Genomic DNA, 464,318 nt, shown 5'->3' on the forward strand with positions numbered 1-464,318 from the left:
CCCCAACACACACGCACCCCCAACACACACATACCCCCACCCCCAACACACACACCGCTCCCCCAACACACACACCCCCACCCCAACACACCCACACACCCCTGCCCCCAACACACACACATCCCAATACACACACATCCCAACACACACAACCCCAACACACACAGCCCCGCCCCAACACACACACCCCAACACACACATCCCAACACACACAACCCCAACACACACAGCCCCGCCCCAACACACACACCCCAACACATACCACTGCCCCCAACACACGCACCCCAACACACACACCCCCCAACCCTCAACACACACACCCAACACACACCCACACCCACCCCAACACACATGCACCCCTGCCCCCAACACACACACCCCAACACACGCACACCCCCAACCCTCAACACACACACCCAACACATGCCCACACCCACACACCCCTGCACTAACACACACACCCCTGCCCTCAACACACACACACCCTTGCCCCCAACACACACACACCCCTGCCCCCAACACACACACACCCCTGCCCTCAACACACACACACCCCTGCCCCCAACACACACCCACACCCACCCCCAACACATACCCCTGCCGCCACCACTTCCTCTTATCAGCCTGAGACAAAACCCAAAAACTTGAGGTGGCCAAAAGCCTAAAAGGGAACAAAAGGGGGTGGAGAAGAAGGACAAAAACACCCTAGATATAGGAGAGGGAGAAAAGAGGAGCCAATAAATTATATATATAAATATACTTATAAAATATACAATAAATAGATTATGTATTATATAAATTAAAACAAGTGTCCATAATTCAACCCAATTAGAAATCCAAAATGTGTATGTAAAAATGTATATGACAAATGATATATATAACAAATATATGACAAAATGCATATACCAAAAGGATTCACATAAAAGGATTAAAAGGGCACTGACTGGCTTTTGTGCCTCTAAACAAAATAGGCTGTAAGTTAACTTTAGCATTTGCTAAAATGCACCGATTAACAAATCTTCATGGACTTAATCTATACTGTGGTTCAAATTATAGTTATACCTGAAGGTCCTATTAAATTTATTTTATTTATTTATTTGTTAGTGTTTCAATTTTTTCGAGATGAAGTCTCACTCTGTTGCCCAGGCTACGGTGTAGTGGCATGATCATAGCTCATTGCAGCCTTAAACTCTTGGACTCAAGTGATCCTTCCACTTCAGCCTCCCAAGCAGCTAGGACTACAGGTATGCACCACCACAGCTAGGCTAATTTTATTTTATTTTATTTATTTTGTTTATTTATTTATTTATTTTGTAGAGATTGGATCTCATTATGTCATCCAGGCTGGTCTCAAACTCCTGGCCTCAAGCAATTCTCCTGACTCAGCCTCCCAAAGCACTGAGATTATATGATACCTATAAAGCACTGATACTATATGAGCCAGTGCACCTGGCCCCCAACTCAATTTAAACATTGTACCCCCCTTATAATATGGAGGTAACTTAATATAAAATAGAGGGAAAATAGATATGCCTAAGTGTAATGGCAGCCCTGCCTAAATTTCCTGTAGTTATAGTACCCGTTGCCTTAAAATATCACACACTGGGTATAGATGCTCTAACACAATGAATAATAAAATTAAAGTAAGTCTTTAATTTTAAATTTTAAGCACTTACTTTACAATTAAAGTACTTACTTTACAATTAAAGTTAAGTGCTTACAGATTTGCTCAATAAAATGGGACCCCGTGGACCTCCAGTTGAAATTTAATTTGGGCCGGGTGAGGTGGCTCACACCTGTAATCCCAGCACTTTGAGAGGCCGAGGCGGGAGGATTGCTTGAGCCCAGGAATTCAAGACCAGCCTGGGCAACATAGTAAGACACCGTCTCTACAAAAAAAATTTAAAAATTAGCCAGGTATGGTGGTGCACACCAGTGGTCCCAGATACTTGGGAGGCTGAGAAGGGAAAATCGCTTGAGCCTAGGAGGTTGAGGCTGCAGTGAGCCAAGATCACGCCACTGCACTCAGCATGGGAGACAGAGCAAGGTCTTGTCTCAAAAACTAAGTTAATTAATTACATAGTTAATTTGGTTCAATATAAGTTAAAATAGGCCCTCAGGGAGTGATGCTTATTATCTAAAGCCTAACTAATAAGGCAGTGATTGTCCCCATTGCTGCTCTGTTTAACAGTCTACTTTCACCTGTTCTTGAACCCAGGAGAAACAAAGGGCTCCCGGTGGTAGATTTCTACAATCTTCAGGCTGTGGTCCCACCCGCTAAGGCCCCCACACCCAACAGCCAAAGGCATTAAAATTATTATTATTACTATTTTGAGACAGAGTCTCGCTCTGTCGCCCAGGCTGGAGTGCAGTGGCGCGATCTCGGCTCACTGCAAGCTCCGCCTCCCGGGGTCACACCATTCTCCTACCTCAGCATCCCGAGTAGCTGGGACTACAGGCGCCCGCCACCACGCCAGGCTAATTTTTTGTATTTTTAGTAGAGATGGGGTTTCACCGTGTTAGCCAGGATGGACTCGATCTCCTGACCTCGTGATCCGCCTGCCTGCCTCAGCCTCTCAAAGTGCTGGGATTACAGGCGTGAGCCACCGCGCCCGGCCCAAAGGCATTAAAATTAACTCCACCCCAGTCAACAACCATGAAGTATTTTGCGCTGACAGCTTTGGCTACTACATTATATTTGATGCCTGTTTCAACAGGCTTTCAGCCACAGTTTGCCTCTGCCTCCAGAGGGACACACTGCAGCTGGACCAGGCTGCCCTGGGGGACCCCCACAGCTCTGCCAGGGCACACTGTTATGCAGACAATACTTCCCTACATCCACCTGCTCCAGGGGCACTGGCCTGGCATGACACTGATAGCAAAAGACGTTGGACGTGGCAAAAGATGTTGGCATGATATTGATGGGAAGATGTTGGCATGACATTGATGGGAAGATGTTGGCATGACATTGATGGGAAGAGATGTTGACATGACATTGATGGGAAGAGATGTTGGCATGACATTGATTGGAAGAGATGTTGGCATGACACTGATGGGAAGAAGATGTTGGCATGGCATTGATGAGAAGAGATGTTGGCATGACACTGATGGCAAAACATGTTGGACATCCAAGTCCAACATCTTTTAGTTCTCTTTGGGTTCTGATGGCAATACATTCATCATTTACAAATTTTTACTTATGCTACTGATGCTGCTACTTATACGGTGGCCCACGTGAAGCAGGACTCCCTCACACAAAAGGCTCTAAATCCGTTCAAGTAAAAATCAGCAGGCACTCCTGTTAGAGCCCTCGGAGACTCCTGCACTGTGGATGGGCTTTGGCAACCCCTCGCAGGCCCCCTGCAGTCTCTGGACCACCTAGCATGGCCATTAGTTGCTCAAGGTTTGATAATGCAAGACACCGCTTCTCTTAACAAAATTGCTGGGCTGAGCGCGATGGCACATGCCTGCAGTCCCAGCTACTGGGGAAGCTGAGGTGGGAGGATCGCTTGTGCCTGAGAGGTCGAGACTGCGGTGAGCCGTGGTCGCACCACTGCGCTATACCCAGCTGCCCATTTTGCTTTGGGTCATGGCAGCAGCACCCCCACAAACTTGGTGTGGCTACCAAGGCCTTTATAAGACGCAAAGGAACCAAACCTGAGCCCTCTGGCGTATTCCTCCTGCAGGAGGAAATCCTCCCAACTCCCTTGTAGGTGCTGAAGGAACTCACCTTCTCTCAGACCTCGTGGCTACCTGGAGAGCCCCTGGGATTAGCTGAGTGAACACAGATGGTAGGAACCACACTGCCAACCATTGTAAGAATGAGGAAGCTCAGTGGATGATGGCTGCTTTCCATCTCTCAGTCAGAATGTCCCCAGTGAAGGACAGGACTCAAGGGTCAACACAATTGGCCAAACTCCAGGCAGTCACCTTAGTACTGGCTGCCTGACTGACACAGGGCCGCATCTTCATATTTGTTACAAACTATGGTGCCACTGGCTGAGTTGTCCCTTTGAGGGTCAAGGACTCTGGGACTCTTGCCTCACAGAGACCCAAACTTAAATCAAAACCAGAGGGCTGGGCATGGTGGCTCACACCTGTAATCCCAGCATTTTGGGAGGCCGAGGCGGGTGGATCACCTAAGGTCAGGAGTTCGAGAAGAGCCTGGCCAACATGGTGAAACCCCAGCTCTACTAAAAATACCAAAAAAATGGCTGGGCACGGTGGCTTATGCCTGTAATCCCAGCACTTTGGGAGGCCGAGGCAGGTGGATCACCTGAGCTCAGGAGTTCAAGACCAGCCTTGGCAACATGGTGAAACCCCATCTCTGCTAAAATACAAAAATTTAGCCAGGTGTGGCAGCATGCACCTGTAGTCCCAGCTACTCAGGAGGCTGAGGCAGGAGAATTGCTTGAACCCGGGAGGCAGAGGTTGCAGTGAGCTGAGATCATGCCACTGCACTCCAGCCTGGGCGACAGAGCGAGACTCCACCTGCAAAAAAAAAAAAAAAATTAGCCAGTCATGGTGGCAGGCACCTGTAATTCCAGCTATTTGGGAGGCTGACGCAGGAAACTGCTTGTACCCAGGAGGCGGAGGTTGCAGTAAGTGGAAATCGCACCATTGCACTCCAGCCTGGGTGACAGAGCAAGACTCTGTCTCAAAAAAAAAAACCCAAACAAACAAATAAACAAAAACCTTTCCTATTACCCTTTCCTGTGTTTAAAGGGGGATTTGTCTAATCTCTAAGATATATTGTTGAAACAAAATATCTTATGCTTTTAACACACTTTACAACTCCACCAAGATACTGTTAGAGACCTTGGAAATTTCAGATCTCTCTTCTTGGGTTATGCCATGTAAATGGGAAACTTGGTTACAAGCCAGACCATGAGGACACCTCATACGTCTCCTTGTGCCACCCCTTCCCACTCTCACATTGAAATGTTCCATGCTGTTTACGCTAATCTATGCCTTACTCTCTATCAGTCTCTGCTATCATCACCCCAAGGTTTCCTTAATACGATGTCAGCGCATCACAGGGCCAGTTGTATTCGCCATGCCTTTTTCTTTTCTGTAATTGTGATGCTGTGACATCTTGGGGCTTTGCTGACCCTGGAGGGACTGCCCCTCCTAGGGCTAGCCAATTCCTAGAGATTGCAAATGACCAGCTTAGGAGCAAGCCTTTCGGATGCAAGCTAGCCAATCCTAGCCCATACCCCACTATCCCCTCCATTGGCCTGTCACAGTCACGTCCAGTATTCCCCTGCCCTAATCACCGGAGGGTCAGTACCAGGCAGTCTAGACAGCTCTACACCCCCAGCCTCCTGAAATGATTCAAACCTACCAATCCCAAGCCTGCTCACCCTGCCTCACCCATTCCTTCCCGTGGAAACCTCAAGAAGGGCTTTCCCACATTTCCCCTCACTCCCCTGCCCTCCAGCCTGGCCTGGTGCGCCCCAGGTGGCCGTGTGTGGCAAGGTGTGCCCTCTCCTCTTGGGAACTGTAAGTAACAAATTCTTTCCAATGGCAGTCGAGTCCTGCTCTGTCGGTCGCACTATGCCAGAATCATAATAAAACCCATTTTAAAACATGATGGATCTCATAGCTACTATACTTGTTACACAGGTATAATCTTAAGATGTGTGCAGTTTAATTGAAAAGTGAGCATAGGCTGGGCACAGTGGCTCACACCTGTAATCCCAGCACTTTGGGAGGCCCAGGCAGTTGGATCACTTGAGGTCAGGAGTTCAAGACCAGCCTGGCCAACATGGTGAAAATGTAAAAACTAGCTGGGCGAGGTGGCAGGAGCCTGTAATCCCAGCTACTCAGGAGGCTGAAGCAGGAGAATCATTTGAACCCAGGAGGCGGAGGTTGCAGTGAGCTGAGATTGCACCACTGCACTCCAGCCTGGCGAGAGAGCAAGACTCTGTGTCCAAAAAAAAAAAAAAGAAGAAAGAAAGAGAACTGAGCACAACTTGAAACAATAACAGCAAAACCCAAAGTTACCATCTAGAAACATTGTAGAGAAATTTTTGAGTAAGGAGATGAAAACAAAAATCCCAAAGCCATAGAGCACGGTGGCTCATGCCTGCAATCCCAGCGCTTTGGGAGGCTGAGGTGGGAGGATCACTTGAGCTCAGGAGTTTGAGACCAACCTGGACAACATGGAGAAACCCTGTCTCTACAAAAAATAAAATAAAATAAAATAGTTGGCCTGGTGGCTCATGCCTATAGTCCCAGCTACTTGGGAGGCCAAGGTGGGAGGATCACCTGAGCCTGGGAGGCCAAGGCTTCAGTGAGTCGTGATCGTGCCACTGCACTCCAGCCTGGGCAACAGAGTGAGATCCTGTCTCAAAAAAAGAAAACGAGGGAGGGAAGGAAGGAAGGGAGGGAGGGAGGGAGGGAGGGAGGGAAAGGAAATCCCTAGAGCTTCCAAGAAGAAACAGAAATAAACTGCCTGCAGATGAATAAGTGAGACTGTCCACAGACTTCTCAGTGAAGCTGTGCACAGAAAGGCCATGCCGCAGCCTCGTGCATGTCCACCCCACTGCGGCCTCTCCTGTCTCCCACTATAGCCCACTATAGCCTGCCCCCGTAAGGCATGGCCCAGACCAGCCCTCCGTGCCTGCACGGCTGCATCTGGCTAGTCCACCTGAATGCACTCCTCCAACCCTGACTCCACGCTGGTCTCCACTCCCTCCCTGTATCCCCAGGCCTCTCATCCTGCATGCCTGCCCCAACTCTTTCCAAACCCTCATGTCAAGACCAAGTGCCACCTGCTCTGAGAGGCCTCCCTGATTTGTCAGCCTGAACTGATGACTTGTCCTTCTTTCCCCCTCTCCCCAACTCTGCTCACTACCTCGGTGGTCTTGTCTAATTCTCTGTCTTTCCTTTTTGGCCCAAGGGGCAGCACAGCCCCTGGACACAGACCCAGCTGAGATGGCATCTCAGCCTCTTACCCGCCAGCTGAGCTTGGGCAAATCACTTCGCCTCTGTGCCTCAGTCTCTTCCCCTGTAAAGTGGAGATAGCTACCCTACTTCCTGGAGTTCTCAGGAGCAGGAGCCTGTGTGTCAAACACCCACAGCCTTGCCTGGCACACAGTGGGCCCTCAGGCCACAGCAGTTGTCATCTGGGAGAACCAGGTGTCGGGGGCCATGGGCTGCTGGGTGATTTCCACAGGGTTGCTGGGAGCCTCCCTCTTGGGGCCCTCAGCCTTATGCCATCCCCTGAGCACTCTTGTCGCTATTTCATTTATGACACCTCGTTGATTAGGTCACTTTCAAACATGTGTCTTAAGGATAAAATAAAAACTGGTGGGTGGGGCTGAGGGGGTGCGGAATCCCAATTGCAGACCACACACAAACACACCCAAGCAGGTGCAGGCATTCGGAGCAGGGGACGTGGTGCCAGCCCCACAGGCAAGAGCCAACACCAAGGCAGAACCGGGCTCTACTCTGAATTGTGCCACCTTCATCCCTGGGCCGACAAATACAGTGCTTCCCGTGCCGTCAGCTGGGAGCCCAGGCCACCACATTTCAGCGCTTTACAGTGGAGGGCAAAGGGACTCCTCAGGAGTGGAGGTGCGCTCTGGCCCTGGCACATCTGGCTCGGGCGCTCCATGGGATATCCACGTCCCAAACCACAGCTCTGAAATACTCTTGGTTTCCCCAGCCAGGTCCCCAGCCCAGGCCCAAGAAAGACTGAGCATGGCAGCCAGGCACAGAGGCAGCCGGGCTTCTGGCCCCACCAGCATACAGAGACGCATTCTGAAGCTCGGATAGTGCGTGAGGTGTGAGGCTGCCTCTGCTGCCGGTGCCACCCAGTGGGAACCCCCTCCATGCCGGTGCAGCCCATGGACACAGGATGCTGGGGATGAAATGCTGACAGACAGGCAGGAGCCCACTCAGCTCCCCCCACTGACCTAAGGATCCTCCAAGGGGCTATTTCCGGTTGAATGTGATTGCATTTTCAGTGGATAATCAATGTTTGTTGTGGACACAAATCTGGAGAGCCCCAAAGACCTCAAACATGTCCCTCAAGAATGTCAAGGACGCAAAAGATAAATGCTTGAACTGGCTGGGCGCGATGGCTCACGTCTGTAATCCCAGCACTCTGGGAGGCTGAGGCAGGTGGATCACTCTGAGGTCAGAAACTCGAGACCAGTCTGGCCAACACGGTGAAAACGTTTCTCTACTAAAAATACAAAAATGAGCTGGGCGTGGTGGCGCACGCCTGTGATCCCAGCTGCTCAGGAGGCTGAGGCAGGAGAATCACCTGAACCCAGGAGATGGAGGCTTCAGTGAGCAGAGATCGCACCATTGCACTCCAGCCCGGGCAACAAAAAAAGACTCCATCTCAAAAAAAAAAAAAAAAAAAAAAAAAACTTGACCTGTTGGGTACCCTGATGTGGTTATTATGCATTGCATGCCTGTATCAAGATATCTCATGTAATCTCATGTACACCGTAAATATATACACCTAGTATGTACCCACAAAAATTAAATTTTTAAAAAATGGCAAGGAGGGCCAGGTAGGGTGGCTCAGGCCTGTAATCCTAGCAATTTGGGAGGCTATCGCTTGAGCTCAGGGGTTCAAGGCCAGCCTAGCAGCCTGAGCAACACAGCAAGACCCAGTCTCTGCAAAACACAAAACAAGAAGAAGAAAGTCAAGTCTGTCCCCAGTTCAGCGGCTCACGTCTGACTTCTCTCCTTGGCCTCATGCCCAGGGCACCTTCCTGAATCCCAGAGGTGAGCAAAACTCCACCTCCACAACCCCAGGGCACCCCATTGCCACCACCCCTCAGCCTTGGAAATGGAGTCACCAGGCATGAAGTTTAGATGTGCACAACCTGGCACCGAGTCCCTACGGTGGGACCATGCCCGCAGCGGCAGTGTGGAAGATGGGACAGACACAGCGAAATGCCTCCAGGGCGTGGTGGGAGGGGCCGGAACAGGGAGATGGCGCGTGAGTAGCATCTGTTCTTACAGCAAAACCTGTAAAAGTAAAATATACGTAGGTTTGTCACTAAAGACGTGTCTGCATAAATACACCCACGCCGAAGACTGTTCTGATCACCTTTTTATATAATTACCGTGTGTCCTTGTGGCTGTGTGGGTGGCTGTGTGTGTCTGTGCAAAGGTGTGCCTGTGTGCATCTGTCTGTCTGCAGAGGTATCTGTGTGTGTTTGTGTGTGAGTGGAGGTTCTGGAGAAGGCCTGGAAGGATCCTGTCAAACTGGAGGGGGGCTGCGGGATGAGGATTTTTCTTTTAATGCATCTGCCCAGTTTGAGTTTTACGAATGTTAATCATTTAAAGGCAGAAAAGATATCTTTGGGGGTTTTGGGTTTTTGTTTTTTGTTTGGGTACAGGGTCTTGCTCTGTTGCCCAGGCTGGATTGCAGTGGTGTGATCATAGCTCACTATAGCCTTCTAAGCCCTGGGTTCAAGTAATCCTCCCTCCTCAGCATTCCCAGTAGCTAGGAATACAGGCATGTGCCACCACGCCCAGCTAATTAAAAAAAATATATATATCTCTTTTTTCTTTTTTAGGGATGGGGTCTCGGGGTCTTGCTGTGTTGCCCAGGCTGGTCTCAAACTCCTGGGCTCAAGGGATCCTCCCAACTTAGCCTCCCAAAGTGCTGGGATTACAGGTGTGAGCCACCGGGCCGGTATAAAAAGATATCTAATTAAATTTTTTTGAATTAGTGGACTCCTCCCAGGCTCGTCCTCCTTCGCCACCCATTCCCAGCGCATTGCCCCCCGCCAGCCAGGTCCCCAGGCCTCCCAATCCTGCACTGTCCGCGGCGGCGGGGGTGGGGAGAGGAGGGTGCTTTGCACTCGCGGTTCCCCCCCCGGGAGCATTGATACCCCCGCCCCTGGGAGCATTGATCCTCCTGCCCCTGCAGCCCGGAGCCCGGAGCAGCCCACGTTGCTCCCGCTGCGGCCCAGCCCAGCCCAGCCCAGCCCAGCCCAGCCCAGTGCCGCGCCTGTCCTCGAACCTGGCCCAACGCTCGCCGGGAGCAGGGACCTGCGTGCAGCTATGGAACCGAGGCGCGGGCTGCGGGATCCCGCCCTACCTCCCATAAACCAGGGCCCGAGATAAGGGAGTCCCAGAGGGCCAGGGGAGTCGCGGGCCCAGCGTCTCAGTGGGCACGAATTTCTTACTTTAACCTCTTTTCTGTCGACCCCATCTGTCCCCACCTGGGAGGAGGGGGAGCAACAGGCCCCTTCCCGGTCGAGTTCAGGGCTCGGTACAAAGGCTGCATGATGCCACAGAGGGTGAATGGCCTGGTGCCAAGGCTGGGAGTGCCCAGACAGAAGGGCCACAGGGCATCCAAGAAGTGTGAGTTCAGGCCTTGAGGGCCTTGAAGGACGGAGAGAGTTCCTGACCAGGGAGAGGAGAGATTCTCAGCTGCAGGCACGGCTGGGACACAGGCCTGGTGGTGGGAAGGAGCAAGGGCCACTGTGGCTGGGGAAGGGGAGTGGAGCAGGGCTCAGAGGCTTAGTGCCCTGGGGAGCCTGGGAGTGTTGAGGTCTGGGAGGGCCTCAGGGAGTTGGGACGTGGGGTGGGGAGGATGTGGATGAGGTGTCCGCACAAGGGAGAGCCTTTTAAGCGGAATCCTCCTTGGGTCACTGGCCTGGTCCCAGCTCTGAAGAGGCTGGGGCAGGACAAAGAGCAAGGGTGTGTGGGGGTGAGGCCTTGAAAGAGACAAGTGAACAAATCCATCACTGGCTGAGCCAAGCCTCTCGAAGGTCCCACCAGGGAAACTGAGGTTGGGCCCCTGGAGAGTGGGGTGCAGGAATGGTCTGCTCCAGGAGGTGAGAACAGAGCGCATGACTAATGCCACCAGGACTACTCACGGCACTGACTTCATCGCCCAGCTTGCGGACATAGGGGCCTGGCTCAATTCGCCCAACCTGCCTTTCTGGCCCTGACCCATAGCCTTCAAACCCCACTCCTGACTCACTGTACCCCACCTCCCTCCCACAGGGAAAAACATACTGAGTGCCTAGGCCCGGCGCTGCTGTGGGGAGACCAGTGTGGAGTCACACAGGGTGGAGGGGAGGACCTAGAGCTGGGGTCCTGCTCCTGCCTGGCGCTGGGACCCAGCTTAGACGTGGCCTCTCCTAAATCCCCTCTTCAGCTCAGGCAGCCTGGTCCCTGGTCCTTGACCACATTCACGCTGCAGGATTTCATTTATATAAAGTACAAAACAAAGGTAAAATTAATCTATGGTGGTAAAAGTCTAAATAGTAGTTGCCTTTGGAGGCTTCTGGGAGCTGGAAATTTGCTGTAATGCAATCTGGATGGAGCCGTAGGTGGACATAGAGAAAAATCATCTGGTTGCTCACTTAAGGTTTTGCACGTTACTATAAATACACAAATAAATGAATATAATAACACCACACTGTTACTAATCATAGTTCCCCCATGTTCAAGCCCCTTCGTGAAGGTAGGCCAGACATTTCTGATGCTGTGTCCCCAGCGCACAGCCCAGGGCAGCCGTCTATCCTCACAGTGGTGAACAACTATCAATATCCCCATTTTATGACGACGGAAATTGCAGTTCAGGGGAACCAAGGAACCAACGTCTTGTCTGACTCCAAAACTCTTCCCAGAAAGCTCTGTGGCTGTTCTAGCTCTGTCCAGGGACGTTCATGTCTTGGAGAGGAAGCAAAGACAAGAGTCAGAGGATGCAGGGAAGCCAGGGTTTCTAGGAGTGGCACCATGGCTAGTTACCATCGTCAGGCTGTGATAGGGCCTTGGGAGGAGGGACGGGTGCTCTCCAGAAGGAAGTGATGTCAGTCTGAGTCTTAGAGAATGGATGAGGTCTAGAGCTGCAAAAACTGGACAGTGAGCCAGGCGCGGTGGCTCATGCTTGTAATCCTAGCACTTTGGGAGGCCGAGGCAGGTGGATCACCTGAGGTCAGGAGTTCGAGACCAGCCTTACCAACATGGCAAAACCCTGTCTCTACTAAAAATACAAAAATTAGCTGGGCATGGTGGTGCATGCCTGTAATCCCATCTACTCGGGAGGCTGAAGCAGGAGAATCGCTTGAACCTGGGAAATGGAGGTTGCAGCGAGCCGAGATCACGCCACTGCACTCCGGCCTGGACGACAGAGCGAGACTCCATCTCAAAAAACAAAAACGAAAACAAAAAACAATCCCTCTCCCTCTCCCTCTCTGTCTCCCCACAGTCTCCCTCTCCCTCTCTTGCCACGGTCTCCCTCTGATGCGGAGCCAAAGCTGGACTGTACTGCTGCCATCTCGGCTCACTGCAACCTCCCTGCCTCATTCTCCTGCCTCAGCCTGCGGAGTGCCTGCGATTGCAGGCGCGCGCCGCCACGCCTGACTGGTTTTCGTATTTTTTTGGTGGAGACGGGGTTTCGCTGTGTTGGCCGGGCTGGTCTCCAGCTCCTAACCGCGAGTGATCCGCCAGCCTCGGCCTCCCGAGGTGCCGGGATGGCAGACGGAGTTGCGTTCACTCAGTGCTCAATGGTGCCCAGGCTGGAGTGCAGTGGCATGATCTCGGCTCACTACAACCTCCACCTCCTAGCTGCCTGCCTTGGCCCCCCAAAGTGCCGAGATTGCAGCTTCTGCCCGGCCGCCACCCCGTCTGGGAAGTGAGGAGCGTCTCTGCCTGGCCGCCCATCGTCTGGGATGTGAGGAGCCCCTCTGTCTGGCTGCCCAGTCTGGAAAGTGAGGAGCGTCTCTGCCCGGCCGCCATCCCATCTAGGAAGTGAGGAGCGTCTCTGCCCGGCCGCCCCGTCTGGGATGTGAGGAGACCCTCTGCCTGGCAACCGCCCGTCTGAGAAGTGAGAAGCCCCTCCGCCCGGCAGCCACACCGTCTGAGAAGTGAGGAGCCCCTCCGCCTGGCCAGCCGCCCGTCCGGGAGGGAGGTGGGGGGGTCAGCCCCCCGCCCGGCCAGCCGCCCCGTCCGGGAGGTGAGGGGCGCCTCTGCCTGGCCGCCCCTACTGGGAAGTGAGGAGCCCCTCTGCCTGGCCAGCCGCCCCGTCCGGGAGGGAGGTGGGGGGGGTCAGCCCCCCGCCCGGCCAGCCGCCCCGTCCGGGAGGGAGGTGGGGGGGTCAGCCCCCCGCCCGGCCAGCCGCCCCATCCGGGAGGTGAGGGGCGCCTCTGCCCAGCCGCCCCTACTGGGAAGTGAGGAGCCCCTCTGCCCGGCCAGCCGCCCCGTCCGGGAGGGAGGCGGGGGGGGTCAGCCCCCCGCCCAGCCAGCCGCCCCATCCGGGAGGTGAGGGGCGCCTCTGCCCGGCCTCCCCTACTAGGAAGTGAGGAGCCCCTCTGCCCGGCCACCACCCCGTCTGGGAGGTGTACCCAACAGCTCATTGAGAACGGGCCAGGATGACAATGGCGGCTTTGTGGAATAGAAAGGCGGGAAAGGTGGGGAAAAGATTGAGAAATCGGATGGTTGCCGTGTCTGTGTAGAAAGAGGTAGACATGGGAGACTTCTCATTTTGTTCTGTACTAAGAAAAATTCTTCTGCCTTGGGATCCTGTTGATCTGTGACCTTACCCCCAACCCTGTGCTCTCTGAAACATGTGCTGTGTCCACTCAGGGTTGAATGGATTAAGGGTGGTGCAAGATGTGCTTTGTTAAACAGATGCTTGAAGGCAGCATGCTCGTTAAGAGTCATCGCCACTCCCTAATCTCAAGTACCCAGGGACACAAACACTGCGGAAGGCCGCAGGGTCCTCTGCCTAGGAAAACCAGAGACCTTTGTTCACTTGTTTATCTGCTGACCTTCCCTCCACTATTGTCCTGTGACCCTGCCAAATCCCCCTCTGCGAGAAACACCCAAGAATGATCAATTAAAAAAAAGAAAAGAAAACAAAAAACAAAACAAACAAACAAAAACTGGACAGTGGATGGTATCCCAGGTTGAAGAAACAGCAGAAACAAAGACTGGGAGGGAGTACTGTACAAGTTGTGGTCTGGATAGTTGGGCTGGAGCAGAGGATGCTGGAGGAGGCTCAGCAGGGCAGGTATGACCGTCACAGCCACTGGCTGGCACTAGCCAATGCAGGGTTCTTCTGGGAACTCTGGGGTCCTGAAACTAAGGCAGCTGAGGAACTTCCAGAATGCTTTAATAAATTAATATCAAACATGATTTGCTTTTGAGCTAACGTCAGCCGTGCCAAGATTCACAAAAGAGGCTGGAGAAAGGAGATTCTGGCAGGGCAGATCTGATGTCATCCACTAAGCATGGAGCCTTGTGCTATCTGGAATCTGGGATGACACAGCCTGAGCCTCCCCACCCAGGTGGCTCCCACTGAGATACCCACACTGTGATCATTGCCAAGGACACCAGACACTTCAAGCAACCCAAGGGAAGGAGGGCAGAACTCTGCTGGGTGGCCAGGGCAGTCCAGGCAGGCACATAGGGTCCAGAGGGAAGAAAATCAAGATGTCCTCCAATTCCATCCTAGATATTGTAACTGAACCTAGGTTTGATTGCTCAACCCTCAAAAGCCAGACACAAGAGATGAGGGTTGGTGGGAGGAAAAGCAGGCTTATTCAGAGAGCCGGCAAAACTGAGATGGGGAACTCGTGCTCTAACGTACCATCTTAAGGCCTGGGGTGGTGGCTCATGCCTGTAATCCCAGCACTTTAGGAGGCTGAAGTGGGTGGATCACTTGAAGTCAGGAGTTCAAGACCAGCCTGGCCAACATGGTGAAACCCCGTCTTTACTAAGAATACAAAAATTAGCCAGGCATGGTTGGGCGTGGTGGCTCATGCCTGTAATCCCAGAACTTTGGGAGGCCGAGGCAGGTGGATCACCTGAGGTCAGGAGTTACAGACCAGCCTGGCCAACATGGTGAAACCCTTTCTCTACTAAAAATACAAAAATTAGGTGGGGCGCGGTGGCTCACACCTGTAATCCCAGCACTTTGGGAGGCCAAGGTGGGCGGATCACCTGAGGTCAGCCTGACCAACATGGCGAAATCCTGGCTCTACTAAAAATACAAAATTAGCTGGGCGTGGTGGTGGGTGCCAGTAATCACAGTTACTTGGGAGGCTGAGGCAAGAGAATCGCTTGAACCTGGGAGGTAGAGGTTGTAGTGAGCCGAGATGGCACCACTGTACTCCAGCCTGAGCGACAGAGTGAGACTCTATCTCAAAAATATAAATAAATAAAAAATAAAGTCCCATCTTCAGTATTTCAGGCTGGTCAGAGGCTTTTTGTGGGAGGGGGGATATGGGGAAACCATGTGCAGGGCTTGGGATCAAGAGGTGACCGAGGACCACAGACATCTAGGAGCCAGCGAGGGTCTGAAGAGGTTGGGAACTTCTTTGTCCTTAGTCAAGGGTCATGATGCTCCTATAAATCCTTAACAAAACGTAGTTCCTGGCTTACCTACTTCCCCTCTAATCCCAGAGTTAGTTTTACGAACTACATGATTGCTGTTTGTGCATTTTATCTCAGTGCTGTAAATTATCCCGGCTTACAAACGGGAATGGGTAAAGGCCCCTTGAAAAAAAAAAAAAAGGACTGGGCATGGTGGCTCACACCTGTAATCCCAGCACTTTGGGAGGCTGAGGCAGGCAGATCACTTGAGGTCAGGAGTTTAAGACCAGCCTGGCCAACCAACATGGTAAAACCCCATCTCTACTAAAAATACAAAAATTGCCCAGTCGCGGTGGCATGAGCCTGTAATCCTAGCTACTTGGGAGGCTGAGACAGGAGAATCACTTGAACATGGGAGATGGAGGTTGCAGTGAGCTGAGATCGTGCCACTCCACTCCAGCCTGGGCGACAGAGCAAGACTCCATCTCAAAAACAAAACAAAACAACAACAACAACAAAAAATAGAGTTAGTTGTGTCCGTTCTTTTCCACTGTTACAGTATGACCACTGGTGAACCTCTGCAGAGATTGTTTGAGGGACAGAGTTTCATTTTCATTGAAAAAGTTGTTCAGGGCCTGGCTCGGTGGCTCACGCCTGTAATCCCAGTGCTTTGGGAGGCCGAGGCGGGCAGATCATGATGTCAAGAGATTGAGACCATCCTGGTCAACAAGGTGAAGACCTGTCTTTACTAAAAATACAAAAATTAGCTGGGCATGGTGCCACATGCCTGTAGTCCCAGCTACTCGGGAGACTGAGGCAGGAGAATCGCTTGAACCTGGGAGGCGGAGGTTGCGGTGAGTGGAGATCGCATCACTGCACTCCAGCCTGGGTGACAGAGCGAGACTTCATCTCAAAAAAAAAAAAAAAAGTTGTTCAGGCCAGGCGTGGTGGCTCATGGCCCATGCCTGTAGTCCCAACACTTTGGGAGGCTGAGATGGGTGGATCCCTCGAGCTCAGATGTTTGAGACCAGCCTGGGCAACATGGCAAGACCCTGTCTCTAGTAAAAATACAAAAAAATAGCTGGGCATAGTGGTACACACCTGTACTCAGGAGGCTGAGGCAGGAGGATCAGTTGAGCCCAGGGGGCAGAGGTTGCAGTGAGCTGAGATCATGCCACTGCACTCCAGCCTGGATGATAGAACGAAATCCTGTGTCCAAAAAAAAAGAGATGATCTAGTAACTAGGACCACAGGCATGTGCTACCACACCCAGCTAATTTTTTATTTTTATTTTTATTTTTTATTTTTTGAGACGGAGTTTCACTCTTTCACCCAGGCTGGAGTGAAGTGGCGTGATCTCGGCTCATTGCAACCTCCGCCCTGCCTGGTTCAAGCGATTCTCCTGCCTCAGCCTCCTGAGTAGCTGGGATTATAGGCACTTGCCACCACGCCTGGCTAATTTTTGTATTTTCTGTAGAGATGGGGTTTCATCATGTTGGCCAGGCTGGTCTTGAACTCCTGACCTCAGGGGATCCACCTGCCTTGGCCTCTCAAAGTGCTAGGATTACAGACATGAGCCACCACGCCCAGCCTCACAGCCAGCTAATTTTTTTAAAATTATTTGTAGAGATGGAGTCTCACTATGTTGCCCAGGCTGGTCTCAAACTCCTAGGATTAAGCAATCCTCCTGCCTCCGCCTCCCAATGTGCTGGGGGTACAGGCGTGAGCCACCATGCCTGGATCATCAGTGGATCATCTTAAAATCAATGACATTTTACACACAAGTGTGACCGGAAAGGGGTCTGATCCAGACCCCAAGAGACAGTTCTTGGATCTCATGCAAGAAGGAATTCGGGCAAGCCCACAGAGTCAAATGAAAGCAAGTTTCTTAAAAAAGTAAAGGAATAGGCCAGGCGCGGTGGCTCATGCCTGTAATCCCAGCATTTTGGGAAGCTGAGGAGGGAGAATAAAAGAATGACTACTCCACAGGCAGAGCAGTGGCACGGGCTGCTCTACTGAGCATACTTATGGTTATTTCTTGATTAGATGCTAAACAAAGGGTGGATTCTTCATGAGTTTTCCAGGAGAGGGGCAGGCAATTCCTAGAACTGAGGGTTCTTTCACTTTTTAAACCATATCAGGTAATTTCTGGGCATTACCATGGCATCTGTAAACTGTCATGGCACTGGTTGGAGTGTCTTTTAGCATGCTAATCCTAATGCTAATGTATTGTAGTTATTGTATAATGAGCAGTGAGGATGACCAGGTCACTTTCGTCACCATCTTGGTCTTCGTGGGTTTTTGCTGGCTTCTTTATTGCATCCTGGTTTATTTATTTATTTATTTATTTTTATTTATTTATTTATTTATTTTGAGATGGAGTCTTGCTCTGTCGCCCAGGCTGGAGTGCAGTGGTGCGATCTCAGCTCACTGCAAGCTCCGCCCCCCGGGTTCACACATTCTCCTGCCTCAGCCTCTCGAGTAGCTGGGACTACAGGTGTCCGCCGCCATACCCGTCTAATTTTTTGTATTTTTAGTAGAGACGGGGTTTCACTGTGTTAGCCAGGATGGTCTTGATCTCCTGACCTCGTGATCCGCCCACCTCAGCCTCCCAAAGTGCTGGGATTACAGGTGTGAGCCACCGCGCCTGGCCTGCATCCTGTTTTATCAGCTGGGCCTTTGTGACCTGTCTCTCTTGTGACCTCTTATCTCTCACCCTGTGACTTAGAATGCCTAACCTCCTGGGATGAGGCCAGCAGGTGTCAGTCTCATTTTACCCATTTCCTATTCAAGATGGAATCACTCTGGTTCAAACACCTCTGACACAAGGATATATGATAGATATCTATATATATATATATTATATGTGATGTCTTAGTCTTCTTTCTGTTGCTCACAACAGAACATCTAAAACTGGCTAAATTATTTTATTTTATTACTTGAGACACAGTCTCTCTGTCTCCCAGGCTGGAATGCAGTGCTGTGATCTTGGCTCACTGCAACCTCTGCCTCCCTGGTTCAAGCAATTCTCGTGCCTCAGCTTCCCAAGTAGCTGAGACCATAGCCCCACGCCACCACACCTGGCTAATTTTTGTATTTTTAGTAGAGATGGGGTCTTGCCATGGGTGGCTAGGCTGGTCTCGAACTCCTGGGCTCAAGTGATCCACCCACCTCAGCTTCCCAAAGTGCTGGGATTACAGATGTGAGTCACCGCGCCCGGCCACTAATTACTCTTAGTACAAGATTCAGGAGGCCGGCTGCAGTGGCTCACGCCTGTAATTCCAGCACTTTGGGAGGCTGAGGCGGGCGGATCACGAGGTCAGGAGTTCAAGACCAGCCTGGCCAATATGGTGAAACCCCGTCTCTACTAAAAATACAAAAATTAGCCAGGCATGGTGGCATGTGCCTGTAGTCCCAGCTACTTGGGAGGCTGAGGTAGAAGAATCCCTTGAACCCGGGAGGCAGAGGTTACAGGAGCCAAGATTGCATCACTGCACTCCAACCTGGGTGACAGAGGGAGACTCTGTCTCAAAAAAAAAAAAAAAAAAGAAAAAGACAAAGATTTAGGAGCAGAGGAATAATCTAAAGACAGAATTTAATCATTGAAAGGAAAGCAGAGGGGGGGCCCTGTGGCTCACACCTGTAATCCCAACACTTGGGAGGGGGAGGTGGGTGGAACCCTTGAATCCAGGAGTTTGAGACCAGCCTGGGCAACATGGCAAAACCTCGTCTCTACTAAAAATACAAAAAATTAGCCGGGTGCGGTGGTGTGCGCCTGTAGTCTCAGCTATTCTGGAGGCTGAGGTGGGAGGATCGCTTGAGCCCAGGAGGTTGAGGCTGTAGTGGGCTGAGATCACACCACTGCACGGCAGCCTGGACGACACAGTGAGACCCTGTCTCAAAAAAAAAAAAAAAAAAAAAAAAATGGCAAGCAGAGCAGAAGGATTTGGAGTACTCTCAGCCTGGCCATATAGAGGGTGGAAAAGTACGTTCAGGAGAGGAAACCATGGGTGTAGCCTGGTGAATATTTGCTAAGGAGATTAGCATGTAGAAGGAAGCCAGGTGCCATGCCTCAAGACAACAAAAGACACTGCCAAAGAGGCATGCAGAGAGCCTGGAGCACGGAGGCCGCCCCTCCTGTCACAGGCCTAGAGACCGAGGAGGGAGAGTGGTGTCAGGGGACAAGCCTGGGGGTGGAGGTGGCTCTCCATAGGCTTGCTGCCCAGGGCTGCCTTGGGACTCTGATCCCCACACCCCCGCACAGCGCTCCATGCTTGGTTCACCTGTGGCTCAAGAGGGCCCCAGGTGCGGCTCCTGTTGCAGTACCAGAAGGTACAGGTCGTAAACCTTGGCAGAGGTTCACACGGTGCTCATTCTGCAGACTTTTTTTTTTTGGAGACAGAGTTCAGCTCTTGTTGCGCAGGTTGGAGTGTAATGATGCGATCTCTACTCACTGCAACCTCTGCCTCTCAGGGTTCAAGCGAGTCTCCTGCTTCACTGCTTCAGCCTCCCAAGTAGCTGGGACTTCAGGTGCCCACCACCATGCTCAGCTAATTTTTGTTTGTTTGTTTTTTGAGATGGAGTCTTGCTCTGTCACCCAGGCTGGAGTGCAGTGGTGCAATCTTGGTTCACTGCAACCTCTTCTGCCCAGGTTCACGCCATTATCCTGCCTCAGCCTCCCGAGTAGCTGGGACTACAGGTGCCTGCCACCAACCCTGGCTATTTTTTTTTTTTTGTATTTTTAGTAGAGACGGGTTCTCACCATGTTAGCCAGGATGGTCTCACTCTCCTGACCTCATGATCAGCCCACCTTGGCCTCCCAAAGTGCTGGGATTACAGGCGTGAGCCACCGTGCCCAGCCTCATTCTGCAGACTTGCAAAACACAAGAGCTGTGAAGCTTGGCAGCCTCCACCCAGATTGCAAAAGAAAGCCTGGGGACCCAGGAAGAGACTTGTCACAAGGGCAGAGCCACCACAGAGAGCCCCCCATAGAGCAAGGCCCAGAGGCAATGTGTGGTCTGAGCTGCAGCACAGAGTCCCCACCAGGCTAATGGCTAGTGTGGCCATGGGAGTGGGACCACTGTGGGCCCCCAGAACTGCAGAGCCCGGGCAGCATGCCACATCCACCTGGGAAAACCTCAGGCACCGCACTCCAACCCAGACAGCCAGACGTGCCCCCAGCAAAGCCATAGGAGTCGGGCTGCCTGGGCCTCGGGCCCAACCTGCCCTAGTGTATCCAGGGTGCAGGACATGGAGTCCAAAGAGATCATTCTCCAGCTTTAACCCTTAATGTCTGCCCTGCCCGGTTGCAGACCTGCAAGGGGCCTGTTCCTCCTTTCATGTTGCCTCTTCCTACCTTTTGAATGGGAGTGTCCGCCTTATGCCCGTGCCACCATTGTATCTGGGAAGTAGATAACTTGCTTTGATTTCATGGGATTACAGATGAGACTCTGGACTTTGGACTTTTGAGTTGGTGCTGGAATTAGTTACAGCACTGGGGCTACGAGGATGGAATAACTATATTTGTACGTGAGAAGGACATGAGTTTTGGGGAACTTAGGGGCAGAATGCTATGGTTTGAATATTTGTCCCCTCCAAAATGCATGTTCAGACCGGGCGTGGTGGCTCACGCCTGTAATCCCGGCACTTTAGGAGCCCGAGGTGGGCAGATCATTTGAGGTCAGAAGTTCAAAACTAGCCTGGTGAGCATGGTGAAACCCCACCTCTACTAAAAACACTAAAATTAACCGGGCATGGTGGTGGGCACCTGTAATCCCAGCTACTCAGGAGCCTGAGGCAGGAGAACCACTTGAGCCGGGGAGGCGGAGGTTCCAGTGAGCCAAGATCTCGCCACTGCACTCCAGCCTGAGTGATGGAGTAAGACTCTGTCTCAAAAAAAAAAAAAAATTCATGTTCGAATTTAATTCTCAATGTAGCAATATTGAGAGGTAGGGCATTTAGGGTGTGACTGGGTCATGAGGGCTTAGTGTGCCATTGGATTGACGGGTTATCATGAGAGTGGGCTAGCATGCTCAGCCCTCACCATGTGATACCCTGCACTGCCTCAGGACTCTGCAGAGAGCCCCCACCAACATGAAGGCCCTCACCAGATGTGGCCCCTCGACCTGGGACTTCTCAGCCTCTGTAACTGTAAGAAATAAATTCCTTTTTAAAATAAATTAGGCAGGGCTGGGCACCATGTCCCAGCGTGTAGTCCCAGCATTTTGAGAGGCTGAGGCAGGTGGATCACTTGAGCCCAGGAGTTCAAGACCAGCCTGGCCACCATGGTGAGGCCCCATCTCTACTAAAAATACAAAAATCAGCCAGGTGTGGTGGCACTGGCTGAATTCACGCCACTGCACTCCAGCCTGGGTGACAAGAGTGAAACTTCATCTCAAAAAAAAAAAAAAAAGGGCCGGGCGCAGTGGCTCATGCCTGTAATCCCAGCACTTTGGGAGGCCGAGGCGGGCAGATCACGAGGTCAGGAGATCGAGACCATCCTGGCTAACACGGTGAAACCCCGTCTCTACTAAAAATACAAAAAATTAGCCAGGCATGGTGGCAGGCACCTGTAGTCCCAGCTACTTGGGAGGCTGAGGCAGGAGAATGGCGTGAACCCAGGAGGCAGAGCTTGCAGTGAGCGGAGATCATGCCACTACACTCTAGCATGGGCGACAGAGCGAAACTCTGTCTCAAAAAAAAAAAAAAAGAATTATTAGTATAAGTCATCATGCAGCTTCATCTCTGTTTTGCTAATGTGAAAGTTGATCATACAACCAGGTTACTGTTGTCAGACCCAACTAAAACAGAGTTGAGAGGCCAGGAGGAAAAAGCACTGGGGTCACATAACATTGCTCCAAGAATGTCATTCTCTGCAAACCTGGCTGCTGAAACTGCCTGCTGTAACATGACACCAGTTTACCCACCTGTTACTGAAACAACCTGGTGCAACTCTAAGACTAGTTTTACCTGCGGCATCATCATTGCTCACCAGAGCTTGTCAGCTCCCCAAAACTTTACTAATAGCCATGAACTTCCTTTTAAAACAATGCATAATATTTCTTTTTTATAAAACCTCCAACCTTCTCTTTGTTCTTCAGACATACTGAAAACTACCTGGTCTGTTTATATGCCCCAAATTGCCATTCTTGCTTTTCAAATAAAACTTTTTCAATTTAGAGATTTGTCTCTATATTTTATTTCACTTCACACTTAGAAATTTCTTCTGGCCAGGCAAGGTGGCTCAAGCCTATAATCCCAGCGCTTTGGGAGGCCAAGGTGGGAAGATCACTTGAGCCCAGGGGTTCCATACCAGCCTGGGCAACATGGCAAGACCCCGTCTCTACTAAAAATATAAAAAATTAGCCAGCCATGGTGGCATGTACCTGTAGTCCCAGCTACTGGGAGGCTGAGGTGAGAGGATCACTTGAGCCCAGGAGGCAGAGGTTGCAGTGAGCCAAGATTGTGCCACTGCACTCCAGCCTGGGCAACAGAGCTAGACTCTCTCTCAAAAAAAGAAAAAGAAAAGAAAAGAAAGAGAAAGAAATAAATTTCTTCTGCCAGATACCTTAATTAATCAAGGTCGGCCTTCCATCAAGCCCTCAGGCATGTATGTAGTTCTACTCACATGCTAACCCATTAATTTATTAACCCACAAATGGATTAGTCTATTCTTTTTTTTTTTTTCTTTGAGATGGAGTCTCGCTCTGTCGCCCAGGCTGAAGTGCAGCGGCACGATCTTGGCTCACTGCAACCTCCGCCTCCCAGGTTCAAGCGATTCTTCCGCCTCAGCCTCCAGAGTAGCGGGGACTACAGGCGTGCACCACCACGCCCGGCTAATTTCTTGTATTTTTAGTAGAGACGGGGTTTCACCCTGTTAGCCAGGATGGTCTCGATCTCCTGACCTTGCGATCCACCCGCCTCAGCCTCCCAAAGTGCTGGGATTACAGGCGTGAGCCCCGCGCTCGGGCTGTCTTTTTTGTTTTTTGCTTTTTTTTTTTGAGACGGAGTCTCGTTCTGTTGCCCAGGCTGGAGTGCGGTGGCGCGACCTCGGCTTACCAAAACCTCTGCCTCCTGGATTTATATTTTATTCCTTTTTTTTTCTTGACTAGCTAAAGGAATAAAATATAAAATACTACACTCAATAAAATGATAACAGGCCGGGCGCGGTGGCTCATGCCTCTAATCCCAGCACTTTGGGAGGCTGAAGTGGACGGGTCACCTGAGGTCAGGAGTTTGAGACCAGCCTGGCCAACATGGTGAAACCCCGTGTGTACTAAAAATACAAAAAAATTAGCTGGACGTGGTGGCAGGTGCCTGTAATGCCAGCTACTCGGAAGGCTGAGGCAGGAGAATCGCTTGAACCCGGAAGGCGGAGCTTGCAGTGAGCCAAGACTGCGCCACTGCACTAGAGCCTGGGCAACATAGTGAGACTCTGTCTCAAAGGAAAAAAAAGAATTATAACTGGGGACAGACTTTTCTTCCCTTTTAGAGCTGACCTTCTCTGGGAGAGGCTATCACCAAGATAAATCGGTAAGGCTTAATTCCATGTCCAGTGTTTTTGGCAAAACCCTTGTTCCCGAGGGGGTGAGTGGCCTTCCCAGCAGGCTCTGCTGAATTCTGGAAGAGCCTGTTTCCAGAAACTTTGTTTTGTACATGTCTTGGCAAATGATCACCACCCCCCTCCCCCCACCACCCACCCACTTCCGAAGTGGTCTAGGGCTTAAGTCCAGATGCGGATGGGCTCAGGGCGGGGTGGGAGAAGTCAGGGGAAAAAAAAAAAGAAAAGAAAAAAAAGATAAAGAAATAAATTTCTTCTGCCAGATACCTTAATTAATCAAGGTCGGCCTTCCATCAAGGTCGGCTTCTCGGCTCCCCAGCCCCCGCGCCTCACGGGGACCTCAGGCCTCGGCAGGGTCCTCTCCCTTTGCATCTCCTACTAGTCAGCTGTCGGTGGTGATGGCCCGTGCCAAGTTCACGGTCTCAGCCTGACGAAAGGCGGCCTTTACCAGCCTCAGGACCCCCAACGAACCTGGGGCCATGGCTGGGGAGGGGGCTCTGCCCAGGCTCTGCGTTCTGGGACAGGGGTCCCCAGATGGCCATGCGTCAAGGCCCAGGGACCTGTTTGTGGGCCCGAGAGCACGGGGGTCAGGGGTGGGGCTCGAGTCTCGTCCCAGGGCTCCGGGACAAGCTTCCTGGAGGAGGCAGCGTGAGCTCTGGGAGGTAGAGGTCAAGACCTCAAAAAATGGGGGGACATGGGCGGAGGGGGCATTTTGTAACTCCTACGTCCCTGCAGAAGCCCAGACCCTCAGAGACTAGGAACTGAGGCCTGGCAGAGTGGGGTGGGCCAGCAATCACGCGCCAGGCCACACGAGGAGAGCCCACTGCCCCGGGGATGTCAGACGCGGGGCGGCCTCGGCGACCGCACACGCCATAGAAAGGTCACCGAACTTGGCCGCCCGGCCGTCCCGGAAATCGCTACTGCCCGGCAGCCCTGGGGCCTCCACAACCGCGTCCCGGCGGCTCAAGTTGCCCTTTGTCGCCCCCTGCCGACCAGTCTCCCTGCGGCTCCCGCGCGGGACAATCAGGCGGGCCGGGCTCGGAAATAGTGGGCATGGGTCCCTGAGGCGCGGGGATTGGCCGCTCTGTGTCATGTGTCCTCGGCTCGGGCCAACCAGCGAGGGAGGCAAAGTCCCATCCCGCGCGTCCCGTAGCCCTTCAGCGAGCTGTGGGCGGGGCGTCAGGCCTGACACCTCGGCCAGAGGGCGGGGCCGGAGACCTGAGCGGCGCCGCTTCCGCTCTTTCGCCCAGGTGCCTTGGAGCCGCTGCTCTCGCCTCCCTTCTCCACCTAGCGGCGGTGTTTCACACCCCGGAGTGGCTTTTTGGGGATAAAGGCACAAATCTTTGCCAGACCTCCCGCCAGGCCCCCTGGCCTGCCACGTGCTCCTTGCCGGCCTAGACTCACCCAGGCTGTGCCCTCTGCTCAGAACGACCTTTCCCCCCTTCCTCTCCCCCTCGCTTGCTCCGACTGTTCTTTGCAATCCCGGCTGGGGTTGGGTTAAGGGCCTTCTGGGGCTTCTTCATACCCTGTGCATCTTCCTCCTACTGGCACCGACCACCCCACACTGGGCTGCCATCTGCTTGTCTACACCCACTGACTTTTCATCTCTGTATCTCCCCAGTAAGCAGGAGTGGCTCACAGAAGGCACGTTAATACCTGTGTGTTAATATAAACCAAGGAGCGGGACGATAGCTAGGAAGTAACATCCCTGGGCATCATCTGAGTACCAGGCCCCCTGCCAGGTACTTTAGAGGCTACTTGATGTTCAGGCCCATGGCAGCCCTGGGAGGGAGGCACAAAGGCTCTTTTGTTCCTGGGGAGTCAGTGGAGGCCCCTAGAGGCTGAATGACTGTCTGGGTCCCCCAGCTGGACTGTTTGGGGACAGGCCTGGGGAGCTGAGGGCACCCTCATACCAGGCAGCCTTGCGCCTGAAGCTCTGCTGGTGAAAACTGATGGGCAGGGCCCTGGAAGGGAGAGTCAGCGCCTGCGGGGGCGGGGGTGGGGGTGGGGGTGGGAAGGCAAGCGGAGGGGAAAGGTGAGCATAGACAGGCATTTGTGATGGCCACAGGCCTTCACTGCTACCCTGACATCAGGGCCAATGGCAACCTGCAAGGCCCTTCAAAGCCCTGCTTCCACCTCTGCCCATCTCTGGCTGCAACCTCCTGGTTCTCCCACCCTGTGCTCTATTCTCCAGCTACACTGACCCATGTCAGCTCCCAGGCCATGCATCTGGGCCTTTCACATGCTGCTCTCTCCAGGGTCCATCCAGCCCCACCTCCACCACATTGCCAAGACCAGGCCTTACTTTCCAGACTCCATGTACTTCTCAGCACTGGCCCCACCATTTGTGCTGAGGATCATCAGCTACTGAGACCTGAATTCAACCCCAGGCCCTGGGTTTGAATTCTGACACATTTGTGGCTGACCTTGGAGAACAGCTCATCCATGGGCTCGCAAAACAATGCCGCTGACTTAGACAACACTCTACTGATTTGCTGGCACTGGGCTGGGGCTTTGGTGGACACTGAATCCCCACAAACCAGCCTGCAAGGTCAGACATGTGAAAAGTCCTTTCTGTTTCATCAAGGCTCATCAGGTGAACGTCTCCAACAGGCTCTCACTTCAGCAACATTTCATAGCAGAAGGTGATCTGTCTTCAAGGTTGGAGGCTGGTCCCATAGACCCCAACTCCAGCATCAGGCCAAGGGCTGGGCAAGGCTGCAGGGTTGTGGCTATCCCAAATATGAACTCAGACACACTTAGTTCTGAATCCTGTGTTACCTTGGGCGAATTACTTCACCTCTTTGATCCTTCATTTTCTTCCTTTTTTCTTTTTTGCTTTAGCTTTTCTTTTCAATAAAATTAATAACACGTACATATTTTTAACAGACAAATAGAACTACAAGGCTTACAATGAAAAAAGGCAGTCCCTTGCCTTGCTTTGCCCACCCTGGGTCCTCCCCAAAGAGGCAGCCACTTTGTACTCCTCTAGATGTTTCTTCAGGTTCTCACCTCCATATGTGGAAGTGACAGGTTTACACAGTACTAATGGTTACTGATTTTTTCACATTGAGGTATTATCTAATCACTGCCTACCACTGAGAGGTGAGGGCTTAAATAAACCTTCACATAGGCCAGGCTCACACCTGTAATCCTAGCACTTTGGGAGGCCAAGGCGGGTGGATCACTTGAGGTCAGGAGTTCGAAATGAGCCTGGCCAACATGGTGAAACCCTGTCTCTACTAAAAATACAAAAAAAATTAGCTGGGCATGCTGGGCGCAGTGGCTCAGGCCTGTAATCCCAGCACTCTGGGAGGCCGAGGCGGGCGGATCACCTGAGGTTGGGAGTTCGAGACCACCCTGACCAACATGGAGAAACCCCATCTCTACTAAAAATACAAAAAAAATTAGCCGGGTGTGGTGGCACATGCCTGTAATCCCAGCTACTTGGGAGGCTGAGGCAGGAGAATGGCTTGAACCTGGGAGGCAGAGGTTGCGGTGAGGCGGAGGTTGCGGTGAGCCAGAGATCACGCCATTGCACTCCAGCCTGGGCAACAAGAGTGAAACTCCATCTAAAAAAAAAAAAAAAAATTAGCTGGGCATCGTGGCAGGCTCCTGTAATCCCAGCTACTTGGGAGGCTGAGGCAAGGGAATCACTTGAACCCAGGAAGCAGAGGCTGCAGTGAGCCGAGATCATACCACTGCACTCCAGCCTGGGCAACAGAGCAAGACTGCATCTCAAAAAAAAGAAAAAAAAAAAGCCTTCAAGTACCTACACGTTTCCTTGCCTCGTCTACCACCTCTTAGACTCTGATCTGTAACCTGTATGCTCTCCTTGGGCCAGTGTGAGGATGAAATGACCTCCTGGATACTTGGAGCTCGTGGCACAGTGCTCAGCACCCAGCAGGCACTCAATCAATGCAGCTGCTCAGTCATAAACATCTGCTGAATTGTGTAAGTAAATTTTAAAAATGTTGGGCCAGGCACAGTGGCTCATGCTTATAATCTCAGCACTTTGGGAGGCCAAGGTGGGCAGATCACTTGAGGTCAGGAGTTCGATACCAGCCTGGCCAACATGGTGAAACCCACTCTCTACCAAAAAATACAAAAATTAGCTGGGTGTGGTGGCACGTGCCAGTAGAGCTACTGGGGAGGCTGAGGTGGCAGAATCACTTGAACCCAGGAGGCAGAGGTTCCAGTGAGCCGAGATCATGCCACTGCACTCCAGCCTGGGCAATGGAGTGAGACCCTGTCTGAAAAAAATAAATAAAATAAAATTTTTGTTATGAGCAGTTTCTTTTTGTTTTTTTTTTTTTTTTTTGATGGAGTCTCACTCTGTCGCCCAGGCTGGAGTGCAGTGACACAATCTCGGCTCACTGCAAACTCTGCCTCCCAGGTTCACGCCATTCTCCTGCCTCAGCCTCCTGAGTGGCTGGGACTACAGGCACCCACCACCATGCCCAGCTACTTTTTTTGTATTTTTAGTAGAGATGGGGTTTCACTGTGTTAGCCAGGATGGTCTTGATCTCTTGACCTTGTGATCTGCCCATCTCGGCCTCCCAAAGTGCTGGGATTACAGGCGTGAGCCACCACGCCCGGCCAAGCAGTTTCTTTTTATTTTTTATTATTTTTTATTTTTTTAGCAGAGACGGGGTTTCACCATGTTAGCCAGGATGTTCTCGATCTCCTGACCTCGTGATCCGCCCGCCTCTGCCTCCCAAAGTGCTAGGATTACAGGCGTGAGCCACCGCGCCTGGCCCAGTTTCTTATTTTTTAATTTCATTTATTTATTTATTTATTTATTTTTGAGACAGAGTCTCACTCTGTTGCCCAGGCTGGAGTGCAGTGGTACGATCTCAGCTCACCGCAACCTCTGCCTCCCAGGTTCAAGCGATTCTCCTGCCTCAGACTCCCAAGTAGCTGGGACTACAGGTACACGCCACCATGCCCAGCTAATTTTTGTATTTTTAGTAGAGTCAGCATTTCACTATGTTGGCCAGGCTGGTCTCAAACTCCTGAACTCATGATCTGCCCGCCTCGGCCTCCCAAAGTCCTGGGATTACAGGCATGAGCCACCGTGCTCGGCCTAGAGCAGTTTCAAACACAGGCAAAAGTAGAATCAAGAGTCTGATGAGGCTAGGCCTGGTGGCACCCATCTGTAATTCCAGCACTTTGGGAGGCTAAGGCAGGATGATGGCTTCAATCCAGAAGTTCGAGACCAGCCTGGGCAACACGGCGAGACCCTGTTTCTACAAACAATTCTAAAATGAGCTGGGTGAGGTAGAACACGACTGCCGTCCGGCTACTCAAGAGGCTAAGGTGGGAGGATTGGTTGAGCCCCAGGAATTCAAGGCTGCAGTGAGCTATGATTGCACCACTGCACTCCAGCCTGGACGACAGAGCGAGACCCTGTCTCAAAAAAAAAAAGAGGCTGATGGACCCCCCAGGACCCACTTCCAAGACAGCAGTCATAAGTCACAGGCCGCTGGGCAGCCACTTCATTTATATCCCGGTTTTCCCTTCTGCTATTTCTTTCTCTTTTTAAAAAGTGTTTTGTAGAGATGGAATCTCACTACGTTTCCCAGGCCAATCTCAAACTTTTGGGCTCCCAAAATGCTGGGATTAGAAACTGTTTCTTTCTCTATTAAGTAAAAATGTATCTGTTTGTATTCTCCTACCTCTTTGTATGTAAATTATAACATAATATACACAAGAATCGAGGCTTTTTTTGTTTGTTTTCTTGTTTGTTTTTGAGATGGAGTCTCGCTCTGTTACCCAGGGTGGAGTGCAGTGGCGTGATCTCAGCTCACTGAAGACTCCACCTCCGAGGTTCAAGTGATTCTTCTGCCTCAGCCCCCAGGGTAGCTGGGATTACAGGTGTGTGCCACCACACCCAGCTAATTTTTGAATTTTTAGTAGAGATGGGGTTTCACCATGTTGACCAGGCTGGTCTCAAACTTCTGGCCTCAAGAGATCTGCCCGCCTTGGCCTCCCAAAGTGCTGGGATTACAGGCGTGAGCCACCGTGCCCAGCCAGTTTGTTTTTTTCTTTTTACTGGTTACAGCAGCAACAGGAGAATCAAGGTTTTTGGGGTTTCTTAAAGTAAACTTTAAAAAACTGATTACATGCTTGAACCCAGGAGGTGGAGGTTGCAGTGAGCCGAGATCGTGCCACTGCACTCCAGTCTGGCAACACAGCAAGACTGTGTCTCACAAAAAAAAAAAAGAAAAAAGAGAAAAAATTACAAATATAGCACATATTTGTGGAAAATACACACAAACCTATAATCTCACTGCCCAGCTCTACGCAGGAACCACATTGCAGGAGCATATGGAAACTGACAAGAGAGGTGTGGAGATTTTGTACATACATTTTTAGAAAAACAAAACAAATTTATTATGGTAAATTGAAGAAGCCAGTTACAAAAGGCCACCTATTGTAGGATTCCACATATATGAAATGTCCAGATGAGGCATATCCATAGAAACAGAAAGAAGGCCGGGCGTGGTGGCTCACAGCTGTAATCCCAGCACTTTGGGAGGCTGAGGTGGGCAGATCACCTGAGGTCAGGAGTTGGAGACCAGCGTGGCCAACATGGTGAAACCCCGTCTCTACTAAAAATACAAAAATTAGCTGGGCGTGGTGGCACATGCCTGTAATCCCAGCTACTTGGGAGGCTGAGGCAGGAGGATCGCTTGAACCCTGGAGGCAGAGGTTGCAGGGAGCCGAGATTGTGCCACTGCACTCAAGCCTGGGCAACAAGAGTGAAACTCTGTCTCAAAAAAAAAAAAAAAAAAAAGAAAGAAACATAAAGTAGATGGTGGTTGCCAGGGTTTGGATGGAAGGGGGCATAGGAGTGACTACTAACAGTCCGAATTTCTCTTTGGGGTTTACAAAAACTGTCCAGAATTAAAGAGTGGTATTGGAAGTGGTATTTTCTCAATTAAACATAAAAATGCCCTGGCACAGTTGCTCATGTCTGTAGTCACTCCCAGCATTTCGAGAGGCTGGGAAGGAGGATTTCTTGAGCTCAGGAGTCCGAGACCAGCCTGGGCAACAAAGTGAGACCCTGTCTCTACAAAAAATAAAAAATTAGCTGAGTGTCGTGGCACAACCTGTAGTCCCAGCTACTAAGGAGGCTGAGGTGGCAGGATCACTTGAGTCAGGGAGGTCGAGGCTGCAGTGAGCCATGATCATGTCACTGTGTTCCAGCCTGGGCAACAGAGTGACTGAGACTGTTTCAAAAAAAAAAAAAAAAAAAAAAGAGAGAGAGAGAATAGAACCAAGGAACTGTCCTCTGTCCTCTTGTTTCCTCTCCTCTTCACTGTACTTCAGAATCATTCTGAACACTGGAGTCTTCATTGCTGTCACGCTCTGTCCATCAGGGCCCTCGACTGTAGGGAGTCACAGGCCCAAGTGTATAAAGAGCTGGGTTAGAGATCCCAAGCCCTGATGAGACTTGCCTGCACATGTGCTATATGGACTCGGATCTGGAACCACACTGAAGCCACAGTGATGAAGCGATGAAGAATTTCAGAGAAATTCTTGCAGGAGATGGCTTTTCAGCTGGGCGTAGAGGCCTGGGTTTTGTGGCATGGTGGAGAGTTTCCCTTTTCATGCTGTTGGCTTCCCTCTGCTGCCCAGGTTGGGTCTAGGGCGGTGATCCTTGGAGGAGAGTGGGCATCCCCAGGAGGGCCTGACAAAGGGATGGCTGGGCCCCCTCCCAGAGTCTCTGACTCAGCAGCTCTGGGGTGGGGCCTGAGGGCTTGCATTCCCAGCAGGTCCCCAGTGATGCTGCTGGCCCCGGGGGCTACCCATTGAGGACACTGATGCTGGGAGGTGTCCCTCTGCTGCACCTGTGTCATTGAAGTGTGCTTCACTGGGCCCTGCGTGGGTTTCCCATTCTCAGGCAAACAGCCCTACACACTTTTTTTTTTTTTTTGAGATGGAGCCTTGCTCTGTTGCCCAGGCTGGAGTGCAGTGGTGCTATCTCGGCTCACTGCAACCTCCGCCTCCTGGGTTCAAGCAATTCTTCTGCCTCAGCCTCCTTGAATAGCTGGGACTACAGGCGCATGCCACCACGACCGGCTAATTTTTGTATTTCTAGTAGAGACACCTGCCTCAGCTTCCCAAAGTGCTGAGATTACAGGCATGAGCCACCACGCTCAGCCTAATTTTTGTATTTTTTTAGTAGAGACAGGGTTTCACCATGTTGGCCAGGCTGATCTTGAACTCCTGACCTCAAGTGATCCACCCGCCTCGGCCTCCCAAAGTGTGGGGATTACAGGCGTGAGCCACCTCGCCTGGCCTCTATACACTTTTGAATAACACATGTATTGAGATATAATTCTCATAGCCTAAAAGTCACCCTTTTAAAATGTGCAACTCAAGGATTTAGTATATTCAGAGTTGTGCAGCCATGACCATTTTCTCATTTTAGAACATTTTAAACTCCCCAACAAGAAACCTGGTACCTATTAGCAGTCACATCCTGTTATCTAACCCCACTCCCCATCCCCTGGGAAGCACTAATCTGCTTTCTGCCTCTATGGATTTGTTGATTCTGAGCATTTTGCATAAATGGGATAACACAGCCTTTTGTGTCTGGCTTTTTACTTAGCATAATGTTTTCTTTCTTTCTTTCTTTTGAGATGGTCTCCCTTCATCGCCAGGCTGGAGTGCAGTGGCACAATCTCAGCTCACTGCAACCTCCGCCTCCCGGGTTCAAGTGATTCTCCTACCTCAGCCTCCCGAGTAGCTGGGACTACAGGCGCCTGCCACCATGCCCGGCTAATTTTTTGTATTTTTAGTAGAGATGGGGTTTCACCATGTTGGCCAGGATGGTCTCCATCTCTTGACCTCGTGATCCACCCGCCTTGGCCTCCCAAAGTGCTGAGATGACAGGCGTGAGCCACCGCGCGCCCAGCCAGCATAATGTTTTCAAGTTTGATTTATATTGCAGCATGTATCCACACTTCTCTTTTTAGTCAAATAATATTCCATTGTAGTTACACATTGTTTTTAACTTGTTCTTAAAGATAAATTTTACTGGCCAGGTGCAGTGGCTCACGCCTATAATCCCAGCACTTTAGGAGGCCGAGGTGGGAGGATCACTTGAGGCCAGGAGTTCAAGACCAGCCTGGCCAACATGGTGAAACCCCATCTCTACTAAAAATACAAAAATTAGCCGGGTGTGGTGACCCACACCTGTAATCCCAGCTACTCGGGAGGCTGTGGCAGGAGACTCGCTTAAACCCGGGAGACAGATGTTACAGTGAGCGGAGACTGCACCACTGCACTCCAGCCTGGGCAACAGAGCAAGACTCTATCTCAAAAGTTATATACAAAAAAATATATATATATACACAAACAAAACAAAAACAGCCAGGCGTGGTGGTGTGCACCCATAATTCCAGCTGTCTGGGAGGCTGAGGCAAGAGAATTCCCTCTACCCGGGAGGTGGAGGTTGCAGTGAGCGGAGATTGCACCATTGCACTCAAGCCTGGGGGAAAGAGTGAGACTCTGTCTCAAAAAAAAAAAAGGTAAGTTTTACCAAAAAAAACTTATTATTTTTTTCTTCACAGGGAGAGGAGAGGGAGATAGGAAGTTCAAGTCTTTACTTTTTTAATTAATTAATTAATTATTATTATTATTTTTACTAATTCCTACTCAGAATGCAAAGATAACTTTTTAAAAACATATATTGTTAGTCTGGGCAACATAGTGAAAACCTGTCTCTACCAACAAAAAAAGAAAAAAGAAAAATCTAAAAATAGGGCCAAGCATGGTGCCACACACCTGTAATCCCAGTTACCTGGGATACTGATGGGGGAGGATAGCTTGAGCCCTGGAGTTCGAGGCTGCAGTAAGCTACGACTGCCACATTGCACTCCAGTCTGGGTGACAGATCAAGAACCTGTTTCAAAAAACAAACAAACCCATAGTAGGAAGGTGACATGTATATGTTATTGCAGGCAGCTGTCCCTGCAATGTGAGCCCAGGGAAGTGGGACCTTTGTTTTGTTCCGTGCTATGTCTCCGGAACCTGCCCAGCACAGTGCCAAGCACACAGTATCTGCTCAATGATGACCTGTCGAATGCATGAAATTTAGAAAAGAAAAACAACAAACAAAAACCCTTCCCAAATAGAATCACCATTAATACTTTCTCGTATATCTTTTCAATCTTTTTTTTTTTTTTTGAGATGGAGTCTCGCTCTTGTTGCTGGGGCTGGAGTATAATGGTGTGATCTCAGCTCACTGCAACCTCCGCCTCCTGGGTTCAAGTGATTCTCCTGCCTCCCAACTGGCTGGGATTACAGGTGCCTGCCACCATATCCGGCTCATTTTTTGGTATTTTTAGTAGAGATAGGGTTTCACCATGTTGGCCAGGCTGGTCTCGAACTCCTGACCTCAGGTGATCAGCCCGCCTTGGCCTCCCAAAGTGCTGGGATTACAGGCGTGAGCCACCGTACCCGGCGTTGATCTGTTCTTTTCTGTGCGTACTTGTTATCTTACATTAGAATCACACTGTAGGCCAGGCGCAGTAGCACATGCTTGTAATCCCAGCACTCTGGGAGGCCGAGGTGGGTGGATCACCTTAGGTCAGGAGTTCGAGACCGACCTGGCCAACATGGTGAAACCCCGTCTCTACTAAAAATACAAAAATTAGCTGGGTATAGTGGCACATCCCTGTAGTCCCAACTACTCGGGAGGCTGAGGCACGAGAATTGCTTGAACCCGGGAGGGAGAGGTTGCAGTGAGCTGAGATCACACCACTGTACTCCAGCCTGGGTGAGAGAGAGAGACTCTTTCTCAAAAAAAAAAAAAAAAAAAATCACATCGTATATACTATTTCGTAACCAGCCTTCTCTCTGGGGGCTTAAAACTCGATTATCTTTCTATTTATCCATTTCCTGCTCATGTTTCCCTCGTCCTAGGGGACCCAGTCCCAGGGCTACATCTCCATTTACTTAACCACAACCCCATTGCCTCTGTTCTGCACCCCCCCTTCTCCCCTTCTGTGGACACTGAGTTTTTTTCCAATTTGAGTGATTGGAAACAACCCTGGGGGAATATCTGAGTCCCTGGTTTATCACCCTGGAAAAGTCCTAGAAGTGGAATTGCTGGGCTGAAAAGTGCATGTGTTTTTAAGGTTTTGGACTCAAGAGTTCTTAAAATGAGCTTCACTTTATTCCAGGTTTTCTCTGCAGTTTGGGTGTCCTATCTACCAACTCCCAGCGGAGCTGCCCCATTTAGAATCAGGCTGTTTTTCTCCTGAGTTTTTACTATGGGAAATTGAAAGGATGAATTGTAGGCTTCAGTATCGCGGATTTCAGGGTATGAATTCAACATGGCCATTGCTCAGAGTCACAAGTCAATCACCAGTCAGCATCTGATACCTAAATTCTGTGCCAAGGAAGCTCTATAAATGAAAGACATCCATGGGTGATGAAGTTTCAGAAGCATCCCTGGGTCACACATTGTGAAAACAGTTTGTCTACACTCACACAGAGCACTTCTGATACCTTGTGTGCGAATTTTCCCCACTCTGACCAACACTGAGTGTCCTAGAATTCAATTCAATTCTGACACTATCTACCTGGAATTAACATCAGATTCCACAAATTAAAGGCTCAGTCCCACAAAACTGCCCCCATTTCAGAAGCCAAATGTAAATCCATCCTCACATATTTCTGACTGAGCGACTGTAAGCTGGAGGTTTCCAAGACCGCCTCCTCTGGTTCAGTTATGGGCTAGAATGACTCATATAACTTAAGGAAATAGGGCCAGGTGCGGTGGCTCATGCCTATAATCTCAGCACTTTGGGAGGCCGAGGCAGGTGGACCACTTGAGGTCAGGAGTTCGAGACCAGCCTGGCCAACGTGGCAAAATGCCGTCTCTACAAAAAATACAAAAATTATCCAGGCATGGTGGTGCACACGTGTAATCCCAGCTACTTGAGAGGCTGAGGCACGAGAATCGCTTGAACCCAGGAGGTGGAAGCTGCAGTAGCTGAGATTGCAGCACTGAACTCCAGCCTGGGTGACACAGCAAGACTCCTTCTCAAAAAAAAAAAAAAAAAAAAAAACTTAAGGAAATAGAGCCAGGCAGGCAGGCAGGCATGGGGGCACATGCCTGTAGTCATAGGTAACAGAGAAGGTGTGGGAGGATCACTCGAGCCTAGGAGTTTGAGACTACAGTCATTGTGCATGACCATGCCTGTGAATAACCACTGCACTCCAACCTGGGCAACATAGTGAGACCCCATCTCTAAAACAAACAAACTCAATGAAACACTTTATATATGCTGGTTTATTATTATGAAATTAAATAATTCAAACTTAAAGCTATTGGAACTTTGAATTATTATTATTATAGAGACAGGGTCTCACTCTGTTGCCCAGGCTGGAATGCAGAGGTGTGATCATAGCTCACTGCAACCTTGAACTCCTGGGCTCAAGCTATCCTCCCACCTTGGCCTCCAAAAGCATTGGGATTACAGGGTGAGGCACGGCACCCAGCCAAAACTATTTTGAGCCTTGAGAGGAATGTGGCTATGTGGCCTGAGTCAGGTAGCAGCTTCAACAGCCTCTGCCTTTTCCTATAAATGATTAGAAAAAGCACTGTGGCTCCAGAAATAGATCCCTTTGAATCAGCACCCCTCCTCACAGAATATTAAAGCAATCTTCCTTGGAATGTGACAAGCCATAACCAATCAAATTGCTAAAGCATATGTACTGACCTTGCATGGAAAATGTTGCAATCCTGTGAACTGCGTATGTAAACAAAACCTTCCCTTCTCCACTTTGGAAGCTGACCTGACCCATTCATTCTTCTGAAGTCAGTGTTCCCCAGGTGGACGGCCTCAAGCTTTGAGCTGGAGTAAACTTTTTTTTTTTTTCTTTTGAGACAGAATCTCACTCTGTCGCCAGGCTGGAGTGCAGTGGTGTGATCTTGGCTTACTGCAACCTCTACCTCCCGGGTTCAAGTGATTCTTCTGCCTCAGTCTCCCAGGTAGCTGGGACTACAGGCGCGCGCCACCATGTCCAGCTAATTTTTGTATTTTTAGTAAAAGACAGGGTTTCACCATGTTGGCCAAGCTGGTCCCAAACTCCTGACCTCATGATCCGCCTGCCTTGGCCTCCCAAAATGCTGGGATTATAGGTGTGAGCCACCACGCCTGGCCTGGAGTAGAGTCTTAATTCAACCATAATTTTTTTTCTTTTTTTGAGACAGAGTCTCACTCTATCACCCAGGCTGGAGTGCAATGGTATAATCTCGGCTCACTGCAACCTCCACTTCCCAGGCTCAAGAGATTCTCATGCCTCAGCCTCCCCAGTAGCTGGAATTACAGGCATGTGCGACCACACCCAGCTAATTTTTGTATTTTTAGTAGAGAAGAGGTTTCACCATGTTGGTCAGGCTAGTCTTGAACTCCTGATCTCAGGTGATCTCCCTGCCTCGGCCTCCCAAAGTACTGGGATTACAGGCCACCGTGCCTGGCCCAATCATAATTTCTCAATGTCATTAATTAGGGTTGAGATTATAAAGGATACAGATGAACACCCTATGAAGAGGTGCATAGGGCAAGGTCTGGAAGGGTCCCAAGTGCAAGAGCTTCTGTCCCCTTGGAGTTGGGGTTCACCACCCTACCACCCCAGTGTACCTCAGTGGCTGACACAGCCAGGAACAGTGAGGAACCTCTGTGCTATAATATGGAAAGATCTCCACCCCAGTGTTATGTGAAAAGCAAAGTGCAGAATATTATGTATGTGTTTTCATATATTTGTGAGGACTGTCTCTGGAGGGCATACCCAAGAAACTACTAGGAGTGGTCCTTCTGGAGAGGTGAGCTGGGGGACAAGAGTTGGGGGAAGACTGGCTTTTCACTGACTAGCTATGGTGTGATGAGAATACGTTTTGTTTTGTTTTGCTTTGTTTTTTTGAGACAGAATCTTACTCCCATGCCCAGGCTGGAGTGCAGTGGTGCGATCTTGGCCCACTGCAGCCCTGACCTCCAGGGCTCAGGGGATTCTCCCACCTCAGCCGCCCGAGTAGCTGGGACTACAGGTGCACCATCACACCCAGCTAATTTTTTTTTTTTTTTTGTACAGATGGGGTTTAGCCATGTTATCCATGGCTGTGTGTGTGTGTGATCCATGGTTCCTATCTCATAACTCCCAGAGCCCTTGTTAGTCTTTTGTTACAATGTTGGGAGTGTCAGCACCACTGAAAAGGTAAAAAATAAATAAAAAGAATAACTAAAAAAAGAACGTTGCGAGTGTTAGACCTCGGGAAACAGAATCTCTCTGACCTTTTCCTGCCTCCTTTCACCTGCCCAAGGCAGGACCCTAATCTGATCTTGGGTCATAAGACCCTTATTCCAGAGAAGGCTCCACCCCATACCCTGGGGGCAGAAATGCTGACATAAAGAAGCCTCCATAGAGACCCAAGAAGACAGGCTTGGGAGGGCTTCTGGATGACTGGGTGCATGGGGGCTCCTGGAGGGTGGTGTGCCAGCAGGGCATGAAGCTCTGCACCCCTACCCCAATACCGCGCCGATGCGTCTCTTCATTGTCTCCTTCATAATATCCTTCATAGTAAACTGGCAAATGTACAGGTTTTTCTGAGTTCTGTGAGCCACGCCAGTAAATTAAACCCAGGGCAGAGGTTGTGGGAACCCCAACTTGAAGCCAGAAGCTCCGGAGGCCCGGACTTGGCGACTGGTGTGAGAACGGGGGTGGCTACCTGTGGGATCTGATGCTAGCTCCAGGTAGATGGTGTCAGAATTGAATTGGAGGACACCCAGACGGCATCTGCTGCAGAATTGATTGCTTATTGCTTGCTTGCTGGTGGGGAGAAACCCCCATATATTTTGGGGTCACAGAAGTCTTATGTTGATTGTTGCTGTATTGGTGTGAGAGCAGAGAAAAACATGGCTTGAGTCTTTCTGAAACACTAGCCTTTTGTGCCTTTAAAACCGATGTCTCGTGAATACATTACCTTTTTCAGCCCAAGCTGGAGTGTAGTGGCACGATCTCGGCTTACTGAAACCTCCTCCTCCTGGCCTCAAGCATCCTCCCACCTCAGCCTTCTGAGTAGCTGGGACTACAGGTACATGCCACCACGCCTAATTTTTATATTTTTTGTAGAGACATGATGTTGCCCAAACTGGTCTTGAACTCCTGGGCTCAAGATATCCACAAGCCTCACCCTCCCAAAACATATTATCATTATTTTTTGAGATGGAGTCCTGCTCTGTTGCCCAGGCTGGGGTGCAGTGGCACAATCTCGGCTCACTGCAATCTCCCGCTCCTGGGTTCAAGCGATTCTTCTGCCTCAGCCTCCCAAGTAGTTGGGATTGTGTCCAGAATTCGCGGGTTCTTGGTCTCACTGACTTCAAGAATGAAGCCGCGGACCCTTGCAGTGAGTGTTACAGTTCTTAAAGGCGGCGTGTCTGGAATTTGTTCGCTCTGATATGTTCGGAGTTTCTTCCTTCTGGTGGGTTCGTGGTCTCGCTGGCTCAGGAGTGAAGTGGCAGACCTTCGCGGTGAGTGTTCCAGCTCTTGATGCCACGCGTCTGGAGTTGCTTGTTCTTCACGGTGGGTTCGTGGTCTCGCTGGCTTCAGGAATGAAGCTGCAGACTTTCGCGCACGTGAGTGCGACAGCTCATAACGGCAGTGTGGACCTAAAGAGCAAACAGTAGCAAGTTACTGCAAACAGCAAAAAAACAAAACCCCCACAAACTAGAAGAGACCCTAACCCAGTTACCACTGCAGGCTCCGGCAGCCTGCTTTTATTGTCTTATCTGGACCCACCCACATCCTGCTGATTGGTCCATTTTACAGAGAGCCGATTGGTCCATTTTACAGAGAGCCGATTGGTCCGTTTTGACAGGGTGCTGATTGGTGCATTTACAATCCCTGAGCTAGACACAAAAGTTCTCCACGTCCCCACTAGATTAGCTAGATAGAGTGTCAATTGGTGTATTTACAAACCCTGAGCTAGACAGAGTGCTGATTGGTGCATTTACAAACCTTGAGCTAGATACAGAGTGCGAACTGGTGCATTCACAATCCCTTAGCTAGACATAAAGGTTCTCCAAGTGCCCACCAGACTCAGGAGCCCAGCTGGCTTCACCCAGTGGCTCCTGCACTGGGGCTGGAGGTGGAGCTGCCTGCCAGTCCCGTGCCCTGTGCCTGCACTCCTCAGCCCTTGGGCGGTTGATGGGACCGGGCGCCCTGGAGCAGGGGACGGCGCTCGTCAGGGAGGCTCAGGCTGTGCAGGAGCCCCGGTGGGGAGCGGGTAGAGGGTCGGGGGAGGCTTAGGCATGGCGGGCTGCAGGTCCCGAGCCCTGCCCCGCGGGGAGGCAGCTAAGGCCCGGCAAGAAATCGAGCGGCCGGCACTGCTGGGGGACCCGGTGCGCCCTCCGCAGCTGCTGGCCCAGGTGCTAAGCCCCTCACTGCCTGCGCCGGCTGGCCGCTCCGAGTGTGGGGCCCGCCAAGCCCACGCCCACCCGGAACTCTATCTGGCCCGCAAGCGCGGCGTGCAGCCCCGGTTCCAGCCCATGCCTCTCCCTCCACACCTCCCGGCAAACCAAGGAAGCCGGCTCTGGCCTCGGCCAGCCCAGAGAAGGGCTCCCACGGTGCAGCGGTGGGCTGAAGGGCTCCTCAAGCCAAGGCCGAGGAGGAACCGAGAGCGAGCAAGGGCTGCCAGCACGCTGTCACCTCTCAGGATTATAGGTGCCTGTCACCATGCCTGGCTAATTTTTTTGTATTTTTAGTAGAGAAGGGGTTTTGCCATGTTGGCCAGGCTGGTCTTGAACTCCTCACCTCAGGTGATTCTCCTGCCTCGGCCTTCCAAAGTGTTGAGATTACAGGTGTGAGCCACCACACCCGGCCAAAACATATTATTTTTTAAGGAAATGGATGGATACTACTTTTGGTCCAGGCATTATGCCAGGCCTCCTACCAAGAGCCTGCTTCTCTCTCTTTTTTTTATTTTCTAAGAGGGAGTCTCACTCTGTCACCCAGGCTGGAGTGCAGTGGTGCAATCTAGGCTCACTGCAACCTCCGCCTCCCGGGTTCAAGTGATTCTCCTGCCTCAGCCTTCCAAGTAGTTGGGATTACAGGCGCCCACCACCACGCCCGGCTAATGTTTGTATTTTTAGTACAGATGGGGTTTCACCATGTTAGCTAGGCTGGTCTTGAACACCTGACCTCAGGTGATCCACCTGCCTCGGCCTCCCAAGGTGCTGGGATTACAGGCATGAGCCAGCATGCCCTGCCTTCTTTTTTCTTTTTTTGAGACGGTCTCATTCTGTCACTCAGACTTTAGTACCGTGGCGCAATTGTGGCTCACTGTAACCTCAAATTCCTGGGCTCAAGCATTCCTCCCACCTCAGCCTCCTAAGCTGGTGGACTACAGGTGTGCTCCACCATGCCCAACTAATTTAATGTCCTGTAGAGATGAAGTCTCACTATGTTGCCCAGGCTGGTCTCAAACTCCCGGTCTTAAGGGATCCTCTCACCCTGGCTCCCCAAATGCTTGGATTACAGGTGTGAGCCACTGCACTCAGCGAATGTGCTTGCTCTCTTTTAGTTACGTTTTTTTCCCTTTCAGTTGCTTTTCTATGGTTTTTAAGGAAAAAATGTATCAGCTGGATATGGTGGCTCCTGTATGGTGGCCAGGTATGTGGAGCCTGTCTATAAAAAATACAAAAATTAGGCGTGGTGGTGTGCGCCTGTGGTCCCAGTTACTCAGGAGGCTGAGGTGGGAGGGTTGCCTGAATCTGGGGAGTTGAAGGCTGAAGCCCACTGCACTCCAGCCTGGATGATGGATTGAGACTTTGTTACAAAAAGAAAAAAAAAGTATCAATTTGTGTCTTGTGTCATTCCAAAAGGAAGAGGCAGCTTCGGTAAAAATGAGTATAAAGTAAAATAAAGGTAGAGGAGTCAGGCAAAGGAGTATAGTTAATATGCAAAATTGCACGGCAGGCTGGGCTCGGGCGAGGCTCACGCCTGGAATCCCAGCACTTTGGGTGTCTGAGGTGGGTGAATCCCTGGAACACAGTTGTTTGAGACCAGCTTGGACGACATAGTAACCATGTCTCTAAAAACAAACAACAAAAGTACATGGCAGAAGGTCCTGCACAAATGCCAAGGGGGGAAGAGGCGAAATTCACATTTGACATCCTGCTTCCTGATGGCCAGTACAAAAGAGAAACAGGGTTAGATAGGGATCCTAAGGTTAAGAATCTTATTAATTACTTAGGAGGCTGAGGCAGGAGAATGGCGTGAACCTGGGAGGCGGACCTTGCAGTGAGCCGAGATTGCGCCACTGCACTCCAGCCTGGGCAACAGAGCAAGACTCCGTCTCAAAAAAAAAAAAAAAAAAAAAAAAAAGAATCTTATCAATTACTGAGAACTCAGGGAAACCTCTGCTGTGGGTCTCCATGAAGGGGCCTGTGTGAATGGAGAGGGTGTGCATTGTGATATTTGGATGTTTGGAAAATCCAGCTAATCTGGGGAGAGTCAACTTTGTATCCTAGTCCTGAATCTTTTTTTTTGAGATGGAGTCTCGGTGTGTTGCACAGGCTGGAGTGCAGTGGCGCAGTCTCGACTTACTGCAACCTCTACCTCTTCGGTTCAAGTGATTCTCCCACCTCAGCCTCTGGAGTAGCTGGGATTTGATTACAGGCATATGCCACCACACCCAGCTAATTTTTGTGTTTTCAGTAGAGATGGGGTTTCACCATGTTGGCCAGGCTGGTCTCGAACTCCTGACCTCAAGTGATTCGCCCACCTCGGCCTCCCAAAGTTAGTAGAGACAGGGTTTCACCATGTTAGCCAGGATGGTCTCGATCTCCTCACCTCATGATCCGCCTGCCTCAGCCTCCCAAAGTGCTGGGATTACAGGCTTGAGCCACTGTGCCTGACCTGGATCATTATTTTTTAAAAATCTTTATTGTCTTTTTTCTGATTATAAAGGTAATATATGCTCATTATCAAATTTTACAATAGTTTGGAAATATATAATACAGAATGTGAAAGTTCTCTGTCCAGCCTGGGCAGCATGGCAAGACCCCGTCTCTACAAAAAATACAAAAATTAGCTGGGTGTGGTGTGCACACCTGGACACCTGTAGTCCCAGCTACTAAGGAGGCTCAGGTGGGAGCATCACTTGAGCCCAGAAGTTGAGGCTGCAGCAATCCCTGATTGTGCTACTGCACTCCAGTCTGGGTGACAGAATGAGACCCTGTCAAAAAAGAAAGGAAAGGGAGAAGGAAGGAAGGGAGGGAGGGAAAAGTAAAAAGAAAATTCTGTTATTCCAGCTCAGATCTAAACGGATCATGTTTTTTGGATAAGTGAATAAACTTTTCTGCCTTCTTCATAAGATGTTGGGTGAATCCAATGAGATAAAAGGTCTGTACCCATTGGGTAGGTGGGTAGGTGTGGTTATTACCCAGGATCCCCATGCCGGGCTCAGGGGGCCTGTGCGAGCCTTTCTCCGCCATCCTCCACACAGTGCTAGAGTATCCAAAGGCCTCCGTGGCTCCCCCCGTACGCGCCCTCCTGCCCGCCAGCCCCAGGTGCCTCAGCCTGGTGCCTCAGGCTCTTCCCAGTGCCCCAGGCTCTTCCCAGTGTCCCAGGTGTCCTGCCCCAGCCCAGGTGTCCAGGCTCAGTTGTCATTCTTCCTCCAGCTCTGAGGCACCAGGCAGCCTCACTCCTCTACTCCCAATCCAGTCTCCACTTCTGTGTCCAGGTCGTGTCCTCTGCCTGGGGTGTCCTCCCTTCTCCCATCACTACCTTTCGCACCCGAGGTCTGGAGGCTCCCAGCCATGGACTGTGCTCCAGGATCCTCTCCGCAGGAAACCAGTTCACGGTTCTCTCAACTTTACCTGCATGGGTAGAAGAAACTTAACAACCACCTCCTGGTTTTGTGGCTGACTGGTTTCGTGTGCTGTACCGGAGGCTCCTAAGGGCCGAGCTCCCCAAGCTGAGCTCAGTTGTCCAAATGGGACTTGCAGGTTCACCCCTCGGGCCTTTGGACTACAGTGTCCTCCTACTCCCTTCCATCCTCTCCTGCATACAGGTAATTCCTACTGACCTTTAGGCCTCACCCAAGCAGCACCTCCTCCGTGAAGCCCTCCCAGCCTGCCCCAGTGGTCCTGCCCTCTCCTTCCCCCCTCCAACTCACACTCCTGGTGCCCCCACCATGCTGGGAGCATCGAGACAGTGGCTGCTTCTCAATCCCCTGCATCACCAAGTCTCCCTTGGCTGGGGTGACCACGGGTGCACAGGGTGAATGAAATCAGAAGTGTATTTGGTTTTTGTCTTAATGATGACTTAACCATTTTAAGAAGTGTTATCACTCAAAGTAGAGTTCCCTCCAGAGGGCATGGGCTTATTCTCACATGTGGCCAACTCTCCCATCACCTTGGCCTCTGCAGAGGCCCTTTGAGCTGATGTACCGGATAGCAGTGTGGCCAGGGCAGGCTGGATGGAATCCCTCATGCACCACTTGCCAGCTCCCAGACCAAGGGAGCCAGCCTTGACCTTTCCCAGGGCCAGGTTCCCCACTGGTGAAATGGGATCTTAGGACACGACCTGTGAGAAGGTATGCAAGACCCCCCTCAGGAGCCTGGTCGGAAGGGCTGGTGACACAGCCTTTGCTGTTGCCAGGGGAGGGTGCCCAAAGATGAGTCAGGCGGCTGCTGACTGCAAGATGCTTAGAAAACATGGTGGGCATGACCTTTTCCATCCATCCATCCATCCATCCATCCATCCATCCATCCATCCATCCAATAAACATGCGTTGAGCACCAGTATTGAAATGGGCCCTAGGGATGGAGCAGCCCCAGCCCAGGCCTTGCCTAGCTCAGCCCAGCAGGAGGCCAGGCCTGAACACAAACCCCTGAGATCAACACACAGGCTCTGTGTGGAGCTGGGAAGATACTAGACAGCAAGAGAAGAGAGGAAACCCCATGCTGGGGGTGGCATGGGGTAGGGTATTTTCAAGGAGACAGGAGGTTGGGGTGGCAGAGGGGGCAGGGGGATGGGAAGGCCCAGCAGAGGGAACAGCATGTGCAAAGGCCCAGAGTATGAAAACTGGCTCTGTGCTTCTCTTTAGGCAAACACCGGGGTCAGGGAGGCTCTTCCTCTCTGCCCCTCCCACTGAGCTCTTCACACCCCGTCACATGGGTGGGGGTTCTTAACCTGGGATCCACAGAGAGAGGGGAGGGGAAGGGAGGTCAGAGGATAGAAGCCAGGGGGCTTCTGAATTTGGGTTGAAGGAATGTATGCGATCTCATTTTCACCCACCTCTGATATTAAAATTCCCACAGTAGTAGGTGTTAGCTGTCCCTGTGACTTTGTCACCAAGAGAAACCCAGATATATTCATATCACATTTCAGCTGTTGCAGAAATCTCTAAATATCATTTATACTCACTGGTATTTCAAAATCATGGTGAATATTAGACTTGCAACTTTAGTCTTGTTATTTAATGTGTGAGTAAAATACATTATTACATGTGTGTTAAGAATTTTATTAACTGTTACTGTATTTCTTTTCTCTCTTTCCTTCTGCAAGTCTCACTCTGTCGCCTAGGCTGGAGTGAAGTGGCACCCATCTCGGCTCACTGCAGCCTTGACTTCCCAGGCTTAAGGGATCCTCCTGCCTCAGCTCCCGAGTAGCTGGGCCCTCAGATGTGCTCCACCACGCCCGGCTAATTAAAAAAAAAAGTTTTTGTAGAGACGGTCTCACTATGTTGGCCAGGCTGGTCTCCAACTCCTAGGCTCAAGCGATCCTCCCGCCTCGGCCTCCCAAATTGTTGGGAAAACCGGCGTGAGCCCCGCGACCAGCCAACTATTTACCATAGTAGCCTTCCTTCCTAATCTTGTTATTTTATTCATCTAAAAATATTTTGAGAGGGGCTTTGTAGGCTTCCCCAGGCTGCGTCAGGGTCGGGATCTAGAGCGAGGACCAGGCTGGGGCGAGGGCGCCGTGTTCTCAACTGCAGGGCCTGAAGCGGGGCGGGAGGGTAAGGGCGCACACTACCCAGGCAGGGACAGGGACCCCGCAGAGCCTGCCAAGGGGCAGCCACGCGGCCCACGGAGCCGGAGATGAGGGAGGAGCCTGGCCCGCGCCCGGCCCCCGCTCGGGTCGGTGTAGCCCAGCCCCAGCCTCCCAACTGCTGAGGATGAGAGCAGGGCCGCGGCCTTCGCCCGGCGCAGCGCCTGCGTTCCCGCCGCCCTTCCCAGTGCCGCGAGGAAGCTGCGGCAGGAAGAAGGGCGGAGGTGCCCCGGGCGCCTGAGACGCCCGGCAATGGCCCCGCTACTCTCGCCGCGCACACGCAAAGCCGCTTCCCAGGCAGTTGCGGCGTTCGGGGCCCGCTTCCTCTCGGGCCGGGCCTTCGCCGGCCGCCTGCCCGTACAGGTGTCCCCCGGCTCCGTGACTGCGACTCTCCCAGCGGAGAGGGTCTCCCAGGAAGCAGGGGCGAGGAGCCCTCGAAGGTCTCGGGCGGCAGCGGCTCTCGGCGCAGAGGGCGGAGGGTACGACCGCGACACAGGCGGGGCGGCAGCTAGCTCGCGAGGTGCACCCGGCACAGGCCCCGCCCCGCGCTTCCGGCTCTCAGGGCCCTCGTGCCCCGCCCCGCCCTCCTCCCCGGGGCCCCTCGTCCCCCGCGCCCGCCTAGCCCCGCCCCGGCTGTGCTGGATCCTCGACGCCCATCGCCAGGGGTGGAATCCCAGCCCCGCCTAACACAGGTGGAAAGAGGCGCAGAGAGGCCTAGTGACGAGCTGGGATCACAGGGAGTTGATGGCAGCGCCGGGAGAGCCCAGGCTCCGAACTCCCGGGCTGGGTTCTGCCCCTACAGCCCGAAAAGAAAGCAAGGGAGCCGGTGAGGGTGACACCCAGATAGGGGCGAGATGCACATTTCGTGTTCCCAAGGTGGTGTCTGTAGTAAGATAAGTGAAACTCGAGGCCCAAACGAGGACAGAGCTCAACACACATTCTATTTTTTCAAGAAGGCAGGGAGGCTCCGAGTCAACCTGCTGAGTCAAAATCCAGACCCCAAGCATTCCTAAGCCGGGCCAGCTTCAGCCTCAGTGCCCCACGCCTCGGTTTCCTTATCCGTAAATTAGCGTAGTGTGTAGCTTGTACTTACTCAGGTAGATAATTATACGCCTTTTTAAAGCGGAGAAGAGAAGAAATGCTCTCATCCATTAGCAGTGGGATTCTGGGTGATTAAAACTCGTTTTTCAGTGCTCACCTGTCGAGTGAAAGCTGTCTTATTTCCACTCACTGGAGAGCTCTGGAGACTGGAAGCTGTGAGTCTTGGTTACTGATGTATTCCAGCTCCATATGGTGCCTGGTGCTTCGTATGTTTTGTTGACCGAATAAGCAAGTAACTGGAAGCATATACCCATCCTCTCGGATCACTCACTTGGGTAGGGAGTGATTATAATTCTACCCCAGAGCGGTCTTGATCATACGTGGAAATTGGGAGCTATAGGAGACAGGGCCCTGCAGTTAAAGGGAAGGGCAGGCTTCCCGGAAGAAGTGGCCCTAGTGGCAGGAGGAGTCTGGATGGGCCACACGTGGGCGGAGGCTCCAGCACAGGAGGCCCAGGCGTGCCTCCAGTTCAGCAGGACACAGCAGAAGGGTAGGATAGGCAAGTGGTTTGGCCACAGGTGAGGGCCCTGAGTCTGACAGTAAATCTACATTTTATCAGGGGACAGTGGGGACCGGTGGAGAGAGCTGGGAACAGGAAGACTGGCTGGGGAGGAGGCCTGGGGCAGTGCTCCTTAGGGTGCCACTATGGTCCACCGGTGAGGTGGTCTGGTCTGGAAGGATGGGAGGTTCATGAAAGACCAAGTTAATCAGGAGTCGACCTTCCTGCAGAGCAAACTCCAGGCCCAGATGGCATCCTCCGTGAGTTTTAATATACATGTATGGAACAAAGAGTTCCGCTTTTATACAAACTCAGAACACAGAAAAAGAGGGGACTGCCCAACTGGTTCGGTGAGGCAATGATAACCTTGACACCAACACCTAATAAGGGAAATATGAAAAAGAAAAAGGACAGGGCAATCTCATTCATGAAAAATAGACACAAAAATCCTACACGAGTAACAAACTGAATCTGGCAGCTTCTAAAAAAGACAATACAACACAGTCAAGCCTGTTTCTCTCAGGAGCGCAGGGTCCGTCAGCATTGGAAAACTCAGCATCATCTATCACTTTAATGGAAAAAAGGAAAAGACATACCATCCTCTCTAGGCTCGTAGAGAAAACTAAAGATCCACTCATGAGAAAAACTCTTAGCAACCTAAGAATGGAAGGGACTTCCTTGCCCTGACAAAGGGTAGCTGTAAAACCCCATAACAAACATCGTAGATAGTGGAGGAACAATGATAGCTTTCCCTGTGAGAATGGAAACATGGCAACGATGCCCACTGTCACCACCTCCAGTAGGGTGCAAACTGTACGGGAAGTCCAGGCCAGGGAAGAAAGGCAAGGAAAAAGAAAAGGATATAAAGATCTGAAAGGAAAAAAACAAACTGTCATTATTTAGAGATGATATAAAAGCCAAAGAATCACAAGGTAAGTTACCATGAGAGTTTAGTGAGCTTGCTAGATATAAAAATCAATATACACAAACCCACTGCATTTTCATTTAAAAAATTTTTATTTATCTTTTGAGATGGGGTTTTGCTATGTTGCCCAGGCTGGAATGCAGCCTCCTGGGCCCAAGCAATACTCCCACCTCAGCCTTCTGAGTACCTGGGACTATAGGCACTCTCAGCTGCATTTTAAAATTCCAGCTGTAACAGTTAAAACATCCAGCAAGAAAAATCATTTATAGGCTGGGTGCGGTGGCTCACACTCCCAGCACTTTGGGAGGCCGAGGTGGGCAGATCATGAGGTCAGGAGATCAAGACCATCCTGGCTAACACGGTGAAACCCTGTCTCTACTAAAAAATACAAAAAAAGTTAGCCGGGCGTGGTGGCACACACCTGTAGCCCTAGCTACTCAGGAGGCTGAGGCAGGAGAATCGCTTGAACCCAGGAGACGGAAGTTGCAGTGAGCCGAGATTGTGCCACTGCACTCCAGCCTGGGCGACAGGGCGAGACTGTGTCTCAAAAAAGAAAAAAAAAAATTTATAATAATATCACAGACCTCTTAATAAAACAAGTACATACAGAGATCTCAGGAAAGAAATAAAATAAAACAATTTTTTTTTCTTTTTTGAAACAGTCTTGCTCTGTCACCCAGGCTGGAGTGCAATGGCACGATCTGGGCTCACTGCAACCTCTGCCTCCTGGGTTCAAGTAATTCTCCTGCCTCGGCCTCCCAAGTAGCTGGGATTACAGGCGCCCGCCATGACGCCCAGCCAATTTTTGTATTTTTGTAGAGACAGGATTTCACCATGTTGGCCAGGCTGGTCTCAAACTCCTGACCTCAAGTAATCTGCCTGCCTTGGCCTCCCAAAGTGCTGGGATTACAGGCACGAGCCACCGCACCTAGCCAAGAAAACAATTTTTTTAAAAGTACAAGATCTCTATGGAGAAAATCAGAAACCCTGATTGTGAGACAAAGGGGACATTGTAACTAGAGAGATATACCGCGTCCATGGATTAACATTAAAAGAAGTCCACTTTCTCCATGTGATTTATAAGATCCATGCAATCCCAATTAAAACCCCAATGGTGCAAAGCAATAAAGAAATGCAAGGCTGTATCACATCACAAAACTGCACTAGGACCTGTAGGGAGAAGGAACGGTCATGGTCAGGCTGGGGCACAGCCTCTGGGATGCTGGCTGTGTTTATATCTTTACCTGGGTGCTGGTTCATGATACAATTATTCTCTAACTTCTTTGCACAGTTTTTGTATACACTTCTGTATGTATACCTTTCTCACCAAATTGAAAGCAAAGGAATAAAATGTAGAGACTATCAGAAAAAGGACAGCATTTAGTGACTCAATGTGAAAGCAAGAGGGGCTTGAGGAGTCAAAGATAACTGTGTAATAGAGGGCCATTTTATTTCTGGACTCAGAACTAAGGTTGAGTCTCCCCCGCTTGCCCATGCTTCCAGGAGCACACTCTCCTGACTTGATGCAGCCGGCAGGGCTCTGGCCACCAGCCTTAGTGCTTTGGAAACAGGTCCCCCCACTTCTGCCCTTCTCAGTGACTTATCTCTACCTCTTGCCTCGTGCACCCCAGCGCTGTTCTACTGGCCAGCCCGTGCCCCTTCTGCTTGCCAAGTGCCAACCTCTGAGCCCCATCCTGAACACCTGTTGCAGCCCAGCAAAGCCCCCTGTGCCAGCTTCGATGCCTCATTGGAACAGGAATGGCACTGGTCAACAGCACAGCACCTGCTCACAGAACCTGCTGGGCCTGGGCTAGAAGCCTGGCTTCAGTGCCCACCCGCTGCCACTCATGTCTGTTTGTATCAACCGCTGTTTTCCTAGCCCCGGCTGATTCTAGCAAGGCACAGGGTAAAAGAGAGGTGGCCCTGTCTGCTGGTGCTCACAAGCTTCTGGGCAAACTGATGATGGCCTGACTGATGGCGTCTTCAGTGAGCGAGGTCCTGCAGGACAGCACGTGGGAGGCCCTGCCTGGTCCTGCCGTGGCCTGCTCCACAGGCTTCAGTCTCCCCACCCTGGTCCTGGGCGCACCCAGTGAGCTCCTGTAAACTATTATAAAAGCCCACGTGGAAGCTGGCAGAAATGGGCCCTTTTTGTTGTGACTTTGTTTTTTTGAGACGGAGTCTCACTCTGTCGCCCAGGCTGGGGTGCAGTGGTGTGATCTTGGCTCACCGCAACCTCTGCCTTCTAGGTTCAAGCAATTCTCCCACCTCAGCCGCCCGGAGTAGCTGGGATTACAGGTGTGCGCCACTAAGCCCCAGCTAATTATTTTTGTATTTTTAGTAGAGATGGGGTTTTACCATGTTGGCCAGGCTGGTCATGAACTCCTGACCTCAAGTGATCTGTCCACCTTGGCCTCCCAAAGTGCTGGGATTACAGGCGTGAGCCACCACACCCAGCCCAGTTGTGACTTTTTAGGGCACTTTTCATACATACAAATCTATTTCAACCCAGAGGGGATGTACCCAAGGTCACACTGCATTGGTAGCATGGTGAGTAGAATTCGGGTCTCCTGATTTTTGGCCAGTGCTCACCCCTCCTCTGCTCTGTGCTTCCATAGCAACGTCCCAGTGCTCTTCATGGAAACACACTTAGGATATACCAGGAAGAAGGCACCAAGCTAAGTTTCTTTATATGTACCACCTAACTTCATTCTCACAATCACCTTGAAAGCCAGGCCTGCTTCTCTGCTGGGGCTCAGAGAGGTTAGGTCACTTGTCCAAGGTCACACAGCTAGTAAGAGTGAGGACTGAAGCAGGAGCAGTTCTGTGTTCTTTCTATTCATTTCCAGCTCGGACATCATTTCAGATGCAGTAACTGAAGCAAGGAATTTGAGCTGAAGGGGGCAGGTGCTGGGAAGACACAAGGGGCACCACTGTTGCCAGTTTGTTAAAATGTCAAAGCACCGCCAGATTCAGAGCTCTCACTCCCCCAAAGGTGAAGTCATCTCAGGCTCTAGGCACAGGGCCCAATGCTATGCAAGGCCATGAGCTAATACAAGCCCAGACTGCTGGGCCTTGTGTTCTCTTCTCCTTGTGGTATCAGTTTCCTTTTCTTCATACCTCTTTGTCCCAGTTAACTCCTGTGTTTTGCGAAGTCTAAGGTCATTTTAAAGGCAGACACAGGGCTGGGCATGATAGCTCACTCCTGTTATCCAAGCACTTTGGGAAGCCTAAGTGGGAGGATCCCTTGAGCCCAGGAGTTTGAGACTACCCTGGGCAATACAGCAGGATCCTGCCTTTTTTTTTTTCTTTTTTTTTTTTTTGAGATGGAGTCTCGCTCTGTCGCCCAGGCTGGTGCGATCTCTTGCAGTGGTGCAATCTCGGCTCACTGCAACCTCCACCTCCCGGGTTCAAGCAATTCTCCTGCTGGAGACTCTGGAGTAGCTGGGACTACAGGCGCCCACGACCATGCCCAGCTAATTGCTGTATTTTTAGTAGAGACAGGGTTTCACCATGTTGGCCAGGCTGGTCTCAAACTCCTGACCTTGTGATTCACCCACCTCGGCATCCCAAAGTGCTGGGATTACAGGCATGAGCCACCGTGTCCGGCCAGGATCCTGCCTCTTAAAAAAAAATGTATATGTATATTTTCAAATCACGGTCTCACTCTTGTCACCCAGGCTGGAGAGCAGTGGCACAATCATGGCATATCTGTATTTATTTATTTATTTATTTATTTATTTATTTAGAGAAAGAGTCTTGCTCTGTTGCCCAGGCTGGAGTGCGGTGGCGTGATCTCGGCTGACTGCAACCTCCACCTCCCAGGTTCAAGTGATTCTCATGCCTCAGCCTCCCGAGTAGCTGGAATCACAGACATGTGCCACCACTCCTGGCTAATTTTTGTACTTTTAGTAGAGATGGGATTTCGCTATGTTGGCCAGGATGCTCTCAAACTCCTGACCTCAAGCCACCTCGGCTTCCCAAAGGGCTGGGATTATAGGCGTGAGCCACCATGCCCGGCCTACAGAAATATTTAAAAAAAAAAATTAGCCAGGCATGGTGGTGGTGTGCACCTGTTGTCCCAGCTGCTAAAGAGGCTGAGGTGGGAGGATCACTTGAACCCAGGAGTACTAGGCTGCAGTAAGCCATGATTGTGCCACTGCGCTCCAGCCTGGGAGACAGAGTGAGACCATGACTGTTGAGAAATAAAAAATAGGCCGGGCGCAGTGGCTCACGCCTGTAATCCCAGCACTTTGGGAGGCTGAGGTGGGCGGATCACGAGGTCAGGATATCGAGACCATCCTGGCTAATACGGTGAAACCCCGTCTCTACTAAAAATATAAACAAACAAACAAACAAACAAAACAGCTGGGCATGGTGGCGGGCACCTGTGGTCCCAGCTACTCAGGAGGCTGAGGCAGGAGAATGGTGTGAACCCGGGAAGCAGAGCTTGCAGTGAGCCAAGATCGCACCACTGCACTCCAGCCTGGGCGACAGAGCAAGACTCCGTCTCAAAAATAAATAAATAAATAAATAATAAAATACAGGCAGACACAGGATAGCTGACACTCGAGGCTGCTGCCCAGTAGGTGCCCCAGGAAGTTGGCTCCCTCACATCTGCCCTGACCTCTTCCAGCTCGTCCAAGCGGCTCACCATCACCATGGAGCTTCCGAGAAAGTCGCCCACTCCAGAAGCAGCCTTACTGCTTTCACAGCTTTTATGATTTAAGGCTGAGTTGTTACTTTGCCCCCAAGGTAGGCCCATAAATCTGCCCTTAGGACAGAGTTACATCCATGACCCAGGCCCCATTCTGCTAAGGAGTTCTTTTGGTTGTTTGTAGGACCTGACCCTTGTAACTTGGTTTAAAGCAGGCTGGACAGTTTAAACCAAGCCCAAGCATATGCAATGTGTAAAATACAGGCTGAATTTACAGCAGGAAGTTGGTTCTCCTCTCGGGACAACCAGGGCCCTTGAGTTTTGGGAACTGGAACAACAGAGGCTCCCAGAGGGGAAGTGACTTTCAATCCAGTTCAGATATTGAGCACCTCTCTGTGTAAGGCTTGCGATACTAGCTCTTTGCTAACAACCGCAGCCCCAAAGGCTGCTCTTAACTGGGCGTGGCCTCACTGCCTCGGCAGGCTTTCACTTCAGGAGCATTGATTGAGCCGCTCTTTGTAAGCAGCAGTGGAATCAAGTAGCAACCGACACAATCAACAGGGAGAGATAACCAAGCACCCAAACCAGCACAGAACTGCAAACTGCGCTGCTATGAAAACACAGATGGGGTGAGGGAGAAGGAATATTGGGGAGGGTGGAGCTGCCCGGCTCGCGGTAAGCAGAGGATCTTTGCAGCGGAGATATTTAAGCTGAGACCTGGAGAAGAGGAACTAGCAGAGCAAAGAAACAGGAGAGCAAGGGAAAAGCATTCCAGGCAGAGGGAACCACATGTGCTAAGGCAATGAGGAAGGAGGAGTGTGGTGTGTTTGAGGAATCTGGCCTGTGCGAGGGGCATACGACAGGAGTTGAAGCAGGCAGGGGAGGAGCTACGCCTTAAGCCTTGGTCGGGGGTTTGCATTTCCTTTTCAGTAAAACTGTCTTTTGAAGGGTTCTCAGCAAGGGAATTCCATGATTAGATTTGTCTTTAAAATGCCATGGGCTGTGGGGGTGAGTGATGAGCGGAAGCTGGAAGGCCACAGGGGAGCCCCAGGGGTGGGGCTTGGGGTGCAGGTCTGATGTGGGAAGTGTAGGAAATTACTCTCAGTATTTAAACTGACAAGGGTTAATACAGGGAATTAGGAGCTTATGGGATAGGCTGAAAACAATGGGCTGGGGATCCGGGAATGGCTGACCCACCAAAAAGAGCCAAGTCAGGAAGGTGGGATCAGGGGGCCTCCACTAGCATTACTGAGTTCAAGAGTGTGCAGCTGCGGGGTGACCAGGGGTTCAGAAAACAATGTGACCACTCCTGCAACAACTTCCTCCTGGCGCCCACAAACCGAGGCGCAGACACGGAATGAGCTCCGTCTCCATGAACTTGCCAGAAAACAAAATAGGGGGAAGACTATTAATCCACCTGACTTCAGCCTTCCCAAACGGAACATCTGATTGAAGAAGCCCAGTCTTCTTCCAGGACCCCAGTTCCCAGAGAGTTTGAGAAACAGTTTTTACCTTGCCAGTCTGCAGACCCAGAGGAAATGCCAAAGAGGAGGCCTAGCCCATCCCATTCCCAGCACCCAAGAGGGGAGAAGGAGAAACACCGGGGAGACCTGGCTTGTCGGTGGAGTAGGTGTGGAGACGCAGGCTGGCCCCCAGGGCTCTGATTTATACAGTGGGTGGATGGGGGGAGGGAAGGAAGGAAGGAAGACAGGATGCGAGGGCAGGCTAGGGGTCCAGCTGTGGGGGCCCATGCAGAGCTCCAGAGGCTCTGGCCTTTTCCAGCCCTGTGGTTCAAGGGGACCGGGGGGCAGTGCTTCTCTATAGATCACTGACCCACAGGGAGAGAAATCAATTAAAGCCTGTTTACTCACTGAAAAATAACTTAGGCTGGAATTTTTCAAGGGGGAAAAGAAAGCCCCAAAGCACAATGCATCTGCTGGCCACTGGCTCTATTAATAACATAGAAAGCCATCGCCAATAAACAGAACAAGTGTGAAATACACACAGTGCCTCTATTAAAAGGGAGGAGGGGGTGGGAAGACAGACATACCAGGGACGGGAAAAGAAAAAACTGACACACCAGGAGGAGGACAGGAAGAGACTGCGAGAGACAAGATGGGAGAGCTGGGTCACAGGCAGGATGAGAACTAGTGAATAGGCAGCTGCAGTCAAAGACACAGATGCGAGGAGGTGCGAGGAGTGATTTTGCTCTTTGTCCCCTAAGTAGGAGCTCTGTTTGATTCACTGTAAAGGCTATCCCATGCTTCTGAAAGCAGTCTCTAAATCCTCAGCTGAGTTGCTGACGTGACCTGTACCAGCTGGAACAGCCTAGATGCACTTCTCAATCTGCTTCCCAGTGACCCACATGTGGCCATGTCTCATAGCTTTGAATAGTGAGCTCTTATTGCACACACTTGCTGGGAGGTCAGTGGATGAGTTTCATCTTTAATTCTTTATTCTCTCCCCTGCCTTGCCTAAGGTAACCATTATTAACTAATGAGTGTGTATCTCCCATTCCTTTCTTTGTGCTCACGTAACATATCAACACAGCTAGCTGGACTGATAGGAGGAGTGGCAGGTTTCAACAGAGACATACAAGTACAGTTCAAAGCCCAAAGCCATGTGTAACACACATACCATGCTGATCAGGGGAATATGGTCGCTCAAGAGGGAGGGCTTATGTCGGGCTGGAATGCTGGGAAAGTGGCATCTCAGGCGGAAGTTGAAGGATTAAGTGTCCAGAGGCAGAGTGTGGGGAGGAATACATTCCAGGTAGAAGGCAAAGCAAGGAGACAGCTGGGACATGGCAGATAACATGGTGTAACTGCCAGGAAGATATATGCAGAAGGGTGGTGGCTTTTGAGTAGAGGAAGATCAGGGCCAGAGAGCCAACTTAAGAAAATCAGCGTTCGTTACAGCGCACTGAGCAACCAGGATGAAAGCAGAAAAACTCTAGCAGTTCAACAGCCGATCTCAGGACCGTGCTTACAGATCAAGTAACTGGACTAAATCAGCTCCAGGGTCTCTTTTCACTCAAATTCTATGATGCCCACCAAATCAGTAAATCTAAATACCACCTCTTCCCACCTTAAAAAAGAGATGTTCCATGAAGAGTGTCTTGGTACCCAGTTGGCTCATCATTACTGAGCTCTGGGTGCCCAGTGGTGGCTGCCACATGGGAGCACTTGATATTTAGTGAACTGAATTAGTTGCTTTTTTGGTCTCCTATATAGTTCACTGTGGAAACAGACTGATGATTCCGTTACAACATAGTCAGTACAATGAAGGAACACCCAGACTATGGGCACACAGTGACTCTCCAGGGAACAGTTTCAGAGACAAAGAGACAAAGAAGGTCAAAATTTTTTAGAGAATTATACAGGCGGTGAGAAGTTAAACTTTTTAGCTATGAGGGAGGGAGGGAGGAAAGGAAGTAGGAAGCAGGTAGAGCTCTTGAATTCAGTTAACCACAAAACACAGTTAACCATGTCACTACACTATTATGTTTTAAACAGGGAGACCAGCTTTCCACTTTAATTTTTCCTTCTGGTGGGGAAATGTTACAGTTGGCTAAAGCAGCCGAAAGACCGGCTCCAAAATGAGAAATCAGGGGAAAAGCATAAACTCAAAATAGATGATTTGGCTTCAACAGCTTTTCTTTTTTTAGTTAATTTTTTTTTTTTTTGAGAGACAGGGTCTCACTCTGCCCCCTAGACTGGAGTGCAGCAGCGCAATCACAGCTCACTGCAGCCTTGACCTCTTGGGCTCAAGGGATCCCTACCTCAGCCTCCCAAGTAGCTGGGACCATAGGCACATGCTATCATGTCTGTCTGATTTTTGTATTTTTTTGTAGACACGGGGTCTCACTATGTTGCCCAGGCTGGTCTTGAACTCCTGGACTTAAATAATTATCTTGCCTCAGCCTCCCAAAGTGCTGTGATTACAGGCATGAACCACCGTGCACAGCTGGCTTTCACAGCTTAAATTTTTTTTTCTTAATATAAAACATAAAAACTGTGTATGTATAGACCCACGTTCATAACAGCATTATTCACAATAGCTAAAACATATAAGCAACCCAAGTGTCCAATGACAGATGAATAAGCAAAATGTGGTAGATACATACAATGAAATATTACTCAGCCTGAAAAAGGAAGGAAATTCTGACACATGCTACAACATGGATGACCTTTAGGACATTATGCTAAGTTCTAATAAGAGAGTCGCAAAAAGACAAATACTGTATGAGCCGACCAATATAAATGAGGTACCCAGGGTAGTCAAAATCATAGAGATAAGAATCAGAATGGTGGTTACCAGGGCTGGGAGAAGGAGGGAATGGGGAGTTATTGTTTAATGGGTATACAGTTTCAGTTTTGCAAGATGAAGAGTTCTGGAGATGGATGGTGATGATGGCTGCACAACAATATGAATGTACTCAATTCATATTGTATTGAACTGTACATTTTAAAAATGGTTAAGATGGCCAGGCCTGGTGGCTTACGCCTGTAATCTCCCAGCACTTTGGGAGGCTGAGGTGGGCAGATCACTTGAGGTCAGGAGTTCGAGACCAGCCTGGCCAACATGGTGAAACCCCATCTCTACTAAAAATAACAAACATTAGTTGGGCGTGATGGTGTACGCCTGTAATCCCAGCTACTCAGGAGGCTGAGGCACAAGAATCGCTTGAACCCAGGAGGCGGAGGTTGCGGTGAGCCGAGATTGCGCCGCTGCACTGCAGCTTGGGTGACAGAGTGAGAATCTGTCTAAAAAAAAATAGGCTGGGCACGATGGCTCGTGCCTGTAATCCCAGCACTTTGGGAGGCCGAGGTGGGCGGATCGCCTGACACCAGGAGTTCGAGACCAGCCTGGCCAACGTAGTGAAACCCCATCTCTACTAAAAATACAAAAATTAGCTGGGTGTGGTGGTGTGTGCCTGTTCCAGCTACTTGGGAAGCTGAGACAGGAGAATCGCTTGAACCCCAGGAGGCGGAAGTTGCAGTGAGCCAAGATTGTGCCACTGCACTCCAGCCTGGGCGACAGAGCAAGACTTCGCCTCAAAAAACAAAATTAAAAAAAAAAATACATACAATGGTTAAGATGGTAAATTTTGTTATGTGCATTTTGTAACAAAAATTTTTAAATGCATGTTTGATTACTACACACATACAAAGTAAAAAATAAAACCAATAGATGCAGTGTCTCACATCTGTAATCTTAGCACTTTGGGAGGCTGAGGCAGGAGGACTGCTTGAGCCCACCAGCCTGGGCAATATAGGGAGACCCCGTTTCTACAAAAGAAATTTAAAAATTAGCTGGGCACGGTGGCTCATGCCTTGAATCCCAGGAATTTGGGAGGGTGAGGCGTGAGGATCTCTTGAGCCCAGGAGTCCAAGACCAGCCCTGGCAACATAGCGAGACCCTGTCTCTAGAAAAAATACAAAAATTAGCTGGGCATGGTGGTGTGTGCCTGTGGTTCCAGCAACTCAGGGGGCTGAGGTGGGAGGATCGCTTGAGCAAGAAAGGTCAATGTCGCAGTGAGCTATGAAAACGCGACTGCACTCCAGCTTGGCTGACAGAGTGATAACCCAATCTCAAAAAAAAAAAAAATTAGCTGGGCACGGTGGTGTGTACCTGTGCTTCCAGCTACTCAGGAGGCTGGATTGCTTGAGGCAGGAGGATCCCGTGAGCCTGGGAAGTCAAGGCTACAGAGAGCTGTGTTCAAGTCAGCCTGGGTAACAGAGTGAGACCCTATCCCCAAAAAATAAAAATACAAAATAAACCCAATCACCCAAATCCTAGTTTGCAGAGGCAAACTACATTACATTTGTGCTCATTTTATCACAGTCCCTCTTCATGTTAAAACCATTTATAAAATCTATGGTTTTATATCTGGTGGATTGCACATAGGTAGCCCATAAAACTCCCAAGAGGAGACTCTTTTGCCATACAGAAGAGTTAGCTCCCCTTACAATGCCCCACCCATTTCCGCAGGGAACTACTGACAGTCTGATGTGCATCACTATCAGTTGGGAATAGGTCCATTTCGAGTTACCAACATCCCTGTACAGTGGCTCACATGTGCAGCCCAGTGGTAGTGAGTTCATGATTGATAGTGCCTGACCAATGACTGTAATTCTCTTAGCCTTTTCTTTAGGTGGTGGCCGCCGCCCTGGCCATCACACAGGTTTTCAGGCAGGCAAAAGGAGGGCTGTATTCTGAAGTTCTATCTTTTTATTAGGGAAGAGAAGCTTCTCTAGTAACACATTTCCCTTTACATTTCACTGGCCAGAACTGGGTCGCATTCCCCCAACTCTGCAGATCCACCACTGGCCGAAGGGAGTAAGATTGCCTTGGTTGTTCAACCAATCAGGATTCACTTCTCAAGCTAAGGTAGATTCTTTCCCTCTCCTCAAGGCATCAGAAGATTTCTACTCTATATCTGAAAAGAAAAAAACTGAGGCTCTGTAAGGAAAGAACATTGGTTGTTGAAAGAGTAGTTGGGGTTGGGTATGGTGGTTCACGCCTGTAATCCCAGCACTTTGGGAGGCTGAGGTGGGTGGATCACTTGAGGTCAGGAGTTAGAGACCAGCCTGGCCAACATGGTGAAACCCTTTCTCTACTAAAAATACAAAAATTAGCCAGGCGTGGTGGCACACGCCTCTAGTCCCAGCTCCTTGGGGGGCTGAGGCAGGAGAATCACTTGAACCTGGCGGTATAGGTTGCAGTAAGCAGAGATCTTGCCACTGCACTCCAGCCTGGGTGACAGAGGGAGACACCATCTCAAAAAAAAAACGAATAGTTGGGTAGGCAACAAAGTGACTGCCACAGGGAATGCACACACACGCACATGATATACAATAGTGTATCCAACTATTTCCCCTAGGTGGTTTCTAGAAGGTACTTATGACACATAACCCAGATTTTACTAAGTTTAATGTTGAAAAAGCACCCCATAAAGTGTATATTGATCACACATCTGAATATCTCTAAACCATAAAATGGAGTTAACAGTACCTACACCTCACGGCTGTGCCAACTGAATGAGTTAATATGTGTGCTTAGAACAATGCCTGGCACATGGTAAGGGCTACATGAGAGTTAGCTGTTATTATTAATATCAAGCTGGCAGGTAACAAATATGTTGAATGAGAGTCAAGACACGCCCCCCCCAACATCAGTAGGTTCATATGACAGATATATCTAATAAGATGAAAATGTACACATTACATTTATTATGTAATAAGTAAGCTACTAAATTTGGACCCTAAAAGAACAATAGTCCAAATATAGGATGAGGAGATGTGACTTAAGAGCTATACATGTGTGAGGGCAGTGGCTAGTTTGTGACTCTGAACACTGGAAGAGATGGGTACTAATGAATCTTTTCAGCATGAACTCACTGCTGGAAATGGCTACTTACTGGAGGCCATGGGTAGAAGCCACTTCTACCACTTCTGGTAGACGCCAGAAGTGGAACAGTTCTATTCTCCATCTAGGAAGCTTTGCATCTAGAGTTTAAAGGTTTGAAGAAAAAAAGGGATAAGCAGAGTCCAAGGGAAATTACTACTTAATGGCTAGAAGAGGTATGTGTGAGCACGTCTATAAAACATCCCTAACTACCTGTAACACAGATTGCACACTGTTCCCTGCTAACGACTGGCTTAATACATCAATCAATAAGACTGGAAATCGTTGTTTTCTATGGACGCTGAATCTGAGCTTGTCGAAATGATTTTCCCAAAACACAGTCTACTTCAAGGATTTCCGCAGCACTAACTCCTTTTGGAATATCCCTTTGAGAACATAATTAGAAATATATATCACTTTCATGTAGTTTGGGGCAAGCAATTTCCTTACCTTCATCACATTATAAACGAAGTCCAAGACTGATTTTTCATTGTGTTTGAAATGGATTTTCTAGAATTATGTCTAATTGCCAGATATCATAGAGATTAATAACACTCAAAAGTCTTAAGGACAAGTAAGCTAAAACTGAGTTCCCAGAGAGTCTGATTCCTTTAAGACTGTGAAGACACTGTTTAGCCAGGTTGAGAAGCATCTTCCCATCATCCCCAACTCTCCGGGCTACAGTGAACAACCATTTATTTAACACTTCACATGTTCCAGACCCAGAGTGCTCAGAACCACAGTGAGCTACAAAAATGCAGAAGAAACATCCTTTCCCCCAGAAGCTTCCAACCCAGTTAACTATCTTCAAGTGATTAAAATAAGACAGCTGACTATTAAGTTAGAAATATTACATGCTATAGGGAAATAGAGCAGGAAAGGAATGAGAAGAAATTCCTTTTAACTGCAGGATCTGGGCAAGCCTTTAGTTCAGGCAGGATCTGAACAGAGTAGAGAGGCAGGTGGATGTGAAGAAGGCATCCCTTAGTGGAGGGATGAAAAATGGAGGGATGTATTCACCAACAACGAAGCGTCTGTGACTTCAGTGTGTGCGTGTGTGTGTGTGTGTGTGTGTGTGGCAGGTGGAGGCTGCTCAGAATAGTGCAGGGGGGAGGGAGAAAAACAGTAAGAGATGAGGAAATGTATTTAGCACCTATTACATGCCAGGAGTGTTGTACGTTATTTCAATCACACTTTATAACAATATTGAACAGTAATATTCCTTTTTTACAGATGAAGAAATTGGCCCAGAGAGATTCAGAAACTCCTCTAAGATCATTTAGCTAGTCAATGGACTAAATAGTCAATAAATATTCAAATCAGGTCTTTTTTCTTTGCCATACCATGTTTGCTTAAAGCCCAGCTAAGGATTCTGGACTACCCTACAGGCAATAGGTGGTGAAGGAGGGCAGAGGCAGTAGCATCAGCAGGTATCTCTGTTCACATAGGGCCCACCGTGTGTCCAGACTGGGCTGACTCTTTTCCCTCTGGAAATAAGAGGCAAATGAGACACCCATCCCTGCCCTCGAAGAACCTCGTGTGCTTTTGTGGGAAAATAAAAACATTAACGGACACATGTATTAAAATGTAAGGACACACGTATTATAATGTAAGTACAATGACAACAATTTGGGGAGAGTGCTATGGAAACACCCTTCCAAGGAAAGTGTCCTAGAGAGGTCATCCAGGCTGTCCTGGAAGAAGTATAAAGTTGAAGAAGGTGGGAAAGGATATTTTAGGCAGAGGAAAAGATCGCTCTGAAAACAAAGATAGGAACTGTCATGGTCCACACACCTCGAGGTAATAGGAAGGACGGGGAATAAGGCTGGAAGGCTTGGGAATGCCTTGCTGAGGAGCTGAAGCCCTGGGAAGCCCCTGAAGACTTTGATCAGGGCAGTGATACGGTTACATGCTAATGCTAGGAAAATCCAGGAGTGCCTTGGGGAAGGAAGACTGGAGGCAGTTAGAGCAGCTGGTCAGCAGAGGTGAGGGGAGAGAGCCAGAGCCCGTGTGAGGACAGCAGTCACAGGCATGGAGAAGAGTTGGGTTTGAGAGATACCTAGGAGGCAAACACATCAGGTTCTGGAGGCTCAGATTTTAAAAGCTTATCACTAATATACCAAATCTCTTAAAAAAAAAAAAAGAAGAAGAAGAAGAAGAAGAAAAAAAAAAGGTCTGGCTAGCAATGTGTCCTCATCTACCCTAAGAAACTAAGTGAACACTGGGTCCTGTCTATAAGCATTAGTCCTGAAGTCAGCAGTGCCTAAATGCAAAGAACAAACACAGATGCTAAGATGTGAGTGGGCAGGCCAGTTCACCTATGAACAAGGGTAAGAAGGAAACAGAACCAGTCCTGGAGAGTACAAACACTGTGCCCTCTTCCTTAATTTGCACACCTGATTCAAGTATTTTACTTACCCTTACAGATTTCTATAACTCCTGAAGACTGATATTTTTATTCGTTTTATTTATTTATTTTTGAGACAGGGTCTCATTCTGTCGCCCAGGCTGGAATGCAGGGGCGTGATTTTGGCTCACCACAACCTCTATCTCTCGGGTATGAGCGATTCTCCTGCCTCAGCCTCCCAAGTAGCTGGGACTACAGGCATGTGTCACCACGCCCAGCTAATTTTTTTGTATTTTTAGTAGAGACGGGGTTTCGCCATGTTGGCCAGACTTGTCTCAATCTTCTGGCCTCAAGTGATCCACCCACCTTGGCCTCCCAAAGAGCTGGGATTACAGGTGTGAGCCACTGCACCCGGCTTATTCCTGTTTTACAGCTGAAAAAATGACAAGTTGATTAGTTACAAGTTTTTCTGATAGTTACACAGGTGATAAATGGCAGAACCAGGACCTGAACCCAAATTTGTATGACTCCACGTTCTGTTCTTCCCATTTACCAGTTTTGCAGCTAAGAACCTTTCTAATTCCCTTGGCAGCTGGTCTACCTTCCAAGGCCCAGAACTCCAAAACAATTTCCACTATCAACCCCCAAGTTCAATGGGAACTTGGAAGAAATGGCTTATAAAAAACAAGTAAAAATTAAAAAGTAGGACCTAATCTTAATCAAGTGCCTAATGTTAATCAACAGCCATCCTCAGCAGCAGTTTCAGTGAACTAATTTGTTGATTTTCCAAGGCTAAATACAGCCCTTTTATACTGAGCGCTCTGAGTTTATTCAAAATATTTACAGATCTATCACCTGATTTATTTTATCTACTCCTGTTTCACACAGATATTAACACTAAAAAAAAAGCCAAACACTGGGATGGGCACTTCTTGTTGTGTTCAACTTTCAAGTCACAGTTGAAATGTCCCTTTCTCATGAAGGCCTTTACCTTGCGAGGCTAGGCTAGATTCTCTGTCCCCAAACTCTCACTTCTTTGTAGGACTTCTATAAATGAATATTAGGTATGGGCTGGGCGCGGTGGCTCATGCCTGTAATCCTAGCACTTTGGGAGGCCGAGGCAGGTTGATCACTTGAGGTCAGGAGTTCCAGACCGGCCTGGCCAACATGGTGAAACCCCATCTCTACTAAAAATACAAAAAAATTAGCCGAGTGTGGTGGCGTATGACTGTAGTTCCAGCTACTCAGCAGGCTGAGGCAGGAGAATCGCTTGAACCCGGGAGGCAGAGGTTGCAGTGAGCTGAGATTGTGCCACAGCACTCCAGCCTAGGCGACAGAGAGAGACTCTGTCTCAAAAGAAAAAGAAATTTTTTAGATATGTATTTTTGAACTATCTGTTCACAGCCGAAGTCCCTCTGGCCTGTAGACTCTGTGAAGCCAGGCTTGCTTGTCTTGTTCTTGTTCACAGCTATATCTATCCTTTGGGCCTTGCACTGCAAGTGCGAGGTAAATGGTGACTGAACAGCTGGTCTCACCTAACTCCCTGTGGGGCGTCACTCCTTTCTGACAAACAGAAAAAAATTCCTATCAGAAAGGTTACTGCCCAGTTTCACAGAGAGGACAAGTTAACTCCCAAATCACATAAGCTCTTCCCACTCCACCACGCTCACCTGCCTCACACACACAAATACCTGAATCGACTTCCTGTATTTTCCACACTGCAATAAATGTGCTTCTGTGAAAACCAGTGTGGCTATGAAAGTTATCGTGGATTGGCCGGGCACGGTGGCTCACGCCTGTAATTCCAGCACTTTGGGAGGCCGAGGCGGGTGGATCATGAGGTCAGGAGATCGAGACCACCCTGGCTAACACGGTGAAACCCCGTCTCTGCTAAAAATACAAAAAATTAGCCAAGTGCAGTGGCGGGCTCCTGTAGTCCCAGCTACTCGGAAGGCTGAGGCAGGAGAATGGCGTGAACCCGGGAGGTGGAGCTTGCTGTGAGCTGAGATCGCGCCACTGCACTCTAGCCTGGGCGACAGAGCAAAACTCTGTCTCAGAAAAAAAAAAAAAAAAAAAAAAAAGGACGTTACCATGGATTAAAGAATTTCTGGCCAGGCTCACGCCTGTAATCCCAGCACTCTAGGAGGCTGATACGAGCAGATCCCTCGAGCTCAGGAGTTCAAGACCAGCCTGGGCAATTTGGCAAAACCCTGTCTCTACAAAAAATAGCTGGGTGTGATGATGCATGCCTGTAGTCCAAACTACTTGGAGGGCTGAGGAGGGAGGATCTCTTGAGCTGGGGAGGTTGACGCTACAGTGAACTGAGATCCTGCCACTGCACTCCAGCCTGGGCAATGAGTGAGACCCTGTCTCAAAAAAAAAAAAAAAAATTCCATTCTGTTTAATTGTGCATTCCATATTTGTTGGGATGGGTGGGCAGTAGGAGCAACTTCAGTACAATTAAGTTGATTTAGCTTCTTCTTTGGAGGGACGTTATACTAGCAAAGCAGAGAAAAACAGAGGCTAATCTATTACTAAAGATTTCAACTTTCTTTATATTTATGGGCAATAATCAGGTTCAATCATTGTAATAAACCACTTGGCCTAAGAAAAAGAATTTAATTAAGGTCTTATAAAAGGACATAAAATACTACATAAAGGGTGCCAGCTTTATAGACGTGAGATTTCACCTATTAACATATAGTTAGGAGGCTGGGTGCGGTGGATGGTGCCTGTAATCCCAGCACTTTGGGAGGCCAAGGCCGGTGGATCACTTGACATCAGGAGTTCAAGACCAGCCTGGCCAACATGATGAAAGCCTGTCTCTACTAAAAATAAAAACGAAATAGCAGGGCGTGGTGGTGCGTGCCTGTAATCCCAGCTACTTGGGAGGCTGAGGCAGGAGAATTGCTTGAACCCGGGAGGCGGAGGTTGCAGTGAACCAAGATTGTGCCACTGTACTCCAGCCTGGGTGGCAGAGTGAGATTTCATCTCAAAAAAACAACAAAAAAACCCCATATAAACATATATAGTATATAGTTAGGGGTCGGGTACAATGGCTTATGCCTGTAATCCCAGCACTTTGGGAGGCCAAGGCAGGTGGATTGCTTGAGCTTAGGAGTTTGAGACCAGCCTGGGCAACATGGTGAAACCCCGTCTCTACTAAAAATAAGAAAATTATCAGGGCATGGTGGTATGCACCTATAATCCTAGCTACTCAGGAGGCTGAGTCAGGAGAATCACTTGAGCCCAGAAGACAGAGGTTGCAGCAAGCAGAGATCACACCACTGCATTCCAGCATGGGTGACACAGTGAGACCCTGTCTAAAAAAAAAAAAACAAACAAACACAGGGTATTTCACCATAATTTAAACTCCAAATCTAATATATGCATTGATTTGGTGGGAAAGTATCCCTTTAATAGCTCAGGTTTCAAAGACTCCACAACCAAGAAGGTATCTATAGTTTAGACAGTTAAGAACATGTACATACCTAGTTTTTCATTTAACTTGGATCCAAACTAGGGGTAACTAATTTGGATGCATGCACAAAAATTTTCATTCTGATTTTTGTAAACATTTCATTGAAAACTGGGCGTGGATGTGAATTGGAACAGGATCACACTACTGAAACTTACATAGGTTTTGCAGTCTCACAAAAGGCAGGAAAGTCAAGCTCTCGCTTTTCACCTCAATCACTACCTTTTTACCACACCGCCATGTGACGTTGAGCACATCTCCTAGGTAGTTTCCTTGTCTGCAAAATGAAATGTGGACTAGATGCCCCATCTGGCTCTAACAGTCTCAATACTGTAACTGATGCAGAGCACCTATTTCCTTCCTACTTGAAGGAACTGCAAAAGAACTAAACATTAGAACCACAAAGCAATTTCATGAGGCAGCCAAATTAGTTCTGATAAGGAAAATTATTTAGCATGAGTTCATGACTTGAATCAATCCCAATCTGTTAGAGATATAGCTGAATCAGATTTAATAGCCTCCCTGTAATCAATAAAGGAGAACACACTGTCTGGACTAGGCAAGGAAGGAGAGGTATCAGCATCTCTTAATAGCCTTTATTCTTCTGCTTACTCTCACTCCTCACCCTCCTTCCTTGAACCCAAGTTTGAGTATTTAATGAAAGTTTCAGAAAATGAATGAATGGGAAATGAGGGAGGTGAGGAGATGGCAAAGGAGTTGTCAGCTGACAGTCCACATCTTTGTCCTGCTGCTGTGCTGAGAAGGTAGTCAAAGGAATATTACTTGTAGAATATTTGTCACTGCATCTCCTCAGCCATTAGTGAGCTCTGATTTCTTGGAGATTCTAGAAAGCTCTGCACAACTGTTGTGATGTATCTAATATTATTTCTTCTATAGTTGCTGATGTTCAATTTTTTTTTTTTGAGATGGAGTTTTGCTCTTGTTCCCCAGGCTGGAGTGCAATGGCATGATCTCGGCTCACCGCAGTGAGAATCGCTTGAGCCCAGAAGACGGAGGTTGTAGTGACTAAGAAATGGTCAAGCAACATCACACAGAATTCCCCTCTGCCATGGTACTTTAAACTTCACGTTTTTGCATGAATCAAAAAGCAAGTGATCGCCAGGCGCGGTGGCTCACTCCTGTAATCCCAGCATTTTGGGAGGCCGAGGTGGGTGGATCATTTGAGGTCAGGAGTTCAAGACCAGCCTGGCCACCCATGGCAATACCCCATCTCTAATAAAAATACAAAAATTAGCCAGGTGTGGTGGTGCGGGCCTATGGTCCCAGCTACTCGGGAGACTGAGGCAGGAGAATCGCTTGAACCCGGGAGGCGGAGGTTGCAATGAGCCAAGATTGCGCCACCGCACTCCAGTCTGGGTGACAGAGCGAGGCTCCATCTCAAAAAAAAAAAAAAAAAAAAAAAAAGCAAGCTTCACGTACAAGGCATCACTTCATGCACAAGGCACTGAGCTGACAAAGCCATGGCCTTTGCTCAGATAGGGTTGAGAGACAATAATCAATTATTGCCAAAATAAAAGGACTCTAGGAATTCAGAGGGAATCCCAATGCATTTTGTACAAACAGAACAGAATAAAAGTAGGGAGGCTAGGTGCACTCCAGCACTTTGGGAGGCCAAGGCAGGAGACCAGACTGGGCAACAGAGCCCTTAAAACCTCATATCCAAAAAAAAAATTTTTTAATTAGCTGGGCATGTGGTGGGGCACCTGTAGTCCTTAGCTCTTTGGGAGGCTGAGATGGGAGGACTGCTTGAATCCAGAAGTTCAAGGCTGCAGTAAGCTATGATTGTGCCACTGCACTCTAGCCTGGGAGACAAAGCTAGACCCTGCCTCAGAAAAACAAAAACAAAAAAACCCACAGCAGTTAAATTTATCCTCACTTTTATTACTATTTTTTAGAGACAGAGTGTCACTCTGTCACCCAGCCTGGAGTGCAGTGGCGCGATCTCGGCTCGTTGCAACCTCCGCCTCCTGGTTTCCATTAACTCACCTGCCTCAGTCTCCTAAGTAGCTGGGTCTACAGGCGTGCACCACCACGCCCAGCTTATTTTTGTATTTTCAGTAGAGACGGGGTTTCACCATGTTGGCCAGGCTAGTCTGGAACTCCTGACCTCAGGTGATCCACCTACCTCAGCCTCCCAAAGTGCTGGGATTATGGGTGTGAGCCACCACGCCCAGCCTATCCTCACTTTTAGAATCCCATGATTCTGAAACTGCAATTTGACCTGTCCTTTTAAAATAATTTTTACCTTTAGCAAGTGCAAGCAAGCGAGAGCCACACGACACATTATCTTTGCATGTCTAGTCATAAGATACTCCACCGTTAAACAGTAGAAAACAAGAATATCTCCCACTAGAAAAACTTAAGGCCTAACAGGTCACCTCCTATGGGGCAAGTTTAAAAAGCTATTTTCTGGAGCAGGTACTAGGATGGCCTTCAGGAGCATTTTAGTGCTTTCTGACCTACTACCTTTCCTCAAAGCTTTCAATCCTTTTGGGCTTTCTCCACTTGAATGTGAACACCTACAGATCTACAGCTCAGAAACCAGGATGCTTAATGGGTAATTCCCTCATTTCTCTTGCTCTCACAATTGGTGTTTATGGGGAAGTATCAACTACTTGCAGTGCCATTTCCCCATCAATTACTAGAGAGTGGGGAAAGTGAAATTTAAAAAGCATTAAGACATGTAAAAGTTCTCCCACAACTGGTTTCCATTCATGAAATATTTATGCAGAGTTTATAAGCTATAAAGCCAGAGATGACTTAATTCAACAGATTTGACTTTTCCAAACTGAGTGGGTGCAGTACTCCAAGGGGAATTATTCAGGTTTCAAAGCTCAGATTCAAAGAGAAAACGATCTAATTTGTCACTCCTTACACTAATATTCTCAAAAGTCAAGTCCAATGCGATTTAGCAATAAGAAGGGACTAGGATTTATAAAGTTGCCTTTTAATGAGAATGTATAGTCTACTTGTTTTAACAAGTTGAGCCTAAGATTAATGTATTGCGTACAGTTCAGAAAATCATGGGCCTCAACTGCATGAACACTATTACAAAACAGTAAATGTTGATAATATTTAAGTTGAACAAATTCACAGAGGCGTTAAATCGGCCAAACGAGTACAACAAAGACACACCTTTCCAACTCTTCAATTTGTCATAGTTTCCTTAAAAATCAGGAAATCTTTGTTTTGCTTTAAGGCAAATTGTCAGGTCGACCAAAAGGACAGATAAGAGCAGAAACACTTCGCTGCAATGTAACTCATTCAGGAAGGTTTAACTTGCCGCTAATCCGTGCCACAAAAAAAAATCTAGGCTCTGTTGCAGGTACAATGGAGGACACGGCTGAAAAAATTTGGAATTTTAAATGAGACAAATGCAAAACCTGGTGGGCGTAAAAAGGAGCACCTATGAAAGTGACAAATAGGGGGAAAGGGTGGGCAAGGGAAACAATGGCTGACTGGAGAGCAAAGAAGGGGAAGCTCAGGAGAAAATTTTAGAAAGCCGCCAGGACCCTGTAGTTCTAAGATCTACGGGGAAACAGGCACCCAACGGCTGCGTCTCAGGTTTCCGCGGGTCACTAAAGAATAACGGACATCCTCCCAACGGTGGCCCTGGGGCTCCGCGGGCGCTTCCGCCGAGCTCGCGCCGACCCCGCGCTCGGCCCCGCACCCCGCCGGGCGCTCGCGGCGAGATACCGGACGCTGCCCGCGTCGCCCGATTTTGTCCGTTCGGTCCTCCACACTCACCCCGCGGCCATCGCTCGCCCGAAGCCAGGCGACAAGAACAAACACCTCCCGACGCGAAAAAGGAAGCACAGGCGATTCTCGTCAAAGCAGACTTTATTGGGGCGACAGGGCCGCCCCGCACGCGCCAGCCGCTCCCCGCGCGGCCCCCGGGCCGCCCACCCGCCTCAACCCCGCTCCCGGCCGGCCCCTCCCTCCCTTCTCCTCAGGCTCCCGCCCCCGTGGTGCCCGGGGCCGCGCGGACCGCTCACCGGCTCCCAAGGCAGCGGCTGTAGCGGCGACGCCCCGTTCCCGAGTGCGGCCCCGGCCCGAGGCGGCGGGTTTTGTGGCTGTTGCACCGCGAAGGGCGGCAGCCGCGCGACACCGGGAAGCGGGAGGCGGTGGCGGCGGCGGCGGCGCGCTGACGTCACGCGCCGCGGGCCAGCCAGGGCGCGTGCGAGCCGCCCCGCCCCCGGTCCCATCGGCCCCAATCCGGGAGGAGCCCGGCGAGTGGGCGGGGCCGCGGAGGCCAGCGGACAGATCGATTGGCCGAGAGGAGAATCGAGAGGGCGAACGGGCGAGTGGCAGCGAGGCGGGGCGGGCTGAGGCCAGCGCGGAAGTCTCGCGAGGCCGGGCCCGAGCAGAGTGTGGCGGCGGCGGCGAGATCTGGGCTCGGGTTGAGGAGTTGGTATTTGTGTGGAAGGAGGCGGAGGCGCAGGAGGAAGGGGGAAGCGGAGCGCCGGCCCGGAGGGCGGGAGGAGGCGCGGCCAGGGCGGGCGGTTGCGGCGAGGCGAGGCGAGGCGGGGAGCCGAGACGAGCAGCGGCCGAGCGAGCGCGGGCGCGGGCGCACCGAGGCGAGGGAGGCGGGGAAGCCCCGCCGCCGCCGCGGCGCCCGCCCCTTCCCCCGCCGCCCGCCCCCTCTCCCCCCGCCCGCTCGCCGCCTTCCTCCCTCTGCCTTCCTTCCCCACGGCCGGCCGCCTCCTCGCCCGCCCGCCCGCAGCCGAGGAGCCGAGGCCGCCGCGGCCGTGGCGGCGGAGCCCTCAGCCATGGCCTCGGGCGACACCCTCTACATCGCCACGGACGGCTCGGAGATGCCGGCCGAGATCGTGGAGCTGCACGAGATCGAGGTGGAGACCATCCCGGTGGAGACCATCGAGACCACAGTGGTGGGCGAGGAGGAGGAGGAGGACGACGACGACGAGGACGGCGGCGGTGGCGACCACGGCGGCGGGGGCGGCCACGGGCACGCCGGCCACCACCACCACCACCATCACCACCACCACCACCCGCCCATGATCGCTCTGCAGCCGCTGGTCACCGACGACCCGACCCAGGTGCACCACCACCAGGAGGTGATCCTGGTGCAGACGCGCGAGGAGGTGGTGGGCGGCGACGACTCGGACGGGCTGCGCGCCGAGGACGGCTTCGAGGATCAGATTCTCATCCCGGTGCCCGCGCCGGCCGGCGGCGACGACGACTACATTGAACAAACGCTGGTCACCGTGGCGGCGGCCGGCAAGAGCGGCGGCGGCGGCTCGTCGTCGTCGGGAGGCGGCCGCGTCAAGAAGGGCGGCGGCAAGAAGAGCGGCAAGAAGAGTTACCTCAGCGGCGGGGCCGGCGCGGCGGGCGGCGGCGGCGCCGACCCGGGCAACAAGAAGTGGGAGCAGAAGCAGGTGCAGATCAAGACCCTGGAGGGCGAGTTCTCGGTCACCATGTGGTCCTCAGGTGAGCGCCGGCCGCGCGCCCCGGCCCCGGGATGTTTTTGTTTTGAAGGGAAGCCATGTTTTATGTGTGTGATGGGCGCCGCCATCTTCTTCGCCAGGGCAAGTATGGCGGCCCCAAAAGATGGCGGGCCGTGCGGCGGCGGGGGCGCGGCGGCGGCGGCGGGCGGCGGGCCGCGAAGATGGCGGCAGGCCGCGGGGGGGAGGGGCCGGCGCCGCCCGGCTAGGCCGCAATGGCGTAGTTTCTCCGAGAGGGGGAAGCGCCGCGCGGGGCGGAGACGGCCGGGGGAGGGGCCGGCGCGCTCGCTCCCCGACGCCCTCGCTCCCCGCGCCCGCATCAACGGGCGCGCCCGCCGGCCCGTTGTGGCGGCAGCTGCGCGCCCCCGGCCCGGGCGGGACGCGGGAGGTCGTTGGCGGGGCTGCGCCGCGGCCTCGCGGGCCAGGGATTGCTGCCTCCGGGACGCGCGCCCCCGCCCCCGCCCGGCGCTGCCGTTACCCCATCGGCCGCTGGAGGGCGCCGCGGGCGCTTGCCCCGCCCGCCCCCAACTTCCCCGGACTCCCAACTGCTCCCCGGTGGCACCTTCCAGAAGGAGGGGGCTTGGCACTCGTGGGCGCCCTCCGGCCTCCTTGCTCCCCGCCCACCCAGCGCCGGGCTGGACCCTGCCCCGGCGGTCACGCTCGCCCAAGTCGTCGTTTGCTGCGGGGCGGGACTTGGGGCTGCACGTAGGGCTCGCGTGTGCGGGCTCCGAGCGTCAGTCGGAGCCTGTCACCGCCGTTGCCAGCGAATTCCTGGCCTTTTCGCCTTCCTGCGGTACCTAGTGGAAAGGGCCTGTGAATGTTAGCGAATAATTCTTAGTCACTTACGTTTTGGGAAAGCTTTTTTTTTTTCCCTCAAGTATTTAGCTCTTCTGAATAGGTTGGGTTAGTTTACTCAACTGTGGACATTTGCCAGTAAATAAAATCGGGTAGTTTAATTTTAAGCCTTTATGGTTTTTACTTTGTAGAAAGGTATCTATTTTCCCCATGAAAAGAACGATAATAGAAAGCGGGTTTTTTTGAGTTTTGTTTTACTGTTTTAATACTACTTTTAACGAAGGCCTGAAAACCATCTAGAGCAAAAGGATCTTATCTGCCTGTGTAAAATCTGTTTTTACTTCAAAGGCAATTATTAATTCAATGCTGGTTTTTTAGGTCAGTATCCTATTAGTATATTCATATGCTACCTAGCTAAATTGCTGAGATACTAAATAGACTGAGAATAATCCTGCCATCGTAGTTAATCTAATGCCTGTGATGATTACGTTTAGTACTCCATATAAGCGGTGGAACCTCTTCCCTATAAGTACTTTAAAGCTTCATAAATTCTCAGAACTGAATGGAGACTCAAAATATGGTGACCTTTGAGTATTAAAAGATCGTTAAAATTCGGAGGAATGAATGAAACAGAAATGAAAAGGCTGGACTGAAAAAGCTAGTTTGTATCTGGTGAAAGCCTCAAGATGAGACAACTACAGCTGGGTGGATCTGTGATTGAAAGAGGCCTGAGCAAAGGGATCTAGGAGCTGTCAAAATCTAATAGGAAGGTGCTAACAGGCGCTGTCCTGCATCCAGGGTGCCTTGTAGAATTCATAGCAGTTTGAGTTTAGCAGAAACTATGTTTAAATGAAACATGAATACTTTAGTACTTAATGGTTATCAAAAGATAATTTCCATGTATTTTGGTAGCTCAAGAGATTACATACTGATCATGTTGGAACTAAAAGTCATGGTTTTGGCCGGGCGCGGTGGCTCACGCCTGTAATCCCAGCAGTTTGGGAGGCTGAGGCCGGTGGATCACTTGAAGTCTGGAGTTCGAGACCAGCTGGCCATCATAGTGAAACCCCATCTCTACTAAAAATATAAAAATTAGCCAGGCGTGATGGCGGGAGCCCGTAATCCCAGCTACTCGGGAGGCTGAGGCAGGAGAATCGCTTGAACCCAGGAGGCAGAGGTTAACAGTGAGCCGAGATTGCACCACTACACTCCAGCCTGGGTGACAGAGCGAGACTCTGTCTCAAAAGGGGGGGGGGGGCATTTTTTTTTGTTAATACCAATGAGTAAGGGATGGGGGTTTTAGTTATTGATGAATTTGCAGAATTCAGAATACGATTTGAAATAAGATATTTAGGTAAAGATACATTAACCACAAAAGTAAATTTACTTTTTCTCATAGTGTGTGGAATTAGAGGAATTTAGAAAACCGACATATTTTTACATGATCTGCATTTTATCTTAACAAATTGCTGGTCCACTTTTCCACATCCAGAGAAGCTGGTAGTGTACGGCTTTGCTTGCTGAAGTGGTATGTATGGAGTCAGCCAGTTAGGGGAGAAAGTCTGAGGGGCTTGACTGATGGAAGTCAATTTACAATTAAGTGAGCATTTACAAGTGTGCAAGTGGCTGTTTTGTTTTGTTTTTTGTTTTTTTTTTTTTTTTTTTTTTTTTTTTGAGATGGAGTCTCGCTCTGTCGCCCAGGCTGGTGTGCAGTGGCATGATCTCGGCTCACGGCAAGCTCCGCCTCCCGAGTTTACGCCATTCTCCTGCCTCACCCTCCCGAGTAGCTGGGACTACAGGCGCCCACCACCACGCCCGGCTAATTTTTTGTGTTTTTAGTAGAGACAGGGTTTCACCATGTTAGCCAGGATGGTCTTGATCTCCTAACCTCGTGATCCGCCTGCCTCGGCCTCCCAAAGTGCTGGGATTACAGGTGTGAGCCACCGCGCCCAGCCAAGTGGCTGCTTTTAAGGTGGCACAGTTTGGGGTTGTTTTCACGTCCGTTTCTTTTCTTCTCTTTTCTTTTTTTAATTTGAGACAGAGTCTTGCTCTGTTGCCCAGGCTGGAGTGCAGTGTCACGATCTTGGCTCACTGCAACCTTCACCTCCCGGATTCAAGGGATTCTCATGTCTCAGCCTCCCAAGTAGCTGGGATTGCAGGCATCCACCACCACCCCTGGCTATAATGTCCATTTCTTTAAAGCGCTGGTTGTCTAGCTAGTGTGGTAGAGTACGCTGTGCATAAGGGTAGTTATAAATATTTGATGGCAGTAACATAGGATGGCCTGTTTCTCGGACATGTGTTTTGTGGTAAACTATCCCCCTTACTTTTCCTTGTGATTTGGAATTATTACTAAAGAGAAGCTAAAGAGCTTATGGATAACTCTGCATTTCCCAAGCTGAAATTCTGAAGGTGATTTCATCTTCAGAACTGAAATGACGTGATATACTCAGTATAATTCCATAACAAGTGGAGAAATGAAAGTGGGTTAATTGTTGGGTAAATCTGTATGTATGTGTACATATGGGTTGAGCATGGTGGGCAGCATTACTGCTTTCGTGTACTTGATCTCATTTGATCCTAGGCATGAAGGTTTTAACTACACTTTAGTTTCACTAAAATAGCCCCTTAGTTTGGAATGAACTGTGAAGTAACAGTTTTGCATAAGCCCCAAGCTGAGTTACTTGAAGTCCTTATAAAAATAGTTGTACATACAGGGTATTCCCCGAGGGTCTAGTTACTTCTTAGACCCTCTTGGTTTAAAAAGCAAAAAGATCAGGCTGGGTGCAGTGGCTCACACCTGTAGTCCCAGAACTTTGGGAGGCCAAGGCAGGAGGATCGCTTAAGCCCAGGAGTTCGAGATGAACCTTGGCAATATAGTGAGACCCCGTCTCTGCAAAAAAACAAAAAACCCCACAAAAATTAGCCAGTCATGGTAGCACATGCCTGTAGTCACTCTCAGCTACTTGGTAGATTGAGGTGGGAGGATCTCCTGAGCCTGGGAAATCGAGGCTGCAAGTCAGCGGTGATTACACCACTGTACTCCAGCCTAGGTGACAGTGAGACACTGTCAAAAAAAAAAAAAAAAATTGGCCGGGCGCGGTGGCTGACGCCTGTAATCCCAGCACTTTGGGAGGCCGAGGCGGGTGGGTCACGAGCTCAGGAGATCGAGACCATCCTGCCTAACACGGTAAAACCCTGTCTCTACTAAAAATACAAAAAGAAATTAGCCGGGCGCTGTGGCGGGTGCCTGTAGTGCCAGCTACTCAGGAGGCTGAGGCAGGAGAATGGCGTGAACACGGGAGGCGGAGCTTGCCGTGAGCCGAGATAGCGCCACTGCACTCCAGCCTGGGCGACAGAGCAAGACTCCGTCTCCAAAAAAAAAAAAAAAATTAGTGGGAGTCATCATATTTCTGGAAACCAAATGGGTTTCTTTTGCGCACATGCCATGTTCCTTTAATTTCCCACAGTAAGAGCACTCTGGTGGGCATCTTTTGAATGTAATATCAGTATAGGAATCTAATAGTTTTTTAGTAGTTTTAGGCCTTATAGGATCCTTAGAGATTGGCTTTTTTTTTCCTTTTTTACTTTTTTTTTTTTTTTTTTTTTTTGAGACAGGGGTCTCACTCTGGCACCCAGGTTTGAGTGCAGTGTGAGATCTCGGCTCACTGCAACCTCCACCTTCCGAGTAGCACGTGCCACCATGCCTGGCTAATTTTGTTGTATTTTTGGTAGAGACGAAGTTTCGCCATGTTGCCCAGGCTTGTCTTGAACTCCTGATCTCAGGTGATTCACCCACCTCGGCCTCCCAAAGTGTTGGGATTACCAACCTGCCCGCCCCACTCCCCACCCCTTACTTTTTTTTTTTGAGGCAGGGTCTCATTCTGTCACCCAGGCTAGAGTGCAGTGAGACAGTCACGGCTCACGGCAGCCTCAACCTCCCGGGCTGAAGCGATCCTCCCACCTCAGCCTTCCAAGCAGCTGGGACCACAGGCTAATGTTTTAATTTTTTAGGCATGGGGTCTCCTTATGTTGCCCAGGCTGGTGTCAAACTCCTGGGCTCCAGCAATCCTTCCTCAGCCTTCCAGAGTGATGGGATTATGGGTGTGAGCCACTGTGCCTGACCTCTTTATTTTTTCCTAAATTTTTAATTGTCATACACATGTTTAGTTTCTTCTGTATTTATTTTTATTTATTTATTTTTTATTTCTTATTTTTTTTTGAGACAGAATCTCGCTCTGTCACCCAGGCTAGAGTGCAGTGGCACGATCTCGGCTCACTGCAAGCTCCACCTCCCGGGTTCACACCATTCTCCTGCCTCAGCCTCCAGAGTAGCTGGAACTACAGGCGCCCGCTGCCACACCCGGCTAATTTTTTGTATTTTTAGTAGAGATGGGGTTTCACCATGTTAGCCAGGATGGTCTCGATCTCCTGACCTCGTGATCCGCCTGCCTCGGCCTCCCAAAGTGCTGGGATTACAGGCGTGAGCCACTGCGCCTGTCCTGTTTCTTCTGTATTTAACCTGAATATACTTAACTGTTTAGTGTGTCAGAGAACTCTGTGCATCTGGAGTTTTTTAGTTGTTGCTTTTTAAATTAGAGATGGGGTCTTGCCTTGTTGCCTAGGCTGGCCTTGAATTCCTGGGTTCAGAGTATCTTCCTGCCTCAAATTCCTGAGTAACTGGGACTACAGACACCCAGCTTCAACTATGTTTTGAATAATCTTAATCAATTGCTTTAATGCCAGTGTTTACTTTGGCCTTTTTCACTATATATGATTAATAAACATTTCAGTGTTGATAGATTGGGGCACAGTACTATATATTTTTTCCCTAGATACTAATGCTGTTACATAGGAGTAACAGTTGTTGTGGGGTTTTTTGGGTTTTTTTTGAAACGGAGTCTCGCTTTGTTGCCCAGGCTGGAGTGCAGTGGCGCGATCTCGGCTCACTGCAAGCTCCACCTCCCGGGTTCACGACATTCTCCTGCCTCAGCCTCCCGAGTAACTGGGATTACAGACGTGTGCCACCATGCCCGGCTAATTTTTGTATTTTTAATAGAGTCTGGGTTTCTCCATGTTGGCCAGGCTGGTCTCAAACTCCTGACTTCAGGTGATCCACCCACCCCAGCCTCCCAAAGTGCTGGGATTACAGACGTGAGCCACCGCGCCCAGCCAGGAGTAACTGTTTTATAACTTAGTTAATTATAAACTAAGCCACTTAACCATTGCATTTAATAGGGAAGATAATGATAAAAACTGAGAATTTAAAACATTTAGTTCAGAGAGAAATTTAGGTGATTTTAAAATCTTGAGATTTCAGGTGGTGACAAACTGTGACCCTCTCTAAGGCTGTTGATATTTTAATTCGGAGCAGAAGTTGCATTGCCATGTGCATAAACTGCCGCATAGATGCCTGGAACCCTGGAAACAAGCCAGCATGTCCATGGTCACCCCCACCCCGTTTCCATTTCCATACATGGGTTTTGTGAGGTGAGGCCATCATGTGCATACTGCCTGCCCATGGCTAATGAGGATAGCACAGGTGCGGGGCCAGTGTCCCCCCCATTCTGTCCCGTGCCAGTCAGCACAGCTTGGGTTGTGGGGGACATGTGCCTTCTCAAAGTGCTGGCAGCTGAGTGGCACCTCCTTCACGCCTAGGAGTCGATGGTCCCTCCCCTGGTGTGCCCAGGTTGGCCTCATGCTCCGGGTAGAGAACCCTTGTTTGGACCTTGTGGGGATGTGGGGTGGTGAGACCCCACCTGAGCTGTGACCTTCTGAGAGGAGACAAATTAAACTGCTGAAGGAGAGGCAAAAATAATAATCATTATTCTGTTACACTGAATAGAGAAGCGGCTTGTGCTGGATTAAGCAAAACCTGTAAGACCAGAAAACCATTGATACAAAATCAGTAAATGCAAGGAAGTTGAAATGCATTGAATTTTTCCCAATTTTATAAGTTCAGAAGATGCAGGTTTGCCAAAAATCACTAGTCATGACCGTTTGCCATTCCTCTGTGGGTTTTTCACACCCTCCCTCCCCAGTAGAAACTGCGCTGTTTATCACTAAGATGCTATAAACATGAATTTCCATGGAGCCAAGCTCAAAAAGCCCTCCAAAGTAATCACTTCACCCCCATGACCTACATAGGGTAGCCTAAGTCATAGATCTCGAATCCTGATCTGGTAGCTCTGAAAGGTTTAGCTTCCTAATAAAGCCTCTTGTGCTGTCAGACTCTCCCCTCCAGGTTATTAACCTTGCCTTTTCCCTCCCACTATCAACAACTGACTCCCCCTAGTGGGAAAAGAAAAATCCGTATCAGGAAAAGGTCAGGGTTCCTGTCCTATCTACAGTTAGTATTTTATAGGCTTTTGGAAGAGGGTAAATTTTTTAAAACATCCATGTTGGACTCCTAGGTGGATATTTACAAAAGGCATTTCTATTTTGTTTTTGAAACCTGCTTAACAAGGTCAGTCTGTTTTAAGGCTGGGAAACTTAGGTTATATTAGCAAAGCAGTTATTGCAATGAATGTTACTTAGTATTTGCATTCTTTTATTTAACTCTTGATCTGCTCAGGTGACCATTTTTATTCTCTCTGTGCTCTTACTACTTCCAATAGGAAGAGTAAGCAAAAATGAATTTTTCTTTTTTTCTTTTTTTTTTTTTTTCGAGACAGGGTCTCACTTTGTCACCCAGTCGGGAGTACAGTGGCACAATCTCAGCTCATTGCAGCCTCGACCTCCTGGGCTCAAGCAGTCCTCCTGCCTCAGTGCCCCAAGAGCTGGGACTACAGGCACGCACCACCAGGCATGGCTAATTTTTTGTAGAGACAGGGTTATCAGAATCATGACTTGGATGCAGAAGATAACATTCATGTAATTACTGCAGAGTATTAGGAAGAGCCAAGGGAGATGTTAGAAGTTAGCTGATTGTTGGGGGGCTTGCACCTTTTCATGTGTGATGGACTTTCATAACAGCACGTAAGGGGAGCCAAGCCATTTCCTCGTTCTAAGTATCTTCTCAGTAGGTTCCATTCTGTTTAACTTCATGAATAATTATCAAGAACAGAAAGCCAGCAGCATCATATTTCCTCTCTAGAGGGGACTGACCTTGAGATCTTTCTAAAATGAGTTGGGGTAGCGGTATCCTTAAAGTCACTTTGAATCTTTATAGCAGGAAATTCTATTCCTTTACAAACAGAACAATATACTCAATTTCTTTCTTTCTTTCTTTTTTACAGAGTCTTACTCTGTTGCCCAGGCTGGAGTGCAGTGGTTTGATCTGGCTCACTGCAACCTCTGCCTCCCGAGTTCAAACAATTTTCCTGCCTCAGCCTCCTGAGTAGCTGGGATTACAGGTGTGCACCACCACGCCCGGCTAATTTTTTTTTCTTTTTTTTTTTTTTGAGACAGTCTCGCTCTGTCACCCAGGCTGGAGTGCAGTGGCGCGATCTCGGCTCACTGCAAGCTCCGCTTCCCGGGTTCATACCATTCTCCTGCCTCAGCCTCCCAGGTAGCTGGGACTACAGGCGCCCACCACCACGCCTGGCTAATTTTTTTTCTTTGTATTTTTTAGTAGAGATGGGGTTTCACCGTATTAACCAGGATGGTCTCAATCTCCTGACCTCGTGATCCGCCCGCCTTGGCCTCCCAAAGTGCTGGGATTATAGGCATGAGCTACTGTACCCAGCCTACTCAATTTCTTAAAGCAAGAGTCTTCCATTTTAACATGACCTGGCAAATGAGATATTAGGAACTCTTGAGAAAAAAAAATTTTTTTGAGACGGGTTTTTGCTATGTTGTTGAAACTGGAGTGCACTGGCTATTCACAGGTGTGATCATTGTGCGCTACAGCCTTGAACTCCTGGGCTCAAGCGGTTCTCTGGCCTTAGCCTCCCTAGTAGCTGGGACTAGAGGTGTGTGCCATTCCACCCAGCTTGAGTAAAATTCTTTTTTTTTTTTTTTTTTTTTTTATTGAAACGGTGTCTCGCTCTGTCACCCAGGCTGGAGTGCACTGGCGCGATCTCGGCTCACTGCAAGCTCTGCCTCCCGGGTTCACACCATTCTCCTTCCTCAGCCTCCCGAGTAGCTGGGACTACAGGCGCCCACCACCATACCTGGCTAATTTTTTTGTATTTTTGGTAGAGACGGGTTTCACCGTGTTAGCCAGGATGGTCTTGATCTCCTGACCTCATGATCGGCCCGCCTTGGTCTCCCAAAGTGCTAGGATTACAGGCGTTAGCCATCACGCCCAGCCAAGTAAAATTCTTAATAGCCATTCAGTTACTTTGGTTTTACACAGTGGTTTCAAATGTGGTTTAGCATTAAAACAATATAAATGGTTGTTTGTGATGGACTCTTTCTCGTGTAATTTTTTTTTTTTTTTTTTTTTTTTTTTTTTTTTTTGGGAGACAGAGTTTTGCTCTGTTGCCCAGGCTGGAGTTCAGTGGCACGATCTCGGCTCACCTGCAACCTTCACCTCCTGGGTTCAAGCGATTCTCCTGCCTCAGCCTCCTGAGTAACTGGGATTACAGGCTTGCACTACTACACCCAGCTAATTTTTGTACTTTTAGTAGAGATGGGGTTGCACCATGTTGGCCAGGCTGGTCTTGAACTCCTGACCTCAAGTGATCTGCCTGCCTCAGCCTCCAAAGTTCTGGGATTACAGGCGTGAGACACCGTGCCTGGCTTTCTTGTGTAAATTAATTCCCCTTCTCAAATAGAAGATCTGTGAGTCAGGGAAAGGGGCTGCCATTGCTGTGCAAGAAGCTGTTCTGTTGGTGTCAGGACCTGTCTTTTCAGGAGAGTATTGAACTTTGAATATTGAGTGAATGAATGGCTGGAATTTGTGCTGTAAGGCAGAATCAGGGCTTATACCAAAATACTATTTTGGTCTATTCCTGTATAGGTGGAAAAGAAGTATTAGGGATAGAGAGAAGGTGCAGAAGGTTCTGTTTTAGAAGCAGCATGGGCTTTTAGAGTCAATTCTCAATTCAAATCTCAGATTTGCTACTTACCGTTTTTTTTTTTGTTTGTTTTTGTTTTTGTTTTTGTTTTTTTTTGAGACAGAGTCTTGCTCTGTCGCCCAGACTGGAGTGCAGTGGCGTGATCTCAGCTCACTGCAACCTCCGCCTCCCAGGTTCAAGCAATTCTCCTACTTCAGGTTCCTGAGTAGCTGAGACTGCAGGTGCCTGCCACCACACCTAGCTAATTTTGTATTTTTAGTAGAGATGGGGTTTCTGCATGTTGGTCAGGCTGGTCTCGAACTCCCGACCTCAGGTGATCTGTCCGCTTCAGCCTTCCAAAGTGCTGGGATTACAGGCGTGAGCCACTGCACCCGGCCTACTTACTGCTCTTTAGATACATTGCTTGTCATTTCTGAGGTCAGTTTCTTCAGCCAAAAACATAGGGTTTAATACCTTAAAGATATTGTTTGGATTGAGAAATGTGACAAGTTGCCAGAATGAGACAGGTACTTAATAAAGGATAGTATCCTTTCTTAAGGTCTTTATTAGTGGGAAAAACTGGGAAACAACCTATGTCTGATTTTTGCCTGTTGCTAAGCAGTGAATCGCAAATGTTTAGCTCTCCCCTGTTTCAGTGAAAGGTTGGGTGATGGCAGCGGTGACTCTTTTTTGTCTTTTTTTGCCAGAAGTAACCTGGAGTGGCCTAAGATAGAAGGTGTGGAGAAACAAAATCTAGCCAAACATATACATGCATACATACATAGGTAAATATCTCAGTTGGTGAAGGTGAATATAGAAAATCGGGATCACAGGAAAAATTACCATCAACCCTAATGAGGTTACTGGCAGTCAAAATTAAAAAAAAAGGAACTTATACTACCTTCATCTGATATTAATTCTGAGGAAATAAAATGTTTCTTAGGAATGAATTCCTTTGTGTATGAAGGGGACCACTGAGTGGTAGTACTGGCATTTTTCAGCCAATGTGACAAATTTCACAGTGCTGTCTTAGAGATGCCTAAAAAATGTATTAAGGAACGTGGCTGGGTATGGTGCACTTTTGGAGACTGAGGTGGGAGGATCTGAGGCCAGGAGTTTGAGACCAACCTGGGCAACATAGTGAGACCTTGTCTCCACAGAAAATTAAAAAAAAAAAAAAAAAGGCCAGGCATGGTGGCATGTGCTTTTGTAGCCCCAGCTACCCAGGAGGCTGACGTGGGAGAATCACCTGAGCCCAGGAGGTCAAGGCTGCAGTGAGCTCCACTCCAGCCTGGATGACATAATGAGATTCTGTCTCAAATGAAAAGAGAGAGAGAGAAATAATATATAAGGCCTTTGATTTTTCTGATTAACATATTGACTAACTGGTTGACTGGTTGACTGAATAATGACTCCCAATATAGCCAGATCCTAATTCTTGGAACCTGTGGGTGTTAACCTTATTTGCAAGTGTGATTAAACCAGGGCTCTTGGAATAGGGAGAGTATCCTGGTTTATCCAGGTGGGTACCAAATGTAATCACACAAGTGTCCTTGTATTCACAGGAAGGCAGTGGGAGATTGACTGCCAAAGAGGAAGTAGGAGAGGTGTGAGAGGTTGGAGTCCAGTGAAGAGAAGGGGTCAAGGAATGTAGGCAGCCTTCAGAAGCTAGAATATGTGAGGGACCAGATTCTCCACTAAAGCTGCCAGAAGGAACCCACACAACAACTTTATAGCTCTGAAACTGATTCTCACTGCTGGCCTCTAGAACTATAAGAGAATAAATTCCTGTTGTTTCAAACCACCAAATTGGTGGTAGTTTGTTACAGTGGTAATAGGAAACTAATACATGTGCTAGCATCCCCTGTATAGCTTCATTCTGCAGGAACTTGGCAAGTCCCTGTTATGTGCAAGGCACAAGACCTACTGTTCCCCCTTAAACCTAGGAGAGGGGGGAAGTGGAATAAAGGGGCTTTTTTTGCACACTACTCAATTTCCCAGACATGATGATTGGCATTTAACATGTTACCTTGTTTTAGCCTTATAAGATCAGTGGTATCCTTCCTCCCTCCCTCCCTTTGTCCCTTCCTCCCCTCCCCTCCCTTTGCTTCTCTTTCTTCTCTTTATTTCTTTGTAGAGGCAGGGTTTTCTCTTTGTTGCTCAGGCTGGTCTCTAATTCCTGGCCTCAAGAGATCCTCCTGCCTCGGCCTCCCAAAGTGCTGGGATTACAGGTGTGAACTCCTGTGCCTGGCCTCATTGTTTAATAAATGAGGAAACCAGGCGAGGTTAAGAGTAGAGGCTGGAGTGACAGGAATGAATGGCTTCTTGAAAGGAAGAGATCTTAATTTGGGTTTTGGAGAGTGGACTGGGCTTAGGTAGGTCATGAGAGGAAGGCAAGAGGGTAAATTGTATTGAGTACCTTTTACTAGACACTGAGAAAACCACTTTGCTTGGAGCGTGGAGGGCAGGTGAGACTCCATCTTTTTACTTCTCTGGACTTGTAGAGTGCTTCTAGCCTTTCCATTTATTTAGTTCCTTAATTATATCTTTTTGACTGGAAATTGGAGTCTACAAACTCAGTCTTATGCTTTGCTCCTCAAACTAGACTTGGAGTGATTATTGCTTTGGTAACATAGAAGAACACCGAGCAGCTGGGAGATTGGGATGGGCCAGCGGCTTATTTATACAATACCTTTAACCTTCTGAATAGTACCATATGCAGAAATAGAAACTTTTAAATGTGAGTTAATTGTCCTTCCACATATATGACTAGTGTTGGCTAGATTTTGTTTTTCCACACATTCTATCTTAGGCCAAGTTAGTCTTGGTCTAGTTGTTTTAGGTCATTGCATTTAGCCAGAGTGTGAGTGAGCACTGTAGTCACCTAATCGACAGTTTTGGGTAGAAGTTCCTAACATGATGGTTGCCCACATCACCTTACCCCCTTTGAATCAATGACTGTATTCTCAGCTTTTTCCAAATAGGAATTCTGAGATTTGGCTTTAATTGGCCTTGCCCACTTGTGTTCTGGTAATTAGCAATTGTAAACTTAAGTTATATTGGTTAAAGAAACCCATTGCAGGCCAGGCATGGTGGCTCACACCTCTAACCCCAGGGATTTGGGAGGCCAAGGCAGGAGGATCACTTGAGCCCAGGAGTTCAAGACTAGCCTGGGCAACATAGTGAGACCCCATCTCTACCAGGAAAAAAAAAATCAACTGGGTGTGGTGGTGTGGTGCACCTGTGGTCTCAACTACTGGTGGAGTGGGGTTGCTGGAGGATCACTTGAGCTAGGGAGGTTGAGGCTGCATTGAGCAGTGATAGTGCCACTGCACTCCAGCCTGGACAACAGAGTGAGACCCTGTCTCAAAGGAAAAGAAAGAAAGAAACCCATAGAAACTTCTAATGGGGTTAACTATGTCCTGTGAAACAATAAAAGATCCTGTCCTCAAGGGAAACTCCAGCAGGGAATAGACATACAACAATTTTTTAATGACCTATAGTGGGTCCAGACAATTTTTAAAGCAGATTTAGATACTTTGCTTCCTGAACATGTTTTACCTAGATGTACATTTGATATTACCCCATCGCTAGTCAATAGAAATCAGTAACATTCATAGCATAATTTGACATTCAAAGTGGATCAGTAAACACTCTCCTCTATGTAGCAAATCTTTTTCAGTAGTAATTATGAAGGGAATAGTATTTTTAGTAGCAATGGAGGTTTGCCATGTTAGCCAGGCTAGTCTTTTTTATTTTTTGAGACAGAGTCTCGCTCTGTTGCCCAGCCTGGAGTGCAGTGGCGTGATCTCGGCTCACTGCAACCTCTGCGTCTCAGGTTCAAGCTATTCTCCCACCTCAGCCACCCGAATAGCAGGGATTACAGGTATGTGCCACCATGCCCAGCTAATTTTTGTATTTTTAGTATTGATGGAGTTTCACCTTAACCTCAGGTGACCAGCCTGCCTCAGCCTCCCAAAGTGCTGGGATTATAGGCGTGAGCCAGTGTACCCAGCCAACCAGGGTAATCTTGAACTCCTGGCCTCGGGTGATCCGCCCACCTCAGCCTCCCAAAGTACTGGGATTCAGGCATGAGCCACTGCGCTGGGCCAGGGTTAATACTTTTTAACAAAGATTTTTATTATTATTATTTTTTATAATTTTCTTTTTTTGAGATGGAGTCTCACTGTTGTTGGCTCAGGGTGGAGTGCAATGGCATGATCTCAGCTCACTGCAACCTCTGCCTCCTGGGTTCTAGCAGTTCTCCTGCCTTGCCTTCCCAGTAGCTGAGATTACAGGTGCCCGCTACCACACCTATAATCTTTTTTTTTATATATTTTTGCTAGAGGTGGGGTTTCACCATGTTGGCCAGGCTGGTCTCGAACTCCTGACCTCAGGTGATCCACCCGCCTCGGCCTCTCAAAGTGCTGGGATTATAGGCGTGAGCCACCACACATGGCCAAGATATTTTTTTGAACAAAGAAAGAAACATATGTACATATGGCCTGTAATGTAATAAATAAAAATTACTAGCTTCTTTTACAGCATCATAAATTTCTATTCTATTTGGTAAAAACTTCTGATTTTCTTTTTGCAAAAATTAGCAAAATGGCCAAATGATAGCAAATATTGACATTATTTAATGTATTGCTTTATTGTGTGTCCAGCTTGTGAAAATGAGGCAGGTCAAATATTGTCCTTTTGATTTCTTCTGGCAACAAAAGCCAGTGTCTTTTGTCATTTCTCTAGAAGTCTTTTTGCAGCTTTTTCCTATATGTTTCTTTTCTCTTTTCTTTTCTTTTCGACGGAGTCTTACTCTGTCGCCCAGGCTGGAGTGCAGTGGTGCAATTTCAGCTTACTGCAAACTCTACCTCCCAGGTTCAAGCGGTTCTTTTGCCTCAGTCTCCCGAGTGGCTGGGATTAAAGGCACACGCCACCACACCTGCTAAATTTTGTATTTTTAGTCAAGATGGATTTTTGCCATGTTGGCCGGGCTGGTCTCGAACTCCTGACCTTAGGTGATCAGCCCACCTTGGCCTCCCAAAATGCTAAGATTACAGGTGCGAGCCACCATGCCTAGCCTATTTTATTTATTTATTTATTTTTTTTTTTTTTTGAGTCGAAGTCTCACAGTGTCGCCCGGGCTAGAGTGCAGTGGTGTGATCTTGGCTCACTGCAACCTCCGCCTCCTGGGTTCAAGCAATTCTCCTGCCTCAGCCTCCCAAGTTAGCTGGGATTACAAGCGCCCGCCACCACGCCCAGCTAATTTTTTTTTTTTTTTTTTTTTTTTTTTTTGGTATTTTTAGTAGTGACGGGATTTCACTATGTTGGCCAGGCTGGTCTCAAACTACTGACCTCGTGATCCACCCACCTTGGCCTCCCAAAGTGCTAGGATTACAGATGTGAGCCACTGTGCCCAGCCAGCCTATTTTCTTATATTTTCTTGTTCACAATTTCTGTGCAGTGGTCTTTGGAGAGTTCTAGTTATCTTCCTTGTAGGAAACACTGTTTTTTAAGGAATAAGTCATAAATGTGATAACATGTGTCTTAAATCTGTATCTTACGAGAATGTACAATAACCACAAAAATTATTTCAAACTTAGACCAACAAAATATGTTTTATTTTAAGGCAAGAAACTGATATTATTTGAAAGTGTGGGAGGGCCGGGCACGGTGGCTCATGCCTGTAATCCCAGCAGTTTGGGAGGCTGAGGTGGGCGGATCACCTGAGATCAGGAGTTAGAGACCAGCCTGGCCAACATGGTGAAACCCCATCTCTGCTAAAAATACAAAAAATAGCTGAGCGTGGTGGTGTGCCCCTGTGATCCCAGCTACTTGGAAGGCTGAGGCAGGAGAATCACTTGAACCAGGGAGGCAGAGGTTGCGGTGAGCCAACATTGCACCACTGCACTCCAACCTGGGGGGGACAGAGCGAGACTCCATCTCAGGAAAAATAAATAAATAAATAAGTGTGGAATGTGGTAATGATCAAGAGTACACTTATTTTCAGCCAGTTTTATTATGGTTTTAAAATTATGTACAGACCATGCAGCCTCTCTTGTCTGTGCTTAGGGCAAACTGCTTTTGCTGTATGCCACTTGGCACTTGATACGTCACTGAGTACAGTTTTCTTTAGACAGAGCTAGTTGTCTCCCTACTTGTGGACATCTCTCTTCAGTCTCCTTTGCAAAGTCTTCCTCATTCTCTTAATATTAGAATTGTTCAGGTTTTGATTATAATCCTTCTCCTCTCTGACTGTATTCTTTTTCAGTAGATAATCTTACAATGTCTTTCTGGGGCTTTCAATGCAGTCTGAGTCAGGCATGGTATTGTGGGCCTGTAGTCCCACCTACTTGGGAGGTTGCAGCAGGAGGGTCACTTGAGTCCAGGAGTTTGAGGCTGCAATGAGCTATGATCATGCAGACTATGATCACTCTAGTCTGGTCAACAGAGCCAGACCCTGTCACAAAAAAAAAAAAACATCTATATGCCAGTGATTCTCACAGATTACGATATAATTCTCTCTGACCTAGGTTTCTTATCCCCTATACATGCATATTTAGTTGCCTTTTTGAGGTCTGCCCATTAGATTTTGCACAGATACCTCAAACCAAAGAGGAACTCTAAATCTTCTGCACATCATCTCTTTCACACTCTTGTCCTCCATCTCATCAAATGACACCACCATCTTCTAAAAATTAGAAGCAAGAAACTCAGGTGGCATACTTGGCATCCCTGTTCCTCCCCAACCCATCTGATTAATTATCTAGCCATGTTTATTTCTCCATCCATTAACAGATGGACAAAATGGTATGTATGTACAGAATATTATTCAGCCATGAAGAGGAATGGAATGTTGTTATATGTTACAACAGGTGGGTCTTAAAAACATTATGCTTAGTGAAATAAACCAGGCATGGATGGCAAATACTGTATGATTCAACTGGTATGAGGTACCTGAAATAGGCAAATTCATAGAGACAGAAAGTAGAATTGAGGTTAGCAGGTGCTGAGGGGAAGTGAAAGTTCTTGCATAATGGGTATAGAGTTTTTTGCGGGAATGAAGAAAATATTTTGGGTATAGATAGTGGTGATGGTTACACATTCTGAATGTATTAAATGGCACTGAACTGTACACTTACATATGGTTAAAATGAGAAGTATTATGGTAATGTATATTTTACCACAATTTTTTTTTTTTTTACGAAAACCGTGGAAATATAGAGGTTGGATTTGGCCAACTGGCTGTACTAGTTGATTCCTGATATAGGTCATAAAGTCTTGTCAGCGTCTACTTTAGGCTTCTTTCATATATTTTTTTGGTTTCTGATTCTGAATTATTTTAGTGACCATCCTGAGGGTTCTTGATATTCTTCAGTGTTGGTAGTGTATGCCACTTGCACTTGATATGTCGCTAAGTTCTCTTTAGACAGAGCTAGTTGTCTCCCTACCTGTGGATATACCTCTTCAGTCTCCTTTGCAAAGTATTCCTCAGTCTTTCAATATTAGAATTGCTCAGATTTGGGTTCTGAGCCCCACTCAAGAAGTATTTCCTCATTTGACTTCCCTCACTAGACTGTAAGTTCCTTGAGAGCAGATACTTTGTTTCTAGCTTTTATTCCCAGTGCCCAGAACAATGCCAGGCACATAGGAGGCCCTCAATATGTGTAGAACTAATGATAATAATCATTTAGCCTGTGATTCCTTTATGCCATGAGTTCAGTCTTCTGTCTCAGCACACTTGAGACATGCCCTCTGGGGTAGACTGCATGTTTGTGTCTCTCCCAGATTCATGTGTTGAAATCTTAACCCCCAATGTGATGGTATTAGAGGGTAGGTCCTTTGGAAGGTAATTTAGGTCTGAGGGTAGAACCCTAATGCATGGGATTAGTGCCCTATAAAAGAGACTCCAGAGTGCTAGCCCTCTGGTTCTCTCTATGCTATGTGACAAGACAGTGTGAAGATGGCTATCTGCAAACCAGGGAGTAGGTCCTCACCAAGAACACCACCATGCTGGCACCTTGATCTTGGACTTCTAGCTTCCGAACTGTGGGAAATAAATGTTGCCTTAAGCCACCTAATCTATATTTTTGTTGTAGCAGCCCAAATGGATTAAGACACTTTCATCAGTAGCTTATTCAGAGTAGCACTGATTCTCAACATTGCTATCATTCTGTATCAGAAATATAAAACATGGCCCACACCTGTAATCCCAGCACTTTGGTAGGCCAAGGCGGATTGCTTCAGCCCAGGAGTTCGAAACCAGCCTAGGTAACATAGTGAGACCACATCTCTACAAAAAATAAAATTAGCTGGGCATGGTGGTGCCCGTCTGTGGTCCCAGCTACATGGGAGGCTGAGGTGGGAGGATTGCTTGAACCTTGGAGGTCAAGGCTGCAGTGAGCCATGATTGCTCCACTGCACTCCAGCCTGGACAATAGAGGGAGACTGTGTCAAAAAAAAAAGAAAAGAAAGAAATATAAAACATGAGGACAAATAGCTCCCTTGGCCACCAAAGTATTTCTGTACCCCGTGAAAGTTTTGATGTAGAAGTAGATGTGCCAGGCTAGAGGGATGGGCACGTGCAGGGGGTGTCAGTAGGAGCAGGCAGCCCTGGGAACAGGAATGAAATTAAAGAATTTGAGTCCTGGGTTTGTGTCTTAGGGTCAGTAACCATATTTCCTGTCTCTTTTTCGGAATACATCCAGCTATTTTTTTCCTAGGCCCCACCTAGGAATAGATAGTCTTCATCTGTGAATGGATAACCTTGGGTATATTATCACTAGTGTTCTTTCTGAACAAGAGGCAGCAGAGCTTAACAGTTAAGCATATAAATCTTAGGGGTAGACTTCATGAGTTTTTTGTATTTTTAGTAGAGACGGGGTTTCACCGTGGTCTCGATCATCCTGACCTCGTGATCCGCCCGCCTCGGCTTCCCAAAGTGCTGGGATTACAGGCGTGAGCCACCACGCCCGGCCCTCATGAGTTTACATCAGCCACTTCCTAGCCAGTTAACCCTGAGCAGGTTACTTAACCTCTCTGTGCCTGCGCATTCTCCTCAGTAAAATGAAAAAAATCTGTGATTCCTTGTAATGATGTATAATTATATTTCCTAGAATGAAGAGTGGTGGAATTAGAGTCATGTAAAGTTTACAATTGTATTCAGTGCTTTTCATTGCTGAGAGTGATTGAACTTGATAATGACCACTTGAATCAAATGGAACCTACGTTCTATCTTGATCTTCCTCTCATACTCCAGCTTTGCTCTGAGGTCAGAAAGCTGTGTGCTAAGCAGTTATATGTAGTTTTTGGTGGTTGTAGATTTCGTTTTGGTTTGGTTGTTGGTCTTGATTTTTAACACTGGTGGAAAGGTAATTCAAGGTAAAAGTTGAAGCCAGTTTCACTTCTGAAATATTTTATTTTACTACTTTTGGTGAGACAGACAATTTGAGAAGCAAAAACTTGCAGTTAGCCTTGAAAATTTCGGAGTACCTATTTCTAATTTAGGCATCAAAGGTAGAAGAAGACTTGTTTTTGGCCTCTGGGCACTTCTGCTCTACCTTAAGAGGCAAGACCCGCCAGGCACTGTGGCTCCCAGCACTTTGGGAGGCCAAGGCGGGTGGATCACGAGGTCAAGAGATCGAGACCATCCTGGCCAACGTGGTGAAACCCTGTTTCTACTAAAAATACAAACGATTAGCTGGGCATGGTGGTGTGTGCCTGTAGTCCCAGCTAATCGGGAGGTGGAGGCAGGAGAATCACTTGAACCTGGGAGGCGGAGGTTGCAGTGAGCTGAGATTGTGCCACTGCACTCTAGCCTGGGTGACAGAGCGAGACTCCGTCTCAAAAAAAAAAAAGAGGCAAGACCAACAAAAATTCAAACTGGAATGATTGAGTCTGTCAGGGAATAATCTAGGAGCTCAAAGAAAAGGTAGGAATCAAGACTGAACTGATAAAATGAACATGCCCTCAAATTCTCTAGAATTTGAGCTAGACTTTGGAGGGGAGGCTGGGTTGAGAAGAGAGGTGGTAAGAGAGAGCAAAACTCACACTTACTGAAACCTCCTGCCATGCACTTGTGAATTTAACCCATGAGAAAAGCTGGTTAGAATATAGAAGGCATGTGCAAAGGAGAAATAGAAGGTAAGACCAGGTATGTTGTTAAAGTGGGACCAGACAGCATTGGACCCAGAATGCCAGATTGAAATAATTTACAGCAGCACTGAAGGGATTATACCATGGGTGAGAATATATCAGCTATATTTTCTGTGCCAGTTTATCCTTTGCAGTATCACTAGAGAAAATAATTGTGAAAATCAATTAAGAAACTACTACAGTCATTTAGGTTTGAGATAATAGGAAATAAGTTGATGGCAGTGGATCAAAGAGGGAAGACTGGTGTTTTTTGTTTGTTTGTTTGTTTGTTTTGAGACGGGGTCTTGCTCTGTTGCCCAGGGTGGAGTGCAATCTCGGCTCACTGCAACCTCCACTTCCCGGGTTTAAGCAATTCTCTTGCCGCAGCCTCCCGAGTAGCTGGGCTTACAGGCGCCCGCCACCACACCTGGCTAATTTTTGTATTTTTAGTAGAGTTGGGGTTTCATCATGTTGGCCAGGCTGGTCTTGAACTCCCAAAATGCTGGGATTACAGGCATGAGCCACTGTGGCCTGGCCGAGAGATCTTTTAAAGGGGATCAATAGGATTTGGTGTCTGAGATATGGGAAATGAATTATATGGGGTCTGAATATATGAATATATATATATATATATATATACACACACACACACATATATGTATTTTTTTTTTTTTTCTTTTTTGAGACAGAGTCTCGCTCTGTCACCCAGGCTGGAGTACAGTGGCACAATCTCTGCTCACTGCAAGCTCTGCCTCCCAGGTTCAAGCGATTCTCCTGCCTCAGCCTCCTGAGTAGCCAGGACTACAGGTGCCCGCCACCACGCCTGGCTAATTTTTTGTATTTTAGTAGAGACAGGGTATCATTGTATTAGCCAGGATGGTCTCGATCTCCTGACCTCGTGATCCACCTGCCTCGGCCTCCCAAAGTGCTGGGATTACAGGTGTGAGCCACCGTGCCTGGTCCTTTTTTTTTTTTTTTTTTTTTTTTTTTTTTTTTTTTTTTGGAGGCAGAGTCTTGCTCTAGACTGAAGTTGCAGTGACGCAGTGACGTGGTCACGGCTCACTACAGCCTCGACCTCCTGGGCTCAAGTGATTGTCTTGCCTCAGCTTCCCAAGTAGCTGGGACTACAGGCATGCACCCCATGCCTGGCTAATTTTAATTTTTTTGTGGAGATGGGGTCTCTCCCTTTATTGCCCAGGCTGGTCTAGGAACTTCTGGGCTTAAGTGATCCTCCTGTCTTGATCTCCCAGAGTGCTGGGATTACAGGCATGAGCCACTGCACCTGGCCTATTTTTTGTAACCTGTTGGATATGAGATGATAGTAAGACATACAAATAGAGATGTCGTACATTTCTTTGAACATATGCTTATTTATTTTTATTTTTTGCTTTGTTTTTTTGAGACAGACTCTCACTCTGTCACTCAGGCTGGAGGGCATTGGCATGATCTCAGCTCACTGCAAACTCTGCCTCCCAGTTCAAGCAATTCTCCTGCCTCAGCCTCCTGAGTAGCTGGTATTACAGGCATGCACCACCATGCCTGGCTAATTTTTGTATTTTTAAGTAGAGATGGGGTTTCGCCGTGTTGGCCAGGCTGGTCTCAAACTCCTGATTGCAAGCAATCCACCGCCTCGGCCTTCCAAAGTGCTGGGATTATAGGCATGAACCACTGGTGCTGGGCCGAACATATATTTGTTGAGGGCCAGCTATGTGCAGATTTTGAACAAGGCTCTGTAAATGCACGGGATCAAAACTGACCAACCTCCATGTCCATATGCAGCTTACAGTCTAGTGGGAGGATGACAAAAATCACACAGCTATAATTACAAATTTTAGTCAATGGAAATTGCATGAATAAACACCTTGAGGTTAGGGTAGATGGGCCATGATACAACTGGGGAGCTAAAGGGCCAAAATAGAGGAGTGAAGAGGGAGGAGGCTGGAGAGGTAGCAAGAGACTAGCTAAGAGGTGAAGGCTATGAAATCAGATTTGAATCAGCACCACTGAATTGGTAGTTGCCAGGAAATGTGTGTGGTGTGAGTGAAAAGCCGAAATCTAGGCTGGGTGTGGTGGCTCATGCCTGTAATACGAGGACTTTAGGAGGCCAAGGCAGGAGGATCGCTTGAGTGCATGTGTTCCAGACCAGCCTGGGTAACATTGTGAGACCCTGTCTCTACAATAAATAAAAATAATTAGCTGGGTGTGGTGGCACCTGCCTGTAGTCCCAGCTACTCAGGAGGCTGAGGTGGGGGGATTGCTTGAGCCCAGGAGTTTGAGGCTGAATGAGCCGTGATTGTGATTGGGCCACTGCACCACTGCACTCCAGCCTGGGTGACAGAGTGAGACCGTTCTCCAAAAAAAAAAAAGGGAGAGGGGAGAACAAATTGAGCTGGTGGCTATAAATCACCCCATTTAAGAAGTTACTGGTGAAAGCAGTTTTTGTAGTTTTTAAAATCTATTTACTCAGCTAAAGATAATCTCATGATGTGTTTCAGATGAAAAAAAAGATATTGACCATGAGACAGTGGTTGAAGAACAGATCATTGGAGAGAACTCACCTCCTGATTATTCAGAATATATGACAGGAAAGAAACTTCCTCCTGGAGGAATACCTGGCATTGACCTCTCAGATCCCAAACAACTGGCAGAATTTGCTAGGTAAGTTATAAGAACTTTCCTTTCTTTTAATTATAGAAAGTGCTTGAGTCTTGCCAGCTATGTTTTCCTGTGCCTAAGTCAAAATGGTGGTTTGTATTCTTTCTCTAGGGAAATTCCTGAAAACAAAAGCAGTCAGTTTTATTTGTTTGTTTTTTGTTTCCTTTTTTTGAGATGGAGCCTCGCTCTGTTGCCCAGACTGGAGTGCAGTGGTGCGATCTCGACTCACTGCAGCCTCTGCCTCCCGGGTTCAAGCAATTCTGACAGTCAGTTTTATTTTTAGTAGTAACTATGCTATTAATGTGAGTGGCAGCATTTTAGATCCTTGCAGTAAGATGAAGCAAATACCCTTAAATAGGCATTGCATTTGAGTAAATAAAATTGCACGTAATTTGTTTTGGAATAGATATCTTCCACACTGCCTTATGGCTTCTTGGTACACATTTTATTTTTTATTTTTTTGAGACAAGAGTCTTGCTTGTTGCCCAGGCTGGAGTGCAGTGGTGCAATCTCAGCTCACTGCAACCTCCACCTCCCTGGTTCAAGCGATTCTCCTGCCTCAGCCTCCCAAGTAGCTGGGATTACATGCGTGTGCCACCACGCCCAGCCAATTTTTGTGTGTTTAGTAGAGACAGGGTTTCATCCTGTTGGCCAGTCTGGTCTCGAACCAGTCCTGGCCTCAAGTGATCCGCCTGCCTTGGCCTCCCAAAGTGCTAGGATACAGGCATGAGCCACTGTGCCCAGCCTGTAGTACACATTTTAAATTTGGGTGTGTTGTATTGGTCTATGCTGCTGGAGACCTGGGTCTGTACTTGACTCATCCAGCTGACCACTGGAAAGGATTTCATAAATTCGTGTTTGTCTTGTCATCAGTTAAGCTCCTGGTATGTTAATTTAAGCTGGCATGACAGGAGGAGATCAAGTATTTATGGCTTGGACATGGCGAGCAGTGGAGAAACTCTGAACCCATTGGTTGGGTGTGTTTGTTTTGCCTAAAGTGGGCTGGGTTCTTATAGAAGCCTACTTTTTGTGTTACTTTCTAGTACTGTTTGGCAGTTTGTACAAGGAGCTGAAAATACCACAAAGATGTAAACTTTTAAGTTAAATGAACTAATAAACTCTGGAGCAGAAAGCCTAATGCCTTTCCATACCTGAGGTTGGTTGGAACCTGGAATAGCTCAGGAAATTTCGGCAAGGGCAGGATCAAGAAGAAAGAAATCCTTTTGATCTTGCACATTCTAAGAACAGAGTGGGTTGCTTTTTTTTTTTCTTTTGAGAGCAGAGTGGTAGAGGTGGAGACCGTTCAGTGTCCTGGCTTCCTTCTTGGCCCTGCCGAAAACAAGGTGGGCAGTTCCTGCCACCTGGAGCTCGTTTCCCCACCTGTCAAATGGGCGTTAAGAATTCCATTGTGGTTTGATACATGGAGGTTCTCACTGTGTTGCCCAGGCTGGAGTGCAGTAGCATGATGATAGCTCACTACAGCCTCAAGCAATCCTCCTGCCACACCTCCCGAGTAGCTGGAACTACAGGTGTGTGCCACCATGCCTGGCTAATTTTTTTATTTTATTTTATTTTATTTTTTGTAGAGATGGAGTCTCACTATGTTGCCCAGGCTGGCCTCAAACTCCTGGCCTCAAGTGATCCTCCTGCCTCGGTCTCTCAAATTGTTGGGATGACAGGTATGAGCCACTGCACATGGCCCAAGAGTTTTTGTTTGTTAGTTTTGTTTTTTGAGATGGATTTTCACTCATCTCCCAGGCTGGAGTGCAGTGGTATGACCTCGGCTCACTGCAACCCCCACCTCCTGGGTTCAAGCGATTCTCCTACCTCAGCCCCCCAAGTAGCTGGGATTACAGGTGCATGCCACCATGCCTGGCTGATTTTTGTGTTTTTAGTAGAGACGGAGTTTCACCATGTTGGCCAGCCTGGTCTCGAACTCCTGACCTAAAGTGATCCACCCACCTTGGCTTCCCAAAATGATTATAGACGTGAGCCACTGCACCCAGCTGGCCCTAGAGTTTTGATAGAGATGGAGGGTTTACTGGGAATTAGGGCGCTTCCAGGGAAATGACTGGAGTTGAGGTAAACTGGAACCAGATCATTAAGGGCGATGAATCCTAGGCCAGGCTGTGCAGACATTTCTCATATGCAGTGGGCAGCTACTGCAGACTTTGAGCTGGGGAGAAGGGGCTGTGTGAGTAGAGCGTTAACTTGGGAGAAGTCCTTTGCAGCTGTCTGTGCAGGCTAGATTCATACAGGCACAGGAAATGAGAGAGGTCAGTTGAACAAGAGTTAATGAAGGCCTGAGTTAGAATTGTGGCAGTCAGATAACAAAGGAATAAATGTGATAGAAATTACAAGAGACCAGCTGGGCTCTGTGGCTCAAGCCTGTAACCTCAACACTTTGGGAAGCTGAGGTGGGATCGCTTGAGGCCAGGAGTTTGAGACCAGCCTGGGCAAAATGATGAGACTCCATCTCTAAAAGCTCAGTTTGGTGATATGCAGCTAGCTTCTTGGGAGGCTGAGTGGGAGGATCGTTTGAACATGGGAGGTCAAAGCTGCAGTGAGCTCATGCCACTGCCCTCCAGCTTGGGTGACAGAGCAAAATTGTCTCTAAAAAAGAAGGAAACTGAACCAGGCATGGTGGCTCACGCCTGTAATCCCAGCACTTTGGGAGGCTGAGGTGGGTGGATCGCCTGAGGTCAGGAGTTCAAGACCAGCCTGGCCAACATAGTGAAACCCCATCTCTACTAAAATACAAAAACGTAGCTGGGCTTGATGGCAGGCGCCTGTAATCCCAGCTACTAGGGAGGCTGAGGCAGGAGAATTGCTTGAACCCAGGAGGGGGAGGTTGCAGTGAGCTGAGATCACGTCATCGCACTCCAGCCTGGGCAACAAGAGGGAAACTCCTTCCCCGCCTCCCCCACCAAAAAAAAAGAGAAAGAAAAAAACTACAAAAGATAATGGAAAAGATTTAGAAACAGACTGTGTGCTCAGTTGGGGGCAGGGGGGAGGAGTAAGAGCATGCTTACCGTTTTGATGCTTTTAGCCACTGCTCATTAGATGACTCCAGCCCCAACTTACTTCCTAAAAACCACCTCAAGTCCAACATGGATGTTTTATTATTAACAGCATCTCAAACCAAATACTGACTACTCTGAGCCCCAAACCAGAACACTGAAGCTTTTTTTTTTTTTTTTTTTTGAGATGGAGTCTCACTCTGTCGCCCAGGCTGGAGTGCAGTGGCACGACCTCGGCTCACTGCAGCCTCTTCCACCCGGGTTCAAGTGATCTCATGCCTCAGCCTCCCAAGTAGCTGGGATTACAGGCGCCTGCCACCGTACCCGGCTAATTTTTGTATTTTTCATAGAGACAAGGTTTCACCATCTTGGCCAGGCTGGTCTTGAACTCCTAACCTCATGATCCACCCGCCTCGGCCTCCCAAAGGGCTGGGATTACAGGTGTGAGCCACCGTGCCTGGCCTTTTGAAACTTTAAATTACAATTGTGATTCTCCCGTGTCCACATGGCTGGGGAGGCCTCAGAATCATGGCAGGAGGCAAAAGGCATTTCTTACTTGGTGGCGGCAAGAGAAAAATGAGGTAGAAGCAAAAGTGGAAACCCCTGATAAACCCATCTCAGATCTCGTGAGACTTACTATCATGAGAATAACATGGGAAAGATTGGTCCCCATGATTCAGTTACCTCCCCCCGGGTCCCACCTACAACATGTGGGAATCCTGGGAGATAGAATTCAAGTTGAGATTTGGGTGAGGACGCAGCGAAACCATGTCAGAGGGTAAGAGGTCCCAGTGGCAGAGTAAAAGCATCATTCAGACAAATAGAAGGAGACTCAGGAGGTACGAGAGAGAGGAATAAAACCTCTTTGGATTATACATTGTGAAGGAGTTGCAGTGGAGGGGCGGAGGGCTGAAGGAAAGGTTTTGAAGAGAGAGGGAATCTATGGGTGGTGAGCAGTAAAGCCATTAGGTGTTGGTGACCCTTGGCACTGCTCACCCTCCTTGGAGCATTGGAGCAGCTGATCTAAAAGTTTGTCCCCAGTCTTCTGAGCAGAAAATCCAGGGACACATGTTACTGTTGGGAAGGTAACATGGCTACCTTAGACCATACTCCTTAAGAAAGGGACCACCCACAGAGACTGGCACCCGGGTACCAGATAGCCATCCAAAACACCAGGGCTGAAGAACCCAAAAGTTTCAGTAAGATAGGCCATCAAGTGGAAAGAATGATAGACCTGAATGAGACTTTTCTTCAGTAGCAGGGGATAATTAGAGACAATAAAACAATGCTTTGAGAGGAGAAATTACTGTAAACATAGAGTTATTGATCCAGCAAAGCTATCAAGTCAGATACAAGGTCAAGAGATGACAATTTTAGAGACCCAAGGATTCATGTTGCATGCACCCTTTCTGAGGAGGTAATTTGAAGATATAATACAGCGAAATGAGGATGAACATCAGAAGGAAGATTTCCTAGTGCACGACAACCAAGAGGACAGCTGTGTAGCAGGCTGGAAAATGTATTCCATTTAGAATAGAAAGTTGGCTGGCTGTAAGAATTTCTTAAGGAAAAGTCAGTTTCATTCAGTAGTGGGTAGAGTGAGTAAGAAGCTTGGTGGTATGGAAAAGGGTCTTCTGAAAAAGAAAAAGAAAAGGCAATCGGAAACTCCATGAAAAGGGGTGAGGGAGTAGGGCAAAGAAAGCTGTAGCCTGAAAAATGGGGCCTAATTTTGACAGTATTGAAAGAGAGAGCTTCTTTGACCTGACTCTGGGAAGATTTTCTCCTTGCAGCTCCTATGTTGTATACTTGTAGAGCATTAAGTGTGATCCTAGCACACTGTTGAGCCCCACAGTAAATAATATTTGCATAATCACAATATGAATGTAAATAGCATTTCTTTTATTAGCCTGTTAAAAGATTTCATTTGTGTATAGAAAAGAATGAAATCTTGCTCGCCTTGACAGTGTAAAAAGTAAAGTTACAGAGTTTGGGCCCTGTGAGGTGGGTCAAGGGTTGGGCTCCCTCTCATCCACATTCTACATAGTAGCTTTTTTTTTTTTAAATGGAGTCTTGCTCTGTCGCCAGGCTGGAGTGCAGTGGTATGATCTCAGCTCACTGCAGCCTCTGCCTCCTGGGTTCAAGCAATTCTTCTGCCTCAGCCTTCCGAGTAGCTGGGACTACAGGTGCCCGCCACTACGCCCGGCTAATTTTTGTATTTTTAGTAGAGACAGGGTTTCACCATGTTGGCCAAGATGGTCTCGATCTCTCGACCTCGTGATCCACCCACCTCGGCCTCCCAAAGTGCTGGGATTACAGGCGTGAGCCACTGCGCCCGGCCTCTAACATAGTAGCTCTTGAAGCTCATGTTCATCTGAACAAATATCTGTAATTGGACAGTGGTGTTGGTGAGAACTGTTTGCACCTAGGTGCCCTGTTTTGTTAGATCTTCACGTTTTGAGGATGTGTGTAACAGTTGAGTGGGATTTTCTGGAGGCTCAGGAATTGATGCCCGGGACTCTGAGAGCAGAAGATACAGAGGCACCAAGAGTTTTAAACTCTTGGGGGCCAGACCACATCTTCGCTAATTACGGCCCATAGAACTTGTCCTGCTGGCCTCCAGTCTTCGCCCCCAGCACTCACAGTGGCATTAGAGCCGCAGCTGTTGGCTTAAGGTAGAATGTAAGCTGCTTTTCTGTCTCCTCTGTGCACTGGGGTGATGGGGTGCTGGACTGGACTTGAAACTGTCCAAAGAGTATTTCAGGCTCATGCTGCACTCAGCCTAGACTGCCTAGTAAATCAGTTACATACGCACATGGGCAAAATATAAGCCATAATGACTTTAATTGGAAAGTCTGACATTGGGAAGGTGGACAGTCTATGGATGACTTTTTTTCCCGAAATGTCTGTTCAGTAAACATTTTGAAAAGTGGTCAGTGAGTGGTCCAGTGAGTTCTGTTTCCTGTAAAGTGACCACCTTTGTATGTGTTTCACTAAATAAAGTTAGACCTTTGAAAACCTTTGGTCTAGAAAGATTAGAATGGTTAGGCCAATCCCAAATGGGTATTTTTGTTGCTGTTCACTACTTACCCTGAGACTTTCACAATATTAATGTATAGATGAAATGTGATAATGGAGATGAAAATACCTCACAACTCTTCAGTATCATCACATGAATATTAATATTTAAGAGATAATTCATTGAACAAACTTTATTTGTCTAAGGCAATATTATCTTTTCACAAAGAAGGGAGGTGAATCATGCTTGCAAATGACAGCCGTATTACGCAGGAACTTCTGTCCCAATAGCACAGATCAGAGGATGGTTCTGGTCTGGAAGTCAGCTAACCTTGTTTTGTATGGAAGAGGCTTATTTTCATTAAAGAGTCACTTGTCCAAAAATGTTTCATCTCCCTTTCTGGGATATTTGCAGATCTGTTGGTTAGAACTTCGGTTTACACAATGCTCTGCTGATACTGTGCCAGAAGTTTGGGTTCTGAAGTCCACAATCTTTACAACGTTCTTCCCACATATGCCAGAATGAGCTATTATAAATCGGGCAGTCATGTCATTGGGAGTGTATTCTCCCTCTCTATTTGACAGGAAACTTGAGTTGTTGGGTGTCTGACTCCTCCATATAACATGTACTGCGTTGAGGGGTGTGTTCCTCCTAGTGCCATGCTTTCTCCAGTTTCTCAGTCCTTTATCGAAGGGTGGTTAAGAATGAACTCATTTTTAGCTAGACCCATTTCACACATAGCCAATGGTAATAAGAGCTATCATTTCCCAGGTGCTTAACATACAGCTCTTAAGTAGGTAGCATTATACCTTTTTACAGAATAAGAAACCGAGGCCGAGAAGTTACAGTTTGCTCAAGGTCATGCAGCTAGTAGAAGTCACCTCCAAGTCACACATCCCATACTGCCTCATTCATAATGTCTATGCTGTTGTCATCATTGTCTCCAGGTTCAAAAGGACTCTCTGGGTTCAAAAGTGTCCGTTGGTGAATGGAAGACTTAAATCTTAGTTACTTCTGAATAGTTGAGGAGGGTGAGAAGATGTTCTCAGTGGTAGTATATGATTTTTACTGTTTACTCGCAAAATGAAACACTGTTTTAACCTAAGTATATTTTTGAAAAATGACTTTTTTCATTGTTGGCATTCAAATAAAATCTTAAAAGTACCAACGTATACTGCTGCATTTGCCACTCTGTGTGAAGGAGGATGATTTGCCAAGGAGCTTAAGAGTGGCTGCATTTAAATCTTCCACTTACTCCTTAAGTCCAAGGGTATTTGTCCAAATGCATTTTAAACTCTCATTCTAAAATTAAATATATTTCTAAATACTAGCACACATTTTGAAAATGACATTTTAAGAAAAAATAATACCACTTATAATAACAAACCAAGAGTTGGGTAAATGGTACCTGAGACTGTTCTCTTTACTTTGGGGGCGTATTTGAAAATTTCCATGATAAAATATCTTTTAAAAAATTAAGTGGCCAGGCGCGGTGGCTCATGCCTGTAATCCCAGCACTTTGCGAGGCTGAGGCAGGTGGATCACGAGGTCAGGAGATCGAGACCATCCTGGCTAGCACGGTAAAACCCCGTCTCTACTAAAAATACAAAAAAATTAGCCTGGTGTGGTGGCAGGCGCCTGTAGTCCCAGCTACTCAGGAGGCTGAGGCAGGAGAATGGCCTGAACCTGGGAGGCGGAGCTTGCAGTGAGCCAAGATTGCACCACTGCACTCCAGCCTGGGCGACAGAGCAAGACTCTGTCTCAAAAAAAAAAAAAAAAAAAAAAAAAAAATTAAGTTACTAGGAATAACTCTAGCAAAATGTATGGGAGGCCGGGTGCCGTGGCTCATGCCTGTAATCCTAGCACTTTGGGAGGCCGAGGTAGGTGGATCACCTGAGGTCAAGAGTTCCAGACCAGCCTGACCAACATGGTGAAACCCCGTCTCTACTAAAAATACAAAAAAAAAAAAAAAAAATAGCCAGGCATGGTGGCACGCGCCTGTAATCCCAGCTACTCAGGAGGCTGAGGCAGGAGAATCGCTTGAACCCAGGAGGCGGAGGTTGCAGTGAGCCAAGATCAAACCACTTCACTCCAGCCTGGGCAAAAGAGTGAAACTCCATCTCAAAAAAGAAAAGAAAAGAAAATGTATGAGAGAGGACCTTACTAAGCCATGTTTACTAAGATTTAATTTGCATATGGTAAAGTCTACCCCCCTTTTAGGTATGTATGTACTATTCTGTGAATTTGGACAAACAGTCATGTAGCCATCTTCACACTCAACACAGAATGTTTCCAAGGAGTCCTAGGCAGGTGGATTGCTTGAGCTCAGGAGTTGAGAATAGTCTGGGCAACATGGTGAAACCACATCTCTACAAAAACAAAATAAAACAATGTTTCAGTAGAATTTTCAAAGAATAAGTGTTCACTCTTAATTGGGAACATTAAAACTTAAAAAAAAAAAATAGGCTGGGCGCGGTGGCTCACGCCTGTAATCCCCGCACTTTGGGAGGCCAAGGCAGGCGGATCACGAGGTCAGGAGATCGAGACCATCCTGGCTAACACGGTAAGAAACCCCGTCTCTGCTAAAAATACAAAATATTAGCCGGGCATAGTGGCGGACACCTGTAGTCCCAACTACTCGGGAGGCTGAGGCAGGAGAATGGCATGAACCTGGGAGGCAGAGCTTGCAGTGAGCTGAGATTGCGCCACTGCACTCCAGCCTGGGCGACAGAGCGAGACTCTGCCTCAAAAAATAAATAAATTAATTAAATTAAATTAAAAATAAATAATGTTTGAGTGGAATAGAGACCTTTCATATCAATCACTGTTATTTTCCAAACTGATGTAACCTCAAGGTGGCGCAGTGGCACCAAACTTTTGTTCTACCTGATTTTGTGAACTCAGGCCAGAACTCCAGGATTTATTTGTATTTAAGATAAGAAAGGCTAGTTCAGAGTCCTGTTTACAACAGGCACTTAAAAAAACTTGCTAACTGGTATTACAGGTTGAGCATCCTTTATTCAAAATGCTTAGGAACAGTAGCACTTTGGATTTTGGGGTTTTGCATATGCATAATGAGTTATCTTAAGGCTAGGACTCGGGTTTAAATACGAAATTTGAAATTCATTTGTGTTTCATTACACCTTATACACATAGCCTGAAGGCAATTCTGTACTTTTTTTTTTTTGAAACAAGGTCTCGTTCTGTCACCGAAGTTGGATCGCAGCCTCAAATTCCTGGGCTGAAAGGATTCTACCTCCTCAGCCTCCCAAGTAGCTGGGACTGTAGGCATGTGCCACCACGCCTGGCTAACTTTTTATTTTTTTTAGAGACGGGGTGTTGCTTTCTTGCCCAGGCTGTTATACAGTATTTTAAATAATTTTGTACACGAAACAAAGTTTTCACTGTGACCCTATCACACGAGTGCATCATGTTAGCACTCAGATAGTTTCAGATTTTGGATTTTGGATGTTAGGGATGCTCAATCTATAATCCATTTACGAGAAAGGACGAATATCTACAGGGTTGGGAAGGGGGAGGACACTGAATTGAAAATGTTCTCGTGGGTGGGCGGATCACGAGGTCAGGAGATCAAGACCATCCTGGCTAACATGGTGAAACCCCATCTCTACAAAAATACAAAAAAATTAGCCGGGCATGGTGGCGGGCGCCTGTAGTCCCAGCTACTCAGGAGGCTGAGACAGGAGAATGGCATGAACCTGGGAGGCGGAGCTTGCAGTGAGCCGAGATAGCGCCACTGCACTCCAGCCTGGGTGACAGAGTGAGACTCTGTCTCAAAAAAAAAAAAAAGAAAGAAAAGGAAAAGAGAAAATGTTCTCGTAGAATTTAAAATAACAAATATGTATAGTATCGGACCAACTCCATGGAGATAAGTGATAGTTACCAGATCTGTTGTTCCTCATATACTCCTAGGGCTGGAAAGTTTAACCAATGATTTCATGTGTTCAGGTTACAGATCAGGTCATCCTTTTCCCAGATTATAAGTGAAGAAGGACATTGTTAGGGCCTTCACAAACTTAAAAGATCACAGAATTAATTTTTTTTTAAGGAGTATTTTTTTTGTAACAAAAGAGTGGTGGTAAATTAGCTCTTGCTTTTAAGGATTCACTTAGGTGGGCTTTTTTTTTTTCGACTTTGACTTTTTAAAAAATTTCAATAGCTTTTGGTGTATAAGTGGTTTTTGGTTACATGGATGAATTCTATATTGATGAATTCTGAGGTCCGAGTGCACCCCTCGCCAGAGCAGTGTACACTGTATCCGGTATGTAGTCTTTTATCCCACACCATTCTTTCCCTACTAAGTCCCCAAAGTCCATTATATCACTTGTATCCTCATAGCTTAGTTCCCACTTATAAGTGAGGACATACCGCGTTTGATTTTCCATTCCTGAGTTACTTCACTCAGAGTAGTGGCCCCCAGCTAGTTTTTTGTTGTTTTTTTTTTGTTTTTTTTTTTTTGAGACGGTATTTCCTTCTTGCCGCCTAGGCTGGAGTGCAGTGGCACGATCCCGGCTCACGGCAACCTCCGCCTCTCTGGCTGAAGCAATTCTCCTCCCTCAGCCTCCTCCTAAGTAGCTGGGATTACAGGCATCTGCCACCACACCCGGCTAATTTTTGTATTTTTAGTAGAGATGGGGTTTCACCATGTTGGCCAACATAGTGTCAAACTCCTGGCCTCAAGTGATCCATCTACCTCGGCCTCCCAAAGTGCTGGGATTACAGGTGTGAGCCACTACGCCCAGCTATGGTTTTTTAAATTATTATTTTATTTATTTTTTTAAATCCAATACAGAGTTTCGTTCTGTCACTTAGGCTGGAATGCAGTGACACAGTCATGGCTTACTGCAGCCTTGACCTTCTGGGCTCAAGTGATCTTACTGCCTTCGGCTTCCCGAGTGGTTGGGACTATCGACACACACCACCATGCCTGGCTGATTTTGGGGGATTTTTTGTTTGTTTGTTCATTTGTTTTTGATAGAGACAGGGTTTTGTCCATGTTGCCCAGGCTTAATTTTTTTATTTTTTGTAGAGACAGAGTCTCACTGTGTTTCCCAGGCTGGTCTTGAACTCCTGGGCTCAAGCAATCCTCCCAGTTTGGCCTCCCAAAGTGCTGGGATTACAGGCGTGACCCACCACACCCGGCTGATTTATTTATTTATTAAATATGAACCATCATGGAGGGGTGTGAGAGGGGTAAAACTAGGGACAAAAAGAAAATCTGTTTCCGAGATTTAAATTTATTCTCTAGTTTTTTTAGGAACGCTTAATTTCTCACCCCCCTACCACACACAGATCTATAGGGAATATTTGGAGAGAAAGTTTTGACAAAAGTCCAAAGCTTGATTCAGTGGAGAAGCAGGTAGGTAAGTTACCAAACCAGGAGGCTCTCTGGACAGTAATTTCACCTGGGGCTCTGCCAGACGGTTACCACATTACCAGGACTCTTGGTACAAATGAGAACTTCCAAGCCCCCATCCAGAAGTAGGGTAACAGTATGAGAGTATGTGGTGTTCCCATCTGTCCACCAGGCCCTAGGAGCTCTCTCCCCAAAGTAACTGGTGCTAATGGTTTGTCGTGTGTCCTTCCAGAGATATTTGATATTTAATATCTATAAATCTTGATTTAAAAGGACTCTTCTGTACCCTTTAAAATGATATATTTTAAAGATCATTCGTGTCAGTACTAATTGGACCCATTTCGTGTATAGAGATGGATATTTTAGGACACTCCTGTGTTCACCGCTTCTTTTTCATAAGGCACCTTCATCATCGCAGCAGCTGCCTTTGGAAATCTTCCCTTGCCTCTCACAAGGAGATTCATCTGATTGTCTGAGTTGATTTTTTGTGTTTTTTTAAAGGGTTTGGAGTTAAGAACAGGTATGTGAATCACACAGATCATAGTGCCATTCTAAGCTGCACCAGCTTATTAGCTATGAGACTGTAGGCGGCAACTCGATGTTTCTAGCCTGAGCATCCTTATCTGTAAGATGGGAAGAGTGCTTCACAGTCATTGGTACTTAGTGAATGCAAGTTGTCTCATCCTTTCTGCTTCATGGAAATGTATCATAATTTTAGTTTGGGTACCTATAAGGAAAGCATTTTAGGGACTATATGATTTATGCCAGTTGAGTCTACCCACTCCTACAAATCTGTCTGTCTCTCTTTTTCTTTTGATAAGAATGAAGCCAAGAAAAATTAAAGAAGATGATGCTCCAAGAACAATAGCTTGCCCTCATAAAGTAAGTAATGCTAGAGGGAGAGTGTTCATTAAACTGTTGATGAAGTTTTAGAGAGTTATAAGAAATTTGCACTTTTGTTTCTGCTTGTGATAATTTAAATGAAGCAAGGAATTAGAATCTTCGGTTTCTAAATCCAAGAGATGAAGTTTTGTTATTTAGTAAAGGCAACTTTTTAAATACTGTTAAATGGGATGACTGCAGGGAGCCGTTGCTTGATTACTGTGTGTTGACTCTACTGTTAGCGTTTCATTTCTTTTTGGATTATATTAACAAGTCCGTCTTAAGATCCTGGGTTGTGTCTCACCTATTGACCTTTATGGGAATGTAGGCTTGTAACTGAAATTTGAAAATTATTTTGGATGTTGCTAAAATAAGCCAAATAAAGACTTAATAATTGTGTGTGATTAGAGAGGCACTTAATTGTTTTCAAATGTAGTTAGTCTTTAAAATAAAAGGATAACCTGAAAAGTACTTTTGAGATATTTGTTGGGGGCTATTTTCAAACTTAATTGGATATGAGACTAACAGAAAAATCAAGTATCACATAGGTACAGAGAACAAAGTAGGAGAGATTGAGTGGAATAAAGAATGTTAAAAATGAACAATCGGAGCAGGCTACATTTAGTTTCACGGTCTCTTCCCTGTAATGACTGTGCACTAGCAAGTCCTTCCTGTTCTTTGTCAGCGTTCTTGATGTGGCGATTTGAAATGTAAACGTATCTCCATTAGGGCCGAAATAACAAGCATTTGAAAACAGTTAGGCTGGAAGTGCCTATGCCATCCCTTTAGCTTCTCTGAAGTTTTCTTTATAATGGACACATAATACTTGTACATATTTATGGGGTACCGTGTGATGTTTCAATGCATGTATACATTGTGTACCAGTTAAATTTTTTAAATTTCCATTTTCTAAATGGAAATTCAACCTAGGGGTAAAGGCGGAAAAACTGGGGCTTCCCTCTCCCTTCTGCCTGTGAGCTGTCTAGTGACTTGTGCTGTCCTTCTGTCATGCTGTCTTATCATTTCCCCATTCACTCCATTACTGGGCAACAACTGCAGAAGAAATTGTTGAGGACATGCTTCTCGAGCGCCACACATCCATCTGCCTTTCCCGCCCTGCACTGGTATCAATTTGCCTGCTTCTTCCTTTTCCTAGTGTCTCACAAAATAAATTTCTTCTGTAGTTGCCATTCCTTGGAGACCCTCTTGCTTCTTTCTCTGTCAAGAAGGGGAAAGAGGCAAAGAGAGAAGAGGGAACAGTAGGCGATGGAGAATGACAGTCCATTGTTGCAGCACAGAATATGGGGCCACCAAAGGTAGTGGTGGACTACCGTCATTTTAACTCCATTTGCTTAGCAGTGCTTCTGTTACTTCATTTTGGGGGACATAGTCGGGTGAGGTGGCTGTGGTAGAGCTGGAAGCCAGGGTGTTGGGTTCTATTCCCAGTTTGGCTACTACTAGTAGTGTGACCTTGGGCAAGTCTACTTAAAGACATCTCTAAGCCTCAGTTTCCTCATCTGTAAAACTAGGGTTTGCATTGAATGATGACTTTTTCAGCTGTCTGCTTTTTGTCTTAAATGATATTAATGTTCTACCGTAATACTAAGTAAAATTAAAATGGGGGGTTGGGGAGGTGGTTTTGTTTTAATATGTCAGTAAAGGCTGTTAAATGGTTGAATCCTTTCTAACAGTTTGCAATGTGAACTTCTAAGCTGCTTTCTCTGTTTTAAGGGCTGCACAAAGATGTTCAGGGATAACTCGGCCATGAGAAAACATCTGCACACCCACGGTCCCAGAGTCCACGTCTGTGCAGAATGTGGCAAAGCTTTTGTTGAGAGTTCAAAACTAAAACGACACCAACTGGTTCATACTGGAGAGAAGCCCTTTCAGGTAGAGCCAGTTCCCTCTCTTCCCCACACTGCCTTGCCTGTCTGAACACTGCAAGTGTAGGTGGTGTGGTGATGAGGCAGGAGGCGCCAGCCCAGAGACTCAGGGTCTTATTACTCCTTGGTGAGAAACAAAACTTCTCCTGGGGAGTCGCTTAGAAGGGTTGCCGGGGCTCTGGACATCCTTGTCTATACTCTGTGGTACTGGGTACGCAATGTATTGGTGTTGATGGAGTACACTTTATGGCAGGAGGAGAACAGGATTGAAGAGCATACCTAAAACTCAATTTCTACTTCATTCATTACAGGATTGAAGTAATTTATTTTTGGTAGTTAATAGTATAATTACTAACTGATAAAGTTTCTAGAGTGTAAGTATAGGTAATACTTTAGCCCATAAATAAGTGAAAGAACTAGCAGTGCAGCTAGTAAATCTAACGTGGTTCTTTTTTGACAACTGACACCAGAACCCTTAATCATTTGTATTTTACTGTTGGAAATGTTTACAGCAGCACTAGGACTCTAGCCTGCATTTAGGAAGACTTGCCATTTTGCCAAGTGTTTTAAACAGTTCGTGAGGGCTCTCCTTGGGTTTTCGGGGTTGTCCAACCTGCCTGCTGATTCTAGACTATATCCACAAAGTTCACCCAGGGCAGGAATGAAAAGTGTTTGGTAAAATAAATAGGCTGTTCTCTAGCAAAGCAGTGAGCTCCTGACTCCCAGGGTCTGGTCAGAGTTGCTGAGTGGGTTGATCTCTGGTCTTTCCTTGACAGTGCACGTTCGAAGGCTGTGGGAAACGCTTTTCACTGGACTTCAATTTGCGCACACATGTGCGAATCCATACCGGAGACAGGCCCTATGTGTGCCCCTTCGATGGTTGTAATAAGAAGTTTGCTCAGTCAACTAACCTGAAATCTCACATCTTAACACATGCTAAGGCCAAAAACAACCAGTGAAAAGAAGAGAGAAGACCCTTCTCGACCACGGGAAGCATCTTCCAGAAGTGTGATTGGGAATAAATATGCCTCTCCTTTGTATATTATTTCTAGGAAGAATTTTAAAAATGAATCCTACACACCTAAGGGACATGTTTTGATAAAGTAGTAAAAATTAAAAAAAAAAAACTTTACTAAGATGACATTGCTAAGATGCTCTATCTTGCTCTGTAATCTCGTTTCAAAAACACAGTGTTTTTGTAAAGTGTGGTCCCAACAGGAGGACAATTCATGAACTTCGCATCAAAAGACAATTCTTTATACAACAGTGCTAAAAATGGGACTTCTTTTCACATTCTTATAAATATGAAGCTCACCTGTTGCTTACAATTTTTTTAATTTTGTATTTTCCAAGTGTGCATATTGTACACTTTTTTGGGGATATGCTTAGTAATGCTACGTGTGATTTTTCTGGAGGTTGATAACTTTGCTTGCAGTAGATTTTCTTTAAAAGAATGGGCAGTTACATGCATACTTCAAAAGTATTTTCCTGTAAAAAAAAAAAAGTTATATAGGTTTTGTTTGCTATCTTAATTTTGGTTGTATTCTTTGATGTTAACACATTTTGTATAATTGTATCGTATAGCTGTATTGAATCATGTAGTATCAAATATTAGATGTGATTTAATAGTGTTAATCAATTTAAACCCATTTTAGTCACTTTTTTTTTCCAAAAAAATACTGCCAGATGCTGATGTTCAGTGTAATTTCTTTGCCTGTTCAGTTACAGAAAGTGGTGCTCAGTTGTAGAATGTATTGTACCTTTTAACACCTGATGTGTACATCCCATGTAACAGAAAGGGCAACAATAAAATAGCAATCCTAAAGCAAGAATATGGCAGAACAAGATCTGTAAGCACAGTCTTATTTTCTTTTGTTGTCCAGAATACTTATAATTCTTGAGCCTCCCAGAAATTGGAAGCTAAATAAAGCAACTCAAGTTTCCTTTATTTTGCACTCAATTACAGTGATTATTGATGAAAGCGATGCATGGATATTTTAATACTTCCTACATGTCCTGACTTCTGAAAGAGAGTAGGTAACAGGCATCCCGAGTTCAGGAACTACCTCAGAACACCCCAGGCCAGGTTGGTCATAGGCTGTGATTTTAGCCCCCGGCAAGTGTGAGTGAAGCATCTGTACCACCGCGCAGGCTGAGCGCCTGCGCAGGGTAAGGTGCCACCTGGCAGTGGGGCACACAGAGGGAAGACCAGGCCTGTCCATCAGCCGGCTGCCTTCAGAGGCAGCTCCAGCAGGACCTTGGCTTGTCTGACAGGAAATGCTTGTGGTCGTTGGTTATTTGGTTTGAGAGCCCTTGTTCCTCCATCTAGTGGAGTCCTTATTAAATGCTAGCAATGTGGCAATTGAGTGCCAGTAGCTTAATTTCATGTTTCTAAATGGACACTGGGTGCAAATCGGCAAGGTGATTAGATTATTAGAAAATTCTGCTCAATGAGTACCTCTCACATTGTAACCTCTTAAATGTACGATTATAATGTTGGATCTTAGGTCAAATAACAGACTTGAGAATACTTTATAAACTGCCATGATACAGCAAAATCTCATTTATTCAAAGTGCAAACATACTGTGTGTCTTTCTGTTTTGTGTATGCTTGACTGCAAGATAAATGACAAACTAGCTAATATCCGAGATTTATTTACAAATGGCCAGGGACCCCATCAGGTGAAACACATAGCCCATTGTCTTAGAGCTTCTCCATCGGTCCTGTACAGGAGGATTGGTGACCTACTAACAGTGACCCTGTGGCTCTGTGGAATTTTGAAGTGCCTTTTGTGAATCATGAATGAAACATTTAACTTGAGACCCTTTAAAAAATTCATCCAGAATCTGTTACCCCTTGGGTAGTTTGATGGAACTGAGTTAAGCAGAAGACCCCAGCTGTTTTCTGGGTAAGCCAGGCTTTGCTGTATCTGGCAGTCAGGAGAGAGGTCAGCCCATGGTGGAGGTCTTCAGTGCCGAGGGCTCGGATGAGAACGTGTAGTTCTTTGACTTGGACCTGGGCAGCGTCTTCTATGGATGCCTGCCTTGTGAGCACCCACACCTTCCCTCCCCACTGTCGGGTTGAGTAGCCCCAGCGTGGCTGTGTTAGGAGTCCTTTGCCCAACATTGTGCTGCACTGGAGCCTGGCCCTGGCACTGTCCTCAGGACCCTGCCCAAGGGCCCACCGCAGAGCACACCTATGCTATGGGGAGCCCTGCTGGCAGCCCCGAGAGCCATGCCATGGCCTGCAGGAGCCAGGCTCCTGTGTGGATGAAGTCCCTCTTCCTCTGTGCCTTGATCCCTTGGGGGTGCCTTTGGTCATCTCTTCTGTCCTTTCCTGTCTCTGAAATAGTCATCACTCCCCTTGACTCTCTCTGTTCACGTCTTCTCAGTCTGCAGAGTTAACTTCTGTAAGGAGTTTAATCTGGGGTTCCAAGAAAACAAGTTCCTTGTTAACATAGCACTGACTTTGCAACAATAGAAAACTAACAAATGAGCAACAATATAAAGAGTAGAGGTAGTTCTCATTGGGTGTAACTTCAACCCATTCTGCTTGTGGTTAGAATTTATAATTTTGCTAACGATGTAATTTACTAAGGTTTGAAATGGTATTCTAACAGTGAGTCCATTGTCTTGAGGATTAATCTGATTTATAAGTAATACTGATAGACATATTTTCGTACATCTGAGCAGAAATAAATGCATGTTTCTAGCATATGTAATATAAAAACTCCAGAGGATAAGTTTACACTTAACAAGATGTTGTTTTCTATTTTTGAATTTCTTATTATTTCCCCCTTTTTGGTAGTGGAGTTGAGAGGGGGAGCATACTATTTGTATAAAGAACTGTCACCCCAGAGTGACATTTATTTTCCAAGATGACCCTGAACTCATGCTGTTGGTTTCATATGGTGTTTGTGTGCTTTGCCTAGATTCAAGGCCTGAGGATTTGAGGAAAATCGGGATTTTTTTTTTCCTATTTGGTTTTCATGTAAAAGTTCTAAATGTCACTTATTTTGCTAAATAAGACCCTTTCACAGGATAGTGTGCGCAATACCTGTCCGTGTTTCCAAGCAGAGTTCAAGTTCATGTCTTCACAAGTAGATGAGAGTCACTTCCAGTCGGGGGAAGCCCGCCTGAGCAGTGTTTTGAGAGTGCGTACATTGGAGGACTGCCCCACGTCCGTTTGCACTCTGCCTTGCAAAACTTACTGTGGAGACGTGTCCCAGACTGGTCTCAGACCAGAGTTTGTGGCACAGGAAAACCTGGCCCCCTAAAAAGAAGTTTTGGAATTGGAAGCCTGATAATTTCGGGAGGCTGAGGCAGGAGAACGGCGTGAACCCGGGAGGCGGAGCTTGCAGTGAGCCGAGATCGCACCACTGCACTCCAGCCTGGGTGACAGAGCAAGACTCCGTCTCCCAAAAAAAAAAAAAAAAAAAAAAAAAAGGAAACCTGACAATTCTACCCACCTCCCCCCACCCCCGACTATAGGCAAAGAGAGTTGATCACTTCCAGGGTCTCTGACTTCTGTGACCTGGAAATCAGCCTGGCTTGGGAAATTCATGTTGTTGATCTTTAATTATTTAATTATTCTTTAATAATCCTTCTATTTTCTTGACATCTGACCCCCAGCAAGAGTAAGGATCCCAGAGGTCAAAACAGTGGTGAGAGCCAAGCTGCTCACAGACACCCACTTGATGCCACAGCCATGCCATGAGGCTTCCTCCCAGCTGCTCTGCTGGCTTGCTGAAGCCAGCTCTGAGTCACAGGGTTGCCTTGGACCCTCGGCTGTAGGGGGCACCTGTCTGGCTCCGGGCCCTTTGTCCTGGATACACTGACAGTAATGTGAGCGCAGCACTTCAGAGTTCAGGCCCAGCAGGTCCTGGCAAGTGCATTCCACCCGAACTTTTAACCCAAGCGGTGGGGAAGGAAGCCAAAACTCCAAGCTGCACTTTCTTGGGGTTCTGGCCATGCACTTCTTAGCCTTCTCTCTGACTTTACAGGACAAAAGGTACCCCACGCCTTCAGAATCATGCTTACCTGCACGGCAGCATCTGACTGGATGGCTGGCTAGGTCTCATCCACCCCAAATTACTGACCCTTGATTTATGTTGTTACTGCTCAGGTTATGCTCAGATGCCCTGGTTGCCTGAAGATGGTTTAAGTGCAGGCCCTTCAGACAAGTCACGTCAGGCAAGAGAGGGCTGGCCTCTGACCCACAAGAGGGCAGATTTGTGGCCAAGAGGCTTCCTGGCATCCACCCCCAGGCCCAAGGGATCAGTGTGGTGCCAGAGAGGATCTTTAAGCTGGGACTGTACTGAGGCTTGATGGGAAGTATGGGCAGCATGTACTTGACACGTTATCACCCAGTCCCCTTGTAAAATCTGGAATGGAGCGTTTAAGCTGAGCGTTAGCATCAGGTCAGCAGGCAAAGCAAACCTCCCACAAACTGGGTGCCGTAAGGTGGGAGGTGACACATGGAGAGCTTCGTCCTGGCCGAGCAGGCACCCAGCCCCATGTCCCCCGCCAGCATTCTGGATGTCAGAGGAGGGTGCGTGTGATGGCGTCACATTCATCTGAAGCACACTGATTGATTTTCCACAAGGTGGCAAGTTTGATCAAATTGACCGCTTTTCATGAGACACCCAGATGCTGTAAAAAAAAAAAACAGCACTGGGATGTGTTGAGGAGGGGGCAGTTTGCTGTGCTCTGTTCTGTCTGCTGCTCTCTCTGGGGGCCGCACAATGTCCGCACACATCACGGAGGGGAGAAAGGCATCAGTACCAAACGGAACAACCTCTTTTTTCTACATTGTCCATACCCGGACATGTGAGGCTCTATTATCAACAGGTGGTGAGAAAAATTATGTTTTTATTCGCTTTCTGGTAACTTCTGTAGGCCCTGGCTCAAGGACTTAGCATTTCGTCTCATGTACATCTTTTTCTTAAGTGTTCTTTGCCATTTCTGGAATTGTCCTTGGTTTTTCCTTAGCTCATAGGTCATAGATGCAGAAATATAGTATTTAAGGCATCCGCATCCAGCATCAGATGGCTTTGCATCCAGAAAAACATTGATAACTCAGTTTGAAGCACCAAGCATGTGTAATATGGCTCTATACAATATAATAAATGCATAATGTTAAGCTTTTTAATGCCTGTGGTTCTTGTTTGTTCCTCAGTCCTCTAAGCCACTTCTTTAGTGTTTCACTGCACATGAAACCAGGCCATGAGCCCTTCCTGGTCTAAGAGTTGCCTAAACTGCCCGGGGCAGTTCTTGCGGCTTGCTTTCTCACACACAGGACTGGGAACTCCCAGGATTTGGTCTCACACCAGCAAGAAATGCTTCTGTAACCTTTCAGCTCCAAGGTGGGCTCAGGAGCAAGAGGGCGTTTTAAAGAGAGCCTCACCCACTGTTCAGAAAGCACAGCCCAGTGAAATGCCCACGCAGCCGGACCTATGAGCCCATGTCAGCCCTGGAAGCTCCGGAGCTAACTGGGATGGACTCGGAAGAACTTGACCAAATACACTGAGAGCTACTTAGGATTTAGCCAAAAGCAAAATGCAGAGCAGAGCTTCCTCCCTCTGGTTGGGGCCTTGGTGTCTGATGTTCTGCAGAGCAAGGTTCAGAGTGAGGCGTGAAGTTCATTATTACTTGAATACATGTGACTTTCCCTTTTTGCTAGTGACAGAAGGGGCTGCTGACAGAATGCTACTGAGGTGGCAAGTCGCAGGCCTGTGCAAGCCCAGAACTGCTGAGTGAAGGCCCTAAGTAGGGCTGAGCTGAGCAAGACGGTGGAAAACCTGTAGATTTTACATGGGAAGGAACTAAAGCTTTGGAATTGCTTTTTTTTTTTTTTTTTTTAGATGGAGTATTGCTGTGTCTCCCAGGCTGGAGTGCAGTGGCGCGCAATCTCAGCTCACTGCAACCTCTGCCTCCCGGGTTCAAGCGGTTCTCCTGCCTCAGCTTCCTGAATAGCAGGAGGTTGTGTGTGCCACCATGCCCGGCTAATTTTGTATTTTTAGTAGAGATGGGGGTTTCACTATGTTGGCCAGGCTGGTGTTAAACTTCTGACCTCACAATCCACCCGCCTCGGCCTCCCAAAGTGCTGGGATTTCAGGCGTGAACCACCGTGCCTGGCCTGGAATTGCTTTCTTTAGAAACCCCTAGATACAGATGAAACCAGTATCTCTCCTTTATACTTGCCGGTGTCTCTGCCTGGCTATAATTTTTTATTTTATTTATTTATTTATTTTTTGGTAAGAGACAGGGTCTTGCTATCACCTAGGCCGGAGTGCAGTGGCACGACCATAGCTCACTGCTGCCTTGAATTCCTGGACTCCAGTGGTCCTCCTGCCTTGGCCTCCCGAGTAGCTACGATTACCGTGAGCCACCATGCGCAGCCCATAACATTTGTTGAGAACACATATGTACCCAGTGGCCTCCTCCAAACCACCCTTTGATGAATTAGCTAGCAATATCACCATGCTGTAAGAGAGGAACAGGCTCAGATTTATTTGCAAAGTCCAGGCAGCCAGAATTCAAAGCCCAAGCCTGCCTGGCTTCCAAGGTACTCTGCTTGCCACTGGCTCCTTAGCTTGAATTCTCCTCCAGTCCCCTTTCAAAAAAGCCCTGGCCCTTGTTTATGGAGCAGTGCATCGGCCTCCCTGGTGTGCGGCCCTTTCTGTTCTGGCGCAGTGGTGCCTCCTGGCCTTGGAAGGGTCCTCAGGGCTCCCCGACTGCCCGCCATTGTGACCGTTCCCCTCGGTCCTTGCTGACCTCCCCACACGGCCTTTCTGCTAACAGGGTCTCAGCACGTGATTTGAACTGCAGCGGTTCCCTACTTCCTACCGAAAAATCCAGTCCCGCCGACCCTCAGAGCCCAGTCCTGGCTTTATCTCATTTTTCAGCCTTTCCTAATGGATCACCTCTTGTCCTGTCCCTCCCCTCCCTCTTGGAGTTTTCGTTTCCAAAGCTTACCTCTCCACCTCCAGGGGCCCTGATTCGATCAATGCAATTATGTGCCAGGCCCTGTTTTAGGCAGGAATGGCATTGCCCTACTGGCACTGGCATGACATCTGGAGGAAGGAGGATAAGGCTGTGATAAATAGGGGCTAGGGGCCGGACGCGGTGGCTCATGCCTGTAATCCCAGCACTTCTGGAGGCCGAGGCGGGCAGATCACCTGAGGTCGGGAGTTTGAGACGAGCCTGACCAAAATGGAGAAACCTCCTCCCTACTAAAAATACAAAATTAGCCGGGCGTGGTGGCGCATGCCTCTAATCCCACCTACTCGGGAGGCTGAGGCAGGAGAATCGCTTGGACCTGGGAGGTGGAGGTTGCTGTGAGCCAAGATCGCGCCACTGCACTCTAGCCTGGCGACAGAGCGAGACTCCGTCTAAAAAAGCGGGGGGGGGCGGGGTAGCTAGGGAGGGAGAGGAGGCAAGGAGGCAGGACGGGGTCTGAGCACGCCCCTCAGGTGTTTGCATGGCTTCTTCTTGGCCTGCCACGTGCGTCTGTACCGGACCCTAGGAATATCCCGGGAGCTGGTGGCCAGCCCTAGCCCCTGCCCGCCTGGCCTTTGGCCAGCACTTAGCGCGGGCAGCCCTGCCCGCCCCCAGACCCTTCTGGGGACTTGGGCCGCGCCTTTGTCCCAGCCCTTCCCTGCCACCCTGCAGTGCTCCAGGGCCTGTCCCCCACGCTGCTCTGGCGGGCGGCCCCGGGGGCTTCTAGACCTGCGCCTGGGCCCCCACCCGCAGGGTGCGCCGCCGCCGCCGGCCGCAGGAGGGCACTGTGCCAGCGGGCCCCGGGGCTGGGCCGCGTCCGCTGTGGGGAGGGGCTGCGCGTGCGCAGCGCGGAGCGGCCCGGACCTCGCGGGGACCCGAGGCGCGGTGGGGGCTGTCCAGAATCCCTGAGTGTGGGGTCCCCGCGAGCCGCCGCCGCTTACGAGCGTCCCCCGCGCGGAGTGAGCCCAGGGCCACGGGGGCGCGGAGATTCAGAGCCCGAGAAACGCGGAAGGAGGCTGCGTGCACCCCACCTGCCCGAGGCCTCGGGCGGAGGAGACTCCCGCCGCCAGGGCCACAGGGACACGGGGCAGGGCGGTGCGGCGGCGACGCCCGAGGAGGGAGGGGCCACATACCAGGGGGCCCCAGCTAAGCAAGGCCCTGGGACGCCCCCCCTTCCCCCCGGTGGAGCAGCGCCCCCTGGAGGGCGGGGTGGGAGAGGCTGCGGTCCTGGGATTAGGGGGCGGGCCCGGGAAGCGGGGAGACAGGGCCTTGGGGTGCCGGCCCAAAGGGACGTCCTGGAGCCCTCCAAGCTGGGGATGCTTTTCCTCTCCCCACGGAGAGCTCCACCACGGGCGTGGCGGGGGCTCCTACCATCACCCTGCCTGTAGGTTCTGGAGCCACTCCGGCCGCCCCAGCCCCTCTCCAGCCCATCACCGCTTCACCCTCTGCCCCCAAGCGTGTTCTGGCCTCACAGTGTACATTCCGTCTTCCCTGGCCCGTCTCTGTATTGCCTGGCAAAACCCAACCTGGCCCTGTACTCAGCAGCCTCTGCTCTCACCCATTCATTCACTCATTCATTCAGCATGCTGACTTTGCACCCCTGGCCCTCATGGAGCTAAGGTAGAGGTTGGGGAGATAAACAAGAAACCGGCCAGTACTGTCACAACACCAAACAGAGCCCACCATGTTCCCCTGTGTCTGCTCTTTGTCCTGTGTCCTCACCATCCCCAAGGATATTCAAGCCAGATTTGAACTTACTCATTCACCCAAACTTTGTGGGACATCATTACAGCTGGCGTGGTGTTGGCTGGCCTGGCAGAGCATGGCTGGGGGGGGGGGTGTTGCTTGCAGAGGGGCGCTGGTGGGGGCGTCTGGCATTCCCCACGATCCTGGGGGAGGTCAAGTCGGAGGAGAGCAAGGCTGAGCAAGGAGCCCCTGGGGCACAGGCCCATTCCCCTCAGCCTCTGCCCTATCTCTGCTGTGCCCTGATCAAGGTGGACACTGGCCCCACCGCCTTTCCCAGTTCCCTGGGAAGTGGCCTCTGGACCCAGCAATGCATCTGCCTCTCCGTGGGTAGGTGGGTACCATGAGGTCAGGGGTGTGTAAGAAGCAGCAAGGAAGCTGAGACCCAGGAGCATGGGACCTGGACCCTTGCCCTGGCCAGGCCCCCTCTGGTTCTTGCATTGCCGCTCCAGGGTTGCCTGGCCCCAGCTGATCCTGCTGAAGGGCAAAGGATGGGCTGACTGGCTCCTGGCGCTGGCTTCAGCACCAACTAGCTGTGTGGCCTTGGACAGGGACCCTCCCCAACTGGTACCCTGCACTGCAAAATGGGGGTGCCAGCACCGACCTTGTATGGCTGTTGGGAGAATGAAGGGATGGGTGTGCATAGGGCTGAGCCATCCCTACAGTCACAAGAACCCACCCAGCACAAGGAGGGCTGGTGAAGGTCCCAGGTCAGTGTGGCCTCACGGGTGCTTTTTATAAGAAATGACTCACTAAAGGCCCAGGCCAATGATGAGAAGGGCACAAGGAGGCTTATGCTCCATTCACTCCATGCACCTGATGTCCAAAGGGATCAAAAGAAAAGGGAAGGGGAAGTCTGTGTGTGAAGCCAGTGTGGGCTCTGAGATTGGAAAAACAGTTTATCAGATTTGGACTCCCCAAACTGCCACTGCTTTGCCTGAACTCTGCACCAAGGACCTGAGCACCAGCCCTCACGGGGCCTGCCCCCTTCTCTCTGCCCTTCCACGCTTTAAGCCTCCCTCCCCCTTTCCCACCCCAGAGACAAATGCCTTGGCAGTGCCGTTTCATAGCCCTTTCCCTTAAGGGGTCAAGGAAGGAGCCATAAACTCCAGATCCCTGCGGAGTTCAGACTCTAGCTCCTGCCACATAGTTTCGCCTCCCTTGACTGCACCCTCAACACCTCCAAGGGCTTCTTCTGCCGTTTATTCCCCAGTGGTCTCGCCCACCTGCCACTGGAGCACCACCCCCCCCCTCCGAATTCCTGGCCTCAAGAGGTCCTCTGGCTTGGACTCCCTCATGGCCTCTGCCCCCCACCCTGGCCTGCCTCTTATTGCCTCCTAACCTCCTGTGGGGTCTTCAAAACATAAATTGGATCCTGTCACTCCCCTGGGTAAAACCTGCTCACAGCTGCTGATGCAACGAAATAAAGTCAGCTCTGCATGGCGGCTGGTGGTGCATTTGGCTGCAAATGACAGGAATAGTGTGCTGAATGAGAGGAGTGTGACCAGCCTTCCAAGGCCAGGCTGGCTCAGTGGCTCACGGCCGTGGTCTCTCCCACTGCACCTCCAGGCATCCTATTCCCTTTTCAGTGGGAAGCAGAGAGCTAGGTCAGAGACCAGAGGTCAAGGGGTGTGCCACAGTGTGTTTTACCTGTTTCACAGCTTTCTCAGAAGCTGTCAGACATATGGCCAGCTCCGGCCGCAAGACAGTCTGGGGGCCAGGCGCGGTGGCTCATGCCTGTAATCTCAGCATTTTGGGAGGCTGAGGCGGCGGATCACCTGAGGTCAGGAGTTTGAGACCATCCTGGCCAACGTGGTGAAACCCCATCTCTACTAAAAACACAAAAAATTAGCAGGGCATGGTTGCTGCGCCTATAATCCCAGCTTCTCAGGAGGCTGAGGCAGGAGAATCACTTGAACCTGGGAGGTGGAAGTTGCAGTGAGCCAAGATTGTGCCATTGCACTCCAGCCTGGGTGAAAAGAGTGAAACTCTATCTCAAAAAAAAAAAAAAAAAAAAAAAAGACAGTTTGGGAAGCTGTTTTGATTAGACATACTGAAGCCCAGATCAAGTTGAGATTTCAAGAGCAGTTGGCACTTAGGAGGATCTGCCACTGTCCCCAAGGCACTGCCATGTGACCCGCCCTGGTGGCCCTCTTGAACGTCTGGCCCTGCTGTCCTCCAGGCCCTGCCTCACCCCCCTCCCCAGCCCCCACCCACCCCTTCCACCTCGGGACCTTGGCTACATCTGCCCTTCCAGCTACAGCCTAGTGGTATCTGTGGCCCCGTCCGCTGCTGCTCTTCCTCTAGGACTCTGCTCAGACGTGTCCCCCAGTTACTCTCCCAAACCTGACTGGAAAAGCAAATCAAGCAAAGTTTATCCAATGAAATATGCCATGCAGCTGTCAGCAGGAAGGAGGACCATTCAAACACACCAATACAGAGCCCTGTTGAAGGTTGGATTGTGGCCCCAGAAAAATCCGTTCAAGTCCTAACTCCAGGCAACTGAATTTGGCCTGATTTGGAACCTGGTCTCTGCAGATGTTTTTAGTTAAGATGAGGTCATACTACAGTAGGGTGGGCCCTTAATCCCATATGACTGGTGCCCTTATACAAAGAGAAGACATGGAGACACAGACACACAGGAGAAGGCGGCAAGAGATGGTGGCAGCGATCGGAGCGATGCTCTTGTGAGCCTAGGGAGCCAAGGATTGCCAGCTGCCCCCAGAAGCTTGGAAGAAGCAGGGAACAGTTCGTCCCTCAGAGCCCCCAGAAGGAACCAACCCTGCCTGCAGCTGGAGTGTGGCCTTCAGAACTCTCAGAGGACACTTGGCTATTGTTTAGCCACAGTGTGTGGTGTTTTGTTACGGCAGCCCTAGGAGAAGGATGCAATCTCCAGGATCACTGTCAAGGGAAGACAGCAAAGAACAGAACAGTCAGGACCTCGGCCACACTTTGTAGGGGGTGCAGATGTCCCTCCGCTGCTCCATGCTGGCACTTGCCCAAGATGTGTTGGATGCCCTCTGGGAACTGGAGACTGTCCTCGACTCAGGAGGAGAGGCTGGCCCCTGGGAGGTGGAAGGAGGTTTTCCTCTTCACTGCACAAGCCTGGATTCTGGTAGTATTTTTAGTTTTTAGCACTTCATATATCACTTATTCCAAATCAATTGAAATCAGAGGCCGGGCGCAGTGGCTCACACCTGTAATCCCAGCACTTTGGGAGGCTGAGGCGGGTGGATCACTTGAGGTCAGGAGTTTGAGACCAGCCTGGTCAAGATGGTGAAACCCTGTCTCTAATAAAAATAGAAACATTTGCCAGGTGTGGTGGTGCACGCCTGTAATCCCAGTTACTTGGAGGCTGAGGCAGAAGAATCACTTGAACCCGGGAGGTAGAGGTTGCAGTGAGCTGAAAGAGCACCACTGCACTCCAGCCTGGGCAACAGAGCAAGACTCAAAAAAAAAAAAAAAAAAAAGTTCAAATCAGGGAGAAAAGAAAATGTAAAATAAATTCATTAAAAACAACAACTCTACTCCCTGCCTGGCAGATGTGTTGGTCATGTGAGGCCGCTGAACTGGGAAGTGGGAGGGAGCTAGAAGCCCCCCGCCCCTTCACCTTGCTCCTTGCCGCACCACTCCTCACTTCTGAAGGGCTGGCCTGTCTGTGTGCTGTCCCCAGAGGGCAGGCAGCCGCAGGGTTCGTGGAGAAGCCCCAGGGTGAGCAGGGCTCAAATTAGTTCCTGACAAGGGTCACGTTGGGGCCTTTCTAGAGAGTGCAGATGTGTGGAGAGATCCAGGGTGATGGGGACCACAGCCACAGGCCACACTCAAGCTGCCCTGAGAGATTCAGCCACCCAGGCCTAGAGAGGCAAAGGGGCTGCCAAAGCTGGACATGGAGGAGCTAGGGAAGGGGCCCCTCTCTGTGCCCATGGCCAGGGTGTTTCCCCCATCCCTGGGAGCTTCCCCTGGTTTATTTCAGAGTAAAGAGAAGCGAGAGAGGCCAGGAGACCCCAGGGGTCAACAGCCAGCTTCCTCCCCGCCTCCTGCCTCCCTGTAAAGCCCAACTTCCCAGGCTAGCACTAGGGTTAAACAGGCACAGGAACTGGGGCCCCTCCCCGACTCCCCCTTGTCAGTGGGCAGAGCTTCTTGGCTCAGCACTTGGGAGGGAAAGCCTCCAGGGCTGGTGGCTGCAGAGGCTCAGGATGCCAAGGGCTGACTCCAGGAGGCTGAACAGAACTGCAGGTGAGGTGGGCAGTGAGACCCCCACACCACACCTTTGGCAAAGCTCCAGGATGCCCTCTTCCAGGAAGCCCTCTCTGACCTCCTAGTTTGGGTTAAGTACAGTTGTGCCCAAGTTGCCCGGGTGGCTGAAATGGTCAGCTCCACTCAGACCTCCCCTCTTCCAGGAAGCTGTTTTTGGGACACACCCTGCCCCTGCTGCCCCGCCCGCCAGTGCCCCTCACCACAGGCCTCTCTCTCTCATTGCTGGGATGATGATAGCAGAGGGGCATCTGCTGAATGGCCAGGCTGCACCAGCGTGTTCACGCCCTTCATTAGCTTGCCTTGCAGATGAGAAAACAGGCTCTCAGATGTATCCGCAACTGCCCAGGTCACATGGCCAAGGCTGCTGTCAGGGTCCAAGGGCACACGCACCCCTGAGCTGGCCCCTTCGACTCCAGGGCAAGGGTGCTGAATGAAGCCCTTTCCTCCACCATATGCAAAGGCAGCCTCGCCACTTAAAAAACAAAGAACACTTTATTCCCTTGACAGTTTCTGTACAGCGACACCAGGCTGTGCAAAGCCCAGTGTCGTCTTCACTGAGCACATTCCCCAGGACGCCTGGTGCAGCCCTCCTCTGCCCCAGGCCCCAACTAGCCACCCCTGTGCCCACTAGCAGGCCCTGTGCCTTCACAGGGATGAAGCCCTGGCACTGAGAATGCCTGGGAGGCACCGTTTGCTGGGGAGCAGAGGGACTGACCTTTGGCTTCTTTGTGGCTGGAGGTGTTCCAGGCCTGGTGAGGGGGTCCCATACTGTTCTCTGCTGAGCCCTCTGCACACTTTGGGGGATCCTGGCTGGCGGTGGTAGGTGGGCCGGAGACTCAGTTGTCCGTCAGCTGGCCATGTCCCCATTTTATGGACAGGCAGCCTGAGGCCCAGAGGCGGAAGGATTTCTCCTTGCCACAGCTGCATCACACTTGAACTGTCCAGACCTCCACCGCTGGCCTGTTTGCTCCCCACCCTAGTCCCGCAGGCTGATATGGTGCCTCCAGCAGACTCCATGGCTTCCCGGAGGGTGCAGGGTCCCCAGTTCACCCTCCAGCAGGAGTGGCAGCAGCTGGGGTACCCCTAGCAGTGGCATGTGGAGAAGCTGGGGTATGCAGAGGATCCAGTTCTGTGACACCAGGAGGCACACCAAGTTTTCCTCTGTCCCTAACACAGACCAGAGGGGTGGCCCACCACCCCCCCGGGTGGAGGATGTGTGGAGTTAGAGGTCCCTGGGTGGCCCCTTGGTTGGCCATCAGAGACCCCCGGGAGCCAGCCTGCAGGGCAGGAGCACAATGACGTGGCCAGGATCCCAGAAAGGGGCTGGAGTGTCTGCCTCAGTTTCCAGGATAACGGTGCAATGGCCTCAGCCAGGCCAGGTGCTGGCTGCTGCTGGGAATAATCTCTGAGCTTCGTGACTCTACAGTGTGGGCATGAGGGTCCTTATTTCATAGATGAGAACACTGAGGCAAGTGCAGTTCTCGGCCAAAACTACCCAGCTGATCAGCAAAATTCAGCCCACGTCTGATAGACTCCACAGCTCGCAGCATCCCAGCAGGAAGCAGGGCAATCGACTCAGGGGCCAATTTATGTCCCAGGTTTCTGAGAAGGAGCCCTGGGGAAGGAGGGCGGGGTGAGCGTCACAGGCTGGAGGGCTGCGCCAGGGCAGGCCCCGCAGGGGCGGCGGGCACAGCCTCGCCCTCGGGCCCGGCCTCCTCGCCGCGCGCGTAGGTGAGCACCACCGTGACGGTGGCGAAGGTGGCAGCGTTGACGGGGAAGGCGCGCAGCAGCGTGGACGCCAGCCCCCGTGTGAAGACGCGCCAGCCCTCGGCGCGGTAGCTCTGGTGCACGCAGTCCAGGATGCCGCGGTAGCGCGGGGCGCCCCGCAGTCCGTCCGCCTGCAGCCGCGACTTGACCACGTCCACAGGATAGGTAGAGAGCCAGGACACGATGCCTGACGTACCGCCCGCCAACAGCAGCTTGGGCACCAGCAGGCGGTCGCCCGGCTCGCAGCCCAGCGCCCGCGTGAGAGCGTCATAGGTGAGGAAGTAGACGCCGAAGCTGGGCGTCTCACGCAGCAACGTGGACACCATGCCCCGGTTGACGCCACGCAGACCCTCGTGCCCGTAGATCTGCGCGAGGCAGTCCAGCGAGCCCTTGTAGGTGCGCGCTGGGCCCGCGTCCTGCAGCTGCAGCCGCGTCTTGGCCAGCTCCATGGGGCAGCAGATGACGCACTGGATGGCGCCCGCCGCCGCACCTGCCAGGAACTGGTTGAGGGGCGAGTCGTGGCCCAGGGCCCGGAGGGTGTTGCCCTGCACCCCGAACACCAGCGCGTTGATGAAGGTGAGCCCCATGAGCGGCGAGCCCAGGCCCTTGTACAGGCCCAGCACCTGCGGGGACAGAGACGCCATCAGAGCCGGCAACGCGCACCTCCCGGGCCCTCCACGCGGAAGGGGGTCGGGGGATGGCAGCCCCAGCCCACCCCAGGGGCTCCTGAGGACCAAGCAGAATTTCGTTAGAACCTAGGTCCTGACTGGCCTCCTGGTCGTCCTGACACCTTCCTTCCTGGCTCTCTGGTCTGGGGTGGTGGCAGCCCGGAAGCTAGTTCCCCATCCTGTGCCTCCCGAGCCCCACCAGCCCAGGCCACTCACGCTCTCTTGCTTGATGATGGACTTGAAGCAGTGCAACGTCCCGCGGTACTGAGGCTTCTCCACGCTCTGGACCTGAAGCCGTACCTGGAAGGAGAGGGTCCAGTGAGAGGCAGGCAGGCAGGACCAGAGCACCCAGCTCCCGGGTCTGGTGCTTAGGCTGCCTAGGAGGGTCTCCCAAGGAGGCCGGGCACTCAGGCACAGTCTAAGACTTTTGTAATTCCAGGGCAGGGTGGGCCGGGTATCTATGCCTTCTCAGGATGGGGTGCCAGTAGGCAAACAGCTAAAGGGACAGGCTGCTGGAGACAGGGTAGGGGGTCCCCAAGATCTCAGACCAATTCAGGTTAAGCCTCTTGTTTACACTATGGCTGCACAGTGCACTGCCAGTGGGGCATGAACGACCTCCTGAGACTGGCCCGTTCTCCAGGTGATGCTTGTCATACTGCTGAGTGAGCGGCCCATGTCCCAGACTAGGCTGAAGGGCCCCTGCCCTAATGTCCCATCAGAGACTGGCTTCGAGGCAATAGGCGCAAAAAGTGATGAGCCTGGCCAGGTGCAGTGGCTCACGCCTGTAATCCCAACACTTTGGGAGGCTGAGGTGGGTGGATCACTTGAGGTCAGGAGTTCAAGACCAGCCTGGCCAACGTGGCGAAATCGTGTCTGTAAAAAAAATTAGCCTAGTGTGGTGGCATACGCCTGTAATCCCTGCTACTCAGGAGGCTGAGGTGGGAGAATTGCTTGAACCCGTGAGGCAGAGGATGCAGTGAGGTCATGCCACTGCACTCCAGCCTGGGCGAGAAAGGAACATTCCATCTCAATAAATAAATAAATAAAAATAAAAGCAATGACCTTGGCTCCAGGAGCTCCTGCCTGGTCTCTGCCAGTAGCCTCTCGTGAGAACAGCAGTTATGAGTTAATAGAGTGGTGGCAAGAGAACAGCCAACAACCTCCTTGGGGACCCACGTCAGCAGCTCTGGGGCCTGGGGCGCTGGTCAGGCCCCGCTGCCTCCGAGCCCAGTGGCCCAGAACCTCTTCCATGTCAAAGTGCTCTTTGTTGCCTATGAGCTTATCTTTGCTCAATAGGAGGCTCAGAGTTGCAGAGCGGGCGGTGGGAGTAAACTAGGTCAAGTCACATTCTCAGGGGCTGGTTCCCTAGGTCTGACTCAGAAATGATCATTCTTACAGCCAGGGCCACAGAGCAAGTGCCTTCGGTACTAGGCAGCATGGGACAGGGGAGGGCTTCACACTCAATTATCTCGGCATTGGGACAACTGCCCCCATTTCCAAGATGGGAAGACAGGCTCAGAGATGTTTAACAACTTGGCCAAAGCTGTCCTCTCCAGGGACATGAGCAGCTGTGTTGCTCAGAGTGAGGGTGGGAGGGAGTGCTAGCAAGGGAGAGCCCTCACCGGGAACAGCCAGGCTTCTGCCCGGATTCTGGAACCTTTTCCAATTCTCTCCACCAGAATAGGTGGGCCCTCTATTGGTGAATGCACTTATAAAAAATGTTTTGTTAGGAAACAAGTACCATCTCAGTACCCCCAGGACCTCAACAGCTGGAAGCCAATGCTTCAAGATTGGCCCGAAGCACCCTCCCACCCTGGAGGCCCAGTTCTTGGCCAACACCTTGATGCGAGGTTTGCTGCTCTCCCTTCAATGTTCTGGGGCCTCTGGGGGGATCTCTGTTCCTCCTGCAGCCCCAACACTGGCACTAAGAGGGCTGTGTGAGTAGAACTGATGTGACATGGAGCTGTCCCTTCCCAGGTTGGATACTCAGTGCCACCTGGGTAGTGTTGTGAAGTCTTTGCAGATCACAGACACTGGTGAATGCCCAAGTCCAGCCGGCTGGGGAATGTCAGGCTTAGGTCAACTCAGCTTCTCCCACCAATGTGGGCAGAGGCCTCTCCCCACTTTGTTTCTGACCCCTCAGTACCCCTCAGTCTGTGACGAGCCCTTGCTCTCTGGGAGAGGAACTGTGGCCCAGTGTCCCAAGTCTTGTCATTTATAGCTCAGGCTCTTAAAATCTTGGGGTGCCAGGCTCTCCTTTGAGGATTGATGGGAACGGACCCACCCCTGGGAAACTAGTCATTTGGACACAAGTTTAGGAAGCTCCCAGCTCCCCATAGGGCCGAGAGACCCCCACATGAGGACCCCCAATCCAGAGGGGGCTGATTTTTTTTGGCCAGCCCGAGCCCCCACCCCAGGACCTGTGCTGAGCCCAAGCTTGCCTCACACCCTCCCTGTCCCCTGCTACGGAGGGAACTCTGGGGTTGGGGAGATGGGCATGACAGGGTGGGGTCCAGGCTGGGATCTGGTTCACCTGGTCTGTACTTACTAGCGCTCTCCAGGGTGAGGCTTACGCCCATCTACAACAAAGTTACACTTTTGCTATGGATGGAGACAGCCCCTAGCTCAGAAAGTAAAGGCGGTTAAAGCAACACAAAATTTCAACATCACATCCAGGCGCGGAGCCCCCACAGCCAGCCCCCACCCACACTCCCCATCCCATGCCCAGGGATGGCCGGTCACCCCCTCATCATAGGTCAAGACAACTGCTCCCTGATTATTGCTGTGTCCAAGGAAGCAGGACAGAAAACTCCCTTCGTGTAGAAACGTGTGAAGGCCGTGTGCTTCAGGACGGTGGCTGTGGTTCTGGGCGCTATAGAGGAGATCCAGATCTTGGATTCTTTCAGTCCCAAGGGCCTGGGGGAATAAACTGTGACTGTCCCAGCCATGAGATAGTCTGTGGCCATGTGACAGTACGGACTGACACAGACTCGGGTGGCCCCTGATGATCCTAGGGTACAGCTGCAATTATATTCAACCAGGCAAAAGGGACCCGTGGTGTTGGAAGTGAGGACAGTGGGCCAGGCCTGTCATCCCAGCACTTTGGGAGGCCAAGGCAGGAGGATCACTTGAGCCCAGTAGTTTGAGACCAGCTGGGCAACATATCAAGACCCCATCTCTACTAATAACTTCAAAAAAAACATGAGCTAGGCATGGTGGTGTGTGCCTGTAGTTTCAGCTACTTGAGAGGCTGCGGTGGGAGGATTGCTTGAGCCTGGGAAATCAAGGCTGCAGTGGGCTATGATTGCACCACTGCACTCCACCTAGGGTGACAGAGCAAGACCGTGTCTCAAAAAAAAAGGAGGAAGTTAGGCCAGTGGAAGCCTCAGAAGGGGAGGGAGGAGTTGATAGGAGCAGGAGGGAAGACTTCCAGAGGGCTGGCCATGTTCTGTTTCTCCTGGGTGGCAGCTCGCCACGCATGTGTTTTGCGACGACTTGTACACCTAGGATGTGTGCACTTTCCTTCTTTTTTCTTTTTTGAGACGGAGTCTCATTCCGTTGCCCAGGCTGGAGTGCAGTGACGCGATCTTGGCTCACTGCAAGCTCCGCCTCCCGGATTCACGCCATTCTCCTGCCTCAGCCTCCCGAGTAGCTGGGACTACAGGCACCCGCCACCACGCCCGGCTAATTTTTTGTATGTTTAGTAGAGACAGAGTTTCACCGTGTTAGCCAGGATGGTCTTGATCTCCTGACCTTGTGATCCGCCCGCCTCAGCCTCCAGAAGTGCTGGGATTACAGGCATGAGCCACTAGCCTGGCCAGGATGTGTGCACTTTCTATATGTGCTGGACCTCAACTAAAAACAAACAGTAGCCAGGCGTGCTGGCACGTGCCTGTAATCCCAGCTACCCAGGGGGTTGGGGGGGGAACCGAGGCAGGAGAATCACTTGAACCCAGGAGGAAGAAGTTGCAGTAAGCCAAGGTCGCGCCACTGCACTCCAAACTGAGTGACAGACACAGACTCCATCTCAAAGAAAAGAAGTTCAGCTTTTTAAGGTAGGTATGTCCAGATGTGATGCTGCTGGAGCGACAGAGTGGCAAAAACAAAAACAAAACAAAACAAAAGGATCACATATAGATCTTCTCAAAGACCACCCTCCAGACGCCAGTGAAGTAGGGTCTGGGGAGTAAAATCTCATGGGCTGGAGAAACTCCTGTCCCTGAGTCACTTCAGGGGTGCTGCTCGCGGGCTCAGTGGCTCAGGACAGCAGAGCACCAGAACGAAAGTGCTCCCAGGCCTGCCAGGGGCTGCCTGAGGGGGCCGGGCAGAAGCCCAGCAGGTCTGGCCAATTCATAGCTCAGAGAGCCCAGGCCTCCACGGAGCTGGAAAGAGGAAGTGAATGTGAAGCACTTCTTGGCTGCGAGAGGCGTTCACAACACATGACCACGAGACATAAACACAGTGCAACGTGGACACTGCCAGGCTGTCCTGGGCTGCTCTGGCCTGGGGGAGGCTTCACGGGTGGCCTGGCTAGGCAGCGCGTGGGCATGGCTGGGGCCGGGGGCTGTGTGGGCAGGCTCTGCACGGCCTCACTCTCGGCAGGCCGGTGCAGCAAACGTGGGGCCGCTGCCTGCCAAGAAAGCCTGGCCCTTCAGCCTCCTCCCCAAATTGGCCTACAGTGGATAGAAGAGTTGTGGTTTTCAGAGCTAGCATTTAATCCAACATAAATTATGCTGTTGAGCACTGGCACGATGACAACGTTTGAGCCCAAAGATACAGGGACCTGCCCAAGGTCATGCAGAAAACCGGCTGGCAGAGGGGCCCGGACCTGCACAAGGCCCAGGGACAGAGCTTTTTAAGGTCACAGCCAATGCAAAGGCCAGACCCTCACTCTTGTGCTGGATGCAATCCACCCCTTATGGTAAGTCACTGTCTCTGCCAACACACACCTAGGCTCACCAGAAAAGGAGACTGGAAGTCTCCCGCAAACCCAGCTCAGGGTGCGCATCCTGCCTTGCCGTCAGCTGTGCCTTTGCTCAGTGGGAAGAGCGGCCACGTGTAGCGCTGCCAGCAAGCACAAGGCTGGTCTGGTGCCTGCCACTCACAGCTTGCCCTGGGGCCAAGGAAAAAGAGCAAGGAAGGGCCCCGCTGGGCTACTTTCAGAACACACAGCCCAACCACAAGCGGAGGGTGGGGGGTTTATTGGGGAATTTCCAGCTGGAGGGCATAGATTTCCTTGGTTTCCGTTCTGGGGGTCTGAGAACCTGGAACTCCGGTTCATGGAGGTGTGGGGTGTTATCAAGGAACCGGCTAACAGGGCCCTTCCTCAGGCCTCTGGCACGTGGGAAACCATCACTGGATTCTCTGTAAGGATGATCACCACTCCGTGAAGATCATGTTCATGGGAGATATGAGTTTTGGTTTTTTTTGTATTTTCTCTCTGAACTTTTCTTTCTTTCAAGGAACTGTTTGGGAGAGTTCTGCATGGGAACATGTGGGTGCCCTTGCTCTGGGTGGGAGAAAACCTCAGCACCTCGGTTCCAGCTGGCCAAGCCCAGGATGGACTTGGCCATGAACCCAGCATGTGGATCAGCCCCAGCTGGGAGATGCCAGGACAAAGCAGTGAGGAAGGTTCAACCCGGCCTGGTGTAAAAGCAGCTGCCCACCTGGGGCTGTACACGGAAACAGGCTTCCAGCCACCCCAACCCTGTGAGCCTCTCTCCAATGTACGCGCCGAGGAAAAAAAAGCAGCGATGAGACTCACCTTGACCGTGTCAAACGGGTGTCCCACAAGCACGCCTGCCACACCTGGAGGAGGAGAGGGGGACTTGTGACCCACATACCTCAGAAACACAGTGCAGGGTGCTGGGCAGGAGGGGGTTCTGACAAGGAAGACTGGCAGGAGCTGCTGCCGGGGAAAGGACATTGACCAAGCACCTGTGGGTGCAGCAGGCAGATCCCATGAGCCCCTGGAATCCTCACGTCCACTGGGAGGGTATGCATGTGACATCCCAAGGCCAAGCCAGCACCTGTCCCACTCAGCACTGGTGTCCCATCTGCAGGCTGCTGCTCTCCGCGGCTGACTGGTCTGGGTGGCTGACAGCAGAAGTTGTCCCCTGGGAGGCTGCACACACTATTTCTGGGATATCCCATTAATCCAAACACCTGACATGGGCAGGAGGCTCCAGAGATGTTGGACTTTGGGGTCAGACCCTCCCCAGATTTGAATTTTCCCCCTGCCGCTCATCAGCCTGGCGTGCTCACAAATGACTCTGTCTCTGGGCCTCACTCTGGGCCTTACCTGTAAAGGTTTACCTCCCTCCCCCAGAGTGGCCACGGAGACTGAACAGGGTAATGGCCCCTTGGGAGTGACGACCCCAGGTCCTGATGCACTGGCTGATACCTCCGTCCCCTTCCCTCAGTGGGAGCCACCTTGAGCCCAGGGAGACAGCTTGTGACTGTGCGGTCATCCTTGGTTCTTCAGGTCCTGCCAAAAATCCAGCCCCTCTTGAAGGACAAAGGTTCACCCCTCCAAAATGGCTCACAAACACTTCTCCAGAGTCCTAAATGCTGTGCAGGTGGTAACCATCTCTGAGTCTTGCCACCACTGTGAGTAAGCAGCCTCATTACCCATTTCACAGGAGAAACAGGCTCAGTGAGGTCAGGTAACTGACTCTGACTCCCATGCTCCTCTCCCTGGAGTTTCACGTGGACATCTGTTCAAGCTCTCCCTTTACTGCCAGTAGCGTTTATGTATAATTAAAACAGCTGGCATCTGCTGAGTAACAAACTAACATTACGACCCATTCTCACTCTTCCACTTGATGCCTGTGGAAGTTACTATGCATCTCCACAAATTGAACTTTGTATCTTTACCTAACATCCTATCCATCCTTTAATACTTTGGACCTGGCCAGGTGTGGTGGCTCACGCCTGTAATCCCAGCACTTTGGGAGGCCAAGGTGGGCAGATCACTTGAGATCAGGAGTTCAAAACCAGCCTAGCCAACATGGTGAAACCCCGTCTCTACTAAAAATACAAAAATTAGCCAGGTGTGGTGGCGGGTGCCTATAGTCCCAGCTACTCAGGAGGCTGAGGTGGGAGAATTGCTTGAATCCAGGAGGCAGAAGTTGCAGTGAGCTGAGATCGCGCTACTGCACTCCAGCGACCCAGAGAGCAAGACTCCGTTTCAAAAAGAAAAAAAAGTTTGGACCCTAAAACCCACTTGATACTCACTTTAACTTTGCCAGTTCTGCTTTCTCTTTGGTTACATGTGACTGGTATGGTTTTGTCCAACTTGTAATTTTGGTGTTTTTGTTTTTTGAGACAAGATCTCACTCTGTCACCCAAACTGGAGTGCAGTGGCATAATCTTGGCTCACTGCAACCTCCACCTCCTGGGCTCAATCGACCCTCCTGCCTTAGCCTCCCAAGTAGCTGAGACAACAGGCATGAGCCACCACACCCAGCTAATTTTTGTAATTTTGGCAGGATGGGTCTTGCCATGCTGCCCAGGCTTTGTTCAAGAAAACTCCTGACTTCAAAAAAAGCCAAGCCTCCCAAAGTGCTGGGATTACAGACATGAGCCACTGTGCCCAATGTGTAGTTTTGAACCTTTTCTTACTATCTTCTTTTAGATGTTTGTTGTAAACAACTGTATCTGGATTTTGTTTTCTAACCCAGTCTAAAGCAGTCTGATTTTGCTGGAACAACTGAGGGATCTGACATTTTTATGCCACTTTATTTTATGTAAATGGTTTATTTTACTCCTTTTTCCATACTTTTGATGGTTTGGGAAAATTACTATTTATTCCCTTTCTTTTATTTATTTTTTATTTTTTGAGACAGAGTCTCGCTCTGTCGCCCAGGCTGGAGTGTAGTGTTGCGGTCTCGGCTCACTGCAAGCTCCACCTCCCGGGTTCATGCCATTCTCCTGCCTCAGCCTCCCGAGTAGCTGGGACTACAGGCGCCCGCCACCACACCTGGCTAATTTTTTGTATGTTTAGTAGAGACAGAGTTTCACCATGTTAGCCAGGATGGTGTCGATCTCCTGACCTTGTGGCCCGCCCACTTTGGCCTCCCAAAGTGCTGGGATTACAGACTTTAGCCACCACGCCTGGCCTATTCCCTTTCTTTTTTTGAGAGTCTTGCTAGTGCCGTTGCGCGATCTGGGCTGACTGCAACCTCTGCCTCCCAGGTTCAAGTGATTCTCCTGCCTCAGCAGGACTACAGGCCCACCCCACCACACCCAGCTAATTTTTGTATTTTTAGTAGAGAAGGGGTTTCGCCATGTTGGCCAGGCTGGTCTAAAACTCATGACCTCATTGATCCGCCTGCCTCGGCCTCCCAAAGTGCTGGGATTACAGGCGTGAGCCACCACGCCCAGCTATTTATTCCCTTTCTAATTGTTAATTTGTAATTTCAGCAAAGGGTTACTTCCTGCTTTTTATTTTTATTTATTTATTTTTTGAGACCTAGGCTGGAGTGCAGTGGCACGATCTCGACTCACTGCAAGCTCTGCCTCCCAGGTTCACGCCATTCTCCTGCCTCAGCCTCCCGAGTAGATGGGAATACAGGTGCCCGCCACCACGCCTGGCTAATTTTTTGCATATTTAGTAGAGACGGGGTTTCACCTTTGTTAGCCAGGATGGTCTCGATCTCCTGACCTCGTGATCCACCCGCCTCGGCCACCCAAAGTGCTGGGATTACAGGTGTGAGCCACCACGCCCGGCACTTCCTGCTTCTAATACGTCTAATCATTATATAGAAACAGGGTAAGCACCGCCTCCCCCACGACTCTCTGCCTCCTTCTGCCCCACCCACCCCAGTAAGAGCTACCCGAAGAAGGCTCCCATCCCTGCCACCTTCCATTGACATTTTCCTCATTGAGACCGTGAGACTCAATGCACAACGATGCCCTCTCCTTCAATCTTGGGGTCTCTACTCATCAACTGCCATTTCATTAGAGCCTTTCTTTTTTTTTTTTTGAGACAGAGTCTCACTCTGTCGCCCAGGCTGGAATGCAATGGCACAATCTCAGTTCACTGAAACCTCCACCTCCCAGGTTCAAGTGATTTTTGTGTTTCAGCCTCCCGAATAGCTGGAATTACAGGCTCCCGCCACCACACCCGGCTAATTTTTGTATTTTTAGTAGAGGCGGGGTTTTGCCATGTTGGCCAGGCTGGTCTTGAACTCCCGACCTCAAGTGAGCCACCTGCCTCGGCCTCCCAAAGTGCTGGGATTACAGGCTTGAGCCACCAAGCTCGGCCCAAAATCTATTTCTTTCTTTTTTTTTTTTTTTTTGAGATAGTCTTGCTCTGTCACCCAGGCCGGAGTGCAATGGCGCGATCTCGGCTCACTGCAACCTCTGTCTCCCGGGTTTAAGTGATTCTCCTGCCTCAGCCTCCTGTGTAGCTGGGACTACAGGTGCGTGCCACCACACCCAGTTAATTTTTATATTTTTAGAAATGGGGTTTCACCATGTTGGCCAGGAGGGTCTCGATCTCTTGACCTCGTGATCCACCCATCTCAGCCTCCCGAAGTGCTGGGATTACAGGTGTAAGCCACTGAGCCCGGCTCAAAATCTATTTCTTAATCTGGTTGGGGAACAGTATGAATGCTCTGGTTGAGAATCCTGGGCCCAGGCCAGCCTTGGTCCTCTGGCTTTCAGTGCTGCAGATGAGAAATCTGCTGCCAATGTTTTTTTTTTTTTTCTCCTTTGTCAATGGTTTATTTATTCTGTGGGAGGTCGCTGAGATTTTATCTGTGGATTTCAAGAATGTCACCAGGAGATGCCAAGGGTGTGTCTTTTTCTTTAAAGTAACCCTGCCTGGAGCTCTACCAACACTTTCACTGTGCAGACTCATGCCCTCTTCTGATCAGGGAAAATTTCCACTATTATTTATTCATCATATTAATCATCTCCAGACCTGTTCCTTCTTCTTCCAGAGCCTCTAACATTCACAGGTGAATGAAGAAGCAACCACCAAGCCTATCTTTTCTTTCATGACTTCCATTTGGGTTTCTGATTTTCTGGGAGGCCTTTGCATCCTGGAAACAGGAAATCCATCCTCTTTTCCACTTCAGCTTTTTAATTTTCTAAAGCTGAAAATCCTCGTTCTAGAACCTCTTTTCTTGGGAAGTATCTGGATTTCCCTCGGTTTTGGAAACTGAACACTTGCCCAGGATGTGCCACTGGACTTTACTTCTCCCTCCAGCAGGGGGCCCCTCGAGGCCCCTCCATGTCCCTTGAAGCTAGGTCCAGCTGTGGGGTCCCCTTCCTGTGGGTGCATGGTCACGCCTCTGGCCCCAGACCTGCCCAGGTGACAGCAACAGCAGCAAGGCGTGGGAGGGAGAGAGCAGAAAGACCCTTACGCCACTTGCCTCTGTTGGGAGGCCCCACTCCCACAAGGCCCCACTCAAGTCTCCCAGGAGAGGCACTGGTTCCCACTTTCTCTTCTGACTTGTTTCAGCACCCTTCGGCGAGGGGCTTGGTCTCCTTCACCCAGAAGAACCCATCCTCAGGAACAGTGTGGGCTGTGGGGCCGGCCTCCATTGGAGGAGCCTCCTCACCACCTTTCTGAGCGCACGAGGAGGCCTCCAGTCACACCAGCAGAAGCGGAACCCTGTCTCCCAACTCCAAAGCCTACTGTCTACTGTCCTCCCTAAGCTGGGCTCCGGAGGCAATCCCCAACCAGTAGTCCTCAGGGCTGGGCGGGGTGGGGAGGAACCACTGTCCTGGGGATGGCTGGTAGCAGAGGTAGTGGAAGAGGCACCCTTCCCTCTTGGGGTTACCTCTCCTCCCGGGTTCTCCCACCCCTAGCTGAGCTTTTCTCTCTGCGCCTGCTTCTGTCCATCCAGAGCCCAGTGTCTATGTGGCCTCAAGATTTGGGTTGATCCCCCAGTAGGGGAGAGGGGGAGGCATTCCAAACCTTCCACCATGCAAGGCCTCAAGGATGCTGTCAGTCAAGATGCTGGCCCCGCCTCCCTGAGAAGTTAAAACACGTGACCCACACTAGGCGAATAGTAGGGGGTGGACAGTCCCCCTCCCCAGCCACCAAGGAGAAGCACTGGCATTATCTGCCCTGAGCCTGTAGGTTGGGGGCACCCCAAGAAGGAGCCAGGCAGGGGCTGCTGGGGTACGGGTCCCAAGGTGGGGTGCCTCTGGGCAGGCTGTCAGTGTGACCCCAGCTGTGCCAGGGACCTGGAGCCTGGGACACAGTCAGTTCACTGTCCTGAGGGGCCACCCCAGCACCCTGGAGTAAGGGGGAGAGGAGAGGACTGCAGGCTCACCCTGGCCATCAGAGGAGCATGTGGTGTGACTTTGCTTTAGTACCCCCACCTCTCTGGGCCTAGGTTTCTCCGATGAGACCAGGAGTGAGCCCCCAGGTGACTTCTGTCCTTGTCCACCTGGGAGGCTCAGGCTTACGCTTGTAGAGCCTTAGCTGGGTGGCCATTATGTGCCTGGGGGTTGCACGAAAAGCAGGGCCTGGGGGCAGGGGGGTGGCCTGTGCCCCAGTGCTACAGCACCAGACAGTGCCAGTCCTTGACCCACAAACCTGGGGCAGGGGGCATGGATATGATCTCTCCCAGGTGGGCCTATGAGGATGGGCAGCGAAGGACATTCCAGGCAAGGAGGCTGCGCGAGCGACGTGCAGAGGAGACCACAGATGTGCCGGGAGGCGCCAAGCAGGCCTGCTTTCAGGTGAAGTGTTCCTGCCCCAAACCCCGGTGTTTCCAGGAGGGCAGCACGGACGGTAGCGCCACTGCAGAAGGAACTCTGCCCATCCGGGGAAAGAATCCCCACTCCCCAAAGCCTGGAAGGAGGTGTTGGCCTGGGGACAGCCCTTCACCCCCACCCGCTGGAGCTGATAGTGGGTGGGGAGCAAGGGTGGAGCAAACAGCGAGATCAGAAGCGGGAGGGGAAGGTGAGAATGGAATCCGCAGAGGACACGCCCCCTCTGTCTCCAGGGCACCCAGCGATTAGCAGCAAATTCTGGGCTTTGTGCCCCGCAGCTTCCCACTGGGTAACCGACCGGGAAGTTCTAACTCCCCTCAGCGCACAACACCTCCCCAACACACTCCCTTTTCAACGAGTCTCTCCCCCAAGAAGCAGGCTCCGACGCCACAGATTTAATACTTAAGGCCACCGCTACCCACTCTTCCGCCAGGGCTCTCAGCGCTGGCCGGGAGCTGAGGGTTTATTCGAGCCAAATCCAAGTAGATGAAGAGGCGGTGAACAAGGGCAGGTGCTGGGAGAAAAGTGGGACCAAACAGGGATAAGCGGCCGGCCCTCTCAGCAACTCCCGCCGCCAACCACCCTCCCCCGCCCCCGACATCTAAATCCTGGTGAATAAATTAACCCTCAAGGTAAAAGCAGAGAAGCCAGAGGCCCAACAGGGAAGTGCCGTGCCCGACGCCCACGGTCGGGGCATGGGAGAGCCTGGACTGCACGCCCGCCCGGGCCCTCCCGGGGACAACTGCATGGGAGGAACCCCAGAGCCGCGACCGCGCCTCGGAGAAGGTGCCCCACACCGGCTCGCCCGACCCACCCACCACCCCCCTTCCGCCCCCAACAGCTCACAAAACCGCGTAGGAAGGGGCGGCGTTCCAAGGCGTGACTCGGCGCCAGAGTGGTTCAGTGCCCTCCAAGGCCAGCCGAGTAGGGGGTCGGCTCCGTAGCCCCAACCCCGCTGGATGGCTGCGCGGGACGGGGTGGAGTCAGTCCCGAAATATACGGCCGGGGGAGGGGACCCTGCTCCCAGTGCGCAACGGATGGGGATGGGGGAGGGGAAGGAGATGAGCCCGGGACCTCGGCGCGGGGGGCAGTGGGGCATCCTCCCGGCAGTCCTGGCCTCCGCTCAGCCACGGTGCTGCCCCGGCGCCCCAGACCTCCCGTCCGAGCGTGCCCAGAGAGAATAAAGACACCTGCCCTCGCGGACAGCCCGGGCCTGAAGTCAATTTACGCCCACGAGACCCGCCCGAGGCAAGAGAACTGTGGTCCCCATTCACAGACGCGGCGACCCCCGCCAGCGGGAAGCCGCGAGGCCAGGGCGTGCTGGTGGGCCGACCTCCCTCCCCGGACGCCTCGCCCCGGCCCGGCCCGGCCCGCCGCCTCCTTACCCCCCGCGCATCCAGCCAAGAAGTCCAGCGCCATGGCCGGGTCCCCGGCGAGGCCGCCTTTCCTCCTCGTCCTCCCCCTGAGGCCCCTCGCCGGGCTGGGCGCCGTCGGGGTCCCCGAGCGCGCGGTGCCGGGGCTGGGCCTGGCCGCTCCTCCTGGCGCGGAGCCCGGGCAGGCGCGGTCAGGGATGGTGGGGATGGCGGCAGCAGCTAGACCCGCGCTGGTCCCTCGGCGGCAGCTGACTCGCTGGATCCCCTCCGGCCCGCGGTCCCTCACCTCGGGCCGCGCGCCCCGCCCCTCGTGCCTGCCGGCAGGGCCCGGGTGGGGGCGCCGAGTGAGGCCAATGGGCGGGCACGGCGCGGACAACACCCCGGGCACTGCGCTTCGCCGCCGCGCCTCATTGGCCGGGCGTGCGCGGGAGGCGGGGCGCGGGGGACGTGGTGGGCGCGCGGGCGGGGCGCGGGGACGCCTCAGACAAAGAGCGCGCTGGGTGCGCAGGTCCGGCGGGAGGGGACGCGCGGGGTGGCGGGGTTGAGCCGAGGACTCCCCCACCCGGAGTACGCGGGGTGGCTCTGGTCTGGACCGGGTCGGGAACCGGACCCTGGGTTCGGAGTCCGGCGCCGCCGCAGAACCTCAGCGCCCTAGTCTGTGCCGTGCGGACCCTGCCGCGAAAACGGCCGTGGAGCGCCGGGACGTTCCGAGGCCCGCAGACTGGGACGCCGCTAGTTGCGAAACTCCGCGAGCGGGAATCGCCCGTGGGGAGCCTCTGCCCGTCCCGCCTGCGCGCCCGCGGCGGCGGTGGCCTCCGGGGCTTCCGGACTCCTGGCCGAACCCGCCGGGTTCTGGGGGTCGGACGCGCACGGGCGCTTCCTGCGGAGCCTGAGGCTGGGATTTGGGCGGAGAGCAGGGAACCTTAAAAGGGAAAGGGGCCATGGGCAAAGGGCGCAGCAGGCCTTCGGGCCACAGCTCCTTCCCGAGGACTGCGGGTCGCGGGAGCCGCGGAAGGTTGTGGAGAGAGGGAGGTTCCTGGACTGGGCTGCAGAGTGGAGTCGGGCCAGATCGCAGCGCCTCCGTCAGCGGCGGCCGGACGGGGCGAGACCGGAGGGGCTCGGTAGGGGCCGCGCTCAGGCGCTGAAGTCGGAGGGTGCTTGGCTCTGGGTCACCAGGGTATCCATGGGCTGCGGGGATGAATGAGAGCCGAGTCTGACTCGGCCCCCCAGGAGTCCCTGACATTCGCAGTGGCAAGGGACTGCCCTGGTCCCTGTGGAGCGTCCCATTCGGTGACTTCCCACCAGCCCTTCCCCAGCGCCTCTGGAGGTCCAGACTGTCAGGTTGGAGCCTGGGAGCAGGGACGGGCCAGGCGCTTTCTCTTCGCTGTAGGAGTCAGATCAGCCTTAGGCCGGGCCCAGCTTCCTTCTTTAGGGCCTGCAGGCAGGCAAGGCCACACCGTGTGCCACGTTTCCAGGTTTAGGGTCACATGGTTCTTTTATCCAAATTCCAGTGGGTACCTACCTCCTGGAGGTGCAGGTCGAAAGGTTCTGTGTATTTGGTACTAGGACACACAGGTAGGTGTTGTCAGTAGTGCAGCCTGGTGCTAGGGGCAGGGGTCCCCAGTGCTCATGTTAGTTTCCTTTTAGAGTCTAAGTAGAATGTTAAGCAGAGACCCAAACCCTAGGTCTGCTGACTCCTAGTCCAGGGCTCGTGATGGCTGGTGGGCCCTGAACGAGGGGTCTGGAGGCCTGGGTTTGAATATCGACAGCCTCTCTGACCCACTTGGTTGCCTCAGGGAGGCAGGTGTGCGGATGGGGGAGAGTGGCCCATGGGCCAGAAAAGCAGTGGTATGGGGGCCCCAAGAGAAGCCCAGACCCAAAAGGGCAGGAGCTGGCTGTGGGGCTACTCAGGTGGCTGGAGGCCTCCTGCAGACACAGTGATTACACTGGACTACCTACATGTAGTCACTTACCTTAGGAACAGGATGTCCTTGGGATGCTGGAGGGCTCATGAGGTAAAGCACAAATCCCTGCACATCCATTCCTGGTTGAGGAGGTTTGGGAGGGAAATCCAGTACCTTGACAGCATGTGGCAGTAGTGAGAAAATGATGGAAACGGATAAGGAGACAAGCATGACCTGTTTTGCTTTGTTATTGAGAGAATGCACATGCCTTGAAAATTATGCTTGGGGCAGGTTGCACTGAGCTGTCAGTCCCTGGGGTCCTTGGGAAGGGGCCTAGTAGCCTGGTAAACAGTAGGTATTCCATAGTTGAGCTTCAGAAACCTCCTTGAGGCTGGGTTCAGTGGCTCATGCCTGTAATCCAGGCACTTTGGGAGGCTGAGGCAGGAGGATCGCTTGAAGCCAGGAGTTTGAGGCCAGCCTGGGCAACATAGTGAGGCCCCATCTCTAAAAAAAAAAAAAATCGGCAGGATGTGGTGGCGCATGCCTGCAGGCCTGTAGTCCTAGCTACTCAGGAGGCCGAGGCAGGAGGGTCGCTTGAGCCCAGGAGGTCAAGGCTGCAGTGAGCTATGATCGAACCATTGTGCACCAGCCTGGATGACAGAGCAAGACCCTATTTCAAAAAGAAAAACCTCCTTGCAGGGAGGGTCCTTTGTTGAGAGAGCTGAGGCAGGCCGTGTGAGGGCAGCAGTGGGATCGTGCCAGGCCTGGGAGATGAGGAGTGCGGGCCCTTAGCTGTGCACTTTGCAAGGAGAGGGCAGGGTTCTGGGTGTGTGTGTGTGGTCGGGGGAGGGCTGTTGGATTTGGGGACTAAGGTCAACATGTGGGGGACAGTGGAGGACTGGGCTCTGGGACAGATTTGCCTGACCTGACCCGCCAAGGGAGCCTCAGCTCCCTTGTGGGTGACAGGGGGCTGCCTTCAGCTGGAAGTACCCTGAGGGCAGGTCCCAGGTCTGTCCCCTTCATCTTGGTGTGCCCAGGGCCTGCACAGTTGACACTGGGTGGGGGACATTGGGGAGGGGGTGAGGACAGGCACTGGAAAGGGATGCGTCCACACGGGTGTGCTGCTGGGTTACTAAACTTTGCAAAACCACATCTTCCTGAGCACCCTGTTTCCCTGCTGCCTGGGAATCATGCACTCAGTCGGCGCACTGCCCTGTGCCCTGTGTTGGGGACAAGACAGACACAAATCCCTGACCTCCATGTCAGGGCTGAGGAGAGACCAGAAAGGAGGAGTGAAAAAGTTGGTGCCAAGTAAATGAATCCGTATGCCTACATCTTGGACACTTGGGTTCAGTGTCTATTGTTTTATTTCATTTCCTGAGGATAAGGTTACAGCACAGAATGTGCTTTCTCAAACTCCCATGTTCCACAGAGCCCTGGACCTCCCATCCCAGAGGAGGCAGGGCTCTGTGCAGCCCTGAGGACCCCAGCCTTTTAAGGGGCAGGGCAGACCCAAGGCCAGCACAGGACAGCAAGGCCGGAGGGACTGTCACGGGGCACCGAGGGTCAAGCCAGCTCACTGGAAAGGGTGTGTTGGAGTTTTCCCTGTGTACAGCTTTTATTCTCACACAAGACAGGTTCAGTGTGGAGAAATCAGAAACGCCAGAAAGTAAAAAGGAAACGCAAGTCTCTGTCCCCACCCTGGAATCTTGGAGCTGAATGACCCCCTGCAGGAGCTGTTTGGGCCAGGACTTGGGGGGGGTGGCTGCAACTCAGGCTGCCAGAGGGCAAGTTGAGGGGGAGAGGATGAGGCACCAGCTGTGTAGACCTTCCCAGGAGTTAGGCTGTGCAGGGGAGAGTGCACAGAAGGGCTCTGGCAGCAAGCACAGGTGTAGACTCGGGATGGGAGCCACCTGAGCAGGTTGCAAACTCCTGGCCAAAGATTGGTGGGGCCGGCGCGCTGTCAGTCGCCTCCTGTCTCATATTGGAATACTCGAGCTCAGTGCCATGGTGTGAGGCCCAGGGTAACCAGACTACAACCTCACCTCCCACCTTTCATGCCCTCTGGCCCTCTTATTGGAGCCCACCCTCTAAGCTTGTGCCCCTCTCAGGGCCTTGGCACTGGCAGCTCCTCTGAGTCCCTGGGGTCCTTGGGAAGGGGCCTAGTAGCCTGGGATTACAGGCACCCGACACCATGCCTGGCCAATTTTCTGTATTTTTAGTAGAGATGGGGTTTTGCCATGTTGGAAGCTTCTGCCTGGCCTGGCGTCGTTACCTCTAGAACTTGGGTTCTGGCTGGGCGTGGTGGCTCACGCCTGTAATCCCAGCACTTTGGGAGGCCGAGGCGGGTGGATCATGAGGTCAGGAGTTCAAGACCAGCCTGGCCAAGATGCTGAAACCCCGTCTCTGCTAAAAATACAAAAAAATTAGGCGCGGTGGCAGGCACCTGTAATCCCACCGACTCGGGAGGCTGAGGCAGGAGAATCGCTTGAACTCAGGTGGCGGAGGTTGCAGTGAGCCGAGATCTTGCCACTGCACTCCAGCCTGGGTGACAAGAGTAAGACTCCATCTCAAAAAAAAAAAAAATACAAAAATCAGCTGGGCGTGGTGGTGCATGCCTGTAATCCCAGCTAATTGGGAGGCTGAGGCAGGAGAATTGCTTGAACCTGGGAGTCAGAGGTTGCAGTGAGCCGAGATCACGCCACTGCCCTCCAGCCTGGCAACAGAGGGAGACTCTGTCTCAAAATAAATAAATAAATAAACAAACAGGATTTGGGTTCCTGCTCAATGCTTACCTCTTCAGAAGGGGCTTGGCTGACCTGCCATGGTCTGAATGTGTGTGTCCCCCCAAAGTTCATATGTTGAAGTCCTTTTTTTTAACTTTTAAGTTGAGGGGTACATGTGCAGGGTTGTCGTATAGGTAAACCCATGTCATGGGGGTGTGTTGTGCAGATTATTTTGTCACCTAGGTATTAAGCCTAATGCCCACTGATCCTCTCTCTCCTCCCCTCCACCCTTAGGTAGGCCCCAGTGTGTTTTGTTCCTCATATGCTGAAGTCTTAACCCCGGAGGTGATGGTGTTAGAAGCAGGGCCTTTGGGAGGTGATTAGGTTATGAGGGAATGGGATTGGTGCCGTGTGTGTGTGTGTGTGTGTGTGTGTGTGTGTGTGTGTGTGTGTGAGAGAGAGAGAGAGAGACAGGGTCTCGCTCTGTTGCCCAGCCAGAGTACAGTGGTGCAGTCACAGCTCACTGCTGCCTCAACCTCCTGGGCTCAAGCCATCCTCCCACCTCAGCCTCTTGAATAGCTGGAACCACAGGGGGCAGGTCGCCACGCTGTGCCCCACCAGCTTTGCCTCCTCCCAACCTGAGCAAGGGGCGAGCAGGCAGCCTTGGAGCCCAGCCTGGTGAGAGGACCCAGACTCTGCTCTGTCCTGCTGTGTGGCCTTGGCCACAGGTTTTCCCTCTCTAGACCTCTGGGGTTGGAATTGGCCAGTGGGTCCCTGTGGGGCTGAGTTGCCGCCACCTTGGCAAACAGCTAGGAAGGCAGATTTTGAGGCCCTGCCCCAGACCTAAGAAGTCAGCCCCAGGGAGCAGGTAGAGACAAAAGCTGCGTTTAAACCAGGCTCTTTAGTGGTTCTAAGGTGGCTGTGAAACTGTGGGTTGAGACCATCTCTAAGGATAGATTCAGGAAGATCCAACTTGAAGGGGTGGGTTGCCCCTCCACACCTATGGGTGTTTCTCGTTAGGTGGAACGAGAGACTTGGAAAAGAAAGAGACACAGAGACAAAGTATAGAGAAAGAAAAAAGGGGGCCCAGGGACCGGCGTTCAGCATACGGAGAATCCCGCCAGCCTCTGAGTTCCCTTAGTATTTATTGATCATTATTGGGTGTTTCTCGGAGAGGGGGATGTGTCAGGGTCATAGGATAATAGTGGAGAGAAGGTCAGCAGGTGAACACGTGAACAAAGGTCTCTGCATCATGAACAAAGTAAAGAATTAAGTGCTGTGCTTTAGATATGTATACACATAAACAGCTCAATGCCTTACAGAGCAGTATTGCTGCCCGCATGTCCCACCTCCAGCCCTAAGGCGGTTTTCCCCTATCTCAGTAGATGGAATATACAATCGGGTTTTACACCCAGACATTCCATTGCCCAGGGACGAGCGGGTGACAGATGCCTTCCTCTTGTCTCAACTGCAACGAGGGGTTCCTTCCTCTTTTACTAATCCTCCTCAGCACAGACCCTTTACGGGTGTCCGGCTGGAGGACGGTCAGGTCTTTCCCTTCCCACGAGGCCATATCTCAGGCTATCACATGGGGAGAAACCTTGGACAATACCTGGCTTTCCTAGGCAGAGGTCCTTGCGGGCTTCCGCGGTGTTTTGTGTCCCTGGGTACTTGAGATTAGGGAGTGGTGATGACTCTTAACAAGCATGCTGCCTTCAAGCATCTGTTTAACAAAGCACACCTTGCACGGCCCTTAATCCATTTAACCCTGAGTGGACACAGCACATGTTTCTGTGAGCACAGGGTTGGGGGTGGGGTTATAGGTTAACAGCATCTCGAGGCAGAAGAATTTTTCTTAGTACAGAACAAAATGGAGTCTCCTATGTCGACTTCTTTCTACACAGACACAGTAACAATCTGAGCTCTCTTGCTTTTCCCCACACCAACTCAGACAGTTCTGCTTTTAGTCTCAGCTGGGACTCCTCCTGGCTGCGCTGACCCATGAGCCTTCCTGCCTCAGGTTTGTCATCTGTGAACCGGGCTGGGGAGAATTCTAGGGGCTGGTCTATGCACGTGGGGGCCTCACACCAAGCTGGCACAGAGCAGGGAGAGTGCCTGCCGTGCTGTTCTAGGGCAAGATGCTCTGGCTCTCTGCCCACAACTGTCCACACCTTTGCAGGAAGTGGAAGATAAGTGTGAATGTAATTAATCAGCTGAAGTCCTGAAGGCTTCCTAAGGGCATCTTCAACGGTCTGGATGGGTTGGGGGAAATCGGGGCCCCCGCAGTGGGGCTCCCGGCCCCAGCTAGCAAAGGTCCCAAACAGCTGCTGAAAACCCAGGAACAGGTCAGGTGGCGTTGTGGCCAGGGGCTGGGGCCCGAGCTGTTGGTTTGAGGCCTGGCACTGGCGAGTCATGACTGCCCAACTGGTCTCTTTCTTGCTGTGAATAAACATTTGCCGTCTGGATAAATCTCCAGCTCTCAGCCACTCAGTGGGAGTGACCCCTCTTTGCCAGGGGGTGCCCTCTGGGCCTCAGAGGCTGAAGGGCTTGGGGCCTCTTGGCACAACACATTCAGTCCCACAGTTGCCACCAAGGTGTGTGGGTTTCTTGTATTGCCATTGGTTGCAAACGTTTAGTTTCCCAGGGCTACTGTGCAGGCGAGCTGTGGGCTCTGGGCAGGCCGGGTGCCATTCAGAACCCACTTGGCCTTCAAGGGGGCCACGAAGCCTGAGGAGGCTTGGGCCAGATTATGAGAGGACCAGAAACTCAAGATGGGGAGTGACATAAATAACACATGGCGAGTGCTTCTTGGATAAAAATAGAGCTGAAGGGGGCAGGAGTGGGGGCGGGGTATGCTCCAGAGGCAGAAGGCCAGAGGGATGGTGCGGCCACCTGGTCAGGACACAGAGGGGCCGGCAAGAGGAGCTCAGCCAGGCGTCTGTGGAGACAGCGTGGGCTTGCGGCCCTTGGCCTTCCTACATTGCCCAGGGCTCACAGAATTTAGCCTCGGGGGCAGCCCTGGGACGCTGCGGGGGCCTGGCTGTGCCCTCTCTCAGGTTCCCATTGTCACAGTGGGTATGGCTGGGTGAGCAGGCAGTCCCAGGCCTCCAGTCAGGGCAAACTGGGTTGGAGTGGTAGGGTGAGCTGGAGATGGCACCTGGAGGCAGGAGTGGGCGGGAGAGGGCGGGGAGGCTGGCAGAAAGGACAACGTGTACTGAGCCCGAGGTGTGTTGGGACCAGTTACCTGCCCAGCACGTGCCGGCATCGGGCAGAGCTGCGTCTTCCTGGGGCAGCTGCGTAGGGCTCTGCTACCTGCCCCTGCTTCGGGCTCTGTCCTCTGGAGTTCCCACCGCAGCCCCATTATTGAGCTCCTCTGCCACTTGGCCCTCCAGTGTCTGCGCCACACGTGAGAGCGTGAAGGCCAGCTGGGAGCCGGGTTCACCTCCAAAGTCACTCCTTCACAGGCCTTGCTGTGCAAACGGAGGGTGGCAGGCAGCTTCCCGTTCACCCTGTCCATGTGTGGATTTTTTTCTTTTCCTTTTTTTTTTGTTTTAGAGACAGAGTCTCTGTCACCCAGGCTGGCGTTCCGAGGCCGCAATCACGGCTCACTTCAACTTTGACTTCCTGGGCTCAAGGATCCTCCTACCCTAGCCTTTCAAGTAATTGGGGCTACAGCATGCACTACCATGCCCAGCTATTTTTTCTTTTTCTTTTTCTTTTTCTTTCTTTTTTTTTTTTTTAGAGACAGAGTCTTGCTAAGTTGCCCAGGCTGGTCTCGACCTCCTTGACCTCAAAGCAATCCTCATGCCTTGGCCTCCCAAAGTGCCAAGATTACAGGTGTGAGCCACTGTGCCCATGCGTTTACTGAGCATCTTTGTGTGCCAGGCCTGGCTAGCAGGGGCGCCTGGTGAGCCTGCCTGCAGGAGGCTTCCCTTCGAAGCTGCCTCTCTTTTCCCCTCCAAGGCACCTCCTGCCTGGGATTCTGTCCTGTCTCCCCTCCTTCATCTGCCACTGCCCCACCGGGCTCACTGCCTTCCCTGGATGTGCTGTGCTGCTCCAGCCTGGGAGCTCCAAGCCCTTCCCAGTCCTTGCTGGCCTGCCAGCCTCACCCCAGCCACTCCCTGCCAAGCACGTCCAGGCCGGTGTGCCCATTAGGCATGCACTCCTACTGCTGCCTGCGAGGACGTCTCCATCTGCTTTCCAGAGGGCTCATCTCTCTTCTCTTTGCTGAAACCTCCACAACAGCCAAGACTGAGACAGGCTTCTGGGGTCCTTGCAGGGGCCTGCCACATCCATCTGTTTCCATTCCTGGCTCTTTGTGGTGGCTTGAAAATATGTCCACAAGTCTTTAGTGCTCCCCCATTTCAAGAGGCGAAACCTCACTTCCCTCCCAGCAAGCGTGGGCTGGACTTAGTGACTCGCTTCCAGTGAATAGAAAATGGTGGCAAAGACAATGCATTGCCTCTGAAACTGGGTCCTAAAAGGCACTACAGCCCCTCCTTGCTCTCCTGGATCACTCGTGCTGGGGGACATTGGTGCCATGTTGTGAGGGTGCCCAAGCAGTGCTGTGGGGAGGTCGGCAGTGTGGTGAGGAGCTGAAGCCTCCAGCCCACAGCCGTGTGAGTGGGTCACTTCGGCAGGGGTCCTCCCAACCTAGCCTAGTCTCCAGATGACTGCAGCCTCATGAGAGCCCCTCATCCAGAGCCACCCAGCCAGTTTATTCATGGCTTCTGGACCCTCAGGAGTTATGAGATCATAAATGTCGATTTTTGTTGTTTTGTTTTTGTTTGTTTGTTTGTTTTGTTTTGTTTTTTAGGAGTCTCGCTCTGTCGCCCAGGCTGGAGTGTAGTGTTGCGGTCTCGGCTCACTGCAAGCTCCACCTCCCGGGTTCATGCCATTCTCCTGCCTCAGCCTCCCGAGTAGCTGGGACTACAGGCGCCCGCCACCACACCTGGCTAATTTTTTTGTATTTTTAGTAGACACGGGGTTTCACCATGTTAGCCAGGATGGTCTCGATCTCCTGACCTCGTGATCCGCCTGCCTTGGCCTTCCAAAGTGCTGGGATTACAGGCGTGAGCCACCACGCCCTGCCAATGTCTGATGTTTAAAGCAGCTAAATTTTGGGGCAATTTGTTATGCAGTAATAGATTACACACTCTCCAGCCAGGCTGGGGCCACAGGTGGGCGAGGGTGGCATCTCTGGCTCCCCTGCCCAGCGTGGGGCCTGGCATGAGAAGGTGCACACGAGTGAATGAATGAAGGAATAACAGACAGAAGTCAATCCCTTCCTTTGCCCACATGAGCTGATATGATAGGCCCCAGGCCCTGCTCTGGAGAGGGCCTCCCTTTCCTCAGTCCAACCTCCCTGTGCCTTGGATCCAGGTGAGAACCCTGAGGTCCAGGACAAGTGGCCTTCTCAGCCCTTGCAGCCAGTGGACTCCAGGTCTAAGGACGCCTCCTGGTCAGGGCACAAAGGGCTGGAGAGCAGGGAGAAATGTGGGCAGCAGGAGATGCTGCAAGAAGCAGCCCCCCAAAAGGCTTACGGGTCTGGGGACTCTGAAGGGACAGAGCCAGGGTGTGGTGGGGGCTCAGGAACGCCAGCAGCAGGGCCTGACCTGACCTGCGTGGTCAGCCCTCTGACTTCACTTCTGCCTCTGATTACTAATACCTGTTAACCCTGCTGCAGCTGGCTGTTGTCCCCGTTCACAGATAGGGAAACCGAGGCACAGGAGTTAAGTCCATTGGCTACGGTGTCATCTGTGGCAGAGCTGGGCCTCAAATTCCAGGTCTTTTCTTGGACCTTTTTTTTTTTGAGAGTCTCACTCTGTTGCCCAGGCTGGTGTGCAGCAGTGTGAACTAGACTCGCTGCAACCTCCACCTCCTGGTTCAAGAGATTCTCCTGCCTCAGCCTCCCAAGTAGCTAGGTTTACAGGCACCCGCCACCATGCTCAGCTGTTTTTTTGTGTTTTCAGTCGAGACAGGGTTTCACTATGTTGGCCAGGCTGGTCTTGAACTCCTGACCTCGTGATCCGCCCACCCCGGCCTCCCAAAGTGCTGAGATTACAGGCTTGAGCCACTGCGCTTGGCCATTTTTTTTTTTTCCAGACAGAGTCTCGCTCTGTTGGCCAGGCTGGAGTACAGTGGCACCATCTCATCTCACTGCAACCTCTGTCTCCCAGGCTCAAGCAATTCTCCTGCCTCAGCCTCCCGAGTAGCTGGGATTACAGGCGGGTGCCACCACACCCGGCTAATTTTTGTATTCTTAGTAGAGATGAGGTTTCACCATGTTGGCCAGGCTGGTCTTGAACTCCTGATCTCAGGTGATCCGCCTGCCTCGGCCTCCCAAAGTGGTGGGATTACAGGCGTGAGCCACTGTGCCCACCCTTTTCCCGAACTCTCATCGGCTGCTTCTGTCTGGGCTGTGGTGTCCTTATCGGTAACAGGAGCAGTGGCAGTGGGCCCACGGGGTGGGGTTTGACACCTGTGATGACCTCAGTGGGAAAGGTAGCATCTAGTGCCTCTTCCTGCAGGAGTGGAAGCTGGAGTTGGGAGGCAGCCCTACCTCTGCACCCTGTTTCCAGGGAGGGGAGACAGCACGAATGCCCTGTGATAGGCTTTGTAGCTTGAAGGTCTGTCCCAGGGGCCGCACGGGCTCAGAGACCCCAGGCCCAGGGCCCTAGCTTTCAGGATTTCAGAGGGAGGCTAGAGTGTCTGGGAGGACTGAGCGGGGGCTCATCCTGCTCCACACACCAATCTCACCCCAAAGGCACACCCACTCCCTTCCAGAGTGGGTGAGACTGCACCCACCCACTGCCTGGGGTCGTGTGGTCTGCAGCAGCCAGCTGGGCATTGTATATACCCAAACACACACGGGCCAAGCCTGGAGCATATAGGCTCTCATATCCTGGGCACAGGGCTGGCTTGTTTCATTTTACTTATTTATTTTGGGGATCAAGGTCTCACTGTTGGCAGACTGGAGTGCAGTGGTGTGATCATGGCTAGGGCCCTGGGCCTGGGGTGAGAAAATGCCTATATTTCTCAGAGATTTTGGGAGGCTGACGCAGGTGGATCACCCGAAGTCAGGAGTTCAAAACCAGCCTGGCCAACATGGTGAAACCCCGTCTCCACTAAAAATACAAAAATTACCTGGGCGTGTTGGTGGGCGCCTGTAATCCCAGCTACTCAGGAGGCTGAGGCAGGAGAATCGCTTGAAACCGGAAGGCGGAGTTTGCAGTGAGCCCGAGATAGCACCACTGCACTCCCGCCTGGGCAACAGATCGAGACTCTGTCTCAAAAAAAAGAAAGAGGAAGATAAAGGAAAGGCTAGTGCTGGCCGGATCGCTGCAGGCGGGTCCTCAGGCTGGGTGGTGAGACTTTCACTTTCCATGCTGGCTCCATCAGTTCTGTGTGGGTTAAAAATAATCATAACCTGTAGTTATTCCTTTCGTTATAAAAATAAAAAGGTATTTTAGAATGTGTGGCCCGGCCAGCAGGGCCTGCAGGCCCCCTCCCGAAGCCCTCTGCGGCGCCCGGGTTGGTTGCTTGGGCAACGTCTGCCGCCCCCTAGGGGACAACGCAGCCTTCCCGCAAGGGCAGCCCGGGCCGCGCACAGCGTGGGCTCGGGCGCCGGTGGAGGAGGCCTGAAGGCAGCCTGGATCTCCTAGCAGTCACCCTGCCTGTCGGAGGGGCAGCCGGCTGGCTCCAGTGGACTCTCCCAGGCTCTGCCTCCTGCCGTCCGCAGAAGACCCCAGGTCCATCGCCTGCTGGAAAAATCAAGACCCCGAGAGGTCACGCCACCAGCCCAGGGTAGCACAGCCGGGAGAGGCAGAGCCCCGGGCCAGACCCTAGGCTGAGGGCTCCTCCCCTCGAACAGGCAGGAACGATGAGGCCTGGAAGGAGGCTGGACAGGGTACAAACAGCTTCATTCCTGTTCACTGTTCTTTTACTACTTTTTTTTTTTTCAATGAGACCCAGGCTGGAGTGCAGTGGCATGATCTCAGCTCACTGCAACCTCCGCCTCCTGGCTTCAAGCGATTCTCATGCCTCAGCCTCCTGAGTAGCTGAGATTACAGGCCCCCGCCACCACGCCCAGCTAATTTTTGTATTTTTAGTAGAGATGGGGTTTCACCATGTTGGCCAGCCTGGTCTCAAACTCCTGACCTTAGGTGATCCGCCCACCTCAGCCTCCCAAAGTGCTGTGGTTATAGGCGTGAGCCACCACCCTTGGCCCTTTTACTACTTTTTAAATTTTTTTAGATGGGGTCTCACTCGCCATGTTGCCCAGGCTGGAGTGCAGTGGCTATTCACAGGCATAATCCCACTACTGATTGGCACAGGAGTTTTGCCTTGCTCCATTTCCAGCCTGGGCGGGTTCACCCCTCCTTAAGCAACCTGGTGGTCTCCCACTCCTGGGAGGTCACTGTATGGATGCTGACTGTAGTGTATTGGACAATCAGCACAGTGCGCTACAGTCCAGAACTCCCGGGCTCAAGTCGTCCTCTCACCCCAGACTCCTGAATAGCTGGGACTACAGGCATGCGCCACCACACCCGGCTACTCCTTTTTATCACGGACTACGACAAAGGCCATATACTCATCATCTTTCTCCTTTTCTTCCTTTCTTTTTTTGCCAGACAATGTTAAAGTAAATTTCAGCCATCGTGCCATTTCACCAACCTGTACTTCTGTTTGTATCTCTAAGAAATATAGGCATTTTCTCACAGAACTTTGGTGCCATTATTGCACCTAACAAGAATAATAATGATTGTTTAAAGTCATCTAATGCCACTGGGTGCGGTGGCTCATTCCTGTAATTCCAGCACTTTGGGAGGCTGAGATGGGTGGGATCACTTGAGGTCAGGAGTTTGAGAGCAGCCTAGCCAACATGGTGAAACCCCATCTCTACCAAAAATACAACAAAATTAGCCGGGCATGGTGGCACGTGCCTGTAATCCCAGCTACTCAGGAGGCAACTCACTGCAACATCCACCTCCTTGGTTCAAGGAGAATTGCTTGAACCCAGGAGATGGAGGTTGCAGTGAGCCAAGATTGCACCACTGTACTCCAGCCTGAGCGACAGAGCGAGACTCCATCTAAAACAATAAAAATTAAAAATAAAAAAGCAAATAAAGTGATCTAATGCCATTGGCTATCTCCAGCTGAGGACACCCAGGAGGGCAGGGCCTCCAGGTGCACACCTTCAGGGAGGACAAGGTGCTCGGTGGAAAGGATGGATGGGGTGATGGGGGCTGGTGAGTGACATCCTTTTGAGGTCCCTTTGATCATTAGGGCCCAGCACAGTGTGGGTGCTGAGGGTGTGGACTGACTGACGGCCTGTCTCAGATTCTGCAACACTGTCTCACCCCTTTCTTGTGGGGCCCCTGCCATCCTTCCATCTGTCTTTCTGTCCATGCGTTCATCGCTCTACCCCTTCATCCATCCACTCGTCCCTCCATCTATCACCCACTCATCCATCCGTCTGTCCAGCCCTCCTCCCATCCATCCATTTGTCCACCTGCCCATCTCTCCCTCCTCCGTTTGTCTTCCATCCATCCATCTGTCTGCCCAGCCCTCCTCCATCCGTCCCTCCATCCCTCTGTCCATCCATCCATCCTTCCATCTGTTCACTGACTCATTTTCTCACATACTTATTTACGTGGTCTCCCCAGGGTGCCCACCTATTCTGGGTGCCATGGGTGTGGAGACAAACCCAGCACCACCCTGCCTGCCTGAAGCCCACAGCTGAGTGGGGAAATGTTTAGACCTGCACGAAGCAGCCTAAATGGTGGGGTGGCCTGTTTTCTATTTCTGCCTCAGAGAAGAGGGTCAAGTTAGGGCATGTTTGTTCAGGAGACAAAGGGCAGGTAAAACTTGGCTGCGATGACTGAGAACATGCTTGTCTCAAATGTCACCTTCTGGGGCCTCCCTAACACCTCCTGCAAGTCTCCCTCTCCCCGACACCTTATTTCTCTCCTGGCACTTGCCGCCATTGCGGGTACTCTGTATTTTGGCTATTCATCTGTTGGCTGGCTGTCCTCCTCCCTGAACATAATTATGGTCCACCAGGGCAAGGGCTTTTTTTTTTTGGGACACAGAGTCTCACTCTGTCTCCCAGGCTGGAGTGCAGTGGCCCAATCTCGGCTCACTGCAACCTCAGCCTCCCGGGTTCAAGCAATTCTCCTGCCTCAGCCTCCCAAGTAGCTGAGACTACAGGTGTCCACCACCACGCCTGGCTAATTTTTGTATTTTTAGTAGAGACGGGGTTTCACCATGTTGGCCAGGCTGGTCTTGAACTCCTGACCTTGTGATCTGCCCGTCTCAGCCTCCCAAAGTGCCAGGATTATGGGCGTGAGCCACCGTGCCCAGCCCAGGGCAAGGGCTTTTATCCGTTGTGTTTACTGATGTGTCCCCGTGCCTAAAACTCGACAGGCAGCCTTGGTTTCATGAGTAGAGGGCATGGGCGGGGCGGGCTGCGGTCCACGGGATGATGACGCGGCTGAGGCCGTGCAGATGGACAGTGGTGAAGGGAGCTGAACGTGAATTTAAGAGGTTGACACACAGGACTGGGGACTCTGGATGTGGGGTGGAGAGAGAGAGGTGTCCAGGGCAATTCCTGGGCTTCTGGCTCAGGTGCTATGGGTGGGTGGCACTTGCTGCATTGGATGCTCTACAGGAAACATGGATCTGAATGGTCCCTGTTCTTTCAGTTAGACACAGTGCTTCAAACTCCCTCAGCACCCAAGGTACTGGCTTCTTGAGTGCAGCATCAGCAATCAAACCCAAGTCTCAGCTGTATTTGCCCTGCCCAGAACAGGCCAGCCACCTCCTTCCTTCCAGACTCTATGCTTCTGTTAATGCAGCATTAGCATTTAGCTGGCCACTCTCACAGGGACACGCCCGGACTTTGCCCTGCGTGGTCGCAGATATGAGGCAGGTACTCTCTTCATTTCATGGATGCAGAAGCTGAGGCACAGAGTGGTCAAGGGGCTGGCCCACGGTCTCAGCTGTGAGTGGCAGAGCTGGGCTTTAAAGGCAGGCAGCCAGCTTCTAACCAGATGCTAAGCTTCATCCCCTTGAGGGCCAGGACTAGCATTGGGACTGGCCTTGGATGGGCCACTTCCCGCCCTTTGCCCTCTGCCGTGGCAGCTGGCACTGCTCATCCTGTGTCTCCCACTTGCCTATAAATAGCCGGGCTGGCAGGGGGGCTGTCCCTCCATCAGCTCTCAGCCTGCTCAAGGCCAGCCTGCAGGTCCAGCCATTAGAGGACAGGAAAACAGGTAGACAAAGAGCCTCCTGGCCTTGCCACCTGTCCCGAGGGCTGCCCAGATGGGCTGCCTGGGCCTCATGCATCAACACCTGCCCCTCCCCTATCCTGCTGGCATTCCAGTCTGTGGGGCACTCACTTAGATTCTGTTGCTCAGCAGCTGTGTGGCCGAGGTACCTGCACAGCCTCCCTGAGCCTTGGTGTCTCACGTGGAGATCTCACAAGGATGCAGTGCAGGTCACATGGGGCATGCACTGAGTCCCCTTGAGAGCCCTCTGGGGCCTCCCCAGGCGGGCCTGGATATCCCAGAGGGTGGGTTGTATGAGAGCATCTGGGGATCACATCCAGCCCTGCCGCCCTCGTGGCCTTGGACAAGCCCCCTTTCTGGGCCTCAATGGCCCCATCTGTGAAATGGGGAGCACTAACGCTGCGCTGTCTCCCTCCTGGGGCGGTGAGGAGGATCCTAGAGCCTGAGAGTGAGGGGAGCTTGGTGAACTGTAAGGTGGGGTGCACGGGCAAGGAGGTCCCTGTTTTTACAGTGCCCAGCAGACAGAAGTAGCGTCTTAGTGGAGAGGTTTCCCCTTCAGGAGGGCCCCAGCCGCTGGTTCAGAGGCTGAATCGGCAGCCTCTGTCCCTGGTTCATGTGGGCAGGGGGACTTGGTGGAGGCAGCCTTGGCCTTCGCCTCTGGGTCCAGGGAGACACATTCCCATGGAGCAGAGAGCAGGGAACCGGGGCAGCGGGAAGGGTGAGAGCAGATGGTGGGTGCTGTTCCTGGGTTCAGGCCTGTCCTTGCCACCCCCTCCCTCCCTGCCAACTGGAGCTCCTTGAGGACAGGGACTGGCTCTCATTTGCCTGGGTGTAGCATCAGCAAAGTAAGTGTTTTTTGAGTGAGTAAGAGAGGGAGCTTTGCAGGTTTCCCAGGCAGGGGTCCTGAGCAAATCCAGGGGAGTCGGGAAAGCCCAGGGGACACAGTGAAGGCCTGGGCTTGGACCTGGAGGGCGAGAGCTGTCACAGCCCCATCTCTGGACCTTCCCAGGAGGTGTTTGGATGTGATGGGGCAGTGCCCCTGCTCTCTGGTGCCTGTCACCTCCCGTGCTCTCTCCTGTGTTTTCCTGACACCTGGGTCCCGAGGGCACTGGGACAAGGGTCCCGGGGGCAGGGAGGGAGTCCAGCTGTGTGCCGCGTGGCCTCAGCAGGCTCTGCTTCCGGTCCCCTCCCCTGCCGCAGGTATTTAAGGTCTGAGAGGGGCCAGCTGGGAGCTGTTGAGGCCACCCTGGTGGCACCAAAGCCCTCTCAGGCAGGCAGACCCAGGGCCTCCCCGCCACACCTTGTTCATGGATTTTGTCGCTGGAGCCATCGGAGGTAACAGACAGGATGGTGGGCTGTGCAGACACTGCTGCTCCTGGGGGTAGCAGGAGGAACTGAGGTCCAGGAAGGTGCTGGGCAGCAGGGTGGGCTTTGAGGAGCCCCTCACCCCCCAGGATCTGCCAGGAGCAGAGAGCAGGTTCCTGGGAGGCTAAGGCTGGGTGAGGGGTGCTGCAGGGCCTGGGGGGCTGCACTGGCCTGGGAGGCTCAGACAGGAGGCTGAGGGCAGGCTGGGGATGGGGCTGTGGTCTAGGCATGGGGGCCGCTCGGGAGGCAGAGTCAGGGAGGCTGGGAGTCCTTGGTGTGGGGAGGGGTGATTGAGTCACTGGAAGGGAAAGAAGACCCCAGGAGAGGATCGAGAGGGTGGGGAGATGGGTAGGGAAGATGGGCCTGGTCCTGCAGCAGGGACTGGAAGGGGCGGGCAGAGGACGGTAAGGGGCCTGGCGAGGTGGCTCCACCTGCCCTGCTGGGTGTGTGCACCTGGCTAGGCCTCCAGAGCCTGCTTCTCAGGCCAGACTCTGCTGGAGAAACCGTTCTCCCTCCTGGGGAAGGGCTCCTGGTGAAAGACTGATTCAGGGAGATAACCAGGCCCTGGGACACGGGCTCAGCTCCATCCCGTGGGCTGTGGGGGCTGTTCTGAGTGGGCACTCCTGCCCTTGCTGGTCTTGTGAAACATCGGTGGGTGGCGTCAGTACTTCTGGAAACAGCATGGGGGTTGGGAGAGCGGCCCAGCTCTGGCCCTGGGAGAAGGCAGAGTACCTGCCCCATTAACAGGCTTTTTCTTTTTTTTTTCCCTTGAGATGGAGTCTTGTTCTGTCGCCTAGGCTGAAATGCACTGGCGTGATCTTGGCTCACTGCAACCTCTGCCTCCTGGGTTCAAGTGATTCTCCTGCCTCAGCCGCCCAAGTAGCTGGGATTACAGACATGCACCACAATGTCTGGCTAATTTTTGGGTTTTTAGTAGAGGCAGGGTTTTACCATGTTGGTCAGGCTGGTCTCAAACTCCTGACCTCAAGCGATCCGCACGCCTCAGCCTCCCAAAGTGCTGGGATTACAGGCGTGAGCCACTGCGCCCGGCCTCCATTAGCAGCCTTTCTCAGCCCCAGCTAGGTGCCAGCCTGGGGCCAGCCGCTCCCTTCCTCAGGGAAGCTACTGGACTTGCCTGACATCACACAGCTGGAAAGGGCTCCTGAGTCTGGCATCTTTCCTCCGGAGCCATGAGGAGGCCTAGGTAAAGGGCTCTCACTCTGTGCCTGGCCCTGGGTCATGGGGTGTCAGCCCTCGGCCGTGTCCTTGGAGAACTCCAGTTCTGGAGGTGGCGGTGGCATACAACAGCAAGGCCATATGACAAGGGCTCTGCTCAACATGTTCCAGGCACAGAGGCAGCCCAGAGTACAGAGGCCAGAGAGGGCTCCAGAGAGGAGGTAGTGTCGTGGCAGGGCTTTGATGGATGAGTAGGAGCCTGGTGAGGTGTGTGAGGTGTATGGGAGGGTTAAGAAGGGTCGTTCTCTCCAAGCCACTTGGTCTTTTGCCTTACATTTATTCACTTCATTCTTTCATCCCACATATTTACTGAGTCCTGGGCTACAGTGAATAGGGTACAGTCCCCATGTGCCTATTTTCTTCCATTGGCCTTTACCACCTCCCCTCAGGGGAGAGAATGGTCCTCCCAGGGACCACCCTGTTTCCCCTCTGACTTCCCTGTGGCAGTGCTGGGGCTTGGATGTTGAGGCCTGGCACCCGAGGCCTCTCTGCAAGGTGTGGACTCCCGGCCCTCTCTCTTCCACACACGCTTGTGGTTCCAGGCAGTCCTGGCTCTTCACGAACCCCGGTGTGGGCTTCGGCTTCCCTCCTCCTGGCCTTTGCCCAGGCTGTGCCTCCCCCTCCTTCCACCCACGCAGCCAAAACACAGTTACCGCCTGGCTCACAGGCAAACCCTCCATGGGCTGACGGCTTGAGGGCAAGGTCTGCCTGGCTCAGAGACAGGGCCCAGCTAGGGTAGGATCAAACGTTCTCTCAGAGCATGACGCCCGTGGGGAGGCCGGGGCATGTCGGCATGTCTTTGGCCCAAGGCAGCGAGGACGAGGCAGTCCCGGGCCAGGACTCAGGGAAGGGGAACTTGCTTGCAAAGGGTAGAAGACACTCGGAGGCTCAATTTCCTCATCTCTAAAACGGGGGTGCCCTCAGGATTGATGAGACCTGGTGCAGACCAGAAGGGCCAAATGTGGGTCTGCCCTTGGGGGAGCCCAGTCAGCGTGCGCTCTGCTTCTGCTTCCCTGCAATGGGGTTGAACTGCTCGCCGGCCCCACTCTCCTCACCGTGGGCCTCTTCTTTCCTTGCAGGCGTCTGCGGTGTTGCTGTGGGCTACCCCCTGGACACGGTGAAGGTGCGGCAATAGCCAGCCCCCCAACCATCCTAAGGCCCCTGCACCTGTCCACGGCCAGGAGACTTTTCTAGAATGCTAAACAGACCCACCCCTTTCCTACCCAAATGCCTTCAATGGCTCCCCATAGCCCCTGGGACTATGTCAGTCCCACTTTCTCACCCCTGTGCCCCAGGTTTCTCGTCTAACACAAGGCTCCCTGTCCCTGCTGTGCCACCGTCCAGCATGGCTGGGACAATCAAGAGTGTGACTCTGCCCCTTCCCCAGGGCCTGCTGGCCTTGCCCTAGGCCTGGAGCCGCTCGTGCCTGAAGCCCACTTCTCCTGCAGGTCAGGATCCAGACGGAGCCAAAGTACACAGGCATCTGGCACTGCGTCCGGGATACGTATCACCGAGAGCGCGTAGGTCTGGGGCCAGGGGCTGGGTAGGGAGACAGGGAGGGGATGCTGGGCCTGCCTCCGCTGCCCAGCAGGTGATGCCAGGCTCCCCGCTGGGTCTCAGCTCTCTCACCTTCCACATGGGAATAGTTCTGCCAATCTCATGGGTTCCTCTGAGGTCTGGAGCCAGGACATCTGGCAGCTAGAGGGGCCTCAGAAGGAGGTTCCCACCTCCAGCAGAGGGTCTAGAGGTAGCGTTCAGGTCTTTGAAAGTCGGAGGAGGGACCCATGCACTGCATTTCTGTCTCCTCCAGGCCAGGCACCCCTTGAAGGCAGTGTTGGGTGGAGTCTTTAGGGTCTAGCTCAGAGACCTGTCCGGAGCAGTACTTGGCGACATTCTCCTACGTGGACTTGGGGCTTGGTGCAGGCCAGGGGCTAGTTTGTGAAAGCAGCAGTGGCAGAACATGCTGTTACTAGTTCATTGTCAGGCCAGGAGCGGTGGCTTACGCCTGTAATCCCAGCACTTTGGGAGGCCGAAGCAGGCAGATCACCTGTGGTCAGGAGTTCAAGACAAGCCTTGCCAACATGGTGAAACCCCGTCTCTACTAAAAATACAAAAATTAGCTGGAGGTGGTGGCAGGCACCTGTAATCGCAGTGGCTCAGGAGGCTGAGGCAGGAGAATCGCTTGAACCTGGGATGCGGAGGTTGCAGTGAGTTAAGATCGTGCCACTGCACTCCAGCCTGGGCAAAAAAAAAAAGTTCATCGTCATCAAGCAGCTGGGCTGGGTTGGGCCTGGTCCTCTGGCTCTTCAGGTCCCCCCTTGTGACCTCCATCTTACAGCAGAGGAAACTGAGGCCCTGAGGCCGTGAATGACCTTCCCGAGGTCCGACAGCGGAGTGCGGAGCAGGGCTGAGTGTGGGCTCCCTCGGGTGGCTCCTCCTCCTGGCGGGGCCCTAGCCTGACCTGGATCCTGTCTGCTAGGTGTGGGGCTTCTACCGGGGCCTCTCGCTGCCCGTGTGCACGGTGTCCCTGGTATCTTCCGTGTCTTTTGGCACCTACCGCCACTGCCTGGCGCACATCTGCCGGCTCCGGTACGGCAACCCTGACGCCAAGCCCACCAAGGCCGACATCACGCTCTCGGGATGCGCCTCCGGCCTCGTCCGCGTGAGTAGGGGCAGCCAGGGTGGGGAAGGCCCAAGAGAGACTGCGGGGTCTGAGAGGTTATCCATCCTGGCAGGTGGGGAAACTGAGGCTTGATGAGGGCAGACACTGGAGGCCATGCATGGAGTCAGGGGCTGTGGGAGAAGAACTCGCATCCCGCCTAGGCTGGGCCTGGAACCCCTCAGCAGCACACAGATGAGGGGGTCGCTGCTGTCCTGCCCAGCACGGCCCCCTCAGGAAGGGGGCTGTGACCAAAGGGACTCTCCCTGTCACGGTCAGAAGGTCACCTAGAAGCCACCATGGGGAGCTGAATAGGCAGGCCCCGGGCACTCATGGCTCCAGGCACGGAGATGCCTGAACACAGTCGGCCATTGCTGGATGTGGGCATTTCTCCATCCTCAACTGTGCATGGAGCACCTGCGGTGCCCGCCTGCCCTCAGGGAGCCCTTGCTCCCGCAGGGGAGACAGACTTTCGCACTTGGTGACAGCACGGAGCCAGCTGGAGCAGCCCAGCAGCTGAAGGCCTGGCCCAGGGGTCCAGACCACCAGGCCCAGCTCTCAGCTCTGACCCTCATGAGCTGAGCAACCTTGGGCAAGCAAGGGAGACTCTTGGAGCTTCTGTCTCTCCATCTGTAAGAGGCATGATGAGAATTTAGTGAAATCATGAGGGTAAAGCCCCCAGCACACATATGTGGAGTCCGACATGAATGAGTACCCACAAAGTGGCAGCCAGTATGTCTAGTGATTTTTTTTTTTTTTTTTGAGACAGAGTCTTGCTCGGTTACCCAGGCCAGTGTTTAGTGGCACCATCTCCGCTCACTACAACCTCTACGTCCCAGGTTCAAGCAATTCTCCTGCCTCAGCCTCCTGAGTAGCTGGGACTACAGGCACGCGCCACCAAGCCCGGCTAATTTTTGTATTTTTAGTAGAGATGGGGTTTCACCCATATTGGCCAGGCTGGTCTCAAACTCCTGATCTCGTGATCCGCCTGCCTTGACCTCCCAAAGTGCTGGGATTACAGGCGTGAGCCGCTGCGCCTGGCCATGGTATTATTTTATTGCTGATATGTTACTAAATACGTTCTTGAACCTGGGTCATGGAAATTATCTTACACGTCCCAGGAGAAGCCTGGCAGGCTGGCCTGGGAGAGATGTGGCTGCCGAGGAAGCATGGGCTTTGGCATTGGGTGGGCGGAGCTGGCTTTGGGCCCCGTGGCCCCCCAGCCCTGGGCCAGCCTGCAGGGTCTCGGGGCCCAACCTCCTGAGGTCACCGTGAGCAACATGAGGCTGGTGGGAGGCCAGGTCCAGGCTGTGGGCAGAGCCACAGGTGGCTGACCCCTGCTTCCTTCTCTGCTCCAGGTGTTCCTGACGTCGCCCACTGAGGTGGCCAAAGTCCGCTTGCAGACGCAGACACAGGCGCAGAAGCAGCAGCGGCGGCTTTCGGCCTCGGGGCCGTTGGCTGTGCCCCCCATGTGTCCTGTGCCCCCAGCCTGCCCAGAGCCCAAGTACCGCGGGCCACTGCACTGCCTGGCCACGGTAGCCCGTGAGGAGGGGCTGTGCGGCCTCTACAAGGGCAGCTCGGCCCTGGTCTTACGGGACGGCCACTCCTTTGCCACCTACTTCCTTTCCTACGCGGTCCTCTGCGAGTGGCTCAGCCCCGCTGGCCACAGCCGGCCAGGTGAGCAGGGGCTGGAACCTGGCAGGGCGGGGAGCCCAGAAGGATGAGGAGGTCAAGGTGAGGTCGTGCTGCCCGCCAGTACCCGAGTGGGGGCTTGAACTTGGCCTCCTGCCTCCCAGAGTGGGCTCCTCAGTTCTCCCAACACCAAGAGTCAGGACAGACTTGCTGTGTCACAGAGTCAGTGTGTGGTTGTGGACAAGTCCCATTCCCCTCTCCCAAGCCTGTTGCAAATGAGGACGGGCCGGAAGCGTGAGTCCAGGGTGCGCTGCCCTGGGCGCCCCGATCAGGCTCCCAGTCAAGGCACTGTGGTCTCTCTGCAGATGTCCCGGGCGTGCTGGTGGCCGGGGGCTGTGCAGGAGTCCTGGCCTGGGCTGTGGCCACCCCCATGGACGTGATCAAGTCGAGACTGCAGGCAGACGGGCAGGGCCAGAGGCGCTACCGGGGTCTCCTGCACTGTATGGTGACCAGCGTTCGAGAGGAGGGACCCCGGGTCCTTTTCAAGGGGCTGGTACTCAATTGCTGCCGCGCCTTCCCTGTCAACATGGTGGTCTTCGTCGCCTATGAGGCAGTGCTGAGGCTCGCCCGGGGTCTGCTCACATAGCCGGTCCCCACGCCCAGCGGCCCACCCACCAGCAGCTGCTGGAGGTCGTAGTGGCTGGAGGAGGCAAGGGGTAGTGTGGCTGGGTTCGGGACCCCACAGGGCCATTGCCCAGGAGAATGAGGAGCCTCCCTGCAGTGTTGTCGGCCGAGGCCTGAGCTCGCCCTGCCCAGCTACTGACCTCAGGTCGAGGGGCCCGCCAGCCATCAGCCAGGGTTGGCCTAGGGTGGCAGGAGCCAGGGAGGAGTGGGCCTCTTTGATGAGAGCGTTGAGTTGCATGGAGTCGGTTGTTCATCCCAGCCTCCCCATGGCCCTCGCCTCCCATGTCTTTGAAGCACCCCTCCAGGGAGTCAGGTGTGTGCTCAGCCACCCTCTGCCCCATTCCTAGACCCTCACCCCCACCACTGTTCCTGTGTCTTCACGAGCTGTCCCTTACAGGCAGGGGCTTCCCACAGGCTGGGGGCCTCGGGGCGGGGAGCATGAGCTGGGCTGGCACCACGACTGAGGGCTCCCGGCTCGGCTTCTTCCCCACAGCAGGCTGCTCAGAGGGGGTGCTGCCGGGACTGCCATGCCCACCTGAGAGGGGCCTGGGGTGGCCGTCCTCGGCCGGTTAGGGAATTTGGGGTGAGGTTCCTCAGGAGCCCTCACTCTGCCTGTGGACGCTGCACCTGCCACTTAAAGACCCCAAAGACTCTGTTGGGAACTGTTGTCAATAAAATGTTTCTGAGGATGTTCAGGGCTGTGGCTCCATGGCCGTGGGCTGACTGTTCCCTGCCCCCAGCAGCTTTGCACCCTGTGAGGCCTGCCCACCCGTCCTGGGAGGTGTGGGGCTGTGGCCCTGTCCTGCTCCCTTCCTGCTGGATGAGCCCTCGAAACCTGAGCTGCTGGTGCTCCCACTGTGCAGATGGCCACACTGAAACCCCGCCTGGCACTCTGGCGGGCTCCACTCTCTCGGCCTTCTGGGCTGTGGGGCCTAGCCTATGGTGCTGAGTCCTGCCGCAGGGGGCTGTTTAGCAGGGTACTTACTGTCCTCACCACCCTATCCCAAACCCACCCGCTTTCTGAGCGAAAGCTGGTTCCAGCCAGGCCCTCCCACCTGCCCTGAATGTGAGCTCCCCTTCCAGAGGGGGCTGCCCGTGGGAGGGCGCCAGGTGCCTTGCACAGCTCACCACAGCCACCTGACAGCTCCAAGAGGGAGGGGGCCTTGCCTGCCGTCACGCATCAGGGAGGGGTGGGTGGACTGCAGCCAGTGCTTCTGAGGCTCCAGCACCCCCCCTCCTGGCATCATGTGGCTTCCAATGATGGGGGCTATCAGGGGCTAGGGCTGGCAGGTCCAGCGTGAAGCCACCGGGTCTCCACCACAGCAGCCCTCTGGCAGGGCCAGAGGCCACCTGCATTGACTATATTCACTCATGGACACTGACCTTGACTGTGTCTGTGGACTGAACGCTGTCCTGTGTTCTGCCGAACAAAATTCTTCTGCTCCCAGAGTAAGGGGTGGAACCCCTCTTGTTACGCCAGTCCCCATATGTGTGGTGCTGTGGGCACCTGACCTTATGCCCTGTGCCCTCTGCCAGGAATACCCTCCTACTGCTCTGCCTGGCTGGCTCCACACCCCAGGCGCCACCTCCTCCAGGAAGCTCTCCTTGCCTGACCACTGGGCTGCTCCCAAGCATCTCTTGCTCTGCTCCCTTGGGGACCTGGTTGGGTGTGTGGTCACTCATCTGCCTCTCCCCGGCCACAAGAGCCTGCGGGCTGTGCAAGGACTCCATCTAGCTCCAGGGCTGCTGCATAGTAGGGGGTGTGGGATGAATGAGCGAGTGAATGAATGAATGAATGAATGAATAAGTCCTGCAGTAGATTCCAGGAAGTGTGTCCAGCTTAGGAGTTGCAGAGGCTGAGATGTTGTGGCCGAATGCCGGGAAAGGGCAGGCGCTGACAGGTTTCCATGGCTCATCAAACACTGACCCCGGGACCGTTTTTGTCGAGAAGACCCCACCTGTTCGGCCTTGGCAGGAGGGTTCCTGGCAGCACTCCTGGCCCGGCTCTGGCAGTGGCTGCACTCTGGGAGGTGGGGGCCTTTGGCTCTCCCTGAGCCCGTGTCACTGAGCAGCTGGCTCTGCGTGTCACTGGGGAGGGGGTTTGCAGGAAAGGCCTCTGTCCTCACTGTTTTTTTTTTTTTTTTGAGACGGAGTCTCGCTCTGTCGCCCAGGCTGGAGTGCAGTGGCGCGATCTCGGCTTGGCTCACTGCAAGCTCTGTCTCCTGTGTTCACGCCATTCTCCTGTCTCAGCCTCCCGAGTAGCTGGGACTACGGGTGCCCACCACCACGCCTGGCTAATTTCTTTTTGTATTTTTAGTAGAGATGGGGTTTTACCGTGTTAGCCAGGATGGTCTCGATCTCCTGACCTCGTGATCTGCCCGCCTCAGCCTGGGATTACAGGTGTAAGCCACCGCGTCTGGCTGTCCTCACTGTCTTTACAACCTCTATGGTAATGACCAGAGAGTCCTGGGCCTCAAGGCCCAGCCAGTGTGACCCTGGGGAGGGCACATCTGCTGGTGCTGCAGGCGGGCACTGGGGGCCAGAGGCAGGCCTGTTGCTTGCCAAGTGCCGTCCTGGAGCAACGAGCTGTTCCACAGCCACCCGTGTGCTCAGCCACCCTCCTTCCTGTCCCTGCTTCCCCACCCAGTGCTGTTTTGTGTGCTTCTCAGGCACCATCTCCTTTCAGGCAGGCTCAGCTGGTCTCTCCTCCAGGCTGGGGGCCACGGGACAGAGAGACTGAGCTGGGTTGGCCCCACATCTGTCTGACAAGTGGACATTACCAGCCAGAGCAGGAGTGCTCTTCCGGCAGAGCCTCTGGCACCACGGTGGTGCAGGCACCCGGCCTCATGCCTCATCCCCAAACACTCATGGGGCCACTGCAACCTGTCCATCCTAATCCAGACACGCCCATGTCTTTCAGGGAACATTTCTCTCAGAAACCACTGGTTTTTAGCAAAACTGGGGAGGCTTGGGAGACATGTGGCTCCCCTGTGTCCTGACCAGCAGTGGCCTTGGGCAAGTCACCTGAGTATTGGACCCAGGGCACCCCTCCTAAGACCCTAAACAGGAGGCATCACTGCTTTTTACAGGGGAGGAGATGGAGGTCCTGGGAGGTTAAGTGACCTGGCCAGAGTCACACAGCCGGTGAGGGGAGAAGCTGGTTGGTGTTGGCTCACTCCTCCCTGGGGCCAGGGTCTCACCAGGGCCCTGCCAATAGATGCTGTGGCTGGGTGGACAATGACAGCAGCAGCTGTCACTGACTCCATTTGTCACCCCTCATTGCACTTGCGTCACAGGTGCAGTAGAGCGACGAGGAGTCATATTAGTTGCCCAAGGCAACAGGCTAGTGAGCTATGTGGCCTCTGTGGGTGGCTCACCCCCACTGGCCATAGCCAGCCAGGTGAGCAGGGGAGGGCAGGGGTGGGGCCCAGGCCAGCAGGAGTCGAGACCGGGAGAGGAAGCCTACTTGAGGTCATGGTGCACCCGGGTACCTGAGTGGGACTCGAGCCCAGGCCTCCAGCCTCCAGGGTGGGAACCGTAGTTCCCTCATTTGTAAAATGGTCCCTCTGTATGTGTGTGGAAAGCACCAAGAGTCAGGACAGACTCGCTGTATCAGAGTCACCCTATGGCCTTGGACAAGTCATGTTCTCCTCTCCTAAGCCTCAGTTTCCCTACTTGCAAAATAAGGATGGGCCGGTAGAATGAGCCCAGGGCTCCCTTGCAGCTCGGCCTCTGCCCTGGGCCTCATGTGAATGGGGCCCGACCTGGCTCCCAGCCTGTGCTCCCCGTCACTACACAGCACCACTAAGCACCCCACGGCCAGCCCCTCCTCTGAAAAGCGAGGACAACCTCTGCTTGCATTCTCCATCAGCTGCTGGAAATGAGAAATGTGGTGTGAGAGGGAGCCCGCACCAGGATGCTGCTAAGGGCTCTCCCAGCACAAGCCCATTCCTGGGAGCTGTGGCACAACACCATGGGGTTCCTGGGACTGTGCGCTTTCATCCCCAAATTTTGACTCCAGCAGACTCAAGGTCATCCACAGAAGGGTGAGGGGAGGGGTCTCTGCTCCCTCCTCAGACCTCCCAGACAGAGCACAATGACAAGAGCAGGAGCCAAGGAAGTTTATTTACTCTACTGGGTGACAGGAGGGCAGAGTGCTCCAGAGGAGACCCAGATACATCAACCAAGGACTTCCCTGAGATTTGGCTTTGCTCTTCCAGGCCTGCACATGCTGCGTGATGAAATGAGGCCTGCCTAGACATCTGTGAGGGCCTCGAGGGCTGCTGCCTCGACTTTCTCCCTAGCTAAGTCCACCCGTCCAGGGACACAGCCAGGGCACTGCTCTGTGCTGACTTCCACTGCAGCCAAGGGTCAAAATGAAGCATCTGCGGAGGCCAGGACTCCTTGGCATCGGACACAGTCAGGGGAAAAGCCACCCTGACTCTGCAGGACAGAGGGTCTAGGGTCATTTGGCAGGAGAACACTGGTGTGCCAAGGGAAGCGAGCATGATTTCTGGAGTGGACTACATGCATGGTCTGGAGTTCAGTAAACTGGAAAGTTTCACCCCCAAGTCTTAATTTAATCAAAATTGCTGAACTCTGTTCAATCTTCATTGTTAAAAGCAGCTTTAAAGCTGGGTGATTTCTTAGTCAAATGTATAACGAAGCTTTTACTTATCAATTTCTTTTTGGGAGGGGGCATGGGCTGAAATACATCTTGTGCTCAATAAACCTCCCCACATCAATATTTCAAAGCACTTTCTAGGTTACAATAATGACATTTCAATTCCATATACGCATACATAGAATATATATTTTTAAACAGAGTGGGTCTTAAGAGTATACTTGGAACCCTCGGAGTCCTCCATGGACAAGAACAGGGTGGCCCATGGACTTCCAGCCAAAGGCTCCACTGTGGGGCTGCTTTGGGGAGAGACTCACAGCTGGACTTCTCTATCCGACCATGCAATGTTAGCCAGCACCAATTACCCACAATGCTTTGCCCATAAGAGATAGAAATAATGGAACTCACAGGAAGAAACAGTATTGATAACATACACAGGCTTACAGAGGCCAGGCCCAGTAATTACCATGAGACAGAAGCCTACAGGTGGCGGTGCTTTGACTGGGCTGGGATTATTGATACATTACTGATACATCACTTCTTTTATAAGCATATGTAAAACGAGTGCTACTGAAAGTCGAAGGACAGCTTCCGGGGAGTCATGAACTCTTTCACTATCTCATCCGTGACCTCCTTGCGCCGGGCCTGGTGCTCTGCGATCAAGGGCTGCAGAACCTCTATGAGTGCCTTCTTGAGCTCACCGGTGAGCATGGCTCCGCTGGTGTAATCCTGCCCGGAGGGAGACAGCCACGTGAGAGATGGCTCCACATGTCCTGAGTGGCTCCTTCCTGCCTCGGGCACCAGCTCAGCCCACACCACCCATGCAGAGCCTGGCACGTGGGTGGCACTCAGAAGTGAGATCTGTTGTTACCACAACAATAACCTATACCTTCAGCTACACTTTTCCTAAAACGGCTAGAAACCTGGCTCTGACGATAGCCATGACTTGGCCTCTCACAGTGAAAGGGCCAATGGGGAGGGCAGTCCCCACCCCTACCGATGCTAGGGGCCATTCCCCCAGGCACTAAACAACAACAATTCCTGGCAGCCTTATGGCTTCTGTAAAATCTTGCTAATTTTTTTTTTTTTGAGATGGAGTCTCACTCTGTTGCCAGGTTGGAGTGCAGTGGCATGATCTCAGCTCACTGCAACCTCCGCCTCCCAGGTTCAAGTGATTCTCCTGCCTCAGCCTCCTGAGTAGCTGGGATTACAGGTGCCTGCCACCACGCCTGGCTAATTTTTGTATTTTTAGTAGAGATGGGATTTCACCATATTGGCCAGGCTGGTCTCGATCTCCTGACCTCGTGATCCACTCCCCCCACCTGCCTCGGCCTCCCAAAGTGCTAGGATTACAGGCGTGAGCCACTGCGCCCAGCCAAATCTTGCTAATTTTTTCTTTTTCTGATTGTACTGCATGCTCATTAAGCAAATTTAATAAAGTACCCAAACCACAAAGCAGCAGCAAAGTAAAGAAAAATCACCTACAAATTGCCCACCTGAAAAATGCCCAGAGGTGGGTCTCCCGCTAACATTTGGTAGATTTTCTTCACATTTCTTTCCCTGTGCATTTCATTTAAACATAGTTAACTCCTCCCTGAGTTTTCATTTGGTATCCTTTTTTCACTATCATAGGCATATTTTCCTGTGTCACTAAAACTTTTTTTTTTTTAAAAGAAATGAGGGTCTTGGCTGGACGCGGTGGTCACAGCTGTAATCCAAGCACTTTGGGAGGCCAAGGCGGGTGGATCACGAGGTCGGGAGGTCGAGACCATCTTGAATAAGACGGTAAAACCCTGTCTCTACTAAAAATACAAAAAAATTAGCCGGGCATGGTGGCGGGTGCCTGTAGTCCCAGCTACTCGGGAGGCTGAGGCAGGAGAATGGTGTGAACCCGGGAGGCAGAGCTTGCAGTGAGCCGAGATTGCGCCACTGCACTCCAGCCTGGGTGACAGAGCAGGACTCTGTCTCAAAAAAAAAAAAAAAAGAAAGAAATGAGGGTCTTGCTATGTCGCCCAGGCTGGATTTGAACTCCTGGGCTCAAGGGATCCTCCTGTCTCAGCTTCCCAAGTAGCAGGGGCTACAGATGTGTGCCACCATGCCCTGCATATGAACACTTAAAATAGTTCATGCCCGCATAATAATCCACCCTGTAACAATTCTAATTTAACGTTTCCTCTGTTGTACTGAGTCTGTGTTGAACTTTTTGCTATTATCATTTTTAACATCTTTGTGTGGAAAGCTTTCTCTTACTCAGGATTATTTCCTTGGAAAAAATCTAAGAATGAGAAAACCTGAGGAGAAGCTCTGAACATTTTTGGGCTCTTTGTACCCAGTACCAAACTGCTTCCTGAGGCTGTGCTGATAAACACTCTGCTCACTTGAGTGTGCCTTGAAGCATCTGCTTCATAATCACTGAAAATAGTCAATGGCAACACAAAAGCCCCTACTAATTCTATACTCAACTGTCTTAGCTTTGATCACGTTAACTTACATTTCTCTGATGACTAATAAAGCAAGACTGTTTTGGGTGGCTCCTAAATGAATAGTGATTTGTATCTGCTCTTTCGAGATTTGTTCATGAGGCTTCTGAGCCCAGGCCTAAAAACCATGAGGGCGAGTCTACTCAGTTTTCACCTTGTTTCAGTTGAGCACCTCCGACCAAGCCTTCATGCCTGGCTGTTGGAGCCTTCCAGGCCCCATGGGCAGGAGTGGGTGGCAGAAGGCGGCTGTGGGCCCTTGGGGTTCCCTGCTCACCTTCCTGATCTGCTCGAGCTTGTCGTCGTCCTCGAGGAAGAAGGTCAGGTACATGAAAGACACGTCCACATCACAGTTGCCCCCAAACTGCCTGTGCTCCTCGATGGTGTCTCTCCCTCCAGAAAACGCATGCTTATTGACCTGCACCAGAAGAGGACACAGACACGCTCCTCAGTCCTGCTCATCCTGTGCCTGGACACTGGCTAGAAGCCCAAGTGTGGAAGTCAGAGGTGTGAGTGCTGTCAGATTCTGGACCCGGGAAAGGCCAAGGCGCACAGCCGGTTGGGGGCGCACAGCCAGTGGGGGACCCACTGCTGTTCTTCCTGTGAGGCTTGGGTGTGAGCTACTGTGGGGCTCACTGCAGGAGAGGTGGGGGCAGATGAGCTTTGAACCCCCCATCCTCGGAGACACAGGAGAATAGAGTTGGGAAAGCCAAGGCACTGATTGAACTGAAACCTGGGACAGACAAGTTCCTCAGGTAACAAGCGTCAGAAAAAGGATGGGTAAGGCCAGACATGGTAGCTTGTGCCAGTAATCTCAGCATTTTGGGAGGCTGAGGGGGGAGGATCGATTGAGGCCAGGAGGTCAAGACCAGTCTGGGTAACTTAGTGAGCCCTCCTCTCTGCCAAAAAAAAAAAAAAAAAGGAATTAGCTGGTGTGGTGACGTGCGCCTGTAGTCCTAGCGACTCGGGAGGCTGAGGTGGAAGGATCGCTCAGACTCAGGAGTTTGAGGTTATAGTGGACTGTGATTGCATCACTGCACGCCAGCCTCGGCGACAGAGCAAGACCTTGTTTCTAAAATAATAAAAACTAAAAAAATAAATAAATAAAAGAAAAAGGATGAGTAAGTCATCCTCAGAGTAAGGGAGATGGCAGGAAGGGCAGCCTCTCTTAGGGATAGGTACTGCAGTGTTAATGGGGACAGGAAAGCAGTGGCCAGCCCCACACAGAAAGCATAACAAGAAGGCACAGGGTAAGGCAGTAAGGGAAGGCAAACCCACGAGAAGTGCTGTGCAGGGAGAGGGGCCTGCAGGCAGGTCTTCACTTACAAACAGGCAACACTGTCAGAGCTGAAAAACTCAGAAACACAATGACTTTTAGGAATTGTTAAAGATAATCACGGGGTAATTAAGGCTAATAAAAGCCAGAACAAATAGGTGAAACTCCTTCAACATTCTTTCAGTGAGCATCTGAGAAAATGTCACCCTAATTTTTTTTTTTTAGATAGGATCTCCAGTCTGTTGCCCAGGCTGGAGTGCAGTGGTGTGATCATGGCTCACTGCAGCCTTGACCTCCTGGTCTCAGGTTACCTTCCTGCCTCAGCCTCCTGAGTAGCTAGGAGTATAGGTGTGTGCCACCAGCCTGGCTAATTTTTTGGTATTTTTTGTAGAGACCAGGTTTTGTCGTGTAGTCCAGTCTGGTCTTGAACTCCTGGGCTCAAGTGATCTGCCTGCCTTGGCCTCCCGAAGTGCTGGGATTACAGGTGTGAGTCACTGTGCTCAGCCCCTTAACTTTTTTTTTTGTCACCATGCCCGGCTAATTTTGTATTTTTAGTAGAGACAGGGTTTCACCATGTTGGCCAGGCTGGTCTTGAACTCCCAACCTCAGGTGATTCGCCTGCCTTGGCCTCCCAAAGTGCTGGAACTGCAGGCATGAGCCACTGTGCCCAGTCTTAACTTTTTTTTAATGGGAAAAAAGGTGGGCAGAGTCAATAAATTCTAAGTTGTTATGTTTAGTAAGTTTCCTTAAAAGAATTCCAGAGCAGCCGGGTGCAGTGGCTCACACCTGTAATCCCAGCACTTTGGGAGGCCGAGGCAGGCAGATCACCGGAGGTAAGGAGTTTGAGACCAGCCTGACCAACATGAAGAAACCCCGTCTCTACTGAAACTACAAAATTAGCTGGGCGTGGTGTCATGTGCCTGTAATCCCAGCTATTTGGGAGGTTGAGGCAGGAGAATCGCTTGAACCCGGGAGGCGGAGGTTGTGGTGAGCCGAGATTGTGCCATTGCACTCCAGCCTGGGCAACAAGAGTGAAACTCCATCACACACACACACACACACATACACACACACACACACACACACAGAATTCTAGAGCAGAGTCCTAACTAGATAAGTTGGGATTGTGCAAAAGGAGCAGATGAGTGTTGGGGCAAAGGCGCCTGTCTCCATTTTGGCAGGGCATTGCTGAGAGGCTGGGCAGGGAAAGCAGCAGTCACGCGAGAGGCTCAGGCAAGGCCCATGCGAGGGGCTGGCGCAGTGGCTCACGCCTGTAATCCCAGCACTTTGGGAGGCCAAGGCGGGCAGATTACGAGGTCAGGAGATCAAGACCATCCTGGCTAACACGGTGAAACCCCGTCTCTACCAAAATACAAAAAATTAGCTGGGTGTGGTGGTGGGCGCCTGTAGGCCCAGCTACTCGGGAGCCTTGAGGCAGGAGAATGGCGTGAACCTGGGAGGCAGAGCTTGCAGTGAGCCGAGATTGTGCCACTGCACTCCAGCCTGGGCGACAGAGTGAGACTCCGTCTCAAAAAAAAAAAAAAAAAAAGGAAAAAAAAAGTTATAGAATGAAAAACTATGGAAAATACCAATAAACAGGAGGAAGAAAAAAACCACCTAGTAGTGGTGTCTCCTAGCATCTAAGTGCCTGATAGAGTCACTGCTATGTGGTGGCCATAGCCCTCCCTGCTGGGCCTTGGGGAAGAAGCTTCAGTGTCAGGAAGAAAGTCTGAGAACACAGGTCCTGGCTTCCAGGGGCAGTTTGAAGAGGATATTGAAAGGCCAGTTCCCAGAACTTTATCTGAGAGGAGAACAAGGAAACTGGTGTCTGCTGCATGTTTTTCAAGATGTGCTGGCGTCACCACCACCTGCACACTCCCCCTCCCCAGGCTTTTCCCACGGTAGGCACACAGCAGATGTGCCATCCGTGGAGGCTGTTAGGGTTATGACATGCATTTTATCCCCAACAACCCAATGACCTCTGTAGTGATGTCTCTATCTTACAGGTGAAGGAAATCAGGCCCAGAGTGTCAGGAACCTGCCATATGTGACAGGGATTGGCAGGACCAGGCTGGCTCCTGGGACACCAGGCTTCTGGGTGGAGCTCGAGAACTGAGGGGCTCAGTTCTGCCTCCTTGACGTGATCAGTCCTCAGTGATGCAGGAACCAGCCTACCAGGCCTGACTTACAGGAAAACAGATGGAGGGCTGACTTGGGGGTGGGTATGGAGCACTGCTGCCAGCAACTAAGATGATGGAAGTGGGTGACCAGTGTGACTCTGTGTGACAGGAAATGATGCCGAATGGACACAGCCAGCTAGGGTGGTAGTTGGAATAAAGTTAGATAACACAGGCTTACTGTGTGCAGGTGGCAGGTACTCACTCAGCAAAGCCACCTGAGTCGTCAGCACTGTGCTACTATTTTGATTTTTTTAATTTGAGAGATGGGGCCTCACTGTGCCACCCCAGCTGGGGTGCAGTGGCTATTCACAGGCACAATAGTAGCTCACTGCAGCCTTGAATCCCTGGGCTCAAGCCATCCTCCTGAGTAGCTGGGACTACAGGCACGTGCCACTGCCCTGCCTGAACCTGTTATTTTTAGGAGGCTGGAGCAGATGTGCCCTCTCTTTTCTAGTGTGGAGATTCTGATTTTGGAGCTGAAGTCGGGCACGGGGATTTAGAGTGAGGGCCTGGGCGGGCCCTGTTCTGCCCCACAAGAAGCCTGCAGGCCCAGTGACCGTCTGTAGGCCTCTGTTTTTCCTGACCTCATGCTAACTGCTCACCTCGAGGGCTCTACTGGTCCCTAAGTGAATGATAAATGTCCCAGATCCATAAACAAGTTTTTCTTTTTTCTTTTCTTTTTTTTTTTTTTTGAGCTGGAGTCTCACTCTGTTGCCCAGGCTGGAGAACAGTGGTGCGATCTCGGCTCACTGCAACCCCTGTCTTCCAGGGTCAAACAATTCTCCTGCCTCAGCCTCCCGAGTAGCTGGGATTATAGGTGCCTGCCACCAAGCCTGGTTAATTTTTGTATTTTTAGTAGAGACAGGAGTTTCACCATGTTGGCCACGCTGGTCTCGAACTCCTGACCTCAGGTGATCCACCTGCCTCGGCCTCTCAAAGTGCTGGAATTATAGGTGTGAGCTATCGCACCTGGCCATAAACAACTTTTTCCAAACAACTTCTCAGAAGCAAAATAAAACAGTGGACTTTTCCAATGGCGCTTCCCTCCCCACTCTGCACCCTGTGCTCCGGAAGTTTTGGCCAGAAGTGAAAGGGAAAGAAAAGTCTTCAATTATACCAGCTTCCAACTGAGTGGGGAGAGTTGGTGGAGGGCATGTCTTAGGAAGTTTTGATATGAAAGGCTTCCCCATTGTCAACCAGAACCTGCTTGGGACTTTCCAGAACGGTCAGGGGCAGTGACTCAGAGGGCATGTGACATGCCTCAAATACAGTTCCCAGCATTCCCACTGCAATCTTCTAGCCTGCAAACACACACTTGATTCCAAAGAAAATGTCAACTGCTTTGTGTAACAGTGAGGCAATTATATATACACTGGCTGTTGAGGAACCAGGCAACAGAACTGGGGCCATGCAAAATAAGGAAGCTCAAACTAACTTCTCCTTTTAGTTTCTCTAGTGATTTGTCAAATGTTTGCTGAATGCCTGCTGCATGCATCCCTCCTGGGGCCAGCAGGACTGTCCCGTGGATGGACGTTTCTCCGTTCTATGTCTCTCAGTGAGAACGCTCTCTGGGAGAAGACCAGCTCATAACCCCTGCTTGGTAATGGCTGCTCAGGGCCAGGAGAGCAGTGCTGCTGATTCCTGGTGGTGGAAACTTGGTCAAGTGGCTGGGCTTCTCTAAGCCTCATCATCTCATCTTTAAAGGGAATAGCACCACCACCTCCCAGTGAGAATGAAACATGAGAAAACATAAATAAGGCACCGGGTCCAGCCGCTGGAACACAGCTGATGATGAGAAATATACACAAATCTTTTCCATTATTTAATAACATCCACACTAATTATAACTTTAAGGAAATTGCCATGACTTTGCCTGCAGAACAGTGCTGATAAGAAAAGCAGAAAAGGAAAAAAAGAAAAAAAATTCAAAATTTTACCTAAATGAAAGGACACAAAACAAATTCACCTGATTCATGTGGGAAGGACAGGCTGCCTTGAGTTCTGCAGGGAGCAAAGTTGGCAATCCTGGAGTTCAGCATTGCTACGGTGGCTGGGTGGCTGAGGCCCAAAGCACTGCGCAGTGGTGTGTGTGTGCGTGTGCCCCCCAGGGCATGTTTCTGATCCCGCTGGCTGCCCTCTGCCTGGGCCACTGCTCACCTTGGTTTTGATCTGCTTGGCCGTGTCGGTGAGGAAGATGGAGGAGTTGGGGTCGCTGGCACTCATTTTGGTCTGGGCGCCCTGCAGGGCTGGGAAGAAGGTGGAGTGCAGCAGGGCTGGTTTAGGATAGCCGATCCTGGGGGCGACGTCCCTTGTCATTCTAAAGTAAGGATCCTGTGGGGAGAGTAAGGACCCTGATGAGGGCGGCCAGAAAACATGCCAGCTTTCAGCCATGAGCAGTCCCTGTGAGCATCTTCCCAGAAGGCTCTCATGCTTCCAACCAAAGAAATTCACTCCCTCCTCCCCTTCATCTTTTCCTTTTTTTTTTTTAAATTTTACTTCCAGTTCTGGGATACATGTACAGAACACGCAGGTTTGTTACATAGGTATACATGTGCCATGGTGGTTTGCTGCACCCATCAACCCGTCATCTAGGTTTTAAGCCCCGCATGCATTAGGTATTTGTCCTAATGCTCTCCCTCCCCTTGCCCCACTCCCCAACTTTCTTTCCTTTTTTTTGAGACAGAGCCTTGCTCTGTCGCCCAGGCTAGAGTGCAGTGATGCGCTCTCGCTGCAACCTCTGCCTCTGGGGTTCAAGCGAGGCGAGTAGCTGGGATTACAGGCGCCTGCCACCACATGTGGCTAAATTTTGTATTTTTAGTAGAGACGGGGTTTCGCCATGTTGGCCAGGCTGGTCTTGAACTCCTGGCCTCAAGTGATCCGCCTGCCTTGGCCTCCCAGAGTGCTGGTATTACAGGCGTGAGCCACCCTGCCTGGCTGCCCATCATATCTTTCAATACCTCTCCCCGCTGAAGAGTAAGAGGAACCTGCTGTCAATGCCCCAGACTTAGAGAGCCTTGCTTTTCTGCCTGCTGACCTGGTCAATGGCACATGGGATAAGGCACTGGATATCCGTCCTGTCTCGGAAGATCTGTGGGAATGAGTTGCTGAAGGAGGGAGCAGCCTGGATGGCAGGAAAACTGATCTTCCCTGAAAATGAGAAAAAGTATTTTTACACGTGAGATGAGTTCCTGTTCTGCTTAGTTAATAAAGGAATGAACAAAAACAGGTTTTCTCCCATTATAAAACAATCATTAAAATAAATCTAAAAAATACAGAAAAGTAGAAAGAACAAGCTGTACAGTTGCAATGTGTCTGATTTCATCCATTTTCTTTATATATTTTACTCTATGCATTTTTGTTGTGATTACACTATATTTGGTCTTTCCTTGGCTTTTTCTTTTCCTTTTTTTTTTCTCAGAAGGAGTCTCGCTTTGTTGCCAGGCTGGAGTGTGGTGGCTCGATCTCAGCTCACCGCTACCTCTGCCTCCTGGGGTTCAAGTGATTCTCCTGCCTCAGGCTCCCGAGTAGCTGGGACTACAGGTGCGTACCACACCCAGCTGATTTTTGTATTTTTAGTAGAGATGAGGTTTCATCATGTTGGCCAGCATGGTCTCAATCTCTTGACCTCGTGATCTGCCCACCTCGGCCTCCCAAAGTGCTGGGATTACAGGCGTGAGCCACGGCGCCCGGCCTTCCTTGCCTTTTTCATTGTAATGACTATCCATGTTGTTACTAAGTATATTCTATCCTGTCAATGTATCATATCATTTAACCATTCTCTAGCCACCTTCCACCTTTAATTATCAGAAGTTATGATGGCTTCCCTCTTCCCTCTTCCCTCTCCCCACGGTCTCCCTCTCCCTCTCTTTCCACGGTCTCCCTCTGATGCGGAGCCAAAGCTGGACTGTACTGCTGCCATCTCGGCTCACTGCAACCTCCCTGCCTCATTCTCCTGCCTCAGCCTGCCGAGTGCCTGCAATTGCAGGCGCGCGCCGCCACGCCTGACTGGTTTTCGGATTTTTTTGGTGGAGACGGGGTTTCGCTGTGTTGGCCGGGCTGGTCTCCAGCTCCTAACCGCGAGTGATCAGCCAGCCTCGGCCTCCTGAGGTGCCGGGATTGCAGACGGAGTCTGGTTCACTTAGTGCTCAATGGTGCCCAGGCTGGAGTGCAGTGGTGTGATCTCGGCTCGCTACAACCTCCACCTCCCAGCCGCCTGCCTTGGCCTCCCAAAGTGCCGAGATTGCAGCCTCTGCATGGCCGCCACCCCGTCTGGGAAGTGAGGAGCGTCTCTGCCTGGCCGCCCATCGTCTGGGACGTAAGGAGCCCCTCTGCCTGGCTGCCCAGTCTGGAAAGTGAGGAGCGTCTCTGCCCGGCCGCCATCCCATCTAGGAAGTGAGGAGCGCCTCTTCCCGGCCGCCATCCCATCTAGGAAGTGAGGAGTGTCTCTGCCCGGCCGCCCATCGTCTGAGATGTGGGGAGCGCCTCTGCCCCGCCGCCCCGTCTGGGATGTGAGGAGCGCCTCTACCCGGCCGCGACCCCATCCGGGAGGTGAGGAGCGTCTCTGCCCGGCCGCCCTGTCTGAGAAGTGAGGAGACCCTCCGCCCGGCAACCGCCCGCCTGAGAAGTGAGGAGCCCCTCCACCCGGCAGCCACCCCGTCTGGGAAGTGAGGAGCGTCTCCGCCCAGCAGCCACCCCGTCCTGGAGGGAGGTGGGGGGTCAGCCCCCCGCCCGGCCAGCCGCCCCGTCCGGGAGGGAAGTGGGGGGGTCAGCCCCCCGCCCGGCCAGCCGCCCCGTCCGGGAGGGAGGTGGCGGGGTCAGCCCCCCGCCCGGCCAGCCGCCCCGTCCGGGAGGTGAGGGGCGCCTCTGCCCGGCCGCCCCTACTGGGAAGTGAGGAGCCCCTCTGCCCGGCCACCACCCCGTCTGGGAGGTGTACCCAACAGCTCATTGAGAACGGGCCATGATGACAATGGCAGTTTTGTGGAATAGAAAGGCGGGAAAGGTGGGGAAAAGATTGAGAAATCGGATGGTTGCCGTGTCTGTGTAGAAAGAGGTAGACATGGGAGACTTTTCATTTTGCTCTGTACTAAGAAAAATTCTTATCCTGTTGATCTGTGACCTTACCCCCAACCCTGTGCTCTCTGAAACATGTGCTGAGTCTACTCAGGGTTAAATGGATTAAGGGCGGTGCAAGATGTGCTTTGTTAAACAGATGCTTGAAGGCAGCATGCTCGTTAAGAGTCATCACCACTCCCTAATCTCAAGTACCCAGGGACACAAACACTGCGGAAGGCCGCAGGGTCCTCTGCCTAGGAAAACCAGAGACCTTTGTTCACTTGTTTATCTGCTGACCTTCCCTCCACTATTGTCCTGTGACCCTGCCAAATCCCCCTCTGCGAGAAACACCCAAGAATGATCAATAAAAATAAATAAATAAATTAAAAAAAAAAAGAAGTTATGATGAATGTATTTTGATATTTAAAAGTGTTTAGTGTTTTGGATGTTGTTGCTGTTATTACTGTCATTAGTATTTGCTTAGACCTGCAGAAGCAGAACTTTTGACCTCTCTATGGCCCGACAGGTGGTGCCACGCCAGCCCCCACCAAGTGGCGGTACCCAGACCCTTGGGTGAGCGCAGAGGTTTCCGGGCCCTGGGCACGCGGCTGGCCCAGCGTGACCCTGACGCTGTGGAGCACACGCCGCTGTGGCTCTGGCTCCAAGCAGGGTGAACGCTCCTCACGGAGAGCCCCGGCAGCGCATCCCAGGGAGCTGGCTCGGCTGGCAGCTGACTGAAGGCCTCAAGGGCCTGCTATGCCTGAAGCCACGCACCAAACATCAAGTAGAGGAGGGGATCAGAAGGCCCAGCCACAAGTCTCAAGGACCAAAAGTCTAAAAGTCTACGAAGCCAATGCATCTGAAAGACACATGGAAATTTATGGAGAGGGCCATGAAGGCATGCACGTGGGAGGCAAACCATTTGCACATCTGCTGGGGTGGAGCCATGGAAGGAGAGCAGGGCAGGGGTGGGAAGGCTCCAGAAGACCTCGTGTCAAGCCCCTCATCTTACATGTGGGGACACTGAGGCCCAGGGAGACAAAGACTCAAAGGCCCTCTCATGGGCAGCAGACCCAGCTGTCCTTCTTCATCACCCCTGGGTTCCATCCAAGGCCACCCTACACTGACTGGGGTCCCACCAGAGCTGTTGGAACTCCAAAGTCATCCTTAGATTTTTCTTTCTTCTAAACCTTAAGACGGGTGACAAGAGAGGGACAGACTCACATCCTGAAGTGCAGCTTCACCCAACCCAGAGAAGCTGCTCAATGCATTACACTAGCTAGTCAGATTCCAGGACAACGATGACCCACCCACGCCTGGGCATCCTACTTAAAGAGACAGTTGCAAACGCTAACATCTCAGAGATATTTAAACCAGGCATGTGTCTCCTCCAGAACTCTGCTCCTTTTTGAAGGGTGCAGGGAGTGGTCCACAGCAGCAGTGGGCCTCTTACCAATGCAGTCGCTGTCAGTGAAGCCGAAAATGCCTTTCACTTGGTTGAAGGTAACATGCTTTTGAATCTTCACCACATTTTTGTAGAAACCTGAGCTCATCCTGCAAAGACAACGAGAATGAAATCCCAAACGGAGGGCGGCCTTCACTGAAGGCAAAGTCACAGTTATTAAAATTGGATGCCAATGAGTAGTGGCATGGGCCAGACTCGGGGCCACATTGTGGTCAACACGTAAGCACTGGGAAGGTGCCAGGAAGTCATCTGTAGGCAAAGATACCTGCATCAGGCAAAGCAGACACACGTTTACCTGTGGAGTTGACTGGGAAAGGCAGAAACCAGTGTGAAACCGACGTGAAGCAGACATACAAACAAGGCAAGAACACAAGCAGATTCAGAGACTTGCAGCTAGCATGAAAAATTTAAATTCTGCCAGGGTCAGCAGTTCAGTGGGCTGTGGAGCTCAAGTCTGGGAGCCCCCAGGAGCTTCTTAGCTGAGACATACTGTGTTGTGGGAGACCATCTGCTTGTTGTCGGATGAGCGTATGGATAGAAACCCACGGCCCGAGAAGGAGGAAGGCCTGTTTCAGTGCAGCTGGTCCTCCTAGTCTCTGGCCACTGCTCCCCCCTGCTGTTTGGGCAGAACTAACCCTATCCACAGCAACAGGGCTAGGCCACAGTGGCTGATTCAAGCAACCCAACTCTCTCTTCTGGATGGTGAGGGGTGTGGGTACCAGGCCTGAATGTGTGGCATCCATTCCACTACCAGAAGGAACTAGGCTGAAGAAGAAGCAAACACAGTGGGGTGTAGGGGTTTGGCAGAACCCAGAGTGGCTTCTTTTTTTTTGTTTTGAGACAGAGTCTCACTCTGTAGCCCAGGCTGGAGTGCAGTGGCATGATCTTGGCTCACTGCAACCTCCATCTCTTGGGTTCAAGCAATTCTCCTGCCTCAGCCTCCTGAGTAGCTGGGATTACAGCTGCTCGCCACCATGCCTGGCTAATTTTTGTATTTTTAGTAGAGATGGGGTTTCACCATGTTGTCCAGGCTGGTCTCAAACTCCTGACCTCAGGTGATCCACCTGCCTTGGCCTCCCAAAGTGCTGGGATTACAGGTGTGAGCCACCGCGCCCAGCCAAGTGGCTTCTTATATTGCATCTTTGTATTACTATATTCAGTAGCTTTTTCTCTAGGCCCTACCATGTGTTAGACACTACGAGGGAAAAGGGGGAAGGCTGGTGTCTTTTAAGTGTTTGCACCATGTGGCAGGAGCTGTGCTAGATGCTGCGTATGTGTCAATACTCCTAAAATCCCCTTCAAAGTAGTAGCATTGCCTCCACCTTACAGTTAGACTAGGCTCAAAGAAGTTCAGGGTCATAGTCACAGGCCCAGTGAGTACAGGGGCTGGGATCCCAACACAGATTCACCTGGCCCCAAAGCCTATGCTTTTCTCACCACATCTTATCCTTTAGAAGAGTTTAGACTTTTGGGGCAGGGTGGAGAACTACTGAATGTCTTTGTGCAGGTGGGGTGGGGTGTCAGGAGTGCAGGAACACTGGCCGTTTGTGCTGGGCGAAGCACAATGCTGGGAGGCCTGTAACGGTCAAGGTCAGTGCCAAGGCCTGTCCAGGTTGAGCAGAGGCAGCACGTGAGGGATGGACTGTGTCTTTCGCCTAGCAGCCGGCTGAGTTTCAGGCCCTGGGGGGCACTGGAGAGGGCGGGCGCAGTACTGTGAAGGGGCATGCCAGGAGAACCCAGCATCTGTGTCACCCACTCAGCACAATGGAAACAACAGAGAGCAAGAGCACAGCCAACAGCAGCACTGCCTGGAAAGATGCGGCCTTTGTCCTCCTGCCAAGCAAGCCAAGAACACCGCAGGCAGGGAGGGTCCCTCCTGGGCACCGCAGCAGGACTCACAGCCAGTAAGGACAGCAGCTGTCTGTCACCTGGGGAGATGGGCTGCAGCAAAGACTCCATGCGCCCTTGGGATTGAGGCACCTGGGACACCCTAACCCCTACAAGGAGGGAAAGTCTCCAGTACCCCCAAACTGTGGCAGGACTGTAGCTTCACGGCGTCTGACTGGTATTTCTGAGTTAGAGCACGCTGCCCTTTCTTAGAAGACTGGTCATTACTTGCTGCAAGCTGCTGCCACTGTGCTGGCTGCAGGGTGAATGCAGGTGCTGCACCGTGAGCACGTGTGATCCTCCCCTCAAGGGACGGCTGTCCCCCTGCACAGCTGGGACGGACCCATCACGCAAAGCAGCCATGCCAGTGCCGGCACATGGAGGCTTCTCACTGGCTGCAGTGAACACACCTAACTGTATATCACATGTGGCTGAACCACCAGTTACCCCAGGGAGGGCACCTGCTTTTCACTCTCAGACAGGGTTTAAAGTGGGAAGAGATTTTAGATTACAACATTTACTGAGCACTCCCCAGGTGCCAGGCGTGGCTTGAAGCACTTTATATGCAGTGCAGGCACTATCATCTCCTGACCACAGTCTTCTCTACCCCTGCCCTTTGTCCCTATTATCACCATAGAACTTATTATCACCTGATTGATCACCTGTTAGCTGATTCTCCCCATTAGAAGAGAGGCTTTACACAGCTGCTGAGATAATGGTTTTGCTCCCTGCTGTACCCCCACCATGAGTCTGGCATATAGCAGATGTCCAATAAATATTTGTAGAACAAAGGAGCAGAGTGAAGAAAGCAGGCAGAGAGGAGCTCCTCCCATGCCCGGGCCACACAGTGGAAGGCTCCTCCCATGCCCAGGCCACACAGCGGACGGCCGTCAAGCAGAGCACTTGCAACCTCTGCTATGCTGCCCCCCACTAGCACCCAGCTCCCTTCCTCACAGGAACATGGAAGCTCAGAGATTTAAGGACTTGCCCAAGGGAACAAGACCAGGCAGGGGCAGAGCTGGGTCTGGAACACAAGTTTTCAGACTCCCAGCTCAGTGCCTTTGCATCCCTCAGGGCCCTGGGCAGGAAGGCCGTTCTGGGGCCATGTGCAATGTGCAGGGGGAACTGCACTGGCCTCCTCCCTCATGGAGGCCTCACCACCTCCCTCCCACTCAAAGAGGGCGATGGCTGGCTTTGTTGAATTTCCAGCTCCTAAACACCAGGAAGGAGCTTTATTAAGCCAAAGATATAGATTTTGAGTTAAATTCAAGAAAGAAAAGTAAAATGCTCAAATGTTTAGAAGAAACTCTTAAAGTAAAATGTTTGAATAGAGGATTTACCCTTTAAAATGTCTCTCCTCACTTTAGGTTCAATATAAAATGCCTTTCAAGAAAAGATATCATCGACCCTTTTGGTTGACATACTGTCTGGGTTTCATCTTTACCCCATGTTTGTAAGAAAAAAGGAAGTTCCCGACCAGGTGCAGTGGCTCACGCATCCCAGCACTTTGGGTGGTCGAGGCGGGTGGATCACTTGAGGTCGTTCGAGACCAGCCTGGCCAACATGGTGAAACTCCGTTTCTACTAAAAATACAAAAATTAGCTGGGTGTGGTGGCGGGCGCCTGTAATCCCAGCTACTCAGGAGGCTGAGGCATGAGAATTGCTTGAACCCAGGAGGCAGATATTGCAGTAAGCCGAGATCATGCCACTGCTCTCCAGTTTGGGCGACAGAGCAAGACTCCATCTCAAAAAAAGAAAAAAAAAAAAAAAAAGGAAGTTCTTATTTAGCGAAGGTGGAGGCTGGTCAGGAGCTGCAACCGCAGTTGCCAAAGAGACAGCACGAGGAATGGCGGCCTCACTCCACGTTCAGAGAGCGCTGAAAGTGGGGTTGCTCAGGTGGTGGTCTTTTCACATGGACTGTTCAAAAGTTCATCTACCCCATCGTGCATCTATTGGCTGAATCAGCTTCATGGACTATTATAGGCACTTGCTCTTGTCTCACCACCAGCATTTATATCCATCAACGAAGCGGCTCAGCTTTGCTTCTGCTGTGTCTGTGGGGCCCAGGAGGGGATGGGCCACAGAGAGCACAAATTCAGGAACTATGTGTCTTACTCAGCTAGTGGGGAGAGGGCCACACTGTACCAGATGTGGCAGAGGTAAGGCCCAGCCTGATGGAGGACCAGAGAGGGGCATCTAAATTTGGCTGTGGGGAGGGAAAGCTCCTAGGAAAAGGTGATGCTTGATCATGCCTTTGGAAGAAAGTGTAGGAATTAGCTAAGCTGGGGGTGGCAGGGTCAGGAGAGTGGGTGGGAATTCTGGGCAGCACAGAGCATGTACAAAGGAGAAGGATGTGGAACTGCAAGCTGTTCCACTGAGCTGGAGGTAGCAGTGACGCTGGAGAGGAACACAGGGCCAATCACGAAAGGGCTCGTGTGCCAAGTGAAAGGTGAGAATTCTCAATGTCATCTAAGGAGGAGAGCTGGGAAAGACCCGCAAGTGGAAGATGAGATTAGCTCTGAGTTTTAGGGAGATCACTGGCTGGTGGGGGCAGTGGTGGTGTGGGAAGAGGATAGCAGCTACTGGGCAATGCCAGCAGCACTGCCTGACTGGAAAAGGAGAAGCAGAACCCACAGTTGTCTCTGCAGAGGTTCAATCAGTTGAATCATTGTATGGAATGGGGTGAGAATAAGGAAATAAAGTGCCATGAAAATTATACTAACACGGCTGGGCATGGTGGCTCACACCTGTAATCGCAGCACTTTGGGAGGCTGAGGCGGGGAGGATCACTTGAGGTCAGGAGTTCAAGACCAGCCTGGCCAACATGGCAAAACCCATGAGTGAGACTCTGTCTCAAAAAAAAAAAAAAAAAAGAAAATTATGCTAATGATGACATCTATGTTCTTGTTTGATCCCATTTCATGGACACGGCTGCTATGACACACAGCCACTAAACCCAGGTGCCAGGATCTGGATCCCTGTCTATTTTCCTTCCTTCAAGGATGCCACAGGGCCTCCATGCTCACATGGCTGAACCAAGAGAAGTAATTTTAAAAGATCTAATAGGTGCTGGGCGTGGTGGCTCATGCCTGTAATCCCAGTGCTTTGGGAGGCCGAGGCAGGCAGATCATGAGGTCAGAAGATCGAGACCATCCTGGCTAACACAGTGAAACCCCGTCTCTACTAAAAATACAAAAAATTAGCCGGACATGGTGGCGGGCACCTGTAGTCCCAGCTACTTGGGAGGCTGAGGCAAGAGAATGGTGTGAACCTGAGAGGCGGAGCTTGCAGTGAGCCGAGATTGTGCCACTGCACTCCAGCCTGGGTGACAGAGCGAGACTCCGTCTCAAAAAAAAAAAGAAAAAGAAAAAGCTAACAGTTTTACTGGCTGATAGAAGGGCGAGATTTCCTATCAGGGTATACATTGCTCTCAATGGATATAAAACCACTACTCAGTTTCTTTCTTTTTTTTTTTTTTTTTTTTTGAGACAGAGTCTCACTCTGTTGCCCAGGCTGGAATGCAGTGGCATGATCTCGGCTCACTGCAACCTCCGCCTCCCAGGTTCAAGCGATTCTTCTGCCTCAGCCTCCCAAGTAGCTGCAACTACAGGAGCACGCCACCACACCCGGCTAATTTTTGTGTTTTTAGTAGAGATGGGGTTTCACCATATTGGCCAGGCTGGTCTCGAACTCCTGACCTCCTGACCTTGTGATCCACCCACCTCAGCCTCCCAAAGTGCTGGGATTACAGGCATGAGCCACCGCGCCTGGCTGCCACTACTCAGTTTTAAGGTCTTATAAGAGGGAACGTTCTGGGGATGCGGCTCTAAGCAAGTCCTCCTGTGCTCACTGCTCACCTGCCCCTTTAGTGTCCCTCTTATCCTGCCTCGGCATGGTCCCTGATGGTGAGCTAACATGGGAGGGCCTGCTCAGAGCCCAGCCTGGGCTGCAGGAGCATAGCAATGAACCCACTCCTCCTGGGGAATCACTTTAGGGGAGGAGTAACACGTCTTTGGGGAGTGGAGTAACATGCCTTAGGGGAGTACCATGCCTTAGGAGAGACCACGCCTTAGGGGAGTACTATGACTTAGAAGAGTATCTCACCTTAGGGGAGTACCACAACTCAGGTGCTCAAGAAATATTTGTTGAGCTAGATAGTATCCTTCTTGTGATGGTTGACCAAAGTCTTATTTTTCTAACACATTTCTTGGTAATCATTTGGGATGAAACTTGAAGGATTTTCAGAATGAAATATTTTGGTTTATTAAATGGCTGATTAAAAGAACTAGACTGAGGAAACTGTGTAACCACTGAGTCTTTTCTCTGTGAGGAAAAGGTGCGTTGAAAAGGAGGAAGACATAACTCTGGAAGACTGACTATCCTTGGCAAGAAACTGCAAGGCAGGACTTCCTGGCACAGCTGAGGATGAAGATCTGAGATGCCATCATGCTGTGGCTGAGCCCATATTTTAAATTTCTGTAAATGTAATTATGGAGACAATAATCGAGTCTTTAAGATACTGATATCACTTAATCCTTTCTATGTACATACACAGCTTTTCACTTTCAAAATTATTGGTAAATAAAACCAATAAACCAGCTCATAGCATTTTTTTTTCCTTTTTGAGATGGAGTCTCGCTCTGTTGCCCAGGCTGGAGTGCAATGGCGTGATCTCAACTCACTGTAACCTCCACCTCCCGGGTTCAAGCGATTCTCCTGCTTCAGCCACCTGAGTAGCTGGGCTTATAGGTGCGTGCCACCACACCCAACTAATTTTTGTATTTTCAATAGAGATGGGTTTCACCATGTTGGTCAGGCTGGTCTTGAACTCCTGACCTCGTGACCCGCCCACCTCGGCCTCCCAAAGTGCTGGGATTACAGGTGTGAGCCACCATGGCTGGCCACTCATAGCATTTAATAAAGGAAGAAGAACATTTACTAGGCCTTAAGACCATTTCAGTTGTTTCGAATTTAGCTGTGGTCATGACAACTTGACATCCTCCTCTACCTATTGAAAAGGCAGCCAGACGTTTTCTCCTTACCCCATGTAGTCCAGGTCAGAGAATATGAAAGTCTTGTTGATGTCAAAGCCACAGGCGATGATGTCCTTGGCATTCTCCACAGCATAGCTATAGGCCTGGTCCAGGGTCAGGTCCTTCCACAGATACTTCTCGTCATCCGTCATCTGGATGACCAAGGGCACGTTAAATACATCCTGGAGCCACCTAAAGAAACACAGGGGGAGAAAGCTGACGTCTCATCTCCCCTGTGGAGGAACGCCATCGTGCATCTGAAAACACAGCTCCTACTTACAACGTATGTTAAAACTTCCTTGCCTACAAAATCACAATTTGAATTGTGATATGAATTTGACTATGGATAATGATAAGGTCTACTACCATTTATCGACCAGGTGGCCCTGTGTGCTCTGTGTTAGCTGCTCTACACACTTTGTTTTGAAGCTTTACAGTAGTTCTATGAGGTAGGTATCTTCATTCTCATCTTGCAGATGTGGAAACTTAGGCTCAGAGAAGTAGCAGGCCCATGGCCATGCAGACAGGGAGCAGGATGAGAAGAGGAGCAGGCCTGGCTGACTCCAAAGCTGCGCTCTCCCCATCACTCCATGGTCCTCTAAAGTGAGCCCAGGAACAAAGTGAATGGAAGCCAAAAAAGTGCCAACTCTTGACATCTTGGTTGCTCAGCAAATGAACTAGCATGATCTTGTCAGTTCTAAACATGGTTTATAAGCAACATTCTCAATTCACTAAGAGAGTAAGAAAAGCCATAAGATCCAATACTTACTTTGTGAAAATAAATGGAATGAGGTGACCTACATGCATTGCTTCAGAAGAGGGGCCCCGGCCCGTGTACAGATAAAATGGCTTCTTATTTTCATAGGCATCAAGAACCTGATTCATATCTCTAAAGGAAAAAGGAGAAGAGGAAGAGTGTGATTTTCTGAGAAAAATATCAAGGCACTAATGCACTTTTGGAAATGGAAAATATAGACAGAGACGAAACAACATGGATAATAACTAGAATTTGTTACCTTTGGTGCTTATGATATAAATATAGACAGGAAACTTCTACTGAAATGGTTTCTCCTGTGAGTGTTTTAAAAGACAAGATGTGTAGGTTTGGAATAATGTGTTTAAAAGATGGATCCAGCTATGCAGTTACTGGGACTCCTGGAATCCCTCCAAACATCAGTGCCGACATACTGTGAGCTTGGTACACTTCCCTGGGGATACCAGGCCAACACCATATGATCCTTGCTCAGAATCACCCAGCCCCGAGGACTCTCAGACCAATACCAGGCAAACTGCATGGGACCAGACAGTCCTGGCTTAGCAGGGAAAGTAAGAATTGTCCTCTGGGAGTTCAGAGGTCAAGTGCCCAGTTGGAGATCTATCTGGGCCCCTCAGCCAGCTTGGGACTAGGTATCTTCATCTGCAAGTCACTCAAGAGTCATCCCCCTCCCTACCAGGCTGCTTCCAATCACAGCTGCCTGCGCCCCACCTCCAGAGACTGATTCAATGGATCTGAGGTGCTCTCTGGGAATGTGTTTGTTTGTTTGTTTATTTATTTATTTTTGAGACAGAGTCTCACTCTGTCACCCAGGCTGGAGTGCAGTGGTGTGATCTCTGCTCACTGCAACCTCTGCCTCCTGGGTTCAAGCGATTCTCCTGCCTCAGCCTCCCGAGTAGCTGGGCATAGTAGGCACCTGCCACTATGCCCAGCTAATTTTTTGTGTTTTTAATAGAGACGGGGTTTCACCATGTTGGCCAGGCTGGTCTCAAACTCCTGACCTCGTGATTTGCCTGCCTCGGCCTCCCAAAGTGCTGGGATTACAGGTGTGAGCCACTGCGCCTGGCCGGGAATTTGTATTTTTAAAAAGCTCCGTGAGGAGTTCCAATGTTCAGCAGGGTGGGAAACCAACGCTCGAGGATGAATGTCCTTTGTTTCTGGGTAAAGTGTCCCCAAATACAAGAGGAATAACTACCTTTTCCAGAGGTCTGGATAGGAGAATCTAGAGAACAGTATTCTGAAAGTGACTTCTCCTTATATTCCCCAAGCCAAGGGTCAACATTGCTTATCTCTGGACAGATACAATTGTGGGTGTTCTGGTTTTTGGGCTTAGTTTTCATTTTTTTTCCCCATGAAATGCTCACATACTGCTTTTGAAATAAGGAAAGAAAATAACCCATAATTTTGGAAGGAAAGAATCCTTCTTTGGTTCTCACAACTAACCATATGGGCTTACAGAAGAGAAAAAAATGTAACTGTGCCACGAGCTGCTTTTCTTGTGTTTATGTGGAGCATCTGAGAACTCACTGTGTGCTCGGTCCTGGGGTGAGGTGCTCCTGACAAGCGTGCAGAAATTTACTGGGTTCCAATTTTGAGATCATGTTTTATGAGGATGGATTCCAGCAGAGACTCATTCAGCTACTAAGGGAACCCAGTTACCTGCCCACCACTTGAAGCTTGACTGTGCATAGTAGATCTCATTTAATCCCCAATTTTACAGATGACAAAATTAGACAGAGGGGCAGTTTGAAATTTGAGAATGGGCAAATGACTCAGGTCCTATGCTTTCCTAAGCCAAGAGGCTACAGTATTACTATACTGCAGTTAATAAATAAGTCACAAAGGCAGTGAGAAGAACCATGCCATGCTAAGATAAAAAATGCTGACTACAAACCAACAAAATTAGTAAACTTTGAACCAAAGTGACTGGGTGTGTGTGTGTGTGTGGGGGGGGGTGTGGAATAAAAGAGAAGACTCAAACGGCCAAAATCAGGAATATAAGAAGGGGTATTACTACTGACCTTATAGGAATAAAAAGGATTACTACATAAGGGAATACTATGAATAACTGTATACCAATACATTAGATAACCTTGATGAAATAGACAAATTCCTAGAAACAAACTACTGAAACGAACCCAAGAAGAAATAGAAAATATACACAGATCTGGAACAAACAAAAAGACTGAATTAGTAATCAAAAAACTTCCTACAAAGAAAAGCCCAAAACCCCATTTTCACTGGTAAAGTCTATCAAATGTTCAAAAAAGAATTAATACCAATCCTTCCCAAGCTTTTCCAAAAAAAATTGAATAAGAAATACTTCCCAACTCATTCTATGAGGCCAGTATTACCCTGATACCAAACCAAAGACATTAAAAGAAAACTACAGACCAATATCCCTTATGAACACAGATGTAAAAATCCTCAGCAACTCACAAACCAAATCCAGCAACATATAAAAAAGATTATACACTATGATTGAAAATAAATTGATTTTCAACACCATGATTAAGTGGAATTTGTTCCAGGAACGCAAGGTTGATTAAACACGCAAAAACCTATCAGTGTGATACACCATACTAATAAAATAGAGGCCAAAACCCACATGATCATCTCAATAAACACAGAAAATGCATTTGATAAAATCTAACATCTTTTCATAATAAAAACACATGTTGAAGGGTATATAGAAAGCCCACAGCTAACATTATACTAAATGGTGTATATTCAGTCTTTACTGAAAGTTTTTCCCCTAAGATCAGGAATAAGACAAGGATGCTCACTTTCACCACTACTATTCAACATCCTATTGAAAGTTGAAGTCAGAGAAATTAGGAACGAAAAAAAAATCCAAATTGGAAAGGAGGAAGTAAAACTGTCTCTAATCATAGGAGATACAATCCTATATGTAGGAAATCCTATCGAATCTGCAAAAAGAAAAAAAGCATTAGCGCTAATAAACTCAGCAAAATTTCAGGATATAAGATTAATACACAAACATCAATTGTATTTTTTTTTTTTTTGAGAGGGAGTTTTGCTCTTTTTGCCCGGGCTGGAGTGCAATGGCACGATCTCGGGTCACTGCCACCTCTGCCTCCTGGGTTCAAGTGATTCTCCTGCCTTAGCCTCTTGGGTAGCTGGGATTACAGGCGCCCACCACCATGCCTGCCCAATTTTGTATTTTTAGTAGAGATGTGGTTTCACCATGTTGGTCAGGCTGGTCTCGAACTCCTGACCTCAAGTGATCCACCCGCCTCGGCCTCCCAAAGTGTTGGGATTACAGGTGTAAGCCACCGTGCCCGGCCATCAGTTGTATTTCTATATAGTAGCAATGAACAATCAAAATGAGATTAAGAAAATGCCATTTAGAATAGCATTAAAAAGATAAAATTCTAATGAATAAATCTAAGCAAAGAAGTGCAAAACCTATACACTGAAAATTACAAAACATCAATGAAAGAAATCAAAGAAGTGAAAAGACATCCCATGTTCATGGATTAGATGAATTAATATTTTAAGATGGCAATACTCCACAAATGAATCTACAGATTCAGTGCAATCCCTATCAAAATCCTAGCTGCTGCTTTTGCAGAAATGGAAAAGCTGAAATTCATATGGAAATGCAAGGGGCCCAGAATACCTAAACAATCTTGAAAAAGAACCATGTTTGAGTACTCACATTTTCTTATTTTTTTTTGAGACGGAGTCTCACTGCCACCCAGGCTGGAGTGCAGTGGCGCGATCTCGGCTCACTGCAAGCTCCGCCTCCCGGGTTCATGCCATTCTCCTGCCTCAGCCTCCCGAGTAGCTGGGACTACAGGCGCCCATCACCACACCTGGCTAATTTTTTGTATTTTTAGTAGAGATGGGGTTTCACCGTGTTAGCCAGGATGGTCTCAATCTCCTGACCTCGTGATCCGCCTGCCTTGGCCTCCCAAAGTGCTGGGATTACAGACATGAGCCACTGCGCCCAGCCAAGAATAGTCTTTTCAAAAAACAGTGCTGGGACAATTGGATACCCACAAGCAAAAGAATGAAGTTGGAGCTGTACCTCACAAATATACAAAAATTAACTCAAAAAGGATCAGAAACTGAAATGTAAGAGCTAAAACCACAAAACTCTGAGAAGAAACCATAGGTGTAAATCTTCACAACCTTCGATTAGTCAGTGGTTTCTCAGATATGACACCAAAAACACAATCAATCAAAGATAAAATAAACTGGACTTCATCAAAATTAAAAACTTTCATACTTCAAAGGACTATCAGTAGAGTGAAGAGACAACCTATATAATGGGAGCAAATATTTGCAAGTAATATTTGAATAAGAAACTAGTATCCAGAATATAGAAAGAACTATTATAACTAACAATAAAAAGACAACCCAATTAAAAAGTAGGCAAAGGATCTGAATAGACATTTCTCTAAAGATATAAAAATTGTTAATAAGCACATGAAAAGATTCTCAACATCCTTGTCATTAGGGAAATACAATCAAAACCACAATGAAATACTACTTCACACCTATTAGGATGGCTATAAAACACAACAACATGGAAAATAACAAGAGTGGGTGAAGATGTGGAGAAATGGGAAGCTTCCTATGTTGCTGGTGGGAAAGTAAAATGATACAGTTGCTGTAGAAAAGTCTGTCAGTTCCTCAAAGAGTTAAACATGGAATTACTATATAAGCCATTAATTCTATTTCGAGGTATATGCCCAAGAGAATTGAAAACATATATCCACCCAAAAACTTGTATACAAATGGTCAGAGCAGCATTGTTGATAACCAAAAAGTGAAAATAACTCAAACGTCCATCAACTAATGAATGAATAAACAAAATGTGAGGTATATCCATTCAATGGAATATTATTTGGCAATAAAAAGGAATCCAGTATGGATACATGCTACAACATGGAGGAACCTTGAAAATGTTATGCCAAGTAAAAGAAGCCAGACACAAAAGGCCACATGTTACATGATCCCATTTATATAAAATGCCTAAATCTAGATATAGAGAAAGCAGACTAATGGTTGCCAGTGGGGAGGGAGAAATGGGGGATGACTGTTAACCCATTTATGCCTACCTACTGTTCCAAAATTGGAATGCTAAACTTGTGGGAGTTATTGATATCTTACTGCTCAAGGTGATTGCCAAGGTCTGATTTTTCACAAAAAATTTTTACAACTTCTGGCATAAATGGGTTAATGGGTAGAAGTTTCCTTTTGGGGTGATGAAATGTTTTGGAATTAGATAGTCTTGATGGTCTCACAACCTTGTGAATATACTAAAACCCACTTAACTGTACATTTAAAAAAATAAGTTTTATAGTATGTGAATTAAGGAAAATTTTTTATTATATTCCACCCAGAAAGTGGGTTGAGCAAGGCCTGGAGTTCTTTGCAGGTAGAATTTGAAGTGTTTGGGCAGACTGCTGGGCTCTGTCCTGGGGTTGTTCTCCTGTAAGCGTGAAGTGCCAGTAGAACAGAACAACCCTACATCAGATCATAAATTCCATGGACACAGCTTCAAAAAGGGGGCTGCCTCAGCCCAGATAACTGTAGGTTGGGAGAGGCAGAAACTCTTTTGGAACCTGCCCATATCTTGACGTTATCTGCGTGGAATTTACGGCCTAAGGTACAGATAATCTGTTCCATGCATTCTCTGTTGGTTTGTCTGTTGGTATTGTTTATGAGCAAGTCAATACAATAGGAGGAAGAGGGTTTGGAATTTCAGGAAGCCTACTGTTTGTCATGTGGGAAATGCTGATCTTGGACATATTATTCTCTTTTGTTTTCATGACATTTTATAATTTCTTTACAGCCTGTAATCTGGGAAGAATCTCACCTGCTATTAATATGATTCCCACCTTGTGAGGTGGGCAGTCTACAAATGAAAAAACTAAGAGCCTGAGGGTGATGGACAAGCATGATCCCACAGTGGGTTACTGACAGGACAGAGGATGGATCTCAGTCTTACCACAGCTGGCCATCACTTTTCCCACAGTACCAGGTGGCTTATGAAGAGAGTGTCTTACGATTTTTTTGAACTAAAAGAAGAGGACAGGTGAGAAGGCCTGTGGTGAAGAGCCCCTGACCTGTGTGAGAAGAAGATGCCTCTGCGCAGGAAGTGGTGTGGTCTTTGGCCGGTGGCTCTCTCTATTCGGTTTATTAGCTCTTTGTCAATTTTACTACTTCCAAACCGAACTGGAAAAAAAGAAAAGATGACTTTCTTAGGTGGCAGGAGGTTTAGTGATCAGATATTACTGAAATGAAGATGAAAAGTGAGTGATCCATGCACAATCTTAATGAACACAAACCTCTTTAGGCCTTCTGCTAAAGGTCCTTACCCCCAACATGAAGTAAAAGGTCTTTGGATTAAAACAACAGCTGAGATCAACACAACCAACAAAACAGGAAATAAATTACAACACAAAATGCTGTTTTGCCTGAGACTGGGTTCTGATGGGAAACATATTCAGAATGCAGTCCAGCTAGCAACTTTTGACAACAAAATATAAACATATACATATATAAATAGGTATATATATATATATTTGTTTATTAAGGTAAAATTTATATTCATTGACAACCATGATTTCTCACATTCTTTATTTGTTGAACTGAATTAATGTCGGTCTTCAAGTGAATTTTCCCTCATTGATAGTCTATACTGAAATCATGGAAAATGGCTTTGACTTAGATGAAAACATTTCAGTTCTGTTTCTTCTCTGATAATTAGCAATGATCTCAGAGTAAAGACTTCAATGGAATGGCAACAGTCTTTCCTGAGCAGGAAGGCCCTCAAGGAAGGGCATGACAGTAAGAACTTGCCCGATGTGAGAAGTCACTGCTCTTAAGCTGACTTCCAGCCTTCTAGGTCCATAGTCAGTATCACTGGAGGTGAAACCTAAGTAATCTATGATTGACTTGTAGCCACTAAATGTTATAAATGGCCATTTCAATAGACCTTTCCCAAGTTCTGAAGTGCTCAAAAAAAGGGAAAACCTTCTATTAAGCTGTCTACTATAGATCATTATTTTGAAATATATTTTATATTGTTATTTTATTTTAAAATAATCCTTTGGGAATATAATGCACAACCAAAAGATTTTAGTATCCATTTTTTCTTGGCATTGAAGCTTCACTGAATTTATGATTAATTCAAAATTTAAAAACATCAATGGAATCAACTCAATGGGACCACTTCTAAAAGTTGCAGCTTTTTCTGGGAAGAAAGCAGAGGACGTACCAATGAGCTTATCGTAGTCTATGCCTTTTGCACTGCTTGTCTGTACTGTCCATGGGTCCACAAAATCCTCTTCAGCTTCTGTGGCATCTGGGCCATGATTACTGGTAGGTGCTGGGTTCCCTGGAGGACAGTCAGCCTTGTAATCCTCCCCCGCGGCAGCTTTGTAGCTCATTTTTAATGACACCAACATCTTTACTGCAGAATCAATTTCATCCTGAGAGAGGAAATAAAAGGGATGGCTAAAAGTATTACTAATAGCTGATATGTGCTGAATGCCTATTCTGTGGCAGGCACTGTGTTAAATGCTTTTACACGTGTTACCTTAGTTAGTGTCACAACCCTACAAGGCAGGTATTGTTGTCACTGTCCTTTTCCAGCTCAAGAATCTGAGACTCAGAGAGGTAGAGGAGCTTACCCATAGAATCACAGCAAGTCATTGGCTCGAAAACACTTCATTTTTATCTGTTATTCTAGTGCTACCATGAACACTTTGGGACAGTAGCAGTGACACAATATACACTGTCATTTATGACAAAGTTCATATGCTAAAGATTTCTCAAACACCACTGATGCCAGAGAACGTGTGTGACAAGCTCCTTTAATTGAGATTCCTGGAGTTCTGCATTGGAACTAGTTTTTACATACCACACAGGTTGAGATGAATATTTACGTTAACTTAACCAATGATGCCACTAAGGATAGTAAGAGCAACTAAAACAGATAAAAGCAAGGACAAAAAATGTAGGCTCTCAGGTTATAAATTAAGGAGGGATTCACTGGGAAATAGTTACATCATCACATTTTGGAGTCTTATCAAACTATCTTGAAAAAAAAAAAACAAAGGTAAAATGTACCCTTGGGTAGTCTGGAAATGTATTAAAGACTCTTTTGCAGGAGTCCATAGTGGCCACCCCTGGAAGCCTGGTGTTTAGAAAAGCAGGCCTAATTAAGCTGATTAGTCATGCTATGCCCTAAAGCTCTATTCTGGTAATTGGCCTTGCTGGATTAGATCACAAACAAAGAATATACACAGCCCAATTTGCTTACCAAGGGAAATACAAACATTTCCACTTACAGTTTATACAGAACATTCTTTCTTTTAAATCTCCTTAAATTCCTTTTACCATATACAGAATGTTCTATAAACACCAACCTCCATTCAGAGATAACTATTCCATCAGATATAGCACTTGGGCCATAAAGGACTGTGATTCTGGAGTAATCTGTGTTTCAAACTACAAAATTATCTGAGACTCATCATTAAAATGAGCCAGATTTGTGGAATCAGTAACCCAATGGATACGATTCATAGATGAGATGTTTGCCCAGGTTAGATAGTTAAGTATGTTCCACCCATCTCATTTCTGTAGTACCTAGGCTCAGTACTTGCAAAAAATAACAGTTTAGTACGTATAATCTATCCAATTATCTATGGGAAGGCTTACCTTGCTTTGAAGTACACTGCAGTCAATATCACTTAATAACTAGCTTTGTTGACATTTCATACTCTATCTGGTCTAATTCTGCTTGTAACTAGGAGGCTCTGCGAAAGTCAAACATTTAACCAATGTCCCTGCTCAAGGACCATCTGCATTTTGGAATAGCACCAAAATAAGACAAGCAGGCTTACCTTGTCTATTTTCTTATAATCAGTCTTAATCAGTGTCTGAACCAGGACACTGAAACAGGATTCAAAAGCTGATGTTAGCTGGGTGCAGTGGCTCACACCTGTAATCCCAGCACTTTGGGAGGCCAAGGCGGGCGGATCGCCTGAGCTCATAAGTTCGAGACCACCCTAGGCAACATGGCAAAACCCTGTCTCTACCAAAAATAGAAAAAATTAGCCAGGTGTGGTGGCACACACCTGTGTTCCTAGCTCATCGGGAGGCTGAAGTCAGAGGATTGCTTGAGCCAGGGAGGCAGAGGTTGCAGTGAGCCGAGATTGCACCACTGCACTCCAACCTGGGTGATGAAGTGAGATCCCCACCCCACAAAAAACCCAGAACATCAGTTTTTTTTAGACAGGGTCTCACTTCAGTCTCCTGAGTAGCTGGGACTGCAGGTGTGTGCCACCATGTCTGGCTAATTTTTAAATTTTTTGTAGAGACAGGGTCTCACTATATTATCCAGGCTGGTCCCAAACTCTTGGCCTGAAGCGATCCTCCTGCCTTGGCCTCCTAAGTGCTGGGATTATAGGCATGAGCCACGGAGCCTCGCCAAAAGCTGATGTTCAGAAAAAAAAGCCAGACACAAGACTGTATTACATACAGTTCAAACCCAGGTAGAGCTACCCCTGGTGGGAGGAGTCATGGCAGAGGCTGAGGCGCGTGAGGGTGGCTTCTAGGTGCTCTCTGCTTGCTGTTGATTTGGGTGCTGGTTACACAGGTGTGGTCATTTTGTGAAAATTCAGTGAGGTGCCTGCTTGTGCTTATGATCAGCATGTTTTTCTATATGAATGGTATATTTTGATTTTAGAAGTTACTTAAACAAAAAGGAGAAGAAGAAAAAGGCTCTGCTCTCTTTCTTAATACCTAAGACCTAGCATTGCTTCTTTAGTCCTGCTCAAACTATTTCCCCTCACAGCCCTCAGATGCTGACTTATTTCCCCCTAGGAAACTTGCCGCTTTAATGAGCTGCTGCTACTGAAGGATGTGGATCTTATTCTTTAGATACACTGGAGCAGAAAAGACCTTCAAGGTCCATGGCCTAGATAAATGGCAGGAGAAGAAAGAGCTCAAGGTGCCCTCTCTTAGAACTGGCACTCCCAATGTGGCTCACACTATTTTGCTAAAAGTTAATTTTTAAAATTTCCAAAACATCAAGTGCTTCTACTACCAAGACATTTCAGGGTCAGATACAAATGTACTTCTGAATTTTTCACCACTTAACTCTGGTCTCATTGTGCAACCTCTGATGTCTTCAACGTGTGCCAGCCAATTGCATTAGTCAAATAATACACTTGGAAGAGTTATTATAAAATGTATTAAGTTGACTAAAATAATGAACATAACTGCAGTCACTAAGAATTACTAACTAAAAACATTTACTAAATGTTATTCAAATTTAATATTAAATGGACAAAAATACCACTGTCAACTTCCCAAAATGATGGGCTTACATAACCCCACTGGGTCTTTTATTTATTTTATAATTTTGTTTTAAAACAACTTGGTTTAATCGTTTGAGGCCTACCTGGTGAGTAAATCTCTTTCTGTAAAAAAGTAACTTTTTTTTGACATTACTTTCTTTCAGTACTATTTATTTCATTTAAAATATGAGCTGGGTGCAGTGGCTTGCATCTATAATTCCAGCAACTTGGCAGGCTAAGGTGGGAGCCCAGGAGTTTGAGGGTGCACTGAGCTAGGATTGCACCACTGCACTCCAACGTGGAAAGAGCGAGACCCTGTCTCAAAAAATACACACACACACACACACACACACACACACACACACACAAATAATGATTTAAATCAGGGTCCCAAATAGTCAAAGTAAACTACTGGGGAATGTGAGATGGTTGACACAATCTGGTGACAAGCAAGGTGTTTGAAAAGATAACAGATAACAGGAGTTAAAAGTGTCGGAAGTCGGGCCGGGCGTGGTGGCTCACACCTGTCATCCCAGTACTTTGGGAGGCTGAGGCGGGCGGATCACCTGAGATCAGGAGTTCAAGATTAGCCTGGCCAACATGGCAAGACCCCCTCTCTACTAAAAATACAAAAATTAGCCGGGTGTGGTGGCGGGCGCCTGCAGTCCCAGCTACTTACGAGGCCAGGGCAGGAGAATCGCTCGAACTCAGGAGGCAGAGGTTGTAGTGAGCCAAGACTGTGCCAGTGCACTCCAGCCTGGGCGACAGAGTGAGACTCAGCCTCAAAAAAAAAAAAAAAAAAAAAGTGATGGAAGTCATGGAGAAGCCGGAGTGGAGTCACCCCAGAAGGAAATGAAATGCTTATGTTCTAGTTAAAGATGCGTATTGATGATGATATTTCTGAAATCTACTACAACAAAAGCAGAGATCTTCTTTTTTTTTTTTTTTTTTAAAGCATAATCCCACAAGGACAAAGGAAACAAGAAGAGGATGACAGCAACAAGGTTTCAGAAGCCAGAAAGCTGATGAATGATCAGTGCCTAACAGCATGAGAGAAAAACAAATGCTAAGACATCATGGAAATACTGGAAGGTGACCGAGTGTACACTGTTACGGAATCACCCAAAGGTTCGGGCCTTAGTGACCTTGCGCACTTACAGGAGTGGGGGCAGGAAAGCGGGTTATGAAAACAGGAGCGCTGGTTGAAGTCTCTTCAAGAAGCAGTTATTGAGAATCCCTCTCCCCTCGGCCAAGGGAGTGTCACAGTTTCCCCTCCATTCCAAGGTTTCATGTCAAGAGAGGACAGAGTTACAGGTGCCTAGACTGGGGGCAGTCTGCACAGTTGGGGCACTGGCAGCACACAGAGAATAGGGAGCTTCGGGGAAGGATCCCACAGCCCAGCCCTTCTCTCCCACTCAGCCGTAGAACTCTGGCAGCGGGACTCACCCCCTCTGAACAGTGGACTGGGGGAGCTTTCTCTGGGGAATCTCACTTAACTTTAAAGAAAAGATCTAAAGACCTTGACACGAAAGATTCCCCAACAAAAGGGGAGCAGCCTGGTCACTCTCCAGGAAGTGGAACCTATGTTGATAAGCTCTTCCCCAATGAAGAGTGCATCCAGCAGCTTTCAGTGCACCCCCCAAAACACCAGCAAATAGCCAAGAAACACCAAACAGTTGAGAATTGCCTCTAATATGAAAGGCAGGTAGAAAACAAATTAAGATGGAAGAAACTGAGGTTATAAAGGATGTAGAGGACATATGGAAAACTACCATTAAGATCTCAGAGAGAGAGAGTTGAGTGTCCTGAGAGGTCAGATTGCTGTCAGACATGGCCCATGGACATGGACATGAGCATGGACATCGTAAAATGGAACTTCTAGATTACAGACAACGGAAGACAGAAGGGACACCATTAGAAACTATCCAGAAGAAGCTGGCTGAAAAAGGGCTAAGGGATCCGTGGGGCCACAATGAAGCTTGAAGATACATGGGTGGCTTTGCAAAGAGTGTTTCCTTTTTTGATGTATTGTTTAAAGGATTCAAATGGGGATTTGCTGCATTTGTGGTAGCTGTAGGAGCTGAATATTACCTGGAGTCCCTGAATAAAGATAAGAAGCATCACTGAAGATAATACCTGGAAGTATCATAGTGGTTTCTTAACTCTCCAAAATAAGATTTCTTCACTGTAGCCTACTCGTCTGGTTTGTCCCTTACAGAATATTAGTAAGATTTAATACAGTAAAATAAGATTAAAAAAAAAAATCTCAGAGAGAAAAGGGTGGTACTGTACCTATGAGTCAGGGCAGAGTGCTGTGAGGAAACTTCAGGGAGCATACATGCTCCTGGAAGTTAAAAATGATAGCAGAAATGGAAAACAATAGGAGGGTTAGAAAATCAGAGAAACAGTCTCTGAATTAAAAAAAAAAGTCTGTGAAGAGAGAAAACAGAAGAGATCAAAGAAATCATGATTTCTGAGAATTAACGGCCATGAGTTTCTAGTCTAAAAGGCAGGCTGAGTGTGGTGGCTCACGCCTGTAATCCCAGCACTTTCGGAGGCCGAGGTGGGCAGATCATGAGGTCAGGAGTTTGAGATCAGCCTGGCTAATATAGTGAAACCCCGTCTCTACTAAAAATACAAAAATTAGCCTGGTATGGTGGCGGATGCCTGTAATCCCAGCTACTTGGGAGGCTAAGACAGGAGAACTGCTTGAACCCAGGAGGCGGAGGTTGCGGTGAGTCGAGATTGTGCCACCACACTCCAGCCTGGGTGAAAGAGTGAGATTCCATCTCGGGGGGCGGGGGTGGGGTGGCAAAAAAAAAAAAAAAAAAAAAAAGAAAGGCATACTGAACCTGCATCCCATGAAATTTCAGAACACGGGAACAAAGAAGATCCTGCTAACTTCCAAAAAGAAAAAACAAAGGAATGGCAACTGACTTCTCTGCAGCAAGCCCAGAAGCTAGGTGCCAATAGAGCAGTGGCTTCAGCATTTCCAGGGGAAATCACTTCCATGCTAGAACCCTACACCCAGCCTGGCTATCAATCATGTTTTAGGTAAAATAAATACGCTTTCAGATGGGCAAGATCCCCCTAGAAATATTTCCTTTGCAATATTTTTTTCAGAAACAATTGGAAGATTTGCTCTGCCCAAAGAGTAAAGCAAAGAGGAATAAAGATGCAGGAGCAGGAAACGGGGCACCCAATCGACAGGGGTGAAAGAACCCCTTGGGTCGACAGTGAAGAAAGACGCCAAGATGGGCAGTGTAGGAAGCAAGAGCCCCCACTTCAGAGGGAAGCAGGCAGAAGGTTTTGGGAGAGATCGCCTCAAGAAGATGAACTTGATAGACTAGTTGATGTGTGTTGAAAGGAGATTCACTGGACAGGGAAAGGGCTTGGAGATACATTATCATTAGTATCATTGACATAAAAAAGTCAAGCAAACAGATATTAAGACAAATATTAACTCCAGAGAAAACAAAAGCTGGGCGAGAAAGTTAGAGTACTCATTCTATCCGTGATGGTTCAGCTGTCCACGTCTATTTCCATGGTCATAATAATGTCAGTGTACAGATACTGACCTAACTACAACTGCAATACAGATGGGGAGACTGCCTGGACGGGAAGTGGTTGTGAAGGTACGAATGCTTCATTTCCACCTGAAAGACCCCAACTTGAAAATCAACAAGGAACAATATGATAAGCAGAATATTTACAGATATGGGGAGTACATAACCAAAAGATCGGCTAAAAGAATTGAGCAGGAAATAGGGAGAGGTGGGCTGGAGGGCCACTGTATTTCACAAAGGCTTTGAGAACCCCTGACTCTTTAGACCACAGGCATCCCAATGTTGATAAAGGAAAAATACATTTAAAACTATAACCAAGGCTGGCGTGGTGGCTCATGCTGGTAATCCCAGCACTTTGGGAGGCCAAGGTGGACAGATCACCTGAGGTCAGGGGTTTGAGACCAGCCTGACCAACGTGGTGAAACCCCCATCTCTACTAAAAATACAAAATTAGCTGGGTGTGGTGGTGCATGCCTGTAATCCCAGCTACTTGGGAGGCTGAGGCAGGAGAGTCACTTGAACCCGGGAGGCAGAGGTTGCAGCAAGCTTAGATTGCACCATTGCACTCCAGCCTGGGAAACAAGAGTGAAATTCCCTCTCAAAAAATAAAAAATTATAACCAAAACACCTCAGTCATTGAGGAAACCATCTATTCTAGAGGAACACAACCCTACAGACTTGGGAGGCTCAGCTGCCTTCGTGGAGAACCCAGCAAAATCATGTACCTTTGACGCATTTCCCGCTTTGAGGGACCTTACGAGCTCCCCTTGTGTGGCGATGCTGTTGAACAGCTCCAGCAGAGATGCGGGCTCACTGTTGGGCATGTTTGCTATCTCTCAGGAACTACGTTCACAGCCGGCCTGAGGTCAGAGGATTTGTTCAGCAGACGAGTCAAGACTGGGGTGGGGGCGGGGAAGGAGAGAGAGGAAAAACCAGAGGTTAACACAACATCGCGGCTGTTTTTCCTTTCCTGTATTGAGTCCTTTTTTCCGAAAAGGTTGTGAGGTGAGTTACAGTAAAGGACATAGATAATATAATAAAAAGAGAACCAGAAATTTGGGGCCATGAAGAAGAGGAAAACCATCAAATGCCAGTGATGAAGACTAAAGGAGTGGCTAGGATTTACTGACTTAAGGTGTGAATCTACTTGACTAGGAGGGGCCCTCCTAGTCAAGATCAAGTTTGCATCTGGTGATGCCCCTGTGCCCCCACCCAGTGCCCAGAACACAGGAGGACTCCTGTTTGCTCAGGGTATAAATACCAATGTGTTTTAATGAACTTAAGTTCATTGCTAAAAACTTTTGGCAAATTACTATTTGATTTTTTTTTTTTTTGAGATGGAGTCTCGCTCTGCCACCCAGGCTGGAGTGCAATGGTGTGATCTTGGCTCACTGCAACCTCCACCTCTGGGGTTCAAGCGATTCTTCTGTCTCAGCCTCCTGAGGCTGCCTGCCACCATGCCCAGCGAATTTTTGTATTTTTAGTAGAGGGAGGGTTTCACCATGTTGGCCAGGCTGGTCTTGAACTTCTGACCTCAGGTGATCCTCTCACTTCAGCCTCCCGAAAGTGTTGGGATTATAGGTGTGAGCCAAGGCACCCATCCTCTATTTGTGGTTTATCTTAATTGCCTTGGGGATGAATTCTTGGGCTTTTGCAGCCATAACTAATATATCGCTGAGCAAATGTCTTCCACTGCTGGTCAGCTGCTCTCAGACAAAGTGAGCTCTGGGGTGGAGGACAGGGCCTTACCTGTCCTAGGTTCCACATGAGGTAAGGACTGTCTCCAGTCTGTCCATTCCACGTGCTGCCTTATTTAACTACAAGCCTTTGCAGAAGGTGTGTCTGCACCTCCTATTAGTCATGATTCATTATAACCCTTGCAGGAAGTGGGGACATGGCAGACAGAGACTGTATCGCCATCAAACCTTTCTTGGCTCAATCACTTCCTAAGAGTCAAGTTTCCTAACCTATAAAATGGCGCCACCAGGAACTTCATCTACCCCAGGCTCTTATGAGAACAAAATGAGAAAAAAAAGGCATGGTAGCACTTTGTAAACTGTAAAGCAAGATGTAACTACGTTACGAGTGCTGTTATTAAATTTCTTGTGTTTCTTAGGATTCCAAAGATTGGCTGAACTCCAGCTTCATTTTAACTTGCTGTAAAACCTTGGAGAAGGAAAATGACAAGGCTAGTGCCTGAGCTGCTAACTTTGAACACCTCTGTACCTGTTATTGTTCTAAGCACCGTATATGTATCAATTCACTTAAGCCTTGCAGCAGTCCTATGAAATAGATTTGTAATCTCCATTTTATAGATGAGGCACAGAGGGGTTAAAAAAAACTTGCCCATGGCTGGGCATGGTGGCTCATACCTGCAACCCTGGCACTTTGGGCAGTATAGTGAGACTCTACAAAAAAATGAAAAAAAAAAAAATTAGCTGGGCATGGTGGTGGGCCTGTAATCCCAGCTACTTGGGAGGCTATAGCAGGAAGATCACTTGAGCCCAGGAGTTCGAGGCTTCAGTGAGCTACGTTTGCGCCACTGTACTCCAGCCCGGGTGACAGAGTAAGACCCTGTCTCTAAAAATAAAAATAAAATAAAATAAAACTTGCCCATGTTAACATCACAAGGAAATGGCAGAGATGCGTTATAGACTCTAGTAGTTTGACTCTAGAGCCTACACTTTCAACCATTATCTTACAAATGACTTATCTTTATGAACCAAACATATACATTTGTGGTGTCATTTATTTTACTCTATCCTATCCATTTGTTAAATATTTGCTTTAAAAGTACGTAAATTGGCTGGGTGTGGTGGCTCACGCCTATAATCCCAGCACTTTGGGAGGCTGAGGTGGGTGGATCACCTGAGGTCAGGAGTTTGAGACCAGCCTGGCCAACATGGTGAAACCCCGTCTCAACTAAAAATAGAGAAAAATTAGCTGGGCATGGTGGCGCACACCTGTAGTTCCAAATACCTGGGAGGCTGAGGTGGGAGAATTGCTTGAAACCAGGAGGTGGAGGTTTCAGTGAGCTGAGATCACACCACTGCACCCCAGCCTGGGTGACAGAAAGGTTCTGTCTCAAAAAAAAAAAAAAAAAAAAGTAGGCCAGGTGTGGTGACTCATGCCTGTAATCCCAGCACTTTGGGAGGCCAAGGAGGGTGGATCAAGACCAGCCTGGCCCACATGGTGAAACCCCATCTTCACTAAAAATACAAAAATTAGCCAGGCATGGTGGCATGTACCTGTAGTCCCAGCTACTTGGGAGGCTGAGGCATGAGAATCACTTGAACCTGGGAGGCAGAGGTTGCAGTGAGCTGAGACCATGCCACTGCACTCCAACCTGGGCAACAGAGAGAGACTCTGTCTCAAAACAAAAAAAATTCCAAAAAGTATGTAAATCACGGGTGCTGTGAGCGGTGGCTCACAACTGCAGTCCAAGTGCTTTGGGAAGCAGAGGCGATTGCTTGAGCTCAGGAGTTCAAGAGCAGCTTGGGTAATGTCAGGTCTCTGAGCCCAAGCTAAGCCACCATATCCCCTGTGACCGGCACGTACACATCCAGATGGCCTTAACTGATGACATTCCTTCACAAAAGAAGTGAAAATGGCCTGTTCCTGCCTTAACTGATGACATTCCCTTGTGAAATTCCTTCTCCTTGCTCATCCTGGCTCAAAAGCTCCCCTGCTGATCACCTTGTGACCCCTGCCACCTGCCCGCCAGAGAACAATCCCCTTTGACTATAACTTTCCTTTACCTACCCAAATCCTATAAAACGGCCCCACTCCTATCTCCCTTCCATGACTCTCTTTTTGGACTCAGCCCGCCTGCAGCCAGGTGAAATAAACAACCTTGTTGCTCACACAAACCCTGTTTGGTGGTCTCTTCACACGGACACGAGTGACACGAGTGAAAGGTAACATGGATAGTGAGACCCTGTCTCTCCAAAAAATTTTTATAAAATAAAAAAACAAAAATTGAAAAAAAAGTATGTAAATCAAAACTTATTTAATTCAATGAAACTATAATACTGAAAACCGGGACAGGACAGCAGCCAGTTTCTTTCTCCTCCTTGATGAGAACCACCTCAGTTCCCAGAAAGGGAGGTTTGGTGAGATAACTGACTCAGATAAGAAAGCATCCAGTTTAGGGAGGAATGCCGGAGTACCCTCTGCCTAGGGCTAGAGAGAACTCTCAGGCTCTCCCATTCCCTCCCCAGCAACAAGCTGAGCAAATCAGTCGAAATCCATTTCTCTCTAAGGTCTCTGTCCATATCAAATAACGATCAAACTCATGAAAATTACTTCTAGCCACAAATCATCAATCATCATGTCCAGAAACCTATCCTGAATTCTCCCAACTCTCAAAGCTGGGTGTTACTCTATGTGCCCTGCAATAGCAGACAAGAGGCTGATGGCTCCATTACCAGGGAGTAGCTAAGCCAGAATCTGATTCCCAAGCCCCCTTGCTCATGTGCTCTCTCAGAATCCCTGCTGCTCCCTGCTGCCTGCCTGCCTGCCTGCCTGAAATGTCTCACACCCTTCTCTGCCTGAACTCTGCTGATTGATTATCTTTCCAATTTGAACCTCAGCTCTTCACAGCCTCTCCTGACACCTATGCTTCTGGGAACAAGTTGGTTGCTCCATCCTTTGTGATCCCCAAACACTCCTTTAGTAACTTTATGAAAGCACTCACACTGCAGTTTAGTTATTCATGTCTTCCCCAGCAGACAGCAAAGGTAAGCCCTGGGTTTATTCTTCCATGTACCTCTAGTACCTGGCACACAGCTTATCAAAAAATATTTACCTAATGAATGAATCTCCTTAGTCATCTAGTTCAACTTTTTCCTCTAAGGTTTATCCTTAGAATGTCTTTACTTGTTCCAGTTGAAGACTGATTCCCCCAGCTGGACTTTAGATGGCCTCTTGTTTAACGTCCTGGTACTGAGTTGAGCTTTCCCACATCTAAGGAGAGCCAGGCTGGTCTCTTGGGGTCTCCTCCAGGTCTCCCAACCTTAGTCTGTTTTCTTCACCCTCTGCTAACATCTGCCCACCATCCTGGTCACTATTTTTGGAATTCCTTTTGGTTTACCCTGTCCTTCCAAAAAATGTGGTGCCCCGCGTGAAGGCAACAAGGCAGCAGCAGTAAGGTTTTGAAGTCAATCAAGTATAAAAATTATCCTTAAAAATTCCAGGGGAAAGTGCCAGGTAGAATGCCTGAGTGATCCCAGGACAGCCAATCTCCCACTGCAATAGAATAGATAACTGTTTCTTTGCTAGAGGATCAGCTAGATAAACAGGACTTGCATTTAGGGTCCATGTTGCAGGGAAAAACATGTGTCTATAAATATCAGAACTCCATTTAAGAAGCACATGGGAATGAAATTAGACTGAGGAAATAGCAGATGATCATGATCACAAGGCATATACTTTGCGTGGGAATCATCCACACTATTGAAATCTTGTGTGTGTGTGTGTGTGTGTGTGTGTGTGTGTGTGTGTGTATGATGCAACTTTCTGTGTGGTCAGAGACAAGGAGAATGGAACTACCATCTTCCTCATTTCACGCATTTATGAGTTTACCCCATTTCCTGTGTAAATGTTCTTCTTCCCCCTACCTATTGACATCCTCCTTTATTTCTTTGTTGACTTTCAGAATTGAGTTGAACTTCAGAGGTTTTTCAACTTGGAGTTCAGGAACATCTGAAATTACATTAATGCTTGCAAGTACATTGGTATGTACATGGTTTTGAGCAGTCTCCTGGCTTTCTTACCTTTCGAAAGGAGGCTGAGATGCCAAAAGGTTAAGGACCATTGTCTTCAGTGTTTACCACATAAATTGCAAATAGGACATTGAGACTTTGTTAAGAGAAGTAGATTCACCTGTTTAACAAATAGTACACTCTGAAACAAAGAAATGCAGTTATAACCAGTGAAGTACTCTATTATCTTCCCTAAACAAAAGTACTGGGCGTGTAAAGAGCAAAACTGCCTACTCCACAGCAGATCACAGCAGACCTTCAAGGAGAAAGCTAAAAAGCCTCTTGAAAATTAACCCCCAGTTCCCCCTTTTCAAGAACTTGAATCTTGTGCTCATTCTGAAAGTTTCCACTGTGGTGGAGGAGCATAATAGGCACTTAAAGAAACTGGGTATTGTATTGGGATGAGGAGTGGAAAGGACTATAGAATTGTTTAACAGAACAACATGATAAAGACTTGGGTTGCATCAAAATCATCTCACAGAGATCAGGGCACGCTGATTCTGCAATCTGGGGAAGGGTGGCATCAAGACAGCCAATTCTGGAGCAGGTGAGAAGAGAATGTGGCCCAGGAGTGTTTCTGGATCCCTGGAATACCACCAGGAGGTAGAATACCATCCTTTCTATCTTGGCCCCAGAGTGTAGGTGACAATACCTTTGGACTGGCAAGTTCCCAGAGGACAAGAAAATGACTTCTTTAGAGCAAGGATTTCTTGACACCTTTTGGGACCCATCATGTTCCATTTTTTTTAAACACTAAAAGAAAGATTGCTTTCCCCGCCAAATAACAGCATGAACATTATCTTAAAAGGCAAAGACATTAATTTCTATGAAGCCAGGCACGAGACACTTTTGGGTGTCACAATAAGAATGACAATACGTTCTGATGTTGAGCACAGAAGGAGGGTGCATCAGTGAAAATTATGACAGACAGCATGACGGTGCTGAGAGGCAAGCTACGGATCCAAGCCCGCGACTGCTCAGCCAGGATCTCTGTTCCCTATGGGAGCAGTGAATCACCTGAACTTTGGGTCAATGGAAGAAGTAAAATGCATAACACCCTAATCCTAAGACACAAGTCCTGACCCCCTAAACCAAGGTTTTCAGCACTTTGCTAAAAACACGAACAAGCTCTAAGCCTGGCAAAGATGGCAATACATACCCAGGTTGTGGAAGACACTGCAGAGGTGGCCACTGGTCACGCTGGGCAGTTGAGCTGCTGAGAGTGCCCTGCCCAGCCAGAAATGGTCTTTAATACTCTTCCCCTCTTTCTTTCAGTTTCCCTTCTGAAAAAAGATGCTTTTGTCTTTCGTTCTCCCCACCCTGCATTCAGCTAAGGGTTTCTTATAAATCACCCAGATTCTCAGAAACACTTGAGCTCTTGACCAACCTTCTTGATGAGACTGTCCAATCAGGGGTGGGTTGCCTGGGGGGCCAGGTTGAGACCAATGAAACCCTCTTGAGAATCGAGCCATTAGCTGGTCATTGCATCAGCCACCCCTCACCCCCCGCTGGCCTCCAAATAACCTCCCCACCCTCTTCCCGTTCCCCACCCTCAGCGTCAGTGTGACTGATTTTGTGTAGTCGTGGGCGGTGGAAAGAGAAACTGTAAATTCCCCGCATCTGTTCACCGAGGCGGCACAGTGCAGTGGAAAGATCAGGAGTTCTGGGGTCACAGACGCCTGGGTTTCAATCCCAGCTTGGACTTATTCGAAACCTTGGGCAAGGGTCGCATTACTTTTCTGCTTCCCCTTCGGTTTCCTCATCTGTGGAATGGGCATGGAGAAGCCTGCTAACATTACCGTTGAGGGGACTAAGTGCAACACTACGCAAAGCCTCTGGCACATGGCAGGCGCTAAATAAAAATGGGGGCCTCTCTCCTCGGGAAAAGCGAACAGGCGGAGACGATGAAGGGTGCCAGTGGGAAAGGGAGACGGGGTGGGTCGGCGGCGCTCAGAGGAAAGGGGCGAGGGGTCGGTGGCAGGCTCCGCGCCTCACAGTGCCAGAACGCGGCGGGCAGCAAGCCGGGCTCTAAGGATACTCCCGGGAGGGCCAGGCCACTGGGCGCCGCGCCAGCGTCCCTCCATCACTCCCTCCCTTGTTTCCTCACTCCGCCCCGGCCTTACTCCCCTCGCTTACCCTGCCCAGCCGGGCCAGTCAGCGCTCCCGGCTCAGCAACCGGCTGTCTCCTGGGCGTCCGTGGAAACGCCGTCCGGACGGAACAACTTCCGGCCCGACGGCGCCGTCATTGGCTGTTCGCGCGGGGGCGGGGCAGAGGCCGCCACTGATTGGCTGGCGGCCGCGGCGTCGCGTCGGAACGTGACTGGATGGTAGTGTGCTGGCCGGTCTGCCTCCGGGAGAACCGAGCGCTTCCGGTGCGTGTGGTGAGCGGCGGGCCCCGGGCTGGAGGGGCCGGGACTGGGCAGCGCCTAAAGCGCCCCGTGCCGCTTAACGCGGTCTCTCATAGCCGCTCGCCTTCCTTTCACTTCCTGTTCCTTCAGAAAGCGCTGTGCCTTGGACCAACCTTACTTCTTACTATTGACAGCTCAGCTAACTCCTATTCATCCTTCAAAACCCATCTCTGGTCGTATCTTGTTTGTTGCTTTCATCGCTCTGGGGCCTCCGGGGGGATCTGTGTTTTGTGTTTGATTTCCACCCACACCAGACCCAGCATAGGGCTTGACAAAGAGTACGTAATCAGGAAATGTTTGTTGAATGGGAATATCCTATTTCTTTTACTTCCTAGCATCTCCCCCTCCCACCCGTTTGCATTCCAGAAATATTTTTAGACGCTGGGCATTGAATAGTGAACAAAACACAGAAAGTCCTGTCCTCATGGGGCTGACTTGCTGATAGTGACTGTCAGAGTCACTCGCTCCTTCCTTAGACTCTTCTCCAGTGTCCCTGCCTTCCCTTCCATCTTACTGTCTGTTCCTCTTCGTTTAATCCCTCATCTCCTTCCAGAGGGAGCACGGGCACCCTGGTGGTGGGAATCTGGGTGCATGGTGGGTGGTGCCTGGGCAGAGGAGTTGAGAGTGGCCTCGGGACCAGGCTTAGCATTTAGAGAACAGAAATGCCAAATTATTTGCAGTGCACGGTTCCATTAGTTTATAATTAGTCTTTCATATTATATTAGTTCCATTGGAGATGAGCTGGCTGGCTGGCTTTAGAAGTTGTTGTTGTTGTTGTTGTTTTTTGAGACCAAGTCTCGCTCTGTAGCCCAGGCTGGAGTGCAGTGGCGTGATCTCCACTCACCGCAACCTCCGCCTCCCGGGTTCAAGCAATTCTGCGGCCTCAGCCTCCAGAGTAGCTGGGATTACAGGCGCGCACCACTGCACACGGCTAAATTTTTTTTTTTTTTGTATTTTTAGTAGAGACGGGGTTTCACCATGTTGGCCAGGCTGGTCTTGAACCCCCGACCTCAGGTAATCCGCCCTTCTCGGCCTCCTACAGTGCTAGGATTACAGGCGTGAGCCACCGCGCCCGGTCGTTTTATTTAAACTCTGGCTTTGCGTGTGGAAGTTGTTACCTGCCTGGAATGGGCTGCGAACGGGGGCGGCATTACTAGAGGAGGCTGACTACAGACATTTATGGAATGATGACCTGACTTGTAGACCAGTGGAACCCTCAGGCGAATGATGCCACTTGGGGGAAAGGTGTGGAAGAGGTTGGGTGGTTGATTCCAGGGGACATAGAAACCCATTGTCTAGAAGAAGAGATGGGTAATAGGCTGTCTGGAATGACTTAGAAAAGGACTTGGAGGGAATCTGTTGATGCTGACCTGACTCCACCTGTTGGGGGATGGAGGCGGAGCTTGGCGTGTTTGATTAAGGTTGGGTGCACTGGGTTTTCTTGGAAGTCGGTCTATTGCCTGAGCGTTCTGTGCTGTTCCACCGCGCCCTCTGCTGTCCTAGGAGTGCCTAGCACCCTTCTTTTTCTCTGGATTGTGCTTGGTGCTAACAGCACAGAAGTAAAAAATTACCAAAGCACTTCTTTCTGGGAACTAATTGATAACCATGTATTGTGTATGATGGTTCAGAATTTCAGAAAGATTTTTTTTTTTTTTGAGACGAAGTTTCACTCTTGTCGCCCAGGCTGGGGTGCAATGGCGCGATCTTGGCTCACTGCAACCTCTGCCTCCTGGGTTTAAATGATTCTCCTGCCTCAGCCTCCCGAGTAGCTGGGATTACAGGCGTGTGCCACCACGCCCGGCTAATTTTTGTATTTTAGTAGAGACAGGGTTTCACCATGTTGGCCAGGCTGGTCTCGAACTCGACCTCAGGTGATCCGCCCACCTCGGCCTCCCAAAGTGCTGGGATTACAGGCATGAGCCACTATGCCCTGCCCAGAAAGATTTTTTTTAACAAGTAGAAATTCATTGCAGTGTGAATCTGTGTGTTGGGAGTGAAATGGGTGGATTTGGATCATGCCCTCAGAATTGCTCCCTGCACACTTGGGTAGACGGACACCTCAGGACCTTAGCCTTGTGCTGTGGGCCTGTCTGTCCAGCTGGCTGCTACAGAGATGGGATACCTGGGGGAAGAATGTTCCAGGCAGGCCGGGCGCGGTGGCTCACGCCTGTAATCCCAGCACTTTGGGAGGCCGAGGCGGGCGGATCACGAGGTCAGGAGATCGAGACCATCCCGGCTAAAACGGTGAAACCCCGTCTCTACTAAAAATACAAAAAATTAGCCGGGCGTAGTGGCGGGCGCCTGTAGTCCCAGCTACTTGGGAGGCTGAGGCAGGAGAATGGCGTGAACCCGGGAGGCGGAGCTTGCAGTGAGCCGAGATCCCGCCACTGCACTCCAGCCTGGGCGACAGAGCGAGACTCCGTCTCAAAAAAAAAAAAAAAAAAAAAAAAAAAAAAAAAAAAAAGAATGTTCCAGGCAGAGAGAAAAGAGGGAAGGGCTGGAGCACAGGGAAAGGGTGCAGGGGAAAGTGGCAGGCCTTTCCCACCATGGATCCTGGACGTCTTTTGATTTCAGTATTTTCAGACCTACCCTCGTTCATGATGATGAGCATATGTTCTCACTTGTTGCTAATAAGCAGTGCGGCAGGTTTTCTTTATACATTTATCTTCATGGATTTATACATCTAGCAAACATATGCTAGTATTTGTGTAGGATAAAGTTCTACAGTGGGGTTGCTGGGGTGAAAATGATGTGTTTAAACTTGTAACACATATGACCAAAATGGACCTTCCAAAGGCATTTTTAAAGTCCTGTCTCTTTCTCTGTAGGCATTGTCTCTTCAGGTCTTCTTTTTTTTTCTTTTTTTTTTTTTTTGAGATGGAGTCTTGCTCTGTCACTCAGGCTAGAGTGCAGTGGCATGATCTCAGCTCACTGCAACCTCCACCTCCCGGGTTCAAGCAATTCTTCTGTCTCAGCCTCTCAAGTAGCTGGGACTACAGGCGCCTGCCACCATGTCCGGCTAATTTTTGTATTTTTAGTAGAGACGGGGCTTTGCCATATTGGTCAGACTAGTCTTGAACTCCTGACCTCAGGTGATCCACCAACCTTGGCCTCCCAAAGTGCTGGGATTTCAGGTGTGAGCCATCACGCCCAGCCTAGGTCTTCTTTTATGTCCTTCAATAAAAGTTTTAGTTTTCTTTCCTTTTTTTTTTTTAATTTTACTTTTTTGAGACAGAGTCTCACTCTGTCACCCAGTCTGGAGTGCAGTGGCACAATCTCGGTTCACTGCAACTTCCGCCTCCTGGGTTCAAGTGATTCTCCTGCTTCAGCCTCCCGAGTAGCTGGGACTACAGGTGCGTGCCACCACGCCTGGCTAATTTTTGTATTTTTAGTAGAGATGGGGTTTCACTATGTTGGCCAGGCTGCTCTTGAGCTCCTGACCTTGTGATTCCCCCCGCCTTGGCCTCCCAAAGTGCTGGGATTACAGGCATGAACCACTGCACCCAGCGCTTTTTTCTTTTCTTTTCTCTTTTTGAGATGGAGTCTCCCTCTGGCACCCAGGCTGGAGTGCAGTGGTGCAATCTCAGGTCATTGCAACCTCCACCTCCTGGGTTCAAGAGATTCTCCTGCCTCAGCCTCCCAAGTAGCTGGGATTACAGTTGTGTGCCACCAGGCCTGGCTAATTTTTGTATTTTTACTTGAGATGGGGTGTCACTATGTTGGCCAGGCTGGTCTCGAACTCCTCACCTCAAGTGATCCGCCCACCTCAGCCTCCCAGAATGCTGGGATTACAGGTGTGAACCACTGCACCCAGACTTACTATAAGTCTTCATGTAGGTCTTGCTTATTTTTTACAGATTTACCCCCAGCTATTCCATAGTTTCAATTTCAAAAATTTTATCTTCTAACTAATTGGGCCTGATATGTAGAAAAGCCTTTTTTGTTTTTGTATTTATTCTTTTTCTTTCTTTTTTTTTTTTGAGTCAGAGTCTCGCTCTTGTTGACCAGGCTGGAGTGCAGTGGCACAATTTCTGCTCACTGCAACCTCCGCCTCCCAGGTTCAAGCGATCTCCTGCCTCAGCCTCCCGAGTAGCTGGGACTACAGGTGCCTGCCACCCTGCCTCGCTACTTTTTGTATTTTTAGTAGAGACGGGGTTTCACCATGTTGGCCAGGCTGGTCTCGAACTCCTGATCTCAGGTTATCCACCCACCTCGGCCTCCTGAAGTGCTGGGATTACAGGCGTGAGCCACCACGCCTGGCCTGTGTTTATTCTTATGAGTGTTGAGTTATTGGATTTCCTAGGTGACATGGTTTCTTATAACTACATACATATTCTTCCATGCACATTTTCTGACGGTTGACCTTGTTTGATCTTAGGTGGTTTGGCTTTGAATGACAGCAAGAACTCTGTCTTTAATGGCTTCATTGGTAGCGTATGATGATTCGGACTCGGAGGCTGAGACAGAGCATGCAGGAAGTTTTAATGCTACCGGCCAGCAGAAAGACACTTCTGGTGTGGCCAGACCACCTGGGCAGGATTTTGCATCTGGTACACTGGATGTGCCCAAAGCAGGGGCACAGCCCACAAAGCATGGCTCCTGTGAAGACCCAGGGGGCTATCGCCTTCCATTGGCTCAGCTTGGGAGAAGCGATTGGGGATCTTGCCCCAGCCAGAGGCTACAGTGGCCCGGGAAGGAGCCTCAAGTCACCTTCCCCATCAAAGAGCCTTCTTGTTCTTCTCTGTGGACGAGCCATGTTCCAGCCAGCCACATGCCCCTGGCAGCTGCCCGCTTTAAGCAAGTAAAACTCTCCAGGAACTTTCCCAAGTCATCTTTCCATGCTCAAAGTGAGTCTGAAACCGTAGGTAAAAATGGCAGCTCTTTTCAGAAGAAAAAATGTGAGGACTGTGTGGTACCCTATACTCCCAGAAGACTAAGACAGCGGCAGGCATTAAGCACGGAGACAGGCAAGGGTAAAGACGTGGAGCCACAGGGGCCCCCTGCAGGGCGTGCCCCAGCCCCTCTCTACGTGGGCCCGGGAGTGTCTGAGTTTATTCAGCCATATTTGAATAGCCATTATAAAGAAACCACAGTTCCCCGGAAAGTGCTTTTCCACCTGAGAGGCCACAGGGGCCCTGTCAACACCATTCAGTGGTGTCCAGTCCTTTCTAAGAGCCACATGCTTCTCTCCACTTCTATGGATAAAACTTTCAAGGTAAGACTTGAATGAAAACTTCTGCTTTCAGATGCTCTTAGGAATACACTGCTGGAATAATAGTGAAGTGGAGGGAGGTTACAGGCTGAACTTTTTTTTGTGTGCAGATTTCTGTAATTCCCTTTGTTGCATTCCAGAAAGGGTCATCTGTGGTCAGCTCCGGGTTGTGGGTTCCTTCTGCCCCAACCCTTCCCTGATGCTGCCTTGCTCAGGTTACCAGAGGATACTGTTTCTTATCCCTCTCGGAGGCCGTGAGGGAGGAGGTGAGAGTGATTAGTGGGAGAAGAAAAGCAGGCCCAGGACCAAGCCCTGGGGACTGGGGACATCCTCGGTGACCCTGTGGAGCATTGAGCCATGCCAGCTCTGTGCCTGGTGCTGTGCTGGTTTCAAGGGCTGTTGGGAGAGGTAGGTAGACCCAGCCCCTGGTGTCAGGGCTTGCACAGTGAGGCGGGAGCCGTGGACAAGTACACAGACTCAACCCTGAGCTGTGAGGACGGCCCCCAGTAGGACACACAGGTGCTCTGGGAGCCCAACGGGAGGGTTACCAGCCCAGCCCGGCAGGGCTCAGTGAAGGCCTCCTGAGGAAGGGGAAGGTTCGCTTGGGGATGGGGGCAGAAGGGCGTGCTTGGCTGCAGGAGCCCTGTGTATGTGTTGGCTCCAAGCATGAGGGCCTGGGAGCTGGCTTCAAGCATGTGTGGGTGAGGGACTTGAGGCTGGGGAAGCAAGGTCAGGGAAGGTTGCACGTGCCCTTCTGGGGACTTCTGGTTTTACATGGAAACTCTTTTTTGCATTGTCTTATTTATTTTACAGGCTACTGAAGTGATAGTAATGTAGTCCCCCAGTATGGAGGTACAGTGTGATAGGTCGTTGTGCCCACCTGGGACCTGTCTCCAGCCCTTCGAGCTGTGCACTGCATCCCTCCTCTCTCTCCTCGCAGCTAGCAAAGCACCTGATATGTAGCGGGTGCCAACTAAATGCTAGCTGAACAGAAAGCTCTTGGAAAGGAAATAACTTCAAGGGACCTGGCTTCACATCCAGCTTTGCTGCAGAGTAGCTAGCTGGTCGACCACTGGCCGGCTGCCTTCCTGTGGAGTCTAGTGTCTCATTTGTAAAAGGGCAAAATCATACCTGGGTCATGTGCTCATGTGAGAAAAATGCTGAAAAAGTGCCTTGCACAGAGCCAGGTACCTCATAGGCGCTCAGTAAATGGTGGTTCCCTTGCCCTTGTTTCCTCAGAGTTCTGGAACCAACTTTCCTACATCTTTTCTCTTGCAAATTACATTTTGAGCTTTTCTCCCTCGGAAACATTTTCTTAAGTGAAGAAAGGAAGCTCCAAGTATAGAGATGTCTTTGAAATGAGCTGAATTGATGGGTGGCATTTTTAAGTGGCGAACTGGAGTCCTGAAGTGGCTTGTCTGTGCTCTTTTCTAGCAAGACTCAGAGTCCTGTGGGAGAGAACGTCATATTCTCTCTTCAGCCTGGAGTTCCAGGATTTTCCACTTAGGTCTTTGGTGCTTTTCCTGCCATTCCGGGGGCTGTGAAGTGTGCGCGGAGGCTTCTGGCATCCCTGGCGTGGATCACAGCATGCTGGGATTGATCCTGTGGCCCCGGGGCTTCTCTGCTCTCCTTCCCAAGTCTGCGCTGCAAGGGCTGGAGGATGGGAAGCCCATCTGGAGGGTTGCTGGTGGGCCTGGGCAGTGTCTGACTGGCCCTGGAGTTCAAGTGGTGGCCCTTGTCCTCCCTGTGCTCACCTTCCTGTTGAGGCCTTCTTTTACCTGCCCGCTCACCTCTGGAGTTCTCTCTCCTGATGGTGAGGGGCAGACCTGGGGCCCTGTGGGACTGGCCTTCGCCTGGTGGCGTGAAGTGCTCCCTGGGCCCTGCTGGCAGAGTGGCAGCTTGGGTCACTTTTGCCTGGGAAATTTAGATTTCCTAAACAGAAGCATCCCCATGGTAGTTTTTGAGCAGAGAGCACCTGAGTAGAGGCATTGATTTCTGGCCTTGTGGAGTAGACAAATGTGCCAGGCACGGTGCCACTGGGGACGTGGGGGGAGAGACGTTTCTGCCCCCATGGAGGGGAAACTGTGAGCAGCCAACTAACTGTGACACCTCATGACCAGAAGAGGGCGCAGTGGGCCCAGCTTGGAATGGCAGTGAGGGTGGCTCAGACTGAGGGACTGTGGTAGGAATGCCCTGCTCCTGGGCGATTCAGAGACCTGGGTCCGGGTCTGTGGGGCTGCCCTGGGTGGGGCCAGGCGCCGCAGCTGTGCCCGCCTGTCCCGAGGAGACTGTGTGTGCTGCAGGTGATGACACTGGCATGGGCCCCTTGGGCTGCCAGGCAGCTTCTGGGGAGCCCCACCCACTGCACTGTGCACCCTGGGTTCCTTCCCAGGGCAGAGCACATTTGCTGTCATGAGGTTGGGCCAGGGTCAGCATGGCTGCTAGGGTTGGCATCTCCTGACCCTCTTTTTTTACTGTGGTGTCGTGAACATTAGGGCTTTTATAAGCCATAGATACAAATGGTGGGCCAGGGCCCTCTCTGTTTTAAGATATTTGTCAGTTTTCAGTGATGGGGTTATTTGGCAAATTGGTTTTGGGCAAATTGACTTTGAACAACTTTTCAGTGTGAAGAGTGTATGGCAGGGGCTGGAGGAGCCAGGATGGGAAGACAGATTGGGAACCGGCGGGGAGCCAGGCAGGAGCTGTGGCCAGAAGTCCCGGCTGAGGCCTCAGGCTTGCTGGGCCACCAGGTTTGTGCGTGGCCTGGCTGGGAGGCACATGGTGTTCTTTTCCCTCCTTGGTGTCAGAGGTGGGGCAGCATGGCAGATCTTGGGGACCTGGTGATCTGGGGAAGGCAGTGTGTGGGTGTGGGTGGTGGGTCTGGAGTGGGGATAGGGCCTCGGGCACAGGCAGGAGTCCTGGCTGGCTGCAGCCCAGTCCCTGGAGGAGAGGAAATGGTGGGTGCAGCATGGAATGAGCTCAAAGAGGCGGGTGCAGCAGTACACCCTTCCCAGGGTGCTTTCCCCCTGCCTTTTGGTTAAAATCTGCCAGTGTCTTCTGGGCCCCTGCTGGATCAGGAAGGAGGGAAGAGCTTGGGGGCTGGGTGACAAGACCTGCTTGGGTCCTTCCTCTACGGCCAGCCCCTTGGTTGCGTGGTCTCTGGCAAGTTACCTCACTTCTGAGCCTTCATTTGAGTATCTATAAAGTGGAGAGAATTAAACATGCCTCGCTGGGTTTTTGTGAAAAGTAAACGATATTAGTTGTGAATCACCAAGTGCAATGCCTGGCACATAGCAGGCACTTAGTGTGTGCTCGAGTTCCTGCTTTTCCCCAAGAATTTCCTCCTTTCCTTGACTTGTGCTCATGTCTTATTTTACGTAAGTAGCCATGGAAGCATATCAGCTTCACCTACTAGACTTTAAGCTTCCTGAGCCAGAACCCATTTTTATATTCCCCAGCATCTGGCACAAAATTGTGTACATGTTAAGTGATCGATAAAAATTAAAACAAATTTTTTGGATTTTATCGCAAGCCTTTGGGAAGGGATTGTCTTTTGAGTGGATAAATCATATTCGCCACTAGGGTGCACAGTAAGACTTAATATAAGCAGCTCATCCAAGCTTCTAGAATGTGGAAGAATCCTTGATTCAAGGTAACATTTACTGAAAAATGATTTCTTTCTGATCAGGAGAAAAACAACACAGTCCAACTTATTAATCTAAAGAACATGGAGTGCCAGTTCCTTCATATCCTTAAAACGTAGCTTCGGAATTCATACATTTCAACTGGACACATTACAGTGGAAAGATACTTATTTTAATATGTTCTAAATGTTCTGTGAGCTGTAAAATATGCTTTTATTAGTTTTGAAAAATTTACAGCTAGAGAAATTAAGTAAAATAAAACAATGACTCATAATTCTGCACCGCTGCTCTTTCCTGACGATCCCTTCCTCCCCTTGTCTGTGAACGTGCTTGTTTTTTTCATAGCTGTGATCCCAGCACGGATACCCTTTTATATACTCTTTTCATCTCCCAGTGAACTCTTTTGGCTTAACGTGTTTGAACACCCACTGCACGTAAAGGTAGAAATTCAGACTTTGATGCCTTTTTTTGAAGGAAAACATGTACGTGGCCTGCGTTAACCAAAAACACAACCAGCCGTTATTGAATGCTCCCATGTACAGAACCCTCTGCCAGGCACTGAGAGGGAGTCCCAAAGGAATAAGACCTTTGGGTGGGTGACAGAAGACCCACCAGGGACCTTCTGTACCTGTATGAAAACCTGCAGTTCTGAAACACAGAAGGTTTTTAAAGAAAATATATGAATTAGATGTTGTTTATTTGCTTTACAGAATAATTTGCTCTAGAAATTCTTTCAGTAACAAGCTTCCTTAAAATACTTTGAAAAAAAACCTTTTAATTTTTGACCATGAATGTAATAGATGCTTATTGTGAAAAACTTTAATGATGCAGGAAATATGAAGTATGAAGGAGAAACAGAAATCATTGATAACTCCCAACCCCAAGTCAGTGCCTCATTAACATGAGGGGCCTCCCTGGTCGGGGGCCCTACATTCCTATCTGTTTACATAATTGGGCTTATTGCATAGTATGTGCAGTTTTGAATTCTTCCTCTGCTGCCCAATCTTCTGTAACGTGTAAGGGGAATTTTTCTACCTTATTAAAAACTTTTCCCCAAATATATTTTTATAACTGTCTCAAGTTTCATACTTTGCTCCATCATTTCCATGTTGTTTCCTATAATTTCCTGCTTTTGTTTAAAAAATAATCAGTATTACAGTGAATATGGCTATACATAAATATTGTCTTTTTTTGCTGCCTTAATGCAGTTAAGATGGGCTTTGAGGCCAGGCGCGGTGGCTCATGCCTGTAATCCCAGCACTTTGGGAGGCCGAGGCAGGCGGATCACGAGGTCAGGAGATTGAGACCATCTTGGCTAACATGGTGAAACCCCGTCTCTACTAAAAATACAAAAAATTAGCCGGGCGCGGTGGTGGGCGGCTGTAGTCCCAGCTGCTCGGGAGGCTGAGGCAGGAGAATGGCATGAACCCAGGAGGCGGAGCTTGCAGTGAGCCCAGATCGCACCACTGCACTCCAGCCTGGGTGAAAGAGCGAGACTCCATCTCAGAAAAAAAAAGAAAAAGATGGGCTTTGATTTACACCCAGGCATTAGCTAAAGCCCTTGTGTGTGGTGAGAGTGGGACCTGATTAGATTGGCAAACCTTCAGTACCACTGTTGTACTCCTTGGCTCCCATGCCAAATCTTCTGCTTGGTAGCTGTGTGACTTTGGGAAAATCACTTAGCCTCTCTGATCCCCTAGTTCCTCACTGGTAAAATGGGGATAATTGGTAAATGGCCACCAATTAAGGTTGTTGCTGTAGAGCTGAAATGAGAAGATCCAGCCTAGTGCCTGACAAGGGAGAGGCTGAGGAAGCATGTTTCTGATTCCCCTGTACCTGTCTTGATTAGTTATAAAACAAAGTGTAGAAAAGACAAATCACCCAGAATCCTCCAACTTACTGTAACTCTTGTTTTTTGTGAATCTTTTCATTGTCTCTATGCACACGTTTTTAAAGCGTTTCAATCTCAGTGTTCTTGAGATAAATACTTTTAGAATCTAAAGAGTTTGAGGATTGTCTGTGCCAAGCCATTCATGCACTCCCTTTTCATGTACTGAACACTTGGCAGGTCTGTGTTGGAGAGCTGGTTCCCTGTCCCCAAAGTGGTCACATTTAAAGCATGGATGAGAGGATGGAGAGCGCTAGCCATTGCTGAGTGCTTACCATGTACTAGGCATGTTCTAAACGCTCCGTCTCCTCTTCATTACAGGCCTGAGAGGCCACTTCTGTCCTCATTCCCATTTTACAGATGAGGAAATTGAGGCACAGAGAGGTCAAGAGACTTGTCCGTGGTCACACAGCTAGTAAATGATAGAGGCAAGCAGGGAAGCTTCAGACTCAGAGCCTGAGCAGAAAGAGCTACCACCACTCACGCTGCCCTCCTGCCTCTGAGAATAAGGGATGGAAAAGCGCATCCCCTTCACCCAGGTGGTGTCCAAGCTCTATCCCAGCTTCCAAATTTTGTGGTTCTGTTAAGGGACATACAGAGAAGAGATGATTTCTGGGGTGGTTTGGATTTGCATTTTTATGTATCACAGGATCCTGTTGATTTATCATTGTTAGTGAATCTGATTACATTAAGATATCTTAGATGTGCTTTGTAGAAAGTGATCTATTTCACATTCAAAGACAAGGGATTTATGGCTCTAAGTGCCAGAGTGAGGGTTTATTTCAGTTTTGAAAGAATTATTCTTGATGGATTTTACAAAATGAGATTGAGAAATGATTTGATGTGTGGAGTGAGGAGTTGTGGAGCATTATGCAGATGATTGGCAATTTATTCTAAGCACGAGGCAAATCTATTGGCAATGAGAGGCGCAGCTGGGAAGGAGGTTTGGGTGGTGGTAGTGGGCCTTTGGTATTTGGGGAGTGAATGATTAACAGTGCATCCAGGGTAATTAGATGAAGGTGAGGAGAGAATTGGTGATGTGTGTGTGCGCATGTGCGTGCATGCATAGCGTTCATCTGGTTCATTTGATAGAGGCCCATAGAGGGGAAGACACGCCCGAGGACACACAATAGGTGTTTGGATGCTTCCTAGTCTGGACACTATATTTGCTTCTCTTCTTTCCCACCTTCCAGAGGACTTTCAGAATCATCTGAATTACCCCAGGATTGGGAGTGTGGGGCTTTAGACTGGTTGGCAGCAGAGCTGCCGAGCCTCTGGGAAGAGCCATGAGATTCTGAGCTGGAATCTTCTCTTCGTGGGAAGTGAAGTTTTTTTGACACTCCTCCTCCCCCATGTGAAAGCCGCGACATTTCTGAGGCCAACAAATGAGACATTTCCCAGTTCCAGTTGCCTTACAATCTTGTATCTTACAGAAAAAACCTTGGGTTGAAGAGGAATAAGAAAAGGAAAGTGTAGCAGAACCCAAGCTGTGTTTTCTGCTTTTTAATAACTTCATTCCATTTAACTTAAACAGTTCAGTGTACCAAGGGCGGGGCCTTGTGCTCGCCAGAAGCTGACAGGAAGAAAACAGCCGTGTGAAGGTGCAGCCTCTGTCCTCGAGAAGCAAGCCTCATTCACTCTCATCCCATGTCATTAAGGGAAGGATAGAGCAATTTGGAAAAATGCTTTTAATGTAATTGAAAAATGCAGATTGCAAAATTGGCGCACTTAGGAGTCGAGACAGTCTAGTAAATTATTTCTTGTTGCTTTTAAAACTCGGAGACAGTAGACTCTTAAAGGTGCTTGTCTAATGCCCAGTGATGGCCTGTGTCCAAATGAGTTGTTTTAGATTTAATTTGTTTTATCATAAAAGTGGTAAAATTTTGGGAAAAAATGCAAGAAAATGGCAGAAATTAAAAGATAAACCATAGACCCTTCATTCAAGCCTAATGACCATGAACATTTTGCAAGCAGCGTTTCCTTCTAGTCTTTTTTCCCTACATATATCAACTAGTTTTAATCATATGGTAGGTACTTTGTTTTTGTAGCCTGCATTTAAAATCATAGGGTGGTCATTTCTCCCCCAGATTGTTAGTATTATTTCCTCTTAAGAGAAGGGTTAGGTAAGTCATTCCAACCTTTTAAGGTTTCCTTCTAGCTTCTGCTGTTTCTTGTCAGGTGTTTTCTTTTGTCTATTCTCCCAGATGAACACAGCTCTCATGCGGACCCCTCATATACTGGGGGGAGTGGAGCAAGCCGGGGGACAGAAGCCCTGAGGGGCAGTCAGAAGGTACATGTGAGTGAGACCAACTGTGTCAGCCCAGGATAGCTGGAAGCCTGCCTTCACCTGGCCTCCCCTCTGGCAGGCTTCCTGAAGTTTCCTGAACTTGGCAGAGGACAGCGTACCTTGATCTTCTACGTGGAATACTGTGATACTGGCTGAAATGCAGGGAGGACCAGAAGGGCTTTAGAAACCTACAACCAAAGCGGCCCTAGAACTCTGCTTTGCCAGGGCTTGTGGGGCTGTTCCAGGCCTGCCTTTCCTCGCCAGGATTGGGGCACTGGGGAGCTCGGCCCCCCCATAGAACGAGGGCCATACAGAGATGAGCGGCACCCTCTGGGGCTGCTGCTGCTGAAGGTCGTTGACTTTGCAACTCTGATTGCTTGGGCATCCTGGATGTCCCTGGATTGAGCGTCTCGGTTTCTCCTCTTTATTTCTTGGCCTTTCTGTTTTATTTTTCTGGGGAATTTCTTCCACTTTATCTATCTTTCAATGCTTTTTTTGAATTTGTATTTCTGCTGTCATAAACTTTCAAATTGAAGAATAATATATATTCAGGGAAGTGTTCTGTCATGTTTTTACATTCCAAGAGCTGTTTCTTATTTTCTGAATGTTCCTTTTTTTAATATAGCATATTGTTTTTTATTGTATATTTACAAGGTCTTTTCTTAGCTCTTTGAGTTCTTTGAAAGTTTTCCTGTTTTCTGAAATGTTTGTCTCTTTCTTATCTCCTTTGGTCTTTTTTTGTTTTGGTGTCTGTGTTCCATGTTAGAGATTTCCTGCTGCTCATTCCAATTAGGGAGGGAGGACCTAAAAAGCTGACCTGACCAAAAGCTGTGTGTGTGTGTGTGTGTGTGTGTGTGTGTGTGTGCATGCACACGCCCTTGTGTGGGGGCAAAGGGACTTTGTTTGCAGCGGGCCGGATGTAGGGTTATGAGGCAGCAGGCTGGCGCTCATCATAGGAACCCACTTGTGATTATTTTTATGTATTTCCTTGAGCCTGGTCAGCTTCTCAGGGAGGTGTCTTCTCTGGGTGGGCTCTTGGCCTGCTGCCAGCCTTCCGGCATCTGAGCTGGGGAAGAGGGTCAAGGTCTCTGTGTTTAGTGTGCAGACTGCACTCTCCATCCTGTCCTCCAGCTTGGTTTTCTCACTGTCCGGCACATCTTTTCCCACCAGTGTGCAGATCTGTGCCGCTCTTTTTGGGGGCTGTGTAGCGCTCAGTGTCTGACACACACCATCATTTATGCGTAAAAGTGGCTGCGTCTTCTCACCCTCCACAGCGGCAGAATTATTACCTTTTGAAAATGTCTGCTAATTTAATGGTGTCTTGTTTGAGAACCAAGTGAGTTCATTTACGTACAGCTCTTTTAGAACGGGCCGGCACTTCGTTCATTCTAAACAAGCATTTGTTATCCTGATTCTTGTCCATTCATCTCCTGTAGTCTTAGCGTTTCTCTTATCTGGGCAATTTACGTACTTACAATATTGACCTTTCATCATATTTTACCCTCTTCCCCCCCAGGGTGTTGTGTGATGTTGAGTTTTGGTATTTCATGTATTTTTTTTTAACAGAGAAAACCTGACATTTTTCGCTGTCAAGTCTCTGGCCCTTTCCCTTTGTAATTGTCCATGGCTCTAGAGCATGGCATGTCCTCCCCCACCCTGAGATCTGATAAATCGTCACCTATATTTGACCTTCATCTAGTAGTGATTAGCTTGAGCCAGTTTCAATTCTCGTCAGTGGGTCCGAGGCAGGCCCTGCGCCACCATGATGAATGTGTGCGTGGTGCCAGGGATCGATGGGCATATTAAGGAGCAGCGCCGCGGTCCCCGGCAGCCAGCTTCGTGATGCTCCCCCACACTGACGCTGGCTATTCATGATTTAAAATGACCTTCTTCCCATCCGGCTTATTCCGCAGGGCATGGGTACGCCACAGCTTCCTCAACCTTTCCTCAAAAAAGAAATGTTGTTTTTGACCATAAAAGAAATGCAATCTGGAAAGAACAGAAAGGTATAAAGAAGAAACAAATTGCCCATTTTCTCTCCACCCAGAGGCAATGACTGCAGACTTTTTGGTATATTTTCATCCAGCCTTAAAAAAAAAAAAAGATTCAACATAGTTGAGCTCCAACTATACATCTAATTTAAACCCTTCTTTCCCTCCACATACTGCAGTAGCAGTTTTTAATGCTGTAATTTATTGCTTTGGTTTTTAGTGTGGTCTCCAAATCCCTGGGGGGCCTCAAGACCCTTTCAGGGGGTCAAAACTATTTTCATAATAATACCTAGGAGTTATTTGCCTTTTCCATTCTCCTTCTCTCCTGAGTGTACATGGAGTTTTCCAGAGGCTATGAGGCGTGTGCTTTTGCAGTGGATTAAATACAGACGCAGCTTTGAGAACCCAGCTGTCTTGTATTAAGCCAGACATTAATGAGATCTGCAAAAATGTAAACAATGCCTTCTTACTAATTTTTCTTGGTCTTGGAAAATAGAGTTATTTTTATAAGAATGTGCTATTTCTGTTAACATGTGGGGGGTTTGTTACTGTTACTTTTACATAAATTAATAAATATTTTAAAATGTCCTCAGTTTTCACTTCTAATACGCGAAGTACCCATAGCTATAATCCGAAAAAACAACAGCTCTTTGGGGTCCTCAGTCATTTTAGACAGTGTAATTGAGGACCACAGTTTTCTTTACATCTGTAATTACATTTTGGGGAATCTCACTATTGTGTTGGTAAAAACGTCAGCACATCCTAGTTCTGGGATAAGTGAGTGGGTTCTTTTCCAGCCACGTCTCTGTCTTCTTCTGCTTGGTTAGCTCTCCAAACTGTGTGATGAAAACGTGATCCCAGGGGTCCAAGCCTCTGTCACCCTCTTGCCCCTTCTCCTCTGCCCTTCCTTTGGCCCTTTGTGGAGATGACTCAGCAGCATTACAAAACCATAAGCAAAATCCACCAACTCGACCATACACTGAAATTATCATTATCCTTTGAACACCCTCCCATCCATTTCTGGTCCATACGGGCTGTGTTTGTCAGAGTGTGCGTGCAGCTCTGCAGCCTGTCTTTCCATTTAACATTCTCTCCCAGCCCTGCCCGCGCCACACTGTGCCACCAGCCGCCTCTGCGTCTTTGGAGGGCCGTCAATTTTCACTGGTTCCATGACGCTCTATCGAGTTGATTAACTGTAATTTACTTAGCCGCCCTTGGACACTTAGGTGGTTTCTAATTTTTGCTATTATATAGATAATGCTGAAGTGGTTATCTTCATGCATGAAACCCTTTTCTGTTGGATTATTTCTTTCGGATTGATTCCCAGAAGTGGGACTGCTGGGTCAAAGGGTTGTACATTTTCATGGGTCCAGATACGTCTCTTGTCAGATTGCTTTCCAAAAGGATTATACCAATTTGCACTGCCACCGCAAAGCTTGCGGTGTTGGTAATAACCAACTATTTTGCTTAACTATCATGCCTAGAATTTTCCCTTGAAGCCCCAAGGGGGCAAAGGCCCTTATCTAAGTGAATGTGATCTGTAATTATTTAGACTAACACCAAAATTGCTTTCAGAACATTCTTAACCTGCTGAGTTTAGAATTCTAATTTGAATACATGCTAGCATTAAAAGTTTCACAAGTAGCAATTTCTCTCTCCCTACTCACAGTGTATTTACACAGCCTGACAACTGTAGGGAAAATGAAAGAGATTTTATAAACAGAAGTGCTCTCTTTCTGAACTAGTTGAAATGTTATTTTGAAAGGTACAAAAACACAAATTAAAACAGATTTTCATTGTCACCTTTGCTTAGAAAAGTTGTTTGTTTTCGTCCTGGGCTTCTTTTCATGTTCTTTTCTCTCATTCAAGTGTGTTCTGATATGGTTCTGATACGGTTCCGGTACCTGGGTGTCCTGCTGTGTTGCTGTTAGCCCGGGGGCGGAGGATTGGTGGCTGTCATCAGGTGCTGGCAGGGCTGCTGTGGGAGGGGAACGAGGTGTATTCGGGTTTGCTCCCAGGGCAGAAGTAGGACAGATGGTGGAAGGTGTGTCTGTGGGGGGAAGAGGTCAGCACATGGTGAAGAACTTTCCGGTGCTCAGAGCTGGGCAACTCGGGCAGTAGACTACTTGGAAAGGGAGCGAGGGCTGTTTTGCCTGGAGGGGTGTAGTGCAGGTTGGAGCCCATGTTGCTGGAGGGCTGGGAAGTAGATGCAGGCATTGGGTCAGCCACTCAGACCTTGGGCTCCAAGGCCGTTAATGGCTTGAGTGTCCTGTGGTCAGGGCCAAGATGGTGGCTGTGAGCTGCTCTGCCCTGAAATACTGCACTTTACTGCACTTGGGGCCCCGCCTGAGTGGAGCACAGCGCTCCACACACTGCGTATTCAAAAGAGAGTCAGGCACATTCCTCCTCTAATTTCTCTGAGCTTCAGCATTCTCATCTGTGAAATAATTATCTCACAGGGCTGTGAGGATCAGAGGAGGTTAGATGTGTGAAACCACTCTGTAAACGATAACGCTCTTACAAATGGAAGGTATTATCAAGAACTCCAAGCCGGGGTTTATTCTGTGATTGCCTCCTAAGCCGTGTTCCTAAGGGTGTGAGGCTTGCAATCCACTTTGCCTCCAGTTGCCTTGATTCGTTGATCAAATAATCCGGTGCGCACCCAGTGACCCCAGCAGACTCTTGAGGAGCTCAGGTCCCTCTAGGTGTGGCTTCTTGTCTTCCAGTCCAGCAGTGTGACATGGCTGGCAGTGGTTGAGGTGGTGGACTTGGGGGATGGCTCAGCTGATGGGCCTTGTGACGTCTCCATGAGCCAGGCTTCTGGACTTGCTGCTGTGTGGCCTGTGAATTCCTCGGGCCTTGCTTTATGCTGTCTCTGCTGTGAGCAGAGAAAGCACTCAGTGGCAGTGTCAGCAGGGCTGTTCCTCACTTCTTTCTTCATTTGGTCATCTGTATGGCTGTCCAGCCATCAGTTAAATTCTGGCTCTTTGCCAGGCCCTGGGATCAGAGGGGACCAGACCCACTCTTGCTGGTAAAAGGTGAATGAGGCACAGACATCAAAGCAGACTTGAGAGGGATGATGAGAAAGGCCCTCCAGGGCTATCTGTGCTGGGAACAGGAATATATGGGAGAGTGTGCTAGGTCTGTCAGTGCTGGAGGCAGAGGACAAGAAAAGCCTCAGGGAAGGGGAAGGACGAGTTGGGTCTTAGAAGATGAGGAGCCAGGATTTCGGGGCCAGCCTGGACAAAATAGGGAGGCCTATCTCCACAAAAAATTAAAAAATTGGCTGGGTGTGGTGGCACATGCCTGTAGTCCCAGCTACTTGGGAGGCTGAGGCGGGAGGATTGCTTGAGCCCAGGAGGTTAAGGCCACAGTGAGCCATGATTGTGCCACTGCACTCAAGCCTGTATCTCAAAAAAAAACAACAACAATGAAATCGATGAGGGGCAGCCAGGTGGGTGGGGAGGACAGCCCTGTACTGTGCATGCTGTGGGGCGGGGACAGTGAGGACGGCCAGGTGAAGTGCTTGGGCTGGTCATCAGCTTTAGCCCTGGATGGTCAGTGGCCCAAGGCCAGATGGCGCTTCCTGTACTTGTGCTGGGTCAGGCACCACACAGGGGTTTACATCTCATTTGCCCTCAGCTGGGTAATCATCAGAGCTCAGGGAGTCTTATTTCGGTGTTCAGTCCCAGCCCCTGTGCTTTCTGTGTGGCTTAGGGTAAGTTACTTAACTCTCTGGACCTTAGTTTCCCCATCGTAAGTCAAGGACAATAACAGCATCCACCTCAGTCTTCTGAGGATTAAACAAGAGAACCCACGGCAGACTCTCAGGAGAGTACCAGGCGTATGGCAGGCACTCCATAATGCAAGCTGGCAGCAGCATCAGCATCCGTATGCCCCCTTTACAGATGACAAAACTGAGGACCAGAGGGGCGTATTGAAGGACATGTAGCTCCTAAGCACGGGGCTGGCATTTGAACTCACCTTTGCTGCCTCTGCTTTCTGGGATTGTTCTAGTCACTTCCCTGCTTGGGGGCTCCAAAAGTGTAGTCGTGTAACTGTGGCAAGGCCTTTAATCTTTTTGTGTCTTAATGAGCTCGTCTGTAAAATGGCAGGAGCTCTGATATAAGTTCCATGAGGGCAGGGAATTTGTTTTCTTCCCTTGTTTTATCTCCAGTTTGAATGAATAGCACCTGCTCAGTCGACCATGCTCTTTGTGGGCCTACTTGAATTTTGGGATGTAGAGAATCTTGGAGGGGTCCAACTGCACTCCCCCACCCACCCCTCACCTCCAGTCTGTGCAGGAGGCATCCCTGTGGGGATTCGGGATTGGTTAAATGTCGCCAGGTTTGTGAAAGGGCTTTGGAAACTTTGCTGGGAGCTAAATCAAAGTGATGATTGTTCCACATCTGTGAAATGTTTTTTTTTTTTTTTTTTTTTTGAGACGGAGTCTCGCTCTGTCGCCCAGGTTGGAGTGCAGTGGTGCAATCTCGGCTCACTGCAAGCTCCGCCTTCCGGGTTCATGACATTCTCCTGCCTCAGCCTCCCGAGGAGCTGGGACTACAGGCGCCCACCACCACGCCCGGCTAATTTTTTGTATTTGTAGTAGAGATGGGGTTTCACCATGTTAGCCAGGATGGTCTCGATCTCCTGACCTTGTGATCCACCTGCCTCAGCCTCCCAAAGTGCTGGGATTACAGGCGTGAACCACTGCGCCCGGCCGAAATGTTTGTATTTACACTGTCAGGTAATGGTCATGGGCTTGCAGCTTGTACATTTGTTTATTATTTATTTATAAATCTTAAATCCAGAAAGGACTTGAGGAAGCCTACAATAAAAGATACAAACACAGTGAAGCTATTAAAGCAAGACAGACCATGAAAAGCCACCCCAAAAGGAGAAGGAAGCCTGTCAATCAAGCGCAGAGCTGACTGCTGTTCCCAGCTGGTGCCTTGCGTCTTGTTCTGTGTGCTGTGTTCTCGCAGACCCAAGGCAGGTGGCACAAGTTTGCCCAGTTCTTGCTGTCCAAGAGAAGCCAACACAAGTGGCCTCACAAAGGCATGTGGGATGGCAGGACAGTAGTGCTCAGAGGAAAGGCAGTTAGCTTCTTGTCTCAGCTGCCCAGGGAGGAGATGAAGATCATAGGAGAGGCCAGGGGAAATCTCTGTCCGAATCAAGCTAAGGAGAGGTCACATGTTCTTTCTAGGGTGGGCTGTGGCAGGGCCACAGGTCCCTGGGCCAGACTGCCAGAGTTGTTTTGCTCTTTTCTGTGCCTTGGTTTCTCTCCTGCCAAGTGGCTGTAACAATACCTATCTCACAGACCTGTTGTGAGGATAAATGTTGTGGTTTTGGCCAGGGACCTTGCAAAGTGCTTTTGTTAACCTGACCTGTATGGTCTGTGTTTCTCATGGTGAATGTTGTATTTCTCAAATGGCTCAAGTCCTTCAACTCAGGTCCCCGAGTTCAGAGGAGATGCTGCTGGAGGGGTGGCAAGGTGGGGTCTCCCCTCATGCCCTTGGCTCTGTCCATACTGACGTTGTCAAGTGTGACCTGTTTGTTATTGCCTAAAAACACTTAACGAGTTCAAAGCAAAGGGAACATACTTTTTAATTATTTCTCTGCTTGTCTCCAGCAATGCTGTTGTCAAGGAAACCAAAACCTTTGGAAAGCTTTTCAGCTTCTCGGTCGGAAGAGGATACTTGTACAGTGCGTATATTGTCGGTGGAAATGGACCTGTCGTTCTGTAACAAAATCTGTTTCTTTTAAAAGGGCTTACTTCCTTCACTTCTTACAAATGGACTCTTTTTGGCCTTTTAACAGAAGATGGAAAGTTGTTACTGGTATTTTCTCTTTTAAAGAATTGCCTGCATTCTTGACATAGTATTTCATTCATTCAACATCTGTTGTGAGACTTGGGTGCTAGGGATGGGAGTGTGATACAGAGATGAATATAGCCTTTCTGGAAAGGCTCCTGGCTCATTGAAAGAAACAGGTGGACAGATCATTATAGCGCAGCATCATGACTGCTCTGAAGGGTGTTGGGTAAGGTGCTCTGGGGCATAAAGAACAGCCTGGGAGGGGCAGTGTCAGCAAGTCACAGGAGTCCTAGAGGATGGGTAGCCATTGCTCAGCAGCAAAGCGATAGAAAAGCATTCCAGGCCAAGGGAACAGAGTGTGCAAAGGCAGGGAGGTGTACAAGAGCATGCTGCCATCAGCAAACTGCAAGGTAGCTGGACGAGGCTGGGCATTGGATGCATAAGGCATGAGGAGCAAGACAGGCTGGAGAAAACTTTTTTTGTTTTTGAGACGGAGTCTTGCTCTGTCGCCTAGGCTGGAGTGCAGTGGTGTGGTCTTGGCTCACTGCAACCTCTGCCTCGCAGGCTCAAGCAATTCTCCTGCCTCAGCCTCCTGAGTAGCTGGGATTACAGGTGTGCACCACCACACCTGGCTAATTTTTGTATTTTTGGTAGAGACAGAGTTTCACCATGTTGGCCAGGCTATCTCCAACTCCTTACCTCAAGTGATCCACCCGCCTTGGCCTCCCAAAGTGCTGGGATTACAGGCATGAACCACCACACCCGGCCTGGAGAAGACTTCTGATCAGGAGTGGGGAGTGTGAAGAGGTTGCAATACATGCTCTTCGAAGTGCATTCCATTTCCGCCTGACAGAGCCTTGCTTCTTGACATGCAGAGGCATGTCACTCCTTTTGTTCTTGCTTCAGAGGGAAGGGACACTGCTAACACGCTGGAGTTTAATAATTTACTTTTGCTGCAGGAGTATGGCCTTCCTTGTAATGTTTCAGCCAGCATTCCAGTAAAATTTTATGATAGTTAAGCCCTATCGGAGCATTGGTTTTATATGAAAAAGATAAATCATTGTTAGAAAAACAGGAGTCTTAACTTTTAAACACCCCTTGTTATTTTTCTTGTAAAACTTTAAAAAATAATTTCAGATTTATGGAAGAGTTATAAAAATAATACAGAGAGTTCCTATGTACCCTTCACCCAACTTCTTCGAATGGTAACATCTTGCATAACCTGGTGCATTTATCAAACTAAGAAATTAACATTGGTACAACTCTGTTAATTAAACTATGGACTTTATTTGCATTTCACCAGGTTTTCCACTAATGTCCTTTTTCCGTTTCAGGATCCAATCTAGGATGCCATATTGCATTTAGAGAGCTCTTGCTATTTAATAAGTAATTTGTTTTTTTGGGGGGTGGACTGGGCAGTAAGGAATGGACTGGAGCTTGTCCTGGCCACTAATTTTGAGTTCCCTGTTCTGAGCAAACCCTGCACATCCTGGCTGATGTCCCATATCAGGAGACCAGAGCCTTGAAGCTACAGTTAAGCTCGTACTGGATGTCTTTTGGTTTTCAAGACTTGCTTCCTAGTTCAATCATGAACAAGACAAGCAGAAGATTTGCACCTTAATGAGGCTTAAAGAGCACTCACTTATAAAGTGCCATTAGTGACTTGTCCTTAATGGTAGCTGTTTAGTGATAACAGGTTTCTCATTCCTTTTTTCTTTTTTTTTTCTTCCTTTTTTCCTCCTTCTGGATTTAACCCAGCCAGCCTTTTGGGCTAATGTTGACATTAGCTAGAATTCGAATTTAGACTGCTTACCACATTGATGTTTTTACACAACCTTCCTGTGGTTTATCGGATAATTGAGTGTGTCTTGAGGCAGTAACTGAGTTGAAATGTGTTGCATTTAATGAGTGAAACTAGAGCATGCTTTGCATACCGATAGATGCACATCTGTAGGTGATTTTTCCGACAAAAGTCCCAGCCTAGGACGTTTCCTTCCATTCCTTTCCCTTCCTTCTCTTGCATTTCCCCCCTTTTCCTTTCTCTCTCATCCTTTCTCTCATGTCTTTTTCGGTACTTTTTTCACTATGCTCTCCTTTGGCCTTGCACCTGGTCCTGTCTCCGCCTGCCTTTTCTCCTTTGCATTTCCTCCTTTCCGTCCCCCTGTGCCCCTCTCGCTCTCTCTTGCCAATTCCCATCTTCTATGCCTTTCCCTGCAACAGGCCAGTGAAGCTGTTGCCACGGAAACAGAAGCCCAGCAGAAGCTCTGTTCTGCTTTCCGGATGCTTCTAACGATGATGACGCAGATAATATTGATTTCTAGAATCAGCTAAGCCCTGGCCTGTGGCCTCTGGAGTCCCTTCATTTTCCAAAGGCCAAGCTGATGCCACAGCTCATCATTCTGTTCAGTAGATGGTCATTTTTGATTTCAAAATTGAAACTTCAAAATTTTGAGTAATCTACTTCCCTGTGGCTCCAGAAGACTGGGTGCAACCATGTGAAAAAGACTTACTTGAATTTACTTACATTAACTGAGGGAAAAATACCAGATGAGGAGGGTACGGGTGCTGCAGGTTCCAGGAATAACTTAAGTTACACATGGGAGAGGGTTAGATGCATTTGTTGAATTACTGGGCTGAATGACTGCTTTTAAAGGACTTGGGGGAAAGAGAAGTACAGTTGAGGCCTTAAAAAAGATACTTAATTCAATGAATGTTCAGTGAGGACTGGCCATTTCTGAGACATGGGGTCAGGTGCTGTGGGGCACCAGGAGTGTGAAAAGCACATTTCCTCCTCTGGAGGAGTGGCTTTTTAAGTGACAGAGCTGGGGCATGTGTGTCCTGTACCGCAGTGACATTCCTTGATACTTGTCATGGTGATCCAGTGAGTGCAGCTGTTGTCAGTTCTGCCGTACAACCCACATGGCTGCACATTAACTGGGCTTTGTGGTCCCCTCGGAGGGCTGTTGGCGCCTGGTCCTCAGTGGAGCTGGTTTATGATGGTGGCAGCCTTGCTGCACCTTTCCGGGTTTGACTCAGGCCCAGCTTGTTGGCATTAGCTAGGATTTGGAGTTTTGCCATTCAGCCAGCACCAGCTAATAGCCCAGCAAGGAAGAGTTAGTTCATGGATTATATTTAAGTTAGTACTTATTCCCAAAGGTAACTTTGTTTAATAAAAACCTTAAGCCCTTATTACTGTGCTTCTGGGTATCCTGGCTCCAGTGTGTAAAAATAAGACTTATAAAATTCAAACATTATTTGTGAAAATGCAAAAACATTTTCATTAATACAGGGCATGATAAAAAGCAAAAGGCACTTTCCATCTGTGGCTAAGTGGTCTTTCTGCACTGGGGTCTTTTTGTTTTCATAATCACTTTGCGCTTATTTAAATATTGCCCTTTCAGTCGTGAATTTTAAAGGGAGGAAGCTTTGGTGTGTGAATAACTTTACAACTACCCACAGTATTTCCATCCAGTTGCTATGACTTAAGTTGATAATGGACCCCACACAGTAGTCACTAATGGATGATAATCTAGGAGTGTTTTTGTTATTGTTTTTATTTTAGAAGAAAGGTTTGAAATTAGCATAGTAAATCTCTGTGGGATCTTTGCAAATAAAAGAATGTTCACGTTAAAAACAATTTTCAAGAAAGATGTATGGTAATGAATAAAACATCAGTGAGTGAAAATAAGCGTGTTTAATTATTCAAGTAGAAGTAGTAATTTAAACTAATTATTGCTTGCGGATTTCATAATTCAGTTTTTGTCTCACAATAATATTTCCTCTGGGCCTCCGGGGCGCGTCGGCGGCTGCTCGCTGTTCCTGGGGCGGGAGAGACCTCCCCCTCCCCGTGGCTGCAGCCTCTGCCCCACCGAGCCAGAGCCAGAGAGGCCCAGTTTCTGCTTCTGCCGGCCTCCTCGTGGTCTCAGTCCACATCTATCCCCCTTGCACTGCCTCATTAGGCATTTCCTTGCTTATCACCTTCTCTGGTTGATTCGGGCATCTCAGACCAGTTCTGTCCATTGAGGTCTGAGTGTCGTGGAGGCTGGTCCCCTGCCTCCTCCCCGGTGTCTTAGACTTCCTTGGCAGGGGTGGCCCTGAGCACCCTGCCCATGTCCCCAGGAGGCAAGTCCTTGCCGTTCAGGGCTGCCTCAGGTTGGATCCCCTCCAGGAGGCTCCCCTGCCTGGGGATTGATCACTTCTTCCTCCCCAGTGCTTTGTACCAGCAGGTTCTGGTGGTAGTAAGAGAATTACAGAGAGAATTTGTTGGTTGACATTTTTCTTTTTTGGGCTTCTTTTTACTTTGTTTCTGATCCTAAAGGAAGAAAAACATATTCATACAGAGGAATGGAAAAGTACCAGAGAGCCTGAGAGGCAGTGGGGAGGACACTTCATCCCCTGGAACTTGCACCTGGCTTCTCTGCTCCTGGGTGGCTCTGCACGTGTCTTAGTTCTGCTCATTCTGTGTATGCAGGCACTTGCCATTTTCTCTGTGGAATTTGAGGGCTTGGATGTGATTTTTAGCATGGACACTTTGGAGGGGCTCAGTTACATTCTCCTTGGTGCACCTCCTGGGGTACAACTGGCATTAGCAGGTGCTGATGAAGGAGTAGGAAGTGCTGCAAAGCACTTTTGCTCAATCGTGCGAGGCTTTTAAAACCCAGTTATTACTGCTACTCCCATGAATGCCCATAATGGCACAGGAGGTTTTCTGAACCTTTCTTTATTGCACAAATGCTCCTGGAACAGATCTTGACAATTCAGGTGAATTATTATTCTACCCCTCAGAAGGTAAAGGGAAAGCTTTCTGTTTGTAACTTTTTCTTCCCAAGTGTCCTCTGTCAAAAGGTAGTGACATCTTCTCTCCTGATATGTGACGTCCATTATTACCTCGGTATAATCATAAAGCTCACACCCAAAAGCTTTCCATCCAGCACGTCAGAGGGACAATCTTTATTTAAGACACACTCCCCCACTTTTCTTTGTTATTGCTTTCTCCTAAAAAAAAAAAACAAAACCAAAAAATCAAAAAATTCCCTTGGCTTTAAAGGCATGATCTGGGCTAGGAGTGACTCGTTCTTTTGCAAGGTTATTGTCATAGGCAGGAACAAGACAGGTGGGACATGGGGGTGGACAGAGTGATGCGCTGTCAGCCAGGGGCCAGGGGTCCAAATGGGGTTCTGTCATTTTCCAGCTGAGCCCTCGGCAGGCCAGGCAATTTCTGGGTGTTGGTTTCCTCTCTTGGCAAACATAGAGGCTCAACTGTGTTCTCTGAGGCCCTTTTAAGCTGAGTAGTTTTGTGATCTCCAAACTAACTGTAGCTAAATGAGGTAATGAGAGAATTACAGGTGTCCCCCAAACTCTTCCTGCAGAGTAGTTGAAATGAGCATTCATGATTCTGAATCGGTTTTCTCTCCCTGTGAGCTCCAGAGGAAGTCATTAAGCAGAGAAATTACTAACACCTCGTGACCACCGTGGAGCAGAGCCAGGGGCACGAAATAAAATGCCATAGGGATGAGACCCGTGCAGCCAGCCAGCACTTAGGGAGATCTGCTAGGAGGACACCCTTAGGTTGTCCTCCTGAGGGTCCAGCCCTCTCTGAGGGGTTGACAGCTGAGCTTCATTACGTTCTTGACCCTGTCTCGCTGACCTCAGGGCTTCTGTATTAGCAGTGTCCAACAAATGGTTGTTGGGGTGAATTAAATTTTCTCTTATGGATAGTGTCCTATCCTTTCTACCAAGTAAGCTTCCTCTCGGGGAAGAGACCATTCTTCTTTATTTCTTTGAAAACTGATTTTTTAAGAATAGAAATACAAATTGGTATTTGATGTACAGAGAAAAATGAGTCGTGCTCCCATGCTCTGGATCTGGAGAGGCCACATCTGGCTCATCTCTGGATCCTAGGGAGCATCAGCCTTGCCGTGGGAAGCAAAGCGGGCCTGGGCTGCCTTGAATTAGAATGACCTGGCTGCCTTTCCAACCAAAGCACATATGGCCAAATGTTGGGAGAGTGAATTGGAGGCAAAAGCCTTTGGAATTATTGGGATCGTTGGGACTCCTGGGAAGGAACTGGGCAGATTTGTGTTTGAGCCATGGCTCTTTCTACCCTAGGTCTGGGGAAGGTCCTCTGCTTCTCCCCCACTGTTTCTTGTAAAGTGGTGCTGGCATGCTTAGCCCGCAGGGCTGTTGTGTATGGTCAGGAGATAGCAGCCCTGAGTAGTGCCCAGAGCTTAGCACAGATACAGCAACTCTGGTTCCTTTGAAGATGGAAAATGAATATGTATCATTTGGCAATGATAATGTAAAATCAGTGTGGAGGTGTGATTCCATTAATAGATTGCTGATGAACTCAACTTTTTAGGAGCCCGTTTGTTGCTTAGAGTGAAGCTGGCTGGAATGAGGCAGAATTAGAATGACAGGCCCACTCTTCTAATTGAAATGCACATGAAGTGCTTGGCCCTCAGACTTCCATCGAGATGATTGCAGTGATCAATATTCCAGTTTGCTTGGCTGGCAGCTTCCGGGGAATAAGAATGGATGATGGACCCAGGGAAAGTACTGCCAAACAGAGCATTAAGTTAATTCCTGTTTGCCTGGGTTCTGGCCTGCCTGATGAAGTGCCTTGAGTAGAATGAGGCAATGTTGGTGTGGACTTTATCATGGGCTGTACCCAGTATCACAAGAGCTCAAGGTGGCTGCTCCCTGACATTCACTTTTGGTAGCAATTAGAACTCCCATTTGCTGAGATCCTACCATGTGTCCAGCCCAGTGCTGGGCCCCATACGCACATGATTGGTCCCCCTGAAACCTCTGAGGTGCCGATGGCATGCCCCAACCTGCGTCCAAGGACCTGGGGCTGAGAGGGCCTCAGGGCACGGTGCTGCAAGGTGCGGAGCTGGGAATGGAGTCCAGGGCTGTTTGCTCCCAAAGTCTATGTTCGTTCCACTCTCCCACGCCAGCCCGTAAGTGTAAAGCAGATGTTTGGAACCTGGGTTCTCATTTTCCTGTAGAATCAGTGTTATTCATGGCAGTGAGGGCCTGGTCTCAAAAGCTGGGTTTACCACTGACAGTGTCATTTCTCATGTGGTTTTCACCTTGACCTTACCACCATGGGAGGCAGAGCGCACACCCCTCTGGTGTTCCTGGCTGGGAAACAGGGGCCCCTACCTGTGGGCTGCGTGGGCCAGGAGGGTCAGCAGGCCCTTGGGGGAAGTGCAAATGCATCCTTATCTCTGTAGTGCTTCCTCCCAGGCATAGGGTCCGCTGGAGGCCTGGCGTTCCCATGGGGCTCACTGTGTGTGCAAATGTTCTGTCCCAGTTCAGTCTGCTGACTGGGAGATGCTGACCTGACTCTGTTTCTCTAGGGCCATGATCCTGACTCTGAAATGCCAAGTATACACCCCTCCCTCCTCCTGCCTGCATTCTCCTTCTGCTGTTACATGGGGGCATGCACCCCTCTCCCCTGCAGCTCTGGCCTCTGCTGGGCCCATCCCTCCTGTGAGTGACATGGTTATTCCTTGTATCATTGTCTGAACTTGGCACTGGTGTGTTTGGGCCCTTCCTCTTAACCCTCCTACCTTGTGTCCCCATGCTAGTTCTGTCTTTCCTGTGCTCGCAGAATCTGTCTGTCCTCTTGCCCCCACCTCAGAGGCTTCTTCCAGTCTCACCCCCTCATTCTCAGAATTGAATTTTTTATCTGTGGAAGGTGGCAGCTGGCAGCCAAACCAGGAGCCTAAGTCTTGGGCAAAGCTTCAACAAGGATGCTGAGCTCAGGGGCCTAGGAATCCTCTCTCTGCCCCATCTTTTTTTTTTGAGATGGAGTTTTGCTCTTGTTACCCAGGCTGGAGTGCAATGGTATGATCTCAGCTCACCGCAGCCTCTGCCTCCCGGGTTCAAAGGATTCTCCTGCCTCAGCCTCCTGAGTAGCTGGGATTACAGGCATGCACCACCACGCCTGGCTAATTTTGTATTTTTAGTAGAGACGGGGTTTGTCCATGTAGGCCAGGCTGGTCTCCAACTCCCGACCTCAGGTGATCCACCCGCCTCAGCCTCCCAAAGTGCTGGGATTACAGGCATGAGCCACCATGCCTGGCCTCTCTGCCCCATCTTATAGGCACCCTGGGGCCTAGGATGGGGCTGGGGTGCAGGGGATGGGGAGGGAGGCTGGGCCCCCTGGAGGATCAGTAACTCTGTTATATGTCTTCACTATAATCTCATTTTGGGCTGCACTCTGCTTTTGTTTTTGTTTGGGAGCCTGCTTGGAGGCCAGCACTAACAGAAACATGCAAGGGCAGAAGCAGAGCTGGCCATCGGGAGGTGGGTGGCCTGCAGGGCCTAGCTCTGTGGCGCATGGATTGGTGTGTCAGTCGCCCTTCCTGGCAGCAGCTCTCAGTGATTAGGCTTGGAGGAGCCTTGGCTTTAAGTTCTCTTTGGGGAAGGGCGGATATTAGTGCTTAAGAAACGCCACTCCCGAGGAAACCCACCTGGATGTTTTTCTCTGTAACTGGCCATTTGGAGACAGGGCCAGGCTGTGCATAGGCTTTTGAGTTTCTCAGGTGCCTACATGGGGCTCAAAATGATGATGCAATCAATCCGTTTCTTGACTTTTGGGCCTGGGTCCAGCTCAGAATGGAGGTGTGCTCCATGGGCTTGCCTTCGGAGAAGATGGTTAGCAGGGCTGTGGGAAGGGATGTGTGGTGGACAGAGGTACAGGCTCCCCAAGGCTTAGAGGCTTCAGAAGCCCATGTCAGGCACGTGGGGCCCAGGTTCAAAGCAGAGGATGGAGAAGGGAGGGTTAAAGCCTTCCTTCTGACGTTGATATGTGTGTCTCAGCACTGGGACCTGGAGCAGTCGGCTTCGGAGGCCCGTTGGACTGTTGAATATTGATGGTGTGGGTTTGGCTGAGGAGCATAGGCAGGTGTGTTTGCCATTCTTATGTACTCAGGAGGGGTATGAAGGGCAAGTCAGTGGCACAATTCAAGCAAAGTGCTGCTGTTACTCGAGCATTTGCTGTGTGCCAGGATCTTCACACGGACAGCCTCAGTTTTCATAGGAGTCACTTTTAGGCATTTTATCTCCATTTTGCAGTTGAAGCAATTGATACTTAAGATGGTAGTATCTTTGTTTAGTGTGAAGAGCCAGGAATTGAGTGGGGAATGCCCTTATGGCAGCAAGACAGTGGCACCAAGTCCTGCCTAGGTGGCTTGTCCAATGATCAGAGTCCAAGGCCACATTGCTACCAAGTGGCAGAGCTGGAATCAGCGCTACTCAGCCTCACACATTTTGCTCCCTGTGCCTCTTCAGAACTTCGGCCTGTCACATGTGTGCAGCTGTGGGAGCCCAGATTGTGAGTTGATCAAGGTCAGGGCCACACCCTGCACTTCCTGCCTGACACAGAGTAGGTGCTGGACAGACATTTGTGTTGTGAAAGAGTGAGTGAGTGAATGAAAGACACACCATGGGGATAGAAAAATAAGGGGCAGGCCCCAGGGCGGTTGGCAGATGTGAAATGTGGTTTAAAGACTTGGCAGTAAATCTGTGGCTAGGCCCCCCTTCTCCTTTCATTCCCTTCTTCCTTCCTTCTTGGGATTCAGAATTGCTCTCTGGGCAGAGGGCTGCGGAGCAGGAGCGAGGCTGCAGGTGTGAGAAGGACCCCGCCGTGCCAGGGCAGCCTCAAGGAGCTGTTGAGCGAGTTGAGCCCAGAAGACAAAGGTCGCTGAAGTCCTTCCAGGAGAAGAAGATCAATGCCTGGGCTGAGCCTGCGGTTAACATCTTAATAGTAACCGGAGAGTTTCTGAGAGATTAGGTGATGATATATACTCAGAGCTCAGACAGTTAATTTGCATTGTGTCCTATATTCCTGAAAAGTTGCTTTCAGATTCTTATTGATGTGCTCACATTTTTTGGGGTAATTGTCCTCCTTTGACATTAATAACCCCCCTGTTTACTCTCAGGCTCACATACCTCTCAGAGTCCAGGAGGCAGTGAGGGAAAGCTTTTAATTCAAAGCCCTATCCATCTTCCCAACTCAGGTGAGATGGGGACTAGAAAGTCGGTCTGGCTGAAGCTAAGTGAGGCCAGCCTTCTGGGTGTTGGGTATCAGGTTCTGGACGGGGCTGGCAGTTGTGTGTGGGGCTCATGGATGGTTTTAGGCCCTTCTGCCCCCTTTGTCAGTGTGCCCTTGTGGGAAGCCGGTGCGTTTCCAGGGGAGCTGCTGGAGGCTTCTTATGGCATGCAGATCAAGGAAGACCTGTAGACTACATGCACCCTGGCGCTCTGGGTATGTTGTTTCTGCAGGTTTGGGAGGCAGCTGTCCTCCAAAGCATACAATTACTAAGAACAGGGACCATAGTTTCACACTTCAGTGCCTAAACAGGCCCTGACACCCAGTTTGGCTAGGTTGAGTCTGGGTGCCAGAGATTAGAGCTGGGATTGGAGATGTAGCCCGTCCCCGTTCAGGAGCCTCTCACGTGTATTGCCTCTCACGTGTATTGTCTGTGAGTGTGCTGGGCTCCCAGACACATATGTCACAGTGAGCTGTGGGAATGACCCTTGACTCCTATCCTGATGGGAGTGGGAGAGGGTGCAAGAACTGGCCCTGGAGACAGGGGAGGGGTTGTGAGAGCCAGAGCACAGATGCCTGCACACCAGGCACTGGGGGCGGGGGTTGGGATGGAGAGTGTGGTGATGGTAATGGCCTATAGTCGTGGGGGCTTGGGGACTTCTGAGGGATGTGGGTAAATCTGGAGTTTTTCCTATAGGAACGGGGAGCCATGGAACGTGCGTGAAGCGGTGTGTAAAACTGGAGAGAAAAACCCTAAGGAGACCTCATCGGACGTTCCTGTGATAATCTAGGCCTCAGGACAGGCAGACTGGGATGCTTGTGTTACCCCTAACTTTAGATTACTCTCCCACTGCTCCCCTCCTTCACTGTAGATTCCCACAATTTCAGTATCAATGTAATTACAATTTAGGGGCTTAGAAACTCCTGTATTTATTGAGAACCCACTTAATTTACATATATTGAGTTTCAATATTGCACAACTCTGTGTGGAGGGGTTAGGGTGGAGGAGACCTGAGATGACAGAAGGCCATGTTCTCTAGGGATGGTCTGCAGCCCTCAGTGCTGTCTCTTTTCCCTCCAGCGCCCCCTCTGTGCCCCCCTCCAATCCCTGCTCCCCCCAGTCTCTATAGCTGAAGGCTAGGACGAACTGTGGGGTTGTGAATATTTACGCAGGCAGGCATAGGACTCAGTGACGCAGCTGAGAGCCACGCAAGTGTTTGGTGACTCATCAGACCTTCTCCAAAGACTTGTGATATTTTTCTCCTCTGAAGGGCCGAAAGCAATTTGCAGTTAATGATAGTATATGACGCCAGAAGAGTACGCAGACCTTCCGGCTCATCTTTTCTGTGCCTTGGGTGTTTTGTTTTTGAAAAAACCTATGTGAATTATTTTCCCTTTAGTAATGTTTATTTTATTCTGATTATTAAAATAATGTATGCTCATTGTAGAAAATACATAAATGCATTAAATAGGAAATAAAATGCATGAATTATTTTTCCATTACAGTGTTATTAGGAATGTTTTGCCTGTGCAAAGGAGATGTGGAGCGCTAGACTTATTTTATTTGAGGTGCTTGTCGAGATAACTGAGATCAGTGGGTTGCAGCCTGTGCTCTGGGGACTCCAAGGGCTTCATAGAAATTTCTAGAGGCTGCCTCCAGGGTGGGGGATCTGGGGAGCTTGAGACTCACTCCCAGGTTCCTCCCTCCAAACAACTCTGCCGTTTTCTGTCTCATGACTGGGCCTTCTCACAGGGCTGCCTTTGAGCTTATCAAATTGGAGACCCAGTGATCCGGCTCCAGCCTCTCATTTTACAAGTGAGGAGTTGCAGGCCACTGGTTAAGCGTGTCTGGCGCAAGGTGATGTGGTAGCTTAGGGCTGGTCTTCATGCGTTGTAGGCCTGCATTGCCTTTTAGTATATGAATCAGTTAGGAATATTGGCATTTTAACTTTAATGCCATTGTCACAAGCTATGTCACCATGCAGAGGACCCCCCCCCACCCATCCCAGGAAGCTGATCGAGGGTCTTTAAAGGGCTCTCTTTTGAGGGAAGGGGACACCTCAGAGCACCTGGCACTTGAAAAGATGAAAAGTAAGAGCCCCATCATTGCTGTTAGGCACACAAAGGAGGAGAAATTGCTGTGGGTGATCCCTGGTTGTATGAATATTGAGAAGAAATTAAGTAAAGGCTGTGTTTCCTGACACTGATGTATTAGAACATGGAGTAACTTTCTACAGGAAATTGGAACAGGGATCCCTTTAAATTGAATTTGAAGCTGTGAATAGCAAACCTGCACTTGGCCCTGTGTGTCCTAATGCAAGTTAAGTAAGCAGTTTCCTGGGTGAGAGTTAAGTACTTTAGGGATATGGGTTAATGTTGAGGCCAATGTGGCTCAAGTTAATAAATTGCCTCTCGCGTGTATTGTCTGTGAAGATGCAGAAGAGTAATTTGCTTCCTGCAGAGCTGCTCCAGAATTCTCATACTTAGTTTATTAGATTTTTGGCCCAATACATTTTTTCCCTCTCATTGGTTTTGTTGATAATAATTACTCACCCCCTTCCATCTCTCTATGGATTTCTCTTGGTTTTAATTGTTTTCAGTAGCCACAAAAGTTTACCATTTCAGAAAATAAGTGTTTTAAAATAAGAATAGTCTTGGCCAAACCCCATCTGAGTTTCCAGAGGGAGACAGTCAAAGCTCTATTGTTAAAGTGATTCTGGGGGCAGTGGCCACTGAGATTAGGAAAAAGCCAGCGCTCCCTTCGTCAAACACGTCAGTGCTCGTCCCTGGCCTAGGGAGCTCTCTGGGAACTGGCTTCCTGAGGTTTTTACATATGCTCTGGAATCTGGAGTGAGGGTGTATGCGTCAAGGGCCTCCCAGGGAGACGGTGGAGGATACAGAGGACCGGCTCCCCCATGCTGCTGGTGTTTAGTTCTTGACCCTGTGGGCTCAGGGGGTGGAGAGAACATCGAGAATTGTACCCACCACTAGGCACCATGTGAGGGGCCAGCAATACCTAGCTCACAGTCTAATAAATCAGTTAATTAACAGGGTAATTATAAGTTGCACAGTGGTATTTCCTGGGAAATGGAGAAAAATGGCTGGGTGGGTAGGGGAGAAGACAGCATGCAAGCTGAGGTTGGAAGCCTGAGGAAGACATGGGTCCGTCCTTGCACGGAGGACAGCCCGTGCCGAGGCTGAGAAGAGCTTGGTGTGTGGCAGGAGGTGGAATGCAAGGCAAGATTTGTCTTCAGATTATTCCTTATAAAGAGAGTGTTCACTTTATACTTGGGTCTTTTAGAATTTTCTTAAACTACAGGACACTCACTTTTGGATGCGAAGTTTAAGCAGATTTTTTTTTTTTTTTTTTTGATACAGAGTCTCACGCTGTCGCCCACACTGGAGTGCAGTGGTGCAATCATGGCTCACTGCAGTCTCTACCTCCTGGGCTCAAGCGATCCTCCTACCTTAGCCTCCTGAGTAGCTGGGACTACAGGTGTGCACCACCACGCCTGGCTAATTTTTGTATTTTTGGTAGCAATGGAGTCTCGTCATGTTGCCCAGGCTGGTGTGGAACTCCTGAGCTCAAGCAATCCGCCCGCCTCAGCCTCCCAAAGTACTGGGATTATAGGTGTGAGCCACCCTGCCTGGCAAAGCAGATCTTTTGATACTTTGTCCAGAACATAATTGGTTTCAAATATTTACCCATCACACATTTAAATAGTCTCTGGTAAGCCATTTAATGGTAGATCCATTCCTGAAGGCCATGTTGCTTTGTGCTAGGCTCAGACCCCAGCTTCCTAGCTCTGTGATGCTGGGCAAGCAACCCCAAGGTGCCTCTGTTTCCCCATGTGTAAAACAGAGAAAATAGTACAGAGGGTCTCATGCTCTTGGGTCACAATTCCCTTAGTGCCACTGTCACATTTTTCACAGCACTCCTAGGCCAAAACAAACAACTTAATTAACAGTCCTGTTTACTAAGGAGTGAGGACCAAACAACTTAAATACTTATGTTGTAACAACACCTGTTGGTTCTCAAACATTGGAAGTAGGTTGGATGCTGCCACCCTCATGGTCTGTTCCACATTGATTTTCACTTGCTTTTTGCTTTTTTTTTTTTTTCTCGAGATAGAGTCTTGCTCTGTCACCCAGGCTGGAGTGCAATGGTGCAGTCTTGGCTCACTGCAACTGCTGCCTCCCAGGTTCAAGCCATTCTCCTACCTCAGCCTCCCTAGTAGCTGGGACTACAGGCACCCGCCACCACACCCAGCAAATTTTTGTATTTTTAGTAAGACAAGGTTTCACCGTGTTGGCCAGGCTGGTCTCAAACTCCGGACCTCAGGTGATCCACTCACCTTGGCCTCCCAAAGTGTTGGGATTACAGGTGTGAGCCACCATGCCCTGCCTGGTTTTTGCTTTTTATCACGGCAACTATTGAAAACTCAGCTTTGCAGAGATATGATGTCATCTAAAGAAATGCAAAAAGATCTAATGTTGAATGTAATGTTGAAACCTCAGCTAGCAGTCTGCATGTTGTCTAGCAGATATTGCTGTTTCCCTTAAAATGGTAAAATATCCCAGCCTGGGCAACATGGGTGAAACCCCATCTCTACAAAAAATAGAAAAAATTTGCCTGGTGTGGTTGTGGGCTCCTGTAGTCTCAGTTACTCAGGAGGCTGAGGTGGGAGGATCACTCGAGTCCAGGAGTTCAAGGCTGCAGTGAGCCTTGATTTTGCCATCGCACTCCAGCCTGGGTGACAGAGTGAGACCCTGTCTCAAAAAAAAAAAAAAAAAAAAAGGTAAACTATCCCTTGGTGCGTTATTCGGGAACTGTGGTGATAGTATTGACGTGTTTGGTTTAGTGAAGATGAAGGAAATGGTGCACGGAAAGTGCTGAGGGCAGTGCTCGGTATTAGGTGCTCAGGAATCATTGTTGCCCTCAATCTCAAGGGTTCCCTTTAGTAGACCTAGAAACGTGTCTTTAGGAGTGGTGAAAACACGGCTCTTGGAGACGTCTAGGGAGAGGTGCATTTAGTTGCTTCATGAGATGACAGTGGAAATATACAGTCTTTCTGTGTTTTGTAGTAAGTGATTGTAAGTATGCATGTGCGTCTACGTTAATAAGTTAAACACAAATACAGACATCCAGTTGTTTCTTCAACGTCTCTACATGTATATGTGTTTAGGTATTTGTCTCTAACCTTTCAGTTGTGTTTTTAATCTTCTTGTTGGGAAAATGGGTAATGTCTCTGTGGTTTGCCTTATATTTGGGATATTAGCAAAGGGGAGAGTGTTTTGAGATGGGGTTGATGCCACAGGCAGGCCAGATCACGAAAGGCCCTGGTAGGACACAATAAGCCTTAAGGTTTTATTCAGAATGAAATGGAAAGCTGCTGAATGGTTTTGTTGTTGTCGTTTTTGAGACAGTCTTGCTCTGTTGCCCAGGCTGGAGTACAGTGGCGCGATCTTGGCTCACTGCAACCTCCACCTCCTGAGTTCAAGTGAATCTCCTGCCTCAGCTTCCCAAGTAGCTGGGATTACAGGCACCCACCACCAGGCCTGGCTAATTTTTGTATTTTTGGTAGAGACGGAGTTTCACCATTTTGGCCAGGCTGGTCCCAGACTCCTAACCTCAAGTGATCCACCTGCCTTGGCCTCCCAAAGTTCTGGGATTACAGGCATGAGTCACCACAACTGGCCTGAATGTTTTTAATTTTTAAAAAGGTAAATTAACTCTATGGAGATATAACTTAACAATAAAATGCAGCCCTGTAAGTACACTGTCAGATGAGTTTTGACAAACCTGTATACTTATGCAACCATCGCTCCAATCAAGGCACAGAACCTTTCCCCTGACCCACAGTGTTCTGGGTATCCTTTATCAGCCCATCTGTTAGTTCCACCCCCAACCTCAGCCCCAGGCAGCCACAGATCTGCTTCTCTCATTGTAGGTTGGTACAAAAGTAATTGCGGTTTTTGCCATTACTTTTTTTTTTTTTTTTGAGACGGAGTCTCGCTCTGTCGCCCAGGCTGGAGTGCAGTGCCACGATCTCGGCTCACTGCGACCTCCGCCTCCCGGGTTCACGCCATTCTCCTGCCTCAGCCTCCCGAGTAGCTGGGACTACAGGCGCCCACCACCACGCCCGGCTAATTTTTTGTATTTTTAGTAGAGATGGGGTTTCACCGTGTTAGCCAGGATGGTCTCGATCTCCTGACCTCGTGATCCACCCACCTCGGCCTCCCAAAGTGTTGGGATTACAGGCGTGAGCCACCGCGCCCGGCCTTGCCATTACTTTGAATGGCAAAAACCGCAATTACTTTTGCACCAACCCAATAGTTTTTCCTGTTCTAGAATGAAATATGTAAATGGAATCATGCAGGGCGTAGCCTTTAGTGTCTGACTTCTTTCACTTAACAGAATGTTTTTGAGATTCATCCACGTTCAGCCATTTATCCCTTTTTATTGCTGAGTAGTATTCCATTGCATGAAAATACCAGAATTTGTTTATCCATTCTTCTGTTGATGGACACATTTGATTTGTTTCTAGTGAGCCGTTAGAGGTAGTTCATTTTTTTTTTTTTTTGAGATAGAGTCTCACTCTGTCACTCAGGCTTGAGTGCAGTGGTGCAATCTTGGCTCACTGCAATCTCTGCCTCCTGGGTTCAAGTGATTCTTCTGCCTCCGCCTCCCTAGTAGCTGGGACTACAGGCGTGCACCACCACGCCTGGCTAATATTTTTGTATTTTTAGTAGAGACGAGGTCTCACTATGTTGGCCAGGCTCGTCTTGAACTCCTGACCTCGTGATCCGCCTGCCTTGGCCTCCCAAAGTGCTAGTGCTAGGATTACAGGCATGAGCCACCGCGCCCAGCCTAGAGGTAGTTCTTTTTTTTTTTTTTTTTTTGAGACAGTCTTGCTCTGTCACCCAGGCTGGAGTGCAGTGGTGCAATCTCGGCTCACTGCAGCCTCCGCCTCCCAGGCTCAAGCAATTCTCCTGTCTCAGCCTCCCGAGTAGCTGGGATTATAGACGTATGCCACCATGCCCGGCTAATTTTTGTATTTTTAGTAGAGATAGGGTTTCCCCATGTTGGCCAGGCTGGTCTCGAACTCCTGACCTCAGGTAATCTGCCCGCCTTGGCCTCCCAAAGTGCTGGAATTACAGGCATGAGCCACCGCACCCGGCCGCCTAGAGGTAGTTCTTAAATGAATGTTGGTGTGGACTGGACATGTTTTCATCTCTCTTAGGTACATATTTGGGAGTGGAACTGCAGGCTCATATGGTAATTGTGTATTCAGCTTTGTAAGAAACCACCTGCTTTGAGCAACGAGGTGACACCATCTTATTTACATCTTTAAAAGTTCCCTTTATTGAGGCTGAGGCAGGAGAATCGCGTGAACCCGGGAGGCGGAGCTTGCAGTGAGCCGAGATCGCGCCACTGCACTCCAGCCTGGGTGACAGAGCAAGACTCCATCTCAAAAAAAAAAAAAAGAAGAAAAAAAGGTCCCTTTATTTCTAGATGGAGAATAGGTCACGAGGGGCTGGGGTGAGAGCAGGGGGAGCAGCAAGGGGGCAGAGGCAGCTGTCAGGTGAGCAAGGCCAGTGCTTGCTGAGGATGATGGGGACAGTGAAGGGGCTAGCTCTCACGGATGGTTGGGGACAGGATGACTGAAGCTTGGTGATGAACTGGATGATGTTGGGAGTCAAAGATGATTTCAGGTTTTGGCTTAAGCTACTAAGGATGAGATGGTGCTACTCATGGAAAAGAGAAGACCCAGGAAGCTTTGAGCATGTTAACTTAATTTCTCTGAGGCTCACTTCTATTCTGTCCAGCAAGACAGGCAAAGAAATATTAGTTTTATTTCTAAACTAACCAGAGAAGGGGAGGAAATGGCTCAGATGGGCAATAGGCAGTCTAAAGTCATATGTGTATGGGAGGTACGTAGGCATGCTGGTCGTATGTGCACAGTACCTGCACAATTCTCCATGGGTCTGTCATATTTCTGCACAGTCTTCTGAGCAAGCCACGAACAGCTGATTTGCTCTGGCCTGTCTTTTCAAGGATGTTTGAATAGCAAGCAGCCTTGGAGAGTAGAGACAGCATCTCTATCTGGAACAGATTTATTTTTATTCCAGGATAACAAAGACAATGTCTCCCTTAGGAGCAGAGGTTGGGCAGGTTTACCAGCAGCTGCTTATATAAGATTGGGGCATCCTAATGTCAGGACTCCTCTCTGTAATGCATCCCACTGTGTGTACAGGTAACACCTTGCCTTCATGGGATCGCTATGGGAACTGGGGCTTAGGGAACTGGTGCAGCAGTGTTACCCTGGCTACTACTACTGCTGTGAGTAATAAACTGTTTTCAGTCTCTGACCCAGGGATCTCATGCCTTCTGCTAGTATGTATGAAGCTGTGGCAGGCTAACTTGGTAGTTTGCTAGCAGAGTACTGTCTCAAAGCCCACACAGTTCATGACAGTGCCTCTGGTTGCCAAGCACGATTGGCACAGCTGGTGTCCTCCCTGCTCTGCCGCTGTCCTTCTTTTCTTCTGCATCTCTGTCAGTGCACTGCCACCTGAATCTTTACTGAGCACCTAGTAGGTGTCAGGTCCAGGGGCAGCAGATAGAGTGGGAAGCCAGATATGGTTCTAGCCCTCACAGAGCACGTGTCATTCAGCCTCTGCTGTCCAATCAGCCACTGAGTTGTGACTTCTCTACTTAGAGGTAGTTCTTTATCAAATTCATCTCATTCCTCGCTGCCGTTTGGTTTCTCCCTGTGAAGGGTATTCATTTTCATGGTTGTTTTAAGAGTAAGAGGCAGTACAAGGGAAGTGCCTGGTATAGTTCCTGGTAATCGTAGATGCCCAAATTGTGACTACTGCTGTTGTAATTTCTATTATTACGTATTCTCAACTCTGATTGTCATTCCTTGATGTAAAAACTTTGCTGTTTGCCCTCATACTACAATACAGGTTGCAGCCCAAACAGTACGGGATGCAAACCAACCCATGTCACCGGCCCATTCACCCTGCCCCGATTTCTGTTCCTATCACAAACTGCCTGCTGTGTGCCTTGAATTCTTTCCAGCTCTTTCCCAAACATGACACACCCTTTTAGGCCTTTTCCCTTTCCTTCCTTCTTTTCAGGCAAAGTCTTCCTTATCCCCCTGGACTTGGCTCAAGGGTCCCCTTCTCTCTGTACCCATTCCTTGAGGTTGCCTTTCTCCCTTGTCTCCAGACTGCATAAATGGCAGTGTGGCCTGTGTTGCTGTAGCACCATGTGCACCTGGGCTGTGCCCCGGCAGTGTTCTGTCTTTGGGCTCACTGGGGAGGGAGCACTGGACCATCGTCCCCAGATGCCCAGGGAGAAGCTTGGTGCTCGTTACTGACTGTAGGGTACTTTTCTGTAGCAGGCACTTGGGGCTCACTTATGGGACCCAGTAACTTCACAGTCATGAGGTACTTGATTTGAACTGAGGAGAAAATGTGTCAATACCTTTCCCAGGGAGAGTCACCCTCACAAACCTTGGTCTGGAAGGCCCATCTTAGCCCAGGGGTGAGATCTTGCGTGGATGATTCAGAAGTCACAGTATTCCTGAAAACTAGTGACTCAACAGAATTATATGGCTTTGGGAGAAAGAGTCCCTCCAGGGGCAATCCAACTACCACAGGCCAGGGGCCAAGCTTTGGTGAGCCGAGCCTGGGCCCTGCCCCTCCCTTCTCTATGGGCCTAGGGTTGCTGTGCTGTGTGTGGCATGGCCAGAGTCCTCCGCTCATCTCCTCACCATCTGTTACTTGTGCGTGTCTCCTGTGCCAGGCCTGGTGCTGACACTAGCTCAGGGAGAGAGGCAGCCGTACCTGGAGGAGCTGCTTAGTAGGACACTTGGCACATGCCACATGCTTTGCAGACTTCTCAGTCTCCCAGCCACTCAGGGATTTGTGGGACTGAGTATCTCAGATCCAAGGTGGTCAGGCGAGGGTGCAGGGAGATGGAGCCATGTGTGGGGCCAGGCTCTTTCCCATGACCTAGGTGCCCCTTCCAACCCCCACCATCCTGTTAAGACCCTGAGCAGCCAGGCTGGTTGCTCCAGCCACTCTTCCCTGGTGGCTCCCCTTTCCAGTTCTGAGGCTACTGCGAGTCACCTTCCTCCTCCAGGGAGGGAGAGAGCTGCCTGAGCATTACCTCTGCTTGCGGATGGGGGTGCTAGAGACCGAGCCTTTTCCTTGTTGTCTCTGCCAGTGAGGCTCTGGAGAGTGAGTCAGGAATACAGCTGCACAAATCGCCCTTACTTTGATACTGTGTGATTGGTCTGCAAGACAGACACAGGGCTGACATCGCATTTTCTGCCTGACTTCTTCCTGGCTGCAGTGACCCTGAGCTGTTCCTAGCCTTCCATCGTTTCTGTTGTGGACAGGCGTGTCATGCTGCCCCTGTTCCTCCTGCCCTGGCCTGGCTACTTAGGCTCTTGTGCATGTGCTCATAGGTTCTCATGAAGGTTGTTCTTAGTTTGCTTATGTCTTTTTTTTTTTTTTGAGACGGAGGCTCGCTCTGTCGCCCAGGCTGGAGTGCAGTGGCACCATCTCAGCTCACTGTAACCTCTGCCTCCTGGGTTCAAGCAATTCTCTTGCTTCAGCCTCCTGAGTAGCTGGGATTACAGGCACCAACCACCACGCCTGGCTAATTTTTGTACTTTTAGTAGAGATGTGGTTTCACCATGTTGATCAGACTGGTTTCGAACTCCTGACCTCGTGATCCACACCCCCCACTCAGCCTCCCAAAGTGCTGGGATAACAGGCATGAGCCACTGTGCCCTGCCTTCTTACGTCTTATATCCACACTGCCTGTGATTTTGTACATGATACACACAATGTCACCTAGCACTGGCCTTTCTGACTTTCATGCAACTATTGAAAGTGAAAAATTTGGCCGGGCACCGTGGCTCATGCCTGTAATCCCAGCACTTTGGGAGGCCGAGGTGGGCGGATCACGAGGTCAAGAGATGGAGACCATCCTGGCCAACACGGTGAAACCCCTTCTCTACTAAAAATACAAAAATTAGCTGGGCGTGGTGGTGCACACCTGTACAAGTCCCAGCTACTTTTGGGAGGCTGAGGCAGGAGAATTGCTTGAACCCGGGAGGTAGAGGTTGCAGTGAGCCAAGATTGTGCCACTGCACTCTAGCCTGGCGACTGAGCGAGACTCCGTCTCAAAAAAAAAAAAAAGGTGAAAAATTTGCACAACAGCACAGTAGTGCAGCCTGCCAGTCTCAGCCACAACGGTCAGGGTCTATGCTAAGGTGAGTTTATGGGACATCCCTGGGAGTTTGGGGTGGCGGTGGCGGGGGGGGGTCCTACTCACGCCACACCTACTCCGGGAGGGACCTGGCATTGGACTCAGGTTGCCAGGCAGGGGTGTGGAGTGGTCCCTACACCCACAATTCCTGTGACTCCCATTGTCTCACCTGAGACCCTGGCCTTGAAATGATGGGCTCTAAGTAAGTTCTATTTCTAGGCCGGGCGTGGTGGCTCACGCCTGTAATCCTAGCACTTTGGGAGTCCAAGGTGGGCGATCACCTGATGTCAGGAGTTTGAGACCAGTCTGGCGAACATGGGGAAACCCCATCTCTACTAAAAATACAAAAAAAATTAGCTAGGTGTGGTGGTGCACACCTGTAATCACAGCTACTTGGGAGGCTGAGGCAGGACAATTGCTTGAACTCTGGAGGCGGAGATTGCAGTGAGCCGAGATCACGCCACTGCACTCCAGCCTGGGCGACAGAACAAGACTCCATCACAAAAAAAAAAAAAAAAAAAATTTATTTCCCGTCTCCACAGGGGTCTCTCTGCGGCTTCCTGGGGCCTCGCTCCTTCCGCCTACCTCTTTCTTCCTTCTCCTGCTGTCTACCCTGTGATGTGATAGCTTTCTCGGGGAGTGTTCAGATGAACAGTGTTTAGAATTGTTGAATGCTCTGTTGGAAAACAGAAAAGGCTATTTCATGAGCAGATGATGACCTTATTAACTATAATTAGGCAATTCACAGAGGCTTCCAATATAGTCCAGCATCTTTTCTTGTTGAGATGGGGGGAAAATTCTATGGTAATGTCTTTGGAGATGTAATAGTCTTTATCACATTACTAGTTTAAATTATTCTAGAAGTTTTGGCAGCCTGGTGTTTTCATTTAGAAAGCCGAGGTATAGTTTTACAGTTAGCCACATTAATATAATAATTATAATTTTGAGCAAGTAATTTCAGACACTGACATCAAGAGTTGTTTTTATAGCAGAGAAAGATCACAGGTAGGAAGGTGGAACCTCGCGTCTAATCTATCTAATCTGTCACAAATAGGATGATGTTGTGAACACAGGCAGTTCATGCCCCTGGCCCATGCTTTATATTATGGGACAGAGATGCAAATGCTTAGAAACTCCCCCTGTATTAAATCCCCAGAGAACACGCACATTTGAAATTAATGGGAAATTGTCTTTTCTAAAGAATTTGGTATGCAGGGGCACATGATGTGGAATTTCCCCTGGGTTCTTTGTATCAGGTTGCCCCATTGCCTTGGGCTTGTGTGAGAGTGGACCTGGGAGTGAACGGGTGCTCGCAGGGCCCACCTGGTGGTCAGTCTGTAACTGTGGCTATGAGCAGCCTCCCACCCTGTAGGCCCCTCACAAGGCCTAGTTGCCTGGATCTCCAGGGGCATCTGGAAGCCTGGAAGCTACTGTCTCCTGGGCAAGGAGGCCTTCACTGCCTCCACAGCCCCCATCTGCACATGGGCCGCAGGCCCTGGCAACCCCTTCCCCCACTTCCCTCCACTGGCTTGGACCTCCAGGCCCACAGCAAGTAACTTTTGGTTTGTGTTTTACCTTTCACTTGTAAGCACATTTTTTTTTTATCGTTCTATAGGGATTTTTCATATATCATTTTGGATCCTGTTTTTAAAGCTCAGTATCCCTGTTTTTACAGCCTTCAGGATAGTCATCTTCTATCATGTGGTTGTACCACAATTTGCTAGTTGTATCCCTGTTGCTGAACATTGAGCTTTTTATTCCAGCAGGTTTTTTATTGTTGTTTTATAGGCAGTGCTGCAGTGATCATCTTTATGTACATAATATTTAGCTTCTGTGCAGTTAGTTTCTTAGACTCTATTGCTAGGGTTGGAATTGCTAGCCAAGACTAAGAATAACTTTTTAAAAATATATTAAAATCTTCTTATAGTAATAATATTTGAAGAACAGAAAAAGGTAGAAAAAGGAAAATAAAGATGCCCAGCTGTCCCATGATGTGGTGTTCACCACTGTATTAGCTAGGAGTGTATGAGGCTGCAGATAACAGGAAACCCAACTCGAGTGGCTTCAACAGGTGGAGAGAGACTCGTTTGTCTCAGGGAACAGGAGACTTGAGAGAGAGTCCAGGGCTGGACCCAGGTGAAGCCATGCTGTGAGCGACCCTGGCTGTTTGCATCTTTCTGTCCCACTGTCCTGGATGTTGCTGGCCTTTGTCTATGCTATGCTTTCCTCATCTCAGTCTTCCTTTCTTACCTCTGGCTGGATGAGTCTTTTTATTTCTGTCTGCTGAAACAGTGTATCTCCTGCATTTGGGTCATTATAAGAAGAAATATGATTATTTTTCCTGCATGTCCCTCGTCTGCAACTGCCTGTGTTTGTGACATTCCATTCGGCCAAAACTGGAATTTTAACAGTGTCCAGACAGAGAAGAGGAAGAGTAGGCATCAGGACTAGGAAAGAGCTCCTCTTTCTTATTAATGGGATAGTCTTTCATCCCTGTGTTTCAAGTTCACAGAGTCCCTTGGGTTAGAAAATATCCTTTGCTCTCTCCTTGATTCCTATGAACCAGAGAAGGGGACAGAATCTTCCTGGGCTTATTGGTCCCCCAGTCAGTCTTGCAAAGGGAGGTTTATTGAGCACTTACCATATGCAGCAGGGGGTTGTGAGCCACAGTCGTGGCCTTTGGGAAGCTCACAGAAGAGGGGAGGAAGCAGGCTGACTTACCCCTGCCCTATCACACTGTTACCCTTGTGTCAACCAAGCTTAACCTTGGCTGAGTAGAAATGAGTGATTTGTGACCTATGTTAATCCTACAGAAAAGAACAAAAAAATAAAATAAACTTCCATAGATGCACCACCAGGTTTTAGTTATTAGCATTTTTCCGTATTTATACTGGGTACCTCTTTTTTGTTTTGTAAGGAATGAAATATGGCAGATAGAGCTAAAACCCTACTTCATTCCCTTTCCATTAGTGGCCACTCCCCTGACGTTGGTGGGCATGCTTTTAAATGTTTCCTGCATATGTTATGAATGACATAAATAATATGTAATACTTTTGTATTTTAAAGGTTTATGTACATGTTATTACACTCTGTGGTTTTTTGCAATTTGCAAAACAGTCAACATTATGTTTTCTGTTATCTCTCTATCCATCCATCCATCTATCCATCTGGTTCATTCAATTTTCATTGGTGTGTGGGATTCCACTGTATAAATAAGCTCAAGTTTATTTACTCATTCTCCTACTCCTGGAAGGTTGTTTTTACTTTTTGTCTCTTGCATACAATATTGTAGTGAACATGTGTTCCAGTTTTTTATTGCTGTTTAATAAGCCACCTCTAAACTTAGTAGCTTAAAACAATAATGTTTATTTTGCTTCTGAATCTGCAGTTTGGGCAGGGCTTGGTGTGGGCAGCTCATCTCTGCTCCACTTGGTATCATGTGGGGCAGCTCAAAGGCTAGAAATGGAAGCATCTGCAGGTCTGTTCGCTCAGCATCCGATGAGTGATTCTGGCTGTCTGCTGGGACCCTGGCTGTGCTGTTTGCTGGAGTATTACATGTGGCCTCTCCATGTGGTCTGGGCTTCCTCATCCCATGGCAGCTGGGTTCTAGGGGCTAGTGTTCTGAGAGGCCCCTATACTGAAACCAGATTGCTCTGTGACCCAGCCTCAAAGGCAGGCAGCATCTGTTGACTTCATTCTGTTCTTTGGAAGCAAGTCACTGAGGCTGCCTCCCATTCAGGGCAAGGGAGATTGGACTCCACCTTCAATGGGACGAGCCTCACAGAGTTGGTAGACCTGTTTTCATACTGGCATTTATAGATGTACATCCTTGTACACCCCTGTGAAAGCTTCTGGGGCTGGGACCCCTCATGGTGACTTGACGGGCCTTCATGATGGCCCTCTTTGACGCGACCACATGTTGCCAGCTTCCCCTCCTGAGTATTTGTTCCGTGGACGCCCACCAGCGTACTGAGCGTTCCCATTTCTTCACACCCTCTCCATCATTTGCTGTTAGGGATTTTGATTTTTTGCCCCTCTGGTGGGTGTGAAATAGGATCTTATTGTTTTAATTTGCCTGCCCACTGGCGAGGCCAGGCCCTGTGCTCCATCCTGGGGGTGGTGTTTTATTTCCTTTCCCAGCTGGGTGCCCTAAAGAAGACAGAAACGTCAAAGTGCTATTTTTTGGCTTATGATGTCAATTTTTCAGGATTGAAGTGGCGAGCGTCCCACAGAGTTTATTGCAAACTATTATGAAGGTCTTGGAGTTACTGTTGGTATGACTCATTTATGAAAAAAATATGATTTCAGTAACTGCAGGCTGTATTTGTAATGTGATAGATTTTCATTTAATCTCTCACCTCTCTATAATTTGCCCAATTTAAAAATGCCCTGAAGCTTGCTTTCTCTTTGTCTGGGAGCCCTGTTCTTGGTATGTGTTATTACAATAATAGTAATAAGAAATTGTGCCAATATGTGTCTCTCTTCCAGCTCTTGCTGTCTCCTTGGTCATTTAATTACTTCTGGTACTGATTTCCCCCAGCCTGATCTCCCCTGTTATAATAGCGTGTGCATGAAGCTTCTGTGGAGAATGCCACTGAGGATGGAAGCTGTCGGTGGTTGGCAGGCCCCAGTGTGGGCATACCTGGACCCACGGGCTGGCTGTGGGCTTCCTCCTTGGGCCACATAGCACCCAATTAGTCAGACACACCTTATTCCGATCGTACTGTGAGGTTGTAGAGGAAAGTCCCTTCAGATCCTGGCACAAAGGCTGGCATTGGGGAGTGTTTAGGAAACGTGTTGAACCAAATAATTCAAAATGTTCGGTTATTATAATTATCAAGGTAACCTGCTGACGTCACTCAAAAACATCTGGAAAATAGCCATGTCAGATCAAGAATTTTATGATGAATTTCCTCGAAAACGGAACTTTTGACTACTTTTAATTTAATCTGGTTCCATCTGAACACTCTGAACACTATTTGCAGCGTGCTGGAGAACATTATCTTCTCTGCTTCCCTCCTAAGGGGTGTTTGGATTCTTATCTGTGTTGAGAACCAGAGCCTGTGCTGCGGAAATGAGATCTTGTCTGTGCACTGAGTCAGCCCAGGTCTTTTGCAGGCACTCAGGAAGCAGCATCTACATCTTGAGGGGCTACTTTTCTGGATTGTGTGGGTGCAGCGTGTCCTGAAAACATCACTGGGCACTGCTGTCCATACCTTATGATGGGGCACGGGCCACTCCAGGAGTCTCAGGTGGCACAGCTGCCCAGGATGGGCTTGGTGCTGGTCCCAGGGAGGCAGATGACACGTGTTGCCCCTCAGAACAGTGGGGACAGCCAGGTGTGCCACAGGCCATCTCGCAGGGCCTCCCTGTACCAACCAGATTGGGTATAAACAAGGCATTCATTACCTGTTGTTTTAAGGGGAGGAAGGCACCACGGGCGAGGCCTCCCAGGCTGGCTGGGTGAGTGTTCCTGAGCCCAGGCACTTCGATGCCCACACTACTTCCAGGGAGCTGAGTTTCAGAGCCTGTGGCGTTTTCACACCATGTTCTAGGTGCCAGCAGAAGTCTAACAAGGAGCAGGGCATTAGCCTCTGTTTCCATGACAGACTGTTCACAGCCTCACAGTTTGCATCCCGTGTAAACAAACATCAGCACCTGTTATCCTAATTAAACCTCAGACCTTGTTTGCATGTTAAGAGTTAGCAGGACAATCCTTTGCTACTGGGGACCCGCCACTGACCCCAGGGCTTTCTTGTATCAAGAGGAACAAAATGGCATGAGATTGGGACCTGGGAGCAGGCCCCACACCAGGTGTGACATGCCTGTGCTCAGCCAAGGGGTTTAACTGCCTGTGGAGTCTGGGGCCCAGGGCCCTGCTGCCTGTCCAGTGTTTGCGTGGGAATGTCTTGGGCCTGGGGATGTAGAGCCCAGGTTCTGGGACCAGCCCTTCCTGCCCTGGTGTCTTGGTTTCCTAGAATCTTGGTGCGATTCGGTGGTTAGGCTGATCTCAGGGTTCCTTTCAGCAGCAGTGGCAGCCGTGACCACCTACTATGGACCAGCTTCTGCCAGGCACCTTGTAGTCTAGCAGAGTAAGTTTGATCATTCCATTCCACTGACAAGGAAACTCAGGCTCAACAAGGTGATGCCTTTCCCAGGACATGTGCTCCTGTTGCCCTGCCCCTCCTGGCATAATATCCCACTTCCTGCTTGGTGGCTCAGGCCTGTCAGTCACACAGCTCGTGGCTTCCCCATGAAGCATCTCTTGGGTCTGTCTGTTTCTCTCTTCATCCACACCTTCCTGGCCCAGGCTACCATCATATCTTGCCAAGACAAGTGCAGCAGCCTCAGAAATGTTCTCCCCTGCCTCCCCTTCATGCCCCCAGGCAGCCAGGATTTTTCTAAAAACTGTGCACCTGGGTGTGTCCCTTGCTGGCCCCATGGCCTGCAGGGCTCAGGATCAAGTTCCTCTTCCTTGATGTGGGTCCTGGGTCCTTGGAGGCTGGTTGTGTCAGCCCTTCTCCATCCTACCTCCCTTAATGTGCACATCCTGTCACCCCATGGGCCTAAGCTGTAACGGGGCAGGGCTGTCACTTGCACTGACTCATTCCAGTGCCCAGCACAGGGGTGGCACACACCCAGGAGTAGCTGTTGGGTGGATATACAAATGTTGCCATAGGTTGCAGAGCTAAAAATTAGGGAGGCTAGGATTTGGACCTACATTTGCTATATTCCAAAGCCCCTGCTCTTTCTACTCCTTCCCCTAGACTGTGAAATATGTTTGATGGGGAAAGATACCCGGGACAGAACCCGACTTTTGCACGTTACAGTAGAGGTCCCTGGCAGCCCAGCTCTCCTAAACATGAAGCTCATCAGGCAGCACCGTCGGACGCTGATGGTGGGGGCTGGGCCCTGTGCTGACACAGGCTCAGCAGGCTGTTAATGAGGTCCTGACAAGCTTTCGTTTTGAAGGAGTTCTCAAAAATGACAGGTTTTATTTCAAGGGTCTTTGTTAATCTAATAGTTTTCCCTGGCTGAAATTTGTGGACTGTTTACCAAAGCTCTGGCATGTGATGACCTAGGGACAGAATTAAAGCAATTTCAGCTTGGTTTCAGGCACAGATATGCAGCCAGGGAAATCACCTGGGGCAAGCTGACCCTCAACATGAGGCAAGGGGTATTCAGTGGGGCCAGGGCGAGACCCTGGGCCTTGCGAGGACGCCGTCCTGACATTTCCACCCCAAATGGGATTTGCATAAGCCCAAATGAGTGCAGGGTTATTCTCCGCACGCCGTCATCGTGAATATGCATTCCACAGCTTCACATGGGGTAGTTTAAAAAATTAATAGATATGTCCTTTATTTCTCTCTCTACAAGCCAAAGCTTGGAATTAATTTTTTCTGGCCCACTAACTCTTGTGGTTAAAAGTACAAATTAAGTTTTCTGGGAGAATCCATCACAAAATTATTGAAAAGTCAGTGTAGAGAAGATAATGGGCTCTGTATTGGGTTATGTCTGTAGGGTTATTGTTTTCTGCAATTACACTTTTCTTTGTTTTTCTTTTTTTGTGCTTTGGGAAATCAACCTGAGAATGGGCTTCCAACTCGGAAGAGTTATTGGCTACTTTTCCCAAATGGGATTGCCCTTCCAAAGAACTGTGGGCATCTGTTTGACAACAAGTTATAAATTTGTGTTCCAAGTTCTCTGAAGAAAGCATGAATCTTCGACAATGGCACTGTGGCACTGTATTTCAGGCAGGCGTGCAGAGCTGTCAAAAGTCAATAAAGTACTCAGACGCCTGCGTGCGCCCAGCCCACATTTGTCAAGTGTTCTCCGCGTATTTTGCGCAGGATTGGAAGGCGGATTAGAGCCGAGTTCTCCAGAGCTCTTCACTCTGCCCCTTCCCTGAGCCCCACAGCTATCCTAGAATGGGATCTGTTGGAGCCTCTGGAGCAAGTTTCCTGGTCCCAGAGTCCGGCTATCCATCTTTCCCATGGAAGAGGAAGACTGCTGCCCCCCAGCCCCACCCCATTTACTGAGAACCTGCTAGGTGCCAGGCATTGTGCAAGGCAACCGGGCACAGAGAAACAAAAGATACGCCCCTGCCCCAGCAATGCCGCCTGGTATGGGTGCTGCCCTGCCATTAGCTATCCCAGCCCTAGGAAACTGCCAGCTGGGGTCCAGTGTCTATTACTTGTGTGGTGGTTTCTCTAGTGGCAGCTAGTGAAATCTCAGGCAGAGGGGTTTCATACATGAGCTGATCACTCGGGGGCTTGCTTAAAACCCTTCAGCAACTCCCCCTTGGTCTCCAGATAAAAGCCCGGTCCATCAATGTGTCTTCCAAGGCCTTCTGGAACCTGTCCCTGCCACCTTGGGGCCCTCCTCCTCCTCCTCTCTGCTGCTCTGGCTATGTGGAGCCGTGCTGTCCTTCACCCTGCCTGGCCAGCCTTCACCTGTGCCTGTCCTCTGCCTGGGACATTCCTTCCTCCTACTCTCTTCTTCAGCTTCATCCTTCCTGACTTTGTGAGACAGCCCTTTTCCCACGAAGCCCTCCATGCCCCCCAGCTGCATTAGATGCATCCACCAGTGTGCTCCCACTGCCTCTCAGTCTCCTCTCTTGCAGCACTTATCTGTCCCGCTCCAAATGTATCCCGTTCACCATGGGGCAGGGGCCTGTGTGTCTTGCTCACTGCATTGTATCCCCAGCTTGATCACAGTCAGCAGGGTGCAGTAGGCACTTTGAAACATTTGCAAAGTGACACACGGTGCCTTGGAGGAAGGTGCCATCTCTGTGAGGCAAGAGTCCTGGTGCCGAGTAGGTGCGGGCCTTGGAGGCCACCAGTGTGCTAATGGCAGGTGTCCAGGCAGGAGCCGGGGGTGACGTGTGGGTGAAGGATGTGCTGTGGGGTCCCGTCATCACTTGCTTTATTAAGCTGGTTGTATCACTTGACATCTTTCACCACTGAAGGAAATAGAGCTTGTTTTAAGGTACAAATTCAGGGGTGTCTGGGCTGTGAGAGAAATAGCTTCTGGCAGGAGTGCTGGGTTGATGGGCACCTTTGCCACCACCCCACCCATTGCCCAGGCAGGGACAGGAGGCCAGAGCTGGGGAGGGGCTGGAGCCCTGGCCTCCTGGCTCTCAGTGGCTCTCAGTGTCAGGAGATGACTCCCTCTGCACCCCTGCTGTTTCTCCTGGTGATGTGGTGCTGGAGTGGGTTTCTCTGGCCAGGACAGCCAGTGGAGGCCTTGCAGCGACTGCCGTGCCCTCAGGCTGAGGCTCCTTCTACGAGGCTGGAAGCCTTTTCCTCCTGAGACCCTAACACGCTCCCTTTCCTTTCCTTTTTGAGGGAAGCCAGGTTCCCTGCAGCAGGGCCTCATCACAGTTCCCCCTGGAGCATTCACGCAAGGTCACTTTTCCCATCTGAGGAAACGTTTGTCGTGTGCTCCGACCGAAGCGTTGGCACTGACCCGTCTAGAATTCTGTGTGCGGAGTGGAGGTGAGATGCTGAGGCTGTGCCTCAGCCTATCTTGGGTCCCCCTCTGCCTACAGGCAGTGAGTGTGGCCTGGGAGGCAGGTGGCCCTGTGGGGTGACTGAGCTGGGCGTTGTCCTTTCCTCTTCCTGGTGTGTGTAGCGAGCCTGGTCAGAGCATGGCGTCTGGAGTCAGGCGGCCTGGCTACGGGTCTTGGGTCTGCCACTCACCAGCCTGGTGTGGGCAGCCATTTTAGCCTTTCTGGGCCTCAGCGTCCTCCTCTGTGGATGGGGGACAGTGCCTGAGCGCCGGGGGCTGCACATGGTGCCTGTCTCTCTGCGTTCTTAGTGGAGGTGGCCCCTGTGGTGGTCCCTGTTGATGCCGACCTGCTAGCCTGCTCCATGCTGTCCAGGAGAGTACTGGGGCCTTGCCAGCGGAGCCCCCTCTTCCCTGGTCTTATCCCTCGGAGGTGCTCTGCTGAGAGCTGCCCCTGTGAGGAGCCATTTCACTTCTTTCTTCAAGTGGATGTATTTTTGAACATTTGATACCTTCTTTCAAAAGTGCTGTACCTTCGCTTTTATTCTACTTTGAATGTAATTTAGTTGCACATTCATATTTAAAATCTCATATGAATTAATTTCATGAAATTGGTTTGTTTTTCTTCTTCCATTTCATGAAGCAATATCACTCAAGCTCCTCTTGCGTCTTTGGCACCAGAGGCGTCATCCCCCGAGCCACTCTGAGTCATCTAATATGGTTTCCCGAGCGTGTCAGCTTCACTTCACATAAGTCATTTCAGATCCTGCACTTATTGAATCAGTGCATACTGCTGTCACTGGGAAGTTTCCACTGTGCCGTAGATACTCGTTTGTAACATTTTAGAACATTTTCTTCCATTTGGCACTTTGTGTTTTGTCCCCCGGGTTTTGATCTAGGCTGCAGAACAGGACCTGTCCTGACTCCGTGCTCAAAGTGCTGAGTGACCCTGTGCTCCACTGAAGTTGCTCCATCCACCTTCTAGAACTCTGACGCCAGCTTGTCATCAGCTTCTCGTTTCCTTGGGAGATGGGGTGGTGCAGCAGAGGCCAGCCTGCCGTGGGGAGGTGGGCTGTGTGTGCTCCCATCCCTATGAGGCTAACAGGAGACTTACCTATAAGCAGGCATGCAGGACCTGGAGTGAAAGAAAGAGGAGAAGAAGTTGCCTCCTTGGGCCAAGGGGCTAAGGTGGCTCAGGATATGTCTGTTCATCTTATATCGGAGCCCACTGTTCATCTGCCCTGAGGCCTTTAATCACCAAGACCCCAGTGGCTGGGGGAAGGCCTAGGCAGTCCTATACATACAGCTTCTGAGAACGTCAGAAAATCAAGGATTCAACCCCATAATATAGGTGACACTGCTTGTCTTAGTCTGCTTGGACTGCCATAACAAAATACCCTAGACTGAGTGGCCCACACAATAGATAGTTTATATTCTCCCAGTTCTGTAGACTGGAAGTCCAAGGTCCAGGATCAGCCAGCAGCATTGGTGTCAGGTGTGGGCTTTCCCCTTGGGTTGCACACAGCCACCTTCTCCACTATGTGCACACATGGCCTTTCCTTGGTGTGTGCGTGCTGCTGGGGTGGGGCGGTGGGGGCAGGGAATTGGGGCAGGGAGAGAGAGGGCTCTTATGTCTCTTCCTGTAAAGATAGTAATCCTGTTGAATCAGGGCCTAACTTATATGACCTCATTTAGCCTTCCTTCCTTCCTTAGAAGTCCCATCTCCAAGTGCAGCCACCTGGGGAGTTAGGGCTTCAACATATGAATTTTGGGGAAGACACATCCATGACACCCCTAGTATGCTGCCTGACACATGGCAAGTGCTCAATGAATGTTTGTTATATTTGAATCTGAAAGGTTCCAGAAAGATGAGATGGACTTGGCCCCAGAGGCTCTAGGCAAATCTTGCAGACCAAGGGGGCCTGGTGTGTGTGTGTGTGTGTGTGTGTGTGTGTGTGTTCCCGGGAAGGCACATCCTAAGCTTGGCCTGCTGGCTCTGGCTGGTATGTTGGGTATAGACTGGAGATGAGCTCCACCTCTGCCCAGCCAGTCAGAGTCACCTCCGGACCTCCTGCTTCCTGATCTCCTCAGCCCTTTGGGGAAATGGAGGAATTGTGACATTTGCCCTAGGTGATGGGGTGCTGCTACTGGGGCCATATACCATGAAGCCGAAATTCCTAGTCTGTTTATTCATAATAATACCTTATAGCTGAGTAATGAAAGCTGCATGAGAGCAAGGAGAGTGTTTTATCATCAGCACGTCAGATGGCGCCTGGCACAAAGTAGGTGCTCACTCATTGGGTGTTGGATTTAATTAAAATAACGGCTAGTCTTGATGTGCAAAATGGCTTCATGTACTGATAACCTCGTACCTTATGCCAGGCAGGACTGTGGTCCCTGTTTGCAGATGAGGACACTGAGGCACAGTGGGAACCAGCGGCTGTTATAGGTGACCCAGTGAGGGAGGCTGCATCTCGATAGGCTGTGGGGAAGGGATGGTGGAGATGCAGGAAGCCCATGCTGACGTGCGGAGTGGGCCTGCACAGATGAGGCTTGCTTCGTGCTCCCCAGCCTGGCAACGTGGACATTTCTGGCTGTCGAGAAGGGGCCTAAGAGGTGCCCACTCCCCTCCTTGTGGGTCATTTCATCCACCAACTCCTGCGGTGCCAGAGGTGTCCTCTGGCCTCAGCCTGCAGGAATAAATCGCTGGTGAAGGGCTTCCTTCTGGCCTCATCGTTGGCTTCTATGTGGCCGGCCTTCAGTAGGTGTTTCCTGAGTGAGTCGATGGAAGGACACATTAACCACACTTACAGATTGAAATCAATGCCCTTTCTGCTCAGCTAGCTAATCTATCACTCTCTTTGGCCCCTGACATTTATTATGAAGTGTGTTCTTATTTTATTAGTATGGCTAATTAATGGATGACATTAAAATATTGACATGAATTGATTTGAGTATCTGTATCCTTGGAGCTTCAGTTAATAAAATAACTTTTGATAAGACTAGTGGTTTTAGAACATTGAGACTTAATTATATTTTCTAAAGGATTTCTCTAGAATCATATAACTGCTTGGCAAGGTACTTTAATTCCCTAGTTAACCGAAAGAAATTGGTTTTTCGTTTGATTTTGCTAAATACAAATTAAAAGTAATATACATTTGATAAAAGCAGTTAAAGGATTATTTATAAAAGCCTCCTTCTTTATATATTCGGAAATAATCCATAAGAACTGAATTAATATTGAGGATGATATGCAGAGAATATGACAGTTGGAGAGCCTGTTTGGCCTAGAGAAATATGCATGCATTTCTGTTGGTAATTTCTTTTTTTTTTTTTTTGAGACAGAGTCTTGCTCTGTTGCCCAGGCTGGAGTGCAATGGGACGATCTCTGCTCACTGCAACCTCCGACTCTGGGGTTCAAGTGATTCTCCTGCCTTAGCCTCCCAAGTAGCTGGGATTACAGGTGCCTGCCACCATGCCCAACTAATTTTTTTTTTTTTTGAGATGGAGTCTTGCTCTGTTGCCCAGGCTGGAGTGCAGTGGCATGATCTCGGCTCACTGCAACCTCTGCCTCCCAAGTTCAAGTGATTCTCTTGCCTCAGCCTCCCAAGTAGCTAGGATTACAGGTGCCCGCCACCAAGCCCAGCTAATTTTTGTATTTTTAGTAGAGATGGGGTTTCACCAGATTGATCAGGCTGGTCCCGAACTACTGACCTCAGGTGATCCACCCGCCTCAGCCTCCCAAAGTGCTGGGATTACAGGCGTGAGCCACCGCACCCAGCCTTGTTGGTAATTTCTTTTGCCATTCTTCCTCAAAGATGAGTGCCTTTCTTCCTTGGGTTTCTTCTGTGCAGTTGATGTGTTACACTTGTACATCCCAGTTTCAGCATCAGCAAGTTGTGAATTATGACAATGGTTGAAATAGGAGCACTAAGGAGAATTCAGGTGTTTCATTCTCATCTTACTTAGGTTAGGAAGTCTGCCAAAGCTAGCAATTTGAAAAGAAAGAAAATAAACAAAATGAAAGGAAAGGAAGATATCTTGCAGAAACACTCACTATAAAAATATAATAAGTCAATGGGTATTATCCCACTTGTAAGAGAGTCAACTCCTTTCATTCGTTATTTTTAGAAAGCTTACTGTCACGATGCCTGAATCTTCCAAAAATGTAGCATGCTGAAAGAGACCTTGCAAATAACTCCATCAAGTTCACTAGCCTACAAAAAATCCATCTTCTCACCTTTCTTCCCCTTTTAAAAAATGTTGATGTAATTTCAGGCTTACGGAAGAGTTGCAAGAACAGTATCAAGAATCCCCAGACACCCTTCACCCAGTTTCTCCAAATGTTAACATCATTTTATAACCCATTCCACATATATAAGCATGCATATATACATATTTTTTGGTACCATGTAAGAGTAAGACTGATAGTCCTTTACTCCCAAATATTTCAGTGTGTGTTTCCTAAAACAAGAAATTCTCTTATATAGTCACAGTGTAATCATCAACATCAGGAAAATAACATTGAAGCACTAGTCATGTGTTGCTTAACAATGGAGATATGTTCTGAGAAATGCGTTGTTAGACAGTGTTGTGGTGGGAACACCATATAGTGTACCTACATGAACCTAGATGGTACAGCCTACTACACACCCAGGCTATATGGTATAACCCATTGCTCCTAGGCTACACAGCTGTACAGCATGTGGCTGTGCTGAATACTGTAGGCAATTGGAACACAATGGGGCATTTGTGTATCTACACATATCTGAACTTAGAAGAGGTACAGTAAAAATACAGTCTAATCTTATGGGACCACTGCCGTGCATGTGGATCGTCATTGACTGAAATGTTGTTATGCAGCACATGACTGTATTATCTACTGTACATACCTTATTGATATTTTGTCAACTGTCCCAAAAATATCCTTTATAGCAAAAGAGAATTCATGGTCATGTGTTCCCTTCATCATTCTATCTCTTTAGTCTCCGTTAGTTTGAAACAGTTCCTCAGTTTCACAACACTCACATTTAGAGTACAAGCCAGTTATTTTATAGACCTTCAATGTAGGTCTGTCTAGTCTTTCCTTGTGATTAGGTTCAGGTGATGCCCTTTGGCAGGAGTGTTCCGGGTGATGCTGTGTTTCTCAGTGCTTCCTACCAGGAGGCACATGTTGGTTAGTCCTGTTGCTGGCAGTGTTAACTTTGATCACTTGGCTAAGATGCCAGGTTTCTTCAGTGTAGTTAATATTTTGCCTTTTGCAATTAAAAAATATAATATGGAGAGGCACTTTGAGACAACATAAGTATCCTGTTATTCCTCAACCTCTCATCAACTCGTTTTAGCATCCATCCATGATTCTTACCTGAGTCAGTCCCTATGATCACGCTTGTCACGTGGGGATTTCTCATCCTAACTAGAAAGAAGAGTTTTCATTCCCCCCCCATTAGTCTGTTTATTTTGTATCCATGTGGACTCATGGACTCCTAGTTTCTTAGTTTAACAGTAAGTTATAATAATACATTTTTATCATTTGATAAGAGAAATCTCTTCACGCTAGCTGCTGTCTCCATATTCTTTGAACATGACTTGACTTTTTGGCACAGCAAGATATTCTGGGCTCACTTATTCTTTTCCTGCCCCAGTCCTAGAATCAGCCATCTCCAAGGAGCTCTGGTTCCTTTTAGTGGAGAAAGGCATTTAGAAACCAAGATTTTGGCCAGGCATAGTGGCTCATGCCTGTAATCCCAGTGTTTTGGGAGGCTGAGGCAGGGGGGTCACGTGAGGCCGGGAGTTTGAGACCAGCCTGGGCAACATAGTGAAAAGCCGTTTCTACAAAAAAAAAAGAAAAGAAAAAAAAACCAGAGAGAGAAACCAAGATTTGGGATTTGGGTATTAGATGTGCTCATTGCTTCATTGCTACTGGGGGTCACTGCTTCTCAGAAGACAGATCTTGGCGATAGATGTCTGCCTATACATGCACACATGCCTCTATTCAGTTATTTCCAGGAGAACCTGTGAGTTTACACTGATGTCTCTAATCCTGATCTAGTGCTGTGGGGTTCATTCTGCCCTTTTCCATTTCCATATTTGTCACTCCCCCCTCCAACAGTGAAACCTGGCTTCCTGGTTTTCACAATGTATTTATGTATTTGCTCAATTCTAGAATGTCAGAAAGTAGTTTCAAAATTGCTAACTTCTGCAAAAAGAGGTCTAGTGATCAGAATTCAGTATTAGAGCTCTTTTCGACTTCAGACTGAGAGCATATAGTCCACATTTCAGGTGTTTCTTGGGTTTGTTCCCTGCTGCCCCCTTTCAGTGTGGTTATGTTATTCATTTGAAATACAATTTGGTTCCTTTGTTTCTCTTTGTATTCTATTTGAGAGATTTCCCCAATCTTAGGGATTTTCTCTTCCCTCCCTTTTGTGTGAACCACGGACATTTCCAAAAGGCAGGTCTGTACAAAAAGTTCTATTCAGAGAGGTGCTCCCCCTCCTTTCCACTCCAATCCCTTTTTCCTCTCTACCCAGCTCCCACCCTGCCCTGTAGGGAACCAGTCTCATTAGTCTGTGTTTTTTCCTTCTATGTTTCTTTTTGCTTTAATGAGTAGTTTCTTATTCCGCTCTTTTTCTTCATAAAAAGTAGAATATTCTGAATCCTCTTTCACAGTTTGCCGTTTCTCATTTAACTGTGCGCCTGAGCAGGCTACATTAGTCCTGAGGGGTCCCTGATCCTTCCTTCTGCTCCTGAGGGGTCTGTTGTGGTCTCCATTTTGGCTGTTATGTAGGTGCATGAGAACTGTGCAGTGTGCGTCTAGGTGCTAATGACAGCACAGCCCCCACCAGGCGTTGTGTCTTTTCCACCTGACTCTGGAAGAGTGGTAATGTGGGCAGAGGAGGAAACTGAGGCTCAAAGTAGTCCCATGACCACACGTCACACAGATGTGAGCTGGTCCTAGAGGTTGAGGCCAGACTGTCTGGTGCCAGAACTGAAACTTGTGAATGACGGGTGTACTTGCTCCTCCTGCTGGGGTTCATTGCATGCCTGAGATGCCAAGAGCAGGGCTCGCATCACCCTGGGTGCTAAGGAAAAAGGCCCCAGGGAGGGAAGGATAACCCAGGAGAAAGGAGGAGCTATTCCCCTTATAATTGCTTTCCTTATCATTCTTTTAAAATTTGTTGTGTGTACATGTTTTGTAATGAGTATAACACATCAATAGAATAGGGTTTATGTACTCAAAGTTGTGTGCTCAGAAAAATTTTTAAAAATGATAGTGATATGTGATCAAAAAAGTTTGGAGATCACGGAAAGAGAAGCTCACTCAGCTGTCTTGAAGTGGAGAGAGCCCTGGCCTGGCCTTAACATCCAGAGATGAGGGCTTGTGATCCCACCTGCTCCTGCTATGGGGGCAACAAGACATTCATTCACTCAATCATTCGTTCATTCATTCATTCATTCATTCAGTATGGCTGAGCGGTGAGGTTAACACAGTGAGCAGGAAGGTGCTGTCCTGACTTCAGAGAGCATCTGCAAGTCCAGATGGGGATCTTCATGGCTGGAAGGACAGTGAGGCCTGTCAGGGAAGGACACAGTGCTGTGGATCACCTAGGAGGGGCTTGTAAGTGAGGTTTGGGGGTTAGATGTGACTTCCAGGGAGAAGAGTGACGCCTAAGTGTGTATGAGAGTCCTCTGGTGTGAGGCTTGGAGAGGAGGGAGTGTAGCTGCTGGCCAGCACCGTGGAAGAGTTGACTCTGAGCAAATCATTAATCTTTTTGGGCCTTAATTGTCTTCTCTGTAATGGGGAAGGATAGTACCACTGGCCTCTCCAGCAAGTTCTTTGCATCTGCTGAGGCCAGATTCAGGTGTCAAATTCTCAGCTCTGCTGTTGACTAGCCATGTGTCTTTGGGATGTGTTATGTCTGGAGCTTTGCTAACAAAGCTTTCTCACCTTATCTCATTGAGTCCTCCCATCCAGCATTTTCCATATGAGTGCTTTGAGTTTCAGAGAAGTGAAGCGCTTATGGAGGGTCCCACAAGCAGTGGGAGCCGGGACGCAGGGCTGACTACTACACCTGGGCCCGCCTTTTCACCACAGACTGTGTGTGCTTGTCATACTTAGACTTTGCTTGTACTTGGGAAAGGAGTTCAGTTTGCTTTAATGTCACTTTAATGCTTTTTAGAATTCATTTCCTTTGTTTATTTTGCAGCGGTATAATTTGCAATGAAATAGTTTCACATTGAGCTTACATGTTTTGATGGCATCTTAATGTTGGCTCCATGGATTTGCAGCCAGATACTTTTGTCATTCTAACTTTCCTATATGATGGCACTATGTGGCAGTGTGGCCATGAACTATGGCCTGGGTTTCCCTTTAGGCCGGCCAGGTAGCCTCTGAGTCAGGTGTTCGGTGTCTCTTGGGTCGTGGAGGACTCTGCACACTGGGGACAAGTGTCCTGTGTGTCAGTCTCCTGTGTAGCTTGGTTTTACTTTGCCATGTCATTGGGTCCTTCCTGGGGTTGGGTTTCACCTAGGAACATCTGGCTGGGCATCATATGTGCAGAAGAGAGCGTCTCTTCGCTCTCGCCCCCTGAGCTGTGGAGGGTACATGCGCACCCCAGAAGCAAAAGCTCTGGCTCCCAGAGGGCCTTGGTTTGCTAGGTTGGCCCTGCTTTCAGTTGCTGTCCTTGTGCCACAGCATATGCTGAGCCATCTGTTCTGCCTTTTTGTTTTGGAAAATGTGGCACAACAGTTAGAGTCTTGCCTAGAAGAGCACTGAAGGCCTTTTAGCACTGGGGCTGTGCCTTAGCCATTTGGGTCCCTTCAGTGCTTGGTGAGGGGCTGGAGCTGGAGTAAGGGCCTGGTACTTGTGTGTTGAATGCTTGTATGCATGTTTGATTATTGTGGCTGAGGGCTCAGGAGAGTGGCAGGAAAGGAGGAGGTGGAGCCCAGAGCAGGGACTTCTTTCCAGGGCCCAACCCACACGTTGGTCTTGCTCCTGGAAGAGCACCTGCCTGTAGAAAGCAGGTCCCTTCTGCCCAGCCCCCCACGGCCCAGCCTTAGCCCCATCCTCTCCTCAAGAGACCCCACAGCTTGGCTTTAGCAAGACCCAGACCCATATCTGAGATTCCAGTCTGAGCCCGCTGAGTGTTGAGTCTCACTGTTTCAGCTCTTGGGTTTCAGTGCCCAAGAAGTGGTACTATAGTGGCATAAAAAAGCCACCCGAAGCTGGGCTCATACCTTAGCTTTGGCACTTACTAGCTGTGTGGCCTTGGGCAAGGTGGGTTGCTTAACTTCTGGCAGCCTTGATTTCCTTACTGTGAAGCAGAGACATACCTCTAAGCAGAGAGTGGTTGTAGGGATTTGGGATGACATGTGTCCAGCACCCAGACACTTGGGCATTGGTTGCCATTATTATTATTAGTATTATTACTAGTATTATTAGTATTAGTAGTATTACTGTTACTGCTACTGATGTTACTGTCACCACCACTGTTAACCCCCATTCTCTCCCTCTACCTCTCCAACCCTACGTTCACCCACAGCACTGGTGTTATACGCCCCCTTAGTGAAGAAGAGAAGACAGGAGCTGGCTCAGAGCATTTATCTGCCCAGCTGCTGTGAGCCCTGAGCTGACCACCAAGGATGCTAAGGGGTTCAAGGAGGACTGCACCTCCCTCTGTCCTTGCCTTCTCATCCTTTTTTCTCCTGACACACCATTGTTTTCGCAAAAGAAAGAAGTAGTTGGAGTCTGGGAAAGAAATCCCCAGGGCCCTGTTTCAGATGATTGTCCCATTTCTAAACTTGAGTTAATAAGAGTAAACAAAGTAGTAGGTAGATTTGCACAGGAGAATATTATTATTCTCATGATTATGTAAATATTTATCTGTTCTGGCTTTCTTATTTTGTTGCTGGTGTCTAATTTCCAAGTCTTGTAATGAAGTGTAATTTGGAGAAGATTTGCAAAGACAGGCACGTAGTGAAATAATTTGATTTGTTCAGTAAACTTGGTTTCAGTTATTCCTTTCCATGAGTTGTTTTAGAACCCCTTCAATTTCTTTGTGATTTGACAACAGCTTTCAGCCCAATGAAGATATGACTCTTAGGCATTGCCAGGAATTCAGAATTGGTTTATAATATTGTCGCTTAATAAGAAAATGCGTTCATTGGCAGGATATAAAATTTATGGGCTTCAAATGGATTTCTGTTTGTAGTTTTAGCCCTCTGTGCTCCTGCCATTCTCGAGGCTATGAGTAAGGTTTTTTAATTAAGTCAAATTGAATTGAATGAGCTTTTATTGAACGCCCACTCTGTGCCAGACACCAGCTCCTTAACCCTTGCACTGCCCTGTAGGTGGCTATGGGGAGCTGAGCCAGAGGAGGTTTTGCCCCATGCTCACGATCATTCAGCTGGCAAACCTGGGAGGTGGGATTTGAAGTTAGGTTTGATTCTCTGGCTTTTTCATCCAAAGCTGATTATAGGCAGACTTGATTAAGGAGAAGAGAGAGGTTGAGTGGCTTTCATGTTATTTCATTGAATCTTGTTTAGTCTTCTCAGCCACCCTGTGAGGTTCATTACATTTTCCCTATTGTATATCTGAGGAAAGTAAGGCTCAGAGAGGTACAGTGATATGCTCAGGGTCACACAGCTGGTAAGAGGCAGAGCTGGGATTTGAACTCAGAACTGCCTGGCTGCAAGGCCAGAGTTCCTTCTAGAACCCCTCTAGGGGTCTGCACTTCCTTTAGCACATGGCCAATTGACCACCTGCCCACAAAAAATGGCCTGGCCCTGGTGGCTAGGGCACCCTCCTGCAGATGGAGGCAAGGAGCAGTAGGGAGTGGGGCTGGGCATCAGTTGCCCAGGTACTTCCTAGCTCTATGCCCTGGGCAAGTGAAGTCCTCCTTTCTGACCCTCCCTGCACCCACTGGTGACTGGTGGCAGAATACCCTCCTGGGTTATTGTTAGGATCACAGACAACATGTGTGAGGCACCTGGCACTTGGTGGGCACTCAGGAAGTGAAGGACCCTGCCCTTTGGCATCTGTTGCTTGTCAGAATGCGTGGTGGATGGCTCTGGCCTCGGTGACGAAGCTGCTGTTGCTTCAGCCCCCGGACTCCTGTGCATCACAGAGCTGATTCAGTGCAGACAGGTGACTCATCTGATGGCATTTTGTGTGGCGTTGTGCAGTTCAGCCTGGTACAGCACGGCCCGCCCACAGCAGGTATTCAAGAGCCGTTAGTGTTTATGAAGGTGATAAAATTGCCTAGATGGAGGGAAGCCGTCAAAATAAGAGCCTTTGCCTGTCTTGTGAAAGTTAACTTGCAAACCTAATGCCTGTGGGGCTGCTGAAAAAGCGTCACCTGGATTTCTCCTTGGAGACAGAACTCTCTGGAAGGACAGCTGGGCAGCCCCTGCTTGCCATGTGGGGGTGGACGCTTTTTATGTGACAGTGAGTTGGAGAAACTAACAGTGGTCTTCAAGGCATTGTGCTCAGCTTAACTCTTTGAATTGCCATAGCTTTAAAATGAATACTAGAAACAGTTATATATTTTTCACACTCTCCATATTTTCTCCATTCAATATAATAAATGTTATCTTGAATGTTTGAGGGTTTTATAGCAAAAATTCCTCCCATTTGTAAAGCATGCTGCAGTGGATGGGAGTGAACTAGCTGGCAGCGCTCTCGTGTGACGTGGCAGAGGCTGAGGGAGTTGCCCAAACCCCACTTCCAGTTGGAGGAAGCCTGGGCCCTGACTTCCAGTGCATGTTCAGGTCCACTTGTCAAGGAAAGGATCCATTGTTAAGAAACAAACATGGGAAACTGTCATGTGAGCGTCCCTAAAAGCAGCATAGTCATTTTCGAGTCACTCTCTGATAAAGATAGAACACTTCATTTAGGCACATTTCAGGATTTCAGAACATTTGGAGTAGTCCTGGGGTGGAAAGCAGCGTTTTCCTTTTTCAATTTCAACCTGACTCCATTCCTCTCTTTATGTGTGTCAGTCATAGCAGGGGAGTGTTTTCCTCTTGGATGCGTTTGCACCTGGCAAATGAATGTGCAGGAATTCTTTGATTGCAAAATAGCTACTCTCAAAATGCAGACAGGCAGCCACAGTCAGGGAGCCCTTCGGCCACGGCAGCGGGGTGGCGCCAGACACCTGGCTTTGAGTCCCGTGGAGGCATGCCACTTAGTCTGTTCTGAGCGGCTGTTTACAGGCGGATAGAAAGGGCTGTAGGATGGGACCCTCAAGGTTTTGGGGCATGGGAGGGGCTGGCCGTCATGATTCAGCATGCTAGCTCTCTGGAGGCTGTGCTGAGCACTGAGGGACACTGGGAGAAAAACACAGGCTCCTGCTTTGTCCATGTGGAAGGAGCCCAGGCTGCCCTGGCTGCTATACGCATCCTTCCAGGCAACCTTCACCTTCTGGTCTATTTAGTCTCATTCCCTGTTTTTATTCCCTTCTTTTATTTAGGGAGAGCCAGAGCAGCAATTCTCAGGTCAGGATTATTTGGGAGATCCATATTACTTCTGATTATTTACGAAGGGACAGGCCGGGGGAGGTAACCACCTCGATAAATTCGTCAGCGAGGCAGCTGGAGGGATGTGTGACAAACATACCAGGCTGTCATTTGGCCAGAGATTGTCTGCACTGGGATTGTTCCCCCAGGATAGTCCTGATGACAAATGTAATTGACATTTTTTATTAACCCTGAAATGATTAAAGATGCTGCTGCTGAATTTGTGTCAAAGTACCCGGTCCCTGGCATTTTGAGAAAGGGATTCTCTGTGGAGCCAATAAACAGCCTGTGTTTTCTTCCTGTTCATCACTTTAATCAACTAAGACATACAGAGCCCTGTCTGGTTTGGTCTTGAAACTGGGCCAGGGAGATAAGACTCTGCTTCCTGGCTTAGGTTTCCAGAACACTCTGGTATGGACATCATGAGGGACACATAGGAGGCACTCTGTTCATTTACCACACAGTCATCAAACGTTTGCTGAGCTCCTTCTGTGTGCCAGGTCCTGTGTGTGATATTGGGCGCTGTCTCCTTGAAGGGTGGTCGCTGTAGAATGGGGGCTAGAAAGATGTTTATGGGGATGATTGTGAGAACTGAGCATTGTAGGGGAAGACTGGGCCACCCTCACTGCCTAGGGGGTGGGGTGGGGCAGGGAAGGCAGTGCAGGGGGTGGTTTGCGTCTTACAGGAAGGGAGTCTCCTCTCCAGACAGGTCTTACCTCTGGAGCTCTCCAGGCAGATGCTGGAAGTGGCAGTGCCCAGAGTGTGTGGGTCTTGGAGTGCCAGAGTGTGGGAACACAGAGGGGCAGCAGGGGAGGGTGGAAGACACACAGGAGAGCTTGGCTGGGGCCTGCAGATGGGCTGGGGGCCACATGGAGCGCAGGTGGACTTTGCTGCTTCCTAGCCTGCCTGCTGAGTTACTGAAGCTCTTGGTCTTGGTTTCCTTATCTGTGAAATGGGACAATCCTACTTTCGCTTCTGTCATAGGGCTGCTGCAGGATGAAATGACAGTAGGAGGAAAGCCCCTGATTGGTGCTTGGCATACAGAGCCTAGTCAACAAGCATCGGTTCCTTCCTAGATGCAGTCTCAGTAGCAGTGGCCAGGTATTGAGCACCTACTGCATGCCAAGCGCTGGGCTGAAGGCCTTGCACTGACTCTCTGTTAGGTATTTTTATTCCCATTTTATAGCTGAGAAACTTGTTAGAGGGTAAAGCAGTTGCTCAGGGTCACACATAGAGAGAGGCAGAGAGAAGATCTGACACCAGGCTGTTGCTCCCAAGGGCTTCCTTTCAGCAGTGCAGGGGCTGGGAGGTGCCAGGAGGAGCAGGAACATGGAGAGGGCCAGCTTTGACTGTGGCCAGAGCCATGCTTGAGCTCTTCTTTTGGAGGGATGGGCTTGGGTTGCAGAGGGTCTTACAGGGAGAGTGTGCTTATCACACTGCTCCTGGATGGACTGATGAATTGAACACTTCCTGAGCACCTGTTTTGTGGCTAGCCCTCTGCTGAGGGTGCACACATTCCCTCAGCCACAAAGCCAGTATTTAGTGAGCACCTACTGCATGCCATGTGGTCCACCAGGCCTTGGGTAGATGGTGGTGTACCAGAGGCAGGGGTCTTCACCCTGGGGGAGCTCCCAGGCTGGCAGGGAAAGAAGGAAAGAAAAAGATCACACATCTAGCATTGTGGATAAGCAACATTTCAGCACTGAAATAGTGGGTCTATGTTATTAACATTTTATATGCTAGGCTCTCCCACACAAAACCAGATCAGAACCCTCTCTCTTGCCCCTGAACTGCATAGGTTTCAAAGGTGATCTGTCCCCTTGTATCTCGACCTGTTGCTCAGGAACCATTCCCATCAGTTTAATTTCTTTTTCCTTTTAATCCTGTGGCTGGCAGGATGTTGCAGGGGCAGTAATTTAATAAAAGTATGCAGTTTGTAAAGCAGCTGCTATTCTGTGTACTAAGCACATTTGCCAACCTTTTCAGGGAAACCTCCAAGCTGTTCTTGGAACTTAGCGATATTGCAGGAAAAAAAACATTCTATTTAATAACATTTCATCCTTTGGGTTCTGCAGCTAATAGAAGCATAAATGGAGGCCATGTCTGAAAGCCATTTCTTTATGTGATTCAGAGAATCAGGACATAGCAATTACACAGTGTATGGGATTTATGGAAACATTCATGCCTAACAAGAAGAAAACAGCTCAGTAAGTTATTTAATTTGAAGTCACAGGCCCGCTGACTGGTTCCCCACCCAGACCTACCGCACTGCTCGGCAGGCCCCAGGCGCTCGCACACAGGTGCCCACTGCTCCCTGTCTCTCTGAGTCCTGCCCGGCTGCAGGTGGAAACCTGGGCCTGCTCTGTGGGGTGTGTTCACACCTTAGGCCAGGGCAAGGTGGAGCTGGGTTTGAATATTGCTCTTCTGACTCCAAGCCTGTCTTTCCTCACCACTGCATATAACAGCCTCATTAGGTTTGTAATACGTGGCAGCTGCATGATCTGCTGGGTAAGAGACACACATTTAGAAAAATTTATGTGCCACATGCTTTTCCTTTCTTTATTTCTCTTTCCCCTGAACTGAGATAAAAAGGAGAGTCACACACAAGCAGATGTCAGAATGACTGCCTTGCTTCGCCCCATCTACTGGAAAAGCCACCGACTGAATTCTTCCTAACACCGTTTCTGTTTATGGCAGATATAGGGTGGGGGTGGGGGGCAGGGCCCTCCATTCTCTGCTTTCCGTGCTAGCCGAAGCCTTAATTCAAAAACAAATTGAGTCCTTCAGCTGTCACTCGATTGTTCCCTCTGATTTTGGGGGATAAATATCATTGCTGCAGCCTCATGTCTCCTCTCTCTCCTTTTCCCCAAAGCTTTTCCCCTTTTATTTTCTCTCTCTGCCCAGAACTCAACATATCTCTGACAAAAGCATGCATTATTTAGAGCCTGTCGCCTCTTGAAGTTCTTTAATTACAGAATTAAACCAAAGTAATGACAGTTTAATTTGTTCTTTCATTAATTGGGAGCGCTCCGGGCTGATGTGAAATGAGCGCATTTGGAAGGCATGAGGAATATGTACTGAGTGATTGGAGCATGAGTAATAATAATTGCTGTCGTTTAGTGCCGGGCGCTGGCTAGGTGCTCCTCATGCATATTCTCTGTTAATGCTCCCTGCAACCTTGAGGAGGAGATACCACCTTCTCTGTTTTGCGGCTTAGGATCTTGAGGCTCAGAGAGGTGAACCAACAGCCACCTGTCAGCCAGAGGAAGAGCCAGGCCTAGACACCAGGAGCCCAGCCCCAGAGCCTTATCCTGTCCATAGCCCCACTTGGCCTTGAGACCAGCAGCTGTGGCCTCAGGATTCTGCAAGGGGTGGCCCACAGGAAGATGGGCACACCTGGCGGGGCATGCCTGAGAAGGACTAAGTTGTGTCTGGCTGAATTTGAGGCTGAGAGGAAACATTTGAACCCGTGAAAATGGAAGGAAATTGGCGGTCAGAGGGAGCTGAAGCCTCACTGGTGCTGATGGAAATTTTGCTACTTCGAAGGTAGCAGTTTGTCCTCCCGGGAGCCCTGCAGCCACTGAGGGGCATGCCTGCGAGTGCATCCGTGCCACTTAGTTGTGGGTCAGGGAGGCTGCTGCAGGGAACCGCAGGATGGACATCTCTAAAGCATATAGTGAAGGGTAGAATCCAGGTGTATGGGGCCCCGTCAGGCCTGCTGGTCCCCCTTACCCTAGCTAAGGCCCATGCCAGAGCTGCTACCTTTCCATGGACACGTCTGGGTCCAGGTGACTTCCTTCTTGCACTGGCCCCAGGCCCCAGGCCCCAGGCCCCACCGTACCTGGCAGATGAAGTGCCTCTGATGCCCCTCCGTGGCCTGCAGAAGTTCTGGGTTGGGCCTTTGGTTTCAGGCCCCTGGGACTATACAGAGGGTGGATGGTTGGTGCATTCACAGTACTAGTGGCTCATCTGGAGGGCTGTGTCTAGAAGGAGGCAGCGGCGAAACAGCTCATCGTCCTCCTCACGTCCTTAGGGACTTGAGCCTGGTGTGTACCGACACTGCGCTCTCTTGGCAGCAGGCAGTGAGGGACAGGAGAAGAACCAAAGTTGATAGTGCCTTCTGTGGCACCTTCTACTTCGTCACTTTAATTCCCTTTAAGCTTCCCCACCACTCTGGAAAGTGGGAAGATTAGCCCCGTTTTCTAGCTGTTGAAATGAAAGCTCAGAGACAATGGTCATTTACCCAGGCCACATGGATTGAAGGGGCAGAACAGAGTTAGGATTCAGGGGTGTCTGACCCTGAAGTCCCCCATGGAACTGGGCCTCTGTGTTCTTGCTGTCACCCCATATCCCCACCAGGCACCCTCTCACTCACTCTGTTCACATCTCCCAGCAACCTCAGAGTTTTACCCTATGAGTTCTCAGACAAAACTTTAGAATTTATTATCAATGCATTTCTCTGCAGCAAAGTCTGGATGAATTTAAGATTAGGGGATTCGGTTACACTTTATTACTGTTTGTCATTAAAAATCATGCAAATAAGCCATGGAATAAAGTAACTTGTGTTGTTTTGGACACCAGATTTACATGTTTACTGGAAGAAAAATGATGCTGAACTCCTTCAAGGTGGTAATAAAATTTTGCCTCAGAGCCTTAGCTTTGTTGGTCTTTTTCTATAATTTACTCCACAACTTCCAAAAAATATTTTAAACTAGTTTATCATAAAACTCACACCAAGGGTTTCAAAACATCCTTTTGTAAAGGTGAAAAGAAGACTGAGAAGCTGCATAGGCTGCAGGCTGGGAGTGGAGAAGGAAAGACCTGCTGCAGCCATGTGACTCAGGGGCCTGAGAGGTGAATCAAAGCCTCCTTGTTGCCAGGGCTGAGACGGGGACAGGATGGCTTCTAGGCTTCCTGTCTTTGGATTTTAGTAGGAAGTTTCCAGGCTTTTGTTCTGAAACCCCCAGGTTGCTTCATTTAGCTTCCGACCTCCCTGTAGGAGGAGGTGGGCACAGAACGTGTTTGGAAGCGTCTGGGAGAATAAGGACCAGGCTAGAAAGAACCTTTGTTCTACCCTGACTCAGGCATCGGCCATCCTTTCAGAGCCCATTTCCACCACAGTTGGAAGAAGTAGTTGGGGTTTAGAACCCTGTGATTCCAACCCATGCTGCCCCTCCAAGAAGACACGGGGCGAGGCCCGGCCATACCAGTGTTGAGGTAAAGGATCTGAGGCTGGCCATCCTGGTAGATGAAAAGAGGGTTCAACCCAGGATGACCCCAAGCCTTTGGGTTAACTGCTGAGTTTGGTGTTTGCCCCAGATATTATACCCCCTGACTGTTTCAGTGCTGTGCTCCACCTTCCTCCTGGCGTGGTGGGGAAGGGTAGCCATGAAGCTCAGTTGGAGTATAGAGGAGGAGCCTTCTGGCTTTGTGAGCTCCTGCCCCTGGGGTCCTGCGGTGGTGGTCACAAGTGACACAGAGCCATGACAAGTAGCATTGTTGATGTTGATGATCAGAATTAGTAAAAATGGGCTGGTCGTGGTGGCTCATGCCTGTAATCCTAGCACTTTGGGAGGCCAAGGCAGGTGGATCACTTGAGGTCAGGAGTTTGAGACCAGCCTGGCCCACATGGTTAGGCCATCTACTAAAAATACAAAAATTAGCCAGGCATGGTGGTGGGTGCCTGTAATCCCAGCTACTTGGGAGGCTGTGGCAGGAGAATCACTTGAACCTGGGAGGCAGAGGTTGCAGTGAGCTGAGATCATGCCACTGCACTCTAGCCTGGGTGACAGAGGAAGACTCCATCTCAAAAAAAAAAAAAAAAAAAAAGTAAAAATGTATAAATCACAACACATGGTAAGTAACACAATACCAATCATAATTCACTTCAAAAACAGCAGCTTGAAATTAATCAGCAGTTGTGTTGTTTCTTAGAAATATCAGAAGCCACACGCTGTGTCTGAAAGCTTGTGAGTAAGAATGAGGAGGAGTGACAGGCAGATCAGCCAACGATAGAGGGGCTTCTGTGATCTGGGCAGGTGTCGCTGGTCACTCCTGGCTCTGTGGGCGTGGTTATGTCCTAACCCTGTGAGTTCTTGCTGCTGTCAGCACCGCATGGATGCAGGGATTCCTGGCTGTTAGTTACATGGCCAAGCAGCTTCTGAAAATTATCGTCTGTGGCCACAGAAATCCTTGACTAAGTGCTACGGAGTCATCATTATTATCCCATCACATGATTCTTCTTAATCCTTTAGAATCACTTGTTAAACTTTAATAGGTAAGATAATTTCATGCTCATTGAAGTAATGTAATTATACAGACTAATTCAACGCTATTAGAAAATTTCTGGGCTCCATTTATAATAACAGCTAATGCATTCTAAGTACAGTTTGTTAGGGAACCTTGCATATTCAACCCAAAAGAACCCCAGGTTTGCGCGTGAGCTTGGATGCTGAGCAGTGTTGAGTGAACTGGAGCCTACTGGAAGCTGTTCCATTTGTCCTTAGGTGACTTTTTTAGAAGTGATTAGACTTGGGGATTGTTTCTCAGAAATGGACTGGAGACCCATAAATCTACAACGATTTTAATTTTGGACACCAACCTGGAGCCCACAAAGACAACTTCCCACGAGTTAGCAGCAGTGCTGGGCAGTAGGGGGGCACGTGTGCTGAGGCGTGGGCGTGCCAGCCTTGCAGTGGAGGAGGGGCTGCTCTTTGCCACGTGTCTGCAGCTCTCTTCCGGTCTCTGGCTTGAACAGACTGGGGAGCCTGAGGTCACATTTTACTTGTCTTTTGGGAGGGAGGTTGGGGTAATCTGGGGCAAGGGGCTCAGCCAGCTGCCACCCAGACTTGAGTGCTCTGTTTGGTGGCACCAGACATGGTGAGGTGGGTGGTATTGAGCAGGGTGGGGGAGGCAGCAAAAGCCAGGCCTACAGAATTACACTTCTGTGGCCTAATGATTTTCAAAAACCATTTGCGAGATTGAGGTAATGTATTTCCCAGACTTAAGCAATTTACTCCTTCCCACCGTGCTGAATCAGGCTGTTAAATCCTCTTGCTGTGTGCGTAGAGCTATTGGCACCAGGGAAAAATGGTCAAGTTCAAGGCCCCTGCCAAATCTGTGCTCTTTTCTTTGGAAAGTGATGAGTAACTGCACTTTAAAAAAAAATGGGCTGGGCGTGGTGGCTCACGCCTGTAATCCCAGCACTTTGGGAGGCCGAGGTGGGTGAATCACCTGAGGTCGGGAGTTCGAGACCAGCCTGACCAACATGGAGAAACCTTGTCTCTGCTGAAAATACAAAAAATTAGCCAGGCGTGGTGGCATTTGCCTGTAATCCCAGCTACTCTGGAGGCTGAGGCAGGAGAATCACTTGAACCAGGGAGGTGGAGGTTGTGGTGAGCCGAGATCGTGCCATTGCACTCCAGCCTGGAAAACGAGCAAAACTCCGTCTCAAAAAAAAAAAAAAAAAAAGAAGATTTTAGGAACATTGGAAAATGTTAAGTGAAGAAAGCAGGATGCCAGATTGTACATTCAGTAGGATCTCAGGAGAAACAATGTCTGCATAGAAAAATACTGTGGAAACTGCCAGCAGGTTGCAGGGCTTACCTGTGCTTGAGTGCAAGGATTAGATCCAGTGTCCCCTCTGTTCCTTTTCAGCATCTTACCCGTTGCCCAGGGTGGTGACACCTGGGCCCCAGGTGAGAAGCGCCCCAGAAAGAGAAGCACATGCATGCTGGCCGTGAGTCATGGGCCTGCTAACTTGCTTGTCCTGTAACCTTGGGCAACTTCCTTCCTACTGGGAGCCCTAGTCTCTTCATCTGTATAGTGGCCCAGTTACACTATCTCAGAGGAGTGAGGGTCACTGCCAGGACTCCGTCACCTGCGTAAACACCTGGCAATGTGGGCATGTGGCAGTCTAGATAAACCATAGCCTTGTGGTGGTGATGGGGTCATTATAAAAATGCATTGTTTCTTTCACAACCAGGAAAACATTACACATAAAAGAACAGGGCAATGACTGGAGGTGGAAAAACAACGCAGCCTACCTAGCTGCATGGAGACCTATGGGAACATCCACTGGACCTTAACTTGGCTTATGGGAGTCAGGAGGGCTTCCTGGCGGAAGGAGTGTCTCATGGGAGACAGGAGAGAAGAGTAGGAGCCAACCAGGTGGAGACAGAGGAATGTACTTCAAACAGAGAGAAGGCATATGTAAGGCTGGAGGTTCAAGGAACAGAGTGAGTTTGGGAAACGCACCTAGAAAGTGGCGTGCAAGGACGATCGTGATGGGAGATGAGGCTGGGCAGGTGAGTGGGGCCTCCGGAGTCAGCCACTGACTTTCCCACTGTAGCTGTTTACAACCCCCTAAGCCCTTGGGATGTGCTTGGCAAGATAAGGCCTTATGGCTAGAAGGCTCGGAGAGCATCCTTTACTGGGCTTCTGGATGGAATTTTTGGAGCAAAGGGTTAGTACTCATTTTTATGCAAATTGAGAAATCTTGATGAAAACGATCACTTCCATCCCAGCCCCATCAGGGAGGGCCAGGGAGAACCGTGGCTTCGATAATGGTATGGGCCTGTTGGAGCCTGGCTACAGGGCTGCCCCGGGAGGCCTCCTTTGGGAGCAGAGACAGCCTGGCACTGGCCTGTGGCGGTTGCCATGGCAGCAGGACATGAGCAACCTGACTTTCTGAGAGTGGTCACCTCTATTCCGGGGCCCTGCCCTGGCTGGCTGTTGCATTGGGGTGGGAGAGGCTGTCTCAGCTGGGTCTCTGGAAAAGCTGAGGTCAGGAGGCCTGTGCCCTGGGACATGGCTATGTATGACAGCCAGGACACTCTGCCTCCACCCAGACTGGGCCTTCAGAAGGAATTAAGTTGGAGGCCATTAAAACTAAATCAGGTGATGCTTCCAGGAGCCCCCACTCAGTAACTGCTGAGAGCATCCCTGAGTCCCTGCACGTGCATGAAGCAGACAGAGTGATTTTAACGCAGCTCCTTGTCCTGGCTTAGGTGACGCCTCCCCTCACTTGTAGAGGTGGCACCATCATGCGGTCATAGGATGAGACGTCCCAGGTTCTGGCTCTCCCTGCCTCTGCTATGGTGTGATCAGAAGGGGGCTGTCTCCTGCTGTTACGCCATGTGCCACGACACCCTGCCTTCTCCCCTGCTCCCCTTCTGCCTCACTCCCCTCTAATCCACCTGTAAGTCCCAGTGATTCTTCTCTAAACTGGGCATTCAGTGCGTCCACAGTCCGGCGGCCCAGGCCTGCTCTCTCCCCTCTGCGCACCCTCTTCACTTGTCTCCTTGTGTTATTCTGGCCTTTCCTATAGCAGCTGGTATGCTCTTTAAAAACAAAAATCTGCTTATCACTTTGCTCCAATGCTTAAAAAACCATCCATTTTACATGGAGGGAAAAATTCCAAACTTTTGCAAGTGTCTGCTGAGCCCTGGGTGACCTGCGTTTTGCCCACTCTTGTTGCTCTCCTCCTTCACATAGGGCTCCAGCCACACTGGCCGCCAGTCCCCCAGGCTGTGTGACTATGCCTTGCTCAGGCCCTCCCCACCTCACCCCTTCCTCTGGAGAAGCCTGCTGACCTCCCCAGTGGAAATCAAGGTGAATCTGTTCCACCTGCTATTGTCATCTCCTAGAGCCAGTTCTGTTCTTCACAGCACTGATCTGAGTGAGAAGAGCTGTTTGTTGCTTAATATCTTTCTCTTCCACTAGACTCTCATGAGCTATTTTGTTCTCTAGCAGTTCCAGCAGTGAGCAAATTTCTTGGCAGATAGCAGACTGGCATAAATATCTGTTGAACAAACCCAGCGAGTGAATGAGAGTCACTCAGTCACTCTAAGCCTCTCTTTGCCCATCTGTAAAATGGAGATGACAGTTTCCCTGACAACCTTGTGGGCTTGTGTGAGGGGCACATGAATGTGGAAAGTGATGCACAAAAATAAAGGTATAACATTATTACTACTCATTCTAACCAGGTCACAACCTCTTCTTCCCCGCAGTTATTGAGAGAGGGAGTATGTCTTAGGATAAGAGAGTAGGAGCAGTCCAGAGCCCCTCTTACTGTGTGCAGATTAAGCACACTGAGGAGGGAAGAGGCCTGTGGCTTGAGGAAAGATGTGACATGCAACCCCAAAAGCACTTCACAGTCCCTACAGGTGGGGCAGGTGTGAAAGAGCACCTAACAACGTCAAAGCAGCTCAGGCTTTAGACCTCGGGTTCCAGCTGTGCGGGTCCACAAGAGAGTGCTGAGAAATTACAGAGAATGGGAGGGAGCTGGGAGACTAGAGGTGCCCAAGTGGAAAACCCATTTTCCAAGAGTGAAAAAAGGTAGTTTTGGAAGCCCCATGTACCATAGTGACTGAGTCGGGGAGGGACGCTTATACTAGAGAAAGAGAAAATAGACGCCAGGCAGGCAGTAGAATTCATGGCCTTGCAGGATTAAAAGACAGACATGCTTGCCAGGAGCCAGCGTTCATTCGCCAAAGCATTCTTTTTTTTTTTTTTTTGAGACGAGGTCTCACTTTGTCACCCAGGCTGGAGTGCAGTGGTGCAATCATGGCTTACTGCAGCCTTGACTTCCTGGGCTCAGGTGATCCTCCCACCTCAGACACCCAAGTAGCTGGGTCTAGAGTTGTGTGCCACCGTAGTAGAGACAGGGTTTCTCCATGTTGCCCCAGGCTGGTCTCGAACTCCTGGGCTCAAACGATCTGCCCGCCTCAGCCACCCAAAGTGTTGGGATTACAGGCATCAGCCACCTTGCCTGGCTCATTCATTCTTACGTGAGCTGTTAGACTTATAGGATCTGTGTGTATTGAGGCCAGAGGCTGAGTGTGTCTTGATTTGGAAAGGTGCTGACATTCAGAGCCTCAGGCCTTTAGAGCCTTGGTGATTCCATCCCATCCTTGTTTTACAGAAGAGCAGGAACCAGCCTAAGGTTCTTGTGGTGCCAGAGAGGTTCAGACTGTTCTTGAGAAGGTAAGAGAGATAAAGAGGTCATACAGTCCAACTGGATGACCTATGGCTTGTTGAACAAGAGCACTCAACTCTGAGAATTAATTATTTACTCTCAGAATAGAGGAGGTCTCTCATGACTAAAGGATACTATACTTAGCATTCTTTTCCACAGCCTAATAATAAATAAATTGGGTAATGTTACAGAAGGGAGGTCCGCTTTCCAATCTGCTGATGACCCAAAGCTAGGATAGCCATTCTTTTGTCCACATGTTTGTCCATCTGTCCTTCTATCTGTCCATCATCCATCCAACTATCCATCCTCCATTAATCACCCATCCCTTCATCTCATTCATTTATCCATCTATTTCATTCCATTCATTCATCCATCCATCCGTCCATCATCCATTCATAACCCATCCCTCCATGCCATTCATTCATTCATCCATTCCGTTCTGTTCCATTCCATTCCTTCATGTATCCATGCATTCCATCCATCCATCCATCCATTTATTCTATCTATGCCGTCACTCACTCAAGAGACATTGGGCTTCTAGTATATGCTAGACTCTGTTCAAGACACTGGGGGATATAGAAGCGAACAAAACAGATAATGAAGAGATAGTGTCCTTACCCCCATGGAACTTACATTTTAGTGGGAGAAATAAACAACAAATAAGCAAATAAATAAATATGTTAGGAAGTAACATAAAGCTTTGAAGAAAAGTAGAGCTGGCTAAGATGAAGGGGAGTGATGAGAGCAGTGTTTAGATCGTGTGGTTCAGGGAACATCTCTCTGAGTAGAGACTTGAGGGAACCCAGCAGCTGGGTAGAGAAGAGCACCTGGACAGAGGAGTAGCAGGTGCCCAGGCCTTGAGGGGGAAGATGCTGGAGTGTGAGAGGCCAGGAGGCCAGTGCTGCTACAGTGGAGTCAGGGCAGGTGACACAAGATTTATTCCAGGTGTGATGGGAAGCCACTGGATAGTTTGTGGGGTGGGGGGCTATAACTCGACTCTGATGCAGAGGTCCAGTCTGGCTGCTGTGTGGCAGTAGATTGTAGGGCAAGAGTGGAAGCTGAGATACCAGTTTTTTGTTTTTTTCTAAAATGTTTTTACTGTGGTAAAATATACATAAAATGTACCATCTTAGACATTTTCAGCATACAGTTGAGTGGTATTAGATACATTCATAGTGTTGTGTGGCCATCACCACCATCCTCTCCATAATGCTTTCATCCTGTGAAACTTGAGACATCGGTTTTGAGGCTGTTGCAGTGGTGCTGGGGAGAGAGGATGGTGCTCAGAGGATGGAGCCACAGAGGCAAGGAGAAGTGGTTGGGTTGACAGAGCTGACGAGTGAGGGGGAAGGGCATAAAGGAGGACCTCAGCACTTTGGACCATCAAATTAGGAGACAGGGATTCAGTGGGGAACTCACCACGAGACAACCTAAAGGCTGGCAGTAGGAAGAGGGGTTAGTCTGGCTTTGCATTGTATTTCTCTGGAGTGCAGGACTAGGGCAGTGGGTTGGACCTTGAGGGGTATTGCAGGTGGGAGGTAGAAGAGCATTAGTGGTGCTGAAACCTGCACACTTTCGAGCCAGAGTGCCTTGGTCCAGGTGCCTGCCCCACCTCTCACAGTATGGCCTGGGACAGGCAACCTCTCTATGCTTCAGTTTCCTCATCTGTAAAACAGACCTAATTTTCTACTTCATAGGGCTGTGGAGAGGATTGAGTTAATTCGGTTAACTCAGTTCACTCAACTAACTCAATTGTAAAGTGCTGAAAAGCATGTGTGGCATGTAGTAACATGCTCAATACATGATTATTGCTACCTGGAGGCGGTCCCAGAATAATGCCCTGGATTATGATGCTTTCAAATGTCCCGGATATGAAGTTCCAGATTATGATGCTTTCAAAAGGTGCACTGGCTCCTCCTGAGACCATTGTACTCCCACCATTGGACAGGCTCTGCACCTGCTGGGGGACTGGGCAGGCTGTGGAGGGATCTTCCCACTCTGCGAAGTGGGTGTAGCTGATGGCCCCCAGAAGCCCCAGCCTCCAGCTCTCCACACTCTCTTCAGCCCCTTCTGTGATATGTCTCGCTCTTAATCCTTTTTGCTTTAAGAAAACTCTTCTTTGCCCTTTTACATCTTCTGTTGACATTTAAAATTCCTTCCCTTTGTTCTGACCTTATTGAATAGAGAGAATAATTTCTTGGAATTCTCTGTATAATGAATGTTCAGGTACTTACAGATGCTGATCGAGTTTCTCCTCAACCTTTCCTTCGAGAGACCTTGCATCATTTGGTGTAGAAACACTTTAGGAAGCACTTAGGAAGATGGTGTAAAATGAAAATGCTGCTGCTGTTCTTGCTGTTGCTGCAAATGTGAGCCCTTTGTAACCCAGATATCAGCTTGGGTACCCTGCCCTTAGAGATGCAAATGAAATTGGCTCAAACTCCCATACCATGTATCCTACAAACCCTGAAGTGTTCCCAGGTTCTCTGCAAATTTTTGTGAAGCTGGTGGTGGTGGTGTTCAGTGGCTCACCCACAGAATAAATACTCTGATCCCCTCACTCTCCTAAACATTCCTACCAGAAGGCTGGGTGTGGAGAAGATTTTGACTGAGGTAATGGGGTAATGGAGTATGTGTATGGCAGGTGTGAGGGTGGAGGTGAGGAGGTGGGGTGAAGTGTTACTTTTTAATTACTGCAAAACAGATGCTTAAAATTGAAAATTATGTTTGGCTTCCAGTAATGAAGCAGTAGTTCTGGCAGACTAACCCTCCCACAGCTAACAACTATAAACTGTACAACAGCAACAACAACAAAACTACCTGAAGGTATTGGAGAGCAAAAAAAAGCAGGCAGAGACTGGACAGACGTCTACCCTCCAAAGAAGGAAATGGTACTGGATGAGTTTCTGACTTTTATGATTTTGTCTGTTTGTTTTGCCTAAGCATAGGCTCCAGTCTGTGCCAGACAGGCTGCTAAAAATTTGTATAGAAAATCTGTAGTGTTACTGGCTTGAAGAACCAGAGGACAGAGTTTGGGGTAACCACAGCAGCTGGAAAGTGGCTATAAACTCTACCCAAATCTTTGAATGCAGACTCTAAGCAGCTCAACTAAGGCAAAGAGAACTGAATAGAAATTTCTGCTGCTGCACACCGCAAGGGAAACAGAGTTTGAAATTTGAGTAGAGCCAGGTTAGCTGCGTGTTTTTTTTTTTAAATCAATATTCTTCAGAGGAGCATAAAAGAATTTAGAGATAACATACATTTTGTAATGTTCAGTATTCCACCCAAAATTCCTAGATAAAGCAAGAAACAGGAAGAGGGGGCCTATATTCAAGAGAAAGGCCATCAAAGGAGCTTATTGCCAAGATGATCCCAATGTTGAAATTAGCAGACAAGTATTTTAAAACAGTTATTATAGATGTGCTGAAGGACACAAAGGAAAATATCCTCGCAACAAGTAAAACAACGGGGAATCTCAGTAGAGAAATAGAAGCTACAAGAAAAACAAGTGTTAAATTCTGGAACTGAAAAATACAGTATCTGAAATGAATAATTCACCATTTCGATTCCATAACAGAGGGAAATGACAGAGCCAGTGGACTTGGAGATAGATCAACAGAAAGTATTCAGCCTTAAAACAGAGAAAAATGATGGAGGAGAAGAAGGACAGATACTCAGAGAACTGTGGACAATATCAGAAAATCTATTATACAAGTAATTGAGCTCCAGAAGAGAGGAGGGAGAGAATGGGGAAGAAAAAAATATTTTCAATAAATAATATCAGGAAATGCCCCATATTTGGTGAGTTTCTTTTTTAAAAGAAAAAAAAAAATCCCAAACATGTAAATTGCAAACAGGACAAATACAAAGAAAACCACACCTAGGCATATGGTAGTCAAACCAAAGATGAAGAGAAAATCTTGAAAGCAGTCGGAGAAAAATGAGTGTCATGTGGAGGAGAATAATCATGTGAAAAACTACTCACTCTTCACCAGAAATAGTGGAGTCTAGAGACAATGGAATGGTATCTTTAAAGATAGAAAACTAAAAATGGTATCTTTAAAGTTCATACTTATAGTGAATGAGATCAGTTTGTAGATCACTGCTGGCCTTCTTGTTATCTATGACACAGTGGCTCACCCACAAAACAAATATTTGGGTCTCCTCACTCTCCTAAATATTCCTATCAGGAGGCTGGGTGTGGGGAAGATTTGACTGAAATGGAGTAATGGAGTATGTGTATGGCAGGTATGAGGTGGAGGTGAGGAGGTGGGGTATCTTTGATGGCATCTTTAAAGATAGGAAACTAGGAACATGTCAACTCATGATTCTGTATCCTTCAAGAATGAATGTGAAGCCAGGCATGGTGGTGCATGCCTGTAATCCCAGCTACTTGCGAGGATGAGGTGGGAGGATCACTTGAAGCCAGGAGTTCAAGACCAGTCTGGGCAATGTAGTGAGACCTTGTCTCAAAAAATTAGGTAGGCATGGTGACATGCACCTGTAGTCCCAGCCACTCAGGCTGAGACGGGAGGATTGCTTGAGCCCAGGAGTTCAAGGCTGCAGTGAGCTGTGATTGTGCCACCCAGGCTGGAGTACTCAGCCTCCTGAATTTACTGTGTCTAGTATCCAAATAAAGATTACAAAACATGCAAAGAAGTAAAAAAAATATGAACCATGATGAGAAGAAAAATCAGTCAATAGATACAGATCCAGAAATGGCACAGATGATACAATGAGTAGACAAGAACTGTTCAACCAACTATTATAAACATATTACATATGTGCAAAAAGGTAGAGACTAGCATGAGCTTATTAAGAAGAGACATGGGCGATACAAAAAAGATCCAAACTGGACTTCTAGAGATGAAACAAAGTCTTCAGTGAAAAACACAGTACATGGAATTAACAGCAGATCAGAAACTATAAAAGAGGTTAGCGAACTTGAAGTCATAGAAGCTATCCAAAGTGAAATACAGGGAACAAAAAGCTTGGGGGAAAAATGAACAGATCATCAGTGAGCTGTGGGACAACTTCAGGTTCACCCAATATATGTGAAAGTGGAGTCCTCAAAGAAGGGTAGAACAGAAAAAATATTTAAAGAAATAATGGCTGAAACTTTTCTAAATTTGATGAAAATCATAAACCCATAGATTCAAGAATCTCAGTGAACCCCTGGCACAGGAAACATGAAGAAAAAAGTTCACCAAGGTATATTATAATGAAGTTTCTTTTCTTTTCTTTTCTTTTTTTTTGAGACGGAGTCGCACTCTGTCTCCCAGGCTGAAATGCAGTGGTGTGATCTCGGGTCACTGCAACCTCCGCCTCCCAGATTCAAGCGAATCTTCTGCCTAAGCCCCCAGGTAGCTGGGATTACAGTTGCCTGTCACCACGCCTAGCTAATTTGTATTTTTAATAGAGACAGGGTTTCACCATATAGGCCAGGCTGGTCTCGAACCTCTGACCTCAAGTGATACACCCACCTTGGCCTCCCAAAGTGCTGGGATTACAGGCGTGAGCCACCGCACTTGGCCTGAAATTTCTTATAACTACTGTTAAGGGGAAAAAAACTTAAAAGTAACCAGAAGGGGGAACAAGGCACATTACATACAGAGGAGCAAAGACGAGAGTGACCTGAACTTCTCATTGGAAATACTGCCAGAAGACAGTGGAACACCGTTTGAAAGCACTGAAAGGAAAAGCCAAAACCAAAACCACTGTCAACCCCAAATTTAATATCCAGTGAAATATCTTTTAAAAAAGAAAGGCAGATTACTTTTTCAGGCATTTTAAAACCGAAGTGATTTCGCCGTCAGCAAACTTGCGCTATAAGACATGTTAATAAAGGGAGTCCTTGACACAGAAGGAAAATGATGCTAGAGAGAAATCTACATTTGCAGAGAGGAATAATGAGCACTAGAAATGGTAAATATGTGGGAAAATGTAAGATGTTTTTTGTTCTTATTTAAAAATCACTTTCAATGATGATTGACTGTTTAGAGTAAAAACATAATAATGTGCCGTTTGTAACATATGTAGATGTAAAATACACAATAACAATAGCACAAAGGCTAGGATGGAGGAGATTGTGTATATTATTGTTACAGTTCTCATAGGGGAAGTGATAATATTACTTGCAAGTAGTCTGTGATAAGCTAAAGATGTATGCTGTAAACCTTAAAGCAACTAGTAATAAAACAGATTTATGGTTATAAGTCTAACAATGGGAGATAAAATAACAAAAGATATTCAATGCAAAAGAAGGCAAAAAAATTAGGAAAGAGGGAACAAGGAACAGATGGGATAAAAACAAATAACAAGATTTAAACCCAAACCATATCAATTATGGATGAAATGGTCTACCCATCCCATTTGAAAGACAAAGATTGTTAGGTTGGATAAAAAGTCAAGACTCAGTGCCTATAAGAAACCCACTTTATAAAGACACAAAAAGTTAAATATAAAGGGATAGAAAAAGATATATCATACTAATAGTAATAAAAGAAAGCTGGAGTTAACATAGACAAGAGCAGATTTCAGAGCAAAGAATAGTACCAGGATAAAGAGACTCATAACAACAAGGGGGTCAGTTCATCAAAGGACATAACATTAGGTGTGTAATGTCAGCTGCTTAAACATTAGGTGCATAAATATTTATATAAATAATAAGCGAGCTCTAAAATACATGAAGCAATACTGACAGAAGCTGAATGGAGAAATAGTAAAATCCACAATTATAGTTGGAGATTTCAACACCCCGCTCTCAATAATCAATAGATCAAGTAGACAGAAAATCAGTTAAGATTTATAAGACTGGAACAACACTGTCACCCAATTTGGCTTAATTGACATTTATGGAACACTCCATGTAACAACAGCAGAATATACATTCTTTTCAATTGCCCATGGAATGTCCACCAAGAGAGACCATATAAAACAAGTCTCAGTGTATCTAAAAAGATTGGAATCATTCAAAGTATATTCTCTGACTACTATGGGATTAAATTAAAAATCAGTAACAAAAGTATCTGGACAATTTCTAAATATTTGGAAACTAACACACTTCTAAATAGCCCGTGGGTCAATGAAGAAACAGATAGAGACATTAGAAAGTATTTGGAATGGAATGCAAATGAAAACACAATATAAAAAATTTGTGCAGTGTTACTAGAAGAGTTCTCAGATAGTAATTTATAGCACTAAATATCTATATTAGTTGGGAAGAAATTTTCAAATCTGTGATCTCAGCTTCTACCTTAAGACACCAGAAAAAGAAAAGCAAATTCAACCCAAATAAGCCAATAAAAATAAGAGCAGAAATAACTGAAATAGCAAATAGAAAAATAGTAGAGGAAAATCAGTGAAACAAAAAGTTGGTTCTTTGAGACCAATGAAAGGTATATTTAGCCTGACTCATGGGAGATAACAGAGAAAAATTGCAAATTACTAATATTAGGAATGAGAGAAGTGACCTAATTATAGATACTGCAGACATTTGAAAGACACTAAGGTAATGTTATGACCACCTTTATGCCAATGAATTCTACAACTTAGATGATATGGAAGAGTTCCTTGAAAGACGCAAACAATAAAAGCTCATTCAAGAAGAAATAGATAACCCCCAAAGCCTCATGTTTATTTAAAAAATTGAATTCATGATTAAAAACCTTCCCACAAAGAAAACTCCAGTTGAATACTCGCTAGTGAATTGTACCACTTAAGAAATTATACCAATTTATCATGGGATGAATTGTACCTACCCCAACTCCAAATTTATATTTTGAAATCTTAACCCCCAGTGCCTCAAAAGGTAGCTTTATTTGGAGATGGGGTCATGACTGAGGTAATCAAGTCAAAATGAGGTCATTAGGGGTGCATCCTATCCAATTCTCCCTCTATGCATATCTATCTCCGAATCTCCCCTTTCTATAAGGGAGAAGCTATGTGAATACAAAGACAGCCATCTACAAGTCAAGGAGAGAGGTCTGGAACAGATTCTTCCTTCAGAGCCCTCAGAAGGAACCAACCCTGCCAACAGCTTGATTTCAGACTTCTAGCTTCTGGAACTGTGAGACAACAAAATTCTGTTGTTTAAGGCACTCAGTTTATGGTACTCTAGTCATGGCAGCCCTGGGAAATGGATATATATATATATCCGTATATGTGTGTGTGTGTATATATATATATATATATATATATATATATATATATATATATATACACATACACATACACACACATATACACACAAACTCTTCTAGAATAGCAAAGAAGGGGGACACTTCCCAACTCATTCTATGAGGCCATGATTACCCTGGTATCAAACCAAGAAAAGGACATCATAAGAGAAGAAAGCAAGAGACCAATATCTCTCATGAACATAGATACAAAATTTTTTTTTTTTTTTTTTGAGACGGAGTCTCGCTCTGTCGCCCAGGCTGGAGTGCAGTGGCGCGATCTCGGCTTACTGCAAGCTCCACCTCCTGGGTTCATGCCATTCTCCTGCCTCAGCCTCCTGAGTAACTGGGACTACAGGCGCCCGCCACCACGCCCTGCTAATTTTTTGTATTTTTAGTAGAGACGGGGTTTCACTGCGTTAGCCAGGATGGTCTTGATCTCCTGACCACATGATCCGCCTGCCTCGGCCTCCCAAAGTGCTGGGATTACAGGTGTGAGCCACCGCACCCGGCTGATACAAAATTTTTAAATAAAATTTTAGCAAATCAATCCAACTACATATATGTGCATATCATGACCAAGGAGGATTTGTCCCAGGAATGTAAGCTTGCCTTAACATTTGAAAATCAATGTAACTCAGCATTAATGACTGAACTATAATGTTAATGACTAATTATGAAAGAAAAACCATATGAACATTTCAATAGATGCTGAAAGAGCTTTTGACAATATCCAACATTCATTAGTGATTAAAAAAAAACAAACTTCCAGCAAACTAGAAATAGAAGAGAACTCCTTTAAACTGATAAGAGGCACCAAAAAAAAACATTAGCTCTAATGTCGTTCTTAACTGTGTAAGACTGACCACCTTCCCAGTGAGATCAGGAATAGGCAAGGGTGTCACGGAGAGTTATTTAGCATTCTACTGGAGATTGCCAGTGTGATAAGACAAGACAAGAAAAGGATCCAGATTGGAAAGGAGGAAGTAAAACTGCCTTTATGTGCAGATAACATGATCATCTATATGCAATTCCAGGCTGCGCACAGTGGCTCATGCTGTAATCCAGCCTTTGGGAAGCTGTAGCTGGAGGATCATTTGAGGCCAGGAGTTTGAGACCAGCTTGGGCAACATAGTGAGACCCCAGCTCTACAAAAATAAAAATAAAAACATTTAGAAGGGTGATGTGTGCCTGCAGTCCCAGCTCCTCGGAAGGCTGAGGTGGGAGGATTGCTTGAGCCCAGGAGTTCAAAGTTTTACAGTGAACTGTGATCGCACCACTTCACTCCAGCCTGGGTAACAGAGCGAGACCCTGACTTGGAAAGAAAAGAAAAGAAAAGAAAATTCCACTCTGTCTATTTTAAAAAGCTTCTAGTACTAAAAAGTGAGTTTAGTAAGGTTGCAGAATCCAAGGTCAATATCCAAAATTAATTGTATTTCTACATACGAGAAATCAACAATCTGAAAATAAAAGTTAAAAATACCATTTATATTATCAAACTATGAAATAATTAGAGATAAATTTGACAAAAGACATTCAAGATCTTTTCATTTAAAAAACCACAAACTGTTCCTTAGGGAAATTAAAGAAGACCTAAATAAATGGAGAGAGACATCCTGTTCATGGATTGGGAGACTCAATATTATTAAGGTGTTTCCCCAGATATTTTAGAATCAGTGCAACTCCAGCTGTAGAACACAAACATCATGAAGGGCTTCTCAAAGATTTGGCAAATGGGCTGATCCCATCCGTTTGGTAAAGGGTTAGGCACTGGTTGCACAGGCTTGTGCTGAACTGTGTGAGTTTGAGAATGGTCTCTAAAATTATTTTCTGGGGCAACAGGGACTGTCAAGAGGTGGGATGAGGCCAGGAGCCAGGCCTGACTAGGAGGGTCTCCGAGATAAGAGTGAGTAGGATAGGGCCACGAGGGAGGCGAAGGCTTACCCAGAAGTTTGACAGCCAGGTGATGGGGTTATGGATGACTCTTATTTTCGTTGTATTTTTCTGTTTTTTTTTGTTTGTTTTGTTTGTTTTTTTTTTTGGGCAGAGCACACATATTTCCAATGAAATCAGAGAAACAACAATCCTATAGCTGTTTCCTTTGGGATTTTGTTTTTGCACTTCTGTATAGTTTGAATAATTTACAAGAAGACTGTATTTTTTGTAACCAAAAACGAAAGGCAGGCAGGCAGAAAGAACATGACCTGTGGCTAGATCAATACTTGTTCAATCTTTGGAGACTGTGAGGAACTCCTGGTGGGGCCATGTCTTGGTAACGAGGACACAGAAACTGTGGTAAATATGGCACCGACAAGTGACTGCACCATATTTTACTTGTCATATTCTTTTCAAATCTGTTACTTTTGTCGGACACAAAGAATGTCTCTAGTTAATACATGAAATCATCTTGGAACATTTGACAGAAGATTTAACTCCTTAATTCTATGAAGGCAGTTTGGGATCTCTAATTACTTAATTGAAAAAAGCACGCACTTCAGTCTGCTGCAATGTTGGGGAATTAATCTTTAAAACCTGACAGTGAACATTAAATTCAATTAAGGAGACCAATTGGCAAAGATTCTTCCCTCCTTCACCCTGGATAGCTTTGAGAGGTAGCTGACTGGTCTGCATTGATTCAGATGCTGTCGTTGTCTGTGCATCTACTAGGAGAGCCAAGTGTGCGTTTTTCACTTCAGGGGGAGCTTGTCAGACGATTTACAGATTGATGGATCTCCTTACATGTTTCCGTGGCTGATTTGGGAGTTCCCCTGGACAAGAATTCAAACATTCCAGTTTGCTGCTTTTGGCCTTGGACTTCATAGAGTTCAAGTTTTTTGTAATTTCTTCTTTCTTGCATGAGACCACTATGTTGCCCAAGCTGGTTCTTCCTCCTCCCTCCGTCCTCTCCTCCTCTCCATCCTCTCTTCCCCTCCCTTCTCTTCTCTTCTTCCCCCTTCCTCTCTGCACCCCCCTTCCTTTTTCCCTTCTCTTTCCCTCTCCCCGCTTCCTCTCCCCCGCTCCTTCCTTTTTCCCTTCTCCCCTTCTCTTCTCTCCCCCTTCCTCTCCCCCTTGCTCCTTCCTTTTTCCCTTCTCCCCTTCTCTTCTCTCCCCCTTCCTCTCCCCCTTGCTCCTTCCTTTTTCCCTTCTCTTCTTCTTTCACCCCTTCCTCTCCCCCTGCTCCTTCCTTCCTTTTTCCCTTCTCTTTTCCTCCCTTTCCGTTTCCCATCCTGTGTTTCTTTTTTCTCTCCTCTCCCCAATTCCTCCATCACTCCTTCTCTCCCTTCCTTTTTTCTTCTGCTCCTCCTCCTCTCCGTCTTGGTTAATTTAACTTTTTATTTTAAATATGAAATGTTTTAAACATACTCAAAATTATAGAAGGTAACAGATACCTATACACCTGTCACTGAGATTGTCAAATCCCCAGGTGTGTCTGTTCTCATTCTCAGCGGACCCACCCATCAGCATTTGACATGGTGACCAGCCTCTTTGTCAAAACACTCTCTTCTCTACGCTTCCAGGACTTTCCTCTTCTGTTTTTTTCCCACACTTCACTGGCCTCTTCTTAGACTCCTTTCTGGTTTCTCTCTCTCCTCCCCTGGTTCCCAGCCTGTGAAACTTGGAGGCCTGGGGCTGAGATGTGGGACTCCTCTCTGTCCTGTCTGCACTTGCTCCCTAGGAGAGCTCATCCAGCTCAAGGCTGCGGCACAATTTCCACAATGGCATCCACAGCTCAGCCTCTACCCTGGGCCTCTCTTTTGAACATCACACTGGTACGGGAATGAGTCTTTATACTGTCTGCTGTCTGTCATTCAAAACTGAGCTCCAGGTCCTCCTTCCCTCAAACTTACCCCTTCTGCAGGCTGACCCATCCCTGCAACTCCACCCCTTTCAGTGCTTGGGCCAGGAACTGCGAATGTGTCCTGGGCTTTTCCCTTGCCCTCATATCCTACCTCCAGTCCAGGGAAGTCCTGTTGGTTCTACCCTCCAAGGCAGGCCACTTCTCTACTGCCTCCCACTGTTCCAAGCCATTTCCTCTCTCCCTGGATTCTTGCAGAAGCCTCCTGATTGTCTTCCTTCATCTCTCTTGCCCTTCATTCTCCTCCCTGCATGGCAGCTGGAGTGGTCCTACTGCAGTGGAACCAGCCCTCATTCCCCTCCGTTCCACCTGCAGAACCCTGGGATGCCCCAACGGCTTGTGGTTTTCCGACTTCATCCCTTTCTTACCACCTCCCTGCCAACCCCCAGCCTTGCTCACTTCTCTAGCTGCAGTGGCCCTTCTTGCTGTTGCTTGACCATGCCAGGCATACTCCTGTCACTGCCTGGAAGCTTCTTCCCTCAATTTCTACATAGCTGGCTTTCTCACCCCTTCAGGACTTCCTCCAAAGTCACCTCCTCAGAGAGGTCCTCCCTGGCCACCATTTCAGCCCCTTCCCTTGACCTTATAGAGCCCTTTCCTGGTTACTTTTTAATACTTCAGTCTTCACCACTGCCTTAAGGACTGTGGATTTTTATTTGTTCAGTGTCTGTCTCCCTCACTAGAATATAAACTCTTTGAAGGCAGAGATTTTTGTCTTATTTGTTTCCTGTTACACAATGCCTGGCTAATAGCAGGTCCTCAGGAAATCTTTGTTGAATGAATGAATAAATGAATGAGTTTCAGAGGAAACATTTGGGCATGTTTTCTTCGGAGAGCATTTTCCATCTCTCCCTCTCCTCATCTCCCACACCCCATCGCATCAACCCAGTGCATTTCATCTCCCCCACCCCATCTCATCTCCCCTACCTCATCTCCCCTCCCCATCTCATCCTCCCCTACCCCATCTCATCTCCCCTACTCCATCTCATCTCATCTCATCTCATCTCATCTCATCTCATCTCATCTCATCTCATCTCATCTCATCTCATCTTCTTTTACCCCATCTGCTCTCCCCTATGCCATCTACTCTTTCCTACCCCATCTACTCTCCCCTACCCCATCTCATCTCCTTTACCTCATTTCATCTCCTCTACCCGATCTGCTCTCCTCTACCCCATCTCAAGTCCCCTACTCCATCTCCTCTCCCCTACCCCATCTCATCTCCCCTGCCTTATCTACTCTCCCCTACATGTTCCACCCTCTCTTTGGAAGAGCTGCTGCTTAGTGTTCATAGCTTTTCCCTCTAGCCCTGCCCCTTTCCCTCCCTTCCTAGGAGTGATGGCCCTCCTCATGCATGTTTTTATAGCCTGGCTACAAATTCACGTATAAATGAGATCTGCTTTTTTTTTTCTTTGTGTGTGTGTGTGTATTTTTAAAAACTGTGGCAGAATAATACACAGCATAAAATTGACCATCTTCACCGCTATTAAGCATACAGGTCAGTGGCATTAAGCACATTCACAGTGTTGTGCAGTCTGCACCCCATCTGTCTGCAGAACTCTTTATCTTGGAAAACTGAAACTCTGTCCCCATTAAACAACTCCCCATTCCCCCTCCCCCAGCCCTGGCCACCACCATTCTACTTTCTATCTATCTCTATGATTTTGACTACTCTGGGTACCTCATATAAGTGCAGTTATATAGTATTTGTCCTTATGTGTCTGGCTTATTTTACTTAGCATAATATCTTCAAGTTTCATCCATGTTGTAGCAAGTGCCAAGATTTCTTTCCATTCTAAGGCTGAATACTATTCCACTGTATGGATAGAACACATTTTTACAATTCATTCATCCATCCATAGACACTTGGATTACTCCCCTCTTTTGGCTATTATTAATAATGCTGCTATGAACATGGATGTACAGTATCTTTTTGAGACCCTGGTTTCAGCTTTTTGGGCATTTACCCAGAAGTGGAATGGCTGGATCATGTCATAATTCTACATTTAATTTTTTGAGGAACCATCATGCTGTTTTTCACAGTGGCTGCACCATTTGACATGCCCACCAGCAGTGGACAAGGGTTCCAGTTTTTCCACATCCTTGTCAATGCTTGTTATTTTCTGTTTTTTGATAGCAGCCATCCTAATGGGTACAAGGTGGTGTTTCATGTAAAAACTTAAATGGCATTGTACTTCGTATATGCAGCTTGACTTATGTACTTAATATTAACTTTTTTACCATTTAACCATGTAAGCCCTGTAGATCTCGTTTATTTTACTATTTAAATAAAATTAAACTCATATTCATACATATTTTTGGAAAACAGCAGTTCCCTGTGCCCCATCTCCCTCCCGTGAATTCTTATTCCACTTTGAAGTCTTCTGGCTGTGTCTTCTGGCTGTGTCGTGTTTCTAAATGTAAATACTGCTGTTTCTTGATTTTTTCAGTTTGAGACCCCAGCTATTGACCCTTAGTGAGGAAGAAAGGAACTGAGCTCTCTTCACATTTTTTGAAGGCTACTCTTGACCTTTTGTTTTCTTAAGTGTAGACATTTACATAATCCCAGGAAACAAGGTTTCAGAGCTCTGATCCTTTGCATTCTGAGAACATTCGGGACTTGGCAGGTTGAATTTTCTTGTCTTTAATGAGAAGGTTATCCCTGGGATCAGGTTGGTAGAAGTGCATGGGTGTACTTTGTTTGGGTTTTTCTCTTATTAAAGAAAATGAAGCTTGGTTTTCCTAATGGAACAGGTCTGGAATCCACATCCAGTTGTGTGCCAGCCATTATGCCATGTGCTGTGCAGCCATTACCTCCTCAGCCTTCACCACTGCCCTCGGGGTGGCGCTCTTCTTATTCCCACTTCAGGGAGGAGAGGACTGAGGCCCAGAGAGGCAAAGCCACTCAGCCAAGGCCCGAGGCCTGCCAGCAGCCGTATCAGGTGGGAGGCACTCCGTTCTGACTCCCACACGCTGGCTGCAAGTGCTCCTCTGCTTCTCGGGTTCAGCCTCTGAGCCACCTGGGTGGTAGGTGAGAGCACTGCCCTCATCCTGCAGTGACAAGAAGGTAGGGGACTAGCACTGCTGAGTACCTCTGTGTGTCAGGCCCTGGGCCTACCCTGACATATTCCAAACTCTCCGGCAGTTCCCCTGGGCTGCACGGTGTGTTTGGCGGCATTTGCTGGGAGAGCTGGTGGAAAGCTAAGCTCAGGGGCTCTCACGTGGTGTGGCCCTGGCTCTGGGAATGTGCAGTTTTATACTTGATATCTTAGATCATTTTTCAGAAGTCATTGAGTGTAACAGGGTTTTCTCTCATGAGCCTCATACCCTCATGAAAGGCCAGCATGGGAAGGAGGGAAAGCACCTTCTCTCCTCCAACAAAAGGACAGCTGCCCCTACGGCAGATATTTGTACTTTGACTGGTTGTAAATACGAGTGTAGCACATTCCTTTTTGGATCTCTGTCTTACAGCAGAACCCATGAAAATAGCCTGGACTTGGGCAGTGTCCATGGCAGGACAGATGCCAGGGATGCAGGCGAGCCTGGGATAAGATGCCAGGGATGCAGGCGAGCCTGGGATAAGATGCCAGGGATGCAGGCGAGCCTGGGATAAGATGCCAGGGACGCAGGTGAGCCTGGGATAGGGTTGTGAATGCTGAGGGTGCAGGACTCCCACCCGGCTGCAGGGATGAAACAGGTGTGAAGGGCTGGGTAGGTGACCGGCAGACACAGGAATGCGTTTTCTTTTTTCTTTTATTTTGAGACAGTCTCGCTGTGTCACCCAGGTTGGAGGGCAGTGGTGCAATCGTGATTCACTGCAACCTCTGCCTCCTGGGCTCAAACAATTCTCCTGCCTCAGCCTCCTGAGTAGTTGGGACTAGAGGCATGTGTCACTATGCCCAACTAATTTTATGTAGAGAAAAGGTTTCACCATGTTGCCTGGGCTGGTCTTGAACTCCTGAGCTCAAATAGTCTGCCCACCTTGGCCTCCCAAAGTGCTGGGACTACAGATGTGAGCTGCCATACCCGTCCAGAATGCAGTTTTCTTAACCCCAGAAAAAATTTGGGGAAATGATCCTCCCAACTTACCAATCCCAAGCCTTTACATTTCTGCAATGAAAAGTTTAACATCTAGATATAGATTTGATGGTAAAATAATGAGAATCTAATTCCACCGAGACCTTTTTCTTTCTACAGTGGGGTCGAGCTGAGCCCTGGAGATCAGGCCCTTGTTGTGACACCTGGTGCTGTCTGTGTTTGCCTGCAGGTATGGAACGCCGTGGACTCCGGGCACTGCCTGCAGACCTACTCCCTGCACACAGAGGCAGTGCGGGCCGCCCGGTGGGCTCCCTGTGGCCGGCGCATCCTCAGTGGTGGCTTTGACTTCGCGCTGCACCTAACAGACCTTGAAACAGGTGCGTTTCTTGTGTCACCTCCCTGAGGTGAGCTGGCAGCTCTCTCCCTGGGGAAGGTTCTCTGGTGGGCACGCAGCCACAAGCTGTATACGCTTGCGTGGCAGAGGGAGAGGGGCCTCAGGGTGGGCTCGTGCTCGGTGAGAGGGCTTCCAGACTGCTTGCCCATTGGAACTGCGACTCCCCACAGAGGATGGGCCTCTGCCAGCCAACACAGAGGACAGAGCCCCAAGGTTGTCTCAGCCTCAAGCCATGGGGCTGGATAAAGAGGTGGCTTTTTAATCTACTTCTGACATGCAATTTGTGCTGAAATAGATTTAACTTTATCATTGTGTCCTTTGGTTGGAATCAGGTTAGAATTCCTGTCAATTCATTATCGTTGAAAGTCTGTGAGAAATGATTCCAGCTCATAAGGAAAGTCTTCAAACGAGTTCTGCTTTAATGCCCACACTGAAAAGGCACTTGGGTAGGATGGATTCGTGCCGGGTAAATCCTGAGAGGGCTCTTGACAAGCAGGGCGAGAAGGAGAGAGAAGTCAGTGGAAGGAACTTTCCTTACTCAGCGCTCCTGTGCAACAGGCACTGTCAATACCCACCGCAGCCACAGCCCCCAGGTGGGCTCTCTCCGGGGTTTACAGTGAGGACTGCCAGGGAGTGACAGAGCTGGGATTCGCACCTCTGCCATCTGCCTCCCAGTCCGAGCTCCTTCCTCTCTTTCTCCTTTCCCCTCCCCTCCCCTTTTCTTTCCTTTCCTTTCCCTCTATGTTCTCTTTCTTTTCTTTCTTTCCTTTTTAAAAATGTTTTATCCCCCTCCATGAGCAGGATCCAGCTTCTTTCAGCACCACACTACCTCCTCCCCAGAGCTCCTCGGTCTCATTTCTGCTGGGCTCCACTGCCAGGAGCCCAGGGAGAGGCCAGACTTCACACCAGTCCCTGGGGCTCCCCTTGAACCCTCAGGCCAGCATCTTGCCTGCCTAGCCCCGCAGTGGTGGTGGCTCTGGGCCCTGCCTCTCCTAGGGTCTGGCAAGAAGGAGATGATAACTTGCTGGTCCAACCCCTGCCACTCATGCCCAGCAGCCCCCAGGAGACGCAGAGGGAAAATGGAGAAGGTGGTTTGTTTCCACCTTGAGTGTGGGCGGCCTTGCAGCTCCTTGCATGCTCAGTAGGGGAGGGGACAGTACTAATGGTCACAGGGCCCCTGCCACGTGCTATAGGCTTTGCACACAGCATGTCTAATCCTCACTGCAGCTGCCAGCAGTGATTATTTCCATTTTAAAGGAGAGGAAACTGAGGCTCAGAGGGGCAAAGCAGCTTGCTCAGTGCCTCCCAGTGGTGCATAGCCAGCAGGGATTTGAAGCCATGTCTGTACAACTACAGATTCTGTGCCCTTCCCACCGTGCCGTGTGTGGCAGTTTCTTCTCACAAAGCACTTCCCTGGTCTTACTGATTCTCTTAACCCCTTGCAGAGTGGCCAGACTCAGGGAGTTTGATGCCACTTGATGATGGTGATGACTGGGCTGATGATGGCAGCACTTACTACTGAGCACTGTGTGCTGGGCATTCTTCCACAGCCTCTATACAGCATCTTATTTAGGCCCCACTCACCCTTTGAGACAGGCGCCATCAGAATCAGCTGTACACACACTGGCCAGGGGCACAAACCAGCAAGTGACAGAGCCAGGATGCACGCAGGTCTGCTAGGCCCCAAAGCCTGCTGCCTGACTGTTACACTCTGTTGTCTGCATGTCCCATAAGATATGCTTGATAGGCGAGACAGAGCTGAACAAGACCCAGTGCCTACCCTGGAGAAGCTCCTGTCTGCTGGAGAAGACAGAAGTGCAGAGTCAATCCCAAATTGCAGTGATGGAGAAAGACACAGGAATTGCAAGAACATCTAGATTGGAAAATCAAGGAAGACTTCCTGGAGGAAGTGAAACCTGAGCTGAGCCACAGATTAGGTGGACAGAGAATTAGGATGGAGGAGGTATGGTTGATGAGGAGGAAAGTAGGTTCTTGCAGATGGAACAAGGACAGAGCTGACACAGGAACAGGGTTCCATGTAGTATGCATGGAAACCAAAGCAGGATGTAATATGGGGTGCAGGGGCTGGGGCAGATGAGTCTGAGGAGTGCAGGAGGGGAAACCCCAGCCTGTGGGTCAGGTGAGCACATGTGGGTAGCACACCGCTCACAGAGTGACAAGCTCACTCACACACACCGTCGGATTACTCAAATCAAATTCATTTGATGGCATTGATGGGTTCATAGTGGCCCTTAAGCATTATTCTCTCAATCAACAGAAGTTAAACAAATGCATGCAATTGTATGTGTGGGTGGGTGTGAGTGGGGTGTCTTGACAGGGGGTTCTGAAATTTTTAGACATTCAAAGAGGGTCCTCCTGTCTGATGAGTCAGGGACTGCCATAGCAGCTGGCGGGCAGAGGCCATTGCTGAGTTTGAAGCAGGCAAGAGTCAGGGCTTGGTCTGTGCTTTGAGTAGTCCTCCTTGGTAGCTCCCACTGGTCCTGTGTGACCTGCAGCCCCTGGTGGAGAGTTGGAGGAGTGGGAGGTAGAATGCCTTGCCTGGTTGGTGATAGGACTGCGTTTGGAGAACAGCTTGTCTGGCCCCAGGCCCAATGTGCCCCTCTAGCTGTGGTGTGTTGGGTGTGTAAAGAAAAGCATGGCCCTGCCCCCAGGGCATTACCATCCAGTGGGGGAGGTGATTGAGGACTTCTTCACTCCATCCCTCTGCTAGGAATGGCGCTCACCACTGGGTTCATTCAACTGTTGAATGAACTGTTGAATTCAACTCTTGAAGGCCCCGTTTCGTTCACTCCGCAGTTGCTTATTGTGCACCCACTGCGTGTAGGACTTGGTGCTGAGGCCACAGTGGAGAGTGTGGTGGGCCCCTGGGAGAGAATGGTTGAGGGATTTGGACCTCACCCTTGGGGAAGCGCTGCACACACAGACAGGGTCTCTGCTGCTGAGGGTGGTTGGTTTCCATGTCCCTCTCCCTGGCTGGCTTGGGAGCTCCATGAGGATGGGAGCCTGTCCTGGTGGTCTTTGTGTCTCTATCCTCTGGCCAGGGCTGGCTTGGAGCAGCTGCTCAGTACCTGTGTGGGTAAGATGTGCTGAGTTTGTCCTTGCCAGGTCCTCCTATCTGGGCAGTGAAGCCCATCAGGGACTGCCAGGGCTGGTCGGGGGGCCTCCACCTATGTCTCCCCCTATGTCTCCTACCTTATCTCTGCACATCCCACCTCCAGCTTTTGGTAAGTGCTCTCTTTAGCCATTGGGGTGGGCTCTGCAGGCCCTGTGGCTTTCGTCCCGCTTTGACTTGTCTTGTCCTTTCTCTTCGCTGAGTCTGATCTCCCTTTCTACTGGATCTGCCTTTTTCCGCCCTTGGTGATTTGGCTTTTTCATTTCAATCTAATTAGGGCTCCCTGCCAGGAGAAGGCAGTGCAGGGCGTTCTCACCGCAGCGCTTTGGGAATTAGTCACTTGGTGCCCATTGTCATTAATTTGGCGCCAAGGCCATTTATCCTGGTGTCCTCAATCAATACAGTTAAAAATCTGTGGATTCTGTAATGTCAATACCTGGCCTGAAATACGGAGGGCCAGCACCATTTTATCTCATTAATTTATAGTTCTGACAGGTTGTTGGCTTATAGAACAACCATGAATCAACACTTAAATAAAACTTGCTCACAATTATTTTTGGTGCTCTTGTTTCAGTCTGTAATCTTCCTAACAAAACGTCTGTGGCACGTTAGGCTGAGGTGGCCTCAGGGAACGCTGGCCGACTCCACCAGGGCCCTGAGTGTCACCTGTCTTATGAGTCAGCTGTGCCACACGCCAGCTCAGCCAGTCTCCTCAGAATCCCCCGGAGAGCTCCCTCAGTTCTAAGCGGTCCTGTCATGTTTCTTGCAGACTCCAGGCCCTGAGGCAGGTGTCCCAGCCTGACCCTCGAGGCTGCAGCTGTAGAGGCATGCAGGGCCTCTGTCCTTTACCTTTGATGGCTGCAAAGGAGATTCCTCTTCCTGGAGCCCTGGAGCCCCGGCTGGGCAGGGAACCCTGTCCTCCTTCCTGTGCATGGGCCGGCTCTCCTGATGTGCGCTGGCTCCTCTGAGCCATCTGTGCAGTGCCACCTGGGTCTACCTCCCAGATCCTGGAGGCAGCACGCGTGAGAGGGCACATAGACAGGGTACAGGTGTTGGCTCTTCTGCCTCCCCGAACCAGGCCTCTTCACCTGTTTCTACCACACCACCTGGTGCTGGGGCTGTTGAAGGGAGCAGCTGTGATAACACATATAGGGTGCTTTGCAGAATGCCTGGCGTGTGGTAGGTCCTCAGCAAGGAACTCCTCTCCTCCTCCGTCATGGCCCATGAGGCCCTTGTTCCTGCTAAGCTGTCCAGATGGCCCTTGTTGGCAGGCCATTTCCCCACATGGGGCCACTTTTCGATCATCATCCAGAGGCCCCTGCTGGTCCCCTCAGTGAGCTTACAGATGTGCTGTTGGTCCCCTGCGTGGGTCTTGGGGGCAGACTGGGAGGAGGCCTTGGGCCATCATGGGTTCTCCCAGCATCTCCTCCACATTCCCCTTCCTCCTGGTAATGGGACAACACGCACTCTTTATTAGGGCTCTCGAGTGGGTATACAGACCCCCAGCCTGCCCGGCCTGACCCTCTCCAGAGCCCCAGGCACTCATGGCTGCAGGAGGCCTATGGCCCTCTTCCTTCAGATGCCCACAGCCTGCAGCTCTGCTGTCCCCAGCTTTTGGCTGGCTCCTCCTGCCCTGGGTGTCCCAGTGTCTTTTGGTGGGAGTCATGTTGTGTGGAAGTGAGCAGCCAACTGGGACTGGGCTCATAAATGACCATTTCTCCTTGCTTTCCAAGAGGTGTCTTCTTGTCTCTCCCTTGTTTTCAATCTATGACTGGGGCTTCCATTCACAGAAATGCTACAAGGAAAAAGAGAATGACAGGTTATCGAGCCCTTGCTGTGGGCTGGGCCCTGGGCTATGTGCCCTGGGTTCCAGCACGCTGCCTGGCCTGTGTGGAGGTGAAATGAGTGAGTGGATGGTAGACTCTTTGCTTATGTGACTCCTCCTGTGAGAGGAGTGTTTTTAATCCCATTTCATGGACCCAGAAACTGAGGCTTAGCATGGTCAGTGACTTTCTTGAGGTGACAGAGGTGGGATCCAGTGCTGGCATGTGACTAGTAGAGCTCCTGCTGTTGAGGTATGGTGTGGCATGCCCTCCCCACGTCTGTTTCCCTGCTGTGAACAAACAGGGAAACAATGGGGAACCCAACTTAACCTGACTCCTGGGGAGCCTGCTGGGCAGCAGCTGGCCACCTGCAGAGGATAACATGGGGCCTCTGGGAAGAAGGAGTGCTCCAGACTCATGGGGACTGATCCCTCTGATTAAGTGGGCCACTGAGGGAAAGATGCCTCTTCAGTGATGGATGGCCACGCTCCAATGACGACTTTAGACCACTTGGCATGGGAAGGGTGAGAAGTGTCCAAATGAAAACCATGGCAAAGAGCCCCAAGAGCTCCTGGGCTTTGGAGAAGGGGCCACAGAAGGAGGCTCCTTGTTGTGCTAAGCCTTTGAGGTGGTGCTGGCTCCTGCCGGTCCTTGGAAGAAGTGCCGTGGAGGGGCCTGGGCTTCTCCGTTCTTTGGCTTTCTGGCACTGTGGCTGGAGTTTCGCTAGCGTAGCTTAGGAGGACTTGATTAGGTATCCCTCAGGTGCCCACAGACCCAAAGGAAGTAGAAGAAAGCTTGTGGGCACATTTACAAAGCATCTGATACTTACATGTACATGCTCCTTGAGTCCTAGGGACTGTTGCCACTGATCCAGAAGTGAAGGCTCAGAGGGGCTCCACAGCCTAGCGAGGTCTGAGCTGATGAGGGTTCCCTGGCTGCCGCCCTTTATGTGCCTCCTTGTCCAGTTAGCAGCCGCCTACTTTCTTGCCCACTTGTGAGTGGGTCTATTTTCCAAGGCCAGTCTCTGTTGCCACGAATATCCTTCGTTTCTCACTCTGAAAGTGCTTCTCCTCTGGCTCAATCTTGTTTTCTCTTTCCTTACTTCTTTGGAGTGAGAAGCTGACCCTAGTTACGGATATTAAATCAAATGTTATTAAACTTCATTACAACACCATGCCAGCCCTTAACTGCCACTTGGAAAAGTGCCTAGAGATCCTTCACATCTCCACAAACACAGCTCACGCCAGCCCTCTAGGCAAAGAAAAGATGGTTTCTAATTCAAATTCTTGTTTTGTTCATGACCGTGACTGCACAGTAGTGATGTCTGGCGTGTGTGTGTTTGGTTGCAGCTGCATCACAGTTTGGTGCCCTTGTTAGGTAAGGCTGCCATTATTGACTGACTCTGGAGCCCAAACGTGTTTACGGCATGTCTGCTATTGGAATGGCGAGTTCCGAGTTTCAGAAAACCAACTTACTAGTAAAGCACTGGGATACACCTTGTTTGAAAGTTGAGAACTCTTATTATTATTTTTTAAATTTTGGAACATTCGGTCTTGTCCAGAGAATTAAAAGCAGTGGCTGACAATGGTCTGGGCAATGATTTTTTGGATAGGACTTAAAGCACTGGCAGCAAAAGCAAATATAGGCAAAAGAATTGCATCAAACTAAAAAGCTTCTGCACAGCAAAGGAAACAGTTAACAGAGTGAAGAGACAGCCCGTGGATTGGAAGAGAAAGTTTGCAAATCATACATCTTGTGAGGGGCTAATATGGAAAATGCATGAGGAACTTAACTCAACAGCAAGAAGCCAAATAACCTGATTTTTAAAATGAGCAAAGGATCTGAACAGACTTTTCTCAAAAGAAGAGATATGAATGGCCAACAGATATTAGAAAAAATGCTCAACATCTGTAATCATGGGGAAATGCAAATTAAAACCACAATGAGATATCACCTCAAACCTGTTGGAATGCCTATTTTCAAAAAGACAAATGATAGCAAGTATTGGTGAGGATGTGGAGAAAAGGGAATCCTTGTACAATGTAAATGAGTACAGCTATTTTGGAAAATAGTGTGGAGGTTCTTCAAAAGACTAAAAATAGAATTACCGTATGATCCTGCAATCCCACTTCTGGGTGTATCTCCAAAGGAATTGAAATCGGTGTGTGGAAGGGATCTCTGCACCCCCGTATTCATTGCAGCACTGTTCACAGTAGCCAAGATATGGAAGCCACCTCGGTGTCCATCAGCAGATGAGTGGATAAAGAAAATGCGGTGAATATTCACAATGGAATACTCTACAGCCTTAAAAAAGAAGAATATTCTGTCATTTTTGACAACATGGGTGAACCTGGAGGACATTACAATAAGTGGGATAAGCGAAGGCACAGAAAGACAAATACTGCATGATCTCACTTATATGTGGAAGCTAAAAAAGTTGATCTCGTAGAAGCGTTGAGTAGAAAGGTGTTACCAGGGGTTTGGGGGTAGGGGTGGATATGGAAAGTGGAGATGTTGATGAAAGGGTATAAAGTTTCAGTTAGAATGAAGGAATAAGTTTTGGTGATCTATTGCACTGCATGATGACCACAGTTAATAATGTGTATTTCATAACTGCTAAAAGAATGCACTTTTAACATTCTGTCCACAAAAAATAAATTAGTGAGGTGATAGATATGTTAATTATCTTGATTAAATCTTTCTACAATGTATATACAGATCAAAACATCACATTGTACCCCCAAATATATATATATATAAAATTATTTATCAATTAAAATTAATTTAAAATGAAACAAAAAAGAATGGGAAGGAAAGAGCTGGTGTAAGTATGTTATTAGAAGACAAATTTTAAAAAATGACTGCAACTACTACTATTTCTTCTGTTACTACTATTATTACAATGCTACAGCTACTGTTTATTGGGCCCTATCAGTTGTCTGGGGCTTAGCTCTCCTACATACATTATTGCTAATTCTCACAACCACCTTTTGTGGTCCTGAGTCTACAGATGAGGATACCAGGGCTGGAGAGGATTGCTGGCCGATGCAGGGCCACAGCTGATGGGGAATGTTCAGATGCAGGCCCAGCTGGCTCTCAGGCCAGACCCTTCCCAGGCCTTTGCCCGGATTGCTAAGATGGCCCCTGTTTCTGATGCATAAAGTTTGATTTGAAAGTTAGTAAGTTTCTTTTCTCGTTAACTTTGAGTCAGGATGGCTAAATTTATAGCTGGCTGAATACTTCCCAGAGGATGAGTGTAACGATATTGATTTTAGCGAAGTGAGTCATATGCCTACTGCCTGGAAACACAAGCTCAATTACCACAAGCCAACAGCATAAGCTTTCCCTTGTCAACATTTTTCCTACATGTTCATGAGTCTGTGGATGTGAACAAAGCACTAGGAGAAGCAAAGGTCACGAATAACTGGCGGCGATGCAAGGTAGGGTGCCGAGAGCTGGCCTTGAGATTAGACAGGGCCAGTCTCCGTCTCAGTGTGGCTGACTCATGTGGCTCTGAGCGAGTCTCTCACCTCGCTGAGCTTCCATTTCCCTGGCTGTGAGAGATGGGTTAATTACACCTACCACCCAGGGTGCCGTGTGATGCGTGCAAGCTCCAGACAGGCCTGGAGGTAACAGGCTCCTGATAAATGTTGTTCCCCTTCCTTGACTGTGAACTGCTTTGCCAGGGCTGCCTCTGAGCTCCCTGGAGAGGGGGGCATGAGCTTCTCTTTTCTCTCCTGGAGACCCATACTTGGGTTTCATGTGGCCTGGACGAAATACCTATTATGTGCCAGGAACTAGGCTGGGAGTCAGTCATGCTGAATGGAAGAGGAAGGCCCTCACAGGCCTGGAGCCCTGCATGATGATAGGATTCCTAGTATAGACGTTTGCAACTTCTATGTTAACTAAGAACTTCTTAGTTAGCAAGATGGACAGGTGGTGCTGCCCCGGCCACATGGTTGGTCACTTTGGGAAGCTGGATATCTCCACCTGAGAAAGGAAGAGGGGCAGCTTGGAGGAGCCACTATTCCAGAGTTCCCAGATGCCTTATCACAGTCATACGGGGGTGGAAGCACTGGTCATAGAGTCAGTAGAACAAATGGAATTTCTGCATTGTGTTTTAAACTTGTTTTTGCTTTAACAATTTTTTTATTTGTATCATTATTGATTCAAGGAGAAAATAAGTGATTTTTCCTAGCTCCAAGAAGATCCAAACAGTTTTTACACTGGTTTAGCTCATTATAATGAGATCAATAAAGTCAGTGCTAGTGGATTAAATATTTTAAAACTCAGTTTCCTATAATAAGCATACAGTGAATAAACAGAATTTTCTATAACAAACAGGTAAACAAGCAAGATGGTCTTAAGGTTAAAGGTTATATAACAGCTAACCATTGCGCTGAAAGTAACATTGCCCAGGAGAACAAGCTCCTTGATTTATGAAAAGGTAGAGAGGAAGAGCCCGTCTGACAAGTTAAGACCTTCTCCTCTGGCACAGCTAGTGTTCATGTTCAAGATATTTCACTGATGAATATTTTCCAGACTTTACCCATATCTCTTTAACAAATGTAAAGGGCAGCCCAGGGCGTTGTATTTTCAAAGCCTCATGAGAAAAGCTGAAAAAGCATTAATCTGTGGAGGTTATTGCTATTTAAAAACCTGTATCCCAGCCGGGCGCCGTGGCTCACGCCTGAAATCCCAGCAATTTGGGAGGCCGAGGTGGGTGGATCACAAGGTCAGGAGATTGAGACCATCCTGGCTAACACGGTGAAACCCCATCTCTACTAAAAATACAAAAAAATTAGCTGGGTGTGGTAGCAGGCACCTGTAGTCCCAGCTACTAGGGAGGCTGAGGCAGGAGAATGGCGTGAATCTGGGAGACAGAGCTTGCAGTGAGCCGGATAGCACCACTGCACTCCAGCCTGGGCGACAGAGCGAGACTCTGTCTCAAAAAAACAAAACAAAACAAAACAAAAACAAACAAAAAAACCTGTATCCCTTGGTTTTAGTTTGTAAATGAACCAATTGTGAATTCAATAATTTGGGGTTTAATTTTGTAAACTATAATAGCTCCCTTTTGTTGATTGCTGTTTGCCATGCTCTTTGGAAGGCTTCATGCACCGCGTTACATTTAGCTCTCATGACGACCTTACATTTGTAAGAGTGTGAGACAGAGCAGTGCAAGGTCCTGCCCAAGGCCCCTCCACTGGAAGTGACAGAGCTGGGATGGGATCTGGGTCTGCGTGGCTCTGAACTCCTCAGCTATACCATCTCCTGCTTCCAACATTGTGCCAGATAATGATGGCTATGGCCCTAATTTCTGAAACAAAGTCTTATTTGAGAACTTCTTAGTTAGCGAGATTTCTACCTTAGTCTTTTCACTAGGTATCCAGAAACTTACTAAAAAATTTAAAAATCTTGTAGTTTTGAACCCTTTTAACAAAGAAAAGCAGTAAGGGCCTAGTTATTATAAGTACAAATAGGAAAAATGTATAAACTACAGCTTATCTTCTAAATGGAAATACTTAAAAGACAGATTTTCAATCTCTTTAGGGGGTTGAGGAAAAAATAACATTCAGATTTTTTGTTTGTTTGTTTTAGCAGAAAAAGTTCGATCATCGTCTTTTAGCAATTCAGCTTTCACATTTTCTCTCATCTTTCTTCCCCATTGTTGGCAAGACTGTATCACTGCACTTTTGAAAAAAACATATGGATAATTCACTGCCATTTCTGAAATTAAGCATATGGTTATATGCTATGGTCTAAAAAATAAGGAACATTTTTTCTCCAGGCAGAGAGAGTTTGTGTTTCCTTTTGGATTTAAGGATTGGCAATGAATTCCAAGTGAGCAAGAAGCCGGCCACTGAATGTTCTCAGCAATAAGCGCAGTTGTCCTTGTGGGGAGAAAGAGTTTGGCAGTCCTGGGCCTTCTCGGTGGTGTGGGGACTGCAGTGGTATCCGTGTCCTCCTTTTCTGTCTAGGGGTTGTGATGGTGGTCCCTGCCTGCAGTCTCCAGATGACCCCCAGCCGCTTGGCTGAAGCGAGTGTCCTGGGGCCTCTGTGCTGCCACATTGCTGCTCTGAGTCCCTGGCATAGGCACATGGAGACCAAGGGGACAGCCCTCTGCCTGTGCTCCCTGAGCAGGGGGACTTGCTAGTTGGTCATATCACGGTTGGTTTCTGATCACCAATTGTAGCTTAAAAGGTGGGGTTTGTCATGCTCTGTAGAAGGCTTTATGTACCACCTTGAGTTCCAGGAAAGGAAAAGAAGAGTACATTTTTTTTTTTTAGGAATACCAGATTTCCAATTAGATCAATTCACCAAGAAGCAGTTTTTTGGTTTACTTGAGAGAGTCGTTTGTCTGCTGATCTAATGAGAGGGACATAGCACAAAGACCATCATCTTACAAGTCTGCTCATCTCCTTGATGACTTAAAAAATCTTTATTTATTAGAAAAACAGTATTACAACAAATCTGTTAGTATAATTTAAAAAGTTATCTTACTACCCCTAGAACAATTCATTTCATTTCAGTGAATCTCTTCCCAGTCTTTGTCCATATCAACAGGGATCCCCAACCCCTGGGCCACGGACTGGTACCTGTCCATAGCCTGTTAGGAACCAGACCACACAGCAGGAGGTGAGCAGTGGGTGAGTGAACATTCCCGCCTGAGCTCCTTCTCCTGTCAGATCAGCAGCAGCATCAGATTCTCATACGAACGGAGCCCTATTGTGAACTGCGCATACGAGGGATCTAGGTTGTGCTCTTCTTATGAGAATCTAACTAATGCCTGGTGATCTGAGGTGGGACAGTTTCATCCCGAAAGCACCCCCATCGCAACCCCTGGTTCATGGAAGAATTGTCTTCCACAAAACCTGTCCCTGGTGCCAAAAAGGTCGGGGACTGCTTCGTATCAATTCCCATTTTATACTCTTGTAGTTGAAGAATAGGAATCAAGCATTGTCCATCTTGCCAAAGACTGCTGTTTGTGATTCCAGTTTTCAGTGGCTTTTCAGCATCCCATCAGGCAGAAAACCACATTTGTCTTCACTACTCCCCTCAGGCTGGACCGTTAGGGTGTTGTTTACAGTCCCTTCTCCATACGGGTTGGATGGCCTAAAGCAGCCAGTTCTTGACAACATTGTGCTGACACAAGAGTGACCATGAAAATCTCTTGTGCTATCTGCACTGCATCTTGTAGCAAAATAGTCAAGGGGCTTGTGGAGCTCAAAGAGGTATAGATTCTTCATTTACAGAAAAGCAAGTATTTCTAAAATTTTCTCTGTTGATAAGTGACTACCAGTTTTAGGCCCCTAGAAGATACTAGAAAAAAAAGATCAACACACTTTATTATCCATCATGGCAAATGTGATGCTTGAACAAAGGGTGAAAGAGTAACTACTTTCTAAAAAATTTCTACTATGGAGAGAACATTTTGAAAACAGATGTTTTTGTTTCCATTGTTATGTGATTTTTGTTGCCAAAAATGATCTGTCACCTATTAAAATCTTGAATATCTTCACCCTTAACCTGGGAACAGTGTTTTTCTAATCTGTTTTAAAATCCTTTAAGTGAAAATTTCAGTGGATTTTGAGCTGGGTGGTTACAAATATGATAATGCAATTATTAACCTGATTAGTTGCAGGAGCCATTATTTGACATTAGGGAAATGGGGCTTTACTAGCAAAATGTTCACAAAATCCTTTGCTTCGATGGTGGATAAAAGTGGAAAATGTCCGGGCAGCCCAGCTTTGCAAAGGCTCTCGTGGCTCTGCAGGCACCTGGCATGCACCCTCCCCATTGCCAGGATACCCAAGAGGAAGGTCAGCTCTGCTGAAGGGGCCACCAAGGAAGAGCCCAAGAGGAGACTGGTGCAGTTGTCAGCTAAACCTGCTCCTGCAAAAGTGGAATTGAAGCTGAAAAAGGCAGCAGCGAAGGATAAATCTTCAGACAAAAAAGTGCAAAAAAAAAAAAAAAAAAAAAAAAAAAAAGGGAAAAGGGGAGCAAAGGGAAAACAGGCCAAAGTGGTTAACCAAGAAACTAAAGTAGAGTTACCTGCAGAAAATGGGGAAATGAAAACTGAGGAGAGTCCAGCCTCTGATGAAGCAGGAGAGAAAGAAACCAAGTCTGATAGAATACCATATACCATGTCTTATCAGTGGTCCCTGTCTCCCTTCTTGTACAATCCAGAGGAATATTTTTATCAACTATTTTGTAAATGCAAGTTTTTTAGTAGCTCTAGAAACATTTTTAAGAAGGAGGGAATCCCACCTCATCCCATTTTTTAAGTGTAAATGCTTTTTTTTTTTTTTTAAGAGGTGAAATCATTTGCTGGTTGTTTATTTTTTGGTACAACCAGAAAATAGTGTGGGATATTGAATTATGGGAGGCTTTGACTGTCTCGGGTGTCAGCTTAACATTCCATACATGGGGGGTTAGTTTTTATATCCTATAATACAAAGCATGTTAAATGGCCATATGGAGTCAGTCCTGCATTTAACGTCTTGAATGTTTTAAATTACTTCTATTCCCTTGTTTTTTAGTAGAATTGTTTCCTAAAGAAAACCACTCCTTGGTCATTGCTCTCCCTGTCAGAATTGTGTGGACTCTGTAAATCTTTGGTTGTGGTAGTCCTGTTTTCCTAATAACTTTGTTACTGTGCTGTGAAAGATTACAGATTGGAATATGTAGTGTAGGTGCTCTTCAGTTGTGAGCTGGTGGGACGTCTGTAACAGCTGATCAGCATGTGAAGATACTGGTACTTGATAGCCTCTTAAGGACAATTTGCTTCCAAATTTTGACCTGGAAAGTCACTGGAATAACTTTCAAAAATAATTACAATACATGGCTTTTTAGATTTTTGTTACATGTGTTAAGAATTGTGTACAAATTGAAATGTCTGCACGATCCTCAACCAATAAAATCTCAATTATGAAAGAGAAAAAAAAAAAAAGAAGTGGAAAATGTCTCCCATGTGGCCAGTGGTGAATATCTTCCATCTAGGTCCGGGCATCTCTGCGTGCAAGAAACTTTGTCGGCTTTGATAGAGTTCAGTGGATAAACTGAACCTACTTGCAACCAGACTACATTCAAATAACTGAATCACAAAAAGTTCCCTACATTAAGAAAAATGGAAGCATATTCAATTCTGTTGCTCTCACTAAAAATAGTATTACATAACTCAGATGATTTCAGAGAGGTTCATTGATTCTCTTAATAAGGGTATATTAAAATATATTTTAAAATATTGACTTTTATCCTTGCATCATCCTTTAAAGAGTTCTATTTTTGGTTTTTAAAAAATGTTTATAATATGTTGGTACAGAGGCACATTATTCAACTTAACACAGATATCTATATATTGGTGGTATGTGCCTTAGGTTTTTCATGGATGGGGCGTACTGTCAAACTATAATAGCTTGGAGACCATGGATCTAGGCAGATTGGGTCTGTGAAAGCCTTCTGCTGGGACTGTCATGAGTACTCATGTGACTGTCATGAGTACTTTCATTTCCACACCTGGTGAGCTGGTAGAGCCCTTCACTAATGTGTGGGGGTCACAGAACACAAAGCAGGGCAACCTTTTGTGCTTTCTGAATTGAATGAGCAAGTGCTGCTTCCTGGGTTCCCGTGAGTGGAAATGATGCTTGAGACCTCGGTGTCTTCATGGTCTTCTTCGCCACCAGCTTCCCGTGTCCCTAAGTAGCCCACTGCTCAGTCCCATGGGGGAGTTTCTACGGGTACAAGGCAGTCAAGGTTCTTCCTCCTGCGCTGTGGGAGCCCTTGTGGCACCTCTGAGCGAAGCCTCCTCCATGTTTCTGGCTGGGTGGCGTGGGGCAGCTGCTGTGCCTGGTGTGTGAGCCCTGCCTGTGGGGGACATATACGGGGGTGGCACTCAGAGACTCCCACAGTGAGAACACCTCCCCAAGGCCAGTCTGCCTTCTTGATGCAGTTTCAGATGGATGAGGTGTGGACAGACAAGAATGACAGCCAGTGCTCTGGGACATGGGGGCTGCACTGGGCAGTGGAAGGAGGACCAGCTTTGACCTGCTCCAAATGATTGATGTTTTTGAAGTTTATATAGCTTACCTCTAAAAGATCATAGTGATAAAAAAGACGTTTTCCACACCATACGTATATATATGTACATACACAGACACTTACCTAATGCACATAAATGCTTGACAACAGTTTATGATGTATTTATAAAGGACAAGGACTGCGTTGTGTCCTGTAGAGCCAGTGAGACCCCCAATGGCCCACACCACCCTGTCCAATCTGTGCTTGGGCCACCATGATGGCCACTCTCATTTATCGCCCAGCATCTCAGGCCACCCCACCTGCCATGCTCCATAGCAAACCATTCATCCATTATTATAAAGTGGCTGATTCTGAAAAGTATCACCTTAGAACAATCCTGTTTTTGGTTTTTAGACTCCCAGATAAATAATCTACTGTATTAACTGTAGAGCCTTGGAAATGTTCCATGACCTCCCTGGGCTTGGTTTTTGGCTGTTAGGTGGGCATAGGGTCGTTGCATGGTTTATATGAGCTAATGCATGTCATGCTTACAGCAAATGTGAAAGGTGCACTCATCAATCCACCCATCTAAGCTCAGCCCAGGGGGAGGGGATGTTCAGCTAGTCAAGGGTGGGCTGGCCAGAGAAACAGAGAATAAGGGCAAATCTTGCTGCCACCGCTGTCATATTTCCAAAAAGTGTCCATTGGGCTACATCGGGCCCAGGGGAGCTGTGTTTGCTATGAGCCCCATACCAGATGGCATCTTAGTTTTAAGATATTTGTTTTGTGACCTAAGTACTTTCTAACCCTCTCTTCTCTTTTTGTGTTGTAGGAACCCAGCTATTTAGTGGTCGAAGTGACTTTAGAATCACTACCTTGAAATTCCATCCAAAAGACCACAACATCTTTTTATGTGGAGGCTTCAGCTCTGAAATGAAAGCTTGGGATATAAGGACTGGCAAGGTAATAGCCATATTCCTAACTTGGCCTTTCCACAGGAGAGCTTGTTTCGACAATTTGAATAATTGGGGGCAGGTCAGCATCTATATATAGGACCCTTGAGGTGGAATAATTACCACTTAATATTTAATCAGTGCTAAGCATAATTTTTAGATGTTTTGAAAGAACATTCTTGAGTTGTCAGACTTAAAATATCAAAGGTGCAATTTTATGCAGCATATTACTAAAAATATTTGTTGAACACCTACTGTGCACAAATGCTTCCAGATGATATAAAATGAATCTGCTGGGTTACTCAAGGGAATAATGTGCGGGTACAGATGACTTTGGTACAGAGAATTGGTGTGTGTGTGTGTGTGTGTGCGTGTGTGTGTGTGCGCACTTGTTTGCATGCTTGCGAGAGGAAGGGAGGGGGTAAGTGCTTTTAGCTTGCTGTGGGAAGACTTCTTAGAGGAATCACTTTTCCTCAGTCTTAAAGGCTGGTTGTGATTTCCATCCCCATCCTTTATTACAACCTGCTGTGCCTTTTACCATCACCACTTACTAGATGGCAGCTCCACCCTAGTTGTTCAGGCCAAAAACATCAGAATTAGCCCTGTCTCTGCTCTTTGCATCACATTCCCATACCCAAACCATTAGCAAATTCTCCAAAACTTGGACATTTTTCCCCACATCAGCTGTTGTAGCTCTGCTATTGTCTCTCGCTGGGATGGTTGCAGGAGTTTCCCATCTGATCTCTCACTTTCCCCCTTGCCCCTTGGAGGCTGTTCTCAACACAGCCGCTAGACTGGTCTGTTACAGTGTGACTCAGACATGTCACTCCTCTCATCAGAATCCTCCAGGCTCTGATCTTACAGTAAAAGCCAATGTCTCTGATGATCCACAAGGCCTAAATGATCCTCCTTGGCCTGGGGGTAGGTCAGCATTTCTCATCAGTGCCAGCCCCACTAGGCTCCTTGCCTTCCCTGAACATACCAGCACATTCCTGTCTCAGGGCCTTTGCACCTGCTGCTCCCTCTGCCTGGAAGGCTCTTCTGCCTGTTTCCTAAGTAGAGGCTTGCTGCCCCCTGTCATGGGGCTCTGCTCACATATTACCTCTCGGTGAGGTGCCCCCTGCCCAAAACCCACTAGCATCCGCTAGTCCCCTCTGCTATCTCATTTCTCTCCATAGCATTTACCATCACCTGACATATTATGGATTTTATGTGTTCATTCATCTGCCTGTTTCCCTCCTCTAGAATGTAAGCTCTTTGAAGGCAGAGAGTTTTGTTTGCTGCTGACATCTAGCTTCTAAAACAGTGCCTGGCACATAGTTGGCACTGTGTGAATCATGATTGACTGAGTAAATGCCAGAGGAAGGCAGTCATGCAGACAGGGCAGATACAGGAGGTGGGAACACAGGATGTCTATGGGGACTTGGCTAGGCGTGGGCTTCACACAGCGAGGTGGCCTGGGCAGAGAGTCTTTCAACGCTGTGTGTCTTGGTCTCAACAGTGGGGAGCCACGGGAGGTTTGTGAACATCTGCCTTGGTCCTAGACAGGTGCAGCGTCCAAGCAGATATGTCCTGAGTAGAGGCTGTCCATGTGTTCCAGAGGGAGGAGGGTGAGACAGAGCCCCCAAGGCCTAGATTCCAAATTTGCCTTCTTGCTTCAGACTGGCTGGCACCGGAAGACCCTTTCCTGACAGGCAGTTGGAAGGGGCTGCTGGTTTGTTGAGGAGAGCCTAAATGCAGAGACTTTTCTTGACAGAGAATGGGAAGTTTTGTCTGTACATGAGATCTTGCTTAAAGTACTCACAAGTGGGAGCATAGATAGATGTAGTCTTTAAAAAAAAATCACACATTTTTCTTTTACAAAGGAACTTTCTTATAAAAATATTTGGAAAAGGGAGGAAATTACCCATAAAGAAGTGGACACAGTGGCATTAAAAAAAAAAAACCGCCAAAACACGTTATATTTAGGATCTAAATACATGACAAGTGAAAGAAAACATTTGAACGTGCCTTGTGAACTGGAAACTCTTAGTCATACCGTTTGAAGTGGGACCTCCTGAGCACCCAGCCACTCCTGACAACCACGTCCCTTATGGGTGCGCTTACTGTTTTTAGCCTCAAAGACCAAACACGTAAGAAATTACTCACCAAGGACGCCATCTGATTTAAGCATTTGTTAAAAATACCGGATTTTTTCCCAGGGCAGATGCCAGCTGACGAGCTCTGAAAATGCTGGGGGAGAAGCAATTAGAAGCAGATGTTGCTGTGACTGGTGTTGGCATGTTTGCGAGTCTCTCCCAAGATAGTAATGTGGCTAAGGGATCTGTGCAGTATTTGTTTTTACTTCCTTTCTACCAACAATCCTCCCCCACTGGGTCACGGGGCTCGTTCCGTTTGCATCAGTTGGGCTCAGGGGACAACACTCTTTCCTGCTTAGACAGGTGTTGCCCATGTGTCTCAAATGGACTCGGCAGGAGGACCAGGGAGGAGGCACAGCCCCCTGCCCTCCAGGGACTCCCGCCTGGGGCTGCTCACTTCTTATCCCTGTGGGCTCCTGTGGCGCTGTCCCAGGTGCTGAACCTTCTGGCTCAGCCTGGGCGTGTATGTGAACATCCAGAAGTGAGCAGCTTGGCTTTTTCCAGCTGCTTTCAGGGACCGCGGTGGGAATCGCAGGTGTAAGTAGGAGGGACACAGACCTTAGCTTAAACCAAGACAGGCCTTCCCTTTTAAATACAGTAGGGAAGGAATGTTTTGTTGTAAAAGTAATACAGAATCATATGATAACATTGGGAAATTCAGGTAAAGAGAGGAGGGGGAGTCCAAGCAGCCAAAGGTAAACATTAGCAACATTTTGATATTCTTCTTTCTGTTTTTTTTTCCTCTTGTGGTTTTTAAAAAAATTATAAAAGCACTATTTGGTTTTATTTGTATACGCAATTTTGTGTTTTGCTTTTCATGTAGCATTAGAAGGATATTCTTTGTTAGTGCAGACCCTCGTAAGGTCGTCAGTCATATTCCTTTGACTCAGGGTGTTCCTGACTCACTGCCTTGCTTCTCCCCAGGACTCAGAACAATGTCTGGCATAGGCAGGAACTCAGTAAGTATCTATGGATCAAATGAATCAGATGAATGCTTTAACATATTAAACCATTTCCCTGCATTAGACATGTAGGAGATTTAAAAAACTTTTGCCATTTAAAATTAATAGATGTGAGGACAGAGACCAGCAGTCAGCAAACTATAGCCTAAGGCTAGTCCAGCTTGCTGCCAGTTTTTGTAAATAAAGGTTTATTGGAACACAGCTATACTCATTTATGTATCATCTGTGGCTGCTTTTATACTACAGTAGCAGAGTGGACTCATTGCAACAGAGACCACATAGCCCACAAAACCAAAGATATTTAAGATCTGGCTGACCTTGGTAAAGAGAGATGTGATTCTGACATCTGTCACCCTATTGATTGTCAGGACTAATCCTCCTGAGCTGGCTGACAAGTTGGGTGTCTTACCCCATTCTGTGTTCCTTGCAGAAACCAGGTGCTCAGAGAATGTGTTTTCCAAGTGGGAACTGTTCCTTCAGTCAGGGGTGTATAAGTTGTTTCTCTCTCTTGTTACAATCTCCAAACAAACTATCAAGGTTGACTTTATTACACATTCCACTGTAAGAAACATCTTTTTGCATATAGCTTTTTCCACATTTGGGATTTATTTCCTTAAGCTTGAATCTCAGAATGAAAATTTCTGGGTCAAAGCAAGCCTACATTGTGAAGGTAAGGAGTAGGTTTCTGCCAACAGAACTGAGGGGAGTGAGGCCAGACAACCTCTCCCTGGGATCTTAGGGCACAGTGAGTAGTTGGAACATACAACTTTTTAGTTACTTTCCAGTCATGAGATTTTATGATTCCTTAAACGTAGCCAAGTGCTAAGTGTCAAGATTCTGGACTTCTCTAGTCTAGCCCAATTCATTACAGCAAATGGGCTGTTTGGCTCCCTGTCTCCTCTTCTTGGTGATCTTGGGTGATCTCTCCGCCTCGGGTTTGATGTTTGTAGCACATCTCATTAGTGCAAAGTGCCTGACTTCATCTCCAGAGGTCGGCAGGATGTGTTCTGCACAAGCCAGCTGTGCGTACTTACTTGAAACTGGCTTCCTGCCGCTGCTGCAGCATCCTCTGACCCCTCTTCCTCCCAGCAGTCTGCTTGAACATGGGTGTGGTCTGGAACCCAGGATGCCTGTGGTCTGACCTTTATAGTATTGTGAGGGTCAATTTCTGCAGAAGCCCCTGAGCCTCTAGTGCCGTTGGCCTGAGCTGCAGGAGACCTGGGCTCACGTCCTCCCTCTGCTACTTGCTTGGCTGGGTGATTTCGGCCACATTCCTTAAGCAAAAGCCTCTCTGATTCACAATTTTTAAATTGGTATCGTAAAGTGGCAGGCCAAGCCACGCCTCCAAAGTAGCGTTTCTCAAACTCACCTGTGTAGGAGAGCACCTGGGCTCTTGTTAGGATGCAGATTCTGTTTCAGCAGGTCCAGGTTGGGATAAGATCCTGCATTTCTAACAAGCTCCCAGGAAATGAAGGGGAGGATAGTATATGGACCACATTTTGAGAAGCTAGGGACCAAAGGGCCTCTGAAGTTAAAAGTCCCTTGCTTCTCTCATTTGAACCTTATCCTCAATTAGCCTGCACCATCTGTGACCTATCTCAGGGACAACGATCACTCTTGATCTGTGGGCACTTTTATCCACAGGTGTTTATTTACAGCCGCTTGGTGTGGGAGCCTGAGTCACCTCTGTGCCTGGCATCCCCGACAGGGCCTGGACCAGAGCAGGTGTTCAGGATAACCTGGAGTGAGCTGATGGGGTCAGCCGCCACTGTCATTGTGATAGAGGCCTGCAGGAGCACCCACCTGCCCACAACCTCAGGGGCAGTGGCCACCCTGGGATCGACATAGAGGGCATGGCCCCTCTGACAAATGGGATATGAAGGCTAGCTGGAATTCAGCTGTAGTGAGTCATTCCAGAAGTGTGGACAGAGGCAGGAGGACTTGGGAGACCCTGTGTCAGATGAGATATGGTGTGGCCATCAAAGCACTGTAGTTCTCCACTGAGGCTGAGCTCCTCTGCTCCCCGGTGTTTGGTGGATAACAGAGTTATGAGTCTCTTGCATTTCCAGCTTTGCGGTGCTGTGGCTCTGTGCCCAGCACAGAATGGAAGCTGTAGAATTGCAGGAGAAGCCTGTGACACGGACTCAGCTGTACTGGGCCCTCTAGCAGTGTGGGGAATGTTCCAAGGTAGAGCCACTTTCAAGTTCACTTTAAGATGACTATGTATTTTGAACCAAAAGTTAGGATAAGTAATAAAAATAAATTCTCCTTTTGTAATATGAATCAGATTTGTTAAGAAAGCTTATATAGCAAATTTGGTGAATCACCTTTTTTGCAGGACTACATTATGGAACCCCAACCTCAGCAAATTACCTCTCAGTTAAGGCAAGATTGAACACTGGAAATTGGAGCAGCCCTGGAAAATCTAGGACATGTGGCTCCTGCAGCTGGCAGCCTGGACTCTGCCCCAGTTCCTCCTCTCTTTCTATGTGCAGGGTGACATTGGGCAGGCTAGGGGTCGAGTGGTTCTTTTGTTGTCTAGCTCCTACTCTGCGCCTGAGAAAAAGAGTTGCAGATGCATTCAGATCTGCCAACTTTACTCCTCCAGAGAAGGCTGCACCTCTAAAACCCCGATTCTCTGCTCGCTCTGGGACTCTCATGATAAAACCAGCTCTGACAGGCCAGCTCACTTTCTCCAGCATACCCTGGTGTCACATTGACACTAATCGTCAATATTTCATGCTTGTTCTACATCTTTTCTTCCTACTTTTATTATTATTTTTAAATTTGTAAAGGGACATTTTGACTTCCAGATCTTGACTTGGTTTCTTGACCTCCTTCTCTAGCTTTGTCCCACACCCTCTGCAGGCACGTGTCCTAACATGCAGGTGACAGGGGAGTGGGTGGCTCACCCTTGGGCCTGTGTGGGCCCTCAGCTCAGCTTCCTATGATCCTAGCCCATCACTAGTATGCTGTAGCATTCTGGTAGCATGTGGACTCCCTGAGGGAAAGAGTTGTGCCTCATTTACCATGGTATTCCCAGCATCCAGCATAGTGCTAAGCACATAGTAGGGAGGGAGGGGAGGCAGGAAGGGCGCAAACTGTCGCATGAATGACTGATAGCTCTAATCAAGACCAGTTCTTAAAATCACAAGCAATTATCCTGGCCAGTTGAACGGAGGCTGAGCCACTGTCATTAATTTGCTTATCTCCTTCCCCTCCTGTGGGCATCCTTCCTTGGATGGGAGTGATCTCAGGATGATAGTAATAGGAACTGGTAAAGCAGCAGGTGGTGGCTGGGCTGGCCTGACCTGACTGATCTAGGGCACGGGCCAGAGCTACCCAGGGAGCATTAGAAACTATTGCTGCCCAGGGTGGCCTAGGCCTCCAGGTTTTTGAAAACTCTGCAGGTGATTCTAATGTATAGCCAGATTTGGGGGCCATGGTATGGGTGCCTAGTGAAAATTCAGAGTGGTTTCTGTGGGGCTTCTGCCCCAGTGGGTGAGACTGTCTTTGAGATTTGCACTCCTGTGATGGTGGCCATCTGAGAGATGGCTTCGTCTACTTGGCTCAAAGTGCCATCAGTTTTGTGGCATTGTAGGCAAGTTGCTTATTTGCCTTAATGAGATTTTGATTACTCTCCATTTGTCTCTTTCATCTGTTTTATATTAAAAAGGCTTTTTATTTGGACTTTTTGTGCTTTCCACAGTCCTGACTAAGCTTTGCTGCAAGCTAAACTTTGAATGCAGATGAGAGTAGGAGCCTAATGGAGGCAAAGATGTAGGACCCGAGGCTGTTCCTTGTCTTTCTTGGCTCCCATTTCCTCATCTGTCAACTGGGGACGTGGTGGAGCCCCTGATGATCTCGAGAGCCCCTTTCAGCAGCCAGTGCTGACCACAGTGTGCCTCCTGCAGGCATCACGCTGTGCACGCTGTGTGCGCCATGGCTCATTTCCTCGTGGCCTCTTGGGAGGTGGACTGGGTGCTGCCACCATCCCCTTCCTCTGTCAGGGCCCTGAGGCTCGGAAGGGCTCAGTTACACACCACAAGCACACGGCCAGTTGGTAGTGGGGCAAGACTGTGAACTGGGGGTGGTTTGATGCCCAAACCCTCACAGATCCTCTTGTTCACAGTGTGAATTCAGCTTTAGTCTTGAATGAACATACAGTCATGCACCACATAATGACGTTTCGGTCAATGTCAGACCATATATAGGACAATGGTCCTGTAAGATTATAGTGAAGCTGAAAAATTCCTGTCACCTAGTGATCACCTGCAGTGTTCAGTACAATCACATGCTGTCCAAATGTATAGCCTAGGAGCCATAGGCTAGACCTCTAGCTTAGATGTGTCGCAGGCTATACCGTCGAGGTTCGTGTAAGCGCATGATGTTCACGCAATGACAAAATCGCCTGATGACGCATTTCCCAGACTGTATCCCTGTCGTTAAGCAACACATGACTAAATATTTATCAGTGAGGGCTGTGCGTTTTGTTCTTGGAGAAGCCTGCATGGACAGCCCTGGCATTCACATGCTCACTGAGCACTGCCATGTGCAGCTCCGTGCCTGGTGTCAGGACCTGGCCATGGATGGGACAGTGGTGGGTTTTGTTCTGAGGGACCACAGCCCTGTAACCTCAGGCCTGAAAACAGAACCCAACGTATCTGTGAGAGCAGCCTTCCTGCCCCCAAAATATTGGCAAGGAAACTGGTTCTGAAAGGTTCAGCTGTCTGTGCAGGGTAGGCAGCCATTGACGGGATTGGATCTGAACCCAGGTCTTCCTCTAATTTCTGCTTCTCCCTATTGCAGGAAGAGGACGCATTTCATTTATCCATGTCACAAACATTTTCTGAGCCCCCACCAGAAACCAGGCATTGTCCCAGGGCATGGGGCAACAAAATCCAGTTAGATGGCGCATGCCCTAAAGCTGTAGAAGGGACTGCTGAAAACATCTGTTTCTCTCAATATTCAGTGGATCCATCAGCTTCACTGGCTGCCTTCACAATTGGCTGGGGAGTCCCTGTGTGTTCCCTGGGTTGTCTAAAGTCTTAGGCAGAAGTGGGCAATTGGTTCCCAGAATCTGGAACCTCAGAGACCTGCCCTGCAACCCAGTCCTCCTCTTCAGCCTCCCTCTGCACCACTTTCACTGGGACTGTGTAAGAAGACCCCTGTTTAAAACCCATGAGCTGCCAACAAGCTCAGTGGATGACAGTGGGAGGCCCATGGCACTCAAGAGGGCGATGTTCCAAGACTTTCATTAACACCCACCCCACTTGATAATTTTTGCCCTTAAAAATGCAGCAGGCAGTTTCAGAAAATATAAAGCAGGTTCTTTGGACCTGTGCTGATTCTATAAATATGATGTTTCTGTAATTCTAATTTATAAATCTTCTATAATACATATTGCCACTAAAATAAGCTCTGTGCTGCACTGAACATGCTTCTTCTTAAGGTTTTTAAAAATTTATTTATTTTTTTTTACTATTGATTTACAATTCTTGTACTTGAAAACTTATTTTAGCCTTGCCATAACTAATAGTGTCCAAAAAAGTCATGGGCTTGATGCCTTAGTTATTTTTTTGTCTTAATATACTTTAACTAAAAAAATTTCTTTAGAGACATGGTCTCATTCTGTCACCCAGGCTGGAGTGCAGTGGCATTATCATATCTCACTGCATCCTCGAACTCCTGGGCTCAAGGTATCCTCCAGCCTCAGCTTCTCTAGTAGCTGGGACTACAGGCGCCTGCCACCATGCCTGGCTAATTTTTAAATTTTCTGTAGAGAAGGGTCTCACTATGTTGCGCAGGCTGGTCTTGAACTCCTGGCCTCAAGCGATTCTCCTGCGTCAGCCCAAAGTGCTGGGATTACAAGTGTGAGCCACCACATTGGGCCTAAAGTAAATACTCATTAAATGTTTTTTGGTAACAGATTTATTCTGTATTGTACAACTCACTCATTCACTCATTCACTCAGTTCTTAGTGTGTTTGCAGGGTTATGCAGCCACAGCAGTCGGTTGAGAACATTTTCCTCACCCCAAAAAGAAACCACGTTTTTTAGCAGCCATGCCTATCCCCCCAGTGCCCCAGCCCCTGGCAACCATAAATCTACTCTGTCTGTATAGATTTGTCTGTTATGAACATTTTATATAAATGGTCTTTTGTAACTGGCTTCTTTCGCTTAACATAATGTTTTCAAGATTCATTCACATTGTAGCCTATATCAGGACTTCACTCCTTTATGTTTTTTTTAAAATTAGACTTTATTTTTTAGAGGAGTTTTATGTTCACAGAAAAAATTTAGCAGAAGGGCTAGAGATTTCCCACTTGCCCTCTGCCCATTCTTATGCACAACCTCCCCATAATCATTCTGCATCAGAGTGGCCCATCTGTTACAGATGGTGAACCCACAGTGACACATCGTTGTCACTCAGAGTTTATAGTTTACGTTAGGGTTCACTTTTGATGTTGTACATTCTATGGGTTTGGACAAATGTTTAATGACATGTACAATAGACTGACTGTTTGTGTCCTCCCCAAAATTCATATGTTGAGGCCCTAATCCCTAATGTGATGATATTAGGAGGCGGAGTCATTGGGTGGTAATTAGGACATGAGGGTGGAGCCCATAGAACTGGGGATAGTACCCCTGTAAGAAGAGACACGAGAGAGATGAATCTCTCTCCACCACGTGAGGATATGGTGAGAAGACAGATGACTGTTTGCAAACCTGCAAGAGTGCCTTCACCAGACACCAGATCTGTCTCTGTTGAGATATCCTCAAGCTCAAAGATTCTTTCCTCAGCTGTATCCATGCTACTAAACTCATAAAAAGCATTCTTCAATTTTTATTTCTTGTTTTTGGAGACAGGGTCTCACACTCTCTCCCAGGCTGGAATGCAATGCTGTGATCACAGCTTACTGCAGCCTCAATGTCCTGGGCTCAAGGGATCCTCCCACCTTGGCCTCCTAAAAGTGTTAGGATTATAGGCGTGAGCCACTACACCTAGCAGTGCAGTGTTCTTTATTTTTGTTACAGTGCTTTTGATCTCAAGCAGTTATTTTTGGTCTTTTCTTAGAATTTCTATCTGTTTGCTTACAGTGCCCTTCTGTTTTTGCGTATTGTCTACTTTTTCCATTAGAGCCCTTAGCATGTTGATTATAGTTGTTTTAAATTTGCAGCCTGATAATTCCGTCATCACTGCCATATTTGAGTCTAGTTCTGATACTTGCTCTTCAAGCTATGTTTTTTGCCTTTTATTATGCCTTACAATTCTTTCTTGCTAGCCAGACAAGATGAGCTAGGTAAAAGGAACTGCTATAAAAAGGACTTTAGTAATGTGGTGTAGTGTCAGGGTGGTGGGGAAGTGTCTTGTGGCTAGGTTAGTCTTTTAGAGAGTCTGCTTCTGGACTGTGAGCTCACATGTACTTCTTAGTCCCCTCTCCCCTTTAAATAGGACAGGACAGCTAGAATGGGCTGGACCTGGGTGTTTTCTTCCTCCACATAGAAGGCTAGAGGGGAAGGAATTGGGCGTTTCCCTTCTCCCATGTGGAAGGCGGGAGCCAGTGGCGGTTGGGTATTCCCCTTCCCCAAGGTCAGCTAGGCTGTGATAAACCCAGCAGGTTAGACTCTGGCTAACTAGTTTCTCTGCAGTACAGACCTCATTAAGAGCAGAATGCACTTTAGGAGGCTGAGGCAGGAGGATTGCTTGAGGCCAGGAGTTAGAGAGCAGCCTGGGCAACATAGCGAGATCATGACTCTACAAAAACAAACAAACAAACAACATAGCAAGATCCTGACTCTACAAAGATAAATACATAAAAGAAGAACAGAATGCTCTGTTATATTTTAAAGTAGTTCTGGCTGGGCGTGGTGGCTCACGCCTGTAATCCCAGCACTTTGGGAGGCCGAGGAGGGCGGATCACAAGGTCAGGAGTTTGAGACCAGCCTGGTCAACATGGTGAAACTCTGTCTCTCTACTAAAAATATGAAAATTAGCTGGGAGTGGTGGCAGGCACCTATAATCCCAGCTACTTGGGAGGCTGAGGCAGGATAATGGTTTGAACCCTGGAAGCGGAGGTTGCAGTGAGCTGAGACCGTGTCATTGTATCCAGTCTGGGTGACAGGGTGAGACTCCGTCTCAAAAACAAACAAACAAACAAAAAAACCAAAAAACCCAAAGTAGTTCTTTTTCTCCTTCTGCTGGAAACATAAGGGGATTTTCTCCAGTCTTCACTGTGAGAACCTGGTAGCTCCTGGAGGTAAAATGCACAAAATTTTGGGGGCCACTGATGATCAGGTCTTCCAGAGTTTTTAATCTCTCTGACTTGTCCACAATGAGCCTCTAGCAATTTGTCAATTATAATTCAGTTTTCTGGCCCTGGTTCCTGTGGAAATTTCTGCTCCAATGCATTGTGATTGTTTATTCACCTATCTATGTCTCCAGTTTTGGGGGCAGTGGTTTGCCTTACGATCTCACTTCTTTTGTGGATCTGAGAAGAGTTTTCCAGTTTGTTCAGCTTTTTACTTGCTAGGACAGAGTTTTGATTTATAAGCTCCTTACCTGCCAGACCATTAACAGGAAGTCTTCTGCTTCTTTTTATGACCAAATAATATTCCATTGTATGGATATACACATTTTGTTTCTCCATTCTCTAGGTGATGGACGTTTGCATTGTTTCCATTTTTGGACATTTGTTTGTAAGTCTTTGTGTGGATATATGTTTTCATTTCTCATGGTTCTTCCTAGAAGTAGAATTGCAAAGTCATATGGTTGGTAGCTGTTTTTATGTGTAATCTTTTGAGAAACTGCTAGACTGTTTTCCAAAGTGGTTGCACCATTTTATATTCCCACCAACAATGTGTGAGGGTTCTGATTTTTCCATATCCTCACCAGCACTTGTTCTTACTTGTCTTTTATATTATACGTATCCTAGTGGGTACAAAGTGGTCTCGTTTGATCTCTTTGAGGTTTGATATAGAACTATTCAGATTGTATATGTCTTCATGAGTGAGACTTGGTAGTTGCATGCCTCAAAGAATTGGTTCATTTTATCTAAGTTGTGAAACTTAATGTACATACACTGATTTGTAATATTCTCTTTTTCTTTTGATATTTTTAGAGCCTGTAGTGATGTCTCCTCTTTCATTCCTGATAATGGTATTTGTGTCTTTTTACTCAGTCATTGTGACTAGAGTTTTATCAATCTTACTGATCATTTCAAAGAAATACTGATTTTCTCTATTGTTTTTCTACTTCCTTAATTTCTGCTCCAATTTTTATTTTCTTCTGTCTGCTTGCTTTGGATTTAATTTGCCCTTCTTTTTCTGATTTCTTAAGGAGGCAAGTTAGGCCATTGATTTGAGATCTTTTTTAATATAAACATTTTAATGCTACACATTTTCCTCTCAGCACTACTTCATCTATATCCCACAAATTTTAGTTATAATATACTGGCTGTATTTTAATTTTAATCCAATTACAAATACTTTCTAATTTTCTTTAGACTTTCTCTTTGACATGTGGGCTATTTAGAAGTGTATTGTTCAGTTTCCAAGCATGTGGAAACATCTGGAGATTTGCCAGATTTTTCTTTTTCTTTTTTTCTTTAATTCTTTTTTTTTTTTTTTTTTTTTTTTGGAGACAGAGTCTTGCTCTGTCCCTTAGGCTGGAGTGTAGTGGTATGATTTTGGCTTACTGCAAAGTCTGCCTCCTGGATTCAAGCAATTCTCATGCCTCAGTCTCCAGAATAGCTGGGACTACAGGCATGTGCCACCACGCCTGGCTAATTTTTGTATTTAATAGAGATGGGGTTTCACCGTATTGGTCAGGCTGGAAGATAGCTTTCTATCATTAATTTCTAGTTTAATCCTGTTGTAGTCAGAAAACATACTTTGTATTTCAGTTCTTCTAAATTTGCCAAGGTTAGCTTTATGGCCCAGAATATAGCCTGCAGTGTTGAATGTTCCATATGCTCCGTGCATTTTGCTGTTGTTGGGTGGAGTGTTGTATAAATGGCAATTTGGTCAATTGGTTGATGACGGTGTCTGTTCTTTTACATCCTTGCTGTTTTTTAATCTACTTGTTCTTTCAGTGACTGAGAGAGGAGTGTTGACATCTCCAGCTATAGTTGTGAATTTGTGTATTTTTCTCTTCAGTTCTGTGACTTTTTTTGCTTCATATACTTTGAAGCTGCCAGCACAGCTCTACTACAGTCCTCCTCTCAGGTCAAAGCTGTTAGAAAAAATAAGAAAAAAGAAACAAAACAAAAACAAAAACAAACAAACAAAAAAAGAAATCAAGTTCCCACCTCTGTACTAGTCACTTCTCTGAGTTTCTGTCTCTCTCTCACAAGCCACCTGCTCTTGTTTACTTTTCGAGTCCTCAGGGAGTTGCTTTTTGTATTTTGTCCAGAATTTCAGTTGTCATCAGTGGAGAGGTGGGCTGCAGGAGGTGTGCTCCAATTTAGCCTCAGGTCGATTTTGAACATATTTTTCTTTTTCCCTTGAATTTCCCTTCTTTTTGGCTAAATGTCACCTGTCCTCCAACTCTCTAGTGATGTCTCCTCTCCAGGAAATTTTCCCAAGCCCGACTGGATTGTGTGTCCCCCTCCCCCCGCCAGGTGATGCTGCTTCCACAGCTCGATAGCCTGGGTTGTAGCCCCTGGTTGTCCCCCGGTGGGATGCGAGCCCTGTGAGGGCTGGGAGACATGATGGTCTTTTCCAACCTGGTATCCCCAGACTGTGTGTGTGCTGGCATCTGGTCAGCAGTTCATTCACTGTTTCTTGAATAAGTGATTGTGCCAACCTCCATGGACCTGCAGTATAACTCTGCAAAGATTGTATGACTTTAGGAAAGTTTGTGCAATTCAATTTGTGCCCCAACAAATAGATTCCCAGTTTCAGGAGTGTGTTGATGGCTGTGTGATTTTAAGCACACGGATGTTCCATGTACCCTGTCAGTGGGCAGGCTTTCCTGGCAGCCACAGCCTTTTCTCACACCCCTGAGGGAAGACTGCTTGGTGCTTCTCTGCAAATCTGGCGCGGAGGCTGCGGAGGGAGATGGATGTGCTGAGAGGAGACTGAGGGCCACGTTCCGTAACAAGCGGGCCATTGCCACGCCCAGTTCAGAAGGGAGATGAGGAGTGGATAGCTCTCTTTCCCCTCTGCATGCCCCTTTTCCACCAAACAGATTTCTTGGTTTTTAATTACAGTCTTTGTCTTGAATTTTTTCTTTTTTTTCAAAAAGGTCGGTTTTCTGGCTCACCTCACTCATTTGCTCATTGAACACTGCGGAGCACCTGCTGTTTATAGGGTGTCTTCCTAGTTTAGAGGATTCAGAGAAGCTGCAGGAAATGTCTCTTGCCCTGCTGCTGGCACCACCTCCACCCAGTTGGTGGCCCAGCCAGAAACCTCTGCAGCAGCTTTAGGGTCTCCCTTCTCCACCACCTCAGTCCCTGCGTCCTCCTCTTCCAGGGCCAACATGTGAGGTTGTGCAGTCTGTACAGTGCAGAGAGGCACCTTGCTGAGGGATAGGTGGGGTCTGTATTCCATTCCAAGCCCTGCTGGCCAGGCCACGCCCCTGATTTGGAATGGTTTCTACTCGAAGGGGTATCTTTCTCTAATAGGAACCAAGGTGCCATGCGGGCCAGTGGCAGCCCTGTCCCTCCCCTTCTGTCTCTTACTTGGCCTGAGTGGGGCTGTGAGCCGATGAGAGGGCTTGTCGTGGGGTCCCCCTGTGACTTGGGTGCAAGCAGGGTGTAGGGGTAGAGGCAAAAAAGGGCCTTGGAGACCTGGAGACCCAAGTGCTGCCCATGACTTCAGAATGGAGGGTGAGGTGGTTGTTCTCTAGATGTTCGTTTTGATTAGAAAAGGAATACATGGTCTTTGTTGGCTACTTGGGAAATGGAAAAATATAAAGAAGATAACCCATTAAACTTCAACCCAGCCATAACCACCACTGACAGTTGGTATCCTTCATTCAATTGTTTTATGCATATGTATTTACATTTTTATATAATTGTCTTTCAGCTTATTATAATATCATTAGAATTTCCCATATTGTTAAAAGGTTTTTGGATGCTATAATTTTTAATAATTACTCAATATATTATACCAAGATGTATTTAACCAGCCCTCTATTGTTGGGTGTTTATAAGATTTCCAGTGGTTCCCTTATTACAACACTAAGGCAAACTTCTCTGCACAATAATTCTTAAACGCAGAATTAGTCGAAAGGTAAGCATGGTTTTTAGGTTCCGGAAACCACTGCCTGCTTCCTTCCAGAAGTGGAAGTGCCAGCTAACCCTGAAGAATGGGTTCATTTGTTAGTTTGCTTGTTTTCAGTGTAGGTGAGACTTATGCATGTTCACCTGCATCCTGGAGGAAGGCACTGGTGCAGAGAGATGGGCTGGAGGTGGGGTGGTGGCTGAGGGAGCAGGGTGGGTATAGGGAAGAAAGCCACCTCCTTCTTGAGACAGGAAGGAAGTGGGGCTGGGAGATAGAGCAGACGGGCCACAAGAGGCCTCCTTCCTTCCAGAGCTCCTGTCCTGGGCTGTGGAATGGGTCCCAGGGGGTGAAGTTCGCTGTGTTCTGCTTTGCTCCCAGTCCTTGCTAATCAGCCCAGCCAAGCACCTCAGAACTCAAAGGGGTGGCCAGGATTCACTGCACACCTGGTGAATGTAGAATTCAGTGTTTGGAGTCAGGTGGGATACAAGGACTGGAAATTGACACCAGATAGCTCTGTCTGGTGGGGAGACAGAGCTGTCCCTGAGATGGGGGATGGTACAAGCATTGGGAAATGGTCTTGCAGCCTGCCTGGCCCCGCTCCACCCAGAGGTTCCCTGGGACCTGGTTGCTGTCTTCCTAGAGGTGCCACAACCCTCCTCCCCTACTTCTCTCTTACCTGCTGCATCCTCTCTGTGCACCAAGGAGGAGGGCCAGCCTGACTGGATGGGGCGGCTCCCTCCTAGTGCATTGTGTGTGCCCCTGGTGTGGACACTGGAGGGGCCCGAGAGTGGGGTGGCTTGCTCACTCTTACTTCTCTCCTGCTGCGGTTCTGGGTGGTTCAGGACCTGCGGGGGCTGCGGGGAAGGCCCTGCCCTAATTCAGTGGCCTAGAGGCAGGCCAGCTCGTCTCTTCTGCTCCTTCTTCCAGGGACCCGAGGAGGGTGAAGTGGCTCTGGCTGTGGAGGGTGGAGAAGGAGGGGTGGGGATGGTCAGATGGAGGCATGCCGGGCACGGGGCATTCTCTGTGGCCCAGCCCAAGGCCAGTGCACCACAAAGTGGCCTTTTTTGGTCCCTGTTGACCCTGTGCCTCATTAGAGAGATAGACCCCTCCCCTCAGTGCCCTAGTTAGTTTCTCTGGGGCTAGGCAGGGCCTGGGGTTTTGGGGCCCCCCACAGTTTTGACGCTGGCTCAGCCAAGCGAGCCTCACCATCTCCATCTCTGTTCAGAGTAGGCCTGAGCCTCTGTCCATTGTCCTACGTGGCTTCTTTGGGGTTGAGGGTGCGTGGAGGAGGCAGCTGCAGGTGGTACTGCGAGGCAGGGGCCTGGGCTTTTCAGAGTTGGGCTGCTCTTGGGGGTGGCTGCATTGTTAGAGCCTAGTTTTAATTTGTGCCTCCGCTATAAAGTAAGGGAAACCAATTTTTCACTTGAGAGGATCAACACACAAATACATGTGTAATTGTCTATTTCTGCTTTTCTTCCTTTCCCATGTGTTTTGTATCTGTAATTTAAAATTTCACAGTCTTCAACATGACAGTTTCTCTGTGGGTATGTTTAGATTCAATTAGATTCAATTCAAATTCAGCAAACACTAATTGAGCAGCTACTGTGTGCACCGGGCGACCTGGTGTAGTGCATGGTACAGAGGGGTCCGGCTTGAATGTCAGGCCATGGAGTAGGTGTGACAGTGGCTCTGCCTGCACCTCGCTTCATGATTGTGGGCAGGGCACTTCACCTGTCTGACCTCAGTGTCCTCAACTGTACAGTGCAGCTGGCGAGCCCAACTTTCCCAAAGTGGTCACGAGGATTAAGGAGGTCACATGTAAGGCACCTAGCAAGACAGATGGCACTTAGAGTGTTCAATAAATGCTCCTGGCCATCTTGATGTCTTCAGATGATGATCACAACAGGGTTGTGCCCTCCACGAGCTCATGATAATTGGCCATCATGAGCTGTCTTCAGTTTTGCTAAAAGTGGAGCAGAGATTGTACCTTCCCCCCAGCCAGACAGCATACCTGGCCAAAACATCAAGTGCCTGTGCTTTCGGCTGAAGATGTTCTAACCCAGTGCGATAACACCGGTCATCTCAGGCTGATCAGAAGCTCAGATACACATTCTCCCATGTCTTTGATTAATTTTTTAAAGGGAGAAGTGAATTAATTATTGCTGAATAAGTGTGGACACTCAGGATGTGGGGGAAAGAACCTAAAATGGGAACTTAGGAGCTGTCACTGTGGGAACCCCTGTGTAAGCCACCCCAGGAGCTGTCAGAGGCCCTGTGATTCCCACATGGCAACAAGCCAGTAAATACCCTCCAAGACAGAGGAAGGTACAGCTCAGCCCTTCCTGATGGATGGAGAACTTGAGGACCAGAGAATGGGGGCACTGAATGTGGGGGCTCACAAAGGCCATTTGGGCCTTTTCCTTGGAGGAGGATGCTGGGAAATGGTCCCTCAGGCAATGCAGAGAGGAGGATGGTGCAGTCTGCCTGGAGCTGTGCAGCAGACAAGGGCCAGCTTCATCTCACTCTCCAGGAGCCCCAGGGAGCCCTCCTTCCCTGTCCGCTCCTACCACCCTTTGGTGGATCCTATTCCCCATCCCTCCCCGGGTCCCGTGACCTGTCCCCAGACAGCTCTTTGGGCTGTTTGATGGGGCTCACACCTAGGAAGGCTGTCCTTGGAGGATATGTTCTGCTTCTGTTGGAAGTGCCTCAGGCATGGCCCCTTGATAGTTGTGGGAGGTGCAGGCAGAGCCCCCCACTGTGGTGGCCCTTGCCCTCCCACTCAGCTCTGAGCCTGATGTCATCCACCTCTGTACATTGTCCGAGGGACAGTTTCATAACTTCCCTGCTTAAGGGGAAAGGCCTTAAGGCTCTCATGAGCCCCCCACATTCAGTGCCCTCATTCCCTGGTCCTCAGTTTCCCCATCTGCCAGGAATAGGCTGAACTCCATGACCTAGCCTGTGTAGAGCACAACCCCCAGTTGTTAGCTGGGAATGGCTCTGACGAGGCCTTCCTGCTGCGAGTAGTCAGCTCCCTCTCCTGGAGCTGGGGGAGCTGGGGGACCCAAGACACTCACAGGCTGCTCCCCACCTGCCAGCTCCAGTTCCACCAGTGTCCTGGAGCTGCTCACTTTAGAGTTCTTCATTAGGGGTCCTATAGACACTTGCTGAATTAACCACTGCATGGCCAAGTGGCCACGGCGTGGGGGAACATGAGGTCCCTCCCTGCATGGCGAGGGGAGGAGTCAGTCTCCACAGAGTACATCGTGATGGGAACTGCTTGGGGGCTAATGAAAGACTCACAGAAGAAGGAGCTAATGATTTTGCTTGCCACATTGGGAGGCTTGGCTGGCAGAGGGTTTCAAAGGATACATAGGAGTTTTCTAGGCAGCAAGTCAAGGTAGGGTATTTTAGGCATAAGGAATGTATAAAGGCACGTAGGCACTAAAGGGCACAACATATGAGGGAATGGTGAGGGTTTTTTGTTGCTGGAGAACACGCAGTGTGTGTCTGTGAGTGTGTGTGTCTGTATGTGTGTCGGTGCATGTGTGTGTGTCCATCCATGCATGTGTGTGTCCATCCATGCATGTGTGTGTGTCTGTGTCCGTGTGTGTGTGTGCGTGTGTGTGTGTGTGTGTGCATGCGCATTCAGAGGAGAGTTAGGAAACAAGGTCAGCTTGGCTGCCCATGGTGGCCAGTGCAGGGCCTCCACCCTGGCCATTTTTAGGTTGTGACCCAGAGCTGAACACCCCAAGGGAGGCTTTAGAGATAAGGGAGACCTCCCCAGTCACGCCCAGCATGCTGTCACCATTGCCTTTAAAGCGTGTCCCCTGGGAGCCTGAGCCAGCTCATCAGTTACACCTGAATATAAAAGGGAAAGGTGTCCTCCCCCTGCCCCCCGCATGTGGTTATTAAAGCGCGCCATCTTTAAGCCTCATTAAGGAGTGTTAAATGCTAATGAATTTAGAGAGAGGGGTGTCTTGGGGCCTCTGTTTCCTTGGAAACATTTGAAAGCAGGTGCTTTATAATGAGCTGTACCTATTTAAAAGTGAGCCGTGAGGGCCACTTTGATAAGCTGGATCTCAGCTGCAGATGGGCAAGTGTGAACAAAGCCAGTGGAGGCCAGTGGAGACGCTTTGTGCTCTGTGAAATATCATTTCTCTGGTGGTTTCTATAGAAACCACTGGCACCTAGGTAGGAGAATTGCCGGGCTCCCCGGCTTCACTTACACATCACAACCTTGTCCCCAGCCCTGGCCACCTCAGCCCCCGTCCCCGAAGACTGCTGGATTCCCGTTGGCAGAGCGGGGTTGGGTTCTGGACAGATGGGACAGATGCATGCTACCGCAGGTGTAATTCGCTTTAATTATGTCTGTTCTGTACGCACTGCTTGATTTCAGTTGGTCCCACCTCTGCTTATGATTTCAGGCCCAGCTGATAAGAAGAACTAACATTTGTGGAGCTAATTCCTCCCCTCAGAGCACTTTAAAGAAACTTTTTATTATTGAAAAATGTAAATATATACCAAAGTAGAAAGACTAATTAATGAACCTTTATGCAACCAGCATCCTGTTTTAACAATTATAAAATTATGGCCATGCTTATTTTATCCATAATCCTACCCATTTCCCAATAGTCTCCACCCTCCTCACCCTCACCACTGATTATTTTGAAGCAAATCCCAGACATCCTGTCATTTTATTTGTAAATACTTTTGTTTCTTTAAAAGGTGTGGGCTTAAAAAACTGTTATCCCATCTAGTAATTTGGCAATAATTCCTTAATATCATCCACTCTCTAATCCATGTTCAGATTTCCCTGGTTGTCTCATAATTTGCTTTAAACAGTGCCTTGTTCAAATCAGGACCCTAACATTTGATTTCTAAGTCTCTTAAGTCTATAGATTTCTTTCCTACTTTCTTTTTCTTATAACTTATTTATTGGGTAATAAATCAGTTATTTTTCCTGTATCTTTCTTACTGTATCCCTCTGATGTAATTTAACACATTCCTCTGTTCCTTCTGTATGTCTTATGAACTGGTGGTTTCATCTTAAAGCAGGTCACTGGGGGAGCTTGTGAGTCTGCTGCTGCTTCCAAGGCTCATCCCTATTGTATGTATCAGCATTCCTTGTTGCTGAGTCATAGTCCATTGTATGGACATACCGCAGTTTGTTTATCCAGTCACCTGTGGATGGACGTTTTGAGTTGTCTCCAGTTTTTGGCTGTTATGAGTAAAGCTGCTGAGAACGTTCATGAACAGGTCTGTATGTGAATATACATTTTCCTTTCTTTGGGTAAATAACTGAGAGTGGAATTGCTAAGTGGTGTAGTATATATATATTTAAATTTTTAATAAGTCACCAAACTGTTTCCAAAGTGGTTGTACCATTTTGCATTTCCATCAGCAGTGTGGGAAAGTGTCAGTTGCCTCACATTCTCACCAACACTTGGTGTTGTCAGTCTTTTTCATTTTAGTTATTTTAGTGGGTGTGTAGTAGTATCTGATTGTGGCTTTAATTTCTTCTCCCTGATGACTAATGATGGTGAACATCTTTTTGTGGGCCTATTGACCATTTGAATGTCTTGTTTTGTGAAGGATCTGTTCAAAGTATTTGCCTATATAAATTTATTATTATTGAGTTCTAAGAGTCTTTCTATATTCTGGAATTATTTTCTCCTATTACATAGGTTTTTGTGTTCTAAGAAATCTTTACCTATCCTAATGTTGCAAAGATTTTCTCCTATGTCTTCTTCTAGAAGTTTCATAGTTTTTGCCATACATTTATTCAGGGCTATGGTATATTTTCAGTTAATTTTTGTTTATGGTGTGAGGTAAGGTCAACAGTTATTTATTTCTTTTGCTATGTGGGATACCCAGTTGTTTTGGCAGCATTTGTTGAAACGACATTATTTTCCTCATTAGATTGTTTTTGGAGCCTTGGTGGAAAATCAATTTGCCACATGAGGTTCTCTTTCTGGCTTGTCAGTTCTGTTCTATTGATTGATGTGTCTATCATTTTACCAATATCATACTCTTTTGGTTACTGTAGCTTTATAATAATTTTTGAGATTGAGAAGTTTAAGCCTCAAACTTTGCTTTTCTTTTTCAAGATTTTTCTGGCTATTCTAGGTTCTTTACATTCGTATTTCAATTTTACAATCAACTTATCTTTTTCTACAAAGATATCTATTGGGTCCAATCTGTAGATCAGTTTGGGGATAATTGACATCTTAATAATGTTGCATCTTCTTATCCATGAACATAGCACATCTCTTCATTTATTTAGCTCTTCTTTAGTTTCTGTCAGCTGTGTTTTGTAGTTTTCAGTGTTTGATGTTACACATGTTGTATTAATTTATTCCTCAGTTTCTCATGTTTTTGGATACTAATGTGAGTGGAATTTTATATTTTATTTCATTTTCCAGTTGTTTGGTATTAGTATATAGAAATACTATTAACTTTCTTTTTAAAAAAATAATTTCAACTTTTATTTTAGATCCAGGGGATACACGTGCAGGTTTGTTACCTGGGTATAATGCGTGATGTTGAGGTTTCGGGTATGATTGATCCCTTCACCCAGTTACTGAGCATAGTACTCAACAGTTAGTTTTTCAACCCTTGCCCGCTCCCTCCCTCCACCCTCTAGACCACAGTGTCTATTGTGCCATCTTTATTTCCACAAGTACCCAAAGTTTAGCTTCCACTTATAAGTGAAAACATGGAGTATTTTTGTTTTCTGTTCCTGCATTAATTTGCTTAGGAAAATGGTCTCCAACTTCATCCGTGTTGCTGCAAAGGACATGATTTCATCCTTTTTTATGGCTGCATAGTATTCCATGGTGTATATTTGCCACATTTTCTGTATTCAATCTACTGTTGATGGGCACCTAGATTGATTCCATGTCTTTGCTATTGTGAATAGTGCTGTGATGAACACGTGAGTGCATGTGTCTCTTTGGTAGAATAACATTTTCTTTTGGATATATACCCAGTAATGGGATTGCTGGGATAAATGGTAGTACTGTTTTATGTTCTTTGAGAAACCTCCAAACTGCTTTCCACAATGGCTGAAATAACTTACATTCCCACCAACAGAGTATAAGTGTTCTTTTTTCTCTGCAGCCTTGCTAGCACCTGTTATTTTTTTGACTTTTTAGTAATAGCCATGCTGTCTGGTGTGAGAAGTTATCTCATTGTGATTTTGATTTGCATTTCTCTGCTGACTAGTGATGTTGAACATTTTTTCATATTTGCTGGCTGCCTGTATGTCTTCTTTTGAGAAGTGTCTATTCATGTCTTTGGCCCATTTTTTAATAGGGTTATTTGTTTTTTTGCTTGTTCAATTGTTTAAGTTTCTTATAGATTCTGGATATTACAGCTTTGTCAGATGCGTAGTTTGCAAATATTTCTCCTATTCTGTAGGTTGTCTGTTTACTCTCTGGATAGTTTATTTTGCTGTGCAGAAGCTCTTTGGTTTAATTAGGTCCTGCTTGTTAATTTTTGTTTTTATTGCAGTTGCTTTTGAGGACTTAGCAATAAATTCTTTCCTAAGGCTGATGTCCAAAATGATGTTTCCTAGGTTTTATTTTTATAGGATTCTTAAAGTTTGAGGTCTTACATTTAAATGTTGAGTTAATTTTTGTATATGGTGAAAGGCAGGGGCCAGTTTCATTTTTTTGTATATGGCTAGCCATCTATCCCAGCACCATTTATTGCAAAGGGAATCTTTTCCCCATTGCTTATTTTGGTTGACTTTGTTGAAGATCAGATGGCTGCAGGTGTGCAGCTTTATTCTGGGTTCTCTATTCTGTTTGATTGGGCTATGTGTCTGTGTTTGTACAGTACTATGTTGTTTTGGTTACTGTAGCCTTATAGTATAGTTTGAGGTCAAGTAATAGGATGTCTCCAGCTTTGTTCTTTTTGCTTAAGATTGCTTTGGCTATTTGGGCTCTTTTTGGGTTTCATATGAATTTTAGAGCAGTTTTTTCTAGTTCTGTGAAAAATGATATTGGTAGTTTGATAGGAATAGCATTGGATCTATAGAGTGCTTTGGGCAGTATGGTCATTTTAATGATATTGATTCTTCGAATCCATGAGCACGGAATGGTTTTCTATTTGTTTGTGTCGTTTATGATTTCTTTCAGCAGTATTTTGTAGTTCTCCTTGTAGAGATCTTTCACCTTCTTGGTTAGATGTATTCCTAGGTATTTGTGTTTTTTTTTTTTTTTATGGCTGTTGCAAATGGTATTGCAAATGGGATTGTATTCTTGATTTGTTCTCAGCTTGAATGTTATTGGTGTATAGAAATGCTACAGATTTTTACACATTGAATTTTTATCTTGAAACTTTACTGAAGTCATTTATTAGTTCCAGGAGCCCTTTGGCATAGTCTTTAGGGTTTTCTAAATATTGAATAATATCATCTGTGAAGAGAGATAGTTTGACTTATTTTTTCCTATCTCAATGCCCTTTATTTCTCTTGCCTGACTCATTCTACAAAGCCAACATTTCATACCAAAACTTGGCAAGAAAAAAAGAAAACTACAAGCCAATATCCCTGATGAACATAGATGCAGAAATCCTCAACAAAATACTAGTGAACCAAATCCAGCAGCACATCAAAAAGTTAATTCACCATGATCAAGTAGGCTTCATTCCTCGGATGCAAAGTTGGTTCATTATATGTGAATCAACAAATGTGATTCACCACATAAACAGAATTGAAAACAAAAATAATATGATTATCTCAATAAACACAGAAAAAGCTTTCAATAAAATCCAACATCCTTTCGTGATAAAAACCCTCAAGAAACTAGGCCTTGAAGGAACATACCTTAAAATAAAAAGAGCTGTCTATGACAAACCCACAGCCAACTTCATACTGAATGGGCAAAAACTGGAAGCATTCCCCTTGAGAACTGGAATAAGACAAGGGTGCCTACTCTCACCATTCCTAATTCAATGTAGTACTGGAAGTCCTAGCCAGAACAATCAGGCAAGATACAGGACTCTTTTATATGGACTGTGTATCATGTGACCTTACTAAAATTCACTTCTTAGTTCTTGTAGCTTTTTCCTAGATTACTTAGAAATTTTAATTTACATGATCATGTAGTCTGTATTATTTTACAGCTTTCTTTCTAATGCATGTGCAATTATTTATTTTTCTTGCTGTATTACAATGACTAGAACTTTCGGTACAATACTGAATAGAAATTGTGAAAATGGACATTTTTGTCTTGTTTCTCATTTTGTAGGGAAAACAATCAGTCTTTTACCATTAAGTATGATGTTAGATGTTGGTTTTTCATAGATACCTTAAGTCAGTTTAAGAAAGCTACCTTCTATTCTTAGTTGTATGAATTTTTTAAAAATCATATATTGGTGTTGAATTTTGTCAAAAATGATTTTACTACATCTATATGTTTTCCTATGTTCTGCTAATATGTTGAATTACATTGATTTTTTTTAAAGTTAAACCATATCTTTCCTATTTGGTTTTATGATATATTGTCCTTATATAGAGTTTAATTCAAGTTGCTAATAATTTGTTAAGGATTTTTAAAATCTATGTTAATGAGGATTATTGATCGATACATTTTTTCCTATATTCTTTGTCTCATTTTGATGTGAGATTAATATTGACCTCAGAAAAGTGAACTGAGAAATGTTCTCTACTTATGTTTTTGAATGTTTGTATAAGATTGGTATTATTTCTTCCTTAAATGTTTGATAGAATTCAGCAGTGAAGACATCTGGACACAAGACTTTCTTTGTAGGTAGATATTGAATCACAAAAAAAATTAACTATGTGTAACGTGGGCCATTCAGGTGTCCTATTTCTCCTTTAGTTGTTTTTGTTATCTTTTATCTTCTAAGGAATTTTTCCATTTTATCTAAATTGTCAAATTTATTGCTCTAAAATTGTTTTTAACTTTATTTTTTAATGGCTGGGGTGTCTTCATTTCTTCTTGTTGATCTGAGTGCCAATCTGGTATCACTACCCCCCAGGCTGCAGAACTTCCTTTAGCATTTCTTATAATACAGGTTTGTGGTGGGGAATTCTCTGTTTTTGTTTATCAAAAATGTCTTTATTTTTCCTTCATTTTTGTCGTGTCCTGCCCTTTTTATACTTTTATGGAAATATAACTGACATACAATAAGCTGCACATATTCAAAATGTACAGTTTAAGTTTTCATATATGTATACATCCATGAAATAGTTACCACAATCAAGATAAATAATGCATCCATTACCTTCAAAAGTTTTTGTGCCCCTGTGTTTACTTCTAGAAGTTGTATAGTTTTGGGCTTCATATTAAAGTCTGTGATCTATTTAGTATTAATTTTTTGTGTATGGTACAGGTATGGATGTAGTTTCATGTTTTTGCCTGTGGATAATCAAATTTCTGCAGCATTTGTTGAAAACAATATCTGTGCCTTTACCTCTCTGTGGAAATCAATTGGCTAAATAGATTTAGGTCTATTGTTGTACTCTCTCTTCTGTTCCATTGATTTCTTTTTTTTTTTAATTAAAAAAATTTTTTGTAGGCTGGTTATGGTGGCTCACACCTGTAACCCCAGCACTTTGGGAGGCTGAGGTGGGTGGATCACTTGAGGTCAGGAGGTCGAGACCAGCCTGGCCAACATGGCAAAACCTGTCTCTACTAGAAGTACACAAAATAGCTGGGCGTGGTGGCGTGTGTCTGTAGTCCTAGCTACTCAGGAGGCTGAGGCAAGAGAATTGCTTGAACCCGGGAGGCGGAGGTTGCAGTGAGCTGAGATTGCACCACTGCACTCCAGCCTGGGTGACAGAACGAGACTCCATGTCAAAAAAAAAAAAAATTAATTTTTAGAGACAAGGGTTTCACTGTGTCATCCAGGCAGTGGCACGATCATGGCTCCTGCAGCCTGGAACTTCTGGGCTCAAGCGATCCTTCTGCCTCAATCTCCTGAGTAGCTGGCACTATAGATGTGCACCACCACACTCGGCTAATTTAAAAAAAATTTCTTTTGGCCGGGCACAGTGGTTCACGCCTGTAATCCCAGCACTTTGGGAGGTCAAGGTGGGCGGATCACCTGAGGTCAGGAGTTCAAGACCAGCCTGGCCAACATGGTGAAACCCCGTCTCTACTAAAAATACAAAAATTAGCTGGGCATGATGGTGGGTGCCTGTAATCCCAGCTACTCGGGAGGCTGAGGCAGGAGAATCACTTGAACCCGGGAGCCGGAGGTTGCAGTGAGCCGAGATCGCGTCATTGCACTCCAGCCTGGGTGACAGAGCGAGACACCATCTCAAAATAATAATAATAATAATAATAATAATGTAAATTTTTTTTTTTTTTGTAGAGACAGGGTCTCGCCATGTTGCCCAGGCTGATCTCAAACTCCTGGCTTCAAGTGATCCTCTTTCTTTGGCCTCCCAAAGAGTTGGGATTACTGGTGTGAGCCACTGCACTGGCCCCATTGATTTATTTGTCTATCTTTATACCATTGTTTTCATCATTGTAATATTATAATGAATCTTGAAATCAGCTCGTATAAGTCTTCCACCTTTGTTCTGACTACTGTAGGTTCTTTGCATTTACATTTCAGTTTTACAATTGCTTTGCCAATTTATGCAAAAAAAAACTGGCTTGAACTTTAAATGGTATTGCATCTCATCTGTAGAGCAATTTGGGAAAGAATTGTACTGCCAACAATTTTGTTTCTTTCAACCCATAAGCATAGTATACTTCTCTATTTACTGAAGTCTTTAATTTTTCTCACCAATGTTTTGTAGTTTTCATAGTGTAGGTCTTTCACATTTTTTTGTCAGAATTTATCCCCAAGTATTTATATTTTGATGCTATTGTAAGTGATATTTTAAAATTTCAGCTTCTGGTTGCTCATGGTTAGTATATAGAAAAATTGTGGCTATGTGAATTTTCACCTTGAATTCTGTAACTCTTCTAAACTCATTTATTAGTTCTGGTTGTTTCTTTGTAGATTCTATTGGATTTTCTATATAGATAATCATGTTGTCTGTTAATAAAGTCAGGTTTAGTTATTCTTTTCCAATCTGGACACTATCTGTCTATCTCTATCCTCTCTCTCTCTCATCTATTTTCTCTCTTCCTCCCTCCCTCCCTTCCTCCTTTTCTCCTTCCCTTCCTTCCTTCCTTTCTTGTTTCCTTATTGCACTGGCTCAAACCTCTAGAACAGTGTTGTCTAGAAGTGGTGAGAGTGTGCATCCTTGCCTTATTTCTGATCATAGAGGGAAAGTATTCTCTTTCAGTTACATATGATGTCAACTAGTTGTTTTGTACATGTCCCTATCAGTTTGAATGTACTCCCTTTTATTCATAGTTTGCTGAGAGTTTTTTAAAAATCATGAATGAATGTTAGATTTTGTTAAATGCCTTTTCCCATTTATTGAAATGATCATGTGTGGTTTTTTTATTCTGTTAATATGGTGGATTTTGTCAGTTGATTTTCAAATATTAGAACAGCCTTGCATTCCTGGGATAAACTTCACTTGATCATAATATATTATTCCCTTTGTATAATTTGGAATTATATCAGCTAAAGTTGTGTTAGGAATTTTTGCATCTATGTTTATGAGGGTTATTGATCTGAACTTTTTTTATTATAATATCTTTGTATGGGTTTGGTATCAGGGTAATTCTGGCTTCATAGAACAAATTGGGAAATGTTCATTTCTCATCAATTTTCTGGAAGACTTCGTGTAAAAATTGACATTATTCCTTAAATGTTTGCTAGAATTGACTAGTGAAGCTGTCTTGGCCTGAAATTTTCTTTGTGGGAAGATTTGAAATTTTAAATAAAATCTACTTAGTAAATATAGGGCTATTCTGATTTTCTATTAATCTTTGAGTGACTTTTGATAGCTTGTGCCTTTCAAGAAATTTGTCCATTTCATCAAAGTTGTCCAATTTTTTGGCATAAAGTTTTTTGTAATGTTATTTTTAAAAATCTGTATAATCTGTGGTGATACCACCTCATTTCTCTCAGTGCTGATATTGGTGATTTTTGTCTTCTCTGTTTTTTACTCTGATCAGTCTAGCTAGAGGCTTATAAATTTTATTGATCAAGTATCAGATTTTCATTTTATTGTCTTTTACTCTTTCTTTTCTTTTTACAGAACTCATTGATTTCTTTTCCTATCTTATTTCCTTTCTTTCACAAAAACCTTGAATTTAATTTTCTTTTTCTAGTTTCTTAAAGTGTAAGCTGAGGTCATAGTTTTGAGACTTTTATTCTTTTCCGATTATAGATGTTCAATACTATTGATTTTTCTCTAGGTATTTCAGCTGCACTACCCAAGCTGTTGATATATTGCATTTTCATTTTCATTCAGTTCAAAATACTTTCTGATTTCCTTTTGGTTTCTTCCTGATCCATGATTTATTTAGAAGTGTGCTCGTTAGGTTCCAAACACTTGGGAACTTTTCAGATGCCTCTTTGTTATTTTTTCTAATTCAATTCCATTGTGGTCACAGTACATACATTGTATATTTGAATTCTTTTAAATTTATTTAGATTTTTTTGATGTTTTAAAATATGGTCTATCTTGGTAAATGTTCTGTGTGCACTGAAAAGAACGTGTGTTCTGTGGTTGTTGGGTGCAGTGTTCTATAAATGTCAATTACGTCAAGTTGGTTGATAGTGTTATTTAAATTTTCTATATCCTTTCTGTTTTTTCTGTCTATTCTATAAGAGCTGTGCTATACTTTGAACGTATGTATCCCTCCAAAATTTATATGTTGGAACTTAAACCCCAAAGGGATGGTATTAGGGGGTGGGGGCACATAAGGGGTAGATTACGTCATGAGGGCTCCACCTTTGTTAGTGTAGTTAATGCCTTTATAAAAGGGCTGGAGGGAACAAGGTGGGCCCTTTTTTACTCTTCCATCTCTTCTGCCATGTGAGGACAAGCAAGAAGGTGCAAGCCCTCACCAGACACTGAATCTGCTGGCACCTCAATCTTGGACTTCCCACCATCCAGAAATGGGAGAAGTAAATATCTATTATTTATAAATTGCCCAGTCTAAGGTATTTTGTCCTAGCAGCAGGAATGCACTAAGACAAGGCTTGCAATTTGTGTCTCTAAGAGTGGATTTGTCTACTTCCTTTTTCAGTTCTGTTAGTTTTCCTGCATTTATTTTGAAGTTGTTACCAGGTGCATACACAGTTAGGATTATCATGTTCTCCTAATGAATTGATTCTTTTATCATTGTGAAAGGACCCTCTTTTTTTTTTTTCTTTTTTTTGAAACAGAGTCTCACTGGGTTGCCCAGGCTGGTCTCAAATTCCTGAGCTCAAGTGATCCTCCTGCCTCGGCCTCCTAAAGTGCTAGGATTACAGGCATGAGCCACTGTGCCCAGCCATGAAAAGACCCTCTTTATCCCTTTATTCTTTACTCTGAAATCTACTTTGGTATTAATATAGACATTCCTGGCTTATTTTAATTATTGTTAGCATGGCATATCTTTTTTACTTTTTTTTTTTTTTTGAGACAGAGTCTCGCTCTGTGGCCCAGGCAGGAGTGCAGTGGCGCAATCTCGGCTCACTGCAAGCTCCGCCTCCCGGGTTCACGCCATTCTCCTGCCTCAGCCTCCCAAGTAGCTGGGACTACAGGCGCCCGCCACCACGCCCGGCTAATTTTTTTGTATTTTTAGTAGAGATGGGGTTTCACCGTGTTAGCCAGGATGGTCTCGATCTCCTGACCTCGTGATCCGCCCGCCTCGGCCTCCCAAAGTGCTGGGATTACAAGCGTGAGCCACCGCGCCCGGCCCTTTTTTACTTTTAACCTATTTGTATCTTTATATTTAAAGTTTGTTTATTTTAGGCAGCATATAGCTGGATCTTGCTTCTTTATTTTAAACCTGTCTAACAATCTCTTCTTTCGAACTAGGTTATTTGTCCTGTTTTAATTTATTATGATTATTGATATGGTTGGGTTTAAATCTGCTACCTTGCTATTTTTTTTTATTTGTTCCATCTCTTCTCCCCCATCCATTTTTTTCACTTGGATTAATTTAGTATTTTTATGATTTCATCTTAATCTTTTTTGTTGCTTTATCATCTGTGGCATTGTGCTGTGGGGTTTGTTTTTTTAAAATGATTGTCTGCATTTAAGTCACATTATATCTCTTTTTCTGTAAGAACCTTAGAGCAGTATTCAGATTTTCAGTTTCTCCCCTCAGGGTCTTTGTGCTATTACTGTCATACATTTTTCACTCTTACTTATGTTACAATCTCCAACATTGTTATTATTTTTGCTGGAAGTAGCCAATAATTTTAAAAATATTTTAATAATAAAAAGATATTATCTATTTTCCTACATATGTATTATTTCTATTGCTTTTCATTTTTGGGTGTAAATTTAGATCTGGTATCATTTTCTTTGTGCCTTAAGGACTTCCTTTAACATTTCCTGTATTTTTGGTCTGCTAGTGATAAATTATTTCAGCTTTTATTTGCCCAAAAAAATCTTTAGTTTGTCTTTTGTCTAAAAGATATTTATGCTAGGTAAAGAATTTGGGGTTGATGATTTTTTTCTCTTCCAGTACTTTAAACATGTCACTCAATTGTCACTAGTTTGCTCTGTTTCCAATGAGAAGTCTGCTGTATTTCTCATCTTTGCTTTTCTGTATATAATGCATCTTTTCTCTGTCTGCTTTTTAAGATTTTTCTCTTTACCATTGGCTTCAAGCAATTTAAACAATGGGCCTTGGTGTAATTTTTCTCTATGTTTCTTAGGCTTTGTTTAGTTTCTTTTATCTGTGAGTTTATAGTTTTAATCAATGTATTATAGTCTTTTATCTGTGGGTTTACAGTTTAATCAAATTTGGAAAATTTTTGCTCGTAGTTTTTTCAATTTTGTTTGTCCCCGAAACCCCACCCCTCATCTCCCTGTCTCACTTACATTCATATTCAGGGTTTTTGGATTTATTCCATAGCTCACTGATCCTCTGTTCTTCCATATCTTCAAATTTAGTAATCATATCTTATGCAATTTTTAATCTATTAATAGCGGGGCATTGTTTTATATCACTTCTACATGTTTGATTTGGGTCTTTAAAAGATATCTTTCATGTGTATTATCCTTAACATTCTCATACTGTCCGCTACCTTCTTGAGCATACAGTATATAGTCATAACTGATTTATTGTTCTTTTCTATTTATTATTAGTATTATTTTTGAGACTGAGTCTCACTCTGTCACCCAGGCTGGAGTGCAGTGGCCTAATCTTGGCTCACTGCAACCTCTGCCTCCTGGGTTCAAGCAATTTTGCCTCAGCATCCTTAGTAGCTGGAATTACAGGCGCATGCCACCACACCTTGCTTTTTTTTTTTTTTTTTTTTGTATTTTTAGTAGAAATGGGGCTTCATCATGTTTGCCAGGCTGTTCTTGAGCTTCTGACCTCAGGTGATCCACCTGCCTCAGCCTCCCAAAGTTCCGGTATTACAGATGTGAGCCACCACGCCCAACCTCTTTTCTATTTATTCTATCATTTGTGTCACTCATGGGTCTGTTTCTATTGACAGATTTTTTTTTTTTCATTATGGGAAGCATTTTCTTACCTCTTTCCAGGTCTGGTAACTTTTGATTGGATGCCAGACATTGTGAATTTTACTTTTTGGGTATTCAGTATTTTGTTGTGCTTTACATATTTTGAGAGATTTTTTGGATGCGGTTGTATTGCTTGATAACGGTTTGATTTTTCAGAGGCTTGCTGTTAGGCTTTGTTTGGTGGAACAAAAACAGCCTTTAGACTAGGGCCAATTTTGCCTCATTTCTGAGGTTATACTCTTGTGAGTACTCTATCCAATGCCATGTGTATTTCAAGGTTTTCCCCCTCTGACTGGTGGGAAAATGAATGATTCCTAGCTCTGTGTGAAACTTGGCAATTGTTTTGCTTATTCTCTTTTGGTGGTTCCTTTCCCGGTTTGTGTAGTTTCCTCACATGAATGCACTGATTAATATTTGTGTTACTTATTATAAAGAAAGGAGTGTTAATATCTCCAGGTAAAATCGTGGACTTGTATGGTTTCTCCTTTCAATTCCATCAGTTTTTGCTTCATGTATTTTGAAAGTCTGTTATTAGGTATATACATATTTAAGGTTGTTATGTCTGCTAGATGAATTGACACTTGTACGTTTTCATTGTATTCCTCTTATTCCTGGCGGTTTTCCTTGTTCTGAAGTCTACTTTGCCTGCTATTAATATGGTCACTTCAGCCCTCATTTGGTTATTTTTAATATGGTATATTTTTTTATCCTTTTACTTATAAGCTATGTATTTTATTATATTTAAGGTGGCTGTCTTGTAGACTAGATACAGTTGGATCTTTTTAAATGTTAATCTGAAAGCCAATTGGACAATCTGTCTTTTAGTTGGAGATTTTAGACAATTTATATTTAATGTAATTACTGCTATGGTTGACTTTGGCCTGTCATGTTATTATTTTATTATTTGTCTCTGTTTTTTTTTTTTTTAAAGGAGATGGGATCTCACTCTGTCACCCAGGCTGAAGTGCAGTTGTATGATCATAGATCACTGCAGCCTTGACCTTCTGGGCTCAAGCAGTCCTCCCACTTCAGCTTCCCAAGTAGCCAGGACCACAGGCATGAGCCACTGCACCTGACATATCTCCTCTGTTTTTTTTTTTTTTTTTTTTTTTTTTTGAGACGGAGTCTCGCTCTGTCGCCCAGGCTGGAGTGCAGTGGCACAATCTCGGCTCACTGCAAGTCCCGCCTCCAGGGTTCACGCCATTCTCCTGCCTCACGCCTGGCTAATTTTTTGTATTTTTAGTAGAGATGGGGTTTCACCGTGTTAGCCAGGATGGTCTGGATCTCTTGACCTCATGATCCACCCGCCTCGGCCTCCCAAAGCTCCTCTGTTTTTATTCCACTTGCTCTTTTCCTGCCTTCTTTGGATTATTTTAACATTTTTATTATATCATATTATTTTATCTATTAGCTTTTTGGTTATGTCTCTTTGTATTATACCTTTAAATTGTTGCTGTAAGGACTACAATATACATGCCTAATTTTTCACAATTCTACTTATTGTTAATATTTTACCACTTCAAGTAAAACATATGATTCTTCTAGGCCAGGTGTGGTGGCTCACGCCTGTAATCCTAGCACTTTGGGAGGCCAAGGCAGGAGGATCACCTGAGGTCAGAAGTTCGAGAGCAGCCTGACCAACATGGAGAAACCCCATCTCTACTAAAAATACAAAAATTAGCCGGGCGTGGTGGCACGCGCCTGTAGTCCCAGCTGCTCCTGGGGCTGAGGCAGGAGAATCACTTGGACCCAGGAAGGGGAGGTTGCAGTGAGCTGAGGTTGCACCACTGCACTGCAGCCTGGGCAACAGAGCAAGACGCCGTCTCAAACAAACAAACAAAACAAACAAAACAAACATGATTCTTCTAACCAGATAAGCCTTTTTACCCCCTACCCTGTAAGTTAAAATTGTGTTATGGATTACATCTACATACATTGAAGATCCCCTTCCCAGACAATGCTATATATTTTTTTCAAGAGTCATACGTATTTCATATAACTTAAGTGAAAAAATGATTTTTTATATCTACCTAATCATTTACCGTTTTTTGCTGCTGTTCCTTCATCCCTGAAGCTCCAAGTTTTCCTCTGGCATTATTTCCTGTCAGCCTGAGGAACTTCCTTTAGCATTTGTTTTAGATAGATCAGGTCTGTTCATGACAAATTCACTTAGTTCTTCTTCATTTGTAAAGGCCTTCATTTCCTCTTTATTCCTGAAAGATATTTTTGCTGTCTGTAAAATTTTGGATTGATGCTAATTTACCACTTTCAGTATGTTCCGCTGTTTTCTGGTCTCCATAGTTTCTGATGATACATTTATGGTATTTCAAATTGTTCTCCTCTGTGTAATTCTTCATTTTTTTTTTTCCTGGGCACTGTCAAGGTTTTTTCTTTGAGGTTTTTAGCAGTTTGATTGGGATATGCAGAACATGGTTTGTATTGTGTTTTTTCTTTTTAATTTATCCTCTTTGTGGTTGCAGAGTCTCTTGACTTTTTAACCAAATTTGGGAACAGTTTACTCAATATTTCCTTAAATATTCTTTCTTTTGGGTACTGCTGTCTTCACCTTCTCCTTTAAGAACTCTGTTGATGGCCAGCTGCGGTGGCTCACACCTGTAATCCTAGCACTTTGGGAGGCCAAGGCGGGCAGATTGTCTGAGCTCAGGAGTTCAAGACCAGCCTGGGCAACATGGTGACACCCCGTCTCTACTAAAATACAAAAAATTAGCCAGGCATTGCAACGTGTGCCTGTAGTCCCAGCTAGAGGACGGGAGGCTGAGGCAGAAGAATCGCTTGAACCTGGGAGGCGGAAGTTGCAGTGAGCCAAGATCGTGCCACTGCATGCCAGCCTGGGGGACAGAGCGAGACTTCATCTCTAAAAAAAAAAAAAAGGACTCTGTTGACAAAAATATTTAAGCTTTTGATATTATCTCATAGATCCCCAAAGCTCTGTTTATTTTTTTCTTCAGCTTGATCATTTGGGCAGAATGAGGGATTTATTTCAGAATGTTTGGTGTCCATGCCCACTATGTACTGCCTTAATCCAGTCAGTCTTTGGGTCAACAGCAGGAGTTAAAACACAAAAGTGAATACCAACTGGGAACCTCATCTGCCATACTGGTCTTTATTCAAATTTTGACTTCCTTTCCCAACCCACCTGCTATTATTGACTTTTCAGAGTCTTCAGGTAGTTGCTTTTAAAATTTTGTCCAGAGTTTTTTTGTGTGTGTGTGTGTAATTTATAGGGGGGAGAGAGAGAGAGAGAGAGAGAGATGCATAGTGGGTTTACTCCATTTCAGGTTTACATTAGATTTGTTCATTTTAAAATTTAGAATTTTTTTCTATCTGGTACATGTTGCATAATTTTAATTGCTATGTCTTCTAGTTTACTAACGGTTTCTTTTGCAGTGTCTCATCTGCTGTTAATCCCATCTAATGTATTTTTCATCTCAAACATTGCATACTTCATCTCTTGAAGTGTGATTTGGATCATATATGTATATATGATTCATTAAAAGTTATTATAACTCCATAACATATGTTTAAGAAGGTAGAGGAGAGACTGACCATGGTAAGTAGAGATATGGAAGACTATCTCTATATCTATATATAGTCTTTGTATCATATATGTAGTCTATATATATACACATATAGTCTATATATAACATATAATCATCTATATATAGTATATATAGTGTATATATACTATATATAGTGTATATATAGTATATATATAGTGTGTATATATAGTATATATATAGTATATATACTATACTATATGTATATATGTATATATGTATACTATATGTATATATAGTATATATACTATATATGCTATATATATACTATATATACACTATATGTATATATGTATATATGTATACTAGATGTATATATAGTATATATACTATATATACACTATAGTATAAATACAGTGTGTATATAGTATATATATGGTATATATAGTATATATAGTGTGTATATATATGTACACTATATATATACACATTGATCATTTGGGCGTGTACATATATATGTACATATGTGTGTGTGTGTGTGTGCATATATATATATAGTGTATATATATATATAGTCTTGGTCTATTATCTATGTCACTTCTGGCCAGTTTAGCTGGGTTTAAGAACTATAATCCAGGTGTTGAGTTTGCTGATTGTTTCCACACTCCTTCTGTGGACAGAGCTGGGAAATATTTTTCTTGTGGAGACAAAATATATTATTGTTTATACTGATTTTTCCAATTCAAATTTAGGATTACAGAATTTTCTTTACTTTTTTGTTTTTATATTTTAAAAATCTCTTTTATGCTAACATTTTTAAACTTCCATCTGCCTTACCTTAACACATTTCTTTTATATATATTGACACTAACAATGAAACGACTGAAAACACTTTAAGATTTCTTGCAGTTCTCTTTGTTCACAGTGTATATCTAATTAGGATTTACCACCATATTGCCAGTTTTCTATTAATAATGTATATTCAACTAAGGATTGACCATGTAAATGTCAGCTGCTTTTGATAGCCACCATCCTATGTGATTGGCGACTTCTGCTTTTGCGACTTTAAACCAAAGCAGTGGGCCCTGTGCTACCTTTCCACTTTGCCTTGCATCTTGGCACTGGAAGAAGACAATGCATTTATTACTGAGAGTTGCCCAAGAACTCACAGCTCCATCCTAGGGACTCTAGCTCTGGCTGGCTGGGGAGGAGAAGGTTTACAAGCATCGGGCTCGTATGTGTCAGGCATTTAGCTGGGCACAGCACCCTTAGTTCCTCAGGTGGAGGTCCTGTTGTTACCCCTACTTTACAGGTATGGAGACTGAAGAACAGACGGAAGTTACTTGCCCAAAGTAACTGTGCTTCAGGTCTTTTAAAAGAAACCTTATTTGTGCAGTTAAGCTACGAAATCAATACATGGTTAATTTTGTTTGCCTAATTTTGCTTTCACATTTTAGAGATTGCTTTTTAAGTTAATTTTGTTGCATAATTTAATAAAATGTGTATATGAGTCCAGAGAAAGGATTGGCAAACTACAGTTGATGGGTCTTATCTTGCCTGTGACCTGTTTTTATATGGTCTTTGAGGTGAGAATGGTTTTTACATTTTTAACCAGCTCCAACAAACACACAGACACACACATAGACACACACACACACACACACACACAGAGAGAGAGAGAGACAGAGAGAGAATTATATATAACAGTGACTACATATGGCCTACAAAACCTAAAATATTTACTGACTGGCTCTTTACAGAAAAACTTTGTAACCCTTGTTCTAGAGTCAAATCTGCAAAACAAGGTACATTTCGAGAAATCATCCATGTTCCACCTCTAACCCTGTCTCCCCCATTCTGCTCCCCTCCCTTCCTCTTAAGGCAGTCTTATTTATTTGCTTATTTTAGTTTCTAGTTTGTCTTCTTATTGCTTCTTAGTGGAAACACACACATGTTCACGTCCCCTCTTCTTTACACAGTTTTTTCTCCCACTTTGAATTTTTTTTCACTGAACAATGTGTCCTGGAGATCGCTTCATAGCAGGATAGGTTCCTCATTCTTTTTTACAACTGCGTAGTGGTCCAGAGTATTAATGTACTAGAGTTTATTCAGCCAGTCCTTTCTCGATGAACATTGGGTTGTTCCCTGTTTTTTATTTTTACAAATAGTGCTGTTTTCAGTGGCATTGTGCTTATATCTCTTTGGGATTTTGCCAGTGTAAGTTTAGGATTAGTTCTTAGAAGTGGGGTTGCTGGGTCATGCATATTGCCGAGTAACGATGCATATGTTATTTTGCTCAAAGTTGTCTAAATCCTTTCTGCACAGGGCTTGTACCATTTGCATTTCTGGCAGCCATATGTAGATACCTAACACCCCCAGAGCCACCTAACAAGGGTGTTGCAAAACTTTGGGATTTTGTTAATTTGATAGGCAAGTAATGGTATCTCTGTGTGATTTAAATTTGCATTGCTTTTGTTAGGAGCAAAGTGGAAGGACCATTTCATTTTTTTCTGAGCTCTGTTTCCTTGCCCGTTTTTCTGTAGAGCTATTGGTCTTTTTCATCTATTTTTAGGGACCATCTGTGTATTACAGATAGTGACCTTTGCCTGTAATAGAAGTTGTAAATATTTCTCCTACTTGTCTTTTTTACTTTATTTATTTATTTACTTGCTTGCTTTCTGCCATCCCAAAGTATTTTTTTTTAATTATTATTGTTTTTATATAGTCCAGTTTATTCAACTTTTCACTTATTGCTTCTGGGTTTGGAGTCATAGCTGGGAAAGTTTTCCCTAGTCCCAGGTTGTAGAGAAATTCAATCATGTTTTTTCTCATAGTTATGTTATACTTTGTTTAATGTAAATGTCAGTTGCTTTTGATAGCCACCATCCTATGTGATTGGCGACTTCTGCTTTTGCGACTTTAAACCAAAGCAGTGGGTCCTGTGCTACCTTTCCACTTTGCCTTGCATCTTGGCACTGGAAGAAGACAATGCATTTATTATTGAGAGTTGCCCAAGAACTCACAGCTCCATCCTAGGGACTCTAGCTCTAGCTGGCTGGGGAGGAGAAGGTTTACAAGCATCGGGCTTGTATGTGTCAGGCATTTAGCTGGGCACAGCACCCTTAGTTCCTCAGCTGGAGGTCCTGTTGTTACCCCTACTTTACAGATATGGAGACTGAAGAACAGACGGAAGTTACTTGCCCAAAATTATGCAGCCAGTAATAGGCTGCCACGCTCAGGTCCCCAGGGTGTCTGCCTAAGTGCTTGGGCCCTCCCACTTGGCATCTCACCCCTGCTCATCCAAGGGCCAGGAGAGGCCCCACCCACCTCTGGGCTCTTGTGAGGCTGCAGCGTGGAGCACAGTCCTGCTGTGCTCCCACCTCCCACCAAGGTCTTGGAGCAGCTTTCCTTTGTCTCCACGTCTGAGGCACAGGGCAGGGGCTGGCTCAATCAGGGCCAGGGGAAGGACCTGTGAGTGAATGTCATCTCACCCGGGGGTCCTGGGAGAGCCAGTGGCAAAGGCTTTTGTGTGTTGCCTCAGCCCTGCATGCCAGGATGTTGCTGGGAGCCGGAGGACCCTGGATTGCTACTTTTAAAGTAGTCGACCTTTTGTTCATTCACTCATTCATTTATGCATTTACTCACTTATCCAGCATCAATTTGACACACCTTACTGATGCCTGCAGGGGCAGACCCAGTGCTAGCCAAGGGTGACCCAGAAATGTGGGCAGCAGGGCGTCTGTGCCAGGAGCTCACAGTCCTGTGGCGTAGGCAGGTGGCTGATGTGGGCAGCTAAGGGAGCACAGGGTTGCGTGTGAGCCCAGAGCAGTGCCTCCCCACCCCCTGTCCTTCAGGTCTGGGTGCAGAGGACTGGCAGCATGGGGTGAGGGATAGCTGGGTGCATCCGCCAGTCCTTCTTCTTTCTGAGGACCAGGAGTACTTAGAGGCTCAGAGGTGTGGTTGGGGCCCTCGTGTTGATGACTCAAAAACTAGACCTAGGAAGGGAACGAACCTTCCCCAGGCACATAGTAAATCTGTAGTGGGCCAAGATTGGAGCCCAGTGACCACCCCCAACCCCGTGCACTCTGGAAGTGGCAGGAACCCAAGGCTGCTCTGGACGAGTCAGCAGCGGCCCAGCATCCCCCAGGTTTGCTGGTGGGCCGAGTGGTGGGCAGATTGTAGGGACATAACCCCTGCATGTGTCATGATCGATCTTCTGCTTTCCCCAAGACCATGTCCCTGCATCTCTACCAGGGGCCCGCAGTTGCCAGAAGAGTCTGAGTGAGACTCCCTTTTGGATCCAGCTCGTTAGGCTCGGGTAGCAGCGTCCCATGCCAGCTGTTGGTGTAATTAAGGTTGCCATAAAACCCACCAGCTAGACACACAAATGGCTCCTTTGCTCTTTCCTGGGGCATGAGCAGTTGTGAAGGCGAGTAAATCATGTTCGGTGGCGATCACTTCAAAGGCCAGCCTTCCACTTGCAGCCACATTATTGGCAGGGATCGCCCATAACACGGCTTGTTTCCCAGCCATTCACTTTTATGACACCCTAATGAATTGGGCCATTTCCATCCATTCTCAGAAAATGTACGGAACAACTGTTTTGGTTCTCCTCAAAAAGTTTGTCTTGGGAGGCAGGTGGTGTGTTGGCAGGGGCATGTAGGTAGTTCTTGGCTCCTGGGCAAGTTGCCTGTCTCTGAGACTTCATGCCCACCGAGAGAAGCTACCTATGGGGCTCTTGTCATGAGATAACTTATGTGAACCCCCCAGCCAAGGCCCAGCACCTAACGGGCACTCAGCGAGTGGCAGGGAGGGCCGTCATCTTCCTCATCCTTTCCCTGGGTCAGCCTCTTAGGGATCAAAGTGTTGAGGCTGGTGGGGGCTGTGATATCAAGGCCATGTGGGAGGATAGAGCAGGCACAGGCATGCAGAATCCAGTGCGTGGAGGAAGGCAGGCAGCCGTGCCGTGAGGGGCAGCTTGTCTCCCTGTTCTGCATTCAGAAGGCTTTTTTTTTCCACCCCTGGATCATTCTTTAGGCTTCAGGGGGCCCACTCTGAAATCTCCCTGGTTGAGGGTTGCTTTGGAAGAGGCTCAGAGAAGAGCGGTCATCTGTTGCCTACCCTCCCCCAGGAATTACAGAGGCAGGAATTGACCAGCAGGAGAATGAACCGTGGGTCCCAGGGAAGCCGTGGAGGTCGGAAGAGGCTCCACCATGCCCTGGCCCTGTGACCTTGAGCAAATCCGTACCTCTTCCTGGGCCTCAGTGAACCTCATCCAGAGAATGGGCCTCAACCTCCTCCTCCTCTAACCTAAACTGAAATTATGGAGTGACACATTTAATGTGAATTTGATGTATACATTTTAAGGAGGATGACAGAAAATATGTCTGCAAAATTTGAAAGGTATGAACTCCAATTAAAAAGTCAAGGTGGCTCATTTTGAGCTGGCGGGGCCCAGGGACTGAACTGTTTATGCTGCAGCCACATGGTGGCGGCCCAGGAACTGGTAAAGGGACCGGCCGGCCCCTGCGACCAACTTGAGACCTTGCTGCGCTTCCATGGCTGCGCGTGGGTGCCCAGCATGTTATTTCCATATTGTCATTAAAGTCCTGTCCTCTGTGAGTTTGTTAAGTGGAGCTACTTGCTGGTCCTGGTACTGGGACCCTTCTCCATCCCCTCACCAGAGCTGGATACTTGAGAGCAGAAGCTGAATGTGATAAAATCCTCTAAGAAAGCAAAACAACTGCTCAATACTTAATAAAGTCAGTTTATGAGACAGCAGACTGTGAAGTATCGGTGATGATGCTAAAACAATACAAAGTGTCGTTAAAGCTAAAATATGTCCTGTGATTCTGGCTTTATGGTCTGTCCCCAAGCACACTTGCTCCTGCATTACTGTGGCTCCTCTGGGACAACAATCTGGGACTTTGCAAGCTGTGAATTATGTGACGTCTTCAGAAGCAGGACCCACTCAAAGCATGACCCCAGTGTTGATGGATGTCAATATGCTCTCGAGGTGCCCTTGGCGAGTCAAGGCCCTTCCCTTTGCGCTTTCCCTGGGATCCTGCTGCTCTCAAGGGGTGATAGGGATGCCTCTCTGGACCCATGTGGCAATAGAGCAGGGGGGCTGAGAAGCTGACAGACACTGGACTGGGCATGGGGCAGGAGGGTCCATGATTCCATATATGGCTTGTGGGTGCTGCTCAGCCTGGGTGTGTGTGGCCCAGCATAAACTTCACTAAACCTGCCTGCCCCCTGGGTCCTTGGCCTTCCCTGCATAGGCGCCTGTCCGTGCTGCCAGGCCTGCCAGCATGACCGGTGTCCGCTCTTGCAGGTGATGAGAAGCTACAAGGCGACCATCCAGCAGACCTTGGACATCCTGTTCCTCCGGGAAGGCTCCGAGTTCCTGAGCAGCACAGACGCTTCCACCCGGGACTCAGCTGACCGCACCATTATTGCCTGGGATTTCCGGACCTCTGCCAAAATCTCCAACCAGATTTTCCACGTAAGAAATCCCATTTGGCATTGCTGTCAGTTTCAGCCACAGAGCGTATCCATGTAGTTCTGGTCTGTCTGAGGTCCCAGGTCCCTTCTGTGGGAGGAGGCTCACTGGACTGAAATCTCCAGGATGAGGGTAGTCAGGTCTCAGCCTGCCGCACACATGGAGAGCTTGCTGTGGGCTTCCAGATGCAACCTCCTTCTGCTCTTCTTGTGCCAGCACAGCAACCCCACAGGGTAAGGGTCTGGTGGGGGGCGGTTCAGTCCAGATCAATGGGGAACGTGGCAGTGCAACCTGAGAAACCCCACCCTCCCACTGCCACCACAACCAGCTACTCAGAAGGGGTTTCTGACCCTCAGTGGCATTGGCAGTTGATGTAGCCCAGGAGTTCAGAGCAGGGGCCCCACAGTTAGAACACCTGCATTAAGGTTTTGGATTCACTAGGACCTTATAAGGCGGAGAGCCTTGGGCCTGCTATTTAGCCTCTTTGATTCTCACTTTCTTCATTAGAAAATAGTTTTGAGAATTAAGAGAGAGAGAGAATGTTTGTAAAGGGTATAGCACAGTGTCAGGCACGGGGAATGCTTCTGTGCTTTAACTGTCATTACCACCACCACCATCAACATCACTACCACCACCAGTGTCATCACTGCCACCATCATCGTCACCATCAGTACCACCATCAGCATCACTGTGTCTATAGCCACCACAACCACTGTTGTCATTGTCACTACCACCACTACTATCATCACCACCATCATCACCAGCACCAGCACCATCAGCATCACTACCACCACCAGTGTCATCACCGCCACCATCACCAGTACCACCATCAGCATCACTATCTTTATACCCACCACCTCCACTGTCATCATTGTCACTACTACCACTCCTGTCATCACCACCACACCATCTCTATCACCACCACCATCACCATCATCACCACTGCCATCTCTGTCACCTTCACTGTCACCAGCATCTTTATTGCTGCACCACCACCATCACCACTCTATCACCACCACCATCTCCGTCACTACCACCAACTGTATCACCACCACGATCACTGCCGTCATTACACCACCCCATCTCTGTCACCACTACCATCTCTTATCAGTACCACCCCACCATCAGCACCACACTATCTCTATCACCACCACTGTCACCAGCATGTCTAGCACCACCACCACCATTACCACCATCATCACCACCGTCATCTCTGTCACACCACCATCACCACCGTGATTGTCACCACCACCATCTCTATTATATTGTTATCATCACCACCACCACCACCACTGCTACCGTCATCATTGTCACCACTACCACCGCCATCATCAGCATCATCTTTTGAGATTTCAACTAACCCAAGACTAATCTCTGAATTTAAAACTGTATGTCATGTGTATATGATATATGTGGGTGTACATGAAATATCTATCCTGTGTACACCTTCTTTTCCTCCCTGCCTTTTCCTTGTTCTCAGTGGGTTCTAAGTGGCTCTGAGCAAACCCACTTCTAGACCTCCACTGCAGGGTGTCCCAGGGCAACCCATTGGGCAGGACAGGCCCTTGTGGGGAGCTGGAGGGGCACGTCTGGCCTCTGAGGGTGTCCTGCCTCCAGGAGCCCAGGGGAAGTGAGGCAGATGAAGGTGCCTTGCGCCTGAACTATAGTTACACTCCACACTGTCTGTGTGGAGGGAGCAGGTGCTCAGCCTGGCACCATCACACTGGGAGCTTGTTATCTGGCCATGGCAGCCTCTGTGCCTCTGATGGCCACATCAGCCTGAAGCTGTGCTTCCTGCTGCTCCCCACTTTGCCCTCTGAGTTTGGGCTCACTTAGAGAGTGTGGCCTAGGGACAATAGTTAGAACAATGTAAAGCCAGCTTGAGGGGGTAGTTTTTAGGGGTGCTTCCTGTCAATGAAGCAGTGAGATCTCGCGCCCCCTGTGTTTTGAGGTTTGTGCCTGCATTTCTTTTCTCATTTGGCCACTTACCTCCTCACTTACTGTGCATTTTGGCTGTGTGGGTCCCTGGGCTGGGCTGGGCTGTCCCTGAGGGCTCATTGTGGAGGTGGGGAGATGGGCATGTAGATTCCTTTTCTATCCTTGTGTGATAAATTACACAAACTTGGTGGCTGGAAGAACACAAACTTATTCCCTCACAGTTCTGGAGGCCCGAAGTTCATAATCAATATTAAGTATGATTGGGCTGAAATCAAGATGTTGGCAGGGTGTGCTCCCTCTGGAGTGTCAAGGGGAGAATCCTTCCTGCCCTCTTCTGGCTTTTGGTGACAGCCAGCATTCCTGACTTGTGGCTGCATCTCTCCAGCCCTCCAAGCCAGCATCTTCACACCACCTTCACTGTTTGTCACATCTCTGCGCCTTCCCTTTGTTTCTTTCTTTCTTTTTTTTTTTTTTTTGTAGAGATGGGGTTTTGCCATGTTGCCCAGGCTGGTCTCGAACTCCTGGGCTCAAGAGATCCGCCCGCCTCAGCATCCCAGAGTGCTGGGATACAGGCGTGAGCCACCACACCCAGCCTTGGCTTTCTTTCTATGAGGCTGCACGTGACTGCATTTAGTGTAATATAGGATCATCTCCTTATCTCAGAATCCTTAGTTATGTCTGCAGAGACCCTTGGTTTTGACCCTGTAAGGTAACATTCACAGGTTTCAGGAATTAGAACATGGGTATATTTTGGGGGGCATTTTCCTGCCTGCCACAGGGACACAGGCAGGTTGTAGAAGCTGGGAAACATGGAGGAAACTGGATTCCCCTCCAGCCTCCAGAAAGAAGTGCGGCTCCGCCAACATCTTGACTTCAGCCCAGCGAGGCCTTTTTCAGACTTCCGACTCGCAGGACTGTGTGATGTGAAATGTGTGTGTCTTGAGCCACCAAGCTTGTGGTGATTTGTCACAGCAGTGATAGGAAACCAATGGAGACACCCAGCTAGGGTCTGGGAGCAGGCCCCAGGCCCCAGAGCAGAGTGCCAGGTTGGGGGTGTCTTCTCTGACCCATTTGTGGCTCTGCTGTTCTCAGGAGAGGTTCACCTGCCCCAGCCTCGCCTTGCACCCGAGAGAGCCCGTGTTCCTGGCACAGACCAATGGCAACTACCTGGCCCTTTTCTCCACTGTGTGGCCCTACCGGATGAGCAGACGGCGGCGCTATGAAGGGCACAAGGTACTTCTGTCCTTGTCCCCCAGGCGAATGCTGAGCCCCAGCCCCAAGCCTCCTGGCAGTCCTGGACATGGGCCCTGGGGTGCATGGAGCCTCTGTCTGGGTGGATCCTGCTTTCTGTTTCCTGGGTGAGCGCATGCCATGTGGCTCACTGTCTCTTCAAGTCCCTGAACCACATCTGGTCCTCACCCCAGGCCCCACGTACTGGGCAGGAAGCAGTAGTTGGCTCACACAGACAGGTCTCAGAAGTGGGGGGCAGGAACAGGACAAAATGGTCATGGGTGTCATTTCTGCATCCTTCCCTTTCCTCACTGAGGCCAAGCCTTGCTGGGGTGGAAGGGGCTGGGTGCTTAGTGACTGTCACTGAGGCCAGACCCCTCAGCTGGGCTGGAGCTGGTCCCGCTGGATCTGCTGAACTGGCCTTGGGATGTGGGCCCGCATCAGGGCTCTACAGCCTCATGGGCGGGACCTGGGCTTTGGCCTCAGGGACACGAGGTGCGAAGCCCAGCTCTGCTCCGTCAGCTCGGGGCTTCAGCCTGCTCCTCTGTAGAATGGGCATACTCACCCCGGCTTGACAGGTGCGGCTTGCTCACCCACTGTGTCCCTCTCTGCAGGTGGAGGGCTACTCAGTGGGCTGCGAGTGCTCCCCAGGCGGTGACTTGCTGGTGACGGGCAGCGCCGATGGCCGGGTCCTGATGTACAGCTTCCGCACAGCCAGCCGAGCATGCACACTGCAGGGGCACACACAGGCCTGTGTCGGCACCACCTATCACCCCGTGCTGCCCTCCGTCCTCGCCACCTGCTCCTGGGGAGGGGACATGAAGATCTGGCACTGAGCTTTTTGTCACTGAACCTTCCCGATGCCAGCTGGGCTCTTGGACTCCCCTCTTCCTCAAGGGTAGATGAGAGGAACGAGCACAGAGGTTGGCTGTGGGTCCTGGGTACCACCTTCTGAGCCTCAGTTTCCTCATCTGTAAAGTGGGGAGAAAAGTCTGTTTGCCTCAGGAGTGTGAGGACTACACTAGTGAAAGCGCCTGGCGGGCAGCCGGCGATGCCCAATAAATGTGTGTTTTGCTGTTTGTTAAGTGATTTCAGCAACAAGTGTGCATTAGCAGCTTCTTCTCGCCTCCCTCCTCCCAGGCCTGCTGGACCTCTGGAGACTGAGAGAACTGTGCGAGCTTGAGATGGGGTCAGCCCCGCTCTGCGGGTCCCAGCAAGGGAGTCCTGAAGTGGGGGTGGTCTGGGTCTTTGGTCTGCCCTCAGGGATTCTGTTGGAGCTCAGCGCCCCACCAGCCTCACAGGCCCCAGCCGCTTGCACTCCCCAGGACTGTGGCCAGCTGGGCCCCTGGTTGGCCCAAGCCTTGGGCCCCTTGGGCAGCCCTTGCCCCGCCAGTGTGCATGCTGCCCATGCAGGTGTGCCCGCCTGGTGAGGGAGCCGCGTGGAGAAGTGAGGGACCCTTGAGGAGCCTGGAGGAGCTGGGCTGGGAGGAGGCCTGGCTCCTCAGGTGCCTGTACAGGCTGATTAGATGGAACCCCCACCAGAATTGTAACTGAGGGGCTACTCCAGGAGCCCAGGGATCTGCTGACAGGCGAGGGTGGGGCCCACTGGTACCTTGGAAGGCTTCCTGGAGGAGGCAGACCTCAACTTGGTGAAGACAGTGTCCCTGGCAGGGGAGTCAGTGGAGAAGGGCAGAGAATGTGAGGAGGCTGCCCATGGGCCAAAGCAGTGGGGGACGCAGGAGGAGGTGGGCACTTGGCTCCCCCTCCCCACTATTCTGTCCCTGCTCCACTGTCACTGTAGCTGAGGCGAGGCAAGGCACCACTCCTCTCCCAGGTTCATCTCTGCATCTATAAAGCCAGGCATTGGAAGAGCCAGCCTGTAGGCTCACAGCTAGGGTCAGAGAAGGTCAAGTCTGTGGGGGTGTCCTGGAGGGGGCTGGAGCTGGCCTGGGGCTGGTGGGTGAAGACCTGTGTATCAGTGTGTCCAGGGGGTCACTGGGATCCCTGGGCTCCGTGGGAGGGGTATCCCAGACAGAGGGAGGAGCTGTGCAAAGGCCCCAAGGTGGGGCTTCTGAGGGCTGAGTCTTCCTGCCCCACAGTCACTGCAGAGCCTGACACATGGCAGGCATCTGGTCTACAGCACCTACTGTGTGCCTGTCTGTGGGTGGGGAAGCTGGAGTTGAGCACTGAGGGTGCTGAGTGCACGGCCCCAGTGTCCCCCTACTGTGTCCTGAGGACAGGGTGAGTGGGATCCCCTGGCCCATGTGGGGGCAGGGTCCTCATGACCCACAGTGGGAGCACCTTCTATGTATTTCTTTTAGGCTCAAGAATGGCTGTTTTGGTGAAAAGAGTTGCACCCCGTGCTCGGCGAGCTTGGTCACTGTCGAAAGTGAAGATTGCCACTGGCCTGAGCAAGGCGGTTGGGGGTGGTGGTACTGAGGCTGGTGCGGGAGATGGGCAGCCCCCACCCTCTGCCCCATGTGGCTGCTGGGGCCTCCCTCTCGTCACGCCTCTGGCCTTTGCCCTTTCTCCTCCTGTTCTGACAGGGGAGCTCCTATGACCTCTGGGGCCCACCCCATCACCCCCACCCAGCAGGCTGATGGTGCCTCAGGGCCTTTGCGCCCACCATCCCCCTCCTGCAGCCTCCTTCCCTCAGGGCTTGCTTGGATAGTATCTTCGTGGAAGCTCCTGTCACCCTCAGCCCCCTTTCCCCACAGATCCCCCGGCCCCACCGATGCCCCACACCTGCATTTGTGGTGGAGCACATGCCCCAGGCTGGGGTTCCTGCTCCCTGCTGGTGCCTGGCCCCGGCACAGAGTGGGCCTTCCACAAGTGACTGCAGGCGTGGCCTGGTGACCAGATGTGGGCCTGTCTGTGTCCTTCATTGCTGTGTGACTTTGGGCAAGCTGCCTAGCTCCCAGTTCCTCAGTTTCTCCTTCTGTGAAACAAGAACACATAATGCCCATCTCGTGGGGATCATGAGGCTGGGTGTGTGTGTCTCCCGGTAGGGCCCGTGTGTCATAGGCACTCAGGAAGTGGTGCTGGGACTTAGTGTCAGGCTGACCACTTGATGCAGGAGCTGAGCCAGTTTAGAGCAGAGTGCGAATGTGGCTCCCTTCTCAGACCTCGCCTCAGTGGGCCATGGGATGGTGGGCCTTGCTCCTACCCTTGCTGTCCCTGTCACTCTCTGGGCATTGGCCTTTTCCAGGTTCAATCTCACGGCAGAAGCCACCAGCTGGGGCTGCCGCCCTCATTCATTCCCACTGGACAAGTCCAGAACTCAGATTGACTGACTTCTGTCACACACATGCTCCACACCCAGGCTCCTTGGGCAGGTGTGGTGGGAACTGTGATTTGTAGCAGGGAAAGTAATCTCCTCCCCAAGTGCAGGACCCTCCTACAAGTATTTTCACGAGGGTGTGTCTCCCCAGCTCCAGGCCTGAGCAGGCCTCAGCACATGTTTGTGGAATGAATGGATGCTGTGCGAATGAACCCAGACACATGGGGGAGGGAAAGCTGCAGTGGTCGGGGTGGAGGGAGGCCCGGGCTTCTCAGGCCGTTTCTTATTTGCCTTTCCCATCCCCACACCTCACTGCCAGCCCCAGACCTTGGAGTCCAGATGCTCTGCTTCCTGACCCAGTACAAACCCCAGTGGTTTTCCACCTTCCTGATGGTGATTTTGTGATGGAGAATTTCATTGCAGCGTTTGCTGATTGTTCCCTACCGTGTGATATGTTCGTGTTACCACTGATTTAACATGACCATCAGTCACAGATGACACTGTGTCAGGCTTCTGAGGGCTGGGATATAGCTGTTGAAAGGCTTCCTGTCTGCCTGGGCTCCTGGCCCCACTCCTGTGCTGGGCACACATCACTGCCTGCCACCTGTGGGACTCGGAGCCAGGAGACCAGCTCATGTCCCAGGGCCATTTCCTGCTGGTCTGAGGCCTTTGCAGGGGCCTTGCTTCTCTGAGCTTTGTTTTCTCATCTGTAAAGTGGGCCTGTGGGGATAAGGAGAGACGAGGCAAAGGAAAGGACTTTGCAGATTGTCACCCAACTTCACTTGGGACAAACGCCATCCACTTCTGTGCGCCTGAAGTCCATTTATTTTCAAGTTGGTGGCCTTGAACCAACCCAAAGCTCTGACCCTTCTGGGGCGGGGGGGCCACCCAGGGCTCCACAGAAAACCCACTGTGGCGGTTACTTAGCTCCACCCTCTGTGGGTTTGATTTCTCAACACAGGCGCCTGTGGGAGCCAGCTGGCTGGCAGCCCCTTCCCTTTTTAGGTCATTTTATTGGGAAGAATGGCAGGTGTGCACCATGCTTTTATCTATTTCTTTTTCCAAACACTTTCTTCCAAAGAACATTCTTAAAGACTGACTTTGATCCTTGGCAAGGTGTCAGGGAGTTCACCGTTTGCAGTTTTAAAATAAGAAAGCTAAATTTAGAAAATGTGGAGCAGGAATGAAAAAGGAGTATGGTCTCTTCCCTCCACCCACCTTCCTGGGGCTGAGTGTTCACCTTCATCCTCTCCTAGAAAATCTGGGATGCCAGATCCGAAGCCATCGTGGAGAAAAACGGCTTCACCTCCAGATGCTGTGCAGGCTGTGTGTGCTGGCTGCAGTGCTGTGTGCCGGGCGTGGCCGTGGCTTTTTTCTGAGTGCAGCTGATGCTCGCAGCTTCTGACAGGGTGTCCATGATCCCCACTGTCCAGCAGAGGAAACTGCTGCCCTGAGGGCAGGGAGCCATGCCCAAGGCCCTCTGACCCCAAGCCTGAGCTCTTTTTGCACCTGGGATCCCTTCCCAAATGGCCTCCCGTAGGCGCCACCTCCACCTCACTTTGGCTGTCTGTACAGTGGGAGACCCAGCTGCCTAGAGGGTCCCTGGAAATTGCATTGATGAATGTCCTCAGGCTCCAGCAAGGGAAGCTGGCCAGGGGGCCTGGGTCTTGCCCAAGGTGACACTGTCAACTGGTGGCAGAGCCCAACCCTGCGCTGCCCTGCCGAGAGCTGAGGAGAAACATACATGGATGTGTGGGCGGGTGGCGGATGTGCAGACAGGGCCTCCCTGACGGCAAGGCAGGATCTCAGTGCAGGGAGAGGGCAGGGGTGGAGCAGGGAACCCTGTGCCAAGGCCGGCTGCCTGGGTAGATGGGGACTGTCCAGGACTTCCCGTTCAGCTGTGGGGACAGTCCAAGTGCAGAAGGTCGAAGGGCAGATCCAGAGGGAAACTGCCAGCTCCAGAGCTCAGCCCCTTGGGAGCCCCACAGGAGCACTGAACAGTTTCTAGAACTCTCCAGCTGTCACAGATCTGTGCCTTTTCATGGCTGTGTTCCATTTGCCTAAAATACCTGTTGAACTCCTATTCATCCTTCAACACCCATTGTGATCCTCTCCTCTGACCCCTTTCATTCGTCCTCCTGGAGCAGTGAGGGCCCTCCCCTCTGAGAGGCCCACAGGCCCTGTGTTCTGGAAGCCCTGAGCTGAGTGTTACACTGTCTGCCTTCCTCCCCCACCTCTGAGTTCCTTGTGGGCAGGGCCAGGTCCCCGAGGCCAGCATGAGGCTGCCAGCTGACAACAGCACCAGGGAAAGGAGGGGGGCACCGAGACCCAGCCCAAGGGATCCCGCGAGAGAAGAGTCACTGGTCAGAGCCACAGGTGCTCCTAAGTCTCAGGGCCCTGCTGAGCCAGCTTTGAGCCATGAGAATTGGGGATAGTGAACCAAGGTTCCCCAGCCTCAGCACCACAAGGAGCAGTGTCCTGACTGCCGTGCACAGCAGGCAGGCCCCCACCCCGGGGGTGTCAGCCTGACCCTGCCGCTGCAAGCCATGTGGACCCTCTCCTTCCTCTTCTCTCCTGCGCCTGAAGGCTGCCTGGCTCTGCAGCCAAAGTCACCGTCCCTACCCAGTCCTAGGCAGGGACCTAATGGTCCTGGCTGCTCCGGGAACAAGACACCTTGGAGGCCCGGCTGTGGCAGGCATTGCAGCCCAGGCAGGAGAGCCCTGTGAGGTGTGGAGGCCATCTTGGGGGCCGCAGGCTCTGAGGTGGCAATTTGGGGCCAACACCCTGGGTCTGGCCCCCCCAGATCTGGGCCAAGGCTGCCGCCCAGGGCAGGTATGTCTGATTCAGTAGCCCCCAGGAGTGAGACCTGGGTGGGGCCTTTGTCACCTAGAAGTGGCAGAGCCAGGGCGCCCCTCTTTTTGGCCTCAGCTTTCCCACGTCTGGGTGACAGAAATCTCACAGTTGACACTGGGGTAGCTGAAGCTTGGGTTCCCCTCTGGGAATGCCTCTGCCCACCGGGTGCCAGTTATTTCTCTCTCCCACCCTCTTGGCTGCCCCCAGCTCAGTGAGGGCTGTAGCCCCTGTTCTGCCCACAGGCCCCAGAGAGGAGAACAGAATCCCAAACCTCTCCAAGCTTCCCCCGGCTCAGGGAGGCTGCTTCCTGGGACGGCAGCTATGGCTGGAGAAGACACAGCCTGGCTGGCTCTGGCTTCTTCTGCAGAGGAAGGGGGAGGGCAGGGATGCAGGGAGCCACGGCTGATGCCCACTCTCCTTGGAGTGGTCTGACCATAGGCAGAGCCACGCTAGAGCTACACACAAAGCCAGGCGTGCCAGGGAACCTCCAGACACGAACCTGGGTGAGGTGCTCCCCACTGGGACATGCCCCAGGCACCTACAGGGACAGCTATAAAGGCCCTCTTAGGGAGGGGCCTCCATCCTCAGCCTTGAACCCACACATGCACCTCTTCAAGGGCAGGGATGAGCATGTGTCCAAGATGAGCAGGCGTCCAGAGAAACAGGGCCGCCGGAGCGGGAACCACGAGGAGGCCTGCACAGACCACATGGTCCGGTCCCAGACCAGCTTGTGAAATGGTTGTGCCCACTGTTTTGATAGAAATAAGAGATGAGCTGGAAAATATCTCCAGGGAATGGGAAGCTAAGAAAGTGGCACTGTGGATTTGTAAAACAACCAAGTAGAACCTCCAGAAATGAAAAACATGAATAACTGAAATGAAAACCTCAGCGGCTGTGTGTGGCGGCTGAATAGACATAGGAGGGAATTAGTGAGTTGGAAGACAGATGATGTGCAGTGTAGCAGGGAGAGCGCAGCAACCACGGAGGGTGTGGGGAGGGGCGGCAGGGCCCGCTGCAGGCCTGGGATGGCACAGGGTGTGGGGAGGGGTGACAGGGACCGTTGCAGGCCTGGAGTGGCACAGGGCATGGTGGGGGGTGACAGGGCCACTGCAGGCCTGAGGTAGCACAGGTCTGGGAAACAAACCCGGAGGGAGAAAACAGAGAGAATGGGCAGAGAAATGTTTTTAAAAAAATAATAGTTGAGAATTTTTCAGAACTGATGAAGTCCACCAATCCACAGATGTGACTCCCTGAGGATCCTCAGAAGGATTCCTAAGAAGGAACTCCACACCCAGACACACCTCAGGGAAACTGCAGAAAGCCAAAGTCAAAGAGAAAATCTTAAAGAGCCGGGGAAAAGAAAGCAATTTTTTTTTTCTAACCAATGGAGCGGCTCCGGGACTGACAGCCAGTTCCCAATACCAACAGGAAGACAGAGCAGAGCGGCAGCATCCCGTGTGCCCGGGAAAAGGCCACCTGCCGACATTCCATCCGTGGCCCCAGTACATCTCAAGGAGCAGAAGCCAAGTCTGAGACACGAGGATTAGGGGCCAGGAAATCGGTGGGGCAGCGCGCAGGAGAATGGGATGAAAGAGCTGTTGTCTCCAGTGGGTTGGGAGAAGCAGGAGAATCCACACCCTAGATAGGAACTTGGATGGCGGGGTGGGGACGGGGTGTTATGGGGATGGGGTGTGAAGTGGGGTTAAGGGGCCCAACTCGGCTGCAGAGAGCAAGGCTGGGGAGGGACACCAGGGACCCCAGGTTCCCGAGACCAAAAGGCAGGAGGAGGAGAAACAGCCCAACCCAGATTCTTTCCACCGGTGTCTTTTATTAATGAATGCAAAATACAGTACTAACTGGCAGGGCATGCATCAGAGACAACAAGAATGCAAGCTACAGAAACCAGGAATGGAGGGCCTCCTCATGTCTGAGGTAGAGTAAGACGGTGTCAGGGGGCGGACCCGGGGGCGGAGATGAGCACCGGCCGCACTGGGGCATCATCCCGGCCCACCCGGGACGATGGGCCGTGGGAGGGCTCAGGGCGGTGTGGTGGCCACACTGCGAAGAATGGATTTTTAAAACACTTCATAGCCCCGAATTTGTTTCAGCTCCCTCTTCGTGGACACAACTTCAGGGCTCCCTTGTCACTGGCTTGCGGGGGTGGTCTCCCCACTTGCAGAGTCTGGTCTCCACAGGACACCGTCCTTCCCTTCCCTTCCAAGGGGCAGGCCCCACGCACCCTCGCCCAAAAAATAAAGGAGCTTTGTGTTGAAAACGCCAAGGCAGCCGTCCAGGGAGCTGGAGGCCAAGTGCGTTAAGAAAGACCCTTTTTCTCTATAAAAATAGTTTCGCTTTATAAAAGGGGGGATGCTCCTCTCACATGGGGGAAGGACGCGTGAAAAACGCTCTAAGTGGAGTTCCACGGGCCGGGGCCGGGTGGACACCGTGGTGTGGGGGACCCTCCCCTCAGGCCTACAGGGCTGGGGAGGAGAGGAGGTGCGGGGAGGAACAGACTCCTCGTTGTTGGCCGGGGCAGGGGAACAGCGGGGGCTGGGGAGAGGTGAGGCCGGCCCTTCTGGGGCACGTGGGCTGGCGGGGAGCGAACCACGGCCAGGCCTGCACGCAGGCGCTCAGTTGAGCAAGGTTCCGTAGAGCTGGGCCTTGGTGAGGCTGTCCTTGCGGCTCAGCCCCGAGCCACCAGTCCGCGGAAAGGCCTGCTGGGGGCTGAGGCGGGCGGCAGGATGCATTTCCGGGGAGGCCTCCATGGAGCTCGGCTCCAAGGAGTCCCTGGAACCCTGCTCGGGCTCAGGGCTGCTGGCGGTCCCACACAGCTGCACCCCGAGCCTGTCCCCGTCCCCCCCCTCGCTGGGTGCATAGCCGGGCAGTGGGTCAGCCGAGCGGCCGGGACTGAGGCTCAGGTCGCCGCCCGCCCGCAGGAAGCAGGGCTCTGCCAGGTGGCCCTGGGAGAGGTCGTCCCCCTCGGAGAAGCTGTCGGCCTTGTAGCTGGCGTAGAGCGGGCTGGCGCGGCCGTCGGCCTTCTTGCCCGGGCTGCCCCCGGCCCCGCCGTAGTAGCGTTCAGAGAAGCTGCAGGGTGAGGCGCGGCCGGCAGCGCTCACGGGGTAGGAGTAGGCGCCGATGTCCTCCACGCTCAGGGGACGCCACTGGCCCCTCATGTCCTCCCCGGGGAGCCGGGCGGTCCCCGGCTTGGCCCGCAGGCTCCACAGGTTTGGGGGCATCAGGGCCTGCTGGGGACCCGGAGAGGCCGGGAAGCGGAAGGTCTCGGCCGGGTACGGTGACATGGTCCGCCCGAAGCCTGGGGCCACTTCGGCCTCCAGCGGGGCCGCCACCGCGGCCGTGGCCTTGGCAAAGCGAGGGCTGCCCTCGTAGGTGGTGGCGGGTGGCTTGCGGTCGAAGAGCTCGTCGCGGCTGTTCAGGTAGATGGCCTGCTGCGACGCGGTCAGCGTGCTGGCCTGCGCGTGCTCCTTCTCCTCCGACGTGGCGCTGAAGCTGGAGTAGGAGCTGGACGTGGGCAGTGAGCCTGCGTAGCTGGGGAAGGCCTCATGCTGGAAGCCCGCCGGGAAGGCCGCCGCCTCGGCCTCCTCCTCCTCCTCGGCCGCGCTGTCAGTGGAGTTCTGGGCCCGCAGGAAGCCCACGTCGGTCACGGGCGCGTCCACGCTAGGCCGCCGGTCTCGCCGCCGCTCCTCCGGGCAGTAGAGGGCTGTGTCACTGCAGTAGATGTCTCCCTTGTAGGGGGGCCGCGGGCCTGGTTTCTCCACCCCGTCGCAGAAGGCCAGGTCGCGGGCGGAGGCATCGGACAGGCGGGAGGACAGGCTGGCGGGGTCCGGCTTCTCCAGCACCTTGGCAATGACGCAGGTGGGGACGCTGTCGGCGTAGGCCGGGTGGCAGAGCGGGGATGGCAGGCTGCAGCCGTGCTTCTCCATGTGCAGGCTCACGCGCTCCTGGAAATCCGAGGGCAGCTGGAACGGGTGCGAGGAGGGGGACGGCGGGTACAGGGTCACTGTTAGCATGGCAGCCCAGCCCTGGCCCTGAAGCTGAGGACTGATGTTAGCCATGACCGACAGGCAGACAGACGAACGGGGGCCTCCCGGCTTCTCAAATCACACCAGGGGGAGCCTGGATCCAGGACGCTGTACTGAACAAGCTCCCAGGGGTGTGGGTGCTGTGACTGCCTGGGGATCCTGGGTCACCTCTCCCCACCCCACTCTGATTGGGCCCAGGAGAGCCCAGAAGCTGCAGTCGCCTGGAGAAGCCGGAACCCAGGTCTGATTCAGGCCCCACTCAAGGCTCCACCCCCCGCCACCCCCACCCCACCCATTTTGTGCCCAGCGAGGGGTTGACTTGCTCTCCCAGGCCCGTGGGTTCTGTGGGTTCTACTGGGGGCATGACCCACTCCCCAGCCCCCCAGTCATGCTGCTGGAGCGCTCCTGAAGAAGACAGACTCAGATGCAACAAAGATTGAGGGCCAGGGCTGAGAGCGCCTGGTGCCATGTGGGGGTGTCCCGCTACTGTTTGATCTATTTTGTGAGTGTCTCAGGCATGGCCCAGGACCAGGGGAAAGGAACGCACAGGCCTGGCTGGGAGATTGCATGTGAGGGGAGGGTCGGGGGACGGGGTGCGCAGGGTGCGGCGACCATAGGCGGGCAGGGGTGGGCCTCTGGCCCATCTGCCCTTGGCATCAGACAGGCCTGGTTCTGGGTCCTGGCTCTGCTACCTGCCTGCCACGTGGCCTCAGCCACGCCCTCTTTCCTGAATGTTTTCTTTCTGAAATAGGCACTGCCGGTCATCGTGCCCAGCCACAGGCTCCTGCGAAGCTCCACAAAGGTCACTCTGCCGTGTCAGCGCTCAGTGGAAGCAAGGACCTGGAGCAGCCCCCCAAAGGAAACCGAGGGCAACCAGCAGCCGGGGTGGGCCAAAGGGACTCTGGTGAGGGCCAGGGGCTGCCCGGCTGCGTGAGGTGGGGTGCCTTTGGCGGCCCCTCCAATGTCATGACCCCACAGGAGCGAGGGGGACAGAGGAGGCTCAGGCTCAGCTGGCATCTTCCTCCTCAAAGATGGGAAATGGCTTTGGGGTAGCACTGGCACAAAAGGAGCCCGGTGGTCCCGGGGCGGGGTGGGCCTGGCTGCGGGGCCACGTTACCTCAGACACCTTGTGGACCCTGCCGTAGGTCTGGCTGCACTGCAGCAGCTGGGCCGCTAGATTGCAGTCCTTCCTATAGAGCTCCTAAAAGACAAGAGAAGGCGTTTGGCGCCATTCACCCCAGCCAAGGCCCCGCCGCCCTGACCAGCGCCAAGTGGCCAGCGGGGGCAGTGGTGTGCACAGGGCCTGCTGTGCGCTCAGCAGGACAAGGACCCACTGCTGGCTCCGGCCCTCTCTGGCCTCCACACTCTTGCCTGCAAAATGAGAGCCTCTTTCTGACCTGGGGCTGCCGGAGCATGGAGGGCCCTGCCGCTGCCCTAGCTGGTGCCCTTGAGCACTGCCAAGATGGGAACCTCCCACAAGGTGGGGGGCAGTGGTAGAAGAAGGAGCCCCAATGGCCCTGAGCTCCCCCAGGCTCGTAGAGCAGGCCTGGTCTCCCTGTCCCTGTCCCTCAGGCTCTCGGCGTCCTTCCAAAGATGACGGGGTGGGAGTGCCAGGCAGGAATGGGAGGCAGGATGAACCCCCAGCACCTTCCACCCCGCACTTCAGACTTGCTGCTCACAACCCTCTTCCCAGAGTGTGGTTTGGAAACAGTGTGGCTGCAGGGCTGGGCAGGGACTGGGCAGGTGTGTGACCTCAGGCCCAGGCGGGCGCTGGCTCAGCCTCCTGAGCTGAAAACAGATGCAAACAGTAGGACTCAAGGGGTGTGGCTTCGCCACTGAAAATCTCTGTTGCATGTGCCTGTGTTTGGGGCTTGCATTCCCGCCCCTCCGGGGTCCCCACTGCGAGGGCTCTGACAGCTAGCCCTGGGGTGGCCCGGAGGCCCAGTGACCCACCTGAGCTGCCCCATGGCTGCTCCTGGCAAGGGCTGGCCACAGTCCCAACCCAGCCAGCACCAGGCATCCTGCTGTCCAGGCAAGGCTGTCTCTGACACAGGCACCTTTCTGTCCCCCCACCACGGCCCTGGAGCCTCCCTCACTGAAGGCTGGTGCCCCCAACTTGGCCTACACGGTGGAGGGCGTCGGAGTCGCCAAACCCCTCTCAGTGCCTCCCTGGGCCTCCTAGGAACAGAACAGCACGGCTGCCTGAGAGCTGAGAACTGACCCCTTGTATGACCCCAGTCGACCGGCTGCCCCTGGCACCAGAGGGCTGCAGGCACTGCCCAGCCAGCCCAGGTCTGCCACTGAGCCCCACCAGCCACAGCCAGGAGTGGCTGCCACTGGGAAGCCGGTGCCATGCCCATAGCCCCTGGGGCACCTGGCTGAGTACCCAAGCCCCTGGGCTGTCCATGTCTGAGGTGGCCAGCTCTGGGACAGCTGGGAGCCTTTCCTGAGCAGCCGCAGCTGCTGGCTCGGGGAGGAAATGCTCACGGGACACTCTGGCAGAGCGAACAGGTGGAGGCAAGCACTCTGGCCACCCAGGGCCCGGGGCTGCTGGAGTCGGAGTCCCGAGGTTGAGTTCTGGCTCCGTCTGCGAGACACCACCTGGGTCACCTGGGAAACCACTCAAGCTGGCCATGCCTTAGTTTCCTCATGTGCACCAACCCTGCAGAGAGGGCCCCAGGACTAGTGTCCACTTAGGTAAGGGGCCTGGCCTTGTCACGTTAAGAAGCACCTCCTGTCCCGAGCCCATGTCCTCCTGTCCTCCTGTTAGAGCCACACTCCTTAGAAGGGTGGCCTGTGTCTGGAACCACCGCTCCACTCCACCACCGACCTCCAGTTCCCCAAATCCCAATGCCTCTCCTTGGCCCTCTGACCTGGTCTCTCAGCAGCTGGCAAGCCAGCCGGCCAGGGCATTGACTGCAGCCCCCTTCTCAAGTGGTTGTTGGGCCACCATACTCGCCTGGTGTCCCCCAGCCTACTGGCCACTCCCTCCCAGGCATCCTTGCTGGTCCCTACTCCGTCCTGGGGCCTCCCTGCTTCTCATCTGCATGCTGCCTGGGCAGTCTCCGCCGGCATGCCGGCCTTCACGCTCAACTCCAGACCCGGGCCTCCTGCTGCCCTGGTGACATCTCCGCTCCAAGGGGTCCTGTGCATCTCCCACCCAGCTCCTGTCCCTCCCCAGCTGTCCCCAGCCAGGAAATGGCAGGCAACTCCTTTTGTTTGGGCTCTGAATCCTGTAGCTGGGTTGGACTCAGCTCTTCTTCTAACAACCCACATCCTAAATCTTGGTTAGTCCTGTTGATTCTATTTTCAAAACACAACCAGAATCCCAGCCCTCTGCCCAGTTCCACCGTCATCTGAGCCACCATCATCTTTTGGACTATGGTCCTGGCCTCCTCCTGATCTTCCTGCTCCTGTCCTCGTCCCTACAGCCTGTTTCCAGCATGGCAGCCACGTGAGCCCTGGGAAGCTGCACGTGCAATCACGTTGCTCCTCTGTTTTCAGAACCCTCCATGGCTCCCCACTGCACTCAGAATAAAGCCCAGGTTTCTGGGAGGAGCCTCTACAACATTGCCTCCTATGGTCTTTCTGACCTCAGACCCTGGCTCCCCCTCCCGCTGGGCGCTCCTTGGCCCCTTTGGGATCCTCCGAGTTAACCAGGTACAGCTGCACACCACGGTTGCTTCTGCCTGGAAGCAATGCTTCTCCCACGGATGTCTGCATGGCTGGCTCCTTCACTCCCTCAGGTCCTGGCACAGCAGCCCCTTCCAGAAGCACCCTCTTGAAATCTGCAGGCCCTGCAGCTGGCGACTCCCTGGTACCGTTCTTCGCTTTCTGTTTCTCTATAGCATTTCACACTTCTAACATACCCCAGAGTTTGCCCCACTCAGATGTGAACTCCACGTGGCCAGAGGTGTTTTTTTTTTTGTTTTTTTTTTTGCCTGTGTTGTTCACACCATCATCTTGGAGCCTAGTAGGGTCTGGCAAGGTAGAAGCTAATTCGTGAATGCAGAGGCAGCTGTCCAGGGTCTGTGGAGGGCAACTGGGCCCATCTCACAGGGTCCCTGAAATTAGGCCCCATGGGCAGCCACACGGCTGTGATGCAACACTGGGACTGGCCAAGGGCAGGAGTCCTGAGTGGCCATGACCCCACCTTGGGATCAGGAAGCCTTGCCTTGAATGGGATAATATGGCCCCGCATCCCCTAGCTCAAGTCCTTACAGCAGAGGGTCTGTTTAAGGACACCCTTGGCGTCCTCAATGAGACAGCACCATCTTTCCCCAACTGCAGCAGGTCCTTCTCAAAGCCCTGACCAGCCTGTCCATCCACCTGTACCCTGCACCAGCCCCTTGAGGCTGGGGCCAAAGCAGCTGAGCTCAGGACCCTTCAGAGTCAGAATGTGACTCCCAGTGCATCCTGGGAAGCCCTCGCCTAGGCCCACCGGCAGTCTTCCATGGGCCAAGTGTGTGCGGCACTCACGTTGTCCTCTGACAGCTTGTCGATGGTCACCTTGGCTTCTAGCAGATGGCTGTTGAGGGCAACAATCTCGTGGCTCAGCGCACGCTTCTCCTCCTCATAGTGCTGGCCCTGGGGGTGGGACAGTGGGAGGAGGAGGCCCGTGGTTGGCTCCTGGTGAGCCAACCCAGTCGCTCGATTGCACCCCCTGGTTTGTCCCTTGTAGCCATGAGTGACAAGACACTTAGAGGGCCAAGGGTGTGGGGTTTATGAGCACAGACAGACCCTGGTTCAATTCCTGGGTCCAACACTGCCAAGCCACACAGCCTTGGGGACGTCACTGCCTCTGAGCCTCAGTTTCTCATGTGCAACACAGAGGTGACAGCGTCCTGCCTCAGGAGCTGGGAGTGGGGACGGAGGACAGATGACTTGTGCCTGGCATAGAGCCCAGCCCACCTCACTGGACAGATTGGGAAACTGAGGCTCAGGAAAGGGCCGGTGTCCAGGCACCCAGGCAGAGCCAGGCCCAGCCCCCAGGCCTGCCACCCCCCGTCTCTGATAGCACCACAAAGGTGGGCAGGTTGTTGCTTTCAAAACCAAAATGAGCTGGTCACCAAAGTAGAAAGAAAGGAAACCTCTTCATCCTAGTGAGGGAGTGGCACCAGAAACCCACACCCTGCCCCTCTTCGACATGTCCCAGCAGTGTGTTCACAGAGAAAATGGCGACCCCACTGAGGTCACCTGCAGGTGGTGTGAGGGTCCCCACAGAGGGGTCCCCATGAGAGGCGGAGCTGGGGCTCAAACCTGCCTCTGGCTCACCCAGGGCCTGAATTCGGGCCTCCCTATCCTCCTGGGCCCAGGTCCTTGGACTGGCAGGCTGAGCTGGGGGGCCCGTTCCCAGTGTATGTCCTCCGTCCACAGCCCCTCTTACACACCCCCAGGCTGGAGTGCTCGCACCCGCCACTCAGGCAGCACAGGGCAGCCCTGGACCCAAGTACTTCCTTAGCCTGAGAGCACACACCCTGCTCCACATGTTCCATGGAGAAAGGGGTGGGACCAGCAAGACCTGTGTCCCAGCTCCTGAGTGGCCCAGGGGTGTCAGCTGGGTGGCTCCCCCCGGGAAGGAGGTGTGGGGTGGGGGAGTGGGCGCTGCGTGGCGGCCTCACCATGCGGTACAGCTTGTCCTCCAGCTCCTGGTTGATCCTCTGCAGTGCCATGTAGTTGCTCTGAATCCTGGTGCAGGAGGCAAGGGGGTCACTGCCATGCAAGGCCTGTCCCTCCCACGACCCTTATGGCCGCACAGCCTGCTGAGCAGGGTGGGGCTGAATTTGGACCTCCTGAGCTCACCCCACCAGCTTCACCCTGGTGGAATGTGTGCCCCTCTGCACACAGCAGAGAACATCCCATTAAAGCAAACTTTTGTAGAAGCCTTTCCTAGGCCAGGGCCCAGGACTGTATTTCCCCCTCCACCCCGGGACCCCCTGAAGATGGGAAGGGAAGGCTTGTTATTCACAAGAGACTCTGTCCCATCCACACGCGGAGCCAGTTTACTCACATTTGACCCACAATTCTTACAAACCTGTTATGGGGTTGACAGTTCAAATGCAAATGAGCAGGGAAGAAACTTAACACTAACTATGTGATGGGCCCCAGGGTGAGGCTGGAGACATCACAGTGAACAAGACTCGGTTCTGCCGGGTAGGAGGAGTGGAGCTGAGTGTCAGGTGGGAATCAGGTGCTTGGAGATTCCATTGCTGGTGGGAGGGGGCTTGGGGATGGTGTCCAGCCTCAGACAACCTATGTGTCGTGTTATGGCCCCTGTCTTGCCAATAGGGAAACTGAGGTGAAACTTTAATTACTTAAAGCAGTAACTGGCAGGGCCCAGATTTTAACTGAGGTCTGACTGCACTGCCCAAGCTTGGTTTCCACATGAATGGAGGGTGACATTCAAAACACTCAGGAGCTGGGGCTGTTCGGAGAGGGACAAACCCTCTCCCTATGGCAAGTCCTCCCTAGGGGCAACACCAGCCGATTCTCTACAAATACCTAAAACAAATCAAGCCAACAGCAAAGGTTGCATGCTTCTTGCATTTTCTGTTTAAGAAGATGAGAAAGTGCATATTACATTTCAGAAAAACATCCATTTTAAATGTGCACAAGAAAACTGCTTTTAGAAAAGTTTGGTGTTTGAGGGAGTCCAGCACAACTGGATCGACACTTCATTAGCCCGTACGCGCTCAAGGGAAGGGTCCCTAAACTGGTTCATCTCCGGGCTAGACACAGCTTTTCCCATCAGGACCCAGGGAACCATGGCTGGGCCCCGGGTGGACCAGTCTGGGTCTGGAGATCTGCTGGGTTCAAATCCTGGCTCAGCTGCTCCATAGTGTGACTTTGGAGGAAGAGCTTCCCCTACCAGAACCTCTGGACTCCCCATCTGAGTGGAGTCAACAGCCAGGGTGAGAGGGGAGCACCGCGTGCGGCTTTCCGGGCCTCGGGCCCTGCCCCACCCCGGCCCTCGCCCCGCCCCGGCCCTCGCCCCGCCCCGGCCCTCGCCCCGCCCCGGCCCTCGCCCCGCCCCGGCCCTCGCCCCGCCCCGGCCCTCGCCCCGCCCCGGCCCTCGCCCCGCCCCGGCCCTCGCCCCGCCCCGGCCCTCGCCCCGCCCCTCACCTGCGCAGCTTCTCCGTGACCTTCTCCAGTTCCTCCTGCGCGCGCCGCAGCTCGATCTCCAGGTAGTGGCGCGTGGAGTCGAACTCGGTCTCGAGCTTCTCGAGCTTGTGTGTGGTGTAGGACAGCCGCTTGCGCAGCTCGCCCTTCTGCTCCTGCAGCGCGCTGCAACGACATGGCGGCGGCGGGCCGGGCCGCGGCGCTGAGCGGGGGAAACTAAGGCCCGCAGGCCAGCCGGGGCGTGCCGCACTAACACGCGAGTACCGGCGCGCGCGCGCGCGCGCACACACACACACACACACACACACACACACACTCACACACACCCAGCCTCCCGGGCGTCACTGAAGACCATGGCGCCCCAGAGTCAGGGACTCTGACCCTGAGCCAGTCTGGCCTGGGCGGTTCCTCAGACTCCACCAGTGTCCCTCACACAGGTAAATCCCAGGTGGTGGCTGGAGGAGTCTTTGACCCCAGAACCTGGCCAGTGTGTTGGGGGCGGTTTAAAGGACCCAGGTACAAAGAGCACCCATCAGCACCCAGGCTATCACAGAGCTGGCCCTGGGTGGCACAGGTGACTGGGGCCCTCACTCCTGCTCCTCCACAGTGCTAGGTTGGGATGGCTGAGGCCCAGAGTCAGCAGTGCCATGCCCAAGACCAGACCTGCTTTCCCCAAAATGGCTGTGTGGCCCTGGGACCCTGGGTCACTTCTCTGGGCCAGAGAGATGTTTGGTGGCAATGTCCCATGCCCGGGCAGTGTCTGCCACCATGGCCAATGAGGCTGCATGCAGCACGGGAAACCTGGCAAGGTCCTGGCCTGCTCAAGTTCCCCTTCCTCCAGGAAGCCTTCCAGAAACCCAGACAATTCTTGAGGCTCTATTTTCTTCCCCCAGAATGGGGTCTCCTGGAGGGTAGGACCCCAGGATGCAGAGCCCCACATGCTCAGGAAACAGAGACCCACTATGACCCACTCTTCCGAGCCACCTGCCAACAATTCACCTGAACTAAAGCTGTGCAAAGGCAGGAGGGTAGTGTGGGGGCCTCCAACAGGGATGGCTCGGAGCTCCCCAAGGCAGGGGCTGCACTTCCGGTTGTCTGGGTCAGAGTGGGGTCAGCAGCCAGCAGTTCTTTCCTTGCAATGGGTGCACAGCCCAGGGGCTATCTGGGACCAACATCTTTTGGATTGTGTTGCTGTGAGATGGGGACGGGACAGGCAGAAGTCCCGGGTGTCATGAAGGAAACTTGAGGTGTGGGAGAGGGCCTGGAACCCTGACTCTGCCCAGATGTGCTGTGGGACCTTGGGCAAAAGCCCGCGTTCTTGTGATATTCCCGACCCAAACCCAAGCGAGGGGAGTAGAGGGCAGGCAGGAGGCTCCCAGTCCCCCTGGGGCCACCACTGTCCCCCAGCCCCGAGCAGAGGCATCTTCTGTCTGGGCCCCGTGAGTAAACCGCATGTGGCACTGCGGGCACACACCCAGCAAGCCTCCAGGAAGCACTCTTGGATTCCTGCCCAGGGCTATATTTTTAAAAACAAATAAAAATAAAGCGTCGCTTACGTTTTTGAGAACCTCAGAGAAGGGCAGGGCGGGTCTTCCCAAGAGTCAGTCACCACAAGAGGAAGTAGAGTAACAAGCAAAGAGGGAAGCCCTGAGGCAAAGTGCCACAGCTGCCCACGTGGGTCTGCCTCCGGGAGCGCTCTCTGGGACAGTGCTCAGGCCTCCTTCCACCTCCTCCAGGCAGCCTTCCGTGGCTGCCCCACTTCTAGCACTCTATAGCTACAGGTCCCAGGCTGCTTCCCACACAGACCTGTCCTCCCCAGGGAGGTGGTGAACTTCCTGGGGACTCCTATGCCATCCTGGGCTCCTAGGGCAGGCACAATGGGCTGCACAGCAGCCCCTGAAGTCGACTGTTCCCTGCAGGGGCTCCTGGTGTACCCACAGCCCTCGGGAAGAGGTGAGGGCGTCATCCATCCACCCACGTGGCCACCTCAGCCCCGAGTCCTCACCCCTTCTCCAGCCACACCCCAGGCCTCACTGAGCAGCCTTAGGTCCTTGCTATTCTGAGACCTGCACCCCTAGCTCACTGTGCCCCCTCACCCAGCCCTGCCCCTTCTGGGCACCCTGAGGTCCCTACCCTCACCTCTCAGAGCAAGCAACCTGTCTGAGACCTCACAGCCAGGAGTAAGACAAACCCTGCCCCTGCCCCGGGAGCCTGCGGTCCAGAGGGGAGGCAGACAATGAGCTAGGCAGGGATTCTCCACGGGGCAGGTGTGGGAGGGGAGGACGAAGGGGCTATGGGGTGGGCTCGGGGCAGACATCTCACAAGTCAGGCAGCTTCACAGAGCCTCAGTTTACCCCTGGCCTTTGGATGGCCTTCCAGATACAGCAGTCAACTCCCTGTTCCACCAGCCCTTAAATACTGCTCCCCCTCCCCAAGTCCTTCACACCCAACCACCTGCTACACCCAACCAATCTTTGGGCTAGCAGTGCCCCCAGCCCCTGACTCTCACACCCCTCTCTGCCTCAGTGTCCGCTTGCTGCAGGCATCGGGCCATGGACACGCACCCCGTCCCCAGGCATAGCTGATGCCCCGCACTTGGCCGCCCCAGGGTTCCTGCCACGTCTTTCCCCACCTCTGCTGGTCCGGCGATCACACCACAGGCCCCTCCCGACCTCGCCCGGGCTGTTCCCTGGGGCCCCGGTTTGCACCTGCACCCCTGCCCTGCATGCTCAGACCAAATCCCCTCCAAGCCAGCTGCACAGGGACCCCTCCCAGGTTTCCATCTGACTCCAGCGGGGTGTCTGTCAGGCTCCATACCCTCACCACGTCCAGCCACCCACCTATGGCCCTCAGGCATCTCCACACCCAACCCGTCCAATGCAGCCACATCCACCACACCTTCACTGCCCTCCACGTTCCCCACCCGGGGGGTGGGCATGGTGACCCCTCTTTACCCCTCACAGCCCTGTCACTAAGTCCTGGGGGTTCAGCTTCTCACACCTCTGAACGTGTCCCCTCTGCCCAGTCCAGGCTGTGTACCTAGGGTCTGCGGTCACCCGGGTAGTACCTCCTTCCCTGTCCAGTGTTCCCCACACCGGGCAATAACCCGAGCCCTGCCACGGCAGCCTGTCTCCACATCTGCAGAACTGGATGGTGCACCCAGACACGGGGGCAGGGCTGTTGCTGGTCCACATTCTACATAGTAGCACCCTCCACACAGTGGACAATGTCAAGAGGTGGCACTGTGTGGGGTGGGGCCACCAGGCCACTGGGAATCTGGGGGAAACTGCTGGAGGCCTGTGGCTCAGAGGCCTCTGTCCCCTGCCCTGGGTGAAAAGGTGTCCTGGCAAGGGCCGAGATGGGTCAGGGAGTCCCCAGCGTCTGGAAACAGCTCCTTAGCAGACATACAGGGAGGGCTGTGGTGCTCCGAGCGCCAGGGCCACGCCCTCCAGGCTGGGGCCACCCTTCCAGGCCTGGGGGCCTGGGGGGCCCTGCTGGGCTTGCTGCCTGGTGAGTTACACCAGAATCTGGGGCTAACCGGCAGTGTGTGTGCACGTGTGCGTGTGTGTGGTGTGCGTGTGCGTGCGCACGTGATTCTTGGCTCCCTCCTTGCCTGTGGGAATTCCCTGGACTGGGGTGAGTGCCCAGCTCCCCTGGCACATGGTGGGGCCTCGAGGGATCTCCCTTCTGCCTTCCACCGAGAGCCCCTTCTGGCCACTTGCAGGGGGTCCAAGCCCAAGGAAGGAGCCCTTGGCTGGGATGCTGGGCTGAGGGCTGTGAGGCTGTGCCGCCGGCCCACGCCTTCACCTTCACCTTCTGGGCCTCTGCATCTGTCTCGGGGAGTTGGACACAGACACGGGACAGATGTCTGGGGACAGACGCAGAGACACCAGGGAGCCGGGGGAGACAACAGGTATGTTACCTGTCCCAGATGGAGGGCGAGGACCTGGCCAGCCGGCCCTGCAGTACTCGGGGCTGCCCGAGGCACAAGGGCACCCAGGGGCTGCGCAGCCTGTGGGCAAAGAGGACAGAGCTGCTCAGAACAGGCCGGGGTGGGCAGGGCTGGGGGCCATGCGTGGCCCACCATCAGGGGCACAGCCACAGCCCCTTGGCTGAGACCGAGAGAGATGGGGAGTTGGTCCCCACCCCCTGCCAGGAAAACTTGTCATCTGCAAAGTAGCAGGGGTTGGGGATGTGGGTACCAGAGAAGGGGGCCCAGCCTTGCACCTGCCAGCCCTCACTCCTCACTCTGAAGGGTCCCAGCTCAGCGGTGGCACTGAGTCCCACCATGGCAGGGTCACTGGTCACTCGCTCAGTGCCTCTTTTGAGCATCCTGTCCCATCACTGGGCGGGGGGCGCAGCAGCAGCCCCTGAAGTCAGTTGTTCCCTGCAGAGCGGCAGGTCTACCCTCAGCCCTGCCTCACAGGACACAGGTGGGGTCTGGTCCATTGTCTCAACCTCAGAGGGGAGTGATGGGTGCAAGCTCCCCCTCCCTACTAGCTCTGCATCTGTCGGGTGCCTGCCTGTTGCAGGGCTGGGTTCCTGGCGTGCAGGATTGGCGGGTCAGGAGGAGGCCCTGATGGCTGCTGTATGGTCTCCTGTAGGCTGTGGGACCTGGCAGATGTTAGGGATCCGGGGTCCACTTCACCCTGCCCCGGGGCCCCTGCTCCCCTGCCCCTGCCTGTGGCCTATGTGGGCTGGACAGATGGGTGTGAGGAAGGACATGGGCCCGGCCCGGCCCTGCTAGGGTGTTGGCCTGCTGGAGGACACAGCGCCCAGACGAGTGCCCTCTTGGTTGTCCCCCTCCTGGGTTCTCTCTGGGGATCAGCTGGAGGGCTCGCAGAGACGCCCGGGCAGCCCTGCTCACCCTGCGCCAAAGCAGGAGATCCAACCTCTGCCTAGAGGGGCTGGTTCCATCAATAAGGCTCTGATGCTGCCCCAGAAATCTGGCTTTCAAACAGTGCTTCAAGATTCAGGCAGATGGGCGTGCTCAGAAAAAGAGCCGTATAATCCCATTGAAAAAATAACTGCATACGGACAGCCACGGACAATAAGGCAAGCAAAGAAATGTTAATGTAGTTATACCTGGGTGGTGAAATGCTGGATAATTTAACATTTTTCTTTTATACTTTTCTGAATGTGTCATATTTTCTACAGTGAGGATGAAAAATCAGAGAAAAAAATTGCTAAAGATCAAATTTTGGTACCCCCACCCCAAAAGTCACCATTAGCACCCATGGGTCAGGCCGAGGGGGCAGCAGAGGTCAGGAAAAGCTCTTGGCACTGGCCACGAGTCGCACATTGATCACTGGATTCCTGAGCTGCTCTGCAGAAGTGGGCGGGGGTCTGATGCCCCAGCGCATGGTGGGGAAGGGGAAGTGGGTCGGGGCGGTGGGCTTGGCCTCTGGCTGGACAGGACTTTGGAATTCCGGTCCCAGGTCTACCCTCAGCAAATGACCCCGGTGCTGCTGAGCGAACAGAAAACAGGATGGGATGAGTGCGTTCGCTCGAGGCTGCCAGAAACAACTGCCCTCATGGCCCGACCAAGGCCAGCGATTCCCATGGGCCTCCTCCTCCCAGCCCTTGCCAAGGAGACCCCACCCCAACAGGTCCCATCTGTAGGGGGCCTTATGGTAGGTGGGATTACTGAAGAATGAAGGCGCTCAGAGTAGAAAGGCTAGGACCCAGGGGAAACTGGGACCCAGGGGAAACTGAGGCCCAGGGAAGGGGTGGGGCTGGCCTGCAGGTGCAGTGAGTGGGGGGCATGGTTGTGACTTGACCCAGGCTCTGACTCTGGTCTCTCACAGGACATTTACTGAGCATCACTGGTGACCCGCTCTGGTTCTGAGCCAGGTAACAACACTTGGATGGAAATTCTCATTCTCAGCCTGTGGCGTGGAGGGCATCCCATCCTAGAGATGAGAAAACTGGGACCCAGAGAAGTTAAGCAACAGGCCCAAGATCACAAAGCAAGCCTCGGTGAGGACCAGGCAAGAACCAGGGCTGTTGGGCCCTGCCGGGGCTGCCGCCCTCCCCTTTCTTGGACTCCCCTTCGAAGGAAAGGTGGGCAGGGGCATGTTGCTGAGAGCCTGGCACAGGAGGGCTGCCCTGCTGAGAGGCCTGCCGAAGTGTTTTGAGAGCAGGGGAGCCGTGACCTGTGGGACCGTGGAAGGGGGAATGAGCCACCTCCCACTGGTTTCCTGGCCCGGCTGTCAGCAGAGCCAGCGATGGCCCCAGCGGGAGCCAGTAGAGCACGTGGTCCCTAGGGACGACCTGTCTCAGTGTCACTTCCAGCTGGGTGCATGGAACCACGTTCCTGCTCCTACCAGCAGAAGGACCTGGTGACTGCTGGGCAGACGGATGGACTGGGGGTTGGCCTGGGCCACCAAGGCTGACCTGCCAAGAGACCTTGCCTTGGTGCTCCTTGGCAACCTTTGTGGACATGGGTGTAGTCACGTGGGGAGCAGCTGCCACCTGGGCCCTGTGTGTCTCAGGATGAGATGACTCCAGGAGGCCTGGAGCCCTACAGGAGACTGGGCAGGTTTTGTCCGTGCCTCCAGGGCACATCTCCTCTCAGGACTTGGACCCTGGGGGCGGCACTGTCAACAGACGCCTGTTTTCCTCCCCCAGGGAAGGGCTTGAAGGGGCTGCACAACCAGCTGCAGGTCCTTGACGGGTGGGGAAGGAGAACGGGATGCTCAGGATGCACCAGGCATGGACCACAAGGTGCACCTGTGTCCCGTTCTCACTGGTGAGATGCCCCTCCCGCCGCCTCTCAGCCCTGAGAGGGATGCCACAATTGCCGCCATCCTACAGATGCAGAAAAGCCTGTGGCCACCTGTGGGACGCTGTGACTGCTCCCACCCCATTCCAGGGCAGAAAGAGGGGAGGAAGACGGTGACAGCCAGGTCTGGCCACACCCCAACACCATACTCCTGGCCCCCAGGAAAAATGACAGGACATTTTGCCTCAAGCCAGATAGGCCTGATGCCTCTTCTCGCCCCTGCTAAGAGGGACAACTGTCCCATACAGGCCTTCAGATTTCCCCCAAATGTGGCTGCCCCCACACCCATCCAGACCCTTATCCATGCTGTCCTCTCCCCTGGACATGTCCTCGTCTCCCTTCTCTGTGTGTCCCCAGGTCCTCTCCTCTGTTGTGAGGCTTTGCTCAGATGCCACCTCTTCCAGGAAGTCTTTCTCGGTTCCCCCTGCTGAAGGTCCCTCTCTTCCTCTCCAGGTGCCTCCCCTCACCTTGGACTGCCTGTGCTGGACAACCCTCCTGCTGGGATACTGCTTCCCTTCTCTGCTGGGCTCTCTGCTGGCCCTGCCTCCAGCAAGCCCACTCCACAAGACAGCCAGAGGGCGCGTCCAAACAGGTGGGATGCTCCCTGGCTCCCCACTGCCCTACAAGTCTTGGTGCAGCTGATGGAGTTCAGACAGGGTGACTTCAGTGGAGCAGGTAAGCGTCCACTTAGGGTCAGGGCTGGAGCCCCAGGGCCCTGCCTCTGTCATCCTGCTGTCCTTCCTCCGTCACGGGGGGCCACCGGGCCCATGCCCTTCCTGCTCCCCTGAAGCCCATGGGGCCCTGCCGGGCTGGGGGAGGACGGTCACATGAGCTCCAGGGCCCCTGGTGTCAGGAGGAAACCCTTTCTAGCTCCATGGTGTGCTGAGGACATGGGAGCCCGGAGCTCAGAGGGCGCTGAGCAGGTTCCTGGAGGCTGCGGGGGAGGCCTGGCTCCCATCCTCCCACTTGACGTCACGACAGTGGGGTGGGGCTGGGCTGCGGCTGTCACTGTTGCACAGTCAGCCGAGGGCCCGAGAGCCGCTCCCACCCTGTGCCCCTGGCGTGTTGTGGGATCCCGCCACGCCCTGGGCACAGCCTCTGTCTTCCCTCTTCGGTCGTGGCTCTCAGCCTGGCCCCACAGTGTCATGCTCCGGCAACACTAAATTGCTCCTCCTCCCTTCCAGGCTGTAGGCAGCCAGGCTCTCATCTCTGTGACTTTGTCCCCGTGTCCCCTCTGCCAGGATCTCACTCCTCCCTGCTGCTCCAGGTTAACTCCTCTCCACGTAGCACCTGAGGGGGCCTGAAACCCCAGCTCACCCCACCCTGCCCTGGATGAGGTCAATTGCTGCCCCTCACTCCCCACCAGCCCACTCCCCACCAGCCCTGTCCTTGAGTGTTGCAGTGCCAGGTCTCCTGTTCTCACCCTGGCCCCCAAAACTGTAGTTCCCCCCAGATGGCTCATTTCTAGACCCAGACTATGTTCTACCCTGGCTCAGAGCTGCCCCAACTCCTCTCTGTACCAAGACTAAAAGGCCAGTTCCTCACCCCAAATTCCTGTCCCCAGGGACCCGCCACAGCCCCAGCCTCGCCATTCCTGGCCCCCCCCACCTTCCCGCCAGGCACGCTGGCCTTCGGGCTGTGCACATGCCCCTGAGAGCCTGCCTTTGCACCCCTCAGTGCCTAGAGCAGGACCAGGCTGAGCAGGGGGGTCACACGCTCACCCTCTCAGCCTCCAGTGAATTGATATCAGCCCTGGGAGAAGGTCTTTGTCCCCAAAGCTGCTCGGACCTCGCCTGGTCTTTCCCAGCAGAACCTACAGTTGGCCCCTGGAGGAAGCCCACATCAGACCCTTGGGATGCCTCTGACGGGCCCAGGGCCGAGTCCTCGCAGAGCTGCTTCTGCCCCCCGCCAGGGCCGTCTGGGGTCTCCCTGCAGAAGGCCTTGTGCCCCAAGCCTTCCATCAAAGGAGCAGCAACAAGCCCTGTGGAAACCCGGGCTGGGTGGGCAGAATCGCCTCGCCTGGCGGAGCCTCTCCTGTGCCGGTGGCCTGTGTTCCCTGTGCCCGTGGCCACCCTCGTTCCTCATGGCTCAGAAGAGCCTCTCTGTCCCCTCCAACTTGCTCCTGCTGCGCTGACTCTGTCCTTTGTGTGGCCTGGAAGCCGACAGCAGACCACTTCCAACAGAAGGTGGGGGGCACCCCAGCCCCTGCCCACCGTGTGCACCCATTCATTTAGTCCTCAGACCCCCGAAAGGGAGGTGTGTACCCCACCCCGTTTTCCAGATGAGGAAACAGGTTCACAGCGCTCAAGGAACAGGGCCTGTCTGAGGTCACACAGCCCGGCTGGGGTTCCATTCTAGGCCAGCCTCACACTGAGATGCCAGATTTTAATGTAAATAGTAGCGCTTTAGCCATCCTGGTGCGTGTCTCCCGCACAGCGAGACAACTATGACGAGCTGCCCTCTGCCTCCGTGTGGCTAGAGGGTCGACCACGGTGGCCCCGGAGTCCAACAGGACAACTGGTCACTGCTGGCACTGCTCTGGGTTTAGCCGTGCCCGCCCAGGCCTGGGCAATCCCGTGGCTGACCTCTGCAGTGATACTGGGACTCCACCCGCACAGAGAGGACTCTGAATGTCATCACCATGGCCGCTGGCTGTTGTGCAGCTGCCCCTGGGGGAAAGACACATGCATGCATGTGCGTGTGTGTGTGTGTACGTGGTGTGTAGGCCTATGTGTATGTAGTGAGGGAGGGGACTGTCACGGTGCTGAGCTAGGTCCCTCAGCCAGGAGGGGTGGCCTGGAGAGGAGTGAGCTTTGGTCATCACCAGCTCAATTGGGGCCACCCTGACGGTGTGGATTTGGGCTCAAGGCCTCCCGTCTTGCTCCCCTGCCCTCCCCTCCCCCTCCTTCACTGGCCACACCTCTCCATTTGGATCCTCGACTCCGGGATGACCTGGCTGGCCGCGCCACTGCTCCCTCCTGCCTGGAGACTGGAGTCAGGATGCAGCAGGTAATGTTTCATCTCACCTCATCTTATCAGGCAGCCGCAGCCCTGCCCCGCTGCCCCCCTCTTTCTGCAGAACCACGTGCTGGGAGCTGGTACACCATGTCCTGGGGAGCCCTCGGAGGGTGGGCAGACCCAGCGCGTGCCCAGGGCCAGGGCAAAGCGGGCCAACCCAGGCAGGGAGATGGGACGGCTGTAGTCACTCCTGGACCTTGGCACAGGCTGCCCCCTGCTCAGAGCGTGCCCTTCCCTGAACTTTGGTTCACTCTGTTCACCCCCTCCAGGAAGGGCTCCCTGACATCCCCCCTGGGTCAGGAGCCCTCTTCTCCATCCTCACCCCAGCCCTACAGTGCAAGGGCACAAGGGCTGTCTCCTCATCAGGGCACAGGGGCTGTCTCCTCCCAGTCAGGGACCCAGTGCCTGCTGCAGGACTGGAGGTGCCCGAGGAGAGCCCAGCCAGCTCTGAGCTCCCAGCTGCGATTTCAGGAAAGGCCTGCAGGGTGAAGGCCTGGGGACTCTGTCCCCTAGTGAGGGGACAGCTGGGTTTCTGACGAGGGTGGGTGGGGCAGAGCCGCCCGGGGCAGCAGGCTATGTCCCTGGGCATCCCTCCATGCCCCCTCTCTGCAGGTCACAGGCCGCTGCTGTCCCCACTGATCTCCATCCAACCTGGATTGTAGAGGAAGAGCCCAGGCCCTGGGTAGCTGCATGGCTGAAAGCACCACACACGAGTCAGGGCAGGCCAAAGCCAGGCCCCCAGTCCCAGCGCCGGCTCTGCCGGCCTCTTCCAGCCACACCCGAGTCAGGGCGGGCCAAAGCCAGGCCCCCAGTCCCAGCGCGGGCCCTGCCGGCCTCTTCCAGCCACACCCGAGTCAGGGCGGGCCAAACCCAGGCCCCCAATCCCAGCGCGGGCTCTGCCAGCCTCTTCCAGCCACAGAACCTACAGAGAGGAGATGGTCAGGGAGCGCATTGGCCTCCAGAGCCCAGGACTGGAAGGAGGCATCGGGGCAGGGAATGTGAGACTCTGGCTCTGAGCCTAGTGGGCAGACGCACACAAGCCATGCTTGCTGAGAGATGACCGCCATGGCGGCGGCTGCCCTGCTAGAGGCAGGAGGGGAGTCAGGTCCAGATCCCAGACCCTCTGTGATGCCCGATGTGCTCCATCCATGGGGACCCCGTGCGGTCCCATTTCTGACACCCACTCTCTTTCCAGCTCAGGCCTGAGGATGCCCCTCACTCCATCACTGCCACCGGGGGTTCTCACAGCCCCTCACTGGCCTTGCCCTCACTTGGCAGCCAGTGACGGCATTATGGCCTCCTCCCCATCACTCTCCTCATTGTACTAAGGGTACAATCTCTCCATCCACTGGGCTCCTGCACCCACATGGATGGCAGGAGACAGCAGCGGGCAGATGGCCTCGCTCTCTGTTCATCCACAGACTGACTCAGGGATCCTAGGCGTGCCTGTGCCATTCCCCTCGACTTTCCTGGAAAGTGACTTCATGCCTTCCCCTCCTGCCTCCCAACTCCCAACACCTCCTCCCCATCCCCACTCAGGCAGATGACCTCGCTTCCTTTTCTTCCCTTTCTGCTGAGAAGTGAAACCATCCAAAGGGCACTTTCGCAGATGTCATCTCCACATGCCCCACCTACCAGCATCTGCCCCGACACCCGGTGCCGCCCACCGTTACTTACAGACCAACCAGGCAGCCCTCAGCTGGGCTGGACCGTGGCCACTGGCTTCCCCCAGCTGCAGGTGGGGCTCCAGCTAGTCTCCCTCGCTCCTGAACCATCCATTTTTCCCTCGCTTCCTGGTCATTCTCTGGCAGGCAAACTCGTGGTTGCTCTTCCCATATTGAGAACAACCCTCTCTTCACCCTCCAGGTACAGTCCCTGTTCCCTGATCAATGAAAGTGTCTGACCTTTCTGCCTCTGCCTCCTTACTCCTAGCCTGCCGGGATGGGACCAATGCCCACCAGGATCTTGTCCCCTCCATGTCACCGAACTGGTCCTGTCTCAGCCTTCACCTGACCTGCGCCCTCAGCAGCCAGGCACATGCTGCCTCTCCCTGCTCCCGCACCTCCCACCCTCACTGCGCTCTCCGGCTGCCCCTTCTCAGGCTCCTCTGTGGGGTGCTCCTCATCTCCTGGCCTCCTGGCACCAGCGTGTCCCGGGGATCTGGCCTCCGGCATCTCCTTCCCTGGGTGCACTCACCAGTGGCAACCCTAGCCAGCAAATACCATCTCTCTGCTGAGGCCCCCACATTGGCTGCTCCCCAACTCCATTGCCTCACCTTTGTCTCATGGGCAGCACAGATCTGCTGGGCGCAGCTGAGCTCCCATCGCCCCTACAAATCCACAGCCTACCCCCACACCCTGCAGCAAGACAAGTCCTCTCCTGTGCCTCGATGCATCCTTGACTCCTCTCTTTCTCTCCCCATCCTTCCCAGGGTATACCAGGAGCCTCACCTTCTAGGACCACCCACCACACCAGGCCCACTCCTTTCAAGTGACTGCCGCACAGCCCCATGGCAGTCTCAGCTACTCTCATCTGCTCTCAGCCCGAGACCTCCTTGAAACCAACGTCAGACCCATCCTTGGGGAGGTGGGCCATCGTGTGCAGGACACACAGCTGGGAGCATGCCGGTGGGGCCAGGGCGCGTCCTGGAGATTGGTGTGGCCGGAGCCTGGGGCCTGGGGGTTGTTGGGGGGAGCAGACAAGGGGTGGGCCTGGGGTCAGCTGGCAGAAGGCCCTGAGCATGTGCTGAAGTATCTGATCCTCTTCCTGGGGGCCCCAGAGATGCTCACACCAAGGAGCTCGGGAAGTTGGCTTGGGCTTGGGGCCGTCCCTCTGCTGGGAGAGCAGGGCTAGAGCAGGGAGCCTCAGTGGGGCTGTCTCCGAGAGCCAAGGGGAGCTGCGCGGTGGGCCCAGGAGGCTCCTGGGCACCCCTGCCTGGGCTCCTCTTTCCCAGCACCAGCCTGTCACCACTGATCGCTACTCCCTCCTCTCTCCCTCTGGAGAAGATGGGGTTGGCAAGAGGGTGGGGCCGTGCACACCTTGGCCCCGGATCCCCTGCCTCACCCTTCCACACACAGTCAATGTGCAGGGGCAGGACTGGCAGACAGATGGCCATGGGCCGGCCCCATAGCCAGGAACGAGCTCCTCGTGGGACTCCCAAATTAACCTTTCAGCGCCTGCCACCTGCCCTGGTGCCCAGGAGAGAAGAGGTCGCAATTCAGCACTTCGATTGCTGGCTTCATTACTGGCCACCAAGGAACCCACGCTGGCTTTGCTAATTTGACCACCCCACCAGGCTGCTCACCACTGCAAACAGATGTGGGCAAACTTATTAATTGGATCAGCAGGAGGCCTGTTTTCTGGAATTCCAGGGATCACAGCTGATCAGAGCGGTGGACACTTATCAGTAATCGTGGACTGCAGGACCTGGGCCCCCTCCACGCCCTGGGTCTCTCTGGGATGCTCTTGGTCCCTGGCTGGTCCCACTCCACGTTCACCTCTGCATAGATGCGCACACAGACACTCACACTCAAGAGGCAAGACCCAGTCTCCAAGAAAAGCCTGCAGCTACGGGGAGGGTTGTCAGCAGCAGCAATGTTTGGAGGGAGGCGCCGGGGCCGAGGAGAGAGCTGGGGTCACTGGTGGCATCTGCCCTCCCTCCCAAAGCCAGGCCCGGGGCTCCCTAAGCCTCCCTTTAGTGGTGTCTAGGATCCCCCAATCTCTGCACCAGCCGCGGGGGGCTGAGAGGGTCATGTGGACTATTTACTCTGCTGAATGGTGTGGGCAGGAGAGGGTGGGTGGCTGAGCAGGCCCCAACCTCAGCAGTCTCTGCTCTGCCACAGGCCACTGGGGCCACTGAGCTTGGCACTCAAGCTCTCAGAGCCTCAGTTTCCTCAAGGAGGAATGGGGGCAGAAGCCCCAGCCAGCCCCCAGATGCTCCTGAGATCCGGGGATCATCCCGGCGGCCCTACCGCACTCTGAGCTGACAACCTCAGAGCTGCTCCAGATGAAGGGTGATTTGGGCCCAGCTCTGTGTCTTGGGTCCTCCTGTGTCCCCAGCAGCACCACCTGCCCCTGCCTCTCTTTTCCTTCTCTCTTGCTCAGCAAAGCCCTGCCCAGGGAAGCCCAGCCATGTGCCTCTTCTGGCCCTCACCGGGGATCCCCCAGACACATGGCTGGGGCCTGTGGGGTGTCCAACCTCAGCAGCCTGGGGTGGTGTGTGGCCAGGGCAGCCTCCCCTCCCTGGGACGGCCATTCCAAATGCCACCACCAGCCCCTCACACTCCAGCCAGACCCCCAGGACACAGAGAACCAGCAGTGGCTGCTTCCCCGGTCCGGCCAGACCCCCAGGACACAGAGACATGGCACTGGCCACTTCCTGGCAAACCCGGACCATCACCCATGCTTAGTGGCCACGAGGGCAGAGGAAGTGGGGCTGAGAGGCCCAGAAGACCTGGTCCCAGGCCCTGCTGCGTTCACCTGACAAGCATCCCCTGTCCCATCTCCTGCTTCCCGTCTCACGTCCTGCAACTCTGTCCTGCTGCTGCTCAGGACAGACACGAGCTGCCCTCGACACGAGCCCCAGAGCCTCGGTGGGTCCATCAGGGGATGGAGCATGAGGCCTCTCTCAGGTTGCTTTGCAGACACGGGGGACCTTTAAGAGACAGGCAGTCCCCACTGCAGAGCTCGGGCCCAGAGGCCTCCAGCCCTCGGAAGGATTTTCTGCCTGTGGTAGTTGGGGGGTGGGGAGGGGGAGCCCCATGCGGGCCTGACATGGAGCCCTGAGAAACAGGCACGTGGCATCGCCTCCTCTGAAACACCCAGCCACTGCCCCAACCATCGACGGCCCCTGGGGAAAAGTGCAGACAGCCTAGGGTGCGGAAGAGCTGGCCCCGCCCCCAGCTCAGAGACCCTCAGAGGGCCCCACGCTGCCAGGCCCTCTCCTTCACGGGAATGATGTCACCGCCCAAGGGGTGGGCAGCAAGGCCCAAGCAGGGCAGAGCCACCCGAGACGGGCAGGCCACAACAGCAAGGCCCAGCTCACAAGCCAGGTGCATGACCCCAGCGTGCACTGAGTCTCCTGAGCCGCCTTCTCAAGTAGGTGCTATTACTACCCCCATTTACAGATGTGGCACTGAGAGTCAGAAAGCTTCCGAAATCTGCCCAAGGCCAGGTGTGGTGGCTCATGTCTGTAATCCCAGCACTTTGGGAGGCCGAGGCAGGAGGATCACTTGAGCCCAGGAGTTGGAGACCAGCCTGGGCGACATGGTGACACCCTGTCTCTACCAAAAATACAAAATTAGCCTGGTGTGGTGGCACATGACTGTCTGTAGTCCAGGCTATTTGGGAGGCTGAGGTGAGAGGATTGCTTGAGCCCTGGACTGCACTCCAGCCTGGCGGACAGAGCAAGACTGTCGAAAAAAAAAAAAATTTGCTGAAGGCCACATAGCCAGTAAGTGATGACAGACTTGGGATTGAAACCTAGGTGCGTCTACCTTCTTAACCACATACCCCATCAGGGAGGCAGGCCTTGCAGAGGAGTGGGAACTCAACTGGGCTGTGGGGACAAAGGCACCCTGGCCCCACCTGTAACCCCAACCCCCCAAGTTGATACCATCAGAGCTGCTCCAGATTAGGAGTGACTCCCAGACTCATACCCCAGCTGTCAGTGTCTTGGTTCCTCACCCCCTGAGCCCCTAGCTGCAAAGGGAGAAATCAAAGTGAGGCAGTCATTCACACCTTAGTGAGAATTAGTCCATAAGACTTCCTCTAGTAGGATCAAGTTTAGAAGTGGGGTAGAGAGCCTTGAAGGATCACACTCCGGGAGGGGTGTGGCCTGCTGGGGTAGTGGGTGGGTTGGAGGAGACAAGAGATGGAGAGCAGGGGGCCTGGGGGAAAGGGACAAGGAAATTCAACAGCCATCCTGAAGGTGGGTGCCGCCAGGTGGCCAGCCCCATCCCCAGGACATCTCTTCCTGAGTTGTCGGGGCCCAGACCACAATGCAATTAGTTCCCCACCCTCAATGAGCACCTACTGCATGCCCAGAGAACCCAACCTGGATGCTGTCTAGGACAGGGGCCTGCCCGAAGCAGGTGTGCAGCGGGGCTTTGCTAAATAAAAGGGGACACCTCAAGCCTGTGTGCCCTCAAACCCGCTCCTCCCCCACAGCTGTCCCCACCTCGGGGGAAGAAAGTCCATCCTTTTAGCTGCTCGTGCCCAATGCCCTGGAGTTGTCTTTGACACCCCCTTTTCCCCCACACCCCATGTCACCCCCATCAGCAGACCCCGTCGCTCGAGCCTCCAACACATCCAGAACGCAGCACCTCTGCCCTCCTCCATGGCCACCAGCCCTTGCTGTTTCCTGCAGGCCACCGGTACACCTGCTGCTCCCTCTGCCTGGACCTCCTGGTGCCTTGACCCGGTGGCACCCGCTCAGGGCCTTCCCTGAGCCACGCTGTACAGGTCACCTGCTCCCCGCCCCCCACTCACTGCCTTCCTTTCTTTTTGTCCCCGCAGCACTTGTCACCGTGATATTTATTTAACTTAAAAAGTTTTCTGTTCCCGCCGACTAGAAGATTCGCCTGTGCAGTCATTGCGGCGTCCTCAGCGCCGACAGCAGCCTCTGGTGCTCAGTGAATGCGTGTGGAATCCATGATCAGTGAACAATGAGAGCAGCAGGGCCGGCTCACGGGGCCCACGCGGGAGACTTGGGTGGGAGAGGGTGCCCTTTGAGGGGGGGCGTGGAGGGGCAGGGCAGGACAGGGTCAGGACCTTCGAGGCCACCTGCTCTCCATCTGTCTCCATCCCTGGGACATCAGCCTGGCACTTCTGCAGAGTGTCTCAGCCTGGACAAGTGTCCGACATGGACAGGACCACAAGCACCGGTCATAGGAGTGAAGGAGAGAGTGTGGCCCGAACACCTGGGTGTCCTTGTGCAAAACCAAAACCAGAACCAAAAAGGAGCTCAACCTTGACCTCTAACCACATGCAAACCCAAGTTCAAGTGGATGAAAAGCCAATAGCCTCAGTTCTTCAGGAGGGTTCCTTAAACAAGACACAAACGCTTTAATCAGAAAGTGAAAAAACCTGACACATTCAACAAAATTAAAATTAAGAACTTTTGTTCATAGAAGGACCGTGTGAACAGCGAGACGCGGCGTCCCCCAGGAGGTGTGGCTGCTGCATGTGTAACTGACAGTGTGAAGAGCTCCCACAAATCAATGGGAAAAACACCTTGGTAGAAAATGCGCACGGCCTTCGCCGGTGAGGAAACCCAGCGGGCAGCAAACCAGGGCAGCCCACCCCAACAACGCTGGAGGGACAGTGATGGGGAGAAGCGGTTTCAAGAGTCTGTTCCGATCTTCCAGAGCTGACCCTATGCGCACCCTGTGCCCCGGAGGTTCCACTGAGGGTGCACACCCAGAATCGCAGCCCACATCCCCAGACACCCGCACAGGAGTTTCCTAAGGTGGCCCAGGCTGCACAGTGCCCGGCAGTCTGCCAGGGAACAAACGGATTTCAGGGAAGCCACCATGACAACAGCAACTGGTAGCTCCACCTACCACCACAAGGGACCCTCACAAACAGAATAGTTTTGGTGAAAAAAAGCCACCCCCAAAACACAGGCTGAAGGAATCCAGGTATGAGGTCCCAAAGCAGGCAACATACAACCATCTCTGCTGGGGATGCCCTCTCAGGTGGCAGAACCACGAGGACAGCAAGGAACCACTGAGCACAAGGTCGGTGTCCCGGTGACTGCTTGGAGTAGGATGGGGCTGTCTGTGGGGAAGGGTCTCGGGGGATCTTAGGGGCTGGCCGGGAGCAGGATGGGGCTGTCTGTGGGGAAGGGTCTCGGGGGATCTCGGGGGTTGGCCATGTTGAACTCCTTGACACAGGTGGTGGTCGCCAGGTGGTCGTTCTAAACTTAACCACTGAACTGTGCGGATATTTATTAATGTCTCTGCAGGCCTATCACAGTTCACGACTTTGAAAAATTCTATTTTGGGGGGAAAACGTGGACACCAAACAGGAGTAGCTCTGGGCACCCCAGGAGCCATGAGAGGCGACTGACCCACTTCTCTGTTTGACAGAGGAGGGAACCGAAGCTCAAATAGAAAAAGGGGCTGCCCAGCAGCACGCTGCAGGAGGCAGGCAGGAGGGACCCTGTTTGGAGGGAGAGGAGGGGATTAATTTGAGGGATTAGAGGCACAGAGGCTCTGAGCACACGGAGAGCCAGCCGGGACTTGGTAATATCTATAAATATTTGAGAGTCACAAGAATAGTTTTTCCAAGCAGTCGAAGACAAGATAGCTGAGTGTGGCTGAGCAAGGGTCAAAGGACAAGAGCCAAGGTGGCCAGGCCATCAAATGGTGTGGCTGCATATCTACCATGTGGCCCCCCGGCCTGTGGGAGCCCTACTGTGCGCCAGCCTCTGCCAGGCACTGTGGCTGTCAGAACACCAGGGGCCAGACCCCGGCTCTGTTCTCTGGGGTGCCCATCTGGGGCCCTGGGGAAGACAGAAGACACCCCAGATGTCAGTGGGAGCCCCACTGACCTCCACTCCCCACCCCTTACCTGTCTTCCCTAAACACATCTGCTCTGGGCAGCCCCCAGGCCTTTGCACCTCTTGGAGGGTGGCCTGTCTGTCCTTGGAAACTCCTACCCATTCTTCATGCCTTGGCTCAAGTGTCCCTGCTTCCCGGAAGCTCTTCCCAATACCCCAGGCCAGGGTTCACAACCTGGGACCCCAGAGCATTGTGGGCAAACCCCTTCTGTATTCTGTCCGCTGGCCTAGGAGGATCTGTTGTGGGCCTCTGTCCCCGGCACTGGAGGGCCAACCGGGTCTTTTCACAGAGCTGGTACCCAGAGGGGGCTGGAGTCCACTTGGGAGGGAGGGGCAAGAGCGTCATGAAAACCCCAGGGAAAAGGCGACAGGGAAGACACAGAGTTTGTCATGTGGACAAGAAGGCAGGGAAGGGCATTCTCTACAGCAGGGACTGCGTGGGCAAAGGCAGGGGCATGAAGGTGGCAGCTTGTGGGGAACTCGGAAGCAGGGCGACAGCATGGGGGGGCAGCCAGTGGGAGGGACCAGGGAAGAGAGACCCCTCAATGTACACCTGCCCACCAAAGGGAGCCATTGAGGGCCACAGTGCCACCAGGTGACATGGTCCTTTTGCTCTTCAGCAAATATTTACAGGACTGTCCCATAAGTCAGTCCTGGCTCCAGGCCCTGGGGGGTGTGGGAGAGGAGGGGGCCAGGACCAGCACTCTCAGAGCTCAATCCAGACCCACAGACCCAGCCTGTGATGTGCAGACTCCACAGTCCAGGGGCCAGGAGGCAGGACCGACCATAGGGTCATCCCTGTGGACACTTCAGGACCCCTTCACTGTGACCACCGTGTGGTCTGAGGTTCCCCAGAGACCCTCTACCTGGGCCTGCTCTGGGCCAGGTCCCAGGAGAGATGCTTCCACCACAGGGGCTCACGGCACCCAACATCCCTGCAACCTGGTTGTGGTTAGGACACCCACTTTACAGATGAGAAAACTGAGGCCCAACCAGGGCCAGGACTTTGTCAGTGACTGGGTCTGTGGGACCCCAAACCCTGTGCCCTTCTGTGCAGGAAGCCATGCTGACCAACTTCCCTTCCACTCCCCTGGGCTTTTGGTTCTGAATCCCAGGCACCAAATGCAGGACAGAAACCCACTGGGGCAGCCCCGACACTGGCCAGAAGGGAAGATTCTGGAAAAGCCCTTCAGGCAACTCTGAGAACACTAATTGGGTGAGAGGGAGAGGAGGGCAGGACCCCTCCCCAGTTCTAGGAGTCCTTGCCCCACGCCACCCCTGGCAACTCCAGAAAGGCCACATGGCCCGATGCAGCCCAGGAGCCCAGGCCCTGGCCACTGCCTCCAGCCTTTATGGCTTAGCCCAGGGAAGCCTCAGCCCGCCTGGGACAGCAACGCTGACGCCATCAGCAGCTCAGGCAGCAGATCCGCCCACCTGGCACACCTGCCTACCTGTGCACCCAGCCGGGCGGGGTCATGCCTCTGTCCTCAGTGCCTGGCACACAGGAATAGGTGCCGGAGAGCCTTGGCCGGGCACAGGGAAGGAGGGAAAGAGAAAGAGAACCACCGCAGGGAACCCCCAGGCTGGCCTCAGGGCACCCCATGAATGCTAAGTTTTTCCTCAAGTCTCAGCTGAGTTAAGCAGTGTTTCCTCCCCCCCACAGGCGGTACAACCCAGGTGGTGAAATGACAGCCAATGTGGGGCACCAGGGAAGGGCCCTGGCCTGGGCCAGAGCCTGAGTTTGGGCCTGAGGTCATCTGTGTGACCACAGCCAGGGCTGTCGCTCTTTGGGCCTCACCGCCCCCACCTGGACCTTGGCCACGACAAGGTGGGCCTGGCTGATGGGTATCAGGTATTTGGGGTCTGAGATTGAACCACCTCAGAGACTGGACCCCTCCTCCCAGCACAAGACATGTTGGTCCTGTCCCTGTGGGACCCACAGTGGGGGCTGCACATCAGCTCCATGGCCCAGGAGATGGCCCTGCTCTGAGAGTCCACCCTGGGTCTCTGTGTGAGCCCACCTGCCCCCAGGCTCCCACCTGGGTGTTTCCAAGCCACTCACCCACGGCACTAAGGGTCAGCTGGCAGAGCCCAGGGCCCCTCTGCCCTAGACCTGGGCCCAGGCTGGGCTCTGCTCCTTGGGGGAGGGATGCTCCTCTACCCGGCCTCCTCCCCAGGATGCCAATTCTGGCCTCGGGAGGGAGTGGCGAGGACGGAGACCCTGTGGGCCAGGGGAGACAGTGCTGAAACCCAGCAGCCAGAGCTGGGCCTGCCGCCCACACAACGCCTCGGCTCAGGCTCCGGAAGGAAAACACGGGAGGGGTGTTCCCAAAGTAGGGGTCAGGGTGCCAGGGGAAGTCGTGGAGGAAGTGGCAAATATTCAAACTGGCTGATCCCAGGCCTGCCGCGCAGGTGGTCCCGTGAAGTCTACCAAGGCTTAAAGTTTGGCACCGGGAGGGAGGCCGCGGGGGACACTCCCCAGAAGCTGTCGCGGGATTCCCCCAAAATGGCTCCAAGACGCGGCTGCCTGGTCCAGCCGCGAGGACTCCATCCCCCACCCCCGCCCCCCAGAGGCGGACACTTAAAAGCTCAGAGCCAGGCAACTGGCAGCCCGGGGGCTGGGGCGGGTGGTGGTTGGGGGTGGGGTGGGGTCGGGGGAGAGAGCGCCGGGGCAGTGCGGAACGGCACGAACGGAACCCGGAGGGTCCCCGGGGACCAGCGAGAGTCCAGGGCAGGGAGCCAGAGGGGCGCTGAGGACCGCACAGGACCAGGCGGCCCCGGGTAGGGGGCAGCCCGGCCCTCAGTGGCGCTAGCCCCAGCCCCCGCCGCAGCGGCCCGGGCCGGCGGAGGAGCCCCGCGCGAGGCTCCCCAGCGCCTCGCGGCGCGCACACACGCACCACACACACGCACCTGGCCCGCAGCCCCGCCGAGGCCGCCCGCGGGCCCTGGGGGATGCGCTCGGGTGGAGCCCCCTTCCCCCGCCTTCCCCAGCGCCCTCACCCCCGACCCGGCCCCCGCGAGCCGCGGCACGGGAGACGCTCCACTCACCTGAGTTTCTCCATGTCTGCGGCAGAGGCCTGCGAGAAACCAAACGAGAGGGTCAGCAGGCAGGAGGCGTGCGCTCCGCGGCCGCGCCGGGCAGAGCCGGGCACAGCGGGCACGGCCGGGCAACCCCGCGGGGCCCCGTCCGTGGGAAGCCCGGCGCCGCGCGTCCCCAGCTTCCAGTCCCGGCCGCGGCCCCCGTGACTCAGTGGGCGCGCCGGGCCGCGGCCGAGTAACAGGTGAGCCCGCCCGGGCCGCCGCGCTCCCCGCACCGAGTTACGCCCCCCGGGGCGAAGAAGGGGCCGGCCCGGGATGGCCCGGCCAGGGGCGATCTCGGCCTCGCCCGGAGGAGGGGGACTCGGCCTGTCCCCGTTAACTCTCCGGCGGCCGCGGCCCCGCTGCTCCCCCCGCCCCGCCCGTTAACCCTTCCTGCCCCGCGCTCCCTCCCGGAGGAAGCCGAACCCCGGAATCGCAGAACCTCCGAGTCGGAGAATGTTGGGGAATTCGGGGCCGTGCAGGATTGCAGAACCTGACACTCACACAATCCGAGGGCGATGGCATTTGGAGCCTCGACTCCTCAATCAGGGACCCGCTGCCCTCAGATTCTGGGGTTTTGGGCCTGGCTTGCCCCTCCCGGGCCCCAGGGATTAACCCGTGAGCGCCCGGCTCGCCGGCGGGGCTCCCTGCCTTGCTTGCGCAGACCCGCCCGCGCGCGGCTTGGAGACCCTCCCTGCCCAGCCCCGCTCAGCCGGGCAGCCCCTCCGCGCGCCGGGCAGGGGGACCCACCCGCCGCCGTTAACCTTGTGGGCGCGGGCGAGCGACGGGGACCGCGAGCGGCCCGGGCGGGATCGCACTTCCTGCGTGGAGCTGGGGGCGCCGGGCGGGCTCTCTATCACCCGGGAGAGGCCGCTCCCCGGGGCTTTGCCCGTCTTTCTGTGCCGTGACTGGCACTCAAGGGGGACAGGGGTCCGAGCTCAGGGACCACGCGACAGACCTGGGAAGACTGATGACTGCCCATCCCGGCCCCTCGCGCCGGGCGCCGCCGCCGCGTCCGCCGGGAGCGCGCTCCGCTCGGGTCCGGGCCCCACGCCGCCTCCCCCACCGCCCCGCCGGGCGAGGGCGCAGCCCGGCCGCAGCGCCAAGCTAGAAGGCCCGGCCCCGGGGCCTCGGCCAGGCTCGGCCACCAACTTCCCGGGTGCTCGGGCCGGCCTTCCGGCGCTCTCCCGGCCTCAGTTTCCTCACCTGAAAGCTGGGGGGAAGGGGGAGGCAGCTGGACGAGGCGCTCCACTGCCCTTCCGCACCCGCGGGCTGCGGATCGGCTGGGGTGGGGGAAGGAATTTCAGGGGAAGGGATCCCTAAGGCGCCCGGATGGCGGTTCCCCTCCCCAGACGCTCTAAAAGTTGTCCAAGACCACAAGCCTGGACCCCTCCATAAACCCTCCTCCTGCAAGACAAGGAGTTTGCCGGGAAGACTTTGCCGCCGGCCAGCGCGACCCCCACACCGCTCTCTTCCCCAGGCCCACCTTTCCGGGTCCCCATGACAGCGCTTCTCATGCTAGGTCCCAGCATACAGCAGGCGCTCAATAAACACGGACAGTGCATGCCTGGATCCTACGGCACTGGAGCCTGTCTTTCCTGGCCCTTTCCCCTCCTGGCTGTGAGCTCCCGGGCAGGAGCCCTGTGTTCTCACCAGGACACCCCCAGCACCCAGCAGGCTTGGCCTGCGCTGAGCCAGCGCAGGGTGGGAGGAGCCGTCCACTCAGAGGGTCAGACCTGAACCAGGATCAAACCAAACCCAAGAAATCCAAGTGTTCCTCCATCCACGGACACCCACTCGTTCACTAGCTCTGGGCTAAGTTCTCCAGCAGAGAGGGGACAGCAGACAAAGCAGAGAGGGGACAGCAGAGGAAGCAAGCTCTGCTCTCCAGGGGCTAATGAGGAAAACCCCCTCCGCCCCCCTCCGGTCCTGGGAGGCCACCCTCAGCAGAATGGCCACGGTAGTCATAACAATAACGTCCACCGCCCCTTACACATCATAGCGCTTCCCACGGCTCCTCACCACAGCTCTGCCATGGAAGCCCCGGACCCCCTATGCGGGAGCAAAGCTCCAACAGAGAAGAGGCTTGCTGGAGATCCCGCAGCTGAAGGGGCCCAGCTGCGCCTGGACCCCACTGCTCAGGAGCCTTTCCCACCCAAAGGCTGTCTCTGGTTGCCAACCTCAATCACTCACGGCGAATGACCTGCCAGGGAGTTTGTCTAAAATTAATAAGAATGTATTAAAATTTAATTTTAAAAATCTAGCATTAATTATTTACATTGAATGTTTCAGCCCTTCTAAAAGGCCTGGATGGGAATTCCCCCCACCCCCAGAAGGGAACTGGGGGGAAAGGCAGGGGAGGTTGCTGAGCTGCCCTGGTGGAGCAGTGGGGGCTGGGCAGGGCAAGAGACAGGCAGGGAACAGGCAGCCCCTGCCCTTCAAGCCTATTCTAGAGCCTGAAGCCTGGCTTTGATGCTGCTGTAGCTCAAATCCTCCTCTGACCCATTGCCTTCGGGGCAACCACTGCCCTCCCCCTTGGAGGCTGTATCCTCCATGCGGCCCTCTGTGGGAACTCTGGGGAGTCACTGAGTTTACCCCCACACCAGATGGGACAGGACTCTGTGTCCCAGCTCTGTGTCCCTGGACCAGCCCAGCACCTGGCAGGGGCGGGGGGACTAAAAGATGGGTTGTGCCTGATGCTCTCCATGCAGGAGTGACACAGGCATCTTTATGGGTGGCTAGGGAGAAGATAGCAGGGAAGCTCCCCTGGCCGAGGTGCTACGCCCTCGGGGACAGTCTCCCATGAGGCTCCTGCACGGGCCCAGCACCCCGGGTGCAAGTTTTGATTCAGCCATTCATTGACCACAAGACTCGGTGATTTTCGTGAGACCCTTACTACGGGTGAGGAAACGGAGGCCAGCGCATGAAGTGGCTTGCTCAAGTCCCCTGAGGTTAGCCGAGGCCTGCCTGATGGGCTGGAGAACCGCGGCGCTGCCTGGGTCTTGGGCCAGTGGGTGGGGGCCATGAGGATGAGGAGTCTGTGGGGTGCCCCAGGGTTCCCACTGTGAAGTGAGGGGGCGGGATCTCCCTTAGGGAGGCTGGGACCCCAGGGTGCACACTGGGTGCCCTCGGGGGACAGTCCTCATGGCACAGTCCTTCCCCGCCTCTGGGCGCTGTCCAGCCCCATTCACACCCGCTGCCTCTTCCTCCAACACACCTCTCCCCACCGTCTGCCTTAAGTCCCTACCTCTTTCTGGTGGTCCAGCCCAGCAGCCACCTTTATCTTCTGACCCCTCACAGGAGCCCTGCCTGTTGGCCACTAGCCCCTGCTCTCTCCTCACTCCCACCTGTGGCCATCTGGGTCCTGATGACGTGCCCATCCCTGCATGGGCTGAGGCCTGTGGAGCTCCCAGCTGCCTCCCTCCCACCTACTACTTCCTTTTCTTACTAGCGATGGGAGGGCCGCCCGGGTCAGAAACATGCCCGTCCACCCTTTCCTCTGCTGCTGTGTCCCCAGGGTGGCCTTGGGCCCGGTCACAGAAATCAGTTCCATTGAAGTGTCACAGCAGCTTTGCTGGGTGGGTCTCATCAGCTGTGCATTTGCAGTTTATAGGCAAGAGCTTGGAGATTTGGGGCCAGGGACCTTGCTATCTTCCCTGTGGCACCCGGGCACAGAGACTGGCACACAGTAGGGCCTCCCCAGACAAGGTGGAGGGGGTGACTCTGTGCCACCTGTCAGGCCTCCATGAGGGGTTGGTAAATACTGACCTGGCCCTGCCAAATCATCCGACCCCCATGCCCAGCAGCCTCCCCTCGCTAGGCACACACTGGCCACACTGGCTGCCTTGCTGGCTCCAGGCTCACCTGGCCCATCCCTGTCTTAGGGCCTTTGCACTGGTTCCTTGCACCTGGAATGTTCTGCCCTGACTCTGCACGGCCGGGGCCTCCCTTCCCTGACTACCCATCTAAAGCATCGGTGAGGCCCGACAGCAGAGCTCCTCCATTCTGCCGCTGCATCTCCCTGTGTCCAGGGCCTGGCATGGAAGCCCTGCGGTGAGCAGGTGGTGTTGGCCTGAACGAATGCAGTGCGTCTTAATCCCCAGCCAGAGGCACCTGCTCCTCAGCCCTGGGCAGCATCCTTCCTGCTCTCACAGCAGGGTCCTCGTCATTCTAACACCATCCGCGTCCCTTCTTCAAGCCTGCCCCTGCGCGGGAGGGCACAGAGCCCCTTGGTACCGGGCATCGTATCTTCGCAGAGCTCTGCCCTGGGAAACCCCTCTTCAGATGTGGGTCAGTCCTGCTGTGGCCCCCATAATGGAGCACATAAATCCTCTGCCGGACCATCTGACCCCATTGCACGGCTGCCCACTGCCCCCTAAATCCGGCTGATTTCTGACACTGTGAAGAGGAGAGTGAGCCCACCTCTGCAGGGGGCCTGCCAGGTGAGGAGTGCCATGCCAAGGACAGAGGCCTGGGTTCCTGTCCCAGCTCTGCCTCCGACTCAGGCCAGCCCCACCCTCCCTCAGGGCATGGGGCTGGCCTCTCCGACCCCAACCCCAGTGCTTGGCCCCCCAGGACTCCTTACACCCATGCTGGGCTCTAGCTTCCTCAGTTTCCCTGAATCTTGTTGCCCTTACCCCTCCTGGAGGGGAGGAAATGAGCCTAACATGTGGAGGGCAGAGATGAGCCCTGGGGGGTTGGGCCTTCTCCGCAGCTGTGGGACCTTGGGCAGGGCTCTCAACCTCTCTGACCCTCAGTTACTCATCTAGGAAGGAAAGATGGAAAATCCTTCACTGGGAGCAACAAGGCGGCTGTGTGTAAGGGACTGTCCTGGGGACGGGGTGTGGCTGTTCTGGAGAGCCAGCCTTCTAACTGATCACTTGGAGTGGACAGCTTTCTAAGATGTTTTACATGGTACCCTGCCTTGTGACATTCATTTGGCAAACACTGACTGTGTGCAGAGCCCTGTTCTGGGGGATTCAGCACTGGTCAGACTGGATGAAATTCTCTGCTCTCACTGTGCTGATATTCTCATGCAGGAAGACAGACCCCAAGAGATGAATCAGTACACCACCCCTCCCACCCTGTATGTCCGACGGGGATATGTGTACAGAGAAGGATGGGAGGCAGGGTGGGGCAGGAAAGGGGTGCAGTGATGAACACAGAGGCCCGGATGAAGTGAGCTGAGCCCAGTAGCAGATGAATCCCAAGGGGCCACTGGAGGAGGGAGCAGGTGAGTCTGGGGGGAGGGGCTTCCGGAGGAGGGGGCTGGTGAGTCTGGGGGGAGGGGCTTCCGGAGGAGGGGGCTGGTGAGTCTGGGGGGAGGGGCTTCCGGAGGACGGGGCGGGTGAGTCCCGAAGGGGCCGCCAGAGGAGGGGCGGGTGAGTCCTGGGAGGTCGCTAGAGGAGCAGCCCTGCGGCTGTGCCTGGTGAGTTGGGAAGCATCCCGGTCACCAGTGGGAAGGAGCAGCTGGGGTGCGGGGCCTCGTGCACCCTCATCAGGACCTTGGCTTCTGCCATGAGGTGGATGGGAGCCCCTGGAGGGATGAATGGGGGCGTCTCTGGCACACCACTGTGTGGAGAGGGGCAAGTGCAGGACCCCAGGGCATCCAGCCAGGCCCACGGGGCCTGGGGTGGAGGTGGGAGGGATTCTCAGATTCCCAGGCAGTCTAGAAGCAGACATGGAAGGAAGAGAACCCCTGAGGTGACAGAAGCATTGTGACCTCATGTTGAGCAGGGGAACATGGGGAATTCAGGGCTGGTGGTGCCCCTTGGCCATCCCAGGGGAGACACCAAGGGCTGGGAAATGGGCTTGGAGTTCAGGGGAGGCTCCAGGAGATGTGAACCTGGAAATGGCCAGATCAGAGGTGACACAGCCGCAGCACTGGGGAGGCCGCCAGGGCAGCCACGGTGGGAGGCGACAGGGGCTGGGACAGAGCCCGGGACTCTGCCACTGTTGGGGATCAGGAGGTGAGCAGGACCGGCCAAGGAGACTGGGAAAGGGTGGGTGGGAGGTGGGAGGAGAGTCTGCATTAAGGGTGGAGGTGGTCCTTCGGGGGCTGTCTCAAGGAGGAGAGCGGGATCATCGGTGTCATGCGCTGACCCACAGGTAGGACAAGGACGGAGAGCCGCCTGGGCCTCGTGAACCCCAGGCATCCCCAAGGGCCTCGCTGGTGCTGGGCACGTGGTGGGGTTCCCCAGAGCCTCCGCTGCAGTCCCAAATGAGCCGCGGGCTTTCCTGGCCTTATCTGATCAATGGGAGAGGGAAGAGTGCTTGCCCTGGGTTACCCGGCAAGTTGAGGATCTGAACCCAGGCCCTGGCTTGGGGCTGTCCCCAGATGGGGCCAAGAATGTCCTTCCCCTGGGGAATTTGGGCACCTGGCCTCGGCTGCAGAGGTGACCCTGTCCCACCTGTGACCTGAGCCCTGGGTCTTGTCTAGGCTCTGTGTGACTTCATACAGGGCCTCCCTTTTCCCAGCTGTGCCCCGGTGCCGCCAGGCTAGGCTGGTGACTGCGAACTGGCCTCCCGGAGCTAAATCTGGCCCACCACCAGCATGTTGTATTTGGCCTGCACAAAGGTTTTTTTTTTTTTTTTTTTTTAAACATTTGAGCCAACATTTAAAAATTGGGAGTTTACATTTTAAAATCCGTATTTTTGGCTTCTACTGAAAATTTTGGAAGATCTGGCAACGTCGGCCCACATTCCCACGTGGCAACAGTCAGCGGGGCTGGGAAGCAGCTGCCCCCTCTCCAGGCACCTTGGGGGTCCCCCATTCAGGAAGGGGACCATCCACATCTGAGCTTTCCCTATTATCGGGAGGCTGAGGCCAGTAGGGCAGAGTGACTTATTCAAGGTCACTCAGCCGGAAAGCCTCTCAGACAGGATCCAACTGCAGCCTTGGGGACTTGCATTGGGGGTGCTGTCATGACCCCACCCAGGGCCATGCCCCTGGCCCTGTGCTTCCTGCTCCTTCTTGACTTTTGTTCTCAGATAAACATTGGATCGAGTCATTCACACTAGTATAAATGAGGCTCAGTCCCAAGTCTGTGATAACCGGCGGTCCTAGAGACCTTCTACAGTAGCCTCTTGTTTGCTGACCAGTGAAGAGGAGGACCAGAGACTCACCCATGGCCACTCAGCCAGGCAGGACAGCACAGGACAGGACTGAAACCCAGGGTCCTCCTGGGGCAGCAGCTTCCTCCCAGAAGTGGTTCATGGTGGAGCCCCAGGCATTGTCTCTCAAGAAACGGTCTGCAGGTTGGTGACTGGAAGCCAGGGATCTGCCTTGCTTCCCCAGAGCCACCCCCTCCAGAAAGCATTCTGGGGACACAGGCTTGTCCAGGCCAGGAAGGTACGAGGCACACAGTGGGTGCTCAAATCAACAGACAAGCCCCTGTGAAGGGCTGGCATCGCTATCTTTATCACCACTATCATCCCGGCGGCTGAATCCCTACCTTGGGCCAGGGTCCTTCCCCAGTTATCTCTAATGTCCCCATGGAGACACTGGGGGGAGTGTGACTTGAGCCAGGGCACAGCCCAACCAGGACTCTGCTGGACTCAGTCTTCCGGGCCTCAGTGCCTGGTTTATAGAATGAGACTGACCCTAGGATCACTTTCTCAGGCTTGCTGTATTTGATCTGAGGCTGGAGCTGAGGGGCTCAGAGTTGGTGCCCATCATGAGATACGATCCTGGGGGGCTGGTGGGGGAAGGTGGGGTGCAGCAGGAGTTAGGCCTGGAGACCAGGGCCTCCAAGGCCAGGTATGGTCCAGCCCCTCCTGCTGGGGCTGATGCCACCTCCCGCTTCAAGGAGTCAAGCTGGGTTCCCGGGTGGGGCCACTCTGGCCAGGCCCCAGGGTGCAGCCTCGCCCCCTGAACACACTGTTGGGCCCCAACAGGCCCTGAGGCCCCAAGAGATATGTGCAAGAAGCCCTGGGATGGAATCCTCCAGGGCCTGGGTGGCACCAGGACTCCCCCAGGGCCCAGCAGCCCCCAGAGGACGGTCTGCGTGGTAAGTGGAGCCAAGAGCAGCAGAGAAGTGGGGCTCCCAGCTCACCACCCCTGGAGGAGCAGGCGGGGAAACAATGCTTATTAGGTGCCTGTGGTCATGACTGACTTTTCACTGCTGGGGAAACTGAGGCATGATGAGGATGGGTGACCTGTCCAGAGTCACACAGAAGGCCACTGACCCTCGAGATGCACTTCCACCCAGAGCTGCCTGGCCCCAGCTGGCCATGCAGACCTACAGGGAAAGGGCTGGCAGGGCTTCAAATCACCAGAACTTCCCACCCACCGGCCTGTCCCTGGCCATCCCTGGACAGAGCAGGCCACCTGAGGGCCAGCAGCACACAGGTGGCAGAGGTGCAGAGGTGGAGGGCAAAGTGCCTGGGCCCAACCCGGCTCCTCCACCTCCCTCCTCCTCCATGCACTGGGGACATAATGATGGCGCCGACCTCCTGGGGTTGCGCCCAAGCTGGGGGTCAGAAGCTGAGAACACTAGTCAATGCTCGGCGAGTATCACTCGGCGAGAGTCACCGTGCTCACCCGGAATTCATCCTCAGAACAGACCCCCTCCCGGCAGGAAAGCCTTCCTGGGTGGCTACAGGTTGATATCCCACAAACCCATCCCACGGCCTCCGTCTCCATCCTGTGTTGGGAGAAGGTGGAACTGGGGCACGAGCAACATCCGGGCAGCCCACGAGGACCCTCCCTGGCCCAGGGGACACAGATGGTACAGGGCAGGAAAGGTCAGCACCAAGGTGGGGGTGCCAGCCCCTGGATGAGGTCCCATTTGCCCGACGCTCTGCACAGCTCCATCACCAGGACAGCCAAGGAAATCTCACCACATCTTTTGCCCATCCACCTGTCCATCTGTCTGAGGCCAGAGTGCATGTGTGGACGGGGTACGAGGAAAGAGCTCTACAGCCCAAGCCCGGACTACCTGTGTCACCCGGGACAAGTGGCAGCCCCTCACAACCTCAGTTTCCAACTCCATATAATTGGGGCAGCTATGAAAGCTGCCTGACAGGCCTATGGGACAGTCTGCCTCATGTGGGGTTGTGTCAGGTTCAAAAATGTAAAAGGATAATCACGGGAAAGCCCAAGGTAAACCACCAAGGCTCTGCCGCAGTGGGGAGGGGATTATTATAATTGTTATCATTACTGTTCATGCATATGCCTTCCGTACAGAAATAGTCTGCCTGCCCCAAAGCCAGAAATTTCACCTTAGAGATTCATTCTTTTGGCAATTAAGGTCTTTCCCGTTACAAATATTATAAATGGGGTGTGGGGAGGGAACTCGGAGCAGGTCAGCCAGGGCCTGTGGGGAAGCGGCACATGGGGAGGGAAGAGACCTCTGGGGTTGAGACTCACCCGACCTGGAGACCTCCAAGGGGAGGCAGTCCGGCCTCCACGCTTGCCACTGCCCAAGCAAGGCCCACTAGTTCCCACGGCCTGGCCTGGCCCCACTCTGCTTGCAGCCTCAGTGGCCGCCTCCGAAGAAAGCTGGGAGCTCAGGGCTGGGTCCTTCTCCCCTGGGGCTGCAGCTCTTGTAAGGGCCTCCTGGGCTAGACCTTGGCCTCGATCCACTGCAGAGGGCTCTGGGCTGCGGCCTCTGGGCACCCTGAAGGCCTCCAGGGTCCCAGGGTCCAGAACCCGCACAGTGACCTCATCCAGGAACCTGGAGAAGGGCAGTCTGGCCTCCCGCCAGCGGCCCAGGCGTGCGAGGGAGCCAGTGACAGCCCGGCTGCCTGTGTTCAGGGACTCTGGGGAGGAAGGCTGGGCTGGCGACACCCGGGCCATCTCCTGGCTGGACCGAGCTGCCCAGCGGTGGCAAGATGCTTTGCCCTTGGGGTTCCGACCTTGGCTGGGGCTTGGCATGTGGCTTCGAAGGTCCTGTCTGTGAGCTTCCTTGATGGGGGCTTCTGTCCCGGGCTCCAGGAGGGAGCTGTAGCCGTCCTGCCTGGGACAGGTAGGGTTAGAGCCCCGTGCCTGGGAGCTGGCCCCTGAGAGCATCCTCCTGAGTCAGTCCAAGGTCCGGGCTCCCCAAGAGCGCCGTCACCCACTCCTCTCCTCCCATGGGGCTGGGATCCCTGTGCCCTCTTGGGGGCTGTGCCTCCCGTCCTCACAGGCCAGGGCTGCCTGCCAGATGCCCGCCTGCCCATTGATCCAGTGGCAGGGCCTCTTGGCCTCCCACCCCCAAATCGATTCTCACTAAATGAGAGCTGAGCTTCAGGGCTTAGAAAGTGCTAGAGAGGGGAAGGTCGTGTCCTGGGCTCTGCCTGGGGAGGAGCCCTCCCTGAGTGAGCTCCCATGGTGCACAGGGCCCTAGGCTGGGCCTCCCCCTCTCCTACTCTCACATCTCCTCTGCCAGGTGCGGTGCAGGGTGCAGGGGCACAGAGGACAGGCAGTGGACAGATGGCCACGGTGGCCACCATGATGGCTTGAGTGCTGGGCCTGAAGCAGGGCAAACTGGAACTGCAGCAAACCAGCAAATGGAAGGGGGTGGCAGAGGCTGCGGGCAGCCCACAGTCCTCCCATGCATCCTTATTACAGAGCCTTCATTTTCTTTTGAGATACAGGGTAGTCGGCTAAAAGACCACCTTTCCCAGGCTCCTATAAGCCAGGCCAGGAGGTAGCCAATGAACTATAAACAGAAGTTGGGTGTGACTGCTGGCAGAACTCTGCAGAAAAGATCAGACAGCCAGCCTGTGTCTTTTTCCCATTCACCAACCTCCTGCTTCTTCTCTAGAACATGGAAGTGATGGCTGGAGCTGTGGCAGCCATTTTGCACCATGAGACAAACTTGTGGCAGCAGCCATATATAAAAGATGGAGGAGCAGAAAGACAAAAGGAATCCGGATATCTCATGACCACTGAATCATCATCACACCAGCCTTGCATCATCTGCCTCTGGTACTTTTTTTTTTTTTTTTTTTTCTGAGATGGAGTTTCGCTCTTGTTGCCCAGGCTGGATTACAATGGCATGATCTCGGCTCACTGCAACTTCCGCTCCCAGATTCAAGCAATTCTCCTGCCTCAGCTTCCAAAGTAGTTGAGACTACAGGCGCCTGCTACCATGCCTGGCTAATTTTTGTATTTTTTGTAGACACAGAGTTTCACCATGTTGGTCAGGCTAGTCTCGAACTCCTGACCTCAGGTGATCCGCCTGCCTTGGCCTCCCAAAGTGCTGGGATTATAGGCGTGAGCCACTGTGCCTGGCCTGCTTCTGGTACTTCTTTAACTTGAAAGAAAAATAACCTCTTGTCTTTAAGCTATGGTTATTTCATCTCTGTTGGTAGCAGCTATGTGCAATTCTCCAATGATATACAGGGTTAGGGTGAGAAAAAGCAGTTGTTAACGCTATGAGCAAGAGCCTTTGGCACATGGAGGCCTCGGGTGTAGTTAGGTGGGAGTGGGGCCAGGGAGATAAACTTAGAGAAGGGTTAGAGCCAGACCTGGACCCTCCATCATTTGTGTGAAGGGAGACACGCCTGCCCACTGCACCCCACACAGAGATCCTTCCTAGGATGCGGCTTTAGGCTGCTAGACTGAAGGAAGGCTTTCCAGGGGTGGCAGCCCAGGCCCTTGGCCTGGTGGGCATTACCACCATCGCTGGCCTGGCCTCTGGTGCTGCTTGGAGCGAGGCTGAGGCCCTGTGTGGCATGCTCATAGCTGTACATCTGGGCTCTGTCTGGATGCCTCCATCAGGTGCTGAGGACCCCTGCTTTTCTGAGCTCTGCCGGACACCTCTCTGAATGCCCAAAGCGCCCCTGACTGAGTCTGCAAAACTCAGTGCGTGGCCTCACCATGGCCTCAGCCACCCAAGACAGGAACAGGGGCCGCTTCAACTCTTTCCTTCCCTCTTCCCTGTCCCCGCCCCTGGCTGCCAGGCCCTGGAGATTCAGCCTTTCTCAGGCCTGGCCACCTCCCTGCATCCTCACCATCACTTTGCTGGTACCAGACACTACCATGTCTCACTTGGACATCTGCGATCATCCCTTCCTGTGCCTCCTGAGTCGATGCGGATCCAGCCCGGCCTATCCCACAAACACGGCGAGTGTGACCTTTTAAAATCACAGACCAGGCCGGGTGCGGTGGCTCACGCCTGGAATCCCAGCACTTTGGGAGGCCGAGGCAGGCGGATCACCTGAGGTCAGGAGTTCGAGACTAGCCTAACCAACATGGTGAAACCCCATCTCTACTAAAAATACAAAAATTAGCTGGGTGTGGTGGCGCCTGCCTGTAGTCCCAGCCTTGGGAGGCTGAAGCAGAAGAATCACTTGAACCCGGGAGGCAGAGGTTGCAGTGAGCTGAGATCACACCACTGCACTCCAGCCTGGGTGACAGGGCAAGACTCTATCTAAAAAATAAACACATAAATAAAGAAAAAATAAATAAAATCACAGGCCAGGTGACTAGACAACGTCACACCTTCATATACACTGCAAGGCCCTGACAATTGCTGGTGTCTTCTCTCTCTCTCTGCTACCCTCCCGCCCCGTGCTCCCCGCTGCCAAGGAACGTCTCTCAGGTCCTGAATGTGCTAAGCTCTATCTGACCTCAGGGCCTTTGCACTTGCTTTCCCTCTGCCAGAAACACTCTCACTCTCTCCCTTCCCCTCCTTCCCATCATCTAATTCCCAGCTGACCTTCAGGGTCCCAGTTTCACAGCCTGTCCCCCTCTGTCCCTCAGATTAGATCAAGTACCCCTGCGGCAGCCCCTTATAGCCCTGGCCCCCAGCTGTAACTAATGTTTGCAATTATTTATTATCTGTGTGTGTGTCCCCCCGTAGAATGTAACTTCCACTGTATCCCAGCTCTTTGCATAGGGCCTGGCACATAGCAGGTGCTCAATGCGTAGTTCTTGAATGACTGACTGAATGAATGGCATAGCAGGTTCAGGCTGTCAGTTCACAAACATCCCCAGCCTGGTGTGGGCCTACTGTGACTGGAAACAGGATGAGAATATAGGGGAGGGATCTCAGGCTCTCGGGAGGCCACAGTGTCCTCCTCCCACCCTATGGTCCCCGACAGTCGCCCCTCTACACCCGGACAGCCCTTCCCCAGCAGCAGCCGTTCAGCCCCTGCCCTATTACCAGTGGGAAAGAGACTTGGAGGCTGGCAGATCCAAGTTCAAATCCCTTCTCCAACACTCCAACAGGCCTGCGGGCAAGCCACATCCCCTCCTCATCTGTCAGGTGGGCATGGGGCAGTACTCAGCCCATGGCAGTGCTGGGAAGTGGCATGAGCAAGGGACTTCAGGACTCATTAGCACTGGGGCTCTGATGTGGCCGTTTCACTAGCACGCATGGTTGCAGGAGTGTTCTGGGGGCTCTGGCCAACCAGTCCTCTGAGCTGCTTCCAGAGTTTCAGGCTGCATCAGGCAAGTTTCCGTTGTCATAACAACCTGCTGGCTCTCAGGCGCCTGGGCCTGAGGCTCTAAGGATGCTGCCGGCTACCGTGGGCTCACGGCCTGGACCTGCTCACCTACCAGCAGCCTGGACAACCTCTCCTGGAGGGGCTTCCGGCTCCTGGCACCGCAGCCCCTGCCTCTTGACTCATCTGATTCAGTCCTGCTTCCCAAGCCCATCCTGCGTGCCAAGCTCCGTGCTGTGCATGCGTCATCACCCCAAATCCCCACCCGCCTCTGTGCATCAGGACAGCCAAAGGCTCTATTTTCTGCTAAAAGAAGCAGGGTCTCAGAAAGGTGCAGTGACCCGTCGGAGGTCACATGGCTTGGGCATGTCAGGCCCAGGACAGAACCCCAAAGGTCAGGCACTCACACCCGTTTCCTCTCCAGATGCCCAAGCCCCTCTCCTGCTGCCTGGCACACACTGCCCCTGTGGTTGGAAAGCTGGCCCCTGCCAGCTCGGACAGAAGGGGCATGAGGCTGCCCACTGTCTGCTGGGATTGGAGCAGGAAGACCAGGCCACAGGATGTTGGGAGGACCCTGCCGAGTGGGCAGGCATGCCGGGCTTCTGCTGACAGTGCCAAACGTCACCTCGCTTCATTCTTACAGCAGGCCTGAAAGCTAGGAGCAGCTACCCCGCTTCACGGAGGAGGAAACTGGGCTCTGAGGGGTCTCGGGTAAACCCCCATGGTGCGGGCATGCGCCAGGGGCCGCAGCATAGGCCAGCAGAGGTGTGGTCACCTTCACCAACCTTCCCCTCGTCCCAGCACAGAAGTTTATTTTTTTTCCTTTCTTTCTTTTTTCTCTTTTGTTTTTGAGACAGGTCTCGCTCTGCTGCCAGGCTAGAGTGCAGTGGCGCGATCTCGGCTCACTGCAACCTCTGACTCCCCGGTTTAAGCGATTCTCCTGCCTCAGCCTCCCAAGTAGCTGGGATTACAGGCACGCACCACCATGCCCAGCTAATTTTTGTATTTTTAGTAGAGATGGGGTTTCTCCATGTTGGCCGGGATGGTCTTGATCTCCTGACCTCGTGATCGGCCCACCTCGGCCTCCCAAAGTGCTGGGATTACAGGCGTGAGCCACCGCGCCCAGTCAGAAGTGTCTATTATTATTCCCCTTTTGCAGTTGAGGACACTGAGGCTCTGGGAATCCGCACACTTGTGCTCCTAATCACCTGCCCCGCTGTCCCTGGATTTTCCACGCTGGCCTCAGAATCTCCAAGGGCAGCCATGGTCTTGATGTCTCCCAGTCCCCAGCACCCAACACAGGTGCCCCAGTTCTCTTCCTCAGATAGGACATGTACACAGCTGTCCAGGTCTTCCAGGGAGATCCCTGGGCAAGGACGCCCCTGTAGGAACCCCGGCTGGCCGCTGACCTTTCGAAGAGGTCTCACTGCTTCTTCCTTATTTCCTGAGTGGGTCTTCCAGGGCAAAGCGGGCCTGGAAAGGCCAAATAGCTGTTAGTTTGGGTTGGCTTTTCTCCCACCAAAGTCAAGGTGGGGTTAAGTCTCCCTGTCTGATCAGCCCCCTCCTGACCCTGCGCCTGCGTAGTATATGTCTCTGAAGCAGAGGGACATGGGGGTCTGTGAGCAAAACACTGGCATCTGGGAAATCAAGGCATGAGTGACCTGAAGCTTCACCCATTCAACCAACCGTCCTTCACCATCCACCCCTGTGACCGCTCACCCATTTACAGGTGCCATCCACGCACCAACACATCCTTCTGTCTCTGTGTCCCTCACCCGCTGATGGGCACTCATCTGTTCACTGGTCCTCTCACTCCCGTCTCCATCTGTCCGCCTGCCCATCCCTCCATGTCTGTCCATTCCTCTGTTACTTGTGTCTCGTATCCATGCATCCATTGCTTTGTATCCATTTGTGCACTGAGCTGCCTTCTCAGGCCTCTATCCACACATCCGTCAATATACACTCATCACCTATCCATGCACTCACTCTTCCAGTGTCCATTCATTCCTCTGTCCATCATTCATGGACATGTATTCAAGTATTCATCCACCCATCCCAACATCCAGGCACTACCTGTATCCATTTATGTATCCATTCCTTCATCCATCCATCCAAAGATCCTTCCATCCATTCATCTACCAATCTTGCCTTGTGTATCAGAAGTCTCCCTCCCTCCACCCATGTATCATCCATTGATATTTTGTTCTATCAATCCAGTCCTGTATCCATATCAACTTTTCCATCTGTCCACCCACCCATCCCTATCTTGCTACTTACATCCATCAACCTCTCCTCCCGTCCATCTATCCCTCTTTCTCTCTTTCTTTCTTTCTTTTCTTTTTTTCTTTCTTTCTCTCTCTCTCTTTCGTTTTTCTTCCTTTTTTTTTTTTTTTTTGATGGAGTCTCACTCTGTTGCCCAGGGGCTGGAGTGTAGTGGCACGATCTCGGCTCACTGCAACCTCACCTCTGCCTCCTGGGTTCAAGCAATTCTCCTGTCTCAGCCTCCCAAATGGCTGGAACTACAGGTGCACACCACCACACCCACCTAATTTTTTTTGTATTTTTATAGAGACGGGGTTTCACCATATTGGTCAGGCTGGTCTTGAACTCCTGACCTCAGGTGGTCCACTCACCTTGGCCTCCCAAAGTGCTGGGATTACAGGCGTGAGCCGCTGCGCCCAGCCTATCCCTCTAGGTTTCTACCCATCCATCCGCTGCTCTATCCTGCTAGTGCTTCCCTTCCATACAGTATCATCCACCCATGCATCCCCTTCAGCATGCCTGCGTTGCTTCTCCACCTCATGCACCTCTTAATCCCAGCATGCACCCACTGTGGGATGACCAGGCTTCCATGTCTGGCTTCCCCAGGCAAAGCCCAGGCCTGACCCATCTCCATCCCTGACTTGGGCTCAGGGCTTGCTGATTGAACCAATGACTGCAATTCCCCTGCTTGGCTCAGAGCTGGGCCCTGGCTGATCCCCACCCCAGGCAGACCACAGAGGCTGCTGTACTGTCCTCCAGACTCAAGGCCTGCTGAGGCAAGGGCCACTTTTGAGTTCCCTTCCTGGCTAGAGGGGAGAGAAGAGCCCCAGCAGCTCCTGACTCCTGCCGTACTGGCCAAGGTCCATGTCTCCCAGCAAACTGTGGACTCGTGGAGGGCAAGGTCTGTGTCAGACTCACCTAAGTGACCCCAATGAGCAGTGCAGAGTGGGTGCTTAGGTACAGCATGTTAGGTGAGTGTAGAATTCACACACTTAGTCATTCATCATTCATTCATTCATTCATTCCTATAATGATTAAAGCAATAGAGACACCTCTGGCCAGCTTCTCCCACCACAGGCTACAATCTGATGCCTGCTCTCAGGCCACAGAAGTCACTCCCCTGACTGTAATGGGTGTTAAGCTTCTGATACGGAGCCCTAGAGAGGAGACAGTGAGTCAGCGGCAGAGGAGGAACCAGAACCCAGGGCTGCAGACCTCCGTCCAGGCCTCTCCACTAAGGCTAGCGACCAGCTCTGCGGCAGGAAGGGGAGTCAGAAGAGAACCATGCGGGGTGATTCTAGACCAACACGGCGAGTCCTAGGGTCACCCACCCATCTGTCCCAGGGATCCTTACCTCCCTTAGGGGGAGGAGCCACACCTCCCCACCGCCATGGCTTCCACACTCCAGCAGGACACAGCCTCTCTAAGTCTTGAGACTTGAACACTCTACACTCTCCCCATCACCTTCAGGCCTTGGGCCAGGCTCCTGTAACACACCTTGACCCCTTCATCTGTTCAGCAACTACTCAGCCCTTGGACCCCACCTCCTGGGACCCTGGGTAATGATTTGTGGACTGTGTCCAATAGCCATGGACTCATGGGCTTCAGTCAATCCCTCCCATCCATCCATCCATCCATCCATCCATCCATCCATCCCTCCCTCCCTCCCTCCCTCCCATCCATCCATCCATCCATCCCATCCATCCATCCCTCCCATCCCTCCCATCCATCCCTCCTTCCCTCCCTCCCATCCATCCCTCCCTCCCTCCCTCCCATCCATCCATCCCTCCCTCCCTCCCTCCCATCCATCCATCCCTCCCATCCATCCCTCCCTCCCTCCCATCCATCCATCCATCCATCCATCCATCCATCCATCCATCCATTCATCCATCCATCCACTCTTCAGCATCAGGAGTGCCTGCAGGAGTAGGGAAGCTCCTTCAAAGTGTTGCCGTGGAGATGATGCGTGGAAATGCTGATCCAGGGCCCAGTACATAGCAGGCGTTCCATAAATGGCAGCTATGTGGGCCAGACCCTGCGCCCAAGTCTTGGGAGAGTGGATGGAAGATCTTCCAGATTGCTTAGGGCTCATTTCCTCTCTCCAGGCCTGGGCTCTGACAGGTGTCCCCCTACTCCACCCCAGCGCATGGAAAACTCATCCTCCAGGCTGAGGTTCTAGGCAGCCCTCCCCTCCCCACTCAGCTCCCAGGTGCGAACAGCTCCAGGTTTTGACGACAAACGGAACGCGGAGCCTTGGAATCTATAAATATGAGACAAAAGCTGGGGAGGGCCCTTGGCGGCAGCGCAGCCGCCCATCGCCCAGAGCCCGTGTGCTGAGCCCGGGCAGAGCCGCATCTGCCACAGTGCTTGCTTTTCCAAGCTGCCCTGATTATAGTGAGAGTCGGGAAAATTAAGGGTTTGCAGGATGCTGCTGGGGCCCTCTCTGCCGTCTCCCCGCCCTGCGTGTCACAGATGCCAGGCAGAGCCACCCCCAACGGCCAGTTGCCCCTGCTGGCAAGACCAAGGCCAGCCTGGCAGGGCTGCACACCGCAGTTTGTTAGGGGCTTCTGCCCACAGTCCTCGTGGGAGCCTGGCCCTGGGAGTAGTGGGGGTCTCTGCTGCTCTTGGCAGGCAGAGGAACTAGGGTCCAGAGAAGGAAAAGAACCTGTCCATGGCCTCCAGAGAGCCAGAGCACTGGGGCCTCCGACGGAGCCTGGCTGTGGAGACCCCGCCCCACCCATACCCCCAGGGCCTGGACCCCCAGTCTGCACTGGCGGCCGACCTTGGCCATGCGGACTTTGCACGTGCAGTGCTCCCTATCCATCCGGCCCCGCTCCCGGGTGCCCACTCTGCTCCCATTCTGCCGGCTCAGGAGACTCCAGCGCGTCGCCCACGCTGTTCCTGCCCTGAGGAAACCACATTGGGGATGGGGTGGGGCACAGACGAGGAAGGAAACACCTCTAAACCAAGCAGGAAGCGGAAACGCTGGGGCAGAAATTCCCATCCAACGTGCTGGGGCTCAGGGAGGGTGAGCGCGCCGGCTGAGCCGCTCTGGGCGAGGCCCTGGCCTCCCTGAGCCTCAGTTTCCTCGCCTGTAAAGGGGCAGGAGGATAGTACCTGCCGCGAGGTACTGAATGGGATGGTGGTGTCCGAGGTTCGTGCGCGCCCACGCGCTGCAAACGCTCAATGAGGCGGCCCCGGGTCCAGCCTCCTTCCGGCTCCCGGGCCTTTCTCCGGCCTCCCAAGCAGGGGCTGGCCCTGCCCCCAGACGCAGGCGGGTCCAGGCCTGCCCGCACCCTCGCCACCCGCCCGGGACAGCGGCGGGTCCCCAGTCCTCCGGCCGCGCCCTTGGTCACCCGTCCCTCCTTTCCTTCCGCCGCAGGGGCGCGCGTGTCAGGGCGCAAGGACCCCGCGATAGGACCCGGGCGCTCCCGGCGGCGCGCGGAGGCTGGGCATCCCCGCCCCACCCGAGAGTGCCCAGTTCCCAGGAGACCCGGCCCGGCTCCTCCCGGGCCAGTGAAGCCTCCACGGCGGGGGCGCAGCGCGGAGGGGAGCGGGGCGGGGGGCCGGCCACCTCCCGCGCTGAGCAGGGACCGCCCCAGGCGTGGGTGGCGCCCGCCCCGCCTCCGCGCCCGCGCCCGCGCCCTGCCCTCCCGGCTCGCAGGTACTCACCGCCCGGCGCAGCCGGCCCGGCCGGCGACCGCCAGTCCACATGGCCCCAGGGCAGCCGCGCCGCTCACCGCCGCCGCCGCTACCGCCGCCCCCTCCCCTCCGAGGCCGAGCGCGCCGGGAGCCGGCGCGGCCGGGGCTCCCCCACCCCGCCCGGCTTCCCGCAGGGAGCGCCCGCCCCCCGCCCCCAGCCCGGCTCCCCGCCAGCCCCGGCCCCGCGCAGCCGCGGCTGAGCCCGCGCGTCCTCCCGGCAGCGCCCGGCCGGGGCGCAAGTGGTGGGCGCAGGGCCGGGCAGGGGCGCGGGGGTGCGGCGTGCGCGGGGGCCAGGCGAGGAATGGCAGAGGGGCAGGGAATGAATGAACCCGCGCCAGCTTGAATGGCTGAGCGCGTGAATGAATGAGTGCGGTAGAGCATGCGGGGCTGGGGGGGCGGGGGGAATGAATAAATGAGAGAACTAATGCACGGGCGCGAAGGTGAGTGACAGAGTGAATGGGCCCTTGAAACCCAGAGGCTGTCAGTAATGACCTGCCCAACCTTTTCATCGGTCCATCCATTCAATCCCTCAACATTTATTAGACACCTAGTGTGTACCAACCAGCCCTGCTGTAGGCCCCAGGGGGTACAGTAGCGAGTGAAACCAAGCTCCTGCCCTCGCAGAGTCACATTTTACAGATGAGGAAACCCTGGCTCCCAAGGGTGCCTCCTGGCCAAGCTGCCCCTTACCCTGCCCTTGCTCTGCCCGAGCCCCCAGTCGGTGGCTTCCAGGGCTTGCCTTCTCCCCAAGGAGCTCTCAGGAAGGGAAGGTGGCTTCAGGAGGACCAGTGTTGCCCCCTGCCTATCCCTCCAGTCTGAAGCATCCCACCGACCTGCCCGGTAGAGCCCAGGCTGGCCAGTCCTACCCTGGTAAAGGTGCAGCGTGAACCCTCCTCTCTCCTCCCAGAGCGGGCAAGGGGCAGCCCTGAGGGTGCCAGCTACATGAGGGTCTTCCATCCCAGCCAGCCCAGCAGCAGCCAGCGTGGGAACCCGGGGAGGAGCACTGGCAGCCAGGGAGGGTCCTGCGTGGTGGAAACAGAGCTGGCAAAGCCCGTGTGCTTCGCTCATATCCTCCCTCGGGACCTATGGGCTCATGGTTCACACATGCTTATATCATTTCCAAGTACATGGCAGATTAGAAGATGCTGCGAATGAGTACCTTGTATATTTTTGTTTTTTAATTGTGGAAAACATGGAAAACATAAAATTTACCATTTTAACCACTTTTAAAGTGTACAGTTTGGGGACACTGAGTTCCCACTGTTGAGCTGCCATCACCACCATCCTTATATGCTGTATGTTGTATGCTTTGCAGTTTCTACGCTCTCTCATTTAATCTGGGGAGTAGGTTGCTACATTCAGGCAGTGTCAGTGCTGAGAAAAGGCACTGATAGCAAGGCAAGAGGGGAAACCCAGAAAAAAAGGAGACAAGCAAAAGAACCAGCAGCTGACTGGAGCCACTTCGTGTCAAGCAAAGTCCTGTCTCTGCTCCCTCTCAGGTCCCAGGGACATGATTGGGTAACCAATGGACAGAGGGAGGCGCCTCCAAGTGCACCCCACCACAGTCAAGACAAAATGAGAGGCGGCAGCTCAGGGCGGGGCTCTCCCAGTTTGGGCGAAGCGTGGACAGACTTCGCCCAAACCGTCGCTGGTGTGCACCACGGGACCAGCCTCTTTGCTCAAGGGGGCCTTAGTCTCCCCAGCAGGAGTAGGGACAGGCTCCCTGACCTCCACTCTGGCCTCTCAGGTTCAGACACCATTCAGGCAGCACACAGCAGTGGAGGCATCCTGTGAGAGGTAGTGAGGCCCAGCCTGCCAGCTCCAGTGTCCCTTCCCTCCCCAGTCCCTAAGGGGACAAACACCAATGGGGGATGTGGAACCTGGGGTACAGGCAGGGCTCTGCCCACATTGCCTCCTCCTGGGCTGCGGCCCTTCCCCAGAGGCTGGTCCTGCTCAGATGGTGCCAGAATGTTCACCGCCCGCCCTGGCACTGCTGCTGCCAACGCCACAGATGGCTGGGGAGGCGGGGGAGGGGCGGGTGGGGTGGGGGCGGCTCCTGCTTCAGCTCCAGCAGCTTGCAGGCTTCAGCTCAGGCCTGCCTGGGAAGGCCCCAGGAGAGCCCCTCCCCCATGCTGCACGCACCTCCCGTCCCCACCCTCCCTGCCCTCTCTTCTATCCTTCCCACTCCAGCCCCCTTAAGCTAGGAAGGCGGAGAGAAAGCAGGCATTGGTTGTGGGTCTGGGAGCATCCCTGCAATGCCCCTGTAGGGGAAGTGGTACTAGCCCCTTTTTGCAGATGGGGAAACTACAGTCAGTGCAGCAGAGCCTGGGGCATCAGGCAGGCTTCCTGGAGGAGGCAAGGTTTCAGCCGGGTTGGGAAGAAGGGATGAAAGTGGCAGGACTTCGAGGTGATGCCCTGGGGCCATGGAGGACCCTCTCCTCAGGCCCCTGCCCTCATTCAGACCTCTACGGACCACTCTGTTTGACATCACCATCCCCATGGCTCAATCTCGTTGCCCTATTTTGTTTTTTGCGTGTCTCTTACTGCGTTCCAGAGCTATCTGATCTGTCTGTTGATGTGGACATCAATCTCCCCGCTGGGATGCGTGGTCCTCTACTGTGGTCAGGGAGCAGGGCAGGAAGTGGCACCACACTGGGGCTCATGGTTAAATGTGCCAAAGAATGCATGGATGGATGGAGGTGGGGGAGATAGGAATAGCCTGGTGTGATGCCAGGCTTCTGGCCCTGGTGGCTGAGTATAAAAGAAAGGACAGCACGTCAGGGAAGTCATTGACAGTGAGGCACCCGCAGACAGCCACATACAGGGGCTCCAGCATCAGCTAGCCATGCTGACCAGTTCCCTGCCTCATCTTCCAATCCCCACCCACAAGAACAGATTGAGCAAGGGTTCTGACTATGAGCCCTAGAGAATGGGAAGGTGAGAGGTATCTTCCCACTCTCCCACAAACAACAGGTGCTCCAACTGAAACTCTGGAGTCCCCTGCAGAATCGGGCTACAGCTGCCCTCCACAGGTGGTGAGAAGGCCCTGAATTGGCCCAAGTGTGTATCTAACAATGACCCCAACTGCAATATTAACCCAAATTCCAACCTATATCAAATGCTAAACCTAACTCTAATGGGACCCAAAACCAAAGCAAACTTTAACCCTACCCCAATGCTAGCCTGAACAGTAACATGAACCCTAAACCCGACTCTAACCCCAACACTGTCCTGCCAGAAAGCAATAACCTCAACCCACACCACACGCTAAAGTTAACCCAGACGCCAACCCAAAACCAAATCCCAAAAGGAACATTAAACCAAACCCCAACCCAGCCCTAACCCTAACACTAAACACTGCCAAAAACACCCCAAGCACTAGCCCAAATCCTAACCATAATCCCAACCCCAAACCTAAGCCTAATCCCAACCTGACCCTAACCCTAATCCCAAACCAAATCCTAACCCTAATCCTAACCCCAGCCCTAACCCTAACCGTACCCCGCTGCCCTGTTCCTTCACCTGCTTGTCCTGGGAGCAACGATGAGGGGGGCCTGGGACCGTAGGAAGCGGGCACAGGCAGCTGGGAGCCTCGTAGGTGCTCTGTCCGAGGCAGGTCCCAGGCCCAGGGGTCTGGCCCACTGCTCCTCCTGGGGTGGTGCTGTGAGCCCCTTGGCCTCCACCCCACTGCCTGCCCTGCTCTGTCTCCATGGGAAGCAGCAGTGGCCTCCTCCCTGGGCCTCTGCCCCTGTCAGGCCTTTCCAGCAGGTGGAGGTGGTTTGGATGCTGTGGCTTGGGCTTCAAAACTGTAAATAGGGGAAACCATTTTCAAACAAATATTTGTCAAGCAAAATCCCATCTCATCTCAGTGTGACTGGGCTTATCTCTTTATGCCCTGGGCCTGGGTACGGAGGGCACCATCCTGGGCCTCCCATGCTTGAGCCTGGGCAAGGGGAGCGGACACAGAGCAGGGGATGGCACCGAGGTGGCCTCACTAAGACAGAAACTGCCACTGGGTGTGCGTGCTGCTGCGAACAGTCAGCAGGGGTTCACCAAGGCCACCTGGGGGTCTGGGCTCCTTCAGGGGCCCACCTGCTAGGTCCTGGGCCAGGCTCGGCCCTGCTGCTGCTGTGGTGCCCTCCCCAGCCAGGCTGAGCTCCGGCTACATCATCCCTGTCCATACCTTCTGTTTCCGGGTCCTTGCACAGGGAGTTCCCTCATCCTGAGATGCCCTTCTGTGGAGTGTCCATGTGGAAACCTCCTCATCTCAGCTCCCAAAGTTGCTTCTTCTTGCAAGCTTTCCCAGATTGCTCCCAGCTAGGCCCCTCCCACCTATCCCACTGCTGATGCCCGGCAAGGCTCATAGTCAAAACCATACATCAGGCTAAAAGAGGCATCTAGCCCCTCCTTGCACACCTCAGGTGATGAGAAATTCCCCCCAAGAAGTCTCTACCGTTTAACAATGGCCCAGAAAGTTCTGAGCTACAACTGTGGCCCCACAGGGGCAGGGCTAACCCCCTCTGCCGAGGCAGGACAGTGTTTCAGGGGGTTGGAAACCACCAGCGCCCTCCCGTCTTCTCCCAGCCATTTCTCCTAGTCCCTTCTCCAGGACACGCATCAGCTCCTCCAGAGGCCCAGACTGGGGCCCCAACCCAGGTACTGTTCAATCCCAACAGCCCTGGCCGGGAGGCAGAACATGGACCCCTTCCTCGGCAGGATCTTCGCCAAGCTTGCAAGCGACAGCTACAGCAAAGGACCCCCAGGGGACATTGGCACACAATGTTCCTCAGCATGGAGCAGCCTGCCTTGCCCTTTCATCTCCTGCATTGCAGCTAGGCTTTCTGGTCTCCATTCAGGCAACCTCTCCTCCAGGAAGCCCTCCCCGATCCCTAGTTGGTGTGTTTCTCTGTGTGCCCTTGAGCTTGGTTCTGACCTCAGTGACTGTCCCTGCCCAGGGATGTCCTTCTCTGCCCCACCATGGGCCCTCCAGGCGGGACTGGCCCTCGTTCCCGGTGCCTCCCCAAACCTGCAGAGGCTTGTCGCCCAAAGCTAAGACCACTGAAGGTGCAGGCAGAGATGAGCTGAATGAATGAATGAATGAGCGAGGGATGAAGTGATCGTGGGAACACCAGAGGGCTGAACCCCAATGTGAGGGGGAGTCAGCAGGCAGGGCTGAAGAAGGTTCCCCAAGAGCCTTGGCACATGGGCTGGCCATACCAGAGCGTGGAGCCGGAGGCTGGCACCGATCAGCTCCTCTGTGGTTAATGCAGTAGGACTGCAAGGAGAACACACCTGCCTCTGCACTCTGCCCCACAGGTGTATGTGGCATCCGGACAGCGGCAGTGTGGCCAGTGCCCCTGGGCAGGACTCCGGGCCTGGGGGAGCCTTGCCAAGCTGGTGGAAGGAGGAGTGTCCTGCAGGGGCCTGGACTCCAGGGCAGCGAGACGGAGCCCAGACCTCTGAGAGCCTTAGGTGGCAGGAACACGGCAAGAAGCAGTGCCTGAGGTCAGGGATGGCCACAAGCCAGGCTGCCTGGAGGCTGGGCACCAACTCCTGCTGTGCTCGCCTGACACTGCCCTGAGTGGTATGGATTGGAGGTGGAGACCAAGGCAATGTGGAGTTGGGATGCTGGCCTGAAAGATGGAAGCCGAGGGTGCCCAGAGCCCGGCAGGCCCCCACATCCCCCGTTCCCAGCCAAGAAACTCCCTCCTCCTTCTGGGGAGTCCCTGTAGTCTCCTGCCTGGCCCTGTCTCTGAAACCTGCCTTGTGTCTGTTCCAGTATCCTCTCACCCTGCCCCTCCTCTGCTCAAGAACCTGCCATGATTCTCACCTGCCTGCCTGCCGCATCCCATCCAGGCACTCAAGGCCTTCCATGGGCTCACTGGTGTCTCTGATGTGACTCATCCTCTTGGCAGATGCTGAGGCTCTCCTGCTCCCTCACTCCCCTTGCAGGCTGCCCTCCACCCCGACCACCCACAGGCACACACACTCAGCCTCCTTTCCCCTTGTCCCTGCTCAAAACAGGAGGCAACATTCCCATAAAAAAAGAGGCTCCATCGGGTCTGGTGCCTCACGCCTGTAATCCTAGCACTTTGGGTAGCCGAGGTGGGAGGATCACTTGAACCCAGGAGTTCGAGACCAGCCTGATCAACATAGGGAGGCGCCATCTCTACAAAAAGTAAAAATTAAAAAATTAGCCTGGCATGGTAGCGGGTGCCTGTGGGCCCAGCTACTGAGGAGGCTGAGGTGGGAGGATCACTTGAGCCTGGGAGGTCAAGACTTCAGAGAATTGTGATTACACACTGCGCTCCAGGCTGGGTGACAGAGAAAGACCCTGTCTCTTATGCACTCCAGGCTGGGTGACAGCGCACGACCCTGTCTCTTAAAAAAAGGAAGAAAAAAAGAGACTCATGTGATCCAGGGCCCCTGGAATGGTGGGGGGAGGAGCTCGTTCTGTGCAACCCCACCTCTGTCCAGACCACCATTTCTTGGCCCAGAAGACGCACCTGTCTTCGCTACTCCATCCTTTAATGGGCCCACATGCGCTCCTCCCAGCCTCACGGTGGCTCCTCGAGGGTATTCCCGCATCTGCTGCTCTTCTAGCTCCTACACAGGACAGTGCCAGTCAAGGCATGGGTGACCCGTACGTCCCCCAGATGTCCACATGGCCACTGGTCAGGCCTCCTGCCCGGGCCCCAGGAAACCTCGGGCCTGGTCCTGCCTGCCCACGACTGCCCTGGGCAAGACATTCTCCTCTCTGAGCTCAGTTTCCTTGTCTCTCCTTCTGTGGACTGGAAACGCACCCCCAGCCCCGGTCCACTTCTCACATGACTATTCAGAAGATCTTCCCTGTGAGCAGGGGATAAGGCGGCAAACAAGAGGCTTGTCCAGGAGGCATTTGCAGTTTCGGTCCTGGGGGCAAATAACTGGGAGACTCTGATGCTGGGGCACCCTCTGTGCCAGGCACTGAGCTCCTTGTAAAGGGACGCGAGGTGGCGGGAGGGCTGCGGCTGCGGGATGCCCCATGCTGCCCTTGTTGGAAATGGGGCCACAGAGGCGGCCACAAATTTGCCTCACTCCACTGGGCAGGAAAATTGTTTCCGCCATTCTTCTGTGTTCCAGCCGCTTCTAGTGCCTGCAAGGGATCTAGGGGCTGCTCAGCTCATGGAACAGTGGCTGCGGCCAGCCTCAAAGGCACGGTGTGGACAGGGACATCCCGCTCTAGCCAGGATTGGGGGGCAGGAGGCAGGAGCCATCCTGGCCCAGGGCTGTGGACCGAGTCTTCTTCCACCAACATCTCTGGCCACCTCTGGCCTTCTCAGGTGACAGGGCTCTTCCCAGCAGCCCCCCATCCCATGATCACCTTGCTCTGGGCTTTGTGCTGGTGACCCCCAAACCAGGCCGGTGTGTTCCCTCTGGGCTCCACACATGGAAAGTGAGGGGCAGGAAGGAAAAGTTCATGGAGCAGCTTCACGTGGCCCCCAGAGCCCTTTATGCATCACCATGGGTCCAGCTCCCCTGGGATCTCAACCCCACCTTATAGGTGGCGAACCAAGGTATGGGACCACAGGGTAAGTGTGCTCCACGGCAGTCAGGGGCTGGGGTTTGAACTGGGATCTGCTGTCACAACAGGAAGGCAGAGGCCGGACAGGCCCCCATTGTGCCTCTGATCTCAGAGCCTGGGGAGTGTCAGGTGCCTCCCCATCCATCTGGGCTCCTTCCTCACCAATGGAACCCCTGTAAGCCCAGTGGAGGAATGCGGCCAGCCAGAGGGTGCATTTCCCAGCCTCCCTTGCAGCCAGGCACAACCAGGATCCTGTGGAAGAAGGTCGTTGAAAGAGGTTCTTTTTGTTGTTTTTTTACAGCTTTATGGAGGCATAATTGACTTACAGTAAACTGCTCGTAGTTAAAGCGCATCACTGGATAAGTTTTGGCATGTGCACACTCTTGAAGCCATCACCACCATCAAGATAATGGATATTTCCATCAAATGCAAACGTTTCCTGGTGTCTCTTGGTAAACCATCCCTCCCTCCACCCCTGTTCCTAGGTAATCACTGATCTGCCGTCTGTCATTAGAGATTAGTTTGCATTTTTCTGGATTTTATATGAGTGGTATCCTACGGTACGTATTTTTTTTTTTTTGGCGGGGGGGTGTTCTGCCTCCTTCCACTCCGAAGAATGATTTTTGAGTTTCACCCACGTTGCTGTGTGTATCAATAGCTCATTCCTTTCTATTGTTGAGTAATTCTCCACCAAATGAATATGCTATAATTTGTTTAACCATTATTCTACTAATGGATATCAGGGATTTTCCAGTTTTGGGTTGTTATAAACAGATTCTCTGAACATTTGTTTACAAGTCTTTGTGTTAAGACATAGTGCTTTAATTTCTCTTGGGTAAATACCTCAGAGTGGAATGGTTGAGTTGTACGGGAGATGGTGGGTCTAACTTGATAAGAAACCGCCAGACTGTTTGCAAAGTGATCGCACCATTTTATATTCCACCAGCAGAGTATGAGAGATTCAGTCACTCCACATCTTTGCTGACACTTGGTATGGTGCATCTTGTTAATTTTAGCCATTCTAATAGGTGTGTAGTGACAGCTTGCTGTGGTTTTAATTCTAATTTTCTTAATGACAGATGATGCTAAAAACCTACTTTAGTGAACTGTCTGTTCAAATCTTTTGCCTGTTTCTTCCTTTTTTTTTTCTGAGACAGAGGAAAAAAAAAAGAAAAGAAAAAAGAAACGTTCTCAACCTGATAAAGGACATCTAAGAGAAGTTTAACAGTTTAGTAGTACATTACACTTCATAGTAATGGACCCAGAGCTTGCTTTCTAAGATAGGGAATAAGGCAAGGATGTCTGTTTTCACTGCTGCTTGCCGTTCAATATCGCACTGGAGGTCTCAGATACGCAGTAAGGCAAGAAAATAAAACAAAATAAGATGAAAATCTGTCGCCTAGGCTGGAGTACAGTGGTGCGATCTCGGCTCACTGCAACCTCCGCCTCCCGGGTTCAAGCTATTCTCCCTGCCTCAGCCTCCTGAGTAGCTGAGATTACAGGCGCCCACCACCACACCCGTCTAATTTTTGTACTTTTATTAGAGATGGGTTTCACCATGTTGGCAAGGCTGGTCTCAAACTCCTGACCTCAGGTGATCCACCCACCTGGGCCTCCCAAACTGCTGAGATTACAGGCCTGAGCCACCACACCCAGCCTGCCCATTTCTTAATTGGATTGTTTGTGTTACTGTTATCCAGTTGTAAGTGTTCTTCGTCTATTCTGGATATAAGTTATTTGTCAGATAAATGTTTGATAACCTACAGGTCACATTTGGCAGGCTTCTAAATTAACTGCCAGGGAAGTTCTTAACGATTCACCGCTTACACTCTGTTCCTGAGTGAAGAATTTTAACTTGAGTCCTTCCAACTGTTGACGTACCAATTAATACGTAAGCCACTGGCACTAATAAGGACACTGATTTGTTTCTGAATCATGAAGTTTTACTGATTGTCTTGTACATAGAACATGTTAGTCTATATGTTGTCACCTGTAGCCAATGATTGTAACCTCTGTATTAATATACCCACCAACGGAAAAGGACAACTCCGGCCAGGCACGATGGCTCACAACTGTAATCCCAGCACTTTGGAAAGCCAAGGCAGGCAGATCGCTTGAGCCCAGGAGTTCAAGACCAGTCTGAGCAATATGGCGAAACCCTGTCTCTAAAAAAAAAAAAAAAATACAAAAATTAGCTAAGCGTGATGGCGCACGCCTATAGTCCCAGCTACTCAGAAGGCTGAGGTGGGAGGATCCCTTGAGCCTGGGAGGCGAAGGTTGCAATGAGCTGAGATCGCGCCACTGCACTCCAGCCTGAGCAACAGAGTGAGACTCTGTCTCAGAAAAAACAAAAAAGAGCATCTCCAATATGAGGAGCCCGTCTTCCTGCTGCTACATTTCTTATAAAAGCATTCCAACTAGTAACAGACTTTGGAATATGCCCAACTTTGTTGGTGAGTCTTCCCGGGTTGAGCCTTACATTTGGATTCCAATAAACCTTGATCAAATTATTTCTGCCTCAACAGCCTTAATTTCAGTTGATGTGTTTTATAAATATTTTCTCCCAGCCTTTTACTTGCCTTTTAATTTTCTTAAAAGTGACTTTCAAAGAGAAAAAAAGGTCTTAATTTTGTTAAAGTCCACTTCATTGATTTTTCTTTCATAGTTCGTGTTTATTGTGTGAAGACATCTTTCCTCACCAGTTACTTGTTACTAGTATACAGAAATCAATGGACCCTGTATCTGGCAATCTTGTGAGTCCTGATGTATTAGTACCAGTAGATTTTTTTGCAAATTCCTTAGAAATCTTCACACAGATGACCATGTCATCTTCATGTGAGGACAGCTGTGCTTCTTGGGTTACAATCTGAATGACCTTTATCTTGTTTTGTTTTGTTTTCTTGCCTTACTGCATGTCTGGGACCTCCAGTGCAATATTGAACAACAGCAGTGAGAACAGACATCCTTGTCTTATTCCCTATCTTAGAAAGCAAGCTCTGGGTCCATTACTATGAAGTGTCATGTTCTAGTAAGCTGTTAAACTTCTCTTAGATGCCCTTTATCAGGTCGAGAACATTTCTTTTTTCTTTCCTTTCCTTTTCTTTTTTCTTTCTTTCTTTCTTTCTTTCTTTTTTTTTTTTTTGTGACAGAGTCTTACTCCAAGGAGCAGGCTGCAGTGCAGTGGTGCAATCTCAGATCACTGCAGCCTCAACCTCCGGGGCTCAGGTGATTCTCCCACCTCAGCCTCCTGAGTAGCTGGGACTATGGGTGCATACCACCATGCCTGGCCTCAGAAAAGCCCAAGATTAAAAAAAATTGTGATGGGGGTCTTGCTATGTTGCCCAGGCTGGTCTCGAACCCCTAGGCTCGAGACCACTCACCTTGGCCTCCCAAAGTGTTGGGATTACAGGTGTGAGCCACCGTGCCCAGCTGAGAAAGTTTCTGTATGTTCCTAGTCTACTGAGTCTTTATTAGAAATGGAAGTTGGAGTTTATAAAAAATGGTTTTTTTTGCATCTACCAAGATGATCGTATGTGTTTTTCTTTTTAGCCTGTTAAGATGCTGAATTATAATGATTGATTTTCAACTGTTAAACCAACATTTGAATTGCTGAGACAAACCCCATTTTGACATAATGTCATTCTGTTTATATTTAGTTGGATTCAACTTGCAAGTATTTTGTTAAGAATTATTGTGTCCATGTTCATGAGAAATATTGGTCTGTAACTTTCTTCTGTGATGTTGTTTTCCAGTTTTGGTATCAGGGTAATGGCAGCCTCAGAAAATGAGTTGAAAAATTCTTTTCACTTCTATCTTTGGGAAGAGTTTCTGTAGAATGGATACAATATCTTCCTTAAGTGCTTTGGTGGAATTTTCCAGAAAAGCCATCTGGGTCTGGAATTTTCTTTGTGAAAGGTTTTTAAACTACAAACGCAATGTCTTTAACAAATGTGTGGCTATTCAGAGACCTATTAATTCTTGAGAGAGCCTCAGGGGTTTGCATGCTTCAAAGAATTTTCCAGTTCACCTAGGTCGTCAAATTTGTTGGCAAAAAGTTGTTCAGAATATTCACTTGTTATCCTTTTCATGTCTGTGGGATCCATAATGTTGCCTCTCATCCTCGACATTAGTTATATGTATTTTCTCTCTTTTTCTCCTGATCAATCTGGCCAGAGGTTTAGTCATTCTGTTGATTTCTTAAAAAAACAACTTTTGTTTTCATTGATTTTTCTAGTGTTTTAATGTTTTCATTTCACTAATTTCTGTTCTTATCTTTATCATTCCCTTTCTTCTGCTTAATTCGGATTTTTCTCTTCCTTTTTTCTTGTTCCGTAAGGTAAAGCCTGAGGTTATTGATTTGAGACTTTCTTCCTTATAACATAAGCATTTCATGCTATAACTTCCCTCGAACCATCGCTTTAGCTGCATTTTTATATGCCATGTTTTCACTGTATTCAACTTAAAACATTTACCGATTTCCATTGTGATTTCTTCTTTAACTCATGGATTACTTAGGAGTTTGTTGTTTAGTGTCCAAAGGTTTGGTGATTTTCTTGGCATATTTCTGTTATTGATTTCTAATTTAATTCCATTGTGGTCAGAAAATATATTTGGTAGGATTTCAGTTCTTTAAAAATTGCCTGAGACTTGTTGATTGCCCAAAACATATTTTCTTTTGATAACTGTTTTGTGTTCTCTTAAGAAGCGTGTGTATTCTGCTGTTGTTGGGTGGTGTGTTGTATAAATGTCAAGTTCATTGTTACTGTCATTCAGATCTTCTATATCCTTACTGATTTTCTGTCTGCTTTTGTCAATTACTGGGAAAGTAGTGTTGAACTCTCCAACTACAGTTATGTATTTGTTAATTTCTCTTTGCAGTTCTATTGGTTTTTGTATCACACATTAAGATTATTATGAACTCTTGAATAATTGACCTCTTTATCATTACAAAACTACCCACTTTATTCCTGGTAATATTCTTTTCTCTTAAATCTATTTTGCCTGATATTAGTCTGATCATAGACACTCCAGCTTTCTTTTAGTTAGTTTTAATGTAGTTCATCTTTTTCTGTGTTTTTTACTGTTTGTCTATCTGTGCCTTTATAGTTATGTGTAATGGGTTTCATGAAAGTATAGTGGGTTTCTTGTAGGCACTGTATAATTGGGTCTTGCTTGGTCTTCTGTTTGACAATCTCTGCCTTATAATTGGTGAATTTGCACAATTTACATTTTGATTATTAATTTTGTTCAGTTTAATTCGATTGTCTTAATACTTATTTTCTATTTGGCCTGTCTGTTTTTAGTTCCCCTTTTCTCTTTTCCTTCCTTCTTTTCGGATACAGTAATATTTATGATTACATTTTACCCTTGTGTTGGCTCATCAGCTCTACTTCTTTGTTTTATGTGTATATGTGTGCTGTTATTGTTGTTTGGTGATTACTTTAGGTATACATATTTAACTTAGGTGTATATATTTAACTCACTTTGGTGGTATATGTATTTAACTTATCACACTCTCCCTTCAAATAATATTAGATTATTTCATGAGTTAATATAAGAACCTCATCACAATGCACTTCCACTTTCCCCTACCCTAGATTTTGGGTTATTTTGTTATACATTTTATTTCTACATGTAAGTCCCAAAATACATTGTTATTATTTTTGCTTTAGAAAGTTACATATCTTGTAAAGAGTTTTTTTTTTTTTTTTTTTTTTTTTGAGACAGAGTCTGGCACTGTCGCCTAGGCTGGAGTGCAATGGCACGATCTCGGCTCACTGCAACCTCTACCTCCTGGGTTCAAGCAATTCTCCTGCCTCAGCCTCCCGAGTAGCTGGGATCACTGATGCATGCCACCATTCCTGGCTAATTTTTTGTGTTTTTAGTAGAGACTGGGTTTCACTATGTTGGCCAGGCTGGTCTTGAACTCCTAACCTCGTGATCTGCCCAGCAAAGCCTTTTATATTTTCCTACATGATAGCCATTTTTGGTGTTCTTCATTCTTTGGAGTAGATACAGATTCCTTCTGGTATAATTTTCCTTCTACTTGAAGGACTCCCTTTAACATTTCAATCTGGACTGCTGGTGATCAATTCCCTCTGATTTAAAAGGTCTGAAAAAGCCTCTATTTCACCTCCATGTTTGAAAGATATTTTCATTGAGTGTTACTTTTTAGGTTGACTTTTTTTTCCCTTTCAATAAAGATGTTGCACCATTTTCTTTTGGCTTGGGTTATTTCCAACATGAAGCCTGTTGTCATTCTTTTCTTTGTTTCTCTACATAATGTGTCTCTTTACTCTGCTTTTATGAGTTTTCAGCATTTGGTTATTATGCAGCTTGGTGTAGTTTTCTTCCTGTTTCTTTTTTTCTGCTTAGGGTTCACTGGGACTCTTGGATCTGTAGATTTATCATTTTCATCGAATTTGGAAGCAAATTTGGTTATGAAGTCTTCAATTTTTTTTTTCTGTTCCATTTCTGTCTCCCCGCTCCCTAGGACTCAGTTACACATGTGTTAGGCCACTTGATGTTGTCCCACAACTCAATTATCCTCTGTTCATTTTTTCCCCAGCAATTTTCCACTGTTACATTTTGCATAGTTTCAATTGCCATACCTTTATATTCACTAATCTTTCCTTTTGCAGTGTTTAATCTTCCGTTAATCCCATTTAATCTGCTGTTAATCTTATCTAATCTAGTGTATTTTTTATCTTACACATTTTATTTTTTAACTCTTAAAAGCTCAATTTGGGCCTTTTAAAATATATTCTACTTGTTTCTTTTTCTTTTCTTTTTTTTTTAAATTTTGAGATGGAGTCTCACTCCATCACCCAGGCTGGAGTGCAGTGGTGTGATCTCGGCTCACTGCAACTTCCACCTCCTGGGTTCAAGCAATTCTCATGCCTCAGCCACCCAAGTAGTTGGGATTACAAGCATGCACCACCCTGCCCAGTTAATTTTTGCATTTTTAGCAGAGAGAGGGTTTCATCGTCTTGGCCAGGTTGGTCTTGAACTCCTGACCTCAGGTGATCCACCTGCCTCAGCCTCCCAAAGTGCTGGGATTAAAGGTGTGAGCCACCATGTCTGGCCCATTTGTTTCTTTTTCATACTTAGGATTTCTGCTACCTTCTCGAACATATACCTATTTTACCACCTATTTTACTCATTCTAACATCAGATCATTTCTAGATTTGTTTCTATTGATTTATTTTTCTTCTTCTTATGGGCCATGTTTTCTTCCTTCTTTTTATGCCCGGTAATTTTTGATTGGATGCCAGACATTGTAATTTTACTTTGTTAGGTGTTGGAGGTTTCCTTTTCCTTTAAATGTTTTTTGGCCTTGTTCTAAGACACAGTTAAGTTGCTCAGAGACAGTTTGGTCCATTCAAGGTTTACTTTAAGCTTTGGAGGCAGATCCAGGTCAAATTTAGTCTAGAGCTAATTTGACCCCACGACTGAGGCAACACCCGTCTGAAGACTCTATGTTCTATCAATAGGAGGTCTTTCTACTCTGGCTAGTGGGAAGATAAACTATTTTCATTCCTCAGTAAGGTTGTTCTGCCTCTTCTTTTCTGATTGCCCTTTCCTCAGTCTTGGCAGTTTCCTCAAGCTCATGCACTCAGTCCTTAGCTAAAGATTGGAGTAGAAAACCTCTGCAGATCTCTAAAAGTCTTTCTGTCTGTGCAGCATTCTCACCTCTGGTGTTCTCCACTGTGAATTGTAGGTGTCTTTTGTTCCCTGAGCTCTGTGTTCCAACTCAGAGAGATTGTTGGGCTCGCTTTGGATTTTCCTTCCTGGGAATACAGCCTGGAAATTCTCTCCAGGGGCTGTCAGAGGGCTCACTTGACTTGCTTATGTTTGCTTTGGGCTCATTCCTCTGAGCTACCTTTCATCCAGTGTCTGAAAACCGTAATTTCGTGTGTGTATGTGGGTGTGTGGGTGTGTAGTGTAAGGTTGGGGGTGTGTGTGTGCATGTGTGTGTGTAGTGTAAGGTTGGGGGTGTGTGTGTAGTGTAAGTTTGGGTGTGTGTATGTGTGCGTGTGTGTGTGTGCATGCGTGCATGTGTGTGTGTGTGTAGTGTAAGGTTGGAGGGTAAATCTGATCCCTGTTACTCAATTTGCCAGGCAATGGAAGTTCTTAGCTTGACTTCTCAGAAGGGAACAGACAAGCAGGCCGAGCCTTCTTTGGCATTTCCCCTTTTCTCCTTCCTGCTATCTGGAATGAAGATGTAATAGCTGGAGTTCCAGGATCTTTCTTAGACCAGGAGGTTTTCTGAGGGATGGAAATTACATGCTGAAGATGTGGGAAAAGACAGACGGGTGGAAGGATCAGGGTCCTTGATGATTCGCCACCCCAGCCCTGGATGGCTGATCTCCCAAGTTATTTTACTGGAGAAAATAAATCCTCGTGTGTTGAATCCTGTGCTATTCTATGCCTCTTGTTTTGCAGCCAAACCTAGTTCTAATGGACGCAGAAGCCCCCACCCCAAAACATCCTAATTTCTCTCCCCGGTGTCCAGCCAGAGAGCACCCAGAGGATGACGACCCACAGCAGGGAGTGACAAAGCTGGCTCAGTTTCTGTGATGACCCCTTCCCCTGCTCAGCCAGGACTCGATGCCAGCAGGCGGCAGCTGCCACTGCTCTCCAGGACCCCTCCCGCCCCTGCTGTACCCGGCTTTCTTCCTCCCTGTTGCTTCCCACATCTTGTTGCGGCTTCCTCCTCTCGGAGTGGCGGCCCCTCCCCTGGCCAATCTCCCTGGCTGAGGTCTTGGCATCCTTCCTCTAACCCATGGTGCTTGCCCACAAGTGGCCTTTGTTCCCGGTCCCGCCTCTCTATCCTGCCCTTGCTCCTCAAATACCATCTCCAGCCTTCGTCCAGCCCTGCTGGGCCCACACACCTTGCAAGGAGCAGTGGTGGGGACAGTGCAGTCTGTAGCCCTGTGGAATGCAGTCGTGGGTGGGGGCAGTGGCATGACTGGTGCAGGGGTGGAGCCATGGGGGTGGTTTGGCAGTTTGGTGGGTAGTAGAGGCAGTGCAGGGAGTCCCGGTGGTGGGGTGGGGTGCAGTGCAGGGGTGTGACTTTGGCGTGGACGATGTGACTTCCCTCTCACTCCTGCCTCCCACAGGCTGCTGCCCCTGGCAAGGGTGGCCAACATGTGGGGTGTTGCCACCTGATACCCTTCCCCTCACCCCCTTGCCCGTCCTTCCATCTGGCTAAGAGAACCCTGATTTGCTCTGATCACCTTGTTTCTTGCATATGGCCACCAAGCCAATCGTGGTGCCATTGGTCTTGCCAGCAACGGTTCAGGATGGGCATGGAGGTGGCTGGGGCAGTCCCGAGGAGATGGGAGGAAAATGCGCTGGCGAACTTCCCCCATCAAAGAGACTCATAGGACAGACACTGTCACTGCTCCCTGAGGTGTGTTAACACGTGCAGGCGAGGTCTGGAACCAAGGGCCACCTTGGGACATGTGGGATGGAGCCACCAAGGCTGGGAGAGCAGATTGGGGAAGGACCCCAACCCCAATGAAGCCACCGAGGTGCTGAGATATCCCATCTGCACGCCTTCCTTAGAAAGCAGGCCCTCCTCATCGCTGTGATGCGGGGACGAGAGTCACCACCTGCCTGCGTCATCAGGAGGAGCAAAGGGCTCACGGAGGGGGCTCCCAGGACAGGCTGTGGACACACTATGTGCCCCAGAAGGACTTGTTTTCCTTCCTTGAAGTGGGGGTGGCGGTGGCAAGAGAATATGGGTCCCAGATGGTCCCCACCTCACCCTGGGGCACAGAGACTTCAATATTATTTGTAGTGTTTCTATATTTTGCTCTAAAAAAGGGAAAGAGTTGAAACAATCAGGACAGAATGCTAGTGATTGTCCTTTCTGTGTGGCGGGCGCACAGCTGTGCGCGCTTTGTTCAGCGGACTGTTCCGAAATGAAATAAAACGAAACGCAGAGCCGCCCTCCCCCCACCCCCCGTGCCCGGTCTGCAGGCCTGCGGGTGCTGCGTGGCGCGGCGGAGTGTCCCCTGCTCTGGTTTCAGGATGGCTCAGCCCAGCGTCCTCCCCGTCCCTGTCCTTGCCAGCGTTGCCAGCTCACGCTCCTCCCTGCAGCCCTCGTGCTTGGAGCAGAGGAGCAGATGGCGGCTCCGAGGGCCACCTGGGTGCCCTAGACACTTCTCTTTTCCCTGCACCATGCAGGGCCTGTGGCCTGCCAGCAGCTCCGGGTGAGGCTGTGGAAGCTGCTATGGGCTGAGAGATGGAGAGGTCCTGGTCTCCACAGGGAGGAGGGAATCAAGGGGAAGGTTCACCCTCTTTGCTTCTCTCCCGCAAGCTGCTGTGCAGCCCCCTGGCTCTGTGGGTGTTGGGGAAGGGGGGTGCTATCAGGAAATCCAGTGTAACTAGGGGTTCTGTCTTACAGTTTGGGCTTCAAGGGATGTCCCCAGCAGGGCCCCAAAGAGCAGCTGTCAGGCCCAACACATGAGCAGTGTCAGGAGGCCTCAACCCACCTCTGCCCAGTAGGTGCCCCCATTCCAACCAGTGTCCTGGATCTCCCTCGGGCCTTGCTGCTTGTCTCTGCCATTGTCAGAGCCCGGGGAGTTCCCACCCCTCCTGGGTGCTGGGTCCACGAGGGGACTCAGCAAAGGGTGACTTTGAGCCAGCTCAGAGCAGAGGGGCTGGGGGCTGGGGGTATGGAGGGAAGGGGTCTGCAGGGCAGGGGGCGGGTGGCCCAGAGTGTGGGTGGGAGCAGGTTTGAGGAGGGTGGATGCATGTCCAAGGGGGAAAAGGAGAGCTGGGTTTGTCCTGCTCTGGGTCTCAGAAAGTCTGAATGACTTGGATGAACCACCCTGTCTTCCAGCCTCAGGTTTAGCCTTTTGTAAAATGGTCCTGTTATGGAGGACTTGGGGTTACTGAAAGAACACAAGACACCCTGGTGCTTTATTCAATAAGTGCCGCCCCTTCCTGCCTCTGGGGCAGGCTGGTCACTGGCTCTGAGCACCAGGCATTCAAGACGCCTTGCTGCTGGCTCTGGCCATTTACTTGGTCTCTGTTTGGGCTTATCTGGGGCCTTGTGGCCACCAGGCCACCCACACGCTGAGCAGCCCGCCACCCTGAAAGCTGGGCTCTGGTGTCCCGTGTATACCTTCTTTGTCCTGAACTGCCTGCACCAACCTGTCAGGAGCGCAGGGTAATGTACCGGTTAGGTGCTGAATGCAGGATGGCTATTTCACTGTTGTTACGGAGAGGAAAACCCAACAGTTCTCACCCCCATCCTCCTTGCCAACGTCTCTGGAGGCACGAACATGTTAACTGTGTTAGGCAAAGTTGGAGATTTCTAAGCTCCACAAGCCCCAGTCCGCCCAGCCTCCACCTTCCTCCCACACACCTCTCTCCCCCGCCGCAGCTCCCCGGCGAAGAGCGACTCCCAAGGTCTCCAGGCTTTGCAAAGTGATCATCGTGGGCTGCGTTGCCGGAGGTTTTCTTCACACTGAAATTATCCAGAGGGAAGGCGAGAGCCCCTGCGTGTCCTCTGTGGGCGTGCTTGTCAAACGGATGCTGACGGAGTGGGCCCATGTGTGTGGATAACGCCCACCTTTTTGCTGCCCTCACCTTGCCTCTGGGGCCTGTGGTTATAACTGAAGGCCCCTGCCTGCCTAGCTGACCACTTGGTCATTCAAGGCGCCTCTGTGGTGTCCTCAGGGCGTCATAGTAGCTGAGCCAAGAGTGACTTTGCTGCAGCAAGAAGCAGGAAGCCAGCTGAGCTTCTCAGCCTCCTCTCCACCCACCCACTGGCTCCAGACTGGAAAGCGCGTGTTCTTCCTGTCCATTCAGTGAATCTCATATTTCACATTCCCGCTCTTGGGTCTCAGGCAACCAGAGGGATGCCCTATTTGTCAGGACTCTTTAGGTTGCAAAGAACAAAGAATACAACTCCTGGTGGCTTCAACATAAAGGAAATATATTGGCTTATGTAAATGAAGAGTTAGAAGCTTCAGGTAAGGCTTGATCCAGCACCTCAAAAGATTGTCACCACAGACGCAGCTGTACTCTGTCTCTCTTCATTCTTGGGATCCAAATGGTGCCCCCAGCATGCCCAGACACTCCCCTCTTGGGAGTAAAATGTCTGCCCAGACTGCAAGCTCATACCCTTAGGTCTCCTCACCACTCCATTCTGGGGAAGAAAGGATCAATTTCAGTAACGCCAGACAGTCCTGAAATTGCCTCTTTTATTGGCTAAAAGTAGGTCACATGCCCGTTCCTAACCAATCCCTGTACCCAGGGGTGGGAGGTGCTGATTGACTTAAGCCAATGGTGGCCACGTTTAGAGTGGAGTTAGAGTCAGTTGTGGAGAGTCAAGTCTCAGTTGGCCAGAGAAAGGAGAGGTGACCAGTGATTGTCCACTAGAGTCACCTAGCCCGGGCAGCACAGGCAATACACTGTCATTTATTGAGCACCTGTGACATACAGGAGCTATCTGCTGCCTTCATGGGTACAGTCCCATTTAATCCTCATGACAGCCCTGAGAGAGGAGCACTCGGACTTCATCTTACCAGCAAGGAGGCTAAAGCTCTGAAGGGTGCAGCCACGTCACCACAGCCACGCAGCCACGTCACCACAGCCACGCAGCCACGGCCCCACAACTCAAAGGAACAGAATCGAGGTTGGTGCCTAGGTCTGGTTTTCCATTTACAGCAGGGGCTTTGTGCAAGTCCGGAGCTAAAAGCCAGCATGAACTAGATCCTCAGCGCTTCCTGAGCTATTTCCCCTGCCCACCCTGGAGGGTACCGGGGCTTGTGGGCTTCTAATGCAAGCACCTACGTTGCCCTGCTAAGGGCTTCTCTGGCCATGGTCCTGCACTTTGGCCTGCAGGCACTGGGCAGGCTGGAAGTGCCAGAGGTAACAGCTCTGGAGCAAACCCTCAACTCAGAAGGGGCGGGAGTGGTGGACAAATACCCTAGCCTCCTTGCCCTGCAGTGGGACAACTCCGAGGTGCGTTCTGTACCACTGCTTGGAGGGTCCCCAGCAGGCTAAGCCCCGGTCGCCACGGAGTCAACCTGCTCACTAACACCCCCACCCTGTCTCGCTTCCCCACTTTTGCACACGCTTCCTGGAATCACCTCCCACATAAGCCACTGGTACCCAAATGCTCGTCTCAGGGTTGGCTTTGGGACTTCCAACTAAGACAGCAACATTTGGGGCCTGAACCTCCTGTGTCCAGGTACCATGTGCTACCAGGCACATTGGGCGTCGACTTTTTATTTAACTTCTGTGTGAGTGTTCCCTTTACTGGCTCAGGATCTGTGGGCAGGGCAAGGGGAGGAAGAGAGGGCCTGGCCCTCCAGGTCTAGTTGAGGCCATAGGTCAGCACACAATACCTGATCTGGTGTTTGATGGACACTTCCTTACACTCCCTACCTGATGCCTAAATACTACCTACAACTTTCCTACCCCAGTGATTCCACTCTGCTTGCATGCCCCTAGAGATGGGGAGCTCACTACTATTGCGGCAACCAGCACCATCTATAGATGCCCCTGACTGCTTGAAATGTATTAGCTACTTAACAAATACTGCATGTTGAGTAAATGACTAAACAAAATAATTATTTTAATATCAAATCTCCAAGTGGAAGACTGGGACAGCCAGAAACACAATAATGCTGGGAATGAAGGGAAGGCTTGCATTTAGGCTTCCGTAATCTAATTCAGTGGGCCAAATCTGGGTCACTGTCTGTTTTTGTCCATCCTGCAAACTAAGAATGGTTTCTACATTTTTAAATGGTTGGAAAAAAAGAAGAATATTTCATGTAAAATTATATGAAAATTATATAAAATTATATATAATATATGTAAAATTATATGAAATTCAAGTGTCCACAAATTGAGTGCTCCTGGAGCCCAGCCAAGCTCACTGGTTCCTGTCCCGTCTGTGGCTGCTCTGACATCCCAGTGGCAGAGTTGAGGTGACAGAGGCGGCTTGGCCTGTTTAGACAGAGCCTAAAATATTTACTATCTGTCCCTGAAAAAGTGTGCTGACCCCGGTCTGGCTCAGCCTCACCAGCAGTGGGACCCCCCCTTTATATTTGAGGAAACCGAGGCTCAGCAAGATCAGAAACTCAGGCAAGGATTTGAGGGGCCCAACGCCCAGGATGGGAAGACTGACCCCAGAGCCAGGGGACCTCCCTCAGCCCGGCGCTCAGGCCCTCTGAGAGGCGGGTCCTCCCTCCCATGTCCTCGCTGGTCCTGCTGGGTGGCTCTGTGCTGCGCAGGGTGGGTGCAATCAGAGGCTCATTGATGCGCCGGCTTTGCGCGTCAGAGAATCAACGTTGCTTCCCCGAGCAGCTGGTGAAGGCTGAAAAGTGGGTCAGGTCCCAGGAGGTGCAGGTCCGTTTTTAGCTTTCATTAGGGCTTCATTCATTAATTCCTTCGTTTAGTATTTACTGAGCAGCTACTCAGTTCCAGCCCCTGCCATGGGGACTGAGAACACGGGCAGGGCTCGATGGAGTCGGGGTGGGGGTCCCAGCCCTGAAGGGGCCTGCAGTCTGGCGTGTGGGGGCCAATTATAGAAACAAGCGTGAAGTGGGGGTGTGATCAGGTGGAGAAGTAGCCCCCCAGCACTCACGTTCAGCGGGGCAGATGAGTGGAAGATGAGAAGGGCTCCTGACATCTGAGTGTTGGCGGGATGGAGCGGCAGGGAAGGCTTGCCAGGCAGAAGGACCTGCGCTTGCAAAGGTGTGGAGGGGTGAGGGTGGCGGGGGGGGCTTGGGCCAGCTGACGCCTATGTGGTGTGGGGGGCTGGGGCTGTGAGGGGTGAGGAGGCTGCAGAGTGGGTGGACATGGGGGCTTCTGGGGGAAGAAAGCAGGCCCCACGTGCGGTAGCGGAAAGGGCCCAGTGACAGCTTTGGGATGGGGTCAGGGGCCAGGCCTGCCACTTAGGAAGGTCATCTTGGAGCCACAGTGTGGAGGGGGTCCTGGCAAGGCAGCAGGGACAGAAGGCACAGAGGGGATGAGGGAGAGAGAAGCCTGAGTAGAGTGGGTGAGCTGGGGCTGGGGCAGCAGCAGGCCGCAGGCTGGGAGGCTCCTGGGGCCCCTTGGAGTGGTTTGATGGCCTCCGAACCCAAGCACCCCTGCTCTCTGCTCCTGCCCCAGGGCTGGGGGAGGGCACGGGTGGGGACAGAGGTGTTGGTGCTGGGGTCCTCCAAAGGTGCATCGCCAACAGCCACGCACCCTCAGCCTCCCCACCAGGTCCCTCCTCTGCAAGGACCCGCTGTCCCAGCCCTGCCACCTTGGAGAGGCTCCCCTGCTGTGCCCTGTTTTCTGACCCGAAGTATCCATGCATTCCCAAGACCTTGCCCCTGGGGACCGGGCAGGCTCGTGGATCCCCCATCTGATTCTAAACCAAGGCCAGACGCAGGCCCCATCAGAGGACAGACTGGTATGGTCACTGCCATAGCCTTCACCGTGGCACCGGCTGGCAGAGGAGCATGGGGCGCTCGGGGTGGTCCTTTGGGCCTCTGGAGCTCTGGGCATCACAGAGCATGTCCTTGGAGCCTCCCTAGAGCCCTGGGCGTGTTCGTACCTTCTCTGCTCCACAATTCAGTCCATGCTGCTGTCCGCAGTCCTCATGCCCTTGATGGTGATTAATGGTTGATGTGTGTGTTCTCTCCGGAGGCTGGGCCCTTGGGCGCAGTTAGTACCCTCAGCCCTGTGGACCACCCCTCCTGTGTGCCCAGAAGCTGGTAATGGGGTTACCAGATAGCCAGGGTCACATGGACTTGGGTGACAGGCATTCTGGGGTGACCAGCTGGGCAGAAAATGGGCCTCCTGGAGCCAGGCCAAGGAAAGCAACCACCCCATTGGCTATGGGGTGAACCCACCCCAAGGCAGGGCCCAGGGAGCCAGGTGCACGGATGGAGCAGGCAGGGATGGGTAGAGCAGTGCAGAGGCCACGATTAGTGGCTGAGGAGGGGGTACTGAGGGGAGCAGGGGCCTGGTGGGGATGGGTGCGGTTGAACTGTGGTCACTCTCTCAGATGACAAACAGCGCCAGCTCCTGCCATGTCTCAAAGCCCCTCCTCACAATCCTGGGTCCCAGGTGGACTTTCCAGACCCCTCAGACTGTGCATGGCCCCCTCAGAGGCCATGAGCCCTGGTTCCTGACACCGTGGTGCAGGGTCCTATTGTGCAGGGTGGTGGCCCTCAGCTACCTGCTGCGTCCGTCCTCGAACCAGCCTCCCTCTCCCAGCCCTCTCCGCTGGGCTGTCCCTCCTGGGTGTGGCCCAGTGCCTTATTGGTGAGAAATCACCGTTGTTCCAGCTGTAAACATACAGTTGAGCCTGAATCATCGCTGCCAGCTGCCGTGGGGGGTAATAAGGGAGCGTGTGTCAGGGTTTCTAAGTTCTGCTGGGCGGGTGCACCTCAAGGAGGAGACACAAAAGCCTTGGGGAAGGCCCGCTCTCTTCTACCTGGCCCGCCTGGGGTAGGCAGGGTCCTTCTGGCACGGGAGGGGCAGCGTGGAGCCTCCGCTTTCACTTCCAGTTGCAGTCAAAGCATCTGGTTTGGGGGCCAGGCGCAGTGGCTCACGCCTGTAATCCCAGCACTTTGGGAGGCCGAGGTGGGCAGATCATGAGGTCAGGAGATCGAGACCTTCTTGGCTAACACGGTGAAACCCTGTCTCTACTAAAAATACAAAAAATTAGCCGGGCGTGGTGGCGGGCGCCTGTAGTCCTGGCTACTCAGGAGGCTGAGGCAGGAGAATGGCTGAACCTGGGAGATGGAGCTTGCAGTGAGCCGAGATCGCGCCACTGCACTCCGGCCTGGGCGACAGAGTGAGACTCTGTCTCAAAAAAAAAAAAAAAAAAAAAAAAAAAAAAAAAAAAAAAAGAAAGAAAGAAAGAAAGAAATTGAGCATATTGTTCTCTTTGTAAAGGAATAGAATTTCCTGCTATGAAGATTGAAAGTGACTTTAAGGATACCGCTGCCCCAGTTCATTTTACAAAGATCCCAAGGTCAATCCCCTCTAGAGAGGAAATATGATCTGGTTTTGGGGAGACATTCGTCAGACCATGGGGTGAGCCTCAATGTCGCCTTGAAGAGTGAGGCAGGTGCTAACCCCAGGGATCCCCCAGAGGTGTCTAGGCCCTCTAAGATGCATGCCTCCGGAAGACCCTGCCTCGGTTTCCCTCCAGCCACAGGCTGGTGGATGTCTCAAGAAGTGTCTTGGACAGGCTGGCTCACGCCTGTAATCCCAGCACTTTGGAAGGCCAGGGCAGGAAGATTGCTTGAACTCGGGGGTTCGAGACCAACCTGGGCAACATAGCAAGACCTCATCTCTCTCTTAAAACAAAAATGATGTGTCTGAAGGAGTCAGCCTCTTAGAGGAACTGCCCAAAGTCCTCACCCTCCCGGGTCTTTGTGCCAAACCAGCACTGTGGCTGGGGCTTCTCCTAGGCCGGGTCCTTCTCTGGGGCTTCCAGGAGTCTAAGGTGCTCTGAGGTTGAGACACAGGGCTGCGCAACCCCTTCCCTCTTCCCCCAGAAGCCTCCAGATGCTACTGTCCTCATTCATGCATCCTGTGGATTCAATCATTCATTCAACAATGATTTTTTTGCATACTTACTGTGTGCCAGGCTTTGCTATGAGGGCTGGGAACACAACAGTGAACAAAAGCCCTTGCCCTCACAGAGCTCACGTTCTAGTGGGGAAGACAGACAGTAAATCAACAAACAAGCTGGGGCGCGGTGGCTCACGCCTATAATCCCAGCACTTTGGGAGGAGGTCAGGAGTTTGAGACCAGTTCACTTGAGGTCAGGAGTTCGAGACCAGCCTGGGCAATGTGGTGAAACCCCATCTCTACTAAAAATACAAAAATTAGCCAGATGTGGTGGCGGGCACCATAATCCCAGCTACTTGGGAGGCTGAGGCACGAGAATCACTTGAACCTGGGTGGCAGAGGTTGCAGTGAGCCAAGATCACGCCATTGCACTCCAGCCTGGGCAACAAGAGTGAAACTCCGTCTCAAAAAAAAAAAAAAAAAAAAGAATCAACAAACAAAGCAATAATATGTCCGGGCATGGGGGTGTCTCTCCTGCCACTGTATTTGGACAAGGGGACTGCGGTTAGGGGAGGCGTCCAACACAGTAGCCACCAACCACACGTGCCTGCTGAGTCCTTGAGATGTGGCGAGTGCCACTGAGAATGGAATTGTACATTTTATTAAATTAATTTGACTTTACATAGCCACATGTGGCTGGCAGCTGCCGTATTGGACAGTGTGGCTCTAGAGGAGCACATGGACAGGAAAAGCTGTCACAGCCAGTTGGAAAGTACGATCTGTGGTCCTCAGTAGTAAGGGGTGGAGCCCGAAGTGACCCTGAGGCTGCAGACTCCAAGGTCCCCCCACCCCCGCCACCCCGTTCACTGTGGCGGAGGCCCTGAGTCAGATCAGCCCCTGGCTCCATCTGGAAGCTTTGGATTGGGAGATAGCTCTGCAGTAGAGCATTTGACTGCAGAAGCTTCCGATGCCCCAGTACAGGCCAGGGGCAGGAGCAGGTCTGGGGCAGAACAGGGGCTGCCATCACTTTGGCTTGGAAGGAGGGGAACAGGAGCCGACTCCACCTGCATCCAGGTAGCTTAACTCTCAGCACTCAGAACTAAGACCACTCATCAACATGCTGTAACCCTTTGTCTTAGGAGATTCTGGTCCAGGAAGATGAGACTGTAAATCAGCGACTTGCTTCCTTGTTTGCTCTGGACACTGTTTTCGCTGTAGTCTATCCTTTTCAAAATGATTGATCGATTGATTGATTGATTGATTGAGATGGGGTCAGGCTCTGTTGCCCAGCTGGAGTTCAGTGGCATGATTTTGGCTCACTGCAACCTCTGCCTCCCAGGCTCAAGCAATCCTCCCACCTCAGCCTCCTGAGCAGATGGCACCACAGGTGGGCGCCACCACACCTGGCTAATTTTTTTGTATTTTTAGTAGAGACAGGGTTTCACTATGTTGTCCAGGCTGGTCTCAAACTCCTGAGCTCAGGAAATCCAACCCCTTCAGCCTCCCAAAGTGCTGGGATTACAGGCTTGAGCCACTGTGCCCGGCCTATCCTTTTTGAGACAGGGTTTTGCTCTGTTGTCCAGGCTGGAGTGCAATGGCACGATCACAGCTCATTGGGACCTAGAACACCTGGCCTCAAGCAATCCTCTGGCCTCAGCCTCCTGAATAACGGGGACTACAGGTGTGTATCACCATGCCCAGCTAATTTTTGTATTTTTTGTAGAGACGGGATTTCTTTATGTTACCCAGGCTGGTCTTGAACTCCTGTCTTGAAGAGATCCTCCTGCCTCAGTCTCTAGCCTGTCCTTTATAAGCAAGTCATGGTGCCACCCACACTTGAGGGGTGGGCATGACACAATAACATGAATACCAAAAGCCACAGGATGATGTATAAAAATCAAGTTATCAGCCAGGTGCAGTGGCTCATGCCTGTAATCCCAGCACTTTGGCAGGCCGAGGCAGGTGGATTGCTTGAGGTCAGGAGTTTGAGACCAGCCTGGTCAACATGATGAAACCCCGTTTCTACTAAAAATACAAAAATAAGCTGGGCGTGGTGTTGGTACCCATGGTCCCAGCTACTTGGGAGGCTGAAGCACGAGAATCGCTTGAACCTGGGAGGTGGAGGTTGCAGTGAGCCGAGATCACTCCAGCCTGGCGACAGAGCGAGATTCTGTCTAAAAAAAAATTTTTTTAAATCAAATTATCTCTGCAGTGGGTTGCTCGAACTGTCCCCTTCACAGGACAGTGAGTGCCCATGGGGACCAGCCTCTCAGGTCGGTGGGTCCCTCAATGGGGTAACTGCTCATTATCAAATGGGACTCACTTTAAGACTTACCCTTGGCACTGAGTCTACCCATCCTAAGCTGTTGTATATCAAAACCTGTGTCAAAAAAAGAAACAGAATTACCATTTGGTCCAGCAATTCCACTTCCAGGTATATATACACAAAAGAAGTGAAAGCAGGCATGCACCAACAGATACTGGTACATCTGGGTTCACAGCAGCATTATTCACAATAGCTAAGAGGCAGAAACAAATGAGTGTCTGTTGAGGGATGGGTGGGTAAACAAAAAGTGGTCCATCCATCCAATGGAATATTATTCAGCCTTGAAAAGGAAGGAGATTCCAACACAGGCTACAGGGTGGACAAACCTTGAGGACATTGTGCTAAGTGAACTGAGCCAGTAACATAAGAACAAGTCCTGTATGATCCCACTTGTAGGAGGTACCCAAAGTGGTCAAATGCATTGAGTCAGAAAGTAGAATAGTGATTTCCAGGGGCTGGAGGGAGAGGGTAGAGGGGGCATTGCTTTACAGAGACAGAGGTCCCTCAGCTTGAGGAAACTGAAAAAGTTGAGGGTGATGATGTTTGCACAATGTGAATGTACTTTTTTGTTTTGTTTTGTTTTGAGACGGAGTCTCGCTCTTTAACCAGGCTGGAGTGCAGTGGCGCAATCTCGGCTCACTGCAACCTCCACCTCCCAGGTTCAAGCGATTCTCCTGCCTCAGCCTCCTGAGTAGCTGGGACTATGGGTACACGCCACCACACCCAGCTAATTTTTGTATTTTTAGTAGAGACGGGGTTTCACCATGTTGGCCAGGATGGTCTTGATCTCTTGACCTCATGATCCACCCGCCTTGGTCTCCCAAAGGCTGGCATTACAGGCGTGAGCCACTGCACCTGGCCTCAATGTGAACGTACTTAATGTCACTGAACTGTACACTTAAAAGTGGTTAAAACGGTATCTTTTATGTTATATATATATATATTACCACAATTTAAAAAAATTCTTTATTTTTATTTTTATTTTTTTGAGATGGAGTCTCAATCTGGCACCCAGGCTGGAGTGCCGTGGTGCCGTCTTGGCTCACTGCAACCTCTGCCTCCCGGGTTCAAGCAATTCTCCTGCCTCAACCTCCCGAGTAGCTTGGATTACAGGTGCCCACCACCACACCCGGCTAATTTTTGTATTTTCAGTAGAGACAGGGTTTCACCATTGTTGGCCAGGCTGTTGTTGAAATCCTGACCTCAGGTGATCCGCCGCCTTGGCCTTCCAAAGCGCTGGGATTACAGGCATGAGCCACTGTGCCCGGCCAATTCTTAAAAATTCTAAGAGAAAAAAACAAAACAAAAAACCTTTGCCAATCTCCATATTGAAAGGCCTGCTTTGAACTCCTCCAGCCCAGACCCCCAAGCCCTGTAAGTGTTAGCCCTGCCCTCCTCTCCTGGGACCTGACCCAGATCCTTAAGCAGTAGCTGGCAGGAGGTAGTCAGCTCCGCCTTGCCTCGGAGCAATGGTTCTGTTGGTCTTTTTGGGGAATAAGCAGCAGTCACATGGCTACATTGCTGCTCAGGAGTTTGAGACCAGCCTGGGCAGCAGAGTGAAACCCCGTCTCTACTAAAAACACAAATACAATACTGAGATATTGTGGCCCGGGATTTCCATGTGGAAGCTGCTCTCTGAATGAAGACGGCCCAGGAGGTTGCCTGTCTGCCCTAGGCTATTGGACACCACATCCCCAAAGAAATCTGCGATTGTGCCGGCCAGTCCGCAATGCAGTCGCTCCACGTGGAGGCTGGGCCAGACATACGGGAGGACACAGGATTGAAGAGCCGGCCAGAGTGGACAGGGCAGCAGAAGAAAGATGGGGTGCACAATGTTGGGGGACCCTGGACAGCACCTGTGGATGTAGCCGCTGCTCCTGACAACTTCTGGAAGATTCCACAGACCCACGGAATGATGGCCAGCAGCACACGTGGATGTGGCTGTGCCGGTTGGTTGATTGGTTGGTTGTAGAAAAGAATTTTGCCTTGCCCAAAAAAGAGTTCAGGTCTTTGCTTTCAACTCCTGGGAGGTGACCTCTAGGTCCTTGGAATGTCCTGCCAAAGAGTGTCTTCTCCCTGCAGGCTTTGGGCCAGACCAGCAAGTCTAACAAGGTGATTTGAGGTGGGCAGTTTGAGTCACACGGTAACACGGTATCAGCTGGATGTCTGGGGGAAGCTTTTGACTGGGGTCTCCCAGGTAGATGATTGACGGTAGAGGCCCCAGAGAAGATCCTGAGCTGAATGCCAAAGCTTGGGCGAGCTTCCCTAGTTGACAAAACCCCATGTCACAGGAAGTAACACTGTCCATGACCCCATGGGGAGAAGACAACGGGAAGCCCCGTGTCTGGAACTTTCCTGAACTCTGCCCCATGTACCTCCTCCCTCAGCAGAGTCTAATCTGTCCCTTTCATAAGCTCACTGTGAGCATAGCAGCTTTCAGTGAGTTCTGTGAGTCCTTCCATCAAATTTTGAAAACGAAGCATGGTCTTGGGAACCTCCAAACCCTCAGCTGGTGTCAGAAGTGAGGGTGAACTTGTGGACTGTCCCTTATGTCACAGCGACTCTCTGATTGGCAGATGTCCATGCAGAACGGAGTGCTGGATATGTTGACTGTCACCTTGGTGAGCAGGATTTTGAGAAAGAGCAGTTGATGTCGGTTCCCTCTTATAGGTTATCCTAGAGTAGTTGAGAGAGAGAGAGCAAGAGAGAGAGAGAGAGCGAGAGAGAGAGAGCGAGAGAGAGAGAGAGAGAGAGAGAGAGAGAGAGAGGAGACTTCCTGCCTCAGCTCAGAGCTCACCGGGTAGCTGCTTCCTGGTAGATCTGTGTTAGGGTGCCACCCTGGAAAGTTGGAGTGAGGGAAAAGGGGAGTGGGGGAGGCTGTGCACAGGAGAGCGCAGGAGAAGCACAGCCTTTGTTCTGTCTCCTGGGATGACTTCAGAGGCTGCCTGAAAATTCTTATGTGGAGCATGTGTATGGGCGGTGGGAGGGAGAAGAAATGATCCCAAACTCTTGTCTCCTATTGGTCAAAGCAACTGGGGAGATCCCTAACCTCTAGAGAAACTGGAGTGACAGATGCTGGTTCCCCTTGGTGTGCGTGGGAGGGAGGCAGCCTGGGTTAGAAGCTGCGTTTTGCGGGAGACCTGGCAGGCTGGACTGGACAGGGCTTCCTGGGCAAGAACTCCTGGGGGCACCCGGCTTCCTTCCGGCTGTCGAACTTCCTAAATGAACATCCAACATATCCTTCTTATGAGGAAGAGAGAAGCCTTAAGGACTTTGGTCCCTGGGATGGGACCAGAACCAGTAGAGTTTGAGCTAAAAACAAAGACCGCCTTAAGGAGGGCCGGCTTTCAGAAAGCCTCGCTTGTTTGGGAACCTTCCTAAAATAACACTGTTCGAAAGCTAAGACAAGAGCTCAGTTGTGCAAACCATAGGGAGTTTTAATCTGTGTGCCTGCTTGCGCCTGCCAGCTCGGCACGTGCTCGGAATCGGAGGCCAGTCTCTGGAGGGTTCTCTGCTGGAGTGGCTTGAATGAGGCCTTCATGCAGAAGCAGATCCCACCCTCACTTCTCTGAAGGATGATAGCAGGCTCCAGGGCCCTGAGTGGGGCACTGATCAAATGCGTGGGTCCTTCTTAGGATCTTTTTAATGGGTTGCTCCTTTTTAAATGATGCTCAGTTCTCAGTGGGCGTCTCTGCCCTTCTGAAAGACGAGGCTGCCTCCTGCCCACCCTCATCGTAGGCAGCCAGGGTCCTGGCACGGGGAGGGAGCTGCCACTGCCGAGGAGTGTCTCTTCCTGTGAGCAGCTGCGGCTGGCTGCCCAGAGCTTTCTGGGGAAGTAGGATCAGAGCTGTGGCTCTGATGGGGTTTTCTCTGCCCTGGCGGGAGGGGTGAGAAAAATGAAGAAGTCAGGTCACTGCTACTCTTCCTGGGAGGAAGACTGGGGGAAACGTTATAATGTTTTGGCTCAAATCCTCTTTGTGAGAAGGTTCTGTGAGTCCAGAAAGGATAGGGTCACCATCTGACTTCTAAGGGTGATTGGACTTTGGGTGCCAGTAGAGCCTCCCAAGATTCTGCTGCCAGGGGAGGGTGGTGGGGGTTGGTCACAGCAGGAGCTGACATTTTCTGTCAAATGCTGCCTTGTTTGTCATTGCACCCAGAAAATTAATGGTGGTAGCAGGAGCAGTTTCTGCCAGCCAGGCTCGCTGCTAAGCACACGAGCGCCTTTAAGCCTCACCGCAGCCCTTATCCTCACTTCCAAATGCACCGTGCTCTAAACATTGAGAACGTTTTCCTAAGCTTGGCAGCACAGCCAGATGTGATTCGACACAAGGCTATTTGTGATCTTTATTGATCCCTTGGAGTCAATATGCACACATCACACTGGGAGATATGGATGTTTGATTAGGAAGTGCTATCCCGGCCCCTGGGGGTTGTTATGTAATAGATGGTATAAGTGCCATGTGACCTGTCTGAGAGCCACACAACTTGAATTTCTAGTAGACATCTGGCCTTGAGGCTTCTGGAGAAGGGACTTGGGACCTATATTCGCCTTATTTTATAGACATGTCATTTGAAGCGTTGGAGTCAGGAAGAGAAGCTGAAGCTGGGATTTGCTCCCAGCTCCGTGAGACCTGAAGCTGGGGCACTTTGCAAGCCTTCCATGCAAAACCCAGTCTGGCTCTGAGGTACAGGCTCAGTTTGCTCAAAGGAAAGATTTCTCCAGTGTTGTCTGGATTTGTGTGGCCGTCAGAAGAGCACAAGGCGTGTCAAGTTCATGCAATGCCACTGACAATGAGTGAACACTGCCATCACCGTCACAGTTGCCATGATGATCTCGCCTGAGCCTCACAGCCCTGGGAGTGGGCGGCATCACCCCCATTTGACAGGGATACTCAGGACCCTGGTGACAGGCTTACAGGTCACCCGACTGGGAGGGGAAGTCGGGGATCCAGGCTTTGCCCAACATTTGCAGCAGTTTCCCCTACACTCCTGGAGGCAGGGGTGACTTATGAAATGAGACTAATTTGGAAGCTGCTGGATAACTAGAGATAGGAGTGACCTGGGCCCTGCCGCCAGGGAGCCCAGTCTAGTTCAGGAGCAGAGCTGCAGCAAGCTGAGGGCAGAGATCACCTAAGACAGCACATCTCCAGGGACCCTTCAAGGGCTGTGAGCCCAAGGGACCCTGGCTGGAGGCTGGGGGCGCCTGTGGCCTCTCTCCTGTGCACCCTCCCTGTGGTCCTGAGCCCTGAGGGAAAGGCTGGTCCAGGGAGGCCTTGCCTGGGAGGGGTGGAGAAGAAGCAGCTAAGGTTGGTGCTCTCCTGCCAGGAGCTGTCAGCACCTCTGGCTTCCAGGCCCCCCCTGCAATTTAGGGGAATGGCTGGGACTGGCTTTCTGCAAGTGCTAATTTTCAGCTGTTGCGTTCATGTGGAACCTAAAATTAATTAGCTCCTACATGAGCTCCAGCCTGAGTGCATAAAAAGGATCCTCATTAGGAAAACTTCACCCTTTGGTTGACAGGAGGCTGGCAGCTGGAAGTCAGATCTATAGAGCAGTAACGGTGCAGTGGCTCGGCCAGGAGAAGTCCCACTTGCCCCTAACCCTTCAGGTCATGCCTGCCTCCCCGAGAAAACTGGGTGCTTCCAAAGCCCATTACCACCCCGCAGGTGTTCCTGAGTGTGGACCTAATCGCAGGCTTTGAGGAACCCTGGCCTATGCAGTAGGAAGCCCTAGAGGATGTCATTTGGACGGGATGTCAGAGAAGGCCCATTTAAGGTGACTTAGGTAGTGACATTTAAGGAGGAACCCCCAGTAGGAGTTAGCCAAGCAGGGGACAGAGGGAACAGCTTTCCAGGCGGGGGAACAACCCTTGCAAATACCATGAGTTGAAAAAGAGCTTGGCAGAGAGCCAGGGTGTCTGGAGCACAGAGAATGCAGCAGAGTGGTGGAGACCTGAAGGTGGCAAGGGACAGTCTAGACCGGGCTTTGGAGGCCAGCAGGAGCGTTTGATCTTTATTCTAAGAACTGTAGGGATCTAGAAGGGTTTGGGCAGGGAGAAGACTGGACCAGGCACCTTCCAAAAAGACTCCCTCCCCCAATGCTCTCTCCAAAGAGGGAAGAATCCCCCCAGCCCCTTCCCCACCCGCCGACAGCATCTAGCGCCACTGCCATCGTCACTGTGGATAATTGCTAGGTGTGCCGGGCAAGTGTTTTCTCTTCTGCTGAGCCAGCGGCGGGCAGGCGATAATCACAGCTTTCACCATCCTCCCTCCAGCCAGCCTCCACCTCCCTATCCCCCGTCCTCATATCCTTTATTTGGCAGAGCCCTGAGGAGGCTGCAAAAAGGCTCAGGACCCAAGAACTGAGAGGGTCCTTGGAGGCTGCTGAAGAGGTGAAAGGCATCAGGCCAGTCTTTCCAAACATAATAATAAATAATGTTGCTGTCGTTTGTAATAAGAATGATGAGGAGCCAGCATTTGCCAAGCCTTTCCTATGCTCAGGCATAATTGCTTGAATTTCCTCATTGAATCTTATCTCTCTCTCTCTGTGTGTGTGTGTGTGTGTGTGTGTGTGTGTGTGTGACGGAGTTTCACTCTTGTTGCCGATGCTGGAGTGCAGTGTGTGTGTGTGTGTGTGTGTGTGTGTGTGTGTGTGACGGAGTTTCGCTCTTGTTGCCGACGCTGGAGTGCAGTGACGCGATGTTGGCTCGCTGCAACCTCCACCTCCTGGTTCAAGCGATTCTCCTGCCTCAGCCTCCCAAGTAGTTGGGATTACAGGCATGCGTCACCACGCCTGGCTAATTTGAACTCCTGACCTCAGGTGATCCACCTGCCTTGGTCTCCCAAAGTGCTGAGATTATAGGCATGAGCCACCACGCGTGGTCTAATCTCCTTTTTTAATTTGCAATTTTTTGGGTTCATAGTAGGTGTATATATTTATGGGGTACATGAGATGTTTTGATACAGGCATGCAATGCGTGATAATCACATCAACCTCATTCAATCTTTTACTTCAACCTTATGAGATGGAGACGGTTTTGAGCCCGTTTTACAGAGCAAGAAATGAAGGTGTGGAGAGGCAGAGTGACTTGCCCAAGATCCCGCAGCCCCGTGGCACATGGTACTACACTGGGGCATATACCTCAGCGTGACCTCCCTTCACCCTCTCAGTCCGCAAGGGTTTCTTGGTACCCACTAGCACTGGGTTGGGAGTCTGTCCCATTATGTCGGCCACACCCCCAGCCCCAACTAGGGGCGGCTCTAAGAAGGCCGTGTGACCACACCCCCCACAGCCCCACATGATTGGTCCAAGGTAGACACACCCCTGGAGGGCAGCCAATCCACGTGCAGGGGTGTGGCGTGCAAAGATGAGTGGGACCAATCCCCGGGGCAGCGAAGCAGAGAGAAGGAGCCTGGCCTAGGACTGTGCCTCCGAGAGGGCCAATGCGTAGACAGTGGCCGAGAGGGAGTGATGTCCAAGGAGGCCCAAGGCACAAAGCAGAAACCAGATTTCAAGGGAGAAGGGAGGAGAGGAAGAGGCTGACCCACAGGGGGCCCATCATCGTGGACCCAGAATGACTCCCCTCCTGCTCCCTCCCTGGCTGGGCTGTCCAGCTCGAACAGGTCCTGTGTGGGTCTCCCCTTCCCGAAGGTGGGGCCGACAGGATGTGAGAGGAAGTCCCAGAACAGCTCCTGAAAGGGACCGGTCCAGCTGGCAGGCACCAACTTGCCCTTCCTCTTTCCCCCTCCTCCTGCTGGAAGGAGGAAGTGGCAGCTGGAGTCATCCTGGGAGCATGAGGTCACTTCAGGGACAGAGATCATGCCCCTTCGATGAACAAGGAGGCCTCCTGCTGCAGGCCCACCAGCCCTGCCTCCCGGCCTGTAGACTGCTCGTGAGGTGAGAGACCACTGTGTCGAGGGTCGTCTCCCTGTGACGCTTATCTCTGGATCCCCATAACTGGCCACTGAAGGCAGCTCCTAGCTGAATGCTGTGTCTGATGTCTCCATGATAGCTCCCTTTATACACAGCAACTATAGATTCTACCCCTACGCTCCCAAGAGTAGCACCAGGACCCTTGTAACAGTGCCGTGAGGAAGGGATGGTCAGCCTCATCTTTAGGACCCATCACCCGCGAGTCTCTCCCTCAGTCTGAAAAGGGAGATAAGAACGAGTCCTCAAGGGCGCGGATCAAATGCAGAATGTGGGTGGGGCTCCTGGCACAGAGCAAGCAAACTGGAGGTTGTTCACAACTGAACCCTAATGCATCCATCTGTGACCCGCAGACCTCACTGTCCCCTTCCCTGCCCGACCTCCCACCACCAGCTGTACCACATCTGAGTGGTGGGGGCACCGGTTTCTGTTTGGGGGATTCATGCATATTTTAAACTTTGCCTTCACACCGATCAAGAAAAATCAGCCCACTGAATAAATGATCACTTGCCTTCCAGAGCTGGTGAGAAGGGGCAAACAGATTGATTATTTGCTGCCGGGTGTTGTGTGTGTGTGTGGGTCCTCTGTGCCGCTGCCGTGTGTCTATTGATGCCAGGTCGGCAGAAGCACCGGGTGGCTAGGGCAGCCATGGGGCGGAGGCTGTGATGCCCCCCACCCAGGTGGGGGATGTTCGATTGCAGGTCTGGCTGGTTGTATTGCTTTTGGCCAAAGGCCTTCTCGAGACCACTGGGGAGGGTTGGAGTTCAGGGCAGTGAAAATTTTTGGTCTTTCAGGGGCGATTTAATGAGAGAAAACTCGATGCATCTTGGGTTCATTTAACCGTGGAGCCAACAAGGACAGCAGACCTACTTCCCTGATCCCCCACATCAAGCATAAAGGGACCACGCTGGGGACCAGCTGTAGCTCACCCCATCATGACCCTGAGGCTATGACAGCATATAAGTTCCCAGGAAAAGGGGGACCTCAAAGAGAGACTATTTGGAATTATAGAAAATAAAGGCACCCGCATGTTTTTCATGCCAAGTTTGTGTCTGCCTTTTCTACATCACTGTGGGGAGGTGTCCTGGTGGGCCACAGCAGCTGCCTCTTCCAGGAAGCCCTCCCTGATGTGCCTTCCAAGACTCCTGTGGCTCACTCCTTCCCTGCCCTTTCTGCTCAGTCCCAGCTTCTGGATGTTGGGTGCCTGCATTTCTGGCTCAGCCTCTCACAGCAAACTGTGAGCCCCTACTGTCCAGTTAAGTTCTGTATCCCCAAAACCTGCTTACATACAAACCTGCTGGAGCAACCAAACTTGACCACTCATGGCCGCCAGGAAACCCCCTGCTTCCAGCCTCCATGCTTTTGCTCCAGCTGTAGCCTCCACCTGGGATGCTGTTCCTGAGTCTTGCCCTCCTCAAATCGAACTCATTTTCAAGGACTGCGTAGGTCATCTCCTCCTTAAGGTTGACTTCCTCGCCGCTGTAGGGGAATGGCTCCACCATGGTGCTCTGGCAACCTGTACTTCTCCATGTCGGCCACATACACATAACCCACCTGGTCTGAGCCTTGGCAGAAAGCCAGAAGAGCACCAGGGCTTGTGAGGAGCTGCTTCACGGCCATTTCTCTTCCTCCTCCCTTCTTCCAGGCTGGCGGGCAGGAACCTGGGTCCCATGCCCTCCAGGTTTCCAATGAAGCATGAGGCCTTCTGCCTTGCCCTGTGGGGTAGAGCGACAGGCTACAAAACTGCTTCCCTGCACAGGAAACAGGCTCCTTAGCAATGGGCTGTCCGGCATCCACATGGCAGTCACCCAGCCCCTTTTATTTTTGTGTTGCCCTGCTTCAGGGAGACCCGGTGCCACTGGCTCTCCTGCTTTTGTGATGTAAGCAATTGGTTGTCTGAATCTAAGAAAGATCCCTTTGATTCTTTGCCTGCTAGGTCTCTTAGCTTCACCTCTCGACACATTCTGCTCCCTCTTCTGGGATCCCAGGACACAGCACTTGTGTCTGCTCCTAAGTTTGTGACACCCCACATCTAGGAACCCCGATGACATAATCATGGTGAACCACAGAGGCTCCAAGGCTAGGATGGTGGTGGTGGCAACAGTCATATTGACAGCCACGTGGGAGAGCTGAGGATGTGCCAAGTGCTAGAGGCCCTGAAGTGCAACCCTGGGGTTTGGTACCATTGTCATTTCCATTTCTCTAACATGGAAACAGAGGTGCAGAAGAGCTTGATAACTTGCCCAGGGCCATGCAGCCGTGAGTGAGTGAGTGAGTGAGTGAGTGAGTGAGTGTGTGAGTGAGTGTGTGAGTGAGTGAGTGAGTGTGTGAGTGAGTGTGTGAGTGAGTGAGTGTGTGAGTGAGTGAGTGAGTGAGTGATGGAGAAGGGATTCAGGCTCAAGAGATGTGGCTTTGAACCCACACTTGACCGGCATGTGTGTCCATTGTATGCACTCATTTTGGCTGATTCTGAATTCCTCTTTCTTGAAACCTGAATGTTGACCCTTGTCTTAGTCTACCTGGGCTGTCATAACAAAATGCCATAGGCTGGGGTACATAACAGACATTTGTTCCTCCTGGTTCTGGAGGCTGGAAGTCCAAGATCAAGTTGCCAGCTGATTTGGCTCCTGGCAAGGACTGTCTTGCAGATGACCACTGCCTTCTTGCTGTATCCTCAAATAGGAGATATATATATAAAGAGAGAGAGAGAGAGAGAGAGAGAGAGAATGAGAGACAGAATGAGAGAGACAGAATGAGTGAGAGAGAGGGAGAGAGGGAGGGAGGAGAGAGTTTCTTTTGGTCTGTGGTCTCGTCATCTAAGGACACTAATCCCATCATGGAGCCCCACCTTCATGACTTCATTTGACCCTAATCACCTCTTGTCTCAGTATGGGCTGCCACAGCAGCCATCTTCTCCTTGTATCCTCTCTCTCCTGACTCTTCTTCTAAGGGCACTAATCCCATTTGTGAAGGCTCCACCCTTACGACCTAGTTCCTCCCAAAGGTGGTTATGGTTTGAATGATGGTGTCCACTCCAAAATTCATGTTGAAACTCAATTCCCAATGCAACAGTATTACGATATGTGGCCTTTGGGAGGTGATTAAGCCATGAGGGGTCTGCCCTCATGGATGGGATTGGCACCCTTATAAAAAAGTCTCGAGGTTGAAAGGAGCACTCTTTTGCCCTTCCATCCCTTCTGCCTTGTGAGGACACAGCCTTCCTCCCCTCCAGAGATGCAGCCACAAGGCACCATCTTGGAAGCAGAGAGCAGCCCTTGCCAGACACTGAACCTGCCAGCACCTTAATCTTGGATTTCCCAGTCTCCAGAGCCATGAGAAAATAAAATCTAATTTTTATCAATTACCAGTCTCTGGTATTTTGTTACAGAAGCACAAGTTGACTGAGACAGACCCTGTCTCCAAATACCATCACACTGGAGATTAGAACTTCAAAATATGAACTTGGGGGGGACACAAACATTCAGTCCATAGCATCCCACCCTTGGCCCCCCACATTCCTGTCCTTCTCACATACAAATACATTTGTTCCATCCCACAGCTCCAGAAGTCTTAACTTTTTCCAGGATCAACTCTAAAGTCTCTCATTCAAAGTCTTACCTGAATAGCATCTAAATCACATATGGGGGAGACTTGAGGTACAGTCTACCCTGAGGCAAAATTCCCTTCCAGCTGTGACATTGTAAAACTAGACAAATTGTGTGCTTCCAAAATGCAATGGTGAGACAGCGATAGGATAGATATTCCCATTCCAAAAAGGAGAGACAGGAAAGAAGGAAGGAGTAAGTGCAAAACCCAAGTAAATGCAAAACCTAGCACAGCAAATTCCATTAGACTTTAAAGCTCGAGAATCATCCTGTCTGGCTAGATGCTCTGCCCTCCAGGCCCACTGGAGTGGCAGTTTCACGTCCATAGCTCAGTGGGGTGATGCCCACAGCTTTGGTTGGGGGCTGCCTAACCTGCTGAGATGGAAGTACTGGCTCTGATGATCTCTGAATGGCCTTCAGGGCCATTCTTCCATTTTCTTGAAGAATGGTGCAAGTTTGCCACCAAATAGCTTTATCATCCTGTCCTATAAAAGCCAAGAAGTCCCACAGCCTTTCTTCATTCCGTCCAGTCTCTGTCTCCTTCAATTCAAACTGGTAGTGTTTCTGCTGGATGGCTGATAAAGTCTGTGGTTCATACTTGCACTAATCTTCTTATCAAATGGTCAGTCAGCCACACACTTAGTATTCTCTTCCAAACATACTTTCTCATTTTTTGCACTATGAATAGCCTGAGCATTTCCCAAATATTTAAGTTCTGCTTCCTTTCTGCTTAACACCTCTTCCTTCATTTCTGTCTTCTTATATTTTACTAGAAGCAATGAGGAGAAACCAAGCCACTCCTTCCACACTTAGCTTAGAGAGCTCCTCATGTAAATATCCAATTCATTGCTCATGGCAATTTCATCACTCACAAGTTCTGCCTTCCACAAAGCAATAGGCCATGAACACAATTCTGCCAAATTCTTTGCCGCTTTGTAACAAGGGTCACCTTTTCTCCACTGTTAGATAATTTCTTCCACGTTCCTGTCCAAGACCTCATGCAGAATCTCCCTTAAATTTCATATTTTTACCTACATCCTGTACATGCTTAATTATGTATTCTCTAAGAAGATAGGTATTTTCTCTACAGCTCTCCTCCTTTTTCTTTTCTTTTTTCTTTTTTTTCTTTGAGATGGAGTCTTGCTCTGTCACTCAGGCTGTAGTGCAGTGGTGTGATTTTGGCTCACTGCAACCTCTGCTTCCTGGGTTCAAGAGATTCTCATGCCTCAGCCTCCCGAGTAGCTGGGATTATAGGCATGCACCACCACACCCAGCTAATTTTTGTATGTTTAGTAGAGATGGGGTTTCACCATATTGGCCAGACTGGTCTTGAACTCCTGACCTCAAGTGATCTGCCCACCTCAGCCTCTGAGAGTGCTGGGATTACAGGCCTGAGCCACAGCACCCTGCCTCCTCTTCTCTTTGAGCTCTCACCAGAGTCACCTTTAACAGTCCTTTCATGGCAATAGTAGCTTTTTCTAGCCTCTCAAAGCTCTTCCAGTCTCTACCCATTACCCAGTTCCAAAGTTGCTTTCATGTTTTTAGGTATTTATTACAGCAGCACCCTGCTTCATGGTATCCATTTCTGTCTTGGTCCGCTTGAGCTGCTATAACCAAATACCATCGACTGGGTGACTGAAACAATAGGTATTTATTTCTCACAGTTTTGGAGGTTGAGAAGTCCAAGACCAAGGTGCTGGCAGATTTGGTTCCTGGTGAGGCTGCCTTTAGGGTATGCCCCTTTGCTGTATTTTCAAATGGTGGACACACACACATCCACACACATGTCCCCCGCCTCCACACACACACGGGGTGGTGGGGTGGGTGGGGGGAGAGAGAGAATGCTTTCTGATCTCTTTTTCTGAGGGCACTGATCCTCCTATAAAAGCTTCACCCTCATGATTTCATCTAAACCTAATGACTACCCAAAGACCCCATCTCCAAACCCTATCACATTCAGGATTAGGCCTTCAACATATGAATTTGGGGGGACACAGCTGTTCAGTTCAGAGCAGCCCCATCGCCCATGCTTTGTCCTGCCTGACTTTGAATTTTGGCTTGGATTGGCTCCCAGATGTTGCCCAAGAAGGACACAAAAGACACACGTGAAAAAATGTACGTGATAGGCATCGTTACTCCATCGTATGGATGAGGAGCTGAGGCTCAGAGAGGCTGGGAAACCTGCTCGGAGTCACAGAGCAGGTGTGTAAAAAGACAAGAAGCAAAGTCCAAGGCCCACCGCCTCTCATCTCCCGGGTTGCCGCTGGAGTTCTCCACAGTGGCCCACTCGCTGCATTCTTGATTTGAGGACGGAGCCACAGAGAAGAGGTGGCTTGGCTGGCTGTCGGTATCTACTGGCCTTGGAAGAGGTGCTAAAAATCTCCCTGGATCTTTCAGAATTGAGGCCCTGTGAAGGCAGAGGGGTAACGCGCACACCTTTCTGTTTTTCCAGCCTGGAAGGAAGAGCAAGGTGAAAGTGACCACCGTCAAGCAGGTCAGCCAGTGACACTCAGCAGAAGAGGCCATGGCTCCTGCACAGAGGTTGAGTCCCAGACCACACAATCAAGGAAAAGCCCCTGGGTTACTCTCCCTACCCCATCTGCCATTGTCCCCACTGGCTGGAGGGCCACTCGAGTTTGGAGCCTGTCCTCAGAGGCCAAGTCCCTGACGCCCGCCAGTCTCTGGCCCCTTTACTCCCTTCTGTGCCCCTCCTGGTGTCTCCTTTGCACGGAGATTGGGTCTTCATCCGGAAGCTCATGTCTCATGTGTTTTAGGACAGTTTCTCCAGGAAACCCTGAACTGAGCCCCACGGGTGAGTGCTCTATGAAGGGGGCACTCCGCGGAGAAACTGGTGAGGGAGCAGGAAGCAGAACAGGGAAGGAGAGGAGGCCAAGCGAAGAGCGATGGCAGGACATCCCTCAAGGACAACTCCAGCCTGATTCCACTGGGAGCCCTGGGGCATAAGGTGCACCCCAGCCCGCCCTGACCCGGCCGGAGCTTTCACACTCCTGCACTGGCCAGTTGGTGGCAAAGTGCTGCCCCGGGAGGCTGTAATTGCCCAGCCATCCGGCTCTCTGGGACCATAGCCAACACAGCTTCAGGAGCTGAAGCAGAACCCCTGGGGGAGGCCACTGAAGCAGAAGCTCGCTGAGGCTGGGGACGGGGTACACAGGATGGAAGGGATCTGCCGGGACACCGACTGGCCGGGTCTGCTCCAGGGTCCTGTGGTCCCACAGCCCCACGGTCCCACAGATGTTCTGCAGGGGTTGGCCAGTCACTTGGAGGCAGTGGGTGTCTGCAATCACGGCCCTCTAGGGTCTGATAATAACTGCAAAGATGAATAGCAACCCTCCCACCGGCCGGGCCCTGGGGCACCTGCTGCCATTTCTGCAGCCAAAGGTGTAGGGACAGGCACCTTTCTGCCCCTCTCAGCAGCACAAGAATGGGCGCTGGGCCTGGAACTCTTCCTTCCCCGAGATAAAGAGGCCCTCACAGCCTAAGTGGGGCTTGTTTCTGTGTGTGGGAAGACTTTTCCCTGATTCAGGCTCTGTGCCTTCCTTTGCCCTCCTTAAACCTGTGCGTCATACGGCATCTGGCCAACCCCCCACTGCGGGGAGCAGGGTAGGGCTCTCCTGCTGCCACACAAGAGAGATGACTGCTGGCCAATGGCCCTGCCTCAGCTGCCGGGAGGGATGCGCTGGCCGTGGGGACCAGTGCCCGCCGCTGCAGCTGATCCTGCCCTGTCCCGTCTCCATGTGAATAAAGCCTTGTTCCAGCCAGTGCCTCACTGCGTGTATTCCTTGGCGACTCGGAGACCAAGATCCAGGGGTACCCGGACTTCTACTCCCGATAGCAGGCAACGGATGCCTCCTGCTCGATGAAAGGGTCATATCAGACACCAGGACTTGGACAGACACCAGGACACCCCTTCCCCAGCCCTCACTGCGCGCTCTTCCCCAGGGTCAGCATCTCCCACCCTGCATCACAGTTCCCCCTCCCCACATATCACTGAGGGTGTGGGGCATATGACCTGACAGTCAGGTTCGACAGCTCTCCCAAGACCTTCGGCCACATCCTGGGAGCTCCTGGCTTGTTGCGGCCTCTGCCCTTGAGCCCTAAAAGAGCTGGGCCTTGGTGCTTTAGCCACACCCAATGCACTGCCAACGCAGCAAACATCGGATTTACCCAGAGCCTTGTGAGCAACTGGAGCGGGTCCCCAGACCAGACACTTGTGAAATATGCAGACCCCTGGCCCCACTCTCTGAGACCCAAATTCCAAAGGCTGTTGGTGGGCAGGCACCCCAGGTGATTCCAGCTCAGGGGTCTATGGGCCTCACTTTGAGAAACACTGAACTGGGGCAAAATGGAAAAGCAGCTGAAGACAAAGAAAATGGAAGTGGCCACCAGGAGGCCTGATCATAGGTGAGGAAATGCAACCCAGAAGACCAGGACCTTCCAGGGGCGACTTTCAGAGGACCCCAGGAGTCTGGAATTCTCCCCCAAGCCCTACTGAGGCGGCCTTATGAACTTGGATACCTCTCAAAGTCTGCACCCTGTAACAGGAGCTTATCCTTCCTTTTCTGTCCTGATGGGGTATTTATGATCATTGACCACGTATAAGGCCACAGAGTAGACCTTAATTAATATCAACATGCAGATGCTGCCAGTGCCTCATTGGCTACCCACGACACAACAATAGAAATAACAAAACCAAAGACAATGAAAAAAACTCTAACACTCCACTACATACATCTTGAGTCAAAGAAGATGTGAGCATTTCAGCTGCAGAATACTTAAAAAATAATGATCTTGAGAATAATACTTACAGGGTATAAACAAAGCAGTATTACCACTGGCAAATTCGTAACACCAAATATTTTCAACTGCTGGGTGCAATGGCTCACGCATGTAATCACGAGTGCTTTGGGAGGCCAAGGTGGGAGGACCACTTGAGGCCAGGAGTTCAAGATCAGCCTTGGCAACGTAGTGAGACGTTGTCTCTACAAAAAAATTTAAAAATTACCTGGGCATGGCGGTGTGCACCAGGAGTCCCAGCTACTCTGGAGGCTGAGGCAGGAGAATTGCTTTGAGCCCAGGAGTTAGAGGCTGCAGTGAGTCATAATTGCACCACTGCACTCCAGCCTAGGTGACAGAGAAAGACCGTGATAAAATAAAATAAAATAAAGTAAAAAAGGCCGGGCATGTTGGCTCATGCCTGTAATCCTTGCACTTTGGGAGGCTGAGGTGGGCGGATTGCTTGCGCTCAGGATTTTGAGACCAGCCTGGGCAACATGGTGAAACCCTGTCTCTACTAAAATACAAAAATTAGCTTGGTGTGCTGGCGGGCGCCTGTAATCCCAGCTACTTGGGAGGCTGAGGCAGGAGAACTGCATGAACCTAGGAGGCAGAGGTTGCAGTGAGCTGAGATGGCTCCACTGCACTCCAGCCTGGATGACAGAGCGAGACTCTGCCTCAAAAAAACAAAAAACACCAGAATCTACAAAGAACTTAAACAAATTTACAAGAAAAAAAAAATCAAACAACCCCATCAAAAAGTGGGCAAAGGATATGAACAGACACTTCTCAAAAGAAGACATTTATGCAGCCAACAGACACATGAAGCAATGCTCATCATCCCTGGCCATCAGAGAAATGCAAATCAAAACCACAATGAGATACCATCTCACACCAGTTAGAATGGCGATCATTAAAAAGTCAGGAAACAACAGGTGCTGGAGAGGATGTGGAGGGAACAGGAACACTTTTACACTGTTGGTGGGAGTGTAAACTAGTTCAACCATTGTGGAGGACAGTGTGGCGATTCCTCAAGGATCTAGAACTAGAAATACCATTTGACCCAGCTATCTCTTACTGGGTATATACCCAAAGGATTATAAATCATGCTGCTGTAAAGACACATGCACACGTATGTTTATTGCGGCACTATTCACAATAGCAAAGACTTGTAACCAACCCAAATGTCCATCAATGATAGACTGGATTAAGAAAATTTGGCACATATACACCATGGAATACTATGCAGCCATAAAAATTGATGAGTTCACGTCCTTTCTAGGGACATGGATGAAGCTGGAAACCATCATTCTGAGCAAACTATCACAAGGACAGAAAACCAAACACCACATGTTCTCACTCATAGGTGGGAATTGAA

General features: G+C 50.2%; 6 protein-coding genes, 5 long non-coding RNA genes, 2 other non-coding genes and 4 pseudogenes across 97 annotated transcripts, besides 63 other annotated features; 12 read left to right on the forward strand and 5 right to left on the reverse strand.

Moving 5' to 3' along the window:
* Positions 24,765-25,084: a silencer, noted in NCBI's record as "silent region_6076". NCBI's record gives its function as "represses an Ori minimal core promoter by ATAC-STARR-seq in GM12878 lymphoblastoid cells {active_cell/tissue: GM12878}" and the evidence as "EXISTENCE:reporter gene assay evidence [ECO:0000049][PMID:35858748]".
* Positions 25,675-25,764: a silencer, noted in NCBI's record as "silent region_6077". NCBI's record gives its function as "represses an Ori minimal core promoter by ATAC-STARR-seq in GM12878 lymphoblastoid cells {active_cell/tissue: GM12878}" and the evidence as "EXISTENCE:reporter gene assay evidence [ECO:0000049][PMID:35858748]".
* YY1-DT (YY1 divergent transcript) lies at positions 38,983-70,524 on the reverse strand. The gene is made up of 2 exons (NR_189150.1): positions 70,374-70,524; positions 38,983-39,555 (listed from the first exon to the last, which is right to left on the reverse strand). It is a non-coding gene; the product is annotated as a YY1 divergent transcript (long non-coding RNA).
* Positions 45,646-46,146: an enhancer, noted in NCBI's record as "H3K27ac hESC enhancer chr14:100680080-100680580 (GRCh37/hg19 assembly coordinates)". NCBI's record gives its function as "activates a minimal SCP1, AML or CMV promoter by ChIP-STARR-seq in primed H9 embryonic stem cells {active_cell/tissue: H9 hESC(primed)}" and the evidence as "EXISTENCE:reporter gene assay evidence [ECO:0000049][PMID:30033119]".
* Positions 45,646-46,603: a biological region, named in NCBI's record as "H3K27ac hESC enhancer GRCh37_chr14:100680080-100680580".
* Positions 45,884-46,603: a silencer, noted in NCBI's record as "silent region_6078". NCBI's record gives its function as "represses an Ori minimal core promoter by ATAC-STARR-seq in GM12878 lymphoblastoid cells {active_cell/tissue: GM12878}" and the evidence as "EXISTENCE:reporter gene assay evidence [ECO:0000049][PMID:35858748]".
* Positions 46,824-46,873: an enhancer, noted in NCBI's record as "active region_9029". NCBI's record gives its function as "activates an Ori minimal core promoter by ATAC-STARR-seq in GM12878 lymphoblastoid cells {active_cell/tissue: GM12878}" and the evidence as "EXISTENCE:reporter gene assay evidence [ECO:0000049][PMID:35858748]".
* Positions 49,813-50,314: an enhancer, noted in NCBI's record as "H3K4me1 hESC enhancer chr14:100684247-100684748 (GRCh37/hg19 assembly coordinates)". NCBI's record gives its function as "activates a minimal SCP1, AML or CMV promoter by ChIP-STARR-seq in primed H9 embryonic stem cells {active_cell/tissue: H9 hESC(primed)}" and the evidence as "EXISTENCE:reporter gene assay evidence [ECO:0000049][PMID:30033119]".
* Positions 55,115-55,409: a silencer, noted in NCBI's record as "tiled region #8458; K562 Repressive non-DNase unmatched - State 5:Enh". NCBI's record gives its function as "represses a minimal TATA promoter and a strong SV40 promoter by Sharpr-MPRA in K562 cells {active_cell/tissue: K562}" and the evidence as "EXISTENCE:reporter gene assay evidence [ECO:0000049][PMID:27701403]".
* Positions 64,228-64,728: an enhancer, noted in NCBI's record as "H3K4me1 hESC enhancer chr14:100698662-100699162 (GRCh37/hg19 assembly coordinates)". NCBI's record gives its function as "activates a minimal SCP1, AML or CMV promoter by ChIP-STARR-seq in naive H9 embryonic stem cells {active_cell/tissue: H9 hESC(naive)}" and the evidence as "EXISTENCE:reporter gene assay evidence [ECO:0000049][PMID:30033119]".
* Positions 64,729-65,229: an enhancer, noted in NCBI's record as "H3K4me1 hESC enhancer chr14:100699163-100699663 (GRCh37/hg19 assembly coordinates)". NCBI's record gives its function as "activates a minimal SCP1, AML or CMV promoter by ChIP-STARR-seq in naive H9 embryonic stem cells {active_cell/tissue: H9 hESC(naive)}" and the evidence as "EXISTENCE:reporter gene assay evidence [ECO:0000049][PMID:30033119]".
* Positions 70,109-70,961: an enhancer, noted in NCBI's record as "H3K27ac hESC enhancer chr14:100704543-100705395 (GRCh37/hg19 assembly coordinates)". NCBI's record gives its function as "activates a minimal SCP1, AML or CMV promoter by ChIP-STARR-seq in primed H9 embryonic stem cells {active_cell/tissue: H9 hESC(primed)}" and the evidence as "EXISTENCE:reporter gene assay evidence [ECO:0000049][PMID:30033119]".
* Positions 70,199-70,798: a silencer, noted in NCBI's record as "silent region_6079". NCBI's record gives its function as "represses an Ori minimal core promoter by ATAC-STARR-seq in GM12878 lymphoblastoid cells {active_cell/tissue: GM12878}" and the evidence as "EXISTENCE:reporter gene assay evidence [ECO:0000049][PMID:35858748]".
* Positions 70,859-70,938: a silencer, noted in NCBI's record as "silent region_6080". NCBI's record gives its function as "represses an Ori minimal core promoter by ATAC-STARR-seq in GM12878 lymphoblastoid cells {active_cell/tissue: GM12878}" and the evidence as "EXISTENCE:reporter gene assay evidence [ECO:0000049][PMID:35858748]".
* On the forward strand, positions 71,047-114,691 carry YY1 (YY1 transcription factor). The gene is made up of 5 exons (NM_003403.5): positions 71,047-71,826; positions 94,207-94,369; positions 106,601-106,661; positions 108,393-108,551; positions 109,321-114,691. The coding sequence occupies exons 1-5, from the start codon at positions 71,148-71,150 to the stop codon at positions 109,501-109,503; spliced, it is 1,245 nt and encodes a 414-aa protein (NP_003394.1). The 5' UTR covers positions 71,047-71,147; the 3' UTR covers positions 109,504-114,691.
* Positions 71,089-71,158: a silencer, noted in NCBI's record as "silent region_6081". NCBI's record gives its function as "represses an Ori minimal core promoter by ATAC-STARR-seq in GM12878 lymphoblastoid cells {active_cell/tissue: GM12878}" and the evidence as "EXISTENCE:reporter gene assay evidence [ECO:0000049][PMID:35858748]".
* Positions 71,649-71,698: a silencer, noted in NCBI's record as "silent region_6082". NCBI's record gives its function as "represses an Ori minimal core promoter by ATAC-STARR-seq in GM12878 lymphoblastoid cells {active_cell/tissue: GM12878}" and the evidence as "EXISTENCE:reporter gene assay evidence [ECO:0000049][PMID:35858748]".
* Positions 71,799-71,958: an enhancer, noted in NCBI's record as "active region_9030". NCBI's record gives its function as "activates an Ori minimal core promoter by ATAC-STARR-seq in GM12878 lymphoblastoid cells {active_cell/tissue: GM12878}" and the evidence as "EXISTENCE:reporter gene assay evidence [ECO:0000049][PMID:35858748]".
* Positions 71,969-72,648: a silencer, noted in NCBI's record as "silent region_6083". NCBI's record gives its function as "represses an Ori minimal core promoter by ATAC-STARR-seq in GM12878 lymphoblastoid cells {active_cell/tissue: GM12878}" and the evidence as "EXISTENCE:reporter gene assay evidence [ECO:0000049][PMID:35858748]".
* Positions 77,494-77,702: a silencer, noted in NCBI's record as "fragment chr14:100711928-100712136 (GRCh37/hg19 assembly coordinates)". NCBI's record gives its function as "represses an EF-1alpha promoter that drives an FKBP-Casp9 reporter gene in an ReSE screen in K562 erythroleukemia cells {active_cell/tissue: K562}" and the evidence as "EXISTENCE:reporter gene assay evidence [ECO:0000049][PMID:32094911]".
* On the forward strand, positions 109,260-109,320 carry MIR6764 (microRNA 6764). Its single transcript, NR_106822.1, has one exon. It is a non-coding gene; the product is annotated as a microRNA 6764 (primary transcript).
* Positions 110,236-111,216: an enhancer, noted in NCBI's record as "H3K4me1 hESC enhancer chr14:100744670-100745650 (GRCh37/hg19 assembly coordinates)". NCBI's record gives its function as "activates a minimal SCP1, AML or CMV promoter by ChIP-STARR-seq in primed H9 embryonic stem cells {active_cell/tissue: H9 hESC(primed)}" and the evidence as "EXISTENCE:reporter gene assay evidence [ECO:0000049][PMID:30033119]".
* On the reverse strand, positions 110,470-138,347 carry SLC25A29 (solute carrier family 25 member 29). Of its 29 annotated transcripts, XR_007063982.1 has the most exons (8): positions 136,538-137,511; positions 130,918-131,076; positions 130,745-130,788; positions 125,197-125,280; positions 123,261-124,935; positions 119,631-119,750; positions 118,304-118,434; positions 110,470-111,968 (listed from the first exon to the last, which is right to left on the reverse strand). XR_007063982.1 is itself a non-coding variant. In NM_001352820.2 (7 exons), the coding sequence occupies exon 7, from the start codon at positions 124,897-124,899 to the stop codon at positions 124,186-124,188; it is 714 nt and encodes a 237-aa protein (NP_001339749.1). In that variant the 5' UTR covers positions 124,900-124,935; positions 125,197-125,280; positions 127,529-127,559; positions 129,930-130,093; positions 130,745-130,788; positions 137,563-137,679; positions 138,102-138,347; the 3' UTR covers positions 123,019-124,185. The 29 variants fall into 29 exon arrangements, 25 of the variants coding, with proteins under 25 accessions (NP_001339749.1, NP_001339752.1, XP_047286904.1 ...); XR_007063983.1 differs by lacking the exon at positions 119,631-119,750; NM_001352820.2 differs by lacking the exons at positions 110,470-111,968; positions 118,304-118,434; positions 119,631-119,750; positions 130,918-131,076; positions 136,538-137,511 and adding exons at positions 127,529-127,559; positions 129,930-130,093; positions 137,563-137,679; positions 138,102-138,347 and having other exon boundaries at positions 123,019-124,935.
* Positions 117,082-117,191: a silencer, noted in NCBI's record as "silent region_6084". NCBI's record gives its function as "represses an Ori minimal core promoter by ATAC-STARR-seq in GM12878 lymphoblastoid cells {active_cell/tissue: GM12878}" and the evidence as "EXISTENCE:reporter gene assay evidence [ECO:0000049][PMID:35858748]".
* Positions 117,222-117,981: a silencer, noted in NCBI's record as "silent region_6085". NCBI's record gives its function as "represses an Ori minimal core promoter by ATAC-STARR-seq in GM12878 lymphoblastoid cells {active_cell/tissue: GM12878}" and the evidence as "EXISTENCE:reporter gene assay evidence [ECO:0000049][PMID:35858748]".
* Positions 126,112-126,161: a silencer, noted in NCBI's record as "silent region_6086". NCBI's record gives its function as "represses an Ori minimal core promoter by ATAC-STARR-seq in GM12878 lymphoblastoid cells {active_cell/tissue: GM12878}" and the evidence as "EXISTENCE:reporter gene assay evidence [ECO:0000049][PMID:35858748]".
* Positions 135,266-135,435: an enhancer, noted in NCBI's record as "active region_9031". NCBI's record gives its function as "activates an Ori minimal core promoter by ATAC-STARR-seq in GM12878 lymphoblastoid cells {active_cell/tissue: GM12878}" and the evidence as "EXISTENCE:reporter gene assay evidence [ECO:0000049][PMID:35858748]".
* Positions 136,841-136,920: an enhancer, noted in NCBI's record as "active region_9032". NCBI's record gives its function as "activates an Ori minimal core promoter by ATAC-STARR-seq in GM12878 lymphoblastoid cells {active_cell/tissue: GM12878}" and the evidence as "EXISTENCE:reporter gene assay evidence [ECO:0000049][PMID:35858748]".
* Positions 136,971-137,030: an enhancer, noted in NCBI's record as "active region_9033". NCBI's record gives its function as "activates an Ori minimal core promoter by ATAC-STARR-seq in GM12878 lymphoblastoid cells {active_cell/tissue: GM12878}" and the evidence as "EXISTENCE:reporter gene assay evidence [ECO:0000049][PMID:35858748]".
* Positions 137,283-137,849: an enhancer, noted in NCBI's record as "H3K27ac hESC enhancer chr14:100771717-100772283 (GRCh37/hg19 assembly coordinates)". NCBI's record gives its function as "activates a minimal SCP1, AML or CMV promoter by ChIP-STARR-seq in primed H9 embryonic stem cells {active_cell/tissue: H9 hESC(primed)}" and the evidence as "EXISTENCE:reporter gene assay evidence [ECO:0000049][PMID:30033119]".
* Positions 138,178-138,277: a silencer, noted in NCBI's record as "silent region_6087". NCBI's record gives its function as "represses an Ori minimal core promoter by ATAC-STARR-seq in GM12878 lymphoblastoid cells {active_cell/tissue: GM12878}" and the evidence as "EXISTENCE:reporter gene assay evidence [ECO:0000049][PMID:35858748]".
* Positions 138,338-138,807: a silencer, noted in NCBI's record as "silent region_6088". NCBI's record gives its function as "represses an Ori minimal core promoter by ATAC-STARR-seq in GM12878 lymphoblastoid cells {active_cell/tissue: GM12878}" and the evidence as "EXISTENCE:reporter gene assay evidence [ECO:0000049][PMID:35858748]".
* Positions 138,898-138,967: a silencer, noted in NCBI's record as "silent region_6089". NCBI's record gives its function as "represses an Ori minimal core promoter by ATAC-STARR-seq in GM12878 lymphoblastoid cells {active_cell/tissue: GM12878}" and the evidence as "EXISTENCE:reporter gene assay evidence [ECO:0000049][PMID:35858748]".
* Positions 139,058-139,127: an enhancer, noted in NCBI's record as "active region_9034". NCBI's record gives its function as "activates an Ori minimal core promoter by ATAC-STARR-seq in GM12878 lymphoblastoid cells {active_cell/tissue: GM12878}" and the evidence as "EXISTENCE:reporter gene assay evidence [ECO:0000049][PMID:35858748]".
* Positions 139,158-139,327: an enhancer, noted in NCBI's record as "active region_9035". NCBI's record gives its function as "activates an Ori minimal core promoter by ATAC-STARR-seq in GM12878 lymphoblastoid cells {active_cell/tissue: GM12878}" and the evidence as "EXISTENCE:reporter gene assay evidence [ECO:0000049][PMID:35858748]".
* Positions 139,762-139,859, forward strand: MIR345 (microRNA 345). Its single transcript, NR_029906.1, has one exon. It is a non-coding gene; the product is annotated as a microRNA 345 (primary transcript).
* Positions 145,483-146,381: an enhancer, noted in NCBI's record as "H3K27ac-H3K4me1 hESC enhancer chr14:100779917-100780815 (GRCh37/hg19 assembly coordinates)". NCBI's record gives its function as "activates a minimal SCP1, AML or CMV promoter by ChIP-STARR-seq in naive H9 embryonic stem cells {active_cell/tissue: H9 hESC(naive)}" and the evidence as "EXISTENCE:reporter gene assay evidence [ECO:0000049][PMID:30033119]".
* Positions 149,851-150,397: an enhancer, noted in NCBI's record as "H3K27ac-H3K4me1 hESC enhancer chr14:100784285-100784831 (GRCh37/hg19 assembly coordinates)". NCBI's record gives its function as "activates a minimal SCP1, AML or CMV promoter by ChIP-STARR-seq in naive H9 embryonic stem cells {active_cell/tissue: H9 hESC(naive)}" and the evidence as "EXISTENCE:reporter gene assay evidence [ECO:0000049][PMID:30033119]".
* Positions 149,933-150,182: an enhancer, noted in NCBI's record as "active region_9036". NCBI's record gives its function as "activates an Ori minimal core promoter by ATAC-STARR-seq in GM12878 lymphoblastoid cells {active_cell/tissue: GM12878}" and the evidence as "EXISTENCE:reporter gene assay evidence [ECO:0000049][PMID:35858748]".
* Positions 150,383-150,582: an enhancer, noted in NCBI's record as "active region_9037". NCBI's record gives its function as "activates an Ori minimal core promoter by ATAC-STARR-seq in GM12878 lymphoblastoid cells {active_cell/tissue: GM12878}" and the evidence as "EXISTENCE:reporter gene assay evidence [ECO:0000049][PMID:35858748]".
* Positions 150,974-151,273, reverse strand: RN7SL523P (RNA, 7SL, cytoplasmic 523, pseudogene; annotated as a pseudogene).
* On the forward strand, positions 155,242-162,324 carry SLC25A47 (solute carrier family 25 member 47). 2 transcript variants are annotated; one of them, NM_001350877.2, is made up of 6 exons: positions 155,242-155,345; positions 157,691-157,734; positions 157,999-158,131; positions 159,091-159,273; positions 160,629-160,947; positions 161,268-162,324. In NM_001350877.2, exons 5-6 carry the CDS (start codon positions 160,740-160,742, stop codon positions 161,546-161,548), a joined length of 489 nt encoding a protein of 162 aa, NP_001337806.1. In that variant the 5' UTR covers positions 155,242-155,345; positions 157,691-157,734; positions 157,999-158,131; positions 159,091-159,273; positions 160,629-160,739; the 3' UTR covers positions 161,549-162,324. The 2 variants fall into 2 exon arrangements, with proteins under 2 accessions (NP_001337806.1, NP_997000.2); NM_207117.4 differs by having other exon boundaries at positions 158,060-158,131.
* Positions 164,850-164,899: an enhancer, noted in NCBI's record as "active region_9038". NCBI's record gives its function as "activates an Ori minimal core promoter by ATAC-STARR-seq in GM12878 lymphoblastoid cells {active_cell/tissue: GM12878}" and the evidence as "EXISTENCE:reporter gene assay evidence [ECO:0000049][PMID:35858748]".
* WARS1 (tryptophanyl-tRNA synthetase 1) lies at positions 165,693-208,230 on the reverse strand. 16 transcript variants are annotated; one of them, XM_047431759.1, is made up of 13 exons: positions 208,163-208,230; positions 207,186-207,309; positions 205,883-205,967; positions 200,990-201,161; positions 193,611-193,824; positions 192,457-192,565; positions 186,350-186,469; positions 185,590-185,772; positions 178,649-178,749; positions 175,178-175,290; positions 174,301-174,474; positions 168,965-169,105; positions 165,693-166,939 (listed from the first exon to the last, which is right to left on the reverse strand). In XM_047431759.1, the coding sequence occupies exons 4-13, from the start codon at positions 201,086-201,088 to the stop codon at positions 166,778-166,780; spliced, it is 1,416 nt and encodes a 471-aa protein (XP_047287715.1). In that variant the 5' UTR covers positions 201,089-201,161; positions 205,883-205,967; positions 207,186-207,309; positions 208,163-208,230; the 3' UTR covers positions 165,693-166,777. The 16 variants fall into 16 exon arrangements, with proteins under 16 accessions (XP_047287715.1, XP_047287713.1, XP_024305475.1 ...); XM_047431757.1 differs by lacking the exon at positions 205,883-205,967 and adding an exon at positions 207,414-207,449; XM_024449707.2 differs by lacking the exon at positions 207,186-207,309.
* NDUFB3P4 (NADH:ubiquinone oxidoreductase subunit B3 pseudogene 4) lies at positions 198,491-198,946 on the forward strand (annotated as a pseudogene).
* Positions 203,163-204,079: an enhancer, noted in NCBI's record as "OCT4-NANOG-H3K27ac-H3K4me1 hESC enhancer chr14:100837597-100838513 (GRCh37/hg19 assembly coordinates)". NCBI's record gives its function as "activates a minimal SCP1, AML or CMV promoter by ChIP-STARR-seq in naive H9 embryonic stem cells {active_cell/tissue: H9 hESC(naive)}" and the evidence as "EXISTENCE:reporter gene assay evidence [ECO:0000049][PMID:30033119]".
* Positions 207,202-207,341: an enhancer, noted in NCBI's record as "active region_9039". NCBI's record gives its function as "activates an Ori minimal core promoter by ATAC-STARR-seq in GM12878 lymphoblastoid cells {active_cell/tissue: GM12878}" and the evidence as "EXISTENCE:reporter gene assay evidence [ECO:0000049][PMID:35858748]".
* Positions 207,352-207,711: an enhancer, noted in NCBI's record as "active region_9040". NCBI's record gives its function as "activates an Ori minimal core promoter by ATAC-STARR-seq in GM12878 lymphoblastoid cells {active_cell/tissue: GM12878}" and the evidence as "EXISTENCE:reporter gene assay evidence [ECO:0000049][PMID:35858748]".
* Positions 208,222-208,281: a silencer, noted in NCBI's record as "silent region_6090". NCBI's record gives its function as "represses an Ori minimal core promoter by ATAC-STARR-seq in GM12878 lymphoblastoid cells {active_cell/tissue: GM12878}" and the evidence as "EXISTENCE:reporter gene assay evidence [ECO:0000049][PMID:35858748]".
* WDR25 (WD repeat domain 25) lies at positions 208,388-362,206 on the forward strand. 7 transcript variants are annotated; one of them, NM_001350947.2, is made up of 7 exons: positions 208,388-208,712; positions 212,813-213,649; positions 299,924-300,071; positions 315,897-316,027; positions 357,773-357,943; positions 360,971-361,111; positions 361,723-362,206. In NM_001350947.2, exons 2-7 carry the CDS (start codon positions 212,828-212,830, stop codon positions 361,942-361,944), a joined length of 1,635 nt encoding a protein of 544 aa, NP_001337876.1. In that variant the 5' UTR covers positions 208,388-208,712; positions 212,813-212,827; the 3' UTR covers positions 361,945-362,206. The 7 variants fall into 7 exon arrangements, with proteins under 7 accessions (NP_001337876.1, NP_078791.3, NP_001337877.1 ...); NM_024515.6 differs by having other exon boundaries at positions 208,388-208,607; NM_001350948.2 differs by having other exon boundaries at positions 208,388-208,407.
* Positions 208,472-208,521: a silencer, noted in NCBI's record as "silent region_6091". NCBI's record gives its function as "represses an Ori minimal core promoter by ATAC-STARR-seq in GM12878 lymphoblastoid cells {active_cell/tissue: GM12878}" and the evidence as "EXISTENCE:reporter gene assay evidence [ECO:0000049][PMID:35858748]".
* Positions 213,707-214,667: an enhancer, noted in NCBI's record as "H3K4me1 hESC enhancer chr14:100848141-100849101 (GRCh37/hg19 assembly coordinates)". NCBI's record gives its function as "activates a minimal SCP1, AML or CMV promoter by ChIP-STARR-seq in naive H9 embryonic stem cells {active_cell/tissue: H9 hESC(naive)}" and the evidence as "EXISTENCE:reporter gene assay evidence [ECO:0000049][PMID:30033119]".
* Positions 214,894-215,403: an enhancer, noted in NCBI's record as "H3K4me1 hESC enhancer chr14:100849328-100849837 (GRCh37/hg19 assembly coordinates)". NCBI's record gives its function as "activates a minimal SCP1, AML or CMV promoter by ChIP-STARR-seq in primed H9 embryonic stem cells {active_cell/tissue: H9 hESC(primed)}" and the evidence as "EXISTENCE:reporter gene assay evidence [ECO:0000049][PMID:30033119]".
* Positions 225,649-226,153: an enhancer, noted in NCBI's record as "H3K4me1 hESC enhancer chr14:100860083-100860587 (GRCh37/hg19 assembly coordinates)". NCBI's record gives its function as "activates a minimal SCP1, AML or CMV promoter by ChIP-STARR-seq in primed H9 embryonic stem cells {active_cell/tissue: H9 hESC(primed)}" and the evidence as "EXISTENCE:reporter gene assay evidence [ECO:0000049][PMID:30033119]".
* Positions 229,467-230,666: an enhancer, noted in NCBI's record as "BRD4-independent group 4 enhancer chr14:100863901-100865100 (GRCh37/hg19 assembly coordinates)". NCBI's record gives its function as "activates an origin of replication core promoter dependent on BRD2, P300/CBP, MED14 and CDK7 cofactors, and independent of BRD4, by STARR-seq in HCT116 cells {active_cell/tissue: HCT116}" and the evidence as "EXISTENCE:reporter gene assay evidence [ECO:0000049][PMID:35650434]".
* Positions 229,995-230,289: an enhancer, noted in NCBI's record as "tiled region #10653; HepG2 Activating DNase matched - State 5:Enh". NCBI's record gives its function as "activates a minimal TATA promoter and a strong SV40 promoter by Sharpr-MPRA in HepG2 cells {active_cell/tissue: HepG2}" and the evidence as "EXISTENCE:reporter gene assay evidence [ECO:0000049][PMID:27701403]".
* Positions 235,793-236,294: an enhancer, noted in NCBI's record as "H3K4me1 hESC enhancer chr14:100870227-100870728 (GRCh37/hg19 assembly coordinates)". NCBI's record gives its function as "activates a minimal SCP1, AML or CMV promoter by ChIP-STARR-seq in primed H9 embryonic stem cells {active_cell/tissue: H9 hESC(primed)}" and the evidence as "EXISTENCE:reporter gene assay evidence [ECO:0000049][PMID:30033119]".
* LOC105370664 (uncharacterized) lies at positions 238,861-240,832 on the forward strand. Its single transcript, XR_944204.3, has 2 exons — positions 238,861-239,548; positions 240,030-240,832. It is a non-coding gene; the product is annotated as an uncharacterized LOC105370664 (long non-coding RNA).
* Positions 241,769-242,270: an enhancer, noted in NCBI's record as "H3K27ac hESC enhancer chr14:100876203-100876704 (GRCh37/hg19 assembly coordinates)". NCBI's record gives its function as "activates a minimal SCP1, AML or CMV promoter by ChIP-STARR-seq in primed H9 embryonic stem cells {active_cell/tissue: H9 hESC(primed)}" and the evidence as "EXISTENCE:reporter gene assay evidence [ECO:0000049][PMID:30033119]".
* Positions 242,271-242,770: an enhancer, noted in NCBI's record as "H3K27ac hESC enhancer chr14:100876705-100877204 (GRCh37/hg19 assembly coordinates)". NCBI's record gives its function as "activates a minimal SCP1, AML or CMV promoter by ChIP-STARR-seq in primed H9 embryonic stem cells {active_cell/tissue: H9 hESC(primed)}" and the evidence as "EXISTENCE:reporter gene assay evidence [ECO:0000049][PMID:30033119]".
* Positions 251,533-252,034: an enhancer, noted in NCBI's record as "H3K4me1 hESC enhancer chr14:100885967-100886468 (GRCh37/hg19 assembly coordinates)". NCBI's record gives its function as "activates a minimal SCP1, AML or CMV promoter by ChIP-STARR-seq in naive and primed H9 embryonic stem cells {active_cell/tissue: H9 hESC(naive and primed)}" and the evidence as "EXISTENCE:reporter gene assay evidence [ECO:0000049][PMID:30033119]".
* Positions 252,035-252,534: an enhancer, noted in NCBI's record as "H3K4me1 hESC enhancer chr14:100886469-100886968 (GRCh37/hg19 assembly coordinates)". NCBI's record gives its function as "activates a minimal SCP1, AML or CMV promoter by ChIP-STARR-seq in naive and primed H9 embryonic stem cells {active_cell/tissue: H9 hESC(naive and primed)}" and the evidence as "EXISTENCE:reporter gene assay evidence [ECO:0000049][PMID:30033119]".
* Positions 259,180-259,844: an enhancer, noted in NCBI's record as "H3K4me1 hESC enhancer chr14:100893614-100894278 (GRCh37/hg19 assembly coordinates)". NCBI's record gives its function as "activates a minimal SCP1, AML or CMV promoter by ChIP-STARR-seq in primed H9 embryonic stem cells {active_cell/tissue: H9 hESC(primed)}" and the evidence as "EXISTENCE:reporter gene assay evidence [ECO:0000049][PMID:30033119]".
* Positions 270,483-271,682: an enhancer, noted in NCBI's record as "CDK7 strongly-dependent group 2 enhancer chr14:100904917-100906116 (GRCh37/hg19 assembly coordinates)". NCBI's record gives its function as "activates an origin of replication core promoter dependent on BRD2, BRD4, P300/CBP, MED14 and CDK7 cofactors, with strong dependence on CDK7, by STARR-seq in HCT116 cells {active_cell/tissue: HCT116}" and the evidence as "EXISTENCE:reporter gene assay evidence [ECO:0000049][PMID:35650434]".
* Positions 272,855-273,149: a silencer, noted in NCBI's record as "tiled region #12420; HepG2 Repressive non-DNase unmatched - State 23:Low". NCBI's record gives its function as "represses a minimal TATA promoter and a strong SV40 promoter by Sharpr-MPRA in HepG2 cells {active_cell/tissue: HepG2}" and the evidence as "EXISTENCE:reporter gene assay evidence [ECO:0000049][PMID:27701403]".
* Positions 279,361-279,861: an enhancer, noted in NCBI's record as "H3K4me1 hESC enhancer chr14:100913795-100914295 (GRCh37/hg19 assembly coordinates)". NCBI's record gives its function as "activates a minimal SCP1, AML or CMV promoter by ChIP-STARR-seq in naive H9 embryonic stem cells {active_cell/tissue: H9 hESC(naive)}" and the evidence as "EXISTENCE:reporter gene assay evidence [ECO:0000049][PMID:30033119]".
* Positions 284,052-291,234, forward strand: LOC124903383 (uncharacterized). The gene is made up of 2 exons (XR_007064336.1): positions 284,052-286,236; positions 286,362-291,234. It is a non-coding gene; the product is annotated as an uncharacterized LOC124903383 (long non-coding RNA).
* Positions 297,880-298,785: an enhancer, noted in NCBI's record as "OCT4-NANOG-H3K27ac-H3K4me1 hESC enhancer chr14:100932314-100933219 (GRCh37/hg19 assembly coordinates)". NCBI's record gives its function as "activates a minimal SCP1, AML or CMV promoter by ChIP-STARR-seq in naive H9 embryonic stem cells {active_cell/tissue: H9 hESC(naive)}" and the evidence as "EXISTENCE:reporter gene assay evidence [ECO:0000049][PMID:30033119]".
* Positions 312,784-313,981, forward strand: HMGN1P25 (high mobility group nucleosome binding domain 1 pseudogene 25; annotated as a pseudogene).
* RN7SKP92 (RN7SK pseudogene 92) lies at positions 319,447-319,690 on the forward strand (annotated as a pseudogene).
* Positions 331,704-332,204: an enhancer, noted in NCBI's record as "H3K4me1 hESC enhancer chr14:100966138-100966638 (GRCh37/hg19 assembly coordinates)". NCBI's record gives its function as "activates a minimal SCP1, AML or CMV promoter by ChIP-STARR-seq in primed H9 embryonic stem cells {active_cell/tissue: H9 hESC(primed)}" and the evidence as "EXISTENCE:reporter gene assay evidence [ECO:0000049][PMID:30033119]".
* Positions 354,643-355,303: an enhancer, noted in NCBI's record as "H3K27ac-H3K4me1 hESC enhancer chr14:100989077-100989737 (GRCh37/hg19 assembly coordinates)". NCBI's record gives its function as "activates a minimal SCP1, AML or CMV promoter by ChIP-STARR-seq in naive H9 embryonic stem cells {active_cell/tissue: H9 hESC(naive)}" and the evidence as "EXISTENCE:reporter gene assay evidence [ECO:0000049][PMID:30033119]".
* On the reverse strand, positions 369,050-419,320 carry BEGAIN (brain enriched guanylate kinase associated). Of its 31 annotated transcripts, none has more exons than NR_169571.1 (8): positions 400,802-400,880; positions 399,814-399,842; positions 398,828-398,986; positions 378,404-378,565; positions 376,903-376,969; positions 375,761-375,868; positions 372,399-372,482; positions 369,050-371,200 (listed from the first exon to the last, which is right to left on the reverse strand). NR_169571.1 is itself a non-coding variant. In NM_001385085.1 (8 exons), the coding sequence occupies exons 1-8, from the start codon at positions 419,191-419,193 to the stop codon at positions 369,872-369,874; spliced, it is 1,929 nt and encodes a 642-aa protein (NP_001372014.1). In that variant the 5' UTR covers positions 419,194-419,320; the 3' UTR covers positions 369,050-369,871. The 31 variants fall into 31 exon arrangements, 29 of the variants coding, with proteins under 29 accessions (NP_001372014.1, XP_024305438.1, XP_047287585.1 ...); NM_001385085.1 differs by lacking the exons at positions 398,828-398,986; positions 400,802-400,880 and adding exons at positions 382,323-382,412; positions 419,152-419,320 and having other exon boundaries at positions 369,050-371,218; XM_024449670.2 differs by lacking the exons at positions 398,828-398,986; positions 400,802-400,880 and adding exons at positions 382,323-382,412; positions 401,330-401,695 and having other exon boundaries at positions 369,050-371,218.
* On the forward strand, positions 369,875-374,846 carry LOC124903382 (uncharacterized). Of its 4 annotated transcripts, none has more exons than XR_007064333.1 (3): positions 369,875-371,114; positions 371,324-371,522; positions 372,033-374,846. It is a non-coding gene; the product is annotated as an uncharacterized LOC124903382 (long non-coding RNA). The 4 variants fall into 4 exon arrangements; XR_007064335.1 differs by lacking the exon at positions 369,875-371,114 and having other exon boundaries at positions 371,214-371,522; positions 372,033-373,978; positions 374,606-374,846; XR_007064334.1 differs by lacking the exon at positions 371,324-371,522.
* Positions 378,832-378,961: an enhancer, noted in NCBI's record as "active region_9041". NCBI's record gives its function as "activates an Ori minimal core promoter by ATAC-STARR-seq in GM12878 lymphoblastoid cells {active_cell/tissue: GM12878}" and the evidence as "EXISTENCE:reporter gene assay evidence [ECO:0000049][PMID:35858748]".
* LOC124903384 (uncharacterized) lies at positions 384,198-388,978 on the forward strand. 2 transcript variants are annotated; one of them, XR_007064337.1, is made up of 3 exons: positions 384,198-384,379; positions 385,638-388,193; positions 388,815-388,978. It is a non-coding gene; the product is annotated as an uncharacterized LOC124903384 (long non-coding RNA). The 2 variants fall into 2 exon arrangements; XR_007064338.1 differs by lacking the exon at positions 388,815-388,978 and adding an exon at positions 385,217-385,308 and having other exon boundaries at positions 384,306-384,379; positions 385,638-386,121.
* Positions 387,439-388,194: an enhancer, noted in NCBI's record as "H3K4me1 hESC enhancer chr14:101021873-101022628 (GRCh37/hg19 assembly coordinates)". NCBI's record gives its function as "activates a minimal SCP1, AML or CMV promoter by ChIP-STARR-seq in naive H9 embryonic stem cells {active_cell/tissue: H9 hESC(naive)}" and the evidence as "EXISTENCE:reporter gene assay evidence [ECO:0000049][PMID:30033119]".
* Positions 388,195-388,951: an enhancer, noted in NCBI's record as "H3K4me1 hESC enhancer chr14:101022629-101023385 (GRCh37/hg19 assembly coordinates)". NCBI's record gives its function as "activates a minimal SCP1, AML or CMV promoter by ChIP-STARR-seq in naive H9 embryonic stem cells {active_cell/tissue: H9 hESC(naive)}" and the evidence as "EXISTENCE:reporter gene assay evidence [ECO:0000049][PMID:30033119]".
* Positions 435,457-435,956: an enhancer, noted in NCBI's record as "H3K4me1 hESC enhancer chr14:101069891-101070390 (GRCh37/hg19 assembly coordinates)". NCBI's record gives its function as "activates a minimal SCP1, AML or CMV promoter by ChIP-STARR-seq in primed H9 embryonic stem cells {active_cell/tissue: H9 hESC(primed)}" and the evidence as "EXISTENCE:reporter gene assay evidence [ECO:0000049][PMID:30033119]".
* Positions 447,095-447,292: a silencer, noted in NCBI's record as "fragment chr14:101081529-101081726 (GRCh37/hg19 assembly coordinates)". NCBI's record gives its function as "represses an EF-1alpha promoter that drives an FKBP-Casp9 reporter gene in an ReSE screen in HepG2 liver carcinoma cells {active_cell/tissue: HepG2}" and the evidence as "EXISTENCE:reporter gene assay evidence [ECO:0000049][PMID:32094911]".

This window comes from Homo sapiens, chromosome 14, assembly GCF_000001405.40.
Source record: "Homo sapiens chromosome 14, GRCh38.p14 Primary Assembly".
NCBI classification, from domain to species: Eukaryota; Metazoa; Chordata; class Mammalia; order Primates; family Hominidae; genus Homo; species Homo sapiens.

What these genes read in the sequence shown, in the direction of transcription:
- YY1 (NM_003403.5), top strand. Translation starts at nt 71,148, where the DNA reads ATGGCCTCGGGCGACACCCTCTACATCGCCACGGACGGCTCGGAGATG. An exon ending in GGTCACCATGTGGTCCTCAG is followed by an intron (nt 71,827 to 94,206) that starts GTGAGCGCCGGC and finishes GATGTGTTTCAG; the next exon opens with ATGAAAAAAAAGATATTGAC. An exon ending in CTGGAGAGAAGCCCTTTCAG is followed by an intron (nt 108,552 to 109,320) that starts GTAGAGCCAGTT and finishes TTTCCTTGACAG; the next exon opens with TGCACGTTCGAAGGCTGTGG.
- SLC25A29 (NM_001352821.2), bottom strand. Translation starts at nt 138,135, where the DNA reads ATGGCGCTGGACTTCTTGGCTGGATGCGCGGGGG. An exon ending in TCTGCCTGCTGCACCCACAG is followed by an intron (nt 130,789 to 130,917) that starts GTGCTTGGTCAA and finishes CTCCTCCTCCAG; the next exon opens with GTGTGGCAGGCGTGCTTGTG. An exon ending in CCATCATCAAGCAAGAGAGC is followed by an intron (nt 124,936 to 125,196) that starts GTGAGTGGCCTG and finishes CTGTCCCCGCAG; the next exon opens with GTGCTGGGCCTGTACAAGGG.
- SLC25A47 (NM_207117.4), top strand. Translation starts at nt 155,318, where the DNA reads ATGGATTTTGTCGCTGGAGCCATCGGAG. An exon ending in ATACGTATCACCGAGAGCGC is followed by an intron (nt 158,132 to 159,090) that starts GTAGGTCTGGGG and finishes CCTGTCTGCTAG; the next exon opens with GTGTGGGGCTTCTACCGGGG. An exon ending in CGCTGGCCACAGCCGGCCAG is followed by an intron (nt 160,948 to 161,267) that starts GTGAGCAGGGGC and finishes GTCTCTCTGCAG; the next exon opens with ATGTCCCGGGCGTGCTGGTG.
- WARS1 (NM_173701.2), bottom strand. Translation starts at nt 201,088, where the DNA reads ATGCCCAACAGTGAGCCCGCATCTCTGCTGGAGCTGTTCAACAGCATC. An exon ending in AAGCGGGAAATGCGTCAAAG is followed by an intron (nt 193,825 to 200,989) that starts GTACATGATTTT and finishes TTCCTCTCTCAG; the next exon opens with GATGAAATTGATTCTGCAGT. An exon ending in CCAAGCAGATCAAAACCAAG is followed by an intron (nt 169,106 to 174,300) that starts GTGAGCAGTGGC and finishes CTTCTGGTGCAG; the next exon opens with GTCAATAAGCATGCGTTTTC.
- WDR25 (NM_001350947.2), top strand. Translation starts at nt 212,828, where the DNA reads ATGACAGCAAGAACTCTGTCTTTAATGGCTTCATTGGTAGCGTATGAT. An exon ending in CCTAACAGACCTTGAAACAG is followed by an intron (nt 300,072 to 315,896) that starts GTGCGTTTCTTG and finishes TTTGTGTTGTAG; the next exon opens with GAACCCAGCTATTTAGTGGT. An exon ending in TCTCCAACCAGATTTTCCAC is followed by an intron (nt 357,944 to 360,970) that starts GTAAGAAATCCC and finishes TGCTGTTCTCAG; the next exon opens with GAGAGGTTCACCTGCCCCAG.
- BEGAIN (NM_001385085.1), bottom strand. Translation starts at nt 419,193, where the DNA reads ATGTGGACTGGCGGTCGCCGGCCGGGCCGGCTGCGCCGGGCG. An exon ending in TCGCCCTCCATCTGGGACAG is followed by an intron (nt 378,566 to 382,322) that starts GTAACATACCTG and finishes ATGTCGTTGCAG; the next exon opens with CGCGCTGCAGGAGCAGAAGG. An exon ending in GTCACGGAGAAGCTGCGCAG is followed by an intron (nt 376,970 to 378,403) that starts GTGAGGGGCGGG and finishes CTCCTGCACCAG; the next exon opens with GATTCAGAGCAACTACATGG.